The sequence below is a fragment of the Schistocerca americana genome, chromosome 2, assembly GCF_021461395.2.
Source record: "Schistocerca americana isolate TAMUIC-IGC-003095 chromosome 2, iqSchAmer2.1, whole genome shotgun sequence".
NCBI classification, from domain to species: Eukaryota; Metazoa; Arthropoda; class Insecta; order Orthoptera; family Acrididae; genus Schistocerca; species Schistocerca americana.
In genome coordinates this window covers 669,896,294-670,443,704 of record NC_060120.1, presented here as the reverse complement: position 1 = coordinate 670,443,704, position 547,411 = coordinate 669,896,294, and the positions used below count along the sequence as shown (strand labels likewise).

The 547,411-nt window shown below is 42.6% G+C and overlaps 3 protein-coding genes across 3 annotated transcripts; all 3 read right to left on the bottom strand.

Moving 5' to 3' along the window:
• Positions 1 to 19,918: 19,918 nt before the first annotated feature.
• On the bottom strand, positions 19,919 to 40,435 carry LOC124596019 (protein mono-ADP-ribosyltransferase PARP12-like). Its single transcript, XM_047134976.1, has 2 exons — positions 40,196 to 40,435; positions 19,919 to 20,558 (listed from the first exon to the last, which is right to left on the bottom strand). The coding sequence occupies exon 2, from the start codon at positions 20,545 to 20,547 to the stop codon at positions 19,990 to 19,992; it is 558 nt and encodes a 185-aa protein (XP_046990932.1). The 5' UTR covers positions 20,548 to 20,558; positions 40,196 to 40,435; the 3' UTR covers positions 19,919 to 19,989.
• A 29,696-nt stretch (positions 40,436 to 70,131) lies between these two features.
• On the bottom strand, positions 70,132 to 72,526 carry LOC124594321 (zinc finger MYM-type protein 1-like). The gene is made up of 4 exons (XM_047132684.1): positions 72,377 to 72,526; positions 72,047 to 72,220; positions 70,394 to 70,643; positions 70,132 to 70,268 (listed from the first exon to the last, which is right to left on the bottom strand). The coding sequence occupies exons 1-4, from the start codon at positions 72,524 to 72,526 to the stop codon at positions 70,132 to 70,134; spliced, it is 711 nt and encodes a 236-aa protein (XP_046988640.1).
• Positions 72,527 to 183,748: 111,222 nt separating this feature from the next.
• LOC124594320 lies at positions 183,749 to 475,922 on the bottom strand. The gene is made up of 4 exons (XM_047132683.1): positions 475,610 to 475,922; positions 402,637 to 402,747; positions 220,147 to 220,284; positions 183,749 to 184,074 (listed from the first exon to the last, which is right to left on the bottom strand). Exons 1-4 carry the CDS (start codon positions 475,920 to 475,922, stop codon positions 183,749 to 183,751), a joined length of 888 nt encoding a protein of 295 aa, XP_046988639.1.
• Between the last annotated feature and the right edge of the window lie 71,489 nt (positions 475,923 to 547,411).

Genomic DNA, 547,411 nt, shown 5'->3' with positions numbered 1-547,411 from the left:
CTTGATAGCTGCCAGCAGGTCCTCCTCCACATCACAGATGAGACCACCCGGCAAACACACCAAATGCATACTTGAATTCTTTCCCGCCTTGCCTGCTCTCTCCCTGAGGGGCTCCATCACCTGCCTGACATTAGAGCTCCCAATGATTAGCATACCCACACTCTGTACTTGTCCGGACTGGGCAGAAAAATCGACTGCTGGCCCAACAGGAGAGGCATCCCATGCTGGCTCAGAGTTATCAACAACACTGGGTAGCATCTCATACCTGTTGCTAAGATGCAGAGAGCCAGCCGCACGGCTTGCTCCCTCTTTCGCCTTCCGCCCAGTAGCACGTGAACCTACCACTGTCTGCCACCATTCTCTCGAAGCATAACAGTGATGACTGATTCATTGTTTGACTTTGTGAGAGGTAGGAAGTACCCAACTTTTCCTTTCTCATGTCATCAAAGTAGTGTACCTCTCTCTCGTTATTCATTAAATTTCTAACTGGTGTGCTGTTATTAAAATGTCCAGTGTTAACTTGTAATAAGCCAATGCATATCACATGTTACATATTCTAGGCAGCCATGTCAATATTCCAGCACAAAAGCTGCCTGTGTAAATATTATGATGTCCTGCTGCTTCTGTTGGCAGGTTGTAGCAGGTACACCATGATTCATCTTGTCCCCCTAATTCCTTCCGCCTAAGTTAAGTATGCCTTTGTGTTTGAACTGTATGTTAGTGAATGAAAGTATACTGATGTCGCACATTGTCACCAGATATTCAGTGTCTAGAATAAAATAAAGTTGTCTGTTTACCAGTGTGACATGTGTTCATTCCTTTTCTGGAGTTTTGTATGGAAAGGTTTGACATTTAATAGTGGAACACAGCTGAGCAGATTTTTCTCAAATGTAGGTTGACTGGTTTAATACAACTCTCCTAACAAAATATTATCCCTCAGGCAAAGTTACATGGTTAGGTATGATTATCAGTTAAATTTCCCACACTATCACAACTGTGAGACTTACTGTTAAATTGGAAGGAACGAATGATCTACTATGACCCTGAGTTGAAACCGTTTTTCGATGTTTTTGTACAGTTAATAGTACTCATCATTTATATAAATGTTTATTTCTGGCCTTCATTACACTTTTGGATCACTAATGACAACTAGTTTTTGGACTCCCACATCTCTGTATGTTGACAAGACCAACAATCTCATTTTCTTTGCTGAACGCCCTCCTCACTGAACTGCTATCTCCTTATAATGGTCGTCGACCATCATATGATGTCCAATGGTGTTATTCAGCACCTTTAATTCCAATAGGGAAAAAATGCTTATTGTTGTTTCAATTTGTCTGCCTTGTTCAAACCCGTCCAGATAGTTTTACTGTTCTGAAAACTGAAAAATAATGTGAAAGAATCGTAGTTCAGGGTGTGGGAGGGAAGTTTTCTTTACAGAATTAGGAAGACTGAAATACTGGAGTTCATTATATTGTGCACCAACATAGAGAGCTTACAATTTGTATGTCCATGTTCATTTCACAAAACTACTCTAAATTACACAGTGCATCCACAGTTGTTTTAGAATAAGTAGTACTCACTATTTTCTCCTCACAGCCAAATTTTATATTTCTCCCATTAGCTTCTTAATTAAACTATTGTGTTGTTCAGTTCCAGTCTTCTACTATTATGGACCCTTCTAAGAAGAACAATGAAACGTAAATGAGACTGCTGTTTCCTCTTTAGTAGACTCTTCACTTCTTTATCTGACTTCAGCTGACTTTCAATTCCGGGTTCATCTCAGGCAAGAGATATAATAAATTAATTTCCTGTGGTTGAGGCTGATTAACATCGTCACAAGTAATTTTATATTTCATATGATATACAAATTTATACATACAATTCACATTTGGAAATTACATGAATTCTGCTGCAGTTGGCAGTGGAGCACCGTAAGCACACAGGTATGGATCTGCTTTATTTTAGCAGAAAATCATTGTTGTAATTGGTGTAACCAACTTTATAGATTGCGTGGCACAATGCTTTCATTCCTAGAGGCTATTTGGGAGGTACTTCATGTAGCTGGGGTTCCATTAATGTCTTCATTTGTTGGGGGTGGTTGTGGATTGCTGCTGTTCCTAACATGTTTTTAAAATTAGATGCCTTAGTTGAGATATTATCAAACTATCAGGTTAATATTACACAAATTATTCACAGAAAAATGGGAAGACATATAGAAGCTGATCTCAGAAAAGATCAATTTGGATTCCGGAGAAATTAAGAACATGCAAGTTAGTGTTAACCCTGTAACTTACCTTAGAAGATTGGTGGAAGATAAGCAAACCTATGCTTATGGAATTTGTTGATTAAGAGAAATCTTTTGACTGTTGATTGGAACTCACTCCTTCAAATTTTGAAAGTAGCATGGATAAAATACACGAAGTTGAAGTTATCTACAACTTGTACAGAACACCAGACTGTGTTAAGAATTGAACATGAAAGAAAGAGAAGCAGTAATTGAGAAGGGAAGGAGACAGGGTTGTAGCGTACCCCAGTGTCACATTGAACAAGTAATATCAGAAAGCAAGAAGAAATTTGGAACAGGAATTGTAGTTCAGGCAGAAGATCAGTTGAAAGGAATGGATAATGTCTTGAAAATAGGTTATAAGATGAAGACCACAAAAATTACAACACTGGAGAGAAAAAATTGTCAGATTAAATCAGGTGATCTGAAAGAATTACATTAGGAAATGAGATACTAATAGTATATGAGGATTGCTATTTAATTGGAAGATTACTGACAATGATCAAAGTAGAGAGGATATTAAGTGCAGGCTTGCTAGAGCAAGAAAAGTATTTAATCTTTTCGGGAAGGCATTTGTGTAGAATGGAGCTCTGTAAGGAACTGAAATATAGACACTAAGCTGTTCAGACAAGTAGGGAAAAGAAGCTTCTGAAACTGATGTTATGAAAGAACATTGAAGATAAGGCAGACAGATTGGACAACTAATGAGGCAGTACAAAATTGATTTCAGGAGAAAAAAAATTTATGACACAATTTGGCTGAATGACAATGTCAGTTGATAGGACATGTCGTGAGGTATCAATGAATTGTCAGTTTGGTAATGGAAGGCAGTTTGTGAGGTAAAAGTCATGTAAAGAGACAAGGCTTGACTAGAGTAAGCGGGCTTGAGTGGCTGTAGGGTGCAGTAGTTACGCAGAGATTATTATTATTATTTCGTATGGTTTTAAATACATCATCAGATTACATCAGCAGTACAGCATCAGACTACATCTGGCACATTTTGAGATAAAAGATATATATACAGTACATATCGATTAAAAGAAAATACTGATAACAACAAATGTATATAATATCAAATCACATAGAATAAAATAATAAGTGACGTATAATTCCGTAAGGTAACCATGTAGTTGGCATTACTGTACTGCTCAAAGATGGATGTCCAGTCCTTTCAGCCAGGCGGTAGCTTCTCCCTTAAGCAAATGAAGGTCTTGGAATTTCCTTAAAGGGCATTCGGTACTGATGCGTCGTAGTGTCTATTTGTTGTGTCCACAGTCACAGTCAGGTCTATCAACCATGCCACATTTATACCTCCAGTAGTGACAATTTCCATGCCTTGTTTGGAACCGGTTGAGTTCTGGTGTCTTCAAAACAGACCTAAAGAAATCCTTAACCTTTTTGATGACAGTCCACTGACATGAAGCTTTCTTAATTTATGGAAAGAAAGTATTTTAACTCTACAAGAGTATAAGGGAAGAGGAAATGCCATGAATGCGTCCGTAGCTGCCATAATGCCTTTTTAACTATTATTGCAGGAAAAACTTGACATCAAATAGTGAACATGTGGACTCAGGAGCTATCATTCACCATCAGCAACATAACCTTGCTGGAACCTCAAATGCAGCTGACATTCCTATGCAACATACCTTAACAGGCACATTTTTTGACCTCATTAAAGCCTTAGATTTTGCCTGAAGATATAATATTGTGAAGTAGCTACACAAATCAGGGCTCCATAGACATCTCCACACTCTTGTGTATCCTTGAAGTAGATGACATACAATTGAAGTTTGTCAGGTGCAAGAGCTGGAGGAGCATTGTCACTGTACTGCTTCTCTGTTGTCCAGATGAGTTTAATCAATCTTGTTTGATTGAAAATTCCGAAATGACATTGGTATCTAATTGGCAGAGTGGCTGTGAAGGCAAAAGGTAAAAGTGCACTGTTGTTGATGAACCCATTTGTGATAGGGAAACAGTCTGTCAAACCCATCTCGCAAGTTGATATTGAAAACACACACACACACACACACACTTAAATTCTAAATTGTGCCAACTGGACGAAAAATGTTGAGACCATTTTGGCAGGTGGACTAGGGTGGGATGGGGGTTGTGTTTGGTGGGGTGGATAGAGGGGAAGAGAAGTGGGAGGCAGGAAGAAGTTGTGGTGGGTAGCTAGTGGCTCAGAGGGAGGCAGTAGGCTTACTGCCTAGGAATAAGGAAGCGAGGAGGGGGGTGGCAGGTGCTCAGGTTGGACATGTGATGACTGTACTGGAGCTCGTGGGGTGCATTACAATGAGGGTGATGCCAAGATGTGGATTGGTAGGGGGTGGCAAGACCAGGGAAGGAGAAACTGTGTGGTGGAGGGTGTGGGGACTGTGAGTTAATGGAGATTGAGGCCAGGAAGGTTACAGGAGTAAAGAATGGGGTGCGAGGATAACTCCCCATGTGCGTTGTTAAGAGAAGGTGGCATTAGAGGGAAAGAATCCAAATAGCCTGGGTTGAGAAGCAGCCATTGAAATCAAGGATATTGGGCTCTATGAATAAATTGGTCTGCAGCTCGTGGTCTTGCGGTAGTGTTCTTGCTTCCCACACACGGGGTCCCGGGTTCGAATCCCGGCGGGATCACGGATTTTCCCTGCCTCGAGATGACTGGATGTCATTGTGTCATCTTCATTATCATCATTGATCCCCATTACGGTCAGAGGAAGGCAACGGCAAACTACCTCCGCTAGGACCTTGCCTAGTCAGCGGTGTGGGTTTCCCGCATCGTGGATAAATTGATGCTACCACCTTGCCTTCAAATTTCAAAGCTTGAGCTTCGGAATTTATGAATAAAATATGAAGCCAGAGGTCTACCACTTGGGGACAAAATGGAGAAAGAAGCTTTTCCTTCACCTTGGGCTCTGGCTTTGACATTAGATAAACTGTATGAATAAAGAGAAGCTCTGATTTCATTGAAGTAATACCTCCTGAAATTTGAGAATGTTTAGTAGTAGACTGACGTTTGCAGGTTCAACTAGTAACATTTGTACACCGTGAAAAATGCTACAGATCACATCAATGTCCACCTGGAGAGCTTTATAAAACTCCTTATCAGTTCAGTGAACAAAATGTTTAGTGGATTACAAATCCTTTTTTGACAGAAACAGGGTAAAGAAGAGGTGGAGTACTATGGTCAGAACAGAGGATGAAGATCTTCCGTAGGTATGTAGCTGATGCTGGATTCCAGTCAGTCATAGCAGTAGAATGTGGATTGACAAAACCACAGTGAGTAGTGTTTCTAAAAAGGATAATGAAAAAAGCTGACATATGTATCAAATTTCCAAGTGCTGTTGGTGTAACATTCTGTACACATGCACAAATTGTGAAATCTATTTCTATAGAAAGGGTTCACGAGTATAAATGTGCAGGCTACATGCAATGTGAACAAACAGTTCACAAGTGTTGAGGCTAGCCGGCAGACATCAGTACATGACAGTTGAGTATGGAGAAATTCAAGGGTCCAGAAAGTACTAAGTGAATTTAAGAATGCTGTTATTTTGGATAATATTTTTGGTGATACTGCACAGGATTTCCAAGAACCTATGAGAGAAATTCTTAGGAGAGGACATGAAAAAAGACAACAAAGGGCACAATTTTGAATTATTTATTTATAAAAACATACAAACTTATTGATTGTCTACAACAAGCTATTGGTAACACACTCTAAAGAACAGTATTTCATTTTTCTCCTCTTGTGCATTGTTTTTGTTGTTCGTCTTTACATTAAGAAAGTTCATTATCATGGCTTCTTTTTCTGTTTGATCCTTGTCAATTTCAGTTGCACCAGTAGTGTCAGCCTGTGTAATTCTGTGATAATGACCACCTTTGTGTCCCCTGTTTCTGGCAAACATTTTGCTTTGTTTATGGGTGGTGGCTGTCATATGAACTTGGTCTAGACAAGGAGGACGATGGTGCAGCATGAGATGTAACATCTGTTCCGAAACGCATACAGGATAAAGAAAAAGTGCCGCACTTGGTGGTCAGCATGTGATTCTTCATCCAAATTCAAGACAGAAGTATATCGAGAATAGCTAGTCCCATCAATAAGTTTAACAGAAATGTGATTAAAACAAGGCTCTGGCAACATTGCAACTGGTTGCATTGTGGCCAAGAACAGGTACATGAACTCTGTGCTGTGCCGGAGCTGCACATTAGCTCAGTGAGATGAGGCAATGCCGTGGGTTACGGATATGCAGATCTCACCCATGTTGAAGTTGCGTGTGCACCAAACTCTTTCCAGTTAAAGCATCAAATTGTACCCAGTTTACACCACCACAATGTGACAGCTTGTGTATTTCTTTCTGTTGCTGTTACCTTTATTTAAACATTAAAACATAACACGAACTTCTTACAGATGTAAACGATCACTTTGTTTCATACATCGCACAAATAAAGCCAATCGAAAATAATAATGGTCTCAATTCCACTGTCTGTATCCAGTGAGGTACAAAAACACACATTGCACATTATGCTAGGCACAATAATTCCATTCTGTACGTTTGACATAAATGTCTTATCTACAGAAAGCTGATACTTGTACATAGACTTAGCAATGTTCTCTTTAGAGAAGGCGTTCAGAGCATGTACCTTGCATTTGCAAACACTTCTCCACTCTCTGGATAGTACTTTGCTTGACTCTATGTAAGGCACCTGCATCCACCATTGCCGAAGTGGCATGTATGCAAGCTATTAGGTCGTGTACATCCATAGGTGGAGTACTGTAAACTTGTTCCTTTTAAGTGTACTCACAAATAAAAATCTAGAGGGTTACGGTCCAGGGAACATGGAGGCCACAAAATTGGACCTCCACAAATAACCCTTGTCCTTGGAAACCATTCATTTAAAGTTACCCATTCCAAAGTGTTGGTGGTGCACCACCATGTTGATCCATAGCTGTCACCAAACACCAAATGGAATATTTTATAATGTGTCAGGCCAAGTATTGCAAAGAAATATATTATACAGGGATGCATTCAACTTGTCTCCTGATAGGTAAGGGCCCAAAAGCACTCCTTCCACAATTCCAGCCCACAGCTTTATGCCAAAACCACACCTGAAAGCCATGTTCACAGGTAACATGTGAGTTGTGTTGTGACCACTAATGGCTGTTGTAGAGGTTGAAAATACCTTCACAAGTGAAGCTAAATTCATCATTCCATATCACATTATTTATAAAATATTGGCTATCATCCACTTGGAGCAAAAGCTAGTCACAAGACTATACTTGTCGAATGCGATCTGGCTGCTGATGTTGAGTTAACATGTAATGATATTGATGCAGGTCTTCATTGTGCAACACTTCAACAACCAGTCTGAGATATCTGGAACTGCCTTGCAACACAACATTCACTTCGCCAAAGTGGCTGGCGAATGCCTGCAGTAATGCCTTCTGTTGTCTCCAGTGCTGCCTCAAAACAGCAATTGGGCTGATCTACAAGCACAACATGTCTACTTTATCCATGAGCAAGTTGTAATCAGCATGCGTGACTGTAGGTGAGACTGTTGCACTGCTGCTTTGTGTCGTGACTGCGCTAATCTGCAGTGGTGTGATAGCTTCCAGTATGCGATCTGCCAACTCTGCCACCATGTCCAATGGCATGTTAGTTTGTGATGCCACTATTGCCTTAATTTGCGGCGGTAATATACTGCTCCACAGTGTACAAAATACCCAAGACTCTCGCTAATCCGACCATTCCTGGCACATACGAGTGCCAGTTTAGTGGAAAAGCCAGGTTATTGATTGTCTGAAATTTATTTTATTCATTTATTTTGAAAACATAGGGAATATGGTGTACTGTTCTTCATTAAACCGAAGGATACAATTTTAAAACATAGAGGATATACTTTATTAAATCCAAAAATACATTAATTTTCAAAGAAAACTTAGTCCTTAGTGTATACTGTACATAATTACAGAGTCGTATCACTCACTATGAAACATATCCCTAATTTTTAACTGCCGCAATGATGATGCACGGTGGTGGCATGCTTTATCGTGCAACCGCTTTATGAGCATTACTACATGTATCTGGTTGTTCCATAATGTACTTCAGGAAGACATTGGCAGCTTCAGCACCAGTATTGTGAGAAATCTTCATGCTCTCTCCTCCTGTGTCCTTTTCTTCATTACTTTCTTGCACGCTTTTGATTATTTCTTCATCTGTTAAAGTTTGGTCCATATCACAGTTTTCCTCATTAAGCCACTTAGTAATATCTTCTTCATCAATTTCTTCTTCTCCTGGAAGGTTGTGGAACATGTTAGTGTACAAAGTAATTGATAATTCTGAACTGACTGGCTCATCACTGTCACTCAGTACTGGATCCAACTCGGCATCAGTGGATGGCCACAATTTTCACTAGCTCTTCATTGTGGTAGCACTCTCCACTTTATCCCATGCTTCGGCTGCTTGGAAAACACGCCCATGCTTCGGCTGCTTGGAAAACATGCGTGCTTTCCACACCTTCAGCATAGTCTCGATAGTGCTGTTTTCACTTTCATTCAGCAAGGAGACAAAAAGTGAATGTCAGTAATGTACGTTCATTTGATTCCAAAATTCCCTGGTCTATGGGCTGAATTAGGGCTGTCACACTGGGTGGGAGAAAGAGTGCTTGTATACCATCGGACTTTAGAGAAACATCTGAAGGATGACTGGGAGCATTGTCAATTATAAGGATAGCTTTCAGTGAAAGCTTTTTCTTCTTTAGCTCTTTTCTCTCACTGCACTGGTAGAGTATTTATGTCAGTGTCTTGAAAACAACGTGGATGTTGGGATTTTCCAGTCACCCTAAGCAATTGTTTATGACTCTCATGTGCATTACAACACGCCATTAATGTTACACACTGTTTCTGTTGCTTGTAACCACGAGCTTTCTTCTGGTTTTTGGCAGCTAATGTTTTTGAAGAAAACATCTTGTAAAAAGAGTCCTGTTTCATCAGCATTATACAAAGCATCAGCATTATACAAAGCATCAGCATTTAAATCTTCTTCCTCTGTTATCTTCTGTATCTTGCTTACAAACTCATCAGCATCCTTATCGTTAGCTGAGCAACTTTCCCCGGTGACTGTCAGCTGCCGAATACCATGACGTTTTTTCCAGTTTGATAGCCAACCTTCGCTCACTGCAAACAAGTTACTACCGCCAAGTTGTTTGTTAGATTCAGCTGCATTTTCCTTTACATTCGGGCCACTGACTTGAATTCCTTTACTGCATTCTTGTATGAACCATCTATAAACAGCTACGTCCAGTTCTTCATTCTCATTCTTTCGCATAACCTTCCATTTTCCCAACTCTCAATCCATTTGTCTCAAGTACTGTTGAATAACATCTTCTTTCTTCTTGATGTCATAAATAGTTGCTCATCCAACACTGAAATCAGCAGTAATGGCTTTCTGTGAAGAACCTTGATTTAACTTAACTAAAATTTCGAGTAACGTGTTTCCTTCTATAAGACATGATTCCGAACTGTAAAGAAAGCTACAATTTAAAATAAAGTATATAAAGCATTGTTTAATTAACTAAGCATTGTTGCACACGACAATTCATTGTGCAAGTATTTTTGGATGTGCGCTGGATTACTGAGAGGCCGGACTACTGAGGGCTGGATTAGTGAGAGAGTAGTGTTAGTTGTCTGGCACAGTGGTGGTGTCCACTTTACTGTGCAGATGCCTCAGATATTGTGTTTGTTTACAATCACTGATGTCTTCTTGCATAAGAACTTGGCAATTTCAATCTCCCTGCGAAGCAGCGACTCTCCGTATTAGTTTCCGCATGAGTTTCTCATAGAAATCCGCTGCCAGGGATGCAGTGACAATGTCATGCACCTCTGCCATGAAACAGTGGTCCAACTGGCTTTTGAGTGCGAATTTCATGGTATCGGCCATAATTTCAGTACAACCAAAACTTGCTTCCACCTGCATAAACCATAAAATGGGGTTATCGGGCCAAAACAGAGAGAAATGGACCACTAGTCTTGATACAGTGTGTTCTTCAGATATCTCATGAGCTCAATAGAAAAAACAGCTGTAGTTCAAACTTCCTGGTAGATTAAAACTGTGTAACATACCAAGATTCGCACTTGGGACCTCAGCCTTTTGTGTGCAACTGCTCTACTGACTGAGGGAGATGACTCACAACCCATCCTCACAGCTTTACTTCTGCCAGTACCTCATCTCCTGACAAACCAGTAGCTCTCCTGCAAATCTTGCAAGACTAGCACTCCTGGAAGAAAGGATACTGTGAAGAGATGGCTTAGCCACACAGCCTGGGGGATGTTGCCAGAATGAAATTCTCACTCTACAGCGGAGTGTGCACTGATATGAAACTTCCTGGCAGGAGAACTTCTGTGAAGTTAGGAAGGTAGGAGTCAAGGTACTAGTGGAAGTAATCGTGTGAGACGTGCTTGGGTAGCTCAGTCAATAGAGCACTCGCCTGCAAAAGGCAGAGGTCCAAAGTACGAGTCTCGGTCTGGCACACTGTTTTGATCTGCCAGGAAGTTTCGTATCACTGAAGATTCTGTTGCACAGTGAAAATTTCATTCTCGAAGCTGTAGTTCAGTTCCTTCAGATTGAGGATCGAAGTCAGGGTCAATCACTTGTCGGAATCAGTGTAATTCGAACTGACCAAGTAATAATACTGATTAATCTGATACCAAAGGACTACACTTAGCAGAAAACTGTTTATGCTATGAGAACAGGAGGCTAATTGAATTGTAACCAAGTGGGACACCACAGAACATAAAAAACACAGGAATAAACACTGCATACGGAGAAGGCACAAGGACACATGAAAAAATAAAAAACCAGTGCCCCTAGTGGCTGGGAGTGTAGCTACCTTGACATCCACAATTCAGCTGTTACACCATGCGACACTGCATGTACAAACACTATGCAAACACTTCACTTCTCCGCACTAGTGCGTAACAGCTGTTGTTTTGGATGCTGTAAATTGCACAATAACAAGATTACTTACAGTGTTCCTATAATGTTTTCGATATACATTTGACTACTGCTTTTGGCCAGTACAAACAGTAATTCTGTCTTTTACACAGAAAGTATCTTTTGATGATTTTTTAATGTGTATTGGGTTTCATTATTTCACAAAATCACATAATTATTTCGAAAGTTAGTATACACTGTTTTTCTTTTCCACCGTGTACAAACTCTAGAGATTTATTGATGAGAGGATGTGGAACACGAAAGATCTAATGAATTTATGTCTGGAAATGAATGATTTCCATGCTAGAGACTATTTATTCAATCGTACACTGTTACAGAGACTCCAGTCTAATAAATGCTTTACCATGCAGCCACAGTTACAGTTTGTGTTGAAAATGGTTTCTATCTGCCTCAACACAAGCATGTATGCGCTGTAGCATGTTCTGTCTCACATGTTCACATCAGCCAGGCTGCATGCGAACAGTGTCAAAGACAGCATGAATACGATACTCCATCTACAATGGGCCCTCCATGTATGATACTTTTGAGATTGCCTCATAACCAGAAATCACAAAGGTTGAGATCCGGTGAATGAGCAGACCATCCAAGTGGACCCCCTCGTCCGATCCATCGACCAGGGAAGACATGACTGGGGAATGTGCCCAGACGTTAATGGTGAAGTGGGCTGGAACACCATCATGCAGCAGCCAATTATCCCATCCCATGCATTCCGGCTGCACTGATGCTGATGATTTGCTGTCACTATACCATGGGGATTTTGCATACTATCTCACAGATGACTGTTACAAAAGTTGAAGATACCACTCCGTGTAAAGGTGGCCTCATCCATGAATAGGATGGCCGATACAAATCCTGGAATCATGGTTGCGTGGTGAAGAAACCAGTGACAGAACTGCTCCAATGTGGAACGTCTGTCACTAATAAGCCCCGCACATGCTGTAAGTGATAGAGGTAGTAACAATTGTCATGGGAGAATGTCCCACATGGTTGTCTGGCTTACCTGTACTGGCGGGTCAACTGCCTGGTACTGATATGGCGGTTGCCTTCCGCACTGTTAATCATGTTTTCCTCCAAGTCTGTTGTCCGAACATTTCGGGTACATCCTTCATGATTTTCTACTTCCTGAAATGTCCCTGTTTCAGATAAATGGCAAAACACTGCTGCAAACATTCAATGCTGTGATGGTTGTTGGCGAGGATAGGTCTCCTGATACAATCTTGCTTCCCGACACCTGTTGCCATTTGCCTTTCTGTAAGTAAACTCCATGTCGGCAGGCTCTCAGTTTGAACACGAAACCATTGCGTACAATGCTGTGTCACTTCCACTACAAGGTGCGTCAGGAAGAGAAGTGAATCAGACACAATATTACCAATTACTAGGGCAGTAGGGCATGATGGATGAGAAACCATGCCTACTGTAACTGTGGTTGCATGGTACAGTGCATAATAGACCGCAGTCTCTGTGACAAAGTATGAGTGAATAAATGGTCCCTAGCATGGAAACCATGCATTTCTGGACATTAGTTCAATCGACCTTTTCTGTTCCATATACTCTCATCAATCAGTCCCTAGATTTTGTACACGGTGGAAAAAATCACCCCATATTTTTTTTACATACGTTAGTTATAAAGGTGGATAACAGCAGTTCTCAAGTTATTACAAGCATTATTTCAAGTATTTTGCCTGACGAAACAAAAATGAGTAAGCCCTAACAAAGCATCTATACCCAGGGGTAAGGAAGGAAGGGAGGGGGGAAGGGCCCACCCTTCCCCAAAAAAATATAGTGGAGTCAGGTGTTTTTCTGTCAAGAAATGGTTTAAAAGTTGGTAACTCACCACCACCACCACCAAGTTTGTCCCTTTGTCCGCCTCCCCCGCCTACAAACTACCGTACCTTGATCCCTAACTGTTCGTGCAATGGCAAGTGCTGTCTACAAAGTTATCATCGTGGCTTGTAAAGTATGGATGTAGATGTAGACTTACAAACCTTTCGTTACCTTACTGACTGGTACAATGGCATGAAACTGTTGACATAGGCTCAGTGTAAAAATCCTTCTGTGGTGACTGACTGATCTGTAGTGTGCCCTGAGATCTAGGTTTAGTTGGAATGGAACGGTTTAGTTGGGAATTGGCGGGTCAACTGAAGAACAGGATACAAACCGTCAGCTTTCACCAGTAACATCATAGGTCACTCATAGATATTAATGTATTTACTTTTGAGACATAGATAATAAATTGGTTGTCTGCTGTGGATAAGCGCCATCATTGTAAATTGAAATAAATGTGTTTTTAAATGATAGTTCTAGACATTGCATAAGATTTTTTTCTTTTGAATTGGTTTAAATAACTGGTTCTTTCCAATTCATTCGGTACTTTATTTCATTCTTAGTGAGTTTGAGATAATTTAGAAGAATAGTTTTTCATTTTCATTTGGAGCTATGGATATATCTAGTCCCATGGATATGGAAGACTTAAAGCAAGCTTTGGGCGTAGACATGATGGCAACCATTCGATTATTGTAAATGTTTGGTCTTTTTTCTGATTACGTTCGATGTCGAGTGTGTGGTGAACATATGCTTCTGATAAGTGTATCTGTTCGTCGTATCCAAGATTTATTCATATGGAAGTGACCTATATAGGTTAACTGACGTACAGGGTACAAATTTTATGTATGTAGGTCTTTTCGCCTTCGCTAGTAATAATATCTACGTAAGAACAGAATGTTAGTAGTAACGGAGGCCAAAAAAGCAACACCTGTAAAATTTGTATCCCATATTTCAGTTGACCTATATAGGTCAACTGAAGAACTGGATACCAATGCTAATGAAAATGAAGAAATCGATGTATGTTAAATCTGTATTCTGTACTGCAGCTCAGAAGTACAAGGACTCAAGCAAGCGATATCCTTAACATTATGTCCGAAATATTAATGCATCTGGCATATGTCTACCAACTGTTTTCTCTCTCCTGCACTCCTTTGTTTACGAACATTGGTCTTTGCTGTTAAATCTGTGTGATAAATCATCCCTGGAAATTTCTGACGTCATTGGTCAAAGCCGACGGGTTGTATCCCATTCTTCGGTACATGCATACATACATTGATCCTTGTTCCATAGATCATGAATATGACATTTCATAAAGATGTGGAAGTGTTACTTTAACATAAGTTTTCTCCACACAAAATAATTTTTTTTTAGTGTTACTACTTCATATCTAAGAATTCATCTATTGATTAGAAGGAGTTATCATTCAGCTTTTAATTTGCTTTTAAATGATGGTTGGCTATCTATCAGACTTTTAATACTACTTGGCAAATGACCAAATATTTTTGTGGCAGCATAATTCACCTCTTTCTGTGCCAAAGTGAGATTTAATCCAGAATAGTGAATATCATCCTTTCTTCTAGTGTTGTAGCTATGCACTTCACTGTTATTTTTGGATGGGTTATTAATGACAAATTTCATAAGTGAATATATATATTGCGAAGGAACTGTGAATATCCTGAGTTCCTTAAATAAATGTCTGCATGGTGATCTTGGGTAGGTTCCAGCTATTATTCTGATAACACACTTTTGTGCAATGAATTCTTTCTCTCTTAATGTCAAATTGCCCCAAAATATGATGCCATATGAAAGCAGTTAATGAAAAGAGGCATAGTGGGATAATTTACTGATATGTTTATTACTAGAATTTGCAATAACCCTAATAGCATAAGTAGCTGAACCTAACTGTTTCAGCAGATCATCGATGTTTCTTTCAATGCTATTTCTCATCAATGCACACACCCAGAAATTTTGAGTATTCTACCTTAGCAACAGATTTCCGTTCATAGTCTATATTTATCAACGGTGTTATGCCATTTGCTGTAAAGAATTGTATTAACTGTGTTTTCTCAAAAGTTAGTAAGAGTCCATTTGCAGAGAACCACTTAACAATTTTTCTGAGACATTATTTGTAATTTCCTCAGCTGATTCTTGCTTCTTGGATGTGATTACTATACTTGTATCATTAGCAAAAAGAACTAACTTTGCATCTTCATGAATACAGAGTGGCAAGTTGTTCATATATGTATTAAGAACAATAGGGGACCCAAGTCTGAACCCTGCGGGACACTATTCTTGATACATCCCCAGTTAGAGGACTCTGCTGGTTTTTGTAGACTATCTGTACTGTTAATTTCAACCTTCTGCATTCTCCCAGTTAAGTATGAATTAAACCATTTGTGCACTGTCCCACTCATACCACAATACTTATGCTTATCTTGACAAAACACTGCCAAGCTTATGCTGGTAAGTTAAATAAACACAAATGTGACCAAAATGTTGAAAGTTTCGGTGTTGGTATGGAAAACAAGGGCGCAGTCCCTACTTTGAGTAGATCAACCAATAGACGTGGTGTGCAATATATTCAGTACCTACATGATGGGTCTTATGTCTTCAGTAGTGGTGGGGCTGCTAAACCATATGGTGAAACTGGAGTGTGTTGGACAGTGCATAAGGGAATGGGGGAAAAACTTAGGACAAGCTCCCAGGAAATGATTCTGTTCCATAAAATTGCGGGAGAACTGCCAGATGTCTACAACTTGCTGACACAATAATTTGATGTAGAACCTTCTGGCCACCTTGAGGTCAATACTGACAGGAAAGGCACTGAGCTCACATATTTAAGACCCCACTGGCACAAGTGTGGTGTGTCCAGTTGGCATTGTTTGTGCCATGCACAGTTAGTCTGCAAGTCTGTACGCTGTGCCATGTGCCCAAGTTTTTCTATGATGGGATTTTATGAAGAATTTAACTGGCAACTTCTGTATCAATTAATAAGGGACTCAGACAGTCATTTGTCCACTGATTCATTGATGTTGGAGCTCCAAAAATTTGACATATGGGCCACAATTTTCATTTCATTGTATTTCATTAAGTAACCAGTGGAAATACAATGTTCAGCAATAGCAGACTTACTAGCTCAGAGGAGGAGAGTATGCTGCTGATGTTCTACAATGCATTCTTGCACTGTGCACATTGTTTGCCATATGTAAAATTTGTCGTATTCGCATAGAATTCTGCAAACACCTGCCGTGCAAAACTGTAAGTCTCTGTTAACAGATACCAATTGCACTGAGATTTTAAAAGGACAAAAAATTCACAGGGCAACTCTGTTTCACAGAATATTCACTGATGAGCATTCACAGCATGGCCTCTGAGGCTTCCTCATGATGCAAGTGTAATAGAGCAGAGGATGCTGGAAGTGGAAGCTTGTGATTGACTCGTAGCACATTGGCTGCTGAGACAAGCCTCACCTCCTTTTCCCAAAGCAGTGACCTTATAGTGTATACAAGAAACAAACATGTACTGGATTCAAAAGTGACACAAAAGTTTGTGGCGAGTCACTTAAGGACCAAGTACAGCCTCTTCGCTCATTTTTGTAAATAATATTAACAATCATTACACACAACAACGCACACAGATTAACACTATATTCACAACTGCTACTTATTGTTATGGCGCACGATACTGTTATTTAGCTACCTCTGGCAACATGCATAAACATTCTAGAGCGGTACAAAGTCAGCCGACTTTCACCAGTCACAGAAGAATCAAGTAAAAGTGTGCAATCAGTACACGTGCACACCCCATGGCAGAAACTGTTATGACAGAGCTAAAGCCAATATATAGATATCCTCCGGATTCTATACCCAGAAAAAATGTTTACACGGCAAAACACAGAATCTGAATGAAACATTCAATAGTTGCATATGGTAACATTTGCCAAAACCGTTTTTGTTGGCAAGTCAACTTTCTTAGTGTGATGGAGACCATAATTTGTTTTAATGAAGCAACAAACAGATTAAGACCCATGAGCAGACTGATGACAACATGAAAAGCGTGCTGCTATGAGTGGACAGGTAGTGTAACGTTGAAACTGAAGAAGTTGCTGAAAGCATGACAGAGGAGGCCAGAATAAAAATGAAAACTAAAAAATATAAGGGCACTCAGAATCAACAAGATTATGGAGAAGAAAGTGACATGCAAATCTTTAGTTTCAGTTTCCTGTTGTTGCATACTTAGGTATCATTTTCTCACCCCGATATTAAAGCTATGAAAACAAAGTTTTGTGTGAGTAATAATATAGTGCTTATCTACACAGTGAACCACATTATTCAACAATGTGTTAAATACTAAGCTGGAGCATGTTATATGTTCTTAAATTATCAGGAGAAAAACTGACTTCTAAAAAACATTTTTTTTTAAGTACGTAAAACAACAAACTGGTAAATATTCCTGGTTTACTGTTTCAGCAAGTGAATTATCAGAAGAATAAAATTTGTTTTGGCCTTTTGTCTTGAATAGGATGGAAGTACGGTCTACCTAAAATAAAGTTTATCTGTAATTCAGTACGTAAGATTAAAATCAATATTAATTCCACAAGGTGTCACTTTTCTTAAAAAAAAATTTTTCCACGTGGAGGCTGCAGTATACTAATTCTTTGGGTAAAGTTTCATTCCAATATCTACTAATGTTTATGAGTTATTAAATTTTTAAAAACTAGCAAAAATTACAGGCTGTGTTGTCCGGATCCCCTTAACAACAAGTGGATTTACTGTTAGTGGTCAAAATGCGGTGTGAGAACAAGCTCAGTATTTTCTAATATTTGTATTACTGCCCCAATAAAACAAATCTTCTTCTAATGTACTATCTAGATTTGGACATTTATGCCATTATCAAGTACACTTTTACAACGGTACTCAATAATAGCATAAAAGCTGAAACCTAGATAGTACAGAAGATAAATACAGTAATATACAGTAAAATGGCAGTTTATTCTTTCAAACAATATTGCACGACTGTGGCTCAGCACCATTGAAAACTTTTAAAATATTTTCCTCTTGAATGAGCTGAAAGTATTTTCTCCTTTTTATTTTGTGCAGACTATTACATATATCTTTTTCCCCTTTACCCACAATATAATCTGGCACACATCCATTGTGCATAGTGATTGTATATTATTATAAGGAAGAGTAGGAACACAGTGATCAGTTGCAATCCCATTGGTTTTTTTAATTATTATTCTTTCATATCTAGATTTCAGCAACACACTGATGGGAGTTCAGGCCTTCTTTTGCCCAACATATTACAGCAGCTCGATGTGGCATGTACTCAACAAGTCATCGGAAGTCCCTTGCAGAAATACTGAGCCATGCTGCCTCTATAGCTATCCATAATTGCAAATATGTTGCCGGAGTAGGTTTTTGTGCATGAACTGATCCCTTGATTATGTCGCATAAATGTTCAAAGGGATCTGTGTCATAAGATCTGGGTGGCCAGATCATTCACTCAGGTTGTCCAGAATATTTTTCAAAACAATTACGAACAATTGTGGCCCGGTGACGCAGAATATTGTCATCCAAAAAAACTCCATTGTTTAAGTACATGAAGTCCATTAATGGTTGAAAATGTTCTCCAAGTACCCGAACTTAACCATTTCCAGTCAGTGATCGGTTCTGTGGACCAGAGGACCCAGTCAATTCCATATAAACACAGTGACACCATTATGTAGCCACCATCAACCTGCATAGTGCCACATTGACAATTTGAGTCCATGGCTTTGTAAGGTCTGTGCCACACTCAAACCCTACCATTTACTCTTACCAGCTGAAATTGGGACTCATCTGACCAGGCCATGGTTTTCCAGTCATTCAGGGTCCAACCATTTGGTCAATACCCCAGGAAAGGCGCTTCAGGAAATGTTGTGTTGTTAGCAAAAGCACTCACATTTGTTGTTGTTGTAGGTCATTAACCCTAAATTTCAATGCACCGACCTAACAGATATGTTCGTTGTATGTTCCACATTGATTTGCGCTATTATGTCATGCTATGTTGCTTGTCTGTTAGCACTGACAACTTAACAAAAACATCACAGCTCTTGGTCATTGAGTGAAGCCTGTCAGCCAGTGTGGTGTTCTTAGTGAGAGGTAATGCCTGAAATTTGGTAATCTCGTCACCCTCTTGGCACTGTGGATCTCAGGATATTGAATTCCCTACAATTTCTGAAATGGAATGTCTGATGCACGTAGCTCAAACTACCATTCCATGTTCGAAGTCTGCTAATTCCCACTGTGCAGCCATAATCACACCCGACACCTTTTCACACGAATTGTACGAGTACAAATGACAGCTCCACTAATGCATTGCCCTTTTATATATTGTGTGTGCAATACTACCACTTTCTGTATATGTGCATATCACTATACCATATATTTTAATTTTCCTCAGGCAGAGGCTCATCATTGTCTTAGACACTCCTTTACTGCCCTTAATGTTGCGTGATTTAGCAAGAATTCACATATCTGAAAAGTGCCACAGTGTCTCAAATACTGTGATAAACCCCATGGTTTAACATGTATTTTGGAAAGCACAATATTATACAGCAAGCCCCCATAGAATCAGTCATGCACATCCATTAAAATATTTGTGCCACTACATTCCAGTGAGGTAACACCTAAACATCCAGTGTGCAGCATCTAAAGGCACGGTTGGCTATTCATGGGTTTTATATATATATATATATATATATATATATATATATATATATAAATAAATAATTTTCTTTTTATTACAAAATAGAGTTCATGCAACATTATTCAAATATACACAATAATTACAAAAGTATGCACTCTCATGAAGAAAGGATGGAAAAAATTGAACAACTCAAATATTGTAGTAAATGACATATTGTGGATAAAATTCATTGTCACTATACTTAACATAAACTTGCAAGGAATTTCCAACAGTTGTATCAATATCTGTGGGAGGCAGTGTAGTCCAGCTGTTACCTTCTGCAGTATTATTGACTAGTACAGTTGCAGCAATCATTGCTCTGTAAATGCCATTTCTCCTGTTACAATATGTATTGGCATAACTGGGTGATGGACTGAAACTAACACCTTGACCAAATCTGATTCGACATGAACGTCTCCAATCCAAGTTGCTCCTAATTATAGAGTCAATATTACTTTTGCTTGTAGCATGATACAGAGTTTTTTCCGTAACACTGCCATATCGATTCATGTATTCTGCCTTTTTCAGCTGATAACAGCTCCATAAATATGGATTCATAACCTTCACAACTGATGTGATTTTCAAATCACTTGGCATAGAGTGGGTTATGCTTTTTTTTTCGAAGGTACCAATTTCTTCCACTTCAACTTCATTGGAACATTTATATGTCCAATTTGGATGTAGATGCTTCAATGCTAATTCTGTCATTGCTGAGTCACCTGTGACAGAAATTAATTAAGAAATCAAGAGAGATACAAACATAGAAATATGAGCCACTGTAGTTTAACTACAATAGCTACAAACATATTTTTACATTTTCATACTTGTATTTTTTTGAAAAGGAAATATAATTTCAGCTTGCAACATTATTGCTGTTGTGCTACTACAGGACACACTATGCCATATGATGTACAAGTGAGAAAGAGACACCATTATGGGCCAATTATAGTCTAATCAACATTTAGCAAAAGACACACTTACCAATATATTAAACAGTGCTTGGAGTTGTTGCCCTGACTTTCTGGATCTGCCACTTCACCAGAAAATTTTTAGTATTTACAAAATGTATGCACTGTGATTAAAAGAAGTCAGTGTCAGTACATGGAAGTGCACATTTCTGTTTTGTAACTAGTGCTGACTTTTAATACTGCTTGTTTGTATTCTAGATTGATGGTGATGTATTTGAAACATTAATAGGGACTATGTTTGTCCCAATATAATGTTTCATGTTATCTAGTGTAAACTGCCCTCCAAATATAGGAGTAAATAAGCATACATTAGTAATATATGCTATGGACCTCTGAGGCCATGGATTGTTAAAGCCCTGTGCAATATATTACAGTTATACACTGAAGAGCCAAAGAAACTGTTACACCTGCCTAATATCGTGTGGGGACCCCGCGAGCACCAGAAGCGCCGCAGCGGGACGTGGCATGGACTCGACTAATGTCTGAAGTAGTTCCGGTGGGAATTGACACCATGAGTCCTCCAAAACCATCCATAAATCGATAAGAGTACGAGGGGGTGGAGATCGCTTCTGAACAGCACATTGCAAGGCATCCCAGATATGCTCAATAATGTTCATGTATGGGGAATTTGATGGCTAGACATGAATGGATGCAGGTGATCAGACAGGATGCCTTCATGCATGTCACCTGTCAGAGTCATGTCTAGACATATCAGGGGTCCCATATCACTCCAACTGCACATGCCTCGCATCATTATAGAGCCTCCACCAGCTTGAACATTCCCCTGCTGGCATGCAGGGTCCATGGATTCATGAGGTTGTCTCCATACCCATCCACGTCCATAAGTTCAATACAATTTGAAGCGAGACCTGTCTGACCAGACAACATGTTTCCAGTCATCAACAGTCCATTGTCAGCGTTGACAGGCCCAGGTGAGGCATAAAGCTTTATGTCGTGCAGTCATCAAGGGTACATGAGTGGGTCTTTGGCTCAAAAAGCCTATATCAGTGATGTTTCATTGTAGTTTGCATGCTGACACTTGCTGATGACCCAGCATTGAAATCTGCTGCTATTTGTAGGAGGTTTCACTTCTGTCACACTGAACAATTCTCTTCGGTCGTTGTTGGTCCCATTCTTCCAGAATCTTTGTCTGGCAACAGAGATGTTAGAGATTTGATGTTTTATCAGATTCCTGGTAAACAGGGCACTCATGAAACGGTTGTATAGGAAAATCCCATCATCATCACTACCTTACTACCTTGGAGATGCTGTGTCCCATTGTTCATGCGCCGACTATAACACCTCTTTCAAACTTACTTAAATCTTGATAACCTGCCACCGTAGCAGCAGTAACCGATCTAACAACTTCGCCAAATGCTTGTCTTACATAGGCTTTGCTGACTGCAGTGCCATATGCTGCCTGTTTACATATCTCTGTATTTGAATAAGTGTGCCTATGGCAGTTTCTTCGGCACTGCAGTGTAGTTATAGCGTATGTAATTTGACTTTATTTTGGCAACAATAATGCTTCTGCAATTAGAAAACAGGTCAGGAAATTAGTTTAGTACAAAGAATGCCACATAGTTTCACAAGTAGACAAATATCCTAGAATAATTAATTAAAAATCTTAATCCTCTCAAACAAAAAATTAGGATCATATTGCACCAAAGAAACCAACTACACGTGATTTCATTAATGCTACCATTTTAAATGTGGCAGGATCTAACCATTTGCAGCTATAAAATCATATATTTAAGACAACAAATACAAATGAAATTTTTAATTACCATTAGAAACAAATGTGTTTGTGAGTACAAAATTTTCACCCCTTTGTATGGATTTGATCTCTCTTCTTTCAGCTAGTTGTATAGCTGTATTAGGTAACAACTTAAAGCATCCTACTATAGAATATAGTTCTGCTGCATCCATACATGTTATAAATGTGGATGTGTGTGCATTTCATATCTCCTCCTAAGCCACTAACTGATTTCAATCTCCTCCTTAGCCACTTACTGATTTCAACCAAATTTGTTACACACTGCTCCAAAATACTGACACGAATTCTGTACAGACGAATGGAAAAACTGGTAGAAGCTGACCTCGGGGAGGATTCTGTTAAGACGTTGTAACGCGCGAGGCAATACTGACCCTATGATTTATCTTAGAAGATAGAATAAGCAAAGGCAAGCCTACTTTTTTAGCAGTTGTAGACTTAGAGAAAGCTTTTGACAATGTTGACTAGAATTCTCTCTTTCAAATTCTGAAGGTGACAGGGGTTAAATACTGGGAGGGAAAGGCTATTTACAATTTGTACAGAAATCAGATGGCAGTTATAAAGAGTCAAGGGGCATGAAAGGGAAGCAGTGGTTGGGAAGGGAGTGTGACAGGATTGTAGCCTATCCCCGATGTTATTCAATCTGTATACTGAGCAAGCAGTGAAGGAAACAAAAGAAAAATTTGGAGTAGGAATTAAAATTCATGGAGAAGAATTAAAAACTTTGAGGTTTGGCAATGGGATTGTAATTCTGTCAGAGACAGCAAAGGACCTGGAAGAGCAATTGAATGGAATGGGCAGTATCTGAAAGGAGGATATAAGATTAACATGAACAACTACAAAACGAGGATAAGGCAATGTAGTCTCATTAAATCAGGTGATGCTGAGGGAATTAGATTTGGAAATGAGACACTTAAAGCAGTGGATGATTTTGCTATTTGGGAAGCAAAATAACTGATGATGGTTGAAGTAGAGAGGATATAAAACGTAGACTGGCAATGACAAGGAAAGCGTTTCTGAAGAAGAGAAATTTGTTAACATCGAGTATAGATTTAAGTGTCAGGAAGTCATTTCTGAATGTATTTGTATGGAGTGTAGCCATGCATGGAAGTGAAACATGAAGAATAAATAGTTTGGACAAGAAGAGAATAGAAGCTTTCGAGATGTGGTGCTACAGAAGAATGCTGAAGATTAGATGGGTGGATCACTAACTAATTAGGAGGTATTGAATAGAATTTGGGAGAAGAAAATTTTGTGGCACAACTTGACTAGAAGAAGGGATCGGTTGGTAGGACATGTTCTGAGGCATCAAGGGATTGGAGGGCAGCGTGGAGGGTAAAGTCACAGAGGGAGCCCAAGGGATGAATACACTAACCAGATTCAGAAGGCTGTAGGTTGCACAGGTTAGGGTAGCATGGAGAGCTGCATCAAACCAGTCTCTGGACTGAAGACCAAACCAACAACAGCATCGCTTATATCTGGAAATAGTCACTACAGAGGTAAGAACTGCCTACCTCTCAAAAGGGTGGGAGGGGAGTGAAAAATAAGCATAGCTCAGGAAGCGCAAATAGTCAGACTATACTTATCCAGTATTTAGAATGAGATCACTTTGTGACTTGCAACAAACTTTACACATAATTTCAAACCTTTTCAAGACTTTTTCTTGCTCATACCACCCACAAAATGACGAAAGGATATAAGTTTATCGCTTATGACATTTTCAGTGTTCATACACTAAAAATTTAGCATCGTGCATGCCCTTTTAATGTATTACTTCTTTACTACTTATTCTATTCACAAAACATTTTACAGACATCGACCACATATACTACTGGATTTACCTGCAAAATTATATCATTGGAAAACACAGTTCAGGAAATATAATATCATAAATCCTTAGCTGTGTAAAACAAAACTGCAGGTTGAAATTCATTAGAGATACAGGTGCGATCGAAATTTTTTTAGAGGTACAGGTGAAATGTGTGTGCAAATATATGAGAAATACATTAAATAAATGTGAAATATTTTTTGCATGTAAGTAAGTGAATGCAGGCAAAGCAGTGGGTAAAAGGCTTCTAAATCCCTGGATCAATTTAAACCAAACTTAGTACACATGTTACATACTATATGCAAAGAAGTACTTTTGGGTAAGAACCAGTAACCTCCTACTGGAGTGGTAGTGGATAACGTGAAGAGAGAGGGGGGCAGGAAGAGATGGACTGACAGTGAGGGGGAAGGAGGAGATGGACAGAGAGGGGCTGGGGGTGGGGAAAATGGATAGAGAGAGGGGGAAGGAGGAGACTGACTAACAGAATTGAAATAAATACATACCTGGGCAATGCCAGGTACTAAGCTAGTAATATATAAAATGTTCTAAAGTCTATTATAAAGAGAACTGTCAAACCATTACACATGTATGAACTGCTGTACTGGAATGTTAAGGTCACCATTCCTCAAAGACAGTGGGGAGTCGCATATATTTCAACCATTAATAGAGTTGGAGCAGTATCCTAACCAGAAAAATAATGGGTTGGAAAATACTTGTTGAAAAATACAAGAACTTGTAATGGCTCTTTTTCTAAAAGTTTCAGTAACACCATTTGGCAGTGTAATTAGAATTGAAACTTCCTATCACGGAAGCTGAATTCACCAACTCTGATTACATGCACATAGTGGTAACAAATTGTCTTGTATTCTGTTTAGGAGCAGGGTGTAATAAAAGCACTTCCCTGTGCACTACCTAGAGTAGAGCTTAGCAATCAGTTTACAACACACTCAGAACTGTTAGTTATCATAGTACATACGTTACCATGTAACCTTACCATCTCCATTTTAACCTATTATCTTGTGTATTTGTTAGATGTTATGCAAGTCTGTAGCTGTTGGAAAGAATCTTATTGGTATTATCTGAGTAGTAGGAATGCTATTACTTTTGTTTTTCTTACAGAATGCAAGTGAGTCATTGAGATTTTCTGCAATAACATATTTAACTACATTCTACTACCCTTTCATGACTACACTTCAATTCCATCATTATACACAACATCCCATAAACCAGGGGGACACTATAATAAAAACCACTTTGAAAAATATACAGTTTATGAATATTAACTAGATATAGTGGGAATTAGTGAAGTTCGGTGGCAGGAGGAACAAGACTTTTGGTCAGGTGATTACAGGGTTATAAATACAAAATCAAGTAGGGGTAATGCAGGAGTAGGTTTAATAATGAATAAAAAAATAGGAGTGCGGGTTAGCTACTACAAACAGCATAGTGAACGCATTATTGTGACCAAGATAGACACGAAGCCCATGCCTACTACAGTAGTACAAGTTTATATGCCAACTAGCTCTGCAGATGATGAAGAAATTAATGAAATGTATGACGAGATAAAAGAAATTATTCAGGTAGTGAAGGGAGACGAAAATTTAATAGTCATGGGTGACTGGAATTCGTCAGTAGGAAAAGGGAGAGAAGGAAACATAGTAGGTGAATATGGACTGGGGGGAAGAAATGAAAGAGGAAGCCGCCTTGTAGAATTTTGCACAGAGCATAACTTAATCATAGCTAACACTTGGTTCAAGAATCATGAAAGAAGGTTGTATACCTGGAAGAATCCTGGAGATACTAAAAGGTATCAGATAGATTACATAATGGTAAGACAGAGATTTAGGAACCAGGTTTTAAATTGTAAGACATTTCCAGGGGCAGATGTGGATTCTCACCACAATCTATTGGTTATGAACTGCAGATTGAAACTGAAGAAACTGCAAAAAGGCGGGAATTTAAGGAGATGGGACCTGGATAAACTGAAAGAACCAGAGGTCGTACAGAGTTTCAGGAAGAGCATAAGGGAACAATTGACAGGAATGGGGGAAAGAAATACAGTAGAAGAAGAATGGGTAGCTCTGAGGGATGAAGTAGTGAAGGCAGCAGACGATCAAGTAGGTAAAAAGACGAGGGCTAATAGAAATCCTTGGGTAACAGAAGAAATATTGAATTTAATTGATGAAAGGAGAAAATATAAAAATGCAGTAAATGAAGCAGGCAAAAAGGAATACGAACGTCTCAAAAATGAGATCGACAGGAAGTGCAAAATGGCTAAGCAGGGATGTAGAGGCTTGTCTCACTAGGGGTAAGATAGATACTGCCTACAGGAAAATTAAAGAGACCTTTGGAGAGAAGAGAACCATTTCTATGAATATCAAGAGCTCAGATGGCAACCCAGTTCTAAGCAAAGAAGGGAAGGCAGAGAGGTGGAAGGAGTATATAGAGGGTTTATACAAGGGTGATGTACTTGAGGACAATATTATGGAAATGGAAGAGGATGTAGATGAAGATGAAGTGGGAGATAAGATACTGCGTGAAGAGTTTGACAGAGCTCTGAAAGACCTGAGTCGAAACAAGGCCCCGGGAGTAGACAACATTCCATTAGAACTACTGATGGCCTTGGGAGAGCCAGTCATGACAAAACTCTACCATCTGGTGAGCAAGATGTATGAGACAGGCGAAATACCCACATACTTCAAGAAGAATATAATAATTCCAATCCCAAAGAAAGCAGGTGTTGACAGATGTGAAAATTACCAAACTATCAGTTTAATAAGTCACAGCTGCAAAATACTAACTCGAATTCTTTACAGACGAATGGAAAAACTGGTAGAAGCGGACCTCGGGGAAGATCAGTTTCGATTCCGTAGAAATGTTGGAACACGTGAGGCAATACTAACCTTACGACTTATCTTAGAAGAAAGATTAAGAAAAGGCAAACCTACGTTTCTAGCGTTTGTAGACTTAGAGAAAGCTTTTGACAACGTTAACTCGAATACTCTCTTTCAAATTCTGAAGATGGCAGGGGTAAAATACAGGGAGCGAAAGGCTATTTACAATTTGTACAGAAACCAGATGGCAGTTATAAGAGTCGAGGGGCATGAAAGGGAAGCAGTGGTTGGGAAAGGAGTGAGACAGGGTTGTAGCCTCTCCCCGTTGTTATTCAATCTGTATATTGAGCAAGCAGTAAAGGAAACAAAAGAAAAATTCGGAGTAGGTATTAAAATCCATGGAGAGGAAATAAAAACTTTGAGGTTCGCCGATGACATTGTAATTCTGTCAGAGACAGCAAAGGACTTGGAAGAGCAGTTGAATGGAATGGACAGTGTCTTGAAAGGAGGATATAAGATGAACATCAACAAAAGCAAAACGAGGATAATGGAATGTAGTCAAATTAAATCGGGTGATGCTGAGGGGATTAGATTAAGAAATGAGACACTTAAAGTAGTAAAGGAGTTTTGCTATTTAGGGAGTAGAATAACTGATGATGGTCGAAGTAGAGAGGATATAAAATGTAGACTGGCAATGGCAAGGAAATCATTTCTGAAGAAGAGAAATTTGTTAACATCGAGTATAGATTTAAGTGTCAGGAAGTCGTTTCTGAAAGTATTTGTATGGAGTGTAGCCATGTGTGGAAGTGAAACATGGACGACAACCAGTTTGGAGAAGAAGAGAATAGAAGCTTTCGAAATGTGGTGCTACAGAAGAATGCTGAAGATAAGGTAGGTAGATCACGTAACTAATGAGGAGGTATTGAATAGGATTGGGGAGAAGAGAAGTTTGTAGCACAACTTGACTAGAAGAAGGGATCGGTTGGTAGGACATGTTCTGAGGTATCAAGGGATCACAAATTTAGCATTGGAGGACAGCGTGGAGGGTAAAAATCGCAGAGGGAGACCAAGAGATCATTACACTAAGCAGATTCAGAAGGATGTAGGTTGCAGTAGGTACTGGGAGATGAAGAAGCTTGCACAGGATAGAGTAGCATGGAGAGCTGCATCAAACCAGTCTCAGGACTGAAGACCACAACAACAACAACGAATATTAACTCTGCACAACGTGACAACTTAGGTACCACTGTCCATTACTGATATTTCTATGCAGCTCCCAACTGTAGATTTGAAAAAATAACAGCATCCAGCACTGACGTAAAACAGGATGGCTTGGTTCGAACTCCTGGTGGGAGGGGGGATGTGCCAGCATTAATGACCCAGAGATGTCTCATTCAGCATGATATGAACTGAAGGTCACTGGCAGAGTTGAAATTGTTCCCATACAAAGTGAAACTCGTGCAGAGAGTGAGTCCCACAGATGCACAAGCCTGTCTCACAAGAAAACATCACCAACTTGACGTCATATTTTAACGAACAAAAGCAGCCCCAGTAATCGAAAATAATGAAAATTTGGGCCATAATTCTGACAGTACACAATTATGGCCTTATGAAAGTGCTCTGAATGTGTAATATCATCAGATACTACTTTGCTCCTGCCCATAACAGACGAGTGGATGGAATGACCTCACCGCATTTTGAAAAATTGGAAAGGCTGGAAATCTATCTTTCTGAACAGTCAAGACGAAATTCCTATTATGAAGAGAAAGAAGTGATCTGTACATCTAGAGTACATACAATGAAAACTGTGGTATGCCTCAACTAAAGTTTACCAAGTTTGACACAATCTGTCTAGATAAATTTAATAATGCATCCAGAAAAAAAGATGAAAATTCATGACATTAATGTATAGAAGTGGGCTTTCATGTCAAAATGGAGATGGGACTAAAAAGTGTATGCTTTTAAAAAGCATGGTATTAAGTTGGAAAAAAAACATGTTACTACAAGTAAAAAGCCAGGTAACTAGACAGTGATACTTACTGCATGTGAAGAGTTTGTCATTAGCACTAGAGCTGATAAGGAAATGGTCAGTAGATGGAATGTGTACAATGTGGATGAGAGCAGTTTTAATTTATAAATCATGTCTAGTCAACCTACTGTCAATAAAGGGATGAAATATGTTGAAACAGTAGTGCAGTCCATCTGTAACGTAATGTACAGTTCCACAATAATGACAGTGATACCTGCAGATGGACACTTACTGTCACCCCTGTGTGTAGTTTTAAAAAGAGCCAAGCAGGATGTTTGGACTGCAAGTCAAACAAAGTTTGTTTCATGTAACAGGATTGTAGCAGTCACCTCATTTTCTGGAAAAGTAAACAAGAAACATTTATGGATGTGGCAATAAAAAGTGTACTGAATAACTGTGCAAAATGACAGCAGAACAGTTTTAATTGTGGACTCATTTTATAGTCACAAAAGATAGTCAATGCATAAAGAGCATGAAGTAGAACACTGCAGTTTCTGTACTGACTATACCACAAGGTGGAACTGATACTGTCAACCACTAGATGTATTTGGCTTACACATATTCAACAGCTTTGTTCACAGGTTTACCAACTTGACATGACTTCTGGGCAGTGGGTGAACTTCAGCCAGTATAACAGTCTCTTTTTCACAAGCAGCTACATGTACCAGTATTTCAGACAGTCTTCTGGTATCCTTGGTATCGAAGCAGCCCACCAGTGACTGGCTAGACATCCAGTGAAGTACTGCACTGTTTTGACGTTAGTAATGTGCTCTGTTCAATGTGTCAAAGTGTGTGTTTCCAACCAGTAGCTGATGCTAGAGATCTCTTTGCTCTGAACATTTTTATCTCACATACACAAATGCAATGTAAATGAATGAGATGACTAAGTGTATCATTAATGGCACTGAATAATACCATCAAGATGTTAGCACCACTGTTGTGTGTTCTTTACTTCAGACTGCAGAGCTGACACTGTAAAGATGAAGTACATTTTCAGGAGTTGTGCTGTTCTTCAATGTGACAAGAATTAAAATGTAAATCAAAAACTATTACCTTCATTTCCCAATAATTCTCCAGCTGTTTAGTTTTATTTCTGTTGATTTTGTGTTACCCCCATTCTGCATAAAATAATGTGTTCTCAAGCAAAATTTCAAAACACATTGGGTACATGTGAAACTCTCCCTCCTCCTTCTCCAACTGCTTCAACATCTTGTGAATACGTTGAGTTCTGGTTGTCACTCCACAGTACAGTAATTTGCACTCTGGCATTAAGCGACTGCACTTGAGTGGAGCAAGTGACACACAACAGTGCATGCACAATAAAAAAAGCTGTACTTTCAAAATATGGTAACTGCACACTGTCAGAATTGTGGCCCAAATAGTTGCAAGGGATTGACTGCTGGGGCTGATATTCCACATATGTGCTTTTTTCTCTATCCCCCCCCCCCCCTCTTCTTTTTGTAATGAAGTCAACTTGGTGATATTTTCTTGTTAGGTTGTTCGGTATTCAAGACTTGTTGATGGAACAACAGGACTCTTAAAGAATGTGTATATGTCAACAAACTGGCCACTATCAAGCAGCTCAAAAACAATATATGAGTCAAGATTTGTGAATTAAAACCGCAATTCTTTGCAGACATACAAACACTGTGCCGCAAACAGCTGCTCTTTTGTGAGGAATGGTTGTCATTTAAAAGACGTTAATTTTTCACAACTAGTGTTTCCACATTTCCCAACCACATACTATATATAGTAGACAGGAGTAATTAAATACGTTTCCAAACAAAAAAGTTACACACTATTCAACCTCATGCATGACTTGTGTGCCACACTGCACGAGACACTTAAGCATTTGTGATGTGAGATGTTGAATGAGGAACATTGAAGGAGACTATTTACCCTCATGATTACAATATTTTCGGAATGTAATGTGAATTACCTATCAATAATAATTATTATTTATTTTACTGTCTCCATTGAACCACTCCAGTAAATTATACAAAAGATGTATACAAATTGTTGTTATTCAATAATAGTGCAGACAGATAATTGAATAAATTGTTGTTATTCAATAATAGTGCAAACAGATAATTGAATAATACAATAGTTATGCAACGATTATTAAAATTTAAAAGACATAATTTTCACAACTAATGTTTCTGCATTTCTCAACCATGTACTTCATATTGTAGACAGGAGTAATTAAATGCATGCACACTTTTCAAACACCCCCCCCCCTCCCCCGCAATTTTAATGTCTTCCCCTAGACAAAACATTTTATGGTATGCGAGTCCATATGGGATTATTGAAGGACTCATTTGGATTCTAAGGCCAAGTCCACAAATCAGGATATTCCAGGTCTTTGTAAATTGGTTTTATGACTTCCGTCGCTGCTGCTGGTATGCAATGCTTCTGGCTATAGAAAGTGTTTGAATATTGGGCATTGTGTAACTTGCACCTTGAATCTGGTCTGAGATGGTAAAGTTGGTATATTGGTTTGTTATCTGTAGACAGGAGGAATGTAGCTCATACTGCCTGCACATTCTAAACAACCCATCAGTGTTATTCCTAACAGCCATCCCACTGTATTGTTGTAACTAATTTATAAATTTGCCTTCAAGCTTACACTTAATAATTTCACTATCAGAAAGTTTCTTCTTTCTCAATGTTATGTTATGTTATGTTAACCGGGGACCTAGAAATGACGGAGAGGCTCCGTTCCTGCCGCAGCCGCAGTGGTCCGCAACCCCACGACGACTACCGCAGTCCATTTCACCCCTCCGCCACCCCACACCAAACCCAGGGTTATTGTGCGGTTCGCCCCCCCCCCCCTCCCCCGGTGGAACCCCAGGGAATGTCTCACACCAGACAAGTGTAACCCCTATGTTTGCATGGTAGAGTAATGGTGGTGTACGCATACGTGAAGAACTTGTTTGCACAGTAATCGCTGACATAGTGTAGCTGAGGCGGAATAAGGGGATCCAGCCCACATTTGCCGAGGCGGATGGAAAACTGCCTAAAAACCATCCACAGAATGGCTGGTTTACCGGACCTCGACACAAATTCGCCGGGCAGATTCCTGCCGGGGACCGGCGCTCCTTCCCGCCCGGAAATTCTCAAATTTAGTTTTAATGCCCTCAACCGGATGCCCATCCTCTTTTGGGCATGATCCAGACACTCCACTTTCATGCTACTCCACTTCTGTAAGCTTTTGGGTCCCATTACCTAACAATTTAGAATAACAAACACCTGTTTCATACACGGCCCGACAGAAAATTTCAGTGGCTGCAGAGGCCTCCATTCCACATATACGATATGCTTGGGTCACTGATTTACCATTACAAAAATGTTTTGTCAGAAGGAAGTCTACTACCTTTCCATTACTCACATTGTTCACTACTTTTACATACTACACAGGTTTGCATTATCAGAAGTGACTATACTGTTTTCAACAGTGCTACCACGAGAAACAACACAGTTCTGTCTGTGTACTACTGGAATCCACAGCCTTCTGTACAAACAGTTACTAACTTCGTTTGATTCTGGAGTAATGCCTGTGAAAATTTCAACACTTTAAATAGGTGCAGATTACACAAAAAATAAAATGAAAAATGAGATAAAATCCATAAATATATTAAAAAAAAAAACATTTAAATTCCAGCTCCTCTTAAATGCTGAGTGGAGTCTCCTCTATGCTGTGAGTGACAATGTATTCTTTCCATTAACTTATGATGAATATTTTTAACCATAATAAATGCAACCGTTGCATTAGCTTGCTTGAAACATCATGAACGGCTAGATGTTCCAAATTTTCATCTTCAAGAATGAAGGCCATCTTCTGGCAGTCTCACTGCAGCAACTTTTTGGTACTTTCACACAGATTTGGAAATATGGTGATGAGGGTAGATGTAGGACGAGCCTCAATTAATAACCATCCTATCCTGTGTGGAGTAAGCAGTCAAATTACGTATCCACAAAAACAAAAGAAAACTGTGTAGGCTGCTGTTGAACTCTACACTTGAAATGTTTTGTACATCCGTATCTACCACAGAGAAATGACACTAATCAATCACTTCATTGCTTCTATGAATTTTCCCCTGTCCTATGATTTCTTAAAGATGAACAAAACTAAAATTTGTATCATTGGCACTCTCTTTGAAGCTTTTATGATGGATTTTTCTGTTTGTGATACGGCTTGCTTTCCTTAAGGAGATACTTATAACCACTCCTCCAAAGTTACATTTCATTCATGTCAGGGTTGTACAACATCTGCTAACTGACAATTTTTGTGTTATTAAGTGTACTTTTCATCTCTCATCACAAAAGGTAGCAACTGTTATAGCCGCAGCAACGCAAGCGCTGGACAGCCATCTTCTTCATGGTTAATACTGGTTTTGCTACCATCTCGGAAGCAAATGTGTTTTTTTATGAAAAAACCAAGAACTTACGCCATGCATGTAACTTCAATAAAAGAGTGACTTGAGGTGATGTGTTGTCTGGTGTCAGAAGGGAAGTATATAATTTTCTTTAAGTGAGCTCACAGCACAGTCCTTCCATGTGTTTCCATGAGGAGGAATGCCATGCAGATCTATGGATGTTACATCCTAAATTATCTGTATTTTTATATCCGTCCAATAGGTACTGAATTCATCTAACATAATAGTTCCACACAAAGTTCATTCAACATATGAATATTTTCAATGAAAAAACGTAAGCACATGATGCAGTCAGTATGTTATCCGAGACAGTATCAGAGAACATGCTTGAGATGCTCTCAGGACACAGGCTAAAAGTAGCATCCTACCTTGAGTCTTCAACTAGGCTACGAGTAGCTTTATACAAAGAATGGAGTTCACTTTTATGAAACTCTTGGACATCATGATAAACAGTCTCACATACTGCCGTATGTCTGCTAGGGGTAAACACATTCTACACAAATAGATAACCTCTAATTTTACAGACAAACTCTAATTTTACGTATTTCAAAACCAGTCCAAATCCTTTGTTTGGAACTGTGTTTTCATATTTTATGTTGGGTTGTGGTTGCGCATACACACAACTTGTATGTATTGTGCATTCTGTAGGTTTCATTATAAGGAAGAACCTTTATCCATATAAAACAAGCCAAAAACAATAAACTGACACATTAACTGTGCTATATCAGTACACACAATGTAGCTTGGTAATTTTCATTGGGAATACTAAGAACATATGTAAGGGATGACAACTATTTCTCTACTCCCAAAATCTCTTAAACCAAGTGCAAACTCACATTGCATGTACAGTACAATAAAATGCCTCTGTTATAATCTATGAGGATCATTAATTCCAATTTTTCCTTTGGGTCTGTCAACGAAAATTCAGTTACCCTTAGCAAGAAATTTATCATAAAGCCGTATGGATTTGCACAAACATCAGACCTCCATAAAATACACTGGAGTTATTTATGTACTCAGTGCATAATGATGTGCTCTTTTGCTCTGAAGATATATCACACTTAGTAGTGAAAACTGACACAGGTGAAAGTTTATGAGGGAAAAGGAGGGGGGGGGGGGGCAAATAATCAGTCGCTTGTGTGGAAAAATGTTCTCAGACTGGCAGTGCAAGTAATTTTTTTGACAGATGGTACAAAACCTTTTAAGTATCAACTAAGGTTCAGAAAAATTGCATCAGGGTTCCAAAAAAATTCTGGCAAAAGCAGATGAGTATTACTTTCCCGAATAAATGTTTGGCAACAGTGCATATGTATTTGATTGGTGAATAAGTTCGTAGCATTTTTATGTGGCATGTTGGTATCCCAGTTGCTACGGGTTTACTTATTGATAATCAATTTTTATTTGTAGTTCGCTGTTGCTATTGGAATTTACATATTTTCATTTTGTTATTTCGAGATTGTGAGTGGAGCTGTGGGCACTAGAAAATGGAGTGCCAAGTGTAGAAATAATTTCTGACATATTCTTCTGTTTGAGTGAATAGAGTGGTGACAGCAGCAGAGGCAGGTAGAAGCATTTGTGCTTTGTACTGTGGTTACGCCATTGCAAGATGGTAATGATAATGCACTGTAAGAAAATGGTTTTCAAGTTTTAAGGAGGATCATTTTGACATTAGTGACTGCACGTTCAGGAAGACCTTCGGAATTTGATCAAGATCATTTAAATTCATTAATCCACAATAATCCACGTCAATGTACTCAAGAATTGGCAAATGTGATGAACTGTGATCATTCTACCATCATGCAACATTTGCATGCAATGGGGAAGGTAGGAAATTTGGCTTTAAGCCAAAATCACAAAAATCAGCAGGTGGCCATATGTAAATCTCTGCTTGCTCGTCATCAGTTGGCTCATAAACGGCAATGTCCATTCCTATCCTGTATTGTTACTGGTTACAAGAAATGGTGTCTTTATGCTAAAATGTGAAAAAAGAGGTATGGTTGAACCCAAACAAAGTAACGACTACCGTACAAAGACCTGCATGCATCGATGTAATGCTATGCATCTGGTGAAACAGCAATGGTATGGTGTGTTATGAATTTCTTCTCTGAGGTGTAACCATCACTGCTGACATTTATCGTCAACACTGAAACACCTTGCATGCACAAGTCAAGAACAATGACCATGGAGACTGGGTGAAATGATGCTACTCCATAACAATGCCTGCCCAGATTCTGCTAGACTGATAAAAAATACTAATGCCAATTCCCATCCACCTGATTGTGTGCCCTCAGATTTTCACCTTTTCTGGTCTCTACCTAACAACCTTCAAGGAACTTCCTTTGGATGAAAATGCACTCCAAACATGGCTCGACAAGTCCTTCACCTCAAACCATGTGATGTCCATAGTTGCCAAATCAAATAGTTAACCAGCATTGGTAAACTGTTGGAAATTGTGAAGGAGAATATATTATTGATGACTAAAGTCTCTGTTATATTTATTAAACTTATGGAAAACTGCTGTGAACGTCACCCCTAAGCTTCACCTTTGTATTTGACTGAATACACTTCGTGTAGTTCATATAGTGAGGCCAGAATGTTTCATTCATAAGTCTTTGAATTAAATTTGTACCACTAAATTGGACAATACATCCAACAAAAACAAAAATACTTGTATATATGTACTTGTATGTATGAATACGGTTAAAAAGCCCACATTGTTATGGTTCAAGAACAATATTAGTATATTCAAGAAGAATACTGGATACACAGAGAAGCTCAAAGCTTTGCTGCCAAGTTTCCACAGCTAACAGTGAATATGTCTCAAAAATAAAATGGTAACATGGAACTCCTGACACTTAGTAACTGTACAGACCCGGAAGGTGGTCCATCACGTATATTTGTGATTTTGTGTTATTAAGTGTACTTTTCCTCTCTCATCACAGGAGGTAGCAATGGTAGCAGCCATAGCAACACATGTGCTGGACAGCAGATCAATGGAGGACCATTGTCTTCATAAATGAATTCTGGTTTGTTACCATGTTAAAAGCAAATGAGTTTTTCTCTGACAAAAAATCAGGAACTTAAAAGCATGTATGTTTTTGATAGATATTATGAACTGTTGCTGCCTAAAATCTTTGTAAAAGTTAGGAAAAGAAAGTGGTTTTGAAATTTCTGCTGTAGGACTAACCTCAGTAAAAACAAACATCATTTGCTTGAACAGAAGTCCAAACTCAAACATAAATTTATTCTTTAACAAACTTAAAGGCAGTCTACACAGTATCAAAGAGCTGAACAAAACGGTTAAAATTCGTGTAGTATTTAACACTGACTTCAACTATCCTTTTTGTAATATGGTAACTTCAACAAAGTTTCAAAAGAGAGAGATGATTCTATGGTCATATTTGCAGTGTACAACTTGCTGCCCAATATAAATTCCCCACCAGTATCACAAATGTATCCAACATCACTATTGATACAGTACCGATAAACAAGGGAAGTCATGAATACACAGGTTTCCATGACCACTGTTCACAGCTCCTTGTAATATCTTCATCACTGAGCATATCTGTGCAAACAGAAACAGTGTAAAGTGGAAGAACCATCAGCCATCAAAACATTGGGCATGTTGGGAGTCTTAAGGAAGGAAACATGGATTGATGTATACAGATGTGAAGTTCAATATATTTATGCACGTCGTACCTCACGTCATTTTGTCCTAATAGAGAGAGAGAGAGAGAGAGAGAGAGAGAGAGAGAGAGAGAGAGAGAGATCAAAACTTATCCTGAAGAAATAGAAAATGTGTTCAATACTTATTTTAACAGTGTAAGTGAGCATTTGTCACTCAAGTCAAACCTTGCATTAATAGCCGTCCAGTATCATCTGAAAATACCAACATAAATCGTGCTTCGCACTTTCTCTTTATAATAACCCAGAAAGAAGCCCTGTCAGTTATCAGAACATTAAAAATGAACCTATCAGTTGGAATAGATAGCATCACAGACAGTCTTATTAAAAAACATGGAGATCTCATTGCTGAACCATCACCTCTCTTTTGCAACAGTTCCTTTAGAACTGGAAACCAATCTACTTGTACAGTACAATATATTCCCTTTCCACTTGGCCAATAGGTACTCCGTACATCATAACTTATTGCACATTTAATGTAAAAATAGTGTAATTAATGTAAATTTAAATCGTGTAATATTATATTTTGTTGTACATTGATGTGTCCTACATCAGAATTTACCGTTTGTGTACTACATGATTATGTGCACCAATAAATATCTACTCTAATCATAACAATTTGGTAGCTCAATTACTGCAGCAGCTGAAGGAGAAAAAGCTACATTGCATATTTAATGACACAGTACCAGAAGTGATGTTGAAGTGTTGGTTCCTGCTAGTCAATAACTATTTTAATAATTATTAACTTCTTGGCATACACTGCACACTATTCAGTAAAGGAACATTTATGAAAAGACAGTAAAGATCACTTAAATTCAGTAAGTGAATAACCCCAGCACCACATAGTGTTCAACATGGTTTTCAAACAGGCAAAGTATAGAAACAACAACAATGGATTACATTACAGAAATATTGGTAATTTGAAAATTAAATAGGTGTGGCCGATGTCTATTTAGCTGTTTCTAAAACTGAACGATTATGTCCTACTGTTAATCAAAAAATATATTCTATGTAAATTGGAAGCACTAGAAATTCAAGATGTAGCATAAAGTTGTTGAAATCAGATTCACATAACAGGATACAGGTTGGGGAAGTATCATAAACAAATTCTAGACATAAAATTGGATTGATGACAGATGCAAACAACACTGAAGTAGGAGCATCAGAAGGCAGTGGTCCTTTGCTGCCCCTCCTGTACATAAATGGGATACAGACAAAACTGCACAGTTATATTAATAAGATAAATTTGGTGTGTCATTTCAATACATTTGCCAATGTATATGGCACCTTAAATATTTAACTTTTTTGGAAATCATTTAGGATGTACATTTACCAGGCACTATTACTACGCATAACAAGTTTTGTGCCTCCACTGAGTCCAACATTGTATATACTTTTACCACAATTGCAGTAAACACGGACTCTGACTTGCGCGCGTAATGCCAATAGCCGGCCCTAAAATACCGGTTCTTTAAAAAATCAAACTCCTACGGATAAAACACCATTAAACTTCTGATTATTTTACAAATGAATTAATGTGTTAAATATTTGATGTTAAGTATGTAATCGAGAAAAAGTTTGAAATCATATTAAACGTTTGTTGGAAGTCGCTAAGTGCTCCAATTTTAAAACACTGGATGAGTATATTCCGGGTAAGTGGCTAGTTTTTTACACATCTCAGTAGTAATATGGTCATATCTCTTGAACTACATATCGTACAATGATATAACTTTGCAGGTACATTCACTGCTATATGTGGATACAGTCTGCGAAAGGTCCGAGTGCAGCAAATTGTAAAGAAGAAATAAATTACAGCTTCATGCCAGATGTGGAAGTTTTACGACATGAACGGTGAAAATGTTGTAAGCGATAAACTTTTTTTTCCCTTTCTTCATTTTGTGGGTGATGTTGGCGAGAAAAAGTTAGCAGTGGTTTGAAATTATGTCTGAAGTTTGTTGCAAGTCACTAAATGCTTCCATTCTCAAATAATTGAAGAATATGTTCTGGATATTTGCGCGCAGCGAGTTAACGCTGCCTCTCGATATATATTCTGAACTTTATACCTGTAATAATTGTCTTACTGTATTGAAGAAGGATTTACGTCGTAATAATCAGAACATGTCAGCTTTTTAAATTCGGGAACTAATCATATGAAATATTGAAAAAACAATTTTGTTGCCCCGGAAGCCGTTAGATAGGCAACCTGCAACTGCCCAGTGTTCTACGCCCAGCGAAAGTCGCTTATATGTAAGTACTGTAGATACGTTTAGAAAACGCCTACTTCTTTCTCATATTGCACTTTCTCTAAATTTTCTGCTTCAATTATAGAACTGTCAGTGCGGCGACTGAGGAGGTTCGGTGTACTTTGTTACATAATCTTTCACGAAACATTTTATAGGCTCTGTGAATTGATATAATACCGTTCCATAGAGTCTTTTTTATGGAACAATCAGTACGCCGGGAAAGCTTTAAACATCGATATAATACCGTATTACTGCTTATCTTGGTCAAGCGCATAGTGTTCCTCAGTGGAACGGTTCTCGTAGTCTTTATAACTCTACATCAGCCTGTACCGTATTCTCCTATTTAGACACAGGAAACATGAAATGTTTCCAACGATCGAAATCGCGTAACATTTTAATTGCGATAACATTTATCAACGATGCACACTACGCAAACCACTCTACTTACTCGCACTGCACTTACCTATAGCGCATTGTTTGTCATGGGATAAAAAAATCTTACCAAGAAATTATTCACTTTCAAGTTTACCAAGGTAATATAAATGAGAGTGGAAACTTACGAAGTTTGAATCTTCAGTTAAAAGTCCTTAACAGAGATCCGTCCCTAATGACCTTGATGTCGACGGGACGTTAACTCCCAATTTTATTTCTTTTCATAGAATGACACTGACGTCTTCCACACCATTCACTTCCTACCCTCCCCGGCTTCTCATGGAATTACAGAACTGTCAGTGCCGCGACTGAGGAGGTTCCGTTTACGATGTACTTGCAGACTGTTACTGCATTGGTCGCAGCAGTGTCGCCACACACTTTTTCTACGTAGGATCCCGCTTCTGCGTAGGAAGGAAAATCCCTAAACAGTAGTGCCAACAGTGTAGGTGTACACGATGACAGGGATAGTAACCTAGTGTCTGCCTCGTACTACGCTGGTATTGCACCATTTTGCGACAGCTTAAGTAAATGTTTAAAATAACATAGAAGATATATTCTGATTTAACACTGAATGTAGCTTGACAGTTAAGTTCTGAACTCAGCGATTTCTTTCTTGTGGTGTAAAATCCGAGTAAAACGGTATCCGAAATTCGGTTTTTCGTCTTTCGAAAGATGTGTTGCATGCAAACGAAAAAGGATGGCACCGGGCAAGCCATCTAAATCGGCAACTGGTTGCCGACTGGCTGGCAACGCATTTCCGCAGACCGTACAATTCTGAAATGAGAAACTGAAATTGCCGTGTTTGAGTGTGGAGAGGCAGGGTCCATACCGATGACATAGCGAGATAAGACCCTGCATAGAGTGGGCACAAAATCTTACCTTTTAAAAAATAAATACCTCTTGAATAATGTGGGTCAAAGGAATTTTCATCTGGTGTGTTTGTGTGTGTGGCGGGGGGGGGAGGGGGAATACAACTACTGTGGTGGAGTATTCTCACCCACCGTGTTCTGTCTAAAGGCCTTATCCCTATACACGGCGCAATTGTTTCTGTCTCGCGCTGTCGCAGCTCTCCTAAACTCAAACGGAAGAATATGTCGTAAGTGTTCAGGTTTCTCCACCTGGCACTCCACTTTCTAGCGTCTATAGCTCCTCTCACCATCTCAAAATAACGGAATGGCAATACGTAAATACAAATATCAACACCTGAACTACAAATAAAAAATGACAATCGATAAATGAACCTATAGCAACCGGAACACCAATATGCAAAATAAAAACGCTACGAACTTAGACACCAACCTGATATTCCCAGTTCAATACGTTTGCCACACTTCGGTCAGAAAACTCTATGTTAAACTGCGTGCAGAAAACTTTTCAGGAAAACGCTTGAGTGACTTTCTCTTGATCATCTTTTTCTGCATTCCACCTCGGGTTTCTACTGGGAAATGAGAGTTACCTTTCTAGTAGTTTTTGAACAGACCTATGACACTGCTTTGTTACTAATGTTAACACCCTGAGGAATGTTTCACGACGGACATGCAGACTGTTACTGCATTGGTTGGCAATAATGTATTTAAATGTGGTCGACTTTCCTTCAAGCCCTTAGTTCCTTTTCTTCTTAGGATTGGGTGTTTCAGCGTGACAGTATTTTTGCTTACTCTGTTCAGGAATGGAGTAAAATGCGTCGTGGAAGTCTTCAATGTCATACGTACACTATGTGATCAAAAGTATCCGAACACCCTAAAAAACATACGTTTTTCATATTCGGTGCATTGTGCTGCCACCTACTGCCAGGTACTCCATATCAGCGACCTCAGTAGTCATTAGACATCGTAAGAGAGCAGAGTGGGGCGCTCCTCGGAACCCACGTACTTCGAAAGTGGTCAGGTGATTGGGTGTCACTTGTGTCATACGTCTGTAAGCGAGATTTCCACACTCCTGAGCATCCCTAGGTACACTGTTTCCGATATGATAGTGAAGTGGAAATGCGAAGGGACACGTAAGGCACAAAAGCGTAAAGGTCGACCTATGTTGACTGACAGAGACTGCCGACAGTTGAAGAGGGTCGTAATGTGTAATAGGCAGACATCTATTCAGACCATCACACAGGAATTCCAAACTGCATCAGAGTCCACTGCAAGTACTATGAGAGTTAGGCGGGAGGTGAGAAAACTTGGATTTCATGGTCCAGCGGTTGTTCATAAACCACACATCACGCCGTTAAATGTCAAACGACGCCTCGCTTGGTGTAAGAAGCGCAAACATTAGACGATTGAACAGTGGAAAAACGATGTGTGGAGTGAAGTTTCACGGTACACAATGTGGGGATCCGATAACAGGGTGTGGGTGTGGCAAATGCCCGGTGAACATCTGCCATCGTGTGTACTGCCAACAGTAAAATTCGGAGGCGATGTTGTTATGGTGTTGTCGTATTTTTCATGGAGGGGGCTTCCACCCCCTGTAGTTTTGCGTGGCACTATCACAGAACAGGCCTACATTGATGTTTTAAGAACGTCCTTGCTTCCCACTGTTGAAGAGCGATTCGGGGAAGGCTATTGCATCTTTCAACACGATGGAGCACCTGTTCATCATGCACGGCCTGTGGCGGAGTGGTTACAAGACAATTACGTCCCTGTAATGATGGACTGGCCTGCACACAGTCCTGAACTGAATCCTATAGAACACTTCTGGAATGTTTTAGAAAGCCGACTTCATACCAGGCCTCACCGACCGACATTGACACCTCTCCTCAGTGCAGTACTCCGTGAAGAATGGGCTATCATTCCCCAAGAAACCTTCCAGCACCTGACTGAGCGTATGCCTGACAGAGTGGAAGCTGTCATCAAGGCTAAGGGTGGACCAACACCGTATTGAATTCCAGCATTACCGATGGAGGGCGCCACGAACTTGTAAGCCATTTTCGGCCAGGTGTCCGGATACTTTTGATCACATAGGTAGTGAGGAACATTGACAACCAACTCCATGATTACATGCAGGCTACTGTAGGAGACCTTTTGCGAAATACCTGAATGCACGAAACAATGAACTCACTACAACAGTTGTAAATTGTTATATGAGGATAATAGGCACATTTAACAGTTGAAGAAATTATACAAAAACGGAGACAGAACCACATAAAATAGCAGTTAAAAATCTATGTTTCTCCATTAATATACTAATTACATGGATTTACAAAAAAAAATTAATTCCCAAAGATATTTGAACACATGTATTATATTTCAGAGGTCCTGAATCCGAATATCGCTTTACTTTTCCCGAATTGGGTGTAGCTCTGAAGATACTTATGTTTTCGTGTATTAATTAAGTGTCCCATAGATGCTTATTTCCCACCAGTATCGTTATCTTTATTTTCGTCAAACTTTTTCACTCTTTAATATTTCACAAGTAAATGTTCTATTAAATTCTTTAAAATTTATTTTGTTTATTTCCTTTATCTGTTTCAGGAAAATATGGGTTCTTCACGAAGAGGCTGCTTAAGGAACGCCACTGTGTTCTTGTTATATTTACGGCGAATACTGCCTACAGAGACAAAGATGGAACATCACATGCTTCCTGAAGATTTCATACCTTGCATGTTTTGGGATACAGCTTGGAGACCGTGATAGACAATGTGCTCCCCACGCTGTTTGTAAAAATTGTCTAAAGTGTCAATACGGGGAAAAAGAACAAAGAGAATGTTTAAATTTCGGTGTGTCAATGGTCTGGCGAGAACCAAAAAACTATACGAAGACTGTTACTTTTGCGCTGTAGATGTGAAAGGTTTCAGTCGATTCAAAAAATGTAAATGGTAGTATCCAAATTTAGAATCAGCCAGGAAACCTGTGGCATACAATAAGGAAGTTGCTATACCTGTGTTTACTTAACTAACTGAACTTGTCGATGTCAGAACCTGAAGAAACACAGGATTTGTAGTGCAAAAGCAATGTCAGCAGTGAACGTGAATGTGAAGGAGAAATTTCCACACTTATACTGTTCACTCAAGAGAAACTACATTATCTAATACAATATTTTAATTTTCAAAGATGGAGTAGAACTCCTGGTACTGCAGCGCCTAGAACCGCATGGCCACTACGGCCGGCGCAATAACATTCCCACTCTACTCATTCAGATGGGGTTACAGGTATATCAACCAAAAGACTGGCGACTTTTTGTAGTTAGCTCCACCAGAAGCCTGAAATGTGTATTGCTTCACAACAGTAACATCTTTTCATCGATTCCCATTGGCCACTCAACAAAACTGAAAGAGGAATATGAAATTATCAAAACTATATTGTAGAAATTTCGCTATCATGAACATGGTCTATTTGTTGTGATTTGAAAATGGTAAACATATTGCTTGGGCAGCAGTGAGGTTGCACAAAGTACTCTTGTTTTATATGCTTAAGTGACAGCAGAGCAAAACAAAATCATTGGAGCAAAGTGACATGGCCTTTAAGGAGGGAAAGTCTTAACTGTAGGTGCAGCCAACATCTGTCAGGAGCCATTGCTTAAGAGAGAGAAAATAATTCTCCCTCCATTGCATATAAAACTAGGACCGATGAAGGGACTTGTTACGGCCCTAGATAATGGAGGCAATTGCTTCAAATATACATGTAGATTTTTTCCTGGACTGGGAATTAAAAAATTGAAAACAGGTGTACCTGATGGGCCACAGATTCGCAAACTCACGAATGATTCCAACGTGACAAATTTCATGAATGTTTCAGAATTGTCGACCTGGTGTTGTTATATCTTAGTTGTGAAAAACTTCTTAGTTAATCATAAGGCAGGCAGTTACAGACAAACTGTGCAGCCTTTAAAAAGTTCGGTGATAATATGAGTATCACAGTGAATTTCCTCCACAGCCACTTATCAAGATTTCCAGATAACTTAGGCGATTACAGATAGCCGGCCGCGGTGGCCGTGCGGTTCTAGGCGCTCCAGTCCGGAGCCGCGCTGCTGCTACGGTCGCAGGTTCGAATCCTGCCTCGGGCATGGGTGTGTGTGATGTCCTTAGGTTAGTTAGGTTTAAGTAGTTCTAAGTTCTAGGGGACTGATGACCACAGCAGTTGAGTCCCATAGTGCTCAGAACCATTTTTTTTTAATTACAGCTAGGAGCAAGGGGTTGAGGTTCCACCAAGAAATTAAGATGATGGGAGATATCAAAAAGGTGGGACACACATATGTTGGCCGACTACTGTTAGTGCCTCCAACGCGATTGTCCTGAAGACCAGTACAAAATAAAATCAAACCGACATCGTCGCAGGAAGGAATAACTGCTAGTCTCACTGAATGTAGGCATACTGTTTTCTTTGTTATGAAGTAATGCAACGTAATTAATTACAATACTTGATATGTTATTTTGGTATTATATGAGACAGTAATCATGAACTTGAGATCAGGGTACGCCTGCTCAGACGTGACATTGTTGTATGTTTATATTCATCAATAAATGTGTTAACCTGTTGCAAAGCGAGAGCCAATTTCGCAAAACTGAGGCCCTATTCACATTCAGCAACGCAATGTGGTCCTCAGAACGCTTAAAAATCTTTGGCAAAGAAAACAGTGTTCAGCAGTGTTATAAGATATTGATGGCACTGGGTTTGGAAACACGTCTGCTTTGTTGGTTAAAGTGTTGCGTTTTAATAACTTTTTTTCTTGTATTGTAGTGTATATTTTCAAAACAGTGACTCTCTCACCGCTTCCCTTATGCCCCTTTAGCTAATAATCCAACCCACGACCTCAGATTTTATCACAAGAATAGCAGAAGCAATCATATACGATTAAGAATCTGCCCATCTCTCAGTCAGTAATATGGCCTATATTACTACTTTACATGGCCTTGTATCTCGAAAACTCTTAGCATAAGGCAGTTAAAACTCTCAAGAGATTTCTTCCTACATTCTGTACATCGCTTCTGACATTAAAATTCTTTCCCGCAATTGATAGTTACTTGCAATACACCCAAACACGGAGCAGTGTAGATTACAAGCTATCCTTATCTTTGTCTCTCTTCAGTTTTTCTTTTCCATATTCCCGGTTGCTGAATTCTCTTTCTGGCTTTTCCTTCTGAGGCTGGTGAAACATTTCCTTCCACTTCACTCATTTAACAGTTATTATTAGAAGTAGTACTATAAAAACGCTTCAAACCTGAAGAACAGTTTAACACGCTTATTAGCTGGCACTGGCTGTCACCATGTCTGATTTTCGAGGTCATGTGATCATGTACGGTCTTACCATTGGTCACAGTGGTTTATTCAGCAAATGTCAGATTTTGAAACCAGGCTGTTGTGTAGGTGTCCACTTTTGAAGCGAACACTGAACTTCATTCAGCGTGTAGTTTATCATACGTACTTCCATTTCTGAAACAAAAGGACTTCACCAAAATTCTCTATTGGAATTCACTGGTAACAAAATTTCGACCGGGAGGACAGATGTCCATATTTAATATTACGCAGCGGCAACGGAGCACTCGATTTACGTAGTTGCTCCTATACAACAATGGAGCCATGGGCGTCTCCAGAGAGGGACGGAAATTCTAAAGCCTAGTTTACACGACGCAATTGGGTTGCGCCACTCGTTGCGTGGAATGAGTTGCACGCAAATAGTTTCATAGTTGACTGTAGACACGGTGAAACCAGTATATACTTCAGTTTCGTCGTTTTGTGGGTTCTTGAGTCGTGTCTGAAATGAAAGTTTTGGCAGCTGCACGTCGCATGAGTTGTGATGGAGTTAAAGCTTGTTGCATGGAATCGCTGCATACGATAAAAGTAAGAAACATGTTTCGATTCGTGACTGGATGAAGAAAAGACGTCAGCTCGGTTGCTCAGCATCCTTGCTGAAATAATTTGTAATGGAAGACCCAAGAAGTTCTTTTAATTATCTTAGAATGTCACCAGAACTGTTAACGTTTCTTCTAAATAGAGTTAATTATGCAATAAGGAATAAAGATATTGTAAAGCATGATGCACTGTCGCCAGAACTGAAATTACATATCATATTGCATGCATCACAATCGGTAACACTCGGCATGTAATAAGATGCGGTTTCAATTGATGACGCTTTTTGACTGACACCAATAGTTATTAACAGCATTAATTATTAACATTAACAGCAGTAAATATTTGAAGCAGGCCACATTTAAAAAGAGAATGGTTTGCAAACTACTCTCTTGAAGATGGCCGTGTTTCAAATTTCAAACATGTGTGAATGTGGAGCACTGTTGCGACGTTTTAAATAGATAAATATTGAATAAGGAATGTAGGTTCTTGATTTGTGAAGCCATCCCTCCTGTCAACAATATTCCTTAAAAAAAAGTGGCCCAATGCGAACAATGGGATTTTAGACAAGAGCATTTCTACAGCTAGAATTACATTTGCTTGTATTCTTCTTAATTCAGTTGTATATGCACTCCTAATTCAATAAATTTTTGCCCTGCAGCTCAGATATTGTCAAACTATTTATGTTCTGATCGCAAATGACGGTCAGAAGGAGCAGCAATATGTTGCTTATTTTTGTAACCAGCATCACTGAAATCCCACAAACACCTATGCAAAGCATATATACACAAAAAGCGAACATTATTCTCCGTTCCCCACTTCATATTTCAGTTTGTCTACATTCTACGAACACAAATAACCTCAAAACTCATGCAACTAGTGTCGCCAAAGTTGGAACACGCCGAAACTGTTTAGTTTCACCAACGAGTTGCGCAAACGCGCGGCGCGCATGCGCAGTGGCCGGTAGCGCAGTAGCCTGCAACCTAGTGTCGTCATGTAAACTAGGCTTAAGGTATGTTAATGGAAAAATGCAACTGAAATACTTTCTGTATCTCAATTTCGAATCTTGGAACACAAGCCATCGCAAAAGTGTCACTAGGAATTGGAGCTACAAGCACACCACGCTGCATAGTGTAATTTGTTCCTCTTTTTTGATGCTTGTGCCCATAGTTCAGAACTCGCCTACAGAATTCGAACATTTTCGCGTCACTTGCAACTACTGCCAACGTACGTGATTCAAGACTGCGTAGAACTGTGGCAGCGAGTAGCACGGAGCGCGAATCTTATGTATTTGCCAGACAGATTCTCCCCTCTTAATGGCTCACCTGACGCCAGAATAGTGAACAAGGTTTTTGTAATAGAATTAATGTAGCTAACTAAATTTACATATCTCAACATCTGCATTTCACCAAATATAATGAAATGAAGTAAACGATTTATGTAATCTAATTCACATGTCTCATTCATTGAACCTGCAATATAGGTTTTAGTGGTACTTATAAGTGATTTCTTAAATAATTTGCTTTGGCAGTTTACAGACATCTCATTTTACTCCGGGAAATTTCTAATTTCTAATATGGGCACTGTAGACATGGCATCACCACAGTGTCATCTGCTTTATGGCTGACACATTAAGGTATGGCACACTTAAATGTATAACTTTGGCTCTGACGATCACTTTTCTCAGTTTACTAGGCGTACATGCTCGAATTGTATTTAAAGTAAATCCCAAAACAGTAATTTCTTCCGCTGAGAGTTGTTTGTGGCCGGCGAGTTAAGTGCACTAGCACAGACTAGGTTCCTGACTTCACAGCGTATGGTACATTTCATCATACACCCAAAAAGTAAAGCTCAGTTCTAGAAAATCGTGAGTTCCCGGTGTTCAGCAAGTAATTAGAAATTAAATATATCGTTTCAGCTAGTAGTCAATAGGACAGTGAAAACTGACGCCCTTACAGTCTTTACACAATGCATGTGTTATACATTACAGGTTTTCCTTTACCTGTGGCTAAGGAGATAGTTTGTTACAGTCAAAAGTAAAAAATTGTACATAAGATTATGAAAAAGATTTCATGGAACTGATTCAAAAATAATGCAGTGAAACAGTTGTTACTGTGGCCAACACTGAATTGAGATCAGTGAGATGATTGGCATGTGGATACGTGGTGGGTTAAATAATCGGTTAATGTTTCAAATTTTGTCAATATAAACAAATTTACAACCATACAACATAGATATCAGAGGCTTTTTTGGTAAGACACAGCATTCAGTTTTCATGTACATACACACCGGTACACCTGCCTAACACCGTGGGGCCCCCACGAGCATGCAGAAGTGCCTCAACATGACGTGGCATGGACTCGTCTAATGTCTGAAGTAGTGCTGGAAGGAACTGACACCTTGAATCCTGCAGGGATGTCGATAAATCCGAGAGAGTACGAAGGGGTGGAGATCTCTTCTGAATACCACGTTGCAAGGCATCCCAGATATGCTCAATAATGTTCATGTCTGGGGAGTTTGCTGGCCAGCTGAAGTGTTTAAACTCAGAAGAGTTTTCCTGGAGCCACTCTGTAGCAGTTCTGGACGAGTGGGGTGTGGCATTGCCCTGCTGTAATTGCCCAAGTCCGTCGGAATGCACAATGGGCATGAATGGATGCGGGTGCTCAGACAGGATGTGTAAGTACGTGCACCCTGTCAGAGTCATATCCAGACGTATCAGTGGTCCTGTATCACTCCAACTACACATGCCGCACACCATTACACAGCCTCCACCAGCTTGAACAGTCCCCTGCTGACATGCAGGGTCCATGGATTCATGAGATTGTCTGCATACCTGTAAACGTCCATCTGCTCGATACAATTTGAAACAAGACTTGTCCAACTGGGCAACATATTTCCAGTCATCAGCAGTCCAATGTCGGTGTTGACAGGCCCAGGTGAGGTGTAAAGCTTTGAGTCGTACGGTCATCAAGGGTACATGAGTGGGCCTTTGGCTCCGAAAGCCCATATCGATGATGTTTCGTTGAATGATTCGCACACTGACACTTGTTGATGGCCCAGCATTGAAATCTGCAGCAATTTGCGGTAGGTTGCACTTCTGTCACGTTGAACGATTCTCTTCAGTCGTCGTTGGTCCCGTTCTTGCAGGATGTTTATCCCACCACAGAGATAGATTTGATGTTTTACCGCGTTCCTGATATTGATGGTACACTCGTCAAATGGTCGTACGGGAATGTCCCCACTTCATCGCTGCCTCGGGGATGATGCATTGCTCAAAATAGTTCAAATGGTTCTGAGCATTATGGGACTTAACATCTGAGGTCATCAGTCCCCTAGAACTACTTAAACCTAACTAACCTAAGGATATCACACACATCCATGTCCGAGGCAGGATTCGAACCTGCGACCGTAGCAGTGGCGCGGTTCCAGACTGAAGTGACTAGAACCGCTCGGCTACACCGGCCGGCCCCATTTCTCATGCGTGGACTATAGCACAACGTTCAAACTCACTTAAATCTTGATAACCTGCCATTATAGCAGCAGTAACCGATCTAACAACTGTGCCAGAGCTTGTCTTATATAGGCGTTGTAGACCGTGGCGCCTTATTCTGCCTGTTTACATATTTCTTTATTTGAATATGTATACCTATACAAGTTTATTTGGCTTCAGTGTATTTTACGATTATTAAGTCGAAACATGATGAAGTTATAGTTTCGCCAACTGAGTTGAAGATGCACCCGTTTGCTGTAGATATCCCACGCTACGTGGTCTTGTACAATATGATTGAGAATCAGGCGATTTTGGGATATAATGTTGTAACTTCTGGCAATATTTTTTTAAAGAAACAAATGCTGGCGGGCTTATACAATTGTATTTGCTTTATTAAATGTAGCAATAAAAATAATTCAGGATTAAGGAAGGATTACGAAAAAAAAAAATCAACACACACAGTCCGTGCACGTAGCATAGCAGCTGAATGGGTTGAAAATAAATAAATCGCCAGGTCCTGATGGGATTCCAATTCGGTTTTACAGAGAGTACTCTACTGCATTGGCTCCTTACTTAGCTTGCATTTATCGCGAATCTCTTGCCCAACGTAAAGTCCCGAGCGACTGGAAAAAAGCACAGATGACGCCTGTATATAAGAAGGATAGAAGGACAGATCCTCAAAATTACAGACCAATATCCTTAACATCGGTTTGTTGCAGGATTCTCGAACATATTCTCAGTTCGAATATAGTGAATTTCCTTGAGACAGAGAAGTTGCTGTCCATGCATCAATACGGCTTTAGAAAGCATCGCTCCTGCGAAACGCAGTGCACCCTTTTTTCACATGATATCTTGTGAACCGTGGATGAAGGGTATCAGACGGATGCCATATTCCTTGACTTCTGGAAAGAGTTTGACTCCGTGCCCCACTGCAGACTCCTAACTAAGGTACGAGCATATGGGATTGGTTCCCAAGTATGTGAGTGGCTCAAAGACTTCTTCAGTAATAGAACCCAGTACGTTGTCCTCGATGGTGAGTGTTCATCGGAGGTGAGGGTATCACCTGGAGTGCCCCAGGGAAGTGTGGTAGGTCCGCTGTTGTTTTCTATCTACATAAATGATCTTTTGGATAGGGTGGATAGCAATGTGCGGCTGTTTGCTGATGATGCTGTGGTGTACGGGAAGGTGTCGTCGTTGAGTGACTGTAGGAGGAACAAAATGACTTGGACAGGATTTATGATTGGTGTAAAGAATAGCAGCTATCTCTAAATATAGATAAATGTAAATTAATGCAGATGAATAGGAAAAAGAATTCTATAATGTTTGAATACTCCATTAGTAGTGCAGCGCTTGACACAGCCACGTCGATTAAATATTTGGGCGTAACATTGCAGAGCGATATGAAGTGGGACAAGCATGTAATGGCAGTTGTGGGAGGTGGAGGAGGAGGAGGAGGAGGAGGAGATTACTGTTTAACGTCCCGTCGACAACGAGGTCATTAGAGACGGAGCACAAGCTCGGATTAGGGAAGGATGGGGAAGGAAATCAGCAGTGCCCTTTCTAAGGAACCGTCCCAGCATTTGCCTGAAGCGATTTAGGGAAATCACGGAAAACCTAAATCAGGATGGCCGGACCCGGGATTGAACTGTCGTCCTCCCGAATGAGAGTACAGTGTGCTAACCACTGCGCCACCTCGCTCCTGGCAGTTGTGGGGAAGGCGGATAGTCGTCTTCAGTTCATTGGTAGAATTTTGGGAAGATGTGGTTCATCTGTAAAGGAGACCGCTTACAAAACACTAATACGGCGGTTTCTTGAGTACTGCTCGAGCGTTTGGGATCCATATAAGGTCGGATTGTGGGAGGACATACAAGCAATTCAAAGGCGGGCTGCTAGATTTGTTACTGGTAGGTTTGATCATCACACGAGTGTTACAGAAATGCTTCAGGAACTCGGGTGGGAGTCTCGGGAGAAAAGGAGGCGTTCTTTTCGTGAATCGCTACTGAGGAAATTTAGAGAACCAGCATTTGAGGCTGACTGCAGTACAGTTTTACTACCGCCAACTTACATTTCACGGAAAGACCACAAAGATAAGAGAGATTAGGGCTCGTACAGAGCCATATAGGCAGTCATTTTTCCCTCGTTCTGTTTGGGAGTGGAACAGGGAGAGAAGATGCTAGTTGTGGTACGAGGTACCCTCCGCCACGCACCGTATGGTGGATTGTGGAGTATGTATGTAGATGTAGGTAGGCGTTTTGCCACCTATTTCTGCTCGAGACACGTATTTATTGTGCACAATTGGGTTCGGTAGGCTGCGTGACGGTGGTATTCGTTTTCCACTGCTGACAACAGCGAGCTAGCAGTTCCAGAGTTGTAGCTGCCTGTTAAGCGTATGCAGTATGGTAAGCTTTTAAAGAGCTCGCCTCAAGGTCCGTAAACAAAATAAGGTTGATCAGTAAGCGTTCTGTCCTGCCATTGGCTGAGGCTGTGACGTCACGAAGGAACCGCCGCAGCCTCTCGAACAGCGCTACAAGACGCAGCCCGCGCATTTAAGTGATGTATTTGTGAAATGTTTCAGTTTCTACAGAAATAGTAAAAGGTAAATTGTTATTCTGCTATTTCTAGAAGTTACTGCTATATTCTGTAACTTGTCCAGCTATTAAACAGACACTGCTGAGTGCTGACTTTAATAAAATCAAGCGTCTATAGATCAAACTATACAAAAATAAGTGCAAAGTACAGTCTGTTTTGCAGTTCTCTACGAAGTAAACGTTCGAAATGAGCATTCAATTTTCTAACTTTGGCTCTGGGAAAAGTGTTAACTTGTAGACAAGCTCTATGTAATGCTCATTTACATTCTGTTTACATCATGTCTACAAAAACACTGTCATTTTCACTCAAGAAATTATGCAATTGCCTTATTTGTAGGAAGCATTTGAATTACCTACCTGAACTGCCACAAACACACACACACACACACACACACACACACACACACACACACACATTCTTAATTTTCTCACACCTCAAACCTTTGGCTTATATTTTTATCAAGGTGGCTGTATAATGTTTGCTCTAGTTGTTAAAATTCACTTATATAAAAGGGCATTGAATCAAAAAAGTGCTGTAAAATACGATTTACAGGAAATAGTGGTAAATTAACTTATCGAGTCCGCCGTTCAGCAAAGTTGGTATGTAGTGTGGGAAACAATAAGCCAATCCTTGACTTTGTCAGTGTAGAGTCTTGCTAGTTGTGAAACAAACACAGAGGACCTTCACTTCTATCACTAAGTTTATATATTATTTAACTTTCACAAATATTGTTTATTTACATTCTAAAGCGATGACAAATACCGCTTCATTGCTTTCCTTCGCTGAGCGGCAACTGCTTTCTTTGACTTGTCCTTTGCAGACAGCCAATGCAGTCGGATAAATGTTCTCGTCCTAGCATAAATCTTGATGATTTCTGGGTGAATAGTGGGGAATCGCTCGGTAAGTATAGCGCACAGGTTCTTGATAACACCAGTTTCCCTGGACAAACTGTCGTGACCATGGATCTGGGTAAAAATTAATTCAAATCTGCTAATTGTTTCGAACCACGTTTCTGAAGGCACAAGCAAACCCCCACGAGAAACCATGCCCAGCCATCCTCTCTATGTCTCCTCAGGCAGTGTCAGTAACTCTCCAGTGGGTGTGGCCAGTGATCTGTCATACTGTCTGCATCGATAAGCTACATATTCAGCAAGATATTTAAATCCTTCAGTGCTACAATCAGAAGCCAGGGACATTGGAGGCACATCGGATTCTCCTACTCCAAAATCTAAATCTTCTATCTCCTTCTCTCCTTCAACCATTGCCAACGCCTCAGATATATCAGGCAGGATATTGCCAAAAACAGTTGCAGTCACGAATCTTCCTTCTTCACCTGGCTCAACAGACGATGCATTTGAAAGTGGAATATCATGAGCGTTTGCTTCCAACAACAACAGTCTTATCCGGCTCTTTACCTCGACTGGCGATGGATGATCATAAAAACGTCCAAGGCCTCTTATAAGAGAAAAAAAGTTCTCCAAGCAGTCTTGATTTAATCTTGCTGTAAGAATATATTCAATATTATAAACAGCTAAGTCACTGAACAGACCCAAAAGTGACCGAACAGTTTTCAAAAATCCTTTCTGGAAGGGTAGGAGATGCTTTGAGTTGCCAACACGCATCTTCTCACAACACTTAGAAAATTTACGTAGGCACTGTTCTTGGGCTTGAAAATTGACACCAAATTCACAGGCTAGTGATTTATTACTTTCTTTTGTCCTTGAATTAAGAACATCGAAAGTCTCATCCACCATCTGTATGAAATCACTGGCGTGTCCTTCTTCAGGCATCAAATACCGAATCGCCTGTGCAGTTGTATTTGATAGCAGCTGAGCTGCTAAGCGTACTCACTGTCGCTCTCTGCCCTTCACTGTAATATGTTGCTGAGATAACTTAGGACATATTTTCATCTCGCCACTGTCCAAAACTAACAGTTTCTCGAACACAGTTTTTGTCACAGCCTTGTTTTCCAACATTATTCCTTGATCCAGGAAGTGGTTCCTTAAGAGTTTGAGCAAATGGGGAACGTCAGCAAACATCCACACACGTCCCAGAGAATCACAAGGGTGTGGAAAACAAGTATTTTCGTGAGTAATGCCAAGCTCCCTCCAGACAGAACTATTCTTTGCACCCATGTCTGCTACTGCAGCCACAACATTGTAGCAAATGCTGGCCAGGGAAATAATTACTTCGTTCAAGAGTGCTGCTGTCATCTGAACGTCAAAATTTTAATAGATAGGCTGCTTCCACGTTGCAAACAAGCCTCGGACCATGACAACAAGGACATTACTGGTGAGGTCCAAGAATCCTGTCATCTTGCTGATCATAACAAATTCTACTGTCAATGTTCATTTCATCAAATGACAAAACACAAATACGTTCCCTGTCAGTCAGTGTTGCAGCCTGCATTTTCATCATCACTAAAACATCCTTCAAAATTCCTGGTTGGCAACTGAAACTGCGATTAATCCAAGAACGCAAGGTTGACACTGCAGGTAGAGGATATCCGAGTTTTTCTCTGAGGAAATTGTAACTCTTCTGCGACAGTGCACATAAAGTAATGGACTTACAAATGTCCTCTTTGCCCCATCGAACCCATTTTGAACCATGCAACAAACTTCTAATTTGATTGGGTGAAAATATTTTGCCCAGTATTCGATTAGTTTCACGAGACACAAGTTCCTTTTTGTTAAATTCTTCTTCGTGCAGACGTCGTTTCATTGAGGACAGCTGACCTCTAAGATCTTTATTACATGCTCGCAATTTCATGCACATGTTTCTTAGATGAGCATTTCTCCTCTGTAGTGACGCCACAGAATTCTGTAAAGTGACTTTATGTGGAGCACTACAAAGAACTTCATCTGTAAATGTATACTTGTCAACACTCCTCTTCAATGGTGAGAGCTTCTTTAAAGTCTCTAGGCTTCTTCGACGAATTTCACTTTGTTAAAACGTTCTTTCCTTTCTTCTATTGCAATCGGTGTATTATCACTGGCGCTACTACCACAAGGCAAATTGAAAGACGGATACGCATCGCTCTTAAAGATTAGTTTCCGCAGTAAATTTAACAGTTCTGAACGTAAGTCCCGGATATAATCCGTTTCCTTGAAATGACGAGAGCATATTCTAGCGTTCCCTACGTTCACAGGATCTTTCCTAAAGCATTTTGAAAGCCAAACCTTTTGCAGACTTTCATCACGTGGGAAACAATGCAACACTATTTCAGTCCCTTATGTATTGCGATTGTGAGAGTTACAGCCAACAACAGCACAACCTGGCATTGCTTCCACTCACTCAGATACTTCAGACAAGCACTCACTGCACAAAGATAACCAAACGGAAACGACAACACGCACGAAACACAACACGGACAAACCACGACAACACAAAGCTCAGACGTGCACTTCGCGCGCGCCAAGAGCTGTTCCTCAGTGACGTCATGCGCAGAACGTCAGAAATGGGTTTGCTTCTGCGCAGCAGTTACTGCTCCCTCGTGGCTCGCCTCACCATAGTTCTTCTCCTGCATTTTCTCACTGCTACCAACACTTGGGGTATAACAGTCTTTGGCACAGAATAGATATGCTACTGCTGTACATGAGCCCTGCAGGAATCTACATTGGCAATGTCAGCACTGCACAACACGGTGTGAACTGCACTGCCCCTTCCCGCTCAACCCCTTCTGAGGCGAGCTCTTAAAAAAGTTGTCGCAACTCATTGAGCTGTATCACGGCAAACTCAGTTTCACATTCATTAATAGTAATGAATATACTTATATATTTGAAAATGAATGTTTCTACAAAGGACTTTGACGAAACGTCTTTATGTCTGTGTATCATTTCTTCATTTCTACCATACCAGCTGATCGGTAAGTGGTGCAGTTGTTGGTAGCTGTGTACGAGCGCGAGAGGAATCTTAGAGGTATGATGGAATCGTTTTTCCACCCACGTGATAATTTCTAATTTAAACTTGAAAAACTCCTCGGTCTAATTGAAAGTCGAAAACACATAACTCGTCATCCATACCCCATTCACAGTGAACTACTGCCACGTTTTTAAATCGCTGCTAGAAAATTATTGGAATATTTAATCGGATACTTATTTCATTCTGGTAAGAATAGTATAGATTAAAATTCAAAATTAATTATTTTTAGCTTTACCTTAGTAAATTTAACATTATTTTAACAAGTGCTACAAAAAAAGGACGAAATACTTTAGAATGGTGGGAAGCAGGCCCAATGGTGTAGCAGATAAAGTGCTTAACTGGAAATCAACGTATTAAAATGTCAGTTGTTTAGTAGGCGTATATATTTTCCAGTTTCGTTTTTCGGTATATTTTTAAAAAAATCATTAGGCAGAAACATTGGCAGCGATAAGGAGGATGAAGAAGTAAAGAACGGGAAAAACCTGGATTTCGCACCAGGGGATTCTCTTTCTCGAAAACTTAAATTCTAGGAGCTGGCGCTCTATCCTCATGGCTATGTGGGTCACCCGTCAAAATCTAGTGCTTCAGAAGGTGACTTTGTGATAGGGTTTGGGGGAAAACATTGGCAGTCGCTGACTGACAATTTTCTCGTAATCTCATGGCGAGTTACTGTCCAATAGCATATCTAAAGTTCATGATGGAATTAATCTTCAATACTTTTCCTGTTCTACCCATGGCGATCCATAACATAGATTTTCTTACAGATTTAGAATTCGCCCAGATAGATTCTACACTGGACGACTGCTACGAAAATAATATCGGCCGATATGTTGACCGCGCATCAGTTTTATCGACAGAAGAGTTGTCGGAAATTTGCTGGACCCCTCCAGTGTCGTATAACTTTGCGAAAGACGCCACACATTTAAAGCGAAAATTCAGTTATTCCTGGTTGGAAACTTATTGCCTTCGTCGGCATATTCCTGGTACAAAAAGTAGTTTTCTGTTAATAGTGTACGATTTTTTTCGACAAGTCTGAATTCTGTTAGGAGCGTACCACACTGGGCTCTTTTATCGTAAGACCATTCTGCAAGATGCTCACGAGCAGTGCAAGAAGCAGAAAGAAACCCACTTCCACAGAGCGGCACTGGAAGCTGCTAGAGAATTTCTTGCAAGTGTTCCAGCTGATCCGCAAATTAATAAATACTCCCACAAAAATTTAGAAGAAAACCCGAAAATTATTAAATCCGTTATATTACGTTTTGCGGGACTCAACTTAGCTCTGAGAGGTAAGCATTATGGAGAAGGAAGGGTTATACACGAAACGAACTGAAGCAAGAGACGTGTGGCTCTGAAGAAGCGTATTGAGCATGGGAAGAAGAGTGCAAGCTATGGATCGGTCCATATCTAACGCGACATAGGAAGAATCGTCTAGTGTGTTAGCAGATGAGACAGCTTATGTTCTGGAACTGAACAATTATCGATTGGGCTTCGATATTTCGATGAGGAATCAGATATAGACGAAAAGACGTATGTTCGATTTATCGAGCTGAAAACTCTATATGATAAATCGATTGCACAGACCATCGATGGCTTTTTCGTAAAAGAAAATCTTGAGTCTGTAAACTGCGTTGGTTTGGAATTTGACGGTCGTTCGACAGTGGCTGGAAAAGACACTGGTGTTCAGTTTCCCGCAAGTACATCAAGACTTTATTTTTTCACTGCTCTTCACAGAAACTGGAATCTAGTCGTCAATGATCTCAACAATCTTCCTGCGATTCGGAGCATTATGAGAACCATCAAAGATATTATTAAATTTTGCCGTGGATTAGTATTGCGAAGGAAGCTGGTACCTAATAATTCCGAACTATGTGAAATAAGGTGGAGTGGGAAACACAAAAGCGTCAGAATTTTAAAGGGAATTTCCCGGTTGTAATGAAGGTCTTAGAAATGTTATCATATGAAGGGAACGGTTCGACTAGAAAAATGTTTTTCAACTACATGCCGCTGCTTCTGGCATTCCATTTGTTCTTAGCTTAATTTTAATATCCAAATATTTAGCTTTGATGAAATCAGTCGTAACTATTCTGCAGTCCATTCCTTTTGACACAGTCAAGGCCTTGCAGCACATAAAATTAATTCTGCAACTGTAGAAAACTCATCGTGGCAGTTTCGAAAAAGTCACAGACAAAATTATGAACGATGCTACTATCATTGCTGAAAAACTTGGTTTTGAGGATGTAAAAATCCTCCGTGCAAGACTGGGAGACAGCAATACCAGGCAACCCCTCAGCAGAAAGCCTATCATATCTATCATTAATCCTCTTGAAGTATGTTTTGCTGAGGAAAACACCCTAGCATTCGCTTTAACTCAGTCATATCCTGCGCAAATGATGACCATGTCAAAATATCCTTTAATGGAAGCTTGTATAACTTTCGTCAAATTTGATGGTTTATGGAATGTAAAAAGTGAAGCTTGACTTTGGCGAAATTGTGGCAGAACACGTAGAGCCCAACGAGCTAAATGTTCTTGATATCCTGAATGAAATGGAAAACTTCTTCTGCGAGACACGAAACACATAAAAAATTTTGATGTCGATCTCTTGCACAACAGGTACTGTGGAACGATCTTTCAGCAGTTCAAGAAGAATCAACATCGGTTGGGGGCATAGTGTCAGAAAACTGCCTCAGTGGTTTGACAATGATGAGTATTCACGGAATAATTATTGTTGACAATAAAGAGGTTTTTATTAGTAAATTGTTGGAAGACTTTACAAAAAAATCAAAAGGATTATGTTTTAACTAAATTTATTTAAATTTTACCAATTTGTAAAACTCATTTTAACTGTCCATAATTTTTCTTATCATTAAACAATTTTTCTGCTTTAATCATTGTACCAGCATTTCTTGCTTCCCTTATTCTCTTTCTCATCCTGCTCCCCCGCCCCCCCCCCCCTCCTCACCCCTGTAACCAGCTGACTGGTGACACTCTTGAATGGAGCTCCTGCTGCAACTTCGCTACGGTATTGTAGGATCTCAAACTTTAGCAGCTGATACTCATTGAAATCATCTGTTTGATTGCAGGCAGGGCCGTTGTTAGGGAGGGGTTAGCGGGGCATCAGTACCCCACACCCATACACCTGAAGGGGCTCACAGGTCCAGACGCCTAACTGAATATAAATCAAGCGAAAGTTTTAAAATCTTTTTGAACGATAGGCCCGAGCGCTGGAGGCCATCGCTATAAAAAAAATACACGTGCCTTCGTAACTACAGTCTGATTAAAATTACCTGATAGTTGAAACTTCACACATTGGAGCTGCCTTCCTCCAATCAGAGGAACTGTTTGCCATTGCAAAAGCCACAACAAAGGGTGGTTCACTTCTGAGTGTTTGTGTGGGTTTTTTTCCTTGATGTGTTTGGACTCTCAAATCGTAGGACTGGCTATTTTATTCCGCATTTCATCATCACGGAAAACAACCCACAAAAACGATGGTAAGGAAATACGCACGTTTCATACGCCAATACCCAAACAGTACTGCATGATTTCGCACAAGATGCGCTTTGGCGTTACGTATTCGATTATTACCACCATAGAGATCGGCCTACAGTAGATAAACTTCACAAAACATTGTATGAGGCAGCAAACCATCGTTCCAAGCGGTTGTATAGAGGAGTGAATATAACCAAGTGGTGCTGTAGCCCAGTGGATAAGGTAGAAAGCCGACATGCAAAAGTTCGAGGATTCAGATTTTGTTGGGTAAAATATGTCTTTTATTTGTAAATTTTTATCAAAATGGTTTTGATTATTATTAATTTCAATTAATTAGTTTAAATATAATTTTTTATTTTTAATCTTTCGTCACATCATTTTAATCATAGTAACGACTTTTTTGTTTGCTCTTATTCTTTCTTACAATCATTCATTTTTGGGTTGGAATCTGCGTGTGTCGCCTATAACCCGTAAATGAGTGCCAACCATGAGTGCTCATCAGTTAGTATCGCGTCAGCGTCGGTAGCCAGTGTAAGGATAGTTTCAGGAAATCGATGAAAGCGAGCAGTTATAGTTCGCTTTTAGTGCTGAAAATGAAATTTTTTGTCTTGAGTTTCACTTAGAGGTAATATTTAATCACTGTGAACAAAATGACCATCATTAATAGTTCTACCACAGCTTGCTGACTGCCGTTGACGTTGATACATCACGAGGTTGGTTAGGTTATGACTAGAGTGTAAATTGAGGGCTACAAAACGAGTCATCTGCCGTATTTAATCATTGGTCGCTTAAAAATCCGTTGTGGACAGACCTTCCAGCATTCCCGCCATACCTGACGGCAGCCTCTTCGAACATTGCTCCGAATTACATGAAACACACTTCAGCACTTGTGGAGTGACTCGCCTTGTGTACACGTGTCGCCTTTAACCGAGCGTCAGCCGATATGCAACAGTGTAGCTTCAAGCGAAAGACGTCAACTATCAAGAAATTTTAATCAGACTATAGCCGTTAAATTAACGCAAAATACTATGGTTTTGTGTATAACACACGACCAGTACATGAAGCGCTGTAGAGCAAAAATATTATTCAGACATCAAGTGTTGTAATATTTATTAATCAGTTTTAATTTCCACCAACTGATACTAGATTTTAATAGAAGTATAAGAAATTTTCTTAATCAAAGTAAGGACAATGTTTTAGCTATCAATTTTTCTAGCCATATCAAACGTGTATTACATAATATGAACGAGTATGCATTTATGAATAGTAAACTTCACATCCCTTGTTTAGTTCTGATTTCGCATACTGTCTCAGCTGTTGCCCACGTTTTGACAAGTTTAAAACCTTTTTTGACTAATGTTATATGGTAATAATGTAAGTATATAATGTATGTTCATTAGTGAAAGAAATAAGTGTTTAAAAGCTTGGGTAGCTTTCAGTATACTCTACTATCCAGATAAAAGTGTTAGATACATGAAAAGTTTAATTAATTGACATCTACGTCTTTTATACTTGATACTTCCTCCTTTTCTTTATTACAAAACGATTTTCGCCTTTTATAGCATGAGGATGGCAAGGTAGACAAAATGTTTACACTTTGATCTTGTAAAATGGTTTAGATTTGTAGTTTTGTTTACCTTAGAAGGAGGCCGGCCGGCTCACCCACTACCAGTCAGCCTCTACCATGAGTTACTGTAGGGACCCAGCGATCGAAAGTAAGTTTTGACTAGAGGAGAGTACGGCACCGAATTACATAAATTGATAAATATTTGGGACACTATTGATGCAGAAAGTTGCAAGGAAGTAGAAAATATTGTAATATTACTTGACTTGAATGTAACGATTCGTAGCACAGAGAAACATAAAGACAAAAGAAATACTAGAAGGAAATACTAGAAGGAAATACTAGAAGCACCTGCTTCTCTCCAGTCTCCAACAACTTTTTCAAGAGCACAATTGAAGAGCATTGGGGACAGTACATCCCCTTGTCGTACTCCTGTGTCTATTTCAAATTCTGTGCTGAATTCTCCCATAGATTTTACTTTCGATTTGGTCTCCGTGAGTGTTTCTTTTATGATGTTTGTTGTCTTTTGATCTGGTCCAAATTCCGCTAATACTTCGAAAAGGGATTCTCGGTCTATACTGTCCGCCGCTCGTGGTCTCGCGGTAGCGTTCTCGCTTCCCGAGCACGGGGTCCCGGGTTCGATTCCCGGCGGGGTCAGGGATTTTCACCTGCCTCGAGATGACTGGGTGTTTGTGTTGCCCTCATCATTTCATCATCATCCAGGAAAGTGGCGAAATTGGACTGAGCAAAGATTGGATAATTGTACGGGCGCTGATAACCACGCAGTTGAGCGCCCCACAAACCAAACATCATCATCATCATCATCATCATCATCGGTCTATACTGTCACATGCTTTTTTAAAGTCGACAAACGTGATGACATAACTTTTGTTTGAAGTACTATGCAAATATTTCATCGAGTTTTTCAAGTTAAGGATTTGTTCTACGCATGAGCGACCTTTTCTGAATCCACCTTGGTATTCGCCTAGTTTTGAATCCAGCTGAGGTTCCGTTCGGTTTAATAGGGCTTTAGACAGAATTTTGTATGTTATTGACAATAAAGAGATTCCACGATAGTTGTTGGGATCTGTTTTACTTCCTTTTTTGTACAGAGGACGTATGATTGCTGTCTTCCAATCTGTGGGGATTTTTACAGTTTTCCAGATTTCATGTATAATTTGAGTTTTGCAATAAGATTTTCTCCTGCATTTTTCCATAATTCTGCGATGATTTGGTCTCCTCCTGATGCTTTGTTATTTTTCTTAATAATATTTGTATTTTTGTTATTTTATGTGTCTATAAGTATTCACAATTTGTATACTAATCAGAACCCAAACTTCTTTCACGTGAAAATTACGAGCACGTAAGGAGTGTTATATGGATGTGAAGAAAACCGACCCTGAGATGTACGAGGCTTGGAACTTTTAATAGTGGCAACTATTTATTTACAGATCGTACAAAATAGATGCGTGTTTCAAAGTTTAACTGACCTTCAAAGTAGTCACCAGCATTGTGTATAACCCGTTGCCAGCGATGTGGAAGTCGTGGGATACTCTTGGCAGTGCCAGTTGCGTTGACAGTTCGAACGCCGCGGTCTATTGCCCGACTACTTTTGTAGCAGTTCTGAAGCGAATGCCGTGAAGTGTTACCTTCAGTTAAGAAATCGAGTTGAACTTACGAGGGCTTAATTCAGTGGGGTGCAATAGGTTCAAATGGTTGTGAAATCTTATGGGACTTAACTGCTAAGGTCATCAGTCCCTAAGCTTACACACTACTTAACCTAAATTATCCTGAGGACAAACACACACACCCATACCCGAGGGAGGACCCGAACATCCGCCGGGACCAGCCGCGCAGTTCATGACAGCAGCGCCCTAGGCCGCTCGGCTGCAGTAGGTGGTATAGCACTTAGCAGCCCCAGCAGTCAAACAAATCAGTAACAGCTTGCACTGTACGTGTGTGAGCATTGTCCTGCAAAATGATGGTCAGGTCCTGCAGAAAGTGTCATCACTTTTGTCTCTATGCTGTTCATTTTTGGAACACAACCTACGACTTTGCCACTACAATCAAGGTTAGCACTTAGCATTTGTAATAGTACTTGCTTTCGGCGTGTGGCGGTTCTAGGCGCTACAGTCTGGAACCGCGCGACCGCTACGGTCGTAGGTTCGAATCCTGCCTCGGGCATGGATGTGTGTGATGTCCTTAGGTTAGTTAGGTTTAAGTAGATGTCCTTAGGTTAGCTAGGTTTAAGTAGTTCAAGTTCTAGGGGACTTATGACCACAGAAGTTGAGTTCCATAGTGCTCAGAGCCATTTGACCCATTTAACGTGTGTGATTGCAAGTGTATATGTTTATGTACTGTGTCTAAGCGTGTGCAGACTTGTTACAATAGCAAAATCAAGCTATGGGCAAAGTGGGTAGAATTATGGATGCGAAATCAAACACAGATTTTGTTCAGAATGATAACGTGCAGGGCATGAGTAAATTTGTTGTGATAATACAGCCACTGCCTCAGCAGGTGAGATGCTGGAGGCAGCTGGCAGTAATTGTCAGGTAGAACACCCAACACCAACAAACATGTTGGATGTAGAGGATGTCAGGCCGTTAACAGAAAATGTTTTGACGCCAAACAGGCCAGTGGAGAGAGTTTCTATGTCACCTGTGCGCTCTCCCCTGCCCGATCCATTTGCGGCTTTACTACGCAGATTGGGAGAACGTGATAAGGAACGTAATTGGTTACAAGCGGAGAGAGATAGGCAACTGTTATCACAGTTAGCTGAGCAAGAACAAACTAATGAAAAAATGGTATCAGATTACCTTGAGAAAATTTCCTGAGATGTAACTGAATTAAAGAATTCCTATCTGCCTGGTATCAGATTACCTTGAGAAAATTTCCTGAGATGTAACTGAATTAAAGAATTCCTATCTGCCAGAACTATTCAGCAACTTTGCTTTGGAGGTAAAGACTATACAGGCAGCACAAACGACTTTGAAGGGGGAGATCGATTCAATCACGACTCGCATGGGGCAACTACAAGTTTCACAGCGAGAGCGTAAAGAAAATAATTTAGCCGATCAGGCTGACAGAATCGAGAAAGAATTCCAGGAATGGCTGGACTCGAAATAACAATCAATAGCACGATAGGGAGACGAAAAAGTAAACACTGCGATGCACCGTGTGACTGAGGGCGTTGACCTTGCTCAGGTCCGCTGCTTCCCCATAGCGCCCGCGTGCAAACCAGATTTGCCGCCCCTCTATAAAAAGCTTTTTTTTCGCACTCGTATTAAAGACTTGTCATCGGCATTTTCATGCTACAGAATTTTTACAAAAAGAAAATCTATTTACTTACTAATTCATTAGCTATTATATATATAAATGAGAATCACTTTTGGCAAATCGAAGAATACTTTAATTTTAGCTTGTTTGCTGACTTGAGTGAAAGTGTCTTCGACACTTTCATATACTCATACAAATTGCACTTTTCTTGCTTTCATAATTGCGAAATCTTCTAATGACTGTTTAGTACCTAAACTAAGATCTCGTGTTCTATTGAAATAACAGCCAAATTTGTAAGCCTCTGTTGACGCATTGCTGATCTTAGATAATTAGATAATGAACTATGGACCTTGCCGTTGGTGGGGAGGCTTGCGTGCCTCAGCGATACAGACAGCCGTGCCGTAGGTGCAACCACAACGGAGAGGTATCTGTTGAGAGGCCAGACAAACGTGTGGTTCCTGAAGAGGGGCAGCAGCCTTTTCAGTAGTTGCAAGGGCAACAGTCTGGATGATTGACAGATCTGGCCTTGTAACAATAACCAAAACAGCCTTGCTGTGCTGGTACTGTGAACGGCTGAAAGCAAGGGGAAACTACGGCCGTAATTTCTCCCGAGGGCATGCAGCTTTACTATATGATTAAATGATGATGGCGTCCTCTTGGGTAAAATATTCCGGAGGTAAAATAGTTCCCCATTCGGATCTCCGGGCGGGGACTACTCAAGAGGATGTCGTTATCAGGAGAAAGAAAACTGGCGTTCTACGGATCGGAGCGTGGAATGTCAGATCCCTTAATCAGGCAGGTAGGTTAGAAAATTTAAAAAGGGAAATGGATAGGTTAAAGTTAGATATAGTAGGTATTAGTGAAGTTCGGTGGCAGGAGGAACAAGACTTCTGGTCAGGTGACTACAGGGTTATAAACACAAAATCAAATAGGGGTCATGCAGGAGTAGGTTTAATAAGGAATAGGAAAATAGGAATGCGGGTAAGCTACTACAAACAGCATAGTGAACGCATTATTGTGGCCAAGATAGATACGAAGCCCACACCTACTACAGTAGTACAAGTTTATATGCCAACTAGCTCTGCAGATGACGAAGAAATTGAAGAAATGTATGATGAAATAAAAGAAATTATTCGGGAGGTGAAGGGTGATGAAAATTTAATAGTCATGGGTGACTGGAATTCGGTAGTAGGAAAAGGAAGAGAAGGAAACGTAGTAGGTGAATATGGATTGGGGCTAAGAAATGAAAGAGGAAGCCGCCTGGTAGAATTTTGCACAGAGCACAACTTAATCTTCTGGCGCTGCAGTTCGGAACCGCGGGACTGCTACGGTCGCAGGTTCGAATCCTGCCTCGGGCATGGGTGTGTGTGATGTCCTTAGGTTGGTTAGGTTTAAGTAGTTCTAAGTTCTAGGGGACTTATGACCTAAGATGTTGAGTCCCATAGTGCTCAGAGCCAGAGCCACAACTTAATCATAGCTAACACTTCGTTTAAGAATAATGAAAGAAGGTTGTATACATGGAAGAACCCTGGAGATACTAAAAGGTATCAGATAGATTATATAATGGTAAGGCAGAGATTTAGGAACCAGGTTTTAAATTGTAGGACATTTCCAGGGGCAATGTGGACTCTGACCACAATCTATTGGTAATGACCTGTAGATTAAAACTGAAAAAACTGCAAAAAGGTGGGAATTTAAGGAGATGGGACCTGGATAAACTGAAAGAACCAGAGGTTGTACAGAGTTTCAGGGAGAGCATAAGGGAACAATTGACAGGAATGGGGGAAAGAAATACAGTAGAAGAAGAATGGGTAGCTTTGAGGGATGAAGTAGTGAAGGCAGCAGAGGATCAAGTAGGTAAAAAGACGAGGGCTAGTAGAAATCCTTGGGTAACAGAAGAAATATTGAATTTAATTGATGAAAGGAGAAAATATAAAAATGCAGTAAATGAACCAGGCAAAAAGGAATAAAAACGTCTCAAAAATGAGATCGACAGGAAGTGCAAAATGGCTAAGCAGGGATGGCTAGAGGACAAATGTAAGGATGTAGAGGCTTATCTCACTAGGGGTAAGATAAATACTGCCTACAGGAAAATTAAAGAGACCTTTGGAGATAAGAGAACCACTTGCATGAACATCAAGAGCTCGGATGGAAACCCAGTTCTAAGCAAAGAAGGGAAAGCAGAAAGGTGGAAGGAGTATATAGAGGGTCTATACAAGGGCGATGTACTTGAGGACAATATTATGGAAATGGAAGAGGATGTAGATGAAGATGAAATGGGAGATACGATACTGCGTGAAGAGTTTGACAGAGCACTGAAAAACCTGAGTCGAAACAAGGCCCCCGGAGTAGACAACATTCCATTGGAACTACTGACGGCCTTGGGAGAGCCAGTCCTGACAAAACTCTACCATCTGGTGAGCAAGATGTATGAAACAGGCGAAATACCCTCAGACTTCAAGAAGAATATAATAATCCCAATCCCAAAGAAAGCAGGTGTTGACAAATGTGAAAATTACCGAACAATCAGTTTAATAAGCCACAGCTGCAAGATACTAACACGAATTCTTTACAGACGAATGGAAAAACTGGTAGAAGCCGACCTCGGGGAAGGTCAGCTTGGATTCCGTAGAAATACTGGAACACGTGAGGCAATACTGACCTTACGACTTATCTTAGAAGAAAGATTAAGGAAAGGCAAACCTACGTTTCTAGCATTTGTAGACTTAGAGAAAGCTTTTGACAATGTTGACTGGAATACTCTCTTTCAAATTCTAAAGGTGACAGGGGTAAAATAGAGGGAGCGAAAGGCTATTTACAATTTGTACAGAAGCCAGATGGCAGTTATAAGAGTCGAGGGACATGAAAGGGAAGCAGTGGTTGGGAAGGGAGTAAGACAGGGTTGTAGCCTCTCCCCGATGTTATTCAACCTGTATATTGAGCAAGCAGTAAAGGAAACAAAAGAAAAATTCGGAGTAGGTATTAAAATCCATGGAGAAGAAATAAAAACTTTGAGGTTCGCCGATGACATTGTAATTCTGTCAGAGACAGCAAAGGACTTGGAAGAGCAGTTGAATGGAATGGACAGTGTCTTGAAAGGAGGATATAAGATGAACATCAACAAAAGCAAAACGAGGATAATGGAATGTAGCCGAATTAATTCGGGTGATGCTAAGGGAATTAGATTAGGAAATGAGACACTTAAAGTAGTCAAGGAGTTTTGCTATTTGGGGAGCAAAATAACTGATGATGGTCGAAGTAGAGAGGATATAAAATGTAGACTGGCAATGGCAAGGAAAGCGTTTCTGAAGAAGAGAAATTTGTTTACATCGAGTATAGATTTATGTGGCAGGAAGTCATTTCTGAAAGTATTTGTATGGAGTGTAGCCATGTATGGAAGTGAAACATGGACGACAACCACTTTGGAGAAGAAGAGAATAGAAGCTTTCGAAATGTGGTGCTACAGAAGAATGCTGAAGATAAGGTGGGTAGATCACGTAACTAATGAGGAGGTATTGAATAGGATTGGGGAGAAGAGAAGTTTGTGGCACAACTTGACCAGAAGAAGGGATCGGTTAGTAGGACATGTTTTGAGGCATCAAGGGATCACAAATTTAGCATTGGAGGGCAGCGTGGAGGGTAAAAATCGTAGAGGGAGACCAAGAGATGAATACACTAAGCAGATTCAGAAGGATGTAGGTTGCAGTAGGTACTGGGAGATGAAGAAGCTTGCACAGGATAGAGTAGCATGGAGAGCTGCATCAAACCAGTCTCAGGACTGAAGACCACAACAACAACAACAATTTTTAATTTCGAAAATGATCTTTCACCGGATGCAACTGTGACTGGCAGAGTTAGAAATATTCTTAACTCTATTGCTGTGTTGGGAATCGTTGATATTAAATCATTTTTGAAAAGATATTGAAGAATGTTATTTGGATCACAAGACTGATTTTCCAGGAAATGAAACCTTAAAATCAGTACCGTCAATGTCGGGTTCATTTCTGGAATCGGTTTCATTTCTGGAATGGTCTGTAAGTTTCATATGCAAATATTTACAACGTTTCATCAGTTCTTCTTTAGGGTAACTAAATAATGTACTACTTAAAAATCCAAAAACGTCGTCTAAACTTTTTAACTCTTCAGATCTGTTGGTTAAGGAAAAAAACTCTACTCTGAAATTCGTTTTGGGTTCTAACAAAACTTCGTCACGATGTTCATATTGAAACTGAGTCGGTTTTCTTCTTGGGCGAAGTATATTTACTGGAGGGAAACTTGCTTCAGCATTTAGTTTATTTGCACACTGGTAGCTTCCTTTAAAGCTATTTCAAAGTTTTCATCTGTGCTATATTGTGTCAATTCGTCAATCACGCTCTTTAACAAACTGATGCATATCTGAGTATTAATCGTCGGGTTTTACATCATTTTACTAAAATTAATTTCGCTCAAAACATCGTACCAAATTACAACAGAACAAATGAGTTTATAATTTTCAATTTTTAAAGCAAGTGACTTTGCTTTGAGACTGGTGGTGCAATCACAACGTATTTCCCACAGAGCATTATATACATTTTCTGTGTGGAACCGTAAGGGATTGGTTGCTTCAGTTCTGCTGGACCATCTCGTAGAACTTAAAGCTTTTAACTTTAGCTCTGGTAAATGTTTGCAAATGATTGACCACCTAATTGCAGATGCTGAAAAGAAGACGTAAATTTTTTGAATAATGTCGAAGAAATTGATGGTCTCGTGAGAAATTTTGCTGTATCATTTACCATTAAGTTCAAGCTATGAGCTGAGCATGGGATGTAAAATGCACGCCTACTGATATCCAAAATTGTTTTCTGCAGCCCGTTGTGTTTTCCACGCATGTTATAGCCATTATCATAATCCTCTCCACGCAAGTTTTGAATGTCCAGGTTCAATTAAGAAAATAAATTCAAAACGAAATTTAACAAACCCTAGCCACTTGAACCAATAATCGGGCAGAAACCAATGAAATGTTCACATACCTCTACTTTCTTGTCTGTGTGGTTTAGATAAACATGCCTAAATATTACTGTTATTTGTTCTGTACGACTTGCACCTGATGTACAGTCTAGTATGATGGAAACATATTTAGAATCTCTTACTTTCTTCAAAATATGTTTTTTATCATTGGGCCTAGTAAATCAATAATTTCATTTTGAATGTGATCTAAATAGTGGGCCATATTCATCCGACTTGGGTCAGATTTTGATTCAATTCTGCGAATATGTTCCCGCATAACTGAATCAAAAGGTGCTAGCGTCTCTACTGCTTTTAAAAAATTTCCTTTATCAAGTACACATATTTCTTTGGAAGAACCGCGAAAAGTCAGACATTGTCGCGACAAGAACTTAATAACAATAATAATCCTTTCCAGTACAGCACAGCAGTGCTTTTTTCCCTTCTCTATTAGTCTCAGTTGCATATGATTTACAGTGTTCTTTGTCTGTGACATACACTACTGCCCATTAAAATTGCTACACCACGAAGAGGACGTGCTACAGACGCGAAATTTAACCAGCAGGAAGAAGATGCTGTGATATGCAAATGATTAGCTTTTCAGAGCATTCACACAAGGTTGGCGCCGGTGGCGACACCTATAACGTGCTGACACGAGGAAAGTTTCCAACCGATTTCCCATACACAAACAGCAGTTGACCGGCGTTGTCTGGTGAAACGTTGTTGTGATGCCTCGTGTAAGGAGGAGAAATGCTTACCATCACGTTTCCGACTTTGGTAAAGGTCGGATTGTAGCCTATCGCGATTGCGGTTTATCGTATCGCGACATTGCTACACGCGTTGGTCGAGATCCAATGACTGTTAGCAGAATATGGAATCGGTGGGTTCAGGAGGCTAATACGGAACGCCGTGCTGGATCCCAATGGCCTCGTATCACTAGCAGTCGAGATGACAGGCATCTTATCCGTGTAACGGATCGTGCAGCCACGTCTCGATCCCTGAGTCAACAGACGGGGACGTCTGCAAGACAACAACCATCTGTACGAACACTTCGACGACGTTTGCAGCAGCATGGACTATCAGCTCGGAGACCATGGCTGCGGTTACCCTTGACGCTGCATCACAGACAGGAGCGCCTGCGATGGTGTATTCAACGACGAACCTGGGTGAACGAATGGCAGAATGTCATTTTTTCGGATGACTCCAGGCTCAGTTTACACCATCATGATGGTGGCATCCGTGTTTGGCGATATCGCGATGAACGCACATTGGAAGCGTGTATTTGTCATCGCCATACTGGCGTATCATCCGGCGTGATGGTATGAGGTGCCATTGGTTACACGCCTCGGTCACCTCTTGTTCGCATTGACGGCACTTTGAACAGTGGACGTTACAGTTCAGATGTGTTACGACCCGTGGCTCTACCCTTCATTCGATCCCTGAGAAACCGTACATTTCAGCAGGATAATGCACGAGCGCATGTTGCAGGTCCTGTACGGGCCTTTCTGGATAGAGAAAATGTTCGACGGCTGCCCTGCCCAGCACATTCTCCAGATCTCTCACCAATTGAAAACGTCTGGTCAATGGTAGCCGAGCAACTGGCTCGTCACAATACGCCAGTCACTACTCTTGATGAACTGTGGTATCGTGTTGAAGCTGCATGGGCAGCTGGACCTGTACACGCCATCCAAGCTCTGTTTGACTCAATCCCCAGGCGTATCAAGGCCGTTGTTACGGCCAGAGGTGGTTGATCTGGGTACTGCTTTCTCAGGATCTATGCACGCAAATTGCGTGAAAATGTAATCGCATGTCAGTTCTAGTATAATATATTTGTCCAATGAATACTCATTTATCATCTGCATTTCTTCTTGGTGTAGCAATTTTAATGACCAGTAGTGTATTATTCAATTGTTTCAATGACTTCAAATTTTCATTGTAGGATTGACTTGTTTTGTGTCTTTTCAAAGTCAATGATAAATGCTGCCAACCTGAGAATTCATTCGTATCAGACAGACTACTTACATTTTTACCAAACATTTCACAACAGAAACGATACACTGAATCCTTTGATAAAGAGTAAAGAAGCCAGTCTCTTTTAACTTTTTCGCCGTTAGCAAGATTTCTATAGTGCTAAGTGTCAGCAAACTTTCTTCCCTCGTCGTTAATTGGATAAGTATGATCATGTACTTAAACAGGATCACGTTTAATTAAAATATTAACCAGATTACTATTAAGAGGCCACAGCCCTAGGTTTTCGCTAAGTGTCAAACTCTCACAAACTGCTGTTGTACTGCTTGAAGAGTCTTCAGCAGCAACATCACACGTGTCAATGTTTCGTTGAGACCAGCAGAGGGAGTAGGAGCGCAACATGTCTTGTCTTCACTTACTTACGTAGTTTCAGATCTAGACGTCGAGCACGTGGCAGAGGCAAGTTTCTTGACCGACTATTACAGATTTGGTCAAAAATTTCGTAATAGAACCTGCCACTTTTTCTTTTTGCCTTTCCTTCATCGTTTCTGATTACGAAACTGAGCCCCAGAAGGTTAATTTTTCTTTTCTGTGGTCCCTGAAACAATTTTTGGGTGAAACTAATGAAATTCTTTGTTGGTACTTGGTTGAACAAATTTACGAACAAATGAAATGCTCACTCATCTGTGTTATAATATTTTATTTTGTGTTACTGTAGGCACTTTAGAGCGTATATATATTTAGTTCCACTTCTGATACTCTCATTGTTTTCCGGGTGTGTCAGTGACTGTTGAATTCAGAACGTGGTTCATAGCGCTATACAGTGTCTCTTATTTTTTACGAAGAGTTTATTAATTAGGTTACAATTAGCAACAAAACCAGTACGGCGGAGTGAATTAATCTATCTACTGTTTCATCATTAGTAAATAGTATAGCCTATTAGTTCGCTTTTGGCTGACGTTGCCTCCATATACGGTTGGGTTTAACAATGAGAATATCGGTGATATACTGGAGACGATAATCAGCCAGGGAAAACGCGCAACATAATGTTTCGCTGTTGTTAATTGAATGTTACGGAAGTCACCTCTCCTTTGAATGCGCTGCCGCATTATGAGGTTCTAGTCAGTCACGGCTGGCGATCATGTGCTAATGTGCTACAGCACACTGTAAATATCGCACGAAAATTACGGAATTTATCTTTGAATGAAAGCCATAAATCGCAGTAAAATTACGTAATTTCTCCTCGATTGGGGGCCGGAAATCGCACTAAAATTATGTCAATTCTCTTCCAACGCGTGTTGGTATGTAAATAAAACGGAGAAGAACTCGTTTTGGATATTCATTCCGATGTTAATGACGTAGGCCAATGACATCAAAAACTCGTTTGTGGCAGACAGTGTTATATGAGAAAGCAGCAAGTCGTGTACCAATGACACAACGAATGAAATTTACAAAACATATTTCGCTGTACGGGACAGGGGCATGGAATTCATCCTACAGGGTGGCAGAATTCGTCAAGACAACTGAGCTTATGTACGAACCTTTTTATGATAGATTAGAAATCACAAAGTTAGAAATCATGATTACATTACTGAGAAAAGTCAGTTTACCATAAGAATCAAATACGTATTGGCACAAAATTACGTCCTCCTTTCTTAAAAGGAGATAAAGATGCCTACATTATTTTGAGAATTAACTGTGCTGCTATTGCTTAAAAGTCCTTCGTTCGTACAGTAACTTACTGGGTATAAATGGCATTTTCCAAGTGGCGTTACTAATAAAAATATTATCACTCCGAAGAGGCAACAGGAAAGCAAATTAGAGTAAATTAGCCCAACTGATCGCTGCACAACTGTTACAAACTTCAGCGAAAATTTAATTTTTAATGTCACAGGTGAATTACGGCCACTTTGGGAGAACGTTACATTTGATCGATCGTTTAAAGTTCTGGATAGACACTGCTGTCAGAATTAACGTGCGAAAACAGCGACTATAAAACAGAATATTTAGTATTAGAAATTAATACAATTATAGTAGAAAACCGTACTCGCCATATGGACGCTTTTTTCTCCGCCTATATTTTATAAATCGAAAAAGAATGTGCGCTGATAGCATTCTTGAAGTTGCAATAAACAATCAACGGACAATGTGCGGCTTTCTGTATCACGCTAACGGCTCGGAATAAGTGAATGGAGAGCGAAATTTCGTCAGTCAAATGCACCTGCCGGAAAGCTACGGGGTTCCCTGTAATGGAATAGGCGTCTGGAGGCCGGCTTCTACTTAGTACGAGTAATATCTTCATTGGGGATGTTCCTTAGAAAGTAAGAATACCTGCCGTTGTTAATGTGGTTCCAACATACAGACGTTTCGTATTTTCATTCGAACATACATTCCACTCTTAGGAGAGGATTAAATAATTCTGTTTAGGAGAGGATTAAATAATTCTGTCATGTAGATATGGAGACAATGAAACGAATCCGATCAAAACGATTCGGCTGAATTCTCCGCCCCCTAGGCGTGCAGCCCGTGTGCGCCGCACGCCTTGCGCGCCCGCTCCCAGCGGCCCTGGCCTTGTTCACAATTGAGTAACGGAAACGCTGCTAACAGAAGTTGCACAGCTGAGCGATAACTTACGCGCAGAGCTGCCACGTTGGCAGCGCGAAGTGACAGAGCGTATTGCCAACTTAGCGCGAGGAGCTCGGCTGTCAAAACATTAGGGAACGTATCACGCCTACTCGTAAAGTGTATGGTAATGCACCGAGTATGGTTATAATTATGGTCAACCACATGATAGTGGCCGGAACAGCCACAATCCTAATAGTGTACCAATAATGCTATCTAGCATTCCGGGGGGCGGCGGTACTGGCACCGAACCTGATGGTAGAGGAAAGCCTACTTAAACACAGGCAATTCAAATTTTTAATAGCAAAAAGAAATCAGTTCACCCAGTCATTTTCATTAAAAGTTTCAGGAATATCTTGCCTAGTATGTGGACAGAAAAGCAAAAGTTCAGTTTATTGTTATCTCATATACAGGGAGATGCTGGACTTAGGGCAGTGAGGCAATGGATAGGTGTCACAATACTAGGCAATTTGAAAATACTTTCTTAGGCAAGTATTGGTCACCGAATATTCAGGAGAGACTAAGAAATGAAGTTTATTGTCCAGAAATGTATAATCCCAGAAACGGCAGCCTAAGGAAATATTTTGAGAAATACTTTAGTAAGAGCAGGTACTGGGGTGAGCCAATGGCTAGTAAAGATGTGATCCGGTTGATAGAGTTGCAGCTGTCCAGACATATCAAAGATAAGTTAATTAATGTTGACGAGGAACATTTAGACAAATACCTGTCAGTATTAGACAAGATTGAAATGGCACTAGAGGAGTCGAAGGCAGACAAAAGTGATACAAATCACTCGTCTTCTCCTCAGAAAAACAGCAATGTAAATAACAAGAAAGGCCACAATAATAACAGTGATAAAGGTTATAATCAGCCAAACAGTAATGGAAGGCAAGCGAATGGCGATGGTTATCCGCAACTGAACAGAAAAAGAAAGTGGGATGACAGACCCAACACCGGATACCAAAGCAAATCGAAGTGGCGCAATAGCACAGTAACAACCGAAACCAGTGGCAGAGTAATTTTTCGCCACAGTGGAATCAAAACACAGGTCCCCACCGGGACCGAACATTGAACAAAGAAATGAAAATCGCGGTGGAAACGTAAATGAACAACATTGGCCAGAACAGCAATCTAGTGTTAGGATAGTGGAAGTGTCAGACGGCAACCATCCAGGCCCCTCCCAGACAACAAACTACAGTAGTTCCGACCGCAATAAGGTCCCTATTGTTGGTCGGCGGGCGAAGTGGGGGCGCGCCAAAACAGACTCGAGAAAACGTTAACCTACGGCGGTATTATCATGATATCGCAATGCAGGATGAATTATTAAACGAACCAAGCAAGCGCAAAAGCAGAGATCTAGAAGAGATACAGGCTGTGATTAAAACGCAGGTAGAGGATATCCCACTCGACGCGTACATTGATATTGGCGCGAGTAGTAGTGTCCTGAGTTTGGAACTGTATAAGGCATTATGTAAGACAAATAAAATACCGACTTATCCAGTACAAAACTGTCGGGTGTCTGGAGCTATTGGGGCACAGGCACAAATAGTTAAATTCCAGGTACAGGTTGACCTGAAATTTAGGGAAGGAGCGATAAAATGCACTTTCCAAGTAGTAAAAGATTTATCAGTAGCTTGTATCCTGGGTTGTGATTTCCTGTGGAGCAGAAGGGCAAATACTGACCTTTCCACTGGGGAAATTAGTTTAATGTATGGTGAGAGTAGAGCTGTACTGGATATGGTTAGAACGAAAGAAGTACATGGCAAGTCCTGCCAGAGTATTCAAATAAAATGCCGCAGTTTAAAGATTTTACAGGTTAACTGTGATTTAAAAGAGAAGTAATACTATTACCCTGAACAGGGAATAGAGAACACTACGGAAATACAGGAAATGGTTTACAACAAGGTTAAGGAATCGGATTATTTGAACAGCAGCCAGCAACATGAGCTTACTCGTTTGCTGTCAAATCATGTAAATATTTTGTCGGAGAAACCTGGAGTAATACAGGGTTACGAATACAACATAGAGCTGTTGCCACATGAAACCTGTCACGCCAGATCATCAAACTGTATATAAAATGATTCATAGTGACAATGTAGATATAAGATTTTCTTTCAGTTTTTGATGTATTTTTGCTGCATATAGTAGTATAGAAATGTTTTCCATGGTATATTTTTCTGTATTTAGGACATAGAAAATGTCATCCATGTGAGTGTACTTGACAAATGAACAATATTACTTGCTTTTCAAAGACGCATAGGAAAGACATTAGTTACTGAATAATGCAATGAAGGACACAAGCTCATGAAATTGAATAGTGAATATAAAGTGACATCTATCTTTTAATGAGAACATTTGATTTAATTCCTTATTGTAAGGTAAAGTTAGGACTGTTATTTCATTGGAAGTTTCAGCTTGGGAAAGATTTAGTAGAGATGTAAGTTTAATTTTCTTAAATATACCATACCTATTTATTTGGTAATATTTCAACTACTAGAGTAAGAAGAAAGGTGACCATGAGTAAAACCCATGTTAAAGGGAAACACCATGGGGTCATAGGCAAAGCAGATTTCGATGGAACAATTTTTAGGTCAAAGGGTCTCGGGAAAATACAAGAAGGGCTTCAGCCACAAAGGGTGCAGGCCCAACACAGGAGGAACGTAGGTACAGGAACCACCGGTATAACAGTTGTAAATTGTCGTAGCTGTGTTGGAAAAGTACCAGAGCTCCAAGCGCTAATAGGAAGCACCGATGCCAAATCGTTATAAGTACTGAAAGCTGGCTAAAGCTGGATATAAGCGAGCCGAAATTTTTGCGAAGAACCTAACGGTGTTCCGAAAAGATAGGCTAAACACTGTTGGCGGTGGAGCGTTTGCTGCTGTTAGAAGTAGTTTAACTTGTCGCGAAATTGAAGTAGATACTTCCTGTGAGTTAGTATGGGAAGAGGTCATTGTTGGCAACCGGAATAAAATAATAATTGGATCGTTTTACCGACTCCCCAATTCAGATGATAAGTTGCTGAAAGGTTCAAAGAAAACTTGAATTTGATTTCAAACGCGTACCCAACTCATACGATTATAGTTGGTGGTGACTTTAATTTACCCTCAATATGTTGGCGAAAATACATGTTTAATTCCGGAGGTACGCATAAAATATCATCCGAAATTGTGCTAAACGCATTCCCTGAAAATTATTTCTAGCAGTTAGTTCATGAAACCACGCAAATAGTAAACGGTTGTGAAAACACACTTGACCTCTTACCAACAAATAATCCTGAGTTAAAAACGAGCATCAAAACCGATACAGGGATTAGTGAACACAGGGTTGTCGTAGCGAGATTTAATATTGTAATCCCCAAATCCTCCAAAAATAAACGAAAAATATACCTATTCCAAAAATCAGATAAAAATTCACTTGACGCCTTCCTGAGGGACAATCTCCACAGATTCCAAATTAATAATGTAAGTGTACCCCAGATGTGGCTTGAATTCAAAGAAATAGTATCGGCAGCAATTAAGAGATCTATACCAAATAAATTAACAAACTACGGAGCTGATTCTCATTGGTACACAAAAAGGGTTAGAACACTGTTGCAGAAACTTTGGAACAAACATACCAAATTTAAACAGACGCAAAATCCCCCAGATTGGCGATATTTTACAGAAGCTCGAAATTTAGCGCGGACTTCATTGCGAGAAGCTCATAATAGTTTCCACAACGAAACTTTGTCTCGAAAACTGGCAGAAAATCCAAAGAGATTCTGGTCGTATGTGAAGTATGTTAGCGGCAAACAACAATCAATGCCTTCTCTGTGCGATAGCAATAGAAATACTAACGAAGACAGTGCTGCCAAAGCAGAGTTAACTAAACACAACCTTTCGAAATGCCTTCGCAAAAGAAGACGAAGTAAATATTCCAGAGTTCGAATCGAGAACAGCTGCCAACATGAGTAACGTAGAAGTAAATGTCCTCGGAGTAGTGAAGTAACTTCAATCACTTAATAAAAGCATGTCCTATGGTCCAGACTGTATATCAATTAGATTCCTTTCGGAGTATGCTGATGCATTAGCTCTATACTTAACAATCATATACAACCGTTCGCTCGATGAAAGATCAGTACCCAAAGACTGGAAAGTGCACAGGTCACACTAATATCCAAGAAAGGTGGTAGGAGTAATCTACTTAATTACAGGCCCATACCGTTAACGTCGATATGCAGCAGGATTTTGGAACAAAAATTGTGTTCGAACATTATGAATTACCTCGAACAAAACTGCCTATTGACATACAGTCAACATGGGTTTAGAAAACATCTTTCTTGTGAAACACAACTAGCTATTTATTCACATGAAGTGTTGAGTGCTATTGACAAGGGATTTCGGATCGATTCCGTATTTCTGGAGTTCCGGAATGCTTTTGACGCTGTACCACACAAGACAAGCGGCTTGTAGTGAAATTGCGTGCTTATGGAAATTTGTCGCAGTTATGTGACTGGATTTGTGATTTCCTGTCAGAGAGGTCACAGTTCGTAGTAATTGACGGAAAGTCATCGAGTAAAACAGAAGTGATTTCTCGCGTTCCGGCCGGCAGCGGTGGCCGACCGGTTCTAGGCGCTTCAGTCCGGAACTGCGCGACTGCTACGGTCGCAGGTCGAATCCTGCCCGGGGCATGGATGTGTGTGATGACCTTAGATTAGTTAGGTTTAAGTAGTTATAAGTTCTAGGGGACTGATGACCTCAGATGTTAAGTCCCATAGTGCTCAGAGCCATTTTTCTTCTGGCGTTCCCCAAGGTAGTGTTATAGGCCCTTTGCTGTTCCTTATCTACATAAGAGATTTGGGAGACAATCTGAGCAACCGTCTTCGGTTGCGTGCAGATGACGCTGTCGTTTATCGACTAATAAAGTCGTCAGAAGATCAAAACTAATTGCAAAAAGATTTAGAAAAGATACCTGAATAGTGCGAAAATTGGTTGTTGACCCTAAATAGCGAAAAGTGTGAGGTCATCCACATGAGTGCTAAAAGGAATTCGTCAAACTTCGGTTACACGATAAATCAGACTAATCTAAAGGCCGTAAATTCAGCTAAATTCTTAGGTGTTACAATTACGAACAACTTAAATTGGATCGGACAGTAATATAGCATTCTCCGATTACTGATCAGTTATCACATGTTTCAGTTTTCTCAGGAGGTGTATGACACGTTACAGTATATCAAATACATGTGCAGTGTGTATTTGCCAAGTGAGTTTACTGTCTGTCATGGATGCCAGAAGTTTCACAGCCCCCACACAGTTTAGGCATCCTTTGTAACTGAAGGTACATATCAATTTTTGCGTGTTTTCTCCATTGACTTTCATTTTGCTTATAAGAAACCATCCCTCTGTCACATCAAACAAAGCAGCTGCTTCCTCTTGAACCTTGCAGACATTGACGCTTTTGAGTAAAAGTTGTGTCATGTGCAAATTGCAAGAACTGTCCATGAGAGCTTAAATCATTTACAGAAACTACGTAAGAATAGGAGGGGGTCCATTACCGGCACGCAGTATTGCAATTTCCGTTCACACTATAGTGCTCCTTGGACTGATCCAATCTGGCTCCTGTTTTGCAGATATGATTTGAGGATTGCCAGAACAGTGCATCCAGCTCCATAATGACTATGCTTATTTAGAAGGACCTTATGAGGAATGTAGTCAAAAGCGTTGCCAAGGTGATAAAGTGTCAGTGCCAAAGATTATTTTAATTAGATATTTGGTCTCATTACAGTCTCAGTGACTAGCTAAGACTGCAATTACTGAGACTGGTCTGAAGCTACCTACCATGCTTGGGTCACTTCTTTTATGAACTGACACTGTCTATGCAAGTATCAGTAATTCTAGAAATACACCAGAAGAGGGACACTTGTTAATTACCATAGTTAACGGTCAGAAATTTCGTAGATAATTTTCTTGAGGAGCGAAATGGACATCCCATGTACAGGGCGTCCCGGAAGAAAACGTCAATATTCAGGGATGTGATAGGAACGATTTCTCAAAGCAAAACAGTTTGATAAACATGGCCTCTAAAATGCATACCTTAACAGCTATGAGCACTTCTTCATCTTCGGTAGTGTGACACACATCTCTCTTACTGCAAGCTGTTTGCTTTCCCTAATGTGAGAAGTGGTGGTATAGATCAGAAAAAGGAAAAAGTTCCCGTGAACATGGATTCAAAAGTGCTTACCTGAAGAGCTATCAGCACACTTCATCCTCGCTACTGTGAAACACATCTATCCTACTGAACAAGTGTCCATAGCTCTTAAGGCACGCATTTTAGAACCCATGTATACATGACAACTTTTTTTTGGTTTTGATCCATACTACCTCCTCACGAAATATGGAAAGCAAAGAATTTGCGGTGTAAGAGATTTGTTTTACAGTATCGAAAATAAGGATGTGTTCATATACAAAGCCAATGTTTACTAGACTTTTTTGCTTTGAATGATCCTCTCATATTACTGAAAACAGACCATTCCTCTTGGGCACCCTATATATCCCGGCTATCAGAAGGCTTGTAAGATTTTACAATCTTCATTATTTCATTTTTTTAAATAATTACCTCTATTTCGACATGGTGCACCTTTTATCATTTCTTACAGCAGCTGCAGGGTCTATTTGAGGTCTGGGAATGCACTTTTAATGTTTTCCACAGTGCCAATAAAATAAATGTTAAAGTTATATGGACTACACTAGCTTAAGGGAGAGGTGGGTTTCTTTCTGTGTTCATTGACTAATCCCAGGCTGCCTTGCAAGGTTGTTTGAGCTCCTTCAATGAACCTACAATTCTTTTATTTTTGGCTTCTTCTAAATCCTTTCACTAAAGTCTTTCTGCCTGTCGGTATTTGCTATAAAACATTTCTTTTGCACGTGGATCTGTTGCTGTTACGATTATGTAATAGCAGTACAATGCATTTCAATTTTTCTCGGTTGAATAGTACACTATGTTTTTCTTTCTTTCACTGCATTTTGCCTACGTTGTGACATCCTTGCATGACGTTTTTTGGTCTTCTGTGGATAAATAGTCAAATTTAGTGTTGATGAACAGCAAGAAGTCTTAAAATGCATCAGTTGCTGCCATTTCCTGTAATACAGGCTGCCACTGTATAGCAGATACTGCTGTTTGAATAGCACCTAAGGTTCACTTATTTATGACCCTTTTGTGAACACTTAATTACTGTGCTAGGAAAGAACTCTTTGATTATTAGCTTTGATTATTAGTCCCATAACTGCTGCTCTATGATCAGAGATCGTTGGTTCAGTTACAATCGTCTTAAAGTCCCAAGAATTTAGATTTGTGGCCACAGTGTCAAGGCAGGCATCACCTCTGGTCGGTAGATGGTTTACTACAAACAGTCCTTAACTGACTACTATGTTCATAAATTCTCTTTCCTTCGTACTCTGTTTACCGAAGTGTAAATTGAAATCACCACAAAATGCAGTTTTTGATTTGAAGCACATTACGTAGCACAAGCGAGATTCTATTTGGCTGCGCAAAATTTCAAAGCCGCCATTTGGAGAATGGCGTACTGAGGTGTTGATCTAATAGCTCCGAAGCAGCAAACTCTAAATCTAGAGGCAACGCCGTGAATACGGTCTACTAGCGATCTACAGTGCTATGTTAAGGGAATACAAATTGTAAACGTTTTGACTTCGATTGTTGTGAGCCGTGCAATGTCTGATAAACTGTTTTCCCAGACGTTCAAATACCGATGATCTGTCTGTAAAAGCGAGTTTTTTCTGTTTTGTTATTATAGAAACAATATATTTAAACACTGTGTCAGAGTGCGAGGCCACACAATGTACTGCATAAACGTAACCTGCCAGTAAAAAGTGGTGTGTTATCTATAGTAGTAAATACGCATTAATATTAAGAAATAACGTTTTTCAGATGCCAATCAAATACTGCATCACACGATATTCCAGTAGTTATCATTACGGTGGTGATAAGAGCTACAGCATGATATTCCGGTTGCCAACTCGTACAGATACGAACAAAAAATTCCTTGGAAATGCTTAATATTTTGCAACAGATTCGTGGTCCATGTGAAACATTTTGAAGAAAATGATTAAAACAATTAATAGTTTATAACACGTGCAAGAAAATGAGCATAAGTGCCCACGAATTCGACCAAAATTACGTGAAAGTGAGATTCCAAGAATTTTTCCCGATCTACTGCATTATTTAAGTAACCCGACTAAATTTGAGACTGGAAAAGATCCAAATAAAGAAAACTGAAGCGAGAAGATCTTCGTAGGAGAAACGAAGAGTGGCTTGCAGAAAATGTGGTTAAAAGATTTACAGACGTGTGAGAAAATGTAGCTAGGATTGAAGGGAATCACAAGTGATACCATGCTGTAATTACGTTTCTATAGGTCTGCAGTGAAAGGACTTCAAAGAAGTTCAAATTAGTGTAAGGACTGACAGCTATGAACTTATTGCTCCTTACACATATCAGCTGAAAGTAAGCCAAGTAAACCTAAACTGATCAGCCACAACATTATGACCACCTAATTATAGCCTGTACGTCCGCCTTTGGCACGGATAACAGCAGCGCCGCTTCATGGCATAGGAGCAATGACGCCTTGGTAGGACGCTGGAGGGAGTTGCACTACATCTGCACACACAACTCACCTAATTTCCGTAAATTCCGGGGAGAGGGCGATGTGCTCTGATGTCACATTCAATCACATTCCAGATGTGTTCGATCGGGTTCAGATATGGCGAACTGGCCAGCACATCAACTGGAACTCGCTAGTGTTACTCGAAGCACTCCATCACACTCCTGACCTTGTGACATGGCACATTATCTTGTTGAAAAATGCCACTGCCGTTGGGAAACGAGATCGTCATGAAGGAGAGTATGTGGTCTGAAACCAGTGTGCGATACTCCTTGGCCACCATGGTGCCTTGCACGAGCTCCAGTGGACCCATGGATGCCCATATGAATGTTCCCCAGAGCATAATGGAGCCGCCACCAACTTGTCTTTGTCCCACCGTACAGGTGTCAAGGAGCTGTTCCCCTGGAGCACCACATACTCGCGCCCTCCCATCTGCATGATGAAGAAGGTGTTGGGATTCATCAGACCATGCAACGCTCTGCTACGGCTCCAACGTCCTGTGCCGATGGCCACGTCCCCATTTTAGCTGTAGTTGCCGATGTCGTCGTGTTAAATTGGCAAATGCATGGGTCATCGGCTGCGAAGGCCCGTCTTTAAAAGTGTTTGGTAAAAGTGTTCGGCGCACTGTGTGTTCAGACTCACTTGTACTCTACCAAGCATTAGAGTCTGTTGTTACTTCCGCGACAGTTCTTCGTCTGTCCTGTTTTACCAGTCTGCCCAGCTTACGACGTCCGACATCTGTAATGAGGGGTGGTCTCTCAATCCCACGACGTCTGGGCATGGTTTTATCTTCGTTTCGCCGTTTGTTGAAGGCACCCACCACAGCACTACTCGAACTCCCGATAAGTCTTGCAGTTTCCGAAAGAAGACTGAAGAGAGAAGATCTTCGTAGGAGAAACGAAGAGTGGCTTGCAGAAAATGTGGAGGGAGACGCACTACATCATCACACACAAGTCACCTAATTTCCGTAAATTCTGGGGAGAGGGCGATGTGCTCTGATGCCACATTCAATCACATTCCAGATGTGTTCAATCGGGTTCAGATATAGCGAGCTTGGGGGCCAACACGTAAACTGGAACTCGCCAGTGTTAACTCGAAGCCTTCGGGCTATCACAATCTGCCCTCGGTCAAACTCAGGTAGAGCGTGTGCATCCCTATTCTACACACGGACTGCACGCTCACTGATACTACATGAACCGTGCTTGTGTCTGACTACCGGTAATTTCCCGCCAGGTGACTCTGCTATAGCATGGACGGCTTTATATCGATAGTAGGTCGGTGGTCATAATGTTCTGGCTGATCAATGTATATCCAAATAATTTCATTTGTTCTTATATACCTTATTCTAGCTTTTACCTGTTAGTTGAATTGATTAAGAAACTGTGGTGATAAAACAGAATAAAATATAGTATATACCAGTTTCAAAAAACACCATAGAAAAACTTACCTAGCCAGAAAAATTTCACAGCCGCTACTTACAGGGCAGTTGTGTTTACATCCACATATTTTCCCGCCTTCACAAATTTTTGAGACTTCCCTTTGAGTGAGTGCGTTTGAATATAGAGACAGCAGAAACGGGTCTGCCAAAATAGCTCATCAGAAGTGTGTTTTTCGAACCAGACGCTGTATTTCTTCTTACTCTTAATACTGACTAAGCTGATAATGAAATTCCTATGAATTAAGTGAGTAATATTACAAACCACTTGGCACGTATTACATCTAATAACCTACTTGATAGCAAGTTGCCATCATCTTTTACATATGCTTCAGTGAAAAAATTATTTTTAATATATTGTCTTTTTGGTATGTGTTATGGATGTGCATGCCATGCGTGCTACCCTGTACTTAACAGCTTCTCAACATTTTATTTTCTTTTACTACAGTTTTCGTCTTTTGTTAAAATTTCTCATGTGGTTATTTAAATGTTTCTTTTATATGTACGTCTGTTACTTATAGAATCACGCTTAGGGCCTATCCGTGTGCATACGTCCACCATACAAGTACTGCATTTATTTGACTTCTGCACAATGTTCTGTTTTTGTGTTCAATTACTTTCGACACTTAGTTGAAATTACAATTGTCAGTGTTTAGTTCTTGAGTATGTGTGTTAAATGTACAAATGCATTTATTAGGAAGTAAAACGCCTTTGTTTTTAACGTGTAACGGCCGTCAGTCTGACAGTTGCGCGATGTTTTCAGATTGAAGGCTCTGGCCTGTGTAGAGTAGGCTAGTGGAGCGTGCTGCAGTCGCTTATCTGGTGAGTCACTCTGCAGTCGCGCCGTCTATGGAGCCCCATTTAACTGCACAGGAAGTGATTCACCATCCGCCGGCGACCATCTCACATGTCAAGCGCTTCCATGTGAGTCACGGCTTTCTTTTTAACGGATAACGGCCGTCAATTGTACAGAGGACCTGAGGGCAGAGTCTATACCTGAGTGTATGTGAATGTATATTTTCACGTTAGATGACATGTCACGTGACGTCATGCAATCTCAACTCGCGTGGCTCTCCTCCTGCATTATTAAATGTTTTTTCGCATGAACTACACACCTCGCAAGGTATTTCTCAGGCTTTTTTATGCATTAAGTACACATATAACACTGTAGTTTATATACAACGGTTACGGAGCCGCATTTGTACGAAACTGGTATTTCCCAACCTCAATGGTTTGCAGCTTGCAGCTATAGATCTTACGTTAAAGGAGGGAGTAAAAAGTGCTGAAGGAATAAAAAAAGAGAGTGTGCGTCTAAAAAATGTAAAAATTACCTTGTTTGGAAGGAGAATTTCATACACTCCACAAGGAACTCGAGGAATATAGATCTTTCACTTCGAGATTGGTAGGTTTTTATATTGTATACTTGCCTCTTTAACTCTTCAAGTGCCTTACCTGCACTGGGTATAATTAGTGAAACCATACAGATATTGGCCTCTGATGCTTACAACTACTTTTCACACTTAATTCAAAAAAGCTGAAACGTCCCCTTTGAACAATTATACAAGACTGTGCTTAAACTGACACACAATATTTTTAGCGCAACGCAATCTGACTTTCAATAATCCCTACAAAAGAATGGCCCTGATTAACATCAACCTATACCTTTCACAAATCACTTACCTCACAAAAATCTTCGTTACTCGAACTACTGCAATACAGCGAGCGCCACTACTGGCAGCTAAATAAAAGATTCAAACTACGGAAGGCACTAACTACTGATAGGCATAGTTAGCAAATGAAAGATTTTAATAGAGAACAAACAATGTATTTACCTTAATAGTGTTGAAAACTCATAATATACATAGCAGTTCATGACATCCAGTCTTACAAATTTCAAAACTCCGCCATCTCTCTCCCCACATCCACCACTGCTGGCGGCTGACCTCCAACTGCGCAACGCTACGCGCTGTTCACATCCAGCTGCCGCTGCCCAACACTACAATGGCAGACAACAATGCAAACTAGCCACAGACTGCACACAGCACAGCCAGTGATTTTCATACAGAGCGCTACGTAACGTTGCTAATAAGAAAACATAAACAGCCTACTTACATAGCCCCCTTGCTCCCCACAAAAAATTTTACAAATTGTTTTGGGCAGTGGCCAATAATGATTTGATAAAATTTTTCATAATTACAATAACAAAGAAATCAAATGCACACACTTATTGATACAATGTTGGTCAAAAGCTAAAATTTTCTCACAGTCCGTAAAGACAGTCCTGACAGTAAAACAGCAGTGTTTTTCTCAAAGTCTGAGCAGTAAAAGAAAATACACACGGAAGTAGTGGATTTCCATGCAGTCTTGAAGAAGTAGTGTTGTCCTTCCAACGAAAAGACAGTGCTGACTCTTGACATGCAGACAGGTAATGGGCCACAACAGAGCAAACCCACCACAGAGTCAGTCGAAGTTTTGAAGAATATTGGTAGGTAGGTCATCACAGAGTAGACCCACTGTAGTCCTTGTAGCGATTACGGTAGAAATAATGGTACTGGTGAGTCAGCAAAGGTGTAGACCCACTGTAGTCCTTGTAGAAATAATGGTATTGGTGGGTCATCAAAGATGCAGACCCACTGTAGTCCTTGTAGAGATAGCCAGCAGCTATCTGTTGTGACAGTGCAGGTACACAATCACCATTGAAGAGTCTTGTGGACAATACAGCAAGTCCATAAACCACCACTTGTGCACTCACAAAGTTTTTGAAATTGTCCTTAGAACCAGCAATGCTGTTATCCAGTCCCTTGCTGAATTATTAACACACGTGCAAACACTAACAGTCCCTACTTCTCACATATTGTCCATATACTATGACGAACAGAAACGTGTGCAGTGAAATGTAACTTACAAGTTACTTAATTTGATGAACTGGTGTCAATTACAATTTTATAACATAAGAATACAATAACAAAGGTACAAAATACATCATTAAATAACATAACAATACAGATAACATTTGTAGTAAAACAGGCTTTACAAAAGAATAGAAATAAACATGTACATCAGTGTTACAGGAATTATGGCATAAGTACTTACATGAAAGATCAGAATAACTTTTGAAACATCAACTTCACATATGAGCAACAAAACAGAACAGATAAATAATGTCTAAACATCTTTACAAAGTAAATAATATAGTATTAGAAAAATTCTACAATGTAACTCATATCAGCTAAACACATAAAGACAGGAAAAACACAAATATACAAGAGTACACAAACACATAGCAGAATAACACAAGAGGAAAGGGCAGGGTTTGTTTTCAGTGTAACATTTGGTACTGCAGTCCAACCTAAAACTTCACTCCATAGATATTTTGTCTTATTTCAACATTTGTTTCCACCAAAAAAATCCTATTCAAACACGCTTTCTGTATTTATATGTTCACATATTTCTTACCTCATTATTTATTTTCCATTATCTTACCTCATCATTTATTTCCAAGAAAATCCTATGTCCCTAGACCCTACTTTTTTGCTCATATCCTCTTTCAAAACACTTTTTTGGCCAAACCATTTTCTTATAGCTTCTCAATGCATTTCTTCCAATTCATCACAACTCGTTCTCTTATACAGCCTACCCCATCTTAAGCTAACTTAAATCTACTGAGCTCAGATGCTAAACTAAGGAACAAGGCAATGCAGCAGCACAAAACAATTAACACAAACAGCAATGATAAAAAATACAAATGGCAAAGCAAGCAGCATAAATTAGCAAAGCAAATGCAATATTACAATTAATATAAGGCAATGCGCAGCAAACAAGGAAAATAAATTCCTAGTAAAACTGGCTTAACAGAGTAATGTAAAGTGAAATTTAGTAGCACTATGCCTGGCAAACAGCAGCAGCAAATGCAATAACTTATATCTAAACACGACATAGCTCAAGCAGAAAAAATATTACAGTAAAAATGGCCATGTTTAATACCTACGTCACATCTTAACACTAGAGTGATGCATCACTGTAAGTTGCTCTAGCAGACAAGTTACCAAGTCACTGACAAAAATTATGTATGCAATTCCTGTGAAGTGGAAATGTCTTTTTGTGCTCCCTCATTTTTTTGGAGTACATCCATCATAAAGTTATTTTTTACTGGATCTGTAGGCATAGAATATTTATATTAGTACATCTATTAAATTTTATTTTAACCAATGCTGCAGCAGCTAGAAACTTGATATTAAACAAAATGAGCAAACTCTCAACTAGAAAGACAATAGATGTAAAATGTTTCTCATCATTTCATTAGGCATTTTAGTAAATATCATAAATTAAAAGCTCCACATTATAATCATATGTTTTCAAGTTTGAGCGTGTCATATTTGTGATGCTTTCTACAAAGAAATGTCAATAGCGAGGATAATGGCCTCTTTTTTTTCCATCTGTGCCTCTGAAAGGCACACACTAATGGCTTTTTTCCAGGCGACTGTCACGCAGCTGCCCACGACGCATTATGTGCAGGTGGCCAATTAACTTTCTTACGGAAATATTTACGACAGCAGTTTCCGCTGCAGTGACAGTCTCATATAAAAATATTTCAGAGGTCAAGAATTTGCGTTACAAATCCGTAGAAACAAAATCCTATTGATATAACAGAGTCCAAAAAATTTTCGTCGGCATTGTAATACATTCACGCATTTACGTACATTTCATAACTCTTAAAGTACGATTCTTGGTTTCCAACAAAGTTTTTCACAAACCAGAGTCCCTAACCACTACTCATTATTCCTTACCTTATTCGTCGACACTTCTTCAATATTTCATCATAACAGATACGTAGCATACTCAAATAACTCATATAGCATCAGCTTATTGATCATAAACATACCGCAACAACATAGTACACATAGTCATGGTAATAATAACATCATAACACCTCAGTCAAATCTCAAAAAACGTCGTAGCCTTCTGCAATAATGTCAAAACCTAAATAAAAAACCTCTGCTCATTTCAACAGTGTCATTTACCTCCAACATACTTTAAAAATCATGATCCCATACCAAATACATTATTCAGAGCTCTCATAGTATCACAATGGTTCCGAAAAAATATGAAGAGTTCACAAAGTACATACAAAATACAATTTCGTAAGTATGAAATTATCCAACTGTGTAACTGCGTAAACATGTGTCACTGATGTAGTAAAAAAAATTTATCTCTCAGTTAAATGATCGAATAGCTGTGTAATTTGTGTGTTAGAGAAATATGGTACCGATGTGTAAAGTTGTATAAGCAAATACCATATTAGCTAGGGCTCCTTGTGCTTGCCAAACACTTGGTACACAAACTAAGCGTGTACCCCCCTGAGGATTAATGTAATTATACCCTCAGGTGTTACAGATTACAGCAATGGAATGAAATGTATCACGGAAAACTTTCTTTGTAATTCAAAATCTTTAAAAATAAATGTTTTAAGTATAAAATTAATCACTCAAATACGTGTCCTGTAGTGCTAAAGGTGCGTCTTCCTGTAAGATAATTCTGTGGAACTGTCGTAGTTATCGTCCTCTAGAAGCAAAGTTCTGCTGAAGTCAATGTACTTACCTCATCATAAACGAAAGTGAAATGCTTTGCGTATGGATACCGTAGTTATTACGTACCTTACCGTGATCAAGAAAGTACTATAATGTAACGTATTGTTGTGCTATGAAAAAGGCTGTCTCATTGTAGCTGTACCACAAAAGTTACTACTAAAACATGTTTTACTTTCCAGAATAATACAGAAAAACTGCGCAGAAATAAAAGAGAAACACTGCAAAAGCAACATTGTATATTGTCACTCATTAGTAGCGTCGTGATAAAATCGTGTAGCTGTCACATAAACTAACCACTGTGTCATCTGGTATCTCACAGAAAGTACTTTAAATCCAGAATGTATTTTCAAGTAAACCAAAATGTTGCATTAAAATGTCATTAGCAGTACTGGTAAATGTTCTAAGTATGTAAGCCTTATAGTCGTTATGTAGTTGTGCAAATAACAAGCAAGAATGTACACACACAATAACACTGTGACGTCTGTTCACTATAACAATGCATTCGTAATTTCTGTTTAAATATGTTCCGTAGGTTCTAGACTGGCTAGTTAATTTTAAAACATAGTTGCATGTGAAGCTTCTAAGTGTGACAAATTGTAGTAGTAGCGTGAAGTGAAAAATTTTATAGGAAAGACTAAGTTAAAAGGCAGATTATCTCTCAATAAATGGTTTTACATGTGAAATGTGGTGCAATCCTTTACTCTTCCTAGTGGACAGAGTTTAAACTTCAAAGCAATTATCATGTTGTATACGTCGGTAAGGAATGCTAAAATTTTTCTGAAGGTTAGCGTCTATATTATTTTTCGCTGAGCCAACCGGCTCACATGGCTGCCTGTGGTGCGAGTCATTGTCTGTCTCTTTGTTGGCGCGTGTCGTTATTGGGATTAGGAGACCTAACTTCTACAAATTCACCTTGACGTGAAGGCCCTGCCCTGTTTGAAGCTTGCTAGTTCTGATGGAATTCAGGTCTGTCGTTTTGTCGGTAGTTTACACAGTTTCTTGTTTGTCAGTCATGTGGTGGAGAATTTCTCCCAGAATCGTAACTGCGTGGTGGACCGTTGCGTCTGAAGTTATTCTGTCTCCCTTGATAATAATTATTTTGATTCCCATATTGTCTGTTTCTATGGTTGTCTCTGTCATATTCATTACTATGGAAATGTGATCTTTCTCTGTAACTAGTATTACTCTGCCAGTGGTTGTCATATGGGTAGTGTCTGTTTTGGTCACGATTTGCGTTTTGAGAATAGCCTTGTCGTGTCCAGTTATTATTTCTTTCATCGCGGAATTGCGACGGATGTGACCCGTAATTCTAGTGTTCCTGTTTTCGCGTTCTGCGATTGTCAGTGTCAATTTCTAATTCTTGTAAGAGTCCCTGAAAAGCTTCAATGTCGTCTTTGCTACGTCCTGCCAAAATAATATGTCGTAAATGTTCAGGCAATTTGATTAAGCAAATGCGGATGAGTTCTGAGAGGCTGTATGGGTTTGACAGGTACTGATTCTTGTGCAACATGTCTTCAAAATATTTCACAAGACTGGAAAATTCAGATTGTTCGAAATGTTTCATCATTATGATGCTATGTTTTACTCGGTCTTGTGTAGCTTGAGACCAATATGCTGAGAGGAAGGCATGATAAAATTCTCCTTCACTGTGACAATCGTGAATGACCGATCGCATTCTTACAGCTGGTTCATTCTCTAAATAGCCACACATAAATTCTAATCTGTGTTCTAACGACCAGTTGGGAGGAAAACAGTGAGAGAATTGATGGAGCCATGCTTGTGGATGAATGTCGTTGCCAGAATTCTTAAATGTTTTGAATTTACGTGTGGTAATGAACAGCTTATAGTCAATATCATCGTGTCGGCGAGTCGCACATCGCTCATTGTTACTTCGTTTCGGCGGTTCCATCTCAAAATTCAATGCGCCTTGCCAATTTCTTTCATATTTTCCGAAGTGTCCTGTGTTATTATTTTGTGATTGTTCCGTATTTCTATGTCCCTCTTCCCATACTGGAGCGCGAGTGTCCTCTGAAATATGTAATTCTTGTATTACTTGTGCCAACTGATCTTGAACTTCCCGGATTTCTCTTTTGTACTGTGTATTGATTTGATTTTGATTTTGTTTGAATTTTCTAATTTGTTCATACTCTTCAGTGTCAGTAAAGGCTACAGGTCTTGTGTCATTCAGATCATCATCTACATTTGTAAATAAATTATTTAGCTGATCCGAAAGTTCGACTACTTTCTCTGATATTGAACTAAATTCCTCCATGTGTCTTTCTGAACCAATTTTCAGAGTATATACTGTGTCCTTTAAGTTTTCATGAGTTTTTGCAAGTTGCATAACCGAATCGGTAGATGCAACTGAGTCAATTTTAGCTTGCAAGGTCTCATGATTTTCATGAACAATAGTTTGCATTTCTTTTATGGCTGCTTCGTTATTCTGTAATGCATTTTCGTGCCGCGAAAAAATACCTTGAAAATGCTCACAAATTTGTGTTTTTACGTCATTACAGACTTTTTGACATTTCGATTCGATGTTATGTAACTCAGTAGTTAAATCTTCACGTGTTTGTTCAGGCGTGGTGTCTAACTTCCGAAGATTTTGTTCCATTGTGTCTAACTTTTGAAGATTTTGTTCCATTGTGTCTAACTTTTGAAGCTTTTGCTGTGTTTGTCGCTGATTTTGTTCCATTGTGTCTAACGTTTGAAGCTTTTGTCCCATTTGTTGCGTTAATTGTAATAACAATGCACTGTTGTCTGAAACATGTTCCTCAGTGCTTTTCGGCAGTGAATTTGCACCGGCAACATTCACATTTTGACAAGCGGAAAATGTGTCTTGACTCATTTGAGAAAACGGTGAGAACCCAAAACCTGAGTCTACAGTATTTGCAATATTATGTTCTGTCATTCCCGATTCCTGAGGCGAGCTGTTGCCGACCGATCGATCGATAATGCTTCCCTGTTCACTACCTGTTTCACTGTCTACACCATTATTTGACGCCTGCTCCATTTCCCTATGCACAGTTACCAAATTACTACTTTGAATGTCTGTTAATTCATTACACAGTGGTGTTGGTAAGCTACTCTCGTCGTCACTATTGTTTCTCAGTTTACTTTGGAGCCTAGTGTTACGTTTTTCACACGCCATTATTGTCACAATATTTCACACGACAAGACAGAAAAGCACAATTTGAAGAGCAAAATAAGAAAACACATTAACATAGCACTGAAAATAATATCTAGTTAATTGCAAGCGCAGCTGCGAAATACTTGGTGCAAATCTACATGCATGCCACAACTGTTTTACTGTACAACAGTGAAAGACTGCAACTACAAAAGAGATTCTCTCTACAATTACGCGGTAGCAATAAACAAAAGCTACATTAATTACACAAACTACAAGAAAAAATCAGAAGATCCCAGTGAGGTATCCTCGGCTAAGGGTCGACATATGAAACGTCCCCTTTGAAAAATTATACAAGACTGTGCTTAAACTGACACACAGTATTTCTAGCGCAACGCAATCTGACTTTCAATAATCCCTACAAAAGAATGGCTCTGACTAACATTAACCTATACCTTTCACAAATCACTTACCTCACAAAAATCTTGGTTACTCGAACTACTGCAATACAGCGAGCGCCACTACTGCCAGCTACATAAAAGATTCAAACTACGGAAGGCACTAACTACTGATAGGCATAGTTAGCAAATGAAAGATTTTAATAGAGAACAAACAATGTATTTACCTTAATAGTGTTGAAAACTCATAATATACATAGCAGTTCATGACGTCCAGTCTTACAAATTTCAAAACTCCGCCATCTCTCACGCCACATCCACCACTGCTGGCGGCTCACCTCCAACTGCGCAACGCTACGCGCTGTTCACATCCAGCTGCCGCTGCCCAACACTACAATGGCAGACAACAATGCAAACTAGCCACAGACTGCACACAGCACAGCCAGTGATTTTCATACAGAGCGCTACGTAACGTTGCCAATAAGAAAACATAAACAGCCTACTTACAAAGCTTCTGGATGACATACCGGAGGCCCCTTCTAAGGGTCGTCAGGAGCATTTTCACTGCTCATCACATCTCTTCATGTGATACACAGTGTTGACGGAATCCGCCAGTTTGTTTCCTGATACGAACAAAATTATTTTTAAAGCGGAATTTTACATGTCCATTCGATAGAGCGGCCCCAAATTAGTCTAGTGCGATATTCATTTTAGCCCTATGTATTAGCGGAGACAGTAAAATACGTAGAATACCCATCACTCCAGCAGCGGCTGGGTAGCGCCTGACTGCTACCGCGATGCAGAAGCGCGCTGCTCAGTCACTGCTTGAGTACTGACTAGTCTTCGAGTTGTAACGTCCCCGTTAATACATATCGATAAAACGAACAACACACTAGACTACACTGGATCCGGTCTAACGGATGGGGACTTAAAATACCGCATTGAAAATAATTTTGTTTGTAATGGGAAACAAACCGAAGTTGTCCATCGACACTGGGCTTCGCATGAAAGATGTGATGAGTAGTGTTTGTTTGGGGTGACTCCTGCTAAATGCAATTATCTGGCGAGACGCCAGGGAAAATTCACCTGACGACTCTTAGGGGGAACACCCTATACAACACCTCAACTGTATAGAGGATATTTTCATTTCCCTTCAAGCTTTGTCTAAACTGTATGGCTGCTAAATGTTCAAGTGCCTTTCGTGTACTGAGCTAACTAGTGAAGCCTTATAAATATTGATATCTGATACTTGCAATAACTATTTCACACACTGCAGAAAGTACTTTACAGTGATGGCCATTTATCATGTGCTAATGTGCTACACCCCACTGTGAATATCGTACTAAAATTATGCCATTTCGCTTCTATTGCAAACTGAAAATCACAAAAAGTTACACCCGAAATCGCACTGAAATTGTCGCTTCTCTTCGAATGCGCACTGGCGTGTGAATAAAACGGACGAAAATGTTTTGTCTAGCGTTCTCAGTGCGAGAACTAGAAACCAGTTATACGATACAATGTGCAAAACAATTCATAAATTGAGTATTTTGTTCATATGTAACAGTGACATACTTGGGTAACGCTATTTTGTTAAATAAAGTTTTGAAAAAGAGGGTGATTTGACGCATAGATTGGCAATTTGTGGACCCAGAATCGATTCCCACTGATACAAACCTCTTTTTTTCATTTTATTTTGTTCCTCACAATTTTAAACTATTAATTATCAAATTTAAAAATTACAGTTTACTTTATATAAATAAAAGCAACATTTTCGATTTAGTTATGATTGCTACCATTTAAGTCAAAAGGCTATAGGCTAGAACTCTAGATGGTATAAAAGAGGCGAGCATCAAGGAAATTTAGCGTGAATGTGTTATCTGTAGATGAGCTGCTAAAGAGGCCATTTTCCAGCAGAACTTTGGAAGAGACACTTAAATTTTAAGAATTAGGTAGATGTACTTCAGACATAATCTAATAACATATGGATGTTGGACGAGGCTCACCTATTTGGCTTACATAAGACTAAAAATTTGGAAACACTTGCAAAATGTTTTGATCAGCTGCCTAATTGTCCATAACCACTCGATAAGCTCGAATACTCAAACACCCCTGAAAATCAAGAAGAAGATTTACTCCAAACTATCAAAGGCACTGAATAAGTAATTAAAACTCTATAACGCTGGTGGAGAAGACTATTATAGCAGAACTTTTGAAACAGTCTCTGCCAAAAATTAAGAAGAATGAGCTAAAATTAACCTTTGAGAAAACTTTGAAAACAGAAAAACTGCTAGGAGAGTGGAAAGTGGTCTTGATACATACACTACATAAGAAAGGCAGTAAACAAGATGTAAACAATAGCAGAGGAATTTCCTTGCAACCAGTTGCATGTATCATATTTTGCAAGATTGTACTGAACAGAGTAGAAACAACACTAGAGAGTAATTTAGGTGAATATCAAGGCGATTTTAGGAAGGTGAGTTCGTGTTCTGAACAAATATTTAATCTGAAGTCAATCATTTGTCATAGATTACTGAAATCAAAAGATCAGTATTTTTCTTTCATGCTGTGTGTAGCATATTGTGCATGCATAAAGTATGAAGGATTTTTGAAGCACTGTTGTAATAATTCTGCTGTAGGCGATTGGTCTAAGCATATACTGGTAATTTGGAGATGCAGGTTTGATTTCCATAATACTAACATTTTTGTTGTTTTGTCATTTTATTTTATCCTTTCCAATATTAAACTATTAATTATAAAATTTAAATATATATGTAAGTAATTCACTAATTTAAATTATTATATTCAATTTGATTATGATTACTACCATTGTAAGTCAAAAGGCTATAGGCCACCACATTGTAGCACATTGGTACATAAAATTTTGCATGAGCTGCCGCTGGTACTTTACGCAGGAGGTATTTATCTAACATTTTCTTCGAAATATACAGCTACATTTTCAAAAGCAACATTTGTATTGCCTTGCTTACATTTTAAATGTATGTATACAGCAATAATTCCACGCTGCACGTTTAGTCTCCGCCAATAGTTGCTCTCTTTCTAGAGATGACACTGCTAACGATATATTTTGTTCTTTGCCTATTGCTTTTTTGATGTAGAACCTATACCTGACAGAAAATTGTCAGTTGCATTTTCTCTAGCTTTTGTGGCAATGATACACAATGTATCTACTAGATATACATATTATCTAATAGATAATGTATTTGTACAGAAAGAGGATGTAAAACAAACACATGCTTTCCCCGTGGTAAATGATTTGTCAGACCATGATGCACAACTGATAAACTTACAAAACTTAACAGGGTACAGTTGAGAAACCATTAAGTAACAGTGTGATGTTGCTTAACCTAGTATCTATAGAGCACTTCAGATAAAGTTTAAGAAATGTTAATTGAGAATGAGTATATAATGAGTCAAATGCTAATGATAAATGCAACATATTTCTTAATAAATTTATATCCCTTTTTGGACATTGTTTCCTAAAGAAAATTACTAAATGTAGCACCACACACTTTTCAAAGAAACCTTGGATTACTACAGGTATTTAAGTGTCTTCAGAAAGAAAAACAGAACTGTATGAGACAGCAAGAACTATTAAAGATCCAGAGGTAGTTTTACACTATAAAAATTAAGGTCATCAAGAAATATGTATGTTGGAGGAGAAATTAACAACTCCAGCAATAAAATTAAATCAATATGGAATGTTGTTAGAAGGGCGACAAGACAAGTAACAACTGGGGTAGGCAGTAACTATTAAAGAGAATGAGACCATCCTAACCAACAGTACAAAAGTAGCTAATGTATTTAACAACTATTTCTTAAGTGTAGGAGAAAAGATTGATGAGAATAGTTCAAAAGAAAAGGCTAGGCAGTACATAGAAGAGTCATTTTTGAAAAAAATTAGTCACATTAAGTTTCACCTAACAGCCTCTTGTGAAAAAAGGAAAATTATTAAATCTTTGCATAATAAATGTTCCGTTGGAGTAGATGACATCTCTAATAAGATATTAAAACAATGTAGAGCAATTACATGTGATGTTCTGTGTCATATATGCAATGCATCACTAATTCAAGGTATTGTCCCAGACAGGTTAAAATATGACGTTATCAGACCTCTCTACAAAAAGGGGGACACCACAGATGTCAATAATTATTGGCAAGTATCCTTGCTTACTGCATTTTCAAAAATCTTCCAGAAAGTAATGTACTCAAGAGTGGTTAGCTATTTCAGTGGTAATGGGGTAATGGGATACTCGGTAAATCACAGTTTGGATTTCACAAATGCTGTTCCACCGAGACAGCAATACACATTTTCACTGTCCACATACGAGAGTCTTTAAATAGTAAAATGTTACCAACAGGTATTTTCTGTGACTTGTCCAAAGCATTTGATTGTGTGAACCATGACAGTATGTTACAGAAATTACAATTCTGTGGTATAAATGGAGTAGTGTATGAGTGGTTTAAGTCATCCCTACAGAACAGGAAACAAAAAGTTTCTTTATATAGATCAGGTGATTTAAATAACTTTTCCACTTCATCTAACTGGGGTGAAACTACATTAGGTGTCACACAGGGTTCAATCATGGGGCCCCATCTGTTCTTGATATTTGTGAACGACCTCCCTTCTTGTGTGAAATAAGAACCTGAACTGACACTGTTTACTGGTGATACAAGCTTCATTATTAATCCAGTAAAAGCACCCCAATTGAAAATGATACAAATAAGGTCTTTGGAAAAGTCATTAATTGGTTTTCTGCAAATGGGCTTGCTTTAAACTTTGAAAAAACACAGTACATCCACTTTTCTGCTGCAAAAAGTACAGTTCCTTCCATAAATATAACACATCAACAGAAGTCAGTAGACAGAGTAGAGCATACTAAGTTTTAGGGTATACATATAGATGAGAATCTCAATTGGAAAATTCATATTTTCGATCTTCTAAAGCGACTAGGTTCAGAAACGTTTGCAATCAGAATAATTGCCAATTTTTAGGATATAGAAATTAGTAAGATAACATACTTTGCATACTTTCACTGTCTGATGTCATACGGAATAATATTTTGGGTTAACTCAACACTTAGAGAAAAAGTATTCACTGCTCAAAAGAAAGTAATTAGAATAATATGTGGGATTCATACTTGCACATCTTGTAGGCATCTTTTTAAAAGATTGGCAATTCTTACAACAGCCTCACAATACATTTACTCATTAATGAAATTCGTTCTCAACAAGATGGACCAGTTTAAAAACAACAGTGACATTCATTATTATAATACCAGAAAAAGGAAGACTTACAGTATCCTTTACTCTACCTATCTTTGACACAGAAAGGGGTAAAATAGGCTGCTATGAAATTTTTTGACAAATTACCGGATGAAATAAAATGTCTGACAGAGACAGCACTAATAGCTTGAAAAATAAATTGAAATCATATCTCCTTGACAACTCCTGCTATACCACAGATGAATTCTTGAATAGGAATAAATAAATCTATGATTATAGTATATGCATTTTGTACCATTTAAGGGAATGGGCAATAGAAATATTAATCTTTAACATTGCACTGTAATATATATATATATATATATATATATATATATATATATATATATATATATATATATATATATATATTACAGTGCAATATATATATGTATATATATAAACAATCTTGTTTCATACTTGCATTTCTTGTGCACATGACGCATTCCACATCATAACAGCTACCATACCATGCGACTGATCAATGGAACACGCAACTAACTAACTAACTTAGAGCAGTGGAAGCAGTTTTTCTTTTCACACCTGTTAATCTGAAAATGGAGGTGTTGCCGGGGCTTGCCATGTACACTGTTGGCAATGAGTAATCTGATTCAAATTCTGCAGCTGGTGTACCTCGTGATGCCTTGTCCTGGCCATTCTCTTCAACAGTATTAACATCCACCACCGTCAAGCGCTCTGACAAGAAAGGCCACAAGAAAGCCTTAACCCCTTCATATTTCCAGTTCTCCTTGCTCTTGTTTTTAAATGTTTTAGAAGCTGCTCTCGCTATGAAACTCGGCTTCGCTTGCATTCTGGGCCTGAAATCGAATGATATATATCGTTTTTTATCCAGCACTTTTAGAAACAGAAGACAAAAATAATTAGAAATAGCTAATACTCATTGCTTACAGTACATTTTCTAGCCCATCTACTATTTTCCTGAAATACTGAAACATGTTGTTCTCATCAGAATTGTTATGCAGAACAGACCACAGTCCGTATAACAGTGATCAATCAGGTGTAACTAAGTGCCAAAATCCCTATGTTTAAAAGAAAGTCATTCTTAATGATTAATTCTAACTTTAGAGCATATGAACTCATAAATTTTATTGTAGATATGTTTGACAAAATATTAATAATAGGATAGATTGCTGCTAACCAGATACAGGGTGATAGTTATTGAACTATAAGAAATAAAATACTCATAACTTCTGAACGGTTTGCGCGACCGCTGGGTGTGATGGGAGTTAGTGTGCGCATGCGTGGTTTGATTTAGCGACGAAGTCCACTTCCATTTGGATGGGTTTGTCAATAAGCAAAATTTGCGCATTTGGGGCACTGAGAATCCGCATTTAGCGATGGAGAAGTCTCTTCACCCTCAACTGGTGACTGTGTCGTGTGAAATGTCCATTCACGGAATAATCGGTGCAATGTTCCTTGATGGCTTGGTGACTACTGAACGGTACGTGAAGGTTTTGGAAGATGATTTCATCCACAATATCCAAAGTGACCCTGATTTTGACAAGATGCGGTTCATGCAAGACGGAGCTCGACCCCATCGAAGCAGAAGAGTGTTTGATGTCCTGGAGGAGCACTTTGGAGACCGCTTTCTGGTTCTGGGGTACCAAGAGGCCACTGTCATGGGCCTCGATTGGCCGCCATATTCTCCGGATCTGAACAAATGCGACTTCTTTTTGTGGCGCTGTATTAAAGACACGGTGCACAGCAATAACCCCAAAACCATTGCTGAGCTGAAAACAGCGATTCAGGAGGTCATCGTCAGCATCGATGTTCCGACACTTCAGCGCGTCATGCAGAATTTCGCTATTCGTCTACGCCACATCATCCCCAGTAATGGTAGGCATATCGAACGTGTCATAGCCTTAATCCGAATATCTGTACTGACGTTTACATGTTGAATAAAGTGTGTGTAAGCCGTAGTTTATAACAAATTTACGTTTTTTCTCATATTATTCAATAATTGTCACTCTGTAGATGAGAAACTGAACAACAGACAAGCACATTTAACAATAGATTGGCTTACTGAGCCTTTGAGCAAAGCACTCCATCACAGGGAGAAAACACACACACACACACACACACACACACACACATACATACACTTACGAAGCCTATTTTCTGACAGTTTAAATCTTTCAAAGTGATGCAAAACCAGAAAGAAGACAGTTTTAAACCTCATGTAGTGAATCCGAAAATTTGAACAATATAAAGGTCTCTTGTGGGGCATTTAATACTCCTACTTGAAATCATGAGATCTGCACAAATTCTTTATATTTCAAGTTTCTGCATAACCATCCCAGTATTTCCATGTCATGAATCTTCAGGTTTAATTACACATTAATGTATTTAGTAAATGTAAGATTATACATTCAGTTGGTAGGTTTTCCTATTTGGCCCATTATTTTCAACAGGTTTAATGTTTATAAGAACTTGGTAAATAGTAATTCATTAAAAACAATTGTAAGTAGGCTGTTTAGGCTTTTATGTTGGTAATGCCACGTAGTGCTCTGTATGAAAATCGCTGACTGCGCTGTGTGCAGTCTGTGGCTGGCTGGACTAATTGTTGGAATATTCGCTTGTGTAGCGTTGGGCAGTTGGATGTGAACAGCGCGTAGTGTTGTGCAGTTAGAGGTGAGCCGCCAGCAGTGGTGGATGTGGGGAGAGAGATGCCAGAGTTTTGAGCGGACGATGTGGACCTGTGTCCGTCATAAAATGGAAATTTGTTTAATTGGATGTCACAACACTTATATATATATATTATGACTTTTTAATGCTATTAAGGTAAATACATTGTTCTCTATCAAAATCTTTCATTTGCTAACTATGCCTGTTAGTAGTTAGTGCCCTAAGTAGTTAGAATCTTTTATTTAGCTGGCAGTATTGGCACTCGCTGTATTGCAGTAGTTCGAGTAACGAAGATTTTTGTGAGGTAAGTGATTCATGAAAGGTATAGGTTATTGTTAGTCAGAGCCATTCTTTTGTAGAGATTATTGAAAGTCAGATTGCATTGCGCTAAAAAAAAATATTGTGTGTCAATTTAGCGATGATCAGAATAAGTAAAGAGAGAACTGTCTGAGTACGTTCAGTTTTGCTCAGCTGTTTGAAAATCAAATAACGTAGAAGTTTACCAGCACAGTCATTCATGCTTAAATTTTCTAAGGGGACGTTTCAGAATACACTTAAGTTTCTGGCTCTTTATTCTGCATATTAAAATATGACCGGCAGCTTATCGGACTGGTGCTCTCTCAGAAAACAGACTCAAAATGAGGACGAAGAAATCTGAGAGCTAGTCGCAATTGCTGTATTGCATCCACTTAGAATTTTACAAACCCATTAATACGTGATTTATTTAACAGCGAATTAAATATCTGCAAATGTTTTGTAAATTAATCTACCAAATATCTCGGTTTATTATATGGTGTATCTCGTTTCTCTGTTGCATACTCAACATTGTGCTTTCAAACACTCATCCTCATGGCGAAAATTTGTGCACATATACGCCTGCAAAAGTACTGATTATAGCTCAATAAAAAGCACATTTAAATTGTCTTTCGTTTACCTGTATATCCCATTTCGTCCCTCATCTCTGTACGTACCGTTCCCTTACACAATGTGTCGCTGTAGCAATTGTCTTTCATGTCATACAGTTCAGAGACGGAACGAACCAACTCGATTACACATTCGTCGAATTTCATATTATAAATCTACAATAAAAATAACAAATAAAATATGCCACAGATTTATGACAGTAAATAAAATGAAAAAGAGAAGTGAAATATACGCACAATAGCAACCACCGATGGACTAAGACATTGATACATGTGCAGAGCTCCAAAATATGGGCGGAACGTAAACAAATATGGAGGTGTTCCTTGTCGACAGTAGGAGGGAAATATCACGTGACATCTTCAATGGCTCGTCGAAACATTCTTCCTGAGAAACCTGGACGTGATGTAACGGCGACGTTCCTTTGACAGTCTGTGTGAGTGCCGCCATTTGGACTACAGGAGAGAACCTTTTGACTTAATGGTGACGTTCTGTCAAGCGTGAATCCACCTTTAATCAAGCACGTGAACAGTAATCTGATTACTTAGCACGTTTCCCTGATCGGGGTAGTATAACCAGCACGCGTGAAAGATGGTTCAAATGGCTCTGAGCACTATGGAACTTAACTGCTGTGGTCATCAGTCCCCTAGAACTTAGAACTACTTAAACCTAACTAACTTAAGGACATCACACACATCCATGCCCGAGGCAGGATTCGAACCTGCGACCGTAGCAGTCGCACGGATCCGGACTGCGCGCCTAGAACCTCGAGACCACCGAGGCCGGCTACGCGTGAAAGAACGTAGTGCCAACCGTTTTAATAAAATACAGAGAACCATCACCACTAAATCAACAAACACGGTTGAGAACTAAACATCATTCTCGAATTACTTACGTGAAATTCACTGGAAGATTTTCAGATCCAGACATCGCTATCTGCATTTTATGTACTAGGATGAGAGGTGAATACAAAATAAATATTCGTCATCGCCACATGCCACTAGGGGCGGCAATACAATTGGGCTTCTATATAATGTTAGGTATGAAAAACATTAACCCAGATTAAAGAAATCATTTAGAGATATCAGCGCAAATGTTCTTTCCGCAGTTTCACTTCTAAACTTGGAATTAAATAATTAAATAAATATTCTCCGTACCACTGGGCACTTGAATCATGTATACTATACAAGTTGTCTCAGAAGTGATGGTCACTAAATCACACATGCAAAGATCAGGCCAAAAGTAGCTAAAACGCTCCAATAAACATGGATCCACAAATCAACCGTTGCTGAGGTATCGCATTAATTCGAGTTGGGAACCAACTGTAAACGACCCTGGATACCGCGGTATTTATGTTGATATCTCAAGATTAGGGATGGACTATCTGTTTGTTTATGCGTGCGCAACTACTTCCCTTTCCCCCTCGGTGCACTGTGCCATACCAGCCTCACAATAAGTTACGAACGTGAAAGCACCATGGACAGAAGTTACGCTAATGAGGAGTATGCTGACATGCACTTCATGTGTGTCAAAGCGAACGGCAGTGCTCTAGAGGCTGCACGATTGTATGAATAAGATTTTCCTCTCGGCAGGCTGCCCGACAGGCGTACATTTAGCCGGTTACATCAGCGCCTTAGAGAAAGTAATATTTTGTTCACGGACGAGGCTAGATTTACCCTGACGGTATTTTTAACTACTATAACTGTCACATTTGGGCCGATGTCAATCCTAATGTAACAGACGCATCATGACATCAGCAGCGTTATTCGTTCAACGTCTGGTCATGACTACCCAGAGGCCGCATAATTGTTCCACACTTGCTACCACAGAGACTAACCGGACAGTAGTACATGCGGTTTCATGCCGGAATTCAATATGGTGTTGGCCCACTCTTAGCCTTGATGACAGCTTCCTCTCTCGCAGGCATACGTTCAATCAAGTGCTGGAAGGTTTCTTGGGGAATGGCATCCCATTATTCACGGAGTGCTGCACTGAGGAGAGGTATCGATGTCGGTCGGTGAGGCCTGGTACGAAGTCGGCATTCCAAAACATCCCAAGGGCGTTCTACAGGATTCAGGTCGGGACTCTGTGCAGGCCAGTCCATTACAGAAATGTTATTGTCGTGTAACCACTGCGCCACAGCCGTGCATTATGAACAGGTGCTCGATCGTGTTGAAAGATGTAGTCGTCATCCCCGAATTGCTATTCAACAATGGGAAGCAAGAAGTTGCTTAAAACATCAACGTAGGCCTGTGCTGTGATAGCACCACGCAAAACAACAAGGGGCGCAAGCCCCCTCCATGGAAAACACGACCACACCACAACACCACCTCCTCCTAATTTTACTGTTGGTGCTACACACACAGGCAGATTACGCTCACCAGGCATTCACCATACCCACACCTTGCCATCGGATCGCCACATTGTGTACCGTGATTCGTCACTCCACACAACGTTTTTACACTGTTCAATCGTCCAATACTTACCTCCGTACACTAAGCGAGGTGTCGTTTGGCATTTACCGGCGTGATGTGTGGCTTATGAGCAGCCGCTCGACCATGAAATCCAAGTTTTCAAAAATGGTTCAAATGGCTCTGAGCACTATGGGACTTAACTGCTGTGGTCATCAGTCCCCTAGAACTTAGAACTTCTTAAACCTAACTAACCTAAGGACATCACACAACATCACACACATCCATGCCCGAGGCAGGATTCGAACCTGCGACCGTAGCGGTCCCGCGGTTCCAGACTGTAGCGCCTAGAACCGCACGGCCACTCCGGCCGGCAAATCCAAGTTTTCTCACCTCCCACCTAACTGTCACAGTACTTGCAGTGGATCCTGGTGCAGTATGGAATTGCTGTGTCATGGTCTGGATAGATGTCTGCCCATTAAACATTACGGCCCTCTTCAACTATCGGCGGTCTCTGCCAGTCAACAGACAAGGTCGGCTTGCACGTTGCTGGGCTGTACGTGTCCCTTCACGTTTCCACTTCACTATCACATCGGAAACAGTGGACCTAGGTATGTCTAGGAGTGTGGAAATCTCGCGTACAGACATAGACACAAGTGACACCCAATCAGCTGACCACTTTCGAAGTCCGCGAGTTCCGCGGAGCGTCCCATTCTCTCTCTCACGATGTCTAATAACTACTGAGGTCGCTGATATGGAGTACCTGGCAGTAGGTGGGAGCACAATGCACCTAATATGAAAAACGTATGTTTTTGGTGGTGTCCGGATACTTTTGATCACATAGTGTATATGATGATGTCCCACTGAACCAACGCCTGAACATGTGGTTCATGAAAGATGGTGGTCCAGCACATTTTCATTTACGAGTGCGCCGGCTTCTAGCTCGGATGTATGGTCATCATTGGATACGTGGAGGAGGGCCTGTACCTTGGTCTCCAAGGTCTCAGGATTTAAGTCCCATGTGGGGTCATATCAAAAGCGTGCTCTACTCTACCGAGATCAACTCTCTTGAAGAATTACGCTTGCGGATTAAAGCAGCCTTCCAGCAATTATAGGATTCCCCAGGACCGTCTGAGAGGATTCGCAGCTCATTTGACAGACGAGTTAAATGTTGCATTCAGACGCATGGACAGCATTTCGAACACCTACTTTAACGGCAGGAGATGCCTTGTATTCCTAGACACTGATGACCCGCAACAGAAAACGTGTTGTATCTCGGTTGATTTGTGGACTCATGTTTATTGCAGGTTTTTAGCTACTTTTGGCCTGTACTTCTCACCTGTGTGTTATTGTCCATCACTTCTGAAACACCCTATGTACTATAGTATAGTGGGCTACTGTTGCTATGTTGGAAAGAATGAATCCGGATTAAAGAGCCGTTTACGAGATAACGGCAACGGAATGCTGGCGAAAATGCATTCTCTCCGCTTCGGAGGTCTGTAGCTAAACGAATATTCGCAGCAATTACGCCTTTATTCTACTGCTTGAATCTCCGAATCGGCTCGATAATCAGTGTACCTTATATCACACAGGGCGTTAAACACCTATTACTTTAAGTGATATGCGACGACGGCGAATTATAATTTAGTTTCGGACCTCAGAACTCAGCGCATAAACTTAGCTCGCATATTCTCGCCCATATTCAGCTGCGTGCAGCGGCGGCTCATGAGCACACATTTTGGATCCTCAGAAATTTTTTTATTCGGATAAATTTAGTGTGAGATAGCAAATGCTGTACAACAGTTATAATTTATATAACTGCAGCCACTACCAATAATAATAACAACAATAATAATAATAGTAGTAATATTCAATCTAATTTTACCATATAATGAGTGAATTGACATATCTGATGAGTTTGCTACCTTCTAACGGGATTTGTGCCAACTGCCAAACGAACGGAGATACTCTTCAGCTGCAGTGTGCTACCACTTAGTGGCAATGGCGTAAACTTGTACACTACTGGCCATTAAAACTGCTACACCAAGAAGAAATGCAGATGATAAACGGGCATTCATTGGACAAATATATTATACTAGAACTGACATGTGATTACATTTTCACGCAATTTGGGTGCATAGATCCTGAGAAATCAGTAGCCAGAACAACCACCTCTGGCCCATAATAACGGCCTTGATACGCCTGGGCATTGAGTCAAACAGAGCTTGGATGGCGTGTACAGGTACCGCTGCCCATGCAGGTTCAACACGATACCACAGTTCATCAAGAGTAGTGACTGGCGTATTGTGACGAGCCAGTTGCTCGGCCACCATTGACCAGACGTTTTCAATTGGTGAGAGATCTGGAGAATGTGCTGGCCAGGGCAGCAGTCGAACATTTTCTGTATCCAGAGAGGCCCGTACAGGACCTCCAACACGCGGTCGTGCATTATCCTGCTGAAATGTAGGGTTTCGCAGGGATCGAACGAAGGGTAGAGCCACGGGTCGTAACACATCTGAAATGTAACGTTCACTGTTCAAAGTACCGTCAATGCGAACAAGAGGTGACCGAGACGTGTAACCAATGGCGCCCCATACCATCACGCCGGGTGATACGCCAGTATGCCGACGACGAATACACGCTTCCAATGTGCGTTCACTGCGACGTCGCCAAACACGGATGCGAGCACCATGATGGTGTAAACTGAGCCTGGAGTCGTCCGAAAAAATGACGTTTTGCCCTTCGTGTACCCAGGTTCGTCGTTGAGTGCACCATCACAGGCGTTCCTGTCTGTGATAAGCGTCAAGGGTAACCGCAGCCATGGTCTCCGAGATGATAGCCCATGCTGCTGCAAACGTCGTAGAACTGTTCATACAGATGGTTGTTGTCTGGCAAACGTCCCCATCTGTTGACTCAGGGATCGAGACGTGGCTGCACGATCCGTTACAGCCATGTGGATGAGATGCCTGTCATCTCGACTGCTAGTGATACGAGGCCGTTGGGATTACCAGCACGGCGTTCCGTATTACCCTCCTGAACCCACCGATTCCATATTCTGCTATTCTGCTAACAGGCATTGGATCTCGACCAACGCGGGCAGCAATGTCGCGATACGATAAACCGCAATCGCGATTAGCTACAATCCGACCTTTATCAAAGTCGGAAACGTGATGGTACGCATTTATCCTCCTTACGCGAGGCATCACAACAACGTTTCACCAGGCAACGCCGGTCAACTGCTGTTTGTGTATGAGAAATCGGTTGGAAACTTTCCTCATGTCAGCACGTTGTAGGTGTCACCACCATCGCCAATCTTGTGTGAATGCTCTGAAAAGCTACTCATTTGCATATCACAGCATCTTCTTGCTGTCGGTTAAATTTCGCGTCTGCAGCACGTCATCTTCGTGGTGTAGCAATTTTAATGGCCAGTAGTGTAGCTGAGTGGTAAGGCATAGCTGTGCACGCACGAACCGTGGACATTGCTTATCAAATCCGTAATGTATATTTCATCCCAATGAACCATGGACCTTGCCGTTGGTGGGAAGACTTGCGTGCCTCAGCAATACTGACTGCCGTATCGTAGGTGCAACAACACACAAGGCTGAGAGGCCAGACAAATGTGTGGTTCCTGAACAGGGGCAGCAGCCTTTTCAGTAGTTACAGGGGCAACAGTCTCGATGATTGACTGAACTGGACTTGTAACATCAACCAAAACGGCTTTGCTGTGCTGGTACTGTGAACAGCTGAAAGCGAGGGAAAACTACAGCCTTGATTTTTCCCAAGGGCATACAGCTCTACTGTATGCTTAAATGATTATTGCATCCTTTTCGGTAAAATATTCAGGAGGTAAAATAGTCCCCCAATCAGATCTCCGGGTAGGAACTACTCAGGAGGATGGCATTAACAGGAGAAACAAAACTGGTGTTCTATGTATCAGAGCGTGGAATGTCAGATCCATTAATCAGGCAGATACGTTAGAAAATTTAAGAAGGGAATGGACAGCTTAAAGTTAGAAATAGTCGGGATTAGTGAAGTTCGGTCGCAGGAGGAACAATACTTTTGGTCAGCTGGATACGGGGGTACAAATACAAAATGAAATAGGGTTAATGAAGGATTAGATTTAATAATGAATAAAAAATAGGAATACGAATAAGGTACTACCAACAGAGTAGTGAACGCATTATTGCAGCCAAGATAATCACAAAGCCCACACCCACCACAATAGTACGAGTATACATGCCAACTAGATCTGCAGCTGATGGAGAGATTGAATAAATGTATGATGAGATAAAAGAAATTATTCAGATAGTTAAGGGAGAGGAAAATTTAGTAGTCCTGGGTGACTGGAATTAGATAGTAGGAAAGGGAAGAGAAGGAAAAGTCGTAGGTGAATATGAACTCGGGAAAGGAATGAAAGAGGAAGCCTCCTGGTAGAATTTTGCACAGAGTATAATTTAATCATAGCTAACACTTGGATTAGGAATCATGAAAGAAGGTTGTATACGTGGAAGAGACCTGGAGACACCGGAAGCTTTCAGATTGATTATATAACGGTTAGACAGAGATTTAGGAACCAGGTTTTGGATTGTAAGACATTTCCAGGGGCAGATGTTGACTCTGACGACAATTTATTGGTTACGAACTGTAGATTAAAACTGAAGAAACTAGAAAAAGGCAGGAATTCAAGGAGATGGGACCTGGATGAACTGAAAGAACCAGAGGTTTTAGAGAGTTTCAGAAGGAGCACTAGCGAACGATTGACAAGAACAGGGAAAAGAACACAATGGAAGAAAAATGGGGAGCTTTGAGAGATGAAATACTGAAGGCAGCAGAGGATCAGGTAGGTGAAAAGTCGACGGCTAGTAGAAATCCTTGCATAACACAAGACATATTGAATTTAACTGATGAAAGGAGAAAATATGAAGCGGCAGTAAATGAAGCAGGTGAAAGGGAACACAAACGTTTAAAAAGTGAGATCCACAGCAAGTGCAAAATGGCTAAGCAGGGAAGGCTAGAGGACAAATGTAAGGATGTAGAAGCATATATCACCAAGGGTAAGATAGATGCCACCTACAGAAAAATTAAAGAGACCTTTAGAGAGAAGAGAACCACCTGCATGAACATCAAACCAGTTCTAAGCGAAGAAGGGAAATCAGGAAGTTGGAAGGAATATATGGAGGGTCTATACAAGGGAGATGTACTTGATGGCGGTATTACGGAAATATAAAAGGACTTAGATGGAGATGTGATGGGAGATATGACACTGCGTGAAGAATTTGGCAGAGCACTGAAAGACCTAAGCCGGATCAAGGCCCCCGGAATAGACAACATTCTGTTAGAGCTACTGTTAGCCTTGGTAGAGCCAGCCATTAAAAAACTCTTCCATCTGGTGAGCCAGATGTATGTAACAGATAAAATACCCTCTGAGTTCATGAAGCATATAATAATACCAATCAGCCGGCCGCGGTGGCCGAGCGGTTCTTGGCGCTTCAGTCCGGAACCGCGCGACTGCCACGGTCGCAGGTTCGAATCCTGCCTCGGACATGGATGTGTGTCATATCCTTAGGTTAGTTAGGTTTAAGTAGTTCTAAGTTCTAGGGGACTGATGACCTCAGATGTTAAGTCCCATAGTGCTCAGAGCCATTTGCCAATAATATCAATCTAAAGAAAGCAGTTGCTGGCAGATGTGAAAATTACCGAACTATCAGTTTAATAAGTCACGGTTGCAAAATACTAACACGAATTCTTTACAGACGAATGGGAAAACTGGTTGAAGCCGACCTCAAGGAAGATTAGTTTGTGTTCCGGACAAATGTAGGAACACGCTAGGCAATACTGACCCTATGACTTCTCATACAAGACAGGTTAAGGAAAGACAAACCATCGTTTCTAGCATTTGTAGACTTAGAGAAAGCTTTTTGCAATGTTGACTGGAATTCTCTCTTTCCAATTTTGACGGTGGCAGGGGAAAATTATAGAGAGCGAAAGGCTATTTACAATTTGTACGGAAACCAGATGGCAATTATAAGAGCCGAGGGGCAGGAAAGGGAAGCAGAGGTGGAGAAGGGAGTGAGACAGGGTTATAGCCTATCCCCGATGTTATTTAATATGTATATTGAGCAAGCAGTAAAGGAAACAAAAGAAAAATTTGGAGCTGGAATTAACGTCCAGGGAGAAGAAATAAAAACATTTTTAGGTCTGCCAATGACATTGTACTCGTAATACTCTCAGAGACTGCAAAGGACTTGGAAGAATAGTTGAACGGAATGGACAGTATCTTGAAAGGAGGATATAAGATTAGAAAATGACACACGTAAAGTAGTAGATGAGTTTCGCTATTTGGGCTGCAAAATAACTGATGATGGTCGAAGTAGAGAGGATATAAAACGTAGAATGGCGATGGCAAGAAAATCGTTCCTGAAGAAGAGAAATTTATTAACATCGAGTATACTTTTAAGTGTCAGGAAGCCTTTTCTGAAAGCATTCGTATGGAGTGTAGCCATGTATGGAAGTGAAACATGGACGATAAACAGTTTATACAAGAAGAGAATAGAAGGTTTTGAAATGTGGTGCTACAGAAGAATGCTGAAGATTAGATGTGTAGATCATATAGCTAATGAGGAGATGCTGAATAGAATTGACGAGAAGAAGAATTTGTGGCACAACTTGACTAAAAGAAGGATCGATTCGTAGGACACATACTGAGTCATCAAGGGATCTCCAGTTTAGTACTGGAGGGAAGCATGTGGGGTAAAAATCGTAGAGGGAGACCAAGTGATGAATACATTAAACAGATGCAGAAGGCTGTATGTTCCAGTAGTTACTCGGAGATGAAGAGGCTTGCACGGTATAGAGCAGCGTTGGCGGTTGCATCAAACCAGTCTTTGGATTGTAGACCACAACAACAACAACAATTTTATTTGACAAATAAGTCAATTACGTCATGACAGCTTCGCATGCGCGAAGTCTCTTTAAAAAGTAAAAAGAAAAAAAATGAAATTATCGTATGGCATTAGTGGCCAGGAGTCCCCACCTGAGAGAGTTTGGCGGCCGAGATGCAGGTCTTTTCTGTTGAGGCCACACTGGGCGACTGGGGTGTCGATGATGAGGAGAACGCAACAGCCAGTCCCGAGAAGAGAAACTCTATGCCCCGGGCAGGAATCGAACGCGGGCCCGGTGCATGGCAGTCAGATGCGCTGACTATTGTGCTAAATGGGCACACTCTTTAAAAAGTGCGGAACTGAAAATGTGCTCGCGACCTTGATGCCAAGTTTTACGGAGTGTAGAGGAGCAGTAGCACGGTAGATTTAAGTGCCATATGCGCACATTACTTCGGTTCCGAGAGTCCCGGAACCTGTACAGAAAATTGGAATAGAGATCAACATAAACATCATTTCCGCCCTTTATACTGCTCATGAAAACCACACATTGCATCTTGTACCACCATACAGCGAGATCTTGAGAGGTGGTGGTCCAAATTGCTGTACACACCGGTGCCCCTAATACCCAGCAGCACGTCCTCTTGCATTGATGCGTGCCTGTATTCGTCGTGGCATATTACTCACAAGTTTATCAAGGCACTGTTGGTCCAGATTGTCCCACTCCTCAACGGCGATTCGCCGTAGATCCCTCAGAGTGTTTGGTTGGTCAAGTCGTCCATAAATAGTCCCTTTCAATCTATCCCAGGCGTGTTCGATAGGACTCATGTCTGGAGAACATGCTGCCCACTATAGTCAAACGATGTCGTTATCCTGAACAAGATGTGCACGATGGGGGCGCGAATTGTCGTCCCTGAAGACGAATGCCTCGCCAATATGCTGCCGATTGGTTGCACTATCGGTCGGAGGATGGCATTCACGTATCGTACAGCCGCTACGGCGCCTACCATGACCACCAGCGGCGTACGCCGGCCCCACATAATGCCACCCGAAAACAGCAGGGAACCTCCACCTTGCTGCACTCGCTGGACAATGTGTCTAAGGCGATCAGCCTGACTGCGTTGCCTTCAGACACGTCTCCGACGATTGTCTGGTTGAAGGCATATGCGACAATCATCGGTGACGAGAAGGTGATGCCAGTCCTGAGCGGTCCATTCGGCACGTTGTTGGGCCCATCTGTACTGGTGTCGTAGTTGCAAAGATGGACCTCGCCATGTATGTCGGGAGTGAAGTTGCGTCTCATGCAGCCTGTTGCGCACAGTTTGAGTCGTAACATGACGTCCTATGGCCGCACGAAAAGCATTATTCAACATGGTGGCGTTGCTGACAGGTTTCCTCCGAGCCATAATCCGTAGGTAGCGGTCATCCACTGCTGTAGTAGCCCTTGGGCGAGGCATGTCATCGAAAGTTCCTATCTCTCTGTATCTCCTCCATGCCCGAACAACATCGCATTGGTTCACTCCGAGACGCCTGGACACTTCCCTTGTTGAGAGCCCTTCCTGGCACTAAATAACAGTGCGCACGCGATCGAACCGCGGTATTGACCGTCTAGGCATGATCGAACTACAGACAACACGTGCCGTGTACCTCCTTCTTGGTGGAATGACTCGAACTGATCGGCTGTCGGACCCCCTCCGTCTAATAGGCGCTGCTCATCCATGGTTATTTACACCTTTGGATGGGTTTAGTGACACTTCTGAACAGTGAAAGGGACTGTGTCTGTGATACAATACTCACAGTCAACTTCTATCTTCAGGAGTTCATGGAACCAGGGTGATGCAAAATATTTTTTATGTGTGTATTTCAGATTAGCATCTACGTTACTTTTAACGGGATTCAATGGAAAATAACCAAAAACGCCGCAACATGTCAAATGTTTGATATTCACGTGCTCTTGTGCTCTCACACAGCAGCCGCCACTGGCTGGCTGTATCTCCTAAATGACTCGTTAAACTGAATTCATTTATTCACACACAATTGTAGAAGGACAATAGTGTGACTGGAGCAAGAGTGGTGTATCGACGGCGAATATTTATTTAGTTATGGGCTCCGAACTTAGCACTGAGAGCAGTTCTTCCGTAGTTAATTGATTCCTTGTAATTGTTTCATTACTTTGGATTGTACGTTTTATGATGGTCAATCTTCAAAAATTCTTTCTTTATTACTGGTAGTAGGGCACTACAGTTTTCTGAAAAATGTGCACTGTGACGTATGAAAATATTATATTTACGTTGCAGTTGTGTCGAAATAGCGCCATGATTCCAGTAGCGTGCCATGGGAGGCGGGGGGCAGAAGTGGGGCGGATGCCGGGGACACATCATTTCTAGGGGTGGAAAGAAATTGTAAGACACAATGTTTATCACAAAATAAACTACGATATTTCAGGGCCTGCGTATAGTCCGCGTCACAGTTGGTGTCCAGTGTTAATGTTATTTCCAACAGTTATTACGAGTATTTTATATGTGCGGTCGTGCGGGCCGTCCTTACTCTGGAGAAGGCGGGCCGTTAGGCCTCTTGATTGGCTGGATTAGCTCGCTTTCGCTCGTGACATGCACGAACTAAGTGCCCTCGCTTGCTTCACAACTCCATTCTTGTGCTTCTGTTCCAAACTAATGATTGTCCCTAATAGCCTACATCAGGACAGAAAAATCATCAGAATAGCCTTTAAATACAACAAAAAGGCAAATAATGTTTATGTATTATAATAAGTTTATTTATTGATAAACTTATTTTCGAACTTAAGAAACAACAGCATTTTATTGCCAACACTCGGGAATACAGAGCCTACTGTTTCCAAAATAGTTTTAGCAAGTTTCCCATAGGAAACAGTAGCTTATGAGATTGTTCTTAATCACTGCGTATCTGAGAGGGATGTCAGAGTTACGCAAATACACTTTTTTGTTCATAATTTATTAGTTTTTGCATATAATGGACTACCTTTTTGTATTTTTATTGATACATCTGTTAAGAGACCAGCTTTATAATGTAACGCAAGAAACAAATATTCTAAAGAAATAAGCAGTCGTTACTTGAATGCCCTACTCATTGTTCCTTGTGTGTTCTGACTTGCGACAGTATTTATTGTGCACGTTCTCTCCTGTTCGCCGTTTCTTTCCTGACTTGTGCATATGTACCACCACCTATTGTAGTCTTGGTTGTCTTCTCGCCTTCATTAGTGTCACTATGTCGACTACAAAGTTTTTACACTAGCTGTGTATGGATTGTGTTTATTTATTAGATGTGTATATATATTTCTTACAGGAATTTGATATCTTTTTAGAGTTGATCTCATCTATAATGACCGAGCGAGGTGGCACAGTGGTTAGCACACTAGACTCGCATTCGGGAGGACGTCGGTTCAATCCCGTCTCCGGCCATCCTGATTTAGGTTTTCCGTGATTTCCCTAAATCGTTTCAGGCAAATGCCGGGATGGTTCCTTTGAAAGGGCACGGCCGATTTCCTTCCGAATCCTTCCCTAACCCGAGGTTGCGCTCCGTCTCTAATGACCTCGTTGTCGACGGGACGTTAAACACTAACCACCACCACCTCATCTATAATGTGGTCAAGAAAGAATCTGGTGCCCAAGGTAGGAAAAGACAAAACTAGCTCAAAGTCTTGACAGATTTATTGCGGAAACTGCTGACAGCACTAGCTCTATGAGGACCACAGAATGTATATCTCCATACAATCCAGAGTCCGTAAACTTTTCGCTCTCTACAGGAGAAGCAGAGGCAGAGCTTATCGATTCCAAAGTTAGTTATTACCCACGAAAGGTGAGAGAACTACTTTGAAACACGAACTTGTTAAGAGAGGGCGTGTAAACTACAGAATAAATACGTATTTTTTCAACTGTTGACACTGGCAGAGCATTTTCGAAGGATTGTTTTTCTGGGAAGTTAGAAAATGGCGAGTGAGTTTTAAGGGCATTATTGTTGTATTTTCTTGTGAAACTTGGTATGTATTGCTTTCCTTGCGATTAAGAAAATGATGGAAGAAGTTCTTTTGTACAGCCACATCGTTTTAAAACATGGAAAAAGCTTAAACCCAGAGTACTAGAGCGTGAAAAAAGTTGTCATCAAGTTGAAGCGTTTAAAAATAGGAAAGAGCGTGAAAGGTGACTACAGAAATGTGAAACAATAGATGATGTTAGAACAACGTAAGTAATTTGAGAAATGAAAAGCTGTATTAACAACAATTCTTGATTGTGTATTTTATTAATCAAACCATACTTACCCTTGAACGGTCACAGTAGATTTTTGTGGCAGTGATAGCTGTGGAAATTTCCTTGAAACTTTCAAGCTACTTGCTAAATATGATTCAGTTGCGAATCATGATCTTCAAAAACCCCAGCAAACAGACGACTTGTTGTGTCTTATCTTTCTAGACTACTTGGTGATCATGTCAGAATAGAGATATTTAAGAAAATTTCTAAGACTGGGGATTTGTCCATCATGTTTGATAGTACCCCACTCACATCAAATACCGACCAAGTATCTCATGTAATTAATGAGTACGAGTTGAAGGTTCAGAAGTCACAGTCGAGGACTTATTCATTGACTTCACCCTATTACGTGGGGCGTCAGCTAATGAAATAATTGCTCAAATTTGTAAGGAGATGGTCTAAAACTGGAGTACTGCAATGGACAAGGATATGATAATACTACGACCATGACTGGAAACATTAGTGGTATTCAGAGACATATTTTGGATACAAATCCCAAAGCAGTGTTTGTGCCACGTAACAATCGCTCACTCAGTCTTGCTGGAGTACGAGAAGCTACTATTGGAACAAAACCGGTGAGTTTTTCTTCACTGTGCAAAATGTGCACATGTTTTTCTCAAGCTCTACATGCAGATGAAATGTTCTTAAAAACATGTTCCACTCGATGTGAAGCGATCCTGTGAAACAAGATGGAGTTATTAATCTGTGCCTTGAAAGGCTTGAGGGATAGTCACTAGAAATCCCAGAAACCAAAGGAGGTGCAGGCAGTTTGTTGATTTGTACTATGATCTATTCTTTCTTTGCATTCCTGAGGTGACACAAGTCGTGGGATACCTCCTAATGTCGTATCGGATCTTCTGTTCCACGTTGTAGTGCAGAAACTCGACGTGGCAAGAACTCAACGAGTCGTTGGAACTCCTCTGCAGCAATAGCGAGGCATGCTGCCTCTATAGCCGTCCATAGCTGCGAAAGCGTTGCCGGTGCAGCATTTTATGCACGAAGTGACCTGCGGAGCCGGCCGATGTGGCCGAGTGGTTCTAGGCGCTTCAGTCTGCAAACGCGCGACCGCTACGGTCGCAGGTTCGAATCCTGCCTCGGGCATGGATGTGTGTGATGTCCTTAGGTTAGTTAGGTTTAAGTAGTTCTAAGTTCTAGGGGACTGATGATCTCAGATGTTAAGTTCCATAGTGCTGAGAGCCATTTGAACCATTTTTTTGACCTGCCGATTACGTCCCATAAATGTTCGATGGGACTCATGTCTGGCGATTTGGGTGGCCAAATCATTCGCTCGAGCTGTCCGAAATCTTCTTCCAACCAATCGCTAACAATTGTGGTCTGGTGTCTTGGCGCATTGTCATCCATAAAAATTCCATCGTTGTTTGGGAACATGAAGTGTATGAATGGCTGCAGATGGTCTTCAGATAGTCAGACATAACCATTTCCAGTCAATATGGTTCAGCTGGACCAGAGGACCCATTCCATTCCATGTAAACACACACCACGCCGTTATGAGGCCACCACCACCTCGCACAGTGCCTTGTTGACAATTTGAACTCATGGCTTCGCGGGGTCTGCGCTACACTTGAACCGTATCATCGGCTCATACCAACTGAAATTGAGTCTCATCTTAACAGACCACGGTCTTCCTGCCACCTATGGTCCAACTGACATGGTCATGAGCCCAGAAGAGGCGATGCAGACGATGTCGTGCTGTTTGCAAAAGCATTTGCACCGGTCACCTGCTGCCATAGCCCATTATCCCACTGTCCTAACGAATATATTCGTCTTGCGTGCCACAATGACTTCTGCGATTATTTCACGCAGTATTGCTTGATTGTTAGCACTGATAAATCTATGCAAACGCCACTGCTCTCGGCCGTTATGTGAAGGCCGTCGGTCACTGCGTTGCTCGTGGTGAGAGGTAATACCAGGTGTTTGATATTCTCGGCACACTCTTGACGCTGTGGATCTCGGAGTATTGAATTTCCAACGATTTTAGAAATGGAATGCCTCATGCATCTAGCTCCAACTACCATTCCGCGTTCAGAGTCTGTTAATACCTGTCGTGTGGCCATAATCATTGCGGAAACCTTCTCACATGAACCTGCCGAGTACAAATGATAGCTCAGTCAATGCACTGCCCCTGTGTATCTTGTGTACCCGATGCTACCGCCATCTGTAAGTGTGCATATCACTATCCCATGACTTTGTCACCTCAGTGTGTTTCAGTGCTTAAGGAACTGAATGATGCTCGGATATACCTACAACGAAGAGGACTTGGAATTTATCAGTGTTTTCAAAAGCAGAAGCACTCATTCTATTTTGTGAAGTAAAACGTGATTCCCTAGTCACAAAAGCAGCTGAGAGAGCTATGGGGGTATGCAGTATACACTGATTAGCCAAAACATCATGAACACTGCCTACTGCGACGTCGGTGGTGTTGTGGACTTGTGACACGGTAACAGATGCATGTAAGCGGCGCGGACACGGACGGGGTGATCGCTTAGCGAAGATATGGACCGCATGTGGGGAAGTCCATTGAGAGAAGTGATTTTGACAAATGGGAGATTATTATTACGCAGACCCTGTCAAAGAGTATTTCGAAAACGACGAAGATGGACGAATGTTCCCGTGCTACTGTCGTGAGCATCTACGGGAGGAGGTAGAAGGACAGTGAAACTACCGCTACGCGCTAAACGGTTGGACGTAGATGGTGATCAGTGGCATCTCTGTAGAAACGGCATAATGCTGGTGCACGCACAAGTGTTCCGGAGCATACCGTTCATTGCACATTGTTGAATATGGAGCTCGACAGCAGACCACCCCTATATGTCCACTTGTTGACCCAACGACATCGTCAATTACAATTGCAGTGCGGAATCTGAGCGTCGATCAATGGAAACGTGAAGGCTCTTCTGGTGAATCACATTTATGCTACATTAGATCGCTGGTCGTCTCTACAAACGCCGTCCTCGAAGTGAAAGTGCAGCGCGCCACGGACGCAGGCTAGTGGGAGCAGTCTTATGCTGTGGCAGACATTTTCCTGTGCTTGTATGGGATCTATGGTAGTAATCGACGACACGCTAACAGCTGCGAACCACCTGCACCCCTTCATGCTTGATGTCTTCCCCGACGGCGATGTCGTCTTTCAGCATTATAATTGTCCATGTCTCTGAGCCAGAACCGTGCTACAGTGGTTTGAGGAGCATTATAATTTGATGTCCCGGCGACCAAATTCGCCTGATGTAAATCCTGCGGAACCCATCTGTGTCTCTACCGGGCGCCATCACCGCGCACGCAGATCAGCGGCCCGTTATTTACGCGAATTACATGACCTGTACGTAGCCGTCAAATGTCACATACCTCCACAAAATTATTAAAAAACTGTCCGATCCATCATACGCAGAACCAGTGATGAATTTCGTTCCAAAGACGGACAAACAATTTATTAAGCAGGTCATATTCTTTTGGCTCATCAGTGTATTTGATATTTCAACAGAAAAAAAGAATGAAAGACGAAGGAAAATATCTGGTGAGAAAAGTATCGACTTTGGCTTAAATTGAAGTCAGGAAACTCCTCGGGGACAGTTTCAGGCAGTATATAAGCTCGTATCGGAATTATAAAAACCGTATGTTACAAATGTATATACTTCATGAGCTATTTGCCTTCCTTCAACTTCAGATAATATTGGATGCAGAAAAAGATTACTTCATTGCTCGAAAAGTTCAGCATTTACTTGAACAATATTGCGAATTGAATGCTTCAATTATGATTGCTGAAGTACATTGTATTAGACGCCACATTTCTTTCTTTAAACAAGTCCATCCAGAAGAGAACATTTTTGGATAGACAACTTTAAAATTGTTATGCAGGATAATTAAGTGGAAGATGCAAGACAGTTTAATTTGCACTATTGTGGAACTAAGAACTTTTTTTTATAAATCACTATGTTAAATTCTACAAGTAAAAGAAGTTTTTTTCGAAGTTAAAGCTAATAAAATCTATCAGAGATTGACTATGAGCCAGGAAAGGATACGTAACCTTGCAATTTTATCAACTGAAAGGATAATAAATGTAAATTTTAATCATTTCACTGAAAAATTTGCAAGAATAAAAGCCATAACATTTTGAATAAGTGCAATTTATGCACTGAAATGTGCAGTACGTAAGTTTTTCTGTTTCCACGTTTTGGTACTCTTGTATTGATTGGTACTTGTAAGATGATACACTTTTGGAATAAACAATAATGACTTTAAAGAATTAATTTGATTTTATAATTATAATTTGTGGTTTATAAAATATATAGCTTTAAAACTTGGACTTGTAACAGCTTAAGAGTGGCGCATTATTTTAAATTGCCCCAGGCACTCAAACATCATGGTACGCCACTGCATGTGCCTCAGTTTGTTCAAAGCCTTGGTGGACATTTGAACGATATTTTGATCAGAACATAACTGCAATGTCTAACCTTCAAAATAAAGCACAGTTCACTTTTATACGTTGAGTGCTTTATTTTTTAAATTTTTTTTGAAAAATTTAACATGTAACATTCTTAATGAAAAACCATTTACATTTGTAACTTCAGAAGTTGACATTAAAAGGAAAGAGTTAGGGCACATCCTGCAGGATTTCGAAAAAAAAAATTATAGGAACGTCAGTCAACGATTCATGCCCTTTTAAAAGTAAAGTGCATCAGTAGTAAGGCACGCTCCTCTGAAAATGAAGCTTAGATAGCAGCACTGGCGATGCTGCAAATCAATTAATGCTTTCTACCCGCATGCCTTGATAGTGTTACCAGCAGTGTTCACAAGGAAATAATGTGCTGCATTTGTGTTGACTGTTGTATGTTGCATTACAGGTTGGCTTAATGTTGACCGATTGTTTGTAATACGATGAGTGCTTCCGATTGTACACTACCAGAATACGACAATACAGAATAATGTTGGAAATTAGGTGGACTGATAAGGTAAGGAATGAGGCGTTTCTCCGGAGAATCAGCGAGGAAAGGAGTATATGGCAAACACTGAGAAGAAGAAGGGATAGAATGGCAGGACACCTGTTAACACTTCAAGGAGTAACTTTCATGGTAGAGGAGGGGGCTGTGGGGGGCACTGTAGAGGAAGACAGAAGCAGAAATACATCCAGAAAATAATTAAGGACGTAGGCTGCAAGTGCTACTCTGAGATGAAGCGGTTGGCACAGGATAGAAACTCGTGGAAGGCCACATTAAACCAGTCAGATAACTGATGACTGAAAAAAAAAATTGTCGGCATTAGCTATTGTGAGCAGTTTTTAGTAATCTATCTCCTGCATCTACCCGTCATCGTTTCTCCTTTGGAGTCTGTGGAACCTAATCCATGGCCTGCTGTAACTGTTCTCAAAGATAATCATAGGAGACTCGTAGCACTAGGTACTCCTCCTACACTTCACTCAGTATCCCGTTCTCTCCGGCTTCCAGGTGCATCCCCATGAAAACTCTATGCAAACTTCATCCTTAATGCCCATGTTCATTTCAACGTCTATCAATGATCTCTTTTGACATCCTCTTGTCGAATGAAAAGCGCCCTACCCTCTAGTAGTCATTATCTGCAATTCACTCGCTCTTCCCGGCCGTCTCCATTGGCGGTGTTACCTGCAGCAGGTATGCCTCAATCACTCTCTCTTCCCCTCTACATCGGCTTCACACGAGGTATTAAGGCCTGGACGGACAGAACGCGGCCTGACGGTGCACCCATGGCCTTGAGCCACAATAGCCAGCCGCGCTCATCATTACATCGTGTCAGTCACGAAGAGGGGAGCCTTGATGCGACAGACACTGGTCTAACGCAGTGGCCAGTGCAGAGTTGTCTCAGAATACAGATTCGCGACTGTGGCTGTGTGCACGTGCTGGTGCATTCAACTGCTGTGTTGCAACACTGATGACTGAGCCGGCAGTGGGGAAGCAGGCATATCTGTCATATCGCTGCAAAATGGTTCAAATCTTATATCTCTGGCAGGAAACAAAGGGTGTTATTAGAAAGAGACATGTATCAAGCTATCAGGCATCATCCAACTGGCAACTAATTACATGTGAGGTCCCACAAGGTTCCATTTTAGGGCCCTTATTTTTCTTCTGTATATCAATGACCTTTCATCAGTAACATTACCGGAAGACAAGTTCGTTTTGTTTGCCGCTGATACAAACATTGCAATAAATAGCAAATCAAGTGTAGTCTTAGAAACGTCAGCTAATAAAATATTTGTGGACATTAATCACTGGTTCCTACCAATTCTTTGTCACTAAACTTTGAAAAAACACACTACATGCAGTTCAGAACTTGTAAGGGGTGTCCCACGAGTATATGCCTAACATATAATGACAAGCAGATAGAGGAAGTGGACAGTGTTAAATTCTTGGGATTATGGCTTGATAATAAATTTCAACTGGGAGGAGTACACCATAGAACTGCTGAAGCGTCTTAAAAAATCTCCATTTGCAGTGCGAATTGTGTCAGACAAAGGGGATATAAAAATGAAAAAGCTGGCATACTATGCTTACTTTCGTTACGTAATGTCACATGGGATTATTTTTTGGGGCAATTCATCAAGCCAAGCTAAAGTTTTCTGGGCACAAAAACGTGCAGTAAGAGTTATACGTGGTGTGAACTCAAGAACATCCTGCAGAAGCCTGTTTAGGGAACTAGGGGTACTAACTACTGCTTCCAAATATATTTATTCCTTACTGAAATTTGTCATTAAAAATATATCATTTTTTCAAGCCAATATCTCAATTCATGGAATCAATACTGGAAATAAGAATAATCTTCACAAGGATTTAAAGTCACTTAGTCTTGTACAAAAACGTGTGCATTATTCAGGAACACACATTTTCAATAACTTGCCAGCAGCCATAAAAAGCTTAAGAACCAATGAAATTCAGTTTAAGAGAAGCCTTAAGGATTTATTGGTGGCCAACTCCTTCTATTCCACTGATGTGTGTGTGTGTGTGTGTGTGTGTGTGTGTGTGTGTGTGTGTGTGTGTGTAAGTACAATCTAACTTCTGCACCAGTTCTGTGTAGTAATGTGTTAATTGTAAATAAGTATTTAGTAGTTGTATTACACGTTTATTACCTTATAAATACATAAAAACTTTTTATTTTAAATTCAGTGCATTAGTATTTGTAAAATGATTCTTTCATATAGCGTTCATTAAAAAATGACCACCATGCCACTTGGGACCTGTGGAATGGTACATTAGCTTATTTGTCTGAGTTGTAAATATTTGTCATGTATTGTTGTTTTTCTGACATGTTCTACATCGTGGAGGACCTCCTCACTACACCAAAGCCAGTTGCTCTTACCTGTGTGGCGTCCCTCGCCACTGTACGTGCCAACCATCCACCGCGCCTTGAACCGCAACGTCAAGTGGCATTCTGTTAAGCCAGGTCTTCAGTTTACAAGGCAATGTGTCCGCAAGTTGCACAGGAGCAGTCTACTTCTCTTCCTGTGTTATCTTCCCCTTCCTCCCTCCTTCCCCTCTTTTTGGTACTGACGCCAGCAACGGCTGTAAAGAGTCCAGTGCATCCCAAAAGGGGCAGATACACCCCACTTGGGCGACTGTTGTACGAGTAGAAAATTGTAGCTTCAGATTCACTGGTAAGGTAATCTCAGTCACTTGATATGAGCACTGAGAATAGTTTCTTGTGTCTTTCGTTTCACAATGTATGGCTTTGTTAACATCACACACTGTCCTACACAGTATTCAAGTAACCCAGCATTTCGTCATCCCATCTGTTCCTAATGTTCCAGAGCCATTGTATTTGATTTTTTCACACGATTCCATTTCTGCAATAATGCTGTTCCGATATTCTGTACTGATTCCTCATTTTTCTCCACTTTTTTTGTTTGTTTTTTGCTTTTTATAATACTATATGTATCTATTGTGTGTGTGTGTGTGTGTGTGTGTGTGTGTGTGTGTGTGTGTGTGTGTGCATGCAGTGTAGTGTAATATTTGTGTTGTACGATGTGAGAAGGGAGTGAGTGAAACCCAGTGCTGGAACATAATCTACTCCTCAGAAATAGCACTGAGGGGACCATCAAGCATAATGTCCCCATCTGACAGATGGATCACTATCAACATGACACATGAAACATTGTAGAGAGGTTCAGTATTTAAACCAGGACACCGGTGCAAAGTCTAGTGATCTGGAACTTTATGCCACCACTTCTCCTCTCCTTGCCAGCCAAATATGTCTCGTGAGAATTCATTCCAACACCATGAATTGACCCAGCTTATGCCAGGGGACTAATTCCATCACACAAACATGTGTTAGCGAAGTCGGCAAGGAGGTGAATTATTCTTCTCAATATCAGGCTTCACTACCTCGAACGGTGATGGCATTTTTTGGTCATACACTACGCTATATGATGAAAGTACCATATTTTTATGAACATTAGAATTATATGCTGCAACAGCATGTAGTACCAGCGTATCTCAGTATTGTTGTGATGACTAATACATAGTACTGTTCAATGTACTTGCTCCTGTCCCCATTCACTTACGGATGTACCACACTTGTTGTTAACTTACGAATACATGATAAATGACGAAGTAGCTACATGAAATCTGACTTGAAGTTGGTGCTCTGATCCGTATCCAATGTCTCTGGAACACTGAACTTCAACAGCCAACTATTTACTGTGGCCTGAGCCACTTTGTCAGCTTGCTGATTTGGGATAGCTACTATTCTCATGTAGAGCAAAAAATGACCTGTTATTATGAGTACATAGTGATTTCTTGCAGCTGGTTGCCCAAAAGGACCTAGAAAGCCCGTACCAATCATTTCAAACGATGTGCCAGCCTCAGATAATCTTTGCAGTGGAATACAATGGTGGTTCAGATCAGCTCACTGTCCACATGTTATACAGTCCTTCATGTTCTATTTTATGTGTCTGCCAGCTGCATTCATCGATCACACGCTATTATGTGATTCTCCAACCCCTTGTCCTGCTAATACATGACCACATGTCTGTCTCGATACCTTCTCCTGCAGCATGGCTGGAACCACAATATGAGGTCCTAGTTCTGTTTTCCTTCATAACATTCTATCATGCACAATGACTGCACTGCGAATAGCTAACAGTCTTTGTTAGCTGCTTCCACTTTCTGCTACTCTGCAGTGGAGTGGTCTACTCTTTGTAACTGAGGACATGTGCATTCTTGTGCATTCTGCCTGGTGATGGATTACCTCAAAACTGAACTCGCTAAACTTCAGTACCTAACAGGATGCCGTCATCAGGAAAAACAAAAGTGGCATTCTGTGGGATAGAAGATCGAGATTTAGATCCCTTAATCAGGTACGTCAGCTAGAGGATTTAAAAAGCAAAATGGGTACATTGAAGTTAGATGTACTGGGAGCTGGTGAAGTACAGTCACAGGTATAACAGGATTTCTGGTATGGTAAGTAAAGGGTTACAAACACAGAAACAAATAGAAGTGCAGAGGTAGATCTAATAATGAACAAGAAAAAATGAATGCAGGTAAGCTACTATGGGCAGATTTATTTGATATAATTTGATTCATGTAGGAAGAAAAAACAACAGCAGCCTCAGTCCACTGTTGCCTTCGCCGAAACTAAGTTTATTGTACAATTTTCGTAAAGCCAACTAGTACCCTCAAAAAGTAGTAGGAGATCGTTTATTTGTTTCTTATTAGACACAGTTTCCTCAGGATTTAATGACCTGAATATTCTGTGTCTTTTGCCCTCCAAAGCTTTGTATTGGCAGATTAGTTGTGGTTTGATTTTATCTTCCTCACAACATAGTCTGCACATAGTGGTTTCTTCCTCAATGCCCATCCCTCCTATTCAGGTCCAAGATTACAGAACTTGAAACATTGCTTCAGTATCATTAGCTTGCCATGTTTTTGTTTTTGGGTTATAGTCCAATATTCTGTGTGCTGAGTTCTGATACACCTACGTAGTTATGATTTTATGGTCGCCTTAGTGATTGTTAGGACAGGTTTCGGTCCAATAAATGGAGTCATTCCACCTGTCCTGGCCAGTGTATCAGCTTGTTCATTGCCATTAATTCCTAAGTGATCAATTTTATCCTGTTGCTTTCCCCTAGTCTCCCAAGGGCTTCATGGCACTCTACAACCATCTTTGATCTCGCATCGGGGGCTGATAGAGATTTCTGAATTGCCTGGCTGTCTGCCTAAATGCAGATACTATGGCCATTGAAGCACATAGGCAAATTCTCCTCTGTAAACGCACTGAAAGGGGAAATTTAAACCTGGAGTACTGTGGCCAGCTTACCTTGAGAGATTGCTCCCTCTAGTCGAGGTTGTACCCCATAACTCAGTCTCCAACGCCTTCATCTGTTTTCGAACCGTCAGTAAACCAGTCTGTCTCCCGAATGATGTCATGATTTGTTCTTTCACTGCCACCTACATCCAATTTTTACCTTGAAAGTTTTACTGAAGCAGCTGGAAGTTATTGTATGGTCAGATGCTATTTCACCTACCATTCCTATATTTACCACACTCGCTACATTGGTGTGAGATTCTGGATATTCTACATGTATCCAATTACTTCCAGTTTTTAACCTGTATGCGCCTGCAGCTGCCTCCGTTGTAACCCATATGTGGTAATTAGGGAATTTCCAACATGGTACCTATCCCAGCAGAAGGTGTGCTGCTAATTCCGTTTGTTATGGATCTCTGCACCCTGCCAAGCTCTTTAGCAGCCACCTTCTGTTCTACTTTACTCCACCTAATTGTAACCCCATAAACTATCATATGTCTTATTACAGTGGTGTACATTCTGTATTGCTCCTGAGGTTTAGACCTTCATAGTGCTCATAAGAGTACCTTTTGCCTCGGAACATATATTCTTTATTTGAGGGATCCACGATAGTTTCAAATTCAAAGTTACCCCTAGGTACTTCACTACGCCATCTATGACAGAGTTTCATTGAGGACCTTGAGATTCCAGTGTGTATGTTGGATATGCTTCCTCATTGGCAGTATAAAACAGTTTTCTTGGACTGACCCTTAGATCCTGCTTTCTGCATCAGTTTTCAGAATGTTCAGTGCACATTGTGACGTTATTTAAATAGTACTAGCAATTTTACCGAGTATTACAATGGCCAAATAGTCTGCATATCCTTGGCAAGAGTAACCTCCAGTATTTAACTCTTCAATGAATTTATTCACCGCTAGGTTCCACAGTAGTGGACATGAAACCACTCCTTCCGAACACTCCCTGGTTGTGCTGGTGATCTTTTTCTTATTTCTTTTACTTCTTCATTCACCTGCATATGATGATCTCGGTGTCATGCTGTTCTGCAGCTCTAACCATTGATTCGACCGTTGTATTGCTAGAAGTCCCCTTCAATATCCGGGAAGATACAGAGATTAATTTCCCGACATTATAGCCCTTTTTCCAACTTCCTAACAAATGCTGTTTCTCTCATGATTTGCTTAGTTGATATGCATGCTGATTTACATGTAGAAGAACCTGAGTTAAACTCTTTTCCCTAACATTCACATTTAACAACTTTTCGGATGTCTTTAGAAGAAAGAGGGACATATTGATCAGTCTCATATCTTTAGCCTTGGTATGGCCAATTCTTCCTAGCTTCGCAATGAAAACAACCTGCACTGTCCTCCAAGCATTACGAATGATTCGTGCTGCTAGGGTGACCCTACACAGCCTATATAGGAATATAATCAAACCCACTCCTGACTGTTGCAGTAGAACTGGAAAGAGTCCATTTGAGCCTGGTGACTTGAGAGTTTGAAACGTTCCCCATAGCCCACTGGATTTTTTCGAAATTATGACAGTCTCTGGCAAATTCCAGGTTTCCCTTTGATTACCTGTAAACCAGTACCTCCCAGGGACTAATCCTGGTCTGTGTTATCTACCAGAGTGTATTGTGGGAAATGGGGAGCAGATGCAGCATCTCACTCATTGTCCCAGTGTATCCACCATCCTCCTTCATTAGAGTACTTTTTGGGCTAGTTGGTATATTAGTGAGAATTTTATGTCTGGCGCAAGTAGTTGTACCTTCCACTTCTTCACAGAATACCTTCGCTTGCTTAACCTCAAGGTTATATTTGACAAGGACCTCCAGATGTTTTGCCTGCTGTCCTTTATTTCTTGCAAGTTTGAAAGATCTTTTTACCTGCTTCCTTTGCAGTTCCAGACTGTTGTTCTACCAAGATTTCTGCGCACTTCTTGGCGATTGAGCAGTTTTATAAACATGAGGTTGTATTGACAGATGTTACTATGTCTGCTATTTCCTCAAAATCTACTGGTTTCCTTAAAAAAGTTCTGACTTCAGATAAGTGGGAGTTTAGGTCTTTCCTATACGAGTCCAAGTCTGTTTTCCTGGGATTCCTTAGGCCATGGTCTGTTTAACACCCATTTTAACCTCAAACTTAATATACATGTGGTCAGATAAGGATGGATCCTTAGGCACAGGCCTTTGTTTGATGTAATTACCCATCAGAGTGGAACCAAAAGTTATGTCACTTACTTTTTCCCTTCTTTTATTTCTGAAGGTAGGTTCCCTACCCCTATTCAAGATTTCCAAATTACTGCTGCGCATATATTCGAGTAGGTGCTCGCCTCTGCAGTTCATGTCACTGCTTTCCCACACCAAGTTGAGGGCCTTAGCATCAGAGTGAACCAACAAGTGTTCATTCTGCTGTGAGCGGCTGTCTACCTGTTTCCTCACTTCCTGGGAAAGAGGAATACTGTCCTTGTAAGGAAGGTAAGCTGAGACCAATACCGTTCTCTCATGCATCCTCCCTCACGTTGTTTCATTCTGATGGACGCTAAGTTCCTCGGATGGAAGTCCGCCTTTGAAATGAACGAAATTCCATTGTTAATATAAATGCGTATTCTGGAGTTAATTAATTTCCAGCATAAATCAACTTACCTCCAGTTCCTCTGAGGCCTGAAATGCCTGAAAAGGGTTCCTGGATCACGCCCACGTCCACTTCCTGTCTTCCCTGAAGGCAATTTCAGGGCGTCAGTTGCCCCTTCACTGTGTTGCACGTTTATCAGCAACACCTGGAGCCTCCAACTTGCTGTCTTTGGTAGCTTCTGATGTCTTTAATTATCCTGACGGCGACCTGCGAGAATCCAAAGTACAATTTCAGGCCCAGTTCTCGCACTGCCGTCAGGGATTTTTCGCCGACTTACACCACCAGTGTTCGGCCATCCGATACAACCTTTCATTTGATTATGCTCCAGTTCTTTGTAGTGATGTGCTGGTTCTTTGCCCGTATTTTCCGGAACAGAGTTTGTAGGAGTATCCTTAAGAAGTACTGGTACTCAAACTGAAATCTTTACGGTCTTGAAGAGCTCACACAACTAGTGTGTTAACCAGGAGCTTCGCCTCATCCCACATAGATATCTTGGGGACCATCTCCTTAAGACAATCGACTGTTCCCATCTCTTCACAGACAAAGATAAGAGTACCCTTGTACCTAAAGACGCTCCTGAATTTGCCGTCTTGACTGAAATCTTCCTGTCTTCTCAAACAAGACCTCTGAACAAAAGGAGCGAGGTGGCACAGTGGTTAGCACACTGTACTCGCATTTGGGAGGACGACGGTTCAAACCCGCGTCTTGCTACCCTGATTTAGATTTTCTGTGATTTCCCTGAATCGCTTCAGGCAAATGCCGGGACGGTTCCTTTCAAAGGGCATGGCCGACTTCCTTCCCCATCCTTCCCTAATCCCAGAGGACTGATGACCTCGCCAAATGAACCTCCCCCCAAATCAACCAAGCAAACCCAAACAGCCTCTGAAGGAGATTCACCTGCTCTGAGGTTATGCTGGCCAGTGGATATCTCTGTTTGATGACAAGTATCCTGCAATCTGAGGCTACAGTACTATAGGTCCCTGTCTCCTGCCTCGGTTTATTTTCTGGATTCGTTTATCCCGAGAAGTAGGAGATTAGATTCGACCCTTGTTGCCTGTCTTAGACGTGGAAGGGATTTGATTCCCCTCTACACCCCTTGTTTTAGAGGTCTTAGGTCCAAGACCTTTTAGTTCCCTCTGTTTATATTTAGGAAGCCATTCCTCACGTTCCTTTTCTTGTAAAATGTAAACTTTCATAGCCAGAAATGTCACAATTAATAAAATGTTCGAGGCTATTACGCCATGGTCGAATGGATTTCACCTTGAAACCCAAAGTTTCGTCCCCATCTGATCATGACCTTACTCCTATATCATTTTCTAAGTTATATTTTCAGCTATAGTAAAAGTGGTTAGTTAATTTCTTAAAGCAAATTGCTATTACTTTGACACCGCACAGCAACAGAAAGAGTCACACTTTAAAGACAAGCAAAAGTTTACTTATTTATTACAAATGTCAGTTTCATAAAGTTTATATTTAACTGACTGTTAAGATTTTGCAAGATTAACGTAATTAACAGTCAAATTTACAAGTTCTTTCGACCTCTTTGACTAATATCATTAAAGTTGGTCGCAAACGTGATAAAAATTGTGCTTGCTTGACTCATTTTTTCACTAAATTCAAGTGGTAAAACTTCGTAACAGATTTCGTCAATGAATTTGCGTAAAGATACAAAGAAAATTCTACATTTTATCCTTTCAGGACCAGCATTCGAGTTCTTTAGCAAATAGTTTTTCCATATAAAACCGTCGCAACGTCAGTTTTAATTCACCGTTAACCATCTTCTAAATAAACAATTATTAAAAGTTTCATTATAAATGAGCCGCAGAAGAGTCAATGTGCCACCGTATCAATTTATTCTCATGTAGAGCCTATGTGTGTATAGTGTTACATGAGTGTAGGTAGACTGTGCGAGTGCAAAGACGCGATATGACACTCGGCAGTTAAAGTTTCATTCAACAGACAGTACAGTTAACAAACTTAAAGCTGAAATTAAACTGAAATAAAGTAAAAATAAAATGGTATGCGTCATATTTGGCTCTCTAGCCGCAGGACTATCCAAAATTTGGTAGTGTCTAGTGATCCAAGTTTCCAAACAGCGCAAAGATACATATATAAACGATAAAAAACTAATATTGGGTTGTATTTATGTACCTGTAAAAATACAGCCAGAACTTGAATAATAACAATTAAGTTCAAACTGAAATTAAAATGATATTGAGTGGAGAAATATATTATTGTTCCAGTCCGGAAGCCTGGATACAGATCAGGCAGGCACAATACATGTACCGCGTTGCAGAGGCTGCAAGGACGAAAACAGTCTGTATTGAACTGATATAAAAACCAAACCGGAGTATTACAAGGATGAAGACGTAGAACCAACTCAGAGTACAATGCAACCATTTCAAGTCGAAATGATTAAAATATTGAAAACCATAAATGGAAAAATAGTTAACCTGAAAATGGATCATAGTTACAGAATGAACATTCCTAATACCAAAATAAAAGCAAATGTGACTCTCTGGAAAAATAACATGAAAAGCCCGAAAAGTGAAATGCTCGATAGGATAACAATCTAATTAATAACGTGACTGAATTTAGTATTTGTTTGAAAAAGAGAAAGGATAGACATTACGCAGATAAATCAGTCCATGAATTCTGTTACAAAAGAACTAGTGAAGTGAAAAACTGGGTCACAAATATTAACAGTAAATTTGTTTCAGAAGTACAAAGAATCGAAGAAGTGTCAAATCTATTGTACTGACGAAAGTACAAGAATCAATTTCAGCAATGAAAACTGAAATTCGCGAAGAAACAGGTTTAGAAATGTCAAGATTGAAAAACACCGTTTCTTGTTTATAGAGGAGCCTATATAAACACTTATGTTCATCTGAAAAGCAGCAAGTGAGAGTTGAAAAAAACACCTGAAAATGTTGCTCCATAAATTCGTAGCAAAGTGGAACCTTTGCAACAGTAAATACAGATTATATCGAATTTTTTAGCATGTGTGGTACATGAGGTCGAACTTTCAAATACCATATGGCCTTTTTTAAGAACCGTGAAAAATTTTTTCCTTCGGAAATGTGTGATCAGAAAAAAATCAACACATTGGTTGATGCCCTGGTCAGTAAGGCAAGAAGATTGGGATTGAAATTAAACACATCCGATAGGAGTCTTCTGAATTTAAAGACACATTATTAGAAGAATTTCAGTCGGAACAGAAACATGACAGCTCTTGCCATCAAATGGTCATCAAGCGAATGCCAGATCTTCATGAGAAGGAATTCCATGAAAGAATATTCATAAAACTATTTCTGTCAATTAGAATGCTTAAAACTAAGAAGGTATTAATCTGAAATTGTGAAGGAGTTGTAGACAAAGCACCTGATTATTTAAGTTGAGACAAGAAGAGAAACTATTGAAATGTGGCGGTACAGAAGAACACTAAAGATTAGATAGGTTAATCAAGTAACTAATTAGGAGGCGCTCAGTCGAAATGGGAAAAAAACAAATGCATGGTACAGTCTGATGAAATGAAAGGCTTGTCTGATAAGGTACGTATAAAACCTGAAGGAATTGTCAATTTGGTAATGGAAGGAAGTGTGGAAGGTAAAAATTGCAGAGAGAGAGAGAGACCAAAGAAAAAATACAGTAAGCAGGTTGAGTAACGCAGGTTGCAGTAATTATTCAAAGATAAACAGGCTTGCGCAGTCTGGAATAGCATAAACAGCTGCATCAAACCAATCTTCACATTAAAGACCCAACAACAACGACCGTATTGTAAAATGTATACGACCAGGTCTTGTCACCCACTGTGAGTTATTTGTTAAAATGAGACTCCACAGAACGTTTGTCACAGATTTGCTTGATGAACGATTGGAAATCATAATGTGAACATGTGTACGCTGCGGTTACGCTTTTCTAACTGAAGATGATTTGAAAGACCAAAACTAGTTTTAAAATAAAAGTACCTCACCTAGCAGATGTAGGTGTTTCTATACATTATTAGTTTCACACTGTACTTGTCAGCTGTGCAGCACCAAATAGCAAAAATATTATACAGGACTTGCTTAGATGCTTTTGTATTCCGCGAATATTGTTTGCGATATGAAGTTACAAGTGGAACCGCAAAACCAGCTTACAAAAATGATGAACCTTTTTTAATCATAATATTAAAAAACTCTCTATATGAGAAGACGTTTGCAAGCACATGTGGCTTACATTCAGTTTTAAATGTACTGTAAGCTTACATTGTGAATGGTAGAAACGACACTGCATGTTAGGGGTATAAGTGCAGATATATCTATTGAAGACAGGCGACCATGTACTCAGCAACATTACATCAGTATATAGTTTATTTACAGATTAACAATTACAGCTACTACGAGTAATATGTTTTTAGGTTGGTTAGTACCTCGAAGTACGCGTGCACAAGCAAGCCATTAATGTTTATTTTCCCCTGGGCCGTAGGTGAGATAGTGAAGTGTGAACACGTAGTCGCATACTGACAGATATGGTCTACTTCGTGACGCTTTTACAACCGTGCGGAAAACCTCATGTACTAATTTATGTGATATGTTTGTGGGAAGACTGTGAGAGGCAGAGAAAAGGAACTAACACACTGAAATGGGTACACATTAAAGTACCAATTATCACAATATCTGTACCTATACTGTAACACCCTGTATTTAATCCTAATGATGACATACTTACGTACAGTACTATATTCTCAGATTCAGGACTTTTGTTAACTTTGATTACGTTAATGAATCCAAGTGCCAAAACAAACGAATTCTTGACATCTACATCACAAAAATCAGCTGCCTACACAGAATAAAAGTTGCTGAACTAAAAAAGGGAAGTATGTGTAGAATGCAAGTCTGAAAATTTCAACACGCTACGCTCATGAGTCAAAACGTTATGACCATCTACTTAACAGCGTCTTCGTACAGGTCTGGAATGCGATACAGCAATAATTCTGTATTGCATGAATTCAAAAGTTCTTGGTAGGTTTCCGATTGTATATATCTACACACAGATCATGCAAATTCATGTAAATTATGGGCCGGTGGTTTGTGTTTGCAGAATTGTCATCCGGTAGTGTTCCAGAGGTGTTCCATCGGGTTCAGATGATGCAAATTTGGTGGCCTGGACTTCGATGCGAGTTCACTACCATGCTCCTAAAGCCATTGCAGCGCGGATCTGATATTGTGACTCGGTCATCTTACCCGAAGATCCCATTGCGCAGGGAAGACGTCAAGCATTAAGGAATCCAGATGGTCGCCACTAATGTTCACAATGTCCACGGCCGTCATGGTGCGTTCCATTAGTACCACTAGAATGAGACGAGGTACTGGCGGAAGTAAAGCTGTGAGGACGGGACGTGAGTCGTGCTTGGGTAGCTCAGGTGGTAGAGCACTTGCCCGCGAAAGGCAAAGGTCCCGAGTTCGAATCTCGGTCCGACACACAGTTTTAATCTGCCAGGAAGTTTCATTAGTACCACTGATTCCATGGAAGCCCAGAGCCCAGGTGAATGTCCTCATAGTATTATACACCCAAACCGGCATACGTCCGTGGAAAGGTGTGTGTTTCGAACAGCCGTTTCCCCAAGATCCAATCTCGATAATGCCAGGCCCAGTGTAATCACAACTGACATTGTCGTTGAGTCAATTTGGGAACACGCAGGCGTCATCTGCTGTGGAGTCCCGTGTACAACAATGAGAGCTGAATGAAGTGCTCCAAAACACACCAGCACTGTACTCTGTCATCAGATCTGCCACAGACAGCAGCGTATTTGAGTGGGAAAAACTCCGACCTCCAAGTGATAAGGCGTTGGAGCCCAACATCTTGACGTTTACTAGTTAGTTACTTAGTTAGTTACACGTACCATAGACAATTTGAACGATTCTTTTACTGAAACTTTGTGGAATGAGTCAGTTTACAGGATTTCTACTCATGATTAATTTTGACATTAATGAACACATAATCGTTTTATTCCTGCTCATGCAGATAGACTTAGAAACAACTTTATTTTTATTTTATGTGTATATCTTTTACTGGCTACGAGTTTTGATGTAGAAATTCGTCAGCAGAATAGAAGGAATTGTCCAGGAGAAATAATTTTAGATCAGATTCAAACTTGCTTCGCTAGCTATGATACGTTTTACGTTATTGGGCAAATGAACAAAAATTTTTATTGCTTCATATTGAACTCCTATCTCAGCTACTAATAGCTTTAACAAAGGGTAATAAAGGGCATTTTCCCTCTAGCGTTGTAGGTACTTTCATCACTGTTCTTCTCAAATTGTGATGTATTATTCATGACGAATTTCATTAGCGAAAATATGTATTGTGATGGCGCAGTTAAAATGCCTAGCTCTTTGAATAAGTACCTGCAAGACGTCCATGGGTGAACACCATATAATATTCTTACTACTCGCTTTTGAATAATCAATACATTCTTTCTAAGTGACGAGTTACTCCAATAAATTATTTTGTACAACATTATTGAGTGGAAATAAGCAAAATACGTCAGGAAGTTGATCCTTTTGTTTCCAGGATTAGTAATTATATGAGGAGCAAAAGCATCTTATCGTAATTGTTCGAGAAGCTCAGTAATACACTTTTTCCAGTTCAACTAGTCTTTAATATGTACACCCAAAATTTTCGAGCATTCTACCATGTTCAGTGACTCCTGATCCTGTGCTACATCTGTTGCTGGCCTGATTCTCATTTGTTGTACAGAACTGAATCTAGTGTGTTTTCCAAAATTGGTAGAGAGTTTATTTTGAGAGAACAACTTAATAATTCTGTGGAAAATATCATTTACTAATTCTTACCCTAGGTACTAAAATTATCTACTTTTCTGGCAGTGTCCGAATTATTCTGCACGACATTTTGCATTCAAACCAGCTGTAAAAATCCATCAATTTTATAAAACATAGGTTTTTAATAGAGTACCATGCTCTACACATCGAAGGCCTTGGAGAGATCACAAAAATATCGACTGGCCATATGCTATTACTTAATACTTGTACTATTTGATGAGTGAATATATAAATAGCATTCTCAGTCATGCAACCTTTCTGGAATCCAAACTGTGATATGCTAAGTAAATTGTTTCCACTTAAGCGTGCAGCTACTCTTCAGCACATTACTTTTTCGAATATTTTGGAAAATGATGTCTGTATGGGAATTGGACGATAATTCTTTAAATCTGTCTCGTCACCTTTTCTATGAAATCGTTTAATAATGGCATGTTTTAACCTGCTTGGAAAAATCTTCTGCGGCTACTACTAAATTTGCGCTATGTTGATAATGTTATTGCTGTGAAAGGATTTTTGTGACCGTGACTGTGTGTAATGGGAAAGTACTAGACTATTTTTCGAATCTGGGAAGATTATTATTGAGAGGAAACAACAGCAAAATAAACGGGAATCGAACAGAGTTTCTATTAGTAATCAAGCATTGTAATTACATGACAAGAAACGATCGCCAAATTAATTAGGCAAAGTTGTAATCAGTACTAGCATGATTCACAAAGAAAGTTAGCTGTGTGGGTTGACTTTACTTACTGGAGAGGTATTAATGTGTTTAGGCAACAATTGGCTCTCAATAACACTTACTATCTGTACATTGCAGTAGGAAAATGACGATAGTTATAGGTAAATGATTACTACTGGTGGAGCACTATTGACATAGATAAGACGCTGTTTTTTCAGTTTAATTGTAGAAAATTAGTACAATTGAAATAGTTACGAATTAACAGTATATCTTTTGTACTGATTGTTATTTGAATTTTTCTAAGTACGTTCACTACCTTATATTATTTAGTTCAAATGGAATATGTGGCGCCTGGATGTAGTATAGTTTGAGTAATCATAGTCAGCTGCTTATTTCTGATTGCTATTATAGAAATGTAACATTTAAACTTAGCTCAAGAACCAGCATGGGGACGCAAAAACTAATTTAACAGTAGATTCAGATCGTGCCTGGGCACTTTAGTTACAATACAAAATGAGAAACACTATTAACTTCATTACACATGAAATTGTAAACACTATTACTTCAATTAAAAGTATCTTTGAAGTGAATGCTTTAAGTGCTCATTCATGTAAACTACTTGGAGTATTCAAAACATGCTCACTGAATAATTATGTACTTTACAACTCCACAAGGTTTGTCAACATCTGTTAAGGAAAATAATTGCTTTTCAGTTCAGTAAAACAGGATACACGGATTCACCATAGCATTTGTGATAGTGTCCCGTCTAGATAAGTGACTAAGGATCAAACACGGTGACTCAATACAAAGTTTACAGAACACAAAATTATTTTTGAAAATGAAACAATGTAACTGGTTCATGCAGTTATATAGTACTCAACTGATACTCTGGGATGAAGATGGAGGCAGCGTCTATCTTGGGTGCTATTTAAAAAAAGGCGGCAAAAGTATCCATGGTTCTTCCTGTGTGACAAGCTCTGAAAATTCTCTTCTTAGCGTCGGATTTTCATAGTACGGAGCCAAGCAAAGTATGGCATGAATAATGAGCCGCATTGCCTCCACACACCTTGCAGTTTTTCTCGCCCCTTTCAGCTCACGAGATGCACACTCATCGCCTGCTAGCCACCGACTGACTCATACAACACAGAGCCTTGCAGTTCGACCGTCAGATCCACCTTTCCTATTCCCACTTAGTCAGTAACGTTGCAGAGGGACTTCTCACCAAGTTTTACATGATTACAAACCTACTTACCCTACGCCTAAATTAGTAAAACATAACATTTTACAGACGTTACTTTCGACATTACATTCATAGATTAATTACAATTATATAAATATCACAAATAATGAATAAATGAATACATGGATGTAACATTAAAAAACATAGTTACACAGAAATCATATTAAGTAAAAACAGACAAAGAAGTTAGATAAGTCCATTATAGGTAATATAGATAATAGTGTTACACATGTCCCATGTTTAAGTGATGTTTCCTGATAGGGATACATGAGTGAAATATCTGTATCACCTCAAACAACGTTGGGTGAAAATAAATTGAAACACACCACAACAACATTCACTTTACATAAATAACAATACGAAAACAAATACGTTATTTCACTTCATTCACATAAGAACAACATTAGTTACATTTTACATAACATTTCACTGAGGACTGAATAACAATGGTTACACGCATATAATAATTACACATAAATAAGAGAACGCTTAATACACAAATACAACGGAGAAGACGTGAGAGGAGCTTTTACATAAAAATTATTTAAAATTTGTTCAGTATTTACAGTTGTGTACTAGAAACTTTCAGCAATATTTTGCTTTCAAGGCAATATAGGTAGCTAATCTTAAAATTTTTAACTTTTTCAAAATATTACTGAAGAATTTACTTTCAATTTGTGAGCATGAAAAACGATTAAAAATTATTGCTTTCACCAATTAGGTATTTTTTGCTATTTTATTTTTATGTAGTTCAACAAAATAATACAACAGTAATTACAATAAGCATAAACTTTCTCAAAGTCTCTTCATAATTTCAGGCAGTCTACTCCAATACATTTATTTACAAATCTTGCTTTACTAAGGGATTACTTGGCTGCCCACTGAGATTTGTGGCAGTACATTTGAAACATCCTTTCCTGCTTTATTCAATTAGCACGAAATTACAAGTCCACTATGTTGCGAACCCTAACGGCTTCTTTGGGTTTAGGTACACCAGATTGTGTGTTAGTGTGAAGAGTTGTTTGCTCTTCAACAGGTCATTGTAAATATATTTAAAGTTTTAAATTTCATGATACAATTCCCCAGATTTCTCATCAGTTCTGACGAGAACAAAATTTCCAGTTTTGAACCTGGTAGCTTTGAGGTTTTTATCATGCCTATTAGATCTGGCTTCCGCTTTTTGCTTCAGTCTTTCCCTCACTAATTCCTGTTTTTCTTGTCCATTCGCAAGTCCTCACATGATGGGAATTCTAAGGCCCCTTCTATTATGCTTTTAGTTTTACTATCGAGCAAAATTTCTTCTGGTGTAAAGCGCGTGGGTTCAGCGTGTAGGGCATCTATGACAACTTCAAATTCCGACACAAATCTGCCCCACGCCCTATGGTTGTGGGGCAATAAATCTGCATAATCTACTAAATTCACGTATATATCGTTCAACAGGGCAACTTGCTGGGCGGTCAGCTGAAATATATTTTACATGGACATTGTACTGCTACGTATCATCTTTCCAAATCTTTTAAATAAACTGAGGCCCATTATGTGATGACACTGATTTAGGTTTTCCTGTGGTATTGAAGTGTTCTGCCATCCCATTCAATATTGCTTTAGCTGTTGCCTTCTTGATATGGAAAAGTTTTATAAATTAAAATACTTCTGATACTAGTAACATATAAGTACAACTCGCAGAAGTTTCCACGGACAGTAGGTCAAATGTATCTTCCTGATTGTTGTTTTGCGTAGGAACTTGATTAGTTCGATTCGCTACCTTCGCTCTTTGGCAAATGTCACACTATTTTAAAGCTCAGTTACTTTCTTGGTCACATTACTGATTATTCCTATTACACGTTAAAGCTTTTTCAAACATTTTTTCGGCGCACAGTGTCCTAATGCAAGGTAGAAGTAGTCTATCTCCTTAGTCTCGAACTGATACGGCCAACATACTTTCCAATCGTCCCTATCCAGATTTTTCGATTATATAAAAGTCTTTAAAATCTTGTAATATTTGTCAATTTGAGGATAATTTACACTATCAAAGTTGACTTTTAGCGATTTTCAAAATTTATCTTCATTTAGGCAATATATCATGTTTTTACAAATTTATTCAATTTGCCTTTTCTCATTCACTTCTTTAATTAACCTCATTCGCGAAGTACCGTCTTCATTACTTTCTTTTGGCACACAGTTTAAATCTTATGGTAGTATAGATAAGGCATCTGCTACATAATTGTCAGTCCGTTTGACGTAACGAATTTCGTAATCGAACTGTTGAAGGTACAGCGCCCAGCGGGTTAATATCCCTGCTAATAGGTGGCAATCTATCAGAAAAGGCACAGCTTTGTGGTCGGTATGTATAATTATTTTATGCCCCATAATAATGTCGCGATTTTTTCAAACCCCATACGATTTCTAAGACTTCCTTTTTTGATATGGTGTAATTCCTTTCGTATTTAGTTAACGTCCCACTTGCGAATGCTATTGTTTTGTGACATGATTCTTCTGTTCCTTGAAAATTTCAACCCCGATTCCACACGCACTGCTATGTGCACTCATGTGAAAGGATTCCGTTAATAGCGGGTAGTGTAAAACATTATTCCTCATTAGTTCACTTTTTAATTTTTCGAAGTTATCCTCACATTCTTTAGCCCCAATGGGCACTATTAAGTGCTTGCCCCTTTGCAAATTTGCGCTAAAATCTGCAGAGTCCAAGGAAAGCCTTAAGCTCTTTTTGTTCTTACGTGGAGGGCATTTTCCATAGCATTTCATTTTACGGGTTCTAGCCAATCCCAGAAGTGGTAATGATAGCTCCCAGAAACTTTATCTTCCTTTTAACAAATTCGAACTTTCTCCATTTTAATGTTATTGCAACTGCTTCAAGAGAAGAGAAGACTTTTTTTAACTATTCACAGTACTCTTGCCACTCTTCTGTGGCGATTAACAAGTCGTCTACATGCATTGTCAACTTACCAGTTAGTTCCCGTCCTAGAACTGGATCTAAAACCCTGATAAATACCGAAACAGATGTATTAAGACCAAAAGGGACAACTTCATACTGGTAACATTTTCCAGCATTTAAAAACGCGGTATATTTGCGAGATTCTGCATTCAGCGGAATTTGCCAATTTTCAGCCCTCAAATCAAGACTTGTTAAGTACCGCAAATTATGAAAATTTTGAAGCATCTCATATAAATTATCTGGCCGGTCTCCTTCTCTTCTGACAATCTTATTTAAAATTCATGAGTCAGTCACCACTCGCACGCCCCCACCCTTCTTATTTACAATAAAGAGAGGACTATTATATTCGCTGTTGGTTCGTTCAATTCCCCTCTCCCCCGTTCAACCACATTATTTCTACCTGTACAGCTTGTTCCTTAGATACGGGAAGCGAATAAGGTCTCACGAAAAAGGTTTCGTGTGCCAGAGTTTCTATACAGTACTCAAAGTTCTTAACTAGCCCAAGATTGTCCGAAAATACATCTGGTTTCTTTCTAATAGGCTAAATAGTTCAGACTTTTGTTCTAGTATAATATCTTATAAGTTCTCAATAATTTCTTTAAAATCATCCTCTTTCTGATTGTCATCAATTAAGCTTTCAACATGGTAGAGTTCAAAAACACTAGGCAAACCTTCATTTCCGACGTCAGTTTCTAATTGCAATGACTCGAATTTAGCGTCTTGTGAAATATCAGATTCTTTAAACCCTACTTCCAAATTATCGCATTTACCCGGTAATTTTGAGAAATTTGTTACTGCTGTCAGTAACCACTTTGTCTCTGTCCATCCAGTCGATTCCCAAAATCATTTCGGCGTTCAGATCTGGAAAGATCAGGAAATCATGTTAAAATTTTCGTCCTTTACTTTTGAATTCTGCCAATATTTGAGTTTTAATTGGCTTACTGGTTTTATCAGTATCCCCTATGACTTTGACGCCATTTACGGATATCATTACGAATCTAAGTTTGTCTGGAATGTACTCAATAAATGACTGTGATACGGCACGGACTTCTAACCTGGCGCCTAAAAGGACTTGTGGCGTACTGTCGTAAATTTCCACAGGCATGATGGTTTGTTTAATTGTTCTATTGCCGGAGTTATTTTGTTCCTCCCATAATAAATCTTGGTCGACCATAAGATCATTCCAAGGCATGTTGTTCACCTGCAAATCACATATGTCTCGAGGTTTTCTCGGTTTTCTGATTTCAAAGACTTTTATGACCTGAATTCGTTGTTGGTTCGGTATCGTATAAATATGAGGTTCTTTCTTTCTTGGTTCTGTGTTTACTTCCGGTTCTTGTTTTGAAATTGCTTCGTCTAGTGGTACATAACAACATTTCGTCTCGCCTTCCTCGATTTCTGTTACTTCACTATATTCTTCATCCGAACTATGTTCTACATCTGACCATTATGGGTTCAAATGGTTCAAATGGCTCTGAGCACTATGGGAATTACTTCTGAGGTCATCAGTCCCCTAGAACTTAGAACTACTTAAACCTAACCAACCTAAGGACATCACACACATCCATGCCCGAGGCAGTATTCGAGCCGGCCGGGGTGGCCAAGCGGTTAAAGGCGCTACAGTCTGGAACCTCGCGACCGCTACGATCGCAGGTTCGAATTCTGCCTCGGGTATGGATGTGTGTGATGTCCTTAGGTTAGTTAGGTTTACGTAGTTCTAAGTTCTAGGGGACTGATGACCTTAGGAGTTAAGTCCCATAGTGCTCAGAGCCATTTGAACCAGCATTCGAACCTGCGACCGCAGCGGTCGCGCGGTTCCAGACTGTAGCGCCTAGAACCGCTCGGCCACCACGGCCGGCGACCATTGTGGGTCGCTGTTCGGTTCTAACAGAAACACCCTTCTTAGACACATGTGAATTTCCTCATCCGACCTTTTGTCGATTCTTAAAAACACAGGGTAGCGGTTTCCTCCTAATGTTTTTAGCTCTTTTTCTTTCACAGCAGGTTCTGCGTTTGAACTGACATTTACATCGGCTCTTAAGGCGTCTACCTTTACTTCGTATTTCGTGTAGTCTTTGTGAACTTCAGTAATTCGTAAACAGTGATCTGTATCTGCTTCTTCCGTCCTCCTGACAACAGTTTGTTCCGCAGGCGAGTCATTAGGAATGCTTCGCCAGCAACACTGAGGATTTCATCTTCTTCTATTCTCCTAATTGCGACCGCATTTCTACTCTTATTATCAATTCTCGACGTCTCTCTTTCTCTCCTTTCACTACTACCTAACCTTTTGGTCGTGTAATCTCTTTTGAAATCCTCCCACTGGCACTGCTGTAGCCCTTGGTATAGATCATCATTCTGTTCACACTAACTAGTATACCCTGACAACTCATTTTCGCAAATGGTATCGTTATTTAACTGTCGTCAGGCTTTCTTTCTCGCCTACGACCATGTTCACGTTTACTCTCGCCCCGGTGTCTATATCTACCGAAGCAGGTTCATTGGATTCTACTGTGACGCACTCATTTTGCTCTGCTGCCGTAACTACATCTTCCATACGAACAGCTGATCAGTCTAATATATTCTTCGCTGGCGGGCTCTCTGTCCTTCGTTTCATAACCTGCCTGCTGTGACTCATTCCCGTGCGCACCTCTCGCTTTGCTTGCAGCGACCCGCAGTGCTTCGCAGTCGCTCTCTCGAGTATTAGGTTGATTACGTCCACGCCAGAACTGTTCATTGCGTTTGGGCCGTAAAATTCTGTCCGAATTAGTTTTACCCGCAACATAAGCGGTTCTTAGTTTCCGCGTGTTCGTTGTAGTGGTAATGTCGCGATGTAGCTCCTCTCCCGCGAACGGTTGATGCACCACGGCTTCTGCCCCTGACTCGTTGAACAATATTAACGCGATACTCATCGCCGTAAATTTTGTTCATTGTCATTGTGATTAATCCTAGTGTCAATGATCTTCATCCTATAATCTTTCTAAAACCGCAGGAAAGCTTTTATGACTGCTTCCTACATATCTCTTCGAATCCTGTGGCAGCTTTTTTCCACAGCTGGCAAATAATTTCGGATTCGGACCGTCTACTTCTTAAGTGCGTCAGTTTTCGGTACCAGGATTCATAGAAATGTTTCATAGAATTTCTGCCCCTGTTATCAGCCATTATGAATTCTCGCCATAAACAATCTTGTTTATGTTCTGAATAGTATCTCTTGGTAAACTTTTGTTTGAAATCATTAAACATCGTCTCATCAGTGTTCAAATTTAGCTCCCATCGTTTACCATCACCTGCTAATGCACTGATAGCTACATTAATCTTTTCCTGATCTGACAAATAATCAGGAAAAATTAGTTCGCAATTTTCCAGAAAATCCAATTGGGGCCGGCCAGTATGTCTTTTGGCAGGATCAAAGCGTCCTTCATCTTCTAATAGGTTGTTATGCTAATAGTTTGCTATAACTGACACAACTGTATTTGTCTCTTATTTTCTTTTTAAGGTCACAGATCTTGCCTTGAATTTGTGAAGTGTTTTGGCTACTCTTCTGTTCACAGATATTTACTTCTTTGCTTACTTCTTTCCCACAATCGACCACAGTCTCTCTCAAATGTAAGATTTAATTTCTACCTTCGTCAACAGTTTCGATTTTTAGACCGAAAACTTTGTCCGTCCACTTTTCTCACTACTAAAGGTCCTATCGATTCTTGAATCTTTGGGACTTCTAAATCGACCTTTTCGTTGATATCATTGATCTACCCCTGCATATTGGCCACATTGGTATTTACGGTATTGATTTCAAGTTCTTTTTATTGCAATATTCAAAACACCTGTTTTTTCACCCAGAAAATTTCGGGCGTGCGGACGCATAAACTTGACTTCTTCTTCCAATACTTCGGTTGAGTACCGTCCAGCCGTCTTCAGAGTGGGACGAAGTGACTGACGCTCCAGTACTTGCCCCGTCCTTATAAAGCCGTGGACCGCACCACTGCGCATGCGGCCACAGATACACAAGGCGCCAGAGACGTTAATCGGCGACAAAGATGTATAGCATACGCATGGAAATAGATCTATGGCTGCGCAGTCGATCCACACGGTGATGTAGATGTATCACTGCGAGCTGCACCGTCGCGACGTCTTTGTGGTTTTATTACAGAAACTGCCGGATTCCAAGATTTGTCAGAGCTGAAGCTGCTATCTCTATTAATTAAATTCGTCGCCAAGCGAATTTCAATTGCTTCCTTCAGTACTGAATCCCAGAAGGATGAAGTCGAGGTTAATATTTCGGCATTATCGTTCACCATAGAGTTCCCAGTGTTAATACAGTGCTCGGCCACCGCAGATTTATTAGGTTGTAAGAGCCGGGTGTACCTGCGGTGCTCTGTACATCTCTCCTGGATAGTACGTGTCGTCTGTCCGAAGTATGCACAGCTGCACTCACAGGGGATCTTGTAAACCCCAGGCTTCCGAAGCACCAAATCATCTTTAGTGGAACCCAGGAGTGCTGCTGTCTTTGGTGGAGGGCGAAAAATCACTTTCACTTGATGCTTACTGAGAATCTGTCCTATTTTTGACGATAGGATTCCCACGTATGGCAGAAAAGCCATCGATTTAAAACTTTCCTTGTCTTCGTATGATTTTCTTGTACCCACAGTTGGTTTCATTTGTAGCGCCTTATGTATCTGCTGATATTTCGTTGGCTTCAAAAACTCTTCTCAGGTGTAAAAGCTCGTCCTCCAGACTGCTCTCGTCAGCAGTGACATGTGCTCTGTGTACTAGAGTTCTGAGTACACTCATCGTCTATGAAGGATGGTGGCAGCTATTTGCGCGTAAATATAAATCCGTATGGGTCGGTTTTCGATAAACCGCGTGTCCCAAGGTACCATCATCTTTACGACGTACCAGCACATCCAAAAATGGAAGGCATCCATCATTTTCGATTTCCATCGTGAACATTAGAAAATCAGAACCGAAGAGATTACAGTCGTCCATACCGGTGCATCCAGCATGCTACATGAGTCCACAATAGATCTAAGATTTATTTGTGCAACCGCCACAACAATGCAATGGAAAGGACTCGGACTACTTTTCGATTCTGTGAAGATTGTTATTGAGAAGAAACGATAGCAAAACAAACAGGAATAGAAACAAACTGTAATTACAGAACAAGGAACGGTCGCCACCCTTATTAAGCAAAGTTGTACTCCGTACTACCATGATTCATAAAGAAAGTTAACTGTGTGGGCTGACTTTACTTGCTACTAAACTTCTGCTTTCCTGATAATATACAAGAAAATAGCACTATTTAGCAAATAATGTTCCAGTGAACTGACTTAAATTCCACTGGGGAAGTATTAATGTGTTCAGGCAACAACTGGTCTCAATAATACTTATTATCTGTACATTGCAGTAGGAAAATGATGATAATTATAGACAAATGATTACTAATGGTAGAGTGATATTGACATGGACAAGAGGTTCCTTTGCCATTTTAATTATAGGAAATTATTACTGTTGAAATAGTTATGAATTGATAGTAACTTTTGTACTGATTCTTTTTTGCATTCACTACCTTATATTATTTAGCTCAAATGGAATATGTGGCACCTGGATCTAGTATAGTTTGAGTAATTATAGTCAGTTGCTTATTTTTGAGTGCTGTTATTGTAACACGACATTTAAACTTGGCTTGACAACCTGCATGAGGGACCTAGAAACTAATTTAACGGTAGGTTCAGATCGTGAACACTTTAATTACAACACAAAATGCGAATCACTGTTAACTATATTACACATGAAATTGTAAACACTATTATTTCAATTAAAAGTATCTTTGAAATGAATGCTTTTACTGTCCATTCACGAAAACTACGTGGAATATTTCGAAAGCTACGCTCACTAAATAATTATGTACTTTAAAACCCTACAGGATTTGTTAACTTTTGTTAAGGAGAATAATTGCTTTTCAGTTCAGTAAAACAGGATACTCTGATTCATCGTAGCGTTTGTGATAGGATCCTGTCTAAGTAAATGACTAAGGATCAAATCCAGTGGCTCAATGCAAAGTTTACAAAACACAAAATTATTATTGAAAACAAATCAATGTAATTGGTGTATGTAATTATATAATACTCAACTGATATTGCGAGATAAAGGTGGTGGCTAGGTCGATCTCCAGTGCTATTCAAAAAAGGGCGGAAATAGTATCCATGGTTCTTCCTGTGTGACGAGCTCCGAAAATTGTGTTCTTAGAGTCAGATTTTCATAGAAGAGAGCTAATCAAAATATCGCATGATTAATAAGCCGCATTACCTCCGCATCTGAGGCTATGTTACATGATATTGCAGTTCTTCTCGCCCCTTTCAGTTCATGAGATACACACTCATTGCCTGCTAGCCACCGACTGACTCATGCCTTACAGGAGCCTTGTAGTTCGACCGCCAGGTCTACCTTTAATGTTGCCGCCTAGCCTGTTTCGTTGCAGAGCGACTTGCCTCCAAGATTTAAATGATTACAAACTAGCTTTCCCGTGAAGCATAAAATATAACATTTTCATTCTTTTACAGCACATTGCTTTCTACATTACATTCATAGATTAATTAGTATTATATAAATTATCATAAATAATGACTAATACATTTACGTGGATGTTACACATCAGAGAGTGTAGTTATAAAGAAATCACATTAAGTAAAAACAGACAAAGAAGTTGTTCCAGCTGGAACAACTTTTCAGAATTCTGTTTGAAATTCCATGAACCCCACAAGGGATTTTGTATTTCAGAATTTCTGGGAAAGATTTTGATGCTACTACTAGTTCCTTGAAGTTTTGTAAAACGACATTTTTAATATATTCTCCCTGCATTTTCAACTGAACCATTTAATCAAATATTTGCTGCTACGCTTAGGAAGTGATTGTTAAAAGTACTCGCAAATTGCGAATTGTCAGTCACAAAATTGTCATGTAATTTAACTGTTGTTGAATCTTGTTGACTGACTAGTTTTCCTGTCTTCTCATTGACAATCTCCCATATAGTTTTAGTGGTTTCACAGTCCTTTGAACACTTTCAATAGATGGTCACGACAGTAGCATGCCAAAAGCTGACCAGCTTCTTCTTTTTCTGAGATGTTCGTTCTCAGGCAGTAGGCCGCAACAATCTCGCATTTGTCAAAGTCGGTTATATCAGTGGATTTCCCAGTTTGCAGCACACATCATCACTAGAATAATTCCTTTTCATCTCTTCTTCAGTTACATACTTCAATTTCTATGTTAGTAGTATATCTGTGTACTTGCAGGTGTACATTGCACTTCAATTCCGTATTGAACTTCAGAGCAATGCTAGTGCAGGTTGCCAACATGCAAGGGCAATGTAGTCACAATGGAAGATAGTGGTAAGACTCATTCCTTATCAACAATGTCATTATCACCACATGAAAAGCCATGTCGTTGCCCCTCTCCCTGCCATTTCCCTCCTCCCTTCTCCTCTCTAGCCAATATCGTATTAAAATTAAACAGTCAGTCACAGTGTAAAATATTAATGTGCATTAAAACGAAATCATACTATAGCGTCAGAGCAGGCAATTTGACAGAGTTAGGAGTATACAAACAATACGAATTTTTGCAACACGTTCAAAAGTATTTATTCAGAAATTAAGTAAAGGGTTTATCTTGCAGTATTCCCAGATATAAAATATGCCAGTGACAGACACACATGCACACACTACACCCACCCACCCACCTACCTAGTCAACCACCCACCCACCCACACACCCACCCACCCACCCACCCGCACACACACACACACACACACACACACACACACACACACATATATATATATATATATATATATATATATATATATATATATATATATAAAATATCACTGTGGTCTCTTTGAGACCTCCTCCTTAGATTTCTATCTCAAGTGCCAGATAAATTTGGATCACACATTTTTTCATGTTAGTTTTGATATCATAATTTTTTTTTTAATTCTGTCATGAGTGATTACAAGATTCAAGAATAGTGGAGTTTTGGTTTGGTTTTCATTTCTTACAATTATCGGCAGAGGCTCTGTTTTTCTCTTGGGTTGAAGTGAGCAGGTAATGTATTGCTAGCACTTTGTGCCTGGGCTGAATAGCGAGGAACACTGATGGCCGGGTAGGCCTGGCGGAAAGGAAAACTACCATGCACCTTTTGTTCTCAGGAAAGGGGCCCTTTCTGTAGTCATATTCTTTATCACCCACATCTTTCGGCTCCATAGGTTAGCCTCAGTAGTGACCTCATTTTCTGTTTAGTGGCTGAAGTTGCTATTCTGTATGGTATTGAGGCCTGTTAATGAATGGTCTGCCTGCCGATTATTGGTCTGCTGTACCGAAAGGGGGTGAGGTGTCGGTAAGGCCACTTGTTTGGTTCGGTGTGCTTTGGTTGCAGAGGCAATATGACATTTTAGAAGTATTGAGTGATTTTTAGATTTTTGATTTAGTGATTACCAGTACGTTTTACTGAAATATCACTGGGACACATTCGAATGGAAAGTGAGTTCGTAAATATTATTATACTTGTAATTCAGCAGAAAAACACGGTAGTGGACATGGTGCGCACAGTACTGGTAAGAAGAAGGCAAGACTGATGGAGGCTGGCAAGGTGGCGTGAGGAAATATGGCGTCATGCGATTTGGTAATGTGATATGCAGGATGCGATGAACCACTTTCAAACTCCTGAGAGCAACTTTGTGGTGAGGTACAGATTGAGCTTGGAGGTGGCCTGTAATTTGTTGCTGGCCGGGGTGGCCGAGCGGTTCTAGGCGCTACAGTCTGGAACCGCGGGACCGCTACGGTCGCAGGTTCGAATCCTGCCTCCGGCATAGATGTTTGGGATGTCCTTAGGTTAGTTAGGTTTAAGTAGTTCTAAGTTCTAGGGGACTGATGACCTCAGCAGTTAAGTCTCATAGTGCTCGGAGCCATTTGAACCATTTTTTGTAATTTGTTTGAGGAGGTGCGGTCATACATCCTAGCCCATCAAAGAGCTACAGCCGTTCCTTTGCACCTCAAGGTACATTTTCAGCAAGTCCTGAAATGACTAAATCAGTTGAACAATTGTCATCAGTGATCAAATGCAATGGTTATATTTTTCTTGTGGGTTTTGACATTTCTTAACTTATTGGAACATGGGTCTAGCCAAAAGCGCCTCAAGGTGAGGTGTATCGACGAAATTTTGAGGGATCTCAATCCGCTGCAGCCGAAAACAATAATAGAAATATCATGTCTGGTAGTTATATCGGCTGGGCACTTTGGATGTGGGTGCTGTGCGCGCTGTGATGCGTCGTGTCATGTACACAATCTTTGGGTGAACATGCCCACAGCTGTGGTTAGTTGTCTTCGATTGGCTGCTGTGAGGAGAGATGGCAAAATGGCTCAGGCACACCTTAGTTCATCGGGAGCCGCATTGACTCGCTACCGAATGACTTACGGTATTGACCAGAGGTTTGGATGTGGTAACCCTACTGCTCGGTGCAGTCAGCTACCGAACTGATCGGCAGAACGACTGAACAATACAGAATATGGCTGCTGGATGGCTCGAACCGCCACACTGCAGCTGCCTGCATTTGGGAGATAGGCAGGAAGTGTGGTGCGCCAGAAAGATAATCAAACTGTGCTCCTAAGTATGGGATGCCTGACAGATTGTTGCCAGTGGACGCTGTTTCGTCAATAAGTTTCAGACCAAAGAACAGGGAGCAGAAATATCAGTTGAGATAAAATCGTTTCCAGCCTTGTGGAAATATTGGACCACTTTAGGTTGAATATTCAGTTTTTAGCTTGCATTCTTGTGGGGAGGGTAAAACGCAACTGTGTGTGTGTGTAGCTGGAGGGCTGGAAAACTATGGACATGCTTCTGCCTTTTGGTAAAAGCGAGTTTTACTGGTCCTATTATATTACCCGCACTGGAGGGACTTAAAAATTGTTAAAAGGGTTTTGATTGGGAGCTGCATCTGCCATCCACCCAACTACTGGATATCTTCCATGTGCCCAGCTATTGGTTATGGGGGAAGGCAATGAATCTGGACTTCTAGGCTATGTGGCTGGCCATAGTTATCATTTTAGAACACTTTGGAGTCGAGTCCTTGGAAGTTAACACTATGCAGACTCTGACAGAGGGACTTCACATTGGGATTATGTTAGAGACACTTTAGCTGGAAAACTTCATGTCAGACCATTTCCTTGATGGATAGAATTTTTCGGGGGGCTGTAACTTGCCAGGATTAAATCTTAGTTAGCCATCTTGACTGGATAGAAATGGCCTACTTCATTCAGCAGCACTGATGGTATGTTGAGGTGGACGCATTAGCAAGCGATTTCCATATGTTGCCCACTGCCCAGCTGAGGGCGCAGCTTGCAGTCACAGTACATCATCTACTGTCTCAGCCACAGATCCATCTGTGGTAACATTGCACCACAGCGTGAAGCATCGAGTGTAGATTTGTGAACAGATAGTTGAATTTTAGAATTGGTAATGTGTGTTAAGTCATCACTAATACGTCTTTAGTGGAAGACAGCTCTCGAGCCTATGGTAGTAAACTTTCACTTATCTTCTCTTAAATCGTTTTGATTCGAATAGTCGTTCATTGCTCATTTACATTTAACATAATTTCCATAATCATGTTATGAAGGAAATTGTGGCTGTTGTTGCTTTGCTTGAATTCCGCCATAGTTTTGGCTCCTCGTTTTAAATACGATGGAATGTTTTGCAGTTTTCTCTCCGTTTTAACTTTGCATTGACTTATTTTTGTATTCTCTTCTTTTCAAGCATGTAAACCACTTATGGAAGCCTGAATTTTGTATCTTTTCTAACTAACAAAAATTTATTATCTGTATAAACACCTTTGATTTAATAATTAGTAAGTCTGTTGAACTTACTGACATTAGTACGGCTCTATAACCACAACTTAGCTTTGTGACCACTATTAATTGCAGATCAAATTCTAATTTACTTTTCAGTAACCTAACATGCACAGATTTAGTAAGTTCATACAAGCCCCTGCATCACAAGTTTCAAAAATTCAGGCATTACTACAGATGTATCATTAGTCACAACCTTGAGCAGGTGTACTAAGACTTTCAAAGCAAGTGTCTCAAAGCTGTTTTCATGCCTAAACACATCTGACAAAAAACAAATCTAAACAGACTTCGCTCTTTTAAAAATTAGGCTTAAATCATGCGATGTATCGATAGGCAGTGTTAATTACTCCCAGCTACTGGAAGAATGTAATTAATTCCAATATTTAGGCCTACGCTTTGTGTAAAACACTTTCCACCCTCAAATTAAATATTTCACATGTAAATTCTTCTATGACGCTTATCAAGTGTTACTTTGGTATGTCCATGTCTAACTAGATATACATATGTATAGGATGTTGTCATTTCAATCTGAGGAACTGTTATTCGTGGTTCATAGAATGGACTGTCATCACCTGTTGCTTTTGCAAGTTTTAAAGTAAGTATGAGTAACGAAGGAAAAGAAAAAAGTTTTTTGCTCAAGATGGATCCCCGTCTAAAAACAAATTTATTTTCAGTAATGTTTCACCTTAGCAAGCACCATTTTAGGGGTGAGGAGGATGATGAAATTAATGTATCATGATCTACACCAGAAAATATAAACATTATAGTGATTGGCAATTATTACTTTTTATTACAAATGATTGGGCTTAGTTGAGGTTATGTAGAATAACAACTTTCGAGAAAAGCTGCAATATGTGCCAAACAGATCCATGGTGTGAAGACTGTTGAAAACTTTATTTCTCATAATCAGCTACCAAATAACACAAAATCTAATCAAAATATATGACCTACAAAAAAACACTACCAAACAACCTCGACAAAAGACAAAGAAACTGAAGAAACATGATTTTAGGAAGAAAGGAATTGCTTTGACGAGATATTTTTTTATTGCAATGTATCACTTAAACTGCATGTTTTTGTAACATGGAAAAAGAAATTTTGTTGTGTTTACAGTCCTCAGAACATGATCAAAAGATCATACTAGAGCTAGACAGAGATGAAACATAGCCAAAGACAACTGTACAACAAGATAGAGATAGAGGAATGATTTATCGAATCACACACACACACACACACACACACACACACACACAGACAGCAAACACATGCACAAGCACACATAATGCTGTGTGTGAGTGTATGTGTGTGTAAAAGTTAAGCTTCCCCCAGATATGTATCAACTTGACCAACAATTGTAACAACTTTCTCCTGAAATGTAACAACTTGCTCTAGAAGTGCAACAACTTGCCCCAAAACACCTGTGGGGCAAGTTGTTATGATGTAGGGTGTGTTGCTACCATTGTGAGATGAGTTGTTTCAGTTATGCGACAAGTTGTTACAATTTCAGGGCAAGTTGTGACAGTGACAAGCAAAGTAGCTAGATTCAGGGGCAAGTTGTTATACTGTAGCTGCGGGACAGTTTGTTACAGTTGTGGTGAAAATTGGTACAGTTGCAGAGTAAGTTATTACATTTGTGAGCCAAGTTGTTACAGTTTTGGAGCATGTTCTTACATTTCTGGACCAAGTTGGAACACTTTTGAGGAAAGTTGTTATAGTTGTAGGGCAAGTTGTTGCAGTTGTGGGGCAAGGTGTTACAGTTGCCTAGCAAGCCGTTATATATGTGATGTGGATTGTTACAGTTGTTGAACACGTTGTTGCAGTTGTGGGGCAAATATTAAAATTGTGGGGCAAGTTGTTGCAGTGAAGAGTGCAAGTTGTTACAGTTAAAGAGCAAGCTGACCAGTTGTAGATCAAGTTATACAATTGTTGGGCAAGTTGTTACAGGTACAGTGCAAATTATTACAGTTGCAGGCCAAACTGATCAGTTGTAGACCACGTTATCGCAGTTGTTGGGCAAGTTGTTACAAGGGAGTACCGAAAAAGAACCGAAATTGTTTTTTAAAAGCTATATATTTTCAGTTTGTTTACAAAAAACCTTATCCCTTTCAAATACTCACTAATGCAACAAACACAATTCTATGATGCTTGCACTGTTCAAAAAATTTTATGTAGCCATCTTTAGAAATGGCTGATAGCTGCCCCCTCGTTTTTTTCTTGACTTCTTCAAATCTGTGTCCTTTCATACTGGTTTGTGGAAATAAGAAAAATTCTCACGGAGCCAGGTCAGGTGAGTAAGGTGCTTGGGGAAGCAGAACCATGGCATTTTTAGTCAGAAATTGTCTAACAGAGATGGCTTGGTGGAAGAACCAGTCTCCTGTCTGCCACAACAAATCGGTCTTTTTTGATGAACACTGTAGTGCAATATTCTTAAAACTTTCAAATAAAAAGTTTGATTGACAGTCTGACCTGAGGGAACAAAGTTTGAATGAACTACGCCCTTGGCATCAAAAAAGCAAATCAGCATTGTTTAGATGTTTGATTTGACTTGATGACATTTTTTTGGATGGGGTGGTGATGACGACTGTTGCTTTGTTTCTGGTTCAAAACCATAGCACCATCACTCATCACCAATAACCTTTGACAGAAAATCTGGATCAGTTTCAAGCTGTCATTTTAAAGCACTACTTGCTTCAACTCGACGTTCCTTTTGATCGCCAGTCAGAACCCAAGTAACAAACTTGATAGCAACCCTTTCCATTCCCAAATCTTCCATTAAAATTCGCTGTACCGAGCTCCAAGATAACCCAATAATCTCTGACAGTTGATCAATTGTCTGTTGACGGTCTGTGAGGACAGCCTCTCGAATTTTCTCAATATTTTCATCGATTCGGGAAGCTGATGGACGTCTATAACGAGGTTTGTCATTAATCGACATGACGCCATTTATTAATCGAGCAAATCACTTGTACACTTGATTTTTTTTCCCATAGTGCCGTCTTTGTAAGCAGTTTTCAACATTAAAACAGTTTCAGCATCAACAAAACAGCGCTAGCCAAAACAATCACAGCAGATGAATAGAACAAGCCAGGTCGTTCCACCCACGAAAATGTTATTCTGTTTTTTTTGGGGGGGGGGCGGTATTCCCACATACAGTTGTGTGGCAAGATGTTACAGTTGCTCGGCAAGTTGTTACAACTATGAGTCAAGTTGGTGGAGTGGATTATTACAGTTGCAGGTCAAGTTCTTACAGTTGTGGGGCAAGTTGTTGCAGTTCCAGGGCAAGTTGTTACAGTTGCAGGGCAAGCTGTTACAGTTATGAGGCAGTTTGTTACGTTTTGGCACAAGCAGTTACAGTTTCAAGACCATGTTGTTACAGTTAAGAGGCAGCTTGTTATAGTTGTGGCACAACTTTTTACATTTACAGTAGGAGCAATTCGTTATAAATTTCACACACACACACACACACACACACAATGTGTATGAACCAGCTCAGTTAATAATAAATCTCATCTCAAATGCGTGCACACACACATCACAAATCAATAGATACTGTTTAGTATTACCACATCTCCCTCATTAACAGCACCATCTCTGGTTTATACACCACAGAAGATTTCCTATTTCTATCTCTCTGTAATGCTTACTTTAATGGGGCAACAAAATTTTAATACATTACAGAGTGAACAAAAGGATGTAATGTTTGCTTTCGTGGGGCAACAACTTTATTATACACTCTAAGAGAATAAAGGCAGCATACCATTTAGAAATTATCCAAATGGGATGACGATCAGTAGATGTGATGCGCTTGTATAGACAAAAATACGATTGAAATTTCAGAAAAAATGGATGATTTATTCAAAAGAAAGAGCTTCATAAATAGAGCAAGTCAACATGCATTGGTCCACCTCTAGACCTTATGCAAGCAGTTATCTGGCATGGCATTGATTAATAGAGTTGGACGTCCTCTTAAGGAATATTGTGCCAAATTCTCTCTAATTGGCACATTAGATCGACAAAATCTCGAGATGGTTGAATGGCTCTGCCCATAATGCTCCAAACATTTCAATTTGGATAGATTCTGAGACTTTGTTTTCCAAGGTAAGCCTGGCAAGCACAAAGACAATCAATAAAAACTCTCAACATGTGTAGGCCAGCATTATTTCTCAGAAATGTGAGCCCAGGACGGCTTGCCATGAAGGGCAACAAAACAAGGCATAGAGCATCGTCGATGTACCGAACTGTTGTGAGGATGCTGTGGGTGACAACCATAGGGGCCCTGATATGAAAAGAAACGGCACCCCAGACCTCTCATGTCTGGTTGTCAGACTGGCTGGTAAGATTGATGTTGGTATCCGTCTGCAGTCCGGGGGTCTCCATATACGTTTTCACGTCACTGTGGTTCAGTTAAAAGTGATACTCATCACTGAAAATAATTGTACTCTAGTCAATAAGATTTCAGTCCAAATACGTATCTGGAGACGCCCTGAACAGCGGTGGGATAGCAAACTGACAGTCGCCTGACATACAGCCCAGAGACCAGAACTGACAGTCTGGGTGTCATTTCATTTCATAGAAGGACCCCTTTTGTTATCATCTGCGGCACCCTTAGAGCACAGTGATATGTCGACAATATTCTATGCCCCGTTTGTTTCCATTCATTGGCATACCATCCTGGAGTCACATTTCAGCAAGATAATCTCAGTTTGTACATGGCGAGAGTTTCTACTGCTTGTCTTTGTGCTTGTCTTGGGATTTTGTCAATCTAATGTGTCAATTAGAGAGAATTTGGCACAATATTCCTTAGGAGAACATTCTGCTCAACCAATCAATGCCAAGCTGAATAACTGCTTGCATAAGGAGCAGAAGTAGACCAGTGCGTTATTGTGAAGCTCTTTTCATGAATAAGTTATCCAATTTTTTTGAAACTGTAATCATTTGTTTGTTTACACATGTTCATCACTTTTTCCGATTTTCATCCAATTTGGGATTTTCCTTCATGGTGTGTCGTTTTTTTGTCTTGTAGTCTATATTATAATTTCGTCTCATCAAAAGAAATATTACAGGCTTTTGTTCTCTCTGTAATGTAGTAAAATGTTGTAGTCCATTACGGTAAGCATTAGAGAATGAGAGGAATTTTTTGTAGTGTATGAACCAGGGAGATGTTGCCAGCTATGGGTAATATAAGCCACAGGGAGATGATTATATGCCTCTCATTTCCCTCTGTAATATATTACAATGTTTTTACCTCATTAAAGTAACCATTACAGTCTTTCATTCACTCTGCGATATAATGTTGTTACCTCATTACGGTAATCATTAATAGAAAGAAGAAATTTACAGTAGTGTATAAATCAGAGAGATGATGATGGTTATGATGATGATGCAGTTGTCGAAACACTGTACTAATTTTTCTGTGTGCACACATGTGAAATGGAATTATCCACTGTGTGTGTTCATGTAAAATTTATGACATCTTGACCTCTCCTCTCTCCAAAGGATCAATTTGCTCGCAAAATTGAGACAAGTTGCCCCCTGAAACTGTAAGAACTTCCTCTGAAACCATAATAACTTACCTCAAAACAGTTGGGGTCAAGTTGTTACAGTTGTGGGACAAGCTGTTACATTTGTCAGACAGTTACTACATTTGTGTGGAAAGTTGTTACAATTGCAGCCCAAGCTGTTACAGGTACAGGGCACTTTGTTACAGTTGTGGGACAAGTTGTCACTGTTTTGGGGCAAGATGTTACAACTGTGTGGTAAGTTGTTGCTAGCTGCTTAAGTTACAGAACAACTTATTACTGTTGTACAGAAAGTTGTTAGACTTGTGGAGCAAGTTGGTACGTTTGTAAGGCAAGTTGTGGGGAGAGTTGTAACAACTGCAGGGCAAATTATTAGAGTTGTGTGACAAGTTATTACATTGAATGGCAAGGTTATACAGCTGCCTGACAAGTTGTTAAAATTATGGAACAAGTTGCTACTCTTGCAGGTCAGGTTATTACAGTTACAGGACAAGTTGTTACAGTTGTGGGGCAAGTTATTGCAGCTGCAGGCCATGTTCATACAGTTGTGAGGCATTTTGTTACAAACTCTGGGGTTTTCTTAGCGTAACTGATCAATAGCATGCTTCCATGTGTTCTGCCAAGTTTTTATTTCCATTTTACACACAATATATTAACGACCGACCGAGATGTCTTCCTCAGGTGCTGCTAGTTCTGCTACAATTTGTACCAGACTGGTTGGAGTTCTGGAAGCGAGTATACATAACAGGAAAACTCTCAGTACCTGAATTAGATGGATGGATTGCTTATCGAAATATTGTTTTTAAAATAGAAAACTTGGCAGAACACTTGGAAGCACCTTGTTAAGCTCTTTCAATTGTCAGACGAATTGTTAGAGTTGTGGCACAAGTTGTTACAGTTTTTAAGACATTACAGATGGATGGCAAGATTTTACAGTTACAGGGCAAGTTGTGATGCAGGTTATTCCAGTTGTAGAGCAAGTTGTTACAGTTGTAGGGTATGTTGTTACAGGACAGGTTGTTACAGTTGTGGAACAATTTAATACACTTACAGTGGGGGTAATTCGTTGCAAATTTTACACACACACTCACTCACACACACACACACACACACACACACACACACACACACACACACACTTACACTAAGATCAGGTCTGTTACTACTGTAATGCTTTGTCATTAAATTTAATATCATATGTATGCACACAACATCGAAAAATTACATTCAGTGTTACCATGTCTCCTTCATCATCACCATCATCTCTGTGATTTATGCACCACAGTATATTTCCTCTCTCTCTGTAACACTCCAATGAGGCAGCAACATTACAACATATTACAAAGAGAATGAAAAGAATATAATTTTCCCCAGTAGCTGGCACTCCCTGTAGCAGACATGCCCAGTACCTAACGTCATCTCTCTGATTTATATACTACAGCATATCCTCTCCCCTTTCTCTGTCCCCATAATGCTTTCTTTAATGATGTGACTATATTATGATACATTACTGCGGGAATGAAGGGCATACACTTTTCCCTAAGTTTCCGTTGTCTCACAACAGAGGATGACATCTTGAACTTCAAAGCGAAGTTAAAACAGGGGGTACTACACTGTTCGACTGATTTCGATATTGGGCGAGGTTTTGATTGATTAGTTTGGTAGCTCTCATCGACAAACGTACTGTAAACTGTAGTTTAGGTCAGTAGTGTTGCTCATGTGTGTTTTACGATGTTATAGAACCATTTTTATGTATTCAGATGAATTTAATGTATGGAAAAGATATCAAACTACACTCTTTTATTATCCTATAATTAATTAAGCGGCGCCAGTAATTGAGCTAAATGAATGTTAATAAGTAATATAGTCAATTTAGATGTGGAAATATTTAATTTAGAGGTCCTTTGTGCTTGTAAAGTGTGGTATAACAATCGTATTTTCCTTGTTGACAAGTGCTGCTTACTCTACAAGCTTTTATCATATATGAGCTGTAATTAATTTTGCTCATTTTACAGAATAATTAAATTCTGATAATAGTGCCACGTACGTTTTGCGTTGGAGGTCATCGATATTTTGAGAAATAATAAAATTTCATTTTTTGTGTAGTTTGAATTTTCATTTGCGTTCATGGATTTGTAATTATAATTGTGTATTATGATAAACAACCTGCGTGTGTGTGTGTGCGTGTACATGTGTGTGTTTTAGTACTTGGTAATTGATAAATTATTATACTTCACTTCTAAAGGTTACATTTCCGACATTCGAGCCTCCATCTCTGTCTTGTTGTACCACTGTCATTGGCTATGTCCCATCTCTGTCATGCTCTGATGACGGCAAACACGGCAGAATTTCTCCTTGTATATTACAAAAATACCCAGTTTAACCTATAGACTGCAATAAAAAAATATCTCTTCAAAACACCTTCTTCCTTTCTTCCCACAAATGTGTTTCTTTAGTTCGTTTGTCTTTTGTCTACGTTATGTGGCAATGTGTGTTTTGTTGATCATGTATTTTGATTAGATTTTGGTGTTATTTAGAGCTGATTGTATGAAATGAAGTTTTAGAAAGCTAGATCCGATTAGTATATTGCAAATTTCCTCAAATGTTGTTTTTGTACATAACCACAATTAAGCCCAGTTGTTTGTGATAAAAAGCAATCACTATCTCTGATTATAATGTGTAGTGTAGAACATGGTGAACTATGTTTGTACCCCCACCCCACTCTAAAATGGTGCCTGCTAAGATGAAACATTACTGAAAAATCTGAAAAAGTAATACTTAATGACAGTTCACTCCATGCACCTCCAGTAAGTCTTCCATATATTTAAATGGCAATACCCTATACATATTCTAGATAAGGAGATACCTGTGTAACACTTGACAAGCATCGAAGAACAATTTAGATGTGAAATATTTGATTTGACGGTGCAATGTGCCTTACTCTAAGTTAAGGCCTATGTAATGGAATTGTTTCCACTCTTACAGTAGCTGGTAATAATTCCCACTGCCTATTTGTTTGTGCACTTGCGTGCATAGCATAGATTTTAACGAAGTGTTTTCTGCAGTGATAAGCTTGGCCACATTATAGCCTAATGTAGGCCTAACTTGAAATGAGAACTCTTTGTTTAGCATGTCTTTTTTTGGCCGCATGTGTTTAGGCATGAAGATAGCAGTGAGGAACTTACTTTAAAGGTACACAGTGATGTTGAAAGCATACAGTACCGCCCGACATTGAAAATAGGTACAACATGCTTCGTTATTCTTGTCAGAACAACATATTGTTTGTAATAATAACTCAATTTCACTTAATACACCGAAGCCGGATACCAGTGTAGGAAAGAAGGACAATTTATTTATTTAATTGATCACATGTCTACTCCCACAAAATAAATCCCTATATCCAATTTGGTGAGATCTGCGAAATGAATGAATGTGTGGTCGTCTGCTAACCACAGATAGTGATTGGGCAATATATGATCATCTTTGAGACAGTCCTTTGGTCACCTTTGGTTGAACCAAAGATATTAAATTTACCTGAGCTTTGAGCGCCTGGAATGTGGCTGACCAATACAGTAGCATGATGCTCCCCCACCTCGACGGAGGATCGAGATGACCTGAAGAACGGCCATGTTTCAGCTCTCTGGCGCTGGATCTTATGTTGGTAGGACCTGTCTTAGGTGTGCTCCGTAAAGACAAAAGAGTGTAGAAAATGGTACGCATGTGTAATACTTAGAGTAGTTTCGAATAATTATTTCTCTATTTCAGGAACTTTTGGGGGGGGGAGAATTAAATGACAGGCAGGTAATATTAAGGGGATCGTAGTAATCTTCGGAAGTGACCAACAGTCACAGTGAAACCACATGTAGCAATAAGTTGAAATACTTGTGAGTGCTAGTACTAAGTTGAAATACTTCCGAGTGCTAAAGTTAAGCTGAATTGCTGGCGTGTGTACTGTACGTTGGAAATATTTAAGAAATGGCGTGTGCAGGACTTGAAATTAGAGACGAGTAGTTCCACGTGGTGATTACTGTGTGAGTCTCAATCTGTGTATGAGACAAAGGATAAAGAGAAGTAGTCGACCATGGTATAAGTTAAGGACTCGCGTGTGTTCTTAATATTACTCTGCGTGCTATGTTTCCGTGTGACACTGGATTCAAACTCTAATACTCTGAGAGAGAAGCAAGGTGAGTCAGCCGTCTATCCAGCAACGCCACTTGGCTTGCATTGCACAGGAAGACGTGCATATATCCTCCAGAGTTCGTAGTAGGAAAGAAAAGTTACGAAGTGGGGTAGTGTCGTGTGAAACTGGGATGAATACTACTTGAAGTGGGGAAGCTGAAAGTGAAATGATTATAACATTGTGACTATTCTTTGTGATGTATGTTGCCAGTGTGATGTATTTCATGTAATTTAAGTATGTGTGGTTTGCATGGGAGAGTAGCAAGATAGGTTCAGAGGCAGTGGGTTATGCATGTTCCTTTTTGTACCGCTCGGTCTGGAGTAAATTTACGTGATGATGGGTGTGAGAGTCGAAGTGTGAGATATAGCAAAAGATCGACCATCCTATCCAGAAAGTGCACTGTAGCTTTAGATAATTACGAGACCATAAGATAGAGATTCAACAATGTAAAGCCATGCCCACTGGGCGGAGTTTCTCATGTGTAATTATTGTAAAAAAATGTAATAATATAATAATAGAATTTATCGGAATAAAGAAAAGGATAGTGAAAAGAAAAAGATTGGTGGCCTTGTTCTTCGAATAGTGTGTAGTCATAATATCCAGAATTTATAATGTGTGTGCCATTCACATTCAGTGCGATGGCCACGTGTTGATCAAAGCCGTTGAATAAGAAAGAAAATGTGGTATTGCCAGTGCGTAGTGAACAATCAGAGTTGTGTAAATTACTAATAGTCAGATGTGCGTTATCCGTTTCCGTTGCGTAATGTTCAAACATGAGAATAATTTGTAGCTTAATTGTGAGTACTAGAGCTCATAATCAGTCATTGATGTTTTGCGATAAATAAGAATAAATCCACTCGCTTGGCAGACCACTCATCTTGCAGTCCAGACTGCTTGATGCCACAGTATGAGCAAGGCATGCGGGTGCCTCTCAATGTTTTGGACATCGATTTGACAAATGTACGTTTGTGTCTTTCTGTGGGTGTCTTTGTGTGTATCTGTAGAAAATTACATTGTGAAATTCATAAAATATTGCATTTTTTATGTTGTGACATATTTTTGGAGATTTTTAGACGTGAAAAAATCGTTGTGGCACTTGATAACCATTGTAGAAGAATTCATAAGCGTAAAATATTTAATTTGAAGGAAATAACATTTTGAGACTTGACACAAAATTGCGTTTTTCGTATTAATGATGTAATTTTGCAGACATTTTAGATATTAAAAGTACACTGTTGCCTTCGACAAATATCATAGAACAATTAAATGTGGGAAACATTTAATTCAGTGGTTCAGTTTATCTTACACCATTTATAGTACACAGATCGACCTTTGAAAGTTCACTAGTGCTACTTACCTGTAAGTTCGTCGTACTTTTGAACATGGTGCAAAAATTCCGATAGTTTTGATGATTTTGAATACAGCCAAGACGCTTGCTCTGGGGCTGCACTATGGTTTCATTTTAAGTCACGCTAATGTACTTCCTTGTGCTCAGTGTTTCATTTTAATATTTGGATGATATTGGCTGGAGAAGGGAGGGGGAGGGGGAAAGGGGATCGGTTTTTCATGTGATGGTCGTGACATCATTAATATGCAGGGTTTGGCTTCCAACCCTATGGTATTGTGACTATATTGTCTCTGCACATGGGCAATCTGCACTAGCGTTTGTACCAGAAGCTCGTCGTATCACCACATTTAAGTGCAAAATGTGCCAGGTAGTAGGCAGATATACTACTCATATGAAGTCTCCACAATGCTACCAAGCTGCCAGTGATCCTAATGTGTTGGCTTATCACTATAGTTTACATATCGAGTTTCTTCCGTTTTCTACCGTAATTTTTGAATCCACATCCTTTCTTGCATGTAACCGTTTTAAACATGTTTTCCTAAGTTTCGTAATATCTGTTTATGTAAAAACAATTATATTACAGGTACTTTTACTTACCTGCTTTACTACTGTTGGTGTATCTGTGATGAAGTTTTTTATAATGCTTCCAATGTCACCAAAGATAATTTATTTGGGTTGTCATTCATTATCCATAGCTAATATTGTTAGTATAATGTTTGACCAGAGGGTTGACAGATCATGGAAACAAGTTTTCCAAGCTTAACGGTCACGCTGTCCGCGCAGAAAGGTCTTCGCAGAGAATGAGGCGAACAGTGCGATACCCCCCGGCAACATTTTGAATATTCTCTATGGAAGTCGAGGTCTGTAGGTCATGCTGGTATCCGTGTGTCGATTTTTTTCTGCAGAAACGAGCGGAACGGGTATGCTGAGGTTGAGCGTTGTGAATTCGTGTGTCGAAAATATCATATGTGAACTTCTTTATATGTATATTTAAATGCAGTGTGAACTCCATTTACAAAATTTCGAGGGTTACTCGGGGACATTTTCTGAGTATTTTACAGAGTAATAATACAATTATGACTTATTTGGTTTCTTTCCCAATCACCTTTGCTTCTGTGAAAATACCTTCACAACAGTGAAATAGCCTTTAATGTGGAATCATAAAAATGTAGAGTACAAAATGCAGAGTAATGCAGCAACCTTCAGTTTAAAAAGTATTGTGATGTGGTCGTTGCTGCAGCGAAAGTAGCTCTCCATATCGTCGAGATGCCGCTCTCCCATTCCATTCAGTGAACCCACACACGCTGTGTACATCGGTCAACTCTTCATCGATAAACGTATCCACACTGCTATGTATCTCTGTTAACGTACAACTAATATTACGGAAAAAACAAACTCGAAACAGAACAGAACAGTACAGAATTCGAGCTTGAGGGCGAAGACTTAAAGTGGACATTAAGTTGGCAACAGCAAGTACCGTGAATGAATGGAACAAGTCTTTTTTTCAAACAAGACACACAGTGAATACCGCCAATATTGGCACTGTCGTGCAGGTATTTTCAGTGCAATATCGATACAGAGCTAAATGAAGGTAATCAATCAAACGACTTGTAATAACTCTGTAACGAGTCACAAAAACCCAAGGCACCCTAATACCAGAACCTCCGAACAATCTTCGCAATATCGACAATGGAGTTCACGCTCACTCTGTATATCGCATTCCTGGCATAAACCCTGTGTGATCTGAAGGAATGAATGTATGGTGCCCGACAACGGGACCTGACCTTCCACCAATTCAGAACAAGTGTGCTGTCACCTTCTGGAATGTTCGACAGCATGCCCGCTGTAAAGGTTCCATGCTATGGTGAACGATCACAGCAACACGTCGTAACCACTTAGTCGTCCGTATCTAAACCTTTAATCCTCGTACACATCTAGCCAAAAGATGAGGGAATATTAATTAAAAAATGGTACAAATGGCTGTGAGCACTACGGGATTTAACATCTGAGGTCGTCAGTCCCCTAGACTTAGAATTACTTGAACCTAATTAACCTAAGGACATCACACACATCCATGCCTGACGCAGGATTCGAACCTGCGACCGTAGCAGCAGCGCGGTTCCGGATGAAGCGCCTAGAAACGCTCGGTCAGAAAGGCCAGTGAATATTAATTAAATGAACATGTATACGTATAATTTATACTCTTAAAAATGGCACTTACTTAGTATGTGTATATAATTAATAGTTCTCATTATAGTACAGGTAAAAGTCACTGTATCGTACTGTCAAAATGAAACGTACTTACTGCATTGGGGGTCTATCATCGTCGTCTTCATCGCAGTATCTACGCCGACTTCCCCTGTATCCCATGCCTTTTAGTGAAAACTGTAATGTGTGGTAACCAAACCAGTTTAACTTTTTCAGAGAACAACCACTTATTTTTATTTGGATAGCTTCTTGTGTTTTCTCCTAGGACCTGAATTGTAATTTTAAATTGTGTACTTCCTTCTTACCACCTTGTGTTTCGACCAAATGCTCACTAACCTGCCTCTTTTTCCTTCTGTTTTTGTAGTCTTGGATCGCCACATCCCAAAGACATAGAAGGGCCTGAAAATCTTCAATTATTTCCAATATTGTCTCTATAGTAGGCAAGTAGAAACTGACATGGAAAACGCACAGATTACAGACTACGATAAGTCGCGTAATGCGTCGCATTTTCCCCGTTTCGGTGGGGAAGCCGAGACGTGCGACTTTGTATCGCGATGGTCGCGGAACACGCCAAAAATGTCAAGGAACCGACCCGAAACTTATCTTTCGTCGCTAGGTGTGTGTGGCGCTTCAGAAAGCCAAAACTGTGGTTCAAACTCAGTGCCATTGTTTATGAACAATGGAAGAGCGAATATTTAACCTCTTAGACACTCTGCAGTGCGAAAGTTGTTACCGTTTGACAGATGGAGCTACACTACCACTCCAAGCGGTGAGAAAGCAGATAGTTATCTGCATGGTAAGGACAATGTTCGTTTTTTATTATTTTTCTACTTGATTAATTAAATAGTTGTCATGTTTCGCGTTCCCTGTCTTAGTAAATTCCAAAAGACATAAATTATCGTGAAAGAAATGTAAAATCAGCCAAACCTCACTGACTTAATTACATAAATTACAACTCACTCATAAAGGAATACTTTCAAATATATCGCGCGTCTACACTTTCGGAGTCAGTTTCACTGCAGGATTCGACAAAAGTTAAAAGATCTGTGATCAAGCAGCAAAGATCAGATAAACAACAACTACAATGGCACAAAATTATGTATTACAATGTGTGGTATTAATCTGCGGATGAGGAAATATTAATTAAATGAATATGTATGCATATAATTTTTAGTCAGAATTATGTATACATATAATAATTAATATTCACTGTTGTAAAGGTATTATACTTTCAAATCTGTATAATTGCAGCTTATATCACTGAAAGTAAGAGAATATGAACATATATTTCATTCTTGAGAAGCATATATTTCTGTTATTGTCCTTTCCTATTATGATAGGAGCTTTCCAGGACACGTAAAAACTTTTTATGGAGTCTAATGATTCATCCATTTTTACACTTCACTAGACTTACTATTTCATCAATTTTTTTTGTAAATGTAGTTACTTTTGCTTCGAAAGCTGGTTGTGGTTCAGGTGTAGCTACTGTTTGAAATTGGTTTCTTTGGTATTGGGAAACCGTTTTATTTCCTTTGACGTTTTATTATCACGCCTCTGTGGCTTTTCCTTCAGCTTCAGGTGTGTTGGCTTATTTTGTATGTTAAATAGTAAAGGTATTAAATTTCGTACAGGTTTCCTAAGTTCCACATTCATTGATTTGGATGGAACTCTAGCGATGTTGGGTGGATATACGAAGTCTTTCTGCAAAAGGTCAGGTCTTCTGGCGTTACTAGCAGTTTTTTGTTATTAAAGGTGTACGACATCTTTCAGTAAGTATCTGTACGTTCAATAGAATCAGTGATAAGCTGTCCTGTAAGGTGCCATTTTAAACTTCCCAGTGTCCTTAGGAAACTAAAGAATGGCAAACGTGCTGTCATTTTTTAGTTATTGTCGATTTTTATTACACTACATTCAAAGGGAAATTACGTTAAAAAAACAGAAGGAATGTTGCGACTGTTATGTTAGACCAGTGATGCCAGGTTGAGGGAAATTTCCCACAAACGAGATAAAATTAAGCAACAATTTGGTCTTGTGGTAAAAAGGGAAAAATAAGGGATAATTTCAGGAAACGTGCGAATTTGAAATGATTAGCTAAGTAAGTCAACAAGGAAAAAATGTTCAGACATGTACCTATATTACAAACAAATGCAATGGTTCTCGATATGTGAGGTCATTGCCGGCCGGAGTGGCCGTGCGGTTCTAGGCGCTACAGTCTGGAGCCGAGCGACCGCTACGGTCTCAGGTTCGAATCCTGCCTCGGGCATGGATGTGTGTGATGTCCTTAAGTTAGTTAGGTTTAAGTAGTTCTAAGTTCCAGGGGACTGAAAGTTAAGTCCCTTAGTGCTCAGAGCCATTACGTATGGTAAGTGTGAAAAATGAGCGAGAAACAAAGTACTCCTAAAAAGGAAATGAGAGCTCATGGCGAATTAATGCCAGAAGAAGACGGTGAGAAAGTTTCGAGGAAGAAGACATTTCGAGACCAGTGGTTACGTGATCTTACTTTTAAGCGATAGCTAATCAAATTCCAGGTAATGAATTCAAATGCAGATGCGCTGCATGTAGCGTGGAAATACTATGTGGAAAAATGTGAACTTCACAGGCATGCTCAACGTCAAAAACATATCAAGTTAATCAAAACTTTCATGGCCACTCCGTCCACAAGTGGATACGTATCTAGATCAGAAGTAAGTGGAAATGCAGGTCACAGAGCAGTCAAAGAAGCAGAGAGAGATGAAATTGGCAACTCTTTTTGCAGAACATAATGTTGCATTTCAGTTTGCTGACCATTTAATCTCCTTGGTGAAAGACATTTTCTGACTCTAAAACTGCCGGGCACATTCGAATGAAAAGTTAGAAATGCACTAACAACATAAAAGAAACTGTCGTCGAAGTAGAAATATATGAAATTGTAGAAGATATCAGAGGTACGCCCTTTTCAGCGTTTTTCTATGATAGTTAAGCCATTAGCTTGCATAAGGTATGTTTCTTCAGATTGGGGTAGCATCAGAATGCACCTTCTAGACCTCTTTAGTTTACACGCCAGAGATTGTTCTGCAGAACGAATATTGTAGGCATTTCATGTGATGATGCCAATGTAATGGTCGGTATTAGAGCCTCTTTTTGTTTCCCGACTTGAAAACAAGGTAAATGGTTTTCCTGTAATCCAATGCCTTTGTCATTAAGCAACCTTAGTAGCTAGTATAGCTTGTGAAAAACTCTGTCTTGAGAAGATCCTTTAAGATATACGGCTTTTCACTTGCCTCTTAGTTCCAAGCGTTGTGCCCATCTGGTTGAGACCCAAGAGTTTATTAACGTGGAAAAGAATAGGGTATTGAAACCAGCAACTACAAGATGGCTAGCAGTGCATCAGTGCGTATTCCGCATAACTGATAATTGGTCTGCATTAAAGTGCGTTTCTAATGTAGCTGCATTTGAGGATAAATTATAAAGTGCTGATTGCATCTTGAGTCAGCTAAAAAAACTTGACACCTAAGTTACCTCTTATTTCTGAAATATCTCTTCATTTGTCCGATCGGACAGCACCTGAAGAAGACTGCGAGTCACGCAGTTGAAATATCGTGCAGGAAAGACCCGAATAACTGGCAGAAACCCGATTAATGAACATGACAACGCCTCGCCGGGAAAGCCTGAAGAATTACATCTCTTCATTTTTTCAACAGTTTCAACGCCCTCTTCCAGAGGCGAAGGGTTCTTATTTATTCCGTAGCAAAAAATTCTGTTAATCTTCTTAAAGAAATCGACCAGAACTTATTGTCAGTAAGAACACTGTAGGAAACTGAAATACTTACTCTATGTTGTCCTCGAAACTTCCTTCCCATAAGTGACGTGTATTTAGGGTCCGATTGCGAAACGTTGTTTCACAGTGCTTCTGGCACTGATGAAATCGGAGACGTTTGGAATATTACGTCGCTGCCGTTGAAGAACTATACAGACGCTTGCCAATTAGGGATCCAATGTACAAAGAAATGAAATTTTTGTGCCCTACTGTAGCACTGGGAAAGGACATGTCTGGACTTACAGAATTACGACTCTTAACTAAACATTTCAGCTAATATGTGAGTGAAAACAATGCGTCTGCACGTTGGCGACTGTTACCCCATTTTTTTGGTGAGCAGGAGACAAGTAATTTAACCAGAATGGAGGTAGATGAAATGCGGAACTTTATAGCTAACGTTAAAGAATTTACTGATGAATTGAAATTTCCAGACTTATGAAAACTTGCAACATTGGTTCTAACATTAGCACGTTCAAACGCAGAGTCAGAGAGAATTTTTTCAGTTGTGAGTGACGTAAAGACAAAGAAGAATCGAATAAGTGATGAAACTCTCGGTGCAGTTGCAGTCGTACGGTCTTCCTTACAAGTCAAGGGAATGGACTGTCGTTCGATTAAGGCCACCAACACCCATCTGAAACTTTCGCAATTCAGACGTCCTGTATTAGACTGTGTGAGTGCAATTTATGTATATTAGTATTTTAGATATTTTTATGAGCCTCTAATTGTTCAATTTTCTTCTTATGTGATTTCTGAAAATTTCTGAATGTGTGGGAAAAATCGTGGTCTTATGGGAAATTCTGTGCGTACTTGAGGGAAAATTCAGATATGGTATCTGGCAACACTGTGTTAGACTGTGATAAAGATCGAGTGTGTCGTCATACAGATACCAGCATCTCGATCAACTGTCTATTAGAGGCAACAAGTTGCAGGCGATTTCCGAAATACTATCAATTTATCTTTATCTTACCTGCAGTATTTTCAGTAAATGTTTCTTTATTTCAGCAGGGGAATCTTGAGCAGCGCTTGAAAGTTAGGATGTATGTTGATCCTTAGACCTAAAACCCGATGGAAGTCATATATTTTGAAACAATAGACCATTAATATCCAGTTTACTACAGGAGTTTTATCTTTAACCAACGTCTCCTAATGTGTAATATTATACTTCTTACCTTGATATTGTTTCAATATCTGTACTGGAGTAAGCAGAAGTTATAGGACATAAACGCTTATTTTTTAAAAAAAAGAAACCAGATATAATGAATAGAAATGGATGTCATTTCTTATAAATCCATGTCACGCGTATCGTTCGGGCATTGTCAATCGAAATGCTTCCTGGCAAAGTGATATTTCGTCTTCTATTCCTGTAGAAGCGAAGAATACTGTGCAACAAAAAGAGGCATTCACTGAAGAACAATAATTCCGCTTTTTGTAAAAAGAAAGAATTGTCAGCGCAGTATTTCAAACTGTTTGTTACCGTCTCACTTGACTACATGTAAGAAAAGCTATTACCAGTACATTAATGTTGAGAATTTCGGACTAATGACGTTGAACTGTACCACTAACAGAACCAAGTCGATCATTTGTTAAAATCAGTGGTTGACATCGGCTATAAATAAAAAAGATTGTAACTGAGGGTTCCACTTGGCATAGTGCATAATGAAAGAAACAGCTGTTTCCGTCACGTGACTTAGATGTTGGTTTCAAATTTTAACTCAGCGGAGACATATGAATTTACAGTATATTCTAAGATTTAACCCGGACCACCTCAGTCTGAATTTGATGTGCTCCAGTGTACTACCGTCCCTTCATCGTAATTATCCGCTAAATAATAATTCGACGGCATGTAAAGAAATTGCTTACCTCAGCTGTCTTTCGTAGTGCTTTCGAAATCAGTACAAAGAGCCAAGTAAAGAACAAAGTTTATGTGCATTCCGATCTTCCGGCTCCGTAGCGTAGCGGTAACGTTACCGCCTACCACGCAGTGGGCCCGTGTTCGAGTCCAGGCTGGTGACTGGAAGTTGTGTGTCCTTCATCATCATTTTCAACATCATCATTGACTCGGAATTCGCTGCTGTGGCGCCACCTAAAGAGGACTTGCAATATAGCAGCCGAACTCCCCCGCATGGGGCCTCCCGGCCAACAATGCCATACGATCATTTCATTTCATTATTCTAGGGCCTGGCAGCGGTGCAGAGTAGCATGTGATGGTTTTTGTCATTAGTACTGTGGCAGCAAGACACGAAAGAGTCATGTGCATTGCTTTGTTTTCACACATTATCACTGCTCATGTAGTTTTACACAATTTGTTGACGCCAGTAGATAGTTTACCAGGATTTGTTGCTATGGATATAAAATAATTTCATGTTTCGTCGTCGCCAAGTAATCGTGCAGTATCCAGAATAAAATTATCACTCTGGAATAGAGTATGCGCTGATATGAAAATTCCTGACAGATTAAAACTATATGGCGGACCGAGACTCGTACTCGTGGCTTTGACTTCCACAGACAAGTGCACTATCTTCAACTTACACTCATAAGTTTGGCAATAACATTCGATCTTTGGCAAAAACATTTGACAGTCGGCAACAAAAACCAAAACATTGCTTTAAAACAATCGTTCAGTGCATAGTGTTGTGGAATGGGGAAAAAAACCGCAAACTGGCGTTCATAAGAAGAAGAACAACACCAAAAATGCAACAGGAGCGTAATATGTAGGAAATTGTCCACGCAACCTGTAAGTACAGTTCAAAACATTACTACTTAATAGGAAATACCAACCACCAGAACTGTTTATAACCTATAGGCACAATGACAAAAATGTAAATAAAATAGCTAACATATGTACATATTCCAGGCCACTGATGATGCCTTGCAGAAAATAAAGGCGAAACGCGTATGACACTAAAATTGTGTTTTATTCAGTTGCTGTCAGACGGTCCATAAGTAAAAATTATTAATATACCGTAAAAGTGCACTATCGACTGAGCTACGCAAGAACGATTAACGGCATCTCCTTACTTCCGGTATTATCACATCTTTTACGTCCCAAACTTAACGGAAGTTTTCTAGTGAAACTTGGAGGGCCAGCACTCCTGAAAGAGAGAATATAAGATTTCATTCTGAAAACATCCCTCATGCTGTGGCTAAACCGCAAAATCCTTTCTTCCAGGAGTGTTAGTCCTGCAAATTTCGGCAAGAGAGCTTCCGTGTTTGAAAGGTAGGAGGTGAGGTACTGCCGAAGTAAATCCGTGAGAAGAGCACCCAGTCGTGCTTGGGTAGCTCAGTCGGTTGAGCATTTGCTCCTGAAATGCGAGAGTTCCGATTCCGCGTCTATATAGTTTCAATCTGCCTTGGAGTATGGTTGTGCCCTAGAGTCTGGTTAGTCTTTACAGTGTGAGGATGTTTGTGTGTTCCAGATGCTACTAACACCTCTCATACTTATGTTTGGCTACATCAGGAGAGGAATATTTGGTAGTAAAAAACACACACAGTAAATGAACAAAGAAAATTGCCAATATTTTTATTGTCAGCACAGTTAGCTTGTTTACAATATCACGCAGTACATACGTAACAAGATGTTCGGCGCCGTGCTGTGAGCGGTGCCGGGTATAATGTTACAGGAAGAGTCACTCTCTAAATTTGCCTACGCTGGCAGCACAACTAGCCTTACTTTGGAAAAAAAGTAAGAGCCAACTTATATCCCCTACAACTTTGTACGGATGTGTTGTTGCGGAGCATGAGACTATAATTAAGGGAAAAACTGGGCGGAAGCTGGAAGCTGCGCTTGTTCAGCCACGTTACGTTATCTGGAGGGGGAAGGAGAGCATTCCGCCGGCTTTTGGTTGCGAAACGAGGGCTACCTGGACGATGACGTCACAGGCCCTCTCGCTGCGGTGGCCAAAGCTGCTGCGTTGCTCTACGCAGCTCCTGGACAGTTCCCTAAGCTTAGGGGCTGCGCCTGCGCGGGAAGATGGAGAGGGAGCCATCGTTAGCCCTGGTCTTCTCCCCGGAATCAAGTGCTGGCATCGCGGCGCGCAGTCTTTCGTGTATCGACGTGAGTGCATTCGGAATGACTTCTTCAAAAACTACGCAAAGAAGTCGGTGCAGATTCGAAATTGTATTTAAACTTCGTAAAATAGTGTTTATTCTTATACAGTGCCGTTTCTAATTACCCTCGGATGTATTTGATATGATGCCAAATAAGATAATTATCTTACAGTGCTTCCTAGAAAGAATCGTTGTTTTTGCACTTCGTACGCGTTCTGGTTGAAGCCGGTGACGAAGGTCTCATTACTTTAAGAATGAGGAGTGTAAATGTGTACCTAATAGTCATATTTACTATGCAAAGACTTGTGTATTCAGACTGCTGGGACAAACGTAAGGAAAATCCCTGTAAAGGAAGTTGAGCTGTAAACAATGTGAAATATGTGAAACAGTGAATCAACGACATTTACTTTCACTGTAGTGTAAATATAGATGAGAAATCTATGATGGAGGAATAGTAGTAGATGTCCTCAGGTCATGCTTGTGCTACGCATCGAGTTGCTACTTAGGGATTGTTGGACACACGGTGTTCTAAAGAGTTGTACTAGTTCGTTGACTGTTCGTGACTCACAAAATTTTTCTTTTTTAAAAGTGTAACTGGCTTGATATAGAGTCTGAGGCACGACTGGAACTCTTAGCGGAAAAAAAATTCTGCTGAAATGTGGAAATACGAGAACATAATTATAGTTGATACATCGATGTTTTAGAACTGAAATTAACAAGAATGAACTGCGCAATACACAGTTAATCGCATCAGGGACCAATTTAAAGCAGCTGAATATATTGCATGAGGTCCACGAATAATATTATGGAAAACTGCTGTCATCTATCGGTATCTCAAAAGAAAAACTGCTGCTGACCCCCTCCTTCAGTCTCCATAATTTTCTGCACGACGAGCTCGTCATCAGAAAGTCAACCGTCCATCGTATATTTAAGAGAGTTTATTGGAAAATTTATACTCCAACATAACTTGATACTGATAACAGAGCTGAGTTTCGTCAGTGGTATCAAGAAAACTGTGCGGGTAGTAGGAAATTTCCAAACAAAACAAACTGGATCGACGAAGCCATGTTTAAATTAAAGGAACTGAACGATGTTGCAGTATGGCGCCGTATAATAGCGATTGGTTGTTTTGGAACATTCCTTCGTGAGGTAATTGCCTATCTTGATGTCGGAGGGAGGACTGTAGGCAGGGAATATGTTGAATGCTCGTCGTGTTTACCGAAACTCACGTACAGGGTCATTTTTTATGGTAATATTTCAAAGCTAAGGTTTATGCCATTAAACGAGCGATAAATCTACTAGTTTCAAACATGTCTCATACAAATTATGAATTCACTACTCGGCCTTATCAGCTCTGTCTGACGCAATGATGGTTATCAGTTTAATATTTGTCGAAGAACGTCGTGCAACAGACATGTTTTCTTTGAATAGATAATTCACTTTACGCCTACGTTAACGAACAGTGCGTTTGATACCACTTAAACTATGAATTCGTCGTTTTCTGGAGGAACACCGTGTGTAACTGAAATTGTTCATCCTGTATGACTAGTGTATAATTAGTGTTCAGAATGCAACCGGTGGTAGTAATTATTCCGCTTCTATTAGTACAAAAAATGGGTATCATTTAACCTCCGTGCGAGAGCAGATTGAAATAATCGTTGACGCTCGACATTTCAAGAAAATATCACAAAGAGTAAATGTTACCTTGTTCCTTACGTGAAATGAGAAGATGTGAAAGATACATTTTAACACTAGTCTTGGAATCGTACGAAACAGTAATTTGCTTGTGTATTCAAGTCTAAAGACTTTTCAGAGAATGCTGAAGACCTTACTGCAGAACAGAGGTAGGACTGCATCGGTCAACTTGGGCTTTGTCATTTCGACCATTCCGTAAAGCCACTGGGAGACAGAAGTAAGCTGTTTCCGCACATAATCACCGGCATATTGCTTTGCGAATCTGTGACTATACGTATAAAACCACTCAGGTTATTGTTAACTTCCTCAAACTCAGATTTAAAACCCTACAACGGTCATTTTTCCATACAACTGAATATTTTGTAATAACTGCATTGTCGTGTTTTAAGCAATGGTACCACGGTTGTCTGAAATACAATGCGTGGGGGCTTCCTGCTTGGAAGAGTAGTGTGTTGCTTCACCAGTTTAAGTCCGGAAGCGGGGAACAAAGATCGTAGTTTATATGTGATACTTTGAACATCAGTTGGAGGCGATGCATTTAACTGAGGATATTGCCAAATTATGTGACTTCACACATAAATATGTTTGTAAAGGATGTGCTGTGTTTGTGAAATTGCTTCGTAATCAGTCACTAGTTTTTATTCTTTTACTTACGTCACGTTTCGAAGGATTAGTTCCGTCTGCAGAAAATTTAAAATTTTAGCAGATCAGCAGCTCAGGTGTACAACGTCGTTAATATTAATCACCTAAAATACTGATCACTTTGAATTTGAAAATAACGTATCTCGCAGTTCATATGCAGCGCTCTCCAGGATAAATACAGAGAGCGGAGAAACAAATTTCGAAGATGATTAAGTACACCAAACCAAACTACTTCGGATAAAGTGCTAGATAAAAATGCTTAATTACTTACCGAAGTTTGAATTTCTAGGATATTAGTAGCAGTATCTGATCGCCAGATTTGATACCAGTGAATTATTTGCTGAAAGGCAGTTGAAGAATTTATTTCAAACAAGTGGGGTCAGTCGAAAATCTCATAGTTCGCCCTTTATCGGCATTACAAACTGGCAGCCGTTAAGATCTTTGCGGTAGAACGGTTAAGCTATTAATGTTATATTTCAGTAATAAATAGTTCTCCATATTCAATTTCAAGCAATGCTTTTCCTCTAACATCAATCATTTTCTTGCATCTGGTTGCTCTGGTGCAATGGAAAAACTTATGGTGTGACAGCTAAAAATTTAAATATGACACCCTATGAAGTTTCCGGTGAAGTTATCATATTAAACACCCTTATGAGTGAAAAGAGAAAACTAAGGTCCTATTTCTTTTACGTCTCTCGTTCCTGAGACGACTCTTTGAAATCCCTTCTCTATTTGTTTATTTTTATATGACCGTTCGCACGATAATAACTAAAATATAGTTATGGGAAAGTTGTTTAAGGGAAAATCAATATTTCATTCCCCCAGCGGCCACGGTGGTAAAATAAGAGAATTGCGAACTGCATTGAAATGAGAACTAGTAGAAGTTAAGAACTTCGTTAAGCTATTGAGTACTTGTTTCTACTTTCGTTGATCAAAAATTTAGGGAAAAGGCCGTAAAATATACTCTAAGAACTATTAAAATTCTAGTTAGATAATATATAAACTCCGAAGAACTGACGTGACTACATTGGGAGTCCAATACCTCCGCCCGTCTACGAAGACTAAATGCGGCGTAATATGTTGTATAGAGGATCACCGAGTCGGCCAACTTTTGACAGTTGACAATACAGTACATCGATCGTGAGGCGCTATCAATGACCGACAAAAATGTGGAGACGACAGAGAAGAGACAAATGGATTCACTTCGTAAGCTTTCTGTCTTTTTATGTGACAGCGCTTCTCAATCAGAGATACAAATCACTATAACGAAATATTGCCCTCAACCACTTAAAGCTTTTGAAGCCATAACGAACTCCCAAGGATCCACCATTTTTTTTTTTTTTACTTCAACCATTTCTGAGCCACTGATGAAAACACTTCAGGGAGACTTGGAGCTTACAAATATTTGAGCAGAGCAGAACTGTTCCACGTCCGATATATTGAAATGGAATGTAAGCGAGCGACAGTGAATATCAGTTTCCTGTAGTTATGGAAATAATGCGACTCTCGCTGACAATAGTCATGAACCCTACCTTTTCGAGTCATGCAAATATGATAAATTACTAAAATACTATGTTTCACAATAGATGAAGAAAGTATACAGGGCTCTCCCCCACACGCAATATAGAGTCCTATCATTTTATAAGCGCTCCGAGATACTGAAACAAGGTTTACGGCTAATGATAGTGGGTAAAAGTGTGACTGTTTGTTGGATAGTTAATTTTCGTAACCTTAATATCTACCAAAATGTTGGAACAACTAAGGTCTTTTCCAAATGAAAGGAATTACATTTTTAACAGCATTCTATAACTCGTGTCAAAATCCTTTATGAAATATATCGCTAAAATAGTTGGAAGATGTGCTAAGCGAGAGAGATATAATTCTCGCTGAACAAATAAGTCTGAGCCTATCTACTTGTTGCTTATATGAGACCATGCCAGAATAAATCACCGTTCGTTTCACAAATTCCGTGACCATTTCTGCGAAAAGAGCCGCAGCGAAAACTGATATCTGCTAAGTCAACGTACTCCTATTCTGAAAAAGTCACTGTTACAGCGTCTGCAGATTTAGAACAGGCTTTTTACAACGTTGACTGCAATACCCTGTTTGACATTCTGAAGTTATCAGCGATATAATAAAGACAGCGAAAAAGTTATATACAGATTGTGCACAAACCAGACAACAGTTATAAGAGAGGAGGGACATGGAAGAATGAGAGTGGTTGAGAAAGAAGTGGGACAGGATCCCAGCTCATCCCATTTTATTCAATTCGTACTTTTTTAAATGAAATAAGGAGATATTTAGGGTAAAGAGGGTTAAAGTTCAGAAGGAAGAAAAAAGCTTTTCGGTTCATCGATGATCTTGTAATATTGTCAGAGGAGGCAAATAAGTTGAAAAATCAATTTGAGCGGAATGGATAATGCCTTGAAAAGAAATAATAAGATAGACATTAAGAAAGGTAAAATAAGGATATGGAGTAAGTCAGATGATACAGGGGGAATCAAATCGGGAAATGAATGCTGCAAGTAGTGGACGAATTTTGCTAGTTGGGCAACAAAATAACGGACTACGACCGAAGTAAAGAGGATGTGAGATACAGATTGGAAATATCAAGACATTCTTTCCTGAAAAAGAGAAATGTTAACGTATTTGAGTGTCAGGAAGGATTCTCTGGGGTGAAGCCTTACTTGGTAATGAACCGTCAACGATAAACAGAGCCGGCAAGAAGAGAATCGAGTGTTTTGTGATCTGTGGTGCTCCAGAAGAATGCTGAACATTAAATGGGTAAACCAAATAACAAAAGAAGAGGTACTGAATCGATTTCGAAAACAAAGAGCCTTATGGCACAAGTTGACTAAAATAAAAGACAAGTTGATAGGACACATCCTTACGCATCCAGAAACAGTTACCAGGTAATTAAGGTAGTGCGTGTTGTTGAGGGAGCCCGAGACTTGTATACAGTAAGCAGATTCGAATGGCTGTAGGTTGCAGTTATTTAAGAAGATTCGAATTGCTGTAGGTTGCAGTTATTTAAGCAGAGATGAAGGGAGTTTAAAATCTTCTGGGATGGTAAGCCGCGTCATATTTCTTCCAAACGATGGACGTTTCAACCTCTCTGCTGGGATTTTCTTCAGGACCTTGTGGTGTCCATTGCTGATTGTTGACTGTTGATTGTTCAGTCAACAATGGACACCACGAATCCGGAAGAATATCCCAAAGAGAGGTCGAAAGGTCGCTCTTATAGAAGAAATATGATGAGACTTAACATCCTAGAAGAGACTATCTTCAGTGACAACGGCCACGAAAGCCTGTCGACTTACATGAAGAGACATGGGTAGCACAGACAAGAGCTGCATTAAACTTTCTTCAGACTGAAGACTACAATAACAGGCCCCTCTTTTCACTACCTGCACAAATCCATTACAAAAACAATGCGTTTCAACCACAGTTGATTCAATCTCTCGGCAGATACAAAAGTTACAAATATTGCTTGTAGAGAAAAACGCTTGCTGTTTCGGTAAGCGAAAACCATGTTTCTGTGTCTTGAATATCGTTTGGAATAATAGAGGTCGCAGTCTGCGTTGTACATCCTGTGCCATTGATATCCAGTACCTGACACTTTCTCAGTACTTCCTCCAGAGCCCTTTGGCTTCAAGCGACTTTGAGTCAAACATTTGTAGAAGGACATGGATGGTGGTGTTTGAAACGTCGTTGTTTTTTGAGGGATGATTACAACAACAATCTCTTCTCACTAGTGAAATATGTCCACTGTACAAATTATAAAATATTTAGAATGTATTTTTTCATAAGGTATTGCGTAAAAAAAATCCTCCGATACATGGAGAGACGAAAATAAATAGAAGGCACTTCGATATTTTGGTTGTGGCAGAGGCACTGTGACTTTTAAATTTAGGACATGATTAAAATTAATTTTTCGAATAAAAAGTCCACCGTGTTTTTGAAAATCTGAGACATGGCTTATACTTAACCATATTTTCTCACTATGCGAAGCTGTGCCCGAAGAATTCGTTGTTCCATTTCATATGTATTTTTAGGAACTAACCCTTTTTGTACTTTCCTGTTTAGCTGAGCGAAGATGGTAGTCATTTTTACACACTGTTCAGAGTGCTTAACTTGAAACATGGACTATGTCGGTGGGTGTATGCGTAAGGCTTTTCAGCCCGAAAATTGTACTGCTATAGCCAGTCAGAGCGGACTGTGCCTGGAAGAATAACATTACATTTGGCCGCTACTTGAAGTGTAACGTGACGAAGCTGTTATTTTTCTTATTTTTTTATTCTACTACTTGGGGAGAGAATAATACGGACTATTAAAAGAACAGGTAATGCGTTTGAGGTATTTTCAATGCCGAATGGTCGGGGAGCAGGGGTTTGCTGACATATAACGTTGTGGCTGTTGGAGTGGGCAACACAGGTAGACTGTTTCAGAGCTTTGTAACGGTGGGTAAAATATCAGTGTGGTGGTTGATGTGACTTGCTTGACGAATAGAAATCGAAATACGTTGATCGATAGTGAATGCTTTCCACTCGCTACCTACTTTATGTAGGAGACAACGCAGTATTTAATTCGTCTTACATGCAGATAAACGAACTGATTTAAAATTCAATCTCACACATTATTTCGGGAATTGAGTTTTGTTTTTGTAGATGCAGACAAACTAAATACAACGTTGTCTGCTAAGTAACGTTTTCAGCCACCAGAAAGCAGTCAGTACTGATTCATATCAGTCGATTTGCTTCGGTTCAACAACTCAGTTCAGCAACCTCACTGAGAATCGACTTAGAGCGCACGTATAATCTCTAGCAGCCATTTGTCACAGCCCGCCTAATTTGACGTTACTCTCAGTCTTAAATTATCAAGAAAACAACAGTTCTGTAGCAGTAGTGATCCCGGCGTGCTATATGGATCTCTGTAGTAGATCCTTTCTGTATCTACCGTTCTCGGCAAATGAGTGCCACACACGCTTTCGTGTTTCTCTGGCGGCTCGTATGGTGCAGCTACCACTGATAATGATTCATCAGAAGAGATGTGGTTAGTGCTCCAGCTCTAGTTTTGCTCCACGCCACAAAATAACACAGTGCAATACTTTTGCCTGGCACAAACAGTTCCCTCGGCTGCGCTCAACGTAAGTCATCGGTGGTGGTACGTGTTACGCGCAGTGCACCGAGTGTGGCTCTCTGCAGCGAATGTCTCAGCAACTTGAGATCTGAGGCACGTCGTTCGTATCTCTTTTCCACAAAAAAGTGGAGATTCACTTAATTTGTACCGGCTCAGAAGGCACCAGTTCCCTGTCTGATAAAAATTACTTGTTAGCTGACGCTTTGCGTCTTGCAACCAGTGCGTCCAGTCAGAGCACAGTACGTCACGCGACACTTGTACTCCGTTGCCAGTGCGCGGCGATGAGGCGCCGGTCGAGTTCGAGTAGTGAACAGTAGCCGGAGTGCCACGTCCCGCCCGCTGTCGGGGTTGTCTGTCGCCTACCGCAGCGGCCAATAATTTGGTTCCCCGCGACTAGCTGGTTGCTATTTCAGGCGAGGGGCAGCTGACACGCTGCCTTGGCAACGCCGTGGTGGCACATGACAGACAGCATCGACACTTACTAATATATTCCGGGCTACGATGCTATAATCGGGAGAATTTGTTGGAAAAACACAACGTTTCGACCCCTTCTGTGCAGGACTTCACAGAGGAGGACGGGGTGGAAGGCATACGCGGCTTCTATGAAGGTTCGGTGCACACCTTGGCTCGCTGATGACTGAAGTTAATATTTCGATTCCGCGTGCTCCTGAACAGAGGTGTGACGTCATATGTTTTTGAAAACTCGACCGCAATTTGCCGTTGGCAACTCTGTCGTCACATGGTAGACTAGGACATCTACATCACCAGAATCCAGGTGGCGTTCAATTTCACACGCTCCTCCTTCCAATAAAAATTATTATCGTGTTTAATAATATCGACAGCCGCGCGGGATTAGCCGAGCGGTCTTAAGGCGCTGCAGTCCTGGACTGTGCTGCTGTTCCCGGAGGAGGTTCGAGTCCTCCCTCGGGCATGGGTGTGTGTGTTTGTCAAATGCTTCAAATGGCTCTGAGCACTGTGGGACTTAACTTCTGAGGTCATCAGTCCCCTAGAACTTAGAACTACTTAAACCTAACTAACCTAAGGACATCACACACATCCATGCCCTAGGCAGGATTCGAACCTGCGACCGGAGTGGTCGCGCGGTTTCAGACTGTAGCGCCTAGAACCGCTCGGCCACTGGGCCAGCTTGTGTTTGTCCTTAGGATACTTTAGGTTAAGTAGTGTGTAAGCTTAGGGACTGATGACCTTAGCAGTTAAGTCCCATAAGATTTCACACACATTTAAACATTTTGAACAATAATCTCTACAGAGGTGATAGAGGTTATTGAACACTATATACAAGAATTCGAACGTCCAGTTTCACATCTTCCTTCTTCCGACTAAAATTATCGCACGATATCGGCGATGGGGTTGAATAAACGCGACAATGATTTTACTCGGAAGGACGAGGGTGTGAAACTGAATACTGTCTGGAGTCTGGTGGCGAATAAGATCTATACCAATCTTCTGCTGTGAGGCCACAGCAGTAGCGGATGACGCCTGCAACGGGGAACGACTATTTTCGCTCGAGTTTTAAAAACATGTGACGTCTCACTTCGATTGGGGAGCTCGCGGAAACGAAATATTACTTACAAGGAGACGGCACGTTCATGGGGTCGGGGATTTGTCCGAAATTTTGTGTGGTGAAAGAGACCTCTAACACCTCACGTGGTTAAAATATTAGGACGCACTACCCGGAAAATCCCGGGAAAAATCGATCCAAAGTTTCTTAGATGCCTTATGAGTATAAAATGTTAGTCCATTGCCGAGCCGCCGTCTGGCATAGACGTTTTTGCCGGCACGGTAGGTCAGCGTGTTCGGTCAGAGGGTTAGTTACCCTCTGTAATAAGAAAACTGAGTTAATCGACCAATAACGAAATTAAAACGGATGTCTTCCGACGTCCGCCCCGAGCAGATGCAACGAATAAAAGCGAACAAAGTGAGATTAAAAAAAAATGTTTGGGGCTCGGTCTCTTACGCCAGAGGTCTCGGGTTCTATTCCTCCTCTGGCACCTTTTTTTTTCTTCTGTTTCATTTACTTTTGTTATTCCACCAATTATTCAGAAAGTTTCCCAAACCTACATTATCTCTAACAAATTAGTTACATTATTGAATAAAAATTACTTTCTTTTTGTCCAACAACGCAATTCATGGCGGTGGGTTTTCCATTTTTCATTGTAAAGTATATAAGGAGAATCATTGGGTTTTTAATCCGGATAACAAATTGGATTGAGAAACATTCAATTTTTATACATGTAATAATTATAAACAAGAACCGCAGTGGTAATTATCGTAAAAACAAGCAAAGCAATAATTTTTGCGACATCTTACGCAACATGTAAAAGCGGATGTTTTACAATCACAGGGCGTTTGCAATAAATCTGTAGAAAAATATCCCCCTTAAGCATTTACCAAAATGTTTTGAGTTTCTGATAATTTTGAGGCAAACCAGGCATATTGAATCATGTCTCGGAATATTGCTGACGATAACTGATGGGGAATTATAGAATGAATTTTTATACTATCTTCCCGGGAATTAATTTCACGATTCTCCTGTAACAATGCGCTGCAATTTTGCAAGCAACAGAAGAAAAAAAAAAGGGTGTCGGAGGAGGAATCGAACCCAAGACCTCTAGCGCTACGGTTCGACCGCTAACCATGTAGGCCAGACGGCGGCTCGGCAATGGACTAACAGTTTATACTCATAAGGCACCTAAGAAACTTTGGATCGATTTTTCTTGGGATTTTCCGAGTAGTGCGTCCTAATATTTTAACCACGTGATGTGTTAGGGGTCCTCTTTCACCACACAAAATTTCGGAAAAATCCCGGACCCCACGGTCGTGCCGTCTCCTTGTTAAGTCAGTGGTGAGCCGGGCTGTGAAACGGAACTTGATAGAAGCTAGAAGCTCCGTAACGGGAGACAAAAAGTTGGGTTTCTGCAAGAAATCCATCCGAACACGACACGATAGCCCGAAATAGTTTAGTAAGTGTTCGGATGTATACATTGTACACTCGGTCGGCAACTAACAAGTAATTTTTATCGGAGTATAATTATTGCTTGTCGGCGAGGTGGCAGACGTATTATTTTCTGTCCACTGTAGTGCAGATATTGACGTCGATCACTCGCAATCGGCTTCGGTTTCGCAAACTGTCCGAGCAGTGTTTGGTCGTCGAGTGGTGTCCGTTGCCGGGCAGGGAGCGTCGGGTAAGCAGAGAAGCGGCGGAACGCTGCGGCGAGCCGCGCCGGCGGTCAGACGCTGACGGGCGCGCTGACGCTGCGGCGCGGCCTCCCCCCTCCGGCGGGTCGCTATGCGGGCAGCAGCGAGGCGAGCGGGCTGCGGTAGCGCATGATCTTGGACAGCAGCAGCCAGAGCACGGCGGCGACGGCGCACAGCGCCACGCCGCCCCAGCCCAGGTCGACGCTCCAGCCGGGCGCGAAGAGGCGCGCGCGCAGCACGGCCGCGTCCAGGCGCAGCTGGCGCCGCTCCAGCGCCGCGCCGCTCGGCGACACGCCGTCCGTCAGCAGCGACGCCTCGTCCGCGCCCTGGCCCACGCACAGCGAGTCGACGCGCGCCGCGCGCCCCTGCGCCCGCTTGAAGTGCATGATGGTCAGCGTGAACATCGCGAACGTCGCTGCAACAGCACACAAGAGTCGCGTGTCACGCTCAGAGGGCCAACTACACTGAAGCGCGAAAGAAACTGGCGCAGACACGCGTATTCAAATACACAAATATGTAAATAGGCACAATACGACGCTACGATCCACAAAGCGTATACAGGGTGGTCCATTGATCGTGACCGGGCCAAGTATCTCACGAAATAAGCGTCAAACGAAAAAACTACAAAGAACGAAACTTGTCTAGCTTGAAGGGGGAAACCAGATGGCGCTACGGTTGGCCCGCTAGATACCGCTGCCATAGGTCAAACGGATATCAACTGTGTTTTTTTAAATAGGAATCCCCATTTTTATTACATATTCGTGTAGTACGTAAAGAAATATGAATGTTTCAATTGGACCACTTTTTTCGCTTTGGGATAGATGGCGCTGTAATAGTCACAAAACGTATAAGTACGTGGTATCACGTAACATTCCGCCAGTGCGGACGGTATTTGTTTCGTGATACGTTACCCGTGTTAAAATGGACCATTTACCAATCGTGGAAAAGGTTGATATCGTGTTGATGTATGGCTATTGTGGTCAAAATGCCCAACGGGCGTGTGCTATGTATGCTGTTCGATATCCTGGACGACATCATCCAAGTGTCCGGACCGTTCGCCGGATAGTTACGCTATTTAAGGAAACAGAAAGTGTTCAGCCATATGTGAAACGTCAACCACGACCTGGCCCGCATGTTCACCGGATCTGACGTCCTCGGATTTCTTTCTGTGGGGAAAGTAGTAAGATGTTTGCTATCATAATCCACCGACAACGCCTGACAACATGCGTCAGCGCATTGCCAATGCATGTGCGAACATTACGGAAGGCCGGCCGAAGTGGCCGTGCGGTTAAAGGCGCTGCAGTCTGGAACCGCAAGACCGCTACGGTCGCAGGTTCGAATCCTGCCTCGGGCATGGATGTTTGTGATGTCCTTAGCTTAGTTAGGTTTAACTAGTTCTAAGTTCTAGGGGACTAATGACCTCAGAAGTTGAGTCCCATAGTGCTCCGAGCCATTTGAACCATTACGGAAGGCGAACTACCCACTGTTGAGAGGAATGTCGTTACACGTATTGCCAAATGCATTGAGGTTGACGGACATCATTTTGAGCATTTATTGCATTAATGTGGTATTTACAGGCAATCACACTGTAACAGCATGCGTTCTCAGAAATGAAAAGTTCACAAAGGTACATGTATCACATTGGAACAACCGAAATAAAATGTTGAAACGTACCTACGTTCCGTATTTAAGTTAAGAAACCTACCTGTTACCAACTGTTCGGCTAAAATTGTGAGCCATATGTTTGTGACTATTACAGCGCCATCTATCACAAAGCGAAAAAAGTGGTCCAACTAAAACATTCATATTTCTTTACGTACTACACGAATATGTAATAAAAATTGGGGGTTCCTATTAAAAAAAAAACGCAGTTGATATCCGTTTGACCTATGGCAGCGCCATCTAGCGGGCCAACCATAGCGCCATCTGGTTTCCCCCTTCAAGCTACACAAGTTTCATTCTTTGTAGATTTTTCGTTTGACGCTTGTTTCGTGAGATATTTGGCCCGGTCACTATCAATGGACCACCCTGTACAAGACAACAAGTATCTGGCGCAGTTGTTACATAGGTTACTGCTGCTACAACGGCAGGTTATCAAGATATAAGTGAGTCTGAACGTGGTGTTATAGTCGGCGACGAGCAATGGGACACAGCATCTTCGAGGGAGGGATGGAGTGGGTATTCTCCGGTATGACAGTTTCACGAGTGTACCGTCAGTATCAGGAATCCGATAAAATATCAAATTTCCTACACCACTGCGGCCGGAAAAAGACACTGCAAGAACGGGACCAACGACGACTCAAGAGAATCGTTCAATGTAACAGAAGTGCAACCCTTCCGCAAATTGCTGCAGATTTCAATGCTGGGCCATCAACAAGTGTCAGCGTGCGAACCATTCTACGAAATATCATCGATATGGGCTTTCGGAGCCGAAGGCCCACTCGTGTACCCTTGATGACTGCACGACACCAAGGTTTACGCCAAGCTTGGACCCGTCAACACCGACATGTTAATGACTGGAAACATGTTGCCTGTTGCCTGATCGGACGAGTCTCGTTTCAAATTGTATCGAGCGGATGGACGTGTAAAGGTATGGAGACAACCTCACCAATCCACGGACTCTGCATGGCAGCAAGTGAGTGTTCAAGCTGCTGGAGATTCTGTAATGGTGTGGAGCGTTTGCAGTTTGAGTGATACGGGGCCCCTGGTACGTCTAGATACGACTCTGACAGCTGACACGTACGTAAGCATCCTATATGATTACCTGTATCCATTCACGTATACTGAGCATTCCGACGGACTTGGGCAGTTCCAGCAGGACAATGCGACACCCCACGCGTCCAGAATTGCTCCAGAGTGGCTCCAGGAACACTCTTCAGAGTTTAAACACTTCCCCCGGCCACCAGACTCACCAGACATGAACATTATTGAGCATATCTGGGATGGCTTTCAACGTGCTATTCAGAAGAGATCTCCACCCTCTCGTACTCTTACGGATTTGTGGACAGCCCTGCAGGATTCATTGTGTCAATTCCATGCAGCACTACTTCAGACATTAGTCGTGTCCATACCACGTCCTGTTGCGTCATTTCCGCGTGCTCGCAGGGGCCCTACACGATATTAGGCAGGTGAACCTGTTTCTTTGGCTCTTCGGTGTAATTTCACTGACACGAAATGAATACACACTCACGGCCATAATAATTAATACTAGATGCAACATGCAGCAAACGTCAAACTGGCACGGAGTGCATTACGTGCTTGGGTAGACAAATAATTAGCATTTCAGTGCAAGAGCCCAAAGTATATGGTTGGACAAAAACGTGGAAACACCATGAACATAACATATCACGACGTCTAATGCGGTGTAGGAAAACCACCGGCCTTCAAAACACCTAGTCTCGGAATGGATATACTAGGTCTTCCCGTAAGTGCATGCAAAACTTCAACAGGACATAGAGGTGCTCCGCTGAACAATTTGAGATAGGGAACCGGGGTCGGAGAAGCCAACTTAAGGAGATAATAGGAATAAAATCACACTACTGTGTTAGTATTCATTTACATCGGCTACAGTGAACTCCCAAATACCATCACTGACCCAATGAACGTACTATTTGGACTGTATCTTACAACATGTGGTGAAACTGACGGCGATCAACGTCAATGCAAGCATGTCTGTTGTGTTTCTAATCACATCACAGGGAGCTACAATTCTGCATCTAATTCCACCTCCGTATCCACTGCGGTCTCGTACCCAAGTGACTTTTAAGATACCCCACAGGAAATAATCTAGAGGGTTCGGGTCAGGTGACCTCGCAGGCCGTGGAATAGGACCTCCCCTTCCAGTCCAGCGGCCGGGAAATACTTTTTAGTAACCAGACTAGTCCCCCTCGTTTCCTCGCAGGAAATAAAAAATGTACATTTAAATAAACAGCACATTATGTGTAAACTTGTACGCATGTCAGTTGTAAATAAGCTCGGAAACAATAATGCTAGAGAAAACAGTAGATCAGTATACTTCCATATCTGCTTAAGCTGGCTTCCCCAAACCCAGGTTCCCTACCTCAAATTCCTCATTGGAGCATTCTGTATGTCCTGTTACATTTTTGCACGGTCTAACGGGAACACCCTGTATAAGGTCCTGTATGCAAGAATGCAGACTGTCGTGGCGGTAACTTTGAGCAAAAAGTTCTCGGGTTTCCAGCCTCGTCAAGTGGTTAAAATTACAAAATTAGAAAAAGACAATGCGTTGCGGTTCCTCGACGTCGTCGTTCGCAGCAAACGAAGTGGTTGCCTTGGCCACTGCGTCTATAGAAAACGTACCCACACCGATCTGTACTTGAGCGCCATCAGGCACCGTCACTCAGCACAGAAGCGCACTGTGTTACACACGCTGGCGCATCGTGCAAGAATAATATCAGATACTGATAACGTGCTTTATGAGCTGAACCACCTACGCAAGATTTTGAGGGACAACAACTATAACGTTCATGAAATAATTGAAGTGATTTCAAGCAAAAATCATAGTGAGACCATCGACGATGAGCAGGAGAAGACACTTGCTTTCTTGCCGTTCTGTGGCTCCGTGCTGGACAAGGTAATCCGCCTGCTGAAAAGTCACAGGACCAAAGGCATCTTCAGGCCTCCGATAAAAATCCGTCACTCACTGAGAACAGTTAAAGACGCAGCAGGACTCAGAACACGTGGGATGTGCAAGATTATCTTGCGAGTGTGGCCAGTCCTACATCGGGCGAACAGTACGCACTGTGGGACAACGCAGGAAGAAGCACAAGATGTTTTATCGCCTAGCCTACCCCGATAAATCCGATTTAGCTGAGCATGCTTTAGAAAACGGTCACTAGATAAAATTTTACGAAACCTCTGTTGCGGCTCGCACTGACGGCTTCTGGGATTGTGTAATGAAACAAGCCATCGAAACAAAGATCACCGATAACACACTCAATGGAGACAGTGGCCTGCAGCTCATTGCGGGGTGTGATCCAGCGACTGTGCGGCTGAAGCTGGCGCATCGAACGCCGAGTCAACGTATGCCCATATATGGAGATGCCACGAACGCCAGTGACGTCTCAGATGGCAGTTAGTGTATTTGTGGGGCGTACTAACAGCCCACTGGCAGTCATATCACTTGACAACGGCCAACGACTGCTTGGCCGAAAGATGTGTAATTTTAGTTACTTGACGCAGATGCAAACTCGAAAAGTTTTTTTTATTCAGGTCGTGTATCTTTCAAACGGGAATGTTATACTATTCTTAGTGCAAAACAGTGGAAAGTTCAGGAAACGGTGATAGTGTACAGTGGATAACGATCAAACATTCTTCTCTCCAAGGATGCCACAAAGGCTCAATAATATTGAGATCTGGTGACTGTAGCGGCCAGGGCAGATGCGAAAATTCGTACTCGTGCTCACAAAACCAGTCCTGGACGATGCGAGCTGTGTGAATAGGTGCTCTGTTGCCTTGGAACGCCGCATCACCGTTAGGGACGAAACATTGTAGCATGCGGTGGACCTCATCAGCCAAAATTGTCATATAATCCTTGGCAATATCGCTGCCTTCCAGAGTAACCAAGGGGCTGAAGGAATACCACCGTATGGCTGCCAACATCATCACCGAACCCCCACTGTGTTCCGCTCTTGGGATGTAAACTCGGCCAGAAGTTAGAAGCAGTGTGAAACAAGAGTCATCCGACCAAATGACATTCTTCCATTGTTCCATAGTCCAAATTTTATGGCTTTGGCACCACGTTTTCCTTGTACAGGCGCTTCTGTCACTGATGTATGGTTCTGGAATTCCAACTTGTCGCGCAATTCTTCGCTTATGGAGCTCCCTTCGTGTTTTTCCAACGCTGACAGTGTTCACGAGTGCGACATTTACTTATGCGGTGCCTTTTGCAGCTGTCGTCTTCTTATTTTTCGTCAAAATTCTCATCAACGACCATCCTTTACGAACTCTCAGCACACACTTTCGTCCGCGTTGTAACCTAGCGCATGATGTTTTCCGCTATCCCTATATAAATCTTCGATACGGTGCCTCTAGAAACGCCAAATACTTCCGCTACCTTGGTTACAGAAGCAACCAACATACAAGCACCAACAATTTGTCTACGTTAGAAGTCCCCTAGCGCCGAAATAACATACTTACGACTGCACAGAACACTGTTTTCAGCACGACTGACACTTGCAACGTATTGAGGACATTGCACAGGTCCGTCTGTGGCCATATGCAACAGAGCAATCTGGAGGCTTCGCTAACATATACGTTTATGTCCAAGCACATTTTCATATCTTTGTCGAACTCCAGTAGTTACGGCAGACAATTTCTCATTCAGAAAACGCATTTCATTGTAGTGTGTTCCTGAGAAGATCGTATTGGGCCACTTCTAAGGAGAAGAACGGTCAACCAGCATGTGTCGTAATTCGACTGTACCAGGCTAGTGGGATCTCCACCAGGTCGTATTAAAGGAAGATACTGAAGCAATCCAGGGGTGTGCTGCTACATTTATTGCCGTAGGTTCCATCAGCACACTATTATTACAGAGATGTTTCGTGAATTCAAATTGGAATCTCTGGCGGGAAGACGACGTTTTTTTTCACAAAACACTATTGAGAAAATTTAGGGAACCGACATTTGCAGCTTACTGCAAAAGATTCTTCTGCAGCCGATGGAATTTCACGTAAGTACTACGAAGACAAGACAAATTAGGGCTCGTACGGATGCGAATACATAGTCGTTTTTCCCTCACGTCATTCGCGAGTGGGCCAGGAAAGAAAATGGTACGAGATAATCTCCGCCATGCACCACACAGTGGCTTGCAGAGTATGCAGGGTGATTTTTCAATCATGTACAATCTCTAGGGATTGATCTATGAGAGGATACTTACGTCTGCAAATGCATGGATTCCATGCTAGAGACCATTTATTCAGTCTATGTTCTTACGGAGACTGCGGTCTAATACGCGCTGTACCATGCAGCCACAGTTACAGTAGGTGTTGAAAACGGTTTCCATGTGCCTCGACGCATCTTCTGTCTCACACGTTCACATCGGTCACGCTACATACGAACAGTGTCAAGGCAGCATAAATATGCTGTTGCAGCGTTTCCGCATCTGGAATGGGCTCTTCTGAGATGGTCTCATAACCATCCGAACAAAGGCAGCATGAATAAGCTGCTCCAGTGTCTCCACGTCTGGAATGGGTCCTGCATACATGATACTTTTGAGATGTTATCATAACCACAAATCACACGGTTTGAGATCCGGTAAACGAACAGGCCATGCAACTGGACCTCCTCGTCCGATCCATCGACCAGGGAATACACGATTGAGATGCGTCCAGACGTTAACTGCGAGGTGGGCTGGAGCAGCGTCATATAGCAGTCACGTAACCCTTCGAATCATGAATGGCACTTCTTCCAGCAGGAGAAGCAAAGTCACCTGCATTAAACGCCAATAGTTCCGGACTGTTAGGCGACATGGAAAAAAGACTGGTTTCAAAATGCGATCGCCAATTATCCCGTCCCACAGATTCCAGCTGCACCGATGCTGATGATTCGCTGTCACCATATTATGAGGGTTCTGCATACTGCCCCACAGATGGCTTACGAAAATTGAAGATACCACTCCACTTAATGGTGGCCTCGTCTGTTAACAGGATGGATAACACAAACCCCGGAATCGTGGTTGCCTGGTAAAGAAACCAGTGACAAAACTGACTAGGACATGATGTATGAGAAACAGTACCACCCTCTAGGAGGAAGCGATGCATTCTGTAGTTTTGGCTGCTGGTACAGCGCATATTAGACTGCAGTCTCTGTAACAAGGTATGATTGAGTAAATGGTCTCTAGCATGGAAATCATGCATTTACGGACATAAGTTCATTAGACCTTTTTTGTTCCGTACCCTCTCGTCGATCAATCCCTACAGTTTGTACTATGTGGGAAAAATCACCCTGAATACTATATGTACATTTAGACTGCTGCTAGTGTTGTCATGCAAATATACACTCTTGGAAATGGAAAAAAGGACACATTGACACCGGTGTGTCAGACCCACCATACTTGCTCCGGACACTGCGAGAGGGCTGTACAAGCAATGATCACACGCACGGCACAGCGGACATACCAGGAACCGCGGTGTTGGCCGTCGAATGGCGCTAGCTGCGCAGCATTTGTGCACCGCCGCCGTCAGTGTCAGCCAGTTTGCCGTGGCATACGGAGCTCCATCGCAGTCTTTAACACTGGTAGCATGCCGCGACAGCGTGGACGTGAACCGTATGTGCAGTTGACGGACTTTGAGCGAGGGCGTATAGTGGGCATGCGGGAGGCCGGGTGGACGTACCGCCGAATTGCTCAACACGTGGGGCGTGAGGTCTCCACAGTACATCGATGTTGTCGCCAGTGGTCGGCGGAAGGTGCACGTGCCCGTCGACCTGGGACCGGACCGCAGCGACGCACGGATGCACGCCAAGACCGTAGGATCCTACGCAGTGCCGTAGGGGACCGCACCGCCACTTCCCAGCAAATTAGGGACACTGTTGCTCCTGGGGTATCGGCGAGGACCATTCGCAACCGTCTCCATGAAGCTGGGCTACGGTCCCGCACACCGTTAGGCCGTCTTCCGCTCACGCCCCAACATCGTGCAGCCCGCCTCCAGTGGTGTCGCGACAGGCGTGAATGGAGGGACGAATGGAGACGTGTCGTCTTCAGCGATGAGAGTCGCTTCTGCCTTGGTGCCAATGATGGTCGTATGCGTGTTTGGCGCCGTGCAGGTGAGCGCCACAATCAGGACTGCATACGACCGAGGCACACAGGGCCAACACCCGGCATCATGGTGTGGGGAGCGATCTCCTACACTGGCCGTACACCACTGGTGATCGTCGAGGGGACACTGAATAGTGCACGGTACATCCAAACCGTCATCGAACCCATCGTTCTACCATTCCTAGACCGGCAAGGGAACTTGCTGTTCCAACAGGACAATGCACGTCCGCATGTATCCCGTGCCACCCAACGTGCTCTAGAAGGTGTAAGTCAACTACCCTGGCCAGCAAGATCTCCGGATCTGTCCCCCATTGAGCATGTTTGGCACTGGATGAAGCGTCGTCTCACGCGGTCTGCTCGTCCAGCACAAACGCTGGTCCAACTGAGGCGCCAGGTGGAAATGGCATGGCAAGCCGTTCCACAGGACTACATCCAGCATCTCTACGATCGTCTCCATGGGAGAATAGCAGCCTGCATTGCTGCGAAAGGTGGATATACACTGTACTAGTGCCGACATTGTGCATGCTCTGTTGCCTGTGTCTATGTGCCTGTGGTTCTGTCAGTGTGATCATGTGATGTATCTGACCCCAGGAATGTGTCAATAAAGTTTCCCCTTCCTGGGACAATGAATTCACGGTGTTCTTATTTCAATTTCCAGGAGTGTAGAATTGACGCTTGCAGGAGAGCCGTACACAACGCCATGCTATGTCTCAGTGATGATTCGCTGAGACGAATCTGAAAATTAGGTGGACTGATAGCGCAATGAATGAGGAGCTTCTGAGCAGAATCGGAGAGAAAGGGGATTCGCGGAAAACACTGACAAGAAGAGAAGACAGGATGATAGGACATCTGTTAAGCCATCAGGGAATTAATTCCATTATACTAGAGGGAGCAGTAGAAAGTAAAAGCTGTAGGGGAAGACAGAGACTGGAATAAATCCAGCAAATAATTGAGGACGTAGGCTGCAAGAGCTACTCTTAGATGAAGAGGTTGGCACAGGAGGGGAATCCGGAAAAAAAGGCTGGTCGATTCGTAAACACAGCAGCGTTAGCGGAGAAATCCAGTATGCAGTACAATTCCAGTAACTGGTGATAATGATTTGTGGTAATCACTGAGTAAACGTGATTCATCATTCCAGTAGTTTCGAGTCACTCTTTACACCATCTCAATCGTCGCGTTGACTACACAAAAGTGTAGCTTATAAGGAGGCGCTCGACCATTGTACTCCACTGTTATTACTGACACTCATTGCAAAATAGTTTGCTGGTTGCGCTTTGAAGCTTACGAGTGACTCCTTACGCTCATTTTTTACAACAACCGACCCTATTGTTCGACGTACCTGTCTTTCAGTACATAAGGTCTGTCTGGTCTCGGTTTAGCTGTGGTTGCTCCATCGCGTTTTCTCTTCACAATCCCGTCACCAACAGTCGACTTGGACAGCTTTAGAAGAGTTTAAATGTCCCAGATGGGTCAGTTAGGTGGCATTCATTGAATAGCCCACGTCCGAAATTACTGAGCTCTCCGGAACGACCCACTGTGCTGTTAATGCTTCTCTACTGACAACACAACACTCCCCGTCTCCTTTTATACTAGCGGATCCGCATCACGTGACATCTAGTGATCAGTTCCACATTACAAAGGGGCGCCCCGTCACGTTTGATCAGATAGAGTACGTACTCGACCCATTTGTGGACCCACTCTCGTAACGTTCTCTGAATTTTGTTGGCTGTCATTAGTTTTGAGAGTCAATATTCTTTACACATTTTTTTGTAATTTTTAGTTTCGTAGTCACATCATTACTATACACTATGTGATCAAAAGTATCCGGACACCCCCAAAAACAATTGTTTTTCATATTAGGTGCATTGTGCAGCCGCCTACTGCCAGGTACTCCGTATCAGCGACCTCAATAGTCATTAGACATCGTGAGAGAGGTCCGCCCCGATAGCTGTCAGCGTGACGGATTGCCGTCCGACGGGCCTGGGTTCGATTCCCGGCTGGGTCGGGGATTTTCTCCGGTCAGGGACTGGGTGTTGTGCTGTCGTCATCATCATTTCATCCCCATCCGGCGCGCAGGTCGCCAAAAGTGGCGTCGAATGTAATAAGACCTGCACCAAGGCGGCCGGACCTGCCCCGCAAGGGGCAAACGCTCATTCATCGTGAGAGAGCAGATTGGGGCGTTCCGTGGAACTCGCGGACTTCGAACGTGGTCAGGTGATTGGCTGTCACTTTGTGTCTTACGTCTGTACCCGAGATTTCCACACTCCTGAACATCCCTAGGTCCACTGTCCCCTATGTGATAGTGAAGTGGAAACATGACGGGACACGTACAGCACAAAAGCGTGCAGGCCGACCTCGTATGTTGACTGACAGAGACCGCCGACAGCTGAAGAGGATGGTAATGTGTAATAGGCAGACATCTATCCAAACCATCACACAGAAATTACAAACTGCATCGGGATCCATTACAAGTACTATGACAGTTAGGCGGGAGGTGAGAAAACTTGGATTTCATGGTCGAGCGACTGCTCGTAAGCCACACTTCACGCCGGTAAAGGCCTTCGCTTGGTGTAAGGAGCGTAAACATTAGACGATTCAACAGTGGAAAAACGATGTGTGGAGTGACGTTTCACGGTGCACAATGTGGCGATCCGATAACAGGATGTGGGTATGGCGCCGGCCGCGGTGGTCTCACGGTTCTAGGCGCGCAGTCCGGAACCGCGCGACTGCTACGGTCGCAGGTTCAAATGATTCAAATGGCTCTGAGCACTATGGGACTCAACTGCTGTGGTCATAAGTCCCCTAGAACTTAGAACTACTTAAACCTAACTAACCTAAGGACATCACACACATCCATGCCCGAGGCAGAATTCGAACCTGCGACCGTAGCGGTCGTGCGGTTCCAGACTGTAGCGCCTTTAACCGCTCGGCCACTCCGGTCGCAGGTTCGAATCCTGCCTCGGGCATGGATGTGTGTGATGTCCTTAGGTTAGCTAGGTTTAAGTAGTTCTAAGTTCTAGGGGACTGATGACCACAGATGTTAAGTCCCATAGTGCTCAGAGCCATTTGAACCATTTTTTTGTGGGTATGGCAAATGCCCGGTGAACGTCATCTGCCAGCGTGTGTAGTGCCAACAGTAAAATTCGGAGGCTATGGTGCTATGGTGTCGTCGTGTTTTTCATGCAGGGGGCTTGCTACCCTTGTTCTGTTGCGTGGCACTATCACAGCACAAGCCTACATTGATGTTTTAAGCACATTTTGCTTCCCACTGTTAAAGAGCAGTTCGAGGATGGCGATTGCATCTTTCAATACGATTGAGTACCTGTTCATAATGCACGGTCTGTGACGGAGTGGTTACACGACAATAACGCCCCTGTAATGGACTGGCCAGCACAGAGTCCTGACATGAATCCTATGGAACACCTTTGGGATGCTTTGGAACGCCGACTTCGTGCCAGGCCTGACCGACCGACATCGATACCTCTCCTCAGTGCAGCACTCCGTGAAGAATGGGCTGCCATTCCCCAAGAAACCTTCCAGCACCTGACTGAACGTATGCCTGCGAGAGTGGAAGCTGTCACCAAGACTAAGGGTGGGCCAACACCATACTGAATTCCAGCATTAGCGATGCAGGGCACCACGAACTTGTAAGTCTTTTTCAGCCAGGTGTCTGGATACTTTTGATCACTAATTACTCGCATAGTCAGGTGCTATGGCCGCTGGGGAAGTCAGAAGCATTTTCTAATTACCGTGTAGCACGCCCACCAGCGATGCTTCTTTAAGGCTTCTGGGTCTTCATTTGGTATCTTATGTGTGGAGTTCCTGGTATGCAAGCGAACTCTGCCGACTGTCATCACCGTGAATATTTGATTCTGTCCGCAGCTTGTGGTCCAGTGGCTAGAGTTCTGCCTCTGGGTGTCGGGGTCGATTCCAGACCGGGTTTGGAATTCTCTCTGCCCGGGGACTGGCTGTTTGTGTTGTCCCCATCATTTCATCATCTTCATCACCATTCGTGACAGTGAATAGATTGGTCTACGTAGTAAAAACCATCGCAACTGTTACGCAGTAGTAGCACTGATCTCACAGTCAGTTTTGTTGTCACAAGTCAGCTGGCTGCTAAGGCAATCAGTTGTGATATATTGCTATGCTAGCCCCAATATTCGGTAACCGCGAAATCTGTAGCTGCGCGAAAGGCCAAGGCCATCGTCTCCGCCTTTAGCAAACGGGCGGCGACTCAATATATCGACCCTTCCTTTGCAGAATGCAAAAGGCCAGCTTGCTAGGTTCGACGAGAGTACTACATCTTGAATACAAATGACAGTTAACGTAAAAAAGAGAGATTTACATCTGCATTGGTAACTACTGAAAAACAACTCTGTAATCGTGCGTTAGTTTCACATTGTTATTTATTAAGTAACCACTTTGTTTATTCTGTTAGGTGTTGTCGGCAAGATATTGCAGACACGCATCCGATTGCACAATGTTTGTATCTAGCTGTTTGCTTGATTTTTTAAAATCTTTTTTCAAAAGCGGTTTGCAGCTGCATGACTCCGTGTCTTCATTCAGCCTTCCCTTCCAAAACAGTGAGAAGCACATAAATAGAGAAAAAGACCATGAAACAGTACTGGCTTTTGATAACGTCGATTATTTCTGTATGATACAGAGATGACTGCGATGATTGTCCTAACAAATCACGTCGGAGGATAAAGGGTGTGGATATGGGATTGAGCAGGATACCATTTGCAAATAGAATGCGATGTGTTTGCGGGAAGGGTCTGATGATTAGCCTGAAGATTTCTGGAGATTGATTAGCGAGAGTAATGTGGATTGTTGTCTATAGACTTAATAACTTTAAGTAATAACTGTGCAATCTAGTTAGTGCGAGGCGGTGTGTCAAACTTATTTTTGTAAAGGGAGTAGAGGGTGTATAGATTAAAGATGGGAAGACGTGATGGCAGAGGTTTGGCAGCTGGTCGATGTTCACATGGATGGGTGGTATAGTGAGGTGTGAGGACAGAAATATGTTCTAGGTATTTATGGAGGCATAGAGATTTTGTGAACTTATAAACGCTGTCGTTGGAGCAGGGTTGTTGTTGATGGAACGCAAGCTGTAGTCTGTGTCATTAAAGTTTCAGTGGGGGGTAAGACCTCAGAAGAAAATAGAGTCAAGTAACAACGGTGTAGGTGAGCATGGGACTCTGTGACAGCAGATGATGGTAATGTTCTGCCGGTTAGCAATTCTAACCCGTTATGGGTTATCGTTTGCGTGATGTGTAAGAATACACAGTTGATTTTTGAGCGGGTATTAGACATAAAGACATAACCTTTTAGTCTTTTAATGAGTTAAATCCTGCGGCTATGTATCCTTATGTTTAGAAGTTTCGGAAGCGGAAAGTTCTTTTATTATCCCTCATGATTATTGCCTGACCTACAGCAGCGTTGATGGTTAGGTACCCTTAATTACATGAGGAATTGAAGGTTTTGAGGTCTGCGCGCAGCTGAGAGTTTTGCAGGTGGGATGGACGGCGAGGAAGTCAGCGTCATCAACACATCGTAGAGTTCTACGGAAGGTATTGGTTTCGGGACTACAGCTGTCTACAGAAGGTAAATGAGCGTTGATAGAATGAATCGTCAGGAAAAACGCGAGTTTCGTGAAAGACGTGAAAGTGGACGGTATTTACTGTAAATCATGCTGGCCGGTTAGTGAGATAGGAAGCAGGTGGATGTAAGGTTAGTGAGATAGAAAGCAGATGGATGTAGCTGAATGGTATCACTTAGCAGTGGAGCCCGAATGAGATTCGTGGTCATAGGCTTTTTTAATTTCCACGATCGGGATGCTGTGTTATTGATGCCTACTAGATGCAGAGTTGTTCGTTGCAGGAGATGTTCCATTTCTTAAAAGAATAAGAGGAAGGAGAAGAAGAATAAAAAGCTGTTATTGCATATTAAGCATATGAGCTTCGGGAAAAGGGATGCATACTAAGCAGCTCATAGCACTCGTGGCAGCGATCACGACTTGAAATTCAGCTTGTCTGAAGATCATAAGTCACAAGTGAAGAGAGCATCCTTTTTTCTACTTTTTCCATTTATTTACTGTGTTTACGTGTCCAACGCAAAGGCATAAACTTGTGGTAGCGATCACGACTTGAAATTCAACTTGTCTGAAGATCATAAGTCACAAGTAAAGAGAACATCCTTTTTTCAACTTCATCTATTTATTTCCTGTGTTTACATGTCCAACGCAAAGGCATAAATACTACGTCCTTCTACGAGAACAGCATTTTTCAGTATGTTCTACACTTCGTCGAGACAGTTGGTTTCTTTCTGGGGCGTTTTGAATAGCGACATGTTCCCACAGCCTCACAGGAAATTGGCTTTTGCTTAGCCTGCTTCTCCGACCATGGGGAAGGATATGCACTGATAGCCAGAACATTATGACCACCTGTCCGGGCGATAGCAGCGTCACCTGGCGTGGAATGACTGCTAGTCAGACATACGCACGGTGCATGTAGAATCAGTGAATGTACTGTCCGTGTGTGGAATGGGGAAGGCGCACGATCCATCTGATTTTGACTGAGTGCAGATTGTAATGGAACGGAGGCTCGGTACGAGCATTTTGGAAACTGCACGACTTGTCGGGTGTTCAAGGAGTGCTGTGGTGAGTGTCTTCAACACGTGGCGAAACAAAGGTGAAACCACGTCCAGACGTCGCGCGGTTGAGTCCCCACCCCTCATTAGAGGTGTCGGACGTCGTAGGCTAGGCAGACTGGTAAAACAGGAGAGGCGGCGAACTGTGGTGGAACCAACATCAGACTTTAATGCTGGCCAGAGTAGAAGTGTGGGCACGCACTGCACCGAACACTCCTAACATGGGCCTCCGCAGACGACGAACTATGCATATGCCAATGTTAATGCCACGACATCGGCAACTGCAGCTGAAATGGGTACTTGACTTTCCACTGGATGTTGGCGCAGCGGCAGAGTGTCGCATGGTCTGATGAATCCTGATACATTCTTCATCATGCCGATGGGAGTGGTCGAATTCGTCGTCGTCCAGGGGAACAGCTCCTTGACATCTGTACTGCAGGACGGTGACAAACTGGCGGCGGCTCCATTACGTTCTGGGGAACAATCATATGGGCATCCATAGGTCCAGTGGTGTAGGTACCCGTGGTCTAGGCGTAGCGTCTTTGATTCATAATCAAAACGTCTTCGGTCCCGGGTTCGATCCCCGCCACTGCCTAAATTTCGATAAATAATCAGCATTGGCGGCCGAAGACTTCCGGCGTAAGAAGTCAGCCTCATTCTGCCAACGGCCTTGTCAAAGAGGGCGGAGGAGCGGATAGAGGTTCAGGGCACTCTCCTGTCCTAGGGGTGGGAAATTGCCCCTAAAGGCGGAAGAATCAGCAATGATCAACGACATGAGGATGCAGAAGGCAATGGAAACCACTGCATTAAAGACACGTAATGTGTATCCACAGGACATGTGGCCTGTAATTGAAGAAGTGTCATGATGATCTCTCCATTGGCAAAAGATTCTGGAATAGTCCCCCATTCGGATCTCCGGGAGGGGACTGCCAAGGGGGAGGTTACCATGAGAAAAAGATTGAATAATCAACGAAAGGATAACGTTCTACGAGTCGGGGCGTGGAATGTCAGAAGCTTGAACGTGGTAGGGAAACTAGAAAATCTGAAAAGGGAAATGCAAAGGCTCAATCTAGATATAGTAGGGGTCAGTGAAGTGAAGTGGAAGGAAGACAAGGATTTCTGGTCAGATGAGTATGGGGTAATATCAACAGCAGCAGAAAATGGTACAACAGGTGTAGGATTCGTTATGAACAGGAAGGTAGGGCAGAGGGTGTGTTACTGTGAACAGTTCAATGACCGGGTTGTTCTAATCAGAATCGACAGCAGACCAACACGGACAACGATAGTTCAGGTATACATGCCGACGTCGCAAGCTGAAGATGAACAGATAGAGAAAGTGTATGAGGATACTGAAAGGGTAATGCAGTATGTAAAGGGGGACGAAAATCTAATAGTCATGGGCGACTGGAATGCAGTTGTAGGGGAAGGAGTAGAAGAAAAGGTTACAGGAGAATATGGGCTTGGAACAAGGAATGAAAGAGGAGAAAGACTAATTGAGTTCTGTAACACGTTTCAGCTAGTAATAACGAATACCCTGTTTAAGAATCACAAGAGGAGGAGGTATACTTGGAAAAGGCCGGGAGATACGGGAAGATTTCAATTAGATTACATCATGGTCAGACAGAGATTCCGAAATCAGATACTGGATTGTAAGGCGTACCCAGGAGCAGATACAGACTCAGATCACAATATAGTAGTGATGAAGAGTAGGCTGAAGTTCAAGACATTAGTCAGGAAGAATCAATACGCAAAGAAGTGTAAGTACTAAGGAATGACGAGATACGTTTGAAGTTCTCTAACGCTATAGATACAGCAATAAGGAACAGCGCAGTAGGCAGTACAGTTGAAGAGGAATGGACATCTCTAAAAAGGGCCATCACAGAAGTTGGGAAGGAAAACATAGGTACAAAGAAGGTAGCTGCGAAGAAATCATGGGTAACAGATGAAATATTTCAGTTGATTGATGAAAGGAGGAAGTACAAACATGTTCCGGGAAAATCAGGAATACAGAAATACAAGTCGCTGAGGAATGAAATAAATAGGAAGTGCAGGGAAGCTAAGACGAAATGGCTGCAGGAAAAATGTGAAGACATCGAAAAAGATATGATTGTCGGAAGGACAGACTCAGCATACAGGAAAGTCAAAACAACCTTTGGTGACATTAAAAGCAACGGTGGTAACATTAAGAGTGCAACGGTAATTCCACTGTTAAATGCAGAGGAGAGAGCAGACAGGTGGAAAGAATAGATTGAAAGTCTCTATGAGGGTGAAGATTTGTCTGATGTGATAGAAGAAGAAACAGGAGTCGATTTAGAAGAGATAGGGGATCCAGTATTAGAATCGGAATTTAAAAGAGCTTTGGAAGACTTACGGCCAAATAAGGCAGAAGGGATAGATAACATTCCATCAGAATTTCTGAAATCATTGGGGGAAGTGGCAACAAAACGACTCTTCACGGTGGTGTGTAGAATGTATGAGTCTGGCGATATACCATCTGACTTTCGGAAAAGCATCATCCACACAATTCCGAAGACGGCAAGAGCTGACAAGTGCGAGAATTATCGCACAATCAGCTTAACAGCTCATGCATCGAAGCTGCTTACAAGAATAATATACAAAAGACTGGAAAAGAAAATTGAGAATGCGCTAGGTGACGATCAGTTTGGCTTTAGGAAAAGTAAAGGGACGAGAGAGGCAATTCTGACGTTACGGCTAATAATGGAAGCAAGGCTAAAGAAAAATCAAGACACTTTCATAGGATTTGTCGACCTGGAAAAAGCGTTCGACAATATAAAATGGTGCAAGCTGTTCGAGATTCTGAAAAAAGTAGGGGTAAGCTATAGGGAGAGGCGGGTCATATACAATATGTACAACAACCAAGAGGGAATAATAAGAGTGGACGATCAAGAACGAAGTGTTCGTATTAAGAAGGGTGTAAGACAAGGCTGTAGCCTTTCGCCCCTACTCTTCAATCTGTACATCGAGGAAGCAATGATGGAAATAAAAGAAAGGTTCAGGAGTGGAATTAAAATACAAGGTGAAAGGATATCAATGATACGATTCGCTGATGACATTGCTATCCTGAGTGAAAGTGAAGAAAAATTAAATGATCTGCTGAACGGAATGAACAGTCTAATGAGTACATAGTATGGTTTGAGAGTAAATCGGAGAAAGACGAAGGTAATGAGAAGTAGTAGAAATGAGAACAGCGAGAAACTTAACATCAGGATTGATGGTCACGAAGTCAATGAAGTTAAGGAATTCTGCTACCTAGGCAGTAAAATAACCAATGACGGACGGAGCAAGGAGGACATCAAAAGCAGACTCGCTATGGCAAAAAAGGCATTTCTGGCCAAGAGAAGTCTACTAATATCAAATACCGGCCTTAATTTGAGGAAGAAATTTCTGAGGATGTACGTCTGGAGTACAGCATTGTATGGTAGTGAAACATGGACTATGCGAAAACCGGAGCAGAAGAGAATCGAAGCATTTGAGATGTGCTGCTATAGACGAATGTTGAAAATTAGGTGGACTGATAAGGTAAGGAATGAGGAGGTTCTACGCAGAATCGGAGAGGAAAGGAATATGTGGAAAACACTGATAAGGAGAAGAGACAGGATGATAGGACATCTGCTAAGACATGAGGGAATGACTTCCATGGTACTAGAAGGAGCTGTAGAGGGCAAAAACTGTAGAGGAAGACAGAGATTGGAATACGTCAAGCAAATAATTGAGGACGTAGGTTGCAAGTGCTACTCTGAGATGAAGAGGTTAGCACAGGAAAGGAATTCGTGGCGGGCCGCATCAAACCAGTCAGTAGACTGATGACCAAAAAAAAAGTCCAGTGAAGCTGTGAAAGGCTCCAAGATGGCCACGGAGTATTTTGCACCAGTTGCAGACCATGTACATCCATTCATGACGATCATGTTTCCTGACTACACTGGCATTTCTCAACAAGATAATGCGCCGTGTCGCAAGGCCAGGAGTGTGATGGAGTGGTTCGAGGAAAACAGTGACGAGTTCCAATTTATGTACTAGTACCCCTACTCACCACATCTGAACCTATCCAGACACATCTGGGATGTGATTGAACGAGGCGTCGTCGTTCATCACCCCCCCCCCCCCCCCCGTTTCTGCCCCCACTCCCCGCACTCCTCAGTGACTTGTGTTTGCAAATATTGTGCCAAATCTCTCCAGCGATCTACCAAGGCCTCACTGCATCCAAGCCGCGACGTGTCGTCGCTATTATCCGACCCAAGGGTGGACATACCGACTATTGGGTTGGTGGTTACAAAGTTCTGACTGCAATGTTCTGACTCATCAGTGTACATACCCCTGTACTCTTGATACCATTGACCTCATTGTGGGATACTATTGTCTATATGCAGGCATTGAGATGAAAGTTCCATCAGTGGATTTCACAAATGTAGGCCACTTGCCTTTACTGGGATATCTCTCACAAAGTCGAAGGGGCAAAACGCCAGATGAAACAGCAATGGGCAAAAACTTTTTAGATAATCTATAGTTGAACATATATGACCAGAAGAATTAACTCAAAACTGACTGAAGTTAAGGGAAGACAAAAACTAACAGTATCAAAAAAAGTCAAATACTCTCGTGAAGTAGATGAATAGATATTTATTTAGTCCAGAGTGAAGAAAAAGTAAGAGGGCTGTATGAGTACTATCACTCAGAAGACTGAAATAAAAATTCTAAAGTACTGTTATAATGGTGAATTAACAACTCCTATGAAAATCAAAATAAAACAAGATATTGTAGGTTATGTGTTAGTTCAAGGATGAGGAGGGAAAGAATTATTTTAAAAACAACTACAAGAAACAATAAACAGCAGTTAGTAAATGAGAATCTTTAATGATAACAGGCCTTGTAAATGTTAGAACCATAAAGGTAGTAATGCTTAAACTAATTGGATCACATGATGAAAAGTCAGTAAATTGAAATGGGAAACTATTGAAAGACCTTTCCAAGAATAACTGATTCCGTTTTTCCTGAAAAAATATATTTTTTAGAATGTGATGCAGAAATGATATTGAATTCAAAATGAAAATCTGAAAAAGGACTTATGAAATGAAAGAAAGTGATAAATTTAAGAAATAGCTCCTGTACTAGTCAAATATTGGACTTTTTTTTCCTGGAGATGGTTAACAGCATTACAAGGACCAAACAGGTGAGAAGAAGACTAGAAAACATTGAAAACTGAAATTCTCTAAACACACTGATGCATTACTTGCATGAATATATATGGAACAATAGATCAAACAAAAAATATTATATTTAATAAAGATTTAAACAATTGTTACAAACAGGCGCTTGTTAATGAAGGGAAGTTGTGTCACATGTGGTAAGGAGAATGGTGACTTTCACAGAATATCTATGTTTGTTTTGGAGAATGTCAAGAAAAAATGTAAAAATGGAAAAGTTTTCTGATGATAACTCAACATTTAACTCATAAAATATGCAGGTTGAAAATGGAAAAAAAGATTTGTACAACTGTTGAAAGACATCTAGGGCTCTGGTAAAAATCATGATGTCTGGAGAGTCGGTAAAATAATTAATAAACATAAGACAGACAACTGAAAATTGTATGAAAATTATATCAATATTGAATACCACCAACAAAGTAATACAAATCTATAATTAAATTAAAATTGCTCCAAATGCCAGAAAACATAATATAGAAAGAAAAAAAATTCGATTCAAAAAGCAAAATCTTAGATGATGCAATATTCACAATTAAACAATTACTGGAAGCTGCAGAAAGTTATTCATCCCGTTTTTATGTCAATTTTAAATTATATTAGGGCTTATGGTAGTCAATCCATAAATATAGTGGAAAATATTGTACCAGTATAGCAATTTTAATAAATGGCATTAAAATTCTTAATTATAACACATTCACATTCATAGACATTAATAACAATGTATAAATTACTCAAGCCCTTCAACTAGAACATGAGGTTTGTATTATGATCTGTGATGTTCATATCGTGGAATGGAAAGAGGGCAGCTTTAAAAGTATAAAGCTAACCCAAAAATAATATCTTATTCACTAAATACTATACATTATTAACAGAAGATCACCCTTAGGCATATTTAGTCACATAAATACAATGTTAAAGCTATTCGGTACAAAAAGTAAGTAGAACAAATGGTATGGCAATAATAGATAAATGAAATAAAAGAGTTAAAATTATGTTTTCAAATGTTATGTTTAAAACATTTTCACACTCAAGATTCTGAAATGTTACTGTATTTGCTCTCAGTCAACAGGACTCAAAGACACATAGGTTTTCTTAGTAATCTTGATGTTTTCCAAAACTTTTGATGTGCCTCAAAAGTGACTCTTCTGTGACCTACAAATAGAGGATCATTGTCATTTTCTGACCACACTAATGAGTAATAACAGTAACAGTAATAATAATGAAGAAGTATTAACATGCCTTAGTACCTTCTGTTTTGCCTGTATTCACCTTGTAATTTTTTTTTCCTTCCCTTGACTTTTTCTGTTCCTTCCATAATATCAATTATGATATTAACTTGAGTGAAGCGAACATGTAGCGAACTAGGCTGCTCCTAAAGTAACTAATAACATTAATGTCTGTAGCATTTTCTTAATAGCAAAGCCATCAAGAGACATTAGTTTAACATTGCAGCAAATCACAACGTATTTAAGAAGTTGTAAAAATATCTCGTAGGTAATACATCTTGTTGTATCATGTTTGATAGACGTTATATTAGAAAACATTAATTAGGTATGCCAGAGATGTGTCTATTGCATTTTCTGATAATTTACCATTTGCATTAAGAGTAAACCTTTCTGGACATCTAGCATGGTAGGGCCCTGATCTGGTTTTTATCGTTTGCTTTTTGTTGTTACAGTCGTCCACGTAGGGACAACGATACGATTTATTTAACACCTTTTGACATATGACGCAGTTTATTTTCATTAGTTCGCTGTTTTTAGCCTTGCTCAAAAAATGCTCAAATGTGTGTGAGTTCTAAGGCACCAAACTGCTGAGGTCATCGGTCGCTAGACTTGCACACTACATAAACTACCTTAAAGTAACAAGAGACACACTCATGCCCGAGGGAGGACTCGAACCTCCGGCGGGAGGGGCCGCGCAATTCGTGACATGGCGCCTCAAACCGCGCATCCACTCCGCGCGGCTTAGCCTGGCATTAAGCTGCCTAATTCGCGTCTGCTTCTAAAATCAAGATGGCTTTTCTAAGATGCCTCAGATGTATGTGTCTTCTGACGATATTCACATTTCTTTAAAAAATTTTCTGATGTTTCCTTACACTTTTATTTTGTGGAATTTCATTTTTACATTATTTTCTTTTAGGTAAGAGTTGAATAAAGTAAATACTTAATTTAACCAAGAACTTTCGTTTATGTCGCCCAACTCCTTGGTGTTGCATATTTTCCCTTAATTGTTCAATTCAAATAAAAATACGATGTGTACAATTGCTGACCATTAGTTTGCAATAATTTTGTGAACTGCACAGCGCGCGATATTTTCCCGGCGGTGGCGTACGTTAATGTCCGTTCTCAAATTCAAAAATAGAAATTAAAGTAAGGAAAGAATTTAGTGTGAACAGAGTTTATGAGGTACATTTTGAAATACAGTGTGTCCTGGCTAAATACAATGTAATAACTTGAGAAGGAATTGAGATATTTATTGACGATATGTGTTTTTTTACAAAAATGATAAACCAAAATGTTTTTTTACACACCCAGCATGTTCTCCATTAGTGGCACTAAAGGCATATAATCTGTATTCCACTTCTCTCCAAGTGTTTTGTAGCACTGCAGGCGTAACATTTGCAATGGCTGCAACAACGCAGATCTGGCAGATCACGAACTGGTGTAGTCACGTTTGATGAAGCCCCACAAAGAAAAATCAAATGGCGTAACGTCCGGGCAGAAGGCGGCCAAACAGACGAAGGATTACCCCTCTCAATCCAGTGATCTGGGAACTCATGATCCAAGCAGTCCCTCGTAATGTTCGCAAAACGGCAAGGTGCGCCATCTTGTTGAAAGATCACGTCGCGAGGACGTTGTGGCATAACACACAGAACATCTTTTACTGTGCAGTCCACATGACTACTAACGCGCATTTACGTAAACAAAGTAGTTATGCGCATGCGGACGTGGTGCAAACTGCCGCAATCAAACACACAAAACATTTTGAGTGACCATACTTTTAAAAGCAAACTGCCAATAAATATCTCAAATGCGTCTCAAGTTATTACATGCAAATGAGCCCATTAGGACTATGTAAAGTACTTAGTGGCGTGCATTTGCCTTTCTTTGTGCCCAAACTTCTTTCATTCTTTTGCTGTGGGCTTCTTTTTGTGGTGTCACCGCCAGACACCACACTTGCTAGGTGGTAGATTAAATCGGCCGCGGTCCATTTAGTACATGTCGGACCCGCGTGTCGCCACTGTGTAATCGCAGACCTAGCGCCACCACAAGGCAGGTCTCGTGATACGAACAAGCACTCGCCCCCAGTTGTACGAAGACCTAGCTAGCGACTAGATGTACGAAGCCTTTCTCTCTCATTAGCTGAGAGACAGAATAGCCTTCAGCTAAGTTAATGGCTACGAACTAGCAAGGCGCCATTAGCCTTACAGTGATTGTAATTAAAGTCTCCTGTGTATAGTCAAGAGCGATGTACCACAATGATTGATTAAAGATAAGTATTAGTCCAGCTACGCACTTTTCTTCATAGCATTAATTACGTTGCCTGTTCCAGTACTTGACACCCGTCGGCGTGTGTGTGTACGCGTGCCTTTCAATCGGCTACCTCAAGTGGCGTAACAGTCTTGTTACGTCACTACAGATTGGCGACGATTTAAAGTATTCTTTCTGATTGCTTACATTTACTTGTGTCATGGCTTCGCCAGATGTACTGTCCCAATTTTATCGCTTGCAGAATCAGCAGACGCAAGCGTTATTGGATGCTCTTGGACAGCTCGTCCAGGGTCAACGTGCGTTGCACACCGATGCGGCCGCCGCCGCTTCATCGCTACCGCAGCCACAACATGCTGTTGCACCTCAATTCCGACCCTTTGATGCCACCCACGAGTCCTGGCAAGAGTGGTCCCGTCAATTCGCCTTCCACCTCGCCGCCTACAGAATTCAAGGTAATGAGCGGCAGCCGTTTTTGCTTTCTTGTGTCGGTGTGTCCACCTACCGTGTGATAGTGAAATTGTTTCCCCGACGCGACGTAGCAACTCTGTCCTACGAGGAAATTTTGTCTGCTTTAGATGTCTATTTCAAAGAAACAGTTAATGTGGTTGCAAAGCGGTATACGTTTTTTCGTACAAAACGTACGGCCGGTCAAACTAATAGGGAGTGGGTAGCAACATTGCAAGGACTTACTAGGGACTGTGCCTTTGACTGTGACTGTGGTCTTTCTTATTCAGATACAATGGTACGTGATGCAATTGCACAAAACGTTTCTGATGTTCGCATACGGGAGCAAATATTGAAACTAGTTAATCCCTCCCTTCAACAAGTGATCGACATATTAGATAGACAAGACACTCTTGACTGTGCTCAGGAATCTTTTGAAACTTCGCCAGCAGTGTGTAACATTAACCGGCCCGCCAGGCGAGCTGCGCGGCCCGGTCAACTGCCCTCGCGCAAACAAGCGCAGCTGCCGCCGCGCTTTAAGCCATGTGTGCCGCGCCAGCCCACAAATGCAGTGAAATCATGCCCGCGGTGTGCTACTAGACATTCGCGTGAACATTGCCCGTCACGCCAAGCTATTTGCTTTTTCTGTAATAGGAAAGGACATGTTCAAAGTATTTGCCAGAAAAAGCTCAGATCAGACACTCTTGATCATTCCAGGCCCTTTGCTTCGCGCCGGAATGGAACCAAGGACACTCAGGCTCGTGGTCCCACGTTCGTTACAGTCCTCTGTTTTACGGCTTCTTCACCATGGACATTGGGGTATAGTGCGAACGAAACAACTTGCTCGTCTGCACTGTACTTGGTTCGGAATAGATGCTGCGATTACGAATATGTGTTCTTCTTGCATGGCGTGTGCCGAACAACAATCCGCGCCGCCGCGGAAAGTCTTTGCGTGGCCAAAAGCCACTTCCCCTTGGCAACGCTTGCACATTGATTTTGCTGGTCCATTCTGGAATGCTCGATGGTTGGTTCTGATCGATGCCTTCAGTAATTTTCCTTTTGTTGTCCGGATGTCTTCCACGATGTCCTCCGCCACCATCCAAGCGTTGTCTGCTATCTTTTGCATTGAAGGTCTTCCGCAGACTATTGTTTCCGACAATGGCCCACAATTCATGTCTGCAGAATTTGTCATTCTGCCAGGCCAATGGTATTCAACATCTGACATCCGCGCTGTTTTCGCCTCCGTCAAACGGTGCCGCTGAACGATTGGTCCGGACTTTCAAGTCACAGATGTTGAAATTGAAAGAGTCGCATTCTCGGGAGGACGCATTGTTGCTCTTTTTGTCTTCGTATCGTTCTCAGCCCCGAGATGGTCGCTCGCCGGCTGAGTTGCTCCACGGTCGTCCTCATCGCACCTTGATGTCTTTGCTGCATCCGCCGCATCAGGTTCCTGTGCAGCGGCAGACTCCTGCTTTTGCTCCAGGCGACGTTGTATTTTATCGCAACTATCGAGGTTCACGGCGTTGGCTCGCAGGGCGCATTCTTCGCTGCCTCGGCCGCGCGATGTATTTGGTTTTGGGGGCCTCTGGTGAGGTGCGCCGGCATCTCAATCAGCTGCGCCTCTGTCGTCGCACGGGTTCTGCCGCTCCCCGTCTGCTTTCAGCGACGGTGCCGTCCGGTCAGCGCCCTGGGGACCCATCTACTGGCTCGCCTCATCCCCAGGTGTTACCGACGATGCCTTCCATTTTGCCCCATGGCGACGCGCCGCCGCAGCAGCAGCCGCCGCCGCCGCCGCCGCCGCAGCCGCCGGTACTCCGGCCGGCGCCGCCCGCATTCGACGCTTCGCTGCAGCCGCCAAGCGCCTCCCAGGGTCACGCGCCGCCGATCGCTTCCCGTGACCAGCTGTCCTCCGCCATGGAACTCCCGCCCGCTCCGGACCACATGACGTCATCGCGCGTCGACTACCCCGACGCAATGGAGGTCGACCCTTCGGCCCCTCCTGTCTCTTTACGGGCGCATACCCCGCATGTTGACGTGCACCCTGGACTAGGTTTTCAGGCGTTTCCTAGCTCCCCTCGGACCGAATGGCCGGGTGCGGGTGGCACAGCCTCGCCTGTTGTTAGGCTCCCCACCTCATCGCATGCGTCAACATGGGGTCCTCCCCACGGCGGGCGGAAGCCTTATCTCACGACCGTTCGCCGATTTGCGGGGGAGGAATGTGGTGTCACCGCCAGACACCACACTTGCTAGGTGGTAGATTAAATCGGCCGCGGTCCATTTAGTACATGTCGGACCCGCGTGTCACCACTGTGTAATCGCAGACCTAGCGCCACCACAAGGCAGGTCTCGTGATACGAACAAGCACTCGCCCCCAGTTGTACGAAGACCTAGCTAGCGACTAGATGTACGAAGCCTTTCTCTCTCATTAGCCGAGAGACAGAATAGCCTTCAGCTAAGTTAATGGCTACGAACTAGCAAGGCGCCATTAGCCTTACAGTGATTGTAATTAAAGTCTCCTGTGTATAGTCAAGAGCGATGTACCACAATGATTGATTAAAGATAAGTATTAATCCAGCTACGCACTTTTCTTCATAGCATTAATTACGTAGCCTGTTCCAGTACTTGACGACCGTCGGCGTGTGTGTGTACACGTGCCTTTCTTTCGGCTACCCGTCACTGTGGACTGGCTGCCTTGTCAGTCCACTTCACTTTTCTTTCTTGAGACCACGTTGTTCAGTCTTCTTCTTTGGTTTCTCCTCTTGGTCAACTTGCCACTTGTGAATTTTGGATCTGTAGATTTCCCTGTTTTGGATATCCTATGGTGTAATTCCTGCTAGTTTCAGTTCTGTTTTGATTTCACCAATCCATTTCATTTGGTCTGTTTTAGATTTACTCCTGTTGTCATAGAATTCAACTATTTCCTTTGTAAGTCTGTCCAGATTCATTCTTTTGATGTGTCCATAGAATCTTAATCTGCGTTTTCTAATGTCATTGTGAATATTAGAGTATTGTTTGATTTCCTGTTTGCCTCTGAACCCGATACTGTTCACCTACAAGTTTTGGGCCTAAAATATTTTTATGATCTTCCGTTCCTTTTTCTGAATTTTTTCTGTGTGTGTTTTCCTGTTTAAAATTCGTGTCTCTGATCCGTATAGGCATTCTGGTTTTATGACGGTATTGTAATGTCGTAGTTTTGTGTGCTTGGAGACACATTTTTTACTGTAGATATTTTGAGTGAGTCGATAAGCAGTGCCCATCTTTTGGCATCTGACTTCGTTGGCTTTCGCTTCTGTTCCATTTTCCTGAATCGTTTCACCGACAGATTTAAATTGTGGGACTCTTAATTTTGCCATATTTTGCCTCCATGAATTTTGGTGCTTGTTTGTTGAAAGTCATATATTCTGTCTTTTCAAAAGATACTTGCAGGCCGACTTCTTCCGCAGTTTCTTTCAGGAGTTCAATCTGTTTTTTCGATGTTGAAACATCGCGAGTTAAGATGGCTAGATCGTCTGAAAATGCTAAGCAATCTACTGTTAATTTTCCTCTGCCGAGATTAATTGGTTGGTCAATCTTGAGGACTGATTTCAGTTTGTGCCATTCTTGAATCACCTTTTGAAGGACGCAGTTGAACAGTAGTGGAGAAAGTCCATCTCCTTGTCTTACTCCTGTTTTGATTAGAAAAGGTTCAGATATTTCCCCCATAAATATGACTTTAGATTTTGTGTCTATCAATGTTTGTTGTATCATTGCAAGTGTTTTCAGATCTAAACCATGTTCTTTTAATATTTGATTGACGATCAACTGAATCGTAGACTTTTTTAAAGTCAACAAATATGCAAACAACACCTTTGCCACTTATTCTCTGATGTTTTAAGATTAGTTTTAAGTTCAGAATTTGCTCTGGACATGAACGGCCTGGTATTCTCCAAATTTTGGTTCTATTTGTTGTTGTGCTCTATCGAGAAGGCACTGGGATAGGATTTTATAAGCTACTAATATCGATGAGATTCCCCCATAGTTGCTTACATCCGATCTATCTCCTTTCTTGTGTAGCAGATGAATTAATGCATTTTTCCAGTCGCACGGAATTCGTTCCGTTTGCCAAATGTCTTGTATTATTTCGGTGATTTCTTTTATAGTATTTGGGCCTGCTGATTCGAGGATTTCCGCTACGATTCCATCTTCACATGCAGCTTTATTGTTTTTATATCATAATATGTTCAGCGCCAATACCCTTTATACTGGTATAAAACGTTGTATGTGTGTGGTGACCAAGAGGAAAACCTAATGCAAAAGTAACAGAGAAACAACACAGTTTTATTCTTTGTTTTCGTCTGCGAAGCCAAATTTTTTAACTACAATATTTTAAACACACAAGCTGACGCCAATGTTAGCAACAGTCCTTATTTTAGAATTAAGTCTGGGGGATGCCTGACTCGTCCGAAACCGTCTTAACAGTTAATAAAACGCGATCTAGACTCTTCTGCTTAATGAATAATAACAGTAAACGAGTTTATTGTAACCGATTACACGTTAAACGTAAAATATGTTAAACAGTGTCGCTTTTGCTTCGTATTTAGCATTGTTCCTCAGTTCGATTTCTACATTCATTTATGTGTTCTACCGCTGGTGTTAGTAATGAGCATTTCGTGGAGCTGCATAACGAACAGACAATTGGTTCGAACACTGTTTTTAAGAGCTGACAATAGGCTGCGTGGAGCCGAGTTGTCAGTTACTTTTTGTGGTACGACCCAGCTGAGCGCATTGGACGAATATTGGCAGTGAAAGTTGGACGTACGCCACGACTCGCGCGCGACATTAAACCAATAGGGACGCCCGACCTGGGCAGTGAGAGCGAATGACGGCGCACGTGGCGGGAAGTTGGCGTCGGTCCCAGTGGGGCGTCGCGACGCTGCGAGGCGGGTCAGGGACACCGAGGGGGGGGGGGAGGCGGGGGGGAGGCGCGCTGTCGATAGGCTCGGCGCCGGAGACGGCCTGCTCTGCTCCGTGTCCCATGCTGGAGCAATGGCTGGCGGCCAGCCTTCTGTAGGAACACGTCTTACATCGCTTCCGGCCGAGTAAGTAACAGGTGAAGAGCTCGCGCTCACGATCAATCGCGCATGTCGCTCTCCCTTCATAAGGGGGCAGTGCTCTTTGAAAATTTCAAAAACTCTATACTTTTCTCTGTCTTAGAATGTGCTCTGGAATGTCTACTTTATTGCAGCGTTCATCCCAGTTCGCCAGAAATCCGTTATCGAGTTACAAGGCGATTTGTGAAACAGGATCTCCCAAAACCACTCACAGCGGGGAAAAACAGTCGATATCGTGGCCTGTGTGGTAGCACGTAATTTAAACGACGCCCCAACAGGCATGGTGGAAACCATGAACATCCTCGAACTTGAGATTGGACGAGCCTGCTTACAACTTCTGAAAAGAAAAGAAAAAGAAAAAAAAGGACGAAAAGCGTGTCGACCGAGCAGAGTAACAGATAACAGAAGCTGCCAAAGGGACCCTCAGGACCACCACTTCCACGAGAAAGATGGAGGAGGACCTCCTTTTGGATCTGGAAGGCTTGGTGTATCGGCCAAGGATTGCTGACCAGAGCTATATTTAACTCAACTACTAACAATGTAACCCCAAAACTTTAAACGCGTTTTTATCGAAATAGTATTTTACAAATTGGTAGGAAACATAAGTTGGGAACGGCACATTCGATTTTGATCAGAATTTGATGCCAGCAGAATCTGATATCAGCATTCTAAATTGAATTCTCGGTCAGCGTACGCAGTCGTTCTCCTATATCTATTTTTGGTGCACTCTTTTTTCCTGATTTTGTGGGCAAAGAAAATGACATTTGTTTAAACGTATCACCATTTTGTTAGCACTTAAACTTTTCACTTATCCTATGTATGCTGATAGGGAATATATTGAAAATGGCTTATAGAAAATTTTTTTTACCTGTTCTATGTATGCTGATAGAGAATAAATTGAAAATAGCGTGTAGAAAATTATTTTGTTACAGTCCAATAAGAAGGCTTCTGGAATTCCTGTCGATGACCAGTGTTCTCGCTGCAAGGGATTGTTCCACCTAGTGCAGCGGTTACAAGGAGTGTCCAACGTGGACGCAAAGATTATTTTTTAAAGACAAAAGTGCAACGAACAAGACTATGTCATCATATTTAACATTTTATTTTAATTGAAATAATAAAACCCTACTCAAGCTCATAAATGCGCAGCCAGCATTATAAACTCCTGTAAAGTATGTAAAGGCTGGAAAGTCGTTTGAATTTTGTTTAAAAAAGTTGATTGAGGAATCAGATTCAGCTTCCTGTCTCACTCTTCTTTTTTATGCTCCTTCTGTCACAGCAGTCAATATAAGGTGGTGACATTCTAGTTTTATACTTCTTATATCAATACAGTCTTGAGCGAGATGACGTTTCTATTTAATACTATCATGATTCCTTGTCCTAACACTGATTTTTAAACATTGTTCGAGCTATTGCAACGCCGAGCAACAATATCAGCTGGACACTGTAAATACGGTGAGCCACTGACCGGCTCCCGTTGCAGCTGTTTTAAATGCGTACTGCGTGGTCAATAACAGAACCTGCATGTATGCTAAACTACTTACACGAAGTCCGATATCTTATGAGGCGTCGTTGCATTACAAAGCCCTTATAGGCACTGAAATACCGATTCACGGTCACGTGTTATACTGTTAGAAGCGAAACAGCGACCACTGATTACGCCGATTTTTTCCCTAGCTCACGTCGTTAAGATGATTTCGCTCTTTCTTCTTGCTAATAATCAAAAAATTAACATTTTGTTTGAAGTGAAAGAGGAACAACGAAAGTCGCCGTCAAATGGTGGTTTATTTACTGTAGGCCAGTAGTTCCCAGTATGGGAGTAATTACATCCTGAGGGGTAAAATAAAATTTGCTGAGTGGTAAAAACAAAAGGGTTCGGTTGTGTTTTAGTTCAAATAGTTCAAATGGCTCTAAGCACTATGGGACTTAACATCTGAGGTCATCAGTCCCCCAGGATTAGAACTACTTAAACCTAACTAACCTAAAGACATCACACACATCCATGCCCGAGGCAGGATTCGAACCCGTGACCGTAGCAGCGGTGCGGTTCCGGACTGAAGCGCCTAGAACCGCTCGACCACATCGGCCAATCTGTGTTTTAGTCACGAAACTAATTTTTTTTGAAAGTTCATTAGCATTATCACTGTTTCATACGACTGTAATACTGGGTATGTATTACCAATAATTACAATTTTTCCCTAATACTAGCATTAACGCATGATACAGTGGGTGGAGGCGAAACAAATGTATGATCATTTTCTTCATATAGTGCATGCACGACATTCATACTTTGCACTTTGAACCATGCGTATAGGAAAAACAAATTGAAACATATACGCCACAAATGCTTATATATATCACAAAAATGTCTTCTCCACACTGTAGATAATCCCCAAAATGGACCAGAAATTGCTTCATTATTCAATTCGCAGTATACAAACGAACTAATCGACAACACAACAGTAACTATTCAAAATGGCTGCTACATTGCTGTAGGGCCAACACAGTATTATTATTATTGTTAGTGGGAGTGGTCAGACACAAAGCATTTGTAGCTTGAAGTCTTCCAGTTTCAGTCCGTTAAAAAGCGAGGAGTCTAGCGTACAAGTGATTTCCAAGCAATTGAGTATAGTGCACATATTTAAACTTGGTTGATTTGCAGTGGGTGCGCAGGGTGAAGCAAGCATCGCTGCGGGGAGGTGTGGTGCAGAGGACACATGTTTTGTACCAGGTGTCTACCCTCAATGTGCAGAGTTAGCTTTCTTTTCTGAGAAGGTGTTCTATGTACCACATGCGGTGCACTAAGAATTGCTGTATCATTCTAAAAAAAAGGTTGTCAGAAATAAGCAGTGCCAACTGTTTCATTGATTCATTGGTTCATGGTTCAACATAGTTTAAGGCAACAACTTCAAAACTAAATATGATTTATCTTTCGTCACCTTAAAAAAAATTTGTTACAGAAAATTCTTCTTCATTCTAAAGTATAGGTAGACGCTAATGGTTGATGACGATGGGGGAATGCGGGGTCATTCGTAATATCTAATTCCAGTCAGAAAGATTGGGAACAACTGCTGTAGACAGAACATCAACCTGCTATTAAACAGAGAACGTGGGGCGTGTCTGTGTCAAAAATAGTTGGAATATACTTTGATACCAGTTAAAATTGCTGATCCAGGAAGGATTGCCGAAAATGAAATTTTATTTATTGTGTGTATACAGTATAAGGAAGAATAGATAATTAAATTTGCAGTGATTTTAATGGCAAACAGTGTGCCAAATTTAGTACATAGACCTGCCACTCCTGGCAGCAACAACGCCTCTAACTCAGCTAGTATTCGAAAAAAGTGAGCTTCGATAAAAGATACAGGTCCGGCATACCATGTTGCTTCAGCTCTATGACTTCACAAATCATAGAGGCTGCAAGTGTTGGCATGCCACTGTCTTGGTAGCCTATGACCAAGTGTTTTCAGTGGGTAAACGATCTGGGGAACGTGTTGGCGGGACAACAGTCGAACATCCTCTGCGTCAAGGTAGATAAGGACAGTAAGGGCAACATGTGGTCTTGGGTTATCTTGTTGAAAACTAACGTCATGGAGGACTTCAATATAGTGCAGTCACAGACCGGCCTTAACGAATCATTAACGTAACGCCTGCTATCCAACTTACCAACTAAGTGCATCAGATATGACATCCTGTGTGCCCACTGGCACCTCATAACATCACAGTGGCGACCAGCTAAGACTACAGAACGGAAGTCTGCTCGTATTGCTTTCGAATCCATTTTCTTCTTATCCATCGAAAACTTGTAGTGATACAAGGAATCAGGTTTATTCGGAAGGAATCAACAAAATGATAATCATTTTAGTATACATGTAGCGAGAGACAATCGAGGTAAAATACGGAATCGTGATGTAATGAACAGTTATTTATGTATCCTACATGCTTGCGTGTATCGCACTCATTTCATACTGAGCTCCACCTGTTTTGAACAATGCACACTAACTGCGATACACTCATGAACGTGTCGCCAATAATTGTTCATCACAAATCGTTATTATATTTTGCCATGAATATGCTAGAATAGTTAACATTATTATTATTGTTCTTTTTCGAGTAAATATCATTCGTTGTAGCAATAGAACTTGTTGATGGAAGATAAAAAAAGAAGATTGAATGAGACTCGGGAAGACTGCTGTGACGCTTTATCTGTTAGCGCTAAGTTTGCTGCGCACTGGCTGGTACTCTCGTGCGTTATTCAAATGGTTCAAATGGCTCTGAGCACTATGGGACTTAACTGCTGAGGTCATCAGTCACCTAGAACTTAGAACTACTTAAACCTAACTAACCTAAGGACATCACACAGATCCATGCCCGAGGCAGGATTCGAACCTGCGACCGTTTCGGTCGCGCGGTTCCAGACTGAAGCGCCTAGAACCGCTCGTCCACACCGGCCGGCTCGTGCGTTATTCAACAGGACTGTAAAACTTTGAAAGAGCACCATCTGTTACACCTAAGTTGTAAGGTGTCAGGCAAATCCAACACCTTCCATGAAAACCCTGACATGATAAGAAAATCCAGTAGTATGTCACATATCTTCGAATAAATCCTGACATTAAATTAACCAAAGTAATATGAGTAACGAGTGAGCAAATGGAATACCACAGACTAACACAAGAATGCCTAAATGCATGTCATACCTTCCCACCGTGAGACAGACGCATTTCCGCGGGGAGAAACGAGAACAGAAGCCGAGAGCAGAACCGTGTTAAGCTAGAAGGCCCTACGATAAGGGACGGACACCCACGTCACTAGCTAACCACCAGGACCACCCCCCAGCCCATGTTAAAAGATAGAGCCCTCCAGAAGAACAGTATAGATCTTACGATAACACTAAAAGGGCCACACCAGCTGCAAGTTTTAGCGTGAGACTTTTTCGCGTCTCTGTTACGTTGCAAACGTTAAAAACATTGCCGCACCACGAAAAGTATAACGTTTCTCATTGGATAGACAGAATTTTTGTAGGCGGAGCTTAAGGTTAACATCGAGACCCTGATTGGTCAGATGAAAACACAGCCAGATAGTTTTTTTTTAAACCAACTTTGGTAAATTGTAGTAAGGAGAAGTTAGGAAAGAGTTGCTTCCGAGACGGCGAGCTGTATGGAGCTGCGCCGGCCGCCGCCCCCTGACGAACACCGACAAGGTAATGAACGCACGCGATGCCGCATTTTTGAGCGCATAATCTGAAACGCGATGAGTTTTCTGTTATATAATTATTGAGAAGCCACATCAGCCACGGTAATTTACGACAAGTTAGATAAGTAATTAAAGATAATTGAGGGTCACTGTAGACCATTTTGATAGTTTTCTCTTTTATGAAACTTAACTTAAATCTAGATTATAGATGTGATATGGCATAGGTCATCCTTCGATCCATTGTAGAACTTGGAAACCCATTCAGGGAATATTCATTCACACTTTTGTTGAACGCAGTTGGTTTTTATCATCCTGAATTAAAATATTTCCTTTTATCAATAGTGCAATTTATAAACAATGTTTTGTGAGTAGAATAAAAATTCCAATGGTAAACTTAACTGCTTTTTCGACGTTATTTTACCAGCTAACTAAAAATAGGAAAGCCTTGAACCCCTTCCACTAAATTTAGTTAGCATTAAGATTCTTTTACAGGGAGTGCAGTGGAGCTGACGCTCAAATCATTAAGTATTTGGTTATATCATCGCTAGTCTCACTGAACTCTACATGTCATGTGTGATCTGGCGTCTCCTTACCAGCAACAGGTCCCAGGTTCAAACTAGTCAATTCCCTAAAAAACACGCTCAGAGCGTCGTTGCGTGAAAGTGGTAGGGAGACTCGACTTAGAACAGTCGCAGACACCACGCAGATTGTTAGAAAGTATGTGCTAAAACCACGCGAAAGATGAGCAAAATCGCTGACCCGTTGGACGCATTCTTCCTCTGTGGGTTTGGGACTAACTATGAATTAAATAAATGCTCTATTGCAGAGTACCTTAACAAAGTTCGCACATCTTTTACCCTTCTCAGTCCAGGAACCATCTCAAGAAATTTGTCAGTAAGGTTCAGAGTTAGTGAGTTACAGAGAATGGATTAAAGAACGAAACAGTGAATTTGACAAGGGAAGAATGAGTTGGAGAGAGAAAGACTGGCCCGCATCTCGTGGTGGTGCGGTAGCGTTCTCGCTTCCCACGCCCGGGTTCCCGGGTTCGATTCCCGGCGGGGTCAGGGATTTTCTCTGCCTCGTGATGGCTGGGTGTTGTGTGTTGTCCTTAGGTTAGTTAGGTTTAAGTAGTTCTAAGTTCTAGGGGACTTATGACCACAGCAGTTGAGTCCCATAGTGCTCAGAGCCATTTGAACCATTTGAGCCAAGAGAAAGACTGAATTAGAGAATGACAGAGTGACGCAGAGAGGAAAACTGAATTAGAGAGGGAAAATGGGAGAGAGAGAAGACAAATGAGAAAGAGAGAAGGGGAATGAGTTAGAGGAGGATAATGATGTAGAAAGGGGGGGAAAAAAGAGTTAGACAGCGCGAGACGGAGGACGAGTGAGATAGTGAATTAGACGAACACACACACACACACACACACACACACACACACACACAGAGAGAGAGAGAGAGAGAGAGAGAGAGAGAGAGAGAGAGAGAGAGAGAGAGATAGAGAGGGGGGAGGAAGAGGGGGAGGGCGAGGGAGGGAGATAATGTCATAGCAGTTGCCCAATCGTTTAGATCAATTTCTACTTCCAGACCATTCTTTCAGGTGGGCAGACACTTGGGAGTGCTTACCGGCGAGCAGGTACATGACGCCGGTGATCAGGACGGCGCTGATCTGGTGTCGCAGGACTCCGAAGGCGCCCACCAGGGCGGCGCTGCCCAACACGATGAGGCAGACCAGAGCGCACGAGATGGACAGGTTCTGCATGCCTGCAACACGCAACACACGCGATTCATTTCAGTTCATTTAGGTTCAGAGCTTTCAACAGAAAGCCGTCTGTTTTAAATCAAGTAAGTAGTGCAGATCATTACGTCCTAGTTTAACTGTGTAGATGAAGATGGGAATAATTAACGCATTGGGGTCATGAATCAACTGGTAATCACAATTAAAAAGCTGACTGGTATTATTTACATGTAACTCCACTCACCAATTAATTACGAATATCGAAATTGATTTAATAACCTTAATAATTACTGCACAAAAAACTCTGTACATGACCATAGAACAAGATCCAGACTGAACTTACCATGAAAGATATAGCAAAGTACTCACACATCGTTTATCGGGGGATAAAATTGTACAGTAAATTACTTAAGCATATTACTAAAACACACTTATTCAAAAAGGCTGTTAACAGGTGCCGGTTAGGCACTACAGGGTGTTAGAAAATAGTCTGAATAGCTTGCAAAAGTGTCGCAGGATAGGTCGTGCTGATAAATTCCGAGTTAGTTAGCACTGAAATTAGCCATCAGACAGTTGCAAGCACAAATTGTAACGGCCAGCTAGTTACAATTACTGGCAGTTGTTCTCATAGAGTAGACGCCTTTGACTAGGATTTGATCCTTACTACATCTACGTATATACTCCGCTAGCCACCAAGCGGTGTGTGGCGGAGGGCACATTTCGCGCCGAAGTCATATTTCCCCCTCTCTGTTCCGCTCGCGGATCGCGCGAGGGAAAAACGAGTGTCTGAACGCCTCAGTACGAGCTCTTATTTCCCTTATCTTTGAAGGATGATCATTACGCGATGTGAAAGTTGGTGGTAATAATATATGCTCTACATCCTCGGCGAAGATTGGATTTCGGAATTTAGTGAGCAGCCCCTTCTGTTTAGTGCGTCGTCTATCTGCAAGTGTGTCCCACTTCAAACTTTCTATGAGATTTGTAACGCTCTCGCGATGGTTAAATGTACCAGTCACGAATCTTGCCGCTCTTCTTTGGACATTCTCAATCTCTTGAATCAGACGCAACTGGTAAGGGTCCCATACAGACGAACAATATTCTAAGACTGGACGAACTAACGTATTGTAAGCTATTTCCTTTGTTGAAGGACTGCATCGCTTCAGGACTCTACCAATAAACCGCAATCTAGAGTTCGCCTTACCCGTTCCTTGTGTAATCTGATCATTCCATTTGAGATCATTTCGAATAGTCACACCCAGATACTTCACTGATGTTACCACTTCCAAAGACTGATCATTTATTTTGTACTCATACATTAATGGAGATTTTCGTCTTGTTATACGCAGTCGGTTACCCTTACTAATGTTGAGAGATAACTGCCAGTCGTTACACCACGCATTTATTTTCTGCAAATCTTCATTGATTTGCTCAGAACTTTCGTGTGATACTACTTTCCTGTAGATTACAGCATCATCGGCAAACAGTCTAAAGCCGTTGTCAATACCATCAACCAGATCGTTTATGTAAATCGTAAAAAGCAGAGGACCTATTACGCTGCCCTGGGGCATACCTGAAGTTACTCTGGTTTCTGTTCAAGTTACCCCGTTCAGGACGACATACTGCTCCCTGTCTGTTAGACAGTCCCATGTCAAATTTTTGTTTCGTTCTCTTGTCGCAAACCAAACGAAGAACACGTTTGGCACCACCATGACTGGCGTACTACTTGAATTTGCGTGCGCAACGGCCTGATTGGATAGCTTCAGTACTAACTGACTCGGAAACAGCGAAACGTATCGAATTTTTCTTAACAATTATTTCTCAGCACAACTTACTCTGTAACACCCTTACAACCTTTCCAGACTTTTTCTGACCACCCTGCATATTCTACACAATGAATGATTACCTAACATTGAATACGTTTGTTTAAAAATGGTAAAAATGTAACAAAAATGGTTCAAATGGCTCTGAGCACTATGGGACTTAACATCTGAGGTCGTCAGTCCCCTAGAACTTAGAACTACTTAAACCTAACTAACCTAAGGACATCACACACATCCATGCCCGAGGCAGGATTCGAACCTGCGACCGTAGCGGTCGCGCGGTTCCAGACTGAAGCGCCTAGAACCGCTCGGCCTCTACGGCCGGCAATGTAACAAGAGTAAATAACAATAAAACAACTGTCATTTCACAAAACACTAACTTTTGTTCTGGAAAACATTTCAGTAAAGCTCTGAACCGGATGATGCTAACGTCCTAACCTCTTTTTGAGCTCAATATCTGACCCATTACGGGGAGAGATTAGGCTGTTCAGAGAAGCGGTACGCAAAACGGTAATTAAATGCCGTCGTCAAGATTCGAATGTCTACGCAGCGTGCGTGTCCAGTGCCCGTTGTTGAGAAATGAAAGAACAACTAGCTTTTTACATTATGTGGACGCGCTGAGTGGCCGTTCGGTTTGAGGCGCCATGTGGCGGCTTGCGCGGCTCCTCCCGCCGGAGGTTCGAGTCCTCCCTCGGGCATTGGTGCGTGTGTTGTTCTTAGCATAAGTTAATTTAAGTAGTGTGTAAGTTTAGAGACCGATGACCTTAGCAGTTTGGTTCCCTTAGGAATTCATACACCTTTCAACATTATAAAATAACTTCTTTACAAGAATATACAGGGTGTCCCAGGAGGAACGGTCAGTATTCAGCGATATGACAAGACGGTCGTTCGAAGCAAAAATGTTTATTAAGTATGGGCCCTAAAACACATATCTAAAGAGCTACGAGCCATTGTTCAGAAGAGCTTTTAAGATGTGCATGTAAGATCCCATGTTTACCGGGAATTTTTTTCTTATTTATGTCCATATTGCAGCCTCTCAAAACATGAAAAGTAAAGAGCTTGCGGCAGAAGAGTTTTGTTTCACCGTATCGTAGATGAAAAAGTATTCATAACACTTAACGTATGCATTACAACGCATATTTTTACCAGTCTTTTTTTGCTTCGAACGGTCGTTCCTGTCATATCCCAGAATATTGACTATTGCTCATGGGACACCCTATACAAACAAAACAGCGTTGTACCGTTAACCGAACGACGATGTGCTGTTTGTAGTAGATTGGACTTTTATCCTGAAGGATATGTGTTCGAACTTAGATCTTGACATCCTGACTTTGGTTTTCTGTGATTTTCCTATATTACTTGAGGCAAACGGCGAGAATGTTTCTACCACAAGGCGATGAACGACTTCCACCCTTGTCACACTATATTGTAAGTACGTAATTGGCCTGTACGCCGGATGTCTCTCCTAAAGGTCGTCAGGCGCATTTTCTCTGATGTTTCGGCAGATTTTGTAATACCTTTTTTTCGCTGTGTAGCCATCCCAAACAATTACTGCTCGTCAGTCTTTCATGCGACCCGCAGTATCGGCAGAAAGCACCGGTTTGTTTCCTGTTATAAACAAAATATTTTTAAATCGGAATTTTACGTATCAGTTCGACAGAGCTCCCATATCAGTCTAGCCCGATATTCGTTTTACCGATAAGTGCTAACAGGGACAGTACAACACGAAGAATAAACTGCAGTCCAGCAGCGACTGAGTAGCGCTGCACCTTGGCGGTGGCAGTCAGCGCGGACCAGGGCAGTGCTGTCCCTGCTGGAGTACTTGTTTATTCTTCCAGTTTTACTGTCCCTGTTAGTACTTATCGGTAAAACGAATATCCACTCATGCTCATAAATTAAGGACAATTCCCATAAATTAAGGACACACGAAACTGGCGCTAATAGCATAGGAACATAGGCAACACACACGACACAGATCTGTAAGTGCACGGTATTGGTGATAAGTTGAGAAAACCGTCCCGAAACACATGTGCTACAAAACGCCACTGTTTCCTGAGCATGTTCCCCGACATCAATGTAGGATATGATCACCATGCACATGTACACAAGCCGCACAACGGGTTGGCAACTCTGGATAAGGTGGTCGAGCAGCTGCTGGGGTACAGCCTGCCATTCTTGCACCAGTGCCTGTCGGAGCTCCTGAAGTGTCCCAGGGGTTTGAAGACGTGCAGCGATACGTCGACCGAGAGCATCCCAGACGTGTTCGATGGGGTTTAGGTCTGGAGATCAGGCAGGCCACTCCATTCGCCTGATATCTTCTGTTTCAAGGTACTCCTCCACGATGGCAGCTCGGTGGGGCCGTGCGTTATCATCTATCAGGAGGAAGGTGGGACCCACTGCATCTCTGAAAAGGCGGACATACTGGTGCAAAATGACGTCCCGATGCACCTGGCCTGTTACAGTTCCTCTGTCAAAGAGATGCAGGTGTGTACGTGCACCAATCACAATCCCATCCCACACCATCTAACCACGACCTCTAAACAGGTTCCTTTCAAGAACATTAAGGGATTGGTATCTAGTTTCTGATTAACGCCAGCTGAAAACCTGGCGAGAATCACTGTTCAGACTACACCTGGACTCGTCCGTGAACATAACCTGGGACCACTGTTCCAATGACCATGTACTGTGTTCTTAACATCAGACTTCGCGGCCTCTCCTGTGACCAGGGATCAGTGGAATGCACCTTGCAGGTCTCTGGGCGAATAAATCATGTCTGTTCTGTCATCTGTAGACTGTGTGTCTGGAGACAACTGTTCCATTGGCTGCGGTAAGGTCCCGAGCGAGGCTACCTGCAGTACTCCGTGGCCGTCTGCGGGCACTGATGGTGAGATATCGGTCTTCTTGTGGTGTTGTACACTGTGGACGTCCCGTACTGTAGCGCCTGGACACATTTCCTGTCTGCTGGAATCGTTGCCATATTCTTGAGATCATACTTTGTGGCACACGGAGGGCCCGTGCTACGACCTGCTGTGTTTGACCAGCTTCCAGTCGACCTGGTATTCTAACCCCAATAACGTCATCAATATGTGTTCTTTGAGCCATTTTCAACACACGGTCACTATTAGCACGTCTGAAGACGTCTGCACACTTACTCGCTGCACCGTACTCTGACATGCACCAACACACCTCTGCGTATCTGGACTGCTGCCAGCGCCCCGGGGGGCCAACCGCAGGTCAAACGCGCTGCATGGTCATATCCCGAGGTGATTTAAACCCGCAAACCGCCCACCAGAGCGTTGTTTCACCATGCATCAGCATTATCCTTAATTTATGAGCATGAGTGTCGGACTAGACTAATCTTGGACAGCTTTAAAAATCATTTTGTTTTAATGGGAAATAAACCGACGCTTTCCGTTGTCACTGGGGTTCTTATGAAAGAAGTGATGTGCACTATTTTCTTTTTTTTTTGGGGGGGGGGGGGGGGGGGGCTCACTCCAGCTACACAACGCTGACACGAAGTTGCAAATATCCGCTGAAACACCAGAGAAAATGAACCTGGTGATTCATAGAAGAGACCCTGTATGTGAATTATGTTATCTTTTCAATATCCCTGTAAAAGTGATCTACAAGTGAATAAAATTACTACTGATGTAATGCCTGTACCTAACGTTTTCCTGACTTTCGTCTTCACGAGTGGCTGGCCTTGCCAAAGTTGCACCCTGCATTTCTGGTGGCGGACTGGAGTTGAACTCGCAGCCGGAGGTTACTTGTACTTGTCGCGCCATCTTGCAAGGGCTTTTCTCCACATTACCACTGTGTTTCTTGCCTAAATACCTTCAACAGTTGTTCGCTGTAGTATCGGAGTGCAGGATCCGCCTACCTTTAAGCTCTCTTCTTTGTTGTCGAAACTATTGTCATGTCAGTGAATTTCTCTTCCAAGGCTACAGTCAACTTATGGTTGTAACATTCGGTGTTTATTTGGTAACAGTGGCTGAGCGCAGTGCACAGACAACTTTTGGCATGATCGCGATGTATGACCTGGGACTACGCCCTTCAGCGGTCATATCGTGCTTTTGAGCATCACACAATTGCCGGTGCTTCAGCAGAACAAGCTACCGCTTCTACTTGGTATCAGATTTAGTGCCTTTCCGTGATAGGAATCCTCTTCAGGCTCTTATTTATGCCGATGGATTCGTAGCGTGACCTTTCCGAGTGCCTAAAATACGTGATTTCGTGACAACGAAATTTCGTTTTCCTTCTCTCTTTCCACACAACTGCTTATTCTTTTCCTGTCTGGAAAATATTGATAACCCTTGAGCCCCCTATTTTAGCGATCTAAAGTACTGGCAAGTAGACGCGCGCAGAAAATCTACTTCCTGAAGCAATGGTGGCGCGCGTTGAGGATATGTTCACATGATGGTCATACGGCGCATTGTATATTATCCTTCTTACACAAGTGTACGCCTATAGTGATGGTCAACAGTTTCATTGGTCAGCCTCCTATAGTTTGCACACAGCCCTGCAGAAGAGCATGGAGATGGCCGTTCCGATTTCGGGTGCCACTTTCCGAGATGTGTTCCATGCTGCTTTTAGTTGGTTTCTCAAGGGAGACAACCTTATACAGACGAAACTTCCTGGCAGATTAAAACTGTGTGCCCGACCGAGACTCGAACTCGGGACCTTTGCCTTTCGCGGGCAAGTGCTCTACCAACTGAGCTACCGAAGCACGACTCACGGCCGGTACTCACAGCTTTACTTCTGCCAGTACCTCCTCCTAGCGTCTCCTAGGTCCCGAGTTCGAGTCTCGGTCGGGCACACAGTTTTAATCTGCCAGGAAGTTTCATATCAGCGCACACTCCGCTGCAGAGTGAAAATCTCATTCTTATACAGACGAGATGAGACGCCGCGCCATTGCGTCGCCGCCTGCCCAGTGGGTGCGAGTCCGATAATCGTGCAGGTCAGGGCACTTGGCGACCAGCAGGAGCAGGCAACACACCCCATTAAGTTGTATCAGACATCACAGACGTTAACTAGTCATAAATTTCTATTGTATCTGAAAATAAGAGTACGTGCGTAGAAAATATTTCCCTGGAATGAAGGCGAACAAACCTAGAGAATTTAAGCGAGCTGCGGTTTTCCTTAAATCAGAAGATTAGAGGGAACCCAGGTTACTACAAAATACTGTATGTCTCATTGAACATACAAATGTAAATATAGAGAAGTGAAAAAACGGAAGAGAAAAAAAATTATAAAGTTGAGGGGAGAAAAAACAGTGGCATATGAAAACAGCGGTCGAGCAAAACCAATGACCGTTCTAGCATTTACATTGAAAGTAAAAATTGAACAGCTATTAAGGATAATGAAATCCATTTTCAACGTAAAGTAAAACGTAATTTCTAGTTATATATCTAATATTTTATGGGTCCACGTAAATATCAATAGGAAAAGCCGTGATAAAACTGATTGTGGTAATTCTAGCGTAGGGTTTGGGTGGAGTGGACTTCCTACTGGGGGTTGTGCAGTTGTCTGCTTGCTCTGGCAAGCATTTTTTTTATTAAACCGAAAATTTCTTTTTTGACAATTAACGAAACAATAATATCGCTTCTGAATGCAATATGCGGCTCAGCTATAGTTCCTGAAGCCCGGGAATAGAACAACACAGTAAACGAATTTAAACTTAAAACAATGATAAAATAACTTGATATTAACAAGACCACAGTAACAGTAAAATTAGAAGTAACTGCAAGAACAGAAAAGGTTCTCAAAATTCGACTTAATGGTCAAAAATTACAATAACCGTAAAATGAAAATAACTTCCACACACGATCTCTCAGATGTAACTGGGCATTCATACTTAAACTTAAGGCTAGACGTACTAACCACTCTGTTCAAAAAAAAAAAAGTGTGTGAAATCTTATGGGACTTAACTGCTAAGGTCATCAGTCCCTAAGCTTGCACACTACTTAACCTAAATTATCCTAACGACAAACACACACACACCTATGCCCGTAGGAGGACTCGAACCTCCGCCGGACCAGTCTCACAGCCCATGACTGCAGCGCGTTAGACGGCTCGGCTACTCCGTTCAGAGGCTACTCAGTGTTATCAGCGCTAATATCATCCTACTAAAATGCCACCTACGCAAAATTAGCAATTACAATTCCGTGTACAACGGCATGTACCCATAGTGGTCATCACTAGAACGTGTTAATAAAAGACGAGATTAGCGTAGCTCTTGCTTCGAGAAATAGTTGCACGCCCAACACACAAGCAAACACAGTAACCTCAACACAGTCCACGTGGAATATGACTGACAAATAGTTACACTCAGTGCATACCGAGTGTAATTACTTTTTACAGTATATGTAAATGACTTGGTAGATAAAGTCGGAAGTTCAGTGAGGCTTCTCGCGGATGATGGTGTTGTATACAGAGAGGTCGCAATGCTAAAAGGAAAAGAATTGTAGCGAAATGCAGGAAGCCTTGCAGAGGGTCGATGCTTGCTGCAGGTACTGGAAATCGGCCCACAACGTAAAAAAATGTAACGTATTACGAGCACACAGACAGAAAGTCCCTGTATTGTATGATTACACAAATTTCATTTAGTAAGCGTGAAAGCGTTATGGAGCTGCTAAGCCAACTCAGTGGAAGACGCTGCAAGAGAGGCCGTTTTCCGAGAGCGTTGTTCCTGGAAGAGACATCCAATATTTTAATATGTTGCTTCCTCCTAGGCATAACTCACGGGAAAATTATGAAGACAAAGCCTTACGCTCAATCTGCGAACCATTCGTGACTCGAACGAAGAAAGGGGAAGTGACATTCTTACACAGAGCACCCTTTGCTACGCACGATAAGGTGGCTTATGGAGTAGAGATGTAGATGTAAATACCGCTTGTGCCTCTAACTATCGATTAAACACAGCTGTTGATCACTAAAGAACGCTCGCGATGTGGAAGGCCCTGACTGCATCTCCTCAGGAATAGCCGTCCTCTCGCCCGGGAAAGACACCGACGGCCCTCTTGACTTATTTGTGTCCACACTGCAGCCACTCGCCAGCCGGGGTGGCCGAGCGGTTCTAGGCGCTACAGTCTGGAACCGCGCCTACGCTACGGCCGCTGGTTCGAATCCTGCCTCGGGCATGGATGTGTGTCATGTCCTTAGGTTAGTTAGGTTTAAGTAGTTCTATGTTCTAGGGGACTGGTGACCTCAGAAGTTGAGTCCCATAGTGCTCAGAGCCATATTTTATTATTATTATTATTATTTTATTTTTTTATTTTATTTTATTTATTTATTTATTTTCTTTTTTGCAGCCACTCTCCGCGTCGACCGTTTGTCGAGTTACAGTACCGGCTCCTCGGCACACCACCTCTGCAGAAGGCTTCGTACTCGGTGCTGACCACTGACTGTCCGTGTTGACTCCCACTCTCCTCACATCTCTGACTGCCGCAACTGTGACGCCTGCGACCTGCTACACCATTTCAGACGAATCTGGCCAAAGCCCCGCGCCACGCCAGGACTCGTCGGCCTATCATACCAAGGACACCGGTGAAAGCTCTCCTTGATGTCGCCGCATGCTCCCGTTCTGCTACCCACACCCCCAAGAGCAGCCCTCTTCATCGACCTCGGCCGCCGCTCCCAGCTCGGTCACGCACCCCGTTGACCGCCGGCGACACCGCAGGCTTCTCGTCCGCCCCACCACACTCGGACTCGCTTCCGGGAAACGCTACCTCGTTGCGAGCAGCGCAGATGACTGACATCCGAAGTTTGGAGCTCACTGACGGGCAGCGATAGCTGCTGCACAACGGCGCTGACGACGCCAAGCCCTCTGACCAAAGATGCGCGCCAGAACAGCAGTACAACTGCAGCCGGCTGCACGGGCAGGAGTGCGAAGTGCCGTAAATTTTAAACTTACTGCACCTGACACAGAACTGGTTGGGAACAGCGGAAAAGGATGGGTCAGGAAAACATTATATTGAGGTAGTGTACAAAGACTGACCCTACGACTTACCTTAGAAAATACACTCCTGGAAATGGAAAAAAGAACACATTGACACCGGTGTGTCAGACCCACCATACTTGCTCCGGACACTGCGAGAGGGCTGTACAAGCAATGATCACACGCACGGCACAGCGGACACACCAGGAACCGCGGTGTTGGCCGTCGAATGGCGCTAGCTGCGCAGCATTTGTGCACCGCCGCCGTCAGTGTCAGCCAGCTTGCCGTGGCATACGGAGCTCCATCGCAGTCTTTAACACTGGTAGCATGCCGCGACAGCGTGGACTTGAACCGTATGTGCAGTTGACGGACTTTGAGCGAGGGCGTATAGTGGGCATGCGGGAGGCCGGGTGGACGTACCGCCGAATTGCTCAACACGTGGGGCGTGAGGTCTCCACAGTACATCGATGTTGCCGCCAGTGGTCGGCGGAAGGTGCACGTGCCCGTCGACCTGGGACCGGACCGCAGCGACGCACGGATGCACGCCAAGACCGTAGGATCCTACGCAGTGCCGTAGGGGACCGCACCGCCACTTCCCAGCAAATTAGGGACACTGTTGCTCCTGGGGTATCGGCGAGGACCATTCGCAACCGTCTCCATGAAGCTGGGCTACGGTCCCGCACACTGTTAGGCCGTCTTCCACTCACGCCCCAACATCGTGCAGCCCGCCTCCAGTGGTGTCGCGACAGGCGTGAATGGAGGGACGAATGGAGACGTGTCGTCTTCAGCGATGAGAGTCGCTTCTGCCTTGGTGCCAATGATGGTCGTATGCGTGTTTGGCGCCGTGCAGGTGAGCGCCACAATCAGGACTGCATACGACCGAGGCACACAGGGCCAACACCCGGCATCATGGTGTGGGGAGCGATCTCCTACACTGGCCGTACACCACTGGTGATCGTCGAGGGGACACTGAATAGTGCACGGTACATCCAAACCGTCATCGAACCCATCGTTCTACCATTCCTAGACCGGCAAGGGAACTTGCTGTTCCAACAGGACAATGCACGTCCGCATGTATCCCGTGCCACCCAACGTGCTCTAGAAGGTGTAAGTCAACTACCCTGGCCAGCAAGATCTCCGGATCTGTCCCCCATTGAGCATGTTTGGGACTGGATGAAGCGTCGTCTCACGCGGTCTGCACGTCCAGCACGAACGCTGGTCCAACTGAGGCGCCAGGTGGAAATGGCATGGCAAGCCGTTCCACAGGACTACATCCAGCATCTCTACGATCGTCTCCATGGGAGAATAGCAGCCTGCATTGCTGCGAAAGGTGGATATACACTGTACTAGTGCCGACATTGTGCATGCTCTGTTGCCTGTGTCTATGTGCCTGTGGTTCTGTCAGTGTGATCATGTGATGTATCTGACCCCAGGAATGTGTCAATAAAGTTTCCCCTTCCTGGGACAATGAATTCACGGTGTTCTTATTTCAATTTCCAGGAGTGTAGATTAAGGAAAGACAAACCTACGTTTCTAGCACTTGTAGACTTAGAGAAAGCTTTTGACAATGTTGACTGGAATACTCTCTAATTCTGAAGGTGGCAGGGGTAAAATACAGGGAGCGAAAGGCTATTTACAATTTGTACAGAAACCAGATGGCAGTTATAAGAGTCGAGGGGCATCAAAGGGAAGCAGTGGTGGGGAAGGAATTGAGACAGGGTTGCAGCCTATCCCCGATGTTATTCAATCTGTATGTTGAGCAAGCAGTAAAGGAAAGAAAAGAAAAATTCGGAGTAGGAATTAAAATCCACGGAGAAGAAATAAAAACTTTGAGGTTCGCCGATCACATTGTAATTCTGTCAGAGGCAGCAAAGGACTTGGAAGAGCTGTTGAACGGAATGGACAGTGTCTCGAAAGGAGAATTTAAGATGAACATCAACAAAAGCAAAACGAGGATAATGGAATGTAGTCGAATTAAGTCGGGTAATGCTGTGGGAATTAGATTACGAAATGAGACACTTAAAGTAGTAAATGAGTTTTGCTATTTGGGGAGCAAAATAACTGATGATGGTCGAAGTAGAGAGGATATAAAATGTAGACTGGCAACGACAAGGAAAGCGTTTCTGAAGAAGAGAAATTTGTTAACATCGAGTATAGATTTAAGTGTCAGGAAGTCGTTTCTGAAAGTATTTGTATGGAGTGTAGCCATGTATGGAAGTGAAACGTGGACGATAAATAGTTAAGACAAGAAGAGAATAGAAACTTTAGAAATGTGGTGCTACAGAAGAAGGCTGAAGACTAGATCGGTAGATCACACAACTAATGAGGACGTATTGAATAGAATTGGAGAGAAGAGAAATTTGTAGCACAACTTGACTAGAAGAAGGGATCGGTTGGTAGGGCATATTCTGAGGCATCAAGGGATCACCAATTTGGTATTGAAGGGCAGCGTGGAGGGTAAAAATCGTAGAGGGAGACCAAGAGCCGAATAAACTAAACGGATTCAGAAGGATGTAGGTTACAGTAGGTACTGGGAGATGAAAAAGCTTGCACAGGATAGAGTAGCATGGAGAGCTGCATCAAACCAGTCTCTGGACTGAAGACCACAACAACAACAACAGTGTACAAAATCAGAGAAGCATAGTAGAATCGCCAGTGCGAGGGAACGGTTGTTCTACTCGCAACTACTGCACAAGATGAGGCAAAGATAACTGTGTTCAAAATCAAAACCAGCGCTTTGTGCTGTGGTCGGTAGGGAGTGACTTGGGATTTTGTAGTGATTGCATTACTTGTGTCCAAATAGTAGGTGCTGACGTGAAGCGGTTATGATGTGTTTGGAGCTTGGTGCGGTTAGATCGGAGCAGTGATGAAACATGTGCTTTCCCTCGCAGCACCGTTCTGCCAGCATCGGACATCGTACATCGGACCCTTGTCACAAAACCGTTGATGCTATTTATGTACACAGAACTGCGACGGCATTGCGTCATTCCTTCGTGGAGCTTAACTTTTATTGTCATTGGTTATATACCTTATACACGTCGTCTTTTATGTGAGAGTGTTGTGGCTGCTCCCAACAACTTGCAACTACACTCATGCTCTTAAATTAAAGATAATGCTGATACACTGTGAAACAACGCTCTGGTGGGCGGTTTGCGGGTTTAAATCACCTCAGGGTAAGACCATGCGGTGCATTTGACCTGCGGTCGTCGCACGGTGGCGCTGGCAGCAGTCCACATACGCAGAGGTATGTTGGTGCATGTCAGAGTACGGTGCAGCGATTAAGTGCGCAGACGTTTTCAGACGTGCTAATGGTGACTGTGTGTTGAAAATGGCTCGAAGAACACATATTGATGACGTTATGAGGGGTAGAATACTAGGGCGAAAGGAGGCTGGTCAAACACTGCAGATCGTAGCACAGGCCCTCCGTGTGCCACAAAGTGTAATCTCAAGATTATGGCAACGATTCCAGCAGACAGAAAACATGTCCAGGAGCTACAGTACGGGACTCCACAGCGTACAACACCACAAGAAGACCGATATCTCACCATCAGTGCCCGCAGACGGCCACGGAGTACTGCAGGTAGCCTTGCTCGGGACCTTACCGCAGCCAATGGAACAGTTGTCTCCAGACACACAGTCTACAGACGACTGAACAGACATGGTTTATTCGCCAGGAGACCTGCAAGCTTCATTCCACTGATCCCTGGTCACAGGAGAGCCCGTAAAGCCTGGTGTTAAGAACACAGTACATGGTCATTGGAACAGTGGTCCCAGGTTATGTTCACGGACGAGTCTCGTCTCGCTGTTTCCAACTTCTGGCTGAGTTTACGACCCAAGAGTGAAACATGGCCGAAGTACGCTGATTATTTGGGCAGCCAGATTGTGATATTCCCTGGCCCTCATGGTTATTCTGCAATGTCTCGTCTTCTTCTCCTATGCCAGAGTAGCACTTGCAACCTGCGTCCTCAGTTATTTGTTGGAAGTATTGCAGTCTGTTTTCCTCTACAGTTTTTACCCTCTACAGTACCCTCTAGTACCATGGAAATTATTCCATGATGTCTTCTTGTCAGTGTTTTCCGTACACTCCTTTCCTCACTGATTCTCCGGAGGACCTCCTTATTCCTTACCTTATCTGTCCACTAATTATTATGTGATCATTTTGGCTGATCAGGTTCGTACCACGGTACAACGTCTGTTCCCAGCCGGCCGGAGTGGCCGTGCGGTTCTAGGCGCTACAGTCCGGATCCAAGCGACCACTACGGTCGCAGGTTCGAATCCTGCCTCGGGCATGGATGTGTGTGATGTCCTTATGTTAGTTAGGTTTAATTAGTTCTAAGTTCTAGGCGACGACCTCAGAAGTTAAGTCGCATAGTGCTCAGAGCCATTTTTCTGTTCCCAACTGGTGACGCAGTGTTCGAAGACGACGGGTCCCCTGTTCACACAACTCGCGTCGTCCAGGACTGCTTTTGTGAGCACGAGGATGAATTGTGGCATCTGTCCTGGTCAACACAGCCACCAGATCTCAATATCATTGAGCCTTTGTGATCTGCTTTGGAGAGAAGCGTACGTGATCAGTATCCACCTCCATCATCGTTACCTAAACTATTTTGCAGGAAGGACGGTATAAGATACACTTGAAAACCATAGATGACCTGTATTTATCCATTTCGAGACGACTGGAAGCTGTTTTGAACGCGTACATATTTTGTACGTCATATTAGGCAGCGTAATGTGTTTTTTAAGGTGTTTCGATATTTTTATCGGGCCTCTGTACACCTGACAATTCAAAATTAGGACAGTACTACATCTCCATGTTCGAAGGTAGAGACACTATTTTGATCCTGCAGCCCTTGTCCCATAAAAAATGGCTTTAATTCCTTTGTGTCTTGATTCACAGTGGCAGCAGGATCAAAAGGATGTCTGATTTTTTGGCTATGTCAGAATGAATGGGCCCGACAGATATATAACTCAGGCGATAACGGCCACTGATCCCTTAAATACACACGCACAAGAAACTCGTACTCTTAAGAGAATCTGCGAGATCCCGTGACTAATGAGGCTAATGAGTAGGGCCACTACATCAGTGTGGTATAAGTTGAGAATTTGGGTCGGATGGGAGGCGTACTAGGATAATCCGTGAGGGTGAGGGGACCACTGTATCTGATTGATGTAGTGGTTAGCGCATCTGGCTAGTAAACAGGAAACCTGTGTTCGAACCCTGCCACAAAAATTTTCAACTTGCCCTACTGATATAAACCGCTGCCCACTGGTTCAAATGTTCAAATGTGTGTGAAATCTTATGGGACTTAACTGCTAAGGTCATCAGTCCCTAAGCTTACACACTACTTAACCTAAATTATCCTAAGGACAAACACACACAGCCATGCCCGAGGAAGGACTCGAACCTCCGCAGGGACCAGCCGCGCAGTCCATGACTGCAGCGCCCTAGACCGCTCGGCTAATCCCGCACGGCTGCCCACTGGTAACTAATGTCTGCAATTCCTTTGTGTCTTAAGACAGTACTACAGAGTGATCAACTCTGTGTCATTATATGCAGCAGTCCTTTTACTTAGGATGATAGGACTTGTGAGGCGAAGGATACTGAGAAAGATGTAGGGGCTTCAAAGAACAGGAGCCAGTCAATACAGAACGTGACTGATCTAGAACTGTGTATCAGGATATAGAGAATATCGGACATCGTCAGGAAAAGAAGTTCTTCGAACAAATTGCCAGAATTGTCCAGGGGAGATTGTCACATCAGATTTTGAAGTTTTGTTGTGAATAACAGAATCAAAGCACCCTGAATCCAAGAGGTACAGAGGGGTTTGGACGAAATGGGAATAAAGGAAGGAGAGATTTACAACAGGAGAACTTTTAAATTCAAAACTGAGGCAGCCGTAGGGTTCCTGAATAGGTTTTGGACAAAATGTACAGAAGAGAGATCGTTTCGAAAGTATGATAATGAAAAAGTACTTGAGAGCAGAAGACAGGAAACTGGTGCTAATTAACGGAGAAAGCGAAACGAAGAATAAGAAGAAGGCTTCTGACTGAGGTGGAGGGAAGCGGGCGGCACCTCGGCGGGCGAAGCGGGTGCAGCGGCGCGGCGGCAGTAACCGTGTAACGCGGCCCTCTCCAGCGGGGAGGGCCCTCCAGCGCGGTCGGCCGAGTGTTTTTAGACGTGCTCGGCCACGTTGTCGCGCCGCGCCGGCTCGAGAGCGGGCCGTGCCCTGCCTGACCCCTGACCTTCGCGGGCAATTGCCGGCCGTTCTGGCGCGCGGTTGGTCGATACCGCGGCAGCCCGCAGCGCGCACCCTATCAGCGCCCGCTGCACCCCCATCCACACCCCCCACCCTGCACCTAGCTGCCCTGATGTATATTTGGTACCTCTGCGGAGGCACACTGCGGGCTATTTGCCAGCCCTATATATAGCACAGCATGGGAGACACGTTGGAACCACTCTGTCTCTCTCTCTCCCACCCTCTCTCTCTCTCTCTTTTTTTTTACTATCATCTGGAACGAGCCGCGGAGGACTCAGCAGTTTTTCCCTTCCGCATGGCACAGCGAAAGCAGAACTGCAACGTGTGGGCCCATTCTTTAACCTCTTCCGGCTATCCGGATGTAAAGGTAACTTCGGCAGTATACCAAGGGAGTGTTACAGACCGTAAGTGCATAATGTTGTATCTCTACAACATGATTAGTAAAATTGTTTTGTGCGCCTCTAGTGGGAATTTAGTGAACTAATCCGTTTCACAGATGCTACTAAAGCAAGTATGCAAATCCAAATGCAGAAAGACAGTGAATAATTGAACTTCGGATTTTACATCACAGTTTGTGCATGTTGCGCATGTGCAACACATCAATGGTGAGGGCTGTTTATTTTTTTTTTTAAGCTGTACGTTTGATTGTGAGGTACAGCTACCTGGAAATTGCTTATAATTATTTAGCGATGAGTTTTAGGTTATGAATCGATTATACAATCACTACGATTTTTTGAAGAACGGTGCTGCTGTAAGAGATGTAAGAGTGCTATTAGATTTATCTTCTGGGAGTAATGATGAGCTCAGTGACTTAGTCTCGAATAATTTACATTGTTAAACCAATTGTGAAAATGATTTCTCAGCAGAAGATAAAACAGAAGATGTTGAATTATTACATTTTTCTTCAATTACCTCACAAAGGGCTGAGTATGAACATGTTTCTTGTTATCTTATGCCGCTAATCGATCTCCGCAACAGCAAAGCTATCGACTATACTCACAAGCAACCATACAAGAATGATGAACCTCGAAGCATCAAAGCAAGTAACAGAACCCAACCAGTGTACACAGAAAAGAAAGAATGTTTCCCTCACTGAAGAAGAAATGAAATTTAAAGGGTACTTAAGTATTCTGATGAAATACTTGTCAGGTAGTTTCACTATCTGCTTGTTCAGTCACACATTCCTGGAACTTTTGTAAGGAAATTCTACTGAAGAAGAAATCTTCGCCGGCCGCTGTGGCTGAGCGGTTCTAGGCGCTTCAGTCCGGAACCGCGATGCTGCTACTGTCGCAGATTCGAATCCTGCCTCGGGCATGGATATGTGTGATGTCCTTAGGTTAGTTACGTTTAAGTAGTTCTAAGTCTTGGGGACTGATGACCTCAGATGTTAAGTCCCATAGTGTTTAGAGCCATTTGAACCATTTTTGAAGAAATCTTCTGAGCAATCCTTGAATCAAAAACAGTTGAGGTTTGATGTGGGGTATGTCTTTTTGTCATACAAAAAACTGGACAAAAAAGACCAAGATCGAGCAATAATATTCAGCAGCAGCTAAAAACAAGAAATAAAATGTGTACCACGGCTGTTGTCCAACCTCAATCTACACGAAGTGACTCCACTGACTACCGCTCTAAGTAGAATGCCAAAAGAAGACGAAGTATCCTGAATGTGGTGGCTTTACATTTGTTTCTTGCTCAAAATGTGATGTGTACCTTTGTTCCTGCAAAGACAAGAACTATATATGAGGTGTCTGTTCTTTTGATCACATGCAAAGAAACAGACACAGTTTTGATCCTGCAGCCACTATGAATCAGGACACGAGGAATTTAATGACATTAAGTGCAAATGGGCACTGTTTTAAATCAATGACGAAAGTTGAAAAATTGTGCGGGACTGGGATTTGAACCTGGATCTCTTGCCTACCAGGCAGTGGCGCTGACCGCTGCATCATCCAGGCACAGTGGTTACACTAACTGTACAGACTACGCCGACATGCCTCCTGTCACGTCCAAATTCTCGTCGTATCCACACATCTCTTATGTAGCGCCCCTTGCCCATTATCCCCATTACTCGTGGCATTCTGTTGATTCTCGTAAGAGTTCGACTGCGGTTTGTATCCACACTGAAATGATCAGTTGGTCTTCCCTGACTTAATTAAAGCGCGTGTCTTTTTAGACATGTCTGAAAAAACACACACAATTTTGATTCTGTATCCACTATGACTCATGATACAAAGAAATTAATGATATTAGCTGCAAGTGGGCACTGATTGAAATCAAAGGGGTAAGTTGAAAATTTGTGGTGGCCAGGATTAGAACCTTGGTCTCCTGTTTACTGGGCAGATACGCTGACCACTGCGCCATCCAGACACCGTGGTCATTACAACTGCACGGACTACTCTAGCGCAACTCCCTTCAGTACCAAATTCTCAACTTATCCACACACTACTGATGTAGTACCACTAGCTCATTATCCTCATTACTTGCGCTATTTCACTAGTTCTGTAAGGGTTCGAGCATGGTGTGCGTCTGCACTGAAATAATCGATTGATCATCCTCACCTTGTACACGCTGAGTCACTGTCACCAAGAATAACTCCGAAAGTCTGTGGGACAAAAGTTGCATGGGACAACGGGGGTCATAATATGACGTTTGTTTTTTGTTGATAAGTGTGGTCCCGTCAGAGATATGAAGGTCAACTTTCTTTTCTTTAAATGGGATGCTATAGTTTGGTACTTATTTTCTGGTAGCGGCTATCGAGACGAACCCAATGATGTGTAACAGTAAGATCTTAGGTCAACGAAGGTCACAAAAGTGGCATGAACGTCCATTCACAGAAGGTGTTCGAAGTGATGGCCATTCGTATCGATGCAGTGCTGCAAACTTCTTATCATGGATTGAGTGGTATTCCTTATCACATTAGCACTTATCGAAGCTCATGCTCTTACAATTCTCTCTTGCATATCTTCAGGTGTAGTTGGAATTTCTTTATAAACAATGTCTTTTACGAATCTCCACAAGAAAAAAGTCTGGCGAATGAGCCGGCGACGACACATTTCCTTCGCGTCCAATTCAACGACTTGGGAATTGTCCCTCAAACTCATTTCTAGCCATCAGCAACAACCCATCGTGTTGTACCACATTCTATTCCTTGTTCCTAAAGACATTTCTTTCAATAACAGACATAATGTTTCTTGCAGGAATATGGTGTACTTCCTACCATTAAGATTTCCTTCGATGAAATAGTGGCCTATAATTCTCTCCTCCAGAAACCCCACACCATACATTCACCGACCACGGTTTTTGGTGTGCAACTTGCCGCAGCCAACATGGATTTTCAGTTGCCCAATAATGCAAATTAACATTTCCATGGAACGTGAATCTAGCCTTGTCAGTAAATAAAATCAAATTAATAAATGTGTCATCCCTCTGAATCAGAAGTGAGCCCATCGGCAGAATTCAATGTGACTCATACAATCAAAAATGTTCAAATGTTCAAATGTGTGTGAAATCCTATGGGTCTTAAATGCTAAGGTCATCAGTCCCTAAGCTTACACACTTTTTAACCTAAATTATCCTAAGGACAACACACACATCCATGCCCGAGGGAGGACTCGAACCTCCGCCGGGAGCATACAATCCGTACCACTTAATTCTTGGTGAAGACTGATATGGTAAGGATGATATTTATGGCGATGCAGAATAAGAACAACACTACTCTGCCTCATGCCAAATTCCCTTGCGATTTAACGCGAACTAACACAAGGATCTCGAACCACAGTGGCAAGAGTACCAATTTCTGTTTCCTCGTTAGTAACTTTCCTTTGCCGGATATGTTTCCGATGCGTTAAAGATCTAGTTGTTCCCAATTTATCATACACACATTTAAATGTAGGGACGTATAGAGTGAGTAAGTTGAGGACATCTTTCAGTGTATAGGTCTGTAGCTCTCACTGAATTTCGTTGGCATTCTCCGTAAATGAGAAACATATCGACTTGTTCTTCGAAGGAATACATCACTCACATTCGCTTGATATGTAACATGTGTTCCACAAACTTTTCAGCTCCTCTCATACTTTCGGCGTTATTCTAGATGGCAGTAGTTAGCGACTTACCCTGTGTATGTGCCGTCTATTCTTTCAGACATATCTGAACAACCCACAGTTTTGATCCTACAGCCACTGTAAATCAAGACACAAACGAATTAATAACATAAGCTGCAAGTGGGCATTGAATTAAATCAATGAGGAAAGTTGAAAACTTGTCCTGGATCAGGATTCGAACGCAGGCCTCCTGCTTACTGGGTAGATGCTCTGATCACTAAGGCATCTGGACATAGTGGTCAGCGCAACTACACCGACTATCCTAGTATGACTCCCATCAGACCCAAATTCTTAACTTATCCACACATTACTGATATAATGCCCCTTGCCCATTGTCCTCCCTGCTAACAGTATTTCGTCCGTTCCCGTAAGAGGTTGAGCATGAAGTAAAAATGTTGAGATCTGTGTGAATTCCTAAGGGACCAAACTGCCGAGGTCATCGTTCCTTAGACTTACACACTACTTAAACTAACTTTCGCTAAGAACAACACACACACCCATGCCCGAGGAAGGACTCGAACCTCCGGGAGTCGCCGCGCAATCCGTGACATGGCTCCTCAAACCGCGCAGTCACACCGTGTGGCTGAGCATGATGTATCTGCACTGACATGATCGATCATCCTCGCTCCAAAAGAACAGACACGACATGTATAATTAAGACGAGTATGACCAATTGATCATTTCAGTGCCGGTGCACACCACGTTGTAACTCTTATGGAAAATGATGGAATAAGTCGAGTAATGAGGGTAATGGCCAAGGGACCTTACATCAGTAGCAAGTGGCTGAGTTGGGAATTTAAGTCTCGCGGGAGGCCTGCTAGAGTAGTCTGTGCAGTAGTCTGTATCTGGATGACACAGTGGTCAGTGCGTCAGCCCAGTAAGCAGAAGAACTGTGTCTGAATCCTGATCTGGCACAAATTTTGAACTTACCCTATTGATTTAAATCAATGCCTACTTGTAGCTAACGTCATTCATTCCTTTGTGTCTTAAAGACACAAATTTCCACTTGTAACTATAAAATTTTCCTCAGCGCTCTTACTGTGACATTAAAATGTCACAATAGTGATAAAGTCTGTGTGTGAGTTCATTGAAGTAAATATCTTAGAAAAAATAAAAGAACTGATGTTTCCCCACATTCCATTATGTGGCTCATTGATTGGCAATCATGCGTTTACAAGCGATTTTGCAGATATGTAACATCTAGGGATGTGCGTTTCTTTGGAAAACTAGCAACCCAGGAATGATTTCTATATCTTTCCCTTTTCTACGAACCACTTACAGACAGTAAAATTAATTTCTTTAAAAAATAAATACGATCTTACATTAAAGGAACAGGGGCTGGTTTTGCTAAATCAGAACAAACTGCAGGAAACTATCCCTGAGAAGATATGGAGCAAAATTGGTCAGTTGGACATATGGCTGCAAATGCGTTTCAAGGAAGGTACACCCACTTGAAGGTGGAAACAAAAGACTTCACAGTGACCCCGACATCAGCATCAGGTAGGTGGCCCGCCAGCATGGGGTAGTCCAGACAACAGTGTGAAATAAACACTTTCCACTACAACGGCCGCCATCCATACCACTTTCAATACTTGCAGGGCCTTATTACTGCGCAATGTTTTTGTCGCTGGTTTGTCACAGATGAGGTCACGATGGGTGGTACCACAACCTTCAGAACGCCCACCTGTGGGCTATGTATGAACCTGTAATATGGTGGCAGTGAACAATCAGCACTGGTTCAGTTTCAATGTGTGGGTGGGGTTCATTGGTGACTGCTTTTTGTGGGACCAATCATCCTTCCACAACTCTTGACAGGTGAGGTATATCTGCTATTCAGCGGGTAATCCTGCCTCCCCTGCTAGAAGATGTGCCTTTGGAGTTATGAAGTGTTATGTGCCTACTACATGGTGGCGCTCCAGCTCATTGCCCTCTTGATTGTGGAGCTAAAACGCTAGCACAGACAGATCATCCCCACCTGCCTGCAGTGTACTCATGTGTGATTTCAGTCATTCAAACCTATACTGTCAAAGATGTACTCGTGTGTGGCTTCGACCATTCAAACCTATACTGTCAAAGATCTTTTATATTCACCTTCAGGTGGGTGCACCTCCCTCGAAACGCGTTTCCAGTGGTATGTCAATGAGAGTTCTTTGCAGCTTATCCTCTCAGGGATTGTTCCCTTAACGAAACAGCTTCATATGAAAACGGTCAAGAAGAAAACGTAGGAAGCTTTGTGAGGCTTTCGCAGACCATGCTGTCTATAGGAACGGTGCAATGCCAGAAGACTGTAGTGAAATGCGAAAGATCTTGAGCATCGACTACTGGTTGAGAGACTGCAGTTGTAATGCGTTGCACATAAAGAAGGAGAGAAATTAATCACTTTTTGATTACCCTTAAGGTGATAAGTGACTAGAAAATGCAACAAATATAAAATACGCAATACACGGTTCAGTCGTATTAACATGGCCATCTGTCAGCAGCGTGAATCTTTTGCAGCGTGAGATTCTTTGAGGGTACCGACAGGGATGTGGAACCATGCCAACTCCTTTGCTGTCACTAGCTGCATTAGGTTTCTTGATTGAGTAATCAGAGCGCGAACAGCCCACTCAATGTGGTCTCACAGATTCTCGATTGAGTTTAAACCCAAGGAGTTTGTTGGCCAGGGGAATATTGTAAACTTATACTGGTGCTCTTCGAACAACACATGTACACTGTGAGCACCATCACACATTGCATTGTCAAGTTGGTAGATGCCATCATGTCAAAGGAGGAAAAAAACTGCATGAAGGAGTGGAATTGCCCGATAAGGATAGATGCACACTTGCTTTGGTCCATCTTGCCACCCAGAATGAATGAGATCACCCAGGGGATGCCATGAAAACATTTCCCAGACCATAACACTTCCTCTTCCAACCAGGACCCTTCAGACAATTGTTCCAGTGCTGTACACGCCAGCAGCTGTCTGTCCAATGGATCATAAAACGCGATTCACCTGAAAAGGCCACCTGTCGTCGCCACCTGTCATCATTCAGTAGACTTCCATTTACGGTTCTGGCTTACAAATTCCAGCCACTGTAGCCAATGAGCAGCAATCAGCATGGATGCATGAACCAGGCGCCTGCTCTGCAGGCCCATATGCAGAAACATTCGCTGAGCTGTCATTGAGAAAACACTATTGGTAAACCATTGGTTCATTAGGGTGGTCAGTTGCTCAACAGTCGCACGTCTGTTAGCCTGTACACATCTCCAAAGGCGGCTTTCATCTCAATCATCTATAGCCCATTGTACACCACAGTTACCTCGGCGCCAGTTTCCAGTAGTGAAATTTTGCCATGCACAGCGGCATGCGAACAGTTTACAAACTTTATCATTTCGGAGATGCTTCCACCTTTGGCCTGAGAGCCAATGATCATGCCCTGTTGGACGTCAGATAAATCTCTCCATTTTCACATAACGATAACGACTGCACTTTTTTTGGAGACTCGCCAACATGCTTTATATACCTCCATTGCTAATGCTGATACTGCGATCTGTGACTGGTTATTGTATCTTGACGTCGAATGCGACTGGGGCGTGTAGTAAGCGTCCGGAGTGACCTAAAGTGGACTGACATCAGGAAAAGCAGATGCCAGACCACACTACTGGCCATTAAAATTGCTACACCAAGAAGAAATTCAGAAGATAAATGGGTATTCATTGGACAAATATATTATACTAGAACTGACATGTGATTACATTTTCACACAATTTGAGTGCATAGATCCTGAGAAATCAAAGCCCAGAACAACCACCTCTGGCCGTAATAACGGCCTTGATACGCCTGGGCATTGGCTCAAACAGAGCTTGGATGGCGTGTACAGGTACAGCTGCCCATGCAGCTTCAACAAAATACCACAGTTCATCAAGAGTAGTGACTGGCGTATTGTGATGAGCCAGTTGCTCGGCCACCATTGACTAGTTGTTTTCAATTGGTGAGAGATCTGTACAATGTGCTGGCCAGGGCAGCAGTCGAACATTTTCTGTATCCAGAAAGGCCCGTACAGGACCTGCAACATGCCGTCGTGCATTATCCTGCTGAAATGTAGGGTTTTGCAGGGATCGAATGAATGGTAGCCACGGGTCGTAACACATCTGAAATGTAACGTCCACTGTTCAAAGTGACGTCAGTGCGAACAAGAGGTGACCGAGACGTGTAAGCAATGGCACCCCATACCATCACGCCGGGTAATACGCCAGTATGGCGATGACGAATACGCACTTCCAATGTGCGTTCACCGCGATTTCGCCAAACACGGATGCCACCATCATGATGCTGTAAACAGAACCTGGATTCATCCGAAAATATGATGTTTTGCATTCGTGCAACCAGGTTCGTCGTTGAGTACACCATCGCAGGCGCTCCTGTCTGTGATGGAGCGTCAAGGGTAACCGCAGGCGTGGTCTCCGAGCTGATAGTCCATGCTGCTGCAAATGTCGTCGAACTGTTCGTGCAGAGGGTTGTTGTCTTGTAAACGTCCCCGTCTGTTGACTCAGGGATCGAGACGTGGCTGCACGTTCCGTTACAGCCATGCGGATCAGATGCCTGTCATCTCGACTGCTAGTGATACGGGGCCGTTGGGATTCAGCACTGCGTTCCGTATTACCCTCCTGAACCCACCGATTCCATATTCTGCTAAGAGTCATTGGATCTTGACTAACGCGAGCAACAATGTCGCGATACGATAAACCGCAATCGCGATAGGCTACAATCCTACCTTTATCATAGTCGGAAACGTGATGGTACGCATTTCTCCTCCTTACACGAAGCATCACAACAACGTTTCAATAGGCAACGCTGGTCAACTGCTATTTGTGTATGAGAAATCGGTTGAAAGCTTTCCTCATGTCAGCACGTTGTAGGTGTCGCCACCGGCGCCAACCTTGTGTGAATGCTCTGAAAATCTAATCATTCGCGTATCACAGCATGTTCTTCTTGTCGGTTAAATTTCACGTCTGTAGCACGTCATCTTGGTGGTGTAGCAATTTTAATGGCCAGTAGTGTATTTCACTGGAAGAATCGTAAGGAAACATAATTCATCCACGAAAGAAGTGTGTTTCGAAGCATTTGTTCTGTCGATGCTCGGGTACTGCTGGTGAGCACCAGGTACGATCAGTTGGAGATGGAAAGAGGATTCAACGAACGGTGCGTTTCTACACGGGCTTGCTACGCGGGGTAGCCATACGGTCTATGTCCCCTTGCTACGGTTCGCCCCGCCCCGCCCCCCCCCCCCCCCCCCCGTCGGAGATTCGAGTCTTCCCTCGGGTATGGATGTGTGTGTTGTGTAGTATGTAGGCCTAGGGACCAATGACCTCAGCAGTTAGGTCCCATAGATACCACAAATTCCCAAATATTGTTTCCGTGGGATGTTTTCGATGTTAAGTGCTCCGCACAGCAGTTGTTTTGTTTTCAGAAGCGCTTTCTTCACAAGTTCCTTGTTGCGCGTCTCCACGTAGTTCTATCTGTGGCTTTTCACATCAAAGACTTTTTTTTATCTCTTTCATGGCTGTTTTAGCAACAGAAGTCTTAACAGAGGCTGCGAATAGCTGTGACACTGACTAAGAGATCTGAGAACACATACCGTAACAGTGACAGCATCAGGTGTCTCTCGACCTATTGTTTGCCGCAGGCAGTGTGACACTTCAGTTTCATATACATGTTTCTGGATGTTACTGACGGTTGTAGTGTTATTTCTGCTGATTTTTCGACTTATAGACTTTGTTCAAGTGTTTGAGAATTGTAGTGGGCTTGGGATAGCTTCACTATTTCGTAATGTAGAAGTCGTAGGATTGAAACCTTTGTCGGGTGTGGATGCGAGCTTGAAATGGTTCGTTACCGAGTCTTTGTGTGTGTATCCTCTAAATACATCGCATCCTTCAAAAATGTGCCTTGGACTTCCAAATATGTCTAGCTGTCTGTTTAACTGGTCTTATGACAAATATGTATTTCTCAGCTACTATTTACCAAGCTGATGCCCCTAAATCTGAATTTTACTGCTACACTACTGGCCATTAAAATTGCTACACCACGAAGATGACGTGTTACAGACCCGAAATTTAACCGAGAGGAAGAAGATGCTGTGATATGCAAATTATTAGCTTTTCAGAGCATTCACACAAGGTTGGCGCCGGTGGCGACACCTACAACGTGCTGACATGAGGAAGGTTTCCAACCGATTTCTCATACACAAACAGTAGTTGATCGGCGTTGCCCGGTGAAACGTTGTTGTGACGCCTCGTGTAAGAAGGAGAAATGCGTGCCATTACGTTTCTGACTTTGATAAAGGTCAGATTGTAGCCTATCTCGATTGCGGTTTATCGTATCGCGACATTGCTGCTCGCGTTGGTCGAGATCCAATGACTGTTAGCCAAATACGGAATCGGTGGGTTCAGGAGGGTAATACGGAACGCCGTGCTGGATCCCAACGGCCTCATATCACTAGCAGTCGAGATGACAGGCATCTTATCCGCCTGGCTGTAACGGATCGTGCAGCCACGTCTCGATCCCTGAGTCAACAGATGGGAACGTTTGCAGGACAACAACCATCTGCACGAACAGTTCGACGACATTTGCAGCAGCATGGACTATCATCTCGGAGACCATGGCTGCGGTTACCCTTGACGCTGCATCACAGGCAGGAGCGCCTGCAATGGTGTACTCAACGACTAACCTGGGTGGACGAGTGGCAAAACGTCATTTTTCAGCATCATGATGGTTGCATCCGTGTTTGGCGACATCGCGGTGAACGCACATTGGAAGCGTGTATTCGTCATCGCTATACTGGCGTATCACCCGGCGTGATGGTATGGGGTGCCATTGGTTACACGTCTCGGTCACTTCTTGTTCGCATTGATGGCACTCTAAATAGTGGACGTTACATTTGAGATGTGTTACGACCCGTGGCTCTACACTTGATTCGATTCCTGCGAAACCCTGCGTTTCAGCAGGATAATGCACGACCGCACGTTGCAGGCCCTGTACAGATAATGTTCGACTGCTGCCCTGGCGAGCACATTCTCCAGATCTCTCACCAACTGAAAACGTCTGGTCAATGGTGGCCGAGCAAATGGCTCGTCACAATAAGCCAGTCACTACTCTTGATGAACTGTGGTATCGTGTTGAAGCTGCATGGGCAGCTGTACTTGTACACGCCATCCAAGCTCTATTTGACTCAATGCCCAAGCGTATCAAGGCTGTTATTACGGCCAGAGGTGGTTGTTCTGGGTACTGATTTCTAAGGATCTATGCACCCAAATTGTGTGAAAATGTAATCACATGTCAGTTCTAGTATAATATATTTGTCCAATGAATATCATTTTATCATCTGCATTTCTTCTTGGTGTAGCAATTTTAATGGCCAGTAGTGTACTAAGTACTTATATCCTCTTAATTATGCTAATATGTGTCAGAACATCGTATCCTCCACCATAACAAAGGAATGTGATACTATTATTGCAAATTAACATTATTTAAATACGATTGCAAACGATATTAAAAAACAATTGTAATTTAAAGGTGGTCAATCGTATATGTTAGCTGACATCTCCACTGAAAGGAATGCCAAAAGACGCTTCTATCAAGCAGACATACTCAACTGTTTAAACAATAAGTGTCAATATTTTGCTGCCACATAATGTGAGTGCAGATGTGCAAGAATGCTGGCTTATTTATTTATGAACAAACAATTATTTGTATTTATTGTAAAGGATGTGAATATGACATAAGGTTTACGAAATTTATTTTACTTAAATAATGTTTTAATATACTAGTTTTGCGTGAGAAGTGGTCAAGTTGAGTCATATCTTGTCTGTAGAACATAAGAACCAATGGAGAAGTACGCAGTTGTGTAACACTACTAGAGTCAAATAGAGACAGACAACTTTTCAGTGGTGCATTCAAGAGAGCAGTTCAAGACTTTATGTGGAGCCCTAACACACGTTCCCTCGAATTTGGAAATCTTCTTCTGAGCACATCAAATGTTTTCCACGCCCTATCAGCTTGACATTTCGTCGACTGCAAATGTTCGGTATAAAGTCACTGCGAACAAGGCATTCGTTCAAAAACCTGCGGCGTGCTGAATCGGACAGGAATGAGCTAAAAGGCTACGCCGGGGAAATATATCAAACAGCTTTTTCATGTACTGACTCTAAAAAGTCTCAAACAGCATCGAAGTTATTCTATTTTCAAAAGTATTAGCCTGACACAGCCGCTGGACAATTACATGGAAAAACCGCGAGAAATGCATCTTGAACATAAGCGCAGATGCTAGCCAAGCCTGTGGGTTGCGCTATTGTGTAGGGCGGGGCAAATAAGAATGGTCTGGAGAAAAGAGTTCTAGGGTACGCAGCAGAGGGAGGGAAACACAGTACTAAACCCGGCTAGCAAGTTGCTGAAGGCGGATCGAAGCTCGAATGCTGGTATTGCTGTAGTGTCATCGGAAATGTTTTGCTGCAGTTCATGAAGACTATGAGGGTTGTTACGATCCATGTTAGACTTCAGGACTCCCCACACAAAGTAATCGCACACTGACAGATGAGGTGACCTGAATGGCCAGCTAGGGCCGCGACCAGACTGACTTCTGCTAACAACCCTTTCAGGCGTGAAGGTTGTGTAAATGTTCTCCAAGTTCGGCCGGCTGTATGGGCAGTTGCTCCATCCTATTGGAAGTAACTTTAGGTCTTTTCCTACTCCGATAATGCTGCCACAAATGGTTTCAAGATGTTGTGAATGTATCGCGTCAAAGTCAGTGTCTGATGAACTACGGTCGCAGGTTCGAATCCTGCCTCGGGCATGGATGTGTGTGATGTCCTTAGGTTAGTCAGGTATAAGTAGTTCTAAGTTCTAGGGCAGTGATGACCTCAGATGTTAAGTCCCATAGTGCTCAGAGCCATTTGAACCATTTGTCTGATGAAAGAAGATGGAACCAATAACGCGGCGTGCAGACGCTGCACACCAAACTCCAACTTTCTGATCATGCAGTGATGTTTTGTGCAAGTTATGCAGATTCTCCGCTGCCCAGAACCTGTGAGTCTGTGTGCTGACATAACCACTCAGGTGCAACAAGGCTTCATCAGACATAAAGAACAAATCCATGTCCAAGCCATTCATTGTTACCTCAGTGAACAGCCACTCTCAAAACTGGAGACGCTGAAGAGCATCTGCTAGTTTTAATGCATGAACAACAGACACTCGGTAGGGACGCATGCTCAGGTCCGGGCGGGGTATTCGTCCGCATGATCGACGTGATATGCCGGTCTCTTACGACAAAATGGTTCAAATGGCTCTGAGCACTATGGGACTTAACTTCTGAGGTCATCAGTCCCCTAGAACTTAGATCTACTTAAGCCTAACTAACCTAAGGACATCACACACATCCATGCCCGAGGCACTATTCGAACCTGCGACCGTAGCGGTCGCGCGGTTCCAGACTGTAGCGCCTACAACCGCTCGGCCACCCCGGCCGACTCTCTTCCGACAGGCGTCGGTTTGATTTGGTAGGACTCTGAAGCATTTTCTGGTGAACTGCAGCCACATTTTCCGGTGTGCGGGCACATTTAGGAATGGTTTTCGACTTGCTCAAAAAACATCCTGTCTGACGCCATTTTTGGACTAAGTGTTGCATGGAACTCTTTGCTGGCGCTATGACACCATTAAACTTCTCAGCAAACAACTGACCGCGCTGTTTCCACGATTTTGTTGTCATGTGACTTTCCATAACGAGCACGCACTGCTCCACTGTGAGTACCAATGTTCCCTTTGCACTGCTCCGCTCACGCTGACACAGCTCGCACTACGGTCTGAACCGGTGTGGATCACGTGGCGGGCGTACACGTCGTTGTGCTTCACGGGGTGTGGTTACGTACATACATTGATATCCAATGTCCGAGCCAGTAGGTAAAATGCATTACAAACTACGACATGTCAAGCAGTTTTTTCTTGAAGTAAGCTTTATTGATGGACATTATTTCACGCAGGATTTACCGACGACGCACCTGTTATAAAAAAGGTGGACATCTCCAACAGTCCGAAATCCCATTGAACTTAAATACCCGAGTGTTCATTGGAAAGCAGTTTGGGACAACATAAGTTTAACGTTGCTCACTGCTCAGGTGGTGTCCACATGGTATAAAGTGGTAAACTATGTCATACGCGCTAATGAAAGGTTGCATAGAATCGGTTTAAGTGACAGTGATAAATGCGTCCGCTGTGGTCTGGTCGACACCTTACGCCATCGCTTTACTTGTGGCGGTCATCTCATTAACTGGAAATGGGTGCAGCAGAGGCTGGGCCTGCCACTGCACCGACATCCTGCTCTGGCCGGACGCGAAACATTTTCCCGCTACCAAGAACAACACCGTGATGTGGATGTTAGGACAGTTTGTAACATATATCATCATCCACAATAGTGAAGATAATCTCATTAGTTTCGAGGCTTATATGAGAACGGCACGTTGGAAGATGAAACGTTACCCAAATTTCAGGACGATGTTTTGCAACGTGTTAGACATAATTTTTGAGAAACAAGGCGTAGGGTAATTCTCGACGCCGGTAAGGACACAAATCACATGCAATACTATGTAGCGAACAAAATACACAACGAAGAAGAGGTTACACCTGTTCCTAGGACTGCACCCGACTTCTCAGTGCTGTTATTAACGTTATTTGACGTTTTCCTTGATTTATGTTGCCTGTGCATGTCTTTGTTATCCGTTTGTATGCTCATAATGACTTTCTGTGAAGAGTTTGGACGGTTGTGAATCAATTGACAGAACTGCAATTCTAGTTAAGACAGTCAATTATATATATTCTCTTTAATATGTTTGCGTTTTGGTTCTATGTCTCTGTCTGGACTGAAGACGCTATTGTCTGTTTAATATTTTTGTTCTGTTTTGTAAGCTCACAAATGGCACTGTATTGAAGTGTGTTCTTCAGTCTATTGTAGGATACAATTGGTGTTGAAACAGTTCCAGTACTTCATTATTTCCTTTTTGTGCTTATGTGCTTATTTGATTGTTTTAATAAAGAAAAAAAAGTAGTTAGTGCGACAGAATTAAAAAATATCCGATAGCTGCGCGGTCAGCGTGACGGATTGCCGTCCTACGGGCCCGGGGATCGATTCCCGGCTGGATCGGGCATTTTCTCCGCTCAGGGACTGGGTGTTGTGCTCTCTTCATCATCATTTAATCCCCATCCGGCACGCAGGTCGCTTAATGTGGCGTCGAATGTGAAAAGATCTGCACCAAGGCGGCCGGACCTGCCCCGCAAGGGGCCTCCCGGCCAATGACGCCAAACGCTCATTTCCATTTTCCATTCACGTCCAATTGTATCCACTCGTCCTTGCCGCTTTTATTTGCCCCAGCCCGTATTTGACGACGAACTGCACCTGTACAATGTCCTCAATGTGTTGCACGTGTCAGTCGTGGTCAGACAGTGTTCCGTGACAACATTATGTCGGAGCTAAGTGAATTCGAAAGTGGGTAAATTGTTGGTGTTCGTATGGAGGGGGGTTCCGTATACAAGGTGGCCGAAGTGTTTGATGTTTCAATAGGCACCTTTTCGAACATTTACACTGCATATACAGAAATCTGAGTAACAACGCGGACGGAAAGCGTGTTGAGTGATCAGTGACGAGAATCGTGACGAAAAATAAGAGGACGACAGCTGCAAAAATCACTGCAGAACTGAATGTCGCACTCAAGAATCCTGTCAGCATCAAAACAACAACTACAGGGCGAGCTCGAATTCCAAAACCACTCATCAGTGATGCAAATGCCCCTGACAGGAAAACGTACTGCCGAAACCATAAAAGCTGGACTACGGAGAAACGGAAGAATGTCATTTGGTCCGATGAGTCTTTTTGTACACTGTTTCGAACTTCTGGTCGAGTTTAGGTGCCGAGAATGAAACCGGTGGGGGTTCAGTGATGGTTTGGGCAGCCATATTGTGGTATTCCATGAGACCCCTTGGTTGCTCTCCAAAGTCGCATACTACCAAAGATTGTGTGGCCATTTTGGCTGATCAGGTCGATCCTATGGTACAGTATTTGTTCCTGAATGGTGACGCTGTGTTCCAAGACGACAGGTCACCTGTTCACACAGCTCTCATCGACCGGTATTGGTTTTGGTAGTGTGAACACGAATTGTCGCCTCTCTCCTAGCCACCACAGTCACTAGATCACAATGTTATTCAGCCTTTGTAGTCTACTTTGGAGAGGAAGATGCGTGAGCGCTATCCACCTCCATCAACGTTATCTGAAATTACTACTATTTTTCAGGAAAAAATGATTTAGATTCTCCTGAAAATATACGGAACGCATACATTTTGAGACGACTAGAACCTGTTTTGAATTGCAACGCTTTTCCCACACCGTAATAGGCATGACACTGATTTTTGTTTATGGCGTTTCTATATCTTTGTCCACCCCCTGTATTTCCGTCGTCAAATTTTGTCGTTGTAAGTCCTGTGTATTACACATTCTATGTTACTGCAATTTTTTTTCAATTTACAGCCTCATTGTAAAGTTACTGGATCAAGAATACATCATTGTTAAGGAAAAGGCAAAAGAACAAGCATGGGTAAGTTAGTACCAACAACTATACTACACTACTGGCCATTAAAACTGCTACACCACGAAGATGACGTGCTACAGACGCGAAATTTAACCGACAGGAAGAAGATGCTGTGATATGCAAATGATTAGCTTTTCAGAGCATTCACACAAGGTTGGCGCCGGTGGCGACACCTACAACGTGCTGACATGAGGGAAGTTTCCAACTGATTTCTCATACACAAACAGCAGTTGACCGGCGTTGCCCGGTTAAGCGTTGTTGTGATGCCTCGTGTAAGGAGGAGACATGCGTACAAAAATGCGTACCACCAAGTTTCCGACTTTGATAAAGGTAGGATTGTAGCCTATCTCGATTGCGGTTTATCGTATCCCGACATTGCTGCTCGCGTTGGTCGAGATCCAATGACTGTTAGCAGAATATTGAATCGGTGTATTCAGGAGGGTAATACGGAACGCCGTGCTGGATCCCAACGGCCTCGTATCACTAGCAGTCGAGATGATAGGCATCTTATCCGCATGGCTGTAACGGATCGTGCAGCCACCTCTCGATCCCTGAGTCAACAGATGGGGACGTTTACAAGACAACAACCATCCGCACGAACAGTTCTACTACGTTTGCAGCAGCATGGACTATCAGCTCGGAGACCATGGCTGCGGTTACCCTTGACGCTGCATCACAGACAGGAGCGCCTGCGATGGTGTACTCAACGACGAACGTAGGTGCACGAGTGGCAAAATGTCATTTTTTCGGATGAATCCAGGTTCTATTTACAGCATCATGATGGTAGCATCCGTGTTTGGCGATATCGCGGTGAACGCACATTGTAAGCGTGTATTCGTTATCGCCATACTGGCGTGTCACCCGGCGTGATGGTATGGGGTGTCATTGGTTACACGTCTCGGTCACCTCTTGTTCGCACTGACGGCACTTTGAGCAGTGGACGTTACATTTCAGATGTGTTACGACCCGTGGCTCTGCCCTTCATTCGATCCCTGCGAAACCTTACATTTCAGCAGGATAATGCACGACCGCATGTTGCAGGTCCTGTACGGGCCTTTCTGGATACAGAAAATGTTCGACTGCTGCCCTGGCCAACACATTCTCCATATCTCTCACCAATTGAACACGTCTGGTCAATGGTGGCTGAGCTACTGGCTCATCACAATACGCCAGTCACTACTCTTGATGAACTGTGGTATCGTGTTGAAGCTGCATGGGCAGCTGTACCTGTACACGCCATCCGAGCTCTGTTTGACTCAATTCCCAGGCGTATCAAGGCTGTTATTACGGCCAAAGGTGGTTGTTCTGGGTACTGATTTCTCAGGCTCTATGCACCCAAACTGCGTGAAAATGTAATCACATGTCAGTTCTAGCATAATATATTTGTCCAATGAATACCCGTTTATCATCTGCATTTCTTCTTGGTGTAGCAATTTTAATGGCCAGTAGTGTACAACTGCAAAAGCAATTGTTTGCAGAATCTTTACACATCATATAGCAGAGTGTCACAGCAGTTTAGGGTAATTATGCCACTCTGAATCCACTTGTTACTCCACAAATAGTGTTTGCGCGAGTTTTAATTTCAAGTAAATGTGATTCGGTTTACGGCGGCGCTCCGCGCCCACCGCTCGATGCATAATCAGGTTTCCGCAGTATCTGCCGCAGCCGCAGGTTGACAGCGGAACACAGCACTCACTGGACGCACGCAACGTGCGTGACTCAGCTGGGCGCTTATGCATGCATTGACCCGGCGTTTCGCAGACCATATTGTCTCCCTGGCTATAGAAAGAAAGACCATCACTACATTCAAGACGCGCTCGTCACACATTTCTATACTACACAAAAGCATTTAAGAGACGACACTCACACGATATTTACAAAGAAATAGCGACAGTGGATAGCAAAGTCATGGCAACAAATATTTTCTTACCATTACCTGACAATGTCAGTTGTGTAGGAGGTGATCAGTAATTATCAATGATGTAGTCTTCTCGTGGGACCACCTTATTAGCCTTGATCGCAAATATTTGTACGTAGATAACTACTTTCAGCAAATACATTGCCATCTTCAGATCACTTAATACAAGGCAGAAGTTTCTACATTGATCATTACAAAATGTTCAAAATGTGTGTGAAATCTTATGGGACTGATAAGGTCATCAGTCCCTAAGCTTACACACTACTTAACCTAAACTATGCTAAGGACAAACACACACCCATCCCCGAGGGAGGACTCTAACCTCCGCCGTGATCGATCATTACAGTTGGACATCTTGTCACGACCGTGTTTTGCAATTTAATTCACAGTAAAGGCATTATGTTATGCCCCACTACATCACGAAAAGCAACAGGTACATCAAAGTCTGGAACCGCGCGACCGCTACAGTCGCTGGTTCGAATCCTGCCTCGGGCATGGATGTGTTTGATGTCCTTAGGTTAGTTAGGTTTAAGTAGTTCTAAGTCTAGGGGACTGATGACCTTAGAAGTTAAGTCCCATAGTGTTCAGAGCCATTTGAATCATTTTGTCTAGGGGACTGATAACCTCAGATGTTAAGTTCCTCAGTGCTTACAGTCCTTTGAACCATTTTTTAGATCTGACGATTTTTCTGGATGCGCTAGGGCTTAAGAACCACGAAGAAAAGCAGTCAAACCCTCACATATGCAGGCGGGCTTTATGTTGCTGAAATGTAAGCCCAAGATGGCTTACCATGGAGGGCAACAAAATGGGGCGTAGAATATCGTCCACGCATCACTGTGCTCCAAGGGTGCCGCGGATGACAACCCAGACCATCAGTCCTGGATTTCGGACCTATGGCGGGCGACAATCAGGTGCGTATCCCACCACTGTCCGGGGTATCTTCAGACACGTATTGGCTGCTCATCGGGGCTCAGTTCAAAGAGGTACTCATCACTGAAGACAATTCTACTCCAGTCAACGAGATTCCAGGCCTGGAGACTCCCAGGACAGTAGTGGGATACCAGCCAGACTGTCATCCACAACACAGCGCGACAACCAGAGGAGTGGTGGTTTGGGGAGCCATTTATTTTCATTTATTTTAGTTGTCATCCCCGGCACCATTGTACCAGAGCGGTACTTCGACGATATTATACGTCCCGTTTATTGCCCGTTCATGGCAAGCCATCCTGAGCTTACATATCAACAAGAAAATGCCCGTCCGGGCACGGATGGCGTTTCTACTCCTTGTATTCGTGTTTGCCAAACCCTACGTTGGCCAGAAGCGGAGGTCGCCGGATCCTTCCCCCATTGTGAACATGTGGAGCATTACGGGCAGGTCCCTCCAACCAACTCGGGATTTCGATGATCTATAGTGCCAATTGGACAGAATCTTGCGCGATATCCCCCAGAAGAACACTCAACAACTCAATCAATGCCAACCGAACAACTGTTTGTATAATGGTCGGAGATGGACGAACACGTTATTGACATTGTCAGTTTGTGAAGCTCTTTCGCTTGAGGAAATCATCCAGTTTTTCTGAAATTATAATCATTTGTTTGTCTGTACATGTACATCATTTCACATCTACCGATTTACGTCACACTCAGATAATTCCTTCGTTCCCCGTCGTTTTTTTGTGTTAAAGAATATTATGAATAGCACTGCAAGGAAAGAAACTGCAACTACTTTAGGAAAGTACGTAATTATGAAAATAATGTTAACTGAGTGCTAAAATCAGTGAACAGCTTTCATGAAAGACTTAAAATGTGAGTTGTTACGAAAAGTCAAGACTAAATAGGAACAGAATCTCAAATCACAGTCTTGTAAATGAGTGGGATTTCCGCATGATTTCGCTGGGGATGGTCCCAGTGAAGGTGCTCTGTCTTTGGTTTTCTGAACTCTGCTAATGAACTGTATACTGCCACCGTGTCGACGGTTGTAATGAGATGCTATGCAGTATAACTTTCAACTTTGGTGGTTATGTATCAGTTTAAAGTAAATGGAAGACGGAGAGTGAAACTAGGTGTTGACAGTGCACAGCCTAACCTTTCGATTAGCATGAAGAGCGCAGAGAGCTTAAAGTCCTCACTGACGAACGGATCTCACTAATCAGTATCGGGTGCGTCCATTCCATGCGGCACCGAACAGACTTATTTGGAATCCACCTAAGGCATTGTCTGAATGACACTGCGTGTTACTTGTTCTCCCAGTCCCGACGACCGCCTTGCAGTGCCGGAATCGAGTGACATTGCACTTGCTTGAATTGACGATGTCGCTATGAAGGCAGATGGGAAATTCCTAAATAATGGAATTCAGCGTTGGCTGTATCGTTACATTTACGGTGAGCGACACTGACAAGCAGGAAAAAAGTGACTACAAATGGTCATTTAGTCTTTCTGAGTAAAAATTTCTCGGTGTACATGCCGCGTCAAAAAATTTGACGCGGCATGTACACCGAGAAATTTTTACTCAGGAAATACGTCGCGAAAGACTTCGTAGCCATATTTAGTCTTTCTAGTGTACGATTGTAGATATCGTTTGATTTTTCATGTTTTCATGCAGAAAGATTCACCGAGTCATTGGCCCGTGGGAACTGGGACTTTGTATGTTGGTTAAAGAGGCCTTCTTCCGAGGACGGTCCAGAGTTGTTTGTACATGAGCAAAGCGCGTTGGATTTCATAGTCAAACGGGTCCATAACGGTCAAAATTGCGAATGGGGATTTATCATCAGGTAGGAGATTTTATACAAGACAAATCTAGACGTGTTACTGGCCAAGCGTCAATAGAAGTTAGTGCAGGATGTTGCATAAGCGGTATGAAGGCTTGTTATCGGAAATATTGCCCCAAAAATTATATCTGTCTTTTTCTTGGACTGAATATTTCGCGTGACTGCCAGTTTTCCTCCGGCCGTCTTTCTCTTTATGGCTCATTTAATTAATATCCCAATATGATGGCAAACAGCATATTGCACAGAAGATCATTAGCTCAAGTGGGGGCGGACCAAATGATTATTGTCGATGCTGCAGGCTCATGAAAAATTCAGTGTAAGATAAGCTGAGATAAGAGACGTATATTAGAGGGTGAAGCCATCTTTGAATAATTCTGATCCACGCTAATCAAAAACTGTTTTGGGTTGTCTAAGAAGAACATTTCTGAATGTACGTATCAAATACCAAAGGTTCCTGAGTAACTGGCTGAGTCTTGCGTTATTTTGAAGAAGCGAGAGCTGTAGAGAAAATTTACTGAAAGATAAGCTGAGATAAGACACGAATTTTAGAGAGGGGGGCAATCTTTGAGTAATTCCGATCCACACCAGTCAATAACTCAGAGGGCCATGGCGTGAAAGTAGACATCGAATGCTAAAAGTTTCTGAGTTCTTGGCTGAGTTTTGCGTTATTTTGAAGAAGCAAGAGCTGTAGATAAATATATTGAGGCGCTGTAGATGACCCATTGTTGAGATGATATATGCGGAGTGAATTGTGAATCTTAGGATGGACGTAGCAGTTAGGCAAGGAGTCCTGGAACCATGTAGGACGAGAAGCAGAGATACGGGGTGAAATTTGTGCAAAGATGGTAGTAATTAACGGCTGTCTTTTTGAGGGAGAAGGTGGAATGGATTGGAGGAGCTAGGATACTTGATGCCAACAAATAAATAACACTCATAAGGCACTCTGTTTCACTTCGTTATGCGGTATGCTGCAGCTATCATGCTCTCCATTAATAAGTATATACTCTCGTATTTCGTTAAAAGTTCCTTGAATTCGTGAGAGTTTGCCAGACGAATCTGTTTGTCACACATTTCTGGATCGATGCACTGGCCAATTACAGTACAGGCTTTTTGCATTTGGCTTGGAAAGCTCACACACACCTTCACGGGTCGCTTAGTAACAAATACTGTGTAACATCCACCTGTGAAGATAAAGTTTCTGACGCTTGCCTGACGGCGCTGGTTGGAATCTGGTGCCAAAAAATTTTGCGACGCGCGTAGGACATTTGTTCAGTAAATGTAAGTGTCGTGTGACTAGGGCTCCCGTCGGGTAGACCGTTCGCCGGGTGCAAATCTTTTGATTTGACACCACTTCGGCGACTTGCGCGTCGGTGGGGATGAAATGATGACGATTAGGACAACACAACACCCAGTCCCTGAGCGGAGAAAATCTCTGACCCAGCCTGGAATCGAAGTTGTTCTTTTTTCTTCTTTTTTTTTTACCGAGCCCTTATGGTTGACATTCTGACCACTCAGCTACCGGGGCCGGACTTTTGTTCAGTAACTGGAAGAGAGATGGTGACGTAAAGTTTCTGAACTCCAAATCACATGTCCCAGCTTAAATCACAAGCCTCTCCTCAGTTTGTCGTGAAGTCGGTGCTTGTCACACTGTTTACGGTGATCCGTCCGTTGGATGGGAACGTTAAGATGGACGACTCCCTTGGCGCTACTTGAGAGGCGTAGGTTATGGGCCAGTACCGGGCCTCACCCCCTTCCCTCTCTCCCTCATCGTCATCAATAACACAGGCAGGACACCGCATTCGGCGCTCGCTCATAACAGTCACCTACATTAAATACACTGTTGTTAAGACTCAACAACATTCACACTTCGCGAAGACAAGTACGAGAACGATGAAAGCCCTTCTAATTGCTCAAAAGGTCCTTTACTTCGTTGTTTGCGGGTCAAAAAATGACATTCGTGTTTCTTTGCTCTCTAATGCGTTAGTTCATCCTCGATAAACGAGAAGTATCTGTTTCTGGCTGTTCGGATCACGATATTTCGACCTGAAGGGAGTAAGCGAACATATTCGCAGTCCAGATCCTTGTCCAGCTTTTCCGTGATTGCCCTAACTTGCTTGCGGCTTAAGTCGGGATGATTTATATATGAAGACGCAGCCTATTTCCTTCCGTATTTCACCTAAAGTGAGCGTGTGTTTCATCTCCTGTCTGCATTCATCTGATAAAGTTCAGTTTATCGAAGCAAGAAGGTTGCATACGTAATCGTGGTATTCACTGCAGGACAGAATCACATAGAGGAAATTCAGAGGAGTCAAAGAAACGCAGCGCGTTTCCTCACAGATTCGTTTAGTAAGCAGAAACGCGCCACGGAGATGTTCATCCAACTCCAGAGGTAGACGCTTCAAGAGAGACATTGCGCACCACCGTGTGATTTACTGTCGCAATTTCGAGAGCTTACTCCCATGCCTAGGTCGTGGAAAGACCAATAAAAAAAAATTCGAGAAATTCGAGCTGACAGCGAAGCTTACATTTACCAATAATTGTCATTACCGTGAACCATTACCGACTGGAACAGGGCAGAAGGGAAGGGGCAGTGATACACAAAATCCCCTCCCCCATAACACCACGATGTGGCCTTCGGAGTACAGATGTAGAGCTTTTCAATCTCCAGCGATGACAGATGGTCGCCCACTTCGAGCTTTATCTTTTATTTCTTTTAATTATTTCATATTTTTGTAAGGGGTGATCAAAATGTTTCCGTTGGAAGGTAGTTGAGTCCAGAATCGGCAAACTAATCAGGCAAAATCACTGTGAGTATTGAGGCAATCATCCATTGAATATACCTGTTTGGTAAAGCATCGTATTCTGCTGCATGATGTTTGTAACTGCCCACTGCCCGTCCTCGTCCGGCAGGAATCGTAGACCCTTCAACGTCGAAGCTGTGATAATCGCATAGGGAGAGATCAGAACTATAGGGCAGGTGTATAAGTGTCTCCCACTTAAGCTGGCGTAACTCCCAGATCGACCGGCGTCTTGAGTCGAATCGCAACCAGCACAGAACTTTACACACCGTTCCACAACGGTAGTTTTCGACAGACATTCTGCCCCACACAGATTCTTCATTCTCCGATGGGTGTGTACCGGTGTTTGTCCTTCAACAGAACAATAACAGCATGATGGTGCTGTTCATAGCGTCAACGTGGTTTACGTTTCCGCATTTGTCGCACACACGTCGCGAAGACCCTTCCCTACATGTCGGTGCTTATATGTCCGAATAAAAGTCGGTCTACGTTGCATATACGCCGCAGTAACGCCCTCAATAGAATGTTTCCATCGCCACTTATAATTATTTTTGTTATAGGTAAATTAATTGTGCATTAGGTTTGAAATTACCTCGCACGTTGATTCTAAGCCAGATCGAACCTCTCTGAACGCGGAATGATTGTTCTCTGAGAATCAGAAGGAAAGAATTCTGGATAATGAGATTAGATTAACAAGTAACACACCAAAAGTCACTTTTTGCTGAAAATTTAATAACGTGATTATAAATATATGATATCCCGTAGCGTCGAGGATCCAGAATTTTCAAAATATGCCACCATACCATTGCGTTATGGAAGACATGTTTTTGTAATATTTGAATTATATACCGTAGAGAAACAAATATCTAGCGGGTATGCGCTGTCTGCGGTCGCACATCTGCGGTGCCCGTACTTAAATTGGTACTTATTTTAAAAATCCACCCTGTACATCACTCGGCTTTAAAATTACAACACCAGGATTGGAAGCAAATACCGTGTACAATGTGGTAGAAATAATAAACGATTGACTATGTAGGTGATTTGAGAGTTCACAGGTTGCGAAATTGCCACCTTGGCAACAACAAAAGCTCTAACCCGGCCGGACATAGAAGTGAACTGAGGTTGGATGACATAAATGTGCACATCATTCCACGCTTCTTCTGCTCTATGCCGGAGTTATCAATCGGCCTCGTTGGCGAGTGCTGTCGTGATGGTCTCTCGCCAACCCCTGAAAAAATGTTTAGAATCAGAGACAGATCCGAAGGATGTGCTGACCAGGAAAAAAAAAAAAAAAAAATGGTTCAAATGGCTCTGAGCACTATGGGACTTAACTTCTGAGGTCATCAGTCCCCTAGAACTTAGAACTACTTAAACCTACTAACCCAAGGACATCACACATCCATATCCGAGGCAGGATTCGAACCTGCGACCTTAGCAGTCGCGCGGTTCAAGACTGAAGCGCCTAGAACCGTTCGGCCACCGCGGCCGGCAATAAATGTCAATAGTTATGGTTACAGCTGGGGAGTACTTCGTAGTAGACCACATCGTCGGTTCCACGACATGTATAACGCTATATTTTGTGGATGCGCGCAAGTCTTGTTGCTACTTTGTTTAGGCTCAATCATTCCTTTCTTTTCCTTATGTTAGCATAAAGACACCATTACTTGTCACCAGAAATGACAGAAGATAGGAGTGGTTGGTGCTGTTCACGAACCAATTGATGACGAGCAAGCAGAGATGCATATATGGGCCTCAGCTGGTTTTTGTGATTTTGGGTTAAAGCATGCGGTACCCGTACCCCAGATTTTTGAACTTCCCCCATCGCATGCAAATGTCGCACCAAGGTGGAATGATCACAGTGCATCACATTTGTCAGTTCTACAGTACACTGACATTAAGCATTGTCGATTAATGTGTTTAAACGATGTGCGTCAAACCCCGACGATCGTACTGAACATGGACAGTCACTAATGTCTAAACGATGCTTCTGAAAACGAAAAGCATCATTCCCATACACAACGCAAATATTTCTGGCTGCCTCCGCTGTTATCATCCCTCTATTTACTTCAGACAGAAGAATATGTCGGAAATCTTCATTTGGTACTCCATTTTCTATCGTCCACAGGCCCACCCACTATCGCCAAATGACAATATGTAAACTCAAACAACAACAATGACCTACAAATAAAAATTACGATCGATAAAACCGGAATACCAACATCCAAAACAAAAACGCTACAAACTTAAGCAACATAATAACAAGATCTTCCCAAAAAGGGCCAACGTTCAAACGCAGTTTCTGAATGAGAAAAAAGTTACTTAATCTCTCCTTAGGCACAGAATGTCGATGGCGTTACTGCTACCTACTTTATGTGGTTGCACTGGAAAGCTAATCGTTTGCATAATCAGACACGCCAGATTGACGTTTTACGCGTGCCGTTTTCTTGGAGTTGGGTTTCATTGGCTAGCAAAGCAATCTGGGTGTGAGTAAGCTTTATAGTACATTATACTGCTATGGTTCCGATTCGTTTCACAGCTCTTTTAACCCGGACAGTCGTGCATTGTTTCTTCCAAGTAAGAGGGCGAGCAGCAATCGGCAACTGTTTGCCGATGATGCTGTGGTCTGCGGGATGCGTCCTCGTTAAGTGACTGTGGGACGATACAAGATGACTTAGACAAAATTTCTCGTTGGTGTGATGATTGATAGTGCTCTAAATGTAGAAAACTGAAGTTAATGTACGGAGGTAGGAAAGACAATCGCCTAATGTTCGGATACAGCATTAATAGTGTGATGCTCGACTCAGTCACGTCGATTAAATATCTGGGCGTAACGTTGCAAAGCGGCATGGTTCAAATGGCTGTGAGCACTATGCGACTTAACTTGTGAGGTCACCAGTCGCCTAGAACTTAGAACTAATTAAACCGAACTAACCTAAGGACATCAAACACATCCATGCCCGAGGCAGGATTCGAACCTGCGACCGTAGCGGTCGCTCGGTTCCAGACTGTAGCGCCTAGAACTGCACGGCCTCTCCGCCCGGCCAAAGCGGCATGAAATGAGATGAACCAGTATGGGCGGTAGTAGGCAGGCGAATGGTGGACGTCCGTTTATTGGGAGAATTGTAGGAGAGTTTAGCTCACCTATAAAGCAGACGGCATGCAGATCACTAGTGCAACCCATTCTTGAGTACTAGTCGAGTATTTGGGATCCCTACCAAATCGGACCGAAGCAGTTCAGAGTCGAGCCGCTATATTTGTTATCAGTATGTTCGATCAACACACAAATGCTATGTAGATGCATCAGAAACTCAAGGGGAATCCCTGGAGGGGAGACGATGTTCTTTTCGCGAAACACCATTGAAAAAATTTAGAGAACCGACATTTGGCGCTGACTGCAGAACGATTCTATTGCTGCCAACGTACATTTTCCGTTAGGGACCACGAAGGCACGATAAGAGAAATTAGGGCTCATACGGAGGCATGTAGACGGTTGTTTCCCCTGGCTCCATTTTCGTGTGAAACAGGAAAGGGAACAATTAGTAGAGGTACGAGGTACCCTCTGCCTGGTACCACATGGTAGCATGCAGAAAACGTACGCTGAAGTGAAAAAATCATGGGATACCTCCTCACGTCGTGTCGGCAGCACCTCAACAAGTCGTTGGAAGTCCCATACAGAAAAATTGAGCCACGCTGCGTCTGCAACCGCCCGTAATTACGAGTGTTGTCGGTGCAGTATTTTGTGCACGAACTGGCCTCCCGATTATGTCCTACGCGATTCATGTCGGGCGATCTGGATGACCAAATCCGCCTGAATGGTCCAGAATGTTCTTCAAAGCAACCGCGAATAATCGTGGCCCGGCGACATGGCGTATTGTCGTCCATAAACATTCCATCGTTGTTTGGGTTCAAATGGTTCAAATGGCTCTGAGCGCTATGGGACTTAACATCTGAGGTCATCAGTCCCCTAGAACTTAGAACTACTTAAACCTAACTAATCTAAGGACATCACACACATCCATGCCCTAGGCAGGATTCGAACCTGCGACCGTAGCAGTCCCGCGGCTCGGACTGCAGCGCCTAGAACCGCACGGCCACCGCGGCCGGCCGTTGTTTGGGAACAGGAAGATTGTGAACTGTTCGAAATTGTCTCCAAGTAACCGAACACAGCCATTTCCAGTCAAAAATCGATTCACGTGGACCAGAGGACCCAGTACACTCCGTGTAAACACGGCCCACACTATTAGGAGTCACTAGCAGCTTGCACAGTGCCCTGTTGACAAGTTGGGTCCATGGCTTCGCGGGGTCTGCGCCCCACTCGAACCCCGTCTCATCTGACCAGACCACGGTTTTCCAGTCGTCTACGGTCCAATCGATATGGTCACGAGCCCAGGAGAGGCACTGGAGGTGATATCGTGCTGTTAGCAAAGGCACTCGCTTCGGTCGTCTTCGGCCATAGCCCATTAAAGCCAAACTTCTCCTCGCTGTCCAAACGGATACATTCACCGTACGTCCCATATTGATTTCTGCGGTTATTTCACATTTGTTGGTTATCTATTACCACTGACAATGCTACGCAAACGCCGCCGCTCTCGGTCGTTATGTGAAGGCCACTGCGTTGGCCGTAGTGAGACCAATTATTCGAAATTTGAAATTCTCTGCACACTCTTGACACTATGAATCTCGGAATACTGAATTCCTTAACGATTTCCGAAGTGGAAAGTACCATATGTCTAGCCCCAACTAGCAATCCGCTTTCAAAGTCTCTTAGTTACCGTCGTGTGGCGATAATGACGTCGGAAACCTTTTCACAAGAATCACCTGAGGGCAGATGAGAGAGCTCTGCCGATGCCTGTGCCCGCGACACTACCGCTGTCTGTATATGTGCATATCACTGTCCAATGACTTCTGTGGCCGGCCGAAGTGGCCGTGCGGTTCTAGGCGCTGCAGTCTGGAAACGCGAGACCGCTACGGTTGCATGTTCGAATCCTGCCTCGGGCATGGATGTGTGTGATGTCCTTAGGTTAGTTATGTTTAACTAGTTCTAAGTTCTAGGGGACTAATGACCTCACAAAGCCGGCCGGAGTGGCCGTGCGGTTAAAGGCGCTGCAGTCTGGAACCGCAAGACCGCTACGGTCGCAGGTTCGAATCCTGCCTCGGGCATGGATGTTTGTGATGTCCTTAGGTTAGTTAGGTTTAACTAGTTCTAAGTTCTAGGGGACTGCCGGCCGAAGTGGCCGTGCGGTTAAAGGCGCTGCAGTCTGGAACCGCAAGACCGCTACGGTCGCAGGTTCGAATCCTGCCTCGGGCATGGATGTTTGTGATGTCCTTAGGTTAGTTAGGTTTAACTAGTTCTAAGTTCTAGGGGACTAATGACCTCAGCAGTTGAGTCCCATAGTGCTCAGAGCCATTTGAACCATTTCTAGGGGACTAATGACCTCAGCAGTTGAGTCCCATAGTGCTCGGAGCCATTTGAACCATTTTTTTGACCTCACAAGTTGAGTCCCATAGTGCTCAGAGCCATTTGAACCATTTGAACCATGACTTCTGTCCCCAGAGTGTATGTTGACGTAGAAGTGTACATATCCGAGTGTCCCATCCATAAAGAATTTTTAACGTATTTTTTCCTCGCAGAATGACTACGATTCTCATTACGTACGTATGCTCCTTATCTGTGTGTGTGTGTGTGTGTGTGTGTGTGTGTGTGTGTGTGTGTGTGCGATATGTACCACGAGTACTGGGCTGCTACGATGAGAGTATAACTCGAAAGACCCCGTTGTCCACACACTGTATAAGCATGTCAGACTTGGCCGTGTTCCAACACACCAGTGCCAGAATGTCGGCCCCGAATGCAGACAGGGCCGCGGCCACATGAGAGGGCGCACGACTTTTGGAGGACATACGGGCTCTGGCGAATACTGCGGCAGAGCTGCGGCTGTACGTATCGACTGTAATCGCTTTGCGGCGCTTACCGAGGTTTGTCATGCGCCCTGCCACAAGGCCCACGGTTGCCAACGGCTCTAAGCCGATTACGCTGCTGGGTCGTCCTTTCAGGACGCGAAGAACGGTTTCCTCGCTGTTATTGCAGTCGTCTTAGTCAGAACGAGACAAACAAAGTCGCTACTGCAGTTTCTCGACACGTAAAACTCTCCACTGGGATTTATTGAGCGTAGTAAGCCCGAAGCAGCAAAAAACAGACGGACTTATGAATAAGAGATGTACGATCGCCGTGTCAGTGACATAGAACTTTATTATCCAGTATGTTATTTATCGCACCGCTGTCACCATAAGACAGATTACCTACAGGAGTTCCATCACACGGAGAACAGATTACGAGTTACAACAGAATTCCTTTTTATTGAATTGGTGGGACTACAGTACCTGAGACTGAACTCTTGTAAAGCGAACTTTTGTTGTCCCACGGTGACCAAACAGTCAGTACAGTTGACCATTTTCAATTCTTACGATTGAAGGCGATGGAAATCTTCCTCGGTAGTACCATGACCAATATCCTGCGCCGTAACGGAATGCTGTTATCTTTATTGTGAGAATAATCTTCAGTCTTTGACACTAAAACGCGAAGTCATTTTTACTTTGCTTACTTTCATATGAGGTGTGTGAGAAAACTAATGAAGTGATCTTTTATCTACCGAAGATTTTATTTGCTTCGAACAATAACATTGTCCCTTTCAAAGCAATTCCCTTGTGCAGCTTTGTACTGGCGGAGTTGTTGTTTCCAGCCTTGCTAGAAATACTGAAAGACTTTATCTCGTAGGGCCTTCAACTTGTCGGTCACATTCTTTTGAATGTTCTCCAGAATCCCGAAATGACATTCATTTACGACATTTCTCAACTTCGGTAAAATAAAAATTTCGTAAGAACACAGATCAGGTGAATAGGGGAGCTGTGAAACAACGGCAATGCCTTTTGAGGTAAATAATTCGGTGATGGAAGTGGCCGAGTGACATGGGGTGTTGTCATGTTGTAACATCAACTTGTCTGCAATATCTAGTCTCACTCTGTTCACCCTTTCCCTGAGCCTTTCAAGGACATCTTTGTCAAACTCTTCGCTGGCAGTTCGTCCTGGTGGAATCAATTCTTTATGCACGATACCAAATCAGCATTGTTTTGATCTTTGATTTGCTCATTAAAGCTTTTTTCGGTCAAGGGGATGTCACAGTGTGCCAATTCTCACTTTCCCTCTTTGTCTCAGGATCTAACTAAAAAATCCAGAATTCGTCACCTTTAATTGCACGACTGAATTGTTCACGGTCATTGGCAATCCCCTCAAGAATACCAACTGACAAATTTCTTTGATTGTCCTTCTGCTCAGCTGTGAGGTTTTTCGGGACTACTTCAGCACAGACCCTTCGTATGAGGAAATCTTCGGTCAAAATTGTACGGTGAAAGTGTTGTAGATTAACAGATCATCCATCGTTCTTATTTTTAAAAGTTGGACTCATCTCACAAGACCACGCTCGCTTTCGGCGTTTCCGTCGATTTTTGAAGATGATGGTCTCTCTGACCGAGGTTCACCTTCAACGTATTCTCGGCCTTCCTAAAATTGTTTGTGCCTTTAGTAAGAAATGTTCCCCATAGGCCTGTTTCAACTTCTCAAAGGTCGCACTCGCACGTTCTCCAAGTTTAACACAAGACTTAGTGGCATAACGTTGCTCTAAATCCGCTGTTTCAGTTTCATAACTAACAACAACACAATTTCACTGATGGCGCCCTCAAAAATCGCGTAATGACAGTAGGGAGCTGAAACTCGGACAACGCATCTGGAAGGGACGAACACGCCGTCCTACACAAGTAGAACAACACAATATTCGCAGGCAGCTTGCAGTATTGTCATTCTGATTATTTTTCTCACACACCTCGTATCTTGGGGCAACTACCTGCAGTTGCGAAAAAATTCCTTGCCTAGGAAAAGGCGGTCAGACACATCTGTGATGTCAGGGCAACTACGTGCAGTTGTGAAAAAAATTCCTTGCCTAGGAAAAGGCGGTCAGACAGATCTGTGATGTCACTTCACGAACTTCGAGTACACCGTTCTTCATGTAGCATTGAATTTTAATTCTGCTATCAGTTTACACATACCCATGGTGTGATCTGTTGTTAACAATACTGACTCATTTAAAATAAACTGCAACATTCATACAGTGAAAACTACACACATTGAATAAAGTTTTGCATCACCTCGGTTCAGAGAGCTCCGGAACCTGTACAGGAAATTGGAAAAGAGATCAACATAAACATCTTTTCCGCCCTTCTTATTGCTCATGAAAACCACACATTGCATGTTGCACCACCATAAAGCGAGACCTTCAGAGGTGGTGGTACCTCTAATACCCAGTAGCACGTCCTCTTGTATTGATGCATGCCTGGATTGGTCGTGGCATACTGTCCACAAGTTCATCAAGCCACTGTTGGTCCAGATTGTCCCAATCCTCAACGGCGATTCGGAGTAGATCTCTCAGAGTGGTTGGTGGATTACGTCGCCCATAAACAGCCCTTTTCAATCCATCCCAGGCATCTTCGATAGGCCTCATGTCTGGAGAACATGCAGGACACTCTAGTCGAGCGATGTAGTTATCCTGAAGGAAGTCAATCACAAGATGTGCACGAGGGGTGTGCGAGTTGTCGTCCATGAAGACGAATGCCTCGCCAATATGTTGCCGATATGGTTGCACTATCTGTCGGAGGATGGCATTCACGTATCGTAGAGCCGTTACGGCGCCTTCCATGACCACCGGCGGCGTACGTCGGCCCCATATAATGCCACCCCAAAACAGCAGGGAATCTCCACCTTGCTGCACTCGCTGGACAGTGTATATAAGGCGTTCAGCCTGACCGGGTTGCCTCAAAACACTCTCCGACGATTGTCTGGTTGACGGCATATGCGACAATCATCGGTGAAGAGAACGTGATGCTAATCCTGAGCAGTCCATTCGGCATTTGTTGGGCCCATGTGTACTGCGCTGCACTGTGTCGTGGTCGCAAAGATGGACCTTGCCGTGACGTCGGGAGTGAAGATGCGCATCATGCAGCCTATTGCGCACAGTTTGAATCGTAACGTGACGTTCTGTCGCTGCACAAAAAGCATTATTCAATATGGTGACGTTGCTGTCACGTTTCCTTCGAGCCGTAATCCGTCGGTAGCGGTCATCCACTGCAGTAGTAGCCCTTGTGCTGCATGAGCGAGGCAAGTCGCCGACAGTTCCTGTCTCTCTGTATCTCCTCCATGTCCGAAAAAGATCGCTTTGGTTCATTCCGAAACGCCTGGACACTTCCCTTGTTGAGAGCCCATGCTGACACAAAGTAACAATGCGGACGCGATCGAACTGCGGTATTGACCGTCTAGGCATGGTTGAACTACAGACAACATGAGCCGTGTACCTCCTTCCTGGTGGAATGACTGGAACCGATCAGCCATCAGGCCCCCTCTGTCTAATAGGCGCTGCTCATGCATGTTTATTTACATCTTTAGGCGGGTTTAGTGACATCTCTGAACAGTCAAAGGGACTGTCTCTGTGATACGATAACCACACTCAATGTCTATCTTCAGGAGTTCTGGGAATAGGAGTGATGCAAAACTTTTTTTGATGTGTGTACTTTCTCCGTGGATGGTGTTCGAGAAGAAAGTCTATGGCTGACCCTTCTTTATATACCCAATTTTCTCCAATTGTGACCACGTGAGCATTATGTAAGACGGAATATAAATGAAATAATATCTTTCTTGACTCCTACGCGAACACGGAGACTCGGAATTTTGTTGCTAAGGCTCTACGCGATGCACAGCGCCTTTCTTGTAGTGGCTCGAATTGGAGTTTGAGTAATTTGTGACGTTCTCGTGGTGACTAAGCAAAAAGTTAACGAAGATTGCAGCTGGTCTTTGGATTTTTATCTTTTCCGATAATCACATACAGTATGGCTCCTAGAGCGCATTTTGACGCTTTTAGAGAACGAAAATCTGTTTCATAAAAATCAACATGGATTCTGCAAGCAGAGATCGTCCAAATTAGACTGCGCTTTGTTCGTCCCTGTAATTCAGAACGCATAGGGTAAGCGCGTTGGGTGATGACGTATTCCCTGATTTCTGGAGGGCATTCGATGTAGTTCTGCACTGTCATCCAGTGAACAACATACGAGCTCAACAAGTATCGGGCCAGATTTGTGACTGGATGGAAAACTTCCTAGCAAAGTGAACTAAACACGTTGTTCGTTTTCGGACGAAATCAACAGATGTAAATGCAATTTCGGGAACACCTCACGGAAGTGCCACAACTTACATTAAGGATGCAGTAGATAGCTTCGGAAGCTCCAGGACGCTGTTCGTAGATGTTGTTGTCTATAGGAAAGCTGCAACGTTAGAAGACTGTGGCGAAATGCTGTAACAGCTGCGGGGAATCGATAACCGGTGCAGGGGTTACTAGTTGACCCCGAACGTAAATAAATGTGGGGGTATGGGGAGCGAATAGGCGAAGAGGCCCATTACAGTTGGAGTACAGGTATTGGCGATAAATCACTGGAACAATAACAGTTGTTAAGATACCTCGAAGTAACGGCCCGGAGAGAACTAAAGGGGAGTGGCAACATAAAACTAACTGTAGGAAAAGCAGATGCCAGGCTGAGATTCATTCGAAGAATATTGAGGACATGTAATTGGTCAACGAAAGAAGAAGCTTACAAATCATTTGTTCTACCGATTCTTGGGTTTTACACATCAATGTGGGAACCTTACCGGGTTTAGTTAATACGAGAAAAGGTGGAGAAGATCGAACGAAAGCGACGCGTTTCGCAATGGGATAGTTTAGTACGCTTAAGTGTGTTACAGAGGTGCTCGATAGACTCCAGCAGCTGACCTACAAGAGAGATGTTAAGTAGCACTTAGTGGTTTACTGTTCTGAAAATGTACGTTCCAAGAAGAGTCGGGAAAGAAATTACTTCCTCCCACATACGTCTCACAAAATGATCGTGACCAAAACATCAGAGCGCATTTCCTCACAGATTCGTTTAGTAAGCGGAAACGCGCTACGGTCATGTTCATCTAACTCCGGTGGCAGATGCTTCAAGAGAGACATCGTGCACCACCAATTGATTTACTGTCGCAATTTCGAGAGCTTACTGCCACGTCTATGTCGTGAAAAGACCAATAAGATAAAATTTGAGAGATTCGAGTTAACAGGGAAGCTTATATTTACCAATAATTGTCATTACCGCGGACCATTGCCGGCTGGAACAGGGAAGAAGGGAGGGGGCAGTGGTACACAAAATGCCCTTGTGAATTGTCCATGAAGATGAATGCCTCGCCATTATGCTGCCGATATGGTTTCACTATCGGTCGGAGGATGGCATTCACGAATCGTACAGCCGTTACGGCGCCTTGCACGACCACCAGCGGCGTACGTCGGCCCCACATAATGCCACCCCAAAAGAGCAGGGAACCTCCAGTGTGTCTAAGGCGTCCATTATCGTTTATAATGGAAGCAAGACCAAAGAAAAATCAAGACACATTCATAGGATTTTTCGACCTGGAAAAAGGGTTCGACAATGTCAAATGGTACAAGCTATTCGAAAGTCTGACAAAAATAGGGGTAAACCATAGGGAGAGACGGGTAGTATACAATATGTACAAAAGCCAAGAGGGAATAGTAAGAGTGGACGACAATGAACGAAGTGCTCGGATTGAAAAGCTTGTAAGACAGGGATGCAGTCTTTCGCCCCTACTGTTCAATCTGTACATCGAAGAAGTAATGATGGAAATAAAAGAAAGTTTCAGGAGAGGTATTAAAATTCAAGGTGAGGATATCAATAATACAATTCGCTGATGACATTGCTATGCTGAGTGAAAGTGATGAAGAACTACATCATCTGCTCAATGGAATGAACAATCTAATGAGTGCAGAATATGGACTGAGAATAAATCGAAGAAAGACGAAAGTAATGAGAAGTAGCTAAAATGAGAACAGCGAGAAACTTAACATCAGGATTGACGGTCACGAAGTAAATGAAGTTAAGGAATTCTTCTACCTAGGTCCGCAGCTCGTGGTCGTGAGGTAGCGTTCTCGCTTCCCACGCCCGGGTTCCCGGGTTCGATTCCCGGCGGGGTCAGGGATTTTCTCTGCCTCGTGATGACTGGGTGTTGTGTGATGTCCTTAGGTTAGTTAGGTTTAAGTAGTTCTAAGTTCTAGAGGACTGATGACCATAGATGTTTAGTCCCATAGTGCTCAGAGCCATTTTCTTCTACCTAGGCATCAAAATAACCAATGACGAACGGAGGAAGGAGGACATCAAAAGCAGACTAGCACTAGCAAAAAGGGCATATTTGACAAGAGATGACTACTAGTATCAAACAAAGGCCTTAATTTGATGAAGAAATTTATGAGGATGTACGTTTGAAGCACAGCATTGTATGGTAGTGTAACGTGGACTATGGGAAAACCGGAACAGAAGAGAATTGAAGCATTTACTAGAGGGAGTGTAGAAGGTAAAAGCTGTAGAGGAAGACAGAGACTAGAATATATCCAGCAAATAACTGAGAATGCTGGTTCCAAGCGCTACTCTGATATGAAGAAGTTGGGACAGGAGAGGAATTCGTGGCTGGCCGTATCAAACCAATAAAAGAGTACAAGTGTGTCTGAACACACATAGTGCACCTAACGCTCCTAATTACGAGCCTTCGCAGCTGGCGACCCATGCAAGTGCCAATATTAACACCACGACATCAGCAACTACGACTGTAATGAGCACGTGACCATCGGCACTGGACGTTGGCGCAGTGGCAAAGCGTTGCATGATCTGATGAATCCCGATACTTTCTTCCTCATGCCGATGGAAGGGCTCGAATCCGTCGTCGTCCAGGGAAACAGCTCCCTGACACATGTACTGCGGCGGCTTCAATATGCATCCGCACAGGCATTCATGGGTCCAACGAAGCTCGTGCAAGGCACCATGACGGCCAAGGAGTATCGTACACTGGTTGCAGACCATGTACACACCTTCATAATGGTTATGTTGCCCGACGACAATGGCATTTTTCAACAGATAATATGGCACGTCATAAGGCCAGGAGTGTGATGCAGAGGTTCAAGGAACACACTGGCGAATTTCAGTTGATGTGCTGGTTCAGCAACTCGCCAGATCTGAACCTGTTCGAACACATTTGGGATGTGATTGAACGTGGCGTCAGAGCTCATGGCCCCCCTCCCCGGAATGTACAGTAATTAGGTGAGTTGTGTGTGCAGATGTGGTGCCAACTCTCTCCAGCGACCGACGAAGGCCTCAGTGCTTACATGCCACGACGCGTCGCCGCTGTCATCAGTGCCAAAGATGGGTATATCGGCTATCAGGCAGGTGGCCATAATGTTCTGGCTGATCAGTGTATTTGTTAAATATTAATGCAGAAAGTCGCTTTCACTTTTACTATGGTCACCAGGATGCAACAGGGTGGTCCAGTGAATTGACACGAGTTTAATAGTTGCCTGTTTTGCTTCGGCGTTTACTTTCCTCTACTGGCGACAGTGTTACAATAATACTCATATTTATTTTCCTCAGGACTTTCAGGTAACTCTTGGGTTTTCATTTAAATGCACTAACGTCTCATAATCGATTGGACACAGATGAAATGTCTCTAAGAGCGTTTTGTAGACTGTCCAAGTGCAGAAAACAGACGTGGCACGAACCCTGTAAGTGGACCTTAGACACGTATGTTCGGCGGACTTATCTCGCTAGCCCCTCATAACTGTCCAGTTACAGCAAAGGAATGATTTTGAGCAGCATTTCACATCTGGTGGTTTACATGTTCGAAGCATTCGTTTTCCGTTAAATGGTCTTGACTCAGTCTTGAAAATGCCTGTATGACTGCTGAGAAATCTGTGGTCGTGGTAATTTGGTGAGTGTTGTAGGCCAGTATCAGTAACTGATTTCGTGGATAAAGCGATCGCAGTAAATTGAGCTTCAGAAGTAAATTTCCTCGCGCATCTGAATAGTTTGGGGAGAGATCTGATATCTAAATTGCGTCCTGTAATGTAAGAGAATAAATGGAGGGAGATTTCGAGGGTGAAATAATGTTTAACATACTAGCCAGAATTTTTTTTAAATTTATTGCCTTTCGGTATGTGTCCCACAGCCATCTCAACACAGGAAATATGCTTCTGCAGTTTTTATTTTTTTTTTGAATGCGAAGAGTGTACATTAGTTTTAGTCTTACCCTAGTACGAAACTACATAGGCTTAACAAAAAGCGTGACATTAATTTGTTCTCTGCGGACGATAGACGTTACTGATAGTGAGCACTTGGATAAGAGTCTACTGGACAAAGCCATAAACTAGTTTTGGTACAAACTGCGGGAAACAGCGACAAACAAACATGAGATTAATACAAATATATGCCGTACGGCTGGCTCAAACGATTTCAGAAAGGAAGGAAAATTGTTTGTGATGCGCCACGTTAGCATCAACCGGCAGCACTAAATTGAAGGACAATGTCAAGCAAATGCGAAAGATCTGTTCTCGATAGGTGCCGCGAAAACTGAAGAGCAAATGGCACAACGAAAGTGCTGGAAATTTTATATTTCACGCATCCAGCATTAAAACCTGATACTTTTTCCGCCACAGTTCGCCGCCTGTCCTGTTTTACCAGTCTGTCCAGCCAACGACGTCCGACATCTGTAATGAGAGATGGCCGCCCAACGCTATGACGTCTGGACGTGGTTTCACTTTGGTCCCCTGTGTGTTTGATTAAATTCCATCTTATTTACAGACCATCATCAGGGAGAATACAGCTTAATGCCATAAACTCGTTCGAGATACCAGGGTGGCTACGTTTACATCCGCCTCCGTACTCGGCGTGTGTACCAGTATCGTCTTTCCACTTTACGCCTGACATGCGTTCGAGGAAATACTTTGATTGTTTGTTTGGAACATGGGCTCTTGAAGTTTTTTAAGTAAGATTCTCCGCGATGCATGTCGTCTCTTCAATGAGTCTCTCACACCGACTAAACAAACTGGTGAACTTTTCAATCTTTTGTATCTCTTCCGTTATCGAGCATGACAAGGGCCCAGGCCGACGAACAATATCCATCAGTTGTTCAATCAGAGGTTTTGTAGTAAATCTTTACGTGCGTGATTACACTTTTTTAGGATTCTTTCAATAGATGTGACTGCGGCATCTGCCTCCCACACGGTTACATTTACGAGGTAATTCCACATCAGATCGCTCTGAACAAAAATCATAGCGACTTGAGGGCTATAACTGATTTCAATGATTCGTTGTCGGCCATGTAATCAAACGATGTCAGATTTCTTAGTCTGTTTACGTGCATCACATTACATTTGCTTATTTGTGCAATGCCGTCATTGCATTGGGATAAAGGACCAGCAAATCAGTTTACTTATTTCTTACTTAATTTTCTAGCACAGATGCTAACACTGCATTCGGATAAAGGACCAGCAACTCAGTTTACTTACTACTTACTTAGTTTTATGTCACAAATGCATATAGTCTTTAATGGTGCATAATTTTGAATGATTGCGATCATTTTCAGACCATTAGATATGCAGTCAATGTACCACCCACAGTCACGTGACACGTAAAAAGACAGTAATCGACAGGGACGGGAGACGCGTGTCACGCCTTCTCAACGACAATTAGCCACAAACGCGACGTGAACTGCTGCTTTCAATACAAGCAGGACCACCTCAATGAGTTTGAGACCGCTCGCAGTGTACGTCTGGAGTCGGGTACCTCGCAAATGGCCATTGCTCAAGGGGGCACATAAAACTGTTCATCTGTCTGATTTGTCAGCAGTGTAGCTGCGTCGTGTTGGTGGCTGATCTATGCTCAAACATCGTAACTTCGTGTCTGTGTGTTTTTATGGGACTCATATCAGGGAGGTTATCGAATTTGCCGACAGCACAACGCTTGCTTATCACGTGAGATGGAAAATTACAGAACTGGCCATTAAAATTGCAACACCAGGAGGGATATAAAATAACGATTTTACTAATTGTGCGTGCACAGTCTAGTAGGATAAATACTTGATTAAATCTGCAGTTGATATGGTGGTATACATGCTCCGAAATATAGTACAAGAGCTGTCAACTTTTTCCTGAATCAATACTTAAATATGGCTGACCATCGAGTCGAAATGAACGTAGGTGACGCATAAGAGTACGTCATTACGTGAGTACGTCGTTTCGTGCCAGAGTTTACAACACCACAACTCTGCGGATGATCAGTCATTTTCTACGTGTTTTACGAAGTTTGTTTTATTAGTTGTGCAGAATATTATTCTTGTAAATATTTTCTCAAGTTACAAATGCTGTCTGTTATATAAGAAAGAGAATACGCATGGAATGTTAACATTTCGTAAGTATACAGGCTGGCCTAGTCAGGGAAAAGCTATGATCAAAGAGTATAATAAAGTGTAAATGCATTATCGCGGGGCGTGCGAGCGCGCCAAAACGCCGGAGTCGCCAAGAGACTGTTGTCGTTGGTTGTGTGTACTCGCCGGTGAGGCTAGGCAGAAGTGTGGAGCAGTGAAAACTGAAATGGTTGTTTTGTCGGATGTTTAATATCGGCAAGCTATGTGTATGGCATTTATTGTTCAAAGTACAAAGGCAGCAAGAGTAATTCACATAACATCAAGAGTACTGTAGTTTCTTGTTATTGGTTTTGGTAATGGCAAGAAGATCAACCTGTGCCCCATTTTATCGCTAAATGAAGCCACTCGACAAACCAACGGCGTAATAAAGTGAAGTATGATCTAGACTTTTTATAACTAGAAGTGTAATAGGCTGACGAGCGTAGTTGGAAATTTATTGCTTAAATAACATTGTTTTCGTGCATATTTTCACGTAAATAATTTTCTTAAGTTGTTATCCAAGTAGTATCCATACTACTCCTTTGTATGAACCGCGATAATCAGAAAATGAAATGAAACTGAAGTGAACATTAATTTATTAGAGTATTATAACATAATTTTTCCAACTCTTGGACAGTTATGTAATAATGAAATCTCTGACTGTAGTATGAATAATGTCAGAAACAGAATAATGCGAAAGCCAGTATTAATTCATTTGCTAAAAGCAGAGTAACTTTCATAATAAAAAATTGGCAGTAAAACTTTACCTAACTTGGACACTGAATTTCACTGTGAAAGCTCAGTTTCTAGTTTATAGCTTGTGACATAATTTATGACTTTTATTACAAGGAAATATCAGAATAACTGCTAGGTAAATGACAGTCCTTACCAATGAGTAAATTCAAACAATCTTTCTGCTTGCTACAATTACGAACGTGATACTTTACGGTGAGTAACGTAACCAAAAGTTTCTGTCCACAGCCAGTAAACAATCTTAATTTAATTGATCTTTGAAAATTAATATAATATGTTGTATGTGTTTGCTATTTGATTATTATTTGAGTATTGTGACATGTGTGGTGTGAAGTACCTGAAAGTGTGCGTTACGTACTGTTACTACGTCATGACGCCAATAACTATTCTTACGTAAGATTGCTTACGAGTATAACGTTCAATTTCAATCTAATTATCTTGTTCCAGTGAGGAACTGGCGACCGTTGGTTATTTTCATAAATGACATACATTGAAAACCTTTTTTCCCAAAATTTTCAGTAACTACTGCTAGTTAAAAAGTAGTTTACATAATAAAAATATATCAAGTTAACCGAACTTTGTTTCTAGTCGCCATTGCTAAAGTACTGAGCAGTGGCGATTCGGTTATAACTTCATCTACTTCTCTCGATTTTGCCTTGTTCTTCTGACTAGATGCCTTTACCCCACAGATTAGGGACTTTAGGTATGCGATCATGTAGAATCGTCTAATTAGCTGGAGACGTAGGAGGGCTATAAGTTCATCTGTCAGAAAGGAAGAAGGAAGATTGGGTTTTGCGTACCGTCGACATCGAGGTCTTTAGAGACGGAACACAAGCTTGAATGCTGTCAAATATGAGGAAGGAAATCGGCGGAGTCCTTTCAAGGGAACCACTCCAGCATTCGACTGGAGCGATTAGGGGAAATCACGGAAAACCTAAATCTGAGTAGCTGGACACGGGTTTGAAACGTCGTCCTTCCGTGTGTGAGTCCACTGCGCTAACTACTGCGCCACCTCTCTCGGTAGTTCGTCGATCGTTGTGATTGCCGTATGGTGGCTTGGCGGTCTCAGGGAAGCCCATGACCAGGTGTCAATGGATGTCAGTTCCGGAGAACGTGCTGGCTACGGCAACAGTCACTATATGTATCTAGGTAGATCAGAACAGCAGGTGCAGTGTGCGGTCTGGTGTTATCTTGTTTAAAAACAACGTCACAGAGTCCTCGAAGGTAGGTCATTGGCATCGGTCTTAACACTCGTGCCGTCCAGATTAACAGACAATGGGCGGATGGACCTGAGGTTACTGTTTTGTGTAGCCACTGGCAGCCCACACCATCATGGTGGGCATCTTATGACGGTGACGAATGCTGTCTGGCAACTTGCATTCTCTTAAGACCCTCCACACGCGGATACGTACATCGTGATGGTGTACACGAACAGCGGATCCACTGTAGAGACCTCGTGCTACCTCTTCTGGGTCCAGTGCTTTCTTCAGGCGCGCCACTGTCGGCGCCCCTCTCTGTAGTCTCCTCAAGTGAAGCCGCAAAAATAGTTGCCACGCTGAGTGTCTATGCTGCTCTAAACGTCGTCTGTGTGGATTTATTTTATTGCTACAAACAATCCCATTCGCCGAGTCAAGGCACATGACGTGGCTGTACAATCATACACAGCAAAGTGAAGAGCATGTCTGTCCTCTCGGACTCTAGTCGTGACAGGCCGTTGAGATCCTGCAGGGCGTTGGGTGTGGCCCTCCTGAACCCATATATTCCATATCTGCATTACAGCTGTGGGATCCTGACCAACGCGATAGACACTACCATGGAACAATAAACTGCAGTCACGACAGCCCACGATCTGCCATTGTTGAATACCGACACTTGCTGGTAAACGTTTCTCTTTATTAGAGGAGACATAACACGATATCCTCTGAAATAACCTACGTTCAGAAGCGGTTTCTTAATGAGATATCCGCTGCGTAATTCATTTTGTATGTCGTACCTATTCGTACTTTGTGCGGTTGTGCTGGACTGCCGTTCATTAATATATCCAAGCATGTTGTAAGCTTCATGAAAATTTATTGCATGTCACTTTCACTCTGTTGCAATTTTAATAGATAGATGTGTTTAGTCATAAAATAGGCGAGCCGTGCCGCGGGTCAATACATCGCCTCCAGCTTGCGAGTGGCCATATATTTGGCCGGAGGGCGCGCGTGCTTGGTAAACTGAGACCCTGGTGGACTTTCTCGTGGTGTGCAACCGGCAAGGACTAAATCGATGGTAGCTGGAAGTAACCGGCTCAGTACACCCTGTGACTGCTACGTGGCGCAGGGTCGTGTTGGCCGTTCTCGGAGTCCCGAATTCGACGCTGTGCTAGTACGTCGTGCATTTGGATCGTGTTTTGGCGGAAACTGAAGGAGAACGAGTTCACACTTTCCACACTAAGCCCTTACACAACACTTTCTCGCAAACGCACCTCTTTGGAAGAGCTCTTTTGCCGTACGTTGCTTTGTTTTCCGCGCGTTTGAAATGCACAAACGTTCGCTGTACGTTTCGTCAATTGAACTGGCGGCAAGAGCAGTTAATGTACTTTCCGACAGAGATTACTATGAGTCTGCAGCTTGAGCGTAGGCAACATATGATCGGTTTTCACGGGCACAGCCGCATAACTTCACAGTCCTGCCTAGCGCGCTTTGCGCATTTGTGTTGTGTAAGGTATAGCTCAGTATCCAGTACAGTTGAAGAGGAATGGACATCTCTAAAAAGGGCAATCACAAAATCTGGAAAGAAAAACATAGACACAAAGAAGTTAACTGCGAAGAAATCATGGGTAACAGAAGAAATACAGGGTGATTCAAAAAGAATACCACAACTTTAGGAATTTAAAACTCTGCAACGACAAAAGGCAGAGCTAAGCACTATCTGTCGGCGAATTAAGGGAGCTATAAAGTTTCATTTAGTTGTACCTTTGTTCGCTTGAGGCGCTGTTGACTAGGCGTCAGCGTCAGTTGATGTTAAGATGGCGACCGCTCAACAGAAAGCTTTTTGTGTTAATGAGTACGGCAGAAGTGAATCGACGACAGTTGTTCAGCGTGCATCGAACGAAGTATGGTGTTAAACCTCCTGATAGGTGGTGTATTAAACGTTGGTATAAACAGTTTACAGAGAATGGGTGTTTGTGCAACTGGCCTCCAAGAAGCCCTGATCTTACCCCCTGCGATTTTTTCTTATGGGGGTATGTTAAGGATATGGTGTTTCGGCCACCTCTCCCAGCCACCATTGATGATTTGAAACGAGAAATAACAGCAGCTATCCAAACTGTTACGCCTGATATGCTACAGAGAGTGTGGAACGAGTTGGAGTATCGGGTTGATATTGCTCGAGTGTCTGGAGGGGGCCATATTGAACATCTCCGAACTTCTTTTTGAGTGAAAAAAAACCTTTTTAAATACTCTTTGTAATGATGTATAACAGAAGGTTATATTATGTTTCTTTCATTAAATACACATTTTTAAAGTTGTGGTATTCTTTTTGAATCACCCTGTGCTTCAGCTGATCGACGAAAGAGAGAAGTACAAAAATGTTAAGGCAAATTCAGGAATAAAGAAAGACAAGTCGCTGAGGAATGAAACAGATACGAAGTGTGGAGAAGGTAAGACAAAATGGCTGCATGAAAAATGTGAAGAAATCGGAAAAAAGATGTGAGTATCGGAAAGAGTGACTTAGCATATAGGAAATCAAAACAAACTTCGATGAAATTAAAAGCAAGGATCGTAACATTAAGAGTGCAACGGGAATTTCACTGTTAAATGCAGAGGAGAGAGCGTATAGGTGGAAAAGGCACATTGAAGGCCTCTATAAGGGGGAAGATTTGTCTGATGTGATGGAAGAAGAAACAGGAGTCTATTTAGAAGAGATAGGGGATCCAGTATCAGAATAAGAATTTAAAAGAGATTTGGAAGACTTCAGATCAAACAAGGCAGAAATGATAGATAACATTCAAACAGAAATTCTAAACTCATTGGGGGAAGTGGCAACAAAACGACTATTCACGTTGGTGTGTAGAATGTATGAATCTGGCTACATACCATCTGACTCTAAAAAGGAAGACTGAAAGAGCTGCAAAGTGCCAGAATTATCGCACAATCATCTTAACAGCTCATGCATCCAGTTTTCTGACAACAATAATATACAGAAAAATGCAAAAGAAAATTGTGGATCTGTTAGATGACGATCAGTTTGGCATTAGGAGAATTATCGCACAATCATCTTAACAGCTCATGCATCCAGTTTTCTGACAACAATAATATACAGAAAAATGCAAAAGAAAATTGTGGATCTGTTAGATGACGATCAGTTTGGCATTAGGAAAGGTAAAGTCATCAGAGAGATAATTCCGGCGTTGCGATTGATAATGGAAGCAAGACGAAAGAAAAATCAAGACACGTTCATGGGATTTGTCGACCTGGAAAATGTGTTAGACAACGTCAAATGCTGCAAGATGTTCAAAATTCTGAGAAAAATAGGAGTGAGCTATAGGGAGAGACTGGTAATATACAATATGTACAAGAGCCAAGAGAGAATAATAAGTGTGGACGACCAAGAACGAAGTGCTCGGATTAAAAAGGGAGTAAGACAGGGATGTAGTCTTTCGCCCTTGTTGTTCAATCTATATATCGAAAAAGCAATGATGGAAATAAAACAAAGGTTCAGGAATGGAACTGAAATTCAAGGTGAAAGGATATCAATGATACGATTCGCTGATATTGCTATCCTGAGTGAAAGTGAAAAAAAAAAAAACTACATGATCTGCTCAATGGAATGAACAGTCTAATGAGTACAGAATATGGACTGAGAGTAAATCGAAGGAAGACGAAAGTAATGAGAAGTAGCAGAAATGAGAACAGCGAGAAACTTAACATCATGATTGACGGTAATGATGTAGATGAAGCTAAGAATTCTGCTACCTAGGCCCAAAATAACCAATGATGTACGGAGCAAGGAGAACATCAAAAGCAGACTGGCACTGGCAGAAAGGGCATTCCTTACCAACAGAAGTCTATTAGTATCAAACATAGGTAGTAATTTGAAGAAGAAATTTCTGAGAAAGTACGTTTGGAGCACAGAATTGTATGGTAGTGAAACATGGTCTGTGAGCAAACCGGAACAGAAGAGAATGTAAGTATTTGAGATGTGGTGCTACAGACGAATGTTGAAAATTAGGTGGACTGATAAGGTAAGGAATGAGAAAGTTCTGCACAGAATCGGAGAGGAAAGAAATATGCGGAAAACACTGACAAGGAGGAGGGACAGGATGATAGGACATCTATTAAAACATCAGGGAATGACTTCCTTGGTACTAGAGAGAGTTGTAGAGGGGAAAAACTATAGAGATAGACAGAGACTGGAATACATCCAGCAAATAAATGAGGACGTAGCTTGCAAGTGCTACTCAGATCAAGAGGATGGCACAGGAGAGAAATTCATGGCGGGCCCCATCAAACCAGTCAGAAGACTGATGACTCAAACCAGAAAAAAAGGAGCATTGTTGCTTTTGATGGTTCTTCCGGATCAGTGGAGGAAAATTCTGATGTGGATGTTGATCTCGAACCTTAAGACGTATTTTCTGAAACTTCCATCAGTTCAGGTGCGAGTTTATAGTACTGAAAAATACTGGAGCGACATAATATAAAAGCAAATGTTGACTGAAATTATTTTGATATGTTTATAGTGATTTATGTGTGTGTTTATTTATTTATAGACAAATGAAGATAAGGGTTCTAGTACTGCTGCTTGTCCTGATACATCGCAAACCGTGATCACTGATGTGAGCAAATGGGCAAGAGTTGACAACCAGCCTGATTTACCAGTGTTCAGTAGTGCTAGTGGTGTAACTTTCCAAATGGATGAAAATTACAGTGAATTTGAATGCTTGTCAGCGTTTTTCGACAATGAGATGATACAAACAATAATAGTTGAAACAAACAGATATGTGGGACTAAAAATTTATGAGATGAATAAGAAGAAGTCTATGAAATGGAAGTCTATGTGTCAACGGTGGTCGATAGTAAAGATACATGAAATGTACTTGTTTGTCTCTGTTATTTTGCATATGAGTGTAGTGAGGTTGCCAACATAAGTGATTATTGGTCAAAGGTACATTTATAAGTACTTCGTGAGGGAGCAAGGTAATGAGCAGGCACAGATTTTGCACAATTTTGTTTATGTTGCACTTGAACGACGGCCGGCCGCAGTGGCCGAGCGGTTCTAGGCGCTTCAGTCTGGAACCACGCGACCGCTACGGTCGCAGGTTCCAATCCTGTCTCGGGCATGGATGTGTGTGATGTCCTTAGGTAAGTCCCATAGTGCTCAGAGCCATTTGAGCCATTTGAACTTGAACGATAACACAAAATTCATAAAACTAGGTCAGCCAAGAGATGACTTAATGCACAAAATTAGGCCTTCCTTCCGTTTTTTTTGTCTCAAAGTGTCACAATAAGTTCAAATCACACGTGAAAGTCACAATTGATGATGGAATATGCCCCTTCAGAGGCAGAACTGGATTCGAAGTGTATATGAAAAGCAAACCAAATAAATACGGAATCAAACTTTATATATTGTGTTACTCATTAAAAGGTTATGCTTTGAATTGTAATAATTACACAGGTAAAGCAAAAAATGTGGGTAACTCTGTCTTGTCAGTAATTGGGCGGTTGTGTGAATATTATTTTGGCAAAGCACATTGCATGTATATGGATATGTTCTACACAAGCCCTGTGGCGTTGGACTACCTGTGGCAGAATAAATGCTCTGGTCAAGGCACTGTAATGAAAAACAGAAAGGTTCTACAAATGAAATGAAGACTGTGAAGGGGGAAGGAATATTCACTTGAGGTAAAATGTAAATCAACCAGGAATGTGTACTGTCTTTCGACCAAACATCGAGCAGCTTCAACTGTTACTCGTAACAGAAACAAGGACAAGTGAAGAGATGTGAACCAGATCTTGTAATAGCTTATAACAAGGGTAAAACTGGAGTAGATAGGGTTGACCAGCTATCAAGCTATTATCCTTTCTGTCGGAAGACACTGAAATTGTGGAAAAGGATTTTCTTTCACTTGTTTTTTTTTTTTTGCAGTAGTGAATAGTTGGGTTGTGTATAAACAAACAACGAAAAAGACAACATCTCTGGTATGCTTCATGAAGGCCTTAGGTAAGCAGCTAGCAACTCATGGTGGTGTGGAAGCGTTTCAGGATTGACAAGGTCGACCATCACGAAGTGCGGACAGAGCGTTTGGTCGACACTGCCCAGAAAAGATTTCAGCTGCAGCATGTAAACAAAATGCAGCAAGGAGCTGTAAAGTGTGTGCAGATAAAGGAAAAAAGAAACTGGGTAATATGAGTATCTGCGTACCTGATTGTTTCAAAGATTACCAAACCCGAATAAATTGAGCTTGATAAAAAAAAAGCTGCACTTCCGTATTGAATTTTTCTTGCGTGCACATGTTTTTTTAAAAAAAATGTGTTCTTTTGCACAGACTTATTTCTTTCAGACATTACAAATAATGAGTTTTAGAAGCCAGAATTTTCTTTTTTTAGGAAAACATCCGACTTTTAAAATTCTAGAAAATATATCAAAAAAATGGTTCAAATGGCTCTGAGCACTATGGGACTTAACATCTGAGGTCATCAGTCCCCTAGAACTTAGAACTACTTAAACGTAACTAACCTAAGGACATCACACACATCCATGCCCGAGGCAGGATTCGAACCTGCAACCGTAGCGGTCGCGCGGTTCCAGACTGAAGCGCCTAGAACCGCTCGGCCACACCGGCCGGCGAAAAAATATCATTTACGTTCAGAAAAGGATTGTCTAATATATTTTAAAATTCTAGAAAAAATATCATTTACGTTCAGAAAAGGATTGTCTATAACAGCACGAGAAAGAAGAAGTTTCAAACTTTAATGCAGATGTATGACTCCAGAGTCTCGAGGCGATAACATTGAATAAAATGTTGAGTATCCAACCGCGTCAATTGCTTAAAACTACACGGGCTTACGGCCAAGCACTCCTTGGCCATTGTCAAGTGTTATGACTGCCAGTAGGCTGTTGCTGCGCCCTTATATACGCTAGCTGCCGGCTGTGACGTCACTGGTGCCCGTGACATTGCCATATTGTGCATGTTTTGAGTCGGCTTTCGATGTGCCCTCTTCAACCGCGCGATCGCTGGATCCCACGCAGCGCTGAGCAGCAAGCCACCGTCTCTATTCAGGGTGTTTGCGGTAATTTTTATTTCAATAGCTTCCTTTATTAAATTGTCCCAGACGCCGTTAGTGCGAGCCACGACAGAGGTATCGTCAAATTTTATGTGGTGACCGTTTTCTAACCCATGCTCAGCTAACGCAGATTTCTCTGGATAGGGTAGGTGATAATACCTCTCATGTTCTTTCCTGCGTTGTTCCACAGTGCGCACTGTTTGTCCGATGTAAAAAAAAATGGTTCAAATGGCTCTGAGCACTATGGGACTTAACTGCTGTGGTCATCAGTCCCCTAGAACTTAGAATTACTTAAACATAACTAACCTAAGGACTTCACACACATCCACGCCCGAGGCAGGATTCGAACCTGCGACCGTAGCGGTCACGCGGCTCCAGACTGTAGCGCCTAGAACCGCACGGCCACTCCGGCCGGCTTGTCCGATGTACTTCTGGCCACACTCACAAGGTATTTCGTAGACTCCAGGTGTTCTGAGACCTACTGCGTCTTTAACTGGTCTCAGTAATTGATGGATTTTCGTTGGAGGCCTGAAGATTGATTTGATCTTGTGTCTTTTCAACACGCGGCTTATCTTGCCCGACACAGAGCCACAGAATGGCACCAAAGCAAGTTCCCTTTCCTGCTCTTCGTCGGTGGTCTTATTCTGATATTTCCCAAAAATCACTTCCTTCACTTGATGGGCGCTGTAGCCGTTATTCCTGAAAACCTTGCGTAGGTGGCTCAGTTCGTGGGGCAGGTTGTCGTCGTCTGATATTACTCTTGCACGATGCACCAATGTTTGTAATACTGTGCGCTTCTGTGCTGGATGATGATGGCTGGTGGCGTGCAGGTACCCACCCACACAGACCTGTACCTGATTTCATTAAATTCGGAATTTATACCCACGACCAACATCGGTAAGAGGTGTGACGTCCGAGGGCACGAGTGATCTCTTACATTTGTTGTGAAAGGGAACCCAACAGGCTCCGGATGTCGTGGCATTTAGTGCTATGCCTGAAGAAGATGCAGGGTCACTTCATGAAGACTACTGGCCGGAGACTGGTGTGAGGGTATACGTCTTCGCGTCAGGTTTGCCGACGTGCTGTAGGGATGACAAATCAGGGGACCGGTCAGGCAGTCAAGCCTTCGTACATTCGTCATGGCTTTTGCACTGTAAAACGCAGTGTGGGCTCTTGCGTTATCCTGCTGGAATATGCCATTCTGATGAAGGGTATGACAACAGGGTTTACCATTCTTGACAGATACTGCCGAGCATTCAACAGTTACCAAATCAGTTCTGTTGTCATATTAAATACTACTTCAGGAGTTGAAGGAGTGTAGATCTCCACAACCGCTGCTTCCTGTGACCTTCCACCAGATTGTCTACAGACACGCCGCGTCGGTCTGACAGTCGCAAACCAGAGCAAAACTGATCCCTGTATGCTGCAGAATACCACTCAACGAACCACTTTATTTTTTTTATTTGACGTAACTGCTAAGGTCATTAGTCCCTAAGCTTACACACTACCTAACCTAAATTATCCTACGGACAAACACACACACACGCATCCCCGAGGGAGGACTCGAACCTCCGCCGAGACCAGCCGCACAGTCCAAGACTGCAGCGCCTCAGACCGCTCGGCTAATCCCGCGCGGCAATGAACCACTTGATTTTGTCTCTATACCATTTACGTGTCTGCTGCCTGCGTTATGGTGTCAGTAACGAACGACGCACGGCAACTCGAGCTCTCAGCACAGCTTGCGGTATTCTGTTCCCGAAGGTTCGTGGTGCCTGTAACCGCTGTTTGAAATTCTTCTGTTGGCATCCACGTGTTCGTCGAATTCAGTCGAATAATCCTATGGTCTTCTCGTGGTGTAGTCCTTTATGAAGGAGTTGTACCTACTCGCATTGCGACACCGTTGTCCTGGGTCCATCTCGTCTTCATCTGCTCTGCACTCATTGCATTGCAACCAACTGTCTGTGTTATATGTAAGTAGAACGCTCCCATTTCCCTCATGCCCAGTGATTCGACTTTTCTCACTGTCTGAAATTTGGCAATAAACTCTCTTTGGGAATACTGTGTTGCGAAATCCATCTGCAGCGCTTTAGCAACGTTAGACACGCCCATTAGCTCTCATGCTCTCACACCATTTTTCATTTGTAGGAACAGATTTTCTGCGCACTGAAAACAAGTGCAAGCAAGGACGAAAATTCCATACTGCAGTATCAGTTTGGCACTATTCATTCCATTGAACATGTTATATTTCTTTCCAGTTCTGTAAACTTACTTTCTGGAATAATATAAAGGAGGAATGACATATTATTATGACTGAAAGGTGATCTCTCAAAGCAGACGACTCCAGTAAACAAGGAGAGGTCTGGAGGGCGCACCTGAGCCCCGGGAACGGTAAACAGGCGCAGCCTGCGCTCCGGCGCGGTTCCGAAGGGCCGGGATCGATACCCGCGCAGCCCCCAGCAGCACTGCAGGTGTTGCCTCCCGTCTTCTTGCATTTAAACAACTTACCGCAAGTCTCCAACTTTCATAAATTTACGCTAGGAAACTCTGCATCAACATTGCGGTAAGCTGACGTCTAGGATCCGCACCAGATAATATTGGCAGAGAGAATAGAGAAGATTAAAACACGAGCACCGCGTTTCGTCACAGGTTTATTTAGCAAGCGCGAAAGCTCCTCGGCGATGCTCAGCTGACTCTAGTGGCTGGCGCTACAAGAGAGGCGTTGTGCACCATTGTGTAGTTTACTGTTGAAATTGCGAAAATGTACATTGCTTGAAAAATGAAAGAGTGTATTGCTTTCTCCTATGCACGTCTCGCAAAAAAGCACGAAGGCAAAATTAGAGAGATTAAGAGATCACACCGAGACTTATCGGCAATCGTTCTTCCCGCGGACCATTCACTGCTCAAACAGGAAAAGGATGATGATGATGATGATGTTTGGTTTGTGGGGCGCTCAACTGCGCGGTTATCAGCTCCCGTACAAATTCCCAACCTTTGCCCAGTCCAATCACTCCACTTTCATGAATGACGATGAAATGACGAGGACAACACACGCAGTCATCTCGAAGCAGGTGAAAATCCCTGACCCAGCCGGGAATCGAAGCCGGGACGCCGTGCTCGGGAAGCGAGAACGCGACCGCGAGACCACGAGCTGTGGACGGAAAGGGAGGAAAGGGGGGAAGTGAAATAGGTGCACATAGTACTCTCCACCACACACCATACTGTAGCTTCAGGGGTATAGTTGCATAGATTCTGATGTAGATACGTAGGTCAATAAGAGGGGCAGGAGGTTTACAAGAGTAATCACAGTTATGCATACTAACTACAAACAACAAGAAAAATATTAAAACTTCCTGGCAGATTAAAACTGTGTGCCGGACCGAGACTCGAACTCGGGACCTTTGCCTTTCGCGGTAGAGCTCTTGCCCGCGAAAGGCAAAGGTCCTGAGTTCGAGTCTCGGTCCGGCATACAGTTTTAATCTGCCAGGAAGTTTCATATCAGCGCACACTCCACTGCAGAGTGAAAATCTCATTCTGGAAGAAAAATATTACCGCTGATTTTGTGAGTTGGGTCGTCGTGGTGCCTAGGAGTTTCTCGTTTGATATGAAACATGACTCACTATCAGTGACGGCGACCCGTGGATAAAATGCATTTTGCAGTGTACAAATTTTGAATTTATAATTACCATTTAATGTACATTCCGACTGCGAGTGAAATATCACGGATGAGAATCATCCATAGATCAGTTTCAATCCGTTATACAGTTCGGGAAGACCAAGAATGACTAGGTCGATTATCATACGTGCGTTTTGCCCTAAGAAATCTATTACGGATGCAAGACAGGAATGAATAATTTGGGTGACGACTGTGTGGAGAATTTTAATAAAACACTTGCAACTGCATCCATATTTTTCCAGTTTTTGGAAACTCTCAAGCCTACAGAATACGACAAAGCGAGCACTTTTACGAACAGTATGTTGGTCTACTATGAAAACGTTTTGTCTCGTATCGCCTTTTTTTATTTTATCTCACTTGGAGGGTAAACACTCAAAATGTATTTATCTGGGTTCAGAAAATCTCCAGGAAATACTGCCTTGCGGACAATACCCCCCCCCCTCCCCCCCCCCCCCAAATTTTTTTGTGTTATATGTCGAGATAAGTTTGTAGGATGCTTTTCTTTTTCGTTACAACAAAAGAGAGTGAAACTGCTTGTCTCGATTTGCTATACCTGTGGCTCTTTACACAAATAATATGAACCATAAAAGTTTATTAGGTCATAGGAAATGTGGCTCCCCATTGGCGTAATCTGGTACGGGCCACAGGGGACCAGATACAGGGCTTGCTTTTCCATTCTTTCCGTTCACTCAGTTTGACGTCAGACGATTTCTTTCTTTCCTGGAAGCCTGTAAAGAGTGATGTGTATGTTCCAACATTACTAGCTCATCTATGAAGTTAACATTTATGATTGAACACTGATAACGAAGTGGGAAAACTCGCTTAGCAAATAGTAGTGTGCCGTGTGCCAAATGATTGCTCATGGAATATCTAAGGCAAACTGGATACTTCTTCCCTTTCATTTATCAAAGTTAAAAAATATTCCATAATTTTAAGATTTGTACTGGTATCCAGTAGTTAGATTTTCTTTATTCTCTTACATTTCCGCAAAATGTCCAGCAACAGTACACAAACTGCATTTTCGGATAAAGATTCATATAGCAGAGGAAGTACAGTACCATACTCCGAAAGCTTTGTCGAATTATATTATCCCCCTAATGACGTTGTGAATGGAGCATTAAGCCCTAATCTTTCTTCTTCCTTTTTGAAAGAGTTCACAACACATTTATTCAAACAGAGAAAATATTAATTTGTTGTGACATTGCAGTCACGTATCACTATGCGATATTTAATCACTATGCGATATTTAATCACTATACTTGCTCTTATTTGCCTATATTTCAAGAAGGCACAAGACTGGCTAGCTGTGGAGAAAGGTTTCAGTTTGTCCCGATGTGAAGCCAGCGTGTGAAGTGGTCGCCTAGCAGTTCTGGCTTCACACCAGGAGATCACAAAGACTCTGATGAAAGGAGGCAGGCCTCGCAGGAACTACTGTTGACAGGAAGCGTCTGCAGTAAGCCCCTGGCCGTCCATTTCAGCTACGTATGCGGTTTTCTCCTCTGAAAGAAGTTGCCGACAAGGCTACGGAGGATGGCTGTGCGTGACAAATTCGGCTTCCTGCACACAGTTCGCAGAAGAGGACGACAGAGCGCCGCTAGCCCATCGTGGAAAACGCCTTTCCTCCAAAATTTGGTTATCAAATCATGTTGATCTTGTCCGACACCGTGCTTTGGCGCGAAGGGCTCGAGCAATGAATGAGACTTGGCTAGGAGACATTTCATATCTTCTGCATATTAAAATGCATTCAGTGAACCAAGAATGGGAAATTTGTGTAGGGTTCCCTTGTATCCTGGAAAAGAAAGCGAAATCCTCGCTGGTCACTGTGGCAATAGCTGGAGGTCCTCCGTTCCAGGCTGAATTTTTCAGGAAGTATAGAGTTAGATGGCGAGCAGATTCTGCTTTGGGACTTGCCTGGGCCTCTCCTGACGTCGGTGGCAGCTGTTGTCTGCAGTCATCAGCGCTGTTTCAATTCGATGCTGACTTGTGCGTTGTTGCGCACATTCGCTGACTTATTAATAAATTTCGGATTTTGCAATTAGCGCTGTCACAATCTGCAGCATTTGCTGCGCAACGTGGGTTACTTGTTTAATTGTCTTTTTTCGTGACTGAAGTCGAATACTTTGCGTTTGGCAGCTGTGCAGATTACGAAAGCTTGTAGCTCTTCCCAAGCAGACTTCCAGTTAGATTTGAGGCGTCCTCCACGTGTTAGCGGTGCATGCAGATGCAGTTAAGCTTCTAGTGAGCCACTGTTTGCTGTTAATAATCAGAGAACTTATGTTCACACGATAACTGCTCTAAAGTCGCTTTCATTGATTCATGTAGAATTTGATAAAAATAAATCGATATTGTCCAGTGCACTCTTGCTTTACAATTATGACCCAACTGTCCTACTACTCATCCTTATTAGGTAACCCCAACTTAACAAAGATAGTCAGTTATCTGCAAATCCAATTCGTTGTCTCACTGTGACGGTGTTTCCTTTGCAATAAAGGTACCGACACTTCAGAAATTACTGTTAATTTGTTTAATTAATGCTCATATAGCGTTTTTGATGTTGCAGTTGTAAGTGTGGTAGCCAGGCAATTCACACAACTGCCGAACCCCATCACGATATCGAAATAGCGTCTCACTGGGAAGCTGATTAGCAACCATAACAAAAAGCGGCGAATTTCACTGATTGTAATCAATGTTTGTAATATTTCTTTTTTGTGAAGAAATGAGTGTGAAATCTCTATGCGATTATCTTTCTTAGATTTCCTGTGTTTCACCAAAATAATGTAAGTTGAACACCGGAATACTTCTTTCTGAACAGCCTATATTCGCTATCCGTCTCAGCTCCGTGGCTATCGTCTTGCTTCCTTTCCTGTTGTGTTCCTAGCGTTAGAGAAATGTGATAGGCACTAAACGGACCACAAGGTATGACCGTACAACAGCTTTAAATGTAAACGATTTAATATCAAGCGATTATAAATTCACATTTGAACTATTTAATGTAGTAGTCAGGCTGGTCATAACACTCTTCAACATGAACGGAATAAATATATTTATCTTACTTTTTGTGCACATTATGCCTCTGAAATTTCGAAACTTTTCAGATCAGATACTGCTTAAATTGAGTACGGTGGTTTTATTATCCTATTTTTTTCTTAATTTCGTACTGAATATTTTTTTTAGTTTAAAATGAATCCCTAGGCAGAATGTCAAAGTTTGAAACTTGATAAGCGTTAATATACACGACACAGAAAAGTAAAATGTGGATCCTACCGAAAAATCCTTAAAAGAAAATATTTCGTTTAATTTCTGTTTTAGCGAATAGTCCTCATTTCGTACATAAATTTCGTGAAGTACCTACAGTAAAGAATTAAAGCCATACTCATAAAACATGTTACATAATTTTCGAGTTTATTCTATGTTTACTACTTTACAAGTTGTGATACAAGTGAACTAACCAAATATTCCCAAGTTTTTCATAGTTATTAATACGTCCAGACAAAATTGCTCTATAAAAACACATGTAAACTGGTGATGATAATCATCAGAATCGATTAGGTTACGAGAATGTCTATGTATTGAAGAAAAAACTGACATTATTGGCGTTGTTATCTGAATTGTGGTACGATAGAGAAAATAAGGGCGACGTACGTCCACCAGAATCCTTGTAGCCATTGTGAACGACTAATATAGAACCGTTGGCAAAAACTGAATATTATGTTTCTATTTACACGTACTTCTAGGAGGACCAACTCCATTACAACATCATGGTCGCGAAAGCTCCTTTAACGTGAATGATTTCTTTACCTTCTTTCATTTTTTAATTCATTTAATGTAATTTTACTCGAAGAATTTCGTTCTTATAAAAAAAAAAGAATTAAAAATACGAGTACTTTTTTGTAAGGTGGTGATCCACAGGTGCAGCATGTTTCTTGAAAGACAAATTTGCATAGCTGTACCATCAGCTGCTGTATTGCCACTAGTACACTTGTCTGTGAATGTGTCCAGATAACAAAAGTGTATTAGCGGCATGTAATACAATACTTACGCTTGGATATTTAATTTAATATTACGACAAGTATAAGTAATGTATCAGAAACCAAAACGCTATTACGATGGTCCATGTACAGGGCGAAGCCAATAGCAAATTCATTAAGTTTTTTACAACAGCTGATGGTGTAACTTCATAACTGTCTCTCATAAAAAAATGATTAAAAGTGACTATATAACATTCTTTCTTGTTATTACTACAACTAAAAATAATTTTATTCTATTGACAACTAATGACAACAAATGTGTACCACAACTGTTCCTCAGAGATAAATCGCTTTAATCTCTTATAGCGACCCCTTATACCCTGTGCAGTATATCCATTAAAATTCTGTTTGCTCGCTGAGCTCGCTGTATTGCGTATGACTGTCGACTGTATTGAAATGGATACTCTTTGCAGAACGAGCACTCGAGCTGTTCGTTATTCTTAGAATTAGGGGTAGGTGTGAGAAGCTAACATAAACAAATATTTTCCGAGCAGTCGAGCATCACCTCATGAAGGAAAGTTTAATATTACTGATTTACTTACAATTCTTTTAAAACAGTGCTAAAACGTTGTTTCCCCTGACTCTAATTTCAACAAATCAAAGGAAGTGAAAGTGGATTTTAGTTCCTCAAAATCGTCTATTCTTAAATATATTATATTTGATACGTTAATCTCTAGGCCTACATTTTATAACCCAACGAGCAAATGGAGATCGATACCATTAATCTATTCATTTGTAGTTCCAACAATATTTATATTATAATTAAGGTACAATTTCCTGGTTTCCTAAGGTTATGATATGTTGGAAATGGCACCACGCCTATTTTTTTCGCCATTTTTAAATCGAACATCAAGTCATTAACACTGCCCCACTTGCAGAGAAATGCAGCAGGAAAAAAATGGTTCGGTTTCAGGATTAATTTTGTGGATAAACTGATGTACAATATCTAAGTACTCGTACAAAGATTCACTGTCATAGGAAATCCTTAAATAGAGAATTAGGTGGCTTATGGCTTATGAAGGATGAGATCAAAAGTAAGAGAAAATCACCACTCTCGTCGGCCAAAAGAATAAACGTGCTTTGAATATGAAAGAAATTCACGCTAAAAAAAAGGGCGGATCAGCGTCCAGGGTAATAGATTGTTCAATAGGTTGTAACAATGGAAAATTGTACTGAAATGCAGAAGGATCTGCAAGGAATTGACGCATGGTGCAGGGATAGGCAATTGAATTTCAATGTAGACAAGTGTAATGTGCTGCGAATACATAGAAAGATCCTTTATCATTTAGCTACAACATAGCAGGTCAGCAACTGGAAGCAGTTAATTCCATAAATTATCTGGGAGTACGCATTAGGAGTGATTTAAAATGGAATGATCATATAAAGTTGATCGTTGGTAAAGCAGATGCCAGACTGAGATTCATTGGAAGAATCCTAAGGAAATGCAATCCGAAAACAAAGGAAGTAGGTTACCGTACACTTGTTCGCCCACTGCTTGAATATTGCTCACCAGTGTGGGATCCGTACCAGATAGGGTTGATAGAAGAGATAGAGAAGATCCAACGGAGAGCAGCGCGCTTCGTTACAGGATCATTTAGTAATCGCAAAAGCGTTACAGAGATGATAGATAAACTCCAGTGGAAGACTCTGCAGGACAGACGCTCAGTAGCTCGGTACGGGCTTTTGTTGAAGTTTCGAGAACATACCTTCGCCGAGGAGTCAACCAGTATATTGCTCCCTCCTACATATATCTTGCGAAGAGACCATGAGGATAAAATCAGAGAGATTAGAGCCCCCACAGAGGCATACCGACAATATTTCTTTCCACGATCAATAGGAGACTGGAATAGAAGGGAGAACTGATAGAGGTACTCAAAGTACCCTCCGCCACACACCGTCAGGTGGCTTGCGTAGTATGGATGTAGATGTAGAAGCCTAACGAGTAAGACATGTTCTTCAAGCAAGGCATTCATTTATCTTACTTCAGCAAGGAATTGTTTCGTCAGATTCATAATTCATGAAAATTAACTATATTGTAATTTGTGTTAATTTTTAAAGCTATTTTTTTGTAAGTTTTCCATTTTAGCATGTTTGTCAACAATAAATAACAATAATGAGACAACATTCACCATTCTTATGCAGTTTACATCGTTACCAAACTAAGAAGTGATCTATTGTCATCCAAGTATAATTTTGTGTTATTGTATAGGTACGTCACCACATTGTCTTACACAGTTCCTGCAGTCCCAGGCGACGAAACTGAAAGAATCCTGCTCTTGCTTGTAGGAGCGGTGACTGTTACTAGGCCGCCGGGATTTTAAATTGATTGCATAGCCACTGTTCGACTGTGAAAGGCGTCGGCAACGTTTCTGTTAGGTCAACAACTTTGTTTCCTCCGTTTTGCAAAAGAGGGCTGGAGCGGCCTGTGGTGATTCAGGTGATAGGTCGTATGTGTCATACAAAAAGCTCAGGCATTTATAAACATAACGCCGTCAAAATACTAGTCGATTTGTGATTGCATCTTAAAGTTATTCTCGTATTGAATATCTCAGCTTACGAGGTCAACTCTCGTCATTTGCGGGAAGTTTCCGTTATCTGTTTTAACATGAAGTAATCTATGGCTCAGGCGCATAAAATGCTGCGTAAGACCTATGGTGGGGCAAGTATTAGCGAAAGAACATTAATGGTTTCAACATTACAAGAAAGGTGAATTTGACGCCGAAGACCGGCGTGGCGGTGGAAGAGAGGTTTTCAAAGCTACTGAAACTGACAAAAACGATCACAGGTGATCGTTATCGAAAGCAGTTGATGTTTCTGAACCGAGCGCTGATAGACAAACGCTCACAATACCGCGAGAGACACGGAAAGGTGATTTTTTAGTATGACAATGCTCGACCCCATGTTGCAAAAACCATTACATACTTGGAAACGCTGGAATGGGACGCCCTACCTCACTCACCGTATTCTCGAGACACTGCTCCCGCTGACTACCGCCGTTTTCGATCAATGACACATGGCCTGGCTGACTAGCACTCCCGGTCATACGTACAAGTGCAAAATTGGATCGATTGATTGATCTCATCAAAAGACGTCCAGTTCTTCCGCCGCGGGATTCGTCTGTTGCCGAAAGGCGGGAAAAAGTAGTGGCCAGCGCTGGCCAATATTCTGAATCGTCAATTTTTTGCTTTTCGCAATGAAGCCTCGAACGTCGAGAAAAAACAGTGAAAGCAAAGTTGTAGACCTAATACTTGCAGAGGATCCCATATTTGTCTGCTACTGGAAATGGTAGGGGGATATTCCAACTCTAGTAAGGAATGAATAAAAAGTAACAAAAACGTTGATATATTATGAAATCAGAATTTACCTAAATACAATAGTTAGCATAGGGCAGCCTTCACTGGTGTTACACAACGATAAACGACGCAGACTAAATGTACTGAAAACATTGCTAGGTACACAGAACTACGATCAAACAGAGAAATGAACCATCTCAAATCAAGACGACAAAAGAGAAGATTCCAGTGAATACTATTACATAGCCGGCACAATTGGTTCGCACTCGCAGCGCGAGATATTCCGCTCGCCGCGCGATCGAAACGGAGAGCGAACGTGGGCGACATTGCTGCATCCTGTTCAGGCCGATGAAGAGCTAAATTGCTACTAACTGCAAGGTAGTAAAGGCTAGTAGCAAGACGTGTCCGCCATGCTGACGAAGCTGCAGATGCTGGTCCGTCTCAAAGCTCAAACTGAATGGTCAGGACATGATGAAGACTAGACCTTTTATGGCTTTACTTTTGCCACTCACCTATATGCTTCGGATCTGAAAAAATAGAGACATTACCTAACGTGTGCGAGGACAGGTGCGATAACTTATCTACTGAAACAGAGGAGCTGACCGCGTATTTTTTTCTTTTTTTGCCGAAAAAGGTTTCCTTTTCTCAGTTCTAATCATCAGAAAGACGGTTCTCACTGTATTCATATGCCTCTACGAAAAAAAAGAACGGTCGTTTCAGACATGGGTAGTTTTAATGGTTGTTGCCACTTTTGATAAATTATCAACCCCTTTCAAAATGAACGCAATGGAAATCTATCGCCAAATTTTGGTTCGTCAGCGTGTCTGGAATCATTATCATGGGGTTTCTCTTCTCTTAGGATTTCGTTAATGGTTTCAACTGCGATTAAATTTTGAAGGAGCTCAAAATGAACTTCATAGGGAAATTATTGATACCCGGGTCGGCTGTTCTTTACCGAATGTTGTCTGTTGTCTGACTGTTTATTAATTCCGTCTAGAGACTCTTTGTCTGAGGCTGTCCACGAGCATTATCTCGCCCCGTGGTGATCCTGTTAGGGCAACCAAATGTACAACAAATGGTACATCACCAACAACAGTGTATAAGCGTCCAACAAATATGTTCAGGAATATGCTATCGTTAGTGGCGGCAACCGACTCATTAACGTCTGTTAGCTTCTGCTTATTTTTTACATTTTGTTTATGGTCTGTAGAGGTTAAGTGTCACGAGGTCAAAAACAAATGACTTCATACAATAAAGCAGTGACATAATGAAGATAGAAGCACATTAGATAAGAAACTCCCACTTATCTTATGGCAACAGACATAGACAATAAGTGTCGTGAAAGTAACAAATTAACATGGGAGCAAAAATGTGGTCTAGTATGAAAATACTTTTTAGCCTTGTGCTGGAGAAAATTACATTCAAGCAACTTCTTTTTCTTGATTTGTCGCATCGACTTAGCGGTCCGTATATTTTCTCTCTACTTCTTACACAGTCTTCCTACTCAGTTGCTGTTATTATCCGCCGGCCGCGGTGGCCGAGCGGTTCTAAACGCTTCAGTCCGCAACCGCGCGACTGCTACGGTCGCAGGTTCGAATCCTGCGTCGAGCATGGATGTATGTGATGTCCTTAGGTTAGTTAGGTTTAAGTAGTTCTAAGTTCTAGGGGACTGATGAGCTCAGGTGTTAAGTCCAATAGTGGTCAGAGCCATTTGAGCCATTTTGTTACTATCCATTATTTCCCCCGAGTCCCATCTCTTCCGTCTCTTTGCCAATGTTTTCCATTTCATCACATGAAAAGCCTAGTGCCTAAAATGGAATGCCCCAGACGTCGCGCATACGCAAGCAGGCTGCGATATAAGGCACTGATACCGCGCTTCGTGCCCGTCTTGAGCTCGTACGTCACGAAGACGAGTTGTACAGTACAATGTACGACGACATACAGTCACGTGACTCGTCGAACTACTTAGTCCTCCATGGCGGCAAAACTGCTGTCTCTCCAACACTGCAACTATCTATACAGTGAGCCAGCTACTGGTGTGTGGTGGAGGCTACGTCCCCGCAGCGCTTTCACTTCACGGCTTTCCTGTTTCATTCCCCATGGTGCGTGGTGTCGATCAGCCTCCACGTGAGCCCCAATTCTTCGATTTTCTTGTGGCTGTCATTTGGCGCAATGTATGTGGAAGACGTATCGATTCCCGACTCTTCACGAACAGCATGCTCTCAGGATTTTGGCAGAAATTCTCTCCGTAACGCAGATGCATCACTTGTAGCACCGTACGTCTTCCTTTGAAGAGTTTCTGCCACACGTTCTTACGCGTACAACACGAACTGTGCCACTCGATACTCCAAAATATCTGGAAGTAAAGTTTGACCGTAGTCTCACATTCAAAGATCAGAAGACTAAACCGACTGAGGACAGGAGTGTCAAGATGCAAGGCGTACCTCAGGAATTGGGGCTACACCACTGAGGATGAATTACGTGAGTGTAGCTATCTATAGCACACACATCTCCTGGTTTGTAGAACCCTGCCCGATCCTTGCACAACAGATTTTTATGCAGCACGTGATAAGGCTATTAAGACCGTGGAATTCTGGAGCTTGCGGTCCATTTAATAGAAAACCATAAGTGTCCTGCTGTGTTATGTTATTACTTTCACTATTTGTATTACTGTAATGGGTATTTATTTATCGTGTTGCATTTTAATTATTTTGTATATCTAAGTCCTGGGCATGTAAAAAAAAAAATATTAAACACGAACTAGTGAGGAAATGCATCTCTCTTCTTCGGATATTCCCTATCTCCTTCATCAATCCTGTCTGGTGAGGATCCCGACCTAACAAGCAGTTCTCTAATATCGGTTAAACGAATGTTCTGTAGCCACATCTTTCCTGAATCAAATAAATTTACTTTGGATTCTTCCAACGAATCTCAGCCTTGCATCTGATTTTCCTACAACTACTTTTATGTTTTCGTTCCATTTTACGACACCCCAGGCGGTTACTCGTAACTATTTTATGGTTGTCTCCGTTTCCAGTGATTTGTCGCCAGTAGTATAAACGAGCAGCAATGGGTTTTTGGTTCTATTTCTGCGCAGTAGAGGTAAGATAGATACTGCCTACAGGAAAATTAAGGAGACTTTTGGAGAGAAGAGAACCACTTGTACGAATATCAAGAGCACAGATGGAAACCCAGTGCTAAGCAAAAAAGAGAAAGCAGAAAGGTGGAAGAAGTATATAGAGGGTCTGCATAATGGTGATTTACTTGAGGACAATATTACGGAAATGGAAGAGGATGTAGATGAAGATGAAATGGGAGATATGATACTGCGTGAAGAGTTTGACAGAGCACTGAAAGACCTAAGCCGATACAAGGCCTCGGGAGTAGACAACTTTCCATTAGAACTACTGATAGCCTTGGGAGAGCCATCTGCCATCTGGTGAGCAAGATGTATGAGACAGGCGAAATACCCTCAGACTTCAAGAAGAATATAATAATTCCAATCCCAAAGAAAGCAGGTGTTGACAGATGTGAAAATTACCGAACTATCAGTTTAATGAGCCATGGCTGCAAAATACTAACACGAGTTTTTTACAGACGAATGGACAAACTGGTAGAGGCCGACCTCGGGGAAGATCAGTTTGGATTCCGTAGGAATGTTGGAACACGTGAGGCAATACTGACCCTACGACTTATCTTAGAAAATAGATTAAGGAAGAGCAAGCCTACGTTTCTAGCATTTGTAGACTTGGAGAAGGCTTTTGACAACGTTGACTGGAATACTCTCTTTCAAATTCTAAAGGTGGCAGGGGTAAAATACAGGGAGCGAAAGGCTATTTACAATTTGTACAGAAATCAGATGACGGTTATGAGAGTCGAGGGGCATGAAAGGGAAGCAGCGGTTGGGAAGGGAGTGAGACAGGGTTATAGCCTCTCCCCGATGTTATTCAATCTGTATATTGAGCAAGCAACAAAAGAAAAATTCACAGTAGGTATTAAAATCCACGGAGAAGAAATAAAAACTTTGAGGTTCGCCGATGACACTGTAATTCTATCAGAGACAGCAAGGGTCTTGGAAGAGCAGTTGAACGGAATGGGCAGTGTCTTGAAAGGAGGGTATAAGATGAACATCAACAAAAGCAAAACGAGGATAATGGAATGTAGTCGAATTAAGTCGGCTGATGCTGAGGGTATTAGATTAGGAAATGAGACGGTTAAAGAAGTAAATGAGTTTTGCTATTTGGGGAGCAAAATAACTGATGATGGCCGAAGTAGAGAGGATATAAAATCTAGACTGGCAATGGCAAGGAGAGCATTTCTGAAGAAGAGAAATTTGTTAACATCGAGTATAGGTTTAAGTGTCAGGAAGTCGTTTCTGAAAGTATTTGTATGGAGTGTAGCCATGTATGGAAGTGAAACGTGGACGATAAATAGTTTGGACAAGAAGAGAATAAAAGCTTTCGAAATGTGGTGCTACAGAGGAATGCTGAAGATTAGATGGGTAGATCACATAACTAATGAGGAAGTATTGAACAGGATTGGGGAGAAGAGAAGTTTGTGGCACAACTTGACTAGAAGAAAGGATCGGTTGGTAGGACATGTTCTGAGACATCGAGGGATCACCAATTTAGTATTGGAGGGCAGCGTGGAGGGTAAAAATCGTAGAGGGCGGACCAAGAGATGATTACACTATGCAGATTCAGAAGGATGTAGGTTGCAGTAGGTACTGGGAGATGAAGAAGCTTGCACAGGATAGAGTAGCATGGAGAGCTGCATCAAACCAGTCTCTGGACTGAAGACCACAACAACAACAACAACAACAACGTTATCTTTATTAAGTTGTAGGGTCAGCTGGCAGACCTAGCGCTGATCAGCTGCAGGTCTTTCTACATTTCGGTACAGTTTTCTGTTGTTGCAACTTCCCTAAGTACACTGCCGGGAGAAAAGGTAGTACTCTCAAGGATTGCGTTCAGCGGAACCAGCGTATAATATGTTGATACTGAGGTGTTGTAGTGTTAGTGATTCAATTGTCACGATCATCGGCGATAAGATGGCTCAGGAGGCCTGCCTGTGCGCCCTCTGTTTTGACCCCGCAAGCACTTACTATATTGACAATCATATTCCACCAACGAGAAAGTTCTCTTGTTGAACAGTTTCAGCTATTTAAATGGGGTCGCATTGTGGGCCTTCGGGAAGCTGGCTGGACGTACCGCCGGACTTCTGCACCTGTTGGGCATAGTAGCTATATCCCTGTGGCGACGCTGCTTTCAACAGTGGTCTTTGAAACATTCCCACACCTGTAGACCAGGTTCTGGACGTCCATTCCGCTCGAATAGTACACAGGCACGTCAAGATCGCAGTACTATTCGAACAACTGTAGCCGACAGAACTTAATCCAGGGACGAAATTCTGGTAGGTGTTGGACCTGCCGCGTCATCAGAGGCCACTGGGAATTGCCTGCTGGCTGCAGGATGGAGGTCACGTGTGCCACCAGGACACCGACAAATATGGCTGCTGTGTCGTGAAACAGTTGACTGGAGAGTACAATGGCGCTCTATTGTCTTCAGTGATGACAGCAGGTTCTGTCTGTATGCGAATCATGGACATACACGTAGAACTGATGAGCTGCCTTTTCCAGACTGCATTCGCCAACGGTGCGTGGTCCCATCCTAGACTTCATTGTGTGGGGGGTCATCAGTTACAAATTGCGGTCATACCTGCTATTTCTGCAGCGGATGGTGAACAGTGTTCGATACATTGCACACGCTGTTATCCCTGTGTTGCTGTCATTTCTTCGACAGGAAGGTAACGTGTCTTTTCAGGTTCAAAATGGCTCTGAGCACTAAGGGACTTAATAATCTGAGGTCATCAGTCCCCTAGAACTTAGAACTACTTAAACCTAACTAACCTAAGGACGTCACACACATCCATGCCCGAGGCACAATTCGAACCTGCGACAGTAGCGGTCGCGCGGTTCCAGACTGAAGCGCCTAGAACGCTCGGCCACAGCCTTTTCAGAAGGACGCTGCACATCCACAGTGGATGCTGCGACCCAACCAGCTCTTACTGTTGTGTATAACAGAATTATCCTCTAACATCTCCACGACGTAGCGTCTGATATTATCCAGATCATATATGTATAGTAAAGAAAACTTTGCATTCTCGGCCCAGTCTGTGCGATTTCTTGCATACAAGCAATGCAAAAATGGCTGTAATAAAATGCTGCCCTGTACATATTTTCGATGGAAAATGCGTGTCAGAGAACGGCAGCACTGTAATCTTATGTACGGAAATTATCTGCATTCAATATGGTATAGCAGCGCTGGCTAGTATAGTAGTGCGTATAGTGCGATGGGTTAGAATTCTCGAAGTGGAGCATTCGATCGTGGAGGTAGGGATACTTTTTAATGTCAAAGGTACACAAAAACTATTTTTGGAACTACTGAAAATATCTCCGTACACGTTTCACTTTATTAAAATAAAACATGTTATTATTTTGTCGCCGATGTGCTCTTCAGATGGTATTGTCTCGTTTTCGGCTTCATTTCGTGTTGGTTTGCAGCACTACATATTTCTTCACGTGAAATACTGCCTCATATAGCACCACTAGTATTTGTTTACGTTCACCTGGCTAAACGTATCTGGTGATATAAATACGCATCTGATAAATTCGTATCTCAAATGCGCTAAATCGACCGTATATTACAGATGTTTAAAAGTTACTAGTGCTAGTGCAGCATGGCGACAGTCAGTGAGGCGAGGGTGCTAGTAACGATACATCTACTCACAGATGTGTTTCTTAAGTAACTTTACCCTCCGACGGAACTCATGTCATTGATACATGATATAGTCATAAAGCTCTTTCGATATTCTCTGTTCGGTTTGTCACTAGTGTATAATCATTAGTGTATCACTCAAACGGAGGAAATGTTGCATGTTTTTGACAGTGTTGTATGTGAAACGTGTTCTTATTAAGCTAACTGTGCCAACTTCCTGTTCAAGAACTTTGTACTCATTTCTCGAGTGCGCTTATCAGTTAGCCGCGAGTGTAGCTCTACTGCAGTCGAGATGGATACTGGTCAAGGCACTGGAAGCGTATTCAGGTGAAACGAGAATCAACACCTCATCCAGTCATTTTCCACCGTCGGGTTCCTTTGCTATCTTTGTCAAACCTCAAGTTGTGATTTGTCTCTTAACGGTCTCGTCGTGGACAACATAATACCCCCGATCATCCTTGCTTTCTACTCATGATACTTCATTCATGAAACACGCTCTCGTGTCTTGATTATATTTCAGTTCTGTGTGCTGATGTATACACTGAAAGTGTGGTGTCACCGCCAGACACCACACTTGCTAGGTGGTAGCCTTTAAATCGGCCGCGGTCCGTTAGTAGACGTCGGACCCGCGTGTCGCCACTGTCAGTGATAGCAGACCGAGCGCCACCACACGGCAGGTCTAGAGAGACGTACTAGCACTCGCCCCAGTTGTACAGCCGACTTTGCAAGGAACGGTTCACTGACAAATACGCTCTCATTTGCCGAGACGATAGTTAACATGGCCTTCAGCTACATTTGCTACGACCTAGCAAGGCGCCGTATTCAAGTGATATTGAGATTCTATTAATGTATCATCAAGAGCGATGTTCTACAAATGTGGATTAAAGTTAAGCATTCCAGAAGCTACGTACTTTTCTTTATAGCATTCATTACGTATCCTGTTTCAGACCTCACGCCAGCCTGCGTGAGTTTAAGCGCGTGCCTTTCGGCTTCCTCTCATTGTGTCTAGGCTGTCTTGTCTAGACACAACAGAAAGTAGCATCACTTATAAATAATGAGGATCTTCTTGAGGCGGCAATGATTTGAAGCTTTGAATGCTCGCCGTACTAGCTGTTCGTGAAAATCTTGTATGCTTGGCGCTTCGCAGTTTGCAAGTATTTGTTAAAAGATATCTTGCTGCACACCATGAGCATCATGTAAAAATATTTAATTACGAAACCGGCTTTCGAGTATAGAGGCCACCCTCAGTGGCACATATCGCGCATGTCCATATCAAATGATGGATTCCATCATGATTATAAAGACAAGATTATAATTATAGTTCGATTTTAAATATTCACGAGTTCTATGTTTTCTAGATTGACATTTATTTTGACGTCATAGATATTTTATAATTGACATGCACGCTATTGGATCTGTACGTGCATAATATACACCACCGACGATGTGCTATATGCCCCAATATCGGACTGGAAAATGTTTTACATGCAGTTCACAATGTATAGCAGGATGTCTTTTAACACGTAGCTGTTTATATTACAACTGCCTACAGACCACTTGCTAATGAGCAGTTTGCTTAAATGAAAGAAAGAGAACAATAACACCAATTGTAGTAGCTACTCCTGCCGACTGCTTCTGGTTGTATCCAATACTGATATTCCAGACGGCAGAGATTGCAGAGCGACGGTAAGACAATACAGTAAGACAAAGGCTAAAATCGAGCTGCCAATTCGCAGAGGCATTCGAATGAATTCTTTGTCGATACAGATCTCCATTCATGGTCCACCCTCAAAACATCCGCGACGTGGTGAGAAAGTGTGGCAGGAGAGGCGTAAAGGCGGATGCCACAATTCTTTTGACGGAAAGCAGTTAGGTGACTAGAAAACTATGAACTACTGTCACGAGACTGAGATGGGAAGTAAATCTAGAAGCTTCATCGGGAAAGACGCCTCGCAGTTGAATACACACATGACGGCGAAGAGTTAAAAATAATAAAAGCGATGTACTACAGTATATGCAAGCGAGCGCGAATAGTGTTTGAGACTGAGGTGGCCCAGATATACGGAGTTCCTCTGGAAATGCGGTGCAAAGCGAGAAATCGTTTATTGACTCCTATCCTCGAGTGACACTACGACGCCGTGCTGAAAAGCAATGCGTCCGGATCTTTTTATGAAATAACCCTTTAAGCTTTTTCAATAAAAGAAACGTTATTAACATTCTACATCTTTATTCTTGATGTCTCGGTATAATCACTCTGGCGACGAACACATTTCTGCCAACGAGATCCCAGTTTGTTTATACCACGACTGTAGAATGTTTGATTTTGTTGACGGAGCCACATCACCTCTGCTTGCGTCGCTAGTACTGTCAAAGTGAAGTCCTCGAAGGCGTTCTTTTGCTTTGGAATAAATGAGGTGAGACCAAATCGGGACTGTATGGAGGATGGCCGAGGGCGTCGTTCCGTTGCAGATGTCGCAGCACTCGTAAGTGGCCTGGCATTGTCGTGCTGCATCTGTGGACGAACTCTTGGCGTTCGAAACTACAGCACGCTGTTTCTCACGCACCGACGTAGTTGTTGCACACCGCCACTACGATTCGCAGTCCTCTAACTGCAGAGGGCTGCCAATATGTAGACAGAAAGTACTCGTATAAAGATGTAGAATATTACTAACGTTTGTTTTATTTAATAAAGCTTTAAGAGTTTTCACATAAAAAATTCATAGGCATTACTTTTCAGCACGTCCTCGTACTTTGTACTACTTTTTTTTTTTTTTTTACATTTTCTAAATCAAGTTGCTACCAGATGAACACATAACACAATTATTATAGATTATTCTGAGGACAAATAACATAATTTATTGTGATTCACTTCTCAGAGTGAATTGTTAACAAGGTTGCGTATAAAAAACTGAAGTAAAAAGTAAACGTTTTCTAAACCAAAGGTTGGTTTGAAGACCGCAGCATTTTTTCTAGCGTAGCCCTATTGGAGACATGGTAACAAAGGAACAAAGATTAGGGATTAGCGTCCTGTTAACGGTGAAGTCGTTAAGGACGGAGCACGAGCTCGGACTGGAAGGAAGTCGACTGCACTCTTTCAAAGGGCGGTAGCCCTAAACGATTTAGCGACTTCACACAAAATCAGAATCTGGGTGAGGGGACTCCCCTCAGCCCAGAGACTTACCGCAGCGCTACCTCGCACAGTTTCTACCTTTGCACTGGCTGGCCGTGCCAATTATAGAGAGACTTGCTTTTTAAAGAGGAATTCCATTTTTCACATGGACAGATGGTTTCTTGAGTTGAAAGAAGCGATAATTGACAGAAGGAAAATCCTAGTACCGTCTGAGGATTCCGTCTATAACATTTGTATTTGTAATATGCGTTACTGAGCTAATCACATTCCAAACACGAGACAGAAACATTGAACAAATTGCAAATTGCAGTACCAGGAGTGATATACAGGACTTAAATTGAACATTTTCGATTCATGAAAACGCTCTGATGATTAACGTTGACTTCTTAAGTAATAGAACCCAGTACGTTGTCCTCGGTGGTGAGTGTTCATCGGAGGTGAGGGTATCATCTGGAGTGCCCCAGGGAAGTGTGGTAGGTCCGCTGTTGTTTTCTATTTACATGAATGATCTTTTGGATAGGGTGGATAGCAATGGACGGCTGTTTGCTGATGATTCTGTGGTGTACGGGAAGCTGTCGTCGTTGAGTGACTGTAGGAGGATACAAGATGACTTGGACAGGATTTGTGATTGGTGTAAAGAATGGCAGCTAACTCTAAATATAGATAAATGTAAATTAATGCAGATGAATAGGAAAACGAATCCCGTAATGTTTGAATACTCCATTAGTAGTGTAACGCTTGACACAGTCACGTCGACCAGATATTTGGGCGTAACACTGCAGAGCGATGTGAAATGGGACAAGCATGTAATGGCAGTTGTGGGGAAGGCGGATAGTCGTCTTCGGTTCATTGGTAGAATTTTGGGAAGATGTGGTTCATCTGTAAAGGAGACCGCTTATAAAACACTAATACCGCTCGAGTGTTTGGAATCCCTATCAGGTCGGATTGAGGCAATTCAGAGGCGAGCTGCTAGATTTGTTACTGGTAGGTTTGATCATCACGCGAGTGTTACAGAAATGCTTCAGGAATTCGGGTGGGAGTCTCTGAAGGAAAGGAGGCGTTCTTTTCGTGAATAGCTACTGAGGAAATTTAGAGAACCAGCATTTGAGGCTGACTGCAGTACAGTTTTACTGCCGCCAACTTATATTTCGCGGAAAGACCACAAAGATAAGATAAGAGAGGTTAGGGCTCGTACGGACGCATATAGGCAGTCATTTTTCCCTCGTTCTGTTTGGGAGTGGACCAGGGAGAGAAGATACTAGTTGTGGTACGAGGTACCCTCTGCCACGCACCGTATGGTGGATTGCGGAGTATGTATGTAGATGTAGAACGTTACGGTACTGTATATCGTACTTGACTTGGAGAATTCACTGTAGTGTGCGGTCTCCATGCGTTGGATTCGAAGCTGCTAATCGTCGGGACACGGGAAGAAGCGGATTTGAATGTGTTCCTGGCGAATACCCCTATAAGTGGTTTCTGCATAATTTCACATAATATCAAAAGAGATTGCGCTGCCCCTCCCGCCGGAGGTTCGAATCCTCACTCGTGCATGTGTTGTTCTTAGTATAAGTTAAAGTTAGGTAATCAGACTAACTTGTGGTTCTTCGAAGAAAGCCAAAACATTCTTCGCCATATATGACCGGATGCTCTACTCCTGAAATATGGCACGAGAAGATCCCTGAGCGATAGGCAGCACCGAAAGCCGCTCACCCTCCCTAATATAGCGGTTGTTTCTTAGACTGCTCTCTGTACACAGCACCCAGTGTAGCTCCATACCATAACACCAGGCATTCAAGAACTTTGTCGCTACGCAGTGCAGGCTATGTGAGTGACATTTCAGAGTCCGATAACAAATTTTTGCACCCAGCTCACCGGCGGTGTAACTCTTGGAGTCGATTGTGGTTTCTGAACCATGTAGACCCGTGCAGTCGCTTGCGCGGAACCACTGCAGTTCGCAGAAGGCGACATTGAACAGTCGGCGTACATATCCGTTGAAGCGATCCAGATTTGAACAGTTAGGTTCGCGTACTGTCAACGTGTATGCCACAGGCGACAAGAAGCTTCATTTGACCTACTACAAAAAGTATAATAATGATTTCTGTGCATTTACGTGAAAATCCAGTCTTAGTGGGGCCTGAGGATGGCGTACAGTAAAACAAACTGGTTGCATATCGGTAAAACCAATAAATACAGCTGTTGGTGTTATCGTTGTATACTGGTTTATGTAGAACGAGCTCTGGGTGAATGACGTGTAGAAAGAAAATTTCAAACATTTGTTAATTAGAAACCTAATTTGTAAAATGAAATAATTTTTTTGAAATAACTATATCAGCTCAAAAATTTTACAGTTAAAAATACAGCTAGTTAATAAATGATTTTAAGAACGAAATAATAAACTGATTTTAGGAGTGATAAAATGATTTTAAGAAACAGTCGTAATTTGATAATTAATGAAAATACAATTAGTTAACAAAATAATCTTAAGCAATCAGTTTCAGCGGCCCATAGAAAGAAGTATAGACTTTATACAACGACGACAGTACAACAAATGACGCAGAAAATTAATTAGACAAAGCAAGTCAATAACTCATTGGTCCACTTCCAACCTTTATGCAAGCAATTGTTCGTCTTGGCGTTGATTGATAGAGTTGTTGATTGTCCTTCTGAGGAATATCTGTCAAATTCTGTCAATTGGCGTGGTAGATAGTCGAAATCCCGAGGTGGTTGAAGGGCTCTGCCCAAAACTCCCCGATCACTCTCAAGTTGGGAGAGATCCACCGACTTTGCTGGCAAAGGTAGGCTTTGGCAACCATGAAGACAAGCAGTAGAAACTCTCGCCGTGTGCGGGCAGGTATATCTTACTGAAATGTAAGCCCGGGATGGCTTGCCATGAAGAGCAACAAGATGGGGCATAGAATACCGGCGACGTACCGCTGTGCTGTAGGGATGCCGTGGAAGACAACCAAAGAGGCCCTGCTATGAAAGGAAGCGCCACTCCGGACCATCAGTCTTGGTTGTCAGGCCGTACGGCGGGCGACAGTCGGGTTGATATCCGACTGCTGTCCACTTTTCGTGTCGTCTCCAGGTCCTATCTCTCCGACATCTTCTCCATCCCTGACAATCCTCGCTTTTACTGCTCTCAATTCCCTACCGTCCATTAACGCACAGATACCAGAGTCCCACCCTGGCTTCCAGCTTCTGGTACTTGAACAACATACCTGAAACAAGATTAAATACCCCAATCACAGCACAATAAAAAAACGTACCTCACAGAAAACGCAAAACATGCTCTGTCATCCCCTGCCTTCCTATCGCCACCTCAAAGAATGTCCTATATCATCACCCTTGCAACCCTGTATACCATTATCCTCTCCACAGGCTACCATCCCATCCAGTGCAAAACTTCCAAAATCCTACTTTTCCTCAAATCAAACAACTCCCTCCCCCCATTAATGCCTCCTCATACCACTCCTCTGCCTCGCCTCAATGGTTAGCAAGGTGTTTGAATCCATCCTATCCTGACACATCTGCCATCTGCAACACCATCATCTGTCATCTGCTTCCTGTTACCCAGTGTGGCTTCTGACACTCCTTCTCTGCTGATGATCAACTCCTGAACCTCACCCATCTCCTCATACCACAGCTCAGTAACCGTCTCCCTTGACCTAGAGAAACCATACGACCACATAGGGCATTCCAGTCTCCTATTCAAACTTCAGACTTATACGCTTCAATGCAACTATGTTTGTCTTAGTGAGTCTTTCCTCTCTGTCACTGTTAACAACACAAATTCCAATACCTTCCACCCCACTGCTGGAGTGCCCCAATGTTCCATTCTCTCCCCTCTCCTTTACCTCTTATACACTACAGATATGCCCAAACCAACTCTTCCCATCCACCTCCTTCAGCATCCTGATGACACCACTTTTCTCGCCCTCCACCCTACACTCCAGAAATCCCAACGATCCAAAGCAGTCTTTATCTACTGGTGCAACCAATGGCTCTTACGATTAACCCCTCCAAAACCCAGGCAATAATTACAAGATGCACTGCCCCCACCTTCCATTTGCATGACTTATACCTCACTGTCTATGACCATCCTATGCAGCTAACTAACCTTCGATCTTGGACTAACCATCGATCGGCAACTAACGTGGAAGCATCATCTACTCGTCATCCAACAGAAAACTCACAACAGACTAAGACTACTTACTGGCCGAACATGGGGCTAAGCCTGCCCACTGTCCTTCATGTACAGATGCCTGATCTGTCCCATCCTTTGTCATGCAAATGTTGCATGGATACCTGCTCTCTGCAGGTCCCTTCAGATCCTCGAACGCCATGCTCTTAGGCTGGCTTTCCACATCCGTTTACCTTCCTCCTTTATCAACTCGTCGAATTCTCACCTCACCTCATTCACACCAAACATCTCCAAATAACCTACACTATCAATAGACTTGAATCCAACAGTTCTGTTGTAACCCCTCTCCCCCTCTCCTTTCTAATACTAGTGTGCTGCCGCACCTCTACCTTCACATCAGAGTAGCTCATCAGAATATCAGAGTAGCTCATCAGAAGATTATCTTGGGAATTTGTCACCGTATAGAGTAGGGTAAACATAGTCATGTGTAGGGACTGTGGTTGTTGTGAGCGGACGCAAGGAGAATTGGCCACTCTTCGGGGGCAGGTGGAGGCTTTGTCTGTTAGGCTCATCGAGCTCGAGGCGCAGGCGTCGGCTCGTAGTGGTGTTGGGGCAACTGTGGTGAGACCTATGCCTACTTCGGTGGCCTTGGAATCACATGGAACCCCTGATGTCGCTGCGTCTTCCGGCAGTGAGCATCTTACCGGTCAGCCATCACTCCAGGGTGAATGGCGGACAGTGGTGGGCTCGCGCGTGCCTGGCCGAAAGGCAAAGGTGGGATCTGGCCGCGTGGCAGCTGCCTTACCCCTTTCCAACAGGTACGGGGTGCTTCCTAGTGGTGATGACATCGTTTCCGAGCCACCACAGGATGCCTCGCCTGTTGGGCCAGTGGCCGATTCTCCGGCAAGGTCCCGACAGTCACAGAGGGCGGGCCTATTAGTTATAGGGAGCTCCAACGTTAGGCGGGTTATGGAGCCCCTCAGGAAAATAGCGGGTAGGTCGGGGAAGAATGCCAGTGTGCACTCGGTGTGCTTGCCGGGGGGTCTCGTCCGTAATGTGGAGGAGGCCCTTCCGGCAGCTATTGAACGCACTGGGTGTGACCGGCTGCAGATAGTAGCACATGTCGGAACGAATGACGCCTGCCGCTTGGGTTCTGAGGCCATCCTTGGTTCCTTCCGGCGGCTGGCTGATTTGGTGAAGACAACCAGCATCGCACGCGGAGTGCAAGCTGAGCTTAATATCTGCAGCATAGTGCCCAGAGTCGATCGCGGTCCTCTGGTTTGGAGCCGTGTGGAGGGTCTAAACCAGAGGCTCAGACGACTCTGCGACTATAATGGTTGCAAATTCATCGACCTCCGTTATTGGGTGGAGAACTGTAGGGCCCCCCTAGACAGGTCAGGCGTGCACTACACACCGGAAGCAGCTACTAGGGTAGCAGAGTACGTGTGGCGTGCACATGGGGATTTTTTAGGTTAGAGGGACCCCCCCTTGGGCGAAACGATAAAATACCTGACGGCTTACCAGAGAGGACATTATCATCGTTGATAAAGAACGTCCGTCCTCAGAGACCAAAAACAGGAAAAGATAACGTAATATTGGTAAACTGCAGGAGTATCCAGGGCAAGGTTCCTGAATTAGTATCTCTTATTGAAGGAAATAGTGCGCATATAGTATTAGGAACGGAAAGTTGGTTAAAACCGGAAGTGAACAGTAACAAAATCCTAGACACAGAATGGAATATATACCGCAAGGATAGGATAAACGCCAATGGTGGAGGAGTATTTATAGCAGTAAAGAATTCAATAATATCCAGTGAAGTTATTAGCGAATGCGAATGTGAAATAATCTGGGTTAAGTTAAGTATCAAAGGTGGGTCAGATATGATAGTCGGATGCTTCTATAGACCACCTGCATCAGCAACCGTAGTAGTTGAGCGCCTCAGAGAGAACCTGCAGAACGTCGTGAAGAAGTTTCGTGATCATACTATTGTAATAGGGGGAGACTTCAATCTACCAGGTATAGAATGGGATAGTCACACAATCAGAACTGGAGCCAGGGACAGAGACTCTTGTGACATTATCCTGACTGCCTTGTCCGAGAATTACTTCGAGCAGATAGTTAGAGAACCAACTCGTGAAGCTAACGTTTTAGACCTCATAGCAACAAATAGACCGGAACTTTTCGACTCCGTGAATGTAGAAGAGGGTATCAGTGATCATAAGTCAGTGGTTGCATCAATGACTACAAGTGTAATAAGAAATGCCAAGAAAGGAAGGAAAATATATTTGCTTAACAAGAGTGATAGGGCACAAATCGCAGAATATCTGAGTGACCACCATCAAACGTTCATTTCTGAGGAAGAGGATGTGGAACAAAAATGGAAAAAATTCAGAAACATCGTCCAGTACGCCTTAGATAAGTTCGTACCGACTAAGGTCCAAAGCGAGGGGAAAGATCCACCGTGGTATAACAATCATATACGAAAGGTACTACGGAAACAAAGAAAGCTTCATCATAGGTTTAAGAGTAGTCGAATCATAGCTGATAAGGAAAAGCTGAACGAAGCGAAAAAGAGCGTAAAGAGAGCAATGAGAGAAGCATTCAACGAATTCGAACATAAAACATTGGCAAACAATCTAAACAAGAACCCTAAAAAGTTTTGATCATATGTAAAATCGGTAAGCGGATCTAAATCCCCTATTCAGTCACTCGTTGACCACGATGGCACCGAAACAGAGGACGACCGAAGAAAGGCAGAAATACTGAATTCAGTGTTCCGAAACTGTTTCACTGCGGAAAATCGTAACACGGTCCCTGACTTCAGCCGTCGCACGGACGCCAAAATGGAAAATATTGAAATAAACGATATCGGAATTGAAAAACAACTGCTATCACTTAGTAGCGGAAAAGCATCCGGACCAGACGAAATACCCTTAAGATTCTACAGTGATTATGCTAAAGAACTTGCCCCCTTTCTATCAGCAATTTATCGTAGATCGCTGGAAGAACGTAAAGTACCTAGCGACTGGAAGAAAGCGCAGGTCGTTCCCATTTTCAAGAAGGGTCATAAATCAGATGCGAATAATTATAGGCCTATTTCGCTTACGTCAATCTGTTGTAGAATAATGGAACATGTTTTGTGTTCTCGTATTATGACGTTCTTAGATAATACAAATCTCCTTCATCATAACCAACATGGATTCCGCAAACAGAGATCATGTGAAACTCAGCTCGCCCTATTTGCCCAAGAAATTCACAGTGCCGTAGACGCTGGCGAGCAGATTGATGCCGTATTCCTGGACTTCAGGAAGGCATTTGATACGGTTCCGCACTTACGTTTAGTGAAAAAAATACGAGCTTACGGAATATCGGACCAGGTTTGTGATTGGATTCAGGATTTCCTAGAAGAAAGAACACAACATGTCATTCTTAACGGTTCAAAATCTGCAGATGTAGAGGTAATTTCGGGAGTACCGCAGGGAAGCGTGATAGGACCTTTATTGTTTACAATATACATAAATGACTTAGTTGACAACATCGGTAGCTCCGTGAGGCTATTTGCAGATGACACGGTTGTCTACAAGAAAGTAGCAACATCAGAAGACTCGTACGTACTCCAGGAGGACCTGCAGAGGATTAATGCATGGTGCGACAGCTGGCAGCTTTCCCTAAACGTAGATAAATGTAATATAATGCGCATACATAGGGGCAGAAATCCATTCCAGTACGATTATGCCATAGGTGGTAAATCATTGGAAGCGGTAACGACCGTAAAATACTTAGGAGTTACTATCCGGAGCGATCTGAAGTGGAATGATCACATAAAACAAATAGTGGGAAAAGCAGGCGCCAGGTTGAGATTCATAGGAAGAATTCTAAGAAAATGTGACTCATCGACGAAAGAAGTAGCTTACAAAACGCTTGTTCGTCCGATTCTTGAGTATTGCTCATCAGTATGGGACCCTTACCAGGTTGGATTAATAGAAGAGATAGACATGATCCAGCGAAAAGCAGCGCGATTCGTCATGGGGACATTTAGTCAGTGCGAGAGCGTTACGGAGATGCTGAACAAGCTCCAGTGGCGGACACTTCAAGAAAGGCGTTACGCAATACGGAGAGGTTTATTATCGAAATTACGAGAGAGCACATTCCGGGAAGAGATGGGCAACATATTACTACCGCCCACATATATCTCGCGTAATGATCACAACGAAAAGATCCGAGAAATTAGAGCAAATACGGAGACTTACAAGCAGTCGTTCTTCCCACGCACAATTCGTGAATGGAACAGGGAAGGGGACATCTGATAGTGGTACAATAAGTACCCTCCGCCACACACCGTAAGGTGGCTCGCGGAGTATAGATGTAGATGTAGATCTCATCCTCCATGCACACCCTCCAGGTCGTCTCCCAAAGAAATTTCAACCATCTCCCTCTCACACACCACGAACTTTGGCCCAACACATACCCATCCTACCAACTGAATTCACGCTACCCTATCCACACAAGGGCTCCCTCCTCCTCCTCTACCCATACTACACCCCCTCTTTCTTCCCTTCCCTGTCGAACCCCCAACCGCTTTTCCTCTCCAATCAATAGATCCCCCCCCCCCTTCCTGTCCCCCCCAGCCACCCATGTCTCGTCACCACCTCTCACAAGTCCTCAGACCTCATCACAACCACTCTCTTATCTCCCTCCATGCACACGCTTCCTCTCATCTACAGTCTTCTGTCCTAGGGCATGGCCTTTTCTAGTTTTAGTCGAAGTGCACAATTCTCAGTTTTTAACGGCCAGTGTATCTTCTCTCATGTTCAGTGTTTCAAGTTTTTTTCAAATGTTTCGTGTTCTTAAGAGTTTGTCAAGTGTTTTTAACTGTGCTGTGTGTCCACAGTTTTATCGCTGTCTTTAAACAATTCATGAAGACATCATTATATTATTTATGTTTCACCCATTCATGTCTCCTTTTCATATAATTTTAAATTTGGGAGAGGACAAGTTACTCTCTCACCTGTTTTTCGCATACAGAAAATTATTAAAGATTTCATTACAACCTGATGGACCTTGAGCGAGACTCTACAAAGTTAAAGGCCTGAACAGACGTTGATGGAGCCTGGTAGGGCGCTAAAAGCATGAGGTATTTCTATGATTCACATAGAAATGGCTTGTGAAAGCAATTGATGGCGAGCCCATCCCTTAGTAAATTTTGCCAGACAGGCCCACAGCTGTACAGGGCAGACAGGGCAGCCTCTCATCGATACAGGGCTCCGGCAGAACAATTCTGCGATACTTGCCGTGCTGGTCGCTGTGGCCGAGCGGTTCTAGGCGCTTCAGGCCGGAACCGCACTGCTGCTATGGTCGCAGGTTCGAATCCTGCCTCGGGCATGGATATGTGTGATGTCCTTAGGTTGATTAGGTTTAAGTAGTTCTAAGTCTAGGGGACTGATGACCTCAGATGTTAAGTCCCATAGTGCTCAGAGCCATTTGAACCATTTTTTTGATACCTGCCGTGGCGCCAGCAGAAGCTATTATTTCTCTAATCCTCACAATTGTTGTCCGATTTCCGCTCCCAGGAGAGCAAGGACATCTGTCGTAATTTGACTGCAACTGAGCATCGTACTCCGTCATAGCATTCTCGTAGATGAGCCTTCACAGGTATTACCATGGTCAAAGAACTGTTTCTGTTTACTTTCTGTGGGTTCTTGTACACTGCCCAAGGGGCAGATGTACATCACTTTATGTTTTTCGTGGTGTCAAGAAGGTAAATCGTGCCATAGAGCATGTGCGTCTCTATTTTCGAATGTGTTTCGTATGGTGTTAGATGTCTACGCTTTGGGCGCGTGTGGACGCTAAGACAGTGTGTTATGAGCATGTGCGTCTCGATCTTTGGATGTGTTTTGAATGGTGCTAACGGTTCAGCTTTGGGCGCGTGTTGACACTAAGACTCGGTGTGTTATGCGGTGTACCCTGTCTCGTGGTGGAATTTTGCCAGCGTCATATGAGCGCTGTTGGCGAACTATTGTGTATGGGGAATCAGCACGGACACGTGCAAGTCAAAGTAGAGTGGCGAGCCCCGGAAATAGGATGCAGAAATGAAATGATGAACCAATTATGAGACTTACATTACAAAAAAGAATATATATATATATATATATATATATATATATATATATATATATATATATATATATATATATAAATTGAGTACGCTTGTGTTTCATTTCAGCAACAGCAATCCTGACAGAGGAGACACGAGGCATCCTTGTGCTACGTAAAATTACATGTTCACAATCATAAAAGACCACTACAAGCATTTCAGGCAAATCACCAGCACCTGCGTGAGTAGATGCACTTCCTGACCACTTCAGCAACAGCAGACAACACCGCCAGACATCGAAAAATAAAAGAGGAGTTTACAAGGAATAAAATGCATGAAAATTCGCTTATTCGCTTCAGTAGTATTAGCATAGGCATACGGTAGTACAATAAGTTAGTATTTAGTCTTGTGAGAAGTCTACACGATTGGTGGAGGTATAGAGGTAGTGGCAGCTTAAAATTAGGGTGCATGACAGGAATAGAACTAACCGAAAACTAACAAAAACACGTGCACACACAAACAAAGACACCTCACGCCACATAATTTATGTCCATACAACATTAACAGCGCCCTGCAATCATTAAATTTATTTTTTGATATTGCGTCCTTAGTAATATTACAAAAAAAGTTAAGAAAGATTTTTTACTCTTCATTACTTGTTTCTGTAAATTGATTACATCGATGTAATGACATTTGTCAGATAATATGTCACTTGACCACACTTGAGGATTGTGCAGACTATGGAACCAACAAGGCAGACTGGACATCACCGCCCACGCCAGCCAGCGAGGGGCGAGTGCAGCGGGCAGCCTCAATGAGTCCGCTGTAGCAGCCCAGGTGAGGGGGACTGGACCACAAACAGTGACAGAACGGGCCACTGCCAGCTGACGTGGCTACATCACGCAGCCCGGTCACCTACCAGTGAAGGCAGCACATCTCAAGCCAGCGCAGACAGCGGGACGCCATCTTGCGCTGACAACAACCCCCTAGCAGCCAACGACCTGCCAGGCTGCTAGTCGAGGGGCAAGCGAATCACATGGCACCACAGTCGACTCGCACACTGAGCCTAACCGACTCAGTGGGGTGCCGAGAGTGATGTGTCCAATCGACAAAAGGCATGCAAATCCGATGTCCTGCGCCGGCAGGCGCACGTTCCAATGCAGAGGCGAACGGGAAGATTAGGGCTGTCCTACATCCCGCTAACGCTGAATTGATTTCTACGCCAGGGGGTGCGTTGCACGTCAAATGCAATGCTGTCATGCCAGTCCCTGACGGCTGACTGCAGCCTGACCAAGATGAGGCCAAGGGTCCAGCTGCAGTCCGGAAGCTGCCAAAGATGCCGTTTGCTGCCAAGACGCCAGATGCTGCCAGAGGTGAGAGGGAAAGCCAGAGATGTATGCTCCCATTTCTGTCACATCATGTGCTGAGTGAGAGGCCATTCCACTCTGGTGCAAACTACTGTTCTTCAGTCCTACCAGTCACAGTTTGTGCATGTGCATGAGGGCCATGTTCTCAGTTCATGTGACATTTTCAATTGTAAAATTTGTCTCCCCAGGAACCCTTGTGGAAGGAGCGATAGAATACCTTTCTGTAATATCTTTTTGTGTTTTTGTATATATCAATTGAACTGTCTAGATTCTGAGGTCTATGTTTTTTCTGCACATTTATCAATGATCTCGACACTGATTATGTGCCTGTATTTGTTTTCACGTAGTAGAAAATAGAACACAAATTTAAACAACTTAGGTAATAAGACAAACAGATTACAAATGTGATTCCTGGTACATCGAGAATTTGAGCATGTATGTGTTTGATGATTGAGAACAAATGAGTGATAGAGAGCAGGTCTAAATCAATGAGAAGATAACAGTTCATACTCCAGGACAATGTCGATGATTAGGGACATTAGACGTCTCTGACCTCAGGATATGGCATGAATGGGTCCATTTCTTTGCTGCAAGTCCTTTTAACCGCATATCAAATGTTTAATGGAAGTCTGTGATGTAGCAGTGACTCCTGTGTCTAACGTAATTCATGCTACTCACAGTAATGTTCACATGTACTCTTGCTGGCTTGCAGCTTCATGTGAGTGGAATGAATGAATGGAATGAATCAGGTCAATCTAGGATGTATTCTTGCCATGCACAATCCTGATTGGCAAAGTTACCTTTTTCACATATATGTTGGTTACCAGGATGAGATTCTCCTACTATTTTCAATGATTTCCTCTGGTTTGTGTCACACTAAACAATATTGACGTGAGACACTACCCATGCAGAAATCAATGGCGGGTAGAAGGCAGTGAGAGAGGACAAGTTACTCTCTCGCCTATTTTTTCTCGTACCGAAAATTATTAAACGTTTCATTAGAACCTGATGCACCTTGAGCGAGATTGTAGAAGGTTAACGGCCTGAACATAAATTGATGGAGCCTGGTAGGGCCCTAAAAGCATGAGGTATTTTTATGATTCTTAGCTCACAGAAACGGCTTGTTGGGAGTTGAAAGCAATTGGTGACGAGCCCATCCCTTAGTAAACCTTGTCAGACAGGCCCACAGCTGTGTAGGGCAGACAGGGCAGCCCCTCGTCGAGACGGGGCTCCAGCAGAATAATGCCGCAATACATGCCACAGCACCAGCAGAAGCCAGGGCTGGGGTAACAGTCTAAAGGAATGCGGGCATTGTGTGCGGAACCATGCATAATAAAAATTCACACGTTCATGTTCGCCGATAGTGCAAGCAGTCCAGTGAACCACTTCCCTCGGCCTCTGTTATATAAGAAAACTCCGGCATATGAGAAAAATTTAGAGATAGAATCTTTATTACACCTCATAGCTAGGACTAACAAGCTTCAAGGCACAGGCGATTCAGATAAAGATCTTTGAGATTGTATCTGTCCACTTGTTGCCGTGGGAAGGAACACAACTTTGGAAAAAACCATAACTTGTTTAGTATAATTTATGCCTTGTTTGAAAAAATAAATGTTATTAGTACACTAAATTTTGCCGACATTCTCAATCAATTAAATAGTCCAAAAAAGTTACCTTTGAAATTCATAGCACATACGAGGGTTGGAACTTAAATAGGGGCAACTAATTTATTCACAACCGATACAAAAGAGTTACATGTTTGTACCTATTACTGTCCTTCAAAGTAGTCATCAGCGTTGTGTAGAACCCGTTACCAGCGATGTTGAAGGCGTAGTATATCATTAGCAGAGCCTGTTCTGTTGATGGTGCGAATGGAGTGGTCTACTGCCTGTCGAATCTCTGGAACAATTCTGAAGCGAATGCCACGAAGTGGTTCCTTCATCTTCGGAATCAAATCAGAGTCACAAGGACTCAAGTCCGGGGAGTATGGTGGATGGAACAGTACTGCCAAGTCCCAGCGACCGAACAGAGCAGCTGTATGCGCCCGCGCATTGTCGTGCAAGATGATGGGTGGGTCGCGCAGAAAGTGTCGCCGCTTCTTTCACAAAGCTGGTCGCAGGTGATGCTCCAAAACCGAACAGTAATACTGTGCATTGACGGTCTGCCATGGAGGAACGCAATGCGTTAGGATAGTACCATCACAGTCGTACAAGAAAATCAGCATAACTTTAGACGGCTCCATTCGCACCATCAACATAACAGGCTTTGCTAACGGCACACTACTCCTTCCACATCGCTAACAACGGGTTCTACACAACGCTGGTGACTACTTTGAAGGACAGTAACAGGTGCAAACGTGTAACTCTTTTCTATCGGTTGTGAATCAATAGTTGTCACTATTTAAGTTCCAAACCTCGTAATTATGTCTCCTTGTTTTTTGTTATAGCCTCCAAGCTAGCGTTAAGAACTTAACGCTGGCTGAAGTGCGGGTTATTTGTATCGCTGCCAGCCCACCCCACATGGGGCGAGGGGGGTTCAAATAACAACAAAGTAATCAAATGTCCACATCTTTAGTGTTAAACAAATTTGTCACAATTACAACATGTGACAAACATGGAGAAACGACGTTAGCAATAAATTGTGGGCAAAACGAAGTAGTTATGTGACATAAATAGCAATAGACGTAAGACGAAAACAACGTTAAGATGTTAGTCTGTATGCGATGCTGATCATGAAATGTATCTTTTACTGCCTGTGCCTGTACGTCTGTATAACTGTTCATGGTTGTTGACGGGACAGCATAACTGTCTCTAACAGTATAACCATTATTTGAAAAATTAAACAATTTTAAATTGCACATGTGACAGTTCGTTAAGCGTGTACAGTGTGTTTCGTAGGAAATATTACAAGGTTCGTTTTCTTCATGCTTCTGGCTGGATGTGACATTTAAATAACGTGGCAATACGTTTGTCCTCGTAAGCACTTCCATGTTACAACCTTTGTATTTTTGATGAGGACGTTTGAGGATTTCCCATTCAGGTCTGCCCAAAGTTCTGTCATGTCGCCCTCCTGTATGTCCTCTACACTGCCGATACGCCAAAGCTCTCACCTCATGTTCTTCTCCTCCAGCATCTCGATGACACAACCTTTCTCGACCTCTACCCTACCCTCCAGAAATCCGAACCATCCCTCCAGCTCCCTCTCAATCATTTCACGTCCTGGATTAACCAGTGGCTCCTCAAAATCCACTCCACCCAAAATCCAGGCCGAACGACTTGCAACTTCCAGCACCACGACTTTTAGCTTAGCAATTACGACTATTATATCCACTTGACTAAGACACTAGAATACCTCGGACTAACACCTGATCACCGACTGCCATTGTAGCCCCATCTGCTAACCATTCAACAGAAGGCCTACAACAGGCTAAAATTACTAAAACTACTAAGTGGCTGAACATGACGATTGCACCCTTCCTCAATCCTCTACACCTATATAGCCCTGATATTTGACCCATCCTCTGCTATGCCAATGTGACGTGGACTTCCTCTTCTTCTTCCTTTTACCACGCCCTACAGATCCTCGAACACCATGCACTACACCAGGGCTTGCAAATCTGCTTACCTTACCCCACCCGCATACTCTAGCAACTTATAAAAGTCTTGAGCCTACTCTTCCATACTGAGCTCCATCGAATTTCCTACATTACTCACGAACTTACAATACCCACACCCTAATTTCCCCTCTGCTCAGTGATACTTGTACTCTGCTATGCCTCTACCACCACATTCCCACAACACTACACCTCGACTCCCTCCATATCCTCTCCCAGCGAAACTTTAATCTCCTTCCCTTATCTGACCATGAAGGCACCCTGTTATATATCCATCCCAGCGGATCTATGAGATCGCTACCAGCCTCCCCTTGTTGGGGCTCCCTTCCTCTCAAATCCTTTCCAGTCACTTCCTAGGTCTTGGTTCAGAACTGCATCCCTCTCCACTCTTCTCCCATCCCTCCTTCAAACACTCACCGACACGAACCCTCTCCTGTGTGCTACCTTTAAATGCCACGTTATCATGATTCCCTTGTCTGTGGCAGTCTACATCCACTCATCTCTTCACTCATCTACGTATCTATTTTAATCAGTCAACATATCAGCCTTTCTGTTTTACTTTATGCAACGGTCTATCTGTTTTTATATATTCATGTGCGACACTCGTTTTCCATTCATCTGTGTCTATATTTTAATTCATCACGAAATCAACTTTTTATATTTTAACTTACGCAAGGGATGATCTGTCTTTTTATTGTACAGAACGTTTATTTTTGTCAACCACCATGTCCATTTTTTATATTATGTTTTTAAAATTTTAATTTCATGTGGCTGAAAATCCTGTACCACAACATCCACTCCCACCCCACCAATAAACGTCTTTTAATGAATACCCCATCCCAATACAATATCCAGACATTTATGCTTAATGAAACGTTCCTCCAACACTGTCACCACATCTGAAACTCTCCCTGCATCCTCCACTGCATAGATAACGCAACATTCTTACATTTATCCTTAATGAAACGTTCCTCCAATCCTATCACACCATCCGAACCTCTCCCTATATCTGTCAGTACATAGATAACCGCCTTCCCCTGGCCAGAGGCAGGGCTGTAACTAGCCATAACAACAACGTCCCTGTTCAGCCACAACCCTTATATAATACTCCCACTAGACACCTTCTCCTTACCCTCTTTTTCCAAAACCTAACCATTATCTGTGCTACCACCTACATCCTACCTTATCACCTGGCATCCCTACGATTTCCTCACCCACATAGTTCATACCTTATCCGCTTACATTATTGCCACAGACCTCAACATCCATAGTAGATCTTCTGCAGAACTCCAGCGTTACATCAATTTACCGACTCCCAGCATGGTGACACTATTCCCATCCCATGTCACATCCATCCTGAAAGCAACACCACCCATGATGTCATCCTAGCATCTCCCAAAGTCCTTGATCCGATTGGAAGTGAGCACCTACCTGTACTCGTCACCATCTCCTACACACAACCTCATCCTCATGCACCCCATCCCAATCTCCATCCTAGAGTTACTGACACCAGCTGGAATGCCTACTGGAAATCCATAGAAACCCAGATTGGAAGTCATCCCTGTCCTTCCAGCAAGTCGATGATATCCCTCAAGCCACCCCCATCCTGCAGCAGACCTTGTCAGGCACTATACCCACCCACATTCGTGTCTGGCCATATATACTCACAACCCCCTCTCCCCCCCCCCCCCCCCCCCCAAGCCCTACTACTCCTCCGACAATCCTGTCGTATGTACTGCTCCTTCTTGCAGACTCGTGAACAGAATGCGTTCACATGCCATCAGCAAATACAGAGGCATAGCCAGACATGCACCAAATTCAACAACACACTCCCCATTAACTCTCTCAACTACTGAAAGCATTCCATCGTCTCATTGGCAATAATCCTATGCCTTACTACCCGCCTCTCCACAAAAGCCATCCCTTACCTGACATTGTGAGCATACTATCTGTCTACATCTTCTCCATCTCTGATGACCCACATTTTAATTACCCACTTTTGCCTACCTTCCACAAACGTGTAAATACCTGTACCCCACCCTTGGCTCCCAGCTTCCAATATTTGAGCAACATACTACACACAGAATTAAACACACAAATTACAGCAAGTGACATAATACCACAACGCTTCCTCTGATCATGACTGCATTACTTACTGACACTACAAAGAATGTCCGCTCTCCTTTTTCATCACCATGGCAACCCTTTAAGCCAATATCCTCTCCACAAGTTACTATCCTCAACAATTCAAAACATCTAAAATCACACTTTTCCTCAAACCCCACAAATCTCCTACTCATACCTCCACCTACCGCTCCATCTATCTCACCTCAGTGTTTAGCAAGGCCTTTGAGTCTATCGTCTCCCGATGCATCCTTCAACACTTGAATCAACTGCATCTTCTTCCCATTAGTCAGTGTAGCTTCTGTTGTAATTTCTCTTCTGATGTTCAGCTCTTGCATCTCACCCATCTCCTGTCCCGCCAACTCAACTCCTGCAAATTAGCTATTTTTTCTTCCTCGACCTAGCAAAAGCTTACAAACATGTGTGGCATTCCGGTTTATTTTTCAAACTCTAGATGTATGCACTTCCTATAACTATGTCCATCTTATTTCATCCTTCCTATCTAATCGCGCATCCTATGTCATTATTAAAAATAACAAATCCCATATTTCCATCCAACTGCAAGAGTGCTCCAAGGCTCTGTCCTCTCTCCCTGCCGGTTGATGTGGCCGAGCGGTTCTAGGCGCTTCAGTCTGGACCCGCGCGACCGCTACGGTCGCAGGTTCGAATCCTGCCTCGGGCATGGATGTGTGTGATGTCCTTAGGTTAGTTAGGTTTAAGTAGTTCTAAGTTCTAGGGGACTGATGACCTCAGATGTTAAGTCCCGTAGTGCTCAGAGCCATTTGAACCTCTCTCCCTTCCTTTATCTCCTCTACAAAGATGATATGCCCAAACCACCCCCATCAGTGCACCTCCTTCAGTATGCTGATGACACTTCTTTCCTCGCCCTCTACCCAACACGCCAGAAATCCCAACGAAGCCACCAAATACACTTCAACCAGTTTACCTCATGATGTAACCAATGGCTCCTCAAGATCAACCCCTCCAAAACCCAGGCAATAGTTATAGGGCAAACCACCCACACCTTCAACCTCCGTGACTTCTAGCTTACCATTTACAGTCGTCCTATCCAGCTAACTAATACATTAAAATATCTTGGATTAATTCTCGGCCGGCAACTAACGTTGAAACCTCATCTACAAACCATCCAACATAAAGCCCACAATAGACTTAAACTACTGGAATTATACTCCTCCACTATTCTCTAGACCTACAAAACCCTAATATGACCCATCCTCTGCTATGCAAATGTTGCATGAATCTCTGTCCCATCAAAGTTTTATAAGCCCCTCCAACGCCATGCGCTTTACTTTACTCCACCTGGATCCTCTGCCGTCTCATGAAATTCCTTCCCCTCCTCACTCACACTGAACACCGCTGTACTGTCCGCAAAATAGATTCCAATCACCCCATTGTTTCCCCTCTAATCACCACCTGTAGTATGCTGCCACGCCTTCGCAAACACATTCGTCGTTCCGGCACCTACACACCCTCTATATCCTATCCTAATGCAACTTCAACCAAATCATTTTCCAAGACAATGAGATCCACTCCTATATTTGTCCCTCCTACCAACTTTAACTCTTCTCCATGTATCACACAACAATCAGGGCTCCTCTCTCCTTTCCTTCTCCATCCATCCCCATTCCTTTCCTCGTGCAACCTCTGCCATACCCACATGACACACTATTCCTCATCATCTGTCTTTCCCACAGACTGTATTTCCCACTACCCACCTCATCTCCTACCTCTCATCTCCATAGTTTTCCTACCTAACAGAGCCTTATCCTTCTACCCTCACCCCTAACTCTATGGAACATTTTGTCTTTTCCGACAATACTTCTCATCCTAGTGGAGGTCCTTCAGATTTTAAGTGAAACTGCAGTGTTTCAGTGTTTTTATCAGAAGAATTTCATCTGTTTGCGCTGTGTTTTTAAAGCGTATGTATTTCCGCTTTTTAACTGTTCTTTGTTTTTTAATTTAGAATAGGAAATAGTCCTAGATTTTTTTGTATTTCTCATTGTAATTTATTCGCTTGACTGAAGAGCGGATAATTGCGTCGCTGACAGCACCCACCACCCTTGCCCTCGTCCCCCACCCGTAGGAGGGCGAAAGGATTGAGATATCAATAAAGAAAGAAAAAGTTTGACGACTGTACTTCGCACGATTATGTATAACATGCGATTTTTAAATTAATGATGATGATATAGCCACATATGTTACTAGAAATAAATATTATCTTTGTGCAACGCCACGTCCAATTAGTTCCATAATTTGTGTTTAGCTGTTTTTTGCTATGGTGTGTTGTTATGTTTTCAGACCACTTGGGAATTGACAATGCCTGAAAACGGCAGTGTGAAAAATAAATAATTCAGTCTGGTGAAAAAATGTCATTCTTCAAATTTATTGCGACTGTGGAGCCCACACAGAAGAAATATACAGAGTGAACCAGATCTCCACGAACAAACTTTCAGTGGTATAACAAGGATCAAAGGCAACAGTCTGGATGATTGACTGATCTGGCCTTGTAACAATAACCGAAACGGCCTTGCTGTGCTGGTACTGCGAACGGCTGAAAGCAAGGGGAAACTACGGCCGTAATTTTTCCCGAGGGCATGCAGCTTTACTGTATGATTAAATGATGATGGCGTCCTCTTGCGTAAAATATTCCGGAGGTAAAATAGTCCCCCATTCGGATCTCCGGGCGGGGACTACTCAAGAGGATGTCGTAATCAGGAGAAAGAAAACTGGCGTTCTACGGATCGGAGCGTGGAATGTCAGATCACTTAATCGGGCAGGTAGGTTAGAAAATTTAAAAAGGGAGATGGATAGGTTAAAGTTAGATATAGTAGGAATTAGTGAAGTTCGGTGGCAGGAGGAACAAGCCTTCTGGTCAGGTGCCTACAGGGTTGTAAACACAAAATCAAATAGGGGTAATGCAGGAGTAGGTTTAATAATGAATAGGAAAATGGGAATGCGGGTAAGCTACTACAAACAGCATAGTGAACGCATTATTGTGGCCAAGATAGATACGAAGCCCACACCTACTACAGTAGTACAAGTTTATATGCCAACTAGCTGTGCAGATGACGAAGAAATTGAAGAAATGTATGATGAAATAAAAGAAATTATTCAGATAGTGAAGGGTGACGAAAATTTAATAGTCATGGGTGACTGGAATTCGGTAGTAGGAAAAGGGAGAGAAGGAAACGTAGTAGGTGAATATGGATTGGGGCTAAGAAATGAAAGAGGAAGCCGCCTGGTAGAATTTTGCACAGAGCACAACTTAATCATAGCTAACACTTGGTTTAAGAATCATGAAAGAAGGTTGTATACATGGAAGAACCCTGGAGATACTAAAAGGTATCAGATAGATTATATAATGGTAAGACAGAGATTAAGGAACCAGGTTTTAAATTGTAAGACATTTACAGGGGCAGATGTGGACTCTGACCACAATCTATTGGTTATGACCTGTAGATTAAAACTGAAGAAACTGCAAAAAGGTGGGAATTTAAGGAGATGGGACCTGGATAAACTGAAAGAACCAGAGGTTGTACAGAGTTTCAGGGAGAGCATAAGGGAACAATTGAAAGGAAAGGGGGAAAGAAATACAGTAGAAGAAGAATGGGTAGCTTTGAGAGATGAAGTAGTGAAGGTCGCAGAGGATCAAGTAGGTAAAAGACGAGGGCTAGAAGAAATCCTTGGGTAACAGAAGAAATATTTAATTTAATTGATGAAAGGAGAAAATATAAAAATGCAGTAAATGAAGCAGGCAAAAAGGAATACAAACGTCTCAAAAATGATATCGTCAGGAAGTGCAAATTGGCTAAGCAGGGATGGCTAGAGGACAAATGTAAGGATGTAGAGGCTTATCTCACTTGGGGGTAAGATAGATACTGCCTACAGGAAAATTAAAGAGACCTTTGGAGATAAGAGAACCACTTGTATGAACATCAAGAGCTCAGATGGAAACCCAGTTCTAAGCAAAGAAGGGAAAGCAGAAAGGTGGAAGGAGTATATAGAAGGTCTATACAAGGGCGATGTACTTAAGGACAATTTTATGGAAATGGAAGAGGATATAGATGAAGATGAAATGGGAGATACGATACTGCGTGAAGAGTTTGACAGAGCACTGAAAGACCTGAGTCGAAACAAGGCCCCAGGAGTAGACAACATTCCATTGGAACTACTGACGGCCTTGGGAGAGCCAGTCCTGACAAAACTCTACCATCTGGTGAGCAAGATGTATGAAACAGGCGAAATACCCTCAGACTTCAAGAAGAATATAATAATTCCAATCCCAAAGAAAGCAGGTGTTGACAGATGTGAAAATTACCGAACAATCAGTTTAATAAGCCACAGCTGCAAAATACTAACACGAATTCTTTACAGACGAATGGAAAAATTAGTAGAAGCCGACCTCAGGGAAGATCAGTTTGGATTCCGTAGAAATACTGGAACACGTGAGGCAATACTGACCTTACGACTTATCTCAGAAGAAAGATCAAGGAAAGGCAAACCTACGTTTCTAGCATTTGTAGATTTAGAGAAAGCTTTTGACTATGTTGACTGGAATACTCTCTTTCAAACTCTAAAGGCGCCAGGGGTAAAATACAGGGAGCGAAAGGCTATTTATAATTTGTACAGAAACCAGATGGCAGTTATAAGAGTCGAGGGACGTGAAAGGGAAGCAGTTGTTGGGAAGGGAGTAAGACAGGGTTATAGCCTCTCCCCGATGTTATTCAATCTGTATATTGAGCAAGCAGTAAAGGAAACAAAAGAAAAATTCGGAGTAGGTATTAAAATCCATGGAGAAGAAATAAAAACTTTGAGGTTCGCCGATGACATTGTAATTCTGTCAGAGACAGCAAAGGACTTGGAAGAGCAGTTGAATGGAATGGATAGCGTCTTGAAAGGAGGATATAAGATGAACATGAAAAAAAAGCAAAACGAGGATAATGGAATGTAGGCGAATTAAGTCGGGTGATGCTGAGGGAATTAGATTAGGAAATGAGACACTTAAAGTAGTAAAGGAGGTTTGCTATTTGGGGAGCAAAATAACTGATGATGGTCGAAGTAGAGAGGATATAAAATGTAGACTGGCAATGGCAAGGAAAGCATTTCTGAAGAAGAGAAATTTGTTAACATCGAGTATAGATTTAAGTGTCAGGAAGTCGTATCTGAAAGTATTTGTATGGAGTGTGGCCTTGTATGGAAGTGAAACATGGACGATAAATAGTTCGGACAGGAAGAGAATAGAAGCTTTCGAAATGTGGTGCTACAGAAGAATGCTGAAGATTAGATGGGTAGATCACATAACTGATGAGGAGGTATTGAATAGGATTGGGAAAAAGAGAAGTTTGTGGCACAACTTGACTAGAAGAAGGGATCGGTTGGTAGGACATGTTCTGAGGCATCAAGGGATCACCAATTTAGTATTGGAGGGCAGCGTGGAGGGTAAAAATCGTAGAGGGAGACCAAGAGATGAATACACTAAGCAGATTCAGAAGGATGTAGGTTGTAGTAGGTACTAGGAGATGAAGAAGCTTGCACAGGATAGAGTAGCATGGAGAGCTGCATCAAACCAGTCTCAGGACTGAAGACCACAACAACAACAACAACAAGGATCAAAACAAAATAAAATTCTAGTAAACATGGGCTCTAAAACGCATTCCATAAGAACAATGAGTACTCGTTCATCTTCGATACCGAGAAACACATCTCTTTTACTGCAAACTCTTTGTTTTCCATGTTTTGAGACTGGGTATTATGGACGAAAACAAGAAGAAAAAGTGCATTAAAAATAGGCTCTGAAGACCTACTTGGAGCTACGACCACTTGTTCAGTATATTTCACAGCAGCGAAAATAACAAGTACTCATAGCGCTCACTGTATGTACTTGAGAAGCCATGTTTACTGGACATTTTTTTCTTGTTTTGGTCCATACCATAAAGTATGGAAAACAAAGAGCTTGCAGTAGTAGAGATGTATTTCACAGTATGAAAGATGAACAAGTGCTCCTAGCTCTTCAGGTATGCATTTTACAGTCCACGTTCACATAAACAGTATTTTCCTTCTTTTGGTTCATATTACCACCTCCGACAGATTGTTGGTGGAGTTCACAATCCCTGGCTACTTCCAACCCACAGTCCATGTTGGTACTACATCACCGTAACATGGAAAACACTGACAAGAAGAAGGGACAGAAGCATTAATATATCTAGGAATAGTTCCCGTGGTACTTGAAGCTGTAGAGGGCAAAAACTGTTAACAAAGAGAGATTGAAATACTTTAAAGAAAAGTCTGCATAGTTCCACTTCTCTCTTTATTTATACCAGCGACCGGTTTCAGGCCCCAAAACCATATATTTGCTTAACAAGAGTGATAGGGCACAAATCGCAGAATATCTGAGTGACCACCATCAAACGTTCATTTCTGAGGAAGAGGATGTGGAACAAAAATGGAAAAAATTCAGAAACATCGTCCAGTACGCCTTAGATAAGTTCGTACCGACTAAGGTCCAAAGCGAGGGGAAAGATCCACCGTGGTATAACAATCATGTACGAAAGGTACTACGGAAACAAAGAAAGCTTCATCATAGGTTTAAGAGTAGTCGAATCATAGCTGATAAGGAAAAGCTGAACGAAGCGAAAAAGAGCGTAAAGAGAGCAATGAGAGAAGCATTCAACGAATTCGAACATAAAACATTGGCAAACAATCTAAACAAGAACCCTAAAAAGTTTTGGTCATATGTAAAATCGGTAAGCGGATCTAAATCCCCTATTCAGTCACTCGTTGACCACGATGGCACCGAAACAGAGGACGACCGAGGAAAGGCAGAAATACTGAATTCAGTGTTCCGAAACTGTTTCACTGCGGAAAATCGTAACACGGTCCCTGACTTCAGCCGTCGCACGGACGCCAAAATGGACAATATTGAAATAAATGATATCGGAATTGAAAAACAACTGCTATCACTTAGTAGCGGAAAAGCATCCGGACCAGACGAGATACCCTTAAGATTCTACAGTGATTATGCTAAAGAACTTGCCCCCTTTCTATCAGCAATTTATCGTAGATCGCTGGAAGAACGTAAAGTACCTAGCGACTGGAAGAAAGCGCAGGTCGTTCCCATTTTCAAGAAGGGTCATAAATCAGATGCGAATAATTATAGGCCTATTTCGCTTACGTCAATCTGTTGTAGAATAATGGAACATGTTTTGTGTTCTCGTATTATGACGTTCTTAGATAATACAAATCTCCTTCATCATAACCAACATGGATTCCGCAAACAGAGATCATGTGAAACTCAGCTCGCCCTATTTGCCCAAGAAATTCACAGTGCCGTAGACACTGGCGAGCAGATTGATGCCGTATTCCTGGACTTCAGGAAGGCATTTGATACGGTTCTGCACTTACGTCTAGTGAAAAAAATACGAGCTTACGGAATATCGGACCAGGTTTGTGATTGGATTCAGGATTTCCTAGAAGAAAGAACACAACATGTCATTCTTAACGGTTCAAAATCTGCAGATGTAGAGGTAATTTCGGGAGTACCGCAGGGAAGCGTGATAGGACCTTTATTGTTTACAATATACATAAATGACTTAGTTGACAACATCGGTAGCTCCGTGAGGCTATTTGCAGATGACACGGTTGTCTACAAGAAAGTAGCAACATCAGAAGACTCGTACGTACTCCAGGAGGACCTGCAGAGGATTAATGCATGGTGCGACAGCTGGCAGCTTTCCCTAAACGTAGATAAATGTAATATAATGCGCATACATAGGGGCAGAAATCCATTCCAGTACGATTATGCCATAGGTGGTAAATCATTGGAAGCGGTAACGACCGTAAAATACTTAGGAGTTACTATCCGGAGCGATCTGAAGTGGAATGATCACATAAAACAAATAGTGGGAAAAGCAGGCGCCAGGTTGAGATTCATAGGAAGAATTCTAAGAAAATGTGACTCATCGACGAAAGAAGTAGCTTACAAAACGCTTGTTCGTCCGATTCTTGAGTATTGCTCATCAGTATGGGACCCTTACCAGGTTGGATTAATAGAAGAGATAGACATGATCCAGCGAAAAGCAGCGCGATTCGTCATGGGGACATTTAGTCAGTGCGAGAGCGTTACGGAGATGCTGAACAAGCTCCAGTGGCGGACACTTCAAGAAAGGCGTTACGCAATACGGAGAGGTTTATTATCGAAATTACGAGAGAGCACATTCCGGGAAGAGATGGGCAACATATTACTACCGCCCACATATATCTCGCGTAATGATCACAACGAAAAGATCCGAGAAATTAGAGCAAATACGGAGACTTACAAGCAGTCGTTCTTCCCACGCACAATTCGTGAATGGAACAGGGAAGGGGGGATCAGATAGTGGTACAATAAGTACCCTCCGCCACACACCGTAAGGTGGCTCGCGGAGTATAGATGTAGATGTCAGGTGTACTGATAGAATGTCCTATGTCGTATCAGCACACCTGACAGATACCGTTGAATAATGGTCTTGTGGGCCGAAACCGGTTAGTGGAACTCTACGGATATTCTCTTGAAAATCATTTCCACAGTTGCGGAATCGTCAACAATATGTTCCACGTGGTGGACAAGTAATTAGATTGACTTTTTTCATCACTCTTCTGACTGGTTTGATAGGCCCGCCACGAATACCTCTCCTGTCTTTTCGTCTCAGAGTAGCACTCTCTGTCTTCCTCTACAGTTTTTACTTTCTACAACTCCTTCTAGCACTGTAGAAGATTCTGCCTAACGTCTTGGCAGGTATCCTATCGTTTTGTCCTTTCTTCTTGTCAGTATTTCCTCGCCGACTCTGCAGGGAACCTACTCATTCCTTACCTTACCTTACCAGTCCACCTAATTTTCAACATTCTTCTGTAGCACCACATATCAAATGCTTAGATTCTCTTCTGTTCTGGTTTTCCCACGGTCCATGTATTACTAGTTTACAGTGCTGTACTCCAAACATACATCCTCAGAAATTTGATACTAGTAGACTTTTATTGGCCTGGAATGCCCGGTTGCCTGTGCTAATCTACTTTTTATGTTCTCCTTGCTCCGTCCGTCATGGGTTATTTTGTTGCCTAGGTAGCAGAATTCCTTAACTTCATCTACTTCGTGATCACTGATTCTGATGTTAAGTTTCTCGCTGTTATCATATATGCTTCTTCTCGTTACTTTCGTCTTTCTTTGATTTGCTCTTCTGTACTCATTAGATCGTTCAGTCCCTTCGGCACATCCTGTAATTCTCCTTCTCTTTCACGGAGGATAGCTGTGTCATCAACGAATCTTATCATTGATATCCCTCCACCTTGAATTTTAATACCACTCTTGAACCTTTCTTTTATTCCCGTCATTACTCGTTCGATACATAGGTTGAATTGTAAGGGCGAAAAACTAGTTCCCTGTCTTACACATTTCTTAATCCGTGCACTTCGTTCTTGGTCTTCCAGTTCTTATGCGTATTGTATATTACCCTTCATTTCCTGTAGCATACCCCTATTTTTCTCTTCTTCCATACATTTTTCGACATATCATGTGAATGCGTCTTGGTTTTTCTTGTCTTACTTCCATTATCAATCGAAGCGCGAGAACTGCATCTCTGGTACCTTTGCCTTTCTTAAAGCCAAACTGATCCTCAGTCTCCTTTTCCATTCTTCTGTAAATTATTCTTGTCAGCAACTAGTATACATAAACTGTTAAGATGATAGTGGGATAATTCTCCCACTTGCCGGCTCTTGCAATCTTGGGAATTATGTGAATGATATTTTCCGAAAGTCTGATGGTATATCGCCAGTCTCATACATGATACATACCAAAGTGAATATTCGTTTTCTTGGCACTCCCCTCCCCCCCCCCCCCAATGATTTTGGAAATTGCGATGGACTGTTATTTATCCCTTCTCCCTTAATTGATCGTATGTCTTCCAAAGCTCTTTTATAATCTAATTATAATTCTGGATCCCCTATCTACCGACTCCTGTTTCTTTTTCTATCTTGTCATGAGTGAAGTACGACCCCTCCCCTCCCCTCCCCTCTTAGAGACCTTTAATGTACTCTTTCCACTTATCCGTCTTCTTCTCTGTATTTAACAGTGGAATTATGATTAAAATATGATCATAAATAACTGAGAACGTTTGTGTAAGTGCTATGCCGTCCGTTGTGGCCGAGCGGTTCTAGGCGCTTCAGTCTGGAACCGCGTGTCCGCTGCGGCCGCAGGTTCGAATCCTGCCTCGGGCATTGATGTGTGTGATGTCCTTAGGTTAGTTAGTTTTAAGTAGTTCTAAGTTCTAGGGGACTGATGGCCACAGATGTTAAGTCCCACAGTGCTCAGAACCATTTGAACCATTTTGTAAGTGCTACTCCGAGTTGAAGAAGCTGGCGTATCAAAGGAATTCGTGGGGGTCAGCACCATATCAGTCAGAAGACTGATGAAAAAAAATTTTTGAAACAACAGTTATGACGCAAGCCTTTTTTACGTTTCTTGGCAGTATTTCAGTCAAACGTTACACGCACAGAATAAATTGCAGAGTAGATATATTCATTTCACCCCCAGCATTTGCTGTTCCTGTGAGATTGCAAGGAAATCCTATGCGGAGGAAGCAAAAGAGAGAGGTACTGGTCTTTGAGCTGTCAGGTACGCTGGAACACACTCATGAAGCGTTTCTCCTCCGGACATCTGCAAAGAGCATGAGAGACACTAGCGTACGACTACATAATAACCACACCACACGAATTACAGAGTCGCTCTGTGTTATATTTTCGTTCAGGGGTAAAATTCTCTTAAGGAAAAAAGGTCAGCGTGAGAGTGCCTATCTGTCCTTTGGGGCCATATGTGACGCTATGCCTCGCTGCATTGCATCGCATGCGTAATTGGGCTGCGGCAGTGACCTGTGCGACAGGCGGCGTTGGCGGCCGGTCGTTAGTATGGAAATTCATTGCGGCACGCCGCTCTGACCGAGACCCGGGGTGTGAGTAATTGGCGGGTAGCGGGCATTCCACAGCCTGCTCGGAACGAGCCGCCACTCCGAACCGCCGTGCATCATCTCACGCCACTTCCGTCACCTAGTCCCCGATAATTGAATCGTAACACCGTAATGACGGGCCAGACGCACCGGCGAAACAATTTCCTGAACTTAATGTCTGAAACACGGAACGGCCTAATAACCACAAAGAAGCGGGCCGTTACACGACAGTTAGCGCTTGACTGTAAACGACACTAATGAGCTATTGATACCGTGGCATTTAAATCCACTGCAGATCGTTTCCCCCAAGAAGTGCAATAAATTACAAGAGAATCACATCACGAATTTCAGCTTGTCTGCTATTCTTCTTCCCTCTTCTCGTCCTACCAAGTATGAAAGGTAACCCGCTTTCGTCTGTGGTTGTTAACTGCGTGAAACAATAACTTTGTCCCATCTAGAATACTGAGGAGTTTCTTTTGGTATAAGTATACTGACAACAGCTGATCTGTGATAGAATTTTTTAAAACACAATGTGAAATCGACGGTGCTGTACGTCCCCTCATGTAGCGAGAGGTATGAGCACGTAATGCACACAGGAGCGTTGCCGAACCTGGTCGTTTCGGTGATACTGAAAGTCGGACGTCTATGATTCTGCTAAGTGCATACACGAACTCTGAATCTGAGATATTATTATCGCGAGTAGCAGCGAGCGAACAAGGTTTTTGGAGCGAACAGTTGTCGAGGGAAGTTGGAAGTGATCGGTGGGGAGAAGCCGCGCGACATGAGAGGTCGCAGTCTGCCGTGAGCGTGCTAGTAACACCGGAGGATACTTTGATATTAATTGAGGATTTTTGGTAATTTGCCTTTTCGCTGCACGTAGTTATTAGCTGCTTGCGCACTGGAGGGATTTTGTCACATTTGTGTATGCATACACATGAGAGTAATATTCGTATCTTCGTTGTGACCAGAAACGTATTTATTCAGTATAGACGTTGTGGAATAATTGAAAGTCTGTGTAAAGTTTGTCACTGTTTAAATAATATATTGCAAATATAACAGACTATAGACTTTATTGGTTTCTTTCAGTTTCATTACACCCTTTAAGGCTAGTTCACCAAACCCCTTCCGATCATTCAATTTCTATGTTATAAAAATATGGCAGTATTTGTTGCATTGCGCTCTGCATGGATCGCAGTACTGCTTTTGAAATATTTTAGCATGTTGCTGATCGTGCAGTTGCAGCGGCAAGACGAGGTTAGTTGTCCGCTGCGCAGGAACATTGCAGAACACTTGTTAGGAGACTGTAATATCCACTACACTATGTTATAACCACAAGATGTTAAAATGAACTAAGTGAACAAACTTCAACAAATATTATCGATACTACGTATAAAAAGACTCTATCGTGTAAAAGTGACTATAATTATTTCATTATTTCTGTAATAATTTAATGTCTGTGTGAATTAAAACTGTTCTCAGAGAAGTACACTCATGGACAACGACAATTATATTTTTTTTTTTTTTTGTTATCTGTGATAATTGTGGTTCAGTTGTTTTTCCTGTGCTAACCGATGAACTGTTCGGACGTGAGACGTGTGACGTCTGTGAAGAGAAAGACTGTAATGATATATTGTTAATTATTATTGGAAGAATAGAGTCGCGATTGTCTGGACGTGGGTTTGTATTTATTTCAGTTGTAATCCTATCTAATTAATGTTTAAGTGTTAATTTTCAGCTCCGCAATTAGGAGCGCAGCTGTTAGATCTAGTAACTTACATCGGAGTTTCCTAGTAAAAATGGTTCAAATGGCTCTGAGCACTATGGGACTTAACATCTGAGGTCATCAGTCCCCTAGAACTTAGAACTACTTAAACCTAACTAACCTAAGAACATCATACACATCCATGCCCGAGGCAGGATTCGATCCTGTGACCGTAGCGGTCACGCGGTTCCAGACTGAAGCGTCTAGAACCGGACGGCCACACCGACCGGCGTTTGCTAATAGCTGGTATAAAAAAATGACGGTATTTAACATTGAAAATGATTTTAAATGCTAAAGAATAGAGATAAAAGGCTTAAAGAGTGTTATCTAGATCTATTATCTTGATATAGTAGGAGTGGAAAATAACAATAGAAAAACTGACTATCGTCTGTCTGCCGCCATCTTAGCAAAAATATCTCCGCGGCAGTTTTGAATCGAGAATTTTAACAAACATAAATGTTGTTAGATATAAATGAATGGAAATAAATGTGCACCGGTGGTCTCGAATCTACTTTAAAAGACAGAATTCAACTCAGATTGAATCTTTAAAAATAGAGCTCACAGCACGTTACGTAATGTCAATTTCTTATTTGCTGATGTATGAAGCCTAATTATTTCGGACGATTTACATGAAATATTTTAATAGGAAACATACGTCAGTGTTGTCAGTGGGTAGTATTTTGTGACTAAATGTTCCTTTTGCTAAAGAAAAGTGCTTCCATCTTAAGTAACAGTTGTGTAAAATCTGATAAATGATATGCAATGTAGTCCCACTCACACGACTTTACAGACAACATTTCTACACAACGTCAAGTGGAGGTTTCTTTAGCAGAGTGACAAATATTAGCCGGGATAATCATTTTTGCGATCAAACGAATTGTTACGCTGACAATAGGTAACTGGTTTTATATTTTTTTGATCTACCTGGAATACCATTTATAAGTCACGAAATACTATAAACCGGTTCCGCCACAAGACGTTAGAGAATATTTAAAAACTCGCAGTCAAATAATTGAGAATTGATTTCCTTATAATTTGTAGGAGGCGTTCTTAATTTCTATGTTCTGGTCAGTCGCAGTCAGAAGTCCATTATTGTCAGAGACGTAACGTCAGACGCAAGTTCCGTACGCCTTTCAGCAGAAGTAATAATAATAATTTGGATTATTTACGAACGCTTTTCAATGCAGGTATTATTGTGTGAAGGGATATAATGTTGCACGGCCATACTTATCTCCAAAACTTTGAACGTGGTACAATCACCGGTCAATGTTATTGTGTACTCCTTCCCAATATGCGTCTGAATTCTATTGTGTTCTCCTTCTCCAAGTGCGTCTCTTAAGGTTTGCATTCGGCCTTGACTTCATTTTTATACCTGACAATGCGCGACCGCATCGAATGCCGCAGGCAGAGGAGCTCTTGAAACGAGAGACATGCTGCACCGTACTAATTCTTTATTTCACGATGGTTGTCTACCGATGCCTGTCCTTCGATTATACAACGATTTGGTCTCGTTGGGCGCATTTGGTAATAACGTCGCTATAGTTCACGTTTCCGCATTTATCTCACGCACGTTGGAAAGACAGCAATGCCCCGCCAATCCCTTGCCTACATGTCGTTGTTTAGATACCCACATCTGGTTCGCGCTGCGTTGCAAATACGCCGCAGCAGCGCTCTCACACAGAAACTGTTCTCTCGCGCCTTATATTTAATATGAGGCTAAACATTTTAATCGCTTTCCGACTTTTTCTAAAGTTTTTCCAGCTCGTGTTACTAAATGGCAAATGCTCTTCGACAATCAGTATCAACAGTTGTGTACTAATACATGGGAAGGACTTCAAATCGCTCTTTTTAGCAGAGCTAGTGGACGCGCAAGATTCTTCGCAGATAATGTGTGCAGGGTTGGATTAGTATGAAAATGTTAATTAAAGACATTGTTTGTCCAGCCCGCTGCTGGGTCGTCTAATTATGGTCAGTCACACATCCGCGATTTGGCAATTCATTTTTACGCAATTTTGGCTTGATGTCCTCCATATCGCCGGCCGCTGTGGCCGAGCGGTTCTAGGCGCTTCAGTCCGGAACTGCGCTGCTGCTACGGTCGCAGATTCGAATCCTGCCTCGGGCATGGATGTGTGTGATGTCGTTAGGTGAACTCAGATGTTAAGTCTCATTGTGCTTTGAGCCATTTGAAGCCATTTTTCCTCCATATCATCCGGGAGGAAAGTATTGTGCCCCATCTGATTATGATTCGAGGAATTTGAGTCTGTGTGAACGTGTTTCTGGTGCGGCCGCCGAGAGCCAGGTCACTGTTTATTCAAACCTGAATTGAAAACCGCTCAAAACCAATTAAGTTGTTCGGTGTACCAGAGCAGAGATCTACAGCGCGGCGCCCCAACGCGACCAGCGTCTGGCAACCCCTCCCCCCCCCCCCGCCACCCCTTCCACCCATGCCACCGTCAACCTATCCCGCCCGTCTCCAGCAAACGCGCTATGCATAATGAGTAATTGGGTAAATCTGCTGAGAGAGAGCTTACCGACAATCATTCTTCCCATTCGCCATTCGCGAATGAAACAGGGAAAGGATCAGCAGTTAGAGGTATCAGAAGTATCCTCTGCCACTCAGCGGGGTATTGATGTAGTTGTAGGGTAGTGCTAAATTGCAATTTGGGCTTGGTACGTCAGATACGCTCAATACATGTATCGTAAAACTGTCAAAGTCGTTCTCGCGGCGCAGTTACAGTCTGTCAGAGGCACTCATTTCGGCAACCCCCAGCTGTACTTCGCTGAAGGAAACGCTGCCATATGCAGGATGAATCCGAACTCCACAAACAATTTCGGACACCGTTCAGAGACTTTTTCCTGAGTATTCTGGTGTAAGGTACACAGCAGCATGGACACTTTTAATGTTGAAGAGTTGGCCGATGTGCGCCTCATGTACGGATTCACTGAAGGCGAGAAGAAAGCGGCTAACGACGCTATGCCAGCTGTTCCTGCAGTGGCGGCAACTACATCACAGTAATCTGTGAGGGCTGAACATGCGCCTGGATATGTCAGTTGGAAGAGTATTTCCATGGTCAAATCTCAATCTGTCACACACTTTTAACCTTCAAGGAACTTTAAAATTTGTGCACACTTCACAACAGAATGGATTGTTGTATTCTACTCTGTTATGCAATACCCTCTAGTAACGGGGTTTGCTAGGCTTCATTGTACTACTACACTTAACACACATAACAGTGATTACATCTACAAAGGTGACAACAATTAACACAAGTAGCTAGTGACTGTTCAAAAATCGCGCTATTCGTTGGGGAATCAGTTATACAGGGTGTCTCATAAATGTTGCGACAGTTCTAGGGGATGTGGGGCATATCATAAGGATTGAGAGTTGTGTAGCAACTTATGGCCGCAAACGTCAGGGGTAAGTGGTAGCAGAGGTCGAAGATAGAAAAAGAAACAAGGGAGTTGAGTAATTTGAAAAATTTATTGGACGTAACGAGTACAAATGGTGTACGACATGTATAAAGCTTTAATCTTACAACAGATGCTCGAAGTTCGCACCATCAGAGTGACGCTTGTCTGACACCGACGGAACACTAACTGCCGGGCTCGCTCGAACAAAACGGTAGTTTCTTTGATTGTAGCAGCTGCGCAGACGATTTTTGTGACGAAATCCATTGCAGACGCCGCAGGACCGCGATACGTGAGAGATTTCATCGCTCCCTACAGAAAGAAGTCGAGGCTCAATAAACCCGGAGAGAGTGGCGGCCAGCGAAGTGGTCCATCAAGCCCAGCCCATCGATACGGGAATGACGTGTTCAAATGTCTATGAACAGCCAGTCTAAAATGACCAGGCGCTCCATCACGTTGTAACAACATACTGACCTTCACATTCGCTGGACATATTCGGGCAGACCGGAAAGAAAGGTCTGACAATATGCGGAGGTCAAGCGGGATGGTGAAAGCTACGGCCCGACTAAGCAGTCCCCGATGTGCCGCCTGGTGCCGCATACCGTAAGGGTTTTCTGGAGTACACAGATGCTCACTGTAGTGCTTGAATACGCCATTCATAGTGAATTTGTCTTCATCATTTAACAACACCTAATCTGGGATGTGCAAATTGCGGCCACTTTGTTGCAGAAACCACTGTGCAAAATACACTCGCGCAGGATGGTCATAGGGGTTCGGTAACTACATCCTTTGGAGATGAAAGGCGTGTAAGGACACGGTCTTCAAAACTGCTACGAGACGTTCTTAAGTCCAAGGCAACGGCACGTATGCTGAAGCTCGGATTAGTCTGCACGGCATCAAAAAACACTTCCTTTCCAAACTACCGAACGCGTCGATCATTGCCCGTCCTCACTAGCTCTGCCACTTGTTAATGACTCGTACTTGCACAAATTTCAATGCAGACGTGCAAAGAAACTGTGATACCTTTCTGGGAACAGTTCTGGATAAATGTGTCCAGCGGCTCGTCCATTGCACTCAGTGGTCCTCAGGCGGTCGCCTTAACCTGAAGGCTTGCCGCCGATTCCGGAAGTGGACCCGACCATTGGCACTCCAGTCGACTCTGCTTATAATCATTCATCCTCGGCGGGCAGAATGATAGCAAGCAACCCTCTATTTTCGCCCAAGGGACAAGCGATGCAAAGTAGTTCCGCAAAGGTAGGCCAAATCGGATCTTACCGCATGCCATGCAGACAACCCACATAACACTACTATACCGCTTGAAGCCTCTGTGCCCCGTGGGAAACAGCGTGGATACGTAAAAGTAATTTTGCGTATGCCAGAGAAACCGCGAAATTTTGTAGGTGACTTGCTGGCTGACCCTGTATGAAGCAAACCACGACTTCTGAGTAGGAGCAGTCGAGTAATTGACCCTATAGCTCAACGACTGAAGGTTTTCTCTATGTTACAGAACAAGTTAATTTAATACACTTGAATAGGAAAAATTGGGAAATAAGACTGACAACAGAGAATCGGCTGTTTGTTTTTCACATTTAAGCTCAATGGTTGTTTTTCTTGTGGTTTATAGGATGAAATTTGCAGCACACCAACTGAATCCGAAATGAACCTTACGATTCGAAATGATTTCGTTGTTTAAATTATTGAGATACAGAATGGTGTCTTCGAAAGCTTGCACAAAAGAGTTATTAGCCGATGCAGGGTTTGCATCTCTGCAATAAATATCTCTCCTAAAGCAGTCTCCAAAAAAATATGAACAACTGTCTCACCGCAGTAGAGTGATAGCGTCTGTGTTTGCCTCACAGAAATCACAGAAATCTCGGGTTCGTAAAAAAGTATTTTTCATTGATGGAAAGTCTGGAACAGGTAACGTTAACACTCTTGAGGACGTTAAGTAACTAACCGAAAGGGAGGTGGTACCTCTAGTTTAATATGACTGAATTACCATCTGGATGGAGGCTCTGCGAACTACTCGTGTATGTCTTCACTAACAGCGTCTGATGTGCCTGGTAGAAGATCACGCAGGGGTCGGTCGTCAGGGTGTACTCCACTAGATCCACCGGCAGAGTTGTTGCTGATGAGATGTTTCTTTCTTTCAGTTTTGTTTAAATTAGTTGAAATTTCTGTTTCTTTTATATGTGCTTCTGTTCAGTGCAATTTCTTACTTCACTGCAGCAGAAATCACCCTGAGAATGCCACCACATCATCGAGAAATGTGAGCTCGTATCCTTCGAAGCTTTTTATGCAAGGATAAGAATCCCATGACTTGCAGATAAGCCGGTTATCCCACAACATTGGACTACATCTTGCATTAATGCGCAATCCGCGACAGGTAATGACTAATGAGGCTCGAACTTCTTCTTCGATCCGCGACCCAGATTCTGTACAGCCGCCGCGTGCGACGTGACGCAGTCAGCCAACTCTGCGACACAGCACTCGCTCGCCAAGGCCGTAAACCCTTGCTGCTATTCTCGTAGCTGCGCTCTTCATATGAGCATATAATTCTCCTGTCTCGCTGCACGTGAATCAATACACTGTTTTAAGGTAGGAGTGGCTGTCGATATACAGCTGAATACATATCTAAAAATTGCTACATTTTTTCTGTAGTTAGAAAAGCACAAAAGCATGGAATCTATACTATTATATAAAGCGAAGTCGTTGTCTGACTTTGTTACCAAAAATCTCGAAAAGTTCTTGCTCATTGTACTTCAAATTTTTGCACGATATTCTAACAAACGTAGGGATGGGCTTAGGCTACATACGTTTTAACATACACGGTATACATACATATATACAGGTTGAAGCGTAATTCGCGCAATCAGGCTTCGCAGCGCGGCTCCTCACATGCCAGTGATAAAAAAAATGTCTGTTAGAAAATTTCGTCTGGCGAGTTCAACCGGCAGGAAAAGGTCGTTAAAGGGTGGCAATCTGGCAACACTGTAACCACATGTATGGTAACTACTTCTGTCAGCAGATGGTAGTCGTTCTGCACGGTTGGTGCAGTGGATAGGGTTTTGGGTTAGCATGCAGGAGAACGAGGGTTCGATGCTGGGTTGAGGCGCATTTTTTTAATTTACTAATTTCATTTTGACATTTCATATTGTAATATACACTGTTTCTCAGATCACATGTATCCTAAATTTACAACATTTTGTAACGCTGAACATAACAAAATGGTTCAAATGGCTCTGAGCACTATGGGACTTAACATCTGTTATCATCAGTCCCCTAGAACTACTTAAACGTAACTAACCTAAGGACAGCAGACACATCCATGCCCGAGGCAGGATTCGAACCTGCGACCGTAGCGGTCACGCGGTTCCAGACTGTAGCGCCTAGAACCGCACGGCCGCACCGGCCGGCTGAACATAACAAATACGTGGTTAGACAAATAAGAAATAGACAGTTGAAAAAAAAAGACCTGTCATAGGACAGAATAACTACAGAAACAATATCAATCTCGAGATGCTAAAGATGACAGCACAATAAAATAACACAACATCTACTTGTCATTTATAACACAGGTAATATGAGCGCTGAGATGTCGCCTATTAGCAACCAGTGACAATACTAATTTCCATGTTAATGACCGTATGGCCTTCACAACAGAATACGTTGTCCTCAGAACAACAGATGCTCAAAGCGACCTCCCTGCACGTTCAAGCATAGCGCAACCCACCGGATCATACAGCTCTGGACCCTTCGCAGCAAAGCTGCGTCCACAGTAACAAGAACAGCATCAACACGCGCTACCGATTCTTCCACATTCGCCGAAGGAGTAGAGTACACGTGCTCCTTGAGGTGTCTCCACAGGTGAACGCGGTGGCCATACAACTGGACCTCCACGTCCGAGCCATTTTCCTGGAAATGTTCTGTCCAAATACTGTTCCACATTAATTCCAGAGTGTGGAGGTGCACCATCATGTTGGAACCATATCCTCTGCATGTAGGGGCCCAAACACCTGTCGCCCAATATTCCGGCCCACACTTTGATACCAAAGTGAAACTTATATCCACGATCGCAGGTGACGTGTGGGTTAACCTAACAACAATGGTGGGCATTGTGCATATTGAAGACACCCTCACGAGTGAATGATGCTTCATCCGACCATATTACGGTGTTCACGAAGTCATCGTTGGCTTCCTGTTGTTGTTGGAACCATTCACAGAATTGCATCCTCTGATGGCGACCTGTAGGATGCAGGTGTTGCGTGAAAGCAATGATAGAGGTGCAGCCCATGCTTCTGTAGCATGTTAACGAGTGTTGTAATACTGGTAATTTTCGCCTCACAAACATTAGTATACGCTCTATAGTAAACGCCTGATGGCCTGAAGTTATCGAACAATTGTAATGTAAAAGAAATGAACCGTCGCCTAGCAGCGACAGAATCTATCATTCTTTATCTTTGCTGCCCCGCGCGGCGGCTGTAAATCTCTATGTACACGTATCAATTAATGATATAAAAAGAATTCTATTGTGTCAAGACTAATGAAGCCCTGAGCGCTTCACCTTTTACTGTTTCTATTCCAAGAAAGTCGGACGCGGATTTGCTGCGTTCCGCAATCTGTGTTTTATAATTTGTGAAAAATATTCTTTAAATGTGCTAATTGTCTTCTCAATCAGAGATCATACATGTTTATGTAATTAATTACGAGCAGGCAGCATCAAGAGGACATTACTCTCAAGTATTGCCTGTTATGTGCAAACCTTATGTTAATACGCCCCAGCTGTAATATAAAAAAGGTACGTCGCATTTAAAAACGTTTGTTACATATGAACTGTGCTTATTTAGACAAATTGTCCTTATCTCCATCTCGTCATTACATGAATGTTAATCATTTTGTATCAGTTTATCTCCAGAACTTACGATCACGCTGATGGACCGAACGCAGCACTGAGGCAGGAGGAACATTATCGTTTTCCTGTCGTTTCTGAATCAATCCCTTTTAAATTGTGTGGTGCTGTTTCTCTTTTAAAGTCAGTAAATCTTTTGGTCCCTTAGTGTTGATCCCGGTATGACTGCATCGCGGCCATGAAAACGCGCGGAAATGATAATGTTGCTTCCTACCAATCTCAAATAAATTAATCTGCTGCTCTATATCCAAAGAATGTTAGATATTTAAAAAAAATATCAGGTGAAATAATCATTACAGTGACTTGTTACGATAAGACAATACAATCAATCTCTGATTCTGTTGCGAAGTTATACACAAAATTTCATTATATCTTAAACACTATATTTCTTATAACACTACACTGTGCATTGCGAGTCACGCAGCTGCGTTGCTACGCTACGTGTACTTCGCTGAGGTTCTTGACGTATTACCTCCAGAATAGCTGCATCAGTAGCTGGAATGTGCGAATCCGTGGACGACCTCTGTCACGCGGTGGTGGAAGGAGAGAACCTGACCTCCAAAGGCGCAGCTCCAGACTGTGGAAAACGCTTTTATCTGGATGGCGTCGAAGAGGATATCTAGCAGCATATTCAAGAGCAGCAACACCAACCCAGTTATTAGATGCACCAAGAACCAGAAGCCTATCCATATGTTCATCGTTTGTGTATGCCATACGTCTTCCATACTGGTTTCGAGGTTTACAGTGAGAAAATTCGACACACGTACGCACGTACAGTCGTGGACAAAACGAGCGAGACCCCTCGCCTTTTCGTTATGCTGATCCGCACAGCTTTAAAGTTTGCTACAGCTACACAGTATAACAGGCAAGGCGACGAAGCGCTATCAACATACTATGCGCAGACGTGAAACTGAAGAACTATCCGAACTTGGTCAGACTGTTTTCAATCATCTGTAAGACTATACTAATGCTGATTAGTGTGTTAAACACAACACGTAAATATAAGATATAAATGAAATATGAAACGCTAATTAGTATGAACTGAATTAATAAAAATGAATGTCAGCTTATCGAGATAACGTAATTGTTTTAGTAAGACAAAGTACCCCAGATAGTTACGAATTAGAAAAATATTATGCGCATTCGGCCGCAAAACGGTCTGTGTCATCGTTCAGACCAGTAATACTGGATCCTAACATAGAAGCTCACTTTTTTACACCACCAAGGGACCGTATATCGCAGGAAGTGCGATACATTTCCGCTTATTAGGTCTACTCGAGGTAAACGGGTTTTGAGAGGTGGGTAGACAGACAGACGGTCAAGAAAGTGAGACTAGTAGGGTTCCATTTTTACCGATTTAAGTGACGAAATCCTAACAAAGAAAATAGCTACGACAGTCACTGAAGATGAGGGCCGCATAAATAATTCCCCCTACTCTTTATTCGAAATGTTCTAGTTGCAGTCGATACATCAGCATATTAATCGTAGCTACGCTTTCGAGCCAAAACCCGTTTACAGGAATGCAAATAAAGTCCATTTGCCTATACACGTGATAATTCAGATCCCAGTATTAATGCCATTGCGTTTTAGAAGTGCTAGCATTCCCATTGCTAGCTAGCTTAAGAAACACTTCGGCTAATGAATGTTTTCTCGCTGTGGCGAGTCTAATGGAGAATTCGAAACATTGTAGAATACGTTTGGCAGCTATGTCGCCGTTTATTTCCTGGGGTGGTGCAGAACTATCCAACTAAATTTATTCACTAGTAACGGTATTTTGTTATTTCGATAAACATTCCGAATGATTGTCACATGAGCGGCGACATAAAGGCAGAAAATTCATGTTTTTGTGTCCAGAAAGCTCTATGCAACAGAAACTGCAAATCATTTTGCCATTTTCATTGCGAAATTGTTGGCTTCTTCATGTCTGGGGTAATAATAGAGGGCTGTTTGCCTGGGTTGTCTGCTAGTGTAGTGAAAGGTGTTTAGTACTGCAAGAGAGGCCTGGTTTGTTTTCTGTTCTAATCTCGATGGAGGCAGATAGACTATCAGTAAAGCAATTTTAAGAAATTCTTGCGCCCTCAATACGTTTTACTGCTACCTTTATTCTTACCGGCTCCCTGTTGATGTCAATACGAAACTCTTCTAGAATTTCATACTTTTTGTTGCCTGCTTTTTCCGCTTCTGTCAATAGTGGAATTGACTTAAGTGTGGCACAGAAATATTTTTTACTGAATTTCGTTATGAATCTTCACGCATTGCTAAATTTGCACACTTTCATGGTAGGTCAGCTACAGTAATCCAGTATGACTGGTCTGAACGTTGGCACAGACCGTTCCGCGGCCGAATGCGCATAATATTTTGCTAATTCGTAACGATCTGAGGTACTTTGTCTTACTAAAACAGTTATGTTATCTCAATAAGCTGAACTTCATTTTTATTAATACAGTTCACACTAATTAGGGTTTCTTCTTTCACTTATATCTTGTATTTACGTGTTGTGCTTAACATACTAATCAGCATTGCCGGCCACTGTGGCAAAGCGGTTCTAGGCGCTTCAGTCCAAAACCGAGCGACTGTTTCGGTCGCAGGTTCGAATCCTGCCTTGGGCTGGGTTGTGTGTAATGTTCTTAGGTTAGTTAGGTTTAAGTAGTTCTAAGTTCTAGGGGACAGATGGCCTCAGATGTTAAATCCCATAGTGCTCAGAGCCATTTGAACTATTTGAACTAATCAGCATTAATGTAGTCTTACACATGATTGAAAACAGTCTGACAAAGTTCGGATAGTTTTTCAATTTCACGCCTGTGCATAGTATGTTGGTAGCACTTCGTCGCCTTGCCTGTTATGCTGTGTAGCAGCCTTTAAAGCTGTGCGGATCAGCATAACGAAAAGGCGAGGGGTCTCGCTCGTTTTGTCCACGATTGTACATTGGAGTCTACCACGGGCGCGTTACTCCGCTCGCAACCAGACCCTGTCTGGTAGACAGCACATACAGTATAAACACACCGTCAGTCCTGCGCACTGATCCACCTAACGTGCATAACCCCTCTGACAGATATTGTTCTGCATAATTCATCCCGACGCCGTTAATTGTGAAATGTTCGGTTTCCAATTACACTGTTTCCCTAACAGTAATAGACATGATGTTTCCACAATCCCATCGATAGAAAATAATAATAATAATAATAATAATAATAATAATAGCGTATTGAGATACGTACTAAACAGCATTCAGTAACCAGACTCATTTTTGACAGGCATAATTAGTGGTACCATGGTGATAACACACACAAATACTAACCGAGTTTGGACATTATCTGGAAAGCACGTTGCTAGTCCTTCTGGCAATGTAAGGCCCTAACGAAATGTAATGGACCTGAACGAGGCAAGAATAATAGTTGGTACTAATCTATGGGAACATTGGAGGAGGGTATAAAGAGAACAGGTTTCGCATCTAGTAAATAAAGTGGTGCGAATAAATTCACGCCCACTACATGGAAAGGGCTTCTTTCAAAGCTGATCAATCTTCCATTTCTACGATTGCAGTATTTAATTGCAAATGTTTTCTAGAGGACCCGCTGCAATCGCTGTTGACGATTAAGATGCCAGATGCCGTACCACCTGGACTACATTTATCAAATAAAAACCAACTGCCTCAACCCAGGATCGAACCACCGACCTCCTACGTGCTAACCCAAAACTCTAGCCACTGCACCAACTGCACAAAACGGCGAGCATCTGCAGACAGAGGTAGTTGCCAAACATGTGATTACAGTGTTGCCAGATTACCACTTTTAAACGTACTTTTTTTGCCGGATGTATCGGCCAGACGAAATTTTGTGAGACCTTTTTTTATCGCTGGGATGTGAGGATTCGCGCTGCGAAGTCCGAGTGCGCGAATTCCGCTTCACCCTATATATTAGCAAATACGGATATCTCGAAAAGTTCTTTACCAATTGACTCCATATTTTTACGCGATGCTCTAATAAACATTCGGACATACATAAATTACATATTTTAAATGTGCGCGGTATATATTCCGCTTTGTCAGAGCAGATCCGTATTTCAGCTAGTGACTAGCCATTATCAGTGCCGTATCTCGGAGTTGTTATACATGTCCTAATTCGACTGTAGCTCTTGTTCAGGTTCTTGTCACTCTGATATATAAAGGCAAAATATCGGAAAGGTCTTGACCAATTTACTTGATACTTTAATAGACATTCAGACAGACACATGTTACTTATTTTTTTAAACAACATCGGAGTGAACTGCGACAAGAACCTGAACGAGAGCTGCAGTCGTTTTGGAACATGTATAACAACTCCGAAATACTACACTGATAATGGCTGGTCACTGGTTGAAATACGGATCTGCTCTGACAAAGCTAGAACGGAAACGATGACTGATTGTTGTTCTTTACCATTTCGAAAGTTGTATTACAATCGTGGGGTGCACTCCATTCACTAAGAGAAGGCAATTTGATTTCACGAATTGTTTCTCCTTTATACACACTTTTAAGCAAAAATTGTATTCACAACTTTGTGCTGTTTTATTTTCTTCAAAAAAATGGTTCAAATGGCTCTAAGCACTATGAGACTTAACATCTGAGGTCATCAGTCCCCTAGACTTAGAACTACTTAAACCTAACTAACCTAAGGACATCACACACATCCATGCCAGAGGCAGGATTCGAACCTGCGACCGTAGCAGCAGCGCGGTTTCGGACTGAAGCGACTAGAACCGCTCGGCCACAGAGGCCGGCTTTTATTTTCTTCCTTGCAGTCGGTTTTAACAGGAAACAGGGAAGCTATATTGCCAGAATGCCAATACAGAATCCCAATCGTCCGGAAGTTTGTGATACCACTCGTTCGCAGACGAAAACTGTGCGAAATACTGTCATTCAAGCTTCTATCTTCACACAACCAGCAGCAGGAGAGGTCTCTCATATCCAGTATACCAATGATTACAACCGATTTACCCATTCATTTTAAGCAACTTCAATTCCCAATCATGGTTTTGTTGACAATAACAATACATGAAGTTGAAGACCACAGAGAGGGAGGATGGACAGGAAAGGAACATAGAGAGTGGGCGGAGCAGATAGAAGGTGGAGGGGGAGGTGAAGAGAGAGATGGGTGAGGGAGGAGATGGGAAGAGAGAGGATGAGGGGGGGGGGGAGATGATGGACAGCGTTACAGATGTTTACTGTGGTATGGTTCCAGTGGTCAGGTTTATCTCCTGAGTTACAGTTGATGACTGAAGTAAGACGGGCTGATTCTGTGAGTTGCGTTTTAAGATTCCAACCGCAGAACGCTTGGTAATAGCTGAGGTGTCCCCTAGCTCAAATGTGTACGTCTGTGTTCCATAATGTCGGAAGGACTAGAAGAAAATTACACACAGGCCCTCCATCTGACGCATCATTCATTCTAACTATTAAGGAAATAGTTTTTAAAGGGGACCAGAATCGTGTCCTTGACGTAGAAATTGGAACCCATAAATTGATACGACGAATATTTCTTGTCTGACTTTCGTGAACCGATAGACATTCATCGTTTTGTGAAAGTACACGCAGGTATTGTCAGTTCAATTGTTCGTACATGTATGTGCAACGTATTAACAATTAGTAACATGTTAACAAACAATCTTGCTGGAGGAACATCCGTAACTGAGCATTATAGCAGGGGTTGAAAATATTGCTTCAGTTGCAAGGTTTTTTTATGACTTTGATGTAGGTTTTACCGCACCTATCCCGATCACTGTTTTCTAAAATGTTGTATGGTACTTCCTTTTGTTTTCCCGTATTTACTATTGCGCGTAAAAATTATTATTAGCTTCGGTCTCTTGTTTATTTTTCAGTATCACACCTGGTGATGAGCACTGTCGCGTAATCCCCACCTCACACCCTTTTTACTTTATATGCAGTTTATATGGCATTAAATTTTAATTAATTTTATATTGCTTATTGTTGCGAGCACTATTAGTTTCTGCAGTTGAAAATATTTTAACTTGTGCACTTTGACGTAATATGTGGGACAACACTGACAGATTTCCTGCTGTGGACGTACGACCTTTAATTTGCAAACTTTTATATGACACTGATCTGGCTTGTTAGATATGGTATCATACTGTGCTTAATTATGGAATAAAAAAGTGCCCTTCGCTACTTTCATCCTTTGAATGCACTGAAAATTATTCTTATTACCTGTGCGGAAGTTACAGTATGTTATGTTCACTAAACGTAAAAGCTGCAGTGGATTTTTTTTTAAATATATGAACACTGTTAACTGCCATGACTAACATGAGATCATGAAACTAAAAAAAATGAAATTTGATTTTTATGTTATTAGCCAGAACAGGTTTTGCACAGCAGTCTTAGATCACACACAACTAAAATTTTATCACTCATGAACAATTTACGTAATTGATAACATAATAGCAGATTCCAATGTCCGCCTGAAAATGACATAATAAAATCCACAATTTCCATCTGAAGTCTCCAGGAAGCTGAAAGGGATAATTTTAATGTGCCGTTACCTGCCCGCTATATTGCGGGAAAACTGCTTTCATTCAATTTAATTTGAATTTGCCGCGGCAGCGGTTCCCGCGATCGCTGCACGGCTCTGCGTCATGGAAAATTCCTAATATGCTGAGAACGGCTAAGATCGTGGAATGAAATCTTCGGCAAGCTAGCAATAAATTATTACAGTTAATAATTTTAACAATTTCTATATTCAAAAAATCAACATAAATTGAATGTATACACCTTTTACAAATATCAGCCTCCAATGGCGTCTTTCTCGATCAAAGGACAAACGAAGGCTACCTAAGCATTCAAGCGAGCGTCACAGGCTCTTACAACTTTAACGGCTACAAGAAGACAAAGACAGTAATGTTTTAACCTCCACTATTTATAGGCAATTTAATATGCATCTTTGTAATTATTTCTAATTATCATTGTCTGCTTCGATACGTACATTCTCCGACCACAGACGTTATTTGTGAAATATAGATACATAAATATTGCACAAACATAAAAATGAAAAATTGTTATTTCCTTTTATACATAACCTACAACCATTCATATAGTAATGAAATAATAATAATAATACAGATAAATGTTTATTTTTATTATTTTTTAATATTATAACGATTTTGTAAATGTCTTGCCGGGAGACGTCACAGCATGTAAGATCGTTACAACTGAAGCGGTATTTTCAACCTATGCTGGTAATACTCTGTCACAGATCATGTGCACCTGCGTTGTTCCAGTTTCTGTAGTACATATCAAACATGAGTCCTGAACGCTTCGTGATTTCAAGATTATAAACCGTAATTTATGCAGAAAAGACGCAGGTGCAGTATGCAAGACCTTTGAAAATTCAGATGCTTTCTTTTCAGAGTATAAGAGTTATATAACTTGTCTACTGATTATTGTCTTTATTTTCATCTTCTTTTAGTATGTATATCTGCATAGGTGCGGACACATAAGGGAGTTGTAGGGAATACGGAAGGATGTAGTGAAATTATTAAATCTGATGTTTTTAGTAATAGACTAAATGATTGGTTCAGATGGCTCTGAGCACTATGGGACTTAACATCTAAGGTCATCAGTCCCCTAGAACTGAGAACTACTTAAACCTAACTAACCTAAGGACATCACACACATCCATGCCCGAGGCAGGATTCGAACCTGCGACCGTAGCAATCGCGCGGTTCCAAACTAAAGCGCCTAGAACCACGCGGCCACACCGGCCGGCAGACTAAATGATTTACGCAACAGATTCAAGATCATGTGCCGAAAATGAGTTCTGCTAATACCACCCATAAAATACCATCCAGTGACATTAAAACCGAACACGAAAGTTTGTTTAACTGACTTTTTATTTTCACTCGATGATATTTCCTCCTGAGGTATCTCTGAGGATTTCCTTGATCCAGAAAATAACTATCTCAACAACAAAATACTGTTAATGTATTTCGTCTATCCCAGTCGCCCATCAACCCTAACATTACTCGTAGTAATTATATGCATATACTGTGTTAAATCTTTTTAGTGTTTTTGATCAGGATATCCCGAAGTAGTGAAACTTTCCATAAGTAGTTACCTTTGACACGAAATATGAAATAGAGTGGCCACATTCACTCAATAAGATTGGAGATTTAGTTTCATTGATTGGATACTGGGAAATTTTAGTCATTCCGCAAAGGAGACTGCTTACAAAACTGTGTAGTCCATCGTATAATATTACTGAGGTGCGAGACACTAATACCGAATATGTCTGACGGGGAATGTTGAAAGTATATAAAGAAGGGCAGTACGAATGGTCACGTGTTTATTTGACCCATAGAAAAGCGTAACGGGAATGCCGAAAATCTGAAACGGCAGATGTTTGAAGATAGACGTCAACGGACTTGGCAAAATATCATATATACCATACCCAGCGACAGATAGGTTGGAGGACTATCGCCCAATCATCTTAACGATGAGTTTGACTTAAGGAAAGGTGAAGGCAGCAGAGAGACAGTTCCGATATTTCGGTTGATAATGGAAGAAAAACTTAAGAAAAATCAATACACGTTCGTAGGATTTATCGGTCGTGAAAACGCGTTCGAAAATCTAAAATGATGCAACGTGTTCGAAATTCTCAGAAAATAGGTAAAGGTACAGTGAAAGATGAATACACTACTGGCCATTAAAACTGCTACACCAAGAAGAAATGCAGATGATAAACGGGTATTCATTGGACAAATATATTACACTAGAACTGACATGTGATTACATTTTCATGCAATTTGCGTGCATAGATCCTGAGAAATCAGTACCCAGAACAACCACCTCTGGCCGTAATAACGGCCTTGATACGCCGGGGTATTGAGTCAAAGAGAGCTTGGATTGCGTGTACAGGTACAGCTGCCCATGCAGCTTCAACAGGATACCACAGTTCATAAAGAGTAGTGACTGGCGTATTGTGACGAGCCAGTTGCTCGGCCACCATTGACCAGACGTTTTCAATTGGTGAGAGATCTGGAGAATGTGCTGGTCAGGGCAGCAGTCGAACATTTTCTGTATCCGAAAGGCCCTTACAGGACCTGCAACATACAGTCGTGCATTATCCTGTTGAAATGTAGGGTTTCGCAGGGATCGAATGAAGGGTAGAGCCACGGGACGTAACACATCTGAAATGTAACGTCCACTGTTCAAAGTGTGGTCAGTGCGAACAAGAGACGACCGAGATGTGTAACCAATGGCACCCCATACCATCACGCCGGGTGATACGCCAGTTTGGCGATGACGAATACACGCTTCCAATGTTCGTTCACCGCGATGTCGCCAAACACGGGTGCGACCATCATGATGGTGTAAACAGAACTTGGATTCATCCGATGAAATGACGTTTTGCCATTCATGCACCCAGGTTCGTTGTAGAGTACACCATCGCAGACGCTCCTGTCTGTGATGCAGCGTGAAGGGTAACCGCAGCCATGGTCTCCGAGCAGATAGTCCATGCTGCTGCAAACGTCGTCGAACTGTTCGTGGGATCGAGACGTGGCTGCACAATCCGTTATAGCCATGCGGATAAGATGCCTGTCATCTCAACTACTAGTGATACGAGGCCATAGGGATCCAGCACGGCGTTCCGTATTACCCTCCTGAACCCACCGATTACATATTCTGCTAACAGTTATTGGATCTCGACCAACGCGAGCAGCAATGTCGCGATACGATAAACCGCAATGGCGATAGGCTACAATCCGACCTATATCAAAGTCGCAAACGTGATGGTGCGCATTTCTCCTCCTTACACGAGGCATCACAACAACGTTTCACGAGGCAACGCCTGTCAACTGCTGTTTGTATAAGAGAAATCGGTTGGAAACTTTCCTCATGTCAGCACGTTGTAGGTGTCGCCACTGCGCCAACCTTGTGTGAATGCTCTGAAAAGCTTATCATTTGCATATCACAGCATCTTCTTCCTGTCGGTTAAATTTCGCGTCTGTAGCACGTCATCTTCGTGGTGTAGCAATTTTAATGGCCAGTAGTGTAATATACTATATGTTCAAGACCAAATGGGAGAAATAGAAATTAAAGTCCAAAAACGAAGTGCTCATATTAGAAAAGACATAATAGATGGGTGTAGTCTTCCACACCCGACCTGAACCCAAATGAATTACTCTGGGATGAGTTAAAACGTCGAATCTCTTCCAGACTCCCAGCGTCCAACGTCTTTATCTTCTGTGGTTTCGCTTCATGAGGAAGAATGGACTGTCATTCCTCCACAGGCATTCAGATACCTCATTGAAGCCTCACTGAACATGTCTCCAGCAATGTCCCAGACGTTATAAAGGTGATGGATTGATACACTCCATATTAATGTCGTCTAGATACTTTTGATTAGATAACGTATGTGGTACAATGGGAGGTACCCTCTGAGATGCAATTCACCGTTGCTCTTTCGTAGTGAGGTTGCAATTGTAAAATGCGACGAAATATGAGTATACCCAAGTTTCCATTTGTGATCATGAAGCCTCATTGTTATAGTCGCGTAACCGCACGTGTTTGTGTAATCTGTACGGCCGCGCAAATAGAGTGTGTTAGATAGAGTGGCTGTTTGCGGGACAGGCCGACAGCGGCACGAGCAGACGGAGGGGTCGCCAAATCGGCGGATGGCGCTGGGCTGCATTACGGAAGGCTCGCAGCCGCCTCCTCTCACCAGCCGCCTCCCCGGCACTCGGTGCGCTGCCTCCAGCTATCGATTGTCCGCCGGCGCCCGCGCTGTCCACCCCCTGGGCCGCGCTACCCTGTTCAGCTTCCACACAGAAAGCTTTCGCCCCCGCTGTGGCACGTGCCGTGGTCGCCTTCCATCGTAGCTGGCTCTGGGAATACTGGAAAGACACATGTTTTTCTGTCCCTTCCTTTCATCTGTACGGATCCCTTTTCATAAAAACAATACTCTGCAGGTACACTCAACCAGTAATACCTGGTAGTTACAATTAAAGTGCAGCTACTCACTGATATCCAGTGTGCGTTGTTATTATCGTATGGCAGCGATACTTGGTGTATATTCTAAGGCGTTTATGCGGTACCGATTTACGCTGGAAAGAAAATTAGTTCCAATTGCGGTCACTAGGTGCAAATCTGATACTGTGAATGCAAGGAAGACGAATATAAATTTTTCCATATGTAATGGATTAGGAATGGGGCGTGGGCTGAAAAGGTCAAATAGATAAGGAAGAGATAATGTTGATGTTATTATTAACCGTCACTTATAATTTGTTGACTATGAGCACCGCAGACATTGAAGAGATGCTATACAGCGCCAGATTTGCACCTGGTGCCCAAAATTGGAATTTTTTTCAGAGTAAATCTGTTCCACATTAACGCATTAGAATATTTACGAGGTTTCGCTGGCATACGACAATCGCCGGCCGGTGTGGCCGAGCGGTTCTAGGTGCTTCAGTCTGGAACCGCGCGACCGCTACGGTCGCAGGTTCGAATCCTGCCTCGGGCATGGATGTGTGTGATGTCCTTAGGTTAGTTAGGTTTAAGTAGTTCTAAGTTCTAGTGGACTGATGACTTTAGATGTTAAGTCCTATAGTGCTCAGAGCCATTTGAACCATACGACAATCACAGCCCACAATGGACCTACTCGAGTAGCTGCACTTCAATTATAACCACACGGTACAATGGTCACTCTGTTCGTTTTCGAGCGGTGTACATGATATACGAGGGTTGCAACTTTAATAGTGGCAACTATTTATTTACAGCTCGTACAAAATAGATACATGTTTCAAAGTTTTATTGACCTTTAAAGTAGTCACCAGCATTGTGTACAACCCGCTGCCAGCGATGTGGAAGTCGTAGGATACTCTTAGCAGTGCCAGTTCGAGCGCGCGGTCAATTGCCCGACGAATTTGTAGCAGTTCTCAAGCGAATGCCGTGAAGTGTTTCCTTCTGTTTAGAAATCAAATTGGGAGTGCAGTAGGTGCTATAGCACTTAGCAGTCCAATCACTCAAACAAATCAGTAACAGCTTGCACTGTACGTGCTTGAGCACTGTCGTGCAAAATGATGGTCAGTTCCTGCAGAAAGAAAGTGTCATCTCTTCTGTCTCTATGCTGTTCATTTTTGGAACACAACCTACGACCAGCTTAGACCGCGCCGCTCGAACTGTTAACACAACTGGGACTGCTAAGAGTATCCTACAACTTCCACATCGCTGGCAGCGGGTTGTACACAATGCTTGTGAGTACTTAGAACGTCAGTAAAACTTTGAAACACGTATTTTGTACGAGCTGTAAATAAATAGTTGCCACTGTTAAAGTTGTAACCCTCGTAGATTTGGTACCAGGAGCTTTTGTCACCCTCCACTGCTGACGTAGGTGATGCCCGTGGTGTGGTGTGTACGTGCCAGTAGGTTGTACGCACGGAAAAAATATCGTCGCGGAGACGTGACAGACTGGCAGAAAGAAGCTATCGTGTTTGGTGGCGCCCATGAGCACACAGTGAATAAAGTTGCCAGGATTCTTGTTGTATCAACGTGGACTGTCCAACGTGTCTACAACGTACGATGTTGGCGTTCTACTCGCAGTCACGTAACACGGAATAAGAACAGTGGTCGTTAAAAATTCCTAACTGACAGGGGCCAGAGAGATGTGTCACACATTGTCAATCGAAATCGGTTGCAAATACCGTAGGTGCTGCCAGTGAATACTGGTCCCTCTCAACCAGTTTCCCAGCGAACGTTGCGTAGGGAATTGCATGCAGTGTACATTCCGGTGCCATACCTCTCTAAAGAACAATGTTTACAGTGGCACAAATAGCTGCAGGTCTTCGATCGACCAGACAACATAGAAACTAATAACAAACTTTATGAATCTTGTTTAGTCCGACTAGGGGCACAATATGAAATGAAAAGTATCGACATTTCACTCATGGCTAACATCGTCAGAGAATTACAGTACTCATAAAAATATCGGAAGAAAGGTAAATTATATATGATAAAAAGATTAGAATAGACACTCTCTATCGGCTGCAGTCTCTCCATCTGTTTTTCAACTCTTTCTGTAATAGAGAGTGATAAACCATTTTCCGAAGTCCTAACTAGAATCATAAAAGCGCAAAATCAAGCGATACTTTTATTCTCATTACAGGTTAAATTTTTTTTCATGATTTGGAACTTGAAATGTGTAACTACAGAACAGACTGGAGACACAAAGTCGATTTTTACAAGTTTTAAATAGAATAATACAAGCATCAAGTCTAGCTGTGCTTTTATTTTCATTACAGACTGCAATTCAAAAAAAGTTGAACTTGAAATACGGAATAACAGAACGGATATCAGAAAAATAAGTGAGTATTACCCAAGAGTAAAAATAAATAAATAAATAAATAAATCCTACTTAAATTTCGAAGTCTTCCTCCGTACAATATTTAAAAAACAATATTTTATGCTGCTGTTACGCTTATAATGTGTTACTTGACTTTCATAACATGTCATTGAAAATAAACGCTCGAAGGGCACCTATATCTCTGGAATTGCCTAGTGCTCGTTGGTTATATTGTACCACTGGGGAAATGAAACTTCCTGTCTTTCCGCTGCTCTAAAGCGTTAGCCCACAGCGGTGACACAGGTAATACCAAATAAAGGCTCATTCCATCTGTTTGATAAGCCAAAGTAGGTTCGAAAGAAGCGACTATTCCATCTTTTTTCGTTTGCTGTGTGTTAATGTCTTACGATTACTCCAGAAGTCATAAACTCTTTCAAGAGAATAATCACTGTCCGGGTACAGGCTGTGGAGGTGTTTACTCGAGATGAAGTGGGTCCACTGAAAAGCCCAGCATCGTCTCTCACTGGTGAAACAGAAACTTGCTATGCATTCGTCTTATCCCAGAACTTTCGGCCATATAATGAACCAGATCATTATTCCGAACTGGGCAAGAATGTTTCAAGGAATGCTCAGTCTACAAGAGGTTTCTTGTGTGACCCTCCCAGATAACCTGTATCAATCGTAATTGGTTCACTTGTGACGCATGGACTGAGGTGTGCAGTCTCCGTCGTTGCGGTGGACGATTGACTGGTCCGGATCAGGATGGCTGCGCAAAGCTTTCTGTGTGCCATGGATCTCATACCTAAACACGTTACTGCTGTCACCAGGATGTCTCTTCAGCTGCTCATGAGTGCAGTTTTACACCAACATCGGACACCGCACATACGCAACGCAAGGCTCCACTAATATTGACGGGCTTGGAATAGGTAATCCTGAACTCCGATCACTAGCTAAGGCAAGCAAGGTTGCACAGCAGTATTTTTCTGGTAAGATTTTAACATTCGATCTTTTGGGAAGAATGTTTGCTTTTCACAAATCATTACACCGAAATAAAGGCCACAAATGATTACCTTCCCATCTTTATTAAACTGAACAAATGGTGCGTCACCTAACAGCTTCTATATCGAGAAGGTGTTAATTTCTATTTTTAGAGTGAACGTTGAACCATTCCGCAAAGCATCAGTGGGATTAGCTGTCTGAATATGGCTGACTACAGAACACATTCAGAAGAATGACGACTCCATTTTTTTTTTTTTTTTTTTTTTTTTTTTTTGTCATCAGTCTACTGACTGGTTTGATGCGGCCCGCCACGAATTCCTTTCCTGTGCTAACCTCTTCATCTCAGAGTAGCACTTGCAACCTACGTCCTCAATTATTTGCTTGACGTATTCCAATCTCTGTCTTCCTCTACAGTTTTTGCCCTCTACAGCTACCTCTAATACCATGGAAGTCATTCCCTCATGTCTTAGCCGATGTCCTATCATTCTGTCCCTTCTCCTTACCAGTGTTTTCCACATATTCCTTTCCTCTCCGATTCTGCGTAGAACCTCCTCATTCCTTACCTTATCAGTCCACCTAATTTTCAACATTCGTCTATAGCACCACATCTCAAATGCTTCGATTCTCTTCTGTTCCGGTTTTCCCACAGTCCATGTTTCACTACCATACAATGCCGTACTCCAGACGTACATCCTCAGAAATTTCTTCCTCAAATTAAGGCCGGTATTTGATATTGGTAGACTTCTCTTGGCCAGAAATGCCTTTTTTTGCCATAGCGAGTCTGCTTTTGATGTCCTCCTTGCTCCGTCCGTCATTGGTTATTTTACTGCCTAGGTAGCAGAATTCCTTAACTTCATTGACTTCGTGACCATCAATCCTGATGTTAAGTTTCTCGCTGTTCTCATTTCTACTACTTCTCATTACCTTCGTCTTTCTCCGATTTACTCTCAAACCATACTGTGTACTCATTAGACTGTTCATTCCGTTCAGCAGATCATTTAATTCTTCTCCACTTTCACTCAGGATAGCAATGTCATCAGCGAATCGTATCATTGATATCCTTTCACCCTGTATTTTAATTCCACTCCTGAACCTTTCTTTTATTTCCATCATTGCTTCCTCGATGTACAGATTGAAGAGTAGGGGCGAAAGGCTACAGCCTTGTCTTACACCCTTCTTAATACGAGCACTTCGTTCTTGATCTCCATATCACACTCATTTCGAATCAGATGATACTCTTACCTCTAAGGTAGCTCTCTCTGTATTCGTCAGAACGTATCATCTAAACGACACAGAAACGTTTAATAAAATATCTATTATTCTTATCGAACATCTCGTGAGAATTTAGAACTATGTACTAGACAGAAATTGTAACATGATGTCTATCTGATGGAGAAGTTACTCAACCGGCATAATCTAAGATGAAAAGTTGAACAAATCACGATTTACTGCTTTCTCGTACAAGACTTATAATATTTTTCGTATTGCCAGTCATCCCTAACTTCTTACCAGACAGAATGATGCCGAGAACGAGAGAGTTACATCGACACTGAAATTTGTCTGTTTCTAATAGTGTGCTCATAAGGTTCACACATTAAATTTTTTCTCAACCAGCAATGCAGCTTACTTACTCCTTCTGTTCGGAAATTAATTAATACTATTGGGTTGGTGCATTAGTACACAGCGGTTTTCCATAAATTTAATAAGCACAACAGACACGCGTAACAGAGACCTCATCAATAATGTATTCTCCTTCATTATTTACAGCACAGTCTGTCAACGCTGGGGCAGCTTTTCGATTCCGCTACTGTAGAAATCACGCAGTATTGAGACTAAGAACTCGTCGAGCCATGTTCAGAGCGCACTTTCATTCGGAAAGCAAGTTCCCTGAAAATTGTTCGACAGAGAGTTGACAAAGTCAAAAAGATCAGGTGAATAAGGCGGGTGCCGAATGACTTCCCAACTCAACTCCTGTGTAGTGTTTGTCAGTCCAGCAGAATGCGGGCGGGCGTTATTGTTGAGCAGCACCACTTCACGCAGTCTTCCAGGTCGTCGTTGTTGGATTGCGTCGGCAAGACTTCTCAGTTGTTGACAGTAAATGTCGGCAGTGATGGTGACACCTCGGGGAAGCAATTCGTAGTACACCACACCGTCGCTCTTCCATGAGATGCATAACATTGTCTGTTGTGGATGGGCGCAGTTCTTTGTATGGGGAGTTGCTGCTTTGTTTCGGCTCAACCACTCCTTACTTTTCCTTATGTTACCATGAAGGCACCACTTCTTGTCACCAGTAACGATACAAGAGTTGAACGATCGGTGTTGTTCACGAGCCAACTGATGATGAGCAAGCAGATATGCACATATGGCAACCCGCTGATTTTTTATAATTTTGGCTTGGAGCGTGCGGTACCCGTTCACCCGATTTTTGAATCTTCCCCAATGCATGAAAATGTTGCACGATGATGGAATGACTGCAGTTCATCACATTTGGCAGTTCACGTGTACACTGACGTGGATCATTGTGGATTAATGTGTTTAAATGATCTTCATAAAACCCCGAAGGTCTTCATGAACGTGGAGAGTCATTAACGTCAGTAATATAATGATCTCCTGATCACAAATGACAATATATAGACTGAAATAGCAACAGTGGACTTCAAACAAAAAAAACAATCGACAAATAAACTCACAGCAACCCGAATACCGACATGTAAAACAAAACGCTGCGAACTTATGCACAAACTAAGAAAATACGGCGCGTCTAGATGGGAAGATGCCTTTTTTACGCTTGTAATAGCTGTGTTCTCGATAACAAGTGTATTCAAGCGAAAGTGTTTGGATACATAAATATCAAGAACACTGCTGTTAACGGACTTATAAGTTGTGAATAAAGAGAAGTGAATAATATTGCAGCCGGCCGGAGTGGCCGAGCGGTTCTAGGCGCTACAGTCTGGAACCGCGCGACCGCTACGGTCGCAGGTTCGAATCCTGCCTCCGGCATGGATGTGTGTGATGTCCTTAGGTTAGTGTGGCTTAAGTAGTTCTACGTCTAGGGGACTGATGACCTCAGATGTTAAGTCCCATAGTGCTCAGAGCCATTTGACCCATTTGAAGCCCATAGTGCTCAAAAAATGGTTCAAATGGCTCTGAGCACTATGGGACTCAACTTCTGAGGTCATTAGTCCCCTAGAACTTAGAACTAGTTAAACCTAACTAACCTAAGGACATCACACACATCCATGCCTGAGGCAGGATTCGAACCTGCGACCGTAGCGGTCTCGCGGTTCCAGACTGCAGCGCCTAGAACCGCACGGCCACTTATGCTGGCCATAGTGCTCAGAACCAACCAATAATATTACAGCTAAGCTGTTCTAACTCATTTTTCAATGCAGTTCCATGTTATACTGTGAAATTTCTTCCTTAGAACTCGTTCTTCCTCTGTAGTTAAGATTCGCGCGGAGATTAGGTTAAACCTTCATCATCGCCGAAGGAAATACCGTTGTTACTTGGTGAATGAAACGGCAGAAAACGTTTTAAAGTCTTCCCCTATACAACTGACGCACAGAATAGGTTTCCTCGCGGAATCGTGCAGCGGCGAAGTAACTGGTCGATACTTCCCTAATGACTCTCAACTCTACCTGCGGAAGGCATCCGAAGAATTGCTGCGCATTCCTTCACAGACGGAATCTGGCAGCCGCTCTCGTGAAAATCAGCAGCGCAGCGTAGTCGTGAGACGCACAGAAATGTCAGATGATGGATGTTCGTTCCTTTACAAGGCCGACATTAACGACTTTTCACGCGACGGCAGTAAAAGGAAACGAAGCTGAGGTTGACATTCTGTCAAAAATATCATAAATTTGCTGTTCCACGTGCGTTACTCTATACGATAATGTCCTTATGAGTATTTCTGTGTTAGTATCTACGAGTTTTCGTGGTAGCCATGGGGAATCCATGAGTAGCTTCATCAGAGGTACATCGGTGGTTAGTTTGGGTCAACACGCTGATAAAAGAAATAGAGACGACGCACATCTGCTTTTTATTTATTACAGGTAACGTGCAGTGGTACAGAGACACCAGGCATATTATTCATATTATGACAACTTTTGTTTCCCACAAAGCTAATTCCACTAGTGGATATATGTAAGATAAATGTTCTGATAGAATCAGTGGAGGAAATTCCTAGCAGTTGATGGTCAAAAATATCTTATAAGGATTAAACGACTTATCCACTATACTTGAAATCCTGCACCTCAAAACACCGACAGGGAATTTTACTAGAGGAAATAAAAGCGAAGAAGAAAAAGTAAGAAAAGATGAATAGGAGACTGATGATCTTATCTGTTTGGTTTCCTTTGACGATTAACCAACACAGCACAGTTAAATTCGAGTATATTTGTCTGACCTTCTTTAGCCTTGTAACGAGCTGTTTATTTTCAAATAATCTTACGAATTCTGATTCTTTCGCTTTACTAAGTATCCTATACAGCAATTCGTTTGATTTGCTTTTTTAGGTACAATTGTGACAATACATTATCATTATTATCGTCATCATCATCATTATTAAAACCCTGTTTCCATTGAAGCTCTTTTGTTTGCTTTTTCTTATCCTTGGAACGTTCGTAACCTGTCGCTGACAACATGTTTGGTATTAGCCTTTTCTAAGACAGGTACTGATCTATGATTTATGAGGGCTTGCTGTGTTACTGCCTTTCGTGCACCAAATAAAGGTTGCGGACTTTCAAATAAATAAATGAGATGTGGTGGCGGCCCTCAAATACGTAGCCTACCCTCCGACTCGGAGTTGAAATATTAAAAGTTCTGGCTGGTTTCGTTGTCTAGCGACCAGGATACGTAGTTGCCGCATTACAAGCCAAATACTGCTGAGTCTACAGTATACATTATGAATATACACATGAACCGAATGGTCGAAGGTTCCTATCACTCGGCAATTGCGAATTTTGAATGTAACATAGACATTTGTACATGAAAGACTGCAATCAAATAAAATCTGCAGGCACTATTTTATCGCCTTTAAGTGATGAGTGCGATAGCAGAAGTACCTTTAAGAATGCCCTTTATTATTGAAAAACACTTATTGGTATCGATGGTCCAGCAATTAAATAAAAAATAAGTTGAATAACATGGAAACAATAGATTCCTACTTTACGTAATTAGTTATGAGCAACAACATAGCTCGCGAGATATTCACTTCTAAACGCATACCACGTCTTCACTGCAGAAACCACGGAAATCTCACAAGCGCACAAGTCGGCACTATGAAATATTTCCATCTCCCGCGACCACGTGCAAACTGCTCCACTCTCCAAGTCTTTTCCGCAACTCCCCATCGCTGCTTCCTGTCCAGCACTCTCCGTCCAGCACCTCCCATGCCCTGTGCCGTACCCTCCCTCCACTGACTTCAGTAGTCGCCTACTCTGGTTACGAGCGTGTGATTGGCTAGAGCGCTCCCTCCATGTCTCCAAGCTAACACACACTCACAAACATAATGAAACACATTCGAAATACTGGATTTAGATTTAAATAACTTAAAATTAAATAAATATTCCTACGGCTGGACCATAAACACGCTCCACACACATTGTTAAATACATAAACAAATTAAATAAAAATATATCTAAGGAATGGAACAGAAGCAAGTCAGTAGCCTAATGTCTCTGTGCTTTCTAAAACACAGAAAATAATCGGCCAATTTCTTCATGAATAGTATATATCGGATATAAACAAAGACATAGATGAATAAATATATTTCTAAGCATGCTGCTACCGTTTTTTCGTGTAACTGTCGAGTACTTACGGCCTGACGTGATCAATAGTAACTGGCCACTTTGATCTCCAATAACTCATGTACTATTCAAGTTACATGCCTGTAATTTATACGAATTTAGGCTTACACTAATGGCTTTCGAAAGAGACGTCGATCGACAAAATCTGAAGAACCGATTAGATTTTGGAAACTCGTTGCTGGGTGTTATTTGTATAATTTACAGTCAGATACTAAACCGTAAAATAATAAAGATGTTGATCTGATTACACTATCAAAATGTGTTTCATTATGTTTCTGGCTACTATTAGTTTCTACATGAACTGTGAAATGTCTACCATTAAGGTTTCACTAAGTCCGCCATCTTTGGCACTCTTGGCATGTCTCCTTCATCAACACAGCGCCACCATGGAATTCCCAGCCACGCGGTCGGCTGGACCACATCGTCCGGCCGTTGTGTGGTATCACGCGGTTGCTAAGGAGCTGCAGCTTGCCGAGCAGTGGCCGCCAACTCTGAACTTAAAATACTTCCAGGGCGCCACAACTTGCCCGTTACCTCATAAGGTCTTTTTAATAACATCCACGTGTTGCCCATCGCACAACCCCTTTGGAATTGATCAAGAGAGTTCTGTCGATTCTCTGTTCTGGATAGCATCTTTTTCTTCTTTCTAGTGTTGTTCTGCAGTCATGAGTTTCGCCCTATCTTTCTTCGTTTGACAGTCAATTACTTTATATTTATAGCACACTGGCCTTCCTATCATCATAGTATGTCACCTGTCTGTAAACGGTGTTCTGAATGCCACTGTACATTAGGTAATGTTGATCTTTTATTAAGCTACTGTTCGGAAACCGGGATCGTGAAGACAGGATAAACAATAATGATGATCTCGATCACATGATGAGTAAAAAAATGTTCAAATGTGTGTGAAATCTTATGGGACTTAACTGCTAAGGTCATCAGTCCCTAAGCTCACACATTACTTAACTTAAATTATCCTAAGGACAAACACACACACCCATGCCCGAGGGAGGACTCGAACCTCCGCCGGTACCAGCCGCGCAGTCCATGACTGCATCACCTTAGACTGCTCTGCTAATCCCGCGCGGCCATGATGAGTAGCGTGCTGATAGGGTCAGTGGGTGATTAGAAAGAAAAGTCATCAGTGGGGAACCTACTAGGCACTTGCTGTTCCCCCCTACATAGAAAGAACAGGTACACTTTGCTAAAGATGGCAACGGAAAGAAATACGCCATGAGACGAGCGGAAACGACACCTTCATTCAAAGACTGTAATTACACTGAAGTTACCACAATTCATAATGGTCTCCCCGGCATTAGAATAGGCGGTGTACGATTCTTAACAGTGTGTGAGATAACCACGGACAGCAGTGCATGGTGTGCAGCCTGCTCCCATGACGGCCACTAGGTTGGTAACGAGTCGTCGTGGTAGGACGTTCCGCTCCTCTACCAACAAGGCTGACAACAGCTGGGCGGTCGTTGGTACACGTGGATGTGCTGCAATACGTCTCGCCAGCGCATCCCCCAGGTGCTAAATTGGATATCAGTTCGGGGAACGGGCAGTGAAATCGATTCGCCGAATGTCCTCTCGTTCCGAAAGTTCCTGCAGCTACCCTGTTCGATGAGGTTGCGCATTGTCGTCCATTAAAATGAATTCAGGGTGGAATGCACCGCTGAAAAGACCTAACAACGTTGACTGGCGGGTCCAACGTGTTCAAGGATTTGTAGGTCGGTACGCCCACGCAGTATTATGCCTCCCCGCACCATAACATCTAAACCATCAAAACGATGTTCGACAAAGTTCCTGGGTGCATTACATGTTCCCATCTCTCGCTATGTGAGAGTACGTCAAGCATTCTCGAACATGATCGTTTCGGTGCTCCAGGTGTTGTGGTGTGGGAAGGCATAAAGTCGCAAGGGCGTACTGCCCTCCAATTTTTCAACACAGTACACTCACCGGTCAACATTATTGTGACACTGTATTCATTCCCCACGTGCGTCTTTTCAGGGGTTCATTCGGCCCTGACATCAGTTTTGTGGATGACAATACGCGGTCTCGACGAACAGTAGCTGTCAACAGTGCTGGTGGAGAAATGCGACGCCCTACCACAGGAGCTTGCTGCCAACCTTGTCTCTAGCACGGGAGCACGTTGCACAGCATGCAGAGCTGTTTGTGGTGATCTCACACACTCTTAAGAACCATATTCTGTCTTTTGTAATGCCCAAATCTAGGTGATTTCAGTGTGATTATTCTCCTTGAATGAAAATATCATTTCTGCTCGTCGTATTCCTTTCAGTTATTTCTGCACTATTCTGTAGCAGTTTCTTCTGTGTGTGCTCCAGCTTTCATCGAGTACGTTATTTGGAAGGGACACATCATGCAAACGTTACTTCCATGCTTAAGTTCTACACATCAGAGTATTTCCAGTAGTTCCAGTATAGAAAAAAAGCACTTCCTACAACTGAAGTATGGTGTGAGTACATATTGGCTGTAGGGTGTCTCTAACGTTATTGGAACTTTTCAGGTGGACATCGCAAAGCAACATTCCCAGAGGACATGCACGTCAATCTAATCACCATCTTTCGAGCTTTGAGAATAATCCAATCATTTGTATGAGGGACGCGTGAGCATCGTACAGACTTCTCACAGATAGTTGGCTGCATAACGGTTGGTAAAGATATGGACTACCAACAACAGTGTGGCGAGACGTGAGGATACTGAAAATGACAGAAGGGCCGATTTGAATGGAAGCTCAATGCTCGTCAATACTTGGCAAAAATGGAGAGCCTTGTTGACACATACTTCATGGCCAGCGTACCGAAATGCATATCTTAGTAGCGTAATGCAAGATGGCTGGCCAGCCCTGTGCCCCAATTTGTCATCCACAGTTCATATCTGGGATGCGGTTGGAAAACGGCCTAAGGGCTTAAGTAGGGAGAGAGCATAATGTGGCAGACATGATGACTAATGCCACTTCACTACCCCCCCCCCCCCCCTCCCCGTTACAGCAGCTTATTTGCAGTTGCTACAAGCACGTTCCAGATGGGGTAACGGTATAGTCCTCTTTTTATTGCCCCTTTCGTAAATAACCTTTCGTAAATAACTGTAATGCACACATTGTCCAAAGAGGTTCTGCCACCCCAAGTCACAGCGATAGGCCTGTTAACAGCCAAAGAAGGACGTAAGTGTAATGTCTTCCGATCGTGGGACAGAGTAAAACTTCGGCATTTCTTCTTGGTCTTAGAGACCAATGATGAAGTGGGTTATCAGTACGCCCCTTGCGATGTAGCAGTTGCTGTGCTGTACTCTCGATGAAAATCACGGCTCACAGTTGTAAATGTATTGCTCCCTTTGAAATGAAGAACGCAAAAAGCCTTCTCTAGCTGCAGTGTCACCATCTCGACTTGCTGTACGTTTTGCAACGAACCAACGAGATTTCGAGATACCGGCAACCACATAAACCAGCACCTTATAAATGCCGCCAAAGTACATTTTTAGTTTCGAAGCCTAATTTAAAACTCACCTCAATATTATGTCGTCTTGATAAATCGTATGAATCGTTTTAAAACGCCTTGTTTTTCAGTTTAAACAGGAGTGACAAGGAAGAGAGAGAAAAATGGTGGGAAAGGAGGCAAATCTGACTGAAAGCATTCGAAAAATTGCACGCAGTCACTTCTTTTAAATAGGAGAGAAGAAAATACATATGTATGCAAAATGTTAAAATTACACTAATGACACAACCTGATAACTTCTTTGGACAAATTATTAAATGAAAAACTGAATACTTGTTGCGACACGCTTTGAAACAAAAAATAATTTTGTTTTGTTTCTTCGCCGCTTTTATCCTGCGTGTAATTAAGTCACCACATTTTGTGAAAACAAAATCTGGAACATTTTGGAGACAAGTCAGCTACCTGAAAACGATAGATTTTTCTTGTTGTGTTCGAAGAGCATTTTATTTCTTACTAGTTGCTCCCCGCCACGCTTTGCTGTGGATCAGGCTGTTTAAATGGGAAACAAAGATAAGACAAAGCACACGAATCTAATAGGAAGGGAATTGGCTATACGTCTTAGCCTCCTTCTCGCCCATGTGTCTATCCATCTCGACGGCCCCCTCTCTTTGTCCATTCTCCTCCTCCTTCCTTCTCTCTCTGTCCATCACTTCTGGTCCCCTTTCTCTGTCCATCTCCTCCTTTCCGCTCCATAAGTCCGTTTCCTCCCACCGCTTTGTCCACCTCCTATTCCTCCCTCTCCCTGATCTTGAGCCTTATTTATTTATTGTTGTTGCAAATTCAAGCTCTGTAGTAGTTCTAATGATAAGCCAATAGCCCATAAATACAATTTTCCTGATATATATATATATATATATATATATATATATATATATATATATATGTGTGTGTGTGTGTGTGTGTGTGTGTGTCCATACATTAACTACAGTAAAGTGTGAAAATTTGAAAGAAACAGTTTGAGTATTTTTTGAGAAATTTTGATAATAATGTTTCACCTTTATATATTACAAACAAATTTTTATACTATATATGTGAGAAATATGTTCCTCAGAGAACTGTGTAAAAATTTGATGTAAATGAATCAAAATTTTTCGAGAGTATTGGTAATAACGTTTCCCCATTATATATTACAAATTTATTTATATACCATATTTCTAAAAATAGGTATATGAAAATATGCGCCTATTCGAATGTAACATTGTGTCGAAACTTCAAAACAACCGGTGAAAAATTTTCGGTGGTTTGAACAAACCTACATGTATATTTTTATTTACATAGCTGTAAATGTTCGTTCATTAGAAATCTTAAATCACCGAAATTCTTCGCCGATTGCTTCCAAATTTTAGCACAAAACTACATTCGAGTAGGTGCCGGTTTTTTGTTCATACTGGAGCGCGACATTTGTATAGCAGATACTTTGTTAGCAAAACTCTCATGTTCGTTTGCTGGAGATCCTAAAACTCCGCAGTTTCTATACCGACTCCTTTGAAATTTTGATGCAACATAGCATTCAAACATGTTCGTGTTTTTATAGTCTTACAGGAGCGCCATATAGTATATAAATTATAATTATTACATTTTTATTTATTATACACATATATGATACTTATATTTATATACCATATGGCAGTCCAGTAGGTATATAATAACACCCTCTTATTAGAATGCAACGTTGTGTCAAATTTCAAAGCAATCCAAGAAGACCGTTCGGAGGTACACGATTTTGAACAAACGGATGTTTATATTTTTTTATGCAGATTGTGAAATCCCAAGACGGGAATCAGCAACAGAACGCAGTGTTTCTTTTCTAGTAACATCTCTGCCATGTCTAGGTTAAATGAAGAGGAGAATATTTGAATTTGTATCATGGTAGGAGACTGTTAATAATTAACTGAGAAAAAGAAACAGAGCAACCTTCGTTTGTAAACCAAGCATCATTAATGCAATGTTGCAAGCTGCGAGATACTTCAGACATACTTTGTATTCAAATAGAATAATGAAAAGCGTAGAAAATCATTTGAAAAGTCACTCGATAATATGATTGAACATTGAATCAACCATAACTTCTCCTTGGATGACCATGAACAAAGAGAATTTCTGCGATACCATGAAAACTCCGGGGAGATAAGGTGAGTGGTTTGCGAAACCCAAAATGGCTACAGTGATGTAAGAGAGTAAAGGACACGTCATATTATGAGTTGCGTAACTTTCATAGAATAAGAATAGCGTAGAAGAATGAACTCTTCTTGATTTACGGTGGAGTGCAGTTGATGTGCACTGTATGGCTAAATGTGTCTCAACATTTTTCTAAACACGCTTCGTATGAATAGTGAAGGCTGTAGAACGTTCATTTGCTCTACCTGCTGGAAAGGATTTCTTCTAAATATTGAAATAGATCCCGCTAGTTAATAACCTATACGGCTGGAACAAACATTTTATTTTATGTCTTTCTAATTTTCTGGTGTGATTTTACTTTTAGTGCAGAACTACATGTTCCTGTTATAATTGCGGGCCGCTTGAACGTGAACGACCATCCGAAAGCGGTCATGAGGTAACATAAAATAAAATTTGTAATCCAGCCGTAGACATTATGAATCCTGCGGATTTTCCTCTATGTTTATAATAAGACTGAAGACCGGGAATATGGAAGCAAATGGAAAATTGCCGTCGGCGTCTGAGAGAATCAATCGGTAGACCATCGGGACAATAATTCATCCCGCAGATGTTCGGTGGACTTCAAGGCGAGGCTCTGAGCATGACTGGTTCTTGCTTTGTGGACAGTTGCATTGTCAAGCTTGTAGAGGAAAGATAGGTCCCATCTTGGTAACACAGTGTGATGCGTAAAGCGTTTTTATAAGCTCTTGAGCTTTTTTAGCGATTGACCCAATGGTCCTAGCGCAGCTCAGAAAAAACATCCAGAGACCATTACAAGTCGTACCACCATATGATGGTAAATGTGAGGAAGTCGGAATACCTTAGTAGCAACTATGGGGATGTGAAGATAGCGAAACGACGAAGCAAGTACCTGCCAAGGAGGCACTGTATATTACAAGAGTGATTCCATGTTGGTCCTACAAACTTTTATGAATGATGGAGAAGGGTAAATGTATCAATTTAGATTAGGGGTCCCTGGTTCAGAAATAGCCGATTCGAAATTATAAACGAAAATCGTTCTGAAACCTCTGACAGTGTAATACATATGCAGGTATTGTTGTTGGTAAGATTGTAGGGTAGGTAACTTTCAGAAGTGTTAGGTAATAATGATCAAAACAAGGAAAAAATGTTAATGAAACACTGATCCTAAAATAAATACTTTAAGAGCTATGAGGACCTATTCAGTGGAAGAGATGTGTTTCATAGTAGGGGAGATCAACAAAGTGCTCATAGCTGTCAAGGTATGCATTTTAGGGGCGATGTTTACTTTTTTTTTTACCCATACTACCACAAAATTTGCTCACTATACAGTCTTAGCAATAGGAGACCCGCTACATGTGTTCCACTGTCAGATGCATCAGGACGATTTTCCCTTATATTTTATGAATCGGTCGTTTTCGGACCACGACCCCTTAACTCAAACTGATACATTTCTCCTTCTCCACCATCCTTGAAAGTTTGTAACCTCATCAAGGAATGAACCTGTATAATATTAAGCACAATGGTTTGGGGAGAATGAAATGAAATAGCAGATAACTTTCATTCAAGGCGGCTGGAGATGTTCGAGACTACAAAACAGCCGTGGTATGGTGATAACGAAGTGAGAAGGCACCACATAACAGTAACTGGCAGAAAGCAGGCAGACGCCGACAGTAACCACTGGAGGCAAAAACAGATGACAGTAAACTGCTGCCTTTGAAACGGAAGTCGCTGCAACTGTACACGGTCCTCCGGCGAAGTAACAGGTGTTTCATGCACAAGGCCCTTGAGACACCCCCGCAGGAAAAAATCGATTTGGGACAGACTGGGTGATCGTGGTGGCGTTGCGACTTGACCATCGCGACCAATCCAGCAGCCGCGAAAGGTTTCCTGCATATGTGCCCTCACTCGTCTGCTGAAATACGCGGTGACTCCGTCGTGCTGAAATCGAATGTAGCGACGAATCGGCATGGGAACATCATTCGGCGTGTCCGGCAGAACCTCTCGCAAGAATACGAGATATATGCGACCATCAAGTCGGTCCGGGAGAATGTAGGCCCAATTAAACAGTCTCCGATGATGCCAGTTCACACGTTACGGGTAAGTTTGCGTTGGGAGGCATGCGCACGTGCAGCATGCGTGTTCACATCCGCCCACGTATGCAGGTTGCGAACATTCATCTCACCCTCGAGTGAGAACGCAGCCTCATCGGAGAAGCGGATACTCGCTTTGAAGCTTCGGTCTCGTGACCGTAGCGCCCTCTCGTGGCGTTTACAACCGCAGTTCCTATGTGACTACTGTTCCTTGTTGTATGCCCGATTAGCCATGTCAGTTTGTAAACCTTTTTTTTTTAATCAACCTGTATATCATGGACACATGCATGGTGTTCCAGGAGGAACAGTAAATACGAGGGTTGGAACTTAAATAGTGGCAACTATTTATTCACAACCGATACAAAAGAGTTACATGTTTCCACCTGTCACTGTCCTTCAAAGTAGTCACCAGCGTTGTGTAGAACCCGTTGCCAGCAATGTGGAAGGCGTAGTACAGCGTTAGCAGAGCCTGTTCTATTGATGTTGGGAATGAAGAGGTCTAAAGTTATGGTGATTCTTGTGTACGACTGTGATCGTGTTATCAAAATGGTTCAAAATGGCTCTAAGTACTACGGGACTTAACATCTAAGGTCATCAGTCGCCGATGGTACTATCCTAACTCATTACGTTCCTCCAAGGCAGCCCGTCAATGCACAGTATTACTGTTCGTTTTTGGAGCATCACCTGCGACCAGCTTCGCGAAAGAAGCGGCGACACTTTCTGCGCAACCTATCATTTTGCACGACAATGCGCGGACGCATACAACGCAAGTTGTGCCTGCTCTGTTCGGTCGATGGGACTGGGAAGTACTGTACCATCCACCATACTCCCCAGTGTGAGTTGATTCCGAAGGTGAAGGAATCGCTTCGTGTCATTCGCTTCAGAACTGTCCCGGAGATTCGACAGGCAGTAGACCGCTCCATTCTCACCATCAACAGAACAGACTCTGCTAACGGTATACTACGCCTTCCACATCGCTGGTGACTACTTTGAAGGGTACTAACAGCGGCAAACATGTAACTCCTTTGTATTGGTTGCAAATAAATAGTTGCCACTATTTAAGTTCCAACCCTCGTATTTCAGTAGGAGGTAATATAGATAAATTCGAGTGAAACATTTGTTCAAATGGTTCAAATGGCTCTGAACACTATGGGATTTAACTTCTGAGGTCATCAGTCCCCTAGAACTTAGAACTATTTAAACCTAACTAACCTAAGGACATCACACACATCCATGCCCGAGGCAGGATTCGTACCTGAAACCGTAGCGGACACGCGGCTCCAGACTGTAGCGCCTAGAACCGCTCGGCCACCCCGGCCGGCTATACCATTTGTCTAATTTATTTTGGTCAGAGTGGTATAGGAGAATTTAATCCAAACAGATTCTCGCAGAAAGTGTTAAGCAAAGGCAAATGATTAAATACAAAGTGTATTTCCATAAATTCTACCTCCGACGTCAACGCACTTTCGAATTCTCATGACAATACAACGCAATGTTCTTTTGAGGCCCTCTTGGCAGTCCTTCAGGGGTACAGCGCTATGCATAATCCGAACGACAAGTTCGAATCTCGTGTTTACTTTTTGTTTTAGACTTTCAACCATCCCCACTTGCAAAAATTTGAAACGGATTAGGTCAGGGTACCTTCGTGGTCAAGAAACGTAACGTTCCTGCCGATCCATCTTCCGCTGTAACAATACGCAGGGGTCTCGCCAGGCTGGAAGGACATACTCGTCCTTGCAGCCAAAGGAACCTCTTCTAATGGTGCCGGAATTTCAAGAAAGCCTAGATATTGGAGACCTGTGAGATGAAGTTGTCTATCATAACGCACCACGTATTTAGTGAGAAGCATTCTTGAAGAGTTGCTCCACAAAGGCAGATCACTTTTCATTGGACCACCACTGTGAGTTACGAGTGTTATTGGAACCGTCACGACACAAGCTGGCTTTATCAGAAAATAGTAGAAATTGCGGTTTGCAATTAGCCAACGACAGAATTCCAGTTGTCTACATCTTCTCAAAGGTGTGAATGTGCTGTAAATGATAATGATAGAGGCATATCCTTGGATGTAGAACATCGATAGGTGTAGAAATTCTGCGTATGCTTTTTGAAGGACTACGTTCCTCCAGCTGAAAAATATATTCCACTCCGTCTACATTCTATTCACTTGCGTGTTTACATGAAATATGGCTAACATAGCGGTGCGTCGTGTAATTAAACAATCGACGCTTAGTGCAAATACACTCCTGGAAATGGAAAAAAGAACACATTGACACCGGTGTGTCAGACCCACCATACTAACTCCGGATACTGCGAGAGGGCTGTACAAGCAATGATCACACGCACGGCACAGCGAACACACCAGGAACCGCGGTGTTGGCCGTCGAATGGCGCTAGCTGCGCAGCATTTGTGCACCGCCGCCGTCAGTGTCAGCCAGTTTACCGTGGCATACGGAGCTCCATCGCAGTCTTTAACACTGGTAGCATGCCGCGACAGCGTGGACGTGAACCGTATGTGCAGTTGACGGACTTTGAGCGAGGGCGTATAGTGGGCATGCGGGAGGCCGGGTGGACGTACCGCCGAATTGCTCGACACGTGGGGCGTGAGGTCTCCACAGTACATCGATGTTGTCGCCAGTGGTCGGCGGAAGGTGCACGTGCCCGTCGACCTGGGACCGGACCGCAGTGACGCACGGATGCACGCCAAGACCGTAGGATCCTACGCAGTGCCGTAGGGGACCGCACCGCCACTTCCCAGCAAATTAGGGACACTGTTGCTCCTGGGGTATCGGCGAGGACCATTCGCAACCGTCTCCATGAAGCTGGGCTACGGTCCCGCACACCGTTAGGCCGTCTTCCGCTCACGCCCCAACATCGTGCAGCCCGCCTCCAGTGGTGTCGCGACAGGCGTGAATGGAGGGACGAATGGAGACGTGTCGTCTTCAGCGATGAGAGTCGCTTCTGCCTTGGTGCCAATGATGGTCGTATGCGTGTTTGGCGCCGTGCAGGTGAGCGCCACAATCAGGACTGCATACGACCGAGGCACACAGGGCCAACACCCGGCATCATGGTGTGGGGAGCGATCTCCTACACTTGCCGTACACCACTGGTGATCGTCGAGGGGACACTGAATAGTGCACCGTACATCCAAACCGTCATCGAACCCATCGTTCTACCATTCCTAGACCGGCAAGGGAACTTGCTGTTCCAACAGGACAATGCACGTCCGCATGTATCCCGTGCCACCCAACGTGCTCTAGAAGGTGTAAGTCAACTACCCTGGCCAGCAAGATCTCCGGATCTGTCCCCCATTGAGCATGTTTGGGACTGGATGAAACGTCGTCTCACGCGGTCTGCACGTCCAGCACGAACACTGGTCCAACTGAGGCGCCAGGTGGAAATGGCATGGCAAGCCGTTCCACAGGACTACATCCAGCATCTCTATGATCGTCTCCATGGGAGAATAGCAGCCTGCATTGCTGCGAAAGGTGGATATACACTGTACTAGTGCCGACATTGCGCATGCTCTGTTGCCTGTGTCTATGTGCCTGTGGTTCTGTCAGTGTGATCATGTGATGTGTCTGACCCCAGGAATGTGTCAATAAAGTTTCCCCTTCCTGGGACAATGAATTCACGGTGTTCTTATTTCAATTTCCAGGAGTGTATAAACAAATGTAATATATCGCGCATGCTTAGTGTAAAAGCCCATTACTGTAGGATTATACGAATGCCGAACAGACGCTGGAAGCAGTCACATCCATTAAAACGTACGGAAGTGCGTGTACGCAGGGATCTAAAGTTGAATGACCATATGCAAGCTACCGTAGGAAATGTAGATGCCCGACTGAGATTCAGTGGAAGCATTCTCAGGAGGCAGCTTACAAATCATTTGTTAGACCGACATTCGAACATCGCTCGTGTCTGGGACTCTTACCGCAAAGAAATGATAGATAAAATACAGAAGATCAAAAGAAGAGCAGCGCGTTTTGTCACAGGTTCGTTCAGTAATCGCGAAAGCTTCTCGGAGATGATCACCAAACTCCAAACTCCAGCAGCAGACGTTACAAGGGAGGCATTGTGCCCCACTATGGGCTATGCCGTTGAAATTCCGTGACAGTACTTTTTCAGAAGAATCAACCAATGTATTGTCTCCTCCTACGTATATCTCACAAAAAGATCATGGCGGCATGGTTAGGGAGATTAGAGTTCATACCGACAACCATTCATCCCGTGCATCATTTGCAACTGGAACGGGGGAGGTGGTAAATGACAGTACTAGTGAAATAACCCTTTGCCATACAGCATTAGGGGACTCTCTGAGTAGAGATGTAAAATTGTAGAGTCGTAATTTAGCCATGACATAGTTGTGTACAGTATAAGCAAGAGTGTTGTCGACTTTGTAATAACTGAAAAGAATTACTATCTCTTAATGCATATACAAGGGAATGTTTTAACTTGAGACAACTAAGTAGCTCGAAAACGACGCATCGTACGAAAAAATAAAGTTCTAGATGAAAAGTTAATATTATTGAAGGGGACATCTGTCTGCGCTACAACTGTTCACGTCCTAACTGTTGTGTCTTGGCAAGACAGCCAAGCCACTATGAGATAGCCGAAAGGCACGCGTTTAAGCTCACGCAGGCTGGCGTGAGGTCTGGAACAGTTAAAGGAGTTGAGTCTAGTAAAAAAAAATACATAGCTTCTGGAATACTTAACTTTAATCCATAATTGGTGAACATCGGTCTGACGGTACATGCATCACAAGATAAATAGCAATTGATAATGGCGCCTTGCTAGGTCGTAGCAAATGACGTAGCTGAAGGCTATGCTAACTATCGTCTCGGCAAATGAGAGCGTACTTTGTCAGTGAACCATCGCTAGCAAAGTCGGCTGTACAACTGGGGCGAGTGCTAGGAAGTGTCTCTAGACCTGCCGTGTGGCGGCGCTCGGTCTGCAATCACTGACAGTGGCGACACGCGGGTCCGACGTATACTAACGGACCGCGGCCGATTTAAAGGCTACCACCTAGCAAGTTGTGGTGTCTGGCGGTGACACCACACTAACTACTCCTCCTACCTAGGTGTGGCAAACTTTGTATTTTCAAATGGAAACCTCTCATTTTTATTGCCTATTCGGATTCTACGCCAAAATAGACGTCGGATTTACTCCAACCATTGTTCCTACTTTGTGGTAGATTGAGCTGTAATCGGAAAATACCAAGTGTTGTAAGTTGGCAGCGCTGTGTAACGCTTTGCATTGGATCTGTGAGACTCTGTGGCTGGTCGGACTCGTTGTTGGAAGTTAATCGGCAGTACTGTTCGGCAGTTGGAAGTTAGCCGCCAGCAGTAATGGAAGTACTGTTGAGCAGTTGGAGGTGAACAGCCAGCAGTGATGGATGTTAGACGTGAGAAGTTAGCATTGATGGAGGGTAGAGGTCTGAAGTGTCAGCGTAGGTTAATGATCTGTACATGTCCGACTTGGAGATTGAATATTATTCATGATTATATACCTTTGTATTAGATGTCAATGGTGATTTATATTCGTGTTTGAACTGGATGTCTCTTTTTTAAGGTAAAAAATACATTATTTGGTTTGCAACAAAATCTTTCCTTTGCTAACCAAATGCCTATTAGTAGCTAATGGCTTTAGTAGTTAGAATCTTTTATTTAGCTTGCAGTATTGACGCTCGCTGTATTGCAGTCGTTCGCGTAATAAATATTTTTGTGAGGTAAGTGTTTAATGAAATGTAAGGGTTATTGTCAGGATTGCTTCTTATTCAGGGCCATTCTTTTGTATTAATTATCTGAAGTCAGGTTGTGATTTTTTTTTTTTTTTTTTTTTTTTTTTTTTTTTTTTTTTGAGCAGTCAGATTGCGTTGCGCTAGAATATTGTGGATTAGCCATGGCATGACGAGAAAAAGTAAAGAGAAAGTACGCTCAGTAGGTTCAGGTTTACTCAGCTGTTCCAGAATCAAATAACGCAGAAATTTCATCTTCTCAGTCATTCAGAAATTTAAGTACAGACACACACATTTAAATAAATAAGTTTCTGTATCCTTGTTTTTGCAATTTAGAATCGACGCATTTGATTCTACATTTCATTTAAGATGTAAATGTAAACCTTTGCGTTCTAACTGCTGATACTGATGTTCGAAATTTACTTTCGTGTTGCAAATTTGGTTGTAGATTACAGTACGGTCAGCTGTATGAATGTCTGGTTAGAAGCTACGCTTTGAGTGATCGAGGAACAACGACGTAGCTGATCAAATGGCTCTGAGCACTATGGGACTTAACATCTATAGTCATCAGTCCCCTAGAACTTAGAACTACTTAAACCTAACTAACCTAAGGACTTCACAGTGTGTATTCGTCATCGCCATACTGGCGTATCACCCGGCGAAATGGTATGAGTTCCATTGGTTACACGTCTCGGTCACCTCTTTTTCGCATTGACAGTGGACGTTACATTTCAGATGTGCTACGACCCGTGGCTCTACCCTTCATTCGATCCCTGCGAAACCCTATATTTCAGCAGGATAATGCACGACTGCATGTTGCAGGTCCTGTAAGGGCCTTTCGGATACAGAAAATGTTCGACTGCTGCCCTGGCCAGCACATTCTCCAGATCTCTCACCAATTGAAAACGTCTGGTCAATGGTGGCCGAACAAACTGGCTCGTCACAATACGCCAGTCACTACTCTTGATGAACTGTGGCATCGTGTTGAAGCTGCATGGGCAGCTGTATCCATACACGCCATCCAAGCTCTGTTTGACTCAATGCCCAGGCATATCAAGGCAGTTATTACTGCCAGAGGTGGTTGTTCTGGGTACTGATTTCTCAGGATCTATGCACCCAAATTGCGTGAAAATGTAATAACAAGTTAGTTCTAGTATAATATATTTGTCTAATGAATACCTGTTTATCATCTGCATTTCTTCTTGGTGTAGCAATTTTAATGGCCAGTAGTGTATGTACTGAGCCTTATAGCAGTGATACACGCTTAAAGATCGAGTAATATCCATGCTGTTGCGCTTTTTTCGTGTATTACTGTGAGCTTTTTCCTTGCGCGCCCAACGCAGTTCAGATTCTAAAGCAAATGAGACAAAGACTAACATTACAGTCGTTTACCTGTTATGAACTTTTAACTTGTCAGAGATATGCGTGCTGAGCTCAATATCGGGCATGTCAATAACTGTGGGATTTTTGGCTTTTTAAGGGAAACGTTTGTTCGAAATGTTCCTGGAATTTCGATGACATAAGAATTCGGTTTGATTGCTAAAATGTCATTCGGGGATACTGTTGAAATGTTTAAAGTGGGTGCATCAGGTCTAGGTTTCTGTTCTAATTTCTGTGTTAAATGCGGTGAAGCAGATGTGAAAGTCATTCCATGTGTACATATTCCTTTATACATGGTTACCTTTTGTAGACATTTTTATGGTTATTAATTTCGAGAGCACCACTGTGTTTCTTGTAACACATCTGGCAATTTTTTCTCCTTTTACCTGGATTACAGGCAGAGTGTTTTTCACACCGTAGTCTGTGAGTTGCGCAGTTCAAAGAGGAACCCGTGCCAGGAAGCCACTAGACTTGTAGCGACTGACAAGTTCCTTGAAAGTCAACTTCCACAGCTGCAGCAGCAGGTCGTCTGTGTAACTTCGCACGGAGATGCTCAAAAGGGAAAGAGGCGAGAGCAAACTGTCGCCTGTGTATCCGAGTCGGCGACTTGTTAATTAAGCCCGCAGCTAAAACCGCCGTTCCATCCTCAGCAGTATCTGTCCTCCACATCCTGTTATTCTCAAAACGAACTTTGGTGAACGTGTTCATCATCAAATAAGTGAGCGAAGTGTAGTAAAAGTAATCTTCTATGCGCTTCTGCACATTTTACGCTTTGCCTCATCCTATCGTAATTTGAGCAAGAACACTTCCGATACGAATTTAAATTCAAAGCTGCAGAATAATTACCAGAAAGTGTTTTTAGTGTTTCGGACTACAGAATTTTGGTGAGCCGGACGTAGATCTGAAAAACTATATACAAAAACTATCATATTACACGTTAGTGAGTTGGCAGGAGGACACGGTGCGATCCCGTGCCAGAACATTCTACAGAACTACCAACAAAGAACATTAATGCATAATTTACGGAGGTGGTTTGAAAAGTTCTCGGAACGGTATAGAAAAAAAGTACTTACATCACTCAAACTGTTTTAGTTTTTCAATGTAGTTTCCTTGTAGATTAATGCACTTGGTCCAACGACGTTCCAGTGCCTTGACCCCATCTCTAAAAGTAGTTTCCTCCAGGCCTGCAAAATAGTTAGTTCCGGCTATCAATTCTTAGTTTGAGGTGAATCTTCGTCCACCAAGAAAAATTTTCAGTTTTGGGAAGAGACAGAAGTCTAATGGAATGTGAATAAGGCGGTGTGGCAACAGTTCATTCCTTAGTTCCTGTAATTTTGCCATGGTAATGGCACACGTTTGCGGGCGCGTATACTCTTGATGGAAGATTTTTTTCCTTTCAAAACCTGGCCTTTTTTCGCATATCTTTTGTTGTAATTTGTCCAGGAGGTTATCATAGTATTCTTCACTAATTGTTTGCCCAGAGGGGAGATTATCTTCCCATCCCAGAACACCAATGCCATGACCTTTCCCGTCGACGAAATCGTCTTTGCTTTCTTTGGTGTCGGAGAATCAGCGTGTTTCCACTACTTTGACTGTTGTTTTGTCTCTGGCGTATAGTAGTGCACCCAAGTTTCATATGTGGCCACAAACCGGCGCAAAAAATCTTGTTCGTTTCTCCTAAAACGGGCCAAACATTGTTCCGGTATGTCCATTCTCATGCGTTTTTGATCCAGCGTCAAGAGTCGCGGCACCTATCTTGCAGATAATTTTTTCATTTCTAATTCTTCAGTTAAAATGTGATATACCCTTTCAGATGCACATCTGGCTAGCGTGAGCAGCTACACGCACTTTCAATCGGCGATCCTCCATGACCATTTTGTGTACTTTTGCAATGGTTTCTGGAGTAGAGACACATCTTGGCCGACCACTGCACAGATCATCATCTAAGCTCTCCCGACCAAATTTAAACTCATTTGTCCACCTGGCAACAATTGATTATGAAGGAGCAGAGTCCCCCAGTGTATTGTGGAAATCGGCATGAATGTCCTTTGCTTTTATATCTTTCTTTACGAAGTACTTAAAAACTGCTCGAATCTCGATTTCTTTTTCCGTCTTCGCAAGTCACAATGCGGGATTAACAACAGAGACACGTCACCGCCACAGCTCTCTTCCAAGAACACTGACGTGGCACGTGTTTACAGGCAACAGTTCAATGAATATGACGTGAACAACTCGTTGCGCTAGCGCTAACCTCTCGAGGATGATTACGAGAACTTTTCAAACCACTTTCGTATATATAGATGACCATTCACTGTTAACGCTGACAGTCGTACACAGTACAATAGTGTCAATAGCCAGTAACTTGCAGACTAAGTTAATTAGTGATCGCACAAATCGATTTGACAGCAAAACATAGTCTTCAAAGTGTCCAAATTAGTTTTGTATCTTGGGTATTTTTACCATATTTTAGAATGATGTCCTCAAAGTGTGGCCCAATTTTCTCACTTGCCAAGCAATAACACGAAAATAGTTCAAAATAACATTCATTTTACACCTTCTCTTCCCTAAAGTATAAGCCTTAATGGAGATTTATACAAGTGGAAATATTTTACGATACGTTTAATGACGTAAATCAGAATTTTCCTTCTGATGCTATCCTGAGTCTGGGATGAGGAAACTATGAGCCAAGTATTATCCAATCTGGAAGACTTATTTTAACATTTATAGAGTATATGCTACGATGAAAAGTCCATAAAAGTTTCCCCCATATCAATTTTCGAGGGAATGGAAACGACGGCTTAAATAAAATGCAGGAAATTCTCTGCCGTTAACTCATAGTGCAATGAACGTTGGTATGTGACACCGATACAGCAACGAAGCAAACTGTCTCCCTGAGGAAACAGCTACTGTAGGAAGACGTAGAACACGAGAAAACTAACAGATTACCTGACCTTAGTGCCGACGGGACATCCCCCCTAGCCCTTCCACGCAATCTTTCTCCCGTCCTTCCCAGGTCAACTCTAGATCATAAGTCTGAAGACGGTTGCAAAGTGCTCGAAGTGGGCTCTTTGACCGTGAACTAGATTTTCTCCTCGTTAAAATTACGGAAGAAGGACAATTTTTAGAACCTGCAGAGTGGAAATCGATAACGAGCTAAGTGCCAAAAAACTGATTCTGAGTTTTTAATTTTTTTGTTTTGGCACAAATATTTTAATGAAAACACCTCAACAACATTTTTCTCGTTATCTGCAATAATAGCCACACAATTATTGTAAATTTTTTAAAGTTAAGTTCCTTTTCATCAATGATACTTTATTCTGAACAACTCAGAACGTGCTAAATGCCATTCAAGTATCGGCAAAAACGAGATAAGTGCCAATGAGAGGAATCTCAAGCACTTATTAGTTTTTTTTAATAATAAACATTTTACAGATACATTATCCTGCGATTAAATTATTTTTAATCCTTCTTTCAATTTTATAGACCAGAAAGAAATTTTAATTAACTAACTGTTGGAAACATGTTCTATTAGCTTCTTTCAACTAAGGCAGCATCTATTGCAAATCCTGCTGACAAGTTGTTTTTACATTGTTGTGACGGTAAAACAAAATTATTATATCAGTAGTAATCCCTCTTTTGAAAATCTTGCGGGTGTTTCAGTCTTCAAGTTCGTTAAACGTTGTTCTGGTCTTGACGATACCAGGTGCAATTTTTTTCACTTGAATCCAGCTACTATCATAAACATTTATTTTCGTTGTGTTAATATGTGTATTGGGTGTTTTTTTAAACAAAAATATCCTCATGTTGGAGCATAGTAACCACAAATGGATTGTTAGGTATCGCATTTTCCGTGAGATTTACAACGTCCTTAGGCACCTGACACTCTGACATTTTCAATCGTGGCAAAATCTCTGTCAGACGCTGCAAACAATTACAAAGCTTTGTGACTCTTAACATCAGAAGTGGTACGGCACATACAGCTCATGGCATCTTTCGACCCTCATGAACACTACTAGAAGTGATCGTAGCGCTTTGCCCGCTTTCATGTTGTTGGCAACAGCACTTAGCTTGGTTTTCCGGGTATAACTCAGCAATAATAATAATAATAATAATATGTTAGGCACTTAACCCGTTATCGATTTCCACTCTGCATCTATAGACTGCTACTGCTAAGCTGAACCTGTGCTTCGGGGCCTACCAGGCGAAATTTATAATAATTAACAAGCAAAAGTAACAGTTTACATCAATTTCGAATTAAAGGGATACAGCGGTCCATTTAGGTTTATTACTTAATTCTAAAAAAATTCTACACAATTGTATGATTTAATTAATTAATGAGATTAAAAATGAAAGATGGAAATCACGAACGTATTCAATACGATCTGCTAACATGGCTCTCAACAACTATATCTCGCCGCGCAGGGTAGCCGCGCGGTCTAGGGCGCCTTGTCGCGGCCCGCGCGGCTCCCCCCGTCAGAGGTTCGAGTTATCCTTTGGGCATCGATGTGTGTGTTGTCCTTAGCGTAAGTTAATCTAGCTTAGATTAAGTAGCGCGTAAGCTTAGGGATCGATAGCCTCAGCAGTTTGGTTCCAGAAGACTTTACCACAAATTTCCAAACTATACTTTTTTAAAAGTTGTGGTTCATGTCTATGCAGAAATCAGTATTTCAATGTTAAGAATGACGTTTCATAACTATAAGCAGTTGGTAGCAGAGTAATTATTACGAGAAAAATCTATTTCTTATAAAATTCTTTCTTTTTGTTTAAAAAGGCATTAGTTTATTTGACTTTCGAATTTCCTGCTAAAATGGTCACGAAGGTTACGTGGTCGTGCTATGACATCATGAGCCAATAAGCTAGCGATCTTATGACATCTTATGCGTCTCCCGCAATATCTCGTTAACAAATCAAGTTATTTCAAAATGGTTTTCCCCACCTTCAATAGTTCAAGGATCAGCGTCTGGCGGTAGAAAAAAAAAAAAATGTGGGTACTGATTTCGATTGTATGGAGGAAATCGGGTTTCCACAAAATCGAACTAATTTTGAACTGCCAAAATTCCGCTAATCATCCTTTTAAAAGTCTTGGAAATTTTGTCAACTGAAGTGTCACCGCTTTTGATCGGGCGCCATTGTGATATTGACGCGAGGGAGTACAGGGGTGATTTCAGAGGTAATTCCGACTTAATTCAGCAGTCCATATCCGAATAAATATTTAATCAGCAGGAATTAAAAATAAAGATGTATTGCGATCTGGACTGATTTTCATTAAAATATTAAGCACGATCGCTGTTTTCTGTAATGATGTCAAAAATGATTAATTTATAACGGTTTTCTGCTGAAAACATAGCAAAGAAGTCTACATAAAATAACTTCTTACATGTCTTTTACGATTATAAGAAGGCCCACATCACAGTATTAAAACAACCACATTTCAACTTTAAATTTTTCTGGTGCAAGCCTCTTTTACAATGTAGGACGCTACGCTACAGGATAGGTAGCTTAGGCGTAAATGTGTCGCTGCAGGGAAAAATAAGTGCTTACGTGTCTATGTATGTGCTTCTGCAATGATACAAGTGAGGTCGGAGAACATTCTTAACACTCCATGAAAACAGGTTTTTGAATTTTTAAGAAGTTGCATTTTGTTTGACACTACGTCTTTCTTCATGTCCCTACCAGTCGAGATGTTTCTGCATTTTTTAAAATACTCCCATGGGATGCAAAAAACGTGTGACTGTTCACGCTAGATTTTTTTCCCATTCATACGAAGTCTCCAACGAGTCCAAGCGGACTATCTTGAAATCTTACCATGTCTTGTATGATTCTAGTACGATGCGCCTTCAGCAAGTAACGCAACACATTTTTTTTCTGAAAGTAGACCGGTTTTATTCTGGATTCCAATATACCATATTGCTTCTTACTCTTTTGGCTACAAAATCCTGTTTTTCAACATAATCTCCGTTCAACGTTACGCTCGTCACCTTACCGGGAGGGCTTCTATGTCCGAATGGTACCACTCCGCTGGTCGAAGTCGGAGCCAACGCCTTGCTGCAACAATAACCTTCACATTATCTATATGCTGTGCTGTGCCGTCCGAACAAGATACAGTCAAATCAAAGACATCGCAGGCACAAATATGCGAGCTGTTGCCAATGCCATAGAGACTCGCCACTTCGCGAGTTCCACCAGCGCCACGTGCGGCGCTCAGGATGAAGATATCGACTTCGTCTCGGCTAGTTGCCGACCGAATACAATCCGCCAGTGACAGTACGATAACGGACAGAAGCCTACTCGGAAGACAGAAGAGCAGATTCCGTCCACTTGGTTATAGATCAGCGTCCAGACCTGACTTAGACAGGGAACGTCATTTAGTGAACTCTTAGAAGTGAACAGACAGTATTTGTAAATTGCATTTGCTATGTACCGTGAAGATTACCTTCCATTATTTGCACTTAGCAATTGAGGGCCTTTTTGTGGTACATTACACGCACTGTTGCAGACTTCATTATTCGACAAGTCACAAAGATAAATACGTATTTATCTCATTTGTGTGACGTTGTTACTAATTTGTTGGAGTGTCGTAGAACCTTCGTTCTTTTATCCTGTTACCTGGCTCTGGGGCATGGCTGTGTAACGGTGGCAGGAAGAAATTGTCTTAGCGGTGTACTGCACCTGATCCCGTTTCACGAACTCACAAACTCAGTCTACCGTAACAACAGTGGCAACTCGGTCTCCATAGCAGTAGCGACGAGGCCTTTACGAAACTGGCGACTAGGGTTTACAAAATACTGCTTCCTCTTCTTACAACATACATTCGCAGAACAGTAAACCTCTCTTTTAGGTCAGCTGATGGACTCTATCGAGCACCTCCGTAACGCACTTAAGCGTACTAAACTATCCCATTGCGAAACGCGTCGCTCTCGTTCGATCTTCTCCACCTTTTCTCGTATTAAGCCAACCCGGTAAGATTCCCACACTGATGTATAATATTCAAGAATCGGTCGAACAAATGTTTTGTGAGCTACTTCTTTCGTTGATGAATTACATGTCCCTAATATTCTTCGAATAAATCTCAGCCTGGCGTCTGCTTTTCCTACAGATAGTTTTATGTGGCCACTCCCCTTTAGTTCGCTCCGGGCAGTTACTACGAGGTATTTTAACAACTGTAATTGTTCCAGTGATACATCGCCAATACCGTAATCCAACTGTAATGGACCTCTTCGCCTATTCACTCCCAATACCCCCACATTTATTTACGTTCGGGTTCAACTGGCAACCCCTGCACCGGTTATCGATTCCCATCAGCTATTACAGCTTTTCGCCACTGTCTTCTAACGTTGCAGTTTTCCTATAGACAACAACATCTACGAACAGCGTCCTGGAGCTTCCGAAGCTATCTACTGCATCATTAATGTAAGTTGTGGCACTTGCTTGAGTTATTCCCGAAATTAAATTTACATCTGTCGATTTCGTCCGAAAACGAACAACGTGTTGAGCTCACTTTGATAGGAAGTTTTCGATCCAGTCACAAATTTGGCCCGATACTCATCGACCTCGTATGTTGTTCACTAGATGACAGTGCAGAACTACATCGAATGCCCTCCAGAAATCAGGGAACACGTCATCACCCTGGGCGCTTACTCTACGCGTTTTGAATTATAGGGAGGAACAAAGCGCACTATAATTTGGATGATCTCTGCTTGCAGAATCCCTGTTGATTTTTGTAAAACAGATTTTCGTTTTCTAAAATCGTCAAAATGCGTGAGTGCTAAACGTTTTCGATAATTCTGCTACCGACTGACGTCAACAATACAAACCTGTAGTTATAATATTCTGCAATTTTTCCTAATCGCTTCGTACCTTTTATTGCTTCAACGATCTCCGTCTGCTAGTCGGAGAGTAACTTTTTTGGCACGACTAAATACAGCTCGTTGATCTAGGAGCCATACTGTGTATGATTATTGGAAAAGATAAAAATTCAAAGACGAGCTGCAATCTTCGTTAACCTTTTGCGTACTCACCACAAGAACGTCACAAATTACTCAAACTCCAATTCGAGACACTACAAGAAAGACGCTGTGCATCGCGTAGAGCCTTAGCAACAAAATTCTGAGTCTCCGTATTCGCGCAGGAGTCAAGAAACATATTATTTCATTTATATTGTGTCTCACATAATGCTCACGTGGTCACAATTGGAGAAAATTGGGCGTACACTGGAGTGACAGCGATAGTCTTTCTTCACGGAGAAAATACACACTTCAAAAACGGTTTTGCATCACCCCGGTTCCCAGAAGGCCTGAAGATACACGTCGATTGTGGGTATTGTATTACAGACACAGTCCCTTTGACTGTTCAGAGATGTCACTAAACCCGCCCAAAGATGCAAACAACCATGCATGAGCAGCGCCTATTAGACGGAGCGGGTCCGACAGCCGATCAGTTCCAGTCATTCCGCCAGGATGGAGGTACACGGCTCATGTTGTCTGTAGTTCAACCATACCTAGACGGTCAACACCGCGGTTCGATCGCGTCCACATTGTTACTTTGCGTCAGCAAGGGCTCCCAACAAGGGAAGTGTCCAGGCGTTTCGGAGTGAACTAAAGCGATGTTGTTCGGACAGGGTGGAGATACAGAGAGACAGGAACTGTCGATGACATGCCTCGCTCAGGCTGCCCAAGGGATATTACTGCAGTGGATGACCGCTACCGACGGATTACGGCTCGAAGGAACCCTGACAGCAACGCCACCATGTTGAATAATGCTTTTCGTCCAGCCACAGGACGTCATGTTACGACTCAAACTGTGCGCAATAGGCTGCATGATGCGCAACTTCATTCCCGACGTCCATGGCGAGGTCCATCTTTGCAACCACGACACCATGCATCGCAGTGCAGATGGGCCCAACAACATGCAGAATGGACCGCTGAGGATTGACATCATGTTCTCTTCACCGATGAGTGTCGCATATATCTTCAACCAGACAATCGTTGGAGACGTGTTTGGAGGCAACCCGCCTTAGACACCCTGTCCAGTGACTGCAGCAGGTGGAGATACCCTGCTGTTTAGGGGTGGCATTACATGGGGCTGACGTACGCCGCTGGTGATCGTGGAAGGCGCCATAACGGCTGTACGATACGTGAATGCCATCCTCCGACCGATAGTGCAACAATATCAGCAGCATATTGGCGATGCATTCGTCTTCATGGACGACAACTCGCGCCCCCCTCGTGCGCAGCTTGTGAATGACTTCCTTCACTCTACTAGAGTGGCCAGCATGTTCTCAAGACATGAACTCTATCGAACATGCCTGGGATAGATTGAAAAGGGCTTTTTGTGGACGTCGTGTTCCACCAACCACTCTGAGAGATCTACGCCGAATCGGCGTTGAGGAGTGGGACAATCTGGACCTACAGTGCCTTGATGAACTTGTGGACAGTATGCCACGACGAATAGAGGCATGCAGCAATGCAAGGAACGTGCTACTGGGTGTTGGAGGTACCGGTGTGTACAGCAATCTTGACCACTACCTCTGAAGGTCTTGCTGTGTGATGGTACAACATGCAGTGTGTGGTTTTCATGAACAATAAAAAGGGCGGAAATGATGTTTATGTTGATCTCTATTCCAATTTTCTGTACAGGTTCCGGAACTCTCGGAACCGAGGTGATGCAAACCATTTTTGATGTGTGATTTTTGAGTTTCTCCCGGCGTATTTGATAATCAAAATATCCACGGGTGTACTGCCGGTCTGCAGTGTCCAACGGGCCCGTTGGACACTGTAGACCGGCAGTACACACGTGGATATTTTGATTATTTTTGATTTGTGTACTAGGGGGAAGACGAGGCAAGGAGGCCAGGTACCTTCCGTTGTACATCGTACCTTTTATACGTTGAAAGCAGACCCGAGCCCAGTAACTCCACTTCGGAAACTCGCGGAGAAATAGCCTGTTGTAAGTGAACGTGACACTGTCTTTCGACAGTGTTGACCCATCCAGGGACTCCGGTGAAATCTTGAAGAAGATGCCAGCAGAGGTATCGAAACGTCGAGCAGTGGAATCTGAAGAGGAAATTTAATGAATGGTGTCACTTCTAATTTCTTCATTTAATTACTTTCTTTAATACAGTCTACAAGACCGTGGAATTCATTTGTCTAGAGGAGAGACTGGATTTGGTTGAACTGCTTGTAGCTCCAGTTAACATGAAGCTTTTTATACACCGAACGCTTCCTGAATACGTGAGGAATTTATCACTGGTGCCCTGATAGCAAGACGTTTGCGATACTCGCTTGGGGACACTTCTGCTGCCACAACGTTTACACGCTGTTGGCTCACTGTGTCGTTTTGTGTCTTCAAGCAGTTACGCAAATGCATTGGTCATATGCTGCCAAATGAAAGCTCTCTAACACAAGTGTAGCTCTGTCAGGAATTTTGTGTCAAGTGTAACTTCTTTCACATTCTGAACTACGGAAGAAGCTTTAGCTACCATTCAACTTTGGCTCGTCTTTTTTATGCTTCCACCTTCTCGACTGTTAATTCCATTGAGATTCCTGACAATTTTCGACTGCTGTAATTTTTACTTTTTTGTTCAACACTCACTTCACTGTTGTATCATAAATGTTCTGCTTAAACTCATCTTCATTAATTCACGTTATGTCTAATTTCATTTTGTTTCGTTTAAAATCTTCCCACCTAAGTTTTTACTTTAATTTCTTAGTTTTTTAAACGCATCGAACTTTAACAACAGGCTCCAAAAAGCAAAGTTATTTAAGGGCACTAGAATTTTGTCTATAAATTTTAGTTATCATCGTGAATGAATGAAAACCTTTCTATTGTTGACCGTCTTTAAAGCACTAGTATCATATTAATAACAGGTAGCCGTATGTATCCTGTTTCATCTCCGATTTCATCTACATCTACATCTACATTTATACTCCGCAAGCCACCCAACGGTGTGTGGCGGAGGGCACTTTACGTGCCACTGTCATTACCTCCCTTTCCTGTTCCAGTCGCGCATGGTTCGCGGGAAGAACGACTGTCTGAAAGCCTCCGTGCGCGCTCTAATCTCTCTGATTTTACATTCGTGATCTCCTTGGGAGGTATAAGTAGGGGGAAACAATATATTCGATACCTCATCCAGAAACCCACCCTCTCGAAACCTGGCGAGCAAGCTACACCGCGATGCAGAGCGCCTCTCTTGCAGAGTCTGCCACTTGAGTTTGTTAAACATCTCCGTAACGCTATCACGGTTACCAAATAACCCTGTGACGAAACGCGCCGCTCTTCTTTGGATCTTCTCTATCTCCTCCGTCAACCCGATCTGGTACGGATCCCACACTGATGAGCAATACTCAAGTATAGGTCGAACGAGTGTTTTGTAAGCCACCTTCTTTGTTGATGGGCTACATTTTCTAAGGACTCTCCCAATGAATCTCAACCTGGTACCCGCCTTACCAACAATTAATTTTATATGATCATTCCACTTCAAATCGTTCCGCACGCATACTCCCAGATATTTTACGGAAGTAACTGCTACCAGTGTTTGTTCCGCTATCATATAATCATACAATAAAGGATCCTTCTTTCTATGTATTCGCAATACATTGCATTTGTCTATGTTAAAGGTCAGTTGCCACTCTCTGCACCAAGTGCCTATCCGCTGCAGATCTTCCTGCATTTCGCTACAATTTTCTAATGCTGCAACTTCTCTGTATACTACAGCATCATCCGCGAAAAGCCGCATGGAACTTCCGACACTATCTACTAGGTCATTTATATATATTGTGAAAAGCAATGGTCCCATAACACTCCCCTGTGGCACGCCAGAGGTTCATTGTGTTAAGGCTGTTCAGGATTTTATGTTGGTAACGCCACGTAGAGCTCTATATGAAAATCACTGACTGTGCTGTGTGAAGGCTGTGGTTGGTTTGCATTGTTGGAGTATATGCTATTGTAGTGTTGGGCAGTTGGATGTTAACAGCGTGTAGCGTTGCGCAGTTGAAGGTGAGCCGCCAGCAGTGGTGGATGTGGGGAGAGAAATGGCGGAGTTTTGAGAGCGGATGATCTGGACGTGTGTCCATCAGAGACAGTAAATTTGTAAGACTGGATGTCATGAACTGATATATATATATATATATATATATATATATATATATATATATATATATATATATATATATATATATATATTATGACTTTTGAGCACTATTAAGGTAAATACATTGTTTGTTCTTTATGAAAATCTTTCATTTGCTAACTATGCCTATCAGTACTTCAGTAGTTAGAATCTTTTATATAGCTGGCAGTATTGGCGCTCGCTGTATTGCAGTAGTTTGAGTAACGAACATTTTTGTGAGGTAAGTGATTTGTGAAAGGTATAGGTTAATGTTAGTCAGGGCCATTCTTTTGTAGGGATTATTGAAAGTCAGATTGCGTTGCGCTAAAAAATATTGTGTGTCAGTTTAAGCACAGTCATTCATAAATTTTTCTAAGGGGACGTTTCAATGTTTGTCATTGTTTCTTGTTCAGGCCTCTCTGTTATAAGTTCTGATGACTTCTATTTTTGTCTTGCTAATGGTACTTTCATTCATTTACTCTAAGACTTTTCTTCATGTTAACGGCTGTCGTGATCACTAAACAATTATACTCTTCAACTTTTGCCTCCATTCGTAATTACTCTAGTTAACTTTAAAAGATGAAAACAACAAGCGCTTAGCTTGAATCATATGTCACATTCTATCATCTCTTACTCTAAGGCACTACGCTTTTGCATTACAGTTACATATATTTAAAAAACCTTTTTTTGCCTTAGATATTGTCCTTCACTCATCGATCAACGCAGAACACATGTATGCATTTACAATAGTGTCGATGTTCGCCGTGGACATGATTGAACAATTCCTGGATGCGAGCTTAATAGGTCGTAGCTAATTATACATTGTCTACTGCAACAGAATGCTAACTGCTACATTAATGATGCATCTCTGTTGTCCAGAACCAACGGCTCTCGTTACGTTGAGCTCCCGCTGGCCGCATTATTCCCATATGCGCGGTGAGTAAGACTGAAGAGATCGGAATAAAACTGCGATGACGGAACAGGCAGCGCTACAAGTCTCCGATGTATTCGTGTAGCGGAAACACTGGTGAACTGAATTCTTCATTTTGAATTTACGCTTACTTTGGCTTGCGTGATTCCTTCAACAATACTGACATATTAAATTTAATTACGTAGATGTTTCATGTCTGTCGAGAGTTACAGAAACCACCTGAACGTATTGCGGACCATTAGTACTCGATACTTATCTCTTTTGTATTATCAAATATTGCCTGTAGTTATATCTGAAAAATTTTGTTTGGAGTGTTCATACGTGTTCTTTCTTCGGACAAGCGTGAGATAACTTTTACACTAAATAGTCCCACGCATTATCTATAGAACATAGCTCGAAGCATAGGCAAGATATTTTTAAATATATTAAATGTTTCATACAATAAAGTGATGATTGTGGATTACAATATGTAGAAAATATTAATTCATTAGTGGTGTTATTTCGGTTTTGTTTCTTTGCAAAACATTTACAAAAAAAATACGGATTACATAATGAAGCAGGCTTTAAGGGAAAATAATCACCCAAAATACGTAATGTAGGTGATATTTTTGCGCATTCCGACATGAGGAAAGACTAATGTAACATTCTCAGCTCGTCTTAGGGACGTGTAATCAAATTTCTTCAATAACTCTAGTAGTTGAAATTCAGTCCGTGTATTGGTCATGAGTCATAGGGGAAGGAAAAAGTAAAGCAAACTTTCTTATTTGTTCAGTTTCATTATTTTAGCGCTACAGATATTATTTCCGATCAATTAATTTGTAGCGTAACGTAAAAGAAACATTGCACAATAATTTGAAGCCATATTGACCACTAATCGACCGTGAATGTTTCAAAAATATGAAAAGGTTTCCCAAAGGTTTCAAATACCGCTATTAGTTACAAAATTTCTGACTGGAAGTGGTATTTAAAACGCTTTTCAGACATTACGCGCCTAATGAAAAGATCGCTGTTTTTTATTTTTGTCGAAGGTCGGGAATAATCATACAGTTTGATACAATGGAGATATACTATAAAAATAGTTTAGTTTCAACCTATAATTCATTCAAACGGTGGAAAAATCCTACGGAATCTATGGATCAAGATAAGTCAATCTTTCGCTACATTTAACACTGATCATGTATGAATCATCTGTGTGTCAAATTTTATTTTATCTAATACCCATATTTTAACTTGAACGTAATATTTATCACCAAGCCCAAAGTACCAAATTTATCAGAAAAACTTCTATTTTTAATATTTTGTTAGGAAGGAACCGCAATTTCAGTTTTCATTTTCCACACTTTGCCCCACATTTGTGTTTCACCGTTCGATGGAGTAACAAGTGAGGCGATCGACTCTTAATGAGAGTAATAGTGGTCGGAGCAGACGGAGGAAAGATAACTCATTTGAACACCGTTATGGCTACAAATCTTTTAAATACTTTATTCTCCAGGAAAAGATAACAGCAGATCGTTTTACAGTTAGGGACTAATTTTTCCGTGAAGCATTTGCTAAGCTTTATTCGAAATTCGGTGAGCATATCCATGTAGCCAACAGCTCTCTCACGTTATGCGCATAGTTCGTCCCTTGTCTACAATAATATCAACAGCGAAGAAGACATTGTCCCATTACATTCTAAAAATTTTTCATAGATGATAAATAAGATGATCTTGCATTTCAAGAAATTGGACCATCTCTTAGTAAATGGTACTGAGTAGAACGAATATGGTCGAAACGACCAACCTGCTTTGTCGAGCGACAATATGGCAGAAAAATAAGGCCATGGAACCTCGCTTAGAAATCGCTCTTTTGACTTCTCGTCTGCGACAAATACAAGAGTCGCCTTGGAACTATTTGTACTTTTTAGTCATTATACCTCTGTGTGCTGCGACGCAGAAATATCTCTTATGTGTCTTGGGAAGAGGACCAGCCAGATAAAAAATGGTACAGTTCTTCAAGACATCTTACAGAAAAAATACATTTATTGCTAGACACTAAAACACCATTTTCACACAACTAGCTGGTGCTGTCAGGCGCCGGACGGAATGGCCGAGCGGTTCTAGGTGCTACAGTCTGGAACCGCGAGACCGCTGCGGTCGCAGGTTCTAATCCTGCCTCGGGCATGGATGTGTGTGATGTCCCTAGGTTAGTTAGGTTTAAGTAGTTCAAAGTTCTAGGGGACTGATGACCTCAGAAGTTGAGCCCCATTGGGCCATTTGAACCATTTTTTGCTGTCAGGCAAATGGTAAACTCTGGAAGATACAGTGTACAGCACTGTACATCGGTTTCCCCTCTGCGTAGCTCGATACATGCGTCTATTTTATGAGAAGACTTAACACTCAGAGGGAACGGTACAATTTACCGAAAATAGCTGGCATTTCCTCTGAGGCTGTTCAGCGATAGTCAAGAAACATTGGTGTTGTGTGAGACCGTTTGAAGTTATGTTAAGCACACCAAATAGCTGGAAGGAAAATGAAGTATCTTCTTGAAGCCGAATTTATTTGATGGGATGTTACAAGAAGGAAAATAATCACAGAAAATAAGTTCGCAGATTTAAATACAATTTCCATAACTCAGCAGTTACTACAGTCTTGAGTTTGAAAATGATTGAAAGATGGGTAGCAGCAGCTTCTGTTCAGTGGAGAATACGTGTTTTAAATGAAGAAAACCTTGAGGGTATTAGTGAGCGATTAGCGATTAGTACGAAAAAATCTCCTCGTCATCTAACTTAGCCTAATATGGTGGAACCAACTACAAAGCCGCATTCAACAAACTTCATCGCAACACATAATAAAAACATATGACATAATGTGGAGTGGAATGTGCAACTAAATTTAAGCTCTACTCTTAGGTCGCAGCTGAACAATCATTTCGGAAGTAGCAAACATGTAAGATCGTTTCATTTGCGGCAATTTACTCTCTGCTCTTAGGTCCCGACCTAACCACCATCTCTGAAATCACGACGAATTCAAATACACGTCTTTCAGTACGACAAATACACTGAGAGGAAAAAAGTCTTGAGATACCTCCTAATATGTTGTCGGACCTCCTTTTGCCAGGTTTAGTGCAGCATTCCGACGTAGCATCGACTCAAAAAGTCATTGGTAGTTCCCTGTAGAAATATTAGGCACTGCTGCCCCTATAGCTGTCCGTAACTGAGAAAGTATTGCCGGTGCAGGAGTTTGTGCACGAACGGACCTCTCAATTATGTCCCACAAATGTTCGATGGATTTCATGCAGGGCGATCTGGATGGCCAAATCATTCGCTAGTATTGTCCATAATGTTCTTTAATCCGAATAATTGTGACCTGGTGACCTGGTGACATGATGTATCGCCATTAGCAAAATTTCTATCGTTGTTTAGGACCATGAAGTCCCTGAGTGGCTGCAAATGGGCTCCAAGTAGCCGAACATAAGCATTTCCAGTCAATGAGCGGTTCACTTAGACCAGAGGGCCCAGTACGTTCCATGTAAACCACCCCACACCATTATGGAGCCAAACCAGCTTCCACAGTGTCGTGTTGACAACCTGTGTCCGTGACTTCTTAGTATCCACGTCACACTCGAGCCCTACCATCAGCTCTTCTTAGTATCCACGTCACACTCGAGCCCTACCATCAGCTCTTACCATGTGAAATCAGGACTCATCTGACAAAGTCAGTGCAAGCGGTATGGTCCCGAGCCCAGGAGAGATGCTGCAGGCGATGTCGTGATGTTAACAAAGGCACTCACGTCGGTAATCTGCTGCCATAGCCCTTAACGCCAAACTCCGCCGCACTGTCCTAATGGATACGTTCGTCGTACGTCCCACACTGATTTCTGCCGTTATTTCATGTATTATCTCTTGTCTGCTATAACTGACAACTCCACGAAAACGCCGCTGCTATCGATCATCAAGTGAAGGCCGTCAGCTACTGTGTTGTCCTTGGTGAGAGGTAATGCCTGAAGTTTCGTGTTCTCGGCACACTCTTGACACTGTTAATCTCTGAATATTGATTCCCCTAACGATTTGCAATATGGTATATCCCATGCGTCTAACTCCAACCACGTCTCAGCGTCCAAAGTCTGTTGATTTCCATTGTGTGGCCATTATTACACGAATCACCTAAGTACAAATGAGTGCTCCGCCAATGCGCTACCCTTCTCTATCTTTTGTACGCTATACTGCCGCCGTCTGAATGTGTGCATACCGCTATCCCATGACTATTGTTACCTCAGTGTATATGCCTGGGCTATCCTCGTTCTTCCATTATGCTCCAGATAAGTTGTCTATCTTCCTGTCCTCTGTAAATGCAATGTAGCTTGAATTATTATACCCCAATATTTTCTGCATGAGTTGTTTTGTAATGAACGCATTGTAAGTGCAAGGTCTGCGCTTTATAATACATTCTACGTCTCTGAAAGAAGCCAACGGCCAACACCCGTTCCCGTCAGATCACGCTGTCGGACTGGGCTAGCACTTGGATAGGTAACCATCCGATCTGCCGTGCGCCGTTGGCAAGCAGGGGGGAATTCAAGCCCTGTGAGGCTACACCAAGAAGAATTGGAAATGATAAACGGGTATTCATTAGACAAGTATATTATACTAGAACTGACATGTGATTACATTTTCACGCAATTTGGGTGCATAGATACTGAGGACTCAGTAACCAGAACAACCACCTCTGGCCGTAATAACGGCATTGATACCCTAGGCATTGAGTCAAACAGAGCTAGGAAGGCGTGTACAGGTACAGCTGCCCATGCAGCTTCAACACGATACCACAGTTCATCAGGAGTAGTGACTGGCGTATTGTGGCGAGCCAGTTGCCCGGCCACCATTGACCAGACGTTCTCAATTGGTGAGAGATGTGGAGAATATGCTGGCCAGGGCAGCAGTCGAACATTTTCTGTATCCAGAAAGGACCGTACAAGACCTGCTGAAATGTAAGGTTTCGCAGGGATCGAATGAAGGGTAGAGCCACGGGCCATAACAAATCTGAAATGTAACATCCACTGTTCAAAGTGCTGTCATTGGGAACAAGAGGTGACCGAGACGTGTAACCAATGGCAACCCATACCATCACGCCGGGTGATACGCCAGTATGGCGATGACGAATACACGCTTCCGATGTGCGTCCACCGCGATATCGCCAAACACGGATGCCACCATCATGATGCTGTAAACAGAACCTGGATTCATCCGAAAAAATGACGTTTTGCCATTCGTGCACCTAGGTTCGTCGTTGAGTACACCATCGCAGGCGATCCTCTCTATGATGCAGGGTCAAGGCTAACCGCAGCCGTGGTCTCCGAGCTGATAGTCAATGCTGCTGCAAACGTCGTCGAACTGTTCGTGCAGATGGTTGCTGTCTTGCAAACGTCCCCATCTGTTGACTCAGGGATCGAGACGTAGCTGCACGATCCGTTACAGTCATTCGGGTAAGATGCCTGTCATCTCGACTGCTAGTGATACGAGGCCGTTGGGATCCAGCACGGCGTTCCGTATTACCCTCCTGAACCCCCCGACTCGACAATCTGCTAACAGTAATTGGATCTCGACCAACGCGAGCAGCAATGTCGCGATAAGATAAACCGCAATTGCGATAGGCTACAATCTGACCTTTACCAAAGTCGGAAACGTGAAGGTACGCATTTCTCCTCCTTACACGAGGCATCACAACAACGTTTCACCAGGCAACGCCGGTCAACTGCTGTTTGTGTATGAGAAATAGGTTTTAAACTTCCCTCATGTTAGCACGTTGTAGGTGTCGCCACCGGTGCCAACCATGTGTGAATGCTATGAACAGCTAATCATTTGCATATCACAGCATCTTCTTCCTATCGACTTAATTTCGCGTCTGTAGCACGTCATCTTCCTGGTGTAGCAATTTTAATGGCCAGTAGTGTACTTGATTGATAAGTAGCGGCTCTGGTCTCGTAAACTGATATACGGCCGGGAGGGCGGTTTGCTGATCACTTGCCCCGTCATACCAACATCCAGAGGTGCCTGTGCGTTGAGGATGACACGGCGGCCGGTCGCTACCGTTGGGCCTCCATGGCCTGTTTGGACGTAAAAAGCCCGTACTGTAATAAGCCAGTAACTCCACGCACGATTCTTTAAAGAATCGAATTCCCATGTATAATACACTTTCAAATCTCTGATTAATTTAAAAATGATTTAACGCGTTCAATATTTGACGTTAAACATGTAAAAACCGTTATGACTGAAGAAGCAAAATCTTAACTATATTGGTTTTAAAAATTTCGGATTCTTCAACCTTATCTCCTGAACTGTGTGTCCTCCAGTGATATAATTTTACATGTATATTCAATGGTCCTGGTGGATAGTGTCTGCAAAATGTGTTGTGAATAGACTTAGTAGTAAAGAAGTAATAAATTGAAACGTAATTCCTGATTCTGAGGTTTTGTAGCATGAACAGTCTATTTTCCTTTATTATTTTGTGGGGATATCAGTGAGAAAATGTTTCACAAATATTTGGAATTATGTGTAAAGTTAGTTCAAAGTCGGTTTGTTCTCATTCTAAAATACTTCTTGACTTATGCCTGTACGGTAAGATTATACTTCTTGCAATTAGTATTACATCGCGACAGCAATATAAACTTTTAAATCCGGTCGATAATTATATGAAGTACTGAAAATCAAATTTTTGCTGAGCCTGAGCCGGCCTCGGTGGCTGAGCGGTTTTAGGCGCTTCAGTTCGGAACCGCGCGACTGCTACGGTTGCAGGTTCGAATCCTGCCTTGGGCATGGATATGTGTGATGCCCTTAGGGTAATTAGGTTTAAGTAGTTCTAAGTTCTAGGGGACTGATGACCTCAGAAGTTAAGTCCCATAGTGTTCAGAGCCATTTGAACCATTTTGTTGACCCTGGAACGTGTTAAATAGGCAACCTGCCACTGAGACTGTTGGTTGTCTTAGCCGTTTAGTAACAGATATTAGTGTACGAGGCAGATGGGTCCCGGCAATAAAATATTTCTCGTGCCAGCAGCTCGGTGACTGAGAATTGTGGGTCGCGCTTTATTTTCACCACATGCTGGACGGCAGTGAGCATTCTTGTTGTACGGCTACAGGCAGAAAAATGGTTCGAATGGCTCTGAGCACTATGGGACTTAACATCTGTGGTCATCAGTCCCCTAGAACTTAGAACTACTTAAACCTAACTAACCTAAGGACATCACACACATCCATGCCCGAGGCAAGATTCGAACCTGCGACCGGAGCGGTCACGCAGTTCCAGACTGAAGCGCCTTTAACCGCACGGCCACACCGGCCGGCACAGGCAGAAAGGGATACGTCAGAGTGCAGCTGTGTGTATTCGTTACTGAGTAACGAATATGCCACGATGCTCGAAGTATCGTTTCATTACTGCCTAAGAAGTTTCGTCACTCTTGTATCTGGTTTACCGCAAGTTTGTGCCGACCCTGCTGTTTTCGTATTCTTCCAGTTTCTTACTATAATCGAAGAATATTGGCAGTAACACTTAGTTATAGACTACGTTTTGTCTGTCGTTACCGCATGTTTTCTTGTGCGCATGCAGTTCGTGTCCGTGTTGGGCAGTCGCGGCAGTATTCATAAGCCTCCAGTTCCTGACTCTCACATATCTTTCGCCTGTGCGGTAAATGGCGTGGGCGACTTGTGCAGAAAATGTATGTCTGCAACACCATTTAGTTCTACCTATCAACGTCTCCAACGAAGTCGCCAAATGATGATCGAAAAAATCTATGGATAACAGTCACTGAATGCTAGCCCCTATTTTGACTGAACCAGAGGTGGAATTCTTCCTACATGAATGAAGACGGCATAACGTAACGCTGAAATTGGTTGTACAGATAAAATAAAACTTGAAGGTGTTTTGATTTGACATTTTATACTGAACAGTCGAGGTTCCGCAACCATCTTGCATAAAGATGGACTTACAAAGACATTAAAAAGTTTTCAGTTCGATTGTAAAAATGAGTCGTAGTGTGAACTGAGCTATCTCACAATGATCTGTTATACTATTGATATAATCCATATAAACGATAATTTAGTGCATTTTCGCACTATGTAATGCAACGTCATGCAGCGGAAAAGAAGCACACGGTGGGAATTTTTTTTTCAGCGACGAGCCAGGAAATAGAGCAAATTTTTTTTTGTTTTTGTGTCGATAACTATACCGACAAGGAGGTCAAAAGACAATCGAATTTTTGTAATTTTTTTTATTTACACCACTTGAAGTTTAGAACTCAATTATCAAGCATCCAAAGCAGACTCTCAAAAATTCTCGATAAAATTGTTTTTTAAATTGTCCGAGCGACTTAAATTCACTAAAGGCAGGACAATTTTCGACGGGCGGATGACTCTATTGGTAGCTCTGGAGACTGGTAAGTGGTCGATCACTGGTTCGAGTCTCGCTTCGATCTTTATTTTTGTACGTTTTTTCGTTCAATTCGAGCATCTGCGTTATTTAAAAGTGAAAATTGAATATATTATAATTAACAGATATTTATTTACCAACTTTTACGAAAAATGAGCGTCTTCTTATTTCTAACACAGACTCCACCCAAAATACGTTTTTATCGGAAGTATACTGAAAAAGAAACTCCGAGTGTGAAAATACAGTATTTGTACAATATGCCTGATATAGTGAAAATTTTTGTTTTGCGTGTTTTTACGGTGCTTATCAGTCTGGTTCGTGTGACATCACATCTGTGGTACAAAACAGTGCACACAATCAAAACAAAAAGTTATTTACAATCAAATGTTTTTTTTCTATTTTCGATCCAAAAATTTATTTAGTTATTTTTAATCAGACTATCATTAGTAACAATCTTACATAAAAGATTAATAATTGGGAGTTTATATTTACAAATAACACTTAAAATTTTCCTTCCGATATGTAATTAAAAATAAGAGGTGCAATTTTTATGAAAATGATGTATTAGTTTTATATATTTGATGACATTTATGTTTAAATGACATAGGTAATCGAGTTGAACGAAAGAAGAAAGAAATAATCACCGAAGCGGGATTGGATTACCATTCTTCAGCAGTATCGATAAAACCACTCGGCCAGTCGAAAATTATCATACCTGTAGCGAATTAAAGTCGGTCGAACAACTTAGAACTCGATATTCTCGAGAATTTTTCAGAATCCACATCGAACTGCTTTGGGGGATCAGTATTTGAGTTCTGAACATCACGTATATATGAAAAATTACGCAAGTCCATTTGCCGCGTAGTCCCCTTCTCGGTCAGAGTAGAGCGTTCGCAACACATTTCAAAAAAAGGTTCTTGCCAATCGACGCTCGGTACTGATGTGACTAGCAACTAATACTCCGTAGCGGGTATTTGTCTCGACAATACAGGGCACATACGGTAGAAAATTTAATCGCTACTTGGACTGCGCTACGTCACGGGTATGTGGACCACAGTGTGTACTCACGGTGCTGCCAGTCGGGCCGCGACTCCTCGGGCCGCGCCGCCTCGGGCGACAGGTAGTGCACGCAGTCCGGCCTGGTGAAGCCCACCTCAGACAGCAGCTGCTGCTGCTCCTCTGCGGACAAACGGAGGACCAGTCACAACACTTCAGCTCACCTCAGCACCACATCTAAATTACGTCCAAACAACACATTTGGAGGTACAGTCTTGCCGAGCGGCTACGTCACTACCTGAAGAGTTGTTTAGTCAAGTCACTAAAGTATGTTATGTACCTAATATGCAAAGAATTAATGAAAACTTCGATTGCTTGACATTGTGTAGTACAATACCTCACTTTAAAATGATTGGTATTGTGGTGATTTGTGAATTTCATAAATTTCATAAAAATGACACTAAATTGGAGACTAATTAGCAGGCACCATTACAAAATAAAACAAACGATGATGTATTTTAACAAACTGTGGCATTCATTGTAGTAATGGTAAAGACTTGAATTAGTGAGAATGGTAGGGATAAAATATATGGTATTAATCACCAACTGTAATTATTCAAATAATGGGACTTTTACGAATGTAGTTTACTCATTCAAGAAGTTATTCTGTCGCTTGCAAATGAAGGCACGTATTGTAAAACGTAAATTTAGGATGAAAGCTGTAAATAACATTCCGTCTTTATGACTTTATTAATTAAACTCGTATTGTGGTAACCAGATATACGCCTAATTTTAAAATTCTAGGCATCTGTTACAAATTCTGTCAATCAAAACCTGTTTCGTTTTACTCTCTTAGCTTCAATTATTGTTAGGAATATGAGTCGTTGTGTAATTAGCGTGTATTGATTAATTTTGTGAAGGTCGTTGTTGTACTCATATTTAGATGGAATTTTGACATTTAAAAACATTTTTACATTATAAATTTTACATGTTATTAAGTTCCGTAATTTTAGACGTACTATTCTGTGTAATCAGAACATCTTAGCTTTGGAGCTTTTAACTGTAAATACGATTAAAACTATGTTGTCATTATTAAGTAATAATGGTCCAAGTGACCATCCATTATTTAGAATATATAAATAGGGAAGCAGCGAGGCTGCTGGGTTGGGCAGTTTGAGCTGATATCTCGAAGTGTAACCTGTGTTAGTTACTTGAATATTATTTCACTAAGATTTAAACTTGTGAAAAAGTATGTTTCTTGATTTGTGAACCAGTCAGTTGTTTTACGAAGACATACTGTACAACTCGGCCTCTTTGCAATGAGTCATGATGGATTTGATCAGCGGTTACGAACGGAAGAATAAATGTTTAAAAACTGGAACCGATCACTTCCACTGTAAACCACACACTTCACGAAGATCCAGACAATCTACGAATATTTCAGTTATGTGGAAAAAAATTTCGTTTTAACCTTCTACTTATGATTCGAGATAACATCAGATGACATGCACTTTTGATAAGTCAGTTCATCTGTCTTCGAAGTTTTGAGAATTACCTTACCGACGAGTAGATAATAATTAAGTAGAAGTGTTAAAATTAGAACAATTATGATTAACAACGGACTAGAAAAAATTAAAAATATAGATCTAATACTACAGCTGAATTTAATTAAAATAACTGAAGAGGTGTCAATGTCATTCGCCGTCATCGCTGAGTTGCTGAATATCATACCAGGTTGCTGTTGTAGTGGTCTTGTGTCAGAAGACGGTTTTGATGCAGATCTCCATGCTAGTACATCCTGAGCATGCCTCTTCATCTTTGCAAAAATTACTTCCATCTCAACCCGCTTATTGTAGTCAATCTTTGGCCTCCTCTACAATTTTTACTCCCCTCGTTTCCCACCGTTACCAACTTGACAATTCCTGAACACATCAAGATATGTGCTATCAACCCATCGCTTGTTTCAGTCGAGCTGTGCCACAATCTTTTTTCTCCCACTTCCTTTCAATACCTCCTCATTACTTACTCGATCTGCACATCTAATATTCAACATTATTCTGTAGTACCCCTGGTGTCCAGAGGAAAAAACACTCGTCGGCACCGTACTGGGTTCTTAGATTTATTTGTGGAGGAGGGCGCGTGTGTACTACAAGCGCAAAGTATTAGATCACTTTCTGATAACCTGAACAAGATGAAATATTGAACTTTGAAACAATTCACGACCACAGGATTGTCTATGTACGTTTCTGTCACAGAACACTAACGTATCATTTGATAAAGTACAGAATAATAATCCTTTCTCTCAATGTACAAGTGAGTATAAACTTTGCTACATAGTTCTGTCTTGAACAACTTTCGCACTGCTGTCTCTGTAGTGAGACGACGCTGTCTTCTTCGGCGATAATTGCAGACTGGTCTGAACGGCACTCCGCTCTGACGGAAGTAAGTCGTCAGCAGAGACGGCGTCCGGAAACTCTTGAATGCGTGTCTACGGCTATGTCCCTCATTCGTTGCCGCGTTTGGCAACGACGGTGCTTACATGTAGTATCGTCATGTAGTACCAACTTTGTCATGGTATCTCGTTATTTGGACGACGCCACGAACGTTTCCAAATTTTCCATACTTATCCGAACAGTTTATCGTCCACGTCTTACTTCTTTGCAATACTACGAGAGTATGTCAATTATTAACCTCAATTTAGTTATATTTTTGTTTATTTTGGTAGTACTGTCATTTTACGTTGATGACGCATGCTTTGTTTAATTGTTGTCATAGCTTTGCAATTTTCAACCTGCTAGGTTAGTTTCGTTGTCGCTGTCTTGCTGTTAAACATGGCTGCTCCTCTGTCGATTTGCACCAAAGAAGAGTAACGTTCAGTGATCCGTTTTTTTTTTTTTTTTTTTTTTTTTTTTGTGGTCGGAAGTCGTATCAGGGGCCGAAATTCATCGAAGACTTTCGGTACAATGGAGTATCTACGAATGGATTGAAAAATTCCGAAATGGTCGCACACGTGTTACGCATGATGACGGAGCCGCACGACCGTTTACCGCCACAAATGAGCGTTCACGCGAAATGTCTCTCTTAGACAGACGATTAACTATTTCCGAAGTGGGACATTGTCTGCAAATTAGTCACGGTTCTGCCTACGAAGTCATCCACAACAGACTTGGGTTTGATAAAGTTTGTGCAAGATGGATCCCAAAACAACTCACACAGTTGCATAAAAAACGCGCTTGAACATCTGCAAAAAACATTTGGATCGCTGTGGTAACGAAGGGGACAACTTCTTGGACAGCATCATTACTGGTGACGAAACATGGATCCATCATTACGAGCCGGAGAGTAAACGGCAGAGTATGGAATGGGAACATCCAAATTCGCCGTGCAATAAAAAGTTTAAGACCCAACCGTCCGCAGGAAAACTGATGCTTACGATGTTTTGGGACTCACAAGTTCCAGTACTGGAATATTATGGGGAAAGGGGCAAAACAACAAACAGTGTACGTTACAGTGAGATGCTTACTGCCAGGCTAATTCGAAACAAACGCCGAGGATCGCTGTCAAAAGTTGTAGTGTTGTTGCACGACGATACCCGTCCGCATACTGCTGCCCACACTGCTGAAACGTTGCAGAAACTCAGATTTGAAGTACTGGATCATTCTACATACAGGGTGTTACAAAAAGGTACGGCCAAACTTTCAGGAAACATTCCTCACACACAAATAAAGAAAAGATGTTATGTGGACATGTGTCCGGAAACGCTTAATTTCCATGTTGGGGCTCATTTTAGTTTTCGTCAGTATGTACTGTACTTCCACGATTCACCGCCAGTTGGCCCAATTGAAGGAAGGTAATGTTGACTTCGGTGCTTGTGTTGACATGCGACTCATTGCTCTACAGTACTAGCATCAAGCACATCAGTACGTAGCATCAACAGGTTAGTGTTCATCACGAACGTGGTCTTGCAGTCAGTGCAATGTTTACAAATGCGGAGTTGGCAGTTGCCCATTTGATGTATGGATTAGCACGGGGCAATAGCCGTGGCGCGGTTCGTTTGTATCGAGACAGATTTCCAGAACGAAGGTGTCCCGACAGGAAGACGTTCGAAGCAATTGATCGGCGTCTTAGGGAGCACGGAACATTCCAGCCTATGGCTGGCGACTGGGGAAGACCTAGAACGACGAGGACACCTGCAATGGACGAGCAATTCTTCGAGCAGGTGACGATAACCCTAATGTCAGCGTCAGAGAAGTTGCTTCTGTACAAGGTAACATTGACCACGTCACTGTATGGAGAGTGCTACGGGAGAACCAGTTGTTTCTGTACCATGTACAGCGTGTGCAGGCACTATCAGCAGCTGATTGGCCTCCACTTCTGCGAATGGTTCATCCAACAATGTGTCAATGCTCATTTCAGTACAAATGTTCTCTTTACGGATGAGGCTTCATTCCAACGTGATCAAATTGTAATTTTTCACAATCAACATGTGTGGGCTGACGAGAATTCGAACGCAGTTGTGCAATCACGCCATCAACACAGATTTTCTGTGAACGTTTGAGCAGGCATTGTTGGTGATGTCTTGATTGGGCCCCATGTTCTTCCACCTACGCTCAATGGAGCACGTTATCATTATTTCACACGGGATACTCTACCTGTGCTGCTAGAACATGTGCCTTTACAAGTACGACACAACATGTGGTTCATGCACGATGGAGCTCCTGCACATTTCAGTCGAAGTGTTCGTACGCTTCTCGACAACAGATTCGGTGACCGATGGATTGGTAGAGGCGGACCAATTCCATGGCCTCCATGCTCTCCTGACCTCAACCCTCTTGACTTTCATTTATGGAGGCATTTGAAAGCACTTGTCTACGCAACCCCGGTACCAAATGTAGACACTCTTCGTGCTCGTATTGTGGACGGCTGTGATACAATACGCCATTCTCCAGGGCTGCATCAGCGCATCCGGGATTCCATGCGACGGAGGGTGGATGCTAGTATCCTCGCTAACGGAGGACATTTTGAACATTTCCTGTAACAAAGTGTTTGGAGTCACGCTGGTACGTTCTGTTGCTGTGTGTTTCCATTCCATGATTAATGTGATTTGAAGAGAAGTAATAAAATGAGATGTAACATGGAAAGTAAGCGTTTCCGTGCACATGTCCACATAAGATATTTTCTTTCTTTGTGTGTGAGGAATGTTTCCTGAAAGTTTGGCCGTACCTTTTTGTAACACCCTGTATAGTCCCGATCTTGCCCCTTCTGGCTATCACTTGTTTGGTCCACTCAAACAGGCACTATGGGGCCGTCGATTTGCCTCGGACGAAGCAGTGAAAGAAGCGGTGCATTCTTGGCTCGCAGCTCAACCGAGAACCTTCTTTTATGAGGGCATCAGGAAGCTTGTACAACGATGGACCAAGTGCGTTGAAACGCAAGGAGACTATGTCGAAAAATGATGTTCTTATAAGTTTCCTATTTGATTACAATAAAATTTTATAACTAGTTTTCGGATAGTAATTGACTTATCCTCGTAGATTTCAAAAAAGACTTCATTCAAATTTATATTCGATGTTAACAAATTCCTCCTTTTCACGAACGCTTCTCTCCCCAGTCGCAGTCTGCATTTTATATCTTTGCCACCTTGGTCACCATCAGTTATTTTTCTGCCCAAATAACAGAACTAACCTACTATTTTTTTAATCTCATTTCCTAATCCAACTCCTTTAGCATCGCGTGATTTAACTCTACATCGAATTATCCTCGTTTGATATTTGTTGATGTTCACCTTATAATCTCATCTCAAAAAACTATCCATTTCCCGCAACTGCTTCTCCAAATCCTTTGCCGTCGCTGACATATTTACGATGTCGTCAGCAAACTTCAAAGCTCTTTTTCTTCTGCCTGAACTTTAACACTTTTTAGATTTATCCTTTGTTTCCTTCACTGCCTGCTCAATGATAGGTTGAAAAATGTCGTGGACAAGCTATAATTTTGTTTCACTCTCTTCTCAACTACTGCTACCCTTTCATACTTTTTGACCCTTCAGATTGTAGTTTGGTTTCTGTACGAGTTTGGTTTTTGTAACCTTTCGCTATTCTGTACTGAGCACACATAAATTATATCATTACAAGTACACAACATTTATTAATGAATAAAGTAAGTACAGTATTTAATTCTCTTTTAAACAGCACGACGATAGACACAATATTTTCCTAGTATTGACTTTCTATCAAAGTACTAATCAGGTTGAGTTAAACTTCCAAGAAGTTATGAGATCATCTGCCGAGTGACAAATGTGATGGGCGATTATCGTACTAGCTGGCAGGTTATCGGACCCGGAAGTAGACCCAATGACTCTCCTGTCGAACTCAACTCTCCACAACGGTCATCAGGCGTTCTAATGTAGTCACGTAGCCGACTTGGAATTGGTATTACTATAGTCTTCTTGAGTTCTTAGAGTATTTCGTCTATCTTAAATATCTTGCATACCAAATGGAATAATTTGGTCACGGCTCGCTCTCGCAAAGATCTCAGTAATTCCGAGGAAACGTCGTCTATTCCAGTGATCTGTCATATTCTTCTCGCAAAATCATCTCTCCCGTCTCATCTTCATTTAATTCCTCTCCTCTTCCTATAATATTGTCTTAGATTTCGTTTCCTTTGTTCACATTCTTTCCACCTTTCAACCTTCCGTTCTTTGCTTAGTATTGACTAACAGATTGTGCTCTTAATACTTACACATGTATTTCATTTTTCCGATAGGTGGCATTTGTCTTCTCCATAGTTATTCGTAGTTGTACCGCTTTGCATTTTTCCTCCAGCCATTCCTACTTTACAAAATTGCACTCTCTGTCAATCTTATTTTTACGCGTCTGTATTTATTTCTACCTGCTTCACTTGCTGCAATTTTATATTTTATTCTCAGCTAGATTCGATACATCGTGCGATTCCCAAGTGTTTGTACTGCGATTTGACTTTTCGCATATTTGAGCCTCTGCTGCATTCTCTGCTGCCATCACCCCTTCATCTCTCAAAGGTACACATTCGTCTTCTATTGTACCCCTTTCCTCCGTTTCAAACGTTGCCTAGTGCTTACTTTGATACTCTCTATAATGTCCAGTTCTTTCAATTTGTACAGGTCACATCTTAATTTTGTACGTTTCCGAAATTTATTTAGTTTTAATCTGCTGTTTATAACCAATAAATTATGGTCAAAATCCAAAATCTTCCACTGGAAACGTTTTGCAACAATCTGGTTTCAGATTGTCTGTCCTCTCATTATGTAATCTATCGGAAACCTTCGTGTGTCTCCGTATACAACCTTCTGTCATGATTCTTACACCAAGTGTTAGTGATTAAATTATGCTCTAAGCAAAATTATACGATGTAGCTTTCCCATCCATTTCTTTCCCCAGTCCATGTTCTTCTGCCTTTATCCTTCTCTTCGTTTTCCTACTATCGAATTCCAGTCTCTCATCACAATGAAATTTTCGTCTGCATTAACGATCTGAATAATTAAATGGTTCAAATGGCTCTGAGCACTATGCGACTTAACCGCTGAGGTCATCAGTCGCCTAGAACTTAGAACTAATTAAACCTAACTAACCCAAGGACATCACACACATCCATGCCCGAAGCAGGATTCGAACCTGCGACCGTAGCGGTCACGCGGTTCCAGACTGAAGCGCCTAGGGGATACGGAATCGGATTTTGGGTTAAAAAATCGAATTTTTTTTTTATTGGCGTATTATATTCTGCCATGTTTCCTCTTTAAAATGACGTATCATACATAGCTCTACTGCAATTATAACTATTTTATTTTTATATATTTGTGAGATCGGGTATTGCGCTTTAGTTATACACGTCTCTCGTGGCTGACCATGAACTTTTTGGCAGTACCTTTAAAGTGACATGAATTCAAATATCCCGGTTTCCAGCGACTATTTATACACTAGTTGCCCGAAAATGTTTCTCTCTGGTTTCCTCAAGTTACTCTTTGACTTTGTGGCGGGACTGTTTTGTAAACAGTGTGATATAAGAAAGTAGTTGTTGTTGAGTTATTTCGTATTTAGTGCTTCATTTTTCGCAGTGAAAATGCCTAGAGCTAGAGCAAAAGTATTTAAAAAGCGTGTGAACTGGCAAAAGAAAAGAAATAATGATTCATTAGCAAAGCAAAGCAGTTCATCATCATCACTGTTGGAAAATGTGAATCCACTTATTACTGATTTGCCGAACGAACTTACACCAAATGAAAACAGTGCTTCTCATAAAAAACTAAGAGATTTGGAAGAGAAATATAATTTACTTGATAGAGGGAATGAAGTTTTTGAACTCATTGATACGAATATATTGTGTGAAGCTCTTGAAAACAGTTTGTGCTGCAAAAAATGTCATGGAAACGTTTCTCTGAAAGTAGAATCCCATGTTGGCCTGGCTGCCCAGTTTAATTTAATATGCAGTGTTTGTAAATACAGCTGTAAGTTTCCAAGTTCGGTTTCAGTAACTGTAAATAATGGATACAAGAAAACTGAACTTTATAGTGTAAATATTAGGTTAGTTTATGGATTGCGAGCAATTGGTAAGGGCAAAGCAGCTGGTGATATGCTATGTGGTGTTCTAAATCTTCCAAGTGCACCTTCAAAGTTTGAAGCTTACAATTATGTACTAGGATCTGCAGTTGAAGATGTAGCACAGAAGTCAATGCAGGTTGCTGTGGAAGAAGCAGTGGAAGAAAATGACGGCAGTCGTGACCTCACAGTGGCGTTTGATGGCACGTGGCAGAAAAGGGGCCACACCTCCAACAATGGTGTTGTAACAGCAACTAGTGTTGATACTGGCAAGGTTATTGATGTTGCAATAATGTCTAAATACTGTAGGTGCACAGGCAGGCTGAAAAATGAACACAGTGATGACTGTATTGCTAATTATTATGGTAGTAGTGGTGGCATGGAGGTTGCTGGTGTGAAGAAAATTTTTCATCGCTCTTCACAGTGGTATAATGTTCGCTATGTCAAATATCTGGGAGATGGTGACTCTAAAGCATTCAAAGAAGTTTTGGAAAGCAAACCATATGGGAACAGTGTAAATATAAGCAAACTTGAATGTATAGGACATGTGCAGAAGAGAATGGGTGCCAGGCTGAGAAGGTTAAAATCAGTTATGAAAGGGAAAAAACTAGATGATGGGAAAACCTTGGATGGCAGAGGAAGATTGACTGATTCCATAATAGACCACATTCAGAACTGCTATGGCCTTGCAATCAGGCAAAATACAGGCAATCTTGAAGAAATGAGGAGAGCTATATGGGCTTTATATTTCCACACCGCATCCACGGATGAGCATCCACAACATGGTTTGTGCCCCAAAGGTGAAAACAGCTGGTGTAAATACAATAGGGGACTAACAACAGGAGAGAAATACATTCACCACCACAGTCTACCATCAGCCATCATGGCAGAAATAAAGCCCATTTTCAGAGATCTGGCTGACAGAAGTCTTCTGATGAAATGTCTTCACGGAAAAACGCAGAACCCCAACGAGTGCTTGAATAGTGTGATATGGCATCGTCTCCCAAAAACAGTGTTTGTCGGAATTAATACACTACATTTTGGTGTGTATGATGCTGTGGCAACCTTCAATCTTGGAAATATAACTAAATGCCAGGTCCTTCAAAAGTTGGGTATGTGTGTTGGTTCCCGTACGGTACGTGCTATGTTCTTTTTAGATCAGCACAGACTAAGGCATGCTGATAATATAATCAAGACATTAGTGAAAAAAGCAAGACAGGTGCAGAGGGGTGCCAAAAGAAGACTTGAAGATGATTATGAAGACTGTGAAGGGGGTATTAGCTACGGATCAGGAATGTTTTAATCTTCTTTCTCCGTTTCCCGTAAGTTTACTTTTTACTTCATCTAGGAACATTATCTCAGGTACTGGTCAACCTAGAAGTCTGAAATTTTTATGACGTAGTGACATAGGTCCCTATTACATACTGAAACAACGATTTTTTAATTACTTGATTTACAAAAGACTTAGGGGTGATAGTCTAGTAAAAAGCGATGGAAAAAATTTACTTAAAAATAAATGTACAATATCTCTGTAAGAAAATACTTTGACAATAAACTGTTGTTTCAGTATTGTTGTAACATATGAATGCACATACAGTAAAATTTTTACCTCTCTGTCTCCAGTAGTTTGTGAGAAAATGTTCCCTATAGTAGGCATATATTAACATTGCGGGGATAGGTGATTCCGTATCCCCTTGAGGTCATCAGTCGCCTAGAACTTAGAACTAATTAAACCTAACTAACCCAAGGACATCACACACATCCATGCCCGAAGCAGGATTCGAACCTGCGACCGTAGCGGTCACACGGTTCCAGACTGAAGCGCCTTTAACCGCACGGCCACACCGGCCGGCTCTGAATAATGAACTGTTATTTAAATGTAATAGAATGAAACGATTTATTTTTATTAACGTGGCAGTGTGATATAAGCCGAAGTGTTACTATTAAGAATTGATGAATGACATAATGGAAACGTCACATGCATCGTACGCTATGTTTTGTCAACAGCTTGTGGTTTTTACTGTATGTTTGTATTGGGTCTTGTAGAAATGTAATGATAATTTCATTACCTTGAATAATCTATTGATGTTTTTAAGTAAAGGGAAGTTAGCTGTCTGTTCAGTTAGAGGAGTGGTATCGTTTTCTATTAGCTGAAAAGGATCGGCTTCCATTTCTTTTCCGGATTGGAAAAGCTATGGAATTAATCATGTCATTTGTAAAGCATCTAACTTATTCAAAGCATATTCTCAAAATTACACTCGGTGTTTTGCTTTCAGTAGAAAAGATGAATAATTTTTACTATTGGCCAAGAACCAACACGTGAGAAATACGAATCTTGTAAATTCTCTCTAAAACACTGGAATGTTTACCTTTGTGGAATGAGATTTTCACTCTCGTGGCAGATTAAAACTATGTGCCGGACCGAGACTCGAACTTTTTTTTGTTCGTTGTAGTTCGTTGCAATTGTTCGTAGCGGACGTCCCCTGACACCCGTTGAAGTACGTCATTGATCCATTCATTCAGTTTTTTTTATTACAGAGTGCAGCTAACCCTCTGACCGAACACGCTGAGCTACTGTGCCGGCAAACCGGGACCTTTGCCTTTCTAGGGCAAGTGCTCTACCTACTGAGCTACCCAAGCAAGACTCACGACCTGTCCCCGCAACTTCAATTCTGCCAGTACCGCGTCTCCTTCCCTCCAAACTTCACAGAAGCTCTTCTGCGAACCTTGCAGAACTAGCACTCTTTTCTTCCAGGAGTGCTAGTTCTGCAAGGTTCTCAGAAGAGCTTCTGTGAAGTTTGGAAGGAAGGAGATGAAGTAGTTGCAGACCTGAAGCTGTGAGGACAGGTCGTGAGTCGTGCTTGGGTAGGTCAGTAGGAAGAGCACTTGCCCGTGAAAGGCAAAAGTCCCGAGTTTGAGTCTTGGTCCGGCACATAGTTTTAATCTGCCAGGAAGTTTCCCTTTGTGGTTCATTAAGTTATAATGTACGCTAATCTCACTGGAAATTGGTGCCTTTTAAAGCTGAAGTGAAGTCATATGCCATGAATGGCTGGGACACCCCGAAGAGCAGATTCAACTAGCCAATAGGAAGGCTTGTCCGTATCCTTCGCGTCTGCAGGCACCTTTGCTTCGCGAAGTGTGAGAGCTGTATGCGTAAGTACACTTGTTAATTGTAGGTGACTGTAATGGGTGTGTGTAGTGTAGAGTCACGTTTACTTTCTTCATGAGGGCCACCACAGCCATATATTTGTTAAAGGGCATTTTAAAGTTCTCTGTCTCGGATGGTATTCACAAGTATTCAGTGTATTAGACCTTGCACGATTGGTCAATTTCGGCCTTACAGGCCTTTTTCAAGCGAGGTAGGTGTCGATGTGTTGCAGATTGTCATGATCAACCTGTAGATGATGAGAGAACGGAGAGGTTGAAACCCGGTGCCCGCACATTACCTGCTCCCCTTGAAAAGCGCCAGGGGAGCGCCGAGCTTGACGTCTCCAATCGAAGGACGAATCACCATGAATAGCGTCGCATACCCTCGCTTTATGAGACACCGCGGACAGGTCTGGAATTCAGTTCCGGACACTGGAGCATAGATTGGTGATCAGGGACTTAACACCACCACCTTTGCTATCCCCTCTGGCGTAAAGGCAAAGGGGAAATAGTGGTGTTGGCTGATGTTCACCCGTCCAACTACTCGCCACTTCCGACGGTACTTATCTTCGCTGATCTGACGGGGATCGGTGTATCCACCGTGGCACGGCCGTTGACAACGTTGAATGGTAAGTTAAAATGAATGGAATTCCTGGTATGTTTTCTGACTTGCCTTTAACTTTTCCGGTTAACATTTAACATTTCCGCTTGTATGATGTTGTTTCGCTTATTTGTTTGTTGAAGTGCACCATTTTTTTCTGTTAAAATTCTTAAGTCACACAACCATTCTTTGTTTACGCTCTCTCTATCAGCGGATAAACTTTTTCGACAAATTATTTGTCTGACTGTACTCTGAGTTCCACAACTCATCGGTTAAGACAATTCCGCTGGAATGCGTTTGAGTATTATATGTGTCGTATTCAAATTGCATTCTAGAACATTCCGGTATATTCTAGAACTTTCGAAAAGATTTGTTAACATTCTAGAATATCCGTAAAAGTTCGAGAACATTATAGATCTAGAATTCTGTACGCTGAAAAATACACCGCTGCGAAGAAGACAGATGCTCTGGCGGCCACAACGATGTGATGGCGACCACTTTAAATTCTGATGTCTCCGCAGCAGCAACAGTTACCATAGCACAACCACTACAGTGCACGTCAGGGTTCATGTGTAACACCGAACGCAAAATCATGTGATCAGCGGCGGGTGGTCTTGGAGGTGTAGTCAACATTACCGACAAAGACTTTAATTTTTTCGTGAGTGCAGGGTGTAAAAACAACTTCTTGCATAAAATTTTATTGTACTTGGCGGAAATGAAAAGAAATTTTGTCAAAAAAAGTAACAGATGCTCCGTTGAAGGTTTTTGACGCTAGTGATGTTCAGAGTTGGTGCTGAAATTTCCCTGTCATAACTACTGTTTCAGAGAGGTTACTGATAATTTCGTCTGGTTACACCAGTGCATAGCTGACATCTTCGTGCTAATGACTGACCAACACAACCTGGCATTTTATGTTCCTGATATTGTCAGTATGCGGAAGATCTGCAACGTATGGTAACCGAAGAAAACTTCACAAGCCAAGAACGCTAAAAAACTTTTTATTGGATGACGGGTTTCGACAGAGTTATGTAGTCATCATCGTATCTTATGCTTTAAAATATTACAACATATTGTCACACTGATGGACACCGGTCATCTAAACCGGTCATTCAATAAAATGATTTTTTAGCGATGTTGGCATGTGAAGTTTTCTTCAGTTACCAACGTGGTATTGTTCACGATCTTCTGATTGGGCCATATTTTCTGACTAACACGCTCGATGAAAGAAATTACTGTATCTTTCTCCGCGAAATGCTACCAGAAATGTTGGGGAATGTCCCGCCAGCAGTCGGGCAACGATTATCAATCCATCTTGATGGGGCCGACGACCCTTTCCCTTGATATCAGAAGATGTTTAGACTCTGTTTTCCCCAATTGTCGGGTTGGGTGGAGTGGACTAGTAACGTGGCCACCACGTCCCCCGACTGTCAGCCATGTGAATGTCTTTTTGAGGGGAGAAATGAAGCGTTTGGTGCACGAGACAGTGATAGATACTCCAGAAGAACTGGTTGCCCGTTTGACGAAAGCTGCAGCCATTATGCGTGAAACACCTTGCTCTCTTGAGCATGTTAGACAATAACTGGCGCGTAGACGGCAGTTGTGAGTTAATGTAAACGAATATTTTCAGTAACATCTCTAAAATAATATTTATCGCGCGGCAGTTTAAACACTATCTCTGGACACCACTAACGCCAAAATCTTTAGGGACCCCAAGCGGTAAGCGGTGCGCCTGTGACATTTTTGTCACATAAAAAGTGTTTCTTTTTATCTTCTCTTACACCGCATATAAATAGTTATGTGATCTGCAGAAAGAAAAAAAGAGGTTGCTAACTCTAATACTGCAAGTAAAACAAAAAATAGTACACCTTCTATAGGTTTCCAGTTCACTCAAGGCTTACTGTTGCAACGGTGCACATGGAGTACATGAAATGATTACATTTACAGATCAATACAGCAAGCGATTTAGAGGTATCAGGTATCGACCCATACTGAAACACCCTTTCAGTACGTGGTGTAGCCTCCACGGACGACAATGCAGACGCTGACTCTGGCATCCGGTCGATCGCACCCATGTCGGATACCGTCCTTGAATACGTTATGCCACGCTTGCTCGACTTGTTGTTGGTTGACGAGTCGCAAGCGTCACTTTCCGTCCCATCATATTCCACACGTGATCGATTGGAGGCGGGTCCAGAGATCTTGCTGGCCTGGGAAGTTGCTCCACGTCTTGCAGAGCACGTTGAGTTTCACGGGCAGTGTGTGCGCGACCATTACTTCTCTTGGACAACCCATCACCTTCCCGTTGTAAGAAAGGCAAAAGAGCAACAACAACAGTCTGCTCGTACCGAGCGCTGGCCAGCGTCCCTCCAGAAACGCCAAAGGTGAAAGAGAGTTGCAGCTTAGCGTACCTCAGACTACAAGCCTGGGATGGGGCCAGTGTGTGTCGGACGAATGCTCCTTAAGAGTTATACGTCGTACGCGCAAACGACCACCTGAATGCAGACATTACCCAACACTGCTTTGTCACAACTGACTGGCCGACTTCCTATCAGTTTTTTTTTAATTGTTAGTTTAAACTGCCACCGCCAGGAATAAAATCAGTCTCGAATCTTTTTGGACGGACGATATATACCAGAACAAACGTAGGACTCAATGTTGAACCGTATCCTACACTACGCCTAATTCTTTCAAATTTCCAGTGCCTATCGCTGCGTTATGAACATTCTATTGGATTTGTGAGTAAATGAAACTTACAACCTCGCCGTGATCGAGAAAATTAAATAAAAATATTTACTCCCCAGTAGCATCCTTCTGAGTCTCTTATCTACAGAGATCACAATATTGGAAAACTATGGCAATTCAGAAAAGACGTGCGGATGGCCAATGCTCGATGAAATGACCAGAGACTGACTCTCAGCATAACAAAGTATAATGTAATGTTAGAAACCTGGCGCTAATAGCCGTTACTATGTGTTTTCGCCATCACTGATCAGCACTGGAATCAAAATATTGTATCTCTGGACGTATCCATACGTAATGATTTGAGGTTGGACAACGACATAAATCTAATATTGTGGAAATGGAAGAGAACGTAGATGAAGATGAAATGGGAGATATGATAATGCGTGAAGAATTTCACACATCACTGAAAAAAAAAAGGAAATGAGCGTAAGGTATTGTGGGCCGGGAGTCTCCCATTCGGGAAGTTCGGCCGCCGAGGTCAAGTACTTACTGGATTCGACGCCACATTGAGCGACTTGCGCGTCAGAGATGATGATGAAATGATAATGAGGACAACACAATACCCAGTCCCTGAGGGGAGAAAATCTCCTGCCCCAACCGGGAATCGAACCCGGGCCCCTTGGCGTGGCATTCCGCGGCGATGAGCACTCAGCTAACGGGGGCGGACTGCCAAAGCACTGAAAGACCTACGTCGAAACAACGCCCCGACGGTAGATGGCATTTCATTAGAACTACTGATAGTCTTGGGAGAGCCAGCCGTGACAAAACTCTACCATCTGGTAAGCAAGATATATGAGACAGGTCAAATACCCACAGACTTCAAGAAGAATATAATAATTCCAATCCCAAAGAAAGCAGGTGTTGACAGATGTGAAAATTACAGAACTATCAGTTTAATAAGTCACAGCTGCAAAATACTAACGCGAGTTCTTTACAGACGAATGGAAAAACTGGTAGAAGCCGGCCTCGGGGGAGATCTGTTTGGATTCCGCATAAATGTTGGAACACGCGAGGCAGTAATGACCCTAAGACTTATCTTAGAAGATAAATTAAGAAAATGCAAACCTTCGTTTCTAGCATTTGTAGACGTAGAGAAAGCTTTTGACAATGTTGACTGGAATACTCTCTTGCAAATTCTGAAGATGGCAAGAGTAAATTACAGGGAGCGAAAGGCTACTTATAATTTGTACAGAAACCAGATGGTACTTGTACGAGTCGAGGGCCACGAAAGGGAAACAGTGGTTGAGAAGCGAGTGAGACTGCGTTGTAGCCTATCCTCTATGTTATTCAATATGTATATTGAGCAAGCAGTAAAGAAAACAAAAGAAAAATCTGAAGTAGGAATTAAAATCCATGGAGAAGAAATGAAAAATTTGAAGTTTGCCGACGACATTGTAATTCTGTCAGAGACAGCAGTAGAACGGAATGCACAGTGTCTTGAAAGACGGATATAAGATGAACATCAACAAAAGCAAAACGAGGATAATGGAATGTAGTCCAATTCAGGCGATGCTGAGAGAATTAGATTCGGAAATGAGACACTTTACGTAGTAGATGAGTTTCGCTATTTGGGAAGCAAAATAACTGATGATGGTCGAAGTGGAGAGGATATAAAATGTAGACTGGCTATGGCAAGAAAAGCGTTTCTAAAGAAGAGAAATATATTAACTTCGAGTACAGATTTAAGAGTAAGGAAGGCTTTTCTGAAAGTATTCGTACGGAGTGTAGCCATGTATGGAAATGAAATATGGACGATAAATAGTTTAGTCAAGAAGAGAATAGAAGCTTTCGAAATGTGGTGTTATAGAAGAATGCTGAAGGTTAGGCGGGCTGATCACGTAACTAGTGAGGAGGCACTGAACAGAATTGTGGAGAAGAGGAGTTTTTGGCACAACTTGACTAGAAGAAGGGATCGGTTGGTGGGACACGTTTTGAGGCATCAAGGGACCACCAATTTATTATTGGAGGGAAGCGTGGAGGGTAAAAATCGTAGAGGGAGACCAAGAGATGAATACATTAAGCAGTTTCTCTGAAAGCATTATCCGCAGATTCGGTTCATTCAAATTTTCAACTTATTTAATATTCATCATAATTAGCAGCTGCTTTTGCGGCAGTGTAAGTGTTAATAAGGTGATAAAACTGAATTAATGTTCATTGTGTTTAACTCTTAATGTTAAGCAATGTGCAAACCCGGCTTTGCTTCGTAAAATCTGATTGGAAGCGTCTTGTATGAAGCAATAAACATGTGTCGAAATAAAACTCGCACAACTGAAGAGAAAGACTAACCGAAAGATCTACAGTACAGGATGGCCACGAAACCCCAGTACCACCTTCCTGCCCCTCCCCCCCTCCAATTAATAAGACTAAACTTGAATAAGTAACATAACAACAGCTCTTTAAAGGAGCTTGCTTGAGATCTGAGCCATATAGAGAAGCTCCTGAGAGGCAATGCACCGTTACTGATGGAGATCTATGAGACAGGGCCCACCAGATGGCAATTGAGATGAACATTGCTGATCTCAAGTCTTCTTCGGCCTGGGTAAGCAGATTCAAGAAACCAAACACTATAGGAAGTCACAAGACGATGAAGTTTATTTCAAATAAAAGTGTAGAGGATATGCCATTAATTCGTAGCTGACGTGAAGACAAAGCTTGCTGTTATCCCCATATCTGCTATGTTTAATGCCAATCAGTTAGGTATCGTGAAATAACGGCGAGCAAACCGCACTTGCATCATTTTGAGGGGAAAAAGGACAGAGACTGGTGTGAAATCAATTAAAGCTACGATACATTCTTACACAACAACGCCAATGAAGGAATTACTTTTTCTGCAGCTATGTATCTGGCTTCAGGGACCTCAAGACGTATTAGGACCAAAAATAAACAAAGTGGCAAAAAACTTATAATCGACTTATCAAAATCTGGAAAAATATGAAAGAATAAGTTTTAACAGTTTATTCGAAACGGTTTCTAAACAGGCTCAGAAATTAATTCATTGATTTTGTTGGACTCAGCCTGGACCTAACGATACCTCCGACTTCCAAGAGGACAACGAAAAGACTGTTGATATAATTCAAATTCCAATCAGAACAATCAGTGTGACTCTTGATAAGGAACTTTCTCGACTGTGAAAAGTATTTTTAAGGAAATGTAGGCCAATATAATTTTCGATATCTCCGTTTATCTGGAGAACATTATTCTTAAATTTTAGTCATGACATTTTCCGGATTGTGTTAAGGACGCTCGGTATGCACAAAAATAAGCAGATCAACGGCCAGCATCATTTCTTACTCCACCGCAATTCTGTGTAAACAAAACTAGTAATTAATGTGATGTACCCGAAAATATTGATTTTCTTTTGTCATGTGGACCTGGTGTAAATAAAATGTTTATATCGGTCATTCAAATGACACTTCGCTTTATTATGACAATGGAAAATAAGCAACTGTTTCATTATTTGTAAAATATTCATTATGCAAAAATTATCATAAGAACTGCACTACAAGACTTATTATGAAATGATGCATGTGTAAGAAACAGTTCGTTTTAACGAATCGATCTCACGATTAATGCAATTCGTCTGTAACGATCATCAAACATTGATTCGATTTATTTTCCTCTGCTAGCCACCTTTATAAGAATTACATATGCAGCAATTTAGCTGTCGATACTAACTGCCTCTTATTCAAAACATTAATGATAAGTAACTTCTTTTGTATGGTTTAGGGGCTTCAAATTTGCGTATGTCACGCCGGATATTTGCACTACGCGGCGCTATGCTCTCTTGCCGCTGCCGATCGCGTGCTAGCGGGAAAGACGATAAACAGCTGTTGTAAGCGGTTCTTCGTTCGAGAAAAACTAGTGACTTCAACAGTTTCTGAAAAAAATGCTTGTAGTGCGTCTTAGCAGCTAAAATTTTGGCAATGCATTTCTTTGTTTTCTTTCTGCGCGAAAACTTTGAGGGTGGATTTCGACATGTCAACTGGACCATTCACTTCATAAGAGCAGCAAACCTCCTTACAACGGGAAGTCAGAAACCGTCTGAAAAGCTTGAAACAGCTGACAATCAACTGTTTAGAAAAAAATTCGATAAGTTGTGACGCTTTTGAGTGAATTTGTTGAAGGCCGTTGTTGTTGTTGTTGTTGTTGTTGTTGTGGTCTTCAGTCCTGAGACTGGTTTGATGTAGCTCTCCATGCTACTCTATCCTGTGCAAGCTCCGTCATCTCCCAGTACCTACTGCAACCTACATCCTGCTTAGTGTATTCATCTCTTGGTCTCCCTCTACGATTTTTACCCTCCACGCTGCCCTCCAATGTTAAATTTGTGATCCCTTGATGCCTCAAAACATGTCCTACCAACCGATCCCTTCTTCTAGTCAAGTTGTGCCACAAACTTCTCCCCAATACCTCCTTATTAGTTATGTGATCTACCCATCTAATCTTCAGTATTCTTCTGTAGCATCAAATTTCGGAAGCTTCTATTCTCTTCTTGTCCAAACTATTTATCGTCCATGTTTCACTTCCATACATGGCTACACTCCATACAAATACTTTCAGAAACGACTTCCTGACGCTTAAATCTATACTCGATGTTAACAAATTTCTCTTCTTCAGAAACGCTTTCCTTGCCATTGCCAGTATACATTTTATATCCTCTCTACTTCGACCATCGTCGATTGTTTTGCTCTCCAAATAGCAAAACTCCTTTACTACTTTAAGTGTCTTAATTCCTAATCTAATTCCCTCAGCCGTTACGCTTGCAAATTCAAGCGGCCCGCCAGATTACAATTAGTGTCAGCTGTTCTCATAGCGTAGCTGATAGCGCACGGGACTGCTCAGCCTTTGGCTCGAGTTCGATCCTCACAACCGCTCCATGTCCAATTTTTGTATCGCTCTCTTGTCCGATTTCAGGAAACCAAAAGAAAGAACCTATCGCGGCGAAGAGTTATACCGCAGACAGTGGCACAGGTTGCTTTCTATTTACATTTCTCTGTGAGTGCCGCCATTTTTATTGCCTTCACTTTACAATAAGTGTTCCATCATCTTACTCATTCGTTCCCTTCTCTCACATCCATTGCTGCCACAATCCACACTCTAAATTTATTTGCACGCAATTTTCTTCATTATTCAATTTTTCTCAACAAATATAATTGTTTCTTTCTTCTACAGCTATTACTGTTTTTATTATTTATGTTGTAACTATTTTTAAATATTGGATTCCTTGTTAACTGTAAGACTTCTTATGGTATGTGTGCCATGATAAATGTTATTATTATTATTAGTATTGTTATTATTCTGACTTGTTGTTATTGGCCTTCGTGCTTCCCAACGCAATGTTGTAAAGTAGGAATTACAATCACTTAACTTTTTAACTTTCTTTGTTCGTGATCGAACCAATTTTGTGACACAGAACACATTCTGGAGATGGCACATTGGAGATCTTTTGCAGGTGTCAGCCAAACAGTCATGTTCAGTACTGTAGCGGAGAATGCTTAGTGCTTCTCGGTACATCAAGTACCATTGAGTCCTCCATGAGGTTTTCCGTAAATTACCCTCATATGAAATTTAACTGTCTAACGGTCGTGCCCTATTTGACTAGAAAATCCGCTTTTACATCACCTTCTAAGCCACAGTGAGATGGCATCCACTGCATTGCATTTATCCTCTTCTTCTGTTGATACTTCTTGGACTTCTTTAACTTGAACTATTTTTGGATCTTGTGTATTAACTGCGATTATCGCGCCTCTGGAGTCACAAAATATGACAGCTTCCTCGAATGTGTGTAAATAGTTGTTTAGCTGACTTACTGCAGTTCGAAATTTGAGCGATGTGGTCCTAAAGTTTGATAGAAAGAGAAAAATTTTTCTGCACATTCCTACGCCAACTGTCCTTCTTTTTCCACTACTGAGCCATCTGTGTAGATGTAAAGCCATTATGTCTAGTTTGTATTGCAGCTGAGGATCAATAATTGGACAGAGTAGGAAAATAAATTTTTCAACATCAGCTTTCAGCAGCTTGTAACCTTCCGTGTACCTGTGGTTTTACCATTAGACTCGGTGGACCGAAATACTGTGAACTGATAACCGTTACTGTACTGGCGTTGGTAACCAGATCCGGGTCCACAATTCACAGTGTACAAAAGTAAACGGAAGTGTATCTCCTTCTCTGTAATCCCAGAGGGAAGGAGAATCACCTAACTACTAAACAACGTCACAGATTCGATTGAAGATCACAATGGCAGAAAAAAGTATATCGCGAGAAATATGGTTGAAACAGTAAGCACTAAATAAATGTTACGATACTCACATAAATCGTAAAGATGTCTCATAAATATTGTTCTTGGAACATTAGCACAGTCTCAGATTTACAGTTTCACTCGAGCGGTTCAGGAAAAATGCCATTGCGCAGGCGCATTGTCTTCACACATGTATTTATTGCTCATATTATGTCGGGGCGCAGTGTCACTTTAACAAACACCGTTGTGTGAGCATTAGGCTAATGATGTGATAATATTTACACGATCCGACATGTTGCTTTTAACGGTGTACTGCTCGGACACGACTGTAACGGAATCAGGCATCATTACGTATGTTCACTAACACGACCAAGGGCGTTGCTACATGCATGCTGGCCGCGATCCGGCATAGAGATGTTAACGGTGGACTATCGATTTTGGTAGAGGATGACTATTTAATGACAGGCGTAAGAACATGATATGAATTCTGACATTACGTAATGCTTTAAAACTTGGTTGTGTTAGATTTTACTGTTCAGCAACGACTCTAAGACTTCAATATTGTTTGGTTTTTGAAAAATGTTGCATGTTAATAATTCACAGAAGTACATAAAACATAATTATCACTCGGTTTCTGGAATCCCCCGTTTACGAGTACGGCATCCATTTTGAAATTATTCTTTTACGATTCTAAATTACTCGAAATCTCAATTAGTGACTAAATTAATTAGTAAGGGGTGTTGTTTGATTCTGAAAAAATATATTGCCTAAGTTCAGAACCTCTCAATCATTGAGGCAAAATACAGTATTAAAATATAAAGAGTCTGAAATTTTGGTATCAATTATTTCTTAAGTCAATTACTTGTAGAGTATTTCAAATAACATAACGCTGTCGTAAATCCAGTTATCTGTATCTTTTATTTATTAAGGCTTGCAGAAAAACTAATCGCATTATTGTAATCAGGAATATAACTATAACCAACTGAGCTATTAATTTAAATGATACTCCACGCAAAGAAAAATCTTACATATTCCTGTGCTGACGGTATATTACGTGCGCACATACTTGGATATAGAACGAAATAGCCACTTAAAGTAGTAAAGGAGTTTTGCTATTTGGGGAGCAAAATAACTGATGATGGTCGAAGTAGAGAGGATATAAACTGTAGACTGGCAATGGCAAGGAAAGCGTTTCTGAAGAAGAGAAATTTGTTTACATCGAGTATAAATTTAAGTGTCAGGAAGTCATTTCTGAAAGTATTTGTATGGAGTGTAGCCATGTATGGAAGTGAAACATGGACGATAAATAGTTTGGACAAGAAGAGAATAGAAGCTTTTGAAATGTGGTGCTACAGAAGAATGCTGAAGATTAGATGGGTAGATCACATAACTAATGAGGAAGTATTGAATAGGATTGGGGAGAAGAGAAGTTTGTGGCACAACTTGACCAGAAGAAGGGATCGGTTGGTAGGACATGTTCTGAGACATCAAGGGATCACCAATTTAGTATTGGAGGGCAGCGTATAGGGCGAAAATCGTAGAGGGAGACGAAGAGATGAATACACTAAGCAGATTCAGAAGGATGTAGGTTGCAGTAGATACTGGGAGATGAAGAAGCTTGCACAGGATAGAGTAGCATGGAGAGCTACATCAAATCAATCTCAGGACTGAAGACCACAACAACAACAACTTGGGAGCAGAAAACATAACAAATGGGTTATATCACAACTTGCTACATTTCAAGCTTATATTGTGATCTTATGTTTCCTACTTTTTCAGTGAAGCTAGTCTCTATGTTTTCAACTGTGTACTCTGTTTTGTTACATGAATCTTTATGTTTTGGCCATTTAATATGATCGAGTAGATGAATTAATTTCTCAGGCTAAAGCAGTGCTGACTAATTTGAAACTAACGTTTACGGCGAAATTTCTTGTCAGACAACCTAAGCAGTTACTACAAAAAAAAGTGAATACGATTTAGTTTATACGTTGATGTGGGTCATTGTTTTTGATTCAGTTAGTTCAGTTAGTTCAATTAGTTCGTCTAGATGAAAACGTATCACTCTTATCTTAAACATACCAAAGTACAATTGAGGCGAAATAGTTAAATGGAACTCCCTGTGTATAGCTTTTTATTAATACATTTACTTCACAGAAGGCAGTTATACTGAACGTTGTTAGTAGACTGTTTCCGATCAAATTGTTTCATAAACTATAAGAGGTCAAACATTCATAGTTATTCCATTGATATTTGCTAATTGATTTGGCGCAAGGAAAACATAGTCTTCCAGAAATAGAGCTGCTGCAATGACTGCATTTGGGACGAGTGGCGTACAAAGCTCCTTTCGGCCGTAATTAAATGTTTTCCGTGAATCACTTCAGACGAATTCCCTGTTTCATCAACATATTACGGCTGACTTCCTCCTGCGTCCTTGTTCCACTTAGCTCCTCTATACTTAATGACATCGATGGGACAGTAAAGTACGAACTATCTTACTTCATAACCCCTCTCATTGTTACCGTGGAGTTTGATGATAAGTTATGCAAGCAATCGTTCTTGTGATCATAACGTACGTATTTGTCGTGGACTAGTGGACAAAGGTGCATCCTTACGCTATGGTTCTAAATCAATCAAGGTACATTTACGTGGGCTACACCTTGTAATTACTGTAATCATAGGTTCATGCACCTACGAACAGAATGTCATGGACAAAAATCCCAGCATCTAGTGAGGCGTCATCTAGATACAATTCAGAACTGTAATTGTGTAATAACACGAACACAGAGGTGTCGGATGTTACCTTGCAAGGCGCAATATAACGCTCTACCTCTTTCTGGAGCCGTAATTTGTCAAGGGATGTTGCCAGGAATGCAGAACGGACTTGATTTCGTCCCATCATGTCCAGCATATGATTAATGGAGGACATATGTGGTGATATTGCTGGCCAGGGGATTTGGCGACTATCTTGGAGATGAGTTTGAAGACGTGAGAAGTGCGTGCATAGTTTTTCTCCTACTGGAAAAGCACAGCACCTTGACTTTGTGGCAACAGCAACAGACTGGAGTGGTTGATGAACTGTATGTGTACAACATCTTACAGTGCGCCTCAACAAACACCAGAGATCTACGGTGTTAAGCCTGTGTTTCCCACAACGTGGTCCCCCGCGTTGGTCCTGCATTTTCCGGACCAGTAAGCTCTCGTTTCTGCTCTCTCGATCGATGGCGCAATAGGAAACGACCATAACTGACGCCAATTTGGAATTGTTGTCATCGATAAGTACAACACGGCACTTGCAACTCTCCAATGCATGTTCCGCTACTGTGGGCTGTACGTGGGGTGTGAGAGGTGGCGTGACGGGCAGTACCATTGCTCGGGGCCCAGTTCCTTGCAGTAGATATACGGTGCTCGTATGTCAATGCGTGAGAGACTCTCAGAATACATAAAGCACAATTCGAAGAGTTCGTCCACACAGGGAGCACTCTCGCCTTCAGCACTACAATGCCAGACCACACACGAGCGCTACGACATCTGCCTCAATCCGACGCCTTCGGTTCACCGTCATCGTTCATCCTCCGTACAGTACCGACTTGGCCCTGTCCGAGTTTAATTTGTTTCTAAAACTTAGATAACACTTTCGAGGGCTTCACTTTGATAGAAATAAAGCGGTGGTGAGGCTGTGGTTCCAGGTCGGACGTTCTACAGTAACGTTATCAACGAACTGGTCTCTCGTCGGTAGAATTGTTTTCGCTGCCAGAGTGACTAATTTGTGAAACAAATACGTAGACATGAAACATAAAGATGTAGAATGTTAGTAAAGTTTGTTTTAACAAAAACTTTAAGTTTTCACATACAAAATTTGGAGGCGTTACTTTTCAGCACGCTCTCTTCTAACTTGCTTGAACCACAAACACCAAACGCTGATACATACCTTACACCCACCACTTCGAGCAATTGTTCGGAATGACACACACCTCAGGCTCCTGCAGACCATCAGTGCGGCTAGGTTAAACAATGTTAATTTCACAAATTCATCTCGTCGACAACTTTCTTAGTGTGTCTACAAATTTTATTGACTCAGTAACATGATAAAAAAAAACGTATTCTTCTTTCAGCATGGCAAATACTGTTTTAGACTTAGTGGTTTTATTCTCCTGAGGCGATGTGATTTGTATTCCACTTGTGCGACTGTCGAAGATTCGATGTGATCGTTGCGGTTGACGATTAGAGTATAAGAATAAAAACATACATACATACATAACAAATAAAAATAATTTATAAATTAGAACAACTACTTTTATGGTCTTAATTCTTCTCAGGCAGTTTCATCTGAGAAATAGCCTAAAACGAAAGGCCAACGTTACCGACCGGCCGCCGTGTCATCCTCAGCCCACAGGCGCCACTGAATACGGATATGACGGGACATGTGGTCAGCAAACCGCTCTCCGGCCGTATGTCAGTTTACGAAACCCGAGCCGCTACTTTTCAATCAAGTAGCTGCTGATGTTGCCTCACAAAGGCTGTGTTCACCGCGCTTGCCAACAGCCCTGGGCAGGCCGGACGGTCATCCACCCTGATATTAGCCCAGCTCGACAACGCTTAACTGCGGTGATCTGACGGGAATGGGTGTCACCACTCCGCCAAGACCGTTGGCCAGAAATAGCCTAATTTAAGATATTTGAAATTTCCATCGTTAATTGGAGAATGGGGCGCTCGGTCGTGTTCGTATAATTAGGAAAACCAGGAATTGGCTCATGTTGCAATCAATTGCGCTTCACGCCTTGGAATCGAGTGTGATGCATTAGAATGAAGAACATTTATTACTATCTGTGCCAGTTTCTTTCTCTGGTTCAAAATGGTTCAAATGGCTCTGAGCACTATCAGACTTAACATCTGAGATCATGAGACCCCTAGAACTTACAACTACTTAAACCTAACTAACCTAAAGACATGACACACATCCATGGTCGAGGCAGGATTCGAACCTGCGACCTCAGCGGTCGCGCGGTTCCACTGAAGCGCCTAGAACCACTCGGCCACAGTGGCTGGCTGCTTTTTCTGCCTAAGTTAATAGTTTCCTCTTCAGTTTTTTGCATTTATAATCCGTAGCCTCGATGGAATGTAGGACAATGATCGATCTCGTCCCGAGTTTCACGTCACTGGTGGTGTTTCCTAAAGGATGGAAATAAAAGCAGACACAATTGAGCTAGCACCACCCCCGTGATGGAGGAATGATGTGACCAATAAAGGAAAACAGCTAGCGTAACACCAGTCCCCAGTTATTCATAGTCCTTTGCTTTCTCGTCTGGACTGATCTATTTTTTTTATTCTCAGTGGTCTCCAGTGCATTTATTTTCTTCTCTTTTTCGTCTTTCAAATAACCACAGAGCCAGTAAGGTTTTTATTCTGATTACCGATGAGGACTCGTTGCATAAACTTAGTATACTAACTGAATGAAGTTATACCGTATTTGGCTGTTAAAAGTGTTATTTATTGCGATTGCAGTAATGATATATACTCATTGTCAAGTGTTGTGGAATGTTAAAACTCACTCTACAACATTAAGTTCTCACATGGTAGAATATAATTCCACACAGTCTGAAACCAAGTGTTTTATTGTTTCTTGCTCTAGTGTTCTGCATTTAACTGGCATTCCTACACAACCTATCAATAAGTTGTTGGAATTTTTGTAAATTGAACAAAATATTGTTGTTCGTTGTAGAACACTGCCATCGAGTTTCCCGAGTTACGGCCCTGCACCAGAAGTTTTGTGCCAGTTACATCACCGTACTAGTCGTCAACACTGTAGCGTTGTACAACTCCTCGATATTACCAATTCCCTGTATGATATATACGCATCACCTATACCTTCCATCACTGTACGCCGGCCGCGGTGGCCGAGCGGTTCAGGCGCTCAGTCCGGAACTGCACGACTGCTACGGTCGCAGGTTCGAATCCCGCCTCGGGCATGGATGTGTGTGACGTCCTTAGGATAGTTAGGTTTAAGTAGTTCTAAGTTCTAGGGGACTGATGACCACAGATGTTAAGTCCCATAGTGCTCAGAGCCAGCCACCACTGTACCCGATTTTGCATTGCTTTGAAGAACTTCAAGACATCACGTTTACCGTCTACATGCTTGCCCGCGATGCTACTAGCTCGTTCACAGGCATCTCAGATGAGATGTAAACACTCTTCTTGTTAGTGCTAGACATAAGAGTACATTTTTCATTTTATCAGATGGTTAATCCCTGTACAACTACGTAATGTGCAGTGATCGTCAATCTTGTTGAAATTCGCAGTGAGAGCTTCTGGAATGGAAGTAATCACACCGACGATAGCTTTCGGAATCGACTTACTCGAGCCGCGCATCCGTATCTCCTGCGTTAGCGGCGATGTTGAACGAGGCTGATCGGTTGCAGGCGTGCCGACGCAGAAGGCCGATTGCTTCCGGCAAGTTCCGCCAAAGAAGTAAAAGAGAGTGGAGTTCAATTTCTCGTCGCCGACGAAGTCTTTGGACTCGGAGCACAGACTAAGGTGGAAAGGATGAGGAAGGGAACGGATAATGTAATTTTCAAGGGATCCATCCCGATATTTGCCGTTAGCGACTCCGGGAAACCGCGTAAAACCAAAATCTGAATGGACCTCCATCCGATACGTCTAAATACATAACTGTAGTGATACTTCTCAGTATGTGATACCTGAGCTGACAGAAGACGAATAACACCGAAACCAGTGAGAAGAAGAAGAGTAGAAAAATCTAACGAACATAACGGTTCGGAACACAAAAGAAAATACGACATAGATGCATCAACATATAAAATGATTAACTTGACCACGGAGAACGAGAAGTTAACGATATGTCATAAACTATGATCACAGCATATCTGTTGTTAACATTGAACTTTGTTACAGTGTGTACTGGATAATGTAGGGAATAAATGAGACTCAAAGTAGACCATTGCTATTAGACCATTGCTATTTACAGCTACTTAACTCAGTGTGATGCACAACATTCTCAAAATATTAGAGGCTGGCCGGCCGCGGTGGCCGAGCGGTTCTAGGCGCTTCAGTCCGGAACCGCACGTCTACTACGATCGCAGGTTCGAATCCTGCCTTGGGCATGGATGTGTGTGATGTCCTTAGGCTAGTTAGGTTTAAGTAGTTCTACGTCTAGGGTACTGATGACCTCAGATGTTAAGTCCCATAGCGCTCAGAGCCATTTGAACCATATTAGAGGCTGTGATTATAAGTGTGATACTCATCAGTGATGGTCTTTCTGTTATGACAAATTTATGTTTGATGATAATCGATTAGGTATTAGACCATGATCTATTGGTATATGTACGTATGAGGGCGGAAAAATACTCGGTATGTTACTAACGGAATGTGCCAGAGTCAGTAAGCTATTTATTAATAAGGATTTTGCCTACATGACACGTTCGGAAAGTTGGTATTTTAAGCTGATGAATATGTGTAAGACTATATCTGTAACATTCGACATGTGTATGTGTGGGAACGTGTCTGTCCCCATATAACACGGAATAAACATTATTAAATGTGACACACACATCAGCAATATCATACTTCTGATAATGGGCTAAGGACAGTTAAGTAATTTATGTGCAGTGTGCATTAAAGGAAGAAAAGCGACAGCCTACGTGTTTAAAATAGTTCCATCATTTAGACGACCTGTTGTGCTCATCTGAATGAGAACAGGACAATTAATCGTCTAATCACTTAGCTACTTGTAGGACATAAAGATTCTGTCAACCGAAGTAAATCAGATGCAATTTTTGCACACGCTTAATGCTAATGTGGACCAGATTCGCCCTAAGCAGATAATGTTTTGGGCGCTAAAGATTAAGTGGAAAGATAAGAAGAAAGCAGCTGCCATCTATCTACCTTTGATTTTATAGAGCGTGATACTTACAAGACAACACAAAATTAAAAACCCATAACAAAATAAATTATAGAGCCACAAAAGTAAGTCACTCCTGTCCAGATACATACATTGTTTAAAAGGTGGGAGATATAAAGATAGTGCTGCTAATCACATTTTTATTGTAACAGAAATATACTATTTCAGTATCTGTTCTATAAAACTAAATGAAATGGAGGGCTTTTTAAATAAGAACATGTTACAGAAGAAAACTTTATAATGAACGTAGCATTTTAAATGTACGAGCTGTGGCGTCTCTTCCTTTCAGTCCGCAGAGTTAGAGTTCGGAAGCTATCAACGAATGCATGAAACAACGATTAGAAATATAGACAAGTAAGCATTGCCATAATTACGAATCTCTAAGAAACTATAGGTTTACTGACATTGAATTATAAATTACAACGTGAACAATAGAACAAAAGTAATACATATTAATGCCTGCATCTCGCGGTCGTGCGGTAGCGTTCTCGCTTCCCACTCCCGGGTTCCCGGGTTAGATTCCCGGAGGAGTCAGGGATTTTCTCTGCCTCGTGATAGCTGGGTGTTGTGTGCTGTCCTTAGGTTAGTTAGGTTTAAGTAGTTCTAAGTTCTAGGGGACTGATGACCATAGATGTTGAGTCCCATAGTGAAAAAAACATACATATTAATATCTAAACTGAGATCAGTAAGAATAGTTTGCACGAGTCTCTAGATGTGATAGAAAATATAAAAAAAAGATATTAGAAGTTTAGCCGTTACACAGGGCTAACTTCAAACAAATTCCACGGTCAAATGCTTAACCAATGTGAAATGAATGACACTTGATATTTTGTTTTTACAGTTACTGAGTCACAGATCTCGAGGTTAACACGAAACATGCTTTAGGCGGAATATATCAAAAGTCTGGCACGTTACTGATGACGAAAAACGATAACCAGATGGAGCGGGTTTGAAGAATCTGAAACACTACATGAACCTTCCAAGCCAAAAATTAACACTTTCCTCCCGCTTATTAATGAAATGTGGAGCATGAAATTGTTTCGCTAAAAGACGAACCTGTCCGCTTTGCCAGTCTGAAGATAAACGATAAAAACCACTATAATTTTGATACAGACACTGTCGAAAGACGGTATAATATCGTGAAGACGAAGAATTCAGTGTCTCTTTACTGAGTTTGATCATCGATAACTTGTTGTTACAGTTGCTACTTGTCACATCATACAACGGTAACAGAACTGTAGTGATCATTATTTCAAATGGAAATATATTTTTTTCTGACGCTAGCACAGTGTTTTATAACCAAACATATTCAGTGTCAAATAAGTGTGAACTGGGGGACTAGTGGACTGATGACCTCAGATGTTAAGTCCCATAGTGCTTAGAACCATTTGAACCGGGGGATTAGCAGACCCAATCAACTTGTTGGTGACATAAGCTCTTTTGGCATTGTCATTTGTCTGTTGCTGCTACTAAATGGTAGCCAGATGGCGAGATGAAAGCAGAGCTCACCATTTGCAGCATAGTACAGGACAGATGGCGGACCTCTGGTACAGAGCCGAGAGGAAGGTCTGAATCAGAAGCTCAGACGGTGTAGGCTGCAGACACCTCGGCTTGCGCCGTAATGTGGTGAGGTTTCGGGTTCCACTAAATAGATCAGGAGTCCATTATACACAGGAGGTGGCTACACGTGTAGCAGGGGCTGTGTGGCGTGTGCGGACGTTTTTTTACTTTACACGGTCTCGGTGAAACATAAAAAGGACTTCATTCTCAAAGAGTGCAGGTTGAGCACAGGAAGAACGTAGCTCTAGGAACCACCGCTATAACAGTTGTAAACTGTCGTAGCTGTGCTAGGAAAGTACCAAGAGCTCCAAGCGCTAATAGGAAGCACTATTGCTGGAAAGCATTATAGGCACCGCAAACTGGCTAAAGCCGGAGTTCAGTCGAAATTTTTGCGAAAGACTTAACTGTGTTCAGCAGGGAGAAGCTAAATAGTTGGCGGAGGCGTGTTTGTTGCTGTTAGCACCAGTTTATCTTGTAGCAAAATTGAAGTAGATAGTTCCTGTGAGTTAGTGTGGCTAGAGGTCATTTTTGACAACCGGAATAAAATAATAATTGAATCCTTTTACCGGCTTCCCAACTGAGATGAAACTGGAGCATATGAATGAAGAGTGAAACTATTTCCTAACGTAAAGCTTTTTGCTTGTAGTAGGTCTAATAGGCATTTGATATTGGTACACTGTGAATTATATTCTGTCGTTACAAAAAAGACCGTTTGTGTCAAAACAGTCTCGTTTATTTGATGTGTTTGCAGTATTAGAAAGGCCTATTTTGTTTTATCTAGCAGACAGTGACAAAATAGACGTAATCAGATCGGGAAACCACACCAGTCTTGGGTCCTATTTGTATGAGCAGCTTTTTCAGTATTAGACAACGACATTTCGACTTTTTCATGTAGCAAAACGTTTGACGAACTTTGAGGTAAAGACTGGAAAGTTACACGGGTCACACCAGTATTCAAGAAAGGCAACAGGATTAATCCACTGAATTACAGACCCACATTATTAAAGTCGATATGAAGCAGAATTTTGGAACATATATTTTGTTAGAATATTATTAATTACATCGAAGAGAATGGTCTATTGACAAACAGTCATTACGGATATAGAAAACATCGCTCTTGTGAAACACAGTTAGCTCTATATTCACATGAAGTGTTGGATGCAATCAAAAAGGGATTTTAAACTGATTTTGTATTTCTGGATTTTCAGGAGGCTTTCCAATCCGTACCTCACAAGCGGTTTCTAATCAAATTGCGTTTTTATGGAATATCATCTCAGCTATGCGACTGGATTCGTGATTTCCTGTCAGAAATGTCATAGTTCGTAGTAATTGACGGAAAGTCGTCGAGTAAAATGAAGTGGTGTCTACCCAAGGTAGTGGTATAGGGTCTCTGCTGTTTCTTTTCTGTATAAACGATTTAGGAGACAATCTGAGCAGCAGTCTAAGTTGTTTGCAAATGACACTGTTGTTTACTGCTCAGTAAAGTCGTCGGAAGATCACAACAAATAACAAAATAGCTCAGCAAAGATATCTGTATGGTGTGGCGGTTGGCAGTTAACCCTAAATAATGAAAAGTGTGATGTCATCAACATGAGTACTAAAATGAATCCGCCGCGCGTGGTAGCCGCGGTCTAGGGCGCTTTCCCACAGTCCGCGCGGCTCCCTCCCCCCCCCCCCCCCCCCCCCCCCCCCACACCTGTGTTACACTGTCACTCCATAGTGTGGATGTATTCAAATTGACACAAAAAAGGATTAAAGGTAATTCGTGTAAGGTTTATAGTTTAAAACAGCAGCCAGTCAAAATTATGATTTAAAAGGTTTATTTAAATCACTCCATTACCGGTTTCGGATTTATTAGGAACGCATCTTCTTGCTTTCCTGTCGCGTCTTCGTTCAGTAGTCGTTACTGATTTTGTGCTGTTGCGCGTGCGTGTGTGTGTGTGTGTGTGTGAGTGTGTGTGTGAGAGAGAGAGAGAGAGAGAGAGAGAGAGAGAGAGAGGGAGGGAGGGGGGAAGTTATTGCTAACCCACCACTATTTTTTCTACCTTAAACCTCGTATAATCCTTCTAAAGGTATTAACGTATATGTCGTTATTTTCACTAATTTGACATTAATCGGTTCGGGATTTCAGTAACAACAAAACAAAGAAAATTCGCATGTTATCCTCCTATCCGAACGAGCTGTTTGCCTGAGAATATACACTCCTGGAAATTGAAATAAGAACACCGTGAATTCATTGTCCCAGGAAGGGGAAACTTTATTGACACATTCCTGGGGTCAGATACATCACATGATCACACTGACAGAACCACAGGCACATAGACACAGGCAACAGAGCATGCACAATGTCGGCACTAGTACAGTGTATATCCACCTTTCGCAGCAATGGCTCTGAGCACTATGGGACTTAACATCTATGGTCATCAGTCCCCTAGAACTTAGAACTACTTAAACCTAACTAACCTAAGGACATCACACAACACCCAGCCATCACGAGGCAGAGAAAATCCCTGACCCCGCCGGGAATCGAACCCGGGAACCCGGGCGTGGGAAGCGAGAACGCTACCGCACGACCACGAGATGCGTTCGCAGCAATGCAGGCTGCTATTCTCCCATGGAGACGATCGTAGAGATGCTGGATGTAGTCCTGTGGAACGGCTTGCCATGCCATTTCCACCTGGCGCCTCAGTTGGACCAGCGTTCGTGCTGGACGTGCAGACCGCGTGAGACGACGCTTCATCCAGTCCCAAACATGCTCAATGGGGGACAGATCCGGAGATCTTGCTGGCCAGGGTAGTTGACTTACACCTTCTAGAGCACGTTGGGTGGCACGGGATACATGCGGACGTGCATTGTCCTGTTGGAACAGCAAGTTCCCTTGCCGGTCTAGGAATGGTAGAACGATGGGTTCGATGACGGTTTGGATGTACCGTGCACTATTCAGTGTCCCCTCGACGATCACCAGTGGTGTACGGCCAGTGTAGGAGATCGCTCCCCACACCATGATGCCGGGTGTTGGCCCTGTGTGCCTCGGTCGTATGCAGTCCTGATTGTGGCGCTCACCTGCACGGCGCCAAACACGCATACGACCATCATTGGCACCAAGGCAGAAGCGACTCTCATCGCTGAAGACGACATGTCTCCATTCGTCCCTCCATTCACGCCTGTCGCGACACCACTGGAGGCGGGCTGCACGATGTTGGGGCGTGAGCGGAAGACGGCCTAACGGTGTGTGGGACCGTAGCCCGGCTTCATGGAGACGGTTGCGAATGGTCCTCGCCGATACCCCAGGAGCAACAGTGTCCCTAATTTGCTGGGAAGTGGCGGTGCGGTCCCCTACGGCACTGCATAGGATCCTACGGTCTTGGCGTGCATCCGTGCGTCGCTGTGGTCCGGCCCCAGGTCGACGGGCACGTGCACCTTCCGCCGACCACTGGCGTCAACATCGATGTACTGTGGAGACCTCACGCCCCACGTGTTGAGCAATTCGGCGGTACGTCCACCCGGCCTCCCGCATGCCCACTATACGCCCTCGCTCAAAGTCCGTCAGCTGCACATACGGTTCACGTCCACGCTGTCGCGGTATGCTACCAGTGTTAAAGACTGCGATGGAGCTCCGTATGCCACGGCAAACTGGCTGACACTGACGGCGGCGGTGCACAAATGCTGCGCAGCTAGCGCCATTCGACGGTCAACACCGCGGTTCCTGGTGTGTCCGCTGTGCCGTGCGTGTGATCATTGCTTGTACAGCCCTCTCGCAGTGTCCGGAGCAAGTATGGTGGGTCTGACACACCGGTGTCAATGTGTTCTTTTTTCCATTTCCAGGAGTGTATAATACCAAGCGCTATTTAGATTAGCAGCTTAATTGCTGTGGCTCCCGTTTATATTAGAGAAGCGTACATGTTAATAATGTGTTTCGCTCCAAGCTATGTTATTGGTTGTCGATAATGCCCGTGTGTCGCATTGCGCATTGAATATGTACTGTGGGCTGTCAGCCACTGTTTGGTCAGCCTACAGCGGCGTGATGAGCGACCCGTATCGCTCCACCAGGTTCTGTCATACCCATACCCATACCCAGCCACAGGCCCAGTATACTCCAGAACGGCTTCCGCGGTCTCGGGTAGCGTTGCTGCTGTGGTCGCGGGATCGAGTCCCATAGCGAGCACAGGTGCGTTTTCGAAACCTGTCGTTATTATGTGTGTCCTCAGTACATATCACAGAAATGTTATGCTGTAAAATGACGTGCCTTCTAAATACGAGGGGCATTCAGTAACTAAAAGGAAAAAAATGATGTCGATATTACAAAATTAGACGTTTAGTACCTTCAACATAATATCTACCAATATTAATACACTTTTCCCCACAACTAACTAGTTTTTTATATTCCTAATGCAAAGAAGTTTTTGTCTTGTTGTTTGAGCCACTTTCCCGCCAGTTCTTTGACCTCCTCGTTGTTACTGAACTTTTTTCCACGTAATGCCTCATTGAGTGGACAAAAAAAAATGAAAATCCGCGGGATCCGAATCTGGACTGTGGGGAGGATCCACTTTTGTCAATGGTTTCTTGGGTCAGTTGGGCGGTGCGAAGGCGAGCATTGTCGTGTAGCAGTGTCACGCCATTTCTTTTGAGATGCGTGAAGTTTTCCTCTCACTGCAGGCCTTAATTTGTTCATCGGCATGTCTGCATAGTAGGCACTGTTTATCGTATGCCAATCTTCCAAATAATATCAAAAGACAACACCTTTGACAACTCAAAAGACGGTCAATGTGATTCTTTCTGCTGATGCTTGCGTTCGGGATTTCTTTCGGGCAGGGAAGCTGGTGTTCTTACATTCCGTGCTTTGTCTGCTGGACTCTGGTTCAGAACAGTGAACCCAGGTTTGATCACACATTAAAATATTGTCTCGAATAGGGGTCACTTTCCCTTTAATAGCGTTCTTTCAAATCTGTACATGCCTTGTCTTCTTGTGTTGTTGCGTTCTGTCGAGACCCACCATGCACTTCTTTTTCTCTCGTTTAGCTTATTACTGATAACGTTATGAGTTGTGACAACACTTACTGCAACTGTTTTTGCTATATGTTCAACTGTACCACGTAGGTTTTCACGAATAAAATAATGTCATCGGTGCGGATTTCTAGCGAAGGGATTCTTCTACTGGCCGGATAGGACGTTGCTCGTCATTCACTGAGGTTCGGCCGTTTTTGAACTGTTCTGTCCACTCATAAAAATTTTCGCTGTTATACAACTTTCACCATACTGTAAAACCACTCGAGAAAACATTTCTGCAGGTTTTTCATCTCCAGAAAGCAAAGAAAGAATCGCTGAACGTTGTTCAATTAATGTGGACACTTCAAATGTTCACACCATCATTAAATGTAATATTGAAGTTTTCATCTATCTGCTGTTCTCAGCTCATCCCAGTGATGCCAACCTAAAGTCATTAAAGTACAAAACTCCTCTTACAAACTGTTTGATTTCTACATCAGTTTGCCTCTGTAGTTACTATATGTCTTTCGTACTTCACGTTTAAACATGTTATGAGTGAGACTTCTAGAATAGAAGAAGTAATGAGGTACCATCCAGAATAAGTCTCTCATTCTCCAGAGGACTATGTGCTGTTTTGAAACTGACCCTGACAGATTAAAACTCTGGCTATTTTGAAACTGCCCCCTGCAGATTAAAACTGTGGGGTGAGCGGGAATGGAATACGGAACCTTGCCTTCTGCGAGCCGTGCTCTTACTGATTTTTTTCTTTTTTTCTCCCCTTCCAGCCCATTCTTTCCCTTACCGAAAATGCCCTCTATGGCTAGCATCTCATACTATATTCTACGTTTTGTTAAGGCATAACTTGTAAAACCAATGGTTAACGGAATATAACAACCAAGGTTACTCGACGAAACAAAAGGAAAAAAACTCCTTTTCAAAATACAAACATGATACCTCTTCCGAAAAAAAAATTACTTCTCTTCCCAAGCAAATAACCGCTATTCTGAAGCAAGGAAGATACCTCTGTTATAAAACACGAAATTCCTCTTCCAAACAAAAGATAGTAAGTCTCCCCTTCTGAAATAAACATTGCTTCTCGTCTGAAACAAGAAATTTCTCCCCTTGTAAAGAAAACTGGGCTGCTCTTCTTAGTCTAAAACAAACTAATCTCGTCTTTAAGATCACTGTTCCTTTTCTAACGCAAACAAGACATCTAACACAATCGTCTTCTCTTCGACAATAACGAAAACTTCTCCCCTAAGATTACTCTTGTGAAATACAAATATCCATTTCAACAACAAACATACTTCTCTTCTGAAATGAACCGTACTTCTTCCTCTAAAACAAAGAAAGGCATCTCTTCTTAATCAATGACAATGAGGCTATTTTGCTAAAGCAGCAAGTGTTTTTTCTTTATAATAAACAAGGCTTCCCTTCAGGAATAAGGAAAACCTGTGTTTTATAGCATCTGTCAGTGTGGCAGTAGAGTGGTTAAAAATCGATCAAAGTGATCTTTCTATTTCGTGTATTGTAGCAGTTTGTTGTGTTACTCTGCCGAGTAATACTAGTAATCTTAGAGATTCAGCTTTCTTGCTAATTGAGTAATATATATAATGGGCTATTAGCAACAGAAATGCGTTGCTTTTAATTTTGGGTTAAAAGGACTTGTCTGCAAATAGAATTTCTGAGCTGTACGTGGATGACGAAGTTCGCGATATGATAGCAAATATTTGTCTCGTCCACAGTCAAATTTCAGGCTTCTCATAGCATATTACACGCAGACGTATCGTATCTTCTACGTTACAGCGAGTGCACATTGAAGAGGGGCTAAGCCCTATTTTATGTAGTTTGCTGTTTATGGGACTCTTTTGGTAGATAACCTTGTGCCGCAGATACGGCTCAATGGGTTATGGATATTTTCCCGTATCTTTTATCATTTATTGGAATTCTTCTAGTTTTCAACATTGCTCATATACGAGGGCGAGTCAAATGAAAACCATAAATTTGTAATAACAAATCGAAATTTCTCCCCGTTATCCCGTAAGTTGGTAAGGGTGCTACAAACAGCGTGCAGAATGGCCTGTAGGTGGCAGCATAGTGCAGATGCACACATACCTCGCAGTATCAGTATAAAGATGGCCGCCCCACTTGCGACTTGCACCAGGGAAGAACAGCGTTCTGTTATTCGTTTTTAGCATAGTGAAGGTGTGGAACCTATAGAAATTCATCGCTGAATGAAGGTTCAATACGAAGATGCATGTTTGTCACAGCAGCAAGTCTACGAATGGAGTAGGAAGTTCGCAAAAGGTGTGACTTCAGTGGAAGATGCTCCTCGTCCAGGTCAGGCACATCGAGTTGTGACTCCACATAACATTGCAGCAGTTGAAGCCATGGTGAAGGAAAACCGCCGAGTGACACTGAATGACATTGCAGCATGTGTACAGATTAGTCATTGGTCAGCACACCACATTGTGCAGGATGCGGTCCAGTTTCACAAAGTGTCTGCAAGATGGGTGCTACGGCAGCTGACTCCTGAAATGAGAGAACGACGTGTTGATGCTTGTGAAGAACTTCTTCAGCGCTTTGAACGAGAAGGTGATGGCTTCTTGCAAGAATCGTTACTGGGGACGAAACCTGGATTCTCTTCCACCAACCGGAAACGCAAAGAGCGAACTAGGAATGGCGCCATTCTTTATCATCGAAACCAAAGAAGTTTCGAACAGAACCATCAGCACGGAAAGTTATGCTGACTCTCTTTTGGGACGAGACAGGCGTCATTTTGGAGCATTACATGCCTAGAGGGACCACTGTCACCAGAGCATCATACACAGATCTCCTAAAAAATCATATGCGGCCTGCAATCAAATCAAAGCGACGTGGATTGCTGTCAGCAGGTGTCCTTTTGCAACATGACAATGCAAGGCCCCACACTGCCCGCACAACAGTAGCAACAATCACAGATCTGCATTTTGAGTGTCTTCCTCAACCACCATACTCACCAGACCTTGCCCCAAGTGATTTCCATATGTTTGGACCACTCAGAGACGCAATGGGAGGAAAGAAGTTCCGTTCTGATGAAGAGGTAAGCCACGCGGTACATGAGTGGTTGCGCGGACTACCAAAAGAATTTTTTTCTAAAGGAATTTATTCACTTTGTAAGCGCTGGAGGACTTACATTGAGCGTGGGGGAGATTATGTTGAAAAGTGATACAGCTTTGTACCACTTCTGCAAAATAAATAATATTTAAAAATATATTTATGGTTTTCATTTAACTCACCCTCGTATTATTGGCCTATTGTATTACATATTTTCCTAGTCGTTGGATTTCTCGCAACTGATTTTTAGGGTTCCGTACCTCAATCGGTAACGAGATCGCTTTGTTATTCCTCTGTATGTACACTCCTGGAAATGGAAAAAAGAACACATTGACACCGGTGTGTCAGACCCACCATACTTGCTCCGGACACTGCGAGAGGGCTGTACAAGCAATGATCACACGCACGGCACAGCGGACACACCAGGAACCGCGGTGTTGGCCGTCGAATGGCGCTAGCTGCGCAGCATTTGTGCACCGCCGCCGTCAGTGTCAGCCAGTTTGCCGTGGCATACGGAGCTCCATCGCAGTCTTTAACACTGGTAGCATGCCGCGACAGCGTGGACGTGAACCGTATGTGCAGTGACGGACTTTGAGCGAGGGCGTATAGTGGGCATGCGGGAGGCCGGGTGGACGTACCGCCGAATTGCTCAACACGTGGGGCGTGAGGTCTCCACAGTACATCGATGTTGTCGCCAGTGGTCGGCGGAAGGTGCACGTGCCCGTCGACCTGGGGCCGGACCACAGCGACGCACGGATGCACGCCAAGACCGTAGGATCCTATGCAGTGCCGTAGGGGACCGCACCGCCACTTCCCAGCAAATTAGGGACACTGTTGCTCCTGGGGTATCGGCGAGGACCATTCGCAACCGTCTCCATGAAGCTGGGCTACGGTCCCGCACACCGTTAGGCCGTCTTCCGCTCACGCCCCAACATCGTGCAGCCCGCCTCCAGTGGTGTCGCGACAGGCGTGAATGGAGGGACGAATGGAGACGTGTCGTCTTCAGCGATGAGAGTCGCTTCTGCCTTGGTGCCAATGATGGTCGTATGCGTGTTTGGCGCCGTGCAGGTGAGCGCCACAATCAGGACTGCATACGACCGAGGCACACAGGGCCAACACCCGGCATCATGGTGTGGGGAGCGATCTCCTACACTGGCCGTACACCACTGGTGATCGTCGAGGGGACACTGAATAGTGCACGGTACATCCAAACCGTCATCGAACCCATCGTTCTACCATTCCTAGACCGGCAAGGGAACTTGCTGTTCCAACAGGACAATGCACGTCCGCATGTATCCCGTGCCACCCAAGGTGCTCTAGAAGGTGTAAGTCAACTACCCTGGGCAGCAAGATCACGGATCTGTCCCCCATTGAGCATGTTTGGGACTGGATGAAGCGTCGTATCACGCGGTCTGCACGTCCAGCACGAACGCTGGTCCAACTGAGGCGCCAGGTGGAAGTGGCATGGCAAGCCGTTCCACAGGACTACATCCAGCATCTCTATGATCGTCTCCATGGGAGAATAGCAGCCTGCATTGCTGCGAAAGGTGGATATACACTGTACTAGTGCCGACATTGTGCATGCTCTGTTGCCTGTGTCTATGTGCCTGTGGTTCTGCCAGTGTGATCATGTGATGTCTCTGACCCCAGGAATGTGTCAATAAAGTTTCTCCTTCCTGGGACAATGAATTCACGGTGTTCTTATTTCAATTTCCGGGAGTGTATGTTTTTCTGTCTGTCCGACTGCTAAGTCATGTTTTTCTTAGGAAGCGGTAAACGTATCAAATTGAAATTTTTGTCACATACTTAGGTCTACGGTCCCTTGGCAATGTAAGAAATTTAAGTTTCTAAGTCAATGCAGTCAAAATGTACGGCCATTTTATGTCACATATTTTGATACTCGCAAACGCAATCATCAAAACCTATTGGTTGTTTTCCGTTGACCAAGAATCATGAAACCTGATAAGAAGTAAGTTTTGTTTTGGCATTTATTATCCACCTGTGTCTGTCTGTTCGTCTATTTAGACCCCCTTTCCTCAGAACGGGTGCAGTGCAAAAAATTCATGCTTCTAAGTCAATGCAATCGAAAGATCCGGTCATTTGTGGCCCATATTTGGATACCCGCCGACTCACTCATCAATTCATTATTGCAGTGCCCGGAACTGCAGTATAGTATTTATCCGCCGATACCAGGCAGGGACTTTCAATTAAAATGTCCTCCCTGTACAGGATTTACATTATGTATGTACGAGTACAGGTTGTGACGCAGGAATGACGATATATGAAAGTTTTTGTCTGGCCGTGGGTCGTGTCCTGATAAACAAAAGCGGTTGAGGCGAGCGCTCGCGTAAAACAGGAAAACGGGGTCGAGTCCCGGCCCGGCACAGATTTTTTACTGTCATCATTTTCTTATGCAGCTAATGTTGTTCATATTCGCAACTGCGAATACATTTCATGTCACTCATCACAGGCACTTCCTATCGACCTATAACAACGAAATTTCGCAGGAAACAGGGTTCGACAAGGAAAAAAAAAATTATCATTTATTATCTGACTGTCAGTTTATCAGACTGTCAGCTGTCCGTCTGTTAAAGCTCCTTTTTCTCAGGAATGACAATAGCAAATCCGAAATCTATCAAAAAATTTAAACTTAAAACTTAACATGAAATGTGTCTACTGGGGCAGACTTGTATGTGGCACCAGAATAAGATAAGGATATTAATAAATTAAAATGAAACTAGTATACTATAAATTATGAATGTCTCTGATAGGCTCGATAATGCGGATCGCTGACTGTGCTCGACCGCAGAGCCAAAGATAATGTACTGCTTTGTTGGAGTAAGAGTGCGCTGGGCTCATCGTTGTAGGTAGCTGTCTGTGAGGGAAAGACGATGGAGTAGGGAGTTTTTGGGGTGTGCTGTATGAAGCCACCAAATGTTAGATTAATGTAGGTTTGTCAATATTGTTAAACATGGAAGCAGAAGACTTCATGGAAATAAGATAAAAATATTAAATAATTATGATTCCTGTTTCATCCAGTGCGTTGGTATAGATGAGTTGGCTGATAATTTATAATTGTTGAGTAACCCCAGAATGTACATAAACTGTTGTGATAAAAAAGCTAAATAGGTATCTCATTTTTGTAATGCTTTTAAGATTTGTTAACAGAGCTGTGTGTAATTTGATGATTTGCATTTATGTTGGATTAATGGAGTTAGATACTACTTGCTGTTTAAATATCATTGTTTGTGAGATTTAAACAGAAAGATTTTGACAAATGGCTGCATGCCACCGATTTGTAGATGCGTGGATAAAAAGCTGAAAGAAGTAAAAAGGAAGAAGTAAGTATTTAACCATTTACATTACATAAAACTCCTAGTTTCTAAGTAGCAGTTCTTCTGCAAAGTAGAAGACGTTGTCCAGGACAGACATTTTTCTTTAAAATTTATACGCTGAAGCGCCAAAGAAACCGATATAGGCATGCGTATTCAAATACAGAAATATATAAACAAGTAGAATACGGCGCTGTGGTCGGCAACGCCTGTATAAGACAACAAGTGTCTGGCGCAGTTGCTGGATCGGTTACTGCTGCTAAAATGGTAGGTTATCAAGGTTTGAGTGAGTTTGAACGTGGTGTTCCAGTCGGCGCACGAGCGATGGGACACAGTATCTCCGAGGTAGCGTTGAAGTGGGGATTTTCCCGTACGACCATTTCACGAGTGTACTGCGAATATCAGGAATCCGGTAAAACATCAGATATCCGACATCGATGCGGCCGGAAAGAGATCCTGCAAGAACGGGACTAACGATTTCTGAAGAGAATCTTTCAACGTGACAGAAGTGCAACGCTTCCGCAGACTGCTGCACTTTTCAATACTGGGTCATCAACAAGTGTCAGCGACCGAACCATTCAACGAAACATCATCGATATGTGCTTTCGGAGCCGAAGGCCCACTCCTGTAGGCCTACCCTTGATGACTGCATGACACAAAGCTTTACGCCTCGCCTGGGCCCGTCAGCACCGACATTGGACTGTTAATGACTGGAAACTTGTTGCCTGGTCGGACCAATCTCTTTTCAAATTGTATCGAGCAGATGGACGTGTACGGGTATGGAGACAACCTCACGAATCCATGGAGCCTGCATGTCAGCAGGAGACTGTTCAAGCTAGTGGAGACTCTGTAATGGTGTGGGGTGTGTACAGTTGGATTGATAAGGGACCCCTGATACATCTAGATACGACTCTGACAGGTGACACGTACGTAAGCATCCCATCAGGTCACCTGCATCCATTCATGTCCATTGTGCATTCCGACGGACTTGGACAATTCCAGCAGGACAATGCGACACCCCAGAGGTCCAGAATGGCTACAGAGTAGCTCCAGGAACACTCTTCTGAGTTTAAACACTTCCGCTGGCTACCAAACTCGCCACCAAACTCCCCACAAATTAACATTATTGAGCATATCCGGCATGCCTTGCAACGTGCTATTCAGAAGAGAACTCCACCCCCTCGTACACTTACAGATTTATGGACAGCCCTGTAGGATTCATGGCGTCAATTCCGTCGAGCACTACTTCAGACATTAGTCGAGACAATGTCACGTCGTGTTGCGGCACTTCTCTGTGATCGCTGGGGCCCTACGCGATATTAGTCAGGTGTACCGGTTTCTTCGGCTGTTCAGTGTATCTATCAAGCGGCTGATTTGGATATAAACTGCAGCCAACCATTTTACAATGTTTTGAAGTGATTTATTGTCACATTAGCCAGCCTTCGAGTTGCTGTAGGTTTTTCATCAGGTGTTGAGCAATCAAAGGTAATACGAAAGCCATACTGAAAGTCGTCAGCAGCACAGTCTTAAAATTCAAATTCCAACAATGTATCAAAACCGACAGGAGTATCGTAATCTAAAGACTTTTCAGCACATGTTTTGTTGCCATATTGTGCCGTCTATCATTTGACCAGAGGTAATTCTTCCAAAATGGCGGGCATCGATGTTTCGTTTCGACAGCGTGTTGTCATTGAATTGCTTGTTAAAGAGGGGAAAACTGCTGCAGAAATTCGCCTTAGACTTCAACATGCCTAGTAGATGTCTGCACGGTGGCCAACAGTGTCAGGAGACGGGTGAAGCATTTCAAAGGTGGGAAAACCAGTATCCATGATGAGCCGCGTAGTGGTCGCCCGTGAATTGCCTCCACGGAACGTAACAAGGAAAGAGTTGGTGATATCATTATAGAAGACATGCGTGTCACCGTGAATGAAATCGCTGCTAAGCTTGCAGTAGCACTCGGTGCAGAGCAAGAAACGACTCAAAGCTTAGGTTATCGAAAACTTTGTGCCCGTTGGGCCGCACGTTTATTTACCAAAGCTCACAAACCTCAGAGAAGACCCATCAGCCAAAACCTTTTCCAGAGATGTTAAAATGAAAGTGATGATTTATTGATGAGTATTGTAAACGGTTCATTCAAATTAAACCCGTCAGTGGGTCTATGGTTGCCTTACACGTAAGGTTTCACCACTTAACTGCGGGTATGGTGGCGCCATCTATTGGTAGAGAGACTGACGCGTGCGCACCGTTTGATGTTGTATAGCGCCAAATCGTTCAAATGGCTCTGAGCACTATGGGACTTAACATCTGAGGTCATCAGTCCCCTAGACTTAGAACTACTTAAACCTAACTAACCTAAGGACATCACACACATCCATGCCCGAGGCAGGATTCGAACCCGCGACCGTAGCAGCAGCGCGGGTCCGGACTGAAGCGCCTAGAACCGTCCGGCCACAACCACCGGCTTGCATAGCGCCAGTTTGGTTTCACGCCGAAGAGAAGGTGGTCACACAAGTTACCATCCACTACCGAACATGCAGGCGAGTAAACAGGAACAACGAGGAGTGGGTCGATTTTTGGCGGCGGAGGGAGTTGGAGGCCTTGAAATGTATCGACGGAGGAACCGTCAAAACGCCGAAGCATGGTCTACAATGGCGTTATCCTCCTGCATGATAATGCCCGTCCACACACGGCCAATGCAGTGAAGACGACACTGTACCAGTTTCGATGGGAAACGCTGGAACATCCACCGTATAGTCCCAATCTTTCACCGTATGATTTTCATGTGTTTGGACCTCTAAAACAAGCCATTCGTGGGCATCGATTCGCAACGGACGACGAAGTGTGTGACTGGGACCAGGCCTGGATCCGACAGTAGCCTACTAGCTTCTTCAAGGATGGAATCTACAGGCTAGTGTTGCAATGGGACAAATGTGCCAACAGTTTTGGCGACTATTTTTGAGTACGTGTACCGTATGTAACTACATCTTTAAATTGTTACCGTTATTTTACACTAGCGACCGGGTTTCAGTTGAATGCCCCTTGTAATGGGCGATGAAATCCTTACAGAAACAATGCTAATCCAATACTGCGAGACGGTGGAGGATATTCGGAAAGCAGTGCGTTAGTGTCTTTGTGCAGCTGGAACGTAGTTCAGTCGTAAGGATATTTTCAGACTTGCGGAACGATGGGGAAAATGTGTGCAAAGAAATAGACATTATGTTTAAAAGTGGGAGAAAAGTCTGTAGATTACGATGATGTAGCTGGTTTCTCTAAAAAATAAATATTAATAAATTTAAATATTATAGCTCGCTACATTCAGTATGATCCTCGTAGAATGTTTGTACATTATAAGAAGCCTCGTCCACCAAAACGCTATGTTTTCGTGTTGGCGTACAATGGTTGCCTTCACAGCCGATTTCTCGAAACATCGTGGATCATATGACATCACCAGCGTTTGCCTGAAAGTAGTCTACCAAAAATAGGTGCTTGTCATTGCCGACCATTCGATGACGAGCATGGAGAAACTGAGATGCTGGCTGACGGCGTAACAAATCATATCAAAAGATTTCGAAGTTGCTGACTGCAGTTTCTACAGAAATCAACGATTGTTATAAAACTGTCACAGAGTATAGCACCCAAGAAGGGTAGGGTAATTTCTCTTTATACTCTGTCAGCCGTTTTTGTCATTAGGTAAGCGATTTAACAATTTTGTAGCCCCATAAGGACTGGTCCCGACTGTTAGTCCAATATTTTAACCACTGAGACTTCTCCAAAAAAATGTTCAAATGTGTGTGAAATCTTATGGGACTTAACTGCTAAGGTCATCAGTCCCTAAGCTTACACACTACTTAACCTAAATTATCCTAAGGACAAACATACACACCCATGACCGAGGGAGGACTCGAACCTACGCCGGGACTAGCCGCACAGTCCACGACTGCAGCGCCTTAAACCGCTCGGCTAATCACGCGCGGCAGACTTCTCTTGGGTGTGTGAATCCTAACTAATTCTTGCTGATTGCAAGTGACTGAAGCAGTTTCATTAATCTACAACAGCTGTATTTTTGGCATAATATTGAAAACTTGGAAGTGATCTCGAGAAACCCCAAATACTTCATTTAGTTCTATTACAAGTTTCCGCTGACGTCCGCCAGAGTGGAACCTAGCAGAGTGTCTGCACTGTCTGCACAGACTCTGTAGAAATTGGTAAAGATAGCGACTGGCACTAAGAAAGTATCGATACTTCAGAACTAGGTTTCATGAAGACACAGAGACTATCGGCTCCATTCGACGGTACTATGCACAGTTTACGGCTGCAAGAAGCCTCTGAAAAGAGAAATCGGCAGTGACCGACGAAATAGTTGAACATATACGGCGAAGTGTCATATGTAACCAACAGAAATCTACGAATGGGGCTAGCAGGGAGCTACACAATCTGTAACCAGTAAGGAAAAGAGCACTGGGATGTAACATTCTGGTGACGACGACTTCACAAGTAATGAAGCATGATCTCGTGTTGACGAGGGGTGGGTAACGAAATAGGCAGTGACCTTTCAAAGAAACAGTCCTGGCATTCACCTGAAAAGGGTGCCGTCTCAGCTCCTTTCGTGTAATTGTTATCTGGAATACTTAATCGACATTCCATTAGTCTAGCGGATTACTCTCCTACTGTTTGTTTTATATAAATCATAGCCGGGAGAAGGACTGCGTAGGGATTTTATTTTCCCTTGTTTCACATCAGCAACCAATGCTACCTTCTCTCCTTAATTCCCACCATGGATAAGCTCTAGAGTCTAGAATGTATCGATGAGTGAGTGATCGCATGTGCACCTGTAACTGGAGAATCAGTGCAGTTTTGTCTTGTTCTTTCTTTGCGGAGACTGGATAACTTTGCGTTGAATTTTGGTTTCAAACATGGCTTGTGTCATGATGTGGCTAGAGATAACGGGCGTCCCACTGGCTCTAAATGTACGGCTTGCGATTGGTCGAGTAAGAACCAACACGGGAAGCTGTGGAAATTTCCACTGTTTTCTCTGCTCAAACTTTGACCGGTCAACTTCAGTAGGATCAAGGCAACGACCATTCTGGCGGTTGGTTAACTCCCACCCGATAGGGTAACAGGCTTGCACTTCCTGAGCGTTTTCCGGATTGGCCTAACACGCTCGTTCTGTGAAGATGGGCTGGTTACACGGCAGGTAACGTGGATGTCTGAAAATGCTGGAACACACTTCTCCAGCTGTGCCTTACGAGCTCATCTAGTATAACTTCTTTTTCGGTTAGTGCTGCGTCGTCCGAACAAGACACAGCCAGAGCAAAAGGGCCGCATGTGCAAAGATGCGAGCTGGCGCCAGTGCCATAGAGATCCACCACTTGCGCGCGTTCCTCCAGCGCCATGGGCGGCGCTGAGGATGAAGACATCGAGTTAGCCTCAGCCAGCTTCCGACCAAGTACAATCCTCCAATGACCGGACGATAACGGCCAGAAGCCTACTCGGAAGATAGAAGAGCAGCTCTCGCCCATTTGGTTATAAATCATCTTCCAGGGCTGACTTAGACAGGGAATGTATAGTGGACTCTTAGAAGCGAACAGACAGTTGTTGTAAATTGCATTTGCTCTGTACTGTGAAGTTTACCTGCGATTATTTGCACTTAGCCATTGAGGACCTTTTTTGTGTTATATTACATGCAGTGTTGTAGACTTCATTATTGGACAAATCACAAAGATAAGTAAGCCTTTTTAACTAATTTGTGTGTCTTTGTTACTAATTTGTTGGAGTGTTGTAGAACCATCGTTCTCTTATCCTGTTACCTGACCATGGGGCATAGGTGTATGATAGTGGCAGGGAGAAATTGTCTTAGCGGTGTACTGCACCAGAAGCCGTTTCACGAACTCATAAACACGGCATACCGTAGCAACAGTGGAAACTCGACCTCCACAGCAGTACGGCAAGGCCTTTACAAAACTGGCGACGAGGGTTTACGAAAGTCAGGATCCGTTAATTAATTCATAGTTCAATGTAGATGATAACTGGTTATTTAAATTCAACCACTAGGTGAATAAACGCTCTTTGTTGACATGTGAAGCCATGATGTTTCTAAAATCTGTTGCTGTTCTGTCTGTGAAGTGTGAGTGTGATCTCTCCTACAAAATCCTCATCCTAACAATCAGAGCGTTCGTAGCTCAGTAGAACGAATATCTGGATCGATATCCAAATTTACACGCGCCGATTTTTACCATTTTTTTCTATATTTTGGGGGGATAGATCTTAAGGCGATAGACCAACCACAATAGTTCCGTATCACTGACTTCCGCGTAACTGAAATGAAATAATGGTATGCATTGATGGCCGGGAGTCTCCACCTTGGGAAGTTAGGCAGCCGAGTTCCAGATCTTTCCAGTTAACGCCACATTGGGCGGCTTGTGTCTGTCGATGATGATTAAATGATGATGAGGACAACGCAACACCCCGTCCTCGAGCGGAGACCGAGCAGGGTAGCGCAGTGGTTAGCACACTGGACTCGCATTCGGGAGGACGACGGCACAAACCCGCGTCCGGCCATACTGATCCACTTAAGGCAAATGCTGAGACCGTTCCTTAGAAATGGGCATGGCCGCTTTCTTTCTCCATCCTTCCATAATCCGTGCTTGTGCTCCGTCACTAATGACCTCGTTGTCGACGGCATGTTAAATACTGATCGCATCCTCCACCTTCTCCCCTGCCTCCTCCACCTCCTCCTCCTCTCGAGTGGATAAAATCTTTGATCATGCCACAATCGAAGTCGGACCCGCTGTACGGCCTTCAGACGCGCTGAAAACTCAGCTAAGGAGGCGGGCCCTACGCCGGCCGGTGTGGCAGAGCGGTTCTAGGCGCTTCAGGCTGGAACCGCGTAACCGCTACGGTCGCAGGATCGAATCCTGCCTCGGGCATGGATGTGTGTGATATCCTTAGGTTAGTTCGGTTTAAGTAGTTCTAAGTTCTAGGGGACTGATGACCTCAGATGTTAAGTCCCATAGTGCTCAGAGCCATTTTTGATATCTATTGTTAATACCACTCCATTTTAACGTACCATATCAATACGTTTGTTCTATTTTTGGTACATCACGAGCAAGTTTAGAAAGGAGAGGTTACAAACCAATTAATGTCCGTTTCATGGAAAACTATTCGGTTTTAGTTTTCTCCCCTGTGCACTCCAACATCTTCCTAGACCCCCTATGATATCATTGACAATAGCACTCCCTGTTTGAGGAATGGCTACTGAAGGATTGATATAATCCTTTCCCAGGACTGTCGTGTTGAAATCATGATACGAAAGTCCCTTGCGCACTTCCTATAATTTTATGGACGACTTCGCATGACATTGCATCCAGTGGAATCAGAATGTGGTGAGGCTTTGTCCACCGCTAACACTTCAAAAAAGAATAAGAGGACACCTGTTAACCTTAAAGGTTTTAATGTAACCACAAAGACCTAAATCTAGATGACCGGGCGACGATTAGAACCTCCACCCTCCTGAATACTAGTACAGAGTCTTACCAGCGCGTCACCGCTCGTTCGTAACCTATGGTTAGGGAGTCGTTATGAAAACGAATGCAAAAGAAACATTTCTTCTTGCCTTTGCTATAAGCTCTGAATGTAATAGGGCGGTTTCAGTGAACAACTGGAGAGAGAAATGGCTGAGGACAATAGAGGAATTGGACATGAAAAGGAGCAGTCAGAAAGCCTGGACACTCCTTAAACGTCTCAACAATGACCCGACTTTCTCTCCAGGACATGCTCCCGTCACAGCCGACCAAATAGCCCACCAGCTTCTCAAGAATGGGAAACCCGACACCAAAATCAGGAAGTCGGAGACCAAAATAGACAGGATTGAACACCAAGAAAATTCAACTCTGGCCACCCCTCTCACAATGGCAGATCTGGACAAAGCCATAGCGAAATGCAAGCTAAGGAAGGCCCCGGGCCTGGACGACATTTTTGTTGAACAGATTAAACACTTTGGTCCCAACGTTAAACAATGGCTACTGAAACTGCTTAACAATTGCATGGAAACAGGTCAGATTCTCACAATCTGGAGGAAGGCTAAAGTTACTGCCATTTTAAAACCAGGCAAAAATGCTGATGACCCCAGAAATTTACGACCCTTATCACTTCTCTGCCATATCTTTAAAATCTTTGAAAGAATACTCCAGGATCGCCTCTCCAGTGCCATAGAACCCTACCTAATCCCCCAACAAACAGGTTTCCGCCCAGGGAAAAGCACTACATCTCAGGTAATTAACCTCACGCAGCTGATTGAAGACGGATATGAGAACCGGAAAATAACCGGTGTCGCCTTTATAGACTTGACAGCCGCATATGACACCGTCAACTTACGTCTGCTAATGAAGAAGCTGTATGCCATTACCAGGGACTTTAAATTCACATCCACAGTTAGAAGTCTGTTAGAGAACCGTAGGTTCTCTGTGGAATTCCAAGGGATGCATAGCAGGTGGCGGGCCCAGAAAAATGGTCTCCCTCAGGGCAGCGTACTGGCACCCTTACTTTTTAACATATACACCAACGATCAACCACTGCCAGCTGGTACGGAAAACTATATCTACGCCGATGACCGTGCTATGGCCGTACAGGGTGACTCCTTTGAGGATGTTGAGACAAAGCTCACGGATGCGCTAGACATGGTCTGTCAGTACTACGCTGACAATCAACTCAAGCCGAACCCTAGCAAAACACAAGTTTGCGCCTTCCATCTCCGTAACACGCAGGCATCCCGTAAGCTGCGTGTCTTCTGGAAGGACACACTCCTCGAACACTGCGTTAACCCCAAATACCTAGGAGTAACCCTACACAGGGCTCTGACGTATAAACAGCACTGTATTAACACCATAATGAAGGTGAGCGGCAGAAATAATATTCTTCGGAAAATAACGAACTCCTCCTGGGGCGCAAAGCCAGAGGTAGTGAGCACTAGCAGTTTCCTTCCCAGCAGGCGAATATGCAAGCGGTGTCTGGTACAACACTACCCACGCTAAACAGGTCGACATTGCTCTGAACGAGACCTGCAGACTCGTCTCTGGATGTCTGAAACCGACGCCAACAGACAAGCTCTACCATCTTGCTGGGATTGCACCTCCTGCAGTGCGAAGAGAAGCGGCAGCCTATAGTGAAAGAGCGAGGGCTGAGATGGCAGAGAGCCACCCCCTCCACAAAACTCAGCCAGCCACCAAACGCTTGAAATCTAGACGCAGCTTTCTCAGAGCAACCGAAGATTTTAGCGACCAACCTGGATCTAGGGTGGAGAGATGGAAGCGGTCGGGAGAAGGGCACTGGATGGAACCAAAGGAAGAATTGGCACCAGGTTACGATGAGGATTGGGTGGTCTGGAGATCACTAAACAGGCTACGCACCAACACTGCACGGTCAAGAGATAACCTTCTGAAGTGGGGATATTCTACTACATCTAATCTCTGCGACTGTGGAGAGGTGCAGACGACCCAGCACATGTATAACTGCCCTGAATGTCCTTCACACTGCACTTTAGAGGATCTGATGTTGGCAACCCCAAATGCTGTCGACGTAGCCCGCTTAGGGGCCAAATGCCTATAACATTTTGTTTCTGTGCACACATATTTGTATATATATTTTATATATTTTTTCATATGCCTGTAATTATTTTTTTTCTGTGTGCTATTCATTTCTTTATTTTCCTGTATCCATGGTGCTTCTGACACGAATAAAAAAAAGTGAAAAACTTGTCTTCTTTGAGGAAGCAATATTTTTTGAATGGTGCAGCAAATATACAATGTGTGAATCTGTGACACCGAAAAACCCACACTCTCGTGCAGCACAGTAGGACTCACCCGAAAAGTTTTTATCGAAGATATTCTAAAGCACTAAAATTAAATATTTCGTCTTAGTGCGGTATGTTTGATCATATTCAAAGTTCAGGTATGAGTCAATCAGTGATGCATCTGCGCCACTTTGTACTGCTAGTACAGGTCAAGTATGATTCTTCAGAAAGACATTTAGCAGCTCTTCATGGCATTGTCTCTTTTCTTGTCGTCTGTTATAACGATTAAGTAACAGTTTTCAGAAAAGTTTAGAATCGATATCATTCACATGTGCGTGTTTGTCGCTCAAATTAATGATGAGGTCTTTGGAACGCTGACAAGTCTACATGGATTATCTACGTACCAATCGATGTTGGTGACGTAATTGACTCGTCTGTTGGGATAGTACAGCAGCATGAATCTCGACGGTTTTCTCTGTTTGTAGTCAGATGCCAAACAACTGTTTAACAATAATAATTTAAATGATAACTACAATTTATCAACTATCCAGTCATTATCGCATTTCTGCAAAGTTACAGACAAGCATCGTTTAGGTTATTTGACAGTAAGTATGCTGCCATGTAGTATTAGTTTAGATGTGTAATGCTATTGAAACTTTTTGTTGGATGTAGTTCCGAGAGAAGCTTCATGTTGAAAACTTTTGCTACAAATTTGGGTCAAGAATCTGGTCGTGTGTGTTGATATGATGGTTATGAGACACTGCTGACAGACTTAGTCTCAGGCAGCTATGAGAAGGGAATGGTTCAATCGACGTGTCGAAACCTACCCTGAAATTTTTCTGCAAGAACAATACATCGAAAGAATTGCCTCGTCAAAATTTTAGCTTCTAAGGCGCACAGTAAATATTTAAAAAAATGTTAAAGCTAATCATTTTTGCCGCACGAAGAACCGCCTATAACGGCGGTTTGCTGCCTAGCGCGCGATCGGCGGATAAGACGCAGCCGTGACAAGAGAATGTAGCGCCGCGTACCGCGAAGTGAACACACGAGAATTTTAAGCGCTTAAACCGTATCGAACATGTCTCAAATCACTAATTTTAATGAATAACTTGAAGTTTATATTGACCGCTTAACTGTTGCAGTTGTATTTGTTACACAAGTGACTAGCAGAAGCAAGGAAATAAAGGCAGTGTGATGCAACATTACAGACGATTTCCCTCAACCGGCGTTTTACATTATGTACATTATGTACAGTATTTTATAAGTTATCTGTCACAGACCCCATGATAATTTTTTAGTGATGTATATTTTACGAACAAACTGTTCCTTGTTTATCCACTGTAATCATTTCAAAACGCGAAGTGTCTATTTGATGACGAAAACAAAACTTTTCCTTACACCAGGCACAGCTGACAAAATATTGATGCATTCAGGCACTTGACAGTAATTACAAGTTTTATTTATACAGAACTGAAATGGAGTAAGAAACGTTCGTGGCCATTGCGTGTCAGACTTGCTTGATCAAATTCGTAAAATGTGATGATGCAAGACGATAGTGCAGAAATGACTGAAGTTTAAAAATACTATTGGGCTGATAAACCTGAAATGACAAAGAGCTAAAGGAAATTATACTGTCCGACAATTTTCTGAAAAATGCTTCACATTCTACTCTCAAGAGACTGAATCACACCTAGTTCCGAGTGGAATCCGAATTACATGAACAGCCTTTCTGTCGTCGTACTCGTATTTCCACAGTTTCTAACGAAATGTCGACATAACTCAAATGAATGTCCAAGAAATTGACTAATAAATAACACGTATATAGGTCTTCAGGAGAAGTAGGTGATTTCGATTGCACACCATGTTCATCATATCTCGTCTCTGAGAGGTCGAAAACAGTAACTGTATACCACCTTACTGTGAAACTCTCGAACCTGCAGAAAGACAGATGCTGGTAGCAACGACTGCTAGTTATAATGCATATTAAATGAGTTGCAGATTCGAATGAATAGCAAACATGGTTCAAATGGCTCTGAGCACTATGCGACTTAACTTCTGAGGTCATCAGTCGCCTAGAACTTAGAACTAATTAAACCTAACTAACCTAAGGACATCACACACATCCATGCCCGAGGCAAGATTCGAACCTGCGACCGTAGCGGTCGCTCGGTTCCAGACTGTAGCTCCCACAACCGCACGGCCACTCCGGCCGGAAATGAATAGCAACTGTGATCAATTGTGTCAGAGAAACTATCAACGGAAACTGAAATTCTCTTTACAAATTACGATCGCAAAGTGCCGTGTTGTTTTTCACCCATGTCGACCAAGGATACGTACCTGACGGGGTCGGCCGGAGTGGGCCGTGCGGTTCTAGGCGCTACAGTCTAGAACCGAGCGACCGCTACGGTCGCAGGTTCGAATCCTGCCTCGGGCATGGATGTGTGTGATGTCCTTAGGTTAGTTAGGTTTAATTAGTTCTACGTTCTAGGCGACTGATGACCTCAGAAGTTAAGTCGCATTGTGTTCAGAGCCATTTGAACCATTTGAACCTGCCGGGTTGCACATCCTCTGGAGGGTTACGAATTTAGCAATTTTCAACAATTTTTAAAAAAAGACTTTCAGTGTCTCGTAACCGCTTAAATTTTGACGTTCTGGTTCTTGTGATGTATTCCTCCTTTACAAAAATTTCTGAGCAGGTTTCGACATGTCGGATTGGACCGTTCCGTTGTCAGAGGTGGCTTGCAGCCAACTCTAACTCCCAGCCGGCCGCGGTGGTCTCGCGGTTCTAGGCGCGCAGTCCGGAACCGTACGACTGCTACGGTCGCAGGTTCGAATCCTGCCTCGGGCATGGATGTGTGTGATGTCCTTAGGTTAGTTAGGTTTATATAGTTCTAAGTTCTAGGCGACTGATGACCTCAGAAGTTAAGTCGCACAGTGCTCAGAGCCATCTAACTCCCAGTAATTCTGAGCCGCCGTAATTGTTATAAGGAACCTGCATACTGCAACAAGGTTGCAATTTCGTAACAGACCCGCTAGTAGCAAGCGCTAGCGTACTTCACTACAAGTCAAAAGCTGTTAGTATTTATCTAAAAAAAAATTAATATGTAGGAAAAGCGATGCTGAGATCACAAATACAATGGGCAACTATTTTACATTTACATCTATCTATATTCCTCAAATCTTCTTTCGGTGTGTGGCGGAGCGTACTTCTGCTAGCACTACCAGAGACTCCCCCCCCCCCTCCCTGTTTCATTTGTGAATGGCGTCTGGAATGAATGATGGTATTTATTGGCCGGGATATCCCCTTCGGGGTTCGGCCGCCGTTTTTAGTTCACGCCACTTCGACGACTTGCGTGTCAATGATGATGATGGACACACAACACCCAGTCCCCAGCCGGGAATCGAACCCGGACCCCCTTGAGTAATAGGCGGTAACGCCACCGCTGCGCTACGGAGGCGGACGGAAAGAATGATTATTGGTAAACTTCCATATTAGTTCTAATTTTCTCAGATTTTCTCGTAGTGATCATTTTGCGAGAAATATGGGGAGGAAGTAATATGTTTCCCTGCTCTTCTCGTAACGTCTTCTCCCAGAATTTCAGTAGTAAACCTCTCCATGATGCACAACGCCCCTCTTGTAGCGTATGCGTCTGGAGTTTGCTTGACCATCTCAGAAACGCTCTCGCGCTGACTGAACGATCCCATGACGAAACGCACTGCCCTTCCGTTGGGTCATGTCTATCCCTTCTATTAATCCAACCCAGTGTGTGTCCCAGGTAGATGAACAATACTGAAGAATCGATCGAGTAAGAATTTGTAAGGCATTGCCTTCGTGGATGAATAACATTTCCTAAAGATTCTTCCTTTGAATCTGATCTTGGCACCTGCTTTCGCAACTATTTGTTTTGAATGGTCCACTTTAGGTCGCACTGGATAGTTACCCCTAGGTGTTTTACGGTAATTTCTGTATCCAGTAGTTTGTCACGAATTGTAAATTAGCGGATTTCTTCGCGCAATGTGTTCCATTTATTTACGTTTAGAATAAAATGCCGGTCCCCGCACTATTCATCACTCCTCAACAGATCTTCTTGTAGTTCGCAACAGAGTTCTGGCGTTGATACATTTTTATAGAAAATCGCACCATGTGCAAACAGCCAATGGAGCTTCCGATGTCGTCTACTACATCATTTATATAGATTGTAAAGACCAACGCACCTGAACACTTCTTTGGAGTGTTCTTGAATTTATCTTTACATCTGCTGATTTTGTTCCGTTAAGAGCGACGTGTTGAGTTCTGTCTGCAAGGAAGTCTTGAATCCAGTCCAAAATCTGGTCGGATACTGAGGAAGCTGGTTTTTCTTTTTTTTTCGTTTCACTAAGCGGCAGTGTTAAATCTTGTCAAAAGCCTTCATAATGTCAAGGAATTTGTCTACAGCGCTGTGGATCTGATGCTAAGTTTCGCAAGGCCTCTACTTGCGGTATCTATGTTGATTTTTATAGAGGAGATTTTCGTTCTGAAAGAAACGTTACAATTCTTGAGCATAAAACAAGTTCCATAATTCTACAATAGACTGAGGCCAACATTACAGGACTATAATTGTGTACATCTGTCCTGCGTCCCTTTTTGAGAACGGGAATGACCTGCGCTTTTTTCCCGTCGCTAGGTACCCTTCGCCGATCCACCGATCTATGACAAACTGCTGCCAGAAAGGGAGCAAGTTCTTTCGCATAATCTTTGTAGAATTTTATAAGTATCTCATCTGGTCCTGATCCCTCCCCACTAATGACTGTAGTTGCTTTTCTATTCCGCAAACGCTTATCTCAATATCTGCCATTTTCCCGTTCGCGCAATGATTGAAAGGTGGGACTGTATTACAATCTTCAGCGGCAAAAACAGTTTCGGAAGACCAAATTCAGCTTTTGTTTCTTATGTCATCTTCTGTTTCAGTATCAGTAAGATCAATGATTTTACATAAGACCAGAAGTTTCTTGAGATTGTTTTTAGTCAGGTTGGCGAATTTTTACTTTTAAATTCATTGAATACATCTCACATTGTATCCTTGCGCTTATTTTCGCTTTGTTCGGGTTATGTTTGTCAGCTAAGTTTTGCTACGATTAAATCCCTTAAGAATATCTCTCTGTAAAAACTTTCTTATATAGATATTAACCATCCCTAAAAACCTTACTAACGACATGCATGTCTAAGGTGTATCGAACGATGCTTTTGAATTTTATCCATTTGTGTTCAACATCTTTGTTCTCAGAACTGAATATTTGATGGTGACTCCTCAGATACTCCGCAGTTTTTACCCTGTCATAGTCGACAAACCAGTGGATACAGTAGCAATCATATGATAAGTAGGAGTAACCGTTCGCTGCGACCGAAAGTGGAACGACCACATAAACGCAATTAAGGGGAAAGCAGATGCCACGCTAATATTTATTGGAAGAATGTAAATGAAATGTAAACCATGGTATAGTGAACTTTCCGAGGGTGAATCTTGTAATCTTGAAACCCGTGATGTCAACGTGGCTTTTCCGACCATCAAAGGAAGCCGCAACAGGTGAGAGGGGAAGGTTATGGTCGTAAAAACCACGGTGCAAACTGACGGTGTAAAACTGATTGGTGTTAGGGGTGTTTTTTTCCCCTTTATTGTTATTTTCAAACCATTACAGAGAAAGCTAGGCCGGCAGCTGCCTATCTATGTCACTCTTCGGCCATAGAAAAACATACATTAAACAGGAAGACATAACAACAAAACAAACATACATGGAGGATAAAAACAAGAGACATACATATTAAAATAAGGGAAGGCGTTCACGGACGCACTGGTTGTATAAAAAAGTTCAGCACAATATGCAAACGGAGACACAGAGTTGCACACGTGAACGTAGGAGCATTGAAGGAGAGGCACATGAACTGATGGGAAGGAAAACACTAGCAATGGCGACGAACTTCGGAGCACTAAAACATACTGTTTGCACGAAATAGCCGGGAGCCTGCCATATGGAAGAGGAAAGGTAGGAGGGAGGGAGGGGGAGGGGGAGGGGGAGGATGCCAGTGGGAGAGAAGAAAGGGAGGGAGAGGGGAGAGGGTATTGGTGGGAGTGTGGATGCCCGGGGATTAGCGGTGGCTTTTCCGATCCTTTTATAATAACATCCTTTCACATTTTATCCAGGTTTAGGATACCTATACCCGGAGTACATAGGCATGTTTCAATGCATTTTGATCTCGAGTCTGGTTAAAAAATGTAAGACTAAATTTCTGCTACTGAAACAGGAAGCAACGACATTTGCATTCTTGCTTGTCACATACATTCAGCTGTTCACTTCTGAATATGTCGCGATTTCCGATGGTGTGGTTAGACAGGAACCTAAAGGATGAGTTAGACGACGATTCGCCACGAACGGTACAGGTCGAGCGCGCCAGCCATCTGGCGGTAGAACGGATGGAACGCAGAGAATTAGCAAGCGTATTATCCGTGCGCGGATATAGACACCAATTCTAAACTCCGGTGAATGCGCACATGCGCATTAGACGGAATGCGCAGAAGCGGGTATTTTCTGCTTGTTATTGTTCATGATGTACGTTATAGCTGATATCTGTGGCCAGCAGATAACATGGAGATATTCATATTGGACATTTCTGCGCATTTTTCAATCAGCAAATTTTCATAAATGTCGTAATCAAACAAAACAAATATTTTTACCAGTAGATTTTCTTTTATACAAGGTCATGCGAAAATCATTCTTTGTACTGATTGCTCCGTATTCCAGAAATGGAATGGACAAAACAAATCTTAGGCGTCCTGATCCGGGCGTATATCGTGTAAAGGTCACTATGATCCTCACGGCCGCTGTAACATAAGGTACGTTCGTTATGCCGTGCGTTCATACAGCGCGGTCGGCGCGCGTAAGACGCAGCCACTGTCTTCTCGAGCACCGTATGCCAACGCTCCAGTGGCAACAGCGCGGCGTACTTCAAAGTTTTCACAGTGCGGGCGCCACAAGAGATGCAGCAGTCATACCACTGGAGTCGACGGAGCCAATCAGGGTGCAGCCCCACGTGATTAAGTCGCATCGTCGCGTCCCGGAAAGGGAGTCGTCTGGTGGGCCTCATGGAGTACGAAGAAAGTCTTTTCTCAGTCGCGACGATGTTACGCTGATAGTGTTTAAGGGAGATGTACTTTGGATACGGACCCGGACACGAGCGGTTGCGCTGAGTAACGTTTCACCTTGTTTTCAGAATAAGTCTTCTAAATGGTAATTAATTCCGACTTTCCATTCGGTAGCTTGTATCTGGGACACAACAACGTTTGCAGTCGTTTATTTCTGAGTATATATACATATAATTTGACATGTGCGATTTTCTGTTTGTATACGTAGCGCCTTAACTGATGAAACAAAGAAATATATCAATTATTGCGAATATGGACAAACATCAGCTGTGTAATGGACTGACGACAATGAAAATACGATGTGCAGGATCGGGACTTAATCCGGGATTCCCCGCTTATAGCGAGCGCTCGCCGTACCATAAGCCTATCCGAGCACGACTCACAGCTGGACTCAATCTTTCATATGTCGTCAACGTGTGTCTACAACCTGTACTCGTGCATCCATTATGTACACTACTGGCCATTAAAATTGCTACACAAGAAGAAATGCAGATGATAAACGGGTATTCATTGGACAAAAATATTACACTAGAACTGACATGTGATTACATTTTCATGCAATTTGGGTGCATGGATAATGAGAAATTAGTACCCAGAACAACCACTTCTGGCAGTAATAACGGCCTCGATACGCCTGGGCATAGAGTCAAACAGTGCTTGGATGGCGTGTACAGGTACATCTGCCCACGCAGCTTCAACACAGCTTCAACAGTAGTGACTGGCGTATTGTGACGAGCCAGTTGCTCGCCCGCCATTGACCAGACGTTTTCAATTGGTCAGAGATCTGGAGAATGTGCTGGCCAGGGCAGCAGTCGAACATTTTCTGCATCCAGAAAGGCCCGTACAGGATCTGCAACATGCAGTCGTGCATTATCCTGCTGAAATGTAGGGTTTCGCAGGGATCGAATGAAGGGTGTAGCCACTGGTCGCAACACATCTGAAATGTAACGTCTACTGTTCAAAGTGCCGTGAATGCGAACAAGAGGTGACCGAGACGTGTAACCAATGGCATCCCATACCATCACGCTGGGTGATACGCCAGTATGGCGATCACGAATACGCGCTTCCAATGTGCGTTCACCGGGATGTCGCCAAACACGGATGCGACGCCGTTGGGATCTAGCACGGCGTTCCGTATTACCCTCCTGAACCCAACGATTCCATATTCTGCTAACAGTCATTGGATCTCGACCAACACGAGCAGCAATGTCGCGATACGATAAACCGCAATCGCGATAGGCTACAATCCGACCTTTATCAAAGTCGGAAACGTGATGGTACTCATTTCTCCTCCTTACACGAGGCATCACAACATCGTGTCACCAGGCAACGCCGGTCAGCTGCTGTTTGTGTATGAGAAATCGGTTGGAAACTTTCCTCATGTCAGCACGTTGTAGGTGTCGCCACCGGCGCCAACCTTGTGTGAATGCTCTGAAAAGCTAATCATTTGCATATCACAGCATCTCCTTCCTGTCGGTTAAATGTCGTTGTGTAGCAATTTTAATGGCCAGTAGTGTAGTTTCAATTTAACTGTCGTAGCGAGAGCAAAATTTTATGTAAAGAATGCTAAAGTTGTGTGGATCATCGCGTGAAGGAGATCTTCTGTTTAACACCACTTCAGCTGCTTGTGCGTCTGAGGGAGATGTGTTTGTGCGGAATGTGTTGTTCTGCTTGTGTTGGTGACGACGAAGAGAAATTAGGATTGAGGTTAAACCCCGTGTTTTGACGGCGGTGTGAAAAGGGCTGGACAAGAAGAAATTCTGTTCCAATATGCGGCCTATTCCTTCCGAAAAACATCTAGGTTGCCGCCGAACTGATCATCCCCGTATGAAAACTGTGTCATTACTAACAGTTTGGCATTGTAGGCAGGCTTCTACATTTGCATCCATGGACTGCAAAATCAGTTAAGGTGCGTGTCGAAGGGTAATTCGTGTATCAGTATCACTTCCCCACTTTTCATGTTTCACTCGCGAATGGTGAGCGGTACCAATGACTGTTGATAAGCCACCGCGTGACCTAGAATGCAACTTATTACACGTTCATTGCCTTTTTGCGAGACGTATGTAGGAGAAGGCAATATGCTGATTGCTGAACGCTCTCTGAATTTTAAAAGTATACCACATGGTGGCGAACATGTCCTCTCTTGCAGCATCTGCTATTAAAACTGGATGAACAACTCAATGACGCTTCCACAATTGCTAGATGAACCCATGTCGAAACGCGCTACTGTTCTTTAGGTAGTCTCTATTCTTTTACGCCAGTCCTCCCTGGGATGGTCGAAAACTGAAGCATCGGTCGAAGGACGGTTTTTTAATCTATATTCTTCATGAGCTGACTACACTGCTTGATGATTCTTCCAGTAGATCTCAATTTGGCATCTCCCTTTGCTACGATTAGGTTTCTTGTGGCCATTTCACGTTAAATGCTCCTCTCCAGCACAGCCCTCTGCCCCCACATACACTGAATGAAATGGAAAGTGTTACAAGACTAATACACTGACCAAAGGCTACCAGACTGCTGTCTAGTATTCTCATGCCAGCGGAATGTGTTCAAGAAAATTTCATCTTTATGCGACCTTATTTTCAGCACAGAAAAGAGCTGTTCCTACGTATGAAGAACAGTGTGGTTATTGATTGCTATTGGTTGTGTCTAACGGTGCTAGAACATTTCAGGAACAGATGCAACACAGCATGACCGAAGGACGTACAAACAGTTTATCATAAATAAATTTGGGTCTTTGAGAAAGGATTAGCATGAGGGAAATGGGAGCATCGTACCCACATATCGCGCAGCCGGCTGACAGCAGTGCAATGACTGCAGAGCGGTACCGTCGGGAAAAAATTCCTGGGACCTGTGTTGAAATTTAGAGTTGCCATGCGTCGCTTACTGTTGATTCCAGACGACAGAGACTTCTTCCAGTAATTTTCGGGTTTGCAGCCGGATCCCATCAACATTCTGCCACGATATTTCGGCCCAGAGACGTCCGGCCATCCTCAGAAGCACTGAAGATACTTTTTTTTTATACGGTACACTACAACATCACCAGCTTTCCGCGGTGTCTAACTGTGTTGGTGAGCTAGTAAATATAAACCATAGGGCAGTGACACTGCGTCACTGCAATACGCTTTGGAGGTGTGGCGGTGGGACTTGTTGGAGTCCCATACACTCTGCAACGGTGACAGTACTCTTCTGTCCGGCATAAAAACTTAGTCCGACATGGGCAGGTAGGATTGGAGAGTAGTGGACGTGGAATTGAGAGCTAGTTCTGCCAAAGGACTCAGCTGTGGTGGTCGTGATAGGACCAGCGCTAGTCCTGTTCGGAAGCCGATTCCTCTAGGATGGTCAGCGGAACCGGATGGCGATACCAGCGGCGTGGATGTGTAGTCACAACGTGGTGTAGCCCATGGGCAGTGTCCTGTAGGGCAACCACTTTGCCATAGAGCCGTCGGGCGTTGTTGTATATGGTCTCCTTGAGGGGAACGGTATCTGCTTCCTGAAGGAGAGTCACAATCTTCGTGAGTGGCGGGACGTGCAGGCTCCACCTGAGAACCTCGTTCTGCAGGCGCTGCAACGTCCTCATCCTGGTGACACTAATCGTGGCCCATGCAGTGGAGCCATACGTGAGGGCAGGCAGGATAACTGCCTGGTAGACACGGAGCTTGGTGGGTAAGTTCGCTACTGCGGAAGATGAGGCACAAGACCCTGGTCAGCTTTTGCCACTTGTTGGAGACACACTCTGCATGGCAGTGGAACAGCAGCTTGTGGTCTGTCCGGACCCCGAGATAGGTGATCGTCGGGGACCAGGGAACCTGCACGCCTGCAGTCGAAATATTGCGGCGGAGAACTGGGCGCCGTTTCATGAAATAGACTGCCGTAGTTTTGGCGGCAATAAGAGTGACTTTCTTTGTACAGCACCAGGTGATGGTGGCGTCCACCTGACTTGGAGGCTGGCGATGATGGCGTCAGTGATACGTCCAGTGGTATAGAGTGCTGTGTCATCAGCATATTGTGCCAGGTGGCACTCGGGGATGACTGTCATATCATTCACGTAGATGTTAATAACAATGGGAGACAGCACAGAACCATGTGGAGTGCCTGCTGTCAATGGGCAAATGTCACAACGCATTCCCCAGTGAGCCACGAGGAAAGTCCTACCGCAGAGGAAGTCATCCACAATCTTCACATAGATATCCGATATAGTTGTCTGCGTCAGCATCTTGTGCACAAGGTTGTCGGTCCAGATCTTATCGTAGGCGTTCTGCAAGTCCAGAAAAACGGCAGCTGTCGACTTGGCGGCGTTGAAGCCTTTGCTGACATGTTCAATGATTCGGAGGCACTGAAGTTCGGCAGAGAGGTGCGAAGTAAAGCCGAACTGTTGAGTTCGGATCGTCCCAGCCCCCGCCAGAGGTTGGGAAAGTCGGTGGTGGATCACCGCTTCATGGACCTTCGCCATGGTGTTTAAGAGGCTGATGGGCCTGTTGTTGGTGGAGACTGTAGGGTCCTTGAACCGCTTGGGGATCGCAGTGAGCTTGGCTTGCTTCCACTGAGAGGGGAAAAGGCCAGACGTGAGACAACCATTTAAGATCTTGGTGAACAAGAGTAGAGGCACGTGCGGTAAGTGGCAAAGATGTTCATTTAAAATTCCGTCCAATCCAGGGTCTGACCAGCCACGTTTCCATCGTAGGATCCGCTGGACTTCTGCCACTGACGACAAGTGGGGGGCAGACTGAGATGGACGAGTGCGAAAAGCAGCAACAGCTGTCAAGACATTGTGTTCGTCCTGTAGGTTTGCTGGCGAAAGGTCCTGGACACGGAGATGGTTTTGGGCCTCAAACACATCCGCCAGCGTTTCCACAATTTGGAGGGTATCATATGACTAGCCCACTGTCATGCGAATAGGATGGGCAGTCGCCGGCATAGAACATCGCAATGCGCGAACGCCAGTCCAGTCGGACTTATGGTGTAGGAGGAAAGTGAACATGCGGTCCTCCCATTGTTTGGACCTCCAGTCGACGAGCTGGCGGCAGAATTTGCGCTGGAGGCGCTTCATTTGGCGTTTGTTCTGAGGATCGCGTAACTGCTTCCACCGCCGGCGGTAGCGGTTCTTTTTCACTTTCAGTTCCCATAACAGGGGAGGCAAATCGTCCAGGGGCGATAAAGCCCGAGGGACAGTGGTGGTGGAGAGCTTCACTGCTTTCTGGATTTTGGCAGTAAGGTAATCCACAGAACGGACTATATTGGCCGGTGTTGTCAAGTCGAAGTCATGCCTAATGGTGTTATTAAGTACTCTGGCGAACTTGTCCCAATCGGTGTGGGTCACAGTGGAACGAACATCCAATGAAAGGGCAGCATTGGTGAGGTGCAAGAGGACTGGGTCATGGTCAGAGGCCAGTTCATGGAGAACTTCCAGGGAAAACTGAGCGGCGATGTTTTTGAATATGGCCGCATCCAGATCGTCTGGCTGGCAGTTGGAACGGACTGGGATATGGATAGGTTCATGGGGGCCATAGACTGTCCTCCAGGTCAGAGATGAGGCGGCCTTTGGGGTTAGAGACCCGAGAATGCCAAGCTGGGTGCTTGGCATTGAGATGTGCCCCAATGATGACACTGTTGAAGGACGTCAATGTGTGAAAGTCTGCTTCAAGCAGTGGCTTGTTTGGGCTCAAGTATGCTGCTGTGAAGGTAACGGCACCAAGGTGTGTGGAGATGGTAACCTCTGTGGCCTCTATGTGTTCCATTGGTTGGAGAGTCACCTGGGCATGGACAAGTGCTTTGTTGAGGAACACAGCTGTGCCCCCACCATGGCAGTCGAGGTGGTCAGAGTGGTAACAAACCATGTTGTGAAGGTGGAAATTGTCTGCCAGTTTAAGTTGTGTTTCTGTGACCAATAAAATATCCACATGATGGTCATGGAGCAAGGCATTCAATTCTGTCTTCATCCATTTAATGCCATTGGCATTAAAAATTCAGGTGACAAGATCCCAAGGGAGCTGTTGGGTGGGGGGGGGGGGGCGGCTGGAGTGGCCGAGCGGTTCTAGGCGCTACAGTCTGGAACTGCGCGACCGCTACAGTCGCAGGTACGAATCCTGCTTCGGGCATGGATGTGTGTGATGTCCTTAGGTTAGTTAGGTTTAAGCAGTTCTAAGTTCTGAGGGACTGATGACCACAGCAGTTAAGTCCCATAGTGCTCAGAGCCATTGAGCTGTTGGAGTTGTGGTAGTCGAGTCGCCATTACAGCAATATTTGACTTAGCGCTTCGACGAGGGCGATGACTTTGGTGAGCCCGTCCTCCGACCGACGGATTTTGTGGGCAGTGTAACAAATAACAGCCCGGATTTGGGGTTGCATGAAGAAGGAGATGACCTGGAGGATGTTGTGCACGTCCTCCCGAAAGGACGTCTCATCTGCTGCCACCAGGGGAGAGTCCCAGGTGGGCTGCTTGCTCTTGTGGCAGGCAGTGGAAGGTGGAGTGGAGGCAGAGTGGTGGTAGGGGCAGAGGGGCAGAAGGCTGGGATACAGCCACAGGTGGATTCGAGGGGGCTGTAGCTGGCTCCTGTAGTGGGTGAGCAGCGGAAGCCATCATGGAAGATGGGCAATGAGGGAGAGACTGGGCTGCGGCAGCAAAGGAGGACTTGGGAGTCTAAGCAGAGGGGGGAACAGGTGCCTCAGAAACGTCCAGTGTCTGAGTGGCTGGTCCCACAGCAGCTGCTGAGTGAGGTGCAGCAGGCTGGCCCCACAAAGCAGGAAAGTTGGTGGTGTCCCATTGTGGTGGGGAGGGCGATTAGTTCTTGGTTTCTTTTTGGGAGGACATGAAGACTTCAATGCTTTCTGGTAAACAGGGTACCCCCTCCAGGATGCCATGTAGTGGGGATCTTGGCTTGAGCCCAAACACCTGGCACATGTATGTTTCTCCAAGGTGGGGAGTGTGCAGTTCTTCACTAAATGTGGGCCGGACACTTAACACACTGTAATGGTAGGGAGCAGTAATTCCCAGTATGTCATAGACGCTGGCATTTGTGACAGATGACGGGCCCATTTTGGCCCTCGTACGATTCAATCCGGACCTTTGTGTACAGAAGGTACCCGCTTTGCTAAATCCGCTCTATGTCTTCCCTCTGGGAAAGGGAGACGACATGGGTAGGACAGGGTAGTGACACCTGGGTCTCAGGATATCTCTTGCTACACTGGTGGACCAAAGAATCCTCAAAACAGAGCTGAAGCAGTTCCTCCTTGACCTCCCCTGCTGTAACTTCTGGGGGCAAGTCCTTGATGACGATTTTGGTTCGGCGATTGCCCGACGTCTGCTGGGTAAAGTAAGGCATCGCCCTCGTTTTGACAAATTCGAGAATGGTAAGATAATCGTCCCATCTGTCGAGCAGGTATTTCACATGATCATTTTGGTATACAGCCTGCAACTGGCCGAAGATGAGCCGCTGGAGCACAGAGTTCAGTTTTGTATAATTAGCGACATTATACACCACAATAGGGTGTATCTTCTCTTTTTTCAGAGGGCTGGATGATGTCTCTTGCAAAGGAGGGTCTGGAACAGGAACAGGAGCCATGTCCGGCATCCACCGGACCGTCTGGTGCGGTGTCCCCCAGGAGGGAGGCATCGGAGCTTGATCTGTGATCACTACGGTACGCGTGGGGGGACGAGCGTCTGGAGCGAGGGCCAGCGGACTTTCCAACTGGGTCAGGGGGCTGAGAAGTCTCGCCACGGTGGCGGGACAACGGAGGAAGAGGTGCACTCAGAGGTACAGCCAGGTGGTGGTCAGACACAGCCTAGGTGGCCGCCGCCTCATTACGACAAAGATCAATTACTAGGCGACCAGAGGAATCGTCGGACGACGACGACACTGAAGAACGGTCCCTGACACGGGACGGTGGACAGTCGTCACGGGGGTGGGTTTCAGTGCCAGTGGTATCCATTGGCGATTTGTGGCGGTTGGCGCGATTCAAACTATCCTTTGCCCGCTGCGAGGTGGGTGGAACATCAGGCGCGATCGGAAGCTGAGGTGAGCAACGTCTCCGACGCGATTCACCACAAGGGGCGGCGGTGCACGGATCAGAGGGCCGCGGACTTCTCCACGGTGGATATGGGTCCGCTTGGCGTAGCCAGGGACCCAGCACGAAAGGACTACGCACACCAAAAACTTCCCAGCTAATCTGGGGCAAAAACTACGAAATATCAACGCCGAAAAGGCAGATCGGCAACGCTGATATAGGTGAGACGTACAACGAAACGATACGAAAACGCACTCGTGTAACGAAACACTTACAAGGATCCAACCTATAGCACGTGAAGAGACCTAATGCAGTCATAGCATTTATAGAGAATTCCGCGCATGCGAATCGTTCTGGCGGTTTACGGCGCAAGCGTTCGTAGGTGACATGCGCGAGGCAGCCAAGTAGTGTGTGCTGCCCTCAGTGGTGAAGTAAGAACATCCTAATCGCTATCGACTGACCTTGACTATTCCGCTGTGACCGCATAATTTTAATAATTGTATTCCAATTTTTATCCAGATGAAAGCCGTTATCACGATTCATTAAATTGTCAGCAAGACGTATTTCCACGGATTCTTTAATTACAGAATCCCAGAAGCTGGAAACTGGTGCTAAAATTTTGGTGTTATTGCATTCCATTGAATGTCCCATGGAAATGCAATGTTCTGCTACTGCTGATTTTAAGGGTTGCGGCAGACGGATGTTTCTTTCGTGTTCTACACAGCGTTCATGTCGTTTGACCTATATATGCCGCGCCACACTCACAGGGAATTTCATGAACACCCGCCATCCTCAATTGTAAATCGTCTTTAACTGATACGACTAAGGTCTTGCTCTCTGCTGGTGGACGGACGATGACAGTGATATTATTCTTCCCAAGCAATCGGCCTATTTTGGAAGATACGTTCCCGGCATATGGAAGGAACGTAGTTGATTTATGGTCATCAGTCTCCTCAGAGCGTTGCTTCTTGTTATTATAATTGTGCATGGCCTTCCGTATTTGACGCGAAGTATAGCCATTCTCTTTAAAAACCTTCTCCAGATGCACTAGGCTGAAGGCTATCAGCATCCAATATTACATGCGCCCGATGAATTAAAGTACTGAGAATACTGGCGGTTTGTGCGGGGTGATGGCAGCTGGACGCCTGAAGACATGGATCTGTATCTGTAGGTTTTCTGTACACCGAATGTCCCAAACACCCATCATTCTTATTGCGTACTAACACATATAAAAAAGGGTAAACTCCCATCTTTCTCAATCTCCATAGTAAAATTGACGTTCTCTTGTAAAGCGTTTAAATGACAAAAGAATTTTTCCAGTTATTGTCTGCCATGAGGCCATACAACGAAAGCAACGCCAAAAAACCGTAGGCTTTAAGACGGCAGACTCAAGAGCTGTCTCCACAAAGTCTTCCAAAAAAAGATTGCCACCACAGGGGACAAGGGACTCCCCATGGCGACACTGTCAGCTTGTTCAGAAAATTCGTTAGTAAACAAAAAAGAAGTTGAGGTGAGAGTGTGTTCAAACAAAGCCGTCAAATCACTCTGAACAAGTTACCAATCAGATGTAGCGAGTCAAATAGAGACACTTTGGCAAAAAGTGAGACACATCGATGCTAACTAGTAAATCCGAGCTGCTCAGCTTAACAATCTTCAAACGATTGATAAAATCCTTAGAATTACGTAAATGGTGGCAGCACTTACCCACATACAGCTTGAGTAAAGAGGCCACATGTTTTGCAGTCGAATAAGAAGAGGCACCAATATTACTCACTATCAATCGTAGTGGGACACCATCCTTGTGAATCTTGGGCAGCCCATACAGTCTTGGTGGAACAGCATTGTGTGGCCTCAGCCTCCTGATAACTTGTTTAGGTAAAGAACTATCATTCAAAAGCGTAGCAGTTTTTTTGGATGTATGGCTCGTTGGGTCCTTATCGATTTTACAGTACATAAAATCAAATGACTGTATATATTCTCGTTGTAGCCTTGCCTTGTGAAAAGGACCGTAGCATTGCCCTTATCAGCAGGGAGTACGGCCGTACCAATATCTTCACGGAGGTTGCGAAGAGCAGCTCTTTCCGCTGAAGATATGTTGCTCCGTTGCGGCGCACATTACAGCAAGGTACTACACGAGTACCGTCGAATTTCGTCTGCAGAATCCGCGGAAAGAGGTCTAATAGCCTCCTCAACAGAACTGGTGAAATCGATTAAAGGAGGTGAAGAAGGTATAGGTGCAAGCACTGACATCGTCGCGTCGTCAAACGATTTCTCCGTGAGATTCACAACCGATCGCCCAGAAGGGGCTTCTTGCGATTTACGTGTTAGCGAGGCGATTAAACTTAGGACTTTGTCTATTTGTACTATCCCTGTGGGCCCAGTCCGCCTTGGCCCAAGTTACACCATCAATCCAATCCCAATTAAGGGAGGACTATCTTGCCGCAATGTTCAGATGTAAACAAAATAAATCCTTGGAAATCTCCTCTAACTCTCGGCGTGTTTAACGAATTCGTTCTCTAACCAAGGCCAAACTTGCCCTGCGCTTAATCTTATTTGCAGCAACACTATTAATAAAGCGAACAGCTCTAGCAAACATTGGAATCAAATTATTGTCTCTACATTTCAATAAGAAAGTAAGTGAGCGCAGTAACCTGGCTCTTTTCTCACGTGATTTATCCAGTCTGAGGATATCCTGAATCATCTCCTCCCCGTAGATTACTAGAAGAAGAAATACGCCGGGAAAACTTCAGAAGTCACAACAGAGACTTCCGTGGTGTAGTCATGGTGTAGACTCGCACGGTGATTGGCAATCTGAGGTGAGTCTCTCTTCTGTTTGTAGCGGTGAGATCGACACCATCATGTCTGCAGACGGCGTGCTTAAGGCTCACAGAAAGCAGTATTTCTCTTGACCATTACCTTTCCCACATATAGAATCATGGTGTGATGAGTTACTGGATGCGACAAAAGAACTCATTTAGTAACTGTTGTATGGAGGCTGAATGCTCGTCAGTCTGTGGCAAGAATTGTAAACCTTCCTGCCCTACTCTTCGTGAGCAGCCTAACAAATGCAGGGCAATGCAAAGCGAACATAGGAGTTCACACCACAGGTGTCTTGAGGTATGTACGGATTGATGAGAGACCTTTCCGGCACCCTTATTTGTCGTCCATTGAGCATGTCTGGGACGTTGCTGAATACCAAACACGTTGAAGCACCAGCTTCCGAGACTCAGGGAGGTGTGCCGGCTCCGGATCGAACCCCTCGTGGATTAACAACGAAGGCCGAAGTGCTGGCCAGTCTGCATGCGATTTTTCTGCGGTTTTCCACATCAACAGAGGTAAATACCGAGCTGGTTCCCATTTCCTGCCTCAGATACCGATGTGTGAATACTTTGTCACATGATGTCACATCTGAACAAGCGAATACTCCAACGCAGTCTGAAGGGGTACGTGGATACCTTCCGGGAGGGAAGGTGGCAGTGGCTTTAAAATGCCTTTGACAGTGGCGATCACACCTGACCAAGCGAATACTCCAACTCAGTCTGAAGGGGTACGTGGATACCTTCCGGGAGGGGAGGTGGCAGTAGCTTTAAAATACCTATGGCAGCGGCGTTTCCTTCGTAATAATAGCCTGTGTACGAGTGTGGTTTGTTCTCCGCGAAATAAGAGAAATATCACATTAGTCACGACTTGGTATTGACTGGATAAATTGCACTGGATCGGAACGAAGGAAGGATACGCCTGGAATGTGATGTGAAGGCGTTATATTTCGTACCTGTCTCCAGTCGGCAATCTTCATGAAGCTACACAGCATTTGGTTCTGGAACGGCAAGGAATCAATCGGAGGCTGTTGCCCCCACGAATATAACAGAGCATTCCTGCCCAAGGAAGTCACATCTCATACTGATGTTGATAATACACTGAAGCGCCAAAGAAACTGGTATAGGCATACATACTCAAATACAGAGATATGTAAACAGGCAGAATACGGCGCTGCGGCCGGTAACCCCTACATAAGACAACAAGTGCCTAGCGCAGTTGTTAGATCGGTTACTGTTGCTCCAATGGCGGGTTATCAAGGTTTAAGTGAGTTTGAACATGGTGTTATTGTCGGCGGACGAACGATGGGACACAGCATTTCCGAGATAGCGATGAAGTGGGGATTTTCCCGTACGATCATTTTACGAGTGTACGGTGAATATCAGGAATTCGGTAAAACATCAAATCTCCGACATCGCTGCGGCCGGAAAAGATCCTCCAAGGACGGGACCAACGACAACTGAAGAGAATCGTTCCATGTGACAGAAATGCAAGGCTTCTGCAAATTGCTGCAGATTTCAATTCTGGGCCATCAAAAAGTGTCAGCGTGCGAACCATTCAACGAAACATCATCGATACGGGCTTTCGGAGCCGAAGGCCCAATCGGATGTCCTTGATGACTGCACGAGACAAACCATTACGCCTCGTCTGGGCCCGTGAACACCGACATTGGACTGTTAATGAGTGGTAACATGTTGCCTGGTCGGACGAGTCTCGCTTCAAATTGTGGTTCAAAATGGCTCTGAGCACCATGGGACTTAACTTCTTAGGTCATCAGTCCCCTAGAACTTAGAACTACTTGAACCTAACTAACCTAAGGACATCACACACAATCATGACCGAGGCAGGATTCGAACCTGCGACCGTAGCGGTCGCGCCTAGAACCGCTCGGCCACTCCGGCCGGCTTTCAAATTGTGTCTAGCAGATACGTATATGGAGACAACCTCATGAATCCATGGAGCCTGCATGTCAGCAGGGAAATGTTGAAGCTGGTGGAGACTCTGTAATGGTGTGGGGCGTCTGCAGTTGGAGTGATATAGAATCCCTGATACGTCTAGATATGACTCTGACAGGTGACACGTACGTAAGCATCCTGTCTGATCACCTGCATCCATTCATGTCCATTGTGCATTCCGACGGACTTTGGCAATTCCAGCAGGACAATGCGACACCCCACACGTCCAGAATTGCTACAGAGTGGCTGCAGGACCACTCTCCCCAATTTGAACACCTCCACTGGCCACCGAACTCCGCAGACATGAACATTATTGAGCATGTCTGGGATGCCTTGCAACGTGCTGTTCAGAAGAGATCTCCACCCACTTGAACTCTTAGGGATTTATGGACAGCCCTACAGGATTTATGGTGTCAGTTCCCTCCAGCACTACTTGAGACATTAGTCGAGTCCATGCCTCGTCGTGCTGTGGCACTTCTGCGTGCTCCCGGGGGCCCTACACGATATTAGGCAAGCGTTGTTGGGTTGTTTGGAGGAAGAGACCAAACATCGAGGTCATCGGTCTCATCGGATTAGGGAAGGACGGGGAAGGAACTCGGCCGTGCCCTTTCAGAGGAACCATCCCGGCATTTGCCTGGAGCGATGTAGGGAAATCACGGAAAACCTAAATCAGGATGGCCGGACGCGGGATAGAACCGTTGTCCTCCAGAATGCGAGTACAGTGTGTTAACCACTGCGCCACCTAGCTCGGTTAGGCAGGTGTACCAGTTTCTTTAGCTCTTCAGTATAGATATCAGTTCAGAATGGAATAGAACTCGGTTTGATACCCATTGAGCGATGAATTTCTCCGCATATTTCGTAAACATTGGACTGGCGCTTCATGGCGTGACACGTCCAATTTTCGTAAGTGTATTTGTGACACCATTGATTGTTCGTGAATCTTATAATCGATTATGGCTGTTTCCGCCTGTTTATGCGGAGTACTTTGTATCCGTTATGCAGAGAGTCAACTGCTAGTTCCTGTGCAGGTCTCCCCGCATCTCAGTCAGTCTAGTGGCAGACAGTGTGGTGCCGGACGCCGTGCGAGGTGAGACAAGGCAGGGGCGGGGGCAGAGGCACTGACCGGTCAGCGAGGTGCAAAGCGTCCAGATTCCGCCGTGCGTGGGCACGAGGAAGACGGCGTCCTCCTGGCGGCTGAAGGCGGAGGCGGAGCCGGGAGCGAGGCGGCGCGTCACGCCGAGCACGAGCCGCGCGACGCGCCCGCCCAGCAGCCACTCGGCCGCGACCGGCGCCAGCGACTGGTTGAGGCGCGCGCGGCTCCACGACAGCTGCTCCCAGCGGTCGGTCATCATTGCGGCGCACAGCAGCGCCGTGGCCGCCGCCGTCAGCGCCAGCGTCGCCAGCAGGAACCACGCCGTCGCGCTGCCCGTCGGCATGGCCCGGCCGCTCGCTGCGCCCTACTGACGCGGCCCACCTCGCTGCCGCTGCCGCCGTCTCCACGGCGAATCGATGCGGGCGCGCTTCCGCCGTGCCGGCCACTGCCGCACTGACCGACGCCACTGCGGCAGCCGCGACGCCGGCGCTGCGCTGCCGGGGGCGGCGCGCGCAGCCGCCACCGATCCGGCGGCGGCGCACGTGCACGCGGAGCGGGGCGCACACCCTGGCCGGTCGGCTGCCAAGCGTCGTGGTCAAAAAATCTGAGAAATGGGCTGACATTACTTATCAGGCAGAGCTTGTCTCCGACAAGTGACGTGGGCCCTAATCCAACAGTTCGCTCGCAGAGTGCGTTAAATCTGTTACACCGAATCAAACTGCTGACCGCCCCCGAAATCAACTGGTCTTCTGCTACCACCTGATAACGAATAACATCGTGAGTTATGAAACACAAAAAATGGTGCAAATGGCTCTGAGCACTATGGGACTCAACTGCTGAGGTCATTAGTCCCCTAGAACTTAGAACTAGTTAAACCTAACTAACCTAAGGACATCACAAACATCCATGCCCGAGGCAGGATTCGAACCTGCGACCGTAGCGGTCTTGCGGTTCCAGACTGCAGCGCCTTTAACCGCACGGCCACTTCGGCCGGCTATGAAACACAACGTTCATATTTTATGTCAGGTAAGACCTTCAAAAGTGTGTTACTATTAATGAAAGCAACTGGCAGAGAATGCTCTGGTGTGTTCAGAAACTCCCGTTACAGACTTGTAGGACCTGTAGAGAGGACTGAGTACACAAGACTTGTATGACTTATAGAGGGACTGAGTACACGAGACTTGAAGGACCTGTAGGGAGGACTGAGTACACAAGACTTGGAGGACCTGTAGAGGGGACTGAATACACAAGACTTGTAGGACCTGTAGAGGGGACTGAGTACACAAGACTTGTAGGGCCTATAGAGGGGACTGAGTACACAAGACTTGTAGGACCTGTAGAGGGGACTGGGTACTCGAAACTTATAGGACCTGTAGAGAGGACTGAGTACACAAGACTTGTAGGACCTGTAGAGGGGACTGAGTACGCAATATTTTGAAAATGATCCCTTGTCCAGAAACGCCATCCAGCGACGCTACAGAGCGTCAAAGTTATAGGCGCCGACGTCCGTCTTCTTCCATTGGAACTACATCCCAGGATGGAACTTGCCTCCTCGAAAATTTTCCGCCATTCCTCTCTGGACTTCGCTGTAGATCTCCAGTTACGGCAACCAACTCGGGCAGCATCTTCTCCAACCTCATCACTCCATCTCAAGCTCGCTCGTCCTCTTGTTCTTCTCTCTCCAGCTTCACTGCAGTAGGTTTTCCTTGCAGGATCCGTCTCATCAAGTCGTATTACATGTCCAATCTACATGTCTCAATCTACACAACTTTATGACCTACAACACATCATCCTCCTTATAGCAGTCATAAAGCACATCATTCCATCGCCTCCTCGTACTCCCATTTTCATACACAGGTCCAAAGATTCAGATCAATATACTTCTTTCGTGTGGTCTTAGTCTACTTTCAGCCTGCTTTGTAATCGTCGATGTTTCTGAGCCACACGTAACTACTCGGCGTATCAGGGTTTTATATAATCGGCACTTAGTCTCTCGTGATAGAAGCTTGGATTTAAAATGTCACAGCATTCCAAAATAATATCGATTACAAGCACTTATGCGGGTCGTAATTTCAGTCGAATTGCTGCCATTTGCTTCTGTCTTTGCGCCCAGATAAGTGAAACATTCCATTCGCTAGAAAGTCGTTCGATCAAGGCCGGCGCCAATAAATGTATGTATACACAGGGCGATTCCGTGGTGATGTTACAAACTGTCTAGGATGATGGAGAAGAATGATGTCTCAATCTGAGGTAAGGGTCTCTGTACCGGCAACGAACGAGTCGATATCCATAAGCGAAAACGATTCTGATACCTCTCACAGTGAAATACGTGTACTGCTACTATTGTTGCTAAGATTGTAGGGTAGGCAACTTTCAGAGAAGGTAGTATGATCATGACAGGGAAAAAATAACCAGTAAACATAGGCTCTAAAATGTGCACCGGAGGGGTTATTAGCACTTGTTCATCTTCGCTACCATGAAACGCATCTCCTCTATTCAAAAAGTGTCGTAGCTCTTAAGTTACGCGTTTTAGAGCCCGTGTTTACTAGACATTTTTTCTTGTTCCACCAGAGCTATCAGAACGGTTTTCGCTTATAATTTCCGGCTCGTTCGTTTCGTAGGAGGACCCTCATCTCAAATAGATATATCATTCTTCTCGATCATCCTAGAAAGTCTGTAACATCATCACGGAATCAGTCTGTACAGTATATATCCATTTACAGGCGTCGGTGTCTATAACTTTGGCGCTCTGTAGTGTCGTTGGATGACGTTTCTGGACATGGGATCCTATTAAAGGTATTATGCACTCACTTGCCTCTGCAAGTGCTAGAACTTTATAACGAAAATCTCTGAACACCCTGTATGTAAAGAGGTTCATTTGTTTGTTTGAAATTCATATGAATCTACAGTTTCATTTCAGTATTGACTAAATTTTGCAGACTTAACCTTCAAGACGATAAAAGGATCACCGTCTACATAAGATTTCGTAATCTGACTTGAAGCATATATATATATATATATATATATATATATATATATAATGTACAGGGTGAATCACCTAAAATTTGCACCGCAAATATTGCGAAAATGGAAAGTGCTGTTGATGCGATTGTCACAGAATAGATTGGTAGTCATGGGTCTCGTACTGACAGTCAATCAATAGACAGTAATAATAGTTGCCGCGCGGGATAAGCTGAGCGGTCTTGGCGCTGCAGTCATGGACTGTGTGGCTGGTCCCGGCGAAGGTTCGAGTCCTCCCTCGGGCATGGGTGTGCGTGTTTGTCCTTAGGATAATTTAGGTTACGTAGTGTGTAAGCTTAGGGACTGATGACCTTAGCAGTTAAGTCCCATAAGATTTCACACATTTTTTTGTGATACTAGATAGAAAGTGGATTTTTTGTACAGACATACACTTTTTAAGTGGAATAATGTTTATTGACATTAAATTAGGATGTCAGTGGTGTTTTTGCAGGTTACAATTCGAGTTGTTTACGAGACTACATACACTCCTGGAAATTGAAATAAGAACACCGTGAATTCATTGTCCCAGGAAAGGGAAACTTTATTGACACATTCCTGGGGTCAGATGCATCACATGATCACACTGACAGAACCACAGGCACATAGACACAGGCAACAGAGCATGCACAATGTCGGCACTAGTACAGTGTATATCCACCTTTCGCAGCAATGCAGGCTGCTATTCTCCCATGGAGACGATCGTAGAGATGCTGGATGTAGTCCTGTGGAACGGCTTGCCATGCCATTTCCACCTGGCGCCTCAGTTGGACCAGCGTTCGTGCTGGACGTGCAGACCGCGTGAGACGACGCTTCATCCAGTCCCAAACATGCTCAATGGGGGACAGATCCGGAGATCTTGCTGGCCAGGGTAGTTGACTTACACCTTCTAGAGCACGTTGGGTGGCACGGGGTACATGCGGACGTGCATTGTCCTGTTGGAACAGCAAGTTCCCTTGCCGGTCTAGGAATGGTAGAACGATGGGTTCGATGACGGTTTGGATGTACCGTGCACTATTCAGTGTCCCCTCGATGATCACCAGTGGTGTACAGCCAGTGTAGGAGATCGCTCCCCACACCATGATGCCGGGTGTTGGCCCTGTGTGCCTCGGTCGTATGCAGTCCTGATTGTGGCGCTCACCTGCACGGCGCCAAACACGCATACGACCATCATTGGCACCAAGGCAGAAGCGACTCTCATCGCTGAAGACGACACGTCTCCATTCGTCCCTCCATTCACGCCTGTCGCGACACCACTGGAGGCGGGCTGCACGATGTTGGGGCGTGAGCGGGAGACGGCCTAACGGTGTGCGGGACCGTAGCCCAGCTTCATGGAGACGGTTGCGAATGGTCCTCGCCGATACCCCAGGAGCAACAGTGTCCCTAATTTGCTGGGAAGTGGCGGTGCGGTCCCCTACGGCACTGCGTAGGATCCTACGGTCTTGGCGTGCATCCGTGCGTCGCTGCGGTCCGGTCCCAGGTCGACGGGCACGTGCACCTTCCGCCGACCACTGGCGACAACATCGATGTACTGTGGAGACCTCACGCCCCACGTGTTGAGCAATTCGGCGGTACGTCCACCCGGCCTCCCGCATGCCCACTATACGCCCTCGCTCAAAGTCCGTCAACTGCACATACGGTTCACGTCCACGCTGTCGCGGGATGCTACCAGTGTTAAAGACTGCGATGGAGCTCCGTATGCCACGGCAAACTGGCTGACACTGACGGCGGCGGTGCACAAATGCTGCGCAGCTAGCGCCATTCGACGGCCAACACCGCGGTTCCTGGTGTGTCCTCTGTGCCGTGCGTGTGATCATTGCTTGTACAGCCCTCTCGCAGGGTCCGGAGCAAGTATGGTGGGTCTGATTCACCGGTGTCAATGTGTTCTTTTTTCCATTTCCAGGAGTGTATTTTGAAAAGTTCTCACGCCGGCAGTTGTACAATACTAGTACTACACACTGAAAACAACACAAGTGGAATCACTAGTTACCTGGGTTCTGGGCAGTAATGAGACACCTAACCATCACAAGTTGTGTTCGAAATGACCACCGGCAGTGGCAATACACGCTTCCAGGCTGATATGGAACGACTGTTGCACACGTGCTAGTATTTCAGCGAAGTTGTCCGAGCAGGCTGCAGTAACAGCCGTTGTTTATCATCGGGTGAAGGCGGTATGTCCTTGTAGGCAGCGTCTTTCACCTTTCCCCACAGAAAAATGTCTACAGCGTCAAATCCTGGGAACGGGCCGATCAGGTTACGGGTCCTCCGCACCCAGTCCAACGATTTGGAAACAATTCGCGAAGACATGCTGCAGTGTTTCGTGCCAGAAGTCGTATTGGTACCACAGGTTCCTCCTAATCTGCAGAAAAACGTCATCTAGCATCCATGGAAGAGGTCTGATAGAAGGCTGTGATAGTTGTGCACTTTCATTAATTCGTCTGTGAACTGATGGTTCATTATCCCACACTATACGTGTATACTCCATGAACACTGACGTTGCACCTTACGAAGCCAACGGGAATCGTCGACAGATCAATAGTCCATGTTTCGGCGATATAAATTGGTAAATGTGGCTTCATCACTAAACAAGATACAAGATGCATCTGGAGTATCCTGTCTTAATGCCCATGTACGGAAGTTAACACGATTCTCATAATCGTTTACATGAAGCTCTTGATGGAGACGGATGTGATAAGGATGGAACCTATGTACTCGCGCGGGGCAGCCGTGCGGTCTAGGGGGGCGCCTTGCCACGGTTAGCGCGGCTCCCCTCGTCGGAGGTTCGAGTCCTCCCTCGGCCATGGGTGTGTGTGTTGTCCGTAGCGTAAGTTAGTTTAAGTTGGATTAAGTAGTGTGTAAGCCTAGAGACCAATGGCCACAGCAGCTTGGTCCCATAGAAAAAAAAGGACCTATGAAGATGAAGGTTGTGTGGGAACCTATGAAGATGGAGAATGCGTAGGACACGTCCTGACTCAAGCCACTTCCTCGTACGATTGTGTAGGAGCTGGTCTGCGGATGAACTGCAACAGCAGCAAGAACATTAATTTCTCCCTCTTCCGTCGTCTCTTGTTTCCTTCTGTTACGTTGTCTAGGTGTTACACTACCACTTTTACGTAACTGGTTGAAGGGGTAGATAAATAACTGTCGAGATTGTTTGTGGCGAAACAACCGCTGTTCCATTTGAGAGGTACAGAGGCGAGCGAGTGTGCAGAGACTTCCCCCAGTTCACTGTTACTGGCGTCACTCATCATAATGCGCAGCATGCAAGGTATTGCGCCATAATCTAAGAAAGAAATTAAAAATTAAAGTAGCTTTTCCGAACTTTGTCAATATATATTTCGCTAAATACATTGTTTTAAGTAAAACTCAAATGGCGCTAAATAATAAAGACAGAAAGCCAAAAATTGTTCAGGTTGTGCTTATGTATGTCGCAATAAATTGTTACAAGACTCAACCTGATCGGAGCAATATTTTGGTCAAAACTGAAGGCGCTAAGTATCATACTCAGAAAAACGAGTTGAACTCGCGAGGACTGTACACAGTCCTGGATCGTTAAGATTGCTAAAGACTCACTTCGCACCTAGCTATTAACCGGTCCGCGTCAATCAAACGCCGGCTTACGCGCTACTTCGGATGACGTCACAGCCAATCTGCTGCTAAAAGCATGTTTTCGGTACAAATAGGAAGTGAACTCGCGAGGACTGTACACCGTCCTAGATCGTCTTAGTTTCACGGAAGTAAGTGTTTGTGTGCCGCCCGTAATGTTAACAAAACAGCGTGGCAAGTGGTGAGATTATTTTCCACTTTTGTGGCGAGCAATTAACTTTGATGAGTGTTGCTTACCGTAGAGGTCGCCTCTGAACTGCTCATAGAGCAGTTATGATAGTGACATTATTATTATTATTATTGTCAGGTATATTGTATTGTATTAAACTAGGGACCTAGAAACGACGAAGAGGCTACGTCCCTCCATAGCCCTCAGTGGTTCACAACCCGACGACAGGCCACAGCAATCCACCCACCCTACCGCCGCCCCACACCGATCCCACGTTTATTGTGCGGTTCGGCCCCCAATGGACCCCCCCCCTTCCCCCACCCCCCCACCCCCCCCACCCTCTTCCGGGAACGTTTCATGTCAGCCGAGTGTAGCCCCAAATGTTTGCGTGGTAGAGTAATTATGGCGTACGCGTACGTGGAAACAGTGTTTGCGCAGTGTAACTGATGCGGAATAAGGGTAACCAGCCCTTATTCCCCGAGATAGATGGAAAACCACCTTAAAAACCATCCACAGGCTGGCCGGCACAGCGGACCTCGACACTAATCTGCCGGGAAGCAGCGGGTTAGAACGCGCGGCTAGCTGGTCGGGCTTATCGGGAATATTACTATGTTTGTGCGTGTAAACTTTTACTGAATAAGTAAATCAGACAGAATGCAAAACTTTTACTTATAATCATAGTTCCTGATTACACGGAGTAAATAGAAAGTAGAAACATTTCAGTGAGCACAAGAAGAATGCGGACTTGCAGCCTGGAAACTATAGTCAGCATGTTCTCCATCGCTTTCTGGCTGACTGCAAAAACAGTTTCCAAACTCTAGGAAACGACAGCAAATATATTCTTATTTAACTTCCCGCCACACAGGTATACTGGGATATCTTGCTGCGTACACAGAACAAGAACGAACTGCATTCTTCCCACATACTCCATACAACTTGAGCATTTCGGCTTTTTCTGCATTGGTAAATCCCACTGTCCTCTTATGACCTACTGCTTGACCGAACAAGAACGAACTGGGTTCTTCTTAGACACTCCATATACCATGAGGATGTCGGCTTTTTCTGAATTGGTGAATCCCAGCGTCCACTCTCAACCTACTGCTTGGACTGTCACACGCTACCCGATAAACAAGTCGCAGTGCACTCAAGGAACACGCATGCACACAGTAAGCGAACATAACAACATCGTACCTAGCAACTACGCCGGCTGAATGACACAAACAAGTGTCGGCGTGGAAACTTTTCAAAATAAGTTATTCGTAGACGTCTCGCACTAGAATCCTGCAGCAAACACCACTGGCATCCTAATGTACCATACTTTTAGTTTGTTAATCTCAGTACGCATTGTTGCATTTAAAAAAGTGAATGTTGGCACAAAAAACACAATTTCGAAGTAGAGGCGTCCAGGAAAATGTAGACACTCTTTGATAGCTAATATCTTTGGAACAAAAGACATACCGTTGCAGTTTTGCGGGGTAGCGTAGTTCATTGTTTTTTTTTTTTTTTTCAGCAGATCTTGGCGCGCGTTTTCAATGAGATGATTGTGCAGCAGTGAAAGAACTAAGACTGTTGTTTGCGCAATGCAAGGCCGCATTGGAGTGGTACTGGAAGTACGAAAACATGACGGGCGTTCAGCGACAATGGCGTAATGTGTACGGGACTCAGCCACCAACACGTGCAACAATTTATCGTATTCGGAATAAATTTGAAGTGACGGTACTGTTCAGGACATGCATAAGTAAAGGTCTGACCGACCAAAAACATGAGCAAATCCAGCTTCCAGCGCTGCTGTGTTGTAACATTTTACTAGGTCAACTCACAAATTTGTGGAACAGGGTGCACGTGAAAAGCGGAGTAAGCCGATCAAGCATACGACGAATTACGAAGGCTGCAAAGTGGAAAGTGTACATTCCAAGATCACTGCATGCTATGAACGAGGACGACCCGGATCAAAGGATGAAGTACTGTGAATGGTTTGACGGCATGCTTCGCGACGGTGAACGGTTTGCAGGGATGGTTATCTGGTCTAATGAGCCGCAGTTCAAACTGACCGCCACAACTTCGTTTACTGGTCTCCTGAAAATCCTCACGTTCACGTGGACATACCTGTTGATCAGCCGGGTGTTAATGTGTGGTGCGGTCTGTCATCGCATTGTTTGATAGGCCCACTCTTCTTTGAAGGTACCGTAGCTGGTGAGGTGTATCTTCATATGCTGCAAACATCGATTTTACATGCCATCCGAGAGGTGTTTGGAAAGGAAAGATTTTACCTTCAACGAAATGGCGCGCCGTCTCACTACCAGAGAGATGTCAGAGCCTACTTGGATGAAAATCTGCCTGGACGATGGATAGGTCGAAGAGGAGCTGTCGAGTACACACCACGTCTCTAGACATTACACCTCTTGACAGCTTACCTATGGCGGACTTTGAAAAAGTTTATCGACAGAAGCAAGCAATACTGTACGAGCTACAAGATACCACCAAGGCTCCCTGAGCGGCTATCACACCGGCAATACTGTCAGCCGTTATTCGGTCAACAGTTCAGTGGCATCGACGTTGTTTGGTTGCTAATGCGCGTCGCTTTAAACACATAAAATAATTGTAACGGTATGCCATTGTGTTCCATTAATACTGAGTATCAAACATAGTCAACTTTTTATGGACCCCTCTGTATTATTACGATGTATTTTTTGGCCAACAGTACGAGCCAGCGACTACCAATCTATTCGGTGAAACCTGCACCTCAGTAGCACTATCCATTACCACAATATTGCGGTGCAAGTTTTAAGTGATTCACCCTGTATATTCCTGACTTGGTCAGTCTGAGTGCAATCTGTAATATATGATACCTGAACAAAACTTCAAAAGTCAATATCACTCAGAATGCATTTTACTGGATGACCTGTTTCCACAGAGCTACGCTGTCATTGTAGGATCTTATGCTTTAAAACTTTTTACAGCATGTTGTCCATCAGTGTTGCAATATACAATGATGGACAACAGCCGGCCGGGGTGACCAAGCGGCTCCAGGCGCCACAGTCTGGAACCGCGCGACCGCTACGGTCGCAGGTTCTAATCCTACCTCGGACATGGATGTGTGTGATGTCCTTAGGTTAGTTAGGTTTAAGTAGTTCTAAGTTCTAGGGGACTGATGACCTCAGAAGTTAAGTCCCATAGTGCTCAGAGCCATTTTGATGGACAACAGGAAAAAAATTTTGAAGCATAAGATGCGGCTCTGCCAGCATAGCTCTGTCGAAACCGACCATGCAATAAAATGTTTTGTCAGCGATCTTGGCTTGTGAAGTTTCCCTCATGCATCAACTACGTTGTAGTGCGGCCTGCCTTGAGTACCTGGCTAGCCGTTTTTCATGCCCCTGGTTTCCATGAAAATCGATGTTATGCGTACCCTTAGTTGGTACTATTCCGAGCACGTGGGTATAGCGTAGCAGCTAAAGCTCACTGCCACTGCAGTACGTGTTCGAATCTTGCGTGTGTACTTCTTTCTTTTTTTCCCTTTCTTCTTCTTTTATAACATGATCGTACAGAATATCATTAAATATTGTATGTCACGCAAAATTATTAAAAAAGCTAATCATGTCCACCGCATTAATTTCATTACTAAATCAATCACCGCAACACTTTCCTTCAAATGTGTACTCGGTTTGTGGTTGATAGTTAAAACTCCAAACTTTTGGACAGCTCCAAAGAGTTCGCAACGATGGAGCAAGTATTAGGAGCAGCGGAAAGATTCCAGATATAAACAAAAGTACGAATCCCTAGTTTTGCGCTCAATTAAGTACCTGATACACTAAAACCGGCTGCCAGTACCAATCGATATACAATAGATCCTCTGCGGAACAAGGGGCGCCCGGGTTCCCGGGTTCGATTCCCGGCGGGGTCAGGGATTTTCTCTGCCTCGTGGTAACTGGGTGTTGTGTGATGTCCTTAGGTTTAAGTAGTTCTAAGTTCTTGGGGACTAGTGCTCTCGACTTGCTGAGGACTAATAGAGAAATCGCTTCGGAGGAAGATTTTATAAAAATACATTCCTTAATTCTGCATCAATTTAGTGCACGTGCTTCCACAGTGCTGATCATTGCAGTTGATCGAAGAAAGATCAGTCTTTTTTAATTTAATCTAACTGTGTTTCCGGACTCTGCTTATGAAATATCCGCGTGCCTGCAAGACGGTAGCTTTCATTCAGTTACCTTATTGTTTTACGAACTTATGTTTCGGTTGTATCTATGACAAATACCATTTGTAATTCTGTTCCAGTATAGCAGCACAGCAAATGATACGAGCAACAGCGAGTAAGACGATTCTGTAGTCTATTCTCTAACAAACAGAATATACATTTGAAGAAAGTATGCTTAATGACTGATTTATTAATGAAATAACTACGGTGGAAATGACGTTTTTAATAATTTAGAGTGACATTTACTATTGAATGATTATCTGCACTACGAAATTTGCAGAAAGGGAAGTATACAGACGGGATTTGAACCAGTATCGCCTGCGTTGTGGCTGTGAGCTTCAGCTGCCACACTACGCTAACTTGGTCAAAACCTGACTAACGTTACGGGTATACGAACCACACTTAAAAATTCAGGATCGATTTTATCGGAAACTAGAGGCTGTCGCATGAAAAATCACTAGCCAAGTACTCGGGACAGGTCCCTCCACAACACAAAACTCAACAAAATCCGTGGTTAATAGTTCTGATGATCTCCATGTGAATGAAACTGCTGAGCGCCTAGGCGATCGAGTGGTGTACGTTCAAGCGCCCATGGCAATCAGGTCTTCTGCCTCCACAAAATAAGGAATAATTCTGTCGGTTCTAGGCGCTCAGTCAGGAACCGCAGGACTGCTACGGTCGCAGGTTCGAATCCTGCCTCGGGCATGGATGTGTGTGATGTCCTTAGGTTGGTTAGGTTTAAGTAGTTCTAAGTTCTAGGGGACTTATGACCACAGATGTTGAGTCCCATACTGCTCAGAGCCATTTGAACCATTTTTTTTTAATAATTCTGTGATTTACGAAACCCAGCGTTCATATTTTATAACAGTCAAGATATTCAAGATTGTGTCACGAAGAGGGAAAAAAGTAATTACTAAAAATTGTATCTAACGGCAACAAATAGACTTGACCTCTTTGAGGATGTGCGCATCGAAATTAGTATCAGTGACTACGACGCGGTTGTGGCAAAAATGATTACCAAAGTACAAAGGACAAATAAAACAAGCAGAAAGATATATATGTTCAGTAAACTAGAAAAAAATCAGTAGTGTCATGTCTAAATGAGAAATTTGGAACTTTCAGCAAGGGCAGGAGCATGTAGGGGCACTCTGGCACAAGTTTAATAGAATAGTTGATCACGCAGTGGATAGATATGTATCCAGTGGAACAGTTCATAATGGGAGGGAACCTACATGGTATCCAGTCACTGTAAAGAAACTTCTAATGAAACAGAGTGCATTATAGGTGTAAAACAACGTAGAGCTATTGGTAGAGAGATGGCGAATGGAACGCGTTTGGCTGTCAAGAGAGCGATGAGTGATGCCTTCAGCGACTACCGTAGCAGAGTATTATAAGTGATCTTTCTCAGAACCCAAAGAAATTCTGGTCGTATTTAAGTTGTTAGTGGCAACAAAGTTAGTGTCCACTCCCTAGTGAATGAGACAGGAACTGAAACTGAGGGTAACAAAACAAAAGCTGAAATGCTTAACTCCATTTTTAAATGTTTCTTTACAAAGGCAACCCCAGGAGAATTGCTCCAATTTATTCCTAATATACTGAAAAGATGAGTGAAATAAGTAATAATGTCAGTGGTGTTGAGAAACAGTAAAATCGTTAAAACTGCACAGAGCTCTAGGACCCTATGGAATCCCTGGCAGACTCTACACTGAATTTGTGGCTGAGTTAGTCCCTCTTCTAACTGTAATCCATAGTAGATCGCTCAAACAACAAAAAAACTGTGCCCAGTTCTTAGAAAAAAGGCACAGGTCACACCCGTCTGGAAGAAGGGTAGTAGAAGTGACCCACAAAACTGCCGTCCATTAGTCTTAACATGGGTTTGTTGTGGAATTTTACAATATATTCTGACGCCAAACATAATGAAGTACCTTTAACAGAATACCTCCTCATTGCCAGCCAGTATGGATTTAGAAAACATCGATCAAGTGAAACCCAACTCGCACTTCTCTCACATGATATACTGAAAGCTTTGCATCAAGGTAATCAGGTAGATGCAGTATTTCTTGATTTCCGAAAAGCATTTCACTCAGTCCCACACCTACGCTTATTTTCAAAAGTACGATCATTTATTTATTTATTTATTTATTTATGCATTTATTTTACCTGGCAAGATTAGGGCCTTCAGGCCCTCTCTTACACCTAACCAGGCATACTCAGATTCAACAAATTTCAGTGTCTACAGAAAATTAGGACATATAACATGTTATACAGTATTAATGTTAAAGAAAAAAAAATAGAGATTATAAAAGTAGTACAATGATAATTATAACAATCAAAAAATAATTATAACAATCAAGAATAATAAAAATAATAATAATAATAATAATAATAATAATAATGACTATGTATATGAAAGTAAACATATTTTTCTTATATGAGTGTCAGTCCTATTGCTAGTTGGGAATTTTCTCGTTATATTCTTGCAGCTTGTAAGTTATTCTCATCAAGCAGAGACATAAGACGATGGAATGGGGTGAAAGAGATATAGAAGAGGTAGATAGGTTAGAGGAAGAGAAATAGAATGGTAAAATTCGAAGCTATGATGGAGAGGAGAAAGAAAAAGATGAGGGGGGGGGGGGCACAACAATGGTGGCTATACCGTCCCTAATATGTAAGTCTTAAGTTCCCTCTTGAATGTTGAATGGTTTTGGATAAGACGCAGATCACAGGGGAGCGCGTTCCATAGTCGTATGGCTGAGATGGAGAATGACACGGAGAAAGATTTTGTGTTATGTAAAGGTACAGCCAAGATGCTAGACGTATCCGATCTGGTATTGCGGTTGTGGAATGATGATAGGTGTTTAATGTGAGAAGATAAGTATTGGGGGCACCAGTGGCTAAGAAATCGATGAAGTAAGCACATCGTGTGGAGATCGCGTGCCTTATGTGGGCGTATCCAACCTAGCTGGGAGTATGAAGGACTGATATGATCATACAACCGTATGTTGCATACGTATCTAACGCAAGCATTCATCACTAGCTCGAGGCATCTCGAATTTTCATTATTTGTGCCATGTTGAACTACATCACAGTAGTAAAGATTAGGCAAGACTAGTGTTTGGACTAATTTTTGTTTAACGTGGGATGGAAATATTTTTCTAAACTTTTGAATTGCATGTAGGGAGGAGAGCGATTTCCGGCAAGCTGTGACTGTTTGTTCTTCCCAGTTTAGGTGTTCATCCAAGATTATTCCAAGGTCTTTTACTGTTTTTTGGTATGGTAGTTGGGTACCATTGAGGAGTATTTGAGGGACTGTTTCGCGAAAGTACCGACTGATTAACTTTGGATGGGATATAAGTATGACCTGGGATTTCTTGGGGTTTAGTTTCAGACCTAGGTTCTGTGCCCATCGAGAAACAGAGCAAAGATCTGCGTTCATACTCGCTACTGCGTCAGCAATGTTCTTGGGGCTTGCACTTATGTACAGTTGGATGTCGTCGGCATATAGATGGTAGTTGCAGGAGTGAATCACTGAAGAAATATCATTGATGTACAGTGAGAAGAGTAATGGACCAAGGACGGAGCCTTGGGGAACTCCAGAGCGCACGTTTTTCCATGATGACTTTTCCGATCCACAAATGACTTGTTGACTTCTGTTTTTGAGGTAGCTGTCGAACCAGTGTATTGCGCTGTTTGAGAAATTCAACTGCTTCATTTTAATTAGTAATATATCAAAGTCAACTGTATCAAAAGCCTTGCTAAAGTCAAGCAGTGTTAGGATGGTAGCTTCACGTCTGTCCATAGCATGTTTAATGTCATCAGTTACTTTGATTAATGCAGTTGCTGTACTATGGTGCTTTCGAAAACCTGACTGATATTTGTCGTGGATGTTATGAGTTTTGAGGTAATCTGTCAGCTGTTCATGGACGATGTGTTCTAGGGCTTTAGATATTGCAGGAAGTATGCTGATCGGCCTGTAGTCACCTGGCGACTTAGGGTTGTCAGTCTTGGGTATAGGTTGAATTAAGCTTTGCTTCCACTCAGTAGGATATGTACTACTGACAAGAGACAGGTTGAAGATGTCTGTGATAACTGGAGTAATAGTGTTTACGACGTTCTTAATCATGCCAATGCTCACTCCATCATTTCCTACTGCCTCGGAAGAGATTCTCATAATTGCCTTGTGTACTGTGCCGGTAGTGACATGTTTTAGGAAGAACTTGTCTCTCGAGAGATTGATATCTTGGGGCTGGTAATTTGTCGCTGCGTGGCAGTTTACGGCTGTTGAGAAGAAATCGTTTAATTCTTCTGCAGACGCTTGATAAACAGCGTCAGATCTTCGCTTCCCTATACCGAAACTGCGCAGCTTTTTCCACAGTGCGGCAGGTTTTGATATGCCGCATACGACAGAGCGGGCATGTCTGATTTTGGCATTCCTCACGCTTTGCTTGGTTCTATTTCGGAGTTTCCTATAAGCTTCGTACGCCTCGGGAGTTGGGTTACGCTTGAAGGCCCTATGTGCAGCATCACGTTCATTCATTAACTGGCGTAATGCAGTGGTGAGCCACGGAGCGGGAGCTCTCTTTACCTTGACAGTGCGTTGAGGAGCATGTTTATCATACAGTGCAATAATTTTGCGACATAATTCCCGAATTTTTCCGTCTAAAGTCGGTTCATTGCTTATATCATGCCAAGGGATGTCTGAGCAATCCTTTTGAAGAGCGTCATGGTTAACATTTTTTAGGTTTCTGTAGGTTACCAGGTGAGATTTTTCTTTGGTAGTATGTACTGAGTAATTTAAGAAAATCACGTCATGAGCAGAGAGTCCTGGAGCGGATGTCTGATTGGCGCGAATTATTTTATCTGGTCGCTTTGTTGCTATTATATCTATGAGTGTATGGCTGTGTGGCGTGTGATGAGTTGGGTCCAGCGGTGCTAAACTCATATCATTGGAGTGGAACAGTCTCCTAAGTTTTTCTGCAGAGGGAGATTTTAACTGTAAGTCGATGTTTGTGTCGCCCATAATGATTATGTGTTCATACAGTGTCACGAGCGAGGACAGGGCAGACTGAAAGGAGGACATAGCACCGACGTTTGGAGGTTTATAGATTACTCCAATTAGCAGTTTCTGATTTGATGTATTTATTTCGAAAAACAAGAACTCTGCTTCTCCTTCGCCCTTTGCATCCGATGTGCATAGTATAGTAGGTCTCAGATCAGAGCGAACATAGGCACCCACACCACCCCCGCGTCGTGTTTCACGATCTGCCCTTAGGAGAGAGTAACCAGTGATTCGGATAGCGTCGGAAGAAATGTTTGGTTTCAACCAAGTTTCAGAGACGAGGATAATATGGAACAGCGATTGGCAGAACAGGTCACAGAACTCGTCGAAGTGAGCCGTTAGCGACTGAGCGTTCGCGTGGGCCACAATGAAATTTGTGACTGGATTGAGCACTCTTTGGTAGGGAGGTCGCAACATGTTATCTTGCATGGAGAGCCATTGTCAGGTGTAGAAATAACTTCCAGTGTACCAGGAAAGTGAGCTGGGACCCTTGCTGTTCATGTTGTATATTAATGACCTTGCAGACAGTATTAATAGCAAAATGGGGCTTTTTGCAGATGACGCAGTTATCTGTAATGAATTACTGTCGGAAAGAAACTGCATAAATATTCAATCAGCTCTTGATAAGATTTCAAAGTGGTGGAGAGGTGGGAAACTTGCTTTAAATGTTCAGAAATGAAAAATTTTCCACTTCACAAAACAGAAAAATGACTATAATATCAATGAATCACTGTTGGAATCGGCCAGACGGGACTAACAGGGGATATTGAATGTATATGGAGAAGAGCAGCACAAGTTGTCATAATTTTGTTTCATCAGTGGGAGAGTGTCACAGAGATACTGAAGGAACTGAACTGGAAGACTCTTGAAGATGGAAGTATACTATCTCGAGAAAGTCTATTAACAAAGTTTCAAGTACTGGCTTTAAATGATGACTGTAGGAACCCACTACAACCCTTTACGTATCGCTCACATAGGGATTGTGAGGAAAAGTTTAGAATAATTATTGTACGCACAGAGACATTCAAACAATCATTCTTTCCACGCTCCATACGTGAATGGAACAGGAAGAAACCCTACTAAATGCCATGCACATCATGGTGGTTTGCAGAGAAGAGATGTAGATGTAGAAATGAAAGCAAATGACTAAGGTGTGTCACATGAAGTACATAAATACCTCGCCACACTTGTTTTTTTATAAATGAAATTTGGACAACAAGATTAAATTCCATGTGCTTCATTTGAGAAAAGGGCGATTACCGGAAGCAGGGATGGATGCCCGTCAATGAAATTTGCTCGGGGACAACTTCAGACAGGTTACCCAGATGAAAGGTAACCCTGGTGGGACTATTTAAATGATTGAGAATGTAGGCAAAAGTTAGTGTACTAACAACATTTATTTTTTCATAACAAGTCATAAATTATACTAAACAAGTTATCGATTGAATACCCTAAACAGGTTATTTACTACTCCACTGGTTGGATCCTGGGGCCGGCCGAAGTGGCCGTGCGGTTAAAGGCGCTGCAGTCTGGAACCGCCAGACCGCTACGGTCGCAGGTTCGAATCCTGCCTCGGGCATGGATGTTTGTGATGTCCTTAGGTTAGTTAGGTTTAACTAGTTCTAAGTTCTAGGGGACTAATGACCTCAGCAGTTGAGTCCCATAGTGCTCAGAGCCATTTGAACCATTTTTTTGGATCCTGGGTGCAGACAAAATTTAACTAGGTGAACAGTGAGTCAAGTACTCTGGCGTTAAAAATGTGGATAACACAAGCTGAATTGATCTGACGCTGAGCAGACCTTGACTGATCAAATCTATTGAAGTTTCTCTACAAAGGTGCAGCTGAGAGCAGGTGGAAATTGAGATCTGTACGCCCTGACAATACCGGAGCGGCAATAGGTTATCTTGTTTACTCCGACTTGCAACTGACGAGATGTGTGCAGTGGAAGTGAGACGTGGAGGCGGCACCTGTGAATCGATCACGGCCACGAAAGAATTGCAAAACTCTCACGGTCTAGCGATAAGGCAGACAGACCGCAATTTACTCTCTACCAAAGACCTGAAATCACAGTAGATATCAGTGTGTGACACAGCCGTTCACTGGTCGTACCAAGGACCAATTTAGCTCACTTATACAACAGAGCACACAAGGATACCAAACGTCAAGACTGATAAACCAGAAACGAATAAGTGTGCCCTCGGCAAACGAGTAGTCCGAGACGTATGAAGTCACACTGTCGGTACAGTAAGAACTTCACCACAGCCGCCCCAGCCTAAACTACTCGTAACGGAATTAAGTCTCAGGGCAGGTCCCAAGTACCAACCACACATGCCAGAGCTTCGACCAGAAGTGGTTACCAGATCAATGTCCGACACCCAAGTGTCTCCCACCACGCCAGAAAATATTTTATTTTCCTGCAACGTGCACAAACGATGCCGCCTTCATCCTCGCTTGAGCCAATCACAGGGCTCTAGAGGCGCTAAATCTCCCCTCCCACATGACAGCACAAACTCATGTCGAACCAGGACAAGAGTTAAGAAACCTGCGTCTCTGACAAAAAGGAAACTGCCAATTACTGTTTTTTTTTTTAGTTTTTGCAGAGGGAGAAGGGATAATCTCCAAATGTTTCTCAGATGCCGAAGTTTTCTAATACAACAGTGGCAGCCGGGGGAAAACTTGTGAATTTTTATTATGCATGGCTCTGCACACAGTGCTCTGTTTATGACTACACTGTGTAGACGCATTCCTTTAGACTGTCACCCCAGCCCAGGCTTCCACTGGCTCCACGGCAGGTAGCTTGGCAGTGTTCTGCTGGAGTCCTGTCTCGATGAGGGGCTGCCCTGTCGGCCCTGTATGGCTGTGGGCCTGTCCAGCAAGATTTACTAAGGGATGGGCTCGCTGCCAGTTGGTTTCAACTCCCAACATGCTGTTTCTATGAGCTAAGTTTCATAAAAATACCTCATGCTTTTAGCGCCCTACCATGCTCCATCAACTTTTGCTCAGACCGTTAACTTTCTAGAGCCTCGCACAAGGTGCGTCAGGTTGTAATGAAAGCTTTAATAATTTTCCATATGCGAAAAATAGGTGAAAGAGTAACTTGTCCTCTCTCACTCCCCTCTACCTGTTGTTGATTTCTGCATGGGTAGTGTCCCACTTCGATATTGTTTAGTGTGACATGAACCAGAGGAAATCATTGAAAATAGCAGGAGAATCTCATTCTCATAACCGATATATGTGTGAAAAAAGTTAACTTTGCTATAGAGGATTGCCCTTGGCTAAAACACATCCTAGCTTGAACTCATTGATTCCAGGGGGTTATTCACGCACATGAAACAGCAGATCAGCAAGAGTACGTATAAACATTGCTGTGAGTAGTATTTATTACGTTAGACCTAGGGGTCATTGCTACATCACAGACTTCCATTAAACATTTGATATGTGGTTAAAAGGCCTTGCAGCAAAGAAATGTACCAACTCACATCATATACTGAGGTCAGAGATGTCTAATGTCCCTAATCATTTACAGTGCCCTGGAATATGAACTGTTCTCTGCTCATTGATTTATCCCTGCTCTGTCACTCATTTGGTCTCAATCATCAAACACATACATTCTCAAATTCTCAGTGAACAAGCAAATCACATTTGTAATCTGTTTGCCTTATTACCTATGTTGTGTAAATTTGTGTATTATTTACTATGACATGCAAACAAATACAGGCATATAATCACTGTCAATAACATTAATAAATGTACAGAAAAAACGTAGATCTCACAATCAAGACACTGTAATTGAAACATACAAGAACACAAAAAGATATTACATAGTGATATTACAGAAAGGTATCCTATCGCTCCCTTCTCAATGGTCCCTGGGGACACAAATTTTACACTTGAAAATATCACATGAATTGCGAACATGGCACTTATGCACATGCACAAAATGTGACTGGTAGGACTGAAGAACAGCAATTTGCACCAGAGTGGAATGGCCTCTCACTCAGTGCATGACATGGCAGAAGCGGTGGCAGACGTCTCTGGCATTTCCTCTCGTCTCTGGCTACATCTGGTGTCCAGGTGGCATCCAGCAATTTTGGCCATTTCTCGACCGCAGCTGGACCCTTGGCATCATCCTGGTCAGGTCGCAGTCAGACATCATGGACTGGCGTGACACCATTACATTTGATGCGCAACGTGCCCCTTGGCATAGAAACTGATTCAACGTTAGTAGGACGTGGGACAGCCCTGCTCTTCCTGTTCACCTCTGCATCGGAACATGCGCCTGCTGGCGTGGAGCTTCGACGGGACACGTGACTCTCAGCACCCCGCTGAGTTGGTTAGGCTCGGCGTGCGCACCGACTGGCGTGCCACGCAACTCGCTTGTCCTTTGATTTGCGGCAAGGTGGACTGTTGGCCGCTAGGGGTTTTGTTGCTGACATGTGGTGGCGTCCTGCTGTCTGCACTGGCTTGAGACGTGCCGTCTCCGCTGGTGGATGACAGGGCTTCGTGACGCAGGTGCATCAGCTGGCAGTGGCCGGTTCTGTCATTGCAGGCAGTCCCCCACACCTGGGTTGCTATACGTGACTCATTACAGCTGCCCGCTGCACTCGCCTTTAGCTGGCTGGCGTGGTCCATGAGGTCCAGTCTGCCGTATTGATTCCAGAGTCCGCACAATCTTCAAGTGTGGTCAAGTGCCATATTCTTTCACAAATGTCGTTACATCGATATAATCAATTTGCAGAAAAGAAAATAATGATGAGTAAAAATTTTTTTACTATATATATTATTACTAAGAACACAATATTCAAAAATAGTTTTAATGACTGAAGGGCCCTGTTAATGTTGTATGAACATAAATTATGTGATGTGAGGTGTCTTTGTGTGCGCACATGTTTTTTGTTAGTTCTACTCCTGTCATGCACCCTAATTTTGCCCTGGCGCTAACTCTATACCTTCACCAAACGTGCAGACTTCTCCCAATACTAAATACTAGCTTATTGTACTACTCTATGCCTTTGCTAATACTATCAAAGCGAAATTTCATGCATTTCATTCCTTGTGTACTCCTCTTTTATTTTTCGATGTTCGGTAGTGTTGTCTGCTGACGCTGAAGTGGTCAGGAAATGTGTGTACTCACTCAGGTGCTGGTGATTTGCCTGAAATCTTTGTGGTGGCATTTTTTTATGATTATGTACACATAAATTTACATAGTACAAGGATGTCTCCTATCTCCTCTGTCAGGATCGCTGCTGATGAAATGAAACACAAGCATACTGATACAGTTTTTCTCTAATATAAGTCTCATCCATAGTCCATAATTTCGTTTCTGCTTCCTATTTCTGGGTCTGGGGTTCGCCACTCTAATGTGACTTGCACTTGTCCGTGCTAGTTTCCCATACACAATAATTCGCCGACGGCGCTCACATGGCGCTGACAAAATTCCACCACTAGGCTGGCTACACTGCACAACAGACGATGGCTCATAACACACAGAGTCTTAACGTCGATACGCGCCCAAAGCATGGACCGCCAACACCATACGAAACACACCTGAAGATCTAGACGCACATGCTCGCAACACACTGAATCTTAGCGTCAATACGCACCCAAAGAGTGGACTGCTAACACCATAGGAAACTCATCCGAAAATCGGGACGCACATGCTCTATGGAACGATTTACCGTCTTGACACCACGAAAAACATAAAGTGACATGCAAATATCCCTTGGACAGTGTACAAGAAACCACGGAAAGTTAACAGAAACAATTTATTTGGCCATGGTGATACTTGTGAAGGCTCTTCTACGAGAATCCTATGACAGTACGATGCTCAGTTGCGCTCAAAATACGACAGGTCTTGCTCTCCAGAGAGCGGAAATCGGACAACTGTGAGGTCCAAAGAAATAATAGCAGCACTCAGTCGTTTCGGGTATTTAGTATTTCAACATACCTGGTTTGATATGCCACAAAAAGAGCCAGTTGTTGATGACGTATAACTTGCAACGGAATTTTAATTCAATCAGCCACCTGCCAGTGAATGTTGGCGTGCAGATTCACAAATACGCAGCGCATCTGACCACGTTCAACAAGAACTCATGCTGAAAACTTCTGGAAATGACGACCAAACAAAATAACACCGAAATAGAGCAAATGGAAAATTATGCTAAGCAACACAATATCAACATTAAATCACGTTAAACAGTTTACCCATGGAGACTATTTACATACTGCGCCTTCTCTGATCTATAAATCTACTATGTACACTTATTCTACGAATGGATTGACATGACAGACATGGTGGATGCCAAGATATTTCCTTGATTTCAAGGTCTCTAGCTTCAGAGAGTTCAAGTGAGCGATTCTCCGGACACGGACAGGTCCATAATAGATGGGATGGAATTTGTGGCACAGCTGTTTGTTTGTTGGATAGATGGAAACTTCTAACGAGCACTTTTTGGCCAATTCGATACTCTCTCGTGTGCTTTTCTATCCAAGCTCTCTTTCCGTTTCTCTCCTGCCTCACGCTATCTCCTGAGTACAAGGTCAACAACTTGTTGGTGTTGTTCTCGAGTTCGCGGGAAAATTTACAACTTCACGTATGAGATCTGTGAGTTTCCTGTTCTTGAGAACTGATATTGGTGCTATTTTGGTGACACCGAGTGGCAACTCGTTCATCACGTCCTGGAAGTCACGTAATAAAATATCCCAGATGGCGTTTCGCGCAGTAGATATGTCAGAGGTTTCCCAGACTTTTCATCACTCTCTCTGCTGGGAACGATTGTGGATGTCGTATGGAAGCGAACATGGTTTGATTCTATGTTTCCGCAACATCTCTATCCACTTCTCTGACCGGAACTGAGGTCCATTGTCGGAGATGATCCTGTCGACATGGCCGTCTTGCGTGAGGAAATTCTTGCAGAGTGCGCTACATACTGACTGCGCAGTGACGTCCTTGAGCGGGGTTAAAGTGATATACTTGGATATCAGCTGTACTACCACAAGGATGTAGCAGTATCCTCTATTTTTTCGCACTAGTGGGCCAATTAAGTCTGATGCCGCAAGGTGCTTCAACTTTGATGGGATGGTGGGATACAGAGATGCTTGCGTTGCCCCAATGACGTGCTTTGACTTCTGACACGCTTTGCAGACAGCCCAAACCTTCCGGATTCTTCTGTTCATATTCATGAAACAGCACAGTGTGCGTAATTTTAAGTAGCACTTCCTGGAACCAAAATGTGCGTAACTCAGGTGCGTTTGCCAGATAGTCTTGTTAACCAGTTCATCTGGAATGCAAACGCGCCATGGCGCTTCTTCGCCCTCACTTAGAATGAACAGAATGCCTTTTCGTACCAATTAAAACTGCCTCAGTTTTGATTCCCTCTTGTTTTTCACCCTCTGTTTTAAAGCAAATGGACCTGGATCCCTGTCCTTCTCTTTGCTGATGTCCTTGAGGCTCGCGGTTACATAATTCTCAAATGCAACCTTCTTCATATAGAACAAGCTGTAGTGTTTGTCTTCCAGTGAGTTGGTCTCACTTGTTTCTACCCCACAGGTCAACGTGACAGCGCATCCGCAATGATGTTCTCCATCCCTGGTATGTGTGTGATCGATAAGTCATACTCCTGGAGCAAGAGTAGCCATCTCGTTAGACATTGTTTCGGAGTCTCGCTGTGAGTAGGAATTCTACGGCTTTGTGGTCCGTTTATACTCATGTTTTTCTCCCATACAAAAAAAACGAAATTTCTCGAAGCCGAAAAAAACCGCCAAAGCTTCTAATTCAGTAACCGAATAATTTCTTTCACGCTTGCTGAGGACTCGGCTTCCAAAAGCAATGGTTTTGTGCACCATGTCTCCCCTTCGCTGACATCGTTGGAAAATTACTGCAGCAGTCCCAGAGTAGGAACTGTCTGACGCCTTCCAGAAGTCCTCCTCCAGGTTGGGACGCGAAAGAATTGGCGCATTAATCAGCGCGGTTTTGAGGCCTTGGAATTCATCTTCCGCCACGTCGGAACATTCCCACGGCGTCTTTTTTCCTGTGAGCTGGCACAGCCGCGGTGTCTCTAATTTCTTCACATGGACGAATTGTGTATAGAGATTTGCGATGCCAAGGAAGCCACGTCGTTGTTTCTTGGTTGTTGGTGCGGCAGATTTCGTAATTGACTCTATTTTGTCCTGGTCTGGTGTGATTCCTTCCACGGTAATGATACGTGCGAGAAATTTTACTCGTGAGGCTCCTATGCATGACTTCGTGATGTTGGCGGTTACGCGGCATTGTTTCAAGGTCTGTAGGATTTCTCTCAGGATCGCATTGTGTCCTCTTCACGTCAGTTAGGCTATCAAGAGGTCGTCCGCGTAGGTGGTGATCATTTGCTTAATGGAATCCTTTAAGATACTATCGGGTCCTCTGGTGAAGGCAGATGAAGACACGTTTAGCCCGAATGGTAGAAGATTAAATCGACAGAATTTCCCGAATGCAAGTACCGCCGTGTATTTCCTGCATTCTGGGTGGAGCATAATTTGCCAGAAACTGGACAGCAAGTCAAGAGATGAAAAAACCTTAACACCACGGAAATTTTGCAGGAGTTCCTCCAGATTTTCCGGACGATTTGCCTCTGGCTTAATGATTGTATTGATTTGGCGCGAATCCAGCACCAAACGGATCGAGCCGTCAGCCTCCTCTACGACTGTGAGTGGGTTGTTGTACGTGGAGCTTGTTGGTTCAATGATGTCTTCGCCAAGCATCCTTTTGATCTCAAGAAATACCTTCTGTCTGTAGACTTGTGGGATTTGGTAGGGAGGCACGAAGAATTTAGTGTGTTCCCGTACCCGAAACGCATAATGAAATTTCGGATTGCTCCGGTTTTCGGTAGAAAGACATCCGCGTTTTCCTTTAATACTCCCTCTACCTCTTCCCTTTCCTGCGTCGGTATGTTTAATAAATTCCCTAGCATGTGATCAATATCATCGCGCGCCTCTCGTCGAATTTGCTCAACATCTTGAGTGTTGCGGCTACACTCATGGTGCCACGATTGACTTTTTCTTCCCTTCTTTTTTCTGCGTATTTTAGACTGAGGCATTAGGCAGGTATTTGCGCACGTATTGCGTGGTCGGCAAAGGAAATCTTCATGGGGCCGTCTTTATGTAATGTCAGTTCTCCTCGCCCTACGTCCAATACGACCGGTTGTTGATTTAGAAAATCCATGTCAAATATTATCTCAACTGCCAAAGAAGGGACGACCAGAAAGTTCGCTAGTTCGCTTCTAAGGTATGCCCTTGGCAGCTGAACGTCAACCTGGTTCGTAACTGCGCTTCTGTATACTTCCCTCTCAGAGCGCCGTTGATTTTGGTTCTCTTCAGCGTGAATGCCGACCAAGGATGATTCGCAGTGCATTTCTTGTATGCCGAATCCGATATCGCCGTCACTTGGCTTCCACTGTCCACATTCCCGGTTGGATTGACCTTGCCAACTGTGATGTGAATGATGGGGTGTAAATCCAGTTGTGCCATGATCTCCTTCTCTTCCCGTAGCAGTTCTCTTGTATCTTCGTACTCTAACAGATTAATATCGCTCGATCCGATAGTTTCTGCGGCATTGTTTTGAGCTGAGTCCGCAGCGGCTGTGTGTCAATTCCCATTTTGAATTTTCTCTGCGTGACTCCAGCGATGAGTTAGGTGGCCTCAATTCCACATATTCGCAACGTTGGTCATTCCATCGACCGTGACAGTTGTATTTCCTGCTATTGCTTTGCTGTTGGTCCCTAGAATACTGTTGGCCCTGGTTCGAGCTATGTTGCTCTCTCCAGTTTCCTTTTCGTCGGTAGTTGTTGTTATGATTATAGCTGCTGAGAATTCTTCCGGGTTGTATGGCCGTGGTCCATGGAACTCTTCTATCCCTGATGTTTCGTCCAAAACTACGTTGGACATCTTCGGAGGTGCTCCTGGTTGAGCTGAGTCTTGCCGACTGACGAATCGGACGTCGAAGAACGGCCTAAATACCGTGGAAGTGGGCGTGGTCTGGATTTCACGTGATAGCAGAGATAAACCTTGTCAAGGATAAAATATAACTATCGATCATAGTACGTCAAAGATAAAAACTTCTCATCGATTCTGTAGTGCCACTGTCCATATATCGCCGAGTTTCATAGCTTCTTTTCTGTTAAAATTATCCCCATGTTTATATATTTCGATAGCTTCTCTATATAGGCGTGGATAATACTTCGTCGTAGTACATAAAACTTCAGTTTCCGAAAATTTCACTACGTGATGATCCGACTGAAAAGCATGTTCCGCCACGGCTGACTTCCCCGGTATTTAGATAGTCGTCTAGTAAACAGAAGTTTTATCTTCTGTTCTCCAATGAAGTGTTATACGCCTATGCCCTCTGCTGTTCTACATACCTACATCTACTTCTACGCCTATATGACTACGCTGCAACTGACAACTAAGTGCCTGGCAGAAAGTTCATCGAACCGCTTCAAACTATTTCTCTACCGTCCCACACTCGAACAGTGCGCAGAAAAAACGAAGACGTAAATCATCCCGTGCGAGCTCTGATTGCTCTTATTTTATTACAATCGTCATTTCTCCCTATGTAGATGGGCACCAAAGAAATATTTTTTCATTCGGAGGAGGAATTCGGTGACTGAAATTTCATGAAAGAATCCTGCCTTTGCTTTAATAACAGCCACACAAATTCGCCCATGATATCCGTGGCACTCTCTCCCCTATTTTGCAGTAATACAAAACGATCCGCCTTTCTTTGAACTTTTTCGATGTCCTCTGTCAATCCATCCGATGCGGATACCACACCACGCAGCAGTACCCCGGAAGAAGGTGGACGAGCGTAGTGCAGGCAGTAGCAGTAAACGATTTAGGGGACACTGTGAACAGCCCTGTTAGATTGCTTGCAGATGATGCTGCCATTGAGTCACTTGGCTGTCTGGGAGGGCCAAAAACATAAAGGCTATCGATTCAACTAAAATCTAAGGGTTAAAATTACGAAAAAAGTTAAATTGAAAACGTAGTATAGAAAATGTGTGGAAGGCGAAAAAAAGACTACTTTTCATTGGTAGAACACTTAGAAGGAGAGGTATGTAGATTAGAGTTTAGCGCCTCGTCGACTACGAGGTCTTTAGATACGGAATACTGAGAAGATGCAATTAATCTACCAAAGACATAGCCTGCACTATGTTTATCCATCCTCTTCTGGAGTATTGGCACACTATACGGTAGCCTTACCAGATAGGAATGTCGGGGAACATAGAAAAAGTTCAAAGAAGAGCATCTAATTTTGTATTGTCGCGAAATAGGGGACAGGCAAATAAACCGAAATAATGCTCAGTGTATTATATTTACTAATATTTTCATAAAAGACGTGCAAAGAAAAGGCAAATTTGGGGTGGAGAAATGAATTTCCAAGAAAGGACTGTAGTTACAGCATCCAAAAGGACTCTGCAAATAAATTTCCAGGAAAGTATTGTAAGGCGTACACAACAAGTTCATATGTAAAATTGGATTATTGTTTTAAGTTTACCGTAGAAAAAAAGCATTGGTTTATATACATCAAAGGTTCTCTCTCATCATACACTTCGCAGCAAACCGCGCGTAACGCTGCTTCAAGATCAAAATGAAACTAACGGAACACGAAGCCCTGCACGCTTTAATTACAATCCCTTCTTGGAAAGTTATTTGCAGGGTCCTCGTGGACGATTCTTGGAAATTTATTTGCTATCTCAAATTTTCCTTGTCTATTCTTTTCTTGCTTTTTATGAAAATATTAAGAAAACAATGTATTGAGCATTATTTCGGTTTATTTGCAGTGGAAGTAACGTAAAAAATGGAAATAAAGTGTCCGTCTAAGGAATCGACCGCACGACCCTCGGTTTTCTCTTCTGCACTCTTTGCGCTGCACCAAAGGCTGCCTGGAAAGAACGCTAACGAAAGTGGTCCATGCCTCGCTCGACCCCTGCCAAAATGCTAGTTTTTCCCAAATGTTTGTCCATCTGGAGCTACCACTTCTGTCACTTTCATTTCTGACCATGCCTTAGTCGCGCCATAAATTTGGACAAAATCGTCGATGTCCAATAGGTGCAGACCCTTTCTAAGTATAGAAATGGCGTGCTTTCTATGCTGCTTGAGTTTGTGCAGTAACACACACCAGAAGTGAATCAGTAGTTGCTTCAATTTTTTTTCTTTTTTTTTTTTTTTTATAGTCCTGCAGCCGCGCTGAGTGGCCGCGTGGTTTGAGGCGTCATGTCACGGATTGCGCGGCCTCTCTCGCCGGAGGTCCGAGTCCTCCCTCGGGCATGGGTGTGTGTGTTGTTCTTAGCATATGTCAGTTTAAGTTAGTTTAAGTGGTGTGTAAGTCTAAGGACCGGTGACCTAAGCAGTTTGGTCCCTTAGAAATTCACACACACACACACACACACACACACACACACACACACACACAGTTCTGCAGATACTCAGTGTGAATTATTGAAACAGAAGAAAGAAAAAGTACAAAAATCTACATTGACAACTACAAGATTGCCCTGCAATTCACAATTAACTGTTCTGCAGTGGGGTTACAGAACCGCTTTCTCTACCGTACTCTCTCGAATATCACATGGGCAAAATAACGAATTAAACCTTTCCTTGTGATGTCTGGTTTACTTATTTTATGACGCTAATCATTTCTCCCCATGTACATGGAGTCAGTCAAATGTTTTAGCAGTCGGAGGAGTAAATGGGTAATTTCGTGAATAGAACTCACTACAACGATAAAGACGTCGCATTTTTCTCGCTGGCGGATGGCTTGCGGCGACCTTGATTGTAATCTGGATTTTTGGCTATCCAGGAAATAATCCACCTCGAAAATCACTTCGTAGTCGTTCTTGGTTCAAATGGCTTTGAGCACTATGGGACTTAACTGCTGAGGTCATCAGTCACCTAGAACTTAGAACTAGTTAAACCTAACTAACCTATGGACATCACACCCATCCATGCCCAAGGCAGGATTCGAACCTGCGAGCGTAGCGGTCGCGCGGTTCCGGACTGTAGCGCCTAGAACCGCTCGTAGTCATTCCGCAAATGCCCGTCACGCAATGATTTCTTCATCCGAAGCAAGAGGAATAGGTCACCGGGTGCCATGTTAGGAAAATGTGGCGTACGAAGTAAAATCTGACAGCCCAAAAAAGAAGCATTTGGGCTTGTGTCCAGTGGACAATGATCTGCGACGTCGTCGTGGAGCAAAAGCACCCCTTTAGACAGCTTCCCACAACCCTTCATCCTAACAGCCTCTCACAGTGTCGTCAGGAGACTTCGGAAGTGTGTTTCTGCGACGGTTTCCCCTACCGAGCGTTATCTGTTAGAACCGTTCACGGCAGTCCCAAAAACTACTCACCATCACCTTGCCCTTTCATTGTTGAATATTCGCCTTTCTCGGCGGTGGTGAATTCAAATGTTTCGACTGCTTGTTTTATTCTTTTGACTCGGGGGCAAAGGGACACAGCCAGCATTCGTCCATGGTGACTAATCGACTGAACAGATCACACACATTGGCCTGATACAGCTGCAATATTTACGCTGCTGCGCCAGGTGGGCGGGCATTTTGCGTGGGTGAAAGCAGTTGCGTAACCCAGAGGGCGGCGACCTTTATCATTTCAAAATGTTTGAAAGACGGTGAAAACTGATCCATGACTGAAACTTACTGGCAGATTGAAACTGTGCCCCGAACCTGGGACCAAAGGCTTTCACGAGCACGTACTCTACCAACTCTGCTATCCAAGCACGACTCACGACTCGCCCTCACAGCTTTGCTTCCGCCAATATCTCTTCTCTCAAGGGCCGTGAGCCTTGCTTGGACGGCTGTCGGCAGAGCACTAGCCTGCGAAAGGCAAAGGTTCCAGGTCCGAGTCCTGCCCCGGCAGTAAATTTCAGATCAGCGCACACACCGCTGCAGAGGCAGAATTCGTTGTGATCCATAACTGATTTACGCTTTTTTCCATTATCGGTTAGTTTGTGATGTACCAGTCTTGGAGCACCAGAGCCTCCATTGCGAATCTTCGCAGAGAGATGCTTCACCATTTCGTACCTCGTCATTCCGACTTGTTTCACCACAATGTAGACATCTGCGCCAGCCGGCCGGTGTGGCCGAACGGTTCTAGGCGCTACAGTCTGGAACCGCGCGACCGCTGCGGTCGCAGGTTCGAATCCTGCCTCGGGCTTGGATGTGTGATATCGGTAGGTTAGTTAGGTTTAAGTAGTTCTCAGTTCTAGGGGACTGATGACCTCCGATGTTAAGTCCCATAGTCCTCAGAGACATTTAAGCCACCTGCGCCATCTAACCAATGAGTCATATGACGGTACCTCGTTGCCATATACTTCCAAGAACTCACCCTGGATTGCTATATTGTTGTTCCCCTTCAAGTGCAGAAGACGAATACCGAATGATACTCCAGTAATTGGCTGCGCTATTTTGCTGTTGCTGAGTGCAACGCTACTGTCACGTGGAGACTTCAGTGTGTAACAGGACTGCAGAAATGTACTTGCAAAGGAAAAAATAAATTACGTAAGTATTTTTCGAATTTCTTACTGTCCCTCGTACGGAGTGTGGCGGAGGTTAAGAAATGCTGATGGTACGGCTCTAGATGGCACGGGCCCAGCGAGGTGGCGTAGTGGTAAGACTCAGGACCCATATTCAGGAGGATGGCGCTTCAGATCCTGCTGTCTGCCCACCGAGATTTAGGTTTTCCATCGTTTCTATAAATTTCTTAAGGCAAGCGCTAGGATCGCCCTTTTGAAAAGGCACGACCGTTTCACTTCCTCATCTTTTCCCATCCCCAGCTCCATCTCTGATGACCTTGGCGTTGTCTTTATTTTCCATATGTGTTCACATTTCTCCAGTTTTATACACTGCCAGTTGCTTTAGAAGAGTGAATGACGGAGCAGAATTACTTGCATTTTTTGGAAAATTCATTTATTGAACACCTTCAGGACGTTGCTTCCATCCACTGTTGTAGTCACGTTTACACGGAATGGAATCAACAACACACTTAATAACCATCAATGGTCGCAGGTAATTCCACGCACTACAGTGGAAACCAATTTCCAATTTCGTTTTTCCATCAGTGTTGGGCGCAGTATGATCGTTAACATGTTGATAGGTCCAGTTGCTTTAGAAGAGTGAATGACGGGGCAGAATTACTTGCATTTTTTGGAAAATTCATTTATTGAACACCTTCAGGACGTTGCTTTGGCTACGCGGGCTGCAGTGTACGAGAGTGAGAGAATAAATAAATCGCAAATGCCAGAATACGGTATATCATTTTAAATTTAGCGTCTATACGTATCTAGAAGGTGGCAGCACATGTCTCGTAGAAGATACACAGTATTCCGCGGCCGATAATTACGATCTGCAGTCACACAAAGATGGCAGGGTGCCATAAGTGTCTACCTGACTAGAAAAACGTGATATTTGTGAGCCGGCGGACTGTCCGTAGAGCACATACATAGGCAAATTCGTCCCGTTTGTGGTTAGAGCTGTGTTTATGGATTTTTGTTCAATTGGCTGCAGGAATTCAGCAAAGACAAAAAAAAAACCCCCAAGGAGCGTCCTGGCCGCCTAGTTATCCAGTGATGGCACAATATTTCCCTGACTAGAGACATTTCGTTGCCTTCAGGACTCTTCGGTCTTGTGGGTTGCAGCAATTTGAGGAACCAAGGAAAATTTTTACTACTCGACTACGATATTATTACACTTGGTCTCCCATGATCGTTATTGGAAACATGCGGTGACGTTACAGCACACAAGTACATTGGTGACTAAGGAAAACGCTTTAATATAATCCATTATGGAGTCGAGGTAGCATTGTCGTTTTACTGGTTATTACTGTTAGCATTCAACCGCGATTCTTATACATATATTTTAACAACGCGTTTCAAGAGACAATGCTCTCATCATCAGGTTGTAAAGTCTATGTCATGAAATTAAACGGACTAAAAAGACAAAATACCATCACAAATAGTTGGGAAGTCCATGAAGTAAAACAGAATTAAAAGTATATTGGACTGTGGGTCCTCGTCTTACATCGAAGTTGTTGACACAAGTCGATGGCCGTCCCATAGCTACCGAGTATGCTGTCGCACTGTGCCGGCTCGGGAGCTGTTGTGGACTGACGTGCCTAGGTGTTGTGGCGTGGTTACAGCCGTGTGCTTGACGGTAACGCTATGCTATTGGGCGCCTTATTTCCTTATTGCATTGGTCTGCCATCGTTATCCTCTCGCAACTCCGTCAGTGAAATGCTGCAAGTTTAAAGTCGCATACCTTCCCTAAAATAATTCTAAAAACCCGCTAAAAAATCTCATTTCTTTAAAATTAACTTGTGCATTTAGAATATTGCTTTGTTTCTCTTCATGGATAGCTATCCCGAATTCCTCTAGTAAATCAAGTTTCCTCCCTTTCTTTTCTACATGCAATATTTCTACGTCATCTTCTATGCTATTAAGGGGATGGCCAGTAGTGTATATATGGTTCGCAACAGCTGATTTGTCATAACCTAGTGAGGTATAGCCTTAAGCACGATATTGGCGAGAAGAGAAATAAGTTTGAAAGATCGGGAGTTTATAAGATTCAGTGCAGAACTTGTGATGCAAAATATATAGGGCAGACAGGAAGATCATTCGCGATCCGCTATAAAGAACATAAAGGTGCGTTCAGGTTAGGAAATTATGACAAATCAGCTGTTGCCAACCATATGTATGAAACAGGCCATCCCCTTAATAGAATAGAAGATAACGTAGAAATATTGCATGTAGAAAAGAAAGGGAGGAAACTTGATTTACTAGAGGAATTCGGGATAGCTATCCATGAAAAGAAACAAAGCAATATTCTAAATGCACAAGTTAATTTTAAAGAAATGAGATTTTTTAGCGGGTTTTTAGAATTATTTTAGGGAAGGTATGCGACTTTAAACTTGTAGCATGTCACTGACGGAGTTGCGAGAGGATAACGATGGCAGACCAATGCAATAAGGAAATAAGGCGCCCAATAGCATAGCGTTACCGTCAAGCACACGGCTGTAACCACGCCACTACACCTAGGCACGTCAGTCCACAACAGCTCCCGAGCCGGCACAGTGCGACAGCATACTTGGTAGCTATGGGACGGCCATCGACTTGTGTCAACAACTTCGATGTAAGACGAGGACCCACAGTCCAATATACTTTTAATTCTGTTTTACTTTATGGACTTCCCAACTATTTGTGATGGTATTTTGTCTTTTTAGTCCGTTTAATTTCATGACATAAACTTTACAACCTGATGATGAAAGCATTGTCTCTTGAAACGCGTTGTTAAAATATATGTATGAGAATCGCGGTTGAATGCTAACAGTGATAACCAAGGAAAACGCATCGCACTGTGAACGATTTCAACACAATTGTGCATATACTATAAAGTATTTCAGTGCGTTCTCATGAAATATCACGATAAAAACTTACGACAAGCCCATCAAAGCGCTCTCACTTTCGAGTACAATAATACTATGATTGACTAATACATTCCAAGAGGTCACGCGTTGGATACAACTGCTGCAGGTTTTAATGCTTTGTCAAGTGATGGGAAAGTGTTTAAACCTTTCAGACCTGAATTTTTTTCTGGAGGAAGGAAAATTTTTCTTTGTGTGGTGATGCTCTTAAGTGATTTTTTAATGATTTTAGATACAAAATTTATACAAAAATATGTACCCATTTTCAAAACATACTTCATACACTTGACTTCATTTTATGAACTAAAATTACTAATTTCGAAGTATTCTCTCTTGTAATAATCAGTAAAATGATCACAGCAAATAACAATAACAATATTCAATTATACAGTGGAATATAGCAAATCAACCACGTCTGTGTATTCTGGTGGTCGCGAGCTGCTGCGCATGACTACATTGACTTGTTGATATCTTCAATGTGATGTCCAACAGTTGGCAGCACCTGCCCCTGATGAAAAGGTTGAACATTCACAAATGTGTACCTCAGTTTTCCATTGGGGAAAATACTTCTGTTGCAGTAAGAATGAATGAATGTCTCTGAGCACTATGGGACTTAACTTCTGAGGTCATCAGTCCCCTAGAACTTAGAACTACTTAAACCTAAATAACCTAAGGACATCACACACATCCATGCCCGAGGCAGGATTCGAACCTGCGACCGTAGCGGTCGCGCGGTTCCAGGTTGTAGCGCCTAGAACCGCTCGACCACTCCGGCCGGCTGCAGTAAGACACAGCAAAAGTTAAATCGTAGCCAGAGGGTCTGAAAGGGATAAGTTTACAGGGGACTTAGGTTGAAATTCATGGTGAAAGGATGTTAATAATAGATTTACAGTGGAAGTAAAGAAGAATTACAGGATCTGCTGAATGGAATGTTGTTATGAGTATAGAATATGAATTCAGAGCAAATCGAAGAAAGACGAAAGTAATGAGAAGTAGCAGAATTAAGAACAGCTAGGAACTTAACATCAGGATTGGTGCATGAAGTAGATGAAGTTAAGGAATTCTACTATCTAAGCAGCAAAATAATTTATGACGGACGGAGCAAGGAGGACATAAAAAGGAGACTAGCATTCCTAACCAAGAGAAGTCTGCTAGTATCAAAGATAGGCCTTAATTTGATGAAGGAATTTCTGAGACTGTGCGTTTGGAACACAGCATTGTATGGTAGTGAAACATGGACTGTGGGAAAACCGGAACAGAAGACAATCCAAGCATTTGAGATATGGTGTTCCAGAAGAATGTTGAAAGTTGAGTGGACTGATAAAGTAAGGAATGAAGAGATTCTCTGCAGAATCCGCGACAAAACGAATTTATGGAAAACATTCACAACAAGAAGAAACTGGATGTAAAGGTTTTTAACTACCGCTACCAGTCACAAAATTTGTTAACTAATGTATTATTTATTTATTTATTGTGCGACATGTTTCAGAGGGTATACCTCATCATCTGGCTATATGGCATTACAAAAACAATTTCACAATAGGATCATGCAGATGTTAAACAGTCTTTTCATAAATGCTGTGGTTATCCTGTGGAAGAAGAGAAAGCCTAGTAAGAGGGGATGTCACTTTGTAAGCTAGACTGATGTTTGCATGAAAATGTTTTGTAACAGTCACTCACTTTGTGTAGTGCTGGCAGAAGAGCCAACACTGTGTTTCTAGAGGAGGCCGAAATGCACGCGTTTAATTACACGCTGACTGGCGTGAGGTCTGGAACAGGACAATATCTTGAGAATTGCAAATAAAGTACGTAGATGATGTAATACTTAACTTTAATCCATAATTGGAGTACATCGCTCTTGATGATACAAAAGTGTAATAAGCTCAATATAACTGGTAATGGCGCCTTGCTAGGTCGTGACGTAGCTGAAGGCTATGCTAACTATCGTCTCGGCAAATGAGAGGGTATCGGTCAGTGTAGCTTCGCTAGCAAAGTCGGCTGTACAACCGGGGCGAGTGCCAGTACGTCTCTCTAGACCTGCCGTGTGGTGGCGCTCGGTCTGCTATCACTGACAGTGGCGACACGCGGGTCCGACGTATACTAACGGACCGCGGCCGATTTAAAGGCTACCACCTAGCAAGTGTGGTGTCTGGCGGTGACACCACACTTTGTTCTTATGGGGTGGCAGTCTCGTTGTGATGAGCTGAGGTGTTTCATTTCTGTGGCTCTCTTGGCTTTCTTGATCAGTGTTACAAATTTTCACACGTACCAGTAACTTGGAAACACGATCACAAAAACAAATCTGTAGTGCAGCTGGTTTCGATTTGAGTATCGATCTGTCGATCTATGTGGTGTCAGACGTTTACAATGTCTTCTGCACATCTTGTTATCGTATTAAAGATGTAGGTTGACGAAATACATTACAAATTGAGCAACTGTTACAATATTATTGTACAAATGATGATATAAAAACTATTTTTTACATATTTCTAAGCTATTGCTGGGGCTAGAGTCAATTTTGATTGTCATCTTGTCCACTGCAAAAAAGCGGTAGTTAAAAACCTTTACATATTTTTTTAGCCAGTCACGGTCGAAAAATACTCAAAATGGCTTCAAAAAGGAAGAGGATGGTAGGGCATCTGCTGAGACATCAAGGAATAACTTCCATGGTACCTGAGAGAGCTGTAGAGGGTAAAAATTGTAGAAGATGAAAGAGATTGGAATACATCCAGTAAGTAATTGAGGACGTAGTCGCAAGTGCTTCTATGAGATGAAGAGGTTGGCATAGGAGAGGAATTCGTGGTGGGCCATATCAAACTAGTTGGAAGACTGAAGAATGAAAAGAAAAGTTGAAGAGCAAAATAAGTTTTGGGCTGGTACACCCAGCTCTGATGTTTCTATCCCACTTTGCGATTTATTTATTGAAACATCCTCGTACTCCCAGCATGACGTAGCCCCTCCACAGTTTACCAGACGTGTGAGAGAGAATCTCAGCCGTACGTAGCTTATCGTTGGATTAGTCGTGGTAGAACGATTTAACTGCCCACCAAGATCGCTAGAACTTATGACAATAGATTTTTGTTTATAGGATTGTGTGAAATCTGAAGTGTACAAACGAAAGGTGAGTACGCGAGATTAGCTGCTTGGTCGTATCATGGACATTGCTGCCCTCACTAGGGAATGTGCGGAGGCAATCAGACAAGCAGCGCAACATATTCTCCTGTATTGAAATAGGTGGTGGGAAATTCCAAGATATGTTGTGAACTGTACAACAGTTGTAATGTGACACCTACGATAGTGCATAGAGGTGAAAGTGTCAAAAATACGAATTTTTCAATTAACACTTTGTTAAACGCATCTTGTAATGTTTACTAACATGCACTTGTTTAAACCTGACATTGTACTGAACAATGCAGAAAATAATTAATAATGAAAAATGCGTTATGTCTCCAAAACAAATGGGAATTTAAAAAAAAGACCGGAATAACATGGCCGTGGTTGGAGCTTGTGTGTGTAACGCAACTCATTGCCAGTTCCGTGCTGCCTGTGTTGTCGACCTGGCATGTTCGTTCATGTGCAATGCGTTTTTGCTAGCGCTGTTTTGATGTTTCGGTTTTTATGAGGACAAGTTTAAGTGAACAACGTGCAGCTATGAAATTTTGTTTTCTATTCGGTAAAAATTCTGCTGACACTATTTTAACGTCGCAAACAGCTTACCAAGATGACGCCATGGCAAAAACTCAAGTGCTTGAGTGGTTTGCTCAATTTAAAAATGACAACATGTCTTTGATGACAAACTTCGTTCTGGACGTCCATATACTGCCCGAATCCACGAAATTTTGAAAATATTCGAGAGTTTGTGCTCACAGACTGTCGACCGACAATTGATCAACTTTCAGAGATTAGTGGGCTATCTTGGAGCACGATTCAGCGAATTTTAACGGAAGATCTGAGAATGAAAAGGGTTGCTGCCAAGTTTGTTCCTTGAGTTCTGACTGAAAATCAAAAGGAACGTCGAGTAGTAGTGCTTTGAAACAACAGCTTGAAACTGGTCCAGATTTTCTGTTAAAGGTCATTAGTGGTGACGAGCTATGGTTACGACCCAGAAACAAAGCAACAGTCAAGCCAATGGAAGACATCATCGTCACTCCATCCAAAAAAATGTCGTCAAGTCAACTCAAATATTGCAATAATACTAATTTGCTGTTTTTATGCCAGGGGCGCAGTTCATTCAGAGTTTGCTGCCCAGGTGAGACCGTCAATCAAACCTTCTACTTGGAAGTTTTATAAGAGTGCGCAACAGTGTTTGTCAAAAAAAGACCCTATTTGTGGTAGACAGGAGACTGGTTCTTCCACCACGACAACGCACCTGCTCACGCAGCCATCTCTGTTAGTTTTTGGCTAAAAATGGCATGGTTCCGCTGCACCACGCACCTTACTCGCCTGATCTGTCTCCGTGTGACGTTTTCTTATTTCCAGGCATCAAAAGGGGCATGAAACGGCACCGATTTGACATCGTTGAAGAAGTCGAGAAAGAAACGAAGGAGGAGCTGGCAGCCATTCCTAAAGATGATTACAAAAAATGTTCCGAACAGTGTCAGCACCTGTGGGAAAAATGTATTAGTTGTAATGAAGAATAGGTTCAAGGGGATAAGACTGTTCTGTAAACAGTTTGAAAATATATAGCTTTATAGCTTTTTTTAAAAATATCCCTTTTCTGGGTAACCTCTTGTATATCCAGATGAAGTATTTTCCTTCATTATCGTTCCTGTCGTTGTGTCATTCTGGGACATCCTCTATATATACAGGATATATAATGCAAAGTGAGGTGACGGTACTCATGACTCCAGAGAGTACCGCACCACATTCGATAAGCCACGCCCAAAACTCTCGTAGCGCAGCAGCTGTATGGGTTGGCAGCGCGTCTATCCCGAGGTCCGCCAGGGGCCACAGCCGCCATGTCATGGTCATCACGTGTGTGGGTAGCGATTGGTCGATGCATCGTTAAATACCGGAGCACTGAGTTACGGCGGACGCTTCTCTTCAGTGCGTCGAGTCGTGTACAGTCTTTAGTTACCACGAAGTCTACAAGCGGCACTTTTCTGTTGGAGTTCGGCGAGGTACGAGCCAGTCGCAAGAGCGTGTTTTCGTCGAACTTGCTTTCCACTATGAGATTATTTCCTTATCGCGTTTTCCCGTCTGCCTCAACCTGTCTATCATTTACCTGCTTGTTGCCGCCTCAACACCGCCATAGGTACAGGTGAGGTAGTATGAGCTAGCCAGACCCTTAGGGGATGACTACCTTAGAGCATAAACGGGAAAGCCAGGGTCCCACCTAGGGCGCTCAGTCCGCATTCCCCAAGGCAGGCCGGGACTACAAGGGAAAAGAGAGGCAGTGCGTCCAAAAAGAGAGCTGTTAAACCGCTTGAGGATGCACACTACTCACCTTTCAAGAAGGCGAAGTCTGTAGTCCCACGAAGGAAACAGAAATTACAACTCACTGCTTTGCAGTCTGCTGAACAGGTCAGTCCACAGAACCTGATCGAGACGCTACTGACAGTCAATTGGCTCTCTAATTTCGACCTGAGGCAATGGAGCAACTCTCTGAAACAGTTGTCCAGCAACTACCATCCAATAAATACACGACACCACGTGAACATGCATCAACAGGAAGAGGAACGCCCCCTTGATGTCGACGCTACCCTGACGACGACGATGAACGCGGTCTGGTTGAAAATATGGAACATGAAGACGTCCATTTCACGAATGACGCGCTGCTGCATGAAACCGCTGACGACGAAGGTTTCATTATGGTGCAATATGACTGCCACAGGATTCAAACGCTCGTAAACAGCGAGTGGAGACACTGGAAACATCCTATCTCTTCCAGCCCCTCATGCAACAGAGGGCCCAAGATGACGACACACAGATCAACTGGACACCGAACCATCGCAACAGGAACCAGCAGCAGCCGGTGCCCCAAGACCATGGAAGAAAGTACCACCTCTTACTAAGTAATACACGGAAGAGCACCTCGAACTAAACGCATGGCTAGAAACACAAGTAGAGGGTACATTGGAGGCTGTATATCAAGGAAGCAGGGTCAAGTACAACTTTGAAATTCACTATGACCAACAGAAAGCCAGCGCTTTCTTCCAACAACATCAACTTGACTTTTTCATACATCAACACCCTGAAGAAAAGCCGTTGAAAGTTGTTTTGAAGGGTGTTCCAGCACAAGTCCCGGTGGACAACAGATGAAGGAAATCTCTGCGAAAGCTTTCCTGTAGCCACTGTCTATCTATATAAAAACCGAAAGGACTCGTCCAGGGACCTGCAATCTCTTCCAACTTACGTCATCATTCTGCCGAAAGACCAGGACAATGACCGTATCTACAATCTCCAGTATGTCTTTGACACCAGGGTGTGCATCGAAGATTATAACTAAAGGAAGGACCAGCCCAGTGTAAGCGCTGTCAGCTCTTTGAGCACACTGCGAATTACTGCCACATCCCGATGAGGTGAGTGAGATGTGCAGGCTACCATAACTCTTGGGAATGCACACTGCCAAGAATGAAAAAAGCTAAGTGCCGTAATTGTGAACAAAAGTACCCTGCCTCACACAGCGGCAGCCCAAAGTACCAAGAATTACACCAAGCCTACCAAGGACGAGCTGCTGTCCTACCACAACCTCCTCAGAGCACAACAATCATCAGACCGACTTCTCAGGGCGTTTACCACATACCTGCTGACCATTCACAGCCAGTTCATCCATTTCACTGGCATCACCAACAACCACAATCTCAGCAACATCGACAAGTGCCACGAATTACCTCCCTGACTCGACGAAAGACTTATGCTCAATCTGCCAGCCTTGAACATCACCAGCAACAGCTGTACAAAGAGTTTACTTCCTTCATGGGACCTATGACGCCAGACCTCACAGCTATTAGGAAGCTGTTGATCATGTTACAACAAAAATTTACAAGTATACTGTCCCTAGTGGGGGATTCTTATTAAAGCGTTCGTCTAGTCTTAAAAGTGCCCTTAGGCAACATGTTACTTACCTTCTTTTTAGCATATGGAAGGCTAATGGCTTGATGACCTGTAAGGTCTAGCTTCAAGATTTTATCGTCACTCAGCGACTAGACATCGTCCCTGCCTCAGGGAGGCCTTTAACGGCAATGACACATTTCAAGAATATCGAATGGATAGAGTAGGCCACTGGGGAGGGAGACTGCAGTCTTTGTCAAGAACACCTTTACTCACTCTGTGATCCCTCTGGAAGCGACAGCTGTCGCAGTCAACACGGCGGTTGTGAATCCCAGATGACCTCCGCCATACATTCCATATGTATCAGAAGGTACTACTCGATGGTGATGTGAATGCCAAGAATACGGCCTGGAATTTCCTTACCACCAACCCCAAGGGTCGCATCCTGTATGAGCTGGAACTAGAGTTGGATGCAGCTGTCTATGGCCCACAGCAGCTGAGCACGATACCCTATTTTCAGCACCCAAACGGCTGATGTATTGGATATCGCTATAGTCAAGAATATCCACTTTATTCTCCAACTTCAAACTACAAATGACCTTTACTTAGACCATCTGCCGGTCGTAGGGGTTACTGAACGAGAAAAACTTCCTTCCCACCTCGCATAACGAGAGCACTCAACTGGGTCCAGTTTAGTTCTTACCTGAATAATAACGTCCTCCCTATCTTGACTCTGGACACCAAGGAACTCATTGACGATGCCATTCAAATGCTAACCAGTAATGTCCGGACGGCTAGTAAATGGGCTTCCACAGTTGCAGTCCCGCCAGAATCGATCGTCGAACCGTTTCCGCCGCTGTTGCAAGAACTAAAGATCCAAAGGAACAAGAGCAGCAGAAGACGCTGGAAGCGATATCGAAATCCAGTTGACAAGCCTTTCACTAGAACTCCGCAGACGAACCCTAGAATGGAGAAGGGCTGTTGGGAGCACAAAATGGCGCAATTTATCCTCAACACTAACGAAGAATGGCAACTCTCCGACGACTCCGACAACCCACGTTCGCCAAACGTGCTGTTCAAGGTCCCGACAGCTATCTGTATGATCTACTGGCGAACGCTGAGCTTTATCCGACTGTCTATGATCGGCAGATGTCGACTTCACAACCCCAGCAAGGCTTGCCCAACAGCTTCAGCAAAAAAAGAATAGACTGCTGCGACTAGACACTGACTTCTTGCAGCGACTGACGAAGGCTCGCCCTTTCGTGACGACGGTCCAAGAGGTCGAGAAATTATCCACAAAACTAAGAACAATTCACTTGGCGAGGACTACATCGTCAATGCTGAACATCTCCCTCGAAACTCGCTGATACTGCTTACCAGCTGTCTTTTACTGGAGTACTTCTCTGACACATGGAAGATAGCTCTTGTTATCCCATTTCCGGAGCCTGGACAAGATCATTTTCAACCAGACAGCTATTGCCCGATAAGCTTATTGCCTAATATGGGGAAAGTGGTGGAACGAATTCTCCTTAACAGGATCACCGATCAATTGGAACATCACATTGTACGCCTAGAACAGTTTCTTTTGCAGGCAAAGTTGTCTGCGGAACTTCAGCTCATCCAGATCACTGAATTTAATCAGTATAATTTTAACAGGTCCAGCTCTACCCTCAGCGCTTTCATAGGTATAGAAAAAGCGTACAATAAGGTTTGGCGCCTTAAGCTGCTGGAGAAGCTTCTACCAGTGTGCCTTTTCGAGAATGTTATGTGAAGATCATAGTATGAAGGCTTTCACGACCGGATGACATATCTTCTGGTAAACCTTCCAGGAGCTGAAGAGTTTCATGGACCACGACCTTACATCCCGGAAGGTTTACCAGAAGTTATGTGAAGATTTTGGATACCTTTGTACACGACCGACAACTCTTCGTTCAACTTGAAGGAAGGAAGTCTGGCACAAAACATCCCATTGCTGGCATCCCTCAGGGCTCTGTTTTGTCACCGTTACTGTTTAATGTTTACATTAACGATGTGACACTGGAACGCAACGTGTCCAAGAGTCTATTTGCTGATGACGCGGCTTTCCTAACCGCAGGTCATATTAAACAGCAGCTGATTGACTTGAAACATGGGCTTTCTACAATAAAATAACGCAACCAGAACTGCAGCAGTCCTATTTAGGAAGAAACAGGCGGTACTGGACGTGTACTTAATGATCAACTAAGACAGGATACTCTGAAGGACTCACACTAAGTACCTTGGTGTACGGCTTGACAAGGGACTCAACTTCAAAACACATGTTGAACAGAAGAAAAAGACGACACTAAAGATGTCGCATGTCCTGATGCCAATCTTTCTGAGCAAAGATCTCAACATGGCAACGAAGCTGAAACTCTTCAAGGCGACAGTACAGCCCACCCTCCTATATGGCAGCGCTGCGTGTCGGACGACCTGCAATTCTACGAGGGTGAGTCAAATAAAAACCTTAAATTTGTAATAACAAATCGAAATTTCGTGCCGTTATCCTGTAAGTTGGTACGCGTACTACAAACAGCGTGCAGAATGGCCTGTAGGTGGCAGCATAGTGCAGATGTACACATACCGTCGCAGTATCAGTATTAAGATGGCCGCCCCACTTGCGACCTGCACCAGGGAAGAACAGCGTTCTGTTATTCGGTTTTTGCGTAGTGAAGGCGTGAAACCCGTTGAAATTCATCGACGAATGAAGGTTCAGTACGGCGCCATTCAGTACGCCATGTTTGTCACAGCAGCAAGTCTACGAATGGAGTAGGAAGTTCGCAAATGGTGTGACTTGAGTGGAAGATGCTCCTCGTCCAGGTCAGGCACAACGAGTTGTGACTCCACAGAACATTGCAGCAGTTGAAGCCATAGTGAAGGAAAACTGCCCAGTGACGCTGAATGACATCGCAGCATGTTTACAGATTATTCATGGATCAGCACACCACATTGTGCATGATGTGCTCCAGTTTCACAAAGTATCTGCAAGATGGGTGCCACGGCAGCTGACTCCTGAAATGAGTAACGACGTGTTGATACCTGTGACGGACTTCTTCGGCGCTTTGAACGAGAAGGTGATGGCTCCCTTGCAAGAATCGTTACTGGGGACGAAACCTGGGTTCTCTTCCACCAACCGGAAACGAAGAGAGGGAGCAAGGAATGGCGCCATTCTTCATCACCAAGTGATTTCCATATGTTTGGACCAATCAAAGACGCAATGGGAGGAAAGAAGTTCCGTTCTGATGAAGAGGTACGCCACGCGGTGCATGAGTGGTTGCGCGGACTACCAAAAGAATTTTTTTTCTAAAGGAGTTTATGCACCTTGTAAGTGCTGGAGGACTTGCATTGAGCGTGGGGGAGATTATGTTGGAAAGTGATACAGCTTTGTACCACTTCTGCACAGTAAATAATATTTAAAAAATATTCAAGGTTTTCAATTGACTCACTCTCGTAATATTTAAGAAATTCAGACTCTCCGGAACAAGTACCTTAAATGGACGTGAACTTAATGATCAACGAATACAGGATACCCTGGAAGACTCACACTAAATACCTTGGTGTATAACTTGACAAGGGACTTACCTTCAAAACACATGTTAAGGAGAAGAAAAAGACGACACTAAAGATGTTACATGCTCTGATCCAATCTTTCTGAGAGATTTCAACACGGCAAAGAAAGTGAAACTCTTCAAGGCTACAGTACAGCCCACCCTCCCAGATGGCAGTGCTGCGTGGGGGACGACCTGCAACTCTAATATTAAAGAACTTCAGACTCTCCAGAATAGGTGCTTTAAGTCGTGTTTAGGTCCCCATAGTGGACAAGTTCACGAGCGATTCACAGAACTCTTCACGAATAATACCTTAGCGAAAAGTTACGCGATCGGGCAACTACCATATCCTAACGGATGGACGCCTTACGACATGTTGTCCGGCAACTTGAGCACGTAGGTACCATCCAGCTATGTCCGTGGCATAGATACAATGTCCCGCGACAACTGATGGACCGTTAACACAACAATCTGACCTGCCGCACGTTCACCGAGATGTTTAGGCTGTATTCAGCCTTAATTCAGTTCAGCGTTCAACCCTTTTACATTTACGATTCCAGAGGTGGAAAGGACCCACTTGAGCCATTTGAGTGCCCACTGCCCTCTGAAAGTGTCAAATAAAGAGAAAATTTCCTTTTACCACCTATTCTAGAAGCAGAGACCGCTCATGGCGGTAAGAATTCAGTACTACCACACAGCCACAAAAAAAGAGTAAAATCTACACGCTGCAGTGTTCGTCCGTCGTCTCTGTAGGCATCGTAGGCCAACCCTGGACTCCACACAGGCATATCTCAGAGGCACAGTGACACGACTTCAGTATTTTAGAGGACTGGTAGTAATTTCAAACGTCTAATTGTGCTTAACATTTCACAAGAAGAAGCGTCATTTAAGTTGAGTATTTCTTCATATTCACTAAATAGCGTTTTATTGCTAATTGTTGGGACTCTTTCTGATTGAAGGTAAGCTACGCCGTCCTCCTGCATTCGCAGCCTGTAGCAACTGCCTAATATACCGTTTTCTCTACAGTGACCAGCAGGCAGCGGACAAAAAAAAGTGTAGTGCTTGTGCGTAATAGTTTACTGTAGATGTGGGCAGTTTCTTGTTTCTTACAGGCGGACAAAAGAATTTAATTTAACAGTGTTTCTTATTTATCATATATATATGTGTGTGTGTGTGTGTGTGAGATTCATATGTTTCGTGCCTAACGTTAACATGCATTATTTTTGTCTCAGTCACAACAGATGACGCAGTTCAAGGCCACTCTTCAAACATTGCTGCGACAAAACAATAAAATCTCTGTGCCGCCTTTCCGTGGTATGACGAGAAGGTAGAAGACTGGAATATCTACGTTGAGCAACTACAGCGTCCGCCCCCGGTAGCTGAGTGGTGCGGGCACGGTAGCTCAGCGTGTTCGGTCAGAGGGTTTAGCTATCCTCTGTAATAAAAAAACTGAGTAAACGGATCAACGAACAACCTGAACGAGTGTCATCGGACGTCCGCCACGAACAAAATCAACCATCAATGTAGAACAAAATGAGATACACAAAAAAAGTGGTCAGTGCGACAAAATGTCAATCCTAAGGGCCCGGGCTCCATTCCCAGCTGGGTCGGAGATTTTATCCGCTCAGACACTGGGTGTTGTATTGTCCTAATCATCATCATTTCATCCCCATCGACGCGTAAGTCGCCGAAGTGACGTCAAATCGAAAGAGTTGCACCCGGCGAACGGCCTACCCGGCGGGAGGCCCTACTCATACGACATTTACATTTTTATTTTAACAACTACAGCAACACTTTGCAGCCTACAGCATCAAAGATGAGGATTATCGATCGTTTTTTCTAAGCTGGCTTGGCAAGGAGACCTTCAGTCTCCTTGCCGAACTTTTTCCTGAGTCTGACCCGGACAAGTGCACTTATGACCAGATTGTTACATCTCTGACGGACTATTATGACAGCAAAATTCACGTTGCTGTCGCTCGATTAAAATTCTTTCGATGTGCCAAACGACCATAGCAAACTTACAAAAAATGGTTCAAATGGCTCTGAGCACTATGGGACTCAACTGCTGTGGTCATAAGTCCCCTAGAACTTAGAACTACTTAAACCTAACTAACCTAAGGACAGCACACAACACCCAGCCATCACGAGGCAGAGAAAATCCCTGACCCCGCCGGGAATCGAACCCGGGAACCCGGGCGTGGGAAGCGAGAACGCTACCGCACGACCACGAGATGCGGGCAGCAAACTTACAAGGAATGGCTTACTGAGCTAGGTGGTCTTACTAGAAATTGCAAATTTGACTGTTCATGTGGAAAAAACATTTGCTGATGATTTGCTACGTGATGTAATTACTCAGAACGTTCCTGATGAAAGAATCCGTTCTAAAACATTGCAGCATCGGAATCCAACCGCGTCAGATGTTGCGCAGATTCTCGAATCATGGGAGACTTGGGATCAGCAAACACTGACATGCCCTTTCCTGTTGACAAAGTGCCGCGGCAAACAGCTGCCACCAAGCGCAGCCAGCCGCGCTCGAGCGGGACGGCGCTGGCACAGCCTTCTCGTAAACAAGAGACACGCTCGCAGAAGCACAAACAGTCATTACTTGCATCTGCCGGAAATAAAATCATGCTCACAGTGCTTTGTCCGCCACGAACGTAAACTCTGTCCTCTTAAAGAGGTCGTATGTGTTTTCTGTAACAATCCTGGTCATGCACAGCAAGTCTGCTCTCAAAAGTTATTTCGCGAAATCCTTTGGCATATAGAAAGCAAGTAGAACGCATGGATATAAATGTTATATGCCACCAAATATTATTAATCCCACCAGACGTCGTCAATCTGCACCCGCATCTGCTACTGCTGATAAAGCAAAACCTGTCAAAAGCCAATCAAAAGTTACTAGAAGTTCAAATAAATTATTCATTTCTCTGAAGATTGGTCAGCACGACGGGCAATTTCAACTGGACACAGACGCACCTCTTCCATTACTGAATCAAAATACTTACAAACTGCTTGGCAGACCATCATTGCTCCCTCCAAATACATGTGTGACGACCTATGACGGTGCTAAATGTGACATTTTAGTTACATGTGTCTTAAATTCTACTTATAATAACACCACAAATCAGTGTCGTTTATTGTCCTTCGAGCAGCTTCGAATCCGAACATTTTTGGTTTGGATGCTTTTGATGTCATTGGACTGAAAATACTGGACAAGGTGCTGCACATGCCTTCTCATACATCTTTTACTACTGTTTATTTGCTCGATCTCTGGGGTGAGCAAAATATTATGCTGCACGTGTTACTCTTCGCCCAGACGAACCTCCGAAGCTTTTTAGGACGCACCCTGTCTCTCATACATTTCGTGATAACGTTGCAACAGAGCTACGTTGATTGCAAGGCATTGGCGTTTTGCAGCCTTTTACAGGAAGTCAGTGGGCGTCACCTATCGTCGTAATAACAGAACTTAATGGAGGCATTAGAATTTTTGTGGATTTCAAATCTACTGTAAACACTCAGAATATAGTTGACACTGTTCTTCTGCCTTGCCCTGAAGATCTCATTGATAAACTTCAACCTAACACATATTTCTCCAAAACTGATCTAAAGGAAGCCTACCTCCTGATGCCGCTGAATGAAAAAACCCAACAGTTCATAGTGATCAACACTCACATTGCCCTCTTTCGTTTTCAGCGTTTACCGTTCGGCAGCTCTTCTGCTTTTGCATTATTTCAAAAGTGCTTAGAACAACTATGTTCCATGTTGTGCCACATATCTGGATGATATTTTAGTTTCGGGAACATCGCCTGAGGATCGCTTGAAGAATCTCAGAAACGTTTTTACTTTTATGGGTTCACTGGTCTTAAATGTAATCGTGACAAGTGTGTAATTTTTATTCCTGATTTGGAATATTTGGGCCGTGTGATTGCTAAACCAGGCATTCACTCCGATCAAAAGCATTTGGACGCTATTAGTCGCCTATCAGCGCCAAATAATGTGTTTGAACTACTCACTGCTTTGTGGAAGTTGTGTTATTACATTAAATTCATCCCCAACGCGACTCATACCGCCGCACAGTGGGTCAGAATCCCAAAAAGCTGGTCAAAATATAAGTAGTTGTTCAATTTGTACCAAACTTAGTATGCAAGGGTTTACGAAGTTTCTGATTAAGAATATGATATCAAAAAGTGGACAAAACAAAATGGCGGACCCAAGATGGCAGGCTCTATGTACACTACTATCATTTTTTACGTATAAAAGTAATTTTTAGGGAATTATCGAGGTTACTGATGATGACAGAGTTCAAAAAATTTTAAAACGGTGGATCCAAGATGGCGGTCAAAATATATGTCTTTTATTTATTTATATTTGTATATTTTTATTCATATAAAAGTCAGTATTTAGGGGTTATTGTAGTTAATGCTTAAAAAATAAACCAAAAAAGTGGAAAACTCGAAGAAAGGACCAAATATAGGTTACAAGATGGTGTAAAATATTACAAAGAATTATTTCATTTTAATTACAATTCTTTATTTTGTAAATTTTTTATAACTTAATTTACAAGTTTTCATTTTCTTATTCTTTTTCAGCTTCTGCTTCAACTGAATCGTCATCATCCTCAAACACTGTTTCCTCATTATCTGCATCTGCATCTGAATCTTCATAGTCTTCCGCCACAGGAACTAAGAGGGCAACGGCTTCTGGCGACAAACTCTTAAGTTTCTTCGGTGAAGATTTGCGTAAGGAAGAAACGCAGGGGTCTGTCGTTGCCAACAATCTCCTGAACACGTCTTCCATAGTCTTAACTCTTGAAAACTTTCGAGAAAAACTCAGGCGATATTGCTTTATCAACTTATTGGTTGATTCCTGAGCATCCTCCGATAGTTGACCGATGGGTAAAATGGCCGAAGAAATAATGTCTGGACCGTGAATCAACAATCTATGGACTGCGGTTGGCATGTTGTACCAGGGGTATTCTTTCACGTAGTGCCTGGCAGTTGCTAAGGCGTATGCTCGAAACTTTTCAACGTCGATCTGACGTCCGCTCGAAATCGTCTGCAAAATTATATGGAAACGGTGGATTAGTTCTTCGGAAACTCCAGTTATCAGCGCTGATGTTGGAGTGTTCTCAAAAAAACGTCGAGCGGTGTTTCCGTCATTCGTACTGCCAAACCCTTGTTTCAGCATATCAATTACAATTCCAAGCTGCTCTTTGAAAGCTTTTTGAATGTTGGCTTTCACTATTGCTTTTTCCTCTTTATCTACTGCTTTACGTGCCTGCCACTTTTTTGTTTTCATTTGGTATGCCAAATGAATACAACATTCAAAACATCGAATCCAGGCGTGAAGAGTTGATAGTCCGTACTGCAGATAATCGGTGGTAAATTGTTTTTTCAAAACATCGTCAATGTTATTAAATTGGGCAGACGTAGCCTTGCAGAGATAGCACCGTTGCGCAGATTTCGTGTTGGTGATAGCATTGCACACTTTACCATCTACCATGGTCATCCTTAAATTGTATTTAATGGAAATGTCTTTCCCGTGAATAACTGTTTCGAATGACTGGCGTTGTTCGATCTGTTTGTCGTAATACACTTTCTCATTTAAAGACGTTTGCTCTGTTTCCTTTGTAAATTCTAACTTCAGTGGTCTGCTAAAGAGGGTTGAAGACGGCTTCGGATTAATCCATAAGATCTTTTCTTCTTTAGTTTCTTCATTTGCACCTTCAAGTTTCAGTGGAACAAGCGAAGTGAAAAATAAAGTTGCATCTGAAATACTTGAATCTGAAAACGTCATTTTATACATGCGTTGCCCGGAGGTTCCGTCAAAGCCCCACTTACAAATAAGGGGCCATATTAGACATTTCCGAATCACTCATATGTAAAATATCGTCTCGTTTCAGCAGTAGAATACGTTGAAAACTGTGGTCTAACAAAGCTTGCAACCGTGCCTCAGCTTTTGATTCGGTAAAAGTGAGGGTTACGTCTGGAGGGCAGCAAGCTTTTTTTGCTACCAAAACAGCTGAATACGGTGGATATAGTGTGTTTAAGCCTTTTCCTTGAGCCCCATTTCTCAAATGCTGGTAAGATTCTTTTGGCAATTTCAAGACGAAAAGGAGTGCTAGACCTTCATTTGCATCATATGAGGATGGCGATGATGTTGAAAATCGCAAGCCTGCCTTGTATTTTTTCACCTTGGATGGACTTGAGAGTGTGACGTCTTTCACAATCTTCGCAGCATCTGTGCCCCGAAGATCGAAGACCCATTTGCGCGTCGAACGATAATTCGACAGGACTGAACTTCGTACGAATCTCCTCAGTTCTCCTTCTTTTAGACCTATCAGATAATGTTTCAAATTTTGTGGCAGGTCGGCCTGTTGATTTAGTCACACTTGTAGGTTTCGAATCAATCGGAATATATACTATTGTATTTAACCAGGTTTCGTTCTTCTTGAAAAAATATGCTTGTCGCCGAGTTGCTTCCTTATACTTGCTTCTTAACTTTGTTAACAAAATCGAAATGGTAGGCCTCATATCATAGGGAATTTTAATTGTATGTCCACTTTTTTCTGTCAACGACCTTTCCAAATGTTCTATAACCCCTTCCAAATCATTTGACAAACACTCTTTTGTTATTAGAAAAACATCTTTCCTCGAAAATCCGGTTCTGGAATACGCTGGATCAGATGAAACTGAAATTAAAAAAAAATCTGTGTTACACTTTTCGTCATTTTTCTAATTATTTTATTCTTTACAATGCTTCTACGTGTCGATTGTAATTTAAATTGTACAAATAAAACTCATAATTAATTGATTCTACTGTCATTTTTGAAGATGTCTGAACAATGACATTTTGCAAGTGTCGCTTAAAACGTGGCTCAAAGCCAGAGTCGCAACAAGTCGCAGGATTTGAAGCTTAATTTACAAAGGTAATAATATATACTTGCGTATACAGCGCAAAAGAAAGCGGAATGTCGTGGAATTCGTAACTTATCTCTATTTTTTAAGCGCATTTTACGATTTTGTCATTCATTTCCCTGTAGTACGTTAATTGAAATGTAAACTTGCATAATTGATGATTCAATAGTGATATAAGTGTTTTTTCACTAGTACATACCTCCACCGAGCGAGGTGGCGCAGTGGTTAGCACACTGGACTCGCATTCGGGAGGACGACGGTTCAATCCCTTCTCCGGCCATCCTGATTTAGGTTTTCCGTGATTTCCCTAAATCGTTTCAGGCGAATGCCGAGATGGTTCCTTTGAAAGGGCACGGCCGATTTCCTTCCCAATCCTTCCCTAACCCGAGCTTGCGCTCCGTCTCTAATGACCTCGTTGTCGACGGGACGTTAAACACTAACCACCACCACCACCACCACATACCTCCTGGAATACATTCCATATTGAAAGTATTTGTTTCACTTGCACAAAACATAACTAACTTCCTTCAACAACACGACTGTTTTTGTAGCCTGGCCAGCTGCGCGCACGCTAACAATGAACTGCCGCATTTGACCTGAGATATTACCGAACAAATGAATATCTGGTCGTCCACACAGCCGGCATTCAGTTGTCCCAGCATTGCTGCTGCCAACCTGATAGTCCAAAATCTCCATCTTTAAACTTTTTTTTTTCCTTTTTGGCCACGTTTTCAAGATTCTGGTCCACTGTGCGCCGCTCTGCTTCGTGCCTTCGCCGGAAGCATGTGCCTTTTCAATGGGCAAGAGAATGTCAATACGCTTTTCAAAAACTTAAGGACACACTTCTCAGTGACCCTTGCCTTATGCCTTTTTGTCCGGTGAAGCCACTTATCCTTGCAATGGACGCTTCTAATGTCGGCACAGTGGCAGTGTTGTCACACAAAGTGGACTCCTCAGATCGATCCACTGCGTTCGCATCCAAGTTGCTTACTGAGACCCAACGTAATTACAGCCACATAGAGAAGGAGGCTCTGGCCATCATCTCCAGCGCCTCTAAATTTCACCAACATCTCTATGAACGCTGGTTTACTTTAATCACTGACCAAAAGCCACTGACTTCTTCGTTTCATCTGTCCAAGAATATACCGGATAGAACAGCCCAGAGACTTCATACATACATACATACAATAATCCTTGTTCCATAGATCGTGATTACGACATTTCGTAATGATGTGGAATGTGTCACTTTAACATAAGTTTTCTGTACGCAAAATAATTAATTAATTTTTTTTAACAGTTGCTACTTCGTATCTAAGAATTCATCTACTAAGTAGAACAAGTTGTCATTCACAAAATTCTTTTAATTTGCTTTTAAATGTTGGTTGGCTACCTGTCAGACTTTTAATACTGTTTGGTAAATGACCAACGATTTTTGTGGCAGCATAATTCATCCCTTTCTGTGCCAAAGTGAGATTTAATCCAGAATAGCGAAGATCATCCTTCCTTCTAGTGTTGTAGCTATGCACTTCGCTGTTACTTTTGAATTGGGATGGGTTATTAATGACAAATTTCATAAGTGAATATATGTATTGCGAAGGTACTGTGAATATCCGGAGTTCCTGAAATAAATGTCTGCAAGGTGATCTTGGGTGGGCTCCATCTACTATGCTTTTGTGCAACGAATACCTTCTCTCTTAATGGCAAATTGCCCCAAAATATGATGCCCTATAAAAGCAGTGAATGAAAATAGGCGTAATAGGCTCATTTACTGATATGTTTATCACCAACATTTTGCAATGACCCTAATAGCATAAGAAGCTGAAGCTGAACCTAACCGTTCCAGCAGATCATCGATGTGTTTCCTTCAATTCAATTTCTCATTAGTGCACACACCCAGAAAGTTTGAGTATTCTGCCTTAGCAACAGACTTCCGTTCATAGTCTATATTTATCAATTGTATTATACAGAATTGTATTGTATTGTGTTTTCTCAAAATTTAGTGAGAGTCCATTTGCAGAGAACCACTTAATAATTTCCTGAAAGACATTATTTACAATTTCCTCAACTGATTATTGCTTGTTGGGTGTGGTTACTATACTTGTATCATCAGCAAAAAGAACGAGCCCTGCTTCTTCATGAATGTAGAGTGGCAAGTCGTTAATATATATTAAGAACAATAAGCGACCCATGACTGAACCATGTGGGACACCATTCTTGATACCTCCCTAGATAAAGGACTCTGCTGCTTTTTGCAGACCATCTGTACTGTTATTTTCATCCTTCTGCATTCTTCCAGTTAAGTATGTATCAAACTATTTGTGCACTGTCTCACCCATACAACAATACTTAAGCTTATTTAGAAGAACTTCATTATCCACACAACCAAAAGCCTTTGAGAGATCACAAAATATCCCAATGTGTGATGTTTGCTTTTTCAATCCATCTAATATTTGATCAGTGAAAGCATGTATAGCATTTTCTGTTGAAAAGCCTTTCTGAAAACCAAATTGACATTTTGTTAGTACTTCATTTTTACAAATATGTGATGCTACTCTTGAATGCATTACTTTTTCAAGAAATTTGGACAAAGCTGTCAGAAGTGAGATCGGATGGTAATTGTTATCATCAGACCTATCCCCTTTTTATGCAATGGTTTAACAGTAGTGTATTTCAATCTATCTGGAAAAATACCCTGTTTCAGTGAGCTATTTCATATGTGCCTGAGAATCCTACTTATTTGTTGGGAACAAGCTTTTAGTACTCTGTTGGAAATGCCATCAATTCCATGTGAGCTTTTACTTTTGACTGAATTTATTATTTTCCTAATTTCAGTAGGAGAGGTGGTTTGAATTTCAATTTCATCAAACTGCATAGGTACTGCCTCTTCCATATACTACCTAATGAATAGCTATTTTCTCTACAACACTTAAAAATGATTATTAAAAATGTTTTCTATTTCTGACTTCTTGTTAACAAACTTTTCATTGTGTTTGATAGAAATACAGTCTTCCTGTGCTCTCGGTTGCCCTGTCTCCCTTTTAACAATGTTCCAAATTGTTTTAATTTTATTATCAGATGTGCTAATCTCAGACATAATGCACATACTTCTTGGCTTTTTAATAACTTTTGTTAATACAGTGCAGTAGTTTTTATAATGTTTCACTGTTTTGCGATCATTACTCCTCCTAGCTGTAAGATACATTTCCCTTTTCTGACCGAGCGAGGTGGCGCAGTGGTTAGCACACTGGACTCACACTCGGGAGGACGACGGTACAAATCTGCATGCGGCCATCCTGACTTAGGTTTTCCATGATTTCCCTAAATCACTTCAGACAATTGCCGGGATGGTTCCTTAGAAAGGGGACGGCCGATTTCCTTCCCATCCTTCCCTAATCTACATCTACATCTACATTTATACTCCGCAAGCCACCCAACGGTGTGTGGCGGAGGGCACTTTACGTGCCACTGTCATTACCTCCCTTTCCTGTTCCAGTCGCGTATGGTTCGCAGGAAGAACGACTGTCTGAAAGCCTCCGTGCGCGCTCTAATCTCTCTAATTTTACATTCGTGATCTCCTCGGGAGGTATATGTAGGTGGAAGCAATATATTCGATACCTCATCCAGAAACGCACCCTCTCGAAACCTGGCGAGCAAGCTACACCGCAATGCAGAGCGCCTCTCTTGCAGAGTCTGCCACTTGAGTTTGTTAAACATCTCCGTAACGCTATCACGGTTACCAAATAACCCTGTGACGAAACGCGCCGCTCTTCTTTGGATCCTGTCTATCTCCTCCGTCAACCTCATCTGGTACGGATCCCACACTGATCAGCAATACTCAAGTATAGGTCGAACGAGTGTTTTGTAAGCCACCTCCTTTGTTGATGGACTACATTTTCTAAGGACTCTCCCAATGAATCTCAACCTGGTACCCGCCTTATCAACAATTAATTTTATATGATCATTCCACTTCAAATCGTTCCGCACGCATACTCCCAGATATTTTACAGAAGTAACTGCTACCAGATGTTTGTTCCGCTATCATATAATCATACAATAAAGGATCCTTCTTTCTATGTATTCGCAATACATCATTTGTCTATGTTAAGGGTCAGTTGCCACTCCCTGCACCAAGTGCCTATCCGCTGCAGATCTTCCTGCATTTCGCTACAATTTTCTAATGCTGCAACTTCTCTGTATACTACAGCATCATCCACAAAAAGCCGCATGGAACTTCCGACACTATCTACTAGGTCATTTATATATATTGTGAAAAGCAATGGTCCCATAACACTCCCCTGTGGCACGCCAGAGGTTACTTTAACGTCTGTAGACGTCTCCCCAATGATAACAACATGCTGTGTTCTGTTTGCTAAAAACTCTTCAATCCAGCCACACAGCTGGTCTGATATTCCGTAGGCTCTTACTTTGTTTATCAGGCGACAGTGCGGAACTGTATCGAACGCCTTCCGGAAGTCAAGAAAAATAGCATCTACCTGGGAGTCTGTATCTAATATTTTCTGGGTCTCATGAACAAATAAAGCGAGTTGGGTCTCACACGATCGCTGTTTCTGGAATCCATGTTGATTCCTACAGAGTAGATTCTGGGTTTGCAAAAACGACATGATACTCGAGCAAAAAACATGTTCTAAAATTCTATAACAGATCGACGTCAGAGATATAGGTCTATAGTTTTGCGCATCTGCTCAACGACCCTTCTTGAAGACTAGGACTACCTGTGCTCTTTTCCAATCATTTGGAACCTTCCGTTCGTCTAGAGACTTGCAGTACACGGCTGTTAGAAGGGGGGCAAGTTCTTTTGCGTACTCTGTGTAGAAGCGAATTGGTATCCCGTCAGGTCCAGTGGACTTTCCTCTGTTGAGTGATTCCAGTTGCTTTTCTATTCCTTGGACACTTATTTCGATGTCAGCCATTTTTTCGTTTGTGCGAGGATTTAGAGAAGGAACTGCATTGCGGTCTTCCTCTGTGAAACAGCTTTGGAAAAAGGTGTTTAGTATTTCATCTTTACGCGTGTCATCCTCTGTTTCAATGCCATCATCATCCCGGAGTGTCTGGATATGCTGTTTCGAGCCACTTACTGATTTAACGTAAGACCAGAACTTCCTAGGATTTTCTGTCAAGTCGGTACATAGAATTTTACTTTCGAATTCACTGAACGCTTCACGCATAGCCCTCCTTACGCCAACTTTGACATCGTTTAGCTTCTGTTTGTCTGAGAGGTTTTGGCTGTGTTTAAACTTGGAGTGAAGCTCTCTTTGCTTTCGCAGTAGTTTCCTAACTTTGTTGTTGTACCACGGTGGGTTTTTCCCGTCCCTCACAGTTTTACTGAGCACGTACCTGTCTAAAACGCATTTTACGATTGCCTTGAACTTTTTCCATAAACACTCAACATTGTCAGTGTCCGAGCTTTTGCACCGTCTCTAACGACCACGTTGTCGACGGGACGTTAAACACTAATCTCCTTCTCCCTTTTCTGTTTACTAGATATTTTAAACACTTTAGTAAGCCATGGCTTTTTACAGGATTTCTTTTAATTATATTTCACTGTTTTATTAGGGAAACTGTTTTCAAATGTACTCACAAAGATATAATGAAATGGGTAAAATTTTAAATAAGCATCATGGCCCCTGCACACCTCATCCCAGTCTAACTTTTGCAAGCTTACCCTAAAATTTTGAACTGTTAAATCGTTAATTGAATGCACTATATTGGAGGACAGTTTTGCATTACTGTATGGGGCTATATCATGTACTGTAACTAGCTGTCCATCACGATCAGATAGACCATTCTTAACAGGAAAAGTTTTTATTTGATTAAATTTATCTTGGTTTATGAAACCATTATCTATCAGTGTGCTGCTTTCCTGTAACACCCGAGTATTAAAATCAGTAACTTATATTAGATTGAAAGAACCAAATAATACTTCAAGGTCAAACTTTCTATCGAACTCTTTCAGAAAATCTGCATTGAAATCCCCACAAACAATAATTTGCCTTCCTCTATCTGACAGATAGCACAACAAAGAATCCAAGTTTTTCAAAAATAGTTGAAAATTTTCCAATGGGGACCTATACACCGCTACAATTATAAAAGTGCCATTATTTAGTTTAAGCTCACATGCACATACTTCTATATGTTGCTCTATGCAAAAATTTTTAGTTTTCAGATTTTTCACACTATGACAGATTTTAACATATATGGCAACTCCTCCTCTCTTCACAGTGTCTCTACTTACATTTGCTGAAAACATTCACCTACATTTACCATTTTCATACCTGTGACTACATGATGTTCAGACAGGCATAGTACATCTATTCCAGCCTCAGTTTCGAAATCTTCTAAACAAACAGGAAGTTCATTTATTTTGTTTTCTAATCCCCTGATATTCTGAAGCAATATATTAACATTATTTTTCACCGTGCTTTTATGTGAATCTTGTGAGATACTAACATTATTTTTCACTGTTCTGTTATGAGAATCTTGTGATATTTTAACATCTCTAGTACCTGCCTGTCTGAACTTCTCATTAACCTTAATTTCAATCAATGTAGGATGACTGGACACTGATCTTAGCCTAAAAAACTACTCCCATGAGTTTCAGTGCCCCCCCCCCCCCTCAAACATTTTGCTATCATCCCAGCCAGTTTACCCTTCCATTTTCTACTGAGATGCAGGCCATGTCTTGTGAAGTCCCACCTACCAATACCATCAACAGGAACCAGACCTATGCCTGAAAAAGTAGTCGCCCAAAGTAGCTGATCTAGCTCCATATTGACCCTCCTGACAGAGCTGCTCAGTTGGGGCATATCATACCACATGAAAGCAGGAACCAAGCCAACATTTGTATGGTTCGTTACAGATGCTATTTTTACCAGGTCACACACAATATTGTAGCCCTGATCCCTATCAATACCGTTTCCCACTCCACCCACTACCACAAAATGATCCTGCTTTGTAAAACCCTTGCACAATGAACCTACATCCTGTATCGATTGGCTAAGACATGCACTGGGCTTGAAAGTACCTGTGAGCTGGTGCCTGTCACCTAACTTTCCCAGCAAGATCTGGCCCACACCTCTTCCATGGCTTCTACCTAACAACAAAACTTCCCTCCTACTTTCTACTTTTTTGCAGCATTTGGTTTCCTAATGAAAGTCTGTTGAGTGCTGACTACACTTACATCTACTTGAGCCTCTTCCTTAATCGACTGAAGTAGCAAGGCAAATCTATGGTTTGTGCCAACGATGAAACTGTCAGATACTGTTCTCTTTCTGCGGTCCTTGTTCCTTGCTACCACTTCCCATCTATCTTTACCCTTCTCCCCCCTTAACCTCCTCAGTTCCTCCGTAGCACTATCCAGTTCAGCCTAAAGGGCTCTAATCTTCCATTTCTGTTCCTCTATTGTCCTATCCCTGGAACATAATCTGCAGTACCATGGAAGAGACCCATTTACTTGCCGATTCCCATGCCACTACATTAACCCCAATGAAACCATCTGCCACAATAGCTGCACAGAACCCCAGAACTGACTTTCCTACGGCAGCTCAAACACTTCTCGCACATGGTTGTTTACAATATTTTTACAAAATCTGTCTAGGCAATAACAGTAATATTCTGTTAATCATACTTTTAATATAGTAACGTAATGCAGTTAAACAAACGTTAAAAATAAAAACTTGTATATCCGAAAAATTAGGCCAAAGATCGTGTATGCGCGATACGTACTTGAAAGGAAATAAAAGATAGAACTTAAAACCTTTAATTCCCCGAGTATACGTGTAATGAAAACAGCTTAAATTCTTCACTTAATACTTAAAGAGATGTCTTAAATTTGTATGTAAACCTACGTCTAAAGTACGCGGAAACCGGCCTTCAGGTTAGGTTTTTATTTTTTTCGATAAGCACTTTGAAATGAGCGAAACCTTCAGTAGATCGTATAAAACAGACTATAATTAACTTCGTTACGGAGTAATATTAACTTAATTGACAGTTATTATAGAATTAATTACTTATCTTCATGAGCTTAATATTCAAGAGTGTGCGAGCTACGCCAGTGCTTCAACGTTGAGCAATGAGTCTTTCTGATTACAATTACGATACTGTCTATAGGCCCTCCATTAAACATGCAAATGCAGATACACTTTCACGTCTTCCAGTGAATGAAGAACCGTTTTTTATTCATTGGAAGATTCTTGTTGTCAACTGGACCATTCTGAACCTCATACACTCCTGGAAATTGAAATAAGAACACCGTGAATTCATTGTCCCAGGAAGGGGAAACTTTATTGACACATTCCTGGGGTCAGATACATCACATGATCACACTGACAGAACCACAGGCACATAGACACAGGCAACAGAGCATGCACAATGTCGGCACTAGTACAGTGTATATCCACCTTTCGCAGCAATGCAGGCTGCTATTCTCCCATGGAGACGATCGTAGAAATGCTGGATGTAGTCCTGTGGAACGGCTTGCCATGCCATTTCCACCTGGCGCCTCAGTTGGACCAGCGTTCGTGCTGGACGTGCAGACCGCGTGAGACGACGCTTCATCCAGTCCCAAACATGCTCAATGGGGGACAGATCCGGAGATCTTGCTGGTCAGGGTAGTTGACTTACACCTTCTAGAGCACGTTGGGTGGCACGGGATACATGCGGACGTGCATTGTCCTGTTGGAACAGCAAGTTCCCTTGCCGGTCTAGGAATGGTAGAACGATGGGTTCGATGACGGTTTGGATGTACCGTGCACTATTCAGTGTCCCCTCGACGATCACCAGTGGTGTACGGCCAGTGTAGGAGATCGCTCCCCACACCATGATGCCGGGTGTTGGCCCTGTGTGCCTCGGTCGTATGCAGTCCAGATTGTGGCGCTCACCTGCACGGCGCCAAACACGCATACGACCATCATTGGCACCAAGGCAGAAGCGACTCTCATCGCTGAAGACGACACGTCTCCATTCGTCCCTCCATTCACGCCTGTCGCGACACCACTGGAGGCGGGCTGCACGATGTTGGGGCGTGAGCGGAAGACGGCCTAACGGTGTGCGGGACCGTAGCCCAGCTTCATGGAGACGGTTGCGAATGGTCCTCGCCGATACCCCAGGAGCAACAGTGTCCTAATTTGCTGGGAAGTGGCGGTGCGGTCCCCTACGGCACTGCGTAGGATCCTACGGTCTTGGCGTGCATCCGTGCGTCGCTGCGGTCCGGTCCCAGGTCGACGGGCACGTGCACCTTCCGCCGACCACTGGCGACAATATCGGTGTACTGTGGAGACCTCACGCCCCACATGTTGAGCAATTCGGCGGTACGTCCACCCGGCCTCCCGCATGCCCACTATACGCCCTCGCTCAAAGTCCGTCAACTGCACATACGGTTCACGTCCACGCTGTCGCGGCATGCTACCAGTGTTAAAGACTGCGATGGAGCTCCGTATGCCACGGCAAACTGGCTGACACTGACGGCGGCGGTGCACAAATGCTGCGCAGCTAGCGCCATTCGACGGCCAACACCGCGGTTCCTGGTGTGTCCGCTGTGCCGTGCGTGTGATCATTGCTTGTACAGCCCTCTCGCAGTGTCCGGAGCAAGTATGGTGGGTCTGACACACCGGTGTCAATGTGTTCTTTTTTCCATTTCCAGGAGTGTACATTGCAATCCTTCCCGATCGATGCGCGGATCTTCGCTTCAGCCACCGCACGCGATCTGAAATTGAAGCAGCTTTCTCAGTTAACTAAGCATGGATGGCCGACTAACAGAACGGAGATCACGGATCCTGTCGTTCGCCATTACTTTCCGCAACATCAGGCATTGTCAATACACCACAGTGTTATTCTGGTTCATTCACTAAACCGACCTACTCTAGTCTTAGCTGCTCGCGACTGTCAAGTTTCTGTTTTACTCCAACTCCACATGGGACATTGGCATCTGGTCAAGACCAACCAGCTGGCTCGTCGACATTGTACTTGGTTTGGACTCGATAAGCAGATTGAACGCATCACTGTGCTTTGTCGCGCGTGTTCTGAGAATTCTGCAGCGCCTCAGCAACAGCATTTCAATTGGTCTTGCCCAACTGTTCCTTGGGAACGAATCCATATTCACTTTTGTGGACCATTCTGGAAGACGAGATGGCTGATTGTAGTGCACGCATAGAGTGGATTTCCGTTCCGTGTTCCTATGCGTTCTACAATATCAATGAGCACCATTCGTGCATTGGTGACTATTTTTTTTTTAGAGGGATTGTTTCCGACAATGGACCTCAATTTGTTCCTACAGTTTTGTTCCCTCAATGGAATCAAACATTTGACTGCGGCTCCTTTTTCACCAGAAGGCAATGAGGAAGCCGAACGCTTTGTAAGAACATTTGGACTCAGATGACGAAACTCTGCCGAGAACAATCCAGAGAGAACACTCTTCTCTTGCTCCCCAGTTCTTATCGCTCTCTGCCTTCTAATGGTAAGTCCCTAACAGAGTTTCTACATGGACGTCCTCATGGTACTATTTTTAGCTTATTGCATCCCTGAACTGTGCCACTCCTTAGCAGTTTCGCACAAAATTCACGTTGTCTGACAAAGTATACTTCTGCATATACAATCAGTGACATGTCTGGCAGCCGGGCACTGTGGTCGCCGATCAAGGTAGAGCACATTACGACATTACGTTGGTTTCTGGTCGCATCTGTCATCGGCGCCAGAACCAGTTGAGGCCACTTCTTATGATGAGAGATTTCCGTCCACAGATTCCAGACGATCACCACACCAGGCTTCACCAGACTTCCCAGTTGGCCTTCTTCCGGCTTCATGGCGTCTCCTCCAACCTGCCCCACCTCCAGGGTGCAGCAGCCTCCACATGTCTTCAAGCAGCCTTTGTCAGCAGTGCCATCTTTCCCGTTACCAGCCCACATGGACTTGAACCCCACATCTATGGACGACCCAGCCCCCATGGACCTGGACATGCGGAAGTCATCCCGTCACTGACCACCTTCAGGAACCACCAGGGACGCCTCACCCGGCATCCCTGAAGACCTGTCCTGGGTATGCAACCTGCTGACAGTTTCCCAGTGGACGTTTGCTCATGCTCACAATACAGATGTTTGGATCCAGGCTAGTGGGCACCGTCCATCACAGTTCCATCCCGATCTCCTCATGTACATCCAGCAGCAGTGCTCCTTCCGCCCCCCCCCCCCTTCACCAACGTTCAACGTTCTCCACATAGTTCTCTGACGACAGTGCATCGATTCGGGGAGGGAGGGATGGGGTGACGTAACTCACGAGTCCAGAGAGTATCATACCACGATCAATAAACCACACTCGAAACACTCAAAGTGCGGCAGTTGTATGGGTTGGCTGTACGAACTGTACCAAGGTGTGACAGGGACCACAAATGCCAACTCACGGGCATCACGTGTGTGGTTACCGATTAGTTGAATCATTAAATGAGCTACAGCGGTCAGTTCTCTTCAGTGGGCCAAGGCGTATACAGTCTCCAGTTACCACCAAGTCTACAAGCTGCAGTTGAGAGATGGTACACCAATCTCCCACTTTAACTATACCATCAGTTAGATTAATATTGATATTTTAGATCATGATGTCCATGTTCCCCAGTTCTACCTTTGGTATGGGTGGCATAAGACTTTTTTACATGAGGAAATTGTATGCAGAACTTTCATATAACTACATGTGTGGCCTGTAGAGAACTTGTACCTGAGGGGCCATAGTGGAAGTCACAGAGAACAGGAAGAAAGATGGATTGTGGGCCATAAATGTTGTGTTCAGCAACCTGGCTTTGCAAAAAAAGCAGAGCTCTATTAATTTTACCTGCAGGACATCGGGCCATGGCACTCCACTCTTCCCACTTAGGGTCGTAGCAGGATGGCGCTGGCTCGCAAATAATTTCGCCTGGACCACTCGATAGGCCGTCCTTAAGGCAGCCAGGGAGCTGAAAGTGGATAAAGGAAGCCATTTAAGAGAGACTGCTGTAATCTGAGCTTCAGTGAAAATGGTGGGACGGTCATAAAACTACAAGCATTCTAGAAGCTGGGATGATACGAGCAAAGTGCCTGGTGCATATGTTTATGGAGGCAGGACTTCAAAATCGTTCTAATTTCAAAACGGTACTTACTTTAAAAAAACACGCCTCGTATATGGTTTTGCCACTTGCTAAAAGAACCTGGCAACTTCCTGGAATCAGGAAGTGTTCCAAAAAACTTCAGAGATGTATTAATGAAGACGGAAACCTGTTTGAACGTAAAAGTAATTGTAAGTATCGTTTGTATATGTAACGAAACATAAATTCAGTCTTTTGTTGAAATAAGTGCCCAGTGTCGAGTGACTTCTGCCCCGCCCTGTATAAATTTTACTGTCAATCTAGATACTACTCTGACAGGTGACACGTACGTAAGCATCCTGTCTGATCACACGCATCCATTCCAGCCCATTGTGCATTCCGACGGACTTGGGCAATTCCAGCAGGACAATGCGACACCCCACACGTTCAGAATTGCTACAGAGTGACTCCATGAACACTCTTCTGAGCCGTCCGTGGTGGCCGAGCGGTTCTAGGCGCTACAGTCTGAAACCGCGCGACTGCTACGGCCGCAGGTTCGAATCCTGCCTCGGGCATGGATGTGTGTGATGTCCTTAGGTTAGTTAGGTTTAAGTAGTTCTAAGTTCTAGGGGACTGATGACCTCAGAAGTTAAGTCCCATAGTGCTCAGAGCCATTTGAACCTTTTTTTTATAATGTTTCTGATTGAAGATAATTTACGCCGTCCTCTCGCATTCCTAACACAAAGCTCTGTTGTGTGGCAACCAACATTTCTGTAGCAGATCTGTGATCACCGTTTATGCCCACGCTTGTTCCTCAGTCATTGTGTCGTGCGGTACACCATTTGTAATTGACCTAGACGAGTTAGGAACGACCTTGCAAAGAAGTGCGAGAACTTCGGTGCACGATTTGTCTCACAGAGCTGCGTACGAACTCAAACTGAAATTTTACAAAGTAACGTTAGAGTGTCGACTGACCAGTTCAGAAATAGTTGATCGATGTCAGTACTGAATATGACTATTGCAGTGTAGTGGAAAATTTGATACTGAACTGCTGTGTTTCTGCTGATGAAGCATTCCTGCTTTTGTTGGTTTAGCTAAACTCTCAGAACAATTGGCGCTAGACTTCTTAAGATCATCGTCACTTACATCAAGAACTTCTGCGTGGTAAGACACTAGTCTGTAGTGCTAAACAGTGCAGTGACTTTCTCACTTTCTTTTCTAAGGCCGCTTCTAAAACGTCTCTCTCTCTCTCTCTCTCTCTCTCTCTCTCGACTTGAGACCAATCGAACACCATTTTAGATGAGTTACAGCGTCGACTTTACTCTAGACCTCAGCGTCTAACATCACTACCATCTCTGGTTTAGGAATTTGAGAAAGACTGGGCTGCCATTCTTCACACTTAAAGTATCCCGAGAAGAGTTCAAGTTGTCATTAAGGCGAATAGTAGACACACTGCTTTTTAATGTCCACTAACAGGTGTCCGAATATTTTTGATCAGATAGTGCATATACAGTGCATCACCTAACACTCAGCATCAGTAGGCTTCACGAAGCTCACTTCGACAGCTTGTTAGGTTCACGACTGCACTGAAACGATTAAAACAAAAGCAGTGACAAAATAACATGTGTCTAATAGACCACAAGCATACAATCACATCGCTGTCTGCTGCCCATATCGACACAGTACCCCCTCATGTAGCACCAGCGTGACTGTCGAAGGCAGTACACGGTGGAGGGCCCTTCATACAAAAATTAGTCACTCTCTATTTATTCCATTACCATACGAAGCAAGGGAAAAATGAGTGTAAGCTTCCGTACGCACCTTAAATTATCCTACCCTATTCTCATGATTCCTGCTTGAGACACACAGCGAAAGCAGCTTATGTACTGAGACCAAAGAAGTCATGGGATACTTCCTAACATCGTGTCGGACCTCCTTTTTCCCGGTATAGTGCAGCAACTCGACGTGGCATGGACTCAACAAAACGTTGGAAGTCCCCTGCAGAAATATTGAGCCATGCTGCCTCTACAGCGGCCCATAATTGCGAAAGTATTGCCGGGGCTGGATTTTGTATGCGAACTGACGTCTCGACTATGTCCCATAAATATTCGATACGATTCGTGTCAGGAGATCTGGGTGGGCCGGCCGAAGTGGCCGTGCGATTAAAGGCGCTGCAGCCTGGAACCGCAAGACCGCTACGGTCGCAGGTTCGAATCCTGCCTCGGGCATGGATGTTTGTGATGTCCTTAGGTTAGTTAGGTTTAACTAGTTCTAAGTTCTAGGGGACTAATGACCTCAGCAGTTGAGTCCCATAGTGCTCACAGCCATTTGAACCATTTTTTTTTTTTTATCTGGGTGGCCAAATCACTCGCTCAAGCTGTCCAGAATGTTCTTCCAATCAAACACGAAAATTGTGGTCCAGTGACATGAGGCATTGCCATCTATACAAATTCCATCGTTGTTTGGGAACATGAAGTCCGGTAATGGCTGTAGATGGTCTCCAAGTAGCCGATCATAAGCACTTTCAGTTAATGATCGGTTCAGTTGGACAAGAGGACCCAGTCCATTCCATTTAAATACACAACACAACATTAAGGAGCCACTGCTAGCTTGCACAATGTCTTGTTGACCATTTGGGTCAACGGCTTCGTGGGGTCTGTGTGGCACTCGAACCCTACCATCAGCTTTCATCAGCTGAAATTGGGTCTCATCTGACTAAGCCACGGTTTTCCAATCGTCTAGCGTCCAACCGATATAGTCACGAGCTCAGGGGAGGCGCTGCAGGCGAAGTCGTGCAGTTAACAAAGGCATTGGCGTCAGTCGTCTGCTACCATACCCCATTAACGTCAAATTTCGCTGACTGTTCTAATGGATGCGTTCGTCGTACGTCCAACGTTGATTTCTGCGGTTATTTCAGGCAGTGTCGCTTGTCTGTTAGCACAGATAACTCTAAGTAAATGTCGCTGCTCTCGGTCGATAAATGATAGCCGTCAGCCACTGCGTTGCCTGTATTGAGGCGTAATATCTGAAATTTAGTACTCTCGACACATCCTTGACACAGTGGATCTGGGAATACTAAATTTCTTAACGATTTCCGAAATGGAATGTCCCATCCATCTACCTCCAGCAACAATTCTGCTTCAGTCTGTTAATTCCCATCATGCAGACATAATCACTTTGGAAACCTTTTCACATGATTTACCTGAGTACAGATCACAGCTCGCCAATGCACTGCCGTTTTATATCTAGTATAAGCGATACTACCGCCATCTGTATATGTGCATATAGGGACCCATTAATTTTGTCATCTCAGTATAACCTACTTAGAAAAGTGGTTCTCTAAACTTTCTCAACTGGGATTAACGGGAATAATGTCTCCTTTCATCCATCAATTCCCATATGTGTTGTTAGATTTTTGTGTTATTCTGACATTTAACGAAAATTGCACAGAGCCATTGTTTCATTCCACTTGATATGGAGCAGTAGTGTATAACAGGTCACACTATAATCTTGAGGTGTGCTTCCAAACATATACACTGCATTTCTCCAAAATCTTCCCAGCTACATTCCTTTGAAGTCGAAGCAGGTAAAGAGCTAAATTGACAGTGGGAACAGATACGGCTGTGGTGAAACCAAAGAAAGAGGAAAACTATTTGAAGGCTTTCAGAAGCTGCAAGTAAAAAAGAAAGTACTTTGAAGTGAGAATAGGGAGAAGGAACAGTTTTTTATTTCTACTGAAGGTTTCCTCAATCATTTTTTAGCTTGAGGGACGGAAGTCAAAATTCCACATTTGACTGTGGACAGAGTACTCAAAAATTACCAACTGAAAAAATAAGGAACAGTTGAATGGGAACAGAGGCTAATGCTTAAAGGTGTACTAAAAGAAGATACAGAAGTGATCGTAACCCAGTACGAAAAATAAAAATTATTTATGAAACTATGTATGGTCCTGGTATAGAACTTAAGACACTGGGAATGACTGATAAGTTGGCTACTTCCTGCAAAGAAATGACTGTTCGGATTCCCAAGCAGGAAGAGTGCTGATTGAGTGTGAATGACTTATAGTACCGTGACTAAGTGATAAAACAATTCATAGGATGGAGTGGATGACAGAATTTACAATTGAGATAATCTGTGAATGTAACATTGTCATTGTAAAAGCTGAATGTTGTGAATTGACACCAGGTAGGTGGGAGATAGTGTCCAGACACACCCACACAGGAAACATTAAGAAAGTTTGGTTCAAAAATTGGTTCAAATGGCTCTGAGCACTATGGGACTTAACTGTTGTGGTCATCAGTCCCCTAGAACTTAGAACTACTTAAACCTAACTAACCTAACGACATCACACACATCCATTCCTCCCGGCAGGATTCTAACCTGCGGCTGTAGCGACTAAGAAAGTTTCGGGCTGGTGATAACCAAACCGTGAGGACTAAAATACGGCATTCAAAACGAAACAACAGCGGAAAAGATCACCAAAAATATCCACATCCAGTCCTTATCATGAAACCCGAAACGGCAAATCTAGAAAAACCACCAGATTTAGCAAATGTAAATAACACTAGAACAGGACATTGTCAATAAAGATTGTGGCTAACAACCAGAGCAGGCAAAAAAGGGAACCCTTCATTGTAAGAGAACAACAAAAGGCAAATATACGAGGTGCATCTGAAATGAATGTACACTACTGGCCATTAAAATTGCTACACCAAGAAGAAATGCAGACGATAAACGGGTATTCATTGGACAAATATATTATACTAGAACTGACATGTGATTACATTTTCACGCAATTTGGGTGCATAGAACCTAAGAAATCATTACCCAGAACAACCACCTCTGGCCGTAATAACGGCCTTGATACGCCTAGCCGTTGAGTCAAACAGAGCTTGGATGGCGTGTACAGGTACAGCTGCCCACGCAGCTTCAATACGATTCCACAGTTCATCAAGAGTAATGACTGGCGTTTTGTGACCAGCCAGTTGCTCGGCCACCATTGACCAGACGTTTTCAATTGGTGAGGGATCTTGAGAATGTGCTGGCAAGGCAGCAGTCAATCATTTTTTGTATCCAGAAAGGCCCGTACAGGACCTGCAACATGCGGTCGTGCGTTATCCTGCTGAAATGTAGGGTTTCTCAGGAGGGATCGAATGAAGGGTAGAGCCACGGGTCGTAACACATCTGAAATGTAACGTCCACTGTTCAAAGTGCCGTCAATGCGAACAAGAAGTGACTGAGACGTGTAACCAATGGCACCCCATACCATAACACCGGGTGATACGCCAGTATGGCGATGACGAATACACGCTTCCAATATGCGTTCACCGCGAAGTCGCCAAACACGGCTGCGACCATCATGATGCTGTACACAGAACCTAAATTCATCCGAAAAAATTACGTTTTGCCATTCGTGCACCCAGGTCCGTCGTTGAGTACACCATCGCAGGAGCTCCCGTCTGTGATGCAGCGTCAAGGGTAACCGCAACCATGGTCTCCGAACTGATAGTCCATGCTGTTGCAAACGTCGTCGAACTCTTCGTGTAGATGGTTGTTGTCTTGTAAACGTCCCCATCTACTGACTCGGGGATCGAACGTGGCTGCACGATCCGTTAAAGCCACACGGATAAGATGCCTGTCATCTCGACTGCTAGTGACACGAGGCCTTTGGAATCCAGCACGGCGTTCCGTATTACCCTCCTGAACCCACCGATTCCATATTCTGCTAACAGTCATTGGATCTCAACCAACGCGAGCAGCAATGTCGCGATACGATAAATCGCAATCGCGATAGGCTACAATCTGACCTTTACCAAAGTCGGAAACGTGAAGGTACGCATTTCTCCTCCTTACACGAGGCATCACAACAACGTTTCACCTGGCAACGCCGGTCAACTGCTGTTTGTGTATGAGAAATGTGTTGGAAACTTTCCTCATGTCAGCACGTTGTAGGTGTCGCCACTGGCGCCAACCTTGTGTGAATTCTCTGAAAAGCTAATCATTTGCATATCACAGCATCTTCTTCCTGTCGGCTAAATTTCGCGTCTGTAGCACGTCATCTTCGTGGTGTAGCAGTTTTAATGGCCAGTAGTGTAGAAAATGAGAGGGCTGGCAGAGTGGGTCGTGACAATCATATTTCACGTATGAACCCATGTCTGCGTCGCTCAGCAAACAGCGCTAGGCGTCATTGACAGTGTCGTGCACTGCCAAGAGCGTAGGCACACAACATAAAATCCGGACCATCATGGCAGCAGGCCTGCAGGGCAAAGGTTTCAGCTCATTTGTGGCATTAATGTAAATTATAAGTTGGGATGAAATTTTATAACCTTTAATTGAAGATAGTTACAACAAGTACTTGAAATTACGCCTTCCTGCTTAAAGGCACGCCTTACAACGACTCTAGGGTGATGTCACGCTCTTTCAAAAACACTGGCAAAGTGGAAATTGCATCAGAGACTGCCATAATGCCCGCTGTCAGCTTTTCATCAGTGGCAATGGGTGTTTCATAGACAAAACAGATTTCAAGTGGCCCCAGAAGAAAAAATCTGTGGGTGTCAAATTGGGTGAACGTGGAAGCCATGCCACCGGCCCACTGCATACTACCTAGTTCTCACCAAGATTTCATCCAAATGTATTTTTATTGCACGTCTGAAGCGAGCAGATGCACCATCATGTTGGCACCATATTCAATGTCACACGTTGAGTAGAATATGTTCCAACAACTCTGGCGGAGTTTCTCATAAAATGATTAAGTATCTGTTTGCAGTCAGTCGCCAGGGGAACGTGTACGGACCGCCAGATAGCTCCTACTAAGCTGATCAAAGATGATAGTGAAGCGATCATGGTGACCATGAACAAAGATGGCGTGCGGATTTTCCCATGCCCACACCTGTTGATTGTGGCTGTCGAACATAACCTCTCGTGTGAAGAATGACTCATCTGTAAAAAGTACATGATACAGAAAGTCCGTTTGAATGACACACTTTTGCAAAAACCACTGACAGAATTCAGTTCGATGTGAAAAATCGTCTGGGTTAGATTAGAGATTAGATTAGATTAATACTAGTACCATGGATCATGAATACGATATTTCGTAATGATGTGGAACAAGTCAAATTTTCCAATACATGACGTAATTAAGTTAATTTAACAACATAATTAAGTTAATATAACAACTTTTTTATTTTATTTCATTTTTTTTCTTAATTTATGTCTAAAAATTCCTCTATGGAGTAGAAGGAGTTGTCATTCAGAAATTCTTTTAATTTCTTCTTAAATACTTGTTGGTTATCTGTCAGAATTTTGATACTATTTGGTAAGTGACCAAAGACTTTAGTGGCAGTATAATTCACACCTTTCTGTGCCAAAGTTAGATTTAATCTTGAATAGTGAAGATCATCCTTTCTCCTAGTATTGCAGTTATGCACACTGCTATTACTATTGAATTGGCTTTGCTTGTTAATAACAAATTTGATAAGAGAGTATATATACTTCTGAAGTCAGTAGGGATGCAAATCATCTTCACGCCACACAAGCCAAATTGTGGAATGGCTTACACCTCTTTCCCATGCAACACACCACGAGTTTGTTTAGGGTGTGTTTTCCAGAAGTGCTAAGGACTCCTCTTCAGGGCCTGATGTATGAACTGTGCATTCATGACCAAGTCAGTCAGGTCTTCGCACCTGCAACACAAAATGAATGCACCAAGTTTCGAAGTAGGCCTTAAATGCACATGTGCCATTAGGGGAACATGCCATTGGAAAAGTGAACCTGCCTCTTGTAGGAACCTGTGGATGGCAGTAAATCCGTGTGAATGTGGCACTCGACAGTTTGTAAACCGCCAAAGGTACAAACTTTGGGCAGCTTGAGCATTTTAATCCACCATCCTATAAGCACAGTGCATCTCTGCCCTTTACTCCCAAGAATAGCGCTCCATTTCCTGTCCATTCCACACAATAACAAACACAAGTGTCCCCATTTGGTGACAATCTGATGCAGGGCAAACCATACTCTGCAGCATGCACAGGTGCTGCCCTCTATGCAACACCTATCAAACAGCCATTTTCACAGCCAAAAGTAGCACACACATTCATGTCCCCTTAAGAAGTGAAAAACCTGTAGTTTTGTCCTGCCTCGCATATCCGTAGCTGTGTTGACTACAGCGTTTGCGAATAAAGGTCATAAAACTTCAACCCGATGTCTCTTTTACATTGTTTTCATAAATACATTGAAATCGTTGACCTGCAGATCTGCCACAATGGCGGCTCAGATGACATGTTGTGTGCCTACCCTCATGACGGCATGCAACATTGTTCAACAACACCTTGTACAGTATGCTAAGGGATTGGACATGGGTTGCTATGTGAAATATGCTTGTTCTTTCCCACTCTACAGCCCTCCCGTTTTCTATGTTCATTCCAGATACACGCTATATATATACTGCCTGACAGAAAAAATAAGGCATCCAGAAGACACAATCAGATGTTAGTTTCATGTCATACATGTACGCATGTTTGAATTCCATTTCACGTGCTTCATTTCCTGCATATTTATACTTTCTTCTTTCATCAGTTAAATTAAATATCTTCTGTGTTATCCAGGGATTTCTACTAGGCCTTGACTTTTTCCCTATTTGATCCTCTCTGACTTTACTATTTCATCTCTCAAAGCTACCCATTTGTCTCCTACTGCTTTCCTTCCCCTGTTCTAGTCAATTGTCACCTAATGCTCTCTCTGAAACTCTCAACAGCCTCTGGTACTTTTAACTTATCCCAACCCCATCTTC

What these genes read in the sequence shown, in the direction of transcription:
- LOC124596019 (XM_047134976.1), bottom strand. Translation starts at nt 20,547, where the DNA reads ATGACAGAATTAGCATTGAAGCATCTACATCCAAATTGGACATATAAA.
- LOC124594321 (XM_047132684.1), bottom strand. Translation starts at nt 72,526, where the DNA reads ATGTTGCGCTCCTACTCCCTCTGCTGGTCTCAACGAAACATTGACACG. An exon ending in GGCCTCTTAATAGTAATCTG is followed by an intron (nt 72,221 to 72,376) that starts GTTAATATTTTA and finishes TCTTTATCAAAG; the next exon opens with GATTCAGTGTATCGTTTCTG. An exon ending in TGAATCAAAATCTGACCCAA is followed by an intron (nt 70,269 to 70,393) that starts GTCGGATGAATA and finishes CCATCATACTAG; the next exon opens with ACTGTACATCAGGTGCAAGT.
- LOC124594320 (XM_047132683.1), bottom strand. Translation starts at nt 475,922, where the DNA reads ATGCCGACGGGCAGCGCGACGGCGTGGTTCCTGCTGGCGACGCTGGCG. An exon ending in GCTTTGCACCTCGCTGACCG is followed by an intron (nt 402,748 to 475,609) that starts GTCAGTGCCTCT and finishes GTTTGTCCGCAG; the next exon opens with AGGAGCAGCAGCAGCTGCTG. An exon ending in CGTCATGTACCTGCTCGCCG is followed by an intron (nt 184,075 to 220,146) that starts GTAAGCACTCCC and finishes GTGCTGTTGCAG; the next exon opens with CGACGTTCGCGATGTTCACG.